The sequence below is a fragment of the Talpa occidentalis genome, unplaced genomic scaffold (assembly GCF_014898055.3).
Source record: "Talpa occidentalis isolate TD23 unplaced genomic scaffold, MPIMG_talOcc4v2.1 talOcc4.7, whole genome shotgun sequence".
NCBI classification, from domain to species: domain Eukaryota; kingdom Metazoa; phylum Chordata; class Mammalia; order Eulipotyphla; family Talpidae; genus Talpa; species Talpa occidentalis.
The window spans coordinates 83,228,995-83,787,201 of record NW_023605083.1 but is presented as its reverse complement, the minus strand read 5'-3'; the positions used below and the strand labels follow the sequence as shown (position 1 = coordinate 83,787,201).

At 48.9% G+C, this 558,207-nt stretch overlaps 22 protein-coding genes, 4 non-coding genes and 1 pseudogene across 55 annotated transcripts in view; 16 read left to right on the top strand and 11 right to left on the bottom strand.

Annotated features, from left to right (window-relative positions):
- Positions 1-90,323, top strand: part of MYO18A (myosin XVIIIA) — a 93,933-nt gene extending 3,610 nt beyond the window's left edge. Inside the window, exons 1-43 of one of the 6 annotated variants that reach the window (XM_037494639.2) lie at positions 4,016-4,361; positions 6,452-7,529; positions 42,931-42,966; positions 44,974-45,061; positions 45,267-45,373; positions 45,493-45,669; positions 46,010-46,223; positions 46,479-46,621; positions 47,212-47,312; positions 48,086-48,149; positions 48,365-48,509; positions 50,110-50,121; positions 50,835-51,011; positions 51,222-51,312; positions 51,583-51,775; positions 52,566-52,652; positions 55,056-55,197; positions 55,337-55,496; positions 56,252-56,438; positions 56,711-56,954; positions 59,297-59,406; positions 62,779-62,844; positions 66,053-66,181; positions 66,896-67,039; positions 67,419-67,508; positions 67,631-67,750; positions 67,960-68,071; positions 68,505-68,632; positions 68,952-69,106; positions 70,804-70,927; positions 71,014-71,214; positions 71,767-71,877; positions 72,311-72,415; positions 72,674-72,820; positions 73,230-73,343; positions 74,705-74,821; positions 75,017-75,100; positions 75,538-75,675; positions 77,637-77,822; positions 78,197-78,336; positions 79,121-79,165; positions 82,340-82,462; positions 88,937-90,323. In XM_037494639.2, coding sequence (XP_037350536.1) covers positions 6,537-7,529; positions 42,931-42,966; positions 44,974-45,061; positions 45,267-45,373; positions 45,493-45,669; positions 46,010-46,223; positions 46,479-46,621; positions 47,212-47,312; positions 48,086-48,149; positions 48,365-48,509; positions 50,110-50,121; positions 50,835-51,011; positions 51,222-51,312; positions 51,583-51,775; positions 52,566-52,652; positions 55,056-55,197; positions 55,337-55,496; positions 56,252-56,438; positions 56,711-56,954; positions 59,297-59,406; positions 62,779-62,844; positions 66,053-66,181; positions 66,896-67,039; positions 67,419-67,508; positions 67,631-67,750; positions 67,960-68,071; positions 68,505-68,632; positions 68,952-69,106; positions 70,804-70,927; positions 71,014-71,214; positions 71,767-71,877; positions 72,311-72,415; positions 72,674-72,820; positions 73,230-73,343; positions 74,705-74,821; positions 75,017-75,100; positions 75,538-75,675; positions 77,637-77,822; positions 78,197-78,336; positions 79,121-79,165; positions 82,340-82,462; positions 88,937-89,081 — 6,195 coding nt within the window. In that variant the 5' untranslated portion in view covers positions 4,016-4,361; positions 6,452-6,536 and the 3' untranslated portion in view covers positions 89,082-90,323. Of the gene's footprint in view, positions 1-3,902; positions 3,989-4,015; positions 4,362-6,451; positions 7,530-42,930; positions 42,967-44,973; positions 45,062-45,266; positions 45,374-45,492; positions 45,670-46,009; positions 46,224-46,478; positions 46,622-47,211; positions 47,313-48,085; positions 48,150-48,364; positions 48,510-50,109; positions 50,122-50,834; positions 51,012-51,221; positions 51,313-51,582; positions 51,776-52,565; positions 52,653-55,055; positions 55,198-55,336; positions 55,497-56,251; positions 56,439-56,710; positions 56,955-59,296; positions 59,407-62,778; positions 62,845-66,052; positions 66,182-66,895; positions 67,040-67,418; positions 67,509-67,630; positions 67,751-67,959; positions 68,072-68,504; positions 68,633-68,951; positions 69,107-70,803; positions 70,928-71,013; positions 71,215-71,766; positions 71,878-72,310; positions 72,416-72,673; positions 72,821-73,229; positions 73,344-74,704; positions 74,822-75,016; positions 75,101-75,537; positions 75,676-77,636; positions 77,823-78,196; positions 78,337-79,120; positions 79,166-82,339; positions 82,463-88,936 lie in introns of those variants that run through there. The other 5 variants (XM_037494641.2, XM_037494640.2, XM_037494642.2 and 2 more) reach the window with 5 other exon arrangements.
- Positions 90,324-104,499: 14,176 nt separating this feature from the next.
- Positions 104,500-139,626, bottom strand: PIPOX (pipecolic acid and sarcosine oxidase). 2 transcript variants are annotated; one of them, XM_054689372.1, is made up of 9 exons: positions 139,521-139,626; positions 130,443-130,536; positions 114,661-114,809; positions 107,576-107,789; positions 107,148-107,330; positions 106,472-106,624; positions 105,951-106,109; positions 105,298-105,373; positions 104,500-105,018 (listed from the first exon to the last, which is right to left on the bottom strand). In XM_054689372.1, exons 3-9 carry the CDS (start codon positions 114,753-114,755, stop codon positions 104,888-104,890), a joined length of 1,011 nt encoding a protein of 336 aa, XP_054545347.1. In that variant the 5' UTR covers positions 114,756-114,809; positions 130,443-130,536; positions 139,521-139,626; the 3' UTR covers positions 104,500-104,887. The 2 variants fall into 2 exon arrangements, with proteins under 2 accessions (XP_054545347.1, XP_037348175.1); XM_037492278.2 differs by lacking the exons at positions 130,443-130,536; positions 139,521-139,626 and adding an exon at positions 117,011-117,457.
- Positions 139,627-154,263: 14,637 nt separating this feature from the next.
- On the top strand, positions 154,264-198,176 carry SEZ6 (seizure related 6 homolog). 2 transcript variants are annotated; one of them, XM_037494172.2, is made up of 17 exons: positions 154,264-154,468; positions 174,702-175,370; positions 175,824-175,957; positions 184,943-185,138; positions 189,892-190,077; positions 192,315-192,483; positions 192,579-192,745; positions 193,310-193,504; positions 193,745-193,883; positions 193,993-194,189; positions 194,778-194,972; positions 195,644-195,835; positions 195,934-196,131; positions 196,378-196,416; positions 196,665-196,782; positions 196,867-196,969; positions 197,149-198,176. In XM_037494172.2, exons 1-17 carry the CDS (start codon positions 154,414-154,416, stop codon positions 197,176-197,178), a joined length of 2,982 nt encoding a protein of 993 aa, XP_037350069.1. In that variant the 5' UTR covers positions 154,264-154,413; the 3' UTR covers positions 197,179-198,176. The 2 variants fall into 2 exon arrangements, with proteins under 2 accessions (XP_037350069.1, XP_037350068.1); XM_037494171.2 differs by having other exon boundaries at positions 197,133-198,176.
- A 3,242-nt stretch (positions 198,177-201,418) lies between these two features.
- Positions 201,419-243,322, top strand: PHF12 (PHD finger protein 12). Its single transcript, XM_037495320.1, has 15 exons — positions 201,419-202,047; positions 202,691-202,872; positions 222,532-222,604; positions 225,810-226,203; positions 228,236-228,356; positions 229,510-229,642; positions 231,364-231,528; positions 234,209-234,367; positions 234,995-235,790; positions 237,027-237,152; positions 237,645-237,788; positions 239,244-239,342; positions 240,033-240,115; positions 240,695-240,833; positions 241,190-243,322. The coding sequence occupies exons 1-15, from the start codon at positions 201,982-201,984 to the stop codon at positions 241,522-241,524; spliced, it is 3,015 nt and encodes a 1,004-aa protein (XP_037351217.1). The 5' UTR covers positions 201,419-201,981; the 3' UTR covers positions 241,525-243,322.
- A 1,068-nt stretch (positions 243,323-244,390) lies between these two features.
- DHRS13 (dehydrogenase/reductase 13) lies at positions 244,391-249,464 on the top strand. Its single transcript, XM_037494294.2, has 5 exons — positions 244,391-244,645; positions 244,741-244,859; positions 245,761-245,884; positions 246,077-246,388; positions 248,365-249,464. The coding sequence occupies exons 1-5, from the start codon at positions 244,519-244,521 to the stop codon at positions 248,823-248,825; spliced, it is 1,143 nt and encodes a 380-aa protein (XP_037350191.1). The 5' UTR covers positions 244,391-244,518; the 3' UTR covers positions 248,826-249,464.
- Positions 249,465-249,589: 125 nt separating this feature from the next.
- On the top strand, positions 249,590-267,873 carry FLOT2 (flotillin 2). Of its 5 annotated transcripts, none has more exons than XM_037493511.2 (11): positions 249,590-249,718; positions 256,530-256,611; positions 262,126-262,216; positions 263,262-263,385; positions 263,790-263,908; positions 264,020-264,133; positions 264,234-264,353; positions 264,443-264,657; positions 265,051-265,234; positions 265,522-265,671; positions 265,782-267,873. In XM_037493511.2, the coding sequence occupies exons 1-11, from the start codon at positions 249,670-249,672 to the stop codon at positions 265,818-265,820; spliced, it is 1,287 nt and encodes a 428-aa protein (XP_037349408.1). In that variant the 5' UTR covers positions 249,590-249,669; the 3' UTR covers positions 265,821-267,873. The 5 variants fall into 5 exon arrangements, with proteins under 5 accessions (XP_037349408.1, XP_037349409.1, XP_037349411.1 ...); XM_037493512.2 differs by lacking the exon at positions 262,126-262,216 and adding an exon at positions 259,993-260,083; XM_037493514.2 differs by having other exon boundaries at positions 249,619-249,734; positions 265,782-267,872.
- A 17,592-nt stretch (positions 267,874-285,465) lies between these two features.
- On the bottom strand, positions 285,466-289,250 carry ERAL1 (Era like 12S mitochondrial rRNA chaperone 1). Its single transcript, XM_037494278.2, has 10 exons — positions 288,960-289,250; positions 288,440-288,567; positions 288,251-288,328; positions 287,526-287,572; positions 287,303-287,364; positions 287,027-287,139; positions 286,685-286,933; positions 286,406-286,555; positions 286,206-286,286; positions 285,466-286,089 (listed from the first exon to the last, which is right to left on the bottom strand). Exons 1-10 carry the CDS (start codon positions 289,240-289,242, stop codon positions 285,967-285,969), a joined length of 1,314 nt encoding a protein of 437 aa, XP_037350175.1. The 5' UTR covers positions 289,243-289,250; the 3' UTR covers positions 285,466-285,966.
- A 14,059-nt stretch (positions 289,251-303,309) lies between these two features.
- FAM222B (family with sequence similarity 222 member B) lies at positions 303,310-378,261 on the top strand. Of its 3 annotated transcripts, none has more exons than XM_037495255.2 (3): positions 303,310-303,447; positions 367,385-367,506; positions 374,135-378,261. In XM_037495255.2, exons 2-3 carry the CDS (start codon positions 367,425-367,427, stop codon positions 375,739-375,741), a joined length of 1,689 nt encoding a protein of 562 aa, XP_037351152.1. In that variant the 5' UTR covers positions 303,310-303,447; positions 367,385-367,424; the 3' UTR covers positions 375,742-378,261. The 3 variants fall into 3 exon arrangements, with proteins under 3 accessions (XP_037351152.1, XP_054545814.1, XP_037351153.1); XM_054689839.1 differs by lacking the exon at positions 303,310-303,447 and adding an exon at positions 336,765-337,008; XM_037495256.2 differs by lacking the exon at positions 303,310-303,447 and having other exon boundaries at positions 367,473-367,506; positions 374,247-378,261.
- Positions 378,262-380,059: 1,798 nt separating this feature from the next.
- On the bottom strand, positions 380,060-386,003 carry TRAF4 (TNF receptor associated factor 4). The gene is made up of 7 exons (XM_037495254.1): positions 385,782-386,003; positions 382,808-382,859; positions 382,135-382,239; positions 381,908-382,069; positions 381,659-381,820; positions 381,425-381,580; positions 380,060-381,222 (listed from the first exon to the last, which is right to left on the bottom strand). Exons 1-7 carry the CDS (start codon positions 385,922-385,924, stop codon positions 380,590-380,592), a joined length of 1,413 nt encoding a protein of 470 aa, XP_037351151.1. The 5' UTR covers positions 385,925-386,003; the 3' UTR covers positions 380,060-380,589.
- A 484-nt stretch (positions 386,004-386,487) lies between these two features.
- Positions 386,488-397,855, bottom strand: NEK8 (NIMA related kinase 8). Of its 2 annotated transcripts, XM_037493640.2 has the most exons (15): positions 397,759-397,855; positions 395,927-396,132; positions 394,111-394,343; positions 393,690-393,821; positions 392,963-393,171; positions 392,717-392,793; positions 392,453-392,634; positions 392,207-392,357; positions 391,759-391,835; positions 391,331-391,448; positions 388,687-388,837; positions 388,303-388,466; positions 388,048-388,206; positions 387,732-387,890; positions 386,488-387,349 (listed from the first exon to the last, which is right to left on the bottom strand). In XM_037493640.2, the coding sequence occupies exons 1-15, from the start codon at positions 397,803-397,805 to the stop codon at positions 387,321-387,323; spliced, it is 2,094 nt and encodes a 697-aa protein (XP_037349537.1). In that variant the 5' UTR covers positions 397,806-397,855; the 3' UTR covers positions 386,488-387,320. The 2 variants fall into 2 exon arrangements, with proteins under 2 accessions (XP_037349537.1, XP_037349538.1); XM_037493641.2 differs by lacking the exon at positions 393,690-393,821.
- Positions 397,856-400,418: 2,563 nt separating this feature from the next.
- On the top strand, positions 400,419-405,352 carry TLCD1 (TLC domain containing 1). Its single transcript, XM_037492253.2, has 4 exons — positions 400,419-400,748; positions 401,073-401,155; positions 401,239-401,321; positions 401,711-405,352. The coding sequence occupies exons 1-4, from the start codon at positions 400,555-400,557 to the stop codon at positions 402,092-402,094; spliced, it is 744 nt and encodes a 247-aa protein (XP_037348150.1). The 5' UTR covers positions 400,419-400,554; the 3' UTR covers positions 402,095-405,352.
- LOC119233150 (small nucleolar RNA Z17) lies at positions 402,791-402,860 on the bottom strand. The gene has a single exon (XR_005122301.1). It is a non-coding gene; the product is annotated as a small nucleolar RNA Z17 (small nucleolar RNA).
- LOC119233139 (small nucleolar RNA SNORD42) lies at positions 403,042-403,106 on the bottom strand. Its single transcript, XR_005122291.1, has one exon. It is a non-coding gene; the product is annotated as a small nucleolar RNA SNORD42 (small nucleolar RNA).
- Positions 403,713-403,787, bottom strand: LOC119233149 (small nucleolar RNA Z17). The gene has a single exon (XR_005122300.1). It is a non-coding gene; the product is annotated as a small nucleolar RNA Z17 (small nucleolar RNA).
- Positions 404,741-405,552, bottom strand: RPL23A (ribosomal protein L23a). Its single transcript, XM_037492254.2, has 2 exons — positions 405,495-405,552; positions 404,741-404,976 (listed from the first exon to the last, which is right to left on the bottom strand). The coding sequence occupies exons 1-2, from the start codon at positions 405,517-405,519 to the stop codon at positions 404,756-404,758; spliced, it is 246 nt and encodes an 81-aa protein (XP_037348151.2). The 5' UTR covers positions 405,520-405,552; the 3' UTR covers positions 404,741-404,755.
- On the bottom strand, positions 405,065-405,131 carry LOC119233137 (small nucleolar RNA SNORD42). Its single transcript, XR_005122289.1, has one exon. It is a non-coding gene; the product is annotated as a small nucleolar RNA SNORD42 (small nucleolar RNA).
- Positions 405,553-406,757: 1,205 nt separating the features above from the next.
- RAB34 (RAB34, member RAS oncogene family) lies at positions 406,758-411,654 on the top strand. 4 transcript variants are annotated; one of them, XM_037492257.2, is made up of 11 exons: positions 406,758-406,918; positions 407,726-407,804; positions 408,028-408,119; positions 408,957-409,022; positions 409,126-409,227; positions 409,327-409,391; positions 409,477-409,528; positions 409,718-409,799; positions 409,878-409,968; positions 410,090-410,197; positions 410,279-411,654. In XM_037492257.2, the coding sequence occupies exons 1-11, from the start codon at positions 406,773-406,775 to the stop codon at positions 410,344-410,346; spliced, it is 951 nt and encodes a 316-aa protein (XP_037348154.1). In that variant the 5' UTR covers positions 406,758-406,772; the 3' UTR covers positions 410,347-411,654. The 4 variants fall into 4 exon arrangements, with proteins under 4 accessions (XP_037348154.1, XP_037348155.1, XP_037348152.1 ...); XM_037492258.2 differs by having other exon boundaries at positions 408,954-409,022; XM_037492255.2 differs by lacking the exon at positions 406,758-406,918 and having other exon boundaries at positions 407,685-407,804; positions 408,954-409,022; positions 410,279-411,652.
- A 121-nt stretch (positions 411,655-411,775) lies between these two features.
- On the top strand, positions 411,776-421,156 carry PROCA1 (protein interacting with cyclin A1). Of its 5 annotated transcripts, none has more exons than XM_054689243.1 (5): positions 411,776-412,235; positions 416,766-416,849; positions 419,346-419,481; positions 419,756-419,914; positions 420,036-421,156. In XM_054689243.1, the coding sequence occupies exons 1-5, from the start codon at positions 412,148-412,150 to the stop codon at positions 420,760-420,762; spliced, it is 1,194 nt and encodes a 397-aa protein (XP_054545218.1). In that variant the 5' UTR covers positions 411,776-412,147; the 3' UTR covers positions 420,763-421,156. The 5 variants fall into 5 exon arrangements, with proteins under 5 accessions (XP_054545218.1, XP_054545217.1, XP_054545220.1 ...); XM_054689242.1 differs by having other exon boundaries at positions 420,027-421,156; XM_054689244.1 differs by lacking the exon at positions 411,776-412,235 and adding an exon at positions 412,735-412,944 and having other exon boundaries at positions 420,027-421,156.
- Positions 421,157-422,037: 881 nt separating this feature from the next.
- SUPT6H (SPT6 homolog, histone chaperone and transcription elongation factor) lies at positions 422,038-458,468 on the bottom strand. Of its 5 annotated transcripts, XM_037494867.2 has the most exons (39): positions 458,171-458,468; positions 457,851-457,967; positions 453,189-453,264; positions 448,015-448,159; positions 447,095-447,253; positions 446,930-447,006; positions 446,416-446,608; positions 446,090-446,174; positions 445,203-445,476; positions 444,722-444,823; positions 444,367-444,483; positions 443,940-444,029; positions 443,609-443,751; positions 441,734-441,882; positions 441,487-441,585; positions 440,865-440,994; positions 440,629-440,779; positions 440,297-440,451; positions 439,912-440,107; positions 439,350-439,489; positions 439,133-439,250; positions 437,028-437,104; positions 436,688-436,823; positions 436,252-436,389; positions 436,006-436,173; positions 434,406-434,533; positions 433,077-433,284; positions 432,440-432,587; positions 431,942-432,084; positions 430,979-431,119; positions 428,343-428,538; positions 427,712-427,950; positions 426,427-426,540; positions 426,143-426,267; positions 424,371-424,483; positions 424,040-424,117; positions 423,781-423,947; positions 423,138-423,325; positions 422,038-422,828 (listed from the first exon to the last, which is right to left on the bottom strand). In XM_037494867.2, the coding sequence occupies exons 4-39, from the start codon at positions 448,121-448,123 to the stop codon at positions 422,642-422,644; spliced, it is 5,181 nt and encodes a 1,726-aa protein (XP_037350764.1). In that variant the 5' UTR covers positions 448,124-448,159; positions 453,189-453,264; positions 457,851-457,967; positions 458,171-458,468; the 3' UTR covers positions 422,038-422,641. The 5 variants fall into 5 exon arrangements, with proteins under 5 accessions (XP_037350764.1, XP_037350762.1, XP_037350763.1 ...); XM_037494865.2 differs by lacking the exon at positions 457,851-457,967; XM_037494866.2 differs by lacking the exon at positions 457,851-457,967 and having other exon boundaries at positions 448,015-448,156.
- A 90-nt stretch (positions 458,469-458,558) lies between these two features.
- Positions 458,559-467,625, top strand: SDF2 (stromal cell derived factor 2). The gene is made up of 3 exons (XM_037494868.2): positions 458,559-458,796; positions 462,847-463,043; positions 466,664-467,625. Exons 1-3 carry the CDS (start codon positions 458,646-458,648, stop codon positions 466,949-466,951), a joined length of 636 nt encoding a protein of 211 aa, XP_037350765.1. The 5' UTR covers positions 458,559-458,645; the 3' UTR covers positions 466,952-467,625.
- Positions 467,626-469,747: 2,122 nt separating this feature from the next.
- Positions 469,748-498,382, top strand: BLTP2 (bridge-like lipid transfer protein family member 2). 4 transcript variants are annotated; one of them, XM_037491879.1, is made up of 39 exons: positions 469,748-469,837; positions 470,676-470,799; positions 471,294-471,343; positions 471,641-471,797; positions 471,972-472,090; positions 472,320-472,380; positions 472,574-472,763; positions 473,530-473,653; positions 473,808-473,932; positions 474,188-474,255; positions 474,366-474,511; positions 475,462-475,580; positions 475,683-475,846; positions 475,992-476,250; positions 477,192-477,397; positions 478,555-479,647; positions 480,059-480,250; positions 480,389-480,591; positions 480,715-480,833; positions 480,963-481,183; positions 481,492-481,682; positions 481,807-481,906; positions 482,027-482,229; positions 483,068-483,356; positions 485,920-486,077; positions 486,296-486,502; positions 491,878-491,977; positions 492,186-492,368; positions 492,729-492,850; positions 493,345-493,500; positions 493,579-493,700; positions 494,520-494,700; positions 495,306-495,392; positions 495,590-495,700; positions 495,842-495,977; positions 496,083-496,213; positions 496,375-496,476; positions 496,774-496,908; positions 497,595-498,382. In XM_037491879.1, exons 1-39 carry the CDS (start codon positions 469,770-469,772, stop codon positions 497,775-497,777), a joined length of 6,705 nt encoding a protein of 2,234 aa, XP_037347776.1. In that variant the 5' UTR covers positions 469,748-469,769; the 3' UTR covers positions 497,778-498,382. The 4 variants fall into 4 exon arrangements, with proteins under 4 accessions (XP_037347776.1, XP_037347778.1, XP_037347780.1 ...); XM_037491883.1 differs by lacking the exon at positions 469,748-469,837 and adding an exon at positions 469,848-469,864; XM_037491882.2 differs by lacking the exon at positions 469,748-469,837 and adding an exon at positions 470,000-470,020.
- On the bottom strand, positions 476,650-477,014 carry LOC119232933 (40S ribosomal protein S26-like; annotated as a pseudogene).
- Positions 498,383-498,851: 469 nt separating the features above from the next.
- On the top strand, positions 498,852-503,002 carry RSKR (ribosomal protein S6 kinase related). The gene is given in 14 exon segments (XM_054688602.1): positions 498,852-498,878; positions 499,485-499,733; positions 499,827-499,910; positions 500,266-500,334; positions 500,703-500,776; positions 500,957-501,087; positions 501,266-501,311; positions 501,550-501,581; positions 501,684-501,773; positions 501,862-501,950; positions 502,062-502,120; positions 502,122-502,170; positions 502,738-502,906; positions 502,909-503,002. Coding segments are annotated over 14 exon segments (1,212 nt in total). The 3' UTR covers positions 502,953-503,002.
- Positions 503,003-505,560: 2,558 nt separating this feature from the next.
- On the top strand, positions 505,561-526,973 carry SPAG5 (sperm associated antigen 5). 2 transcript variants are annotated; one of them, XM_037492860.2, is made up of 24 exons: positions 505,561-505,737; positions 505,978-506,103; positions 509,334-510,418; positions 510,521-510,695; positions 516,910-516,984; positions 517,230-517,310; positions 517,413-517,547; positions 517,761-517,880; positions 518,003-518,095; positions 518,422-518,535; positions 518,897-518,990; positions 519,160-519,307; positions 519,388-519,490; positions 519,674-519,807; positions 520,006-520,144; positions 524,455-524,563; positions 524,720-524,800; positions 525,049-525,169; positions 525,266-525,377; positions 525,761-525,841; positions 525,999-526,154; positions 526,239-526,313; positions 526,432-526,512; positions 526,761-526,973. In XM_037492860.2, the coding sequence occupies exons 1-24, from the start codon at positions 505,687-505,689 to the stop codon at positions 526,830-526,832; spliced, it is 3,561 nt and encodes a 1,186-aa protein (XP_037348757.1). In that variant the 5' UTR covers positions 505,561-505,686; the 3' UTR covers positions 526,833-526,973. The 2 variants fall into 2 exon arrangements, with proteins under 2 accessions (XP_037348757.1, XP_037348756.1); XM_037492859.2 differs by having other exon boundaries at positions 517,230-517,322.
- Positions 526,974-527,652: 679 nt separating this feature from the next.
- Positions 527,653-531,163, top strand: ALDOC (aldolase, fructose-bisphosphate C). The gene is made up of 9 exons (XM_037492005.1): positions 527,653-527,774; positions 528,844-528,967; positions 529,054-529,265; positions 529,368-529,422; positions 529,510-529,670; positions 529,786-529,869; positions 530,112-530,286; positions 530,411-530,610; positions 530,730-531,163. The coding sequence occupies exons 2-9, from the start codon at positions 528,856-528,858 to the stop codon at positions 530,823-530,825; spliced, it is 1,095 nt and encodes a 364-aa protein (XP_037347902.1). The 5' UTR covers positions 527,653-527,774; positions 528,844-528,855; the 3' UTR covers positions 530,826-531,163.
- A 3,694-nt stretch (positions 531,164-534,857) lies between these two features.
- Positions 534,858-549,281, top strand: PIGS (phosphatidylinositol glycan anchor biosynthesis class S). Its single transcript, XM_037493792.2, has 12 exons — positions 534,858-534,904; positions 535,175-535,314; positions 535,400-535,511; positions 540,903-540,992; positions 541,211-541,302; positions 543,193-543,400; positions 543,659-543,801; positions 544,501-544,615; positions 546,020-546,165; positions 546,726-546,826; positions 547,645-547,855; positions 548,210-549,281. The coding sequence occupies exons 1-12, from the start codon at positions 534,871-534,873 to the stop codon at positions 548,483-548,485; spliced, it is 1,668 nt and encodes a 555-aa protein (XP_037349689.1). The 5' UTR covers positions 534,858-534,870; the 3' UTR covers positions 548,486-549,281.
- An 823-nt stretch (positions 549,282-550,104) lies between these two features.
- On the top strand, positions 550,105-555,983 carry UNC119 (unc-119 lipid binding chaperone). Its single transcript, XM_037494130.2, has 5 exons — positions 550,105-550,378; positions 553,733-553,846; positions 554,308-554,410; positions 554,565-554,737; positions 555,302-555,983. The coding sequence occupies exons 1-5, from the start codon at positions 550,141-550,143 to the stop codon at positions 555,412-555,414; spliced, it is 741 nt and encodes a 246-aa protein (XP_037350027.1). The 5' UTR covers positions 550,105-550,140; the 3' UTR covers positions 555,415-555,983.
- Positions 555,984-558,207: the final 2,224 nt, after the last annotated feature.

Here is a 558,207-nt window from a genome sequence, read left to right as displayed (position 1 = left end):
GAGAAGCGTGCAGCGGGGTGTGAGCACACCTGGAGCCTGATAAGCTCCTTGTGACCCGGTAGTGAGTCACGGGGCGCCGCGGAACTTGGCAGAACGCGCGGCGGGGAAGCGGCTCAGCGGCGGCAGGCGTCCCCCTGCGCCCTGGGGGCCAGGTGCTGTCCTAGAGGCACCCGCCGCCCCTGCATCCCTGGGTGCCCGCCTGCGCCGGGATGCGGGCCTGGCAGTTGTAGGAAACGGCCGCTTAGGGAGGTCAGAGGCCGAGGGAGAGAGGCAGGCTCTCTGGGGGAAGTATTTCCTTTGTATTTATTTATGAGAGTGGTCTGAGGCTGGGGAGAGGGGCATTGACCCTTTTAAGTATCCACCAACAGCAGCCAAATCTGGGCGGCCTGTCTTGGGAGCCTGTCGGTATAGCTTTTATTTCCTGGGGATGCTACATTGTCAGCTGCAGGGTGACCCATTTAAACACGTCCCCACTTAAAACCACAAGACACCAGTGAGCTCTATTTTAACCAAGTCCCCCAAGTCACTGAAACATTTTCAAGGCATGAGATGGCAAGCCTTGACCTCACTGTTGCAAGCTCCATTTACGTCTTTAATGCCAGATGGAGCACTTACTACTTTGTCAAGCCTTTTTCTTTTTTTAATCTTTAAATCTTAACATATACTGAAGAAAGGTTATTCTGTAAGAAGTATATTATATAGAAAGCTTAATTTTACCCCCCTTTGCTCCTACTCCACAGAGAAAACCACTCTTAAATTTTTGTAAAGGTGCCTTCCAGACTATTTTTCAAAGTTTGTTACATATATATTTTATGTATTTATATTTTACTACATTCCACATCAATATATTTTTAAAAGAATTATGTATTTATGCATACAAGAACTGAGGTGTAGACCAGAGGTGGGGGGGTGAGAGGATTCACCAGAGACAGTGGGGAGCAGAACAGGCAGATCTACTGAAACACACTGCTGAGGGGAGCAGCGGGCGAGACAGGAGAGGTCTGCTGCACTATGTGGGTTAGCTTTCTGGCTGGGGATCCAGTTCATGTCGCAGTGGCTAGTGATTGATTGATAGTGCTGAGACTTTAACCCTTGTGCCATCAGGGAGGCCCTCAATATACTTTTTAAATGAATAAATTTTTTTTTCTACAGGAAATAACATACAGAAAGCTAGAAGAAAAATTACACATAAGCCTACTATCTAAAGCTCCTAGGCTTAAACATACATGCCCCTAGCAGATGATAATCATTTATATCATAAAATGTTATAACAATATAGATAAAACATGTCTGCTTGGATGCTTCTGGAATCCTTGTCTCTTCCCCAAGAGCACACATTTCTCCATGCATATGCAAATATTATAATGTACACATATATATGAACACAGTTAAAAATTTTTTAGTAAAGGTTATTTTGCAACTTTTTTTTTTGCTTAGCAAAACAGAATACATAGACTCTTTCCATGGCAGTATACACAAATCTGCCTCATTCTTCCATCATGCAACTCTGCTATTTCCTCATTCTTTTAAATAACTGCCTAGTTCTGTATATTTCAACTGTTCCCCTAGTGAGGGACATTTACATAGACAGATTTCATGATTACAGACAATGCTGCAAAGATTTTTTTTATCATGTAACTGTATCTATAGATGTCTTTCCTATAAGTAGGATTGCCCAAAGAATAAACAATTAAATATTTTCATAGATGCCACCAACTTACCCTCCTTATACCAACATGTGTACCCACTTGTCTCCATCCATATGGGAGTCAACATTTCCCATCCTCTGAGTGATATTATCAATCTTATAATTTTTACTAAGCTGCTAAGTGAACAGTAGTATGCCTGTTTTATTTCATACCTGTGATTGTAACTCGGAGTGAATAAATGTTCATGTTTGTTGGCCATTCCTATTTCTGCATCTGTGAATTGCCTGCCCTTATCATTGGCAGTAGCTATGTGGGAACTCTGGACCAGAGCCAGTGTGGTCCAGCTTAGCCAATTGCTCACCGGGTTGCCTGCACTTCTTTGGACTTTACTTTCCATATACAGAGGCCCTTTTCAGGATTAATATTTTATGTCTTGACTTATTTTAGTCACACTTGTGCTGGTATTATTCTTTCTACCACCCCATTTCAATGGTGAGAACATGTCTTGCTAATACTGATACAGTTCTTAAGGACTTACACATAACATTACCTTAATGGCTTAGATACATGTTTCATTTAATTCCCATACCTTATATGGTACCCACTATTGATATTATCTCCATTTTACAGATGGCGAAATAGTGGCACAGAGGCCTGAAGTGATTTGTTCCACTTTTAACTTGTTTAACTTTTAACTCAGACTTCATTCCAAGTTTGTTACTTGACTTCTGAAGTCTAAGTTCTTTTATTAGGTTTATTTATCTTTATATACCTTGCATTTTAAAAACTAGGTACACGTACACACACATGTATATGTGTATGCAACATTTTATCACAAAGCTCTGCAAACATTCAGAAAAGTTAAAGAATCTTACAATGAATAGACCCACCTCCTAGATTCTACAATTAACATTTAACTATTCTTGCTTTATTACATAATTATCCTTGATCCATCCATCAAGCCACCTTAAATTTTAATGCATCTCAAAGCAAATTGCAGGCTTCAATAAACTTTGCTCCAAATACTTTAGCATACATATCATTTACTAGAATTCATTATCTGTTTACAATTTTTTTTCTGTTAAGTGAATATTTCACATAATAAAATATACAAATCTTATGTGCACTATTTGATCACTGTTGACAAATACATATACCTGTCAACCCAAACCGCTATCAAGATGTGAACTATGAACATCACTCACAAAGTTCCCTCACACTCTGTTTCAGGCAGTCTCTATCCCCAAGCCTGTTCCCTAGAGATAACCGCTGTTCTGATTTTTTTTTTTTCCACCAGAGACTAGTTTGCTTATTCAGGAATTTCATTAAATAGTACCATACCAGTAGGTATTATTTTGTTAAAGACTCCTTTCACTGCCACTTGGCATAATGTTGTATGTATCAGTAGTTGCTTTCTTTTTATTGCTAAGTATTCCATTGTATGCATTTGTAAATTGTTTCTCCTGTTGAAGAACACATAGATGCATGTTTCAGTTGAATGGTCCATGCCTTCAGTATGCTGTCTGTCTTAACGTGATGAAGCAACTGAGTTGACAGATTATACTTTGCTTTGAGTTGGGGGATAGTGGGATCAACATATGTACCTACATACATACCTTTCCTGGTACATACCCTAATTTGCATACATACCTTTCCTCCACTTAAAATTAGGAAGGGCTCCTGAATGGAGTAGGGTAATGGGAAAAAGCAGAGAAGGAAGTCAGAAAAATTGTAAGGATACCTTCACTAGAAAGGTTAAGAGACAAAGGGAAGGCAGGTAGAAACTGCAGCCTGGAAGTGGGGGGTGGTGTTGATGTTGCCTTGGAGACTTTGGACCTAAGGACTGGAGTAGGTCATGGGTAGTGAGGGAAGGGCTTGAAATGTTTCATTCTCTGAAGGTCCCAGGATTGGAATGAGATGTGACTTTGGCAGAAAGTTAATAACTAACCTGTTTCCACAATAGATTTAGATATTTGGAATTTTAGAGCTAGAAGAGACCCAAATCATCTTGCCCAACCTTGAGCAAAGTGACAGGGTCAAGGGCCCCCAGAGATTTGTTGGCAGATCCAGGCTTACATACCAGATCTCCTAATTTTTCTAGCCAGCACTATCCCCTGTCCTGCTGCTGTCACTATTGTTCCTACCTGCTGTAATGACACTGCAGGGCAACCTTTTGCTGAGCCAGTGATTTATATGAAAATACTTCTCAGGGACCTTTCCACCCTGAAGATTCTAGAATCCTGAGTCCTGTTGTCCGTTGATACTGCTCCGATATCAAGCCCCCACCAAAGACCCAGGGTTGGGTAAGGATTGCAGAGTGAGAACTGGATACCAAAAAGGTATCTTGGTAGGACAGCGTTGTAAGCAGATGGGTTCTCTGTGGTTTGACTCCTTTGTCCCCTCTAATTTCCTGGGTTTCTTTCTTCATTTTCCCCACAGGTGCTCCTGGAGTCATCTTCTAAACCAGTCTTTTGTATAAGTAGTGATGAGTGAGGGGTAAGGTTGGGCAGTGACCAGCCAAAGATCCTGGTGTCCTGGCGTGTGGTTAATCTGTGCCACATCCATTTAATGTTTGGGGAGAAAGAGATTCTCCAGTCAAAGCAGAACTCTGAAGAGGGGATACCTGCTGTCTGAGCTCCCTTACCCTAATCAGTTACTGACTCGGCTGGGTTTGTGCTTCTTGGGCCTGGATCTCCTGTTTCCTATACCTAGGTACTATGAATGGGACATTTAAACCCAAAAGTTCAGAGGGAACTTTGTTTTACCCAGAAGGAACTGAGGTCACAGGGGGAAATGCCCGCAAATAGCTAGTGACAAGGCCGGATGTGTCCTACAACCAAAGATTTCCCTAATATTGTACTGTCCAATCTGATAGACACTAGCCACACAGGGCTGTTGAATACTTGAAATGTGGTTAGTTTGTACTGTATGTGTAAAATACACATTGGGTCTTTTTTTTTTTTAAAGATTTATTTATTTATACACACTCCGGGGTATGGGCCAGAGGCACGGGAGTGTGAGAGAATCTACCAGAGACAGAGCAGGGAGCAGACCAGGCAGAAGGACCAAAATGCACTGCTGAGGGGAGCAGCGGGCGAGACAGGAGAGGTCTGTGGCACCATGTGGGATGCTCCCTGGCCAGCTGGAATCGAACGGGCGCCGCGGCACTACGCTCAACCCGCTGCGCCACCTGGGAGGCCCTATGCATTGGATCTTTGAAGACTTAATATGGAAACGAGAATATCAAACATCTCAGTGTCTTTTATATAGATTACTTTTTGAGATAACAATATGTTGGATATATTTACATTAAATAGGCCATATCATTAAAGCTAATTTTACCTGTTTCCTTTTTATCTTTCGTAATGTGGCTGCAAGAAAATTTAAATTGCATACATGATTTGAATTATTTTTCTTTTGGACTGTGTTGCTCTAGCAAAGGTCAGGAACCACATGAATCAGGGTGCTGGGCAGCGGGGGGGAGCAATTAGCCAGTGTCCTGGGACCCTTGAAATTTCCTTGATGTCTCCCTTGTCATTATAACTGGTTGGGGGGTTCCCTCTCAGTAGAATGGGAACCAGGCGGACCTGCTAAGTTGTGAGGTTGGGGTACACAGACAGGAAAGACCTCTCTAGGGCCTGTAAGAGGTCATTGCTGGAAGGTAAGCTTCTAGGTCCTATGTCTGGAACTCAGAGTGGGAAACCTTCATGGGGGGAGAAAAAAATTACATTTAATTTCTAATTAGGTGGTATGGCCTACTTCAACTTCTTGTTCCCTGCTGTCTAGAAAAAGAAAGACTCTCTCAACGCCACCTCCACTAGGCTTTTCTCAGTCCTGTCCCCAATTAGGTGTGTGTAGAGGTAGGAGTGGGTTGGTGCCTTGGTGCCTTAGGCCCACGTGCCCTGGAACAGAGTTTTCTCTCAGGCTGCTACAACTTTCTTCCTAAAGCTATATTTAGGTGTTGGTCTAGGGAAAAGGATGTGAATTTTTCAGGATCCTGTTTATCCAGGAGACCCACACCCCCCACCTCACAGCTGTCTGTCCTCTGTACAGTCTGGAACTTCCCCTTCCGTCCTTCCCTGCTTTATTTTGGGCACCCAGGCCCTAGAAAGGATACAGTATTTACCATTGAATCCCAGCACTTGTTAGTTGTGTGACAACTGCCATTTACTTACTTCTCTGAGCTCTATTTTTCTCGTTTGTTAGACATAATGATACCTACCTTGCAGGGATGTCGTGAGGTACAAATGAGGCAGTGTGTATAAAGTGACTGGCCTTGGGCCTAACAAGTAGTTGCTTCTTTGAGGCCTTTAGTTAGCCACTGGCCAAGGCTGCTGCTGTAAGGATAACAGGAAAGAGCCCAGTTGCATGTGATGTCTGCTGCTGTAATGGATATTGGCTGTCGGGAGGTGATGGTGCAGATTCCCGTCCCTTTGTCCTTTGTGTTGGAATCTTAAATCCAGACCCAGCTTGGCTTGGGCACCTCTTACCAAGCTGTCATGTTCCCAGATGTACCTCCTTACACACCTAGACCTAGACCTATCAGGAAAACAACAGACTGTGGAGTCTAGCTTTCACAACCTTATGTAAACTTTTGTAAAATGGGGATAATAATAGACCCATCCATAGTAATGTTATGAGGATTAAATTAACTGAAACTTTATTGTGTAAAACGGAGCTCCTGGCACATGGCTAACTCTCAGGAGTAGCTATGGTCACTCGTTGGCCATGCCTGAACTGGAGACACAGGAAGAGGCTCTGTTTGAATACCTTTTTTTCTCTCTCTCTGTTTCTGTTTGCAGCAGCAAGGTGGAATACAAAGACCCTGTGCTAAACACCCCTAATTCTCTGGGAGGGGGTTCTCACCCCTGAAAACAGCACCCCACCATGTTTAACCTCATGAAGAAAGACAAGGACAAAGATGGCGGGCGGAAGAAGGAGAAAAAGGAGAAAAAGGAGCGGATGTCAGCGGCAGAGCTGCGGAGCCTGGAGGAGATGAGCCTGCGACGAGGTTTCTTCAACCTGAACCGCTCCTCCAAGCGTGAATCCAAGACTCGCCTGGAGATCTCCAACCCCATCCCCATTAAGGTAGCCAGCGGCTCCGACCTGCACCTGACTGACATTGACTCTGACAGCAACAGGGGCAGCATCATCCTGGACTCGGGCCACCTCAGTACAGCCAGCTCCAGTGATGACCTCAAGGGTGAGGAGGGCAGCTTCCGTGGCTCTGTGCTGCAGCGGGCAGCCAAGTTTGGCTCCCTGGCCAAGCAGAACTCACAGATGATTGTCAAGCGCTTCTCCTTCTCCCAGCGTAGCCGGGATGAGAGTGCCTCAGAGACCTCCACCCCCTCTGAACACTCTGCCGCCCCATCCCCACAGGTGGAGGTGAGGACTCTAGAGGGACAGTTGATGCAGCATCCTGGCCCAGGCATCCCTCGACCAGGGCCTCGGTCCCGAGTCCCAGAGCTGGTAACTAAAAGGTTCCCAGCTGACCTACGCTTACCACCTGTGGTGCCTCCGCCACCCCCTGTCCTCCGGGAGCTAGAACTGCAACGTCGGCCCACTGGAGACTTTGGTTTCTCCCTGCGCCGTACAACCATGCTGGACCGGGGCCCGGAAGGCCAGGTCTTTCGAAGGGTGGTTCACTTTGCTGAGCCTGGTGCAGGCACCAAGGACCTGGCCCTGGGGCTGGTGCCTGGTGATCGTCTGGTGGAGATTAATGGGCACAACGTGGAAAGCAGGCCCAGGGATGAGATTGTGGAGATGATCCGGCAGTCCGGGGACAGCGTGCGACTCAAGGTGCAGCCTATCCCGGAGCTCAGCGAGCTGAGCCGGAGCTGGCTGCGGAGTGGCGAGGGACCCCGCAGGGAGCCAGCCAATGTGAGTGTTTCCCTGGGCAGCCGGGTGTGAGCAGGGGTTGGGAATGCTGGCATCTCCTGTGATTGTACCTGGGTGGATGGTTGGAGTGCCCAAGAGCTGAGAATCTAACAAGTGTGTACATAGCGAAACTGTGCCATTTTTTGGGCTCCAGGGACAACTTACCTGGTCTGTAAGGAGGAGTCACCTGGGGTGGGGTGTGGGATAATAAACAGTGTACAAGCTTCATGATACAAGGGTGGATTAGGGGTTTGGGCACCACATTTCTGAGGCCTAAATTGGCATGGAGGCCAACATGTGCCACTTCCAGATATGAGAGACAGTCTGGGCTAAAATAGAGTATTTCCCTGTAATTTGGATATTGGAGGTGAAAAAAAGACAAATTATTTCAAATCTGGGATGTATGCTGCTTAGTTGTTACTCCTAGGGAGATGACCTGAGACCTCCTTTGTAAACCACAGTAGTTGAGATTTTTATCCCAAATGGGACCATTGTAGGATTTGAATCAGGGGAGTGGCTGGCCTGATTTATAAAGATCACCTGGGCTCCAAGAGTCTTTACTACCTCTCCTAGATGAAGAAAAAGCATGGCCTGGAAAAGCAACAGGGACCAAGCCCTACAGAGATAGGTAACTAACTGTCTCTGAGACCCCAGCTGTTATCCTGCCCATGCAAAAGGGGTATGGATGGGATTGACACAGGCGGGGAGGAGATTCAGATTAGGCATATGAGCAGGTCTCTAGGGGATGGAGCTCTCAAACCTCAGGGGTCTGTTGATAGGGTGGAAACATACCAATTTGGAATCTTCTGCCTGGAGACAGAGCATGAAGGACAAGTGGGCCTCTGGCCATCCCTCTTTCCCTCTGTGGGTTTTAGGACTGTCCAGATCTTGCCCCTGCAGCCTGATCAGTGCACAGCCTGGCCAGGACCTTTCAGCACTAAGCGCCCCACCAGATGTAGCGAACTCAAAAGTGGGAGGAAATGCTAAGGAAGCAAGCAGAGTCCTGGACCTGGCTTTTTGCCGGGAGGGAAAGAGGATGCTCAGGATGACTCTCAGCCTAGCAGCATATTGGGCCTGGAGGGCCAGGAGTGGCAGGGTCAGACTGTGGCAGGAAGCACTGGAGTTGGGTCCCAGACCTTCCTGTTCTCTGGGACTGGTTGGGGTCAGGCAGCTTTGTTAGACAGGAAGAGGTATAGGGAGTGAACCTGTTGTGGAATCCAGGGGAGGACCACACATCAGGCACCTACTATGTGTTAGTCACCAGGCTAGATGACCTCAGGGAACCCCAGTGTAGAGAGAGTGGTCTTTATCTCAGAAACAAAGATTGTACTCTGTTGTATTGTCTGTGTACTTTTTCCCAGATGGAATTTTAACAGATGGAATTTTCTTCTTAAAGAATGACTCCCCTGGGGGATTGTTGCCAGCTCCCTGCTGAACCACAGTATAGGCCCCCTTGGGGCCCTGGGCCTGGCATTCCAGATGCTGTTTAGTTTTCTCTTTATAGCATAGGAATCATCCTGGCATCTCATATTTCCCAGCCACCCTCCCTTCCTAACTAGTTGCTTCTTCCCCATCCCTGGGGAAGTGGATGGTTTAGCTGTGGAGCTCTGGTGGATTCTGCGTTACAGCTGGTATCCCTGAAAGGCTGGCTTGCCCTCTCCCCCTTGGGGCATGCCCAGCTGGCACCCAGAGGGCTTCTTCTACAGACTGATGCCTGGGTGATCTGGCAGGGGACAGAGTAGAAAACCCCATCTTCATCTGTCTCGAGGACCATCTGACAGGACAAGAGGCATAGGCTGAGAGAAGCCCCATGTCTTTTCCTACCCAGTGGGTGGTGGGGGCTCACACTACAGCAGAGAGGAGCAGAGTGAGCCCAGCTCCTGGGGACAGACCCCGAGCGGCGTGGGAGTGCTACAGCCTCTTCTGCAGCTCTCATCCTCTATCTTGTCCTCTTCCTCCCACTCTGACTCCTGCTCCTTTCTTGGCAACAGTTCTAATCTCAGTTCCATGCCAAAAAAAGAATCTTCCCACCTCCTCCAGGCTCCTGGGCGGGGTACCCTGACAACTCTAGCCCCAGAGGGACAGCTCCTGGTGGCCACCCTGCCCGCCAGGCCATCCATCAACTGTGTCTACACGTTTCCTGTCCCCAGGGAGGTCAGAGGGAGCCGGCTAGCCATCTGTTCTCTTTCTGCACACAGATGGGAGCCAGGCCCTGTGGCTCCTCTCCATGGCCTTTCAGAAGGTCCCAGGAAGAGCCAGCCCCTCAGGTTTCCTTCTCCGGTGGTGTGGTCCAGGAGGGGACACCTTCTTCATATGTCCCCATAGCTTCTAGACGAGGTTCCAGTGGGAGTAGGGGTAAGCCACATAGTAGGGTGGATTTTAGACCTGGTAGAAATCACTCATCAGGTCTGAGAGAAGTAGCTCTTTCTTCCACGATCCATCTTTCTACTCACCTACCTATTAAACATTCATTGAGCTCGTACTGTGTGCTCTGTTCTGGGATCCAGTAGTGAGCAGCAGATAATCCTGGCCCTAGAGAACTCATAGTCTAGTGGGGGAGATGGTCAAGTAGTGGACACTGACATGATTGTTTGAAAATGATGGGGGCTGCTACAAGGTCCTAGAGAGCACAGAAGAGGAGCTTCAGATATAGTCTTGGGAGTAATGGGAGCAGGCGTCTGGGTATATGAGTAAAGGGAAGGCAGGTAGAAGGGGCAGGCTGTAGTGGACATACACCAAGGCCTAGAGATTAGGGAACAGGCTGGGGGGATAGCGTAGGGGGAATGTATATCAAGAGAAACAGCAGGAGAGGCAAGCAGGGGCCAGGTCACCAAGGCCCTTGTGAAGCAGGCTAAGGAATGTGAACTTTCACCTGAGGGCAAGGAGGCAGTTTAGCCAGGGATTGTAGGAATATATTTTAGAGAATCTCTCTGACTGCTCATGGAGAATGCTTTCAGGTGCAGCAAGGATCGCTGTGGGGAGAATAGTGGGGCGTTATAGTAATCCTAGCAGAATGAATGGAGGCCTGAATTTGGGCAGAAGCAGTGGAGATAGAGGTATAGCTGTGAGCTCTTGGTGACTGACTGGTGTGGGAGGGGAGGAGGAGAAGAAGGTCAGGTTTCACTGCCAGGTTTGGGGGCATGTTAAGTTCTTTCCTTTGCTCCTCGGGGAATGTTTTGGGGGCATCTGTTTTTAGAACAATTATTCTTAAGTTTCCTAAAGATGAAGAGTTCTTTGCATCTGGTGAGATTAGGGGAGGTGTTGGTAAAGATGAGGATCTTACCTCCAGTTTCATGAGTTTGGGTGGAAAAGTCAGTGCCTAAGGGGTGAAAGCTAGGTGGGGATGAGGGCTTGGGAGAGAGGAGAGCTGGTCCCTGCTGTTTGTATCCTCAGTGGGCTTGTGGCAGACAACTGGGTTGTCTGGGAAAGTAGGTTGTTGCCATGGAAGTCAGAAAAGTCCACTACACACTGGCCAATGTGAGTGTCCTCCTACTCCAAGAGTCGGAGGAGATGGCCAGCATGGGCACCCTTACCCACAAAGCACTGCTTCCTTGAGCTTTTGAGGATTGGGTGGGAGAGTAGAGGGGTTAAAGGAAGGCTTCTACCCTGCCCAGTCAAGTCTGGTTCCTTGGATCCTCTGGCGCTGTCAGCCATTTGCCTGAGATCTCTGACATAGTTTCTTCTGCTGGACCTTGAAGTTTATACTCAAAGGTTGTAAAATTTGTTATTTTTAAAGGTTTATTTATTTATGCATACATGAGCTGGGGTGTAGGCCAGAAGTGTGGGGGTGAGAGGATTCACCAGAGACAGAGCAGGGAACAGAACAGGCAGACTGACGAAATACACTGCTGAGGGGAGCAGCGGGCGAGACAGGGAGGTCTACTGCGCCATGTGGGTCCACTCCCTGGCTGGGATCAAACTCGTGCTGCAGTGGCTGCGGATTGCTTCATAGCGCTGACCTTGCACCACCAGGGAGGCCCAGGTTGGAAAGTTCTTAAGAGGTCATCATGTCTGTCTAAATCACCTCCGTGTTCAGGAGAATCTGGGAAAGGTCATGTTAGAGTGGAAAGAGCATGGACTTTGGAACCAGAAAGACCTGTGTTTGAGTCTTAACAGAGTTACCAAACTTTTGACTTATTCCCTTGTTTTTTCACTTATTTCCTTAAACATTTTACTTATTCCCTTAAGTGTTTTTTTAAAGATTTATTTTTATATATGCATATAAGAACTGGGGTGTAGGTCAGAGGTACAGGTGTGAAAGGATCCACCAGAGACAGAATGGGGAGCAGAACATGTGGATCTACTGAAATATGCTCCTGAGGGGAGCAGCGGGCGAGACAGAAGAGGCCTGCTGGCCGGGGATTGAACTCACGCCACAGTGGCTGGCGATAGCTTGATAGCGCAGAGACTTTAACCCCTGTGCCACCAGGGCATCCCTTAAGTATCTAATGAAGTCTGTTAAAGGACCAGGTACTGTACTGGACACTGGCAGATTAAATAAAGCATCTGTCCTTGAGGAAACATAGACCTAAGTAAAGAAATGGAGTCAAGCACCATAACTGCTATCACAGAAGTCTGTAGGGGTAGAGGGGTGTTAGGAGGAAGTGGCCACTTCTGTCTAGGAGTGACAGAAGGGGTGACCATTAAGAGGGGCCTTAGAGAGGAAGTGAACCTTGATCTCTATAAATAGTCTTATTTTCTATCTTTCCCAAATTTGAGAAGTCTCACCAGAGAATGATGCACTCCCAATTAAGTCACTATCTCTGAGAAGAATAAGATTGGTGCTAAAAGATGGCTTGTTTTTTATTTGGTATACTGTATTTTGTGGGTCTTTATATAAGATAACATGTTCCTGTATAGGGTGCGATCACCAACATAGCAGGTATATGCTTAAGAAGTATATGCTTAAGAAGATTGATACCCTTTCCTCTTTCCAGTCCCTGTAGATATCTAGGGAAGATAATTTTGCAGGCTCATAAATTAATCCTGTTGCTCTCCCATCCTTGCTCCTGGTGAGATTTTCTGTCCAATGGGGTGCTCCTGTAGCTCTATCCTTAAAGATAGCCAGTTGAAGGGAGAGATGGGACGCTGAGTACACCTTGACTATTCCAGCATCTTAGAGCCCAGCTTCTGAGGCCTTCAGGCATGGTCATTCGTGGCCTTGCAGGAGACAGGCCAGTCAGGGTTGCCTGCATCTGAGAGAAGGGCAGGGGCTCTGTGCCACAGTGAAAGCCTTAGACTGCTAGGCAGAAACTATATGCGCTTCATTAACCTTGTTTCCAGAACTCTGGGTGCTGTCAGCAGTGGGGCCTGAAGAATTCCAAAGAGTATGGAGACTTGAAATTGTAGTGCTCCCAGGTTGGCCAGGTCTGCTTCTGAGCAGTGGGTTTGCTCAGGGGCTTTTGGTGGTGGTGGAACAGCTGAGTGCGGCCTGGGCTTCCTGGTCTAGAATGCTTCTGTTCCTAATATTACTCAAATGACCCTTGAAGGGGTTTTTGCTTTTTGTTTTAAATATGAAAATTTTCCTTCATTTTGTGCCAAAGCTTCAGGCACCTCTGGCATCAGAGTCTCATCATCAGTCTCTCATCAGAGCCCTGGCTTGGGCGCTCAGAGTGGAACCCAACAACTAAGTCTTTTTGGTAATGATACCTACCCTCTGGTGGGTTAAAAGTCTTTGGAAGCATTCTGGGGGCTCCTAATCTAACATGGATTAAGAACCAGCAGGATAAAGTATTGCACTAGGTCATTTCTGTCCTGCTAGGTCTCTCTTCTCTGTCCTCAAAGACATCATTCTGCCTTTTCCTCAATGAGATGTTAGATGAACTGTAGCCCCAGAATGCCCTGGCCACCCAGCCTGTGGGTGCTGGGCTCAGTGCCCAGACCACATTGAACTGGGTGTGGGTACATGTCATGGTCATTGGTTGTTTTTGCTGGCATAGCTTGGAGCCCTGATGTGGGGGCAGGGCCTCAGTTGAGTTAGTTTGCCCTGGCCCCTTCCGGCCAGGCCAGTACCCCTCCAGCCCACCCTGATACCCCTGGCCACCCTGCCCTCTGCTCCCTTTTAATCTCTCTTATTTACTTTGAAATGGTTCTGGAAAATACCAGATATGCAAACACTGAGACTGGGGGTGGGTGAAGAGTAGGGTGAAGGGGAGTTTGTGGCGGGTGGGAACACAAGTATTTTAAAAATGCTGCAAATCTCTACAGCGTTTCCCAGAAACCACAAGCACGCGTTCTGCCTGCCAGCAGGGCTCCCGCCACCCCACTACACTGAGCTGCTGGATTCTCCTCACTGTAGCCTGGGGTGGAGAGCAGCATCTGTGGGGGTGGGGACCAGTGACCCAGTTGACATAAGGGCTCCCCTGCTGCCTGGGCAGGCTGCCTGGCACCTCCATTGTCAGTTTTGGGTACCGGGTACGGATGTGCCCAGGCATCCAGCAGCACTGTGGGTGCCCAGCATGCCAGACAGGCACTGCAGAGAGTGGAGTCTTCATAGTCCCCCACTTCCTGCTGTGCAGTTTGAGGGGGGTGGGCAGCCAACCCTGGAGTCGTGCATGGTGTTTGACATCAGCTTTTGTTGTGTTAAATACAGGGACAGTGTCAGCAAAACTTATTTTTTCAGTTGTTGGCCTAGTTTGGTTGGGAAGCTATTTCCTTAGACCTGGGTCACCACTCTGGCTCCTTCATCTCCTCCCACATGTTCCTCAATGTCAGGGCATGGCACTCTGCCCTGGCACAGCCTCTTTGGGCAGACCCTGGGGCAGGGAAGGATGTAGGGTGATTGCCCAGCATTCTGTGTGGCACCTAGTATGATGCATAGCACATATATGCTCCCTAAGTGGTATCCAACTGGTCTGGTAGATCCAGCTGAACAGAAATGCTTTGAAGGAAGGCCATGAAAAGTAACAGAAAGGATGAGGATCCTCACTGGCGTTCACTATACGTTAGGCCCTGTTCTAGGTGTTTTTATATATTAACTCATTTACTTTTCCTAAGCACCCTACCAAGTAGGTAGTGTAAGAATCTCAATTTCACAGATGAGGATACTGGATTACAGAGAGATTAAGGTTAAGTAAGATGCTTAGGGCTTCACCGCTGTTTAGTGATTGGTTAGGATTTGAACTCGGCATCAGTCTTGCTCTATACTGGTGTGCTGGCTTGGGGGGCGGGGAGGGTAGCACCTGGATGTCCATAGGCATCTACTGCCCAGCCTGGGGACTGACCCTTTTGACTCCTGCTGCCCCTCTTCTCAAGGGCCTCTTCTCAGAGGGAAGGGGGAGCCAGAGTGACTTGTTCTCTGGATTAGTCAGAAGAAGTGAGCCCAAGGGGCAGCCAGTGGGATTTAATCTTGTAGGAACCTGGGGAGGTACTGAAAAGGGGGGCCCAACAGAAACTGAAGAGAAGCAGCATCTCTCTGGGAGCGTTTGGATGTGGTCTCCTACAGGTAGTGGAGGGGTGTACTTTTCCCTCTTAGGCCTTACCCCTCTAGCTCCTGGAGGGAAGGGGTGTTGCCCCTCGCCTTATTATCCTATCAGTACTGATTTCCATTGCACCTGGGTTGGCAAGGGCCCCAGAGAGTCACCTCTGACCAGGAAGAGAGGTGTTGCACAGGGGTTGGACACTGCTGTTCCCAGGCATGCATATGGGGATGTGGGTGGGGGGGGGGTCGGGGGAAGGCCCAGCAGAGGGCCTAGCAGGCAGTGGCGTACTACATGGCGTTCTCTTTGGCTTCTACCATTGAGTCCCTGCAGTTCCTTTTGCCTGTGGTGCTTTTCCCTGCCCACCCTCATACTCGTTGGCCCCAGTTTGAATATCACTTCCTCTGGGAAGCCTTCCCTAATCCTCTCAGACCCTGTCAGGTCTGCATCCCGGCCACATGCCATCATTCTCCTTCATAACACTCATCAAGAATTTCCTTAATTAGTTACCTTATTATTTCCCCAGTGTTGGAACACTTTGTAAGTGCATATTTGTTGAAGGAAAGACAGTGGTTCTCTAGTCAGGACCTGGTTTTCCATTGTGTCCGGTTTTCCTCATTTAGTGCAGTTTTGGGCCCTAGAACTCTCCCCTTTCCTCCCCTCTGGCCTTGGTGACATGTCTGCAGTATATAAGCATGTTCTGCCTTCTCCTCAACTCAGATTCTTGTGTGCCTGGGCACTCGGCGTCCCCCACGGAAGGCAAGGAAGGGTGGGCTGTAGGCCTAGGAGCAGGAGCCTGGGGATGGGGCTCCAAAGGAGGGTCCTGAGGACTGCCTGCCCTGCCACTGGGGTCCCCAGAAATGTGCCAGGTTGGGTGAGAAGCAGATTTGGGGTCACATGGGACCACACAGTGTTCCACCCGTGGGACCTTAGAAGAATGTGCCTATCTTACTGGCTGCAGGTCTCTGAGGGGATGGAATGTTGCCGGCAGGACTCAAGTCTTCCTCTTCCCTCTCCCGCTTTCCCTGCGCTGCTGTGTGCTGGAATGTCAGCAGGCTGGGAATTTTCACAGTAAGGATTTTTCCTAGTCAGAGCAACAGATTCCAGCTGGTGCCTGGGGACAGCTCCTGCGTGGACAGGGGCTGTTGGAGAGGGCAGGGGGAATGCTAGGGCAGCCCGAAAAGCTCAGTTCCCATTCTCTCTGGCAAACATGTCTCCCCTACTGGGTCAGACCAGGGGCCCCTGAGCTTCTGGAGCTGTGGGGTTCAGGAACGGCAGTGGGAGGCCTTGGGGGCCAGAGCTTCCACTTTATTGAGGAGGGGACATGGCTGGCCATATCCCAGAAGACCTCACTTCCTCCAACCAGTACATGAGTCAGGAAGGGGAGCTGCCTCAGATTCCATCCTCAGGTTGGGCTATGTCTGCCAGACTCAGGTTCTCTGGTCTGTGGGGCCACCCTGCTTTGGTAGGAAATGGCATTGCTGTGTTTGTCACCTGTAATTGTCCTTCACTCTGTGGGCCCCACAACTACTCCAGAGCCTGGCTCCCTCTCTTATGACCTTTCTGACCCCTGTGCCCTTTACCCTCTGGTTTCAGTTCTACTAGCGCCTCCCTTCCAGTCCCACTTCTGTAAAGAGCTGACTCACTTCCTCCCTCCCTCACCAGCTTCCCTCCCTGCCAGGCCCTTGGGTGAGCAGGGTATCCACAGAAAGAGAGTATCTCACAGGGCAGGTCCTGAGCTCTCTTCTCTGGCAGCCGTACTGTGAGACTGCCCCAGCATCAAGGGCAGAAGAGGGCAGGGTTTGGGAAGGGCAGGAGGGCCATGTCGGCTGTAGGGAAGGCCAGGTGTGAACATCCCTGGGGCCTTGACACTATCAGGGCAGGATTTCGGGAATCCTTGAAGAGCACCTGCTCCATTTCACAGTGTGGAATTGATTTTGTGGGTAAGAAGATGCTGCCCCTATGATCAGGAAGCCTGTGCTTCCTCTAGAACAGAAGACATCTGCAAAAAGATAGCTCTCAGCCCAGAGTGGCATGGGCTAGAGGCCAAGCAGTGATGGCATCATCAGGCAGCATGAGATAGTCATGACTCCCTGTGACACCCAGTCTCATGCCCAACCCATCACATTAGGGCAAGGTGTCTGGAGATCCCAAGGGAGCCTTTTTGATGAGAACATGGTGAGGGGAAGGGTCTGATACAACTGTTAGTTCTCTTGCCCCTTCTCACCCCTGCCTCCCTCCTCTGTGGGCTGGTTTGATTGTGAAGCTGATTGCAGAAGCACTGGCTTCAGAGCAGTGAAAGGCTTCCTCCCTAGGTAGCTGGCTTCTACCTTGCCCTGCCAGGAGCTGTCCAGGCTGTGGGAGCCTGTGTGCCTGGCACGTCAGTCACTGGGGCACCAGCTTGTGCTGGGCCTGGCACAGCCTTGCATGCTTCTCCACGGGTGACCTAGGTTACCTAAAGGACAGGCCCAGGCTAAGGTTGAGTCCCCACTCGCTTGGCCATGCATCAAGATCAATAGAGGCGAGAGGGAAACTGGGCCCGCAGCCTGAGCAGCCTGGGGAGACTGCTGCGGTCTGTCTTCCTGGAATCAAGTGACCAGTAAACAGTCCTCTTCCCCTTAGCACTTGGCTTTGCCTTGCAGAGCCCCCATTGCTCTGGCAGCCTACAATGATCCTGATTCTTGCCTCAAGATTTCTGGACAATGCCTGGAATTTCTTGCCTAGGTGAGGTCGAGGGCAGCAGGCAGTAATGAGACTGAGGCTCAGAGACGGTGAAGAGCACCAAGATGATCACTCCACCCAAAATGCCCTCCACCTCCCTTGTGGGAGGTGAACCACCCTGTGCACGCACACAGATACTGCCTGCATTCCTCTCCCAGGGCTTCTGTATTGTTCCCTGCCTCCACCCATCATTACTTGGCCCTGACCTGACAGCTCTGTGACAGGACATCCAGCTTAGAAATAGCTTGGGGCGCGCACACACACACACACACACACACACACACAAACGCATACACACACACCACTGCAGAATTTATTTTGGGTTGTCCTTTTCTCCCAGGCTCTTCCAAAGTATTTCTGCCATCAACTCAGTGTCCTTTTAACCATCTCTCACTTTCTCTGTCCTAGGAAGGCTTGCTTCAAACTCTGGGGCAAGGGAATGCAGTTTTTCTGCTTTTACAAGGCCTGGGAAACCCTTCCAGTCTCTATGTCTTTTTTAGACTACTAGTTTTGAGGTCTCTCTACTGTGCCTCTTAAAAAGTGCTCCTGCTATAAAGGATCCCCCCACCTCCTTGCCCATTTTCTTTAAAGGCAAAAAAACCTGCAGCTCTTATTGTTGCTGTAGAAACAGATGCTTGGCAAATATGAAGTTGGATGGAAGGGCTGTTTTTGGCTGTAAGAACTGCTTTCAGCTCATTTGGGGAGAAGAATGATGAGGGTGGCAGCAAAGGCAGACAAGTCCACAAATAGGGAATTAAATATGATTATGTGTGTATTGTTAACACACTGATCTGTGTTGGGTACACCATGGACTCAGAACTACAGTGCCTGGGTGAGTTTGGGCAACTGATTTCTCTGTACTTCACTTTCCTCATCTGTAAAATAAGAATAATAACAGATTGTGGGCCTCCCTGGTGGCGCAGCGGTTGAGCGCTGGGTTGCGAAGCTGCCCGCAGCCTCTGCAGCGCTGGTTCGATCCCCGGGCCGCAGGCGAGGGTCCCACATGGCGCACAGACCTCTCCTGCCGCCCGCTGCTCCCCTCAGAAGTGCACTTTGTCAGTCTGCCTGTTCTGCTCTCCGCTCTGGCTCTGGTGAATTCTCTCACCCTCCCGTGCTTCCGACTATACCCAGTGCTTGTATAAATAAATAAATAAATCTTTAAAAAAAAAAAAAGAAGAAGAACAGATTGTAAGGTTGCTTAGAGGATTAAATAAATCAATACAAACAAATCACTTAGAGTAGTGCCTGGTATATAGAAAGAACCCAGAAGGGAATGTTATCACCATTATTAGTCTGACCCCTTGGGAAACACTTGGTACCTGGGCGCTTGGGCCCTCTGCACAAGAAATACCATAAGCCTAAAAATGACTCAGCTCTGCTCATGGGGTGTGGGGAGAGGCTTTGCTCTCCTCCCCAGGATGGTGCTTTTGCTCAAATCACTATTCAGGTAATATGTATGTAAGGCCGAAATAGGTTCCTAAACTTACTTGGAACCTCAGAGTTGATAGCTTTTGCCTTGCGCTCTCACTCTAGTCTATAGTTTGATACCAGTTTTTAAAATTGTGCTTTTTTTTTCCCCCTGAGACTCCTCCCAGTCACATTCTTGGCTGATACCAATACCTTTGGAATAGCAAGCTTCTTATTACTTATTTAATTTTCAGTTGAATGAGCTCTACTTTTTAATGGTTTCTCTACAATTTATTTTGTTTCTTCACCCCTGCCTTGCTTCTGATAGGGCTAAACAGGAATTGAGGATGGCATTGAGACACACACAGAGAGGCAGCCCTGATCTGCCAATTCTCTGATCTGTCATTTCATCACACATAGGAACTTGCTATCTACTGTAGCAAAACCTCTCAAATTCCATGCCTGTGATAGAATGTGATATTGCTGAGATCAGTACCCTGGTCTCTTGTTCCCCCACGGATCCCCCATATTGTTTGAGCCTCACTAGCATGTCAAGCATGCCTGGAGTCCTTTCTTCACCATGTCCTCCTCCCCCTCTTCCTCATTGGTTCATTGGCAATACAGGGAGGTGTCCAGTTATCACCCCCACTACCCCAAGGCAGAGCGCCTAGAATGCTGCTCAGGACAAGGCTTCATTGGCCTTATTTGCCCTTGAAAGTACAGAGTTTTGCTGGTACTTCTCTCTCTAGGAGCACTAACATCAGATGAGTCCAGCAGGCCGTGATGCGGGGAAGCCCTCAGGCCACTACATTCCAGATGACTTACCCATGCATGGTCCAGAGACTGCAGAAACAAGGCACGATTGTGTGACACTGAGGGGCTTTCTCCTAGGCCTGGGGTGTCTTGGGGTGTGGGCTGGCTTCTATTCAGCCTTGAATTTTCAGCCCCTCTGCATCTGGCTTCTGCTTCTAGGCTGGTATTAAATTGTGACTACAGTCTTTTTGAGGCCTGGGGGTCAAGGCTAGGCACATGCAGACAGGAGTAAGCAGACTCTGGGGGTTGGAGGCAACACCTGAAGGAGTCTTTGGCAGGCATGGCCTAGATAAGCTAAAAAGGGGTCCTGTAGACCAGACCAGTCCAACAGGACATTCTGCAAAGATGGAAATGTTCCCTAGTCTGGGCTTTCCAACTTGGTAGCTAAGAACCACATGTGGCTATTGAGCACTTGAAATGTGGCCAGTGAGACAGAGGAACTGAAATTTAAATTTTATTTGATTTTAATTTAATCAGATGTATTCCTTAATGTTTCAATTCAACTTTAATTTAAATAGGCACACATGGCTAGTGATTACCATATTGAACAGTGCATCTGGGGTGCTCTTGAAAGCCTGTCTCCTCTTGTGGTGCCCCCTCCCCTGCCATGAGGCTGAGAGTGGTGACATTTTCTCTTCCTTTCAGGAAGGAAGACTTGTCCTTGGCAATTTCTACACTTCACCAACTCTGGAATCCTAATGCCCCAGGGCCAGCAGGTCCCTGGCCATGTGCCACCACAACTGGGGCAGTTTCTGCACCTGGCCAAGCATGTTTTCTGCCCAGCTTTGTAACACACAGGTGCTTACATGCCCCAGTGGATTTGCCAGGCATATTAATGTGGAGGTGGTAGGTTGGTAGGAAAAGTAGAAGCTTTTGCTTTTTCCTTATTGCTTCTATGGAGATGGGGTTTGTGCTTTATTTTTACTTAAAGTGTCTAGAAACAGGCCCAGTCGGGTCCTGCAGAAGTGAACACAGATGGTCGAACATGTATGTAATGTTCCATGTTTGGAGGCACCTGAGTCTTGTCTAAAGAAGCCTTCCTGATGTTGAGAATAAGTACCACAGGCCCCCAACTCTCACACCCGGAAGACCTTACTGATCTTTTATTTAAATCAATGCGGCTGGCCCTTAAACAGGGTTTCCTTTTTTCTGCTGTGGAAGTAGAGAGGAGTTGTTGTTTATGTGAAGAAGAAAAGAACAATACTTCATTATGCTTATTCCTGCATGTCTGCCAGAGGGGGTGGGGATGGGAATATCATGTATTTGGGAGACTCAGGAGTGTTGCCAGTCTTGGTGGGATATGGGGTAGCAGTGTGGAGGGTTTTGCGAAATCATCCTTAAGGCTTGCCCCTGGCTTTGGGCCTTGTGGGAATTTGACAAAGCAGGAGTAATTTGGAAATCCCCTGCAGCTGAGACTCCTCAGGGAGGAGCTGGCTGCTCTAACTGCCAGACAGGTGGTCCCTGCGGGGAGCCAGGACCTGACTCTTACAGGGGGATGGGCTTCTGGTCTTAGCAGAGAGAAGTCCAGCCATCCACACTTGGGCTCTGCGCCCACAATATGGTGTGGTGTCTGTCACTGGCCTCTGAGCAAAACTTTGAGTATGTGAAGACAGGCACAAGAAGAGTACCCACACTGCCTCGGTGGCCACCGCTGGGGCTGACCATCCTTTCAGGATCGCCCAGACCGCTCCCCACCACACAGGCCCAAGGCGTCCCTAGAGTCTTCTACTTATTCATTTTATTCCACCAGTGAGCATTTATTGAGCACTACTATATGCAGGGGCAGCTGTGGCCGATGTGGATGTAGCGGTGATGAAAACAAATCAATCTGCGCTCAGCTTTGCCTCTCTTTGCCCTGTCCCCTGTGGGCAAGACAAGAGGCCATCTTGTGCAAGCAGCCCCCTCAGCGCCGAGCTCCCGCGGGACGCCTCGTGGGGGTGGGGCAGGGAGGTGAAATCCCTGGGCTTTGAGGGTGCCGGCGGCCGGTGAGAAGGAGGCGGTCGCCCTCTGCTGGGCTCCAGGGGAGCTGCAGGGCGGGCACTGCCCCGCGCTCCTGACGCATGTGCGGGCCCGGCCCCTCGGCTCCGCCCCTGCGCCGGCGTGCGGGCCCCGCCCCCCGCGGCGACTCCCCCGCCCGTGCTGCCGGTGTCGGGGCCCAGCCTGGGCGTGCGCCCTTCGCCACCCGGGTTTTTCTCTCAGCCCTCCTTGCCCTCCCTGCCGTCATCCCTAGGCTTCTTCAAGTGGAGTTGCCCTTGTCCGTTTTGGGATCTACTGGTCATAGATGCCCAGTATTAATTTTTTTTTAATATTTGGTACCTCAAAGAGTACCTACCGGTCCTTATCTACTAGCACAGTTACTAACAAGAGAAAATATTTGTCACACACACAGTGCCCTTCCCCCCCCCAAAAAAAATTAAAAGGAATGAAGCATGGCTCGTACTTCCCAGGAGAGGGAAGGCACTGGTGCTGTGCAATCTCTGATGGCCCTGGGAGAGACTGCTCTCCCTGGATGGGGTGGGGAGGGGGGGCGCCTACCCCAGGGAAACAGGAGGCCCGGGCCCTCCCCAGCCCTGACAGCTGAGTGTTTGAAACAGGACTGGTCTGCAGCTTCCCTGAATGAAGCGTTCAAATAGTCATATTCCATACATTGCAAGCTAGTGATGCAAAGCACTATGCAATTAGTACTCACGGAGATCAGCTTTTGTAGTGTTTTGGTTTTTTTTTTTAAGGAGTTTTGATTTAAAGGGGAATTTGGTTTAGAGAGACAAACAGGGTCAAAAGAGTATTCTTTTGTTAAGATGTTGAGAAGTACCTCAGTCTCAATGTTTTCCTGCCTGGCTCCCCCTAAGGCAGCCTCCCTCTGTCATCCTTTTTTTGGATAGTGGCTTCACCCTGTGCTCCTGAAATCTTGGGCTTGAAATCTTCCAGTCTGTGGTTCCATTTCCCCACCGCCCCCCCCCATGCCCATTTCCCATCCTCCCCTAGTGACCACCAACATGATTCTCTTGCATCACCCTCTCTTCCCCATCCGCTGCCAAAATCCTAGGGCAACCCTCCTGTCTTTCATCTTGCCATCACCTTGACTTTCTAATGGTCGTTCTGCTTCCCTGGAAATCCTTCTGTTACATCAGCATTCCTAAGCACAGGTTTAATTGTGTCCCTTCACTCTGCTGAAATCTTCTGTCTCTCCTATTGTTTTCCAGGCTGCTGGGGGAGTGGAAGAAGTGGCTGAGCCTCAATGATCTGTGTTCCAACCCTGGCTCTGCCAGTCATAACTTTGTGACAGTAGACTAGCTATCCAACCTTTGTCAGCCTCAGTTTCTCAGTCCACAATTCCCTTTCATAACACTTACCTCCAGGATTTTAAGGAAGAAAAGTAGCCCTTCCCAGGCCCGTGGCTAATATTCAGTCTGTAACTTTCTTTTTCCTCAGACTCTCACCTTGCTTTTGTTTGAGGCACAGCTATTTCAGTTGCAAGTGACAGAGAGCCCAGCTCAGCCATTTCAAATAGAAGGCATGTATTGGTTCAAATATCTGAAAAGTCTAGGGGTAGAACTGGCTGTAGGATTAGCCTTCATCTGGAAACTTAAATAGTATGAGTGAGCCGGACCCAACCTGTTCTGTCTCTCAGCTCATCGTCCCTGCTGGCATGGTCCTCGGACAAGTGTGGCAAAAGAGCACAGATCTTTGTTCAAGTCTTGTGGGAAAAGAAGTGTGACTAACTTTCAGTGATCCTGTTGGTTTCATTATTGCCCTTGATACTAACTGGGTCACGTGCCTTTCGTGAACCAATTCCCATGGCCTGGGGATATGACACTCTCATTGACCAGATTCAGGGGTGGGTACCCAGAGGAAAGTTGGGGTATGGTAATCAGAATGGAGATGGGCAGCAGAAGCAACACATGTCCACTGTGGCACAGGGGCCTTCTTGATCTGGACCTACCTACCTTTCCAGCGTTGTGTCTCATTTACTTACATGTGTCCTACATTTCACCCAAACTTCCATGCTTCACATGTTATACTTTCTCACCTCTGCCCTTTTTCTAATAATCCTTCACCCTGAAATTCCCTTCTTACCTCATCTTCTTATGACAAACTTCCTTCTATTTTTCATGGCCTAGCTCCAAGCTGTGTATTAGCTGTCTGCCTGACTCCCCAACAGGAACAGACTTCTGCCTGTGAATTCCCCTAGAACATTTCCGAGGCCCCCGTTGGAACATCAAGTAGATTCTAAATTGACTTATAATTATTTGGGTACATTTCTTATCACTCCTTCTGGTCTGTATGTTTGTTCAGGTCAAAAATTATGTCTACTTCTTGTTTCACATACTCAAACAGTATTAAGTGTCATCTCTGAGCGAGGCCCAGTGCTAGGTAGTTCCTGGCAATCCATCAAACAACATACAACCTTTGCTTCAAGAAGCTCATCAACTAGTTTTAAGACTGGGGGGGGGAGCGTAAAAAAAGCGGACACTGTGCCTCCTACAGTGTTGATCTTGAGGAGTTATACGTCACTGCCTCTTAAGTAAGTGAAGGGCTTCCTTTACTCCTCAGGGCCTGCCCCCAATTCTGCTTAGCCATTCTGTCTGGCTAATGCCCAAAACAGCCTAGGAACTTTCACTCACCCCATGTGGTAGCTGAGTAGCTGAAGTTGTTTCCTTAACTGGATATACCTTTGTTCTCAATTCTGTTCTCCTGGTTTATTGTATTTGTACCTTTCAGATTTGTTAGTTAAATCGAATGGATGTTTTTTGGAATAGCTATTGTGTGCCTGGTGCCGGAGGGTGTGATGATAAAAGAAGTAGGAAATGGGGCCTCCCTGGTGGCGCAGCGGTTGAGCGCTGGGTTGCGAAGCTGCCCGCAGCCTCCGCAGCACTGGTTCAATCCCCAGCTAAGCCTCCGCGGCACCGGTTCGATCCCCAGATGCTCCCTGGCCACCGAAGGAGGGTCCCGCATGGTGCGTAGACCTCTCCTGCTGCCTGCTGCTCCCCTCAGCAGTGTACTTCAGTCCTTCTGCCTGCTCTGCTCCCCGCTCTGGCTCTGGTGAATTTTCTCACCCTCCCGCGCTTCTGAGTGTACCCAGTGCTTGTATAAATAAATAAATAAATCTTTAAAAAAAAAAAAAAAAGAAAAAGGAAAAAGAAAGAAAATGCATACGTTGTGCAAAAAAAAAGAAAAAGAAAAAGAAGTAGGAAATGGTCTCTGTTTTCCAGGGAGAGAGGGCTTAAATATGTGACATAAATAGTTATAAACTATAATGGTTATAAACTAATACCATAAAAATATTAGTTTTTGTTGGGTAATTGTGGCATATGCCCCTTAAACTTTAATACATTCATCTTTATGGTGGTATAAGAAATTATATAGCCTTGGGCCTCCCTGGTGGCACAAGGGTTAAAAACAGCGCTATCAAACTATCTCCAGCCACTGCAGCATGAGTTTGACCCCAGCCCATCAGGGAACAACCCACAAGTTGCAGCAGATCTCTCCTGTCTCACCCACTGCTCCCCTCAGCAGTGTATTTCAGTAGATCTGCCTGTTCTGCTCCCCACTCTTTCTGGTGAATCCTCTCACACCCCCCCCACACACCTCTGGCTTACACCACAGTTCTCGCATGCATAAATAAATAAATCTTAAAAAAAAAAGAAATTATATAGCCTTAAATCATGAACATTGTATTTTGTATGTTTCTTTTTACTCTATATTATAGATGACATTATGCTTTCATGCACATCTAAGAATAGTTTCAACAAAACCATGTGTATCATACTTTGTAAGCAATTTAAGGAAATTGCAAGTCTTTTGATTGCATTCTGGCTTTTGCCCTTACCTGCTGACTTTGGAATCTCACCTCATGTAGTATATGACTGTAGTGTATGTAACAGCACCATTTGAGTAGAACCAAAAGCCACCAAGTGTATGTGGTGATCTTTAGGTACAGACAGTGACTAATGTCATTATTAGCGATAATTTAAGTACTACATACAATTTGGCAGGTCTGATGCCAGGTGTTTTACCTATAGTGTTTTTAGAAATTCTTGCCACCATCCCATAGAGCCATGCTATTTATAAGACCAGAAAGGTAGACACTCTTAAGAAGTCAAGTAGCTTTCCCTTGGGTCAGAAGGCAGGAAAGAGGCCGAGCTGGGATTAAGTGTCTGACTGCGAGGCTCGCCCTTTGCCCTGCATGCAAAGTCTTGGGTTTGGGGAAAGTCTTTGTAAAGGAGGTAGGACTAGAGATGGACTTTGAGACATGGAGAAAAGGCTGTGATGGTGATGACGGGCAAGGAACCATGAGAAGATCTGTCTTGGAAAGAGGACAAGAGCGTGAGCACAAAGTGGGCTGTGGAGAAGGAGGAGGGGATAGAAAAATACGGAGGAGGGCCAGGTGGTGCTGGCCTTGGAGGCAGGGTGAGTGGCCTGGGGTGGGCTGGATGGCTGTGGGAGTGATCTCATGGGCCCTCTCCAGAGCCCTAAGTTAGACTTCTGGAAAATATGGGCTGGGCCCTGAAACAGCAATGACCTTTGAGCAGCAGTGGGACTGGTTGTGGCCCTGTGTGAAGGCTGAGCAGATTCTAAATTGCCAGATTCTGATAATGGCCTTAGTTTTCCCCTCTGAATGAAGGGGGCTGCCCTTTTCACTAAGGGAAATGAAACCACACTGAGAGGATCTGTCAGCAGTACCAATCATCTCAGAGACAGAATGGACAGGATTTAGTCACCCATATAGAAAAGAGGAGTGGATGGGCACGTGGTTGCTAGTAATTCAGAACAAGACTGCAGGTACAGTGACACCAGGTCGCCTAGAAGTCATCTTCCAGAGCACTGCCGAATGTCGGGCAGGCCCAGAAGGCCCTCATGCAGCCAGAAATAGAAAACACCATGAACACCAATCTGTGTAGAAACCCAGGCCCTTCACTCAGAGGAGAGCCTGCAGGTTGGCTGATACCCCATTTGTTCTGCTTTAGACACTTGGATTAAGCTTGGTTATCTGGCTTTATAGCCTTTGGCAGAAACAACAGATTAAGAAGAAGGGAGATTGCTGGGGACAGGCACGCTGACAGGCAGTGCCAGGGCCAGGGGACAAAGGAACTGAAAAGCAGATACATGGACATGAAGGGGGGCTGACTTCCACATGGGTATAGAGCGAGGTTTCAGGAGCCTGGGCACTGGGGTGAAGGGCACAAGGCCAGTGCCCTATGAGAGTGGCCTAGGGCATCGGTGGGGCAGAAGCGAGGCCAGGAAGTCAGGAGCCATCACAGGGGATGACGTGCAGGCTGGAATAGACATGGACTGGGTTCAAGAGGAGAAGTTCAGAGTTTGAGATGTTTGAGATTAAGTTCTGAGTGTTTTAAATGAGGAAATTAAAGAGTATGCAAACATTTTTATTATTGTAAATGGTACTAGAATTTAGAAAACTACTTAAAATAGGAAATATTTTGTCCTATTTAAAGGGAGTAGGCTTCAGTTACCTGGAAATCTTGCTCCCCTTTTCCCCCCTCCCCCCAAAGATCACAGACAATAGTTAAAACCTATTGTGAACTTATGTGCTGGACACTCATCTTAGAGCTTTGCAAGTATTAATTCATTTAACCCCTTTAATAACCTAATGCGGTAGACACTTATTTTTCCCATTGTACAGATGAAGAAATTAAGAAGTTAAGTTATATAGTTCGCTAGGGAAAAGCCAAGATTGAACAGGCTCTGGAAGTCTCACACATAACCTTGGGACACTATGAATAATTCTTTTAAAGCAGTAGTTCTCTGAATCACCTGGAAGACTAGTTAAAGCACAGATGCTGGGCCCATGCCCAGAGTTTCTGAAACAGTAGGTCTGGGGTGGGACTCTAGAATTTGCATTTCAAACAAGTTGTTGGGTGATACTGATGCTCTTGGTCTGGGGACCAAACTTTGAGAACCAAAGTCCTTTCACTGAGATTTCACCCATCTCATATGAATAATAGAAAAGAGTCAATGTAGGCACAGTCCTCATTTTGTAGATGAGGGAAATTTAAGTCACCTACCCACAAGCCTTCCCCTCCCTCCCTCGGTCATCGATGTAGCACATGGGCACCTCTGTGCTAGGCCTTATGCTGGTCGAACAGTTCTCACTCTTGGCTGCATGTTAGAATCACCTGGGGGAGCTTTTAAAAATCCCAGTGCCCAAGGAAATCAGAAGCAGGAGGTGGGAGGGGAGAGGGAAAGGGTAGGATCCAGGCATCGGTATTTCTGCCGTCCCACGGGGGATTTCTGGGTGCAGCGGAGGTTGGCATCATGTGTCAAGAAAGCACTGGGGATACACAGACCTGTGACCCAGCATGTGCCCACCAAAGGACCAGATGATCTCCCCAGAAGGCTGCATGTCTCCCTAGAAAGCAGAGGTATGAGCCCCATGTCCCAGTGACTGAGTGCGACTGTGTCCGCAGTGTGTGGTAGGAGGCAGAGCTGGGCCTCGGTTCTCGGGCAGCCCTTAGCAACCTTTTCCCAGAGAAAGTAATTGTTGACAAGACTCCCTGGGCTCACGGGACTGGCTGGGGTGACAGGCTTGGGGCCTTCAGCCACCCTAGTTGGGCACTGGCTAGGAGGCTGCTCTGCTGCGGGGGTTTCTCAGTACCAACCCCACCCCACCCTCTTCCCCTCCTCTCCCCAGAGGAAGAGGGAGACAATGACTGTTTCCTATTTTCTGCAGAGCCCACAGCTTCTGAAACAGCTTCAAAAAACCTGTCTTTTGGCTCCTTCCCACCTGCTCCCAGCTGCCATTTGAGCCTCTGGGGTCCCTAGCCTGTCTGAGTATCCTGGGTACTAATTGACGAGCTGGACCATGAGGACTGGCTTTTCACCCACAGTCCCTGCTTACTGGCCAGACACCCAGTCCCTTTCCTCTGTCTGCAGGGCCAAGGCACACCCACCTACCTCCACCCGCTCTGTGCCTGCTCAATCACTGGCCGTGCGGGGAGAGCAGTATACAGAGTGCGGTGGATTTCATGCACACCCCAGGGTATTTATTACAGGAAGGCCGCAGCAGGGGTCTCTGCCCTGCAAGCGATCTTGTGGCTGCTATTTGGCCACAGTGTGCGGCGGGCCTGTGTGTTATATTGGATATGACAGTAGTGGTTGTCTTGGCCTCTGCTGCAGTAAATAGATGACAGCGGTGAGCCTATGATTTGTGTTTTCAGAACACTATGCTGTGATTAAATGTTCCTATGTGCTGGTGTGTGTGTGTGTGTGTGTGTGTGAGAGAGAGAGAGAGAGAGAGAGAGCGTGTATGCATGCACACACGCACACACATATGTGTTTGTGTTTGTCTCCCTCCAGGCCTGTGGGGCCAGGGGCTGCAGGTCTTAAATTCCTCTGCTATTTTTAGGGGCCATATCAGTTCAGCTGTCCAAGCCTGGATGTGTGTCAGTAGGAAAGTCCCACCCTCCCTGTCTCTTGCCCGGAAGCCCGAGCCCTTCAACACTGTCTGCCCCAGCCGTGCCCTAACTCTGAAAGCTTACTCCCCCCTTCACGTGCTGTATCCCCCTCTCCCTTCCAGCATACCTGGTACCCGCAGTCCTTCAGGCCACTCTTGCTCTGGCTCTGGCCAGGGCTGGGCAGCTCTTGACGGGAGGGGCCTGGAAAGAGGGAGGGGACCAGGGGCGGGGCTGCAGCCAGTGCTATTTTGAGCGGCTAACGGAGCAGCATCGGTGAGGAGACTCCTTGCTCTGGGCTGCTCCAGGCCAGGCCATGCTGGTGAGTGTCCCTCTTACCCCCCACCCAGGAAATGTCCCTGGCTCCTCATGCTGTTTCCTCATTTAAGAAAGGAAGAGCCTTTTATTTTTTTTATTTCCCCAGATGTGACTGAAGTAGATGGGGAGGAAGAGGAGGAGCTCCCTTGAGGTTCCTCTCTGAACCTCTTGGTGAGGAGGGAGTTACTCAGCCCCTGGCAGCCTCTCAACCCCCCAGAGGCAAAGGGCAGGGCCTCTTGTCCTGACAAAACCTTGGGAGCTTTGAAGGGGTCACCATCTTTAAACCTCAGTGTCCTGGACTGCCTCAGCCATCCCGCAGGCAGTGACACACCTTCCCCATGAACTATTAGTGCTTTTGAGGCCTTCATTCCTCAGAACATTATTTTCTTCCACAGTCTGGAACCCAGGCCTTTGGAGGCCTTCTCCTCCTCTGCTTTGCATTGCCAGAATAACCCTCCACCCCCTCTCCTCCTGGCCAGCTGGGAGAAGGGCTTGAGCGGGGTGGTCCTGTCTACTGTCCCCAAGAGTGGACTCAGCATGGCCTCCCCCATTTCTGGAAGGGGCATAGGTGGTATCTCAGAGATGCCTTGATTATCTGTTGGGCTTTTTTAGCAGAGATTACTCCAGAGGAGTAAGTGCCTTTAAAAAGCAAGTGAGGAGAGTCACAGCTAACATAGCTGCCTTCCAGTCTGTTCCATTCCCCCTTACCAACCTCTTCCACCCCTCCCAGCCACAAGGGTAAGATTTTCAGTCGCGTCAGCAGTTGGCAGAGTGTGTGGACTGGCCTGGTGTGGAGGTGTGTCAGGAGCCTGAGATGTACCCATGAGCATTTGTATCGCCGTGCCCAAGGACTGCCCCACCCCAGCCATAAAACTAGCACCAGTGTCGAGGTGTGTGTGAGCAGGATGGGGTGGGGCCAGAGAGAGCTGGGTGCTTCTCAGGGTGGGGCCTTACCCGAGAGCTGGGTGCTTCCTGTCCCCTCCGCCCCACTCTGGGATTTGTACAAGATGGCCAGGGAGACGGCAAAATGAGTGTCCCCAGAGAAGAGCAGGTCCAGCCATTGGAGGAGGAAACCCTGCCCTTCTGCAAGTGCGGTGGCAGCAGGAAGCCATTCCAGTGCACCTGCTTCCTCCTCAGGGCAGTGATGGCTGCTCAGAGCGGGCGGTTGCTTTCTGTTCCGCCCTGGGTTGGGGGAGGGCTCCCACTGGAGACTGAACCAGAGCAATCAGGGAGTCCCTGCCAAGCTCTTCCTCCTCCTTGAGCTGGCAGCGTGGTGTTCAGGTCATTCCCTGCACAACTCTCTTTCCTCTCTAACAGTTGTGTGTAAAGCTTGTTCAGGTCATAGGTGGAGTGACACGCCTGCTTTCTACCTCAGTTGTTGTTCTAGTAGGTGATGCCATGGAAGAGCAACAGTGGAGGTGAAGGGGGGGGGTGGAGGATGGGAGGTAGGAGGGTTGGGCTCTCACCTCCATCCCTTAAACTGAGCCTTGGAGGTTCTTGCTAGAGGACAGATCTGGATGCAAGTCCTACTTGCTGCTGTGAGACCCTGGGCAAGTCACTTCTGAGCCTCCATTTGCTCATTTGTAAAATAAGAATCATACTAGCATCTTTTTCAAAGAAGTAGTGTGAGGATTAAATTAGAGGATGTCTGTAAAGGATTCAGCACAGTGTTTTTACTATTGTTACTGTTACTTCTTCCCTTCCCTGTTATCCCTCTTCCCCCCACCCTCAGCCTATTTAGATAATTTAGTGCTCGGTTGGGACTGGCAGGAGGGGTCACCTGCTCACCACCCTCAGAACAGGAAGAGGAGAGGAAGATGCCTCTCTCATCAGAACTCCAAGCCTGAGTGTGCATGAGTGTTGGTAGAGGGGAGAGGCTGCCAAGTTCCCCTGGCCACAGGTGATGGCATCTTCTCTTCCCCTAGGCCTCTCTCTTGGGGTACCTGCTGCCCTCCTCACCATGTGTGGACCTCTAGCCTGGACACTTGGGCCCCCAGGGGCATTCCATGCCTGAGGGGCTGCTTCTGGGTGAAATGATTCTCCTGGGGGCATTTGTGCCCCCATTTTTTGTGCCCCACAAGGGGCACAAACATGGTAGTTGAAGGCAGATGGTCCTCCAGCCTGGCCCAACCCCTGAGGGCTGGAAACCTTTTCCAGGCTGAGCATAGATGGATCCCTCAGTACATTTTTGGATTTCTCCTTTTTGAGAACAAATGTTTTTAGCTATTGTCTCCTCTGCTTTTTCTTTTTTATTGACTATTTAGCCCCCTTTACAATAAAAATAAATAGTAAGTAACAAAGACATAACAAAATAAGTAGCGAGTGTCTCTATTGTGTCTAATTCATGCAAAGTTATTATGATCACTGTTTTGCATACTGTTGAGGTTCTAGTTGTTGTTTTTTAAATGTCATTTTATGTGGCATTTTCCATGTGGTTACATTGTCTACCTATTTGTTAGTTGAACCGGCAGTATAACCGTGCATCCTACAGAAGAGCCACAATTTACCTAACCTTTTCCCAACTCTAGACATTTGGGTTGTTTCCAATGTGGGGTTGTTATACCAAGTGCATCTGTAACAGTCTTGGCATAGATTTGTGGGTTTTTTCTTTCTCTTCTTTAAGTCACCTTATTGGCCATACATTCCTGAAGATTGGTTGAGTAGGCCAGAAGATGATGCTTTTTATGGCCATTATTGCTTTACAAAGAACTACTAAGCAGTTTCAAACTGTCCCTGACCTCACCTCAATCCCATGACGTTGAGTTTTCTATCTATTTATTGTGGCTAAATTTAGAGATTATACCTCTCTAGTTTCTCCCACATCCTGGGAATTAAGATGGGCAAGTGTTATTCTCTGCAGTTTACAATTAGGGGAAGAAACCAGATGGGAATGAGAGATTGTGTGAAGAACCCCCATTCCAGTACTGCCATGCAGCAAACATTTATCCCATGCTGACAGTATGACGGGGAGGCTAGAGTGCCCCCCACCCCCCACAGGAACTTGATAGACACACTAACAACTCGTGAAGCTCTGTCCTGGCTGTGAGTCCTGGCTCTGCCATTTATTAGCTGTGGGGGCCTCAGCAAGGTACCCTCTGGATTTCCTTACTACAAGGTGGATTGTTGTGAGAATTAAATGAGGAGACAGTGTGCAGTACCTACCACTGTGCTGTCTCTCAGTAAGTAGTCAGTGAGTGTTGTTCTCTTCTCTCCCCCCAAAAGAAGAGACAAGAAGTGCCAGAGAGGAAGGAGATGGTCAGCACCTCAGAGAGTAGCATGACTGTGGTGAGGGCTCCCTTAGGAATTCAGTTTGGGCCCTTGAGCACTGGTAAACACCACACTATCAATTTTGCTTTGGCTTGACCAGATCTCTTGAACCTCAACGCTGATACAGAATATTAACCAGAGTTAGACTATTAAGGATGACTCAGCCCCTCTGGCCCTGCCTCACTCAGCAGAAAAGGTGAGCCTCTAAGCATAGGCTTTGAGTCAGAGACTTGGGTTCAAACCTCAGCTCCATCACTTATCAGTTTTGTGACTTAATCTCTTTCCTTATCAGCAAAATGGGAATAATAGTAATTCCAATACAGTGTAGCTGTTGTAAGATTTGTATTTGAAAGTAAATGTTAAATACTTTTATAGGGCCCATCTCACTAGAAAGGGAACAGGTCAGGGAAGAGAGGCCTTGGCTCCTGAGCACTCTTGCCCCACGGAGCCTTCAGTTCCCAGCTCTGGGGGGGTGTCTGTAGCAGAGATGTTGCCTCATTCTTTGGGGCTGAGTTCCTTCCCCGTTCAGTATTGGATAAAGATGGATTGTTTTTGATCTTAAGCAAATCATAGTTAAGATCCTCTGATAAGGAAGTGAGGAGAAATATCCAGACAATTCTGCTGCACAAAACCACAGAGAGGATTTCCTCTGGCCAGGAGAGCGTGTTCAGAGATGCTCATAAGGAAGAGCTGGTACAGAGGAACACCCCCAGTATAGCTGGCCTAGTGTCCCCACAACCTGGGGTGGATGGCGCCTCCCTGGACAAGTAGGAAAACTTGAGCAGGAAATCAAAGAGCAAATGAGCTCATTACATAAACCAACTTAAAGCTGCTGATATATGAATTGGATAATAAAATAGAGATGTCAAGAAAGCATATAAAAATAATTGAAAGTGAACAGTTCTCTAATTTTCCCTGATAATTCATTTAAGCAGTAATAACAATAAACCTGTTCTTAAACTCCACTGACTTGAATGGATTCTTTGGATGAAGCCGCTCCCTGGACTGAGACAGATTCTACCAGTTGATTTTCAAGAGGACCAGCTCTGGTTTCTAATCCATGGATGGGGCAGCTTTATCATGCCCCAAGCCTCTTGCCTCTAATGGTGTGTTGCAGGTAGCAGGCAAGGTGGCCAGGGGCCAGGAGCAGCTTCTGTAATGCCCTTCCAGGTCTCAGGCCTTCAACTTTGGTTTACAGTATTAAGGGCTTGAGTATCTCTCCCCACTTGGCCTACTCTGCTAGAGTGCCAGGCCCGGAAAGGACTTTGCCACTTATCTAGACCAGCTCACTGCCTAATTCTCCAAAGAGGCTCAGACAGGTGAAGTGGCTTATTCAAGGGCACAGAGCTTCCAAGGGTAGGTGGGCTGAGTATATTCAGTACCCCTCTTTGCCTTCTCTTTCCTAGAATATTTTACCCCTTACTCTTTCCTTGGCCTTTTGAGTTTTGTAATCCTCTTCCTCCTCCTCTCCATCCCTCCTTTCCCTTTTGTTGCCCACAGTGTTTGTCCCAGCAGGTCCTGGCCTGTAGGAAGACTCGAGTCCCTGAGAGACCCTGCCCCCACTTCTCCGACCCAGGGTACAGGCTGCTCTCGGCACCATGGCCTTTTCATCAAGGTTTGCCTTTTGGGAGCAAAAGGAAAGTTGGATTTCAAAACCTTGTGCTTTTCCTAGGTGCTTTGGCATGGTGTGTGCAGGCAGGAGACTGGCTTGTGAAAGAGGGAGCTTTGGAAGTCAGAGTTGGGTCGGGGCTTGTGTGTGATTTGGGGCTGGGGAGAACTGACCAGGGGGCTGGGCCGCTCTGGATGGATGGGCTCCTGCGCTGAGTCATGGTCCTCCCCTGAGCTCCAGCTCTGGAAGCTGAGCTGCATTTGTCCCACTGGTGCCCCTCCAGGTTAACCCCTCCACACCCTTCCCATACTCCTGCTACTGAGTCACACCTGGGAACACGGACTGCTGTAGAATGGAACGGCTTTGGCTCTGAGGCCTCTGGAGTCAGGGGGCTGTGGTGCATAGGAGGAGAAGGAGCCAAGAGGAGGGAGTCAGGCCAGTTGGCTTCCTAGGTCCAGAGGGTGATTCAGGCTGCAGACCTGGGCGTGCCTTTGTGCTGTGCACAGTCCCAGCTGGGCCGTGACCTACAACTGACAGAGTCCTTTGGGCGGGGGAAGGAGCAATGAGTCAGCCTGAGGCTAAATCCAGAACTGAGCTCAGAGCTGAGCTGAGTGTCCCAGGATTTCGGGGGACAGCCATTGTTTCCCCCAGTGCCTCACTACATGGATGAGATGCTTGGGGTACCAAACTCGAGCCACTGGAGGGAGGACAGATTTGGAGCTGGTGAAGGACTCAGAGTGGACTTGGAATCCGGGCCATCCTTGAGCCTGAGCTAACAGCACTGCGTGTCGTATCGAGTGTGTCTGTGTGGGTTGTGAACACTTGCTGTCCCTCTAACCCGTAGCCTGAGAGCTAATGCATGGTGTGATCTTGGGGTGGGGGGTTCATAGGTATTGTGGGGGGGGGCAGCAGGCATAGACTAGATTCTGCCACTCCTCTCCATCTCCTTCCCAACACCCCCTCCCTTGCCTTTTGCTGCTTCAACTGCAATTTCTAAAGTAGTAGAGTCCACTCTGTTGAATCATTGTCACTTTTGCTCTGTCTGTGGTAGCATGAACTGACTTTGAAGTTTGAGCCCAATGAAATAGCTCTATGGGCAAGATGCAGCTTTAAAACTATAAGGCCATCTCGCTGGCCAGTGTCCCAGGCACGGCTAATTAGAGCTCCAAACGAGCCATGGACCCCATGTGAATAATTAAAATGATTCTGGACGCGTCTCTAAGGATCTTTTCTATTAGGAATCAAGGACACCTTCCTGTGCTGCTACCCCCATTGTGCAGGAAAGGAAGACATGCTGAGTTGAGGATGGGGTAGGGTTGGTAATAGAACAGTCGTCCTGAGTGACTGGGGAAAGAAGAGAAATGAAACCCACAAGGACTTTCCTGGGCATTTGGAGGGAGGATGCTACTGAGGGGGCAGGGAGAAGGCTTTCCCAGACTAGACGCCTGGCCGCCCTGTGTCTGCCCTGAGCCAGTCTCTGAACTGAAAGAACCAGAGCTTCCACGTTGTCTGCCTGTTTTCAGGCACACTATATCTGCTGTTTGCCCCCGACTCTGCTCCTCCTCCTCTGATTCAGGTCAGCCAGCTCCTGAGCCACAGCATAGACTCCTGACCAGAGCAGCCAGAGCTCAGGCATCTTTCCTTCCTCCACACCCTGCCCCTAACTTTAGGGTTCCCTTCCTTAGCTGTCTGGTTGGCAGTTTTGTGGATCTGAGGTTGGGAAAATATCTGACTTCCCGAATCTCTGCCTCTGCCCCAATTCCTGCCTCCAGCCAGGGCTCAGCTGGTTGGGAAGGCACTTGGGAGAAATCCTGTGGAACCTAGAGCCAGCCTAATAGGGTCCACCCATTTACCCTACACTGAGTTCTGCTGCCCCTAAGGCCCTCCACACTGGGGTTATTCCCTCCTCCTCAGACAGTCAGGGGACTCTTGTTCAGATCTTCTGAGCTGAGAATGACTCTTGTAGTTTAGCATGAGTTGAATTAGCTGGATCCTTCTATCCATTCTGTAAGCAAGGCCCTGCTATTGTTCTCATGAGTGACCTCTTTAGACTGCCCCAGTGGGCCAAGTGGCTGGTCCCTAAGGGCCAGGGAGCCTGGCTTTCACTGCCTCCGAGACTTCATTCTTAAAGTTGTCACTGGCAGTTTTGACCCCAGGATAGGACATTGGGTATGCAGGTTTAGATCCCCAATGCCCCTGAACACTTGGGAACTTTGCCTCCTCAGGAGAGAGAGGCCCCTTGGGTGTTTTCTTTTGTGCTGGGTGTCCTAGCCCTGACCTTCCAGTAACTTCTATGTCTGCTCCTTCAGGTTAAAGAGGAGGACAAAACTGTGCCGAAGCCCGGCCCTCCTGGCAAGGAGGAAGGGGCTGTAAGTGCTTCTCGGAGACTCCTGTGTGAGTGTGAGTGTGTGTGAGTGGGTTGTCCATCAATCCTGGCCTAATCTAGGGGCAGGTCTACAGGAGCAGGCGGCACAGCAGGATGCCCCTTCCTATTTGGGGTGAGGGGAAGCCAGTAAAGGAGCAGGAAGTGCAGCATGTGTGATGGCAACCTCAGGGGTGTGAAGGAGATGGGGTGCCAAGGTGCCTTGGGGACCTTCCCTAACTCCTCTCTCTATCCCACCCCTTTGGTTCCTACCTTGAGTTCAGGTTTCCTGAACTCTTGGGGCCTGGAGGGACTTAGGTGGGCAAACTCTTAGATCAGGGAGCACCAAATGAGCGCTCAGCTGTTGGGACTCTTCTTCCTGCTCAGTGGCACAAGACAGGGCCAGGGAGGGATTTTACTGCAGCTGCTGCCGCCTCTTCCCAAGACCCTGTCAGCTGCAGGGTGCGGGTGACCTGGAGGCAGGCTCCAGTTGCCCGGTGCCCCCAGCGCCCCACCAGGACATTCTTCCATAGAACAGAGACACTGAACAGAGTTGGACTCTGTTAAGGCAAGAGAGGGAGAAGAAAGACAGTTTCAGAAAAGCCAGGCCTGGAGATGAGCAGTTGGGAGAGGGCTGTTGTTGGCGTGGGCGTGCCCAGGTCTCTGGGGCAGAGCTGGATCATAAACCAGATCCATGCTTCATTGCCCTGTTCTGGCTCCCCTACTTTCTTGGCTGGAGATTCAGTTAGCCGGGCATTTTGACTTCCATATGATCTATAAGCAATTCTGAAAGGCTAGCCTGTGATTTCAAACTTTTGGGATATGTGAGGGTGGGGCCTTGGAGTAGGCCAAGGTTTTTTGTGAGGATCACATTAACAGTGCTCAGAAGGCTGCGTGGCACATGACAAGCACTGTATAAGTTGCTGTCATCATCATCATCATAATCATTGTCTTCAGTCAGGAGGTATGGGCAGAAAGCCAGAGGGAGAGAAGGAAGCAAGACCCAGCAGCCATGGAACCAGCCAGCTCCTAGTGCCCTGGCATGCCATAGCACTCTTAGTCCAAAATGTTGAGGAGAAGCCACCTTTGAGGGCCCCCCTCACCTGCTGCCCCCAGCAGGGCCACCCGGCAGCTGATGCTGCTTGGCTCATTCTGCTTATGGGACAACTTCTCCAGGTGGCAGCCAGAGGCCTGCCCACTCTGCGGGCTTCCTCCCACACACAAGCAGAGATGATGACCAGCCCCTCACAGAACCCACTGCCCAGGTATGCTCTGGAGTTCATTGTTTTGGGGAATGCAACCTCAAGCACAGCTCCTTAATGACGGGGCTTTGCCTGACCAATAAGGAGCCTTCAGGTTGACCTTGCTCCCCCCAGGCAATATGGCTGGCTCTTCATGAAACTGCCCTGCCATTAGCCCTCCTGGCCTTCCCAGTGGCCAGGTGTTTTGGGACCACTGTCAGGGGTGGGGGTAGGATGGGCCTACCAGCATGCCTGCAGAGTGCCAGTACACACCCGTTGGCTCCTGGGTGCCTGAAGGCTGAGAGGTACCACTGGCTGACTGAGCCAGGGCCCCAACTCTAGGGCAGAGCAGAGCTGTGCCACTTGAGTGCTTAACCCTTTGTGGGCAGCTACCATATCTTCCTCACATTATTCCACATGCAAACACTAGGAGCTAAGAAGTCTCTGGCCCTTGAGAGATTTGCAGGAGGAAAACTGCAAAGAAACTGCCAGAAAGCAAGCAGGGGTAGAAGCTTCCTGGGCCATCACTGGTTTTCTGCAGCCTTGAGAGTGTGGGTGAAGGGTAGATGATGACTGCAGGCCGAGGGGCAGGCAGAGAGGAGACTTGTTTTGGGGCCAGGAATTGCTCCCTGACTATTGTTTTCATGGAGATGAGCAGTCCCTGGGTCTAACTGCCCAGATAATTGGGTGATAGAAGGACCAGAGACCACATAGGCAGAAAACCTGGAGTTAGACTTAGGATTGATGGTAGGAATTGGTGGCTGGACCTCTCTAGCCTCCATTCTGCTTGTTCCAACTATGAGGAGTGGGATTGCCTGGGTTATGGCCCTGACAGAAAACCAGGAACTCTGGGTGTTCAGGGGCCCCTAGGCATCATGCAGCTGCATGCTAAGCCTGGGGCTAGATCGCAGGTGACAATAGTACCTGCTTATGCTTTGAGGGACAGAAAGGCCAGCCTCTCTAGTGCAGTTTTCCTGTCTGGGAGATGAAAGCCCCTTGGAGCTATGTGTTGTTTGACAAAAAACGGATGAATGGAAGGTCACACCTTTTACTTCCTCTGCGGGGTGGGTAGGCGAGTTGATGCTAATTCCCTGTCTGTATTTGTGTGACTGTAGCCAGAGGGCAGCTCAAAGGACGACAGTGACCCTTCTAGGAGTCCTCAGCCTCCCACCAGCCCTGTACCCTCAGAGACTCCCCAGAGAGCCAAGAGCCCTACACCCACACTTGCCATGAACGGCTTGGGGGCTGTCTCAGCACCAGGCCCAGGTGAGGAGGCCCCGGGCCTATCACGGAAGAAAGTGGCAAATGCAGTGAGGAAGGTGGTGAACAAGGTGCTGCCAGGCGAGGAGCCTGGGAACATCAAGGAACCTCCAAGCAAGGGGGTCCAATCCCCTGAGCACCCAGTTCGAGGCAAGAAAGGAGAAAAAGCAGCTCCTGGTCCTAAGCCACCACCCCCTCCACCTCCTCCTGCTTCACCTAAGGCTGAAGCAAAGAAGGAGGCAGCCAAGGATGAGCTCTCTGTGGGCCTGCGGAGCCTGATGTCTCGGGGCAGAGGCAAGGACCACAAGTCCCGAGGCAAGCAGCCTCTTGGAAAGGGGGAGAAGCCCTCCAGTCAGGAGCCTGTCTCCTCAGGGAAGCCAGGCTCCCCGAGCAAGCCTGAAAGCCCAGAGAAGCAGTCTTCCCTAGCCCCACCGGAAGAGCCAGCGGACTCGGGCTCCCCTGGTGCGAAGTCAGACCTTACTGGATTGCAGCAGTCCAAGTCACCAGCCCCTGACGTGCAGCCGGAGGTACTCGAGTGTGTGACTAACCTCCCGGACCCCTGACTGCCCTTGCAGCCAGCTTCCCCAGACCTCCACACGGCGGCATGACTGAGGCTGGCCCCAGGGCTGGGGCTGCATGGCTTTCCTTAAGTAAATGCCGGATCCCGTGGGGGCCTGAGTTCTGGGCTGGACCCTGCTAACCAGCATGCTGCTGTTCTTCCACACTCGTGTGGGCATCAGGCCCTGGTCCCAGATACACAGTGTCAGCTTGAGGCCTCAGATCCCAAGTCAGGATCAGGGTCTTAGCAGATCAGCGCTTGGGCAGAAAGACAGTGTTTTCCAAAGTCAGGTGGCTGCTTCGCCTCCCCAGTCACTCACCCCTGTGGCATCCTAGTGAGGTCCCATCTCTGTGCCTTCATGTAAGTGGGGATAACTTAAGTGTAAAGTTCCTTGTTTAAAGCCCTTGGGAAAGTATTTTGGAAGTCAGTTTTTGTATTTTAGTGTCATGCAGTATACATAATGTGCAGCAATCCATAACCAAACATTAATATTTCCACAGCAAAATCTACGAATGTTCTTGCTGCAGGGGGCACAGAGTATAAACAGGTTTTGCCACCAAAATAGTTAAGAAAGGAAGTTTTGTTTTGGAGGGCTTTTTGGATTTGAGGATTGCAAGTAAAGGATGCTACCTGCTTTGAAGGATTGGGGTGAGCATGCAACTATAGGGGTAATGCATGCCCCAAGCCCAGACCCTGGAGTAATGGGTTCTCCATAGATGTTGGCATTGCTAGCAGTGCCAATAACAGTAGCCACTGATACCACCCTTGCCATCACTGCCTTCCTCAGGCCTAGCCAGCACATCCCCTCTGGCAGCAGGACTCATGAGGAGCCCCAAGCCTGGGTGACAAATGGGCACAGTGACGGCCTTTGATCCTGGGGCCCTGTCTGCCCACAAGGTGCCCTTTGGGTGGGACAGGAGGCTGAGAGGAGGAGGGGAGGACAAGGACATCAGACCAGATCCTTCCCTTGGAAGGTGATACTTGCTTAGCTGGTCCTTGGATTGGGGATAGTTCTCTTCAAGAGGCTCCATTTTATGGACCTTTCTGGGCCTCATGGAGTAGGGAGGGGCATCAGATTTCCACACGGTTCCTCTGTGCGCCTGCATGCTCCTTCTGGCTAAAAGGGAATAGGTGGGGGGAGAGGAAGGACACAGCTTGAAAGTGTGTTTTATCTTCTCAGGTCCTAGAGGCCCTCCTTGTTTCTAGAACCCACCTTGGTCCCCGTTCTGTTCTTCCTGGTCTTGCAGAACTCAGAGAGGAGCAGGCTGCAACTTTCCCCATCTTCCTGGCCCTCTCTGAGTCAGGGAGGTGACAGTGCCTGGCACACAGGAGTTAGCAGGGACATTTTGGCCTGATGGGCAGGGCATAAGTTGAACCGTCAGTCCCTGACAAGAAACTGTAAGGAGGCAGAGTATCATATGCCTGTTCCTGTGGCGACTTCCTTTCTCCTCTGGCTTCCTGTCCCCCCAACCCCCACAGGATAAAGTTGTGGGCTAAGACACATCCTCACCTGCAGTTCAGTCACCTGCCACCTGGACCTAGGACAGGGGCTAGAAGGGTGTGTGGCGTACAGGGCCATCCTGGTACTGAAAGAGTTTTGATGTCAGGAAGAAATAACCCCAGCACTCCCAAGCACCTGTTCTTTTTTCCTCATTTGATAGTTTACAAATGCAAATTGGTGCCTGACTTGCCTCCCTGATCCTACTCCATTTATCCACCGGGCCCCACTGGCTGGAAGCATGGCATGCTGAGTTCCCACTGTTCTGCAAACCAGGACTAATAGTGGTTTAACCTCTAGGCCGGAGCTGCCCCTGAGGTCTGGCTGAGCCCCGCAGAGGAGGCACACCTGCGTCTTGAGAGAATCTTCACAGCTTCTGTAATGCCACCTCTCGTGTGTGGTTCCCTCACATTCCTCTTCCTGATGGGCTGGATGGCACGCGTGTGCGTGCGTGCGTGTGTGCATGCGTGTGTGTGCGTGTGTGTGTGTGTGTGTGTGTGTGTATGGACTGAAGGCCCTGTGGACTTGAAGCAAGGAAAGGAGGCTCTGCCAGGGTCTGTTCCTCCACGGAGTCCAGAGCCCTGTGTCTGTTGGGCTACCAGTCCCCCTTGGAGGACATGTCTTGGTACTCGGGCCTGGTGGTGGCAAGGCAGGGAGCTGACACCCCATTTTTGATGGCTTGACTCTTTAGACCCAGATTGTGGGGAAGCGCTATTCATTACTTGTCCATTTCCAACAGGCAAGGTCAGGGCCTGGCTAATTCCCTTTCCTCTCCAGAAAGGCCTTTGAGGGCTTTAAGTAAAAAGACAGAGACAGAAAGGTCAAGTCTGGCCTCAGGGTCTGCCCAGCCCCTTGGCTTTTGGGCAGTTGGGAGGTGGCCTTCTCCTTGCCATGGGGAATGTGCAGCCTGGGGGTGGTGCAGTGTGGGTTTGAAGGGCCCCTAGACTTGGTGGTCTCATTCTGTGAGAGGTGTCAGCTCTGGAGGGCAGCCTTGGCATGGAAAGTGGCATCCTTGGGTGTTTGGAGGCAAGTGGCAACTCTGTGCCAGTGTCTGGTGGCTACAGGGGAGCTACACTGGAAAATGCCCTGAAGATAAGGCCAGGGAACCACAGGGCCCTGAGTCCTGGGTGTGGAAGGTAGCCTGGCCTGGCAGACAAACAGAAGAGGAGCTTAATTCAGAATGCACCAGATGGTCGACCCAGGAGAGACCGGGGCCTGAGGCAAAGTGGCACACTTCTGCCCGGGTCACAGGAAGTGACTTACGTCAGAGGAGTCTGATGGTGACAAGTGTCTCTTCACCACACTGTGCCTCTCCTTCCTGGTCTGGCCTCTCCTTGACTGGGCAAAATTCCTGCCTGGCCCAACTCCCCAGTGCTGGTGCTGAGCTCCTCTTACTTCCTCCTTGTACCTCGGGCACTTGGAGAGTGCCTGTCCACTTGGCCCAGGGTGCTGCTAAAGGGGACAAGTTGTCTATTTGTCTTCACCCCTCTTCTCTCTCTTTTCTTTGCTTGCTGCTGGTAGCTGGACCCTGAGACTGCCTCTCCTGTCCACAGCCAGGTAGGGTACTCCTGCCCCCCTCAGGAGCCCTCCGCTTCCAACGGTGACCACCCATTCCCTTTGGCCTGTACCTGGGCTGGCGTCTGTGCTCGGGCCTCATGCTGGAATGTAAGGCCTCTTTCCTCTTCCAGCTCCCACCCCCACCCAGCTCCAGGAGACAGTGCCAGTACTTGGAGATGGGGCAGTTTTGTGTCAGGTCCTTGGGGAGTATCTAGTGTCCAGTCTGAGTGTCACAGCTCCTGTTTCTGTGGCACATGGTTCTTAGCCCCTGGAACCTAAGGACCTGCCCAGAGTTTTGTTTTAGGTGTTTCATTTCTACTTGTTCCTAGTAGAGAAAGTTAAAAAGGCAGAATTTCTGTCCTTCTGCCTCCCCACGCACCCCCAAATCCCAAGCTCTGGATGTGCCATTCTCTGTCTCCACCTGCTGGCCAACTTGGGAAACACCTCTTTGCATCTGTTCTAAAGGAGTTTGTCATCAGTTTCAAACACCTGACCTATAGAACGTGCCCAGGTGTTACCTGCCTCACAAAAGGAGTAACTTTGTAAAGATATATCTTTTCAAATAGTAAAAACAGGCCTTTTCTGTGTCTTAAAAAACTGAAGTGATGATAGTCTGTTGCCATAGTGATACTCCTATTTGAAGGGTGAGCTCACTAGTTTGTGATGGCCAAAGTGAGAACCACTGGTATAGTCCTGTCTTCTCACCTGCAGCCGGGAAGGACAGTCAGCCAGCAAGAGGGAGTTGTCTAAAGCCAAATCCAACATGGGAGTAGCACCCAGATTCTTTTCTCTCATCTCTAAGAAAAGTGACAGAGAATATTCTTCTTGTCTTTTCTTATCCTTTCCAGTCCTTCATCCAGGGGTTAAGTATCACAGGCCCAAAGTCTCATGAGGGTTGGGAACCTGGGAGACTAGTTGTACCCCACAGCTGGGGCCCCTCAGAGATCATGGGGGTGGGATTCACCTGAGCATTTCTCCATCCACTGGGGTGATCATCTCACTGGCAGGGGGTCACTGCATGGCCCTGCTGCCCTTTCACCCACATGCAACAAAAGGATCCTGATAGGCCCTGGGAGCTTGGCCCTCTCTCCTGTTTGCCCAGCTACCCTGGCCACAATTTCTACCCACTCAAATCTTCCGAGGGGGTGCCAGGTTCAGCAGCTTACAGTGCCTATGAATGCTTCTTTTTGATTGGTGACCACCTAGTGCCTCCAGTGGCTCCCAACCCCTTTAGACCCATTCTTGTGTCCATCCATGTGGCATGCAAGTCTCTCCCCTTGTTTGACAGATCAGTGCTACCTCCCCCAACCTACCTCCCCAGATCTCTGGCCATGCTGCTTTATGCCCTTAGCATGTCCATGTAGGTCTGGGCACCTGCCACCTCAGAAAGAGGCATGGAGCAGGAGCAGGGAGGCCAGCACATGCATCTGGTCACTGCCCCCTGCCTGATAGAGCATCCTCTGAAGGGGAAGGCCAGGGCCAGGCCTCAAGACCCACCGGTCATTTTGAACTACAACATCCTTGGGAGACACTTCTCTTCTCTCCTTGAGGAAATGCCCTTTCTCAGCTTGAAGGAGGCCCAATCAGTTGGATAAAATGAAAAGCTGGGCATGAAAAATCACAGTATCGATGGCCCAGGCTGGGTGTGAGCTCAGGATACAGACAATACAGGTTTTGCAGTGAAGGGGGAAAGAGGGCAGCTGAAGATAGAACTTCTTTCCTGGGCACACACTCCCTGTGTCCCTGAACCTCCAGACCCTCGAGGTTGACATGGTTCCTAATCTGTCCCTGTCCTCATGGCTCCTCAGGACCACCACACTCCTGACTTCCCCACCTCCTTCCTCTGATTCCTCTAATGTCCTCTGATCTGTGTCTGTCACCCAGCTCCCCCTCTACCCCAGTGGCTATTTTTGAAGACCTTCCCCATTAATTCCCCCCTCTCATCGCTGTCCTTATTTCTGCTTTCCAGAACAGTCTGACTATTTATTCTCCCCCTCCCTCCGATAGGTGAAGACAGAAGAGCAAATCGCAGCTGAGGAGGCCTGGTATGAGACAGAAAAGGTGTGGCTGGTCCATAAGGATGGCTTCTCACTGGGTAAGCCTGAAGAGGTCCCGGGTATAGACTCAGGGCCTCTCGGGGTCAGGGCTGCACAGTGGGTGTGCCTCTGGGTCCAGGGAGGGCCCAGAGGAGAACAGAGGCTGGAGATACAGTGGGAGAAGAAGGCAGCACCATGAGGGGCCCAAAGAGGCTGGCAAAGGTTTTCCCAGCCCACATCTGACTGTCTGCCCCTGCTCTGCAGCCAGTCAGCTCAAATCTGAAGAGCTCAGCTTGCCCGAGGGGAAGGTGCGTGTGAAGCTAGACCATGACGGAGCCATCTTGGATGTGGACGAGGATGACATAGAGAAGGTTCGCAGGGGGCTGGGGGAGGGCATAGGAGGTGGGCTGGGCAGGGCAGGCCTTTCCACTGCTGGCAGTGCAGACAGGTTCTGCTGCGTCAGTGCCCACCCGCTTGTCCTACCATGCAGGCTAATGCGCCCTCCTGTGACCGTCTAGAAGATCTCGCCTCCTTGGTGTACCTCAATGAGTCCAGCGTCCTGCACACACTGCGCCAGCGCTATGGTGCCAGTCTGCTGCACACGTACGCTGGCCCCAGCCTGCTCGTTCTCAGCCCCCGTGGGGCCCCTGCTGTGTACTCTGAGAAGGTACGATGCCTCCTGAGTTACCATGCTGCCTCATGGATCCACTACCCACCTCACCTTGCCTGACCCTGATCCTTCCTCCTGATATCCCGCCAGGCTCTTGTCCACCCTTACAGTTGACCTTGAGAAGTGGAGTCTATTCAAATCTCTGGGGGACCTCCCCTTAACCTCTAACAGAGGCCTGAACTTGACTAGTATCTGCATTTCCATGCTTGGCCTTAGCCTCAGAATCCCTTGGCCCCCCTAGAGTAAAAAACCCACAGATGTGGACCTTGGCATGAGTACTGTCCAAGTAGGAACAGCTGAGAGCTTATCCTTTCCCTCCATCCTTCTCCTGCCCAAGGTGATACACATGTTCAAAGGGTGTCGGCGGGAGGACATGGCACCCCACATCTATGCCGTGGCCCAGACTGCATACAGGGCAATGCTGATGAGCCGTCAGGACCAGTCTATCATCCTTTTGGGCAGTAGTGGCAGTGGCAAGACCACCAGCTGCCAGCATATGGTGCAGTACCTGGCTACCATCGCGGGCACCAGTGGAAACAAGGTGTTTTCTGGTGAGACAGGCACAATCGGAAAAACTAGAACAGGCTGTGGGGAGAGGGTGGGGATGTAGACCCTATCCAGGTGCCAGCTCTTTTTCTCCCTGTACCCTCACAGCCCCAGGCAGTTTTAGTCAGAGTAACACTAAGCCTTTGTGCTCTGGGGGAATAGCTAAGGACTGGACCATTCTGCCAGGGCCTCTGAAGCCTGTGGCTGGGGAATGAGCTGCCCCTGGCCTTCCTGATGGCCCCTGGGCCTGTATTCTGCAGTGGAGAAGTGGCAGGCTCTGTACACCCTCCTGGAAGCCTTTGGGAACAGCCCCACTATCATGAACGGCAATGCTACCCGCTTCTCCCAGATCCTCTCCCTGGACTTTGACCAAACTGGCCAGGTGGCCTCAGCCTCCATTCAGGTAAAGGGATACTCGGGGTAGTCGGAGATTGGCCATCTATTTCATGCCCTCGAAATCTAACTCTCTTCTGTGCCTCATTTTCCCTGGGGTTCTGCTCTAACAAAATAGACCCAGGCAGGGCTGGCCTGCTCTGTCCTGAGCCTTCACTGTCCTGCCCCGTGTCCCTGCCCTGGGTGGGGCTCAGCTTCCTGCCCAACCTTGGGGTGGCCTCGCCGTACTGCTAGGAAGCCCAGGGCTTTTTGGCCTGACTTCACTGAGGGAAGACAGGCTTCTCAGTAAATTAAGGAGCAGCCAAGGCAAATTCCTTTCCATGCTAAATGAAATATCTCCCCACAAAGTGCCCAGTTCCCCCAAAGACACTCTGGAGATTGGGTAGAGTGTAAGGACCCCTCACCACCAACTAGGTCTGTCTTGTTCCCCTTGGCTCAGCTCTTTGCCTCTGGTGATCTGATCTATATTTGAACACCTTGAGAGTCGGATGCTTCATCCCAGGGCCTAGAACATCATGGACCTGGTTCTTTCTGGTATGGGGTGGGAGAAGCTTGAATGGCACTACCTTCCTTACCCATTTCCTCCATGCTGTGCCACAGACGATGCTTTTGGAGAAGCTACGTGTGGCTCGACGTCCAGCCAGTGAGGCCACATTCAATGTCTTCTACTACCTGCTGGCCTGTGGGGATGGCACCCTCAGGTGAGATGGTACAGGACGAAAAGGGAGGGTTCTCTGAACTTCAGCCCACTGACTCTTGCTGCTTGATGGCGTCCTGTAATGTTTGTTTATTGTGTGCCTCTACGTGCTAGGCTCTGAGATAGGCCTTGAGGATGGTGAGCTAAATGAGAGGAGGAAGTGCTTGGCAGAAGCTCCCTGGCCCTGGACACAGGGCCTAGGTATATCTGAGAGGTACAGGTGGCCCTTCTGTGGTTCGCCAGAATCTCTCTACACATGAAGCCTGGTCTGGAGAGGAAAGCACACTGAGGTACAGGTAGTCAGTGACTTGTATGGGGCTAGAATGTTGAGCCCACATTGGGGCTAAAAGCCTAAGTCTTTTCTAGTGTCCTCCAAACTGGCCCTCCCTGCCCCCATGTTGGCTGCCTCTGCCAGGATCTCCCCTCCAGACCTTCAGGCTTGCTATCTGTGTTTGCTGAAAAAAAAGGATAAATGATAAGGCTGAGCAAGCAGTTGTAGGGTGTTATCCTTTCCACTTCTTGTGACTGAGGCCAGTCTCTGACCTGACTGGACTTGCCCTTCAGGCAGGTTCCCAGCTCCCTTCCAGGGAATCTCTGGTGACCTGTCCTAGTGGTTCGTCCTCTGACCAAGTGTCCAGGCTCATCAGGAAAGGCCTACCAGTAGGGCATGATTGACAGAACTTGGAGTCTAGAAACTGAGTCTGTCTTCACCCTGGCAGGCAGATGACCTTGCCATGGGCACCAAACACTGTACTGATGCTTCATTTGTACCTCTAGGACAGAGCTCCACTTGAACCACTTGGCAGAAAACAATGTGTTTGGAATTGTGCCATTGGCCAAGGTGAGGGGCCTGTTGGATTGGGTTGATAGTCCCAGGCCTAGAGGGTAGGAGAAGCCTTAGATGGCTTGGGATGCCCTATGGGAATAGCAGGAGCCCAGTTCTAGCTGGATGGCTCTGCCCACACCATGCCCTTCCTGAGGGTCCAGCAGCCTGGGGGTTTGGGGAGAGAATGCCCCTCTGAGATCCAGTGACTGTGTACCTGTCCCTCCTTGCAGCCTGAGGAGAAGCAGAAGGCAGCTCAGCAGTTCAGTAAGCTGCAGACAGCCATGAAGGTGCTAGGCATCTCCCCTGATGAACAGAAAACCTGCTGGCTCATCCTGGCCGCCATCTACCACCTGGGGGCTGCAGGAGCCACCAAAGGTAACCCGCAGTGGGTCCCGACAGCCTGACTTGTCACCCAGGAGAGCTTGTGGGGGCCCAGCCCGCCCTCAGTTTGTCCTCACAGAGCACAGGTTCATCTGTTATCAGCTTCCCCTCTTTTGCTTGCACCTCTTCCCAGTCCCCCACATGAGGGCAGAAGTCTGCAAACACCCCAAGAAGCATCTCTGCCAAGGATGGTCTGAGGCCTGCACTCGGGTGGCAGTGCCTGGGAACACTGTGAAGACCTGGGAAGCTTGGGGGGTTGGAGGCTGAGGGGAAAGAGAAGGGCAGCAGCAACGAGTGGAGCTGTTCTCCTGGATTAACTCTCCTTCTTCTTCCCTTCCCGACAGAGGCCCTTGAGGAGCAAGCGGGTAACTGACCTTGGCCCCTCCTTGGGTTGTAGGGGCCACATTGCCCCATCTTGGTGCTTGCCCTGGCTTCTCTCTGGGGGCTGGGTTTGTTCTATCACAGCAGAGGGGACTGGCCTGGAAGAAACCCCAGGGTTGAGGTTGGAGAGGGCGCTGCTGACTGGGGCTTCTCAGAGTCCCAGGAATAGCTGCTTCTACCTGCTTTGCCTCCAGGTCCTGGAACTTCTGAGGATGCCCTCCATGGGGGCTTGGGTAGGGTAGGGTGGGCTTGCTTCCTGGGGCTTCCAGAGGCCAGTTTTCCCCGAGTTCTTCCGTTTTCTCCACTGGATTGGTAGCTGTCTCTTCCTTCTGCATGTGGGTTGGAGGCGCTAGGGGGCAGCAGGCACCGTGGTAATGAATGGGCTGCTGCTTCCGCACTTGTGCTTGGGGCTGGTGAATGGCTTGGGCTCGGTCCAGCCTGGAAAAGTTGTGCCTTCCTCGAGATTACATTGAAAGATGGGCCCTGTATGCGCCGCTTCACCCCTTTTTCCTCCATTTTAGGGAAAAGGGATGCTGGTCCTGAACAGCACCTTTGGCTTTGGCTTCATCTTCCTCTGGGAAGTGAAGGGCCCCAGGCTGCCTAGCTGGAATGAGAAAGCACAGGTGGGGTGGGTGCATGGAGGAACAGGTGTCCGGGTGTTGGGCTTCTTTGATACCAGCAGGTGACATCCCTGCCAAAGAGGAATAAGGTTGAGTTAAAGACATTATCTTCAGACTGTGTAGGCGACTGTGTGGCTGTCTTGAGGAAGTTCTTTCATTCTGAGGAGGTGACAAGTCCAGGTTTCCTGTAACCTTACTCAGCACTGACTCGGGTGGAGAGCTGGGTGTGCCAGCCCATGGGCCTGCTTGAGCTGTATCTGTTACCTCCCCAGAGCTTCTAGTATATTCCAGGGTGTGTGTGTGTGTGTGTGTGTGTGTGTGTGTGTGTGCGTGCACGCATACGTGCGCGTACGTGTGGGTTAAAATGGCTTTGTGGGTCTGTGTGTGTGTCAGTGCAATCACACCCCTAAAGGTACTCCTGTGGACTGTGTGTGTTTCTGGATCTGAATGTGGTTGTGTTTTCTCTCCTGCTTCTCCTCACAATCTCCCAACCCCCACGGTCCCTTCCCATGGGCCTGGCGGGCTCAGTTGATGACTGTTTGCTAACACGCTGTTTTTCTTTGCATGCTGCATGCTGGTCCTTTGCCTTACAGAAGCTGCTGAAGGTAAAACCTTGTTTCTTGTTAGCTTTCCCTAATTGCCGTGATTAGACACATGTTGGCTGAGGCGCGTCTGTCTGCGTGGGCTGTTCCCTTTCCCTGCGGCTCTTTTTGCCTCCCCACTGTTGGGCCATGGGTGGGTGTTTGTGGGCTCTCCTGGCAGATGCCTGGGGGTAAGAGAGAGGGTCTGAATGCAATCATGAAAGGGGGAGGCACTGGCATTCTCTTGTGATGGTTCCCCCCAGGACAGAGGGTCCTGTGCTCATCACAGGCGGGCTGGCTCACCATCTTCCTTAAGTTGGCACCCCTGGAACCAAGCCCTGTACAGGGTTTTTCACCTCTTTCAGGGAGCCCTCTGGTGGCAGCAATGTGAAGTTACATCCTCTTTTTGGAGCTGCTCCTTCCCCCCCCCCACACACACACACACAGAGGCACGCACGCGCATACACACACACACACACACACACACACACACACGCACGCGCGCGCGAGCGCGCACATTCCCCTCCCCACCCCCCCACCCCCGCTCTCTCCCCACTGCTGGGGATATGGGAAAGGCTGGCAGCTTCTGGCGCTCCCTGTTTTGCCTAAAGCCCTCTGGTGTCATCAGGGCTGTTTTTCTCCTCTGGAAGATGTCTGCTCCCCAGTCCTATAGGAGCAAAGGGTCATCAAACGCCCAAGGGAGGAAGATCCAAGATGCCAGATACTTTTCTCTATAGGTGGACGCAAGCAGTTTGCCCGCCACGAGTGGGCCCAGAAGGCTGCCTACCTGTTGGGCTGCAGCTTGGAGGAGCTCTCCTCAGCCATCTTCAAGCACCAGCACAAGGGGGGTACCCTGCAGCGCTCTACCTCCTTCCGCCAGGGCCCTGAGGAGAGCAGCCTGGGAGATGGCACAGGTACCTTGAGACCCTGGGCTGTTGGGTGTGAGCAGGAGGCCTCATCCAGGGCATCTTGTCAGCCTGGGTAGAGAGACTGCTGGGGCAAGTGGATGTTTCCCTGAGGGTGAGAGGCCCAGCCCTGGGGACCTATCCTGGGTAGGTAGGGGGCATACTCAGATGGGGGGGTCCCAGGGACCAGGAGATAGAGCTGATCCTCTTGCCCCACAGGCCCCAAACTGAGTGCGCTGGAGTGCTTAGAAGGCATGGCATCTGGCCTCTACAGTGAAGTCTTCACCCTTCTTGTCTCCCTAATGAACCGGTGAGTCCCAGGCTGGGTCCAGGAGCTCCTCCGCCTCCGCCTTGACAAAGGTGGACTTGAAGCCTTAGTGCTCCTGTAACAGAGCCGTCCTCCACCAGCAGAGGGCTCACTGCCGCTGCAGGCCGGGAGAGGTGCGTCCTCTCCCCTGGGCAGGCATGGGGGTTTAGCATGGAGCAGGCCAGGGCTGCTTGGATGCCAGGGGCAGAGCAGTGGGGCCATTGGGTGGATCATGAGGCCCTGGCCAGCTCTCACCCACCTCTCTCTGCGAAGGGCTCTCAAGTCCAGCCAGCACTCACTCTGCTCTATGATGATTGTGGACACTCCTGGCTTCCAGAACCCCGAGCAGGGTGGGTCAGCTCGCGGAGCCTCCTTTGAGGAACTGTGCCACAACTACGCCCAGGACCGGCTGCAGAGGCTCTTCCACGAGCGTACCTTCGTGCAGGAGTTGGAAAGATACAAGGAGGTAGCACCTGACCTTGCCCCTGCTGCCACCCACCCCTCCAAAGCCTTACCTTGGCATGCCATCTGTGGGTAAGGGGAGGCACCTTCTTCCCTGTTGGCTGCTTCCTTCCCAGCTCTTTACTTCGCTCGTTTGTCTCTGGAGTGGGGTTTTTTCCTGCTCCAGGCTATATTCTTACTTTGTGGAGAGTTTGCTTTCCAAGAAAATGAAGATGAACTCAAGTTCCCTGAGAGCCCTCCTTGCCCACCTTCAAGGCCTCCTCCTATGAAACTCCCCCAGCACCCCATGGTCCCTGCCTCCATTTGTGTGGGGCCTAACTTTCCCCATCTCCCAGTCTCCTGACTTGTTAAGATGGTGATTATTTGGGCCCCTTCCATGGAAGGGTGGGTAGGTGGGGTAAAATCTAGAAATCCTACCTCATATGAATGAGCTGGGGAGGATATTTATCTAGGATGAAAGAAGATTGAGGAGGAAAATGACAGTTGTCTTCAAGTGCTTCAAGGATAATTATGTGAAATTGAGAGTAGGCTCACTGTGTAGCCAGATCAACTAATGTGAATAACAGGAATTTATGACTTTAGTCCAATATAAAAGGAGGTTAGAGTTTTAGCTGTTCAGAGCTACAGTGTGGTGCCTTAGGAGGTAATGGACACTGGTCAGTCGGGCTGCTGGGAGTAGCTCCTGCCTAGGACAGGAGGTCAGACTTGCTGACCCCAGCATCCCCCTCTGGCCTACTCACAGGCTGCACCCCACACAGGGCCTGTGCTCACTCCCACTCTGCCTTCCTTCCTAGGAGAACATCGAGGTGGCATTTGACGACTTGGAGCCAGCCATGGTTGACTCTGTGGCTGCTGTGGATGAAGCCTCCCATCAGTCCCTGGTAGGAATTCCAGTGAGGCCTGGCTGGCCTTTCCTCTCCTTTATATTCCTCTCCCGGGCCTCCCCGGTGGCGCAGCGGTTGAGCACTGGGTTGCGAAGCTGCCCGCGGCCTCTGCGGTGCCGGTTCGATCCCTGGCTTCTCCCCGGCCACCGGAGGAGGGTCCCACATGGCGCGCAGACCTCTCCTGCCGCCCGCTGCTCCCCTCAGCAGTGTGCTTCGGTCCTTCTGCCTGCTCTGCTCCCCGCTCTGGCTCTGGTGAATTCTCTCACCCTCCCGCGCTTCTGACTGTACCCAGTGCATGTATAAACAAAACAAATAAACAAATTAAAAAAATAAATAAATAAATAAAACATGCCTCTATAAAATAAAATTTAAAAAAAAATCTATATATTCCTCTCCCTCCATAGGGCCCTCCCACTGTGCACTGCTTTGGTGGTGCCACTGTGGGCCCAGACTTTAGAGCACTTGAGAGCTGTGGGCGCTGCCCCTGTACCCCAGCCAGCCTAGCCAGGACAGTGCCTCTTTCTTCTGTTCTGGTGCCATGGGGGTCAGAGCCCCTGGGTGTCTGAGCCAGGTAGGAAGGTGTGTCTCCTCTCTTATCAACTGGGACTCAAGTGTGTCTGCCAGGAGCCCTGCTGTTTCTTCCTAGGTGGTGAGGGCTTGGCTGGACCCCAGGGACAGTCACGATTGAGGCAGTCGGCAGAGTGGGGCAAGGAGAGACAGCACTCTGCACAAGCAGGGGAACAGTGCCCAACTGTGAAACGGATGCCCTACTCTGCTGCGGGACTGTGTGCATGTGAACCCTCAGCCCTCTACTGTGGGAATGAGGGTTGTCACCCTCTGGACTAGTGTCTTGGGCACCTTGCATGCTGGGCATTGGTTGTCCTGATGAGCACCTGGCATTGGAGATTGTCTTCAGTGAGGGGAATTCCCTGAGTTGTTTTGTAGAGAATTGGCATTTTTGCTAGGCTGCTGATCTGCCTCCTTTGCTCTGAGTCTTGCTTCCCTGTTTCTTTCTGCTGAAGGAGGCCCTGCTGGGCTAGTGCGCATGTAGGTTGGGCTCTGGGGAGATTGAGTGTCCCCCTGGGACAAATGCTTAAAGTGTCCAAGTTCTGTGTGTCCCCAGGGAAGTTGGCTTTTCTTTTCCTGACACCTGGGCTCTTGCTGAGAGCCTTTGCCATTCCCAGGAGGTCTGGGGAGTAAGGAGCTGAGGAGCCCCAGTGGGCCAGGCAGTGTGTTTGAGTGGGTTATGGCCATCCTCTCCTTTCTTTGCTCTCCCCTGTCTGATGGGCAGCAGCACCTCTGGGGCTGAGGTCTCCTCACTGCAGAGCCTGCCACTCCCTGTGCCATACACTCATTGTGCATTCCTGCTCCAGCTGCCCTAGGACCTTCCTTATCCATTGGTCCTTGGGTATATTCTGTTTCTTCCCAATAATCACACCAGCTCCCCTGGGCAGCTGTTGGAGAGAAGATGCAGGAGCTAGGGTCAAAGCGCGGGGAAATGGTGCTTCTCTTGCATAGACTGCCCTCATGGCCAGACCAGAATAGTATGTAGGGAAAGTTTGAGCCTTCTTGCCTATGGGAATTAGGGAATTACATAGAAAATTCACCTTCAGGCCAGATGTGGCCACAGGCCTAGTTTGTTTAGCCTGCATAGGGTATTTAGTGTTTCCACCTTCTCTTGTAAAACTGGGGGATTTACCAACACTAGCCCATTGATCTTCCAGAACAGCTGTTGCTGCAGCTGAGTGGTTGTTCCCTTCATGTGGGGACCCCTTCTCTCTAGTCACACCAGCTCTGCCCACTTTGGCTGCCACATCCATGAAATCACTTATGCTGACTTTTGGCACTTGATCCCATCTGCAGTGCACTGAGCCTTCTCTGAGTTCTTCCCTCTCAAGGAGACCAGTGTTAACCCCATAACCATCACTTATTGAGAGCTTCCTTTGGCCACGCACTGTGCTCAGGACTTGACAGATTTCTTTTAATCTGCCCAAGAGGTCCTGTCCAGGGAGTGAGGGCAACGGCAACCTGGGACTTTCCAAACTCCTGTGACCCTGGGAGGACGAGGGGTGAGGAGCCTGTGCATGTGGACTGGGGCTCATTAGGAGCCTTCAGTTTTTGGTGACTTTGGACATGAGACCTAGAGAATCATGGTTCACTGTGGGCTTCTCTGGTCTCTTTCTGGCCCCCTCTTTCTCTTGGCTGCACTGCTGCTCCACAAGGTGTCAGCAGTGAGTGGCAGGAGATGCAGAGTGAGAGAGAGAGAGAGAGAGAGTGTGTGTGTGTGTGTGTGTGTGTTTGTGTGTGTGTAGCGTGTTTATAGTGTATGGTTGGATGAGGGGCCCTGGCTCCTTTCCCACACTCCATGTGACATGGTGGGATTTCTTTGCTCCTCCATAGGTCCGCTCGCTGGCCCGCACGGACGAGGCAAGGGGCCTGCTCTGGCTGTTGGAGGAGGAGGCTTTGGTGCCGGGGGCCACTGAGGATTCTCTCCTAGAGCGCCTTTTCTCCTACTATGGCCCCCAGGAAGGTGACAAGAAAGGTAGAGAGCACCCCTGGGGGGTAGCTCCTTTGCTGCTTCTCCAGAGGACCTGCCTATACCCCCTGGGAGGTTCAGGGAGCCCCTGGGCTTTTCTGGGTGTATGCCCCAGTGATCTGGGCCTTGATTCTTCCTCCTTCAGGCCGAAGTCCCCTGCTGCGCAGCAGCAAGCTGCAGCATTTTCTCCTGGGCCACAGCCATGGCACCAACTGGGTCGAGTACAATATGGCAGGATGGCTGAGCTATACCAAGCAGAACCCAGCCACCCAGAATGCCTCCCGGCTCCTGCAAGACTCCCAGAAGTAAGAACACCACTCACTTTCCCATGGCCCTTCCCAGAAGTTTCTGGGCTCCTGGTCTTAGACGTCCTCACCAACAGAGTAGATAACTTCCACCTCCTCAGAGGCAGCAGCCCAGGCCAGCTGGTCCTGAAGGCCTGGGAGTCACCTTCTTGAGGTGGGACAGATGTGGTTGGAACGACCTGTGGTTTAAATTTGAGTATTGGCCCCACACTCTTCATAGAAGGCAGGAGTGGCCTTGGAACCCTCTCAGTCATATAAGCCCTGTCATCTATTCTTCATTCAACAGAATTCATTCATTCAGTTATTGGGCACCTACTCTGTTCTAGGACTCTTCTAGATTCTTGGTCAATAGCAGTGAACAAAACAAAAATCCCTTGCCTATGTGAAATTTACATTCAAGTGGGGGAGACAGAAAATGACCAGGAAGTATAATGAGTAAATTACGTAGATGTTAGACTCCGGTACGTAGTATGTTGAGGTTCCTCCCTGGGGATGAAGAGGAGATCGCCCTGCTCTGTCCATTCCCTGCCTGCCTCTTGGCATCTGCCCAGCCTGGTTTTCTTACCTTACTGTTTGAGGATTTCTCTGGTTTCTCTGTAGGGGTGCAGGATATGCAGCCCCAGCCCAGATAACCCACACCCCTGGCCACAGCAGGGTGGGGGTGGGTTGGTGTCAAAGGAGCGGGAAGAAGGAACAGCTTCTGCTGCTCCTTGAATGTGACTTCTTTCTCTCCCTCACCCTTCTACCTCTGGCAGAAAAATCATCAGCAACCTGTTTCTGGGCCGGTCGGGCAGCGCCACCGTGCTCTCGGGCTCCATTGCGGGCCTCGAGGGTGGCTCACAGTTGGCGCTGCGCCGGGCCACCAGCATGCGGAAGACCTTCACCACAGGCATGGCAGCTGTCAAGAAGAAGTCGCTGTGCATCCAGATTAAGCTGCAGGTGGTGAGTGTGCCAGCCCAGGTCCCGGGGTCCTGCCCCACTCCTGGCCCCAGTGCCCACTCAGCATCCTGACTCCATCACTGTGAGTGAGGTCCTCTTTTCACACTGCTCCCTCTGAGTGACCACCCAGACCTAGCAAGGATAGCATATGGCAGGTCCTGACCGCTGGGACTCCTGCCATGCTGTGAGGTATGGGCCTCCCAGTCCCAGTGCCTGCTCTCCTGGGCATGGGCCATCAGAGCCCACCAAGAAACTTTCCCCTCCCCCTTTGGCAGGATGCCCTCATTGACACCATCAAGAAGTCCAAGCTGCATTTTGTGCACTGCTTCCTGCCTGTGGCAGAGGGCTGGGCCGGCGAGCCCCGTTCTGCCTCCTCCCGCCGAGTCAGCAGCAGCAGCGAGTTAGACCTGCCCTCGGGAGATCCCTGCGAGGCTGGGCTCCTGCAGCTCGATGTGCCCCTGCTCCGTGCCCAGCTCCGAGGCTCCCGCCTGCTGGATGCCATGCGCATGTACCGCCAAGGTGGGCTCCTTCCCCCAACACGCCTGCCTCTTTTCTAGAGCTGCCACTGCCTCTCCCTGCCTCACAGATGGGGCCCATGGGGGTGCAAGATTTCTTTTCTACTCTGGTTCCCATACTTTTCATCCCTCCCAATCCAATCTGTTCTTTTCTCTTTTTCTTTCCACCCTGCTGACTCCCCTCTACCTCTTCTCCTTTCCATGGTTTAGTCCTCTTTATCCCCAGCCTCTTTCTGCCCCATATGCTGCAAATCCCTCTCCCTGGCCCCCTGGTGTGGATTGGTCATCTCTGCCATGGCAGCACACCCAGTGGCCCTTTGTGGGCCTGGTGGCAATAACTCCTCCATGAGCAGGCAAGTAGCTGGACCAGTCCCCCTCTGGGAAATGGGTGCTAAGTCATTCTGAAGTACTTAGAATTCCCTATAAAGGTCAGAACCTTTTTATGGATCCATCTGGAGGAAAGGATAGAAAGGGTGATAGTAATAGCAGTTAACATCCTTAGAGCATTTACACTGTGCCCGGCACCATTCTAAACTCACCATTCACATTAATTTATGTAGTCCTCATAATTACCTCATGAAATGTCGGTATTATTCTCATCCCCAAATGAAGCAACTAAAGCTCAGAGAGGTTAAGTACCTTGCCCAAGATCACACAGCCAGTGAGTAACAGAGCAGGATCTGTTCAGGCAGACCAACTCAAGAGTTTATGCCTCTCTGGTGGGGTTTTGTTTGCCTGAAAAATGATGAATTGCCTTGTTTTTGACCCTTTTTCCTTACCTAGAAGAGCGGGAAGGGCCTTACCCACCCATGGTCAAGTCCCCTTGAGGCATCTGCACAGACACCCTCACTTTTCCATAGCAGCTAAAGGCAGGAAACCACTCCTGCCCTGCTCTAAATAAATCATCGATCTGTCCCCACGTCTTGATATGGAGTTGGTGTTTATTATTTCAAAACCAGATTGTTACCGCTCTGAACCAAAATCAATGTGCTTTACTCAAACAAGCAGATCGATGAGGCCAGCAGCAGCAGGCCCCCCTCCCCTCCCCCAGCCCCCAGCCACCGTCGATAGCACTGATGATTAATTAAGATGCCAGGCGTCCAGACCTGCTATCCTGGCCCATCAATTTAATTGCAATTCAGATACAATCAATAGCTCACTTTGTCTTGGCCCCTCAGCGGCCCCCGCCTCCTGTTTCAATTATCAGGCACATGCATCAGCCTCATCTCCCAGTTGGAGGGTTTCCCAGAGCAAGCTAACCCAGTGTAGTGGAGCCAGCCCCCAACCGGCTGTCTGGAGCCCAGCTTGGTATACAGTTCTGCCTCCAGCCACAACCTTTGCGACCTTGAACCAGCCAGACACTTCACCTCTCAGGCTGCAGTTTCCACATCTGGAGGATGAGTTATATCTGGCCTAAGGCCTGTTTTGGGTTTGAAAATCTGCGATTCTGTAGGAGTAAGTCCTCAGGGTGATTCAGGGTAGCCTCCTGCTGGCCAATGTCCTGCCATTGCTCTGAGTCAGAAGCCATCTCATCCTTGCCCCCACCTCCAACCCAGACAGCAGGGGGTCTCTGTTCGAAGTAGCACTCTTTGGGGAAAGAGAACCTACAAGTTCCGTTGACCACCTGGCCTGGGCTCAAGGTCTGTATGGGGGCAGCAGGGAGCCCTTTCTGTTATCTTGCCTCAGGGGACTGGAAAAAAAGAAGGGAGGGTTTTATTGCACACCCACCAAGTGAACCAAGCTGTGCTTTCTACCTATTTTCTCATTTAATCCCTAGGACCACCATGTGGTAGGACCCCCATTTACAGGTGAAAAACCAAAGCTCTGAGAGGTTGAGTGATATATCCAAGGTGATGTGATGATACGAGCCAGGCCCATGATTCTACCCCCAGGGCCATGCACTTTTCTTCTTAGCTGCTATCTGAGGCTCTATTTTTTTTTTTCTTACTAAGTCCTCAAGACATCATTCTCTCTGGGTTATCACAGAGTCATAGCCTTGGAGAGCTAGAAAGCATCTTAGAGGTCTTCCAGGCTTGTATCCCCACAGCTTGCTGACAGATGGAAGCCATGCCATTTGCACACCTTACTGACAAGGAACTTGTTACCTTTCTAAACCTTGCAATTCTCCCATGGGATAGCCCCAGTTGTCCTCTCAGCCTGCTGTCCCTCCTTCCTGTCTCTTTCCTCTCTGCCCCCCTTCCCCAGGCCTGCCTCCCACTGCAGGCTCTGCTTCCCACAGTTTCTTCCCCTTCAGATGACTTTCCCACTGGCTGCCTGGGCACTAGCACCTATTGGGGCCTGATGGGAGCAGGCAAGGCATTGACAAGCCAGCTGATCTCTTTCTAGGTTACCCTGATCACATGGTGTTTTCTGAGTTCCGCCGCCGGTTTGATGTGCTGGCCCCACACCTGACCAAGAAACACGGGCGCAACTACATTGTGGTGGATGAAAGGCGGGTAGGTTTGGGCCCCAGAGCCCCAACAAACACCCCTCCAAGCAGCCGCTTTTCCCCTCACCTAGAGAGAGCTGGGCTGACCCTGCTCAGGCTCCTGGTTTGGGCCAGTTAGGGCCAGAACAAGGGTGTGTGACGACAAAGCTGTGGCAGTGGGGAGAAGGCAGCCTGGAACATGAGAAGAGCCACCCACTTTGGAGGCCTGAATGGGGGTGTCTGCTCTCTGGTATGGCAGACAGCCCATCCAAGAGCTTCCCAGGTGGCAGGTCCAAACTAGTTCCCTTTTTAAATCTTGACCCGTGATAACACTAGGGCCCCTCGACTTTGAACTCCACATCAGGGACTAATTCCTGCAAAAGAAAGTTGTACAGAATGCCTCCCTGGCGGCCTACAGGTTTAAGTCTCAGCCTCACCTCTACAGCCTGAGTTCAATCCTGGGCCAGGGAGCTAACTCATATATGGTGCAGCAGACCTCTCCTGTCTCATCCGCTGCTCCCCTCAGCAGCATATTTCAGTAAATCTGCCTGTTCAACTCCCTACTATGTCTCTGGTGGATCCTCTCACCCCCTGCACCTCTGGCCTACACCCCAGTTCTTCTAAGCAAAAAAAAAAAAGAAAAAAGAAAAAGTTGTGCAGGGCTGGGAAAGCATCCCCCCAGGAGGAAGATTGATATAGAGGGGCCGCCTAGTGGTGGTGGGGGGTGAGTCTGAGGCTCCAAGGCCCCTCGTCAGCCCCAGGTTATTGAATTTATAACCACAAAGCAGAAGAGGATATCTCTCTGCCACTCTGGGCTGGCATCTTGACCCCCAGAAGCAGTTCCTCAGAACTTAAGGGCTCTTGGAGCAAAGGACCCCTCCTCCACTGTGCTCTGGCCTCGGGTACCCAGATTGACTTTGATGGCATCCCAGACCTTCTTATGGCCTCCCCAAAAGGAAGGGTACTCCACAGAATGGGGCAGGAAGCCCCCCTTCTCTTGCTCCCTGAGTCGTACACCCACATTCATGAAGGTCTCAAAGATCTTTCCATCCTCGCCCTTAAGAACCTGCCAGTGTCCCACGTGACCTCAGTGTGGGTGTAGATGACCCGCTCCATGCTCACTTCTCTATGACCCTGGACCTCCATTCCAGCCTCCCACTCAAAGCTACACTCAGCTGCTTGTCATCCTGGAAATGCTCCACCTCTGACATCTAATACCATAGTGACATTCTCTGAGCACAGCCTCCTACCTATGCATCTCGTCGCTCTTCTTCTCCAGACCTGTTCTTTGTCTCTATCAAGACCTCTCATTTCTGAACCTCACTCCATTTTCTCTGCTCTATCCATTCCCTCTGACTTCATTTTCTTTTCTACTCAGCCTGGACTCTGTAGCCAACACTCTGGTCATTCATCACCCTCGCTTTCCTGAGCCTCCGTGGTACCTGCCCTGCCCACCACCCACCCCAGAGGACCAGCCTTTGGGCATTCTGCACTCCCTGGTCTGGGGCTCCCAAGCACTGAGGGAGAGAAGTATGCAACAGCGTGGACTTGCATTTCTATAGGTCATGGTCTCCAGCCTCAACTGGGCTCTTGAAGTGGCCTGGCCGGGTTTCCATGTGCCCAATTTTATCTAGCCCCTATTCCACGCTCCTCGCCTGCTCTTCCATTCATCTTTCACCCACGGATCCTCCCCAGGTTGGCCTTGCCTCCAAGTGCTAATAACATCAAGGGTCCAATTTCCACTGCTCCTCAGATACCACCTCCTTTCACCAGCCTCCCTGTCCATATGGGAGAGGCATCCTTCCCCTCCTCCAGTCCTTTCCTCCTGCGCTTTGTACCCATTCTTTTTGATCTCCCTCCCCATCAAGGGTAACTCTTATGTGGCTCCTGTTCCTTCAGCCTCTCCCCTGATGGCTCTTTTCTCTCAGTGGAGAGACATTTTGCAGACGTTGCTCTCTGAAAGGAGCCTTGTCAACCCTGTCTCACGCTGGACTGTTTTTCTGTCTCTCTCCTACCTGGTAGCACCTACTTTCCTCCTGCTACCCCAGCCCGGCTGCCATTCCCTCCTCCCTCTGCAGCTGCCCGGCTCCCACCCCTGAATCCTTGGGCCGGACCTTCCCGTCTACCATGCCCTCCATATTACCAGAGCTAACGGGCACTTTCTGTCCATCCCGGCAACTTGTGACTGTCGGCCACCCTGTTCTTTTTGAAATGTTCTCTGCTCAGCTTCTCCACTGCCACTCCTGGTTTTCCACTTACCTTTCTGTTGTTTCTTTCTCAGTTCCTCTGAGCTTCCGTTTTCCCCCACTTGCTCCTTAAGTGAAGGTCCTTCTTTAAAGCTCTCCTTGACAGTATGTTTTTTGTTCTGCACTCTTCTTCCTGGACACCTCATTCACACCCATCACTTCAATTACCACAGATATATTGATGACTCTCGAATCAATACCACTAGCCCAGGCCTCTCTCCTGAGCCCCAAACACGAATTTCTATCTAGCTCTCTTCTGGAATTCTCTACCGATATGCCTTATAGCACCTTAAACTCAGCATGTTTAAACCAAACAGATTCTATCATTTCTCAATTTTTTTCTCTCTTGTATTCCTTATATACTTCAGAGAGAGACTCCAGGATCTAATTAAGTCAGAAGCCTCAGGGTGTCCTTAGAGTCCTCCCTCTCATGCACCTTTCCACCACATCTGGCAAGGCTCTATTGCCTTAATGTCTCCCTCCTTCCCCCTCCTCTCCTCCTTTGGGTCAGACTCCAGCCTCTGTCCTATGAGTTGCTGCAGTCGCTGTGGAGGCAGGGAGAGCACCCTCCATCCATCCTCCATCCCTGTGCAGGGAGATCTCTGATATGCAAATCTCATCATGTGCCTCCCTGAGAGAATCCTCCAGTGCTCTCAAAGCACACAGGCTGCCTGCCACCTCTCTAGTTGCACCTAACTGTCCCCTGCCCTCATTTCACTCCAGTCACACTGAACTTCTTGGCGTTTCCTCAGCACTTGTTGTAGTCTCGTGTCTTCATGCCATGTCAGTCCCCTTGCCCAAAAGGCCCTCTCCCCACTTTGCCTAATTCTTATTTGAATCTAAAGACCCAACACAAGCCACACCTCCTCCTGGATGCCTTACATGGGCCCTTTGTCTGATTTAGGTGCCTCCTCCTGTTGTACTTCACTAATTCACTTTCCTTGCTCCCCAGCAAGATAGTTTGTCCCACTTATAGTCACCTTTATATCCCGACTCTAAGACCACGATGCTCTGGAAGCTCACTGGAAGTGCTCGTTAAATAATGGACTGTCTGAATGGAGGACAGATGGGGAAGGACTGAGTGACTGGGTGAAACCCTGTGTGGAAGTGGGGAGCCCCTGGGTGGGCACCATTACAGAGGCCTCTCTCTGCAGGCAGTGGAGGAGCTGCTGGAGTCCTTGGACCTGGAGAAGAGTAGCTGTTGCATGGGCCTGAGCCGGGTGAGTTATCCCACAGGAAGGAAAAGGCCTGGGCTAGGGTGGTCAGGCCCTCACTCTCTGGTCACCCTCATCCATATGGCTGGCCCTCCCCTCCTGCCCTCCCTATTTAGTCTGACTTCAGGAATATCCTGGGGCCCCATCTGAATATTGCCCTCATCCCTGCCCCTACTCCCAGCCATCTGAGGCCGCCCTTCCTCTAAAGTGTCGAGGAGTTTGATGTTCCAGCAGCAGCAAACTTGACTTTCCCTCCCTCAGAATAACTGGCTTGTTCAGTGCCATGAACATCTCTGTGATGTCAGGAGGGCTTGGAAGATTGCCCGGAACTGGTCTGAGGCCTGGTGTGGGGAGTGGGGAAGATGGAAAGGAGAGAGCTGGATGAAGCAGGAAGGCGGTAGGCAGGGTGCTCCCTAGGGCAAAGCTCCCTTTGGTGAGTCGTCTAGGTTTGCCAGGGTCCCTGAGGAGCAAGCAGGCTGTGGCTAGACGGTTCAGCTACCACCTGCCCACAGGCTGAATTCCTCATCTGAATGGAATGCTGCAAATAAAAAACTGGCACGCCCACCCCTGGGTGTCAGTCAGCCACCTCACTCCACACCAAAGGGTCAGCCGAGGGTCCCTCCCATGGGGCAGGGAGCCCTGCCTGCCCTCCTATCCTGAGACTGGGAGGCTTGAGTGCAGCATCCACGTATGTGCTTCAAGGGCTGGGGGTTGGAGGGGGAGCAATTGGAGCCAGCCCGGGTTCTGGACCCGTCCATCTGTCAGCAGGAAGGGAAGGAGCTCCAGGTCCCTGGGCCTCGTGGGGAGTGCAAGGTGCAAGGGGATGCTTGCAAAGGACAAGTATCGTATCTCTTGTCCACACTGTTCTTTCTGTTCTGCATTCTGAGTCTCTTGGTTCCTCTTGCCCTGCCTTCTCCTTTGCTGGGAATCCCTCTCCCTTCCCTTCACTGTGTCTTTGTGTCTTCCCATCTTCACCTCTGCTGTCCCATTTTTCCCTTTTCTTTTTGGCTCTGACAGTCTCTGCTGGTTTCTCTTCCTTGATTCCTGGTTGTTTTTTTCTCTCTCCTTGTTCACTGTCTTTTGTGGTCCCGACTCTTTCCCTGTCATTCCCCAGGCTTTGGTCTCTGCTATGTCTACCTCTGTCTGACTCACTTCTCCCCATTCCCCAACCCTCCCACCCCCACCAAATTTTTCTTGACTAAGGGGCTGCAGGCAAAGATTTCATTTTGGCCTCTTGGTCTCTTTCTGGGTGAACTCCTATCCCTCTGGCAGGCCAGGCTGCTGCTGGCTGCTGTGAGGGGGCTGGTACCTCCTCCAAGGCATGTTGTAGGCAGGAGGGGGCCTGAACGGGCTGGTTCTCTTCCTGGCTGCCATTTCAGACCTTCTGCCATCCGAATCATCTGAGGTACCTGCGTGACTATGGCAGGTGAGCCCCAGGACCCACTCATGTTCAGGGCAGAGCAAGGGGCAAAGTTGAACGCTTGCTCACGTCTGGTTTAGGATATAAATTTCAGTACTTCTCAGCTATGGTTAGCACTGGTGGGCGAGGATCCCCTGTTTGATTGTCACATTGCTTCAGAGGAAGGGGATATCTCATTATGAGCCCACAGGACTGTGAGGTGAAGTTCAGACAAGGAGTTTGAGGATCTGAGAGCCTCCTGACATTGTTTGTATGTGTATGTATATGGGCAGGTATGTTGGAAGGAGATAACCCTAAGCCTTTACTCAGTCCCCCCAATGTGCAGTGTTCCAAAGAGGCTTGAAGCTCGCTGTCTTAGTCTCTAGATCATTCTTTCTCTTTTCATTGTGACTTGGGGCCATTCTCCATCCCCTTCCCTGGCACCACCCTGTGTGTAGACCACTAGCATGCTTTCCCTCTGGTGGGCCCTGGATTGTCCCTATCCCCTGGAGGAATCTCAGGCTCAGACCTGGTGAGAAATTGAGGCTCAGGTAGGGCTTGGTAGATCCCAGGTGCTCAGTCCCCCATACGGGATTTGGAGACATGTCCGGAGGACTGAGCTTTCTCCCAGGCCAGCCTCAGGGGAGTTTCTGTGGCGTCTCCAGAGGCTGAGCTTTCTCAGCAGAAAGTTTAGACACTCTTCCCACTTATTCCCTGAAGAGAGACCTTGGGGTGCTCTACCTACTAGTTCTGAGTGTTGCAACGGAGTTGATATCTTCTCTGTCCCACCAAAGGGGATTTCCTGTCTTCTGTGCAAGGTGGAGGTGGAGACATTCCTAGATGTGCCTTTGCTCTCTAGGACCTAAGATGAACCTTTTTTAATTTTTCCACCTCTCTCCTTCACCCTCCCCTCGTCTTCTTGCCCTCCCCTCCCCCCACCACACTCATTTCTTCCTCTTAGTAGGGAAGGTTTTACCCAGCTCCAGCTCAGGGCACCAAAGAATGAGAGGAAAGCCTGGCTGTTGGGGCATCCCACTGGTTTCTCTAGTCTGCCCTCCAGCCCCCAAACCTGTATGACAGGTCCCTTGATTGAGCCAACCATCCACCTACCCCACTGGCTTCTTCATGAGATGAAACCTGGGTGTGTGTGGGGGCGGGGTGTTGGCACATGAAAGAGGAGACGGTCTGAAATGAAACTGGGAGGGAGGGTGTGGAGAAGGGGTAGGAGCTTCCCACTGCCCCTGCCCCTTCCTTTCCCAGCCCCTTCCTCTGTGCACTGCTTCCGGGACCTTTTTTTCTTACACACATACACGGCACCTGATCCCAGGCAGCTGGATGTCAAAGGCAGCTGGAGCCTGTGGCTGGGCCCTGCCGGGGCTGTGGGCACAAGAAGCCTTGACAGTGTTGCTGGCCGTCCTGGGGGAAGAAGCCACCATAGGTATTGCTGGGAGTGCCATCGCCCCTTTGAGCAGCAACTGTTTCATTTCCTTCTTACCCTATACCTTCCCTTTGTCTTCCCTCTCCTTTCATCTCTTTGAAGTTAGATTTCCCACCTTACTCCTCTCCTTCCAAAATCTCACCAGTCCCCAAGCTGGCCCTCCTCCCTCTGCCTTCCCAGGGCCTCTCCTTGCTCCTTCTCTCCTCTCTTGGATGACTGAGTTTTCTTCTCAAGCCAAGGGCCGCTTCCCAGGTTTACTGGTGTCCTGTGCCCTCTGCTTGTTTCTCCTGCTTCCAGCTAGCTCCCCTTCACCACCCTTACCTCTGCTGGGCTCCGCAGTCCAGTCTCCTGCCTTCACCTAGCTCACTTCTCCACAGGTGTTCTTCCGGGCAGGCACCTTGGCTCGGCTGGAGGAGCAGCGGGATGAACAAACTAGCAGGAATCTAACCTTGTTCCAGGCCGCTTGCAAGGGCTACCTGGCCCGCCAACACTTCAAGAAGAGAAAGGTGCTATACCAGGATCCCAATCCTGCTCCCCAGTCGGGTGGGACAAAACAGAGTGCCTGGGGTGGGATGGGACTCTCAAAGGATCGTGCAGGGCCCAGGAGCTGGTCTTGGGGTTATAAGCAATGGTTAGCTAGGGGAGAAGAGTCAGGGACCTTCCAAGGGCACCATGCCCTGGGCCAGGCTGGGGAAGGGGCAGCTCTTTGGTGCTAGCACAAGGGCTAGTGTACCCCGCAATGTGGCAGGAGGGGGCAGGGGGAAACAGGACCCAAGCAAAGGTGGGCTCTGGATGATAGGCTGCTCCATGAAGATTAAGGAGCTGTGTCAGCGACTCCTTTTCTTATTAGCAAGTCCATAAAACAGCCAGCACCACCGCCTCTTGTGTTTCAGCAAGATTAGGTTTTATAGCACATCTAGGCCAGGGTGCTGGAAATAATCAGGCAGCAAATAAAGCAGATGAAATTATTCCTAATGACGGTGGAGCGGTTAGTGCCCAGGCAGTGTTCCCAGGGCCAGACTCTGCCACCCACTCACGGAGGGATGGAGGGAGGCTGGGGACAAAGAGTGGCATGGGGAGTGTTTGACTCTGGGTCAGGTGGCCAGAGGAGCAGTCCAGCAGCAGTGCTGGTGGTGGGGCACCCTGGCCAGGCGTAGTGGGGAAGCTGCAAGGCCAGAGGGACTAAGAGACCCGGTGTGCACCACCCCATCCTAACTTAGATCCAGGACCTGGCTATTCGCTGTGTGCAGAAGAATATCAAGAAGAATAAAGGGGTCAAGGACTGGCCCTGGTGGAAGCTCTTTACCACTGTACGGCCCCTCATCGAGGTACAGCTGTCAGAGGAGCAGATCCGGAACAAAGACGTACGTACAAGCCTGCAGAGCAGCCAAGTTGCCAGGAGGGAAAGGTCTGTAGTTCATCCACATGGATAAGAGCCTTGCCAGCTTGTCTTGGGCTCCCAAGTACTCCTTTGTTTATTCCAGAGGGTTGGTGTCCTTGAGCTATGCCCATTAAACAGAAAGTGTCCCTCTGGAGTGCTGCCTGAGCCCCTGGGTTACCTCTAGGATAAAATCTCAGGCATCCTGAGGCTATAGGGCAGGGCCTATGAATAACCCCTGAGAGGCAGTCGCTTCCTGCTTCCTGTGTCCTGACCCAAACTTCCCTAGCTTTGTTCACCCTAGGGGTGCAGATTCTGGGCCCCAGCCCCTCATAGTGCCTCTGGTTCTGTCTTCCTTCCTCCAGGAGGAGATCCAGCAGCTGCGGGGTAAGCTTGAGAAGGTGGAGAAGGAGCGGAATGAGCTGCGGCTCAACAGTGACCGATTAGAGACCCGGGTGAGTGACACCAGACAGACTGACCACCTCTGCAGGGTGACTGCCCAGGAGGGCCTCCCTCAGTGTTCCAGCTGAGTGAGGCAGGCACTTCGACTGTTGGTGACTCCCTCCCCCAACCTCAGATCTCAGAGCTGACATCGGAGCTGACAGATGAACGCAACACGGGAGAGTCCGCCTCCCAGCTGCTGGACGCTGAGACTGCAGAGAGGCTCCGAGCTGAGAAGGAGATGAAGGAGCTGCAGGTGAGGGCAGGGCTGGGGTGAAGACAGCCATACTAGTGGCCGCCACACCCTAGTGCCCATTTGCTCCCCACAAGGACCTGTGGCATTCGCCACTAGCCCAGCACCCATCTGCCCTGGGTAAGCGTATAACCAGGATTTGTGTGGTTTTGGGGTGCAGGTGATACTGAGTGAGGGGTGGAATGGCATACCTCTAACCCCTTCTTCTGCAGACCCAGTACGATGCACTGAAGAAGCAAATGGAGGTGATGGAGATGGAGGTGATGGAGGCCCGTCTCATCCGGGCAGCTGAGATCAATGGGGAAATGGATGATGATGACACAGGTAGGTATGAGGCAGGAGGAGCTCAGCAGTGGCATGAGTGGGGAGCGTGATGCCACCCTTGGGTAACCACACCCCTTGTCCAGGCCTGCCTGCCCTCCAAAGGACTGCTGTAAGGCTTAAGTGAAATAGATGAGAAAGCAGAGGTGCCAATAAATGCAGTGGATTACTGGGTAGGGCTAGAACAACCTCATTAATGACACCGTCTGAAGCCCATGGTCTTGGCAATCTGGGAGGAGAGGGCAGCACATGTAGCCACATCACCCCCTCTTGGCTTCTCTTGATTGATGGTTCCTTCCATGGGAGGAAGACATCATTGCCAAGACCTTTCTGAGCCCCTCTGGTGGATTCCACCTGCGCCCCTCCCTTCTTCCCCTCTACCCCTTCTCAGTTTCTCAGCAGCTCAGTCCTCCCTTGTCTGCGCCCAACACCATAGGTGGTGAATGGCGTCTGAAGTATGAGCGAGCTGTGCGGGAGGTGGACTTTACCAAGAAGCGGCTCCAGCAGGAGTTTGAGGACAAGCTGGAAGTGGAGCAACAGAACAAGAGGCAGCTGGAGAGGCGGGTAAGTCTGGTGGAGGGAGTGGAGCTCTGTACCTGAGAGGGGTTGGGAGGCACTGGAGGGGCTCAGTGCTACTTGTGAGTGCCCGGTGAATGGCTGAGGCAGGCAGGCCTGGGAACAATAGGGATGGGCTGGCATATTAGCCTTGCGGTACAGGGGACAACCATGGGCAAACTATTGTTACAGTGTCAGGTTTCCTGGACAGCTGGACTTTGTCCCTCATCCTTGGGTCTCTCCCTCCCTCACCTTTTCTCCTTAACTTCATCACTAATACCTCCAAGCTTCAATGGCTGCTGACCGTGCATCCCATCTTGGCCTCTAGCTCGGGGACCTGCAAGCGGATAGTGATGAGAGCCAGCGGGCTCTGCAGCAGCTCAAGAAGAAGTGCCAGCGGCTGACAGCTGAGCTGCAGGACACCAAGCTGCACCTGGAGGGCCAGCAGGTCCGCAACCATGAGCTGGAGAAGAAGCAGAGGAGGTAGGTGGAGCCCATGCCCTGGGCTGAGAGGATCTTCTTCAACAGCCCGTCATGCTCCCTGCCTCCTCCTCCAGGGAGGAAGGAAGGAAGATGTGAATTGGTGGGTGGAGGGTAGGGACTTGCCTACACAGCCTCTTGTCTTTGTGAATGGGGGCTCACTCAAACCACAGGAAGCACTCTGGGATGTGCTCCCCATAAGTGTGCCTGTCACCCTGCCTGGGCCCAGTAAGAAGGGCCAGAGCCAGGCCCCGTGTAGGACCCTCTCCATTGCAGCCCTGCCCCTTGCCCCCCACCCAGCTCCCCATCTCTCCGGGCCTCAGCTCCACAAACACTCTCCTGACTAATGTTGTTAAACTACCGTGCCACTTCCATCTCATTATGGTAATGACACAAAGGAGGGGGGCAGCCCTCACAGGAGAAAATCCAATCTAAATTAATTTCCCTGGCTGGGGATGGGAATGGGACGCCTTTATTAGCAACACCGAGGAACCCACACACCCTGGGAACAGCAGGGCAGCGGGGAGTGGGAACAGCACCCGGTAAGGGAGGAGTGCTAGCAGAGGCACTGGTTGCCTTTGTGAAGGGGCAACGGCACCCCCACCACTGCAGAAGTGAGAGGGGCAGAGCCCAGCTCTCCCAGTGACTCGCAGTTACCCGCCGGGGTTCACTGTCACCTTCCCACTTGGGCTGTTGCTTTGCCAAGAATGAAGGGAAATATGAAGGTCATGTCCTCCTCCCTCCCAGCACTGCAACTCTGCTGCCCTAGATCCTATCTGAACCTGCACTCTCCCTTTTACCTAGAGGCAGAGGCAGCACCCTTAGTGGGACCTCCCTCCTGAACACCCTGATGACAGTGCCAGTTCAACCTAGTTACCATTTGCTGCACTCCCCGCTGGGCAACTTATTAGGTTTCAGCTGCCCGGAGTTTTCTTACTTTTTTTTTTTTTTAATGTGGGGACGGGGTTGGGGGAAGCTGTTCAGTTTTCCACAGGAACCTGATTAGCTATTCAAGGAAGGTGTTAAGAGGAATTTCAGCAATTTACTCCTTATTTAGAGTCATTGGGCGGGGAAATGGAAGGCTGGGAAGTAGAGGAGTGAAGCAGGCCTCTGACCACGGTCTGTGCACCAATTGAAGCATGCTGCCAGCTGGCCTCCAGCCCCATATAGGGTGTCCTGGTGATGACACGGGTGCTGCTGGGGCAGGTGCCCAGAGGTGGGGGCAGGAGCCAGCAGCTCCATCCATAGTTGCCAAATTGAATTGTGGAAAGTGAGTGAGACAAGACAGGACATCCATTTCTACCCATTCTGATGTCTACCAGGTACTCTGGCCTATCAAAATGGGGAATGTCAAGACTTAACACATGAGGAAAGAGTTTGTCCACCTCTTCCCTACAAGCATTTTTGGTTCCCTCTTGAGATCACTTGTGAAAGAACTCTTGGCCTCCTCGATGAATTCCCCTACCCCCACCCCACAGCCCATCCCAGATCTATTTGCTCTGCAGGGCCTCAGTGACATGACCTGTAAATCCTGAAAGTCACCCCCACCTTACCCCTGGCCCCAAGTTCGGGCTGCATGAATCTCTCCTCTTCTTCCTTCTGCTCCATATCTGTGGAACCATTTCCTGGCAGCCTATGGGTGCTGGACACCTGGACTCTGTCCTTACCTGATGGAGCCTCGTGGCTGTCCTCCCTCGCAGGTTTGACAGTGAGCTCTCACAGGCACACGAGGAGGCCCAGCGGGAGAAGCTGCAGCGGGAGAAGCTGCAGCGGGAGAAGGACATGCTCCTTGCCGAAGCTTTCAGCCTGAAGCAGCAACTGGAGGTGTGTGGGGCTGCTCACTGTCCACTCCCTGCCCCCCCTCACAGAGTCAGACCAATGCAGGACCAGCCTCTTCTCCTTTGCTCCAGGAAAAAGACATGGACATTGCAGGATTCACCCAGAAGGTTGTCTCATTGGAGGCTGAGCTCCAGGACATTTCTTCCCAAGAGTCCAAGGATGAAGCCTCTCTGGCTAAGGTCAAGAAACAGCTCCGGGACCTGGAGGCCAAGGTCAAAGATCAAGAAGAAGAGCTGGATGAGCAGGCGGGGACCATCCAGATGTTGGAGCAGGTGCTGAAGGGCTGACCCAAGGGAGAGACCACAGCTGATCTAGGGTGTGGACCAGGGGAGGGCAGGATCCCACATCCTGTCATTCACTCATTCATTCACTTACAAAATGTTAAATGAGCACCTGAGCTGTACCAGCCACAGTATAAACATAATTAAACTTTCAGGCAACATTCCACGAGAAAAAGTTTCAATTGAGTTCTGGTGGTAAGGGGGCTCAGGATGCATACATAGCAGCTGAGAGGCCATGAGCCCACCCAGCCTGCCACTGAGCCACTGTGTCAGTTCAGGGAGCAAGAGCCGGGAGACAAATGGAAAAGCCACAGGACAGTCCCACCCTCAGCAGCCTTCCTCTGGGTCTATGGCAGACATCCAGTAAGGGTGTTCGGCTTCTCTGGAGAAGCCAGCTGCCACAAGAGTGAGATGAGAGCTAAGGCAACTAGCTGCAGGTGTTCTCTGCTGCTGAGCCTGGGAGAGCTGCCCCAGGGGTGCAGTGGGCAAGGGTCAGGGCACCACAGGGAAAAGAACCCAATCCTACCCCCAAATCACCCCTAGGCCAAGCTGCGACTAGAGATGGAGATGGAGCGGATGAGACAGACCCATTCCAAGGAGATGGAGAGTCGGGATGAGGAGGTAGAGGAGGCCCGGCAGTCATGTCAGAAGAAGGTAAGGCTTTCTGTTTCCCTACCTTAGCCACATTTTTTTCCATTGCTGGTTGGGTCCAGGAATTTCCTTTCAGAGTCCTAGCAGTGGCTGGGATATGTTTTCTCAGAGTCTGTACAACTTAGGCCCTTGAAGAACTAGTGCACCTTACTCTGGGCTAAGCAGCAGCCTACCCTGAGTCCCCTGTGCAGCCAGCTAGCCTGCCCCTCTAGAATGAGGGTGCTTACTGGGATAGGGTGCTGGCTGGGATAGTCACTGCATGGCCCGCCAACCCCTCTCTCTCCCAGCTGCTTTGAAGCTCTAGGAACTTCAAACTCAAGGTCTGAGCCCTCTATACCCCACTGTTTTTCCAGAGTGGGGGGCTCACAGGGGAAGGGGTTTGGCTGGCTCTGGACACTGAGAGGATTAATGGGCCTCTGTCCCCATGGTACTGCAGTTAAAACAGATGGAAGTGCAGCTGGAGGAAGAGTATGAAGACAAGCAGAAGGTCCTACGAGAGAAGCGGGAGCTGGAAAGCAAGCTCACCTCGCTCAGCGACCAGGTGAGTGGACACTGCAGGTTGGGACCTGGCCATTCCTGCCCACTTGCCTTAGGAGTGGGATCTTAGGGATTGAAATCTGGGATTGTGGGGTGAGGGCTGGGCTTCAGAGAGCCCATTGTCATCAGTTGGGGAAGGGAAGGCCACCTTATATGGCGCAGGTAGGCATGATGTCACTTCCACTGTTGTTGCTTGTTAGGACTGAGGAGTACTAGGGCCCTTTGGTGGGGCCCAGAGCCCCAACTTCTGGTATCCACCCAGGTGAACCAGCGGGACTTTGAATCAGAGAAGCGGCTCCGGAAAGACCTGAAGCGCACCAAAGCCCTGCTGGCAGACGCCCAGATCATGCTAGACCACCTGAAGAACAACGCACCCAGCAAGCGGGAGATCGCCCAGCTGAAGAACCAGGTATCCTGCAGAGAAATCATCAGCCCCTGGGCAACTTAGCTTATTTTTACAGTTCTTATTCTCTCCCTCCTGCCTGTCTCAGTGTTTCTTGAGTCCTTGGGAAAGAAGGTAAAGGAAAGGACAGAGAAGCCACTCTTCACGAGCAGACTCCTCGGGGTCTGTGCTTGCTGTATGGCCTGACCACTAAGTGGGGTAGTGGGGAGAGACCAGAGTGAGGGTGCTTGAATGGGTTGGTACCCACCATCCCTGTCGTGGGAGGAGGTACCCATGTGTGCACCACAACAGGTGGCAGCCCCAGGGTGTGAAGTGAACAGAGAGAGGGCACCTGGGGTCCCTCTTCCCTGCAAGCCTCCTGCCCTCAGGGAATGGCTGACGTCTCTCCCTGGGGTGGGGGTGGCTCTGTGTCCAGCTGGAGGAGTCAGAGTTCACCTGTGCAGCAGCCGTAAAAGCACGGAAAGCAATGGAGGTGGAGATCGAAGACCTACACCTTCAGATTGATGACATTGCCAAAGCCAAGACAGCGGTAAGGATCTGGGGTGCAGGGCCAGGCTTGGGAGCTGAAGGGGAAATAACTTGTGACAGTGGCCCCCTTCATCCCAGACAGGAGCCCTTCCCCAGCCAGGTCCCTACATACCAGCACTTTCTGCAGGGAGTGCAGGCCTCCCCTCTGCCTCTCCCCACTCAGAGCAGGGGCGTGGGGTGGGGGGGGTGCAGTGGAAGAGGAAACGAGCAAGGGTCCATCTTCTGTTTAACTACCTGCCTGTGGGAGCTTGGCCACAGGCCCCAACACCATAAATAAAGGCAGCTAATGTGGCTGAGGGATGTAAACAGGTGCCTGGAGATTAGCAGAAGCACCGATAAGAGGATGGGATGGCTCTGTTTCCCTCCCCTTCCCCTGGCCAGCCCACTGACAAGCCCAAGTGGCAGCTAATTAGAGCTCTTATTTAATGCCTTCCTTTTAATTCCCCACCTCTCCCACGGCCCATCTATCGGCTGAGAGTTCATTACTGAGATGCGGCCACCAGTCCCTCCTTGAGCAGGGAATGGGGCAGGGGAGGAGGCTGGGCTTGCTCTTGGCTCCACGCCCCCTCACCCCAGAAGCTGGTCACCCAGCTGCCGAGAGATGCCAATCTCCCCGGCTTGATTTATCCCCATGACATTTGTGCTCCTCAGCAGTTTTCAGGTGAGTAATTCAAATTCCTTAATTGTGTTAAAAAAGGCTGTTATAAAATTACCATTTTATTTAAATCCGAGTTAATAAATTTCTTGGCGGAGGCTTCCCCAGCTCCCCACAGCCCGGTAACAAGATGGATGGGGCAGAGAAGGAGCCAACGCAGTCATTTTGGTTTGGAATTACAGGCTAATAGATTCATTCATTTCCTGAAGCTGCTGTTGGCTGTTCTTCCCCTCCCCCACCAGGAGTGGACTGGCTGCGGGGCTGGACAGCCAGGGAGTGGGCTGTCCCCGGGGGAGGAGAATCCCGGCCAGGAGAGCTTCCCAGACCTGAGGGATCCTTCCCTAGGGCCTTGAAGGGACTGCGAGTAGGCAGGTTGGAGCCTAGATTGCTAGCGTCAGGACGATAGGACTTTTGTTCCGGGCAGACCTTTTCTGCCTTCTCATTAGCCTCCAAAGAACTGCCAGACAGCAGCTGTCACCTAGCCCCTGTCTGCCTGAGCTGCAGAGACAGTCCTTTCCGCACCATCCAGGCCCAGAGCAGGACAGACAGCTCCCCGAGTATCCCTGGAACGTGCTCCGGTGGGTGGACCTAGCTCCCTCATTGCCTTCTTCCCACTGGAGGTGGCATGGGGAGTTTTGGACCTGCCACCTGGGGCCATGAGTCACACCAGGGCTGATGCCCTCTGATCTGTCTCTACCTCCATCCAGCTGGAGGAGCAGTTGAGCCGCCTTCAGCGTGAGAAGAACGAGATCCAGAACCGGCTAGAGGAGGATCAGGAGGACATGAACGAGTTGATGAAGAAGCACAAGGCAGCTGTGGCTCAGGTACCAGGCAGGAACCTCCCCTGCCCCCCATGCTCTATGGACACTGTCCTCTGGTCCTCCTTGAAGGTCTCCAACACACCCTTCTTTCCTTTCGGGAGATTGCAATACCTGTGTGTCTTGGCACTCAGTGTGGCGACCAGGGGGCTAGATTTGGTGTTTGTGGGGATCCCACTTCAACACTCACTCCTTTCCCAGGCCTCCCGGGACCTAGCTCAGATGAATGATCTCCAAGCTCAGCTAGAAGAAGCCAACAAGGAGAAGCAAGAGCTACAGGAGAAGGTGAGGACCAGGGCCTCCTTTGGTAGAGTGAGAGTGACTGTGCGCCAGAGTCACTGTGTGCGGGGACAGACTCCCAAGCTCATAAGACAGCGCTTCCCCTGCCATCAGTAATCCACAAAGCAGTGTCAACTAGTGCGGAGAGGTAGGCTTGGAGCCATATCACCATAGCAGACATTTTGGCTTCAACTGCCTCATTTCACATTTCTATTCCCTCTCTGGTCCTTAGCTTTCTCCTTTCTCTCCAAAGGGCAAAATCTGTGCCAGCTCTGGGCCAGGTGGGGAAATGCTGCTGGCTTGGGGCCCCATCCTCCCACCACCCCTGTGTATCCCTCCCTCCCTCAGCCTTCAGGTCACCATGGTGATCTTGCCAGTCCCAGACTTTGCCCCCTCTACTTCCCAGCTCAGTTATTTTTTTTCTTCCTGCCCCTAACCCCTAGCTGCAAGCCCTCCAGAGCCAGGTGGAATTCCTAGAGCAGTCCATGGTGGACAAGTCCCTGGTGAGCCGCCAGGAAGCTAAGATCCGGGAGCTGGAGACACGCCTGGAGTTCGAGAGGACCCAAGTGAAGCGGTTGGAGGTAGGTGTTCTCTACTGGCCCCGAAAAGAGCAGGGCAGAGCTGCCCCAGCAGCTGGAGCTACGCATGCTCAGCAGGATTGGGCAGACCTGGGATGCTCCTCCGAGGCCTCTGCCAAGCTGCCAGGCCAGCTGCCAGGCGGGTGCCTTCTCCCCGCCCCCGCCAGTCCTGCTCTTTGGGCACTGTGGAGCCTGCCTGCTTTACATTCTGTTTCCGTGCTTGCTTTCTGCCAAGGGACCAGAGCAGCTTAGCTTTTCGTCTTCATATTTTCCTCCACCATGAGCTCCCTGCCCCCCCCCCTCGAGTCCCCCTCACTCGCTCTCTGGCAGGGTCATAAATATGCAGTGGATGGCGCCACTTCTGTGAGGGCTGAAGTCTGTTCTCTCATCTCACCGCTTTCTCTCCCTTCCCCTTTTTCCTCTCTCTTCCCACCCTTCCCTTCTCTGCTTTTTCTCCTTCTCTTCCTTTTTCCCCATTTTTGCCTAATTCTTTCTCCCTTTGTGTTCATCTCCTCCCCAGTCTCATTCTCCTTTCTTATCCAGTTCTTCTTTCTCCCCTCCCTCTACTTTCATTCTCCTTCCTTCAATCCTTCTCCTTTTTCTGTTCACCTCTTTTCTTTTTATGTCTTTCCTCCCAACTGTAATCACCGTTCTCGAGATCCTTTCTGCCCCAATCTCCCCCCCAGCCAGCATGCTCCAGCCCCCTGCCTCTCAGGTAGGAAGAAAGAGGCAGGCAAAATTGTCTCTATAGTCTACATCCCTCTTGCCCTATTTTTAGACAGACATGTGTCTAAGCACCCCCTCTGAGCTTGCAGACATGTGTCTAAGCACCAGGAGTCTCCCCTGAGAGCTGTGCTGATGGGTCAGATGCCTAGGGGCATCTCTGCCATGGCCCCATCGACCTCTAGTCAGTGGAACAGCCACTAGCGTGGAAACAGGTGACCTTGGGCAGTGGACATCCAAAGAGCATCAATAACTTTTACCTAGGAGTAAAATATGGTTGAACCTCCCAAGATAGGGTTACGGTCCTCAGGAGAACAAGTTAGAGGAGACTTAACAACAGTTCATGTTCTGCTCTGGTAGTATTTTGATCAGCATTTTGCATACAGGAAGGGTTAAGGAGGCCGCCTAAAGTCACAAGGCTATCGGGGGGCCGTTGGTGTGGTGGATATGGAGCCAACTACTGTTCTCTTGTCAGCCTCATTCCATTTCCTCAGCACTCACTCTCAGTTTGCCTTCTGCTCAGAGGGGCAACATTTTGGGTTAGATGCATAGAATGGTAAACATAAATGGCCTTACACTCAGTAGAAATATAGACGCTGAGGGCCCAGAGGTGAGGCCCCCATGGCTGGTCAGTGGTAGAACCAGGATTAGAAGCTGCTCCAATCTGCCCTAATCTCCAGGTCATTTCTTGCTCAGCATTCTATGGCCTGGCAGGGGAAATGTGTTTAGGTTTGTGGGGGAAGATTCACCAGGCTTGGAGGGATTAATCTGATGACCGTTTAGCCTCCTCCTGATCCAGGCACTCTCGGTAAAGACACTGGGTCTTCAAGTACAGGATCTAGCTTTGGAAACTTCTGGGTTCTGGGTCTCTGAGGGAAGCCCTGCTGACTGTGGAGGCCCCACATATGGTGTCAGTATGCACAGGCCCCTGCTCCAGCCAGCACCCTCCTCCCCGCTGGGTGGTCATGATGATGACACCTCTCATCCTCCATGTGCCTTCACATATATTAACCTTATTTGGGCCTTAAAAGAGCCCCAGGAAAGTTGGTGTTATTCTCCCCATTTTATAGGAAAGCAAAGGAAGCTGCTTTTGCTTTTTCCTTTATAAAGTGGCTTTACTTAGTTATTTGTTCATGTAGGTAGTGAGTGGTGCAGCCAGAGCTGGACCCCAGCTGAGGGAAGCCCCGCTGCCCCTCCCTCTCTCTGGCTAATGAGTCTCTCTTCCCCACTTCCCTGCCCAGGGCCTGGCCAGCCGGCTCAAGGAGAACATGGAGAAACTGACTGAGGAGCGGGATCAGCGCGCTGCAGCTGAGAACCGAGAGAAGGAGCAGAACAAGAGGCTGCAGCGGCAGCTCCGGGACACCAAGGAGGAGATGGGCGAGCTTGCCCGGAAGGAGGCGGAGGCGAGCCGCAAGAAGCATGAACTGGTAATGCCCTCCCACCCCAGGACCCCGAGCTGGCAGCCTATGAACAAAGAAATCTGTTATAGTGTTATAGGACAGGAAGAGGGGTAGCCCAAGCCCCGCAAACCTGCCTATTCTAAATGGGTTCGAGAACAAGACAAGAGGACAGGTCAGAAAGCCCTGAGGGCAGGCCAGGGAGCCAAGTGTGGCTCTGGAGTCTCCATCGGGCAAGATGAGGCCTCAAGAGACCCGGCAACACTGAGCACAACAAGCGCTGCAGGCTCGCAGCCTCTCACACTAGCCCCTGGGCCACAAGGGACTTGAGTCAGGCTTTCCCTGGGGCAGTTGGATGGGAGACTAGCCCTTCTGTCAACTGGTCTGCCCACTCTCCCTCCTAGGAGATGGACCTGGAGAGTTTGGAGGCTGCTAACCAGAGCCTGCAAGCTGATTTAAAACTGGCATTCAAGCGCATCGGGGACCTGCAGGCTGCCATTGAGGACGAGATGGAGAGTGATGAGAATGAGGACCTCATCAACAGGTGAGAGGCGCTCTGTGGAAGCTGTGGCTCACGTGGAGACCCTCCAGACCTGTTCTACTAGCAGGTAGAACATCTGTGACCTTGTCTCCCTGTCAAGACACCACCAGCCCCCATTCCCTTTTTGCTAGACCCCAGCATGGATCCATCCTGCAGGGGCTAGGGGCAGGACGGGGGTGCCTGGATGAGACACCTCCCCTCCTGCTCCCTGTCCTCCCACCCAGGCCCCCACCCGGGGACCCAACTCTCCAGCTGTGCCTATTCGAGGTGAATTATTCCCCCCATTTAGCTGCATTTCCAGTGTGGCGCTTGCCCCACTCTGGGGAGAGCCAAGATTTAAGGGCCGTGGTGCCTTGTTACCATGCCAGAGATTTTTCTCTCATAAAATCCACCCAGGGAATGGTTTAGGAGAGAGAGATTTGTAATCTTAGGTTCAGGAAGAAGTCAGGAGCCAGGCAAACCTGCAGTTCAGGGGTGGGGTCAGGCCCTGAGGATTTTCTCAAGGCTGTCCCTGGCAGATACCCAGATCTGCTCCTTCCCACAAGTGGGCCCCACCACATCTTGCAGGCAGATTCTGGGCTGCTCAGGAGCCTGCTTGTTTGGGGCAGGGGAAAGGTATCCCCCTGAGGACAGCGCTGCATTCACCCCACCGCCTGCTCTCAGGCAGCCAGTGGCATCTCTCACTGAGGAAAGAGGAATCCTTAAGCTGAGGGGTCTGCCTCCGCTTGCCCATTGATTTCTCTCTTTTTTCTGGCCTCCTTGTCCACCATTTTCTTTCTGTTTCCAGTTTGCAGGACATGGTGACAAAGTATAAGAAAAGAAAGAATAAACCGTGAGGACTGGAGCGCATGCGCTCTCTGCCTCTCCTCGCGTGGTGTCTAACCGCCCCTAACTCTGGGCTCCCACCCACGCCCCGCTGCATGCCGCATGCGGACACACAGCACCCCACCCCTGCAACCCCACCCCCACCCTGCGAGCCTCCTGCACTAACACTGCTGACTCTGTCCTGAGGGGAGGCCCTGCCTGCATCAGAGGCAGAGGGCCAGCGACAAGGTGTGCTTCCCCAGGAAGGCCGGGCTGGCCCTCCTGCCCTTCGTGGGTAGGAGGGGGCTCCACTGGAGAGGAAAGCTCAGCCTCATCCCACGGTACACAGTCTGCCCTCTCCTCCCTCAGAATCCAGCTGTAGTCACACCCCTGGCCTATTTCTCTGGGGAAAAGTCTGTTTGGGCTGGATGTATCCACATCCTTCAGCAGCTTTGGAACTTGAGCGGCCTGAAAGATCTGGGTATGTTTTGTTTTGTTTTGAAAGGTCTCCCACCTTCTTGTGGTAGACACGGGTAGGAGATGAGGGGCATCTAACAGTTACTTGTTTGGAGAAAGCATTCAAGCAGCTAATCACGGGCAGCTCTGCTGTGGCAGGCAGAGGGAACATGGCCAGATGTGTTTACTCTACTCCCAGTGGGCACCTTGAGCAGAGGGAGGCCCCAGGCATTTATGATGGTGTGTCTGTCTGTCAGGTGGCAGGAAGCCCTCTCCTCTCTCCATCTCCGTCTTTCTGGGTGGGAGCTGGACAGTGGGTGCAGATGTGCAGGCCTTTGGGCTGATGCGGGTGTTCTGCCGTCAAGTTGGACAAGGCTATTTCTCGGAGGGTATTTTTCAGAGTAGTGTTGAGTTTCCTCCCCCACTCTCCTCCCTAGGCCAGGATGGGCTGGTGGCAGTGCAAAGGACTCCGTGAGAGCTAATGATAAATGTAATAGTGTGTAACAGTGATAGAGGGCCGCTGGAGCCTGCTTGTCACACACAATTAATATCCCCTGCCGTTCTGTCTCCGTTTGTTTGTTCCCCCGCGATTCGGCTCCCAGTTAACTAATAGCACACGAGCCTGGACATAAATTGTATTTGACACGAGGTTTAATTCCGACCATTTAAAATTTCAACTGCCCCCTGAGCCTGCCTGCCCCTGGAGTTTGTTTACGGGCCTGATTATTTAAGGAAAAGAACCCAAACATCATCTCTATGTTTGAAACTCAAGAGAAAGAGAGGGCAGGCAGGCCAGCTTCTCAACCCATTTGCGTCTGTGAATGTAAGAAGGAAATTCGTATTCTGGGCCCACAACCATCCGTCCCCTGTGTGTTCCTGCCCTGCCATCCTTGGGCTATAGGAGCTTCCAGGGCTGATAAAATGCGCATTTAAGATCATATTCTAAACCATTGGCAGGCATGTATACACACGCGCATGCACACACACACACACACACACACACATACACACCACCCCCAGCCTGCACTTTGCAGGCGCATGGGGGCGTGCAGTCCTTGCTGGTTTCTGCTGATAGCAGAGAGTGGTGTGGCTCCTTCCTCAGCAGCTCTAGCCCCAGTTCCAAGTTATTGAGCGAGTGTGCTAAGGCGGGCAGAAAAATAATGTTTCGATTTACTTAGAGATACAGTTGTTATTGCCATAACCTTAATGAAAGCAGTAAACAGCACAGTATTAAGGGAGATTTATACAGAAACGCTTTTAACATGTAGACATAGATTTTGCGATGCATACAGCACCTCCTTTCTAAAGGCAATCAATATGGTTATGAACGGTGGTGATAAATTACAGGCTCTGAAGCTAGAGAAGGAGGTTTTTTGCACGGGTGTATAAATCAGGTGGTATTGGTGTTCCATGGGGCCCATGCACCATAGTAAATCTGCCAGGCTCGGGCGGGCACCGGGCTTGCATTAGCGGTTTCGGAGCTGTCTGCTAAACTCCTGTTTACCCGGGGCATCAGCCACACTCGCCTTTGTTATAATTCTGTGTTTGACGGAAGTCCATAAAATATGCCTCTTTATTCCCTTCCCCACAAGCTGTGCTCTCTCACAGGCTCATGTGGTGGTTTCCTGTGTGTATGTACACACGCACGCATGCATACGTGCACGTGCCCACATACTACACACACACACTCACGCGTGCGTGCCTATGTGGCTATTTATTCAAGAACCTAATTCAGGAATAGGGCTGTTCCTGCTGACAGAGATGAAAGGAGATTTTTATCAGGGTGAAATCCTAGCGTACCCATAGCAGGGAAACACAGTAAGCAGATGTTTTGCAGAATTCTAGACGCATTCTCACTCAAAAGTTCTCTTCAAGCCCCTATGCTTCGTGAGGGTGTTACCATGATACAGCCTCAGAATTTGACCCCTTTCCTGCAAGTGGAGAGGGCTCAGCGCAGCTTGTCCAAAAGAAGCACTGTGGAGCAAGAGCTGGGTGCTGCCTGAGGATAGAAAAGGAAACTTAGGGGACAAAGCCCCTGTCTGAGACTTTCCAGGCCCAACTGGATCTCCTGGGTGCAATGCAGCCTGAATCCTGAAGCTGTTGCTAGCCCTCAGGAAATACTGATGTCGCCTCCTTTTTCTTTCATACCTGCTTAAGGACCAGAGAAGTCAAAGGATGTGACCTGTAGTACCCAGGTTGGCATCACCATTAGCTAAGCAGACTTCAGGCTCAAGCTAACTTGAAGTTATATTAAAGCCCTTCTCTTATCTGCCCCATGGCCAGCAGCCAAACTTTTACTATAAAGACATGAAAAAAGGCAGCAGCTATAGCCACGTTTTGGGGAGCAAAGAAGAAACAGAATAGGCCTCAGGGAGTAGCTGATGGGCCCAGGATTCCTCTTTTAACCTAGAGCTATTTGGCTGTCATTAATGAGTGGATGGTTTCCCTATCATCTCATTGGGCGGGTTGGCTGAACAGCAGCCTATCACAGAAGGTGGGGTGGGAGGTGTGGCCATGTTCTTTAGGGTCATCTTGGAGGCTGCCACAATGTGGCCTGCTGAAAGGGGACAGGGTCCTTGTGAATGGTGTGCTCTGTCTAACCTCTCTTCTCCACTCACTGAAGCGCATGCCACCCCGCACCCCACCCCACCAGGACAAACCTGTTGTCACTTCAGCACTCCCTATTGGGCAGCGGGTGATCACCTTCCCCTTGGCCTTTCCTACCTTTCTGCTCCTCATCCCACAGCGAGGGTGACTCAGATGTGGACTCGGAGTTGGAGGACCGGGTCGACGGGGTCAAATCGTGGTTGTCTAAAAACAAGGGGCCTTCCAAGGCAACGTCTGATGATGGCAGCTTGAAGAGCTCCAGGTAAGCATGTGGCCTTGAGTTGGGAGAAAAGCCAGAGAGGGCAGGTCTCCTACATCTCTTGCCTGGTGTGTGCCTGGGGGACCCAGCTGTGCCCCTCACACACAGAAGGAGCGCGAGAAGCTTGGTTTCTTAGGGTCTGTGGCACCCTTGCTTTCCCCAGTTAATGCTTTCCTACCAGGTTCAGGGTTTCGTGTAGGTGTACCTTCATCTCCACTTATTCTTCAATAAATACTGATTTAACTACCTAAGAGCTGAGGCCCTTGGAACAAGACTGGGATGGGGCACCCGGGGGACTCTCGATCCCGCACCCTAGCCAAGGCCAGCCTGCACCTCTGAGTCCTTTATAGGAGTAACGGCAGAAGGAGCTTTGGTTCCTGTCACAGCTCCAGACACGGTTGTCTTTCTCTGACCATTCTCTTTTTCTCCTAATCTTGACACTTCCCTCCCTCCCACGCTTCCTGATAACACTCATGTGCTGGGGAACTTACTCTTCTAGTTTCCAGCCCACGCACAGTCTTCTGACCATACAGCCAGGCATCCCTGGAATCCAGGGTTCCACCTACATCTCTCACCTACTAGCCAGCATGACAGAAGGGAGGGCTCTCTGCTTTCTCTCCTCCTGTGGCCATGTCTGTCCTGCTTGTTCCAGACCTAGTTCCTACCCTCCTCAGAGTCATCCTAACCTCCTAAAGTGCCTTCCTCCTCCCTCCCCAAAACGGCAGGTGGGCTAGATAGAAAAAAAAAAAAAACAAACAAACACAAATCCCCCTCTTTCCCTAGCTCCACTGAGGCCCCTTCCCAAGTCTAGCCCCTCACCGCAAGCACCCAGCAGTCCCCTCTAATTGGTTTAATTTATTCGGCCAAACAACATTTTGTTATTGCAGATAATGCTGCCTTCCCCGCCCCTCTGCCGTTCACCACAGCGTGGCAGGGAGGCTCCAGGTAGTTGACAATGAAATAAATTGAACTAAACGTTTTAGAGGGGGAAAAGTGATGAAATAGAACAATAGTCTAATTTACATGACATTCTCCATGAAGCTATTTTCACTGACGCAAATTATTTTGCTTCATTTCCTCCTCGGCTCTCACTGCCACTTTGCCAGGGCTGCTGCCGATTTCTCCTCCCTCCCCCTGGGGCTTTATTCTCCAGGTTTAATACTTGTTCCTCTTTCTCTCTCTCTCTCCATTTCTCTTTGCTGCCCCTAATCCACGACTGGCGTTCTCCTCCCCCAGAACGGCCCTCAACAGCCTCGGGAAGGAGGGCAAGGGGGTGGAGGAGAGGCCAGCCTCCGTGCTGAGCTCCCTGAGCTACCGGAAAAGGCTCACCCTGAAGGACTCCATCGGGGGCACTGGGGACGAGGACTCACTCTTCACCACCCTGAGCGAGCGGGCAGCCTCCCCCGAGAGGCCCCCCCGGAAGGCCCGCAAGGGCCCCAGGGAAGAGCCTGGCCAGGGCAGGAAGTCTGAGGAGCTGGACGAATGTGGCTCCATCTTCTCCGGGGTAGGGAGCCGTGCAGGGCGGGGGCTGGAGAAGCGGTGGGGCTCAGACTATGACCGGGCCTCAGCCGTCTCCGCACCCGTCAGCCGGGCCTCCTCGGCCACGCGGCGCGGCTCTGGTGAGGATGGGGCCCGCTCCTCCATGAGTTTCTCTCTGTCGGGCTCACCCATTTCCCGCCGCAGCACCTCCCGGCTCGACAGCCTGTCGAGGACCCTCAGTCCCTCCTTGAGCCGGGCCTCTGGCCTAGGCCGGGAAAGCCCTGACTCCCGCCTGTCCCTGGGCCGGAGCTACCTGGACGAGTGGGATGATGGAGCCAGTGTGGCCTTGAGCGAGGCCCACTCACAGTACAGCCACCCGTCGCTGGCTCGCAGTCTGTCGGTGCCACACCAGCCACGCGTGTCAGCCCCTGCCATGGATGAGCCGCTCAGCTCCAGCGTCCGCTCGGCCAGCCGTCACTCCTACCTGGACCCTGACCTGGAAGCTGCCATCAATGAAGTCTTGAGCTACAAACCCGTCCCATTCCAGCGGAGAAGCCTGGAGCCAGACTCTGAGGAAGACGACCAGAAGAGCATCCAAAGCACCCAGAGTGCCCAAATGGAGCCCCCAGAGCGAGCCACCAGCATCCGCCGCTCAGCCTCCGCTGCTGACATCTCTCGGTCCCGCAGCAGCAGGAAGAGCCGGAGCAAGAGAAGGAGCAGCACCAGCTCCAGCTCTGAAGATTCCTCGGAGCACAGGCGACGGAAGAAAGGGCGCTCTCGAAAGAGCAAGAAGAAGTCCAAATCGAGAAGAAAGAGAGCAGAGACCGATTCCGAGTCCTCTTCATCAACATCTAGTGCCTCTACTGCCTCGGGCCACAGTCGCTCGAGTGTGAAGAAGGGCCCCTCTGCAGAAAATGAGGAGGCTGGGCAGACGCACCGGCAGTCTCGGAAGGAGGAGAAAAAGCGCAAGAAAGAGGTGGACAGCCTGATGATGCGGTACCTGTACCGGCCCGAGAGCGACTAGTGCAGTAGGTGGCAACTGGTGTGCAGTGCAGCATGGCGTGTACCACTTGGTGTGAACTAACGTGCCCGCCCCACCCAGGCTCCTGCCTTCATCCTGGGCAGGCCTGGCCCTGGAGAGCCGCCTGGCTACCTGGGAGAGCAGGGCCAGCTCAGCGGGTTAGTCATTCTGTACCCTGAGCCCAACCAGTTGAACAGTCCCATTTATCAAGTCCCTACCCAGGAACCCACCAAGATATTTGCCATACTGTATTCACTCAATGCTCACACTAACCCCTCACAAAACAAGGGTCAGATGAGCCCCATCTTATAGAAGAGAAAGCTGAGGTTCAGGGAGGTTAAATCTCTTGCTAAGATCACAAAGCCCAGAGTGATGCTGCCAGAATTTAGTGACATCTATTCAACCTGGTCTTCACCACTTCTCAGTGATCTGAGGCAGAGAGTATATGGGAGCTTTTGTCCATGGCCCCATAGACTGGGCCAGGAGGAGTGCTCTAGCGATCCTCAGGTATAGATAGCTGTATCCATGGCATCAGCTATTGTGGGGCCTTTTGTTCAGCTCTCCCTGAGCACCATATGGCCACCTTCCTCCCTGGCATGGTCCTCCAGCCTAGGAGTGCAAGGCTCACAGGGCTACCCCCACAACAGCACCATAGCCTAAAGCAGACCCAAAGATGCCTGGCTCCCTCCTCAGCCCTCCCACCTGAAGCCCACACATGGGCGTCACCTCATCTCTGCTCATCTTACACAGTTTTAATGAATAGAAATTAGCAGCTGCTGAGTGACAGCCCCCTCCCGTCTCTCCTGGCTCTGCCAGCCTTCTCCCTGTGGGGAGAAAGATCTAGCAGTTAGGCCCTTTATGCCCACACCCCACCTCAGAAGAAATGCAAAGACTGACTCATCAGAATCACATTGTTGCCAGTTTCCCTGGTGGGTGGTGACATTTGGATCACCCTGGCTGTGTGAAGCTGTTTTTGGCATGGTACCCCCAGGGCAAGCATGCTGCTCCCCAGGAGGTGTGACTAGACTGCGGCCCCCTAGGGCCCGGACCTTGTTTCCTACATGCATGAACTAACACTTTCCTACATGCATGAACTAACACCGTGGCTGCTTGTGTGTGGAGCCACTGGACAAGTACCTGACTTTGGCTTGGTTAGACCAAAAGGGACCAGTTCTGTTTTCAGGAATGGAGCAAGTAAAAGTGAATGTCACCCGCAGCCATTCACAGATGGGGAATGTGGGGAGATTAGGAAAGTTGGGGAAGGGGGGTTACTTGAATTCCAGCCAGGCCTATGGCCAATTCAGATTCATCAGGCCCTCCGCTGTTCTGCAACCAAGCCCTTGGGCACAGCACTGCTCTGTTGCTTTTCCACATGGCAGGTGGTTGTAGGGTGCTCTGGGAAGTGCCGGCAACCTGTCAATTGAATTAGGGAGCTGTGGTCAGGAGACAACGGGAGTCACAATAGTGTGTCTAACACCTCCCACCAGCAGCCCAGCCCAGTGCCCCACTTCCCAGAGCAGGGAGTCAGTGGATGAACCAAATTGGAGGGTGGGGGTGTGAAAAGCAGAGAGGGCCAGGTCCTTCTGAGCACTGCACCCCTACATGAAGCAGGAGACATGGACCCTGTCAGGCTTTCCCATGCTGACAAGTGACCAGTGTGTTTCACACCCCAGTGCCCTCTGCACCACCTCCAGCAAGAACAAAACACGGGCAGCCTGTGTCTTCCACCAGCACGGTTCCTTCTGTAGTCACCAGGAAAGCAGGAGTAGCCCTGAAACTACACACCACCGAGGACGATTGGATTTACTGCCGGTAGAGTGGGCACCACGCCAGAAGCTGGCCAACCCGTGCAGAGCAGGAGAGGAGAGAAGGGCCGGGGGAGGGAGGACCCAGTTGGACTCAGCATGGAACTGACCTAGACGGATAAACCTCCGAGAGGGGCCAGGGTGGAGGGTGGCTTTACTTCCCATCTGGTGAAGAAGACCAGTGAGAATTCGGAACACGAACACATCTACAGCAAAGGCACCAGGAGAGGCTGCCATCCTGGGCTCGCCTGGCAGGATTAGCTTGTGTACCAAATTGTTTGTGACAGCATTGGGCGGGAGACACTAGCTTGTGGGGAGGGAAGCTTTTCAAACAATTTGGTAAAATGTTCAAATTGCTGACCCTGACTCTTGCCCTGGGCGGGGGAAGGGGGAAGGGTGGATAGCTGCCTGCTGTTGGCTCCTGATAGCCTGTGGCAGCATAGCCACAAAGGAGACTGACTAGAGAGCACCCAAGTGAGAAGGGGGTGGGGGCTGGGGGGCTTATAGATCCAGAAAGAGAGAGGCATGGAGTTTGCCCCTCCCTAGCTGCCTGCAGCACTGCGCCCAGTCTCTGGATGAAACAGTGTTGAAACCCAGTTCTCATTTATCCAGGTGTCTGCCTGGCAGTCATAGGCTTGTCGGCATAGGGACTGTGCCCCACTCTGAAATCAAGTTTGAGAATGGAAAGGAGGCCAGGACCAACACCCCAGCACCCCATTTGCACTGGGTCCCAGCTGGCGTCTCCCTTTCTCCCCCATCCTTTGCCTAACAGCAGACCTTAACACCGGATACCCAGAAATTCTATCTGAAAAATGAAAATAAAATCAGGCTCCCACTAATTTAGAATTAAAACAACCCAAAAGCTAAAATACCCCCCATTTTTTCTATGTTGCACAGTCATCGTTGAGCCTTATAATTTTGTCCCCGAGACACCCCAGAGTCCTTAAGTGCGTTTGGCCCATCAAAGTAAGACTCATTTACGTTCAGTCTAGTTTGTATTAAATGTGTTTTGTGCTATTCTGATTCCTTTAAAAATGGTAATTCATTCATGAGAAATACGAGAACTATTAACCAGACTGCCCCATTCCTGAATCATTTTGCATAATTGAACATGTATTCTATCAGGCTCTTCCTTCTCCCCAGGGAGAGAGAGACCTATCTTTATACATCCCCTGGGCACTCCCCCAGGCCAGCGGGGAAATTCAGGTTTGGTCGCCGTTCTCTCCTCCATTTTCTCCTCTCGTCACCCAATCTAGTGGCAAGGTGGAGTCATCCAAAGGCTTTGAGGTCCAAGAGTCCCAGGTTCAAATTGACATCCTGGCTGTGTGACCTTGGGCAAGATGCTCTTTCTCTTTGATCCAGCTTCTTCATGATAGTTCTTAGAGTGTTGTGAAGAAGAGAACTCACTGCTCAGGACAGTCTCCTGTGCAGGAAGTGCTCCTTGAGTCGCTCCTCTGGGCCCTCTCACTGACACAGCTGGAAAAATGAAGAATGTGGTTCTTTCTGGATCTATCATTCCCTCCTCTTTTGGTTTGAGAATAGAAGAACATTGAAAGGGCTAGTAAACAAAGGGCCCTTCTCGGATTCTTTTTTTTTTTTAATTTTATATATATTTTTACATCATTTTTCACTTTTGCACAATGTATGCATTTTCATCTTGGTTATAGTCCCCATACAATTCCCACCGCCTTCTCAGATTCTTAAGTGAGAACTGTAGCCAGAGGGATCCCAGAATTTTGATTAGGAAGAAAGGGTTAGGACCTGGGAGTATTCTGTGGAGGAGGAGAATTTCCTTCCCCTGCGTTAGAATTCCTTCCACCTGCATTAGAATCTTCTGGAGAGGGAGTTGAAAATGCAGAGTTCCAGGTTCACTCCCAAAACTTGCCAGAGTTCCCCATGGAAAGGACCCAGCAACCTGTAGCTAATTCGTATGCACCCCCAGGTCCAAGCTCCACTGCCCAAGACCGTCGCTTTCCTTGGAGTTTTCAGAGTCAAAAGACGATGTGCTCTTTTCTCTTACTTCTCTGAGTATCTTCTGGGGAGGCCAGGGATGGTTTTCCTCAGTTCAGGAGGAAGACGGTGACCGCTTGGTTGGCCTGCCAAGACCGAAGGCTTTGGTGCTGAAGGTTAAGGGTGTTATTCCTTCATGATGTCATTCCTCTCTCCCTGCAGCCCCACCAGCTGCTGGAAGTCCCCTGCCCCTGGCCGGTCAGATGATGAGCACGACCCTCTTGATGGCACCCCCAAGACCCGATACTCCCACAACTATCTGAGTGACAGCGACACAGAGGCCAAGCTGACGGAGACCAACGCATAGCCCAGAGGAGTGGTTCTCACCCGTTCCACCGGCCTACTGCTGCCACACGCCTCTCCCAGGAAGTGGTGGGGCACAGGTGTCCCCCACTGGACTGCTGACCTGCATGGGAAACACTCGACCCTCTTCTGGCAGGAATTTCCAGGCTGCGGATGTCTGGTGTCTCTGCATGGAAGAGGTGGGGGACAGAGGAGTTTCTGAAAAAAGAACTTCTTGCTCTTTCTGCCTCCAAAATGCCACACTCTTGGCCTCAACCTTGGGCCACTGTGGGCAGCAGCAGGTGGCTTGGCACTGCGTGGAGCCAGCAAGTTGACTTCCATCTCAGCCCCCTGCTCAGGGACAGTGGACACATAGCCTACTGGAACATTCTAGGTTGCTGGGTCCATGGGGAGAAGGAGTTGAGGGTGGGAACAGCAATTCCTTCCCCCTGGCTTTGGGTGAGGGCTTTCTCTTCTCAGTGCCTGCTGTCTTTTTACTTTTTAACTTAAATACCCAACATCTCCATCACAGCTGCATCCCTGAGCGTGTAGAGGGCTGCCGTGGCAGCCGGGGGCCCGAGAACGACTAGGGCAGTCTCCACTCCATCCTTGCTCCCCAGAGAGCCATTCTAGCTCCGTGCAGCTGGACAGCCTGGTGAGCAGAGCTGGGTCCAGGTTCATGAGAATCAGTGCAGGCTGGGGGGCTCTCAGGTGCTTCCGGGTGTGGGTTGAGCATGCTTACACGGACCGGGGTGCACATGTACTATCCGGAGCTTCCAGCCTTACCCCTCTTCGTTTCATCAGTGTGTTAAGTGCAATGACCTATTGAAAAGTAAACCCATTCCACCTACGCCTATTCAGGGCTTATCCAAGCACTGTCTCCCACCCTCTCCTAAACTCAGCTTGAGAGGGAAGGCCTTGGGTTCAGGACTTGTGATCAGAAAAATCGAAGATGGACGTTTCGGTCAAGTGCTATTGCATATTAGACGCGAGTCCTCACCCTGTGTCCTCAGTCTGTCATTTTTCTTCCAACTCCTCTGCCCCACACACTTATCCCAGACATGACAACATGTGGCCTGACCGTCCCAGCCCCCACCCTAAAGGTCATCCTTGTCAATACCACCCAATTTGGGGGCCCAAGGGCAGCCTGGTGCCGCTCCCAACTGCTGTCCCCCTTTTTTCCTGCAATTGGTTTGTACTCATTGGGCTGTGCTCTCTCTTCCCTATTTACCTGATGTATGGAAATAAATGTCCTTTTCCTCCTGGCTCTGCCAATTTTCCTGCCTGTTCCTTCAGGCGCAGGTGAAGTCCAGGGTAGTGATGGGGGGGAGCAGAGGCTGGCGGGAACCTGGGGGAGCTGCCCTGGCGCCTAGCCTACCACCGAAAGAGCCTTGGCAGGTCATTGGGGCAGGCAGAGTCAGTGGGAGAGGATTAGTCAGGAAGGCACAGCCCCCACCTTTTAGTTTAAGAGCCTCTGGGTTGTAATTCAGGTTGGCAAAGCCATCCAGGCTTCATCCTCCTCTGGCTTCCACCAAGGAATGCTGAGATACCTCTGATTGTTAAATCCACCGTTTCAGAGATCTGATCTTCCCGAGCTTTCTTTGAGGTGTGCAAGCCCTTGTTAGGTTGGTTGGTTGGTTGGTTGGTTTTTAACTTAATTTCAGTTACCTCAAAGACAACTTTTTCATCAAAATTCAGCAGGTCTCTCTACCCTCCTCAGGCCCTGCCTTCACGCCCCAGTTTACACTTCACCCTCTCACTGAGAGCCAAGAGGCCACTCATGTGGAAGGGCAAGAGACAAATGACCCCCTCCTCCTCCTCTGCCTTCTGTAACACAAACAGTGACAATCCCTGCAGAGTGAAGTATTTACAGCTGGTCCATCAGGCTTTCCTGGTTTGGGCAGGTAAGCAGGAAAGGATATCAGTTAAGCCTAGTGCCCAAGCTCTGGTGATATTAGCTACCCACAAACAATCCAGAAAAGGAAAGGGGGGGGGGGGGGAGTGTAAAATGGACCCATTTCAAATGAGCCTGCCTCTCTCCAAGATTCCCCAAGGTTGACAGAGATGATAGTAAAAGTGAAATGTTTTTTAACTGCTGACTCCTCGTGTTAGTTCTGTCACCTCTTTTACACCTGCTTTCAAATACCTTGGTGTGTTTTTGTTTCTTCCAGGAACTAGTATGACAAAGTCCCTGCGACCCGCAGATGAGTTCATAACTGTTCACCCACACCAATTCAGACCTCTGGCTAACTAGAAAGTCCAGCATCAACTTCCAATGGCAGACGGCTTTGTTCAAGTCAGAAAACATTTATTCACTCAACAGTCAAATAAAACTGCCTGCTATGGTCTAGGCACCATTCTGGGTCCTGGAGATGAGGTTCCCTCCTTCATAAAGCATATAGTCCAGTGGCTCGACTTACAAAATATGTACCACACCCACTAGTATGCACAAACTTTTGGTGAGTAGAGAGAAATAAATCAGAGTGTTTGTCCTCCAGGAGCTGGTGAACTAACGCTAGGGCAGGTGCATATGGAAGTAATTACCCAAGACATATCAGAAGGACGAAGTTGCTTTGGGTATATTATGGAGGGAGACACTCACTGTGGGGTGCCAAGGGTGTGGACTGGGAAAAGGAGCTGATATTGTTGAGCTTGGCCTTAAGTAGGGCTTCGATCCGTGGATATTGCTGGGACAAGCAAGGTGGGAAGAAAGGAGTTTAAGCAAAGACCCTGAAGCAGAGAAAGAAAGGTGGCAGCAGGGAACTGCACAGGCTGTCTGGGGAAGCCAGACATGGCCTCACATGACCGACACTTCTCCAAGCTGCAGGAAAGCCCTTTGGCAGGTGCTGTGACCCAGGCTGGAAGGAGACAGATCCTCTCCCAGGAGAGTCCCGTGATTGGCAGGGCCATCAAAGTCCATCTTCATGTGAGGTGTGCCTTCAGAGCTCTGTAAACTCTTGCCCTCGCTAGACACTCGTAGCAGTAGCTGTTTCCTAAGATGTAGGTGATTCCCACAAAGCAGACAGCAAAATCTGTCCTTGCACCAAGCTCAAAGCTGCATTGCTAGATCCTCCTCTCTAATCTCAGACCCTCAGGATTTTTCTGACTTCTGAAAAAGAGGCATGGGTGGGGACCAAGCCCTATGGGGTTCCCCATGGTACCCAGTCTGCTCCCAGAGACCCTAGCAGTGTGCAGTGACTCCCAGCTGTGTGCAGTGACTCCCAACTGCCTCCTTCTGTCCTTGTGTCCTCTTGGCAGATTATCCCACTTGTCCTTCCCCCGTGCCCCACCCCCATGCCTGGTGGCACAGACACTTAGCGATTTGCTCCTTAATTGTCCCCCAGCTAGGCTGCGCAGATGCCGCTCTTTAATCTCTCCTGATAAATGAATCGCGCCGCTCCTTTAATCATATGTTCATATCCAAGCCAATTTGAATCAATTTGGCAGGGAGCGTGTTGCAAGAGATGCCATGACTGCTGCTTCTCCCCCAGGGCCCTGGAACCAGAGCGTCTACCGTCCTCACCCCCAGCGAGGAGCCCAGGAGGCTCGGAGAAAAGAATCTCCTACCTGAATAGTGAGGCTTCTCAAAGTCATTCATTTGCTCCTGTTCTCCAAGCAGGTCGCGGTGGGACTGGAGGGAGATGGATTCCCAAAGGCCTCAGAAGTGGGAGGGATGTGGCTGAGCCCACAGCCTTCCTTGGTTACTGAATAAGGGGTCGCTTTATCATTGCTGAGAGAAAATGCTGCCTTAAATCTACCCTAATCCTTTTGCTCCCCTTCCATTTCCTCTGAGGGGGATCTTAGGGAGACTGGAATTCTTCATCACTTTTTACATAGCAACATATTCCAGACCAGTCTGTGAGAACTTGTTCTCGCCTGCCAGTGCTACTGGCTGCCACCTCAACTCCCTTCATCTCTCCCCGGGAGGTATTACTTTCTCAATCCTCCAGCCTGGTGGGCAGTCCAGGACAGGCTTGGTAATACACCAAATTTTGCTGTGTTAAGGCTCCTACTTTTTCACCTGCAAAGCAGTGTCCACATGTCCCAATGAAAACCAAATAAAGGGCCTCCCCGGTGGCGCAGCCGTTGAGCGCTGGGTTGCAAAGCTGCCCGCAGCCTCTGCAGCACCGGTTCGATCCCCGGCTGCTCCCCAGCCACCGGAGGAGGGTCCCACATGGCGCACAGACCTCTCCTGCCGCCCGCTGCTCCCCTCAGCAGTGTGCTTCGGTCCTTCTGCCTGCTCTGCTCCCCGCTCTGGCTCTGGTGAATTCTCTCACCCTCCCGCGCTTCTGACTGTACCCAGTGCATATATAAACAAAACAAACAAGCAAACAAATAAATCATAAATAAATAAATAAATACATGCTTCTTTAAAAAAAAAAAAAAAAAAACAAATAAAATCTGCTATACCGAGGGCTTCTTCTACCACTAGCCGAAGGGACTTAACCTCTTGGAACTGTTTCCCAATCTGTAAAACAATGTGATATTGCTGGCAAGAACCTTTTGGTTCCTAAATTGGGAGGGTGGCCCTCACTGCTGCCAAAAGAACCTCCCTCTCCACCCCTTTATCACCTGTGGCGCGGAGCCAGAGAGACCGAAGGGAGGCTCTAGGGGCCCTGGAGATCCGGATGCTCAGGATAGGATGCCTCTCCCAACACGAGGTCTGTCCTGGGTGGATTTGGTCCAGCCGTCCAGTTGCACCTCCTCTTTCATTTCCTCTCGGGTTTCCTCCCTAGCCCTGTGAGTCCAGGCAGGCATCCTCTCCTTCCCTAGGAAATCGAGGTATAGCAGCATGTTCATATTTTATTTGCATAACCTCGGCCTCAGGTGCACTGCGCCTCTGGCTCCACCCCTTCCAGGAGATTCATGTCGCACTTCCCAGAAACCACACCTTAAAAAGACGCAGGGATTCTTGAGCAGTTGACAAGGCCCAGCCCATCTGCATTGCTTTTTTAGGATTGCAACAATGTGGGGACCCAACTCCTTGCTCAACAACCCCAAAATACTGCTTCCCGCTCTTTTGAGCGCTCGTGCATGTCGTTGGCAGGAGCTGAGGCTGACGCAACATCTGAGGCTAAGGGCACCCTTCCCAGCCTGTTGGTAGTAACCAACAGGTAATGAAATGATGAGGATGAAAAAGCCAGTGATAGTTCTCATTTGTTGAGCATCTAAGATGTCCCTGGTGCTTACATACTTGTCTGCACAATTTCTTTTAAACTTTATCACACCTCTACGAAGTGCTGTCCCCAAAAGGAAACTGAGGTCACAGAGCCTTGCAGGGTCCTCAGCTTGGTTCCAGCAACTATCCAGGTGCCTCCATCTTCCAGTTATTCCGACCTTGTCAGAGGTTGAAGAGAGAGCTGGGAAGGCAGAGAATCGCTGTCACGAGCCTCATCTCACATTGTTATGTGCCTGGTACTCACCAAGGCCTGAACTTCGGAAGAAAACACTTCTTGGCAATTTGAGTGGGAAATGTCTATCTTACATTTGTGTTCCTCGTTCCAATTTTCAGAGCCTCCCCCGTACATTATCACATTTGTGCTTCATGCACATTGTGCCAACAATATGAATAACACTTCCACGTGGCCCAGAATGCATATTTTAAGCTATATTCACCCCAGTCTAATTTCATTACAGTACAACAGAACAATCCAGACCACTCTCTGAGATTTGATCTGCGAGGAGTGATTTCCAGAGCCATCGCCATTTGGAGTTAGCAAGGAGACTAGATTTTTTACGAAGAAATTTACAGAAAATTGAGCCCTCTGTAGTATAAGCCCCGGTGATAGGTCATATACATAAGGAAGATTCCAAAAAGGATGTGTGCTTTGCAATTGAAGTCAGTGACATAAATCTCCCAGTGGAATACTTAGATGTGCAGATAGAATTTGCTTTAGATATCAAAAGTCAGTTATGACAGTTTTACCCAAAAAAATCCTCAAAAAGGATATTAAGTTTTGACACCATCCAGGCAAATTATATTTGAGGTGGCTTAAGAGTCAAAGAGTTTCCACATTTTAATAAATTTTTATATGTTTTGTGCTACATCTGTGATCTGACTAGATTAGGAAAAGAAGCAAATGGATTTGTGGAAGAGAGGACCCGAGGGAATTTGAAAGTGAAGGAAAAAAAAAAGAGGAGTTTAAAAAAAAATCCTTATATAGGGAAGATGCAGCCAATAGCTTCAGAACATTTGATCTTTGAAGACAGGTCAGCAGGGTGTCCCTGGTGGCCCAGGGGTTGAGTGTCAGTGCTATCAGCTCCAGGCCTGAGTTCGATCCCCACCAGGGAGCTGGCCCACATTTGGCATAGCAGACCTCTCCTGTCTCGCCCACTGCTCCCCTCAGCATTGTGTTGCTCCGTGCTCTGTCTCTGGTGAATCCTCTCACCCCCTGCCCCTCTGGCCTGCCCCTCTGGCCTGCACCCCAGTTCTTCTATACAAAAATTTAAAAAAATTTTTTTTTTAAAATTGAAAGGCTTGGGGTCTCGTTGGTGGCCTCAGGATAAAGTCTCAGTGCTACCACCACAAGGACACTCCCGTGGCAAAGTGGCCTGAGTTTGATCCCCAGCCAGGGAGCTGGCCCACATGGTGCAGCAGACCTCTCCTGTCTCACCTGCTGCTCCCCTCAACAGTGTATTTCCTTTTTTTTTTTTTTTTTTTTTTAAGATTTATTTATTTATTTACACAAGCACTGGGTACAGTCAGAAGCGCGGCAGGGCGAGAGAATTCACCAGAGTCAGAGCGGAGAGCAGAGCAGAGCAGGCAGAATTCAGCAGTGTATTTCAATAGATCTGCCTGTTCTGTTCCCCACTCTGTCTCTGGTGAATCCCCTCCCCCACCACCTCTTGTCTAACCCCAGTTCTTGTATGCATAAATAAATAAATATCTTTTTAAAAAATTCAAAGACAAGTCAGTGACTGACTCAGCAAGGTAAATACAAAGTTGTCTGTTGCCAAACAGGCCTCATGGCTCATGTTTAATCCTGGGACCTGGCATCTGTTGCAGGTTGGCACTCTTGCTTGAGAGGTGCTTCTGGCCCCCACCAGAACAGTGTCCTCTGGGGAGCAAGGGAGAGTGATTGTATTGAGTACCAGTGCCCTTTAAGTTTCTGCACTCAAAGCACAAGCCCCATAGCTTGACTTTGAGGGTCCTGGAGCTCTTCTGTGTAGGCTGTTCTTTCTGATGTGCCGCTGGGCAGCTTTAATAGCAGAAAAGGAGCTTCTGTTCCCCGAAACTGGCAAAATAAGCCCAGAGAACCAACTAAAAAGTGAGAGTCTTATAGCTTCATGAATAAGTTCTTAAGGGAACATTTATATGACAAAAAATGCATGTGAAAACAGATCAATAGATAAATATTAGAAGGGACCTCTAAAAATTAGAAACAATTTTATATGGGGTGTGGGTTGTACATGACGTGTCTGTGTTTATAACATAAAGTTTTCATACCATTTTTAAAGTCAGTACAGATGTGTGTCTGTGCTAAATACAAAGAAGGCTTCCAAATTATCATATTAGTGTGACGATAACAGTAGCTTCTTTCCTGGCATTTCATATATAGAAATAGTAGCTGTGGGGGTAAACCATGTGGCAAAGCTGCTTAGAAACTGCTTCGATCTCTTGCTCGGGGAAAGCCATTCTTAAAGCAGCAGGCATCTCTTGGCATGACTGAGAGTCGAAGCTAGAAGAGGAACAGATTGGAGAGTGGAACTTGAACAGGGTATTTAGGGGAGAGGAAGCGGATGGAGAGGAAGCAACTAGAAGTGCCTTCCCATGCAGCCTGGAACCGTGCAGGTGACAGGTTGGGGCACGAACACTTATATTGATAAAGGTACTGGAGGTGGAGAGATGAAGAGAAGCCCAGGGTGAAGACAGTCATTTACGATACTTGGTTCATGGTTATACGCTTGAAAAAAAGATCCGTAATGGTGGAAATGGTTCCTTGGCCAGACTTTGTGCCTGCCTGATGGGGTTGTGATTCTTATACCTGGCTCCAGCTAAGGTTTAGACACTTCAGGAAAAAAGTATTTTTGCTGTTTCCAGAGTCAAGTGACCAGTGAGTTTCTCAGCAAATGAGACAGTCTCAATATTAGACCAGGAAGCCTAGGGGTTCAGGCAGGGCACAAGACCTGGCAGGAGAACATCTCCTGTGGCTTGGGGTGGTCGCCATCTCCCTCCCTGCCCCCACTCCTTGCTCCCCAGTAGAAATCAGCTACAAATCTCAGCTTGTTGGGAACAGATGGCCTTGGCTGACGAATAAGCCACCGCAGGCTGCTCCACCTGTTCTCGGGCTGGAATAATCAGCTCGAGACAAACATCGGCGCTGAAATAACTCATGGCAGCGGGTGATGCGCAGACACAGATTCCAAAACTCTCTTAAATAGCCCCCCCTCCAATCCTCTCCCCTCCTCAGTCCCTAGAGGCCATCAGCGGAAGGTAATGGAGCGGAGAAGACAGATCGGACCCCAAACTGAGCACACCGCATTGCTGGCGGGGCGAGGGGCGGGGGTGAGGGGCCGGAGCGAGGGGCGGGGCTGGCTTGTGCGGCTGGGGACCCCGCGGCTGGGGAAACCATTCGTTCACCTCCGTGGGGCAGGGGATTATTTCTCCCCCGAGAACGTGGGAACGGCTGGTCTGTGTCGGAACAAGTGGTGGAGACCTGACCTCTCCGAGGTAGTGGAGAATTGAGTGAGAATTGTGAATTCTTTGGAATCTGTTCATTCAAGGAATGGAATGCAAGTGGGATCAAGCTGGCAGCGAATCTCTAGGTCATCAGACCACGCTGCCAGCAGCCTCTGCTTGGGCGCCCCTACTTCTGTGGGCTTGTGTTCAGCCTCCCGTCACCTCTCTGGCGAAGTCGGCTGGGCTAATGTTCGCTGGCAGAGGCAGATGAGCCCATCGTTGGGAGAGTGACAGGGCAGGGAAGCAGTGGTGACGGCTGTGGGGGAAGGTTTTGCCTGAGATGGGGGTCGGGCTCCTGTGGAGTCAGTCAGTACTGAGCAGGTACCAAGAGAAATGCTGCCAGGACCTCAGGTAGCAGCTGCCTCCCCACAGTGCAACAGCCTGGCCTAGTGTTGGGAACATGGGGGATCTAAGACCCTAGAGATCGTTCTGACTGGGAAGAAGCCTGCAGAACCCTTGCACCCCACCCTCTTCATGCATCTCTAACTGCAGATATGTCCCCCAAGTGGCCCCTGCAGCTCTGGGCCCCCTCACCTATCATTTAGGGTCCCACAAAACTGTTCTTAAGTCTGTTATGCCCTCTGGGGTCCATGTTGGTCCCTGTCTGCTGAGCGTGTTCCTGACCTCCTGCATGTAAGGATAGTCGAGAAGATGTTTTGTTTCATAGACAAAAAGTAAAGACTTATACGATGATCTTCTTTAACCATCACGTAGCCTCAACAACAATCAAGGCCACGTGGGTTTTGCTTTATCTACATCCACACCCACTTCCCCACTGGTTAGTTCACTGGATTCTTTGGACGCAGCCCCCAGATGGGAGACCACTCCATCAAGAAATACTTTAGTATCTATCCCTCAAAGAAAAGAACTCCTCAATGAAACACAATCACAACATTTATCATCTAAAAATAAAAGTGTCAAGAGCTCCTTGATAACCAAATATATAATCAATATTAAATTTCCCTGATACATATTAGTTTGTTCAAATCAGGATCCAAATAATATTAAGGAGGTTTTTTTAAAAGTACTATGCCCAGCGCCTTTCCCCACAGGGATTCCGATTTCATTGTTCTTGGGTAGGGCCCAAGCATCATATTTTTTAAAGCTCCCTGGGTGGTTTCAGTGTGCGGCCAGGGTTGAGAAATGCTCTACCTTTCCCCCTACCAGTTTCCTGCCAACCCCTCCTCCTCCCGGCTCTTCAACCCCTCTCCTGCCTCTAAGCCAGGCCGCTGTCAGAGCCGGGGCGCCACCTGGCCTATCTGCACGGGGAAAGGCTGCGATCTCCTCCAGGCTCCTCTGTCAAGGGGGGGCGCCAACCCTCTGGTCACAAGCGTCCCTTCTCCCCCCAAATTCACATACCACGTGTTCCTGTTCTAATCTTTCTTCTCTAATACGCCTAGTGCTTGTTCTGGCCTTGCAAGCATAGCAGATTTTTTTTTTTTTTTTTTTGGCGTGAAAATAGCAAAATTCCTGCCTCAGGAAAAAGTGAGAACTTCCCTGGAGGCTGTACTCACTCATTCAGCTGTTCAAGTGGCTCAGCACCACTGAGCTGGAGCTAAGCGAGGGGCCAGCAGGCGTTTGTAAGGGAAACTGAGGACTGGGTGGGCTGAAACCAGCACATTTCAGAGCATCAAAGAAATCTTTTCTCCTCTTTAAGATGGTGGCCCCAGGAGCATTTTAGTGACTTATGCCCAGTCCCTAACTCACCGCAGTTGTCTGCCTTCCCAAGATCGCTTCCTCTCCTCCTTGCCAGCCCTCCACTCTGCCTGCCTTTCGGATTCGTTCCTCCCTCCTGTGTCCCCCACGCCATGCCTCACTGAATGTTGGTGAAACAAATCTAGTCAAAAATAATGAGCAATCAACTACCCTGATGCTTGGGGCAGGCTGGGCAGGGGCTAGGGGGAAGGGGTAGGGAGCTGAATCATTTATAAAGCTTAATAAAGATGCAGATGAGCATGCTGACTAGGAGCCCCAGAGCTGGGCTTATTCATTATTCAAAGTTATGTAAATGCCACTGGGTCCTCCGTGTTAGAATCCTGCCCCTTGTCCCGCAGCTTCTCCCTTCTCCCGCCTGACAGAGCAGCCGGCCTAGTACCTCCCCCCTCCCCAAGCTTACGTTAACCCTTCCTTAGGTGGCTGCCCAGACGCCCGATTCAGACCTACCTCCTGGGTCATAAAAATCCTGGCTCTCCTCACTAGCCAGAAGTCTTCCAGAGGTTTTCGGGGAGGCTCTGACCTTCAGGCAAGCCTGCACAGGCCGAAACAGATGGGCTTCTCATTTTTAAAGATTTCCAAGAGAAGACTACAGACAGAGTGCTTCCATAGCTGACTCAATATCTCACACATCTACTGAGTGGGATGGATTTCGCGAGGTCTAACGTAAATCCCCCTTGCTGCGTTGGAAGCCCACCATCGAAAGATGATATCCAATAACCCAGCTCTCTTTCCTCACTCTCCTGAGAAGTATAACCCAGCAGCAAGTCACTCTCCAGTCTGCTGTCTCCAGATCAACCCACTAAGCCTTGATGCCCCCTTTCACCTTTGGAGAGAGTTGAAACTCCTTCCAAGCCGCACTCACGCGCCTTCTGGGATACCAAACTCTGGTGAGAGTTTAGCACCACCAGTGTGGCGACTAGCACTGACTACACTACAACCTCCTCTTTTCCCGATCCTGATTGCTGATTCGTATCCCACAATTGCCTGCATTTTAGGACTCAAATTATTTCCCCCTGACTCTCCTCCCTCTGTCTTAGTCTTTCCCCTTTTCCCCAAACCCCCTGATTTTTCAGTTTGGTGAGGCTGAAAGATGAAGAATTGGGTCAGAGTCGCAAAGGCATCGATTGCCTCTGCTTTTCCTTCTTTTCTGGACTGCCTCGCCTCCCTCCCCACCCCCAATCTATTTTTAGCCTGCCTCTGTTTTCCTTAGTCTGGTTGGCAACCATGCTGGCCTCTTTCTCTCTGCTGCCCTTATCTCTCCCCGGCAGCCTGTGCAGACCCTTGCTGCCCTTCCAGAGGGCTCCTCTTGCCTGTCCGATTTATTTTGATTTCCTTCCATCTTGAAGATGCGTAGGATCCGCCTGAAAGGGGATGTCTGGCCATGCACGTTCAAGCAGGAGGGAGAAGGGAGGTAATTCTGTCAGGTCTGTTTTGGAAAATCCTTCAATGTTCCTAAAACTCTCAAGATGTCCTCCAGCCCCTGCTACCTTCCACAGTGACCTTTCCTCTCCCCTGCACCCAGAAACTCTTTACTCCCTCATCTCCTCTTCCCTTCTGGAGCCCCACACCACTCCCAATAAGAAATCCTCAGTTGCCCCCATTGGCCATTCCTGATGGATCAGGTCCTTTGGCTTTGGGGGCGGGAAGCTTCCCTGTAGGTCCTTGAGTGCCTTCTTGGCCTGCACATTGCCAGCTCCTATTGTTAGGGGGAAAAGGTTGTCCTAAAGCTAATTCCATACAGGCTTTGTGGACTCCACCCCCAGGTGGAGTCCACAAAGCCTGTATGGAATTAGCTTTAGGACATCCTTTTCTCCCTAACACTATATCCAATTCTGCTTCTCATCACTCTTCCCTGACCCGTCCCTCCCACACACACCTGCCCTTCCCCACAGGCCCCTGCCCTGCCCCGCCTCGCACTCTCCGTTTCTAGGACACAGCAGCTCGTTTTAAAGGGCCGTAGTCAGCTCAGTCAGGACTCGTCAGCATCCCCCACTTGTCCTTTTTCAGCCTCCTCTAGACATTGGTCCCCTCCTTTAGCTGTCACCAGCAAACTGAATAAGACTGGATATTTTAGAAGGGGAGCTGCAGCTGGCTGGGGGAGGAGGGTGGCATTGAGAGAAGAAGAGGTAGAGGGAACATTTGGAACGAGGGAGAAATTCCCAACTGCCTTTCTTGCTAACTTTGCCAGCCTGGGGGCTGGCCAGATGTTACACTGATCGCTCTCCGTACCTCATTCTGTACCCTCTCAGTAATAACACAGCACCTTGCTTTACAATTACCACATTCTCTTCCGCACTGCCCCATGTGGGCATGTCACACTCCCTCCCTCTCCTTCAGGTCTACCCAAATGCCCCCTCCTCAATCTATCCAGCCTGACCACCATCGAAAGGGGAAACCCCTCTGCCAGCATCCTCTGTCTTCCCCACCCTGCTGTTTTTCCCCAATGCACTTGTCACCTTCTCGTGTACAATTTCATTTACTTGCAAGTATTTCTTAGATATCTTCTCCTCCCTGGCACAGTAAATGCCACAAGAGCAGACGGTTTTATGGTTTGTTCATGGGCATACCCACAGTGCCTGGCACACATCTCTCAAAGTCTCCATAAATATACGTGGATTGAATGAATGAATGAATGAATGATCTGTCTCATTTGATCCTGATACACTCCTGCAGAGCTGGGCAGTATTATTATTCTCATTTTGGGGGCTGTGGTAAGAGATACATAAATGTACTGTTTAAACCACGCTCAAGTGCTCAGCTGAGAGCATTAAGTGCATTCACATCATTGTCATGCAACCTGCGCCACCATCCATCTTGGGATCTCTTTATCTTCCCAAACTGAAACTCTGTGCCCTTTAAACGCAAACTCCCCTCCCCCTCTCCCCACCCCCTGAAGATCACCTTTCTGTGTCCTGTTTCTCTGAATTTGACGACTCTGTGTCCCTCACATGCGTGAATCAGACAGCGGTTGTCCTTTTTTATCTGGCTTATTTCATTTAATATAATGTCTTCAGACTTCACCCATGTGCTAGTGTTTTGCCCACTTTACAGAAACAATGATTATTCCCATTTTACAGAGGCTGAAGTGCAGAGAACCAGCTGAGAGGACCCAAAAACAGACTCGGGGTTGAGGGACTAGATGGCTTTAATAATTCCCTGTAGAAATCAGTGTGAATCCAGGGGCCTAGGCCTAGAAGGCAGTGGAAGAGGAATCTTCTGGGCTGCATTTCCGCTGGGAATATTTTTACTCTTATTCCCATGTCCCAGTCTTCCTCCCTCAAAGACTCCTCCTAACATCTCCCTGGTTCTCCTCTCCCCAGAGCACTTCAAAGCTCCCTCTCTTGGGTCACACTGGCCCACCCTGGAGAGCCTCCAGCTGGAGTTCCATGAGTTCCATCTGAGCGCCTGCAGCCCTGCATGAATCCCTGTTTATACCCCTCGCCCATCCACCCGCTCTGGGGTAGTTATGAGCCCGTTGCCTTCCAAAGCAATTAGTGCAGGGAGGCCAGCCGACTCGGTGCTAATGCTGTTTCATTAAGTGGGAGCAATCCTAATGATAATAAAATGGCACATTTAACATTCAAACATTGAACAGGGTTTCTAAGCGAGTATGTCTCTCTCTTTCTTTCTGGTATAACAGCTCCATCTTCATAAGGACCTGACAATACACCTTAATGAGAGAGACCGGGGAGCAGAGCATTCTTACAGAACCAGAGAAAGGAGGTGAACCAGACAAAGAATCTAGAGAAAGAGGGTGCAGCACATTGAGGGGATGAAGACCTCCAGGATTTCTGGGCTAATGGATTCTCCGGTGCTGATTTAAACACTTAAAGTCTGCAAGAAACAAGGTCACATGGAAAATAAAGCCCACCACAGACTTGAATGCAATGCAGTTATTTACTTGTTTGCGCAACACTTTTTTTCCTAACCAACATTTATGGTGCGTCCAAGATGAGCCAGATTTTATGGGACGTTGTGATGGAGGGTGGCTCTCGTTTTAGGGAAAAAAACTTGGAGGACAGCAGTGAGAAACTGGAGATGAGCTTGTTTGCCCTCCCTTGGGCAGCCTCTGTCAAATCTACCCCCAATTCATCTAAGGCCCCAGCAAAGAGAGTTTTGACAACTGCTTTGGTCTCTGAGCCAGTCCTTATACCCCCTCCTTATTGAGACATCCATCTCCAAGGTCCTTGCTGCTCTGTGATTACAGAATATCTGATTGACCTTCTGGAGGCAAAAAAGGAAAAAAAAAAAAAAGGTAGTATGATTGGGCAGCTGGCCAGGGAAAGAAGGTAGATTCAATCATCTGGTATTTATGGGAGACTCAACAGAGGCAGAAGGAAACCATGTCATCTCACAGCCACTTCCTTCATCTGAGAAGTCTTTCCCTACAGAGGGTTGGTTGTTTTTTTTTTTTTTTTCAAGATTTATTTATTTGTTTGTTTGTTTGTTTGTTTATACAAGCACTGGGTACAATCAGAAGCTCGGGAGGGTGAGAGAATTCACCAGAGCCAGAGCGGGGAACAGAACAGGCAGACTGACGAAATACATGCTGAGGGGACCAGCGGGTGGAGGTCTGTCGCGCCATGTGGGACCCTCGCCAGTGGCCAGGGGTCGAACCGGTGCTGCAGAGGCTGCGGGCAGCTTCGCAGCCCAGCGCTCAACTGCTGTGCCACCAGGGGAGGCCCAGGAGTGTTTTTTTTTAATAATTATTTTATTTTATTTTTAAAGATTTATTGATTTATTGATTTATTGATTTATTTATACAAGCACTGGTTACAGTCAGCAGCGCGGGAGGGTGAGAGAATTCACCAGAGCCAGAGCGGGGAGCAGAGCAGGCAGAAGGACCGAAGTACACTGCTGAGGGGAGCAGCGGGAGGCAGGAGAGGTCTGCGCGCCATGTGGGACCCTCCTCTGGTGGCCGGGGAGCAGCCGGGGATCGAATTGGCACCGCAGAGGCCACGGACAGCCTCGCAACCCAGCGCTCAACCGCTGCGTCACCGGGGAGTCCCTATTTTTATTTTTTTAAAGATTTATTTATTTATCCATGCAAGAGCTGGGGTGCAGGCCAGAGATGCAGGAGGTGAGAGGATTCACCAGAGACAGAGTGGGGAGCAGAACAGGTGGATCTACTGAAATACACTGCTGAGGGGAGCAGCAGGTGAGTCAGGAGAGGTCTGCTGTGCCATGTGGGTAGTTCCCCATCAAACTTGTGCTGCAGTGGCTGTGGATAGCTTCATAGGTTGCATCTTAACCACTTGAGCCATGAGGGAGGCCCCTAATAATTTTTTTTATATCTTTTACGTCGTTGTGTATTCCCCATAAGATTCCCACCACCAATTCACCCGTGAACCATCACCATAGTCCCTTGTGCTCTTCTCCCATGGAGGGTTTTATTCCCAGCTCTGATGCACAAAAGAGAGGCTGTTGGCCAGAGGTCAAAGGCGGGCTTTGCCCAGGTCAGGGAAGCGGCTGATTCGAAAAGGTGTCAAGTCATAGGAAGGTGTTAATTTCATGCTCAATTCATACAGGATCTTCCCCACGACAGGGGACAACTTGAATCCATGTCCTGGGAAAGGAAAGTGGGTTACCAGACATCCTCATAGATTGGGATTGGGCTCTCTGCAGTCCCCTACACAGACCCAGGTAAGGCTAACCTCCTCTGGGTGGCATCCCAAAGCCAGATGTCTCCTGTCATGAGTACCCCTTCTTGCATCGCCTGTCCAGCCCCCTTGTAAACTCAATGGCTACGTTTGGGGAACTATCTGGTCAACTAAGAGCATGGAAAATACCTGGCACTGAGGTCAGTCAGCTTTAAGGCATCCCACCTCCCCTTCCTCGGACTCACCAGAGAACCCAGCGCCAATGACAATGTTGTCATACTTTGGGTGCCGATCGAGAATGAAGTGCTCATCAGGAGTGTTCTGCAAAGAGACAGTTACACCTGCGTCCTTTGAGGGCAGGGGGAGGAGGGAGAACTGCAGACTCGGAAGGGAGGTGACCGGGCTGGATTTGTTTCCAGAAAGGATGGGAAGGGGACACAGAAATGCGCTCGGAAAGCCAGTGCCCCTCCCGCATGCCAGTCTTTCTCATTTATTCGTCTCCTCTCTTGTCCCGCGGAGCTATGAACACAGTAGGTGCTCAGTTAATGCATGTAAACTAACTTTAGTCTAGATGCCTCAGGCCCTGGTGACATCTGTCTCTTCTCTTAGTCCCGAAGGCTTGCTCAGCTAAAACATCTTGCCAAAAAATCTTTTAGAGCTCTTCTGGGAAACATAGTGAAAGACTGCCAGGCATAAGCCTCGTTTCCTAATGAAAAGGAATATGAATAACACCTCCTGGGCCCCTCTCTGGTGGAGGTGAACCAACCCACAGAAATGAGTTCGTTTGTTTCAAGTCACATACTATGTCAGGGGTCAAACAGAGCCTGAGCAGCGCAAGGCCTGTCTCCTTCCCCTGTCCTCCAGAGCCGTGGGAGGCTGGCGACGGCCCACACCTCACCGTGTACATGCAGCGCTCCATGACGGCCGGCTCGGGCTCCAGGTCAGGCAGGTGATCTCTGACAAAGCGGCTCAGGATTTGGACGTCTTGGATGTCTGAGAATGCTGCAGGGCAGTCCCGCTCCTCGGGATCCGCGTTGTTGCCGTGGTGATAGCAGACCTGGCTCCCAATCAGAGCACAGTGAGCTGCCAGGGCCAGCCTGCTGGCACCCCCACCCAGCCTAGGGGACAGGTCTGTACACAGGATGTCCCCATCCATGGTCCGCATCTGGACAGGCTGACTGTTGCCACAAGAGGTTACCTAGCAGTCCACCCCCACCCCAACTCCTTGTTTACAAAGGAAGGGCTCCCTTTGCTGGCTTGGGAACTCCCTCAGAAGGTTTGCACTGAAAACAGCTAGTGGTGAGGCAGCCTCTGGTTGCTACTCACCAGGATCTGTGGAGCCTGTGGAAAGGAAAGTTAGACCAGATACCCCAAATCTGCTTGGACCTCTACTAACCTTCTCCATGCCTTTCCACTCACCTTCATCAGCCCTGGATACTCTCTGGATGGCAGCCCGTATATGATGTGGGGAGCCAGGCTGGGGTCCAGGCTCAGGAAGCATGGAAAGGCCTGGGACATACCATAGCTCTCGGGAACCTTCTCTCGCCAGTAACACACATTGATCCGCAGGGTCTTGAGGCAGGGAGAGGAAGCGGGAGATGAAGGGGGAAAGCCAGACAATGAGAGCAGTTTCTTCTTGGGGTCCTGTGGCCCTTTAATACAAGCCCAGATACCCTGCTTAACTCACCCACCCTTGTCTCATCCAGCTCTCGTGTCATGACACAAAATCTGTTATGACACAAACTCTCTCAGTTGCTGTCTCTTTCCCCATTCTTAGTCTTCTCTCAAAACTGCTTCCCAGCCCTACTTCCCGCTCTCTCTCGAAGGATTAAAAATGTCTCACATGTATTGAGGGCTAACTATAGGCTAGACCATCTCCCAAAGACTTGATCATATAATCATATAATATCATTATATAACAACACTAGTTCCCATTCTACAACTTATAAAACTGAGGCTCAGTGAGGTGAATGAATTTGCTCAAGGTCATCCACCAGCAAGTGCAAGTGGCAGGTCCAAGACTTAAACCTGAGTCTATATGGCTCCAAGATTTGTTCTCTTAAACACCAAATCTCAGCTCTCCCACTCTGCTTACCTGGAGAGGCAGCTCAATTCCCAGGGGACAGAGGAGCCTATTGGTCCAAGGACCGGCTGTGATGATCAGGCTCTTGGCATGGTAGCTCCTGGAGGTGGTTTTCACCCTGACTGGTAGCCCTGGGTTTATCTCCATCACCTTCTCTCCATCACACACTATACCTCCTTGCTGTTGAATTGCATCCTAAAATTAGAGTGCATTAGTAACATATGGTCACCCTGGAGAACAGAGTCCTTTACTTAGAACAGAAAAGAGAGTGCAGAATCTAGACCCTCCTATTTCATGTTGATAAGGCCTTGCACGGTATGTTAAAAGCAACTGCCCCAAAGGCCAGTACTAAAGCCACAGACAAAGGTTCTCATTCACTGGCCGACTGGGACCCAGGACACGCGGGACAGGAGCCGCATGCTGCTCCCACACGATACCACCTGGAGGGCTCTCAGGGCCTTGTCCGCATAGAGGACTCCTGCAGACTCATCCAAGAGACCCACTTTGCCCCTGGTCAACCGAATGTTGGGGAAACGCTGCTTCAGTTCCTCGGGTGGAAGACACTGGTGGGCCACCCGCTGCCTAGACAGAGTAGCCTGGATTGTCTTTAATTCTGGATTGTCCTCCATGCCAAGCAGAAGCAGTCCAGTCTGCCTGTAAACAAACAAGCAAACAAAAGCACCAGGATGAGGGGGAGGGTACGTGTCAGGGCGCTGGACCTTCACTCTTTCTTTTTTTTAAAAAAAGATTTATTTATTTATATATACAAGAACTGGGGTACAGGCCAGCGGTGCAGGAGGTAAGAGGATTCACCAGAGACAGAGGGGGAGCAGAACAGGCAGGCTGAGTGAAATACACTGCTGAGGGGAGCAGCAGGAGAGATAGGAGAGGTCTGCTGCGCCATGTGGGTAGCTCCCTGGCCTGCTAGGGATCGAACTCGTGCTGCAGAGTCTGCAGATAGCTTCGCAGTGCTGTGCTTAACCCCTTGCGCCACAAGGGAGGCCCTTCGCTCTTGCTATTCACCAACTCTCCGGCAGAGGAGAGTCACGGGCTCACAGAACAGGTAAAGTCGTCTAGATTCTGTCGGAGGAGTCTCTGTGTTATTGGACTGCTTTGCAGTCACTCCCAAATCAGCTCTGGCTCTCCCTTGGGTTTGCTTGTCCCTCCCTCCTCCCCCTTCAGGATCCATCCTGCCCTTGAGGGCAGATATCCTAATTTCTCTTTCATCTTCACACCTAGAAAAATGTCCTATGATTTTGATAAGATTCCTTTCCCTTCCTCTGGTCCCCTGAGCCCACTCAGTATTTTGATCTCTCTAGTCATTATCCTCATTTCTTCACCACCACCCCCTGCTATTTCCTTCCCCTACCCCTTTTCTTGTCATGTAATGCTCTGTCCCTTCCTCTGTGTGTGTCTCTCAGTTCCTTCTCAGAGCAGCCGTTTTGTGAATTAGGGCCCTAATTCGCAGATCTGGCATCACCTCTGCGACCTTGCTCTGCTCCCCACTGCTCCAGGCCCAGGTTATTCCTCTAACACATGTCTGCTGGTCTAGCGGTGGCCCCTGCCCCAGGGCACGTGGAAATGGCCATTTTTTTCTGTTGTCTTAATGCGCGGGGCTTGCCAAGTGGACAGGCTCCAGGGCTGCTGAACCTGCGTTGATGAGAAAGGTCCCACGCGAGCGCCAATAGCGTCCTCATGCAGAAATACCAAGAGATGCTCTCTAGGCCTCCAGCAATTAATTCAGCGAGTCTGTGGTTTTGTTTCTCTTTGTACATCCCTCTGTGCTTCCTGTTCCCTAAGAGTGTAAGCTGTTTCTCTTTCAGATGTTCTGTCTCTCCGTCATCAGAGACCAGAGCTCCATCTTGTAGGAATGGATCTAAACAGTGGAATGGTCACTCTGGCCCCTGGGCCCATGACTGCGGTCCCCCTCAGTTTCGGCAGCCACAGGGACCAGCATCAGCCTGGTACATCCCCCAGGTACTGCATCTAAAGCTCGTAATAGCCTATAATAGAGTCTCATGGATATTACATGCTTCCAAATCCCACATTATCTGGTTGGGGGATTAAAGAAAAGATTGGGAGGGGGTGGGGACACAGCAGGCCCTGGGGCTGGTGTCAGTACACAGAGCCACGCAGCGTGCCCAATGCATTTGCCATGGCCCCCGCCTACCCAGCATCCAGCACGGGCGAGGCGGCCGTGCTTCAAAGCTCAGCAGAGGAAAGAGGCTGTAGAAATCCCCGCTATGGAGCAGTCTTTTTCTCGTGGCCCCAAAAAGGACTTTGGATTGGTTCTCAAGTAATGAAAACTTGCCTAGTAAACGTCTTGGTCAACAAGGTAATAAAGAAGTCGCCCAAGTGCATGCTCTGGAGCCCTTTTTACCCAAGGGGGTTGTGGCTGGGTAGAATTCTGGGAAGGACCCGGCTAAGCCATTAGCTCAGCAGTTATAATAAGGCACCCTCCCTGGCCCAGGATTTCCAGGGCAGCATATTCTAAGCCCTTCCTGTAACATACCGGCCTTGCTCTCATATATTCTGAGATTTACTTTTTCTTTCTCGTCCCCTCCTGCCTCCCTCCTTTCCTTCGTGCTCCTTCCCTCTTTCTTTGTAATAAGGACGCCCCTTACAGAAATGTACTCGCACCAAGACAACGGGCAAATCTGTCGAATTATGAAACGCTGAGTGATGTTCTAATTCCCAAGTCGTCCTGTGGTGGATGAAGCGGGAGCGCCCCATCCCTAGGAGTAATCAGCACGCTGATTCTGCCGGTGAATGTAATTGTGCCGATTGTAATCATTTTGCTCCAGCTCCCTGCCCCTGTGGCATTTATTTCTTAGCCTAGATATTGATCTAACAGTGGGAAATTTTCCATCTGAATCTGTGATGCTGGACCCTCCCCTAGTCCGAAGAAGCGTTTGGGAAATTCTCATTTTCCGTGGATCACAGCTGAGCTATTTGGCCTGAGGGAAACCGTGCACTGCTGGAGAAATGTCTTGGATTGGAGAGAGATTTTTGACCATTATGAGCAAATCGGAAATAAATGTAAAACACTGCCTGGAAATGCAAAGGCCTGTCATTATGGGAGATAGGTGAGAGGCTCCTGTGGGAAATGCTTAGAGAATTGGAAATCAGTCAATCAAAACCAGGATTGGAGAATGGGCCTTTCCCCCCAGTATGAAGATAGATGACTTCCATGGGCAGATTGAAAATCATTTAAGTGCTTATTTTCTTAATGGCTTTTCCTAGATCCCAATAAATAGGCTGCTCATTCTGCATCAATTTCTCACCCTGTGCTCCAGGCCTCCTTCTCCTCTTTTTCTGCCCAGACCTCGGCTACAAAGTTTGGGGAGAAGAGTGAGAAGGGTCAAGGGCATTGTGGGAGGAAAATATGACCAGGAAGGGAGTATTCAGGTCTCACCCAGGAAAAAGGCACCTTGGCTGGGTTGCCAAGGAACCCTGGAAAGAGCCCTCCTCCGTCTCCCAGAAGGCGTCAGCCGAGTGGGGAACATCTGATAGGAACTGCGCCTTCTTCCCAACCCCAGCTCAACCGAGCGCTGGAAAGAGGTAATCGAAGATTCCTCCCACGGGCCTTGTTGATTCCTCGCTATCAGAATAAAGCTTCGGTCGTGATGCAGGGAGTTGGCGAGCGGGGATTTCCACCAGTTACTATAGCAGGACGGAGGCCCAGGCCCCATGGAGCAGAGAGGGTTGTTGGGGAGGAGGAGACAGCCCTCGCATCTGCCATTTCCCACCCCAGACTCTGGCTTTCCTCGCTCTGGGCTAACACTGCCAGGCGAGACAGCTCTCAGAGTCACCTTGGGGAAGGGACTCGAATCAGGACTTGGTAATGGCTGCTGTCTTTGTTGGTTTTGGAGGAGCTCTCTGCGTTTCATCTTCCGTTCAGTGGGCCGAGGTGGAATTGGTTAACAAAGACTGCTCCAGGGAGGGGATGTGGCTGACAAGCCAGACACTTCGCAGACACAGGAAGCAGCAGCTGCGGAGGGGGCCACCAGGTTCTGCCAGCAGCTGTACTGCCTACGGCTGTGATCTTGTCTGATATTGTCAGCTAAGCAGGGCCAGCCGGGGTCAGGAGCTAGATAGTAGGACTCAAAGGGAGAAGGCGGGGCAGGAAAAAGCTGTGCCACAGAGCTGGGATTTGCTGTTGGTATCAGTGTCCTGGCTGTACACATCACAAAAGACTCAGACCTTGTGATCTGACACGTGTGTCATTGCCTGTTCCCAGAATATATGCAAATATTCTAACCCCCCGCCCCGTGTTTAGTATGCCATGGTCACAGGCAGCGGCGGAACAGAATAAAGAGTTGGACAACCATCTTAACTACCAACTCCTGAAGGTGTTTGTGTTGTTTCTTTTCTTTTAATCATCAGCAAATAGCACGAAGTAAATGCACTCGATATCTACTCGTTAGATTATGATAGTGTACTGGCTCTTCCAGAAGAACCTATGAGCATAAGAAACACGGGATGATGAATCATTTAGAAAACAGAATTAGGGACAAAAGCTAAAGGAATTGGAATGGGAAATACCTGTTCTGTGCCCTTACTAAGAAAAAGAACCAAGTAAATCAGTGTGTCTGAGTAAATTAGATTATCCATAAGAAAGGACTTGTTAATAATATCGTCATACTTAGTAAGCTACAGAATTTTAAAGTTTTTTCAAAGCACATTCACTTTACCCTTCATTATTCATAATTGGGAGTGTGAAGCATCAGAATGGTTTTTGAAGGGGGGCTACGACATAATCCTCTCTTTAAATGTCTACTAGCAGTCTTTTGCCCAGGGATGATTTAGGCATGAACTTGTCTGGAGATGGGGCATGGACAAGGCAACCAGTTTTGTTACAGGGCAGGGAGAGGGGCACCCCAGAAACCCCAAACCTGCCTGCTCTAATTAGGTTCTGCCATCCACCGCATCAAGACAAAACATACAGACCTTTAGTGGAAAGGAGCTTTAATACAATTAATGTGCAATAGAGAAAAGACAAAGAATGCAGTTTTCAAATCAAGCACCCAAAGTTACCCATTCCCTCGTGGGTAAACAAGATTGGCCCAAAGCAAGACCCAAAAGCCTGCCACAAGTCTAAAGCACCTTCTGGCAGGGATCCACAGAAAAAGGGTCAGAAACAGTCAGACAAGTCTGGGAGGAAAAGAACAAAATCAAAATCAAGATAAAAGCTGCCATTGTTAACCTCCCCACGGATCTTTCACCCACGTCTGTTTCAACCAGACCAGGACCAAGAAGCAAGTGCAGCTTCTTCACATGTCTCTCTGCTCCACATCCCTCCTCCAGGTCTCCCTCTGGCTCTCCATCCTTCTTCCTTCCTTCCCCAGCCTCCTCTCCAGCTTCTTCTCCCTGCTCAGCTCCACCCTCCCTTGGGTGGGGCAGGGAACCTGGAGCCTCCCCTTTTCCCGGGGACCACCCTGTTATTGCTACAACCCCGAGACCAAAATGGGTCTACCACCTATTGTCTGACACACAAGCCTGGATGGCTTTATATTTTTAGGTGGTGGATAAAAAGCAAAGGAAGAATACTGTTTTATGGAATGATGATTGTATGAAATTTCAGTGCCCATAAATAAAGTTTTATTGGAACACAGCCACTCTCATTTGTTTACATATTATCTGTGACTGCTTTCACACTGCAATTTTGAGTCTTTGGCAGGATTGAATAGTTGTAACAGAGACCATATGGCCTGCAAAGCCTTACTATGTGCCCATTTACAGAAGAAGTGTGCCAATCTCTCTTCTAGTATGAGTATATTAATTTTGTGATTTACATTAACGGGTAAAGACCCTGATTACTCAGTAGCAACCCTCAGACAAGGCTGAGGGGTTAAATAAACCCAATTAACAGGGAACAAGTACTTAGATCAGCCCTAGTTTCTTCTTATATGCTCTCAATCTACGACCATGATAAGGATGATTTTTCAGGTACCAGTCTAAATTCTTTACTTATATTCACCACAGCCCCATGAAATAGATAGTATCACCCCTACTTTACAGATGAGAAAATTGAGTCTCACAGAAGTTAAACAGCTCACTCAAAATCACACCTCTAAAAGAGTTGAGGAGAGCAGGCTTGACTGATTCCAAAGTCCTTTCAAATCCTGTCCTCCTGACACAGAGGAGGATTGTGAGAGTATAAGAACCCGAGAGCCTCTTTCCCTGATGTCCGTGGTTGCTACCCCCATCTACCTCCTCCTAACCTTTTTCCTCCTTCTCTCAATGGACAATAGGAGACAGCTGACCCAGAATAGGTAGCAAGAACTGCCATTTATTAAAAGGTGCCAGGTACTGTGCCAATATTTCATAAGAGTCTTGTTTAATCCTTACAATATCTTAGGAGAAAAAAAATGAGGCACAAAGAGGTACAGAAACAGGTCACACAGTTGGTCAGAGGTAGAACACGGAGTCGCACTCAAGCCTGTCTGACTCCAGAATCATTTTTCCTCTAAAAGATGTCAGAAACTCTCCTAACATCTCTTAGTCGCCTCTCTGTCTGCTGGGAAGAAGTAAACCCTCCGAGGCTTTGGCAATTCTTTTAGCACAAGATACTCAGCAGATTTCACAGATGGCTAACAGGCCACCCCTCACAAGGCCACCCCTCAGCAAGACATGCTCCTTTATTTGGGTGCTGGGTGTATTAGCTGCCTCTGGAATAAATCTGTAATTATCTGCCCTAGCTGTATTTGCATAATGGATTTCACTTTGTTCTTAAGTTAATGGTGTTTTTGCAACAGAACAGTAACCTCTTGGTTCCTGGTCATTAAAATAACTGCCACCCTGTAGGGTAGAGCTGTGGTTTTGTGGGAAATTCAGTTAGGAGCCACAGAGAAGGTGGGAGGGGACGTGGGATGGGTGGTTAAAGTTCTCTTTGCATCACAGCCTGTCTGCCTTCTTCCAAGAAAGTGTTTGAAAGGTCAGCGAGAGGGGATTTTTAGGGGCTGGAGAGAGTCACAGGGACAACAAGAAAATAGCTACAGACTCACTCCCTGGCAAGCAATGTAGCCTGGGGAGCATCCCTTTTGTCCCAATGGGAGGAGTTATGCAGAGAATAAAATGGATTTACAGGGGTCGCTCTGGAGGAAGGATTCAGCATGAAAGGTTACTTACTACTAGTAGGAATATAAACAATCAAGACAGCAGCCTCCTCCTCCGTTTCTGTCCCTGCCCTAAGAGAATGTCAGATGGCTCCATGGAGATGTAGATACAAACTCCACCTCTGGGTTTCTGCCCAGTATGTCTTTCCAGCAGATTTGCCAGCACAACCTCTGCTAGCCTTGGAAGCATGGTACAAGCCCAGTCCTGGGACTCAGAGCCTGGCAGGAGCCAGGTAGATCTGTGGGGTCATCACAGTGACAGCGAGAGCAGGACACTTCCTGTGTCTGGCACTTCCCTAGCCCTATGCCCCACCCATTGCATTTTCAGTGTCTACTGCACATACTAAAAGCACCTCCAGGTGCTAAACCCCTGATTCAAGGAACTCCTCCCCGACCCCTGCCTCCACCTGTGTAACTGGGTTCCAGTCTCGTGCTCCAGCTGGGCCCATATCCGGTAGCACTCATGCATCATCTGGGTGTAAAAATCTTCAGGGTATGCCATTCGGATTATTCGACTCTGCCCATGGGAGCTTCCTCGGGAATGTGGTAAGAAGAACTGGAAGTAGAGAATAAGAGAGACAATTGAAGCTGTTATCCCTTGCCCTCCCCACCTACACACACACACACACACACACACACACACACACACACACACACACACAGAGAGCCATCTCATCAATGTTGGCAGCCAGGAGCCATTTATTCTTCAAATATTTCCATAGGGTTTCCCTGGTGGCGCAAGGGGTTAAGACACAGCCTATGGAGCAATCCGCAGCCAATGCAGCTCGAGTTCGATCCCCCAGCCGGCCAGGGAGCTGACCCACATGGCGCAGCAGACCTCTCCTGTCTCTCCCACTGTTCCCCTCAGCAGTGTATTTCAGTCAGTCTGCCAATCTGTCTCTGGTGAATCCTTTCACCATCCGCACTCTGGTCTGTGCATGCATAAATAAATAAATCTTTAAAAATTTTTTTCCATAAACCTCTCTAAATTCTCCTTTTATGACCAGCTTACTGATTTGACTATCAGAATAGGAGTCCTTGAGTAATGCTAACGCAGGCATCCTTTTTCCTAACAGTCTTCACATCCACAAGTCCTTCTGCTAGTCATTCTTCAATCATCCTGCTGCAACCTCATCCCACTTAGATTCAGAAACAGAATTACGGGCTTCCCCGGTGGCGCAGCGGTTGAGCGCTGGGTTGCGAAGCTGCCCGCAGCCTCTCCGATTGCTGTCCCACATGGCGCGCAGACCTCTCCTGCCGCCCGCTGCTCCCCTCAGCAGTGTACTTCGGTCCTTCTGCCTGCTCTGCTCCCTGCTCTGGCTCTGGTGAATTCTCTCACCCTCCCGCGCTTCTGACTGTACCCAGTGCATGATTCAGAAACAGAATTACAAAGAATCTTCCATCACTCTAGTTTAGCTCCTCATTTTATGCGTAAGGAAGCGGGTGCTGGCTATCTCTCTGTGGCTACAGATCACTCAGGACAAGGGAGCTGCCTTGGGATTCAGGAAAGCATGGAGAGTTTCCTGCCAGATTGGACCAGGAATCCCTCAGGCTTTGAGAAAACTGATAAAGAATGAAAATGGTTTCTCACCAATCTATCTTATTACCAAGAAGAGTAAACCCAAATCAGCCTGGAGAGCTGTAAACAAAAGGGTAGACACATTTAGAAGTTGACTGGGGAAGCTCAGAAGGGCCTTGTGAATATCTGGGACCCCACCCACATATGTGGTGGTCACTGCAGACTGTACTGCATGGGGTCACCTTTCCTATAAGAAAGAATAATACCTGGGGGGTGGTGGGCAGAGGAAGGATTAGGGTCAAAATAAGGGAGGGTGCAATTTTATGGGGAATATAATCAAAATGAAAATGCATACATTGTGCAAAAATGAAAAATGATGTAAGAATTATATAAAATAAAATATTTAAAAAAAAGGAAAGAAAGAATAAGACCTGGGCCGCCCCTGGGGGCACAGGTGGTTGAGTGCAGTGCTGTGAAGCTGTCTGCAGCCTCTGCAGCGCTGGTTTGATCCCGGCTGGCCAGCGAGGGTCCCACATGACGCAGTAGACCTCTCCTGTCCCGCCCGCTGCTCCCCTTAGCAGTGTATTTCGTCAGTCTGCCTGTTCTGTTCCCTGCTCTGTCTCTGGTGAATCCTCTCACCCTCCCGCGCATCTGGCCTTGTATAAATACAATAAAATAAATAAAATACGTACAAAATAAAAAATAAATCTTTAAAAAAAAAGAAAGAATAAGACCTAAGTCTTATTTCCTGTGTATCAAGCAAGGCGGTTGCTATTATTCAGAGCTGGCAGAAAAAAACAGAAGCCCCTGCTGAGTTTAAGGCTAAGAAACCAGGAAGGTGCAGGAAAGAATCATACCTCTTAGGCTGACAGATCAGTCTTTACCTCTAAGCGAATTTATCTTTATTTAAGGTTACCCAAAGCAGAGCCGATGATTTTTCCGGGCCAGAACAAACATTTTAGTATAAGAGAGAATGGGTGGCAAGAAAGAAGAGAACAGGACCTGGAACACTTCTTGGTCAAGAGCATGCACTGGGAGGTAGCAACAGAAAGAAATGTATCTAGAAACCTAATGTGAGTCTTAGGGAAGATGGAACTTTCTTCACATTGCCATGAAACACATCAGCAGGTAAGTTACAAATTGCACACAATCTGTGATGACTCAGGTCTTTGGACTTTGCCCCATAGCCTGCTAGCCCTGGAAACCCGAAGATCAGGAGTAGAGAGGGGACACCCTACCTGCTCCAGCAAGAGGACCCTCTTCCCGTGTTTGACCAGGTGATACGCAGTAAAACAGCCCTGGATGCCTGCCCCTACCACAATGGCATCATAGAGATCCTTCTGAGCTGCCATGATGCCCACTTAGCCCTCCAGCCACAGAATTCACAAAGGAAAAGGCAAGCAGGGGCTGTCTCCAGGCTCCGAGTGGAGGAGTAGGCAAAGTCCAGCCTGGCCAGGCGATCCCACAATCCCCTGGGGCCATGTCGGGCTCCCTCCTCCCTCCCTGCCATAATTTGGCACAGGGCTCAGCCCCCGCCTCCCCTGCAGAGCAGAGCTGGGTAGTCTGATTTGTGAGGTTTTGCCCAACTCAGCTGCCAGCCTCACCCTTGCATCCCTCTAGCTTTCTATTCTTGGCTCAATTATTGTCATGCAAATGGGCTCCTTCCTATGCCACCTTCCTGTCTCATTATGATCTTTGTCTCGGGATTTCGGCCCAGGAATTTCAATGTCCCCAAGACCAAGCTGGGCACCGGGAATGCTGCCTCCCCCTGCTGGTTTCCCTCTCTTCAGCCTGATTTCCTTTGGCGATTCTAGAAGGCCCAGCTAAGAACTTGGCAAGAGGCCCAGGATAAGGCCCACCTCCCCTGTGGGAGGTGAGGTCAGGGGGTAAATGCACCGGCCAATTAGGAGGGTAGTTTTGTGATTATGAAATTATTCTCAGCATGTTTTACTTTAGTTCTTTTAAAAGGGAGAAGAAGAAATGACCCCGAACAAATGGAAAGGACAGCGTGAGAGGAGGAGACTTCTCCTGGGGCACGGACAGGGGACAGGCACCAGCTGGGACATAGGGACCCTGTAGTGAACCCACCCTCTGTGATGGGCACTGTGCTAAATAAGTGTGTTTACACGCATTCAGGACAAAGCAATTTGTAGGGTGTGACTCTTATACAATTTGAGCATCCTCTCTTGAAGACTGTACCCAATGAAACCAGCAAACAAATAGATAAAAGAAGGCCTCCCTGGTGGCGCAAGGGGTTAAGCACCGCACTGTGAAGCAATCCGCAGCCTCTGCAACATGAGTTCAATCCCCAGCCACCCAGGGAGAAACCCACATGGCAAGGCAGACCTCTCCTGTCTTGCCCGCTGCTCCCCTCAGCAGTGTATTTTCAGTCAGTCTGCCTGTTCTGTTCCCCACTTTGTCTCTGGTGGATCCTCTCAACCCCCACATCTCTGGCCTGTGCCCCAGCTCTTGTATGCATAGATAAATAAATCTTAAAAAAAAAAGAAAAAGAAAAATTATGAATACAAAATTAGGTGCTAGGACTTGGAAGAGACCCTGCAATTAAGTAGGCTGGTGGTGGAAGTTTCATTAGCCTCACAGTAAATCTGCCTCTGCATGCATTATCTGTTTTAATCCTCAGAGCTCTAGGAGTAAGTATTTTTATCCCTTCTTTGGCACATTAAAGATGGCTCCAGATTCTCTGTCACTCCTCCCATCACAGGCTCTGTGACTGCTTGACCATATGGCAGAAATGACACTGGGAAACTTTCTAGCCCAGATCTTAAGACACAGAGAGCTTCTGCTTCTGGCTTGGCACACTCGCTCCTGGAGCCCAAGCTGCCATGGTTGAGGGCCTGAGGCTACGTAGAGCCAGACGTGACAGTGAAGGCCACCTCCGACCCTGAATGACCAAGTCCATGCCATGTGGAGCAGAAGAATGTTACAGAGCAGGGCCTCCACGGTGGCGCAGCGGTTGAGCGCTGGGCTGAGAAGCTGCCCGCAGCCTCTGCAGTGCCAGTTCGATCCCCGGCTGCTCCCCGGCCACCAGAGGAGGGTCCCACATGGCGCACAGACCCCTCCTGCCACCCGCTGCTCCCCTCAGCAGTGTACTTCGTTCCTCTGCCTGCTCTGCTCCCCGCTCTGGCTCTGGGGAATTCTCTCACCCTCCCGCGCTTCTGACTGTACCCAGTGCTTGTATAAATAAATAAAAATAAATCTTTAAAAAAAAAAAAGAATGTTACAGAGCAACCCCGATATAAAACAGGTCACTTGACTATGGGTCCTCACCCACGTGCTTAAAGGGGACTTATTAATGCTAGACTGCAGACACGCACAAAAGGTTGATAAAAGGTTTACTTACAAGGGAAGGGGGAATGGGGAAATGAATAACTCAGGGAGAAAAAAGGGGAGATAAGTTCGTGAATGCGTCCTACCAGTTCCTCTGACCTGGAATCCCAATGACCCGCCGAGCTGGTGCACTGAGCACACTGCATGGCCAAGAGGGTGACCCCCCCACGCCCCCACCCCCCCCACCCCACCCCCACCACCACATGGCCAGTTAAATACTCAAACAGAGAACATAGTTGCTTAACTCCACGCTCAGGTCCTCGCAACCTTCCCTTTGGTGATGATGGGATTTGTAGTTCCCAGTGTCTTGATGGAGTGGGGGTGGAGTCCACAAAGCCTGTATGGAGTTTGCTCAGGACATCCTTTCCCTCTAACAGAACCAAGCACCCAGTCACCATCTGAATTACTGACAAACTAAATTGTGAGAGAGGATAATGCGGTCGTTATTAACTGTTAACTTTGGAGGTTGCTGTTTTTTTAAAGATTTATTTATTTATGCATACAAGAACTGGGGTACAGGCCAGAGGTGTGGGGCGGGGGAGAGGATTCACCAGAGACAGAGTGGGGAACAGAACAGGCAGACTGACCAAAATACACTGCTGAGGGTGTTATAGTGTTATAGGAGAGGGGCAGCCCAAATCCCGCAAACCTGCCTATTCTAAATGGGTTCTGCCATTCGCTGGGAGCAGCCCACGAATCAAGAGAGGTCTGCTGCGCCATGTGTGTTAATCCCTGGCCGGGGATGGAACTCATGCTGCAGTGGCTGCAGATAGCTTCATAGTTTGTGTCTTAATCCCTTGTGCTACCAGGGAGGCCCTAACTTTGGAGGTTTTTATGCACCCATAACTGAAGCACCACTTTACAGCCAAAGCAAAGGCTTGGAGAGTTCATCACTTGTCGAAGGACACATACCAGGTAAATACAGGCACTGAGGTCTTAACCTGGACTGGCCCGCTCCAGAAGCCTTCCCTGAATCACTGTGCTCTTCTGAGGATTAGTCAGAACTTGTAATCATGATTCTGATTTCAATATTTGGCTTCTTCTCTCGAGGTGACACTGTGAGTGGGAGAGAATAATGGACCGGGAAATCCACGTGACCAAAGGACTCCACCCCGCCTCAGCACAGTGGTCTGTTCTGGCGAGAAACTCCCAGAGGGGCCCTGGCAACTGACTATCTTTTCAGGCCAGCCCTTTCTTTCCAAGGAGATAGAGGCTCAGAGAAGGGGTAATGTGTGAGTGGCTTTTTTTTTCCTTCTGAAAAAAAAGTCGCTCTGGAATCCGGAAGTCATCTTAGCCCCATCCTCCCTGAATCCAAGTGGGACCAGGTAGCCTCGCATTGGACCACCCCCTTAGAGTAACAAATGGCAGACATAACAGAAAAATATGCTATTTAGTATGTAAATTCTTGATATAAATACATAAGATTAGCACCTGGATTTTTCTTGCTAAGATGTCAAAGGAGAACAGTTTACACACCAGGAAAAGCAAACAATAAATCCTTACATGGACATGTGCCCAGTCTCACTAGCAATGAAAGTAATGGGAATTAAATAACTTCCAGGTATGATTATATGCCTATTAAATCAGCATAAATAAATAAAAAAGATAAAATCTCCTGTTGTCAGGGCTGTGGGCTGGAGAGAGCGTAGGAGGGCAACTCAGATTTGTCTGGATTTCTGCAGCATGCTAGGGCAGCGTGCAAGAGAATATAAAATGGTTCAAACCTTCTGACCTAGAAATCCAACTTGGGGAACTATACCCCCAAGGAAATATCCAAGGGGAGAAAAAGACATCTGAATGAAGACATGCATAGCTGTACTTTTTATGACATAAAAATTGGAAACAACCCAGCCACAGGGAATAGTTGAACAAACTCTGGCAGGTTGACACAATGGAATACTATGTAGCGATTCAAAACGACAAGAATGAGGACTGTGGGCTAAGAAATGTGAATATGAAATAACACTGCAAAAAAGAAGCAGAGCACCAATAGACACACACAGATCACAGCCTTAAGTTTCACGCTATACAAGATGGAAAGAATTTGACCAGGTAAGGGAGCTCAGTGCTCATTAGCTTTTGTATTCTATAAAAACTGCACGTCCATTCAGAATTTGTAAAAGAAGGAAAAATCCCCTGGGGAAGCAGATGCTTCAGATCTTCCTAGTCCAGGGTTTCAGGGACTGGGGGAGTTCTTTCTTTGTTCTAATCTCAGTTCTTTCTGGGCGCGCCCCCTCCCCACAGATTTCCTATTGTTTGTCCTCCAGGGAAGCTACAAATCAGTTCTGTATGCACCCCTCACTCATTGTTTAACATAATGTCCCTTCAGAAATAAAATGTCAATACTATTTCCCGATCCCTACTGCACACGCCTGCCCTGGATTCCTGGACACAAGCATTCTGCTGCTTATTAAGAATTTCAAACAGCTCCTCCAGAAACAGACACTGGCTATGACCCAACCTTGAAATAAAAAGCAAATCGACTTCTGAAGGCTTCTCCTTCTCTGAGGGTTGCCCATCCTCGTGGCTGTCCCGATACAGGCAGGCAGAGAGAAGTGATCCCCTCAAATTCCATTTTAACACCCATTCTGGTTCGGAAGACTATTACAGGGGAGCCAGCAGCCCTATACCAAACGGCTGTATGTGTCAGCAATTGCTGCTCATGTCCTGGGGCAGAGCCACCGAGGATGTGAAGCTGAACTGCTCATCTGATGGCTTGATTGACACTTCGCAGATGGGGGTGGGAGAGCTGAGCCACAGAAGCATCAAGCTGTACAGCTCAGAAATAATGAGAGGACCTGAATCGGGGAAGAGAGAGCGCAGAATAAATAAGAGAGACCTAGTAGAATGGCGAGGGAGAAGCTTCTGTTTCTTTTCCCTGCCCCCCTTTGCCAAGGAGTTGGAACATGAAACAAGCAGGCAGGCAGGCTGACCGGGAAACGGCCCTGGCAAACCCATCCTGCCAGCTGCCTGGGGTGTTTGAGACCCCAAACGTGCAGGGGTTGCCAGCGTAAGAAAACAAAGAGCAGTAGAGCTGGATCTGAACACCGGCTCCATCCATACTACAGAACACCGCAGGTCCCAGGTTTCATCCCCTCTCCACCTGCCCCAGCCCGGCTCCCTTTGCCCCAGATGGTGCATCCACATTCCTCACCTTGATTCTTGTATTAACCTCCTGACTGGTCTCCCTGCCCCTTCTTGCTCCTCTTAATCTGTGCCTCCACACTCCTGTCAGTGTCTCCTCTCTCAAAGGCAAGTTTTTATTCTGGGGGTCACATTTTGCTCCTCCATATGTGTACATTGCACTCGCCCTCCACGAAACTACTATGCCCATACCCCATACCTTCCTCCCTAAACGGCCAATCTGAACAGGTCACTCCACCACTGAAGATTTTTTTAATAGCTGCCTATTAGGATAAAACAACTCGTTAGCTTGACACACCAGGCAGTTCTCATCCCGACCTCCGCCTGCGCCTGCAGCTCTGCCTCCTGTCCCTTCCCAATGTGCGCTTTAGGCCCAGACAATGCTGAACCCAGAGAGGTGCTGGCATTCACTGGGAGGAGTCCAAATTCCCGGATACCCCAAGCTGGCTGGGATGGGCGCTCTCCATGATAACAATGAGCAGAGGGTATTATAATTGTTTGCATGTCTACCTTCCCCTTATTATGGGGGAGGGGGCTTCTTTGACGTGCCATTTTCATCAGTAATACATGCCGATGGACCAACAATTAAAGGATACAAAAGTGAACACTGAAAAGGAAGTCTCTCCACCTTTGAATCAGCCGCTTCCTTCTCCTCTTCACATACTATGCTATCCCTGTTTTCTTTTCTTTCCAGAGATGTTCTGTGAGTATACAAACATACTTACATAGTAGGTACATAGTTAGATAAAGAGATGGATGGGTGGATAGTAGATCTTAGAAGTAGCATACAGTAATCCCCCCACCCATGGCTTCAGTTACTTGAAGCCACCCACAATCCAAAAATCATTATGTACAATAAGATATTTTGAGAGAGGGCCTCCCCGAGTGAGTTCGATCCCCAGCCAGAGAGGTGACGCACATGGCACTGCAGACCTCTCCTGTCTTGCCCGCTGCTCCCCTCAGCAGTGTATTTCAGTAGATCTGCCTGTTCTGCTCCCCACTCTGTTTCTGGTGAATCCTCTCACCCCCCACCCCTCACACCTCTGGCCTATACCCCAGCTCCTATATGCATAAATAAATAAAAATAAATCTTTAAAAAAAGATATTTTGAGAGAGACCACATTCACGTAATTTTCATTCTGGTATGTTATTATTACAGTGGGATTGTTATATTTTATTATTTTTTAAAGATGTATTTTATTTATTTATGCATACAGGAGTTGGAGTGCAGACCAGAGGTGTGGGGGGTGGGGGCGACAGGATTCACCAGAGACAGAGCGGGGAGCAGAACAAACAGACTGACTGAAATACACTGCTGAGGGGAGCAGCGGGCGAGACAGGAGAGATCTGCTATGCCATGTGGGTCACCTCTCTGGCTGGAGATCTAACTCGTGCTGCAGTGGCTAGGATAGCTTTATAGTGCTGAGACTGTTTTAACCCCTTGCGCCACCAGGGAGGCCCACTTACATTTTATTTTTAATTATTGTTGATCTCAGCACCTTAAACTAAACTTCATCACAGGAACGCATGTATAGAAAAAAGCATTATATATATATAGATATAGATGTAGATATATATACACGTGTATGTGTGTGTAGGGTTCAGCACTATCTGCAGTTTCAGGCATCCACTGGGGGTCTTGGAACATATCCCCCACATATAAGAGGGAACGACTGTCCTGGACAGCACCTTGCTGTTCTCATTTCCTACATCTGGCTTCCACACAAGTCACATGGGCTGGCACATCTTCCTGATGGCCACATAGTGTCCCCCTGTATGGAAGAGGCTTTTGGGACAGACAAGGCGTCCATTCATGTTTGCTAATGGGTAGCGGGTTTCTCTGGGCACCCTCAAGTCCCGTGACTCTCTAGCCAACAGGCTTTCAGGGAGGTGAGAGGTCTGTTCTGGGCTGACCCAACAAAGTTTCACAAAGACTGACAGTGCCCTCTGTGAGCTGCCAAGCACCCACCTTCAGACTTGGAGGTGGTGGGATGGAACTTCCAGGGACCCTGGCTTCTGCTTCCTGGCACACCTTTGTATTTGCATGTATTAAGTGGCAGATTTTAGGGAGTCACTCTGATTGCTGGGCAGTGTCCAAGGGACGGAAGAAAATACAGAAAGTCCTGGGAATTGGGACTGAAACCTCAGAGAAAAGATTAAATCACCATTTAGGCTGGGGAGGGGAGAACCACCCAAGGAAGGGTGTTCTCAGACCTCACTGGGACAAGAAGAAATGAAGTAAAAATGAGGGAGAAGCTGTATTCATTGTCTTTTTTTTTTTAAAGATTTATTTATTTGTTTATTTATACATGCACTGGGTACAGTCAGAAGCGCGGGAGGGTGAGAGAATTCACCAGAGCCAGAGCGGGGAGCAGAGCAGGCAGAAGGACTGAAGTACACTGCTGAGGGGAGCAGCGGGCGGCAGGAGAAGTCTGCGCGCCATGTGGGACCCTCACCAGGCAGCCAGGGATCAAACCGGCACAGAGGCTGCAGCAGAGGCTGCGGGCAGCTTTGCAGCCCAGCGCTTAACCGCTGCACCACCGGGGAGGCCCTGTATTCATTGTCTTAAAGGAAAACTTCCCTTAATCTTAAGTCTACCCAACTCTACACAAGTGCATGTGCATATTTGCACACTTATCTTGCTGTGGTGCCCTAACATATACCCAGCTGTTCATGAAGCAGGTGTTTTTATACATAGGTGTCTCTGAGTAGGTATATTTCTACCATTAGGTTTTTGGAGAAGATCCTGTAAGTCAAGTTCAGCAGACAGTGGGGGAAATAACAAAGAGCTGAGAATCTGTGACCCAGTTCTATTCTGTGGAGGGGAGGCTATATCTGGGATGTATCCTCTGTCAGGAGTCTCCCTTCCTTTCTCTGGAGTGACTGCCTTCCTTACCTTTTCCCTACTTCTTTTCCTGGATATTGGGACACTCAGGTAGGGAGTTGTGGAGAAAAGTGAGAATTGGGGGCAGGAAAAGTAAAATAGCTTTCACACAGATGGGGCTGGCTTGATAGGTGGCAAATGGCAACCAAAATTGAGTGGCATGCAGGAAGATTAACTTCAGGGATCCAGCTCTCTGGTAGTCTCCAGTTTTCAAGTCAATATGGTCTTCCCCTCTCAGGCCGACCTACGGATATTGCTGTTGGTTAGGGATTCTAGCAGATGTGAGAAAGCAAATCCTCTCCACATTCTGCTACAGACACAGGGTCATGGAGCCATAGAATCAGAGGGAAGGGAAGGGAAGCAGAATTTTGGGTATCAGCTTCTAAGTCATTCAATCGTCAATCTTCATCTTCTGTTTGTTGCCTCCAGGCTGACCCCCAAAACCAGCCTGGCCATCTCCTGAGCCATGCAGAAGGCCTCATCTCTCTTGCTTTGCCTTCTCACTGGTTCTTGTGCTTCTATTCTTCTTTCTTTTTCTTTTTCTGCCTTGTGCCTCCTTCCTTCCCTTGAGGCAAGAAAGAAAGAAAAATTTGAGGGATGGCCTTTGTGGACAGATGTAAGAGTTGCAGGGCCTGACTGAGGATAAGGCCTCAAGATCGTGGGAGAGGAAGAGGATCTAAGGGAACTGAGGAATCTCAGTCACCAAAGCCAAAGGCTCTGCCTCTTGGTGGGAGGCTCAGTGCTCTTTCTCTGAATGGTGACTTTTATGGAAAGTTTAAGACTGCTGGGGCTGGAGAGGCAATTCTCGGCTGTAGGCCTCCCTCGAATCTCAACTCACTACTAGTTTAGAGATGACTTTCATGCTTGGAGTTGACTAGTCTCTTGAATCTGTGGACTAGTATCTTGCATCCTTTCTGGAAAACCCTCAGCCATTATCTCTGCTCAAACATTTTCCTCTGCCCTATTTGTTCTTTCCTCTCGTTCTGGGAGGTGAACTAAACATATATTAGGGATAGGCCTCTATCCCCTGTAACTCTTATCTTCCCTATCCCGTCTCCCCTTTTTCCTTTCCATGCTGCATTCTGCATAATTTCCCTATTATCTCTTTGCTATTTCTCTACTCTACTGTAGCAAAGCTGCTTTTTTCCCTGAGTTTCTATTACAGTTACTTTTTAAAATTTGTCTGTTTTTTAAAAATTCACTTTGTTACCTTAAATTCATTTCTTGTTCTCTGCAAGTATTTTAAAACTTGTTTTTTATTTCTTTGACCAGAGCAAGTATGGTCATTGCAACCTGTGAGGTCACAGCTGTTCTTCACCTGTCTCTTATTTTTCAATCATGGAGTCTTCTTTCCTTGTAGGCTCATCTATCTTTAATCATATTCTGATAATTGTGCTTGAACAAACAATATATAGGAATAATTTGAATATGAAGGGCCCTTCCCCTAGAGAGGATTTTGCTTATTTCTGCAGGCACCAAGAGCACCACAAGTCCTGAGCTCTCTACACTGGATTCCTGCTTGAGGCTCCCTGGATCATGCGGACAATGTGAACCTGGGCTGGGTCCTTCAGTTCCCCCTTCCCCTGATAGTCTAGCTTGATAGGGTCTCAGGATATCGAGAGGCAGATCTTCTAATAGATTCTTCACCATATGCAGACACTGAACTTGGATTTTGAGTCCCCGCCCTCTCTCAGGTAATCAAAATAAAAGCTGAGGGGCCTCCCAGGGAGTGGCAGACCCCTGTTCTGTCTCCCCCGCTGCTCCCCGCAGCAGTTTATTTCAGTCAGTCTGCCTGTTCTGTTCCTCACTCTGTCTCTGGTGAATCCTCTCACCCCCCCCCACACACTTCTGGCCTGTACACCAGTTCTTGTGTACATAAATAAATAAATCTATAAAAAAAATTAAAAAGCTGAGATTTGCTAGATTGACTGGTGCTCTTTAAGGGAAAAGCAGTTTTTATATTCTTTTTTAAAAAATTTTTTAAAGATTTATTTATTTATACATACAAGAACTGGGGTACAGGTCATAGGTGGGGAGAGTGAGAGGATTCACCAGAGACAGAGCGGGGAACAGAATAGGCAGATCTACTGAAATACACTGCTGAGGGGAGCAGCAGGCGAGGCAGGAGAGGCCAGCTGTGCCATGTGGGTAGCTCCCTGGCCAGCTGGCAGGGATGGAACTCATGCTGCAATGGCTGCAGATAGCTTCATAGTGCTGTGCTTAACCCCTTGTGCTACCAGGGAGGCTATTCAGGGTTTTTGGATATTTTATCTAGCACTTTTAGTTGTCTTACTGGAATAGTAAATAACAGTGTGTCATTACCAGGCTTCCAAACTTGGTTGCAATCAGATTACTAGTACCCAAGATACATCAGCTCTCCATACATCTTCCATTTACATGCGCGTCACCTTCCTCCCCAGAAACAAAGAATGGGGGAAAGAACGGCAATTGTCAACAAGGATGATCACCCCCTTAAAGCAGCAAGAGCTGAAGTCTCATAAAAGCGACCATGAGAGCCAGATTTAGTGTTAAACCAGCCAGATTTTGGCTGAAGGGCCAATAGACGTGGGACCCTAAAGCATCATCATGACATGGAATAAGATAGAATTTTTGCTGACCAGCTGCCTTTCAGTGAATCACTTTGTTTGTTTAAAATGAGGACTATTTTGATAAGACACAAGTATTCACCGTGACACCCAGGGTTAACTGCCTTCAGCTGAGCGTGGGTCCTGCTTACTGCACAGCTTTTGTTTTAAAGAATGGAGCATGCAATTGTTCACCAGAGCTGAATCGCTAGCACAATGGAAACCCATGATCTCTCTTTACCCTTCCTCTTTGCAGCGACCTAACCTCTTTAAATAAATTGTTGAAGAAATATTTAAAGGAAATTCAGTTTCTCTCTATAAGGACAGCAAGAAATTGGCAACAGTAGTTGCCTCTGGGGAGTGATGCTCGGTGGAATCCTGTTACATATAGAAAAAGGCTTAGAAGAAAACACTACACAGACCATCGCTGTGTTGATAGGGCTCGGGTAGATGGAAATCCGCACAGAGGCCAGGAAGCAGGTAAAAGGTGGCACGCTGCATCTGGAAATTTAGAGACTGAAAAGGGAGTGCGGCTGCTGGGCCCACACTGGGGCTCATCTCACCGAGCAGTGTTCTCCTACAGAAACTTAAAAGGATTAGTGCCCAGTTCGCAGTGGGCTGGTGTTAGCAATTTCTCCCTGCTTCCTGCCTCCTCCTTGGCAGCCTCTCTCCTCTCTGTCTGTTGTCTGTCCATCTGTCTGTCTCTCCATCGTTACCTCTCATACTTGTCTGCTTTATTTTCTCAATATTTAGAGGGGAAGAAGAAAGAAAATCTCAGGAAAGATATTGGGAAGAATCCAGCCGTATTTGGAACAGATTACCAGCGTTCCTTGCCCAGAATTCTTAAAAGAATGGAGAAAGCCGAGGTTCCCGGAATGAGCTGGGGAAGGTCTGCCTGAAGCCCTGCCAAAAAGCTCTCTGGACCCCCCAGGGTTCTACACAACCCCTGTCCTTATCATTACTCCTGAATAGCCCCTCACCATGTTCCATAGCTTGGCATGGGTTTCAGGACGCTCACTTTATAGGCATCCATTCAATCTTCACAAGGGTCCCCTGAGTGGGCATTTTTACCCCCATTTTGCAGATGAAGAAACTGACAGATTCAAGTGACAGATCCAAACTTCTAACCCCACCAGGACTTCACACCCCGAGTCTTTCCCCACACCCAGTGACAGGCTCCACACTCTCACTCCAGAACCTCCCACCCCGGGGCTCAGGCTTTTGTGGAGAAGGGGTGAGCATGTGGTTCAGTCCGTGCTGCAAGTAACGGCACCCCCACCCCTACAACGACAGGGAAGGAGCAGTGTGACCCCCAATGGGAAGAAATTCTAAAGCAGACCCTGGGGACCTTTGGAGAAGCTGTTTGATTTATTCCAGTCCCTACTGGTGTTCTGTGCCACATTTATAAACGTCAGTGCCGGAAATGAAGTTCACACTGCCCTGGCAGCTGCTGGTTGCTGCTGTTGCTCACCAAGGGTTCGGATAAAGTGCCCCCACTCCCCTTGATTGATAGAGAGCTAAGAATAAAAGAAAATAAAAGCCCCCTGGAGCATTGATAGAAGAGAGGGGGCAGCTTCTCAAGAAGAGAAAGGGAATAATCTAGAAAAGGCTGATATTGGTGAAACAGAGAGAGGGTGTGTGTGTGTGTGTGTGTGTGTGTGTGTGTGTGTGTGTAAAAGGAAAAGATTCAGTTTTTAAGGTCACATGGAAAATAAATACCTCTGCTTATGTCAAGAGAGAAAAACTGAAATCCATGCTTCATTTCAGGAGAATGAAATAAAATTCATGGTTCATTCAGACACAAGATGAGGGAAAGGAAGGAGCTTGGTGAGGTGGTCTTTGTAACTCGTGATTTTCTATTCTTTCTAAGTAAAATCTGCTATTTTCTGCGGTCCGGGACAGGGGAAGAGGTTGGCAGAGATGAAAAGCATAGGGTTAAAAGAAATGAAAGGTACAAGGCTCCCCAAGCCACACAGATGTAAGGTATTATCATTATTTTTTTTAAGTTTATTTATTTATTTATAGAGGCACTGGGTACAGTCAGAAGCGCGGGAGGGCGAGAGAGTTCACCAGGGCCAGAGCGGGGAGCAGAGCAGGCAGACTGACGAAGTACACTGCTGAGGGGAGCAGCGGGCAGCAGGAGAGGTCTGCGCACCATGTGGGACCCTCACCTGTGGCCAGGGATCGAACCAGCGCAGCAGAGGCTGCGTGCAGCTTTGCAACCCAGCGCTCAACTGCTGCGCCACCAGGGGAGGCCAGGTATTATCATTATTAACCGAGCCAGGGGCTGAGGTCGGAAACCCCTTCCCGAGCACATAGGTGCAGCCTCCACATTGTTGTAAGGCCACCAGGGCTCCTAAACCTGTGATTCTGTTTGATCCTTTAGAAATGCTGGTTGGACCAACCCAACAGCCTTGGCAGAGCACCTGGAGGGCAGTAGCTAACTGGGGCAGCCCTAACCAGTCCCTAGAGCAGCAAGTCATTTGGCTTTTCTATACCTTTATTTTAAAATATACTGTAAGCCAAATGTTTCCAAAGACGATTATTTTCTTTAAACTCATCCCCTTGAGAGGTTGTGTAATCCCATCGCACTCAAGTCGTGGCCCAAATCATCTTGGAAGGCAAGATGTGAAATATCCCAGGGCCAATTTACAACCCAAGCAATAAAGTGTCATATTACTTTATGGGGGGTTCCTTTCCTTACCTTACCTTGATTTATCAGATCTGTTTCCTGGTAACTTTTGGCTCTTTCCAAATATCAAGTCCTCTGCCAAGCTGCTTTCTCACAGTGGTTTGGAACATCCTGTGGAGGACAGATAAGCAGATAGAGGTATAATTATTAGTAAAAGAAAGAAACACACAGAGAGACAAGAGTTGTTATAGTAATGCAATGGGAAATCTGGGTGGGGTGTTTCTTCACTTTTGTGTGTCTACAAATGTTTGTTGTTGTTTTTTAAATGTGTGGCATAAACAAAATGTGGTATATTTATATACATGGAATATTATCCAGCCTTCAAAAGGAAGGAAATTCTAACACATTGCCACCACATGAGTGAATCCTAAAGACATTATGCTGTGAAATAACCAGTTACAAAAACAAAGACTATATGGGTTCCCACTTACATGGGTTCCCAGGGCGTCAATTCAGAGACAGAAAACAGAAAGGCGGTGCCAGAGGCTCTGGGGAGGGAGGCCTGGGAAGTTAGTGTCTAAATGGGTACAACATCCAGCTTTGTAAGATGAAAAACTTCTGGAGACGGATGCACAGCAACATATACAACATATACAACACAGCAACATATACAACCCCTGAACGCTCCACTTAGAAACCGCTAAAATGGTAAATTTCACGCCATGTGAATTTTACAAATGATATGTGAATATCAAAATCAACTCTGAAAAGGTAAACTCTTGACATCATTGATTTATTCAAAAGAATGTGCTATGGGGGCCTCCCCGGTGGCACAGCAGTTGAGCGCTGGGTTGCGAAGCTGCCCGCAGCCTCTGCAGCACCTGGCCACGGCACGAGGGTCCCACATGGCGCGCAGACCTCTCCTGCCGCCCGCTGCTCCCCTCAGCAGTGTACTTCGGTCCTTCTGCCTGCTCTGTTCCCCGCTCTGGCTCTGGTGAATTCTCTCACCCTCCCGCGCTTCTGACTGTACCCAGTGCATGTATAAATAAATAAATAAATCTTAAAAAAAAAAAAAAAGAATGTGCTCTGGGGTGAACCAAGGTCCAATGAGAGAGGCCCAAAATATTCTTTTCTCTGGGACAAAACTGGAGTGCAAGGGTGTGGCAGGTGCTCGTCAGTCCTGCTCTGAAACAAAATGTGGTGTCTTTTGGGGTATATTGGTATATTCAGGGAAGGGGCCACCTCCTCCAAGTCTGCTCTCCACATGTCTCCTATAACATCACACACCTACCGCTGCGAGGCCTCTCTTCACCCTGGAATGCTCCACAGCAGAGGCCTCTCTTCACCCCGGAATGCTCCACAGCACAGCCTGGGGCTAACCTGACCCGCCCAGGCCTCCCCAGCTCCCCTGGCAGCACGAACAAGGCTACAGCAAGTCGCGGCTCTGCTGGCCAGGAGGCTGCTGAGGTGGCTTTTTAATCCTCCAGCCGTGCCGTCCTAGTGATTGCTTTTATTAGGAAATGTAATGAAAAAGACTATATGAAGCCCCTGCCAGAAAAAAAAAAAAAGCTAATAAGATTTTGCACCAAGTGTGGCGAGAAAAGAAAGGGGGGAAAAAGCACATTAGGAGTCAGATAATGAGATAAATGAAAGACCGCAGGGAAGATCATTTTTGCAGACTTGCTGGATGGTTGTAAAATTTTTAATTTGCTGAATTCTCTTTTTCGGTTGTCTCTGTCTCTGTCTTTCATTGTCGTCTGATGCTCTGAATCCCGTCTGTTTTCTCTCTTTGCCTCTCCTACTCGCCCAAGTTTCCTCTCCCCTCTTCATTTCCTTGTTTTTCGTGTGTGTGTGTGTGTGTGTGTGTGTGTGTGTGTGTGTGTGTGTGTACGTGCGCGTGTGGGCACCTGCCCTTTCACCCAGGCCAAACCCTGCCTCGCAAGCCTTGGGTAGGAGGCTGGTACCTGTGGCCACGAGGACCCACCCAGTCAGAGGAAGCAAAAGGACAAAGGACTGTCTCCACCCCCACCCCCTTGCCTTCTAGGGAGCTGCTGTGATTCTGCTGAAGAGAGAAAAAGCGGGAGAGATCAAGAGAAGAAGGAGGGGACAAATGGGACTCTGGAGGAAGGACCGGAGATCAAAGACCAGGGAAGTGAGGAGGAAGAGAAAGCCCCCGCTGCTCCTGCAAATCGATTTTTTCGGCAATGCCCGCCCTCCCGTCTGTGTCTGAGCTGTGGAGCAGAATGCCACCTCCGTGGGATGCCCGGCCTGAACAGAAGGGTTCGGGGCGCTGGGCAGGCAGGCGGGCCAGGCTGTGGGGCTGCTGAGTCCCACTGGGTCTTCCTTGGCCTGCAGGGAGAGCTCCCACTTCCCTGGAACACCTCAGCACCCTTGCTGTAAGCAGATCCTCTCCACAATCTGGTTTCAGTACTTGCTTTGGCTAATCCCCTCCTCTTCCATACTTGGGAATTCTGAGGTGTTTCTTTGCTTTTGTGCATAAGTTCTTGTTCAAAGCTGCAGGGGAGTGGGGGACAGGACTGGAAGTGCAGCAATGAATGGCTGAGGATGGAGACACGTTGGCGGTTATCAGGAAAATCAGTCTTTTTTTAAGATTCATTTATTTATTTATGCATAAAAGAACTGGGTACAGGCCAGAGGTGTGGGGAGTAGGAGGGTAAGAAGATTCACCAAAGACAGAGTGGGGAACAGAACAGGCAGACTGATTGAAATACACTGCTGAGGGGAGCAGCAGGCAAGTCAGGAATGGTCTGCTGCACCATGTGGGTCACCTCCCTGGCTGGGGATCCAAGTCCTGCTGCAGGAGTTGCAGATAGCTTCATAGTGCTGATGCTTAACCCCTTGCACCACCAGGGAGGCCTCAGGAAAATCAGTCTTGAGCCTCCATTTCTTGTTCCTTTTCCAGCAGAGACTATCTGCTCAATACCCCCCCATGCCCCCACAACTCCCCAGAGAAGCCCTCTCTTTCCCTGCTCTGCCTCCTGCAGAAGCATGCTGCCCGTGACGGAGTCTCCTACACTGGCCACTGCACAAGATAAAAGACCCATGCAGATCCACAGGGTCCCTGGGAATGCGTCACATTCGGGCAACAGTCTAGGCGAACTGGGGAGCATGTCAACAGAACTCTGGGGAGTCACAGGGAAGCTTTCAGGAACCAGAGAAATCTGAAAGTGGAAGGCCAAGTCAGGCTGGCCAGAGGAGGACGGGGGCTGCATGGATTGGACAGAGATGAGCAGTCCCAAAAGGGGAGATGGAATCGGTTCGACGTCAATTGGGAAGGTTGCAATTTGGCTGTGGAGTAAATTAGGCTTGAATAAGATATACACATGGTGACTTCTACCCCCTAGGATCTAAGAATCTAGGATATTTACTCAATCCTCATCACAATCCTGTGAGGCTGGCCCTATTGTTCACATCTCCTTTTTACATGTAGGGAAACCAAGGCACAGGGAGAAGTTCAGTGGAGGAAGGAGCCAGGATTGCCAATTCCATCTATGCACTTAACCTCTCCTCTATTCCCCCTCCAGAGCAGGAAACCTGATTCAGCAAGGTATCAGAGACTAGAGGGGAGCGAGAACAGCACTGTGGCTAAGAAGATAAACTTCCAGGCCAGACAGCCTGACACTGACTAGCAATGTGACCTTGGATAAGATCCTTAGAACTTAAGGTCACCCTTGGAGCTGAGAGGAGTGACTGAATGTATGTAGATTAAAACACTGGCACAATGCCTAGCCCCGAGCTCCATCAGTGGCAGTTTTTAACACCGTTACTCTCCACTTTCCCAGGAGGAAAGGAACATCTTCTGTGCTTGGCAGCAAGCCTCAATTCCCACCTCTGCTCTCCCACTGAAGATGGGCCTTCCCAGGGCTCTGCTTCTTAGGGGCACACAGTCCTGCAAAGAGGCCCAACACCCACAGCAAAGCCCCTCTTCCCTGAGCCCCGCCCTCTGCTCTGGCCTGATAACCCCAGGGGTTCCCAACCTAGGGAGCGCCCCCTTGTCCCTTGACTCATCGCATTGTGTTCCAGGGAGTATGTGTCACTGCCCTTTCTCCATGCTTCCTGCCCTCCCCCAGCCTCTGCTTTTCTCTTGATGGAGAAGGCACAAATTAGGCAGAAAGGAAAATGTTGACAGTTCCCAGCCCTCCCTCGCTGGGGATAAAGAGAAATACGTTAACGGCTGAAGCTTTAGGCGGATCAAACACAGTTTGTGAGATGCTTCAAATGTTTTATTCATCTCACCAATGAGATGCAATCTTGGGTTTCCTCTTTTCGACCCATCAAGAGGAAATCTCAGCTACTGTGGATTTCTGGGCTCCGGAGAGGAGGGGGTGATTTCAGTACAACATCTTTTATTTATTTTTTTAAAGATTTGTTTTTATTTATGCATACAAGAACTGGGGTGTCAGCCAGAAGTACGGGGGATGAAGGGATTCACCAGAGACAGAGTGGGGAACAGAACAGGCAGACTGACTGAAATACACTGCTGAGGGGAGCAGCAGGTGAGTCAGGAGAGGTCTGCTGCACCATGTGGGTGGCTCCCTGGCCAGGTATCGAATGGGATCACCTGATAGCACTGTGTCTTTAACCCCTGCACCACCAGGGTGGCCCTCAGTGCCACATCTTTTAAATAGTAAACCAACAAGTCTGTGTTGTATCCTTCTTGTTCCTCCTGAAGCTTTTCAGATGGGATGGGCCCAGAGATGGGGTGGGGCTCATGCCAGAGAATCTAAGGGTGCAAAGGCTACAGGTGAGACTCACAAGATTTGGGCAGAGACAAGTACTTAGAATCAGAGGAAAGACTGCTGACACGTAGAGGTGCCAGGAGCTTAGAGGTGCTATCCCCTGGAGGTACTCCTCAGGTGCCACATGCACTTGAGGGTTGTAAGTTACATGAGCTGGAAGAGCTCTCCAAAAAAGGCCGTGACAGCTGTAACTCTAGTTCAACAGGCCCACCCAGATGCTGGAGGAAGGATCTGGATCCAAACTCAGGGGCTTGCTGCCTTGTGATTTGGACCTTTGGAGGTCCAGCCTCACTGAGCTGAGGATTCTGCACTCATTCCTTCCTCTTCGTCCTTTTCCTTTTTGCCACCAAAGTCCCCTCTGGGCTTCTGCCACATCCTACCAAGTGCAGGCTTCCCAAACCACTCACCACACTCTTCTTAGACTTCACCCAGAGAAGAAAGCGCCCCACCCTCACACAATTTTGCTCCAGTATCTCACAAACCTTACACTTATGCTGTGGCCAACAAAATGGAATGGGAGTGGGAGCAGAAAGGCCAGGCCGGTAGAAGGGAAGATTGGTACAGCCCAGCAGGAAGGAAATTTGATGTAGTGGATCAAAAAGCCTTAAAGTGTACCCACCCTTAGACCCAGCAGTCCCATTTCTTAAAAAGTGCCCCCAAAAATATTTGGACAAATGTGCAAAGATGTACAAAAATGTCCTTCCCAGCTTTGCTGCTAATAGCAAAACTTGCAAACATCATAAAGCCACAAAAATAAAGGACTGGTTAAATAACAGCCTTCTGACTCTGAAATGTTGAGGGAAAGTAATACCCAAATATATTTTCATTCTAAAAATTTTCTAAAATAATAAAGATTAAGCAAAGCTCCCCCTTAATCCTAATCCCATCCCATCTCTCTCCTCAAGGAACCCATTATTAGTTTAGCATGCATCTCTCAGAACTTTATTTTTGACGAGTCACATGTAAATAAGTAATAAAATCAGGTTATGCAAGTTTGCAACTATAGATATGTGTGTCAATAGAAGGAGAAAGAGAAAAGTCTTGCTGATTATACACCAAAATAGTAATAGTATTGAACTCCACATAGTGGGCTTGTCTATGGTTCTTACTTTCTTCTGCAAGTATTAATGTATTTTCTACATGAACAGAAAAGGGAAATAACATGATTTTTATTTATTTTTAAAGATTTATTTATTTATACATACAAGAACTGGGGTACAGGCCAAAGGTGTGGGGGGGTGAGAGGATTCACCAGAGACAGTGGGGAACAGAATAGGCAGACTGACTGAAATACACTGCTGAGGGGAGCAGCGGGCAACACAGGAGAGATCTGTTGCACCATGTGGGTAGCTCCCTGGCCGGGAATTGAACTCATGCTGCAGTGGCTGCGGTCAGCTTCATAGGTTGCGTCTTAACCCCTTGCGCCACCAGGGAGGCCCAATAACATGATTTTTAAATATAATAAACACACAAGGAATTGATAACATTGGCTGCCTCTGAGAAGTAAGAAACAGTTCATCATATACTCTTTTATGCCTTTCGAATTTTGCACTTCAAGCACCAATTATCTATTCAAAAAATAAATGATTTTTTAAAATTCAGTGTGGCAACCAAATAAAATGAGGGAGGGAGCTGATGGAGAAGCCCCCCAAAGGACAGCAAACCCTGATCTTCCGGGAATCTACAAAATCCCTCAAGTGGTGGGTTACAGTTTCTGAATGTGCTCTGGATTCACTCTGATAGTGCTAGCCTCTTTCTGTCTCACCAGACAAGGAATGAGGCCTATACCCTGGAAGAAATGAGGTAGGGTCTAAAATAAACCAGGCTGCCAGCCAGAAATAACTTCATAATAATTTACAGCACAGCAACAGTAATGGCTCAGTTGAGTCCGTTTTCATACTTTTCAAAGTACTTTTCATCTCCCTTTGCTTCTCCAAATTTTCCTTGAGGCTACCTGCTGCTGTCAGGTTCCTGGGCAGGAGTGGATGGGGTCAAGGACTTGTCTAAAGAGCCATTGTTTGAAGCCAGTCTGAAAGATCCATGTTCCCCCAGGGTGAGGGATTGGGTCCCAGACAAGGGCCCTCTCTCTCTCCTTCCCTACTCCCATCTCTTCTGTCAGCACCCAGCTCCTATTGCCTGTCTCTGAGCCTGAGATTCCTAATTTGTAAAAGGATTGTCATCAGCCTTGCCCCAGAGACTGGCTGTGAAATGCGGGCAATGGTTGATGGACTATGTGGCAAAGGCACTGCCCAGTCAGAACAGTGAAACCCCAAAGCTGGAGCAGCTTTCTGGAGTACACAGTGGGTGGGGGAGGATCAGGACAAAGGGATGCAGGGGAGGGGGGTGTCTGAGGCCTGGGGCAACCACTATCAACCAGTGACAGGTAGTTTCAACAAAATGTAGAACTAATATAAATGAGATGGTGTATGACTGTGTATGAAGACACAGGTAGCCCAGCCAGCTTAAAATGTGTTCCATAAAGCATCTACTCCCTCCCCAGAAAAACCGCCTCCCCTGACCCCCTCCAGCCCTGCCAGTTACCTCTTCTTCTCTGGGTTGCCCTAAGCTTCTGCCACTCATATATCTCCCGATATTGTAATCATATGCTTGTTTGAGAACACGGTCTTTCCAGACTGGGTTCCTTGAGAGCAGGATTTGTGACCAAATCATTTTGTATGTCACATAGTAGGTCCTCAGAAACTATTTGCTAAATGAGGAAGTGAGTGTTATTTATAGGCCACCTCTTTTTCCTGGACCCAGAGGCTGTCCGAAGACCTGAACTCACTCCAAACCAGACCAGAGAAGGTAGGGACGTAGAGACTGGGTGCACAGCATAGTGTGGGGGGAAGTGGACAGGGCCATGGTCCTGACCATGGACACTCAACTGCTCTGGGCTTAGTTCCTTCATCTATATATGATCACTATCTGGACCAAGGAATGACAAACCAAATGCCTAGAGAAGCCAGGAAAATAATAAAAAAAAGGAAGCACAAAGGAGGAGGGAACCAAAGCTAGGGAGTGGGTATGTCCCTTGAATGGCACTGCCCTTTAGTGCCAGCTGATCATGGTTAATTGAGTATAGGTCAAGTGTAGCAAGATCCTCTGAATTTTCAAAAGGAGACAGAAATCTAGGATTTTATGTGAAGTCTGAGGAGGTCAAACCCAAATCAATAGGCCATTTACAGTCTGGAGGCCACCAGCTTATGATCTGAACACCAGCTGACCCGTTACCTCCCTCCCAGCTCTTAAATTCTGTGTGGTCAAGAAAAGTGGGCAAAAGACTCATATCTTTCGGGGTAACAGTTTAAGGGCAAGACCAAATGCCCAAGTCTCATTCTGGTTTGCAGGACTCTGGCAACTGCTACCCTGATCCCCAAAATGCCGTTTTATGAAGTGCCGTGCCTCCTGATACCACTTCAAAACCCAAGTCTCTCTCACACACACACACACATACACACATGCACTCTTGTAGAAACAAGGAGCCAATGATCATTTGCTCTTCAAGTTCTGCGCTTTAAAAAGCACCTGCCGCCTCCCTGGTGGCACAAGGGGTTAAGCACCACACTATGAATCAATCCACAGCCTCTGCAGCATGAGTTCCTTCCCCAGCCAGCCAGGGAGCAACCCACATGGCAAGGCAGACCTCTCCTGACTCGCCTGCTGCTCTCCTCAGCAGTGTATTTCAGTCAGTCTGCCTGTTCTGCTCCCCACTCTGTCTCTGGTGAATCCTCTCACCCCCCGCATCCTAGCCTGTACCCCAGCTCTTGTATGCATAAATGAATAAATCTTTAAAAAATAAAAATGAAAAATAAAAAGCACCTGCCCAGCCTCCCTGGCAGAGCAAGGGGTTAAGATGCAGGGCTATGAAACTATCAGCAGCCACTGCAGCATGAGTTCAATCCCTGGCCAGGGAGGTGACCCACATGGCACAGCAGACCTCTCCTGATTCACCCTCTGCTCCCCTCAGCAGTGTATTTCAGTCAACCTGTCTGTTCTGCTCCCCACTGTCTCTGGTGAATCCTGTCACCCCACACACCTCTGGCTGTACCCCAGTTCTTGTAAGCATAAATAAATAAATCTTTAAAAAATAATAATAAAACAAGTGAATAAATAAAAAGCACCTGCCCTGCCCGCAGACCTAGGCCTAGGGAAAAACGTCCCACCTTCACCTTCACACACAGGGTCACACACACCCGCACAGGGGGACCCACCAGTGATACCGTCTCACCTAATAAATTCCTGTCAGAGAAGCTGTCAGGGCCTAGGAAATAAATAATGATATTTAACATTTTGTAATAACAACAATTAACCAGTAAATAATGTCCTTTAAACTGCAAACGCTGGAGTAAATTAATTCTTCTAATGAGCTGTCAGGCACGGGAAGAAAAAACGTACCCGTTTTCTTTGGTGCCACACGGCTGGCGTGTGAGCAGCCGGGAAGCTCACCTCGGGCCCCGGGAGCTCATTACCGCCAAGCACGCGGAGCGGGTTTCCCGGGGAATCGGCCGGCCTCGCCGGCTCCCACGTGGGCACCCGGGCGCCGCCTGCCCCCGCCGCTCCCGGCGCCCGGGGGCCCGCTGCTCTCCGTGCCGCGCACCCGCCAGGTGCCTCTTGCAAACGAGCAGCGTGGAGAGCATTTCAATTAGGGACGCCCCCTCCAGAGCCTGCCCTCGCCTGGGCGGCTCTGCCTCGAGAGGGCTGGGGCAGGAGCCGGGACTGAAGAGGCGAGAAGCCAGCGCGCTTCCCTAGTCCTTGCTGCGTGACCTTGGAGAGCCTCCCTGCCCTCTCTGGGCGGTACGTTGTAAATGGAAATGTGCAGCTAATCAAAGCAGATGTGATTACTTCTGAGCTCCCGAGAAGCCTGTGACCATAAAAAGACACCTAAGAGGAAGGCAGCTCTTTATGTACTGATTCGGAGTAATCTCCAAGATATATTGTCAGGTGACAAAAGCAAGGCACAGAACAGTGTGCAGGGTATGCTACATCTTGTGTATTAAAAATAGGACTAAAGAAAGAGAATGTGTTCCTATTCGCTGTGTACTTCTAGACAGGAAGCCATAATGTTGCTCGCCTCTGGGGAGGGGAATGGGGAGACGGTAGGAGGGAGACTTCTCACTGAACAAGCTTCCATCACCCTGTTTTTGGAACCCTATGCAGGTGTTGCCTAGTCAATAAATAAAAGACAAAGCCACGCAACATCAGAGGTCATCTTGTCACTCAGTAGCTTTCAGGAGTGGGAGGGGTGGGGGCAGATGGACTGAGAGCCACCAGCATGCTGCCAGAGAGGTGTTCTGCCCCCCTAATAACCTATCCAAAGACAAGATAATGAGTCAGGAAGTCCTTCCCAGTGTCGAATCCCATCCCGTTCTGCTGTAATTTGAGTTTCTCTGGTCCTGTTCTGTATTTGCTGGGTGAAAGGCCTGGTAATTCACGTAGAACAGAAGGTGGGGGGCGTTAGGGGCAGTCACTGTACTGAGAAGAGGGTACCCTGGCAATTCCAGCCGTCTAGAGCTACATAGACCTGGATTTGAATCCACTTCTGGCACTTGCTATGTGGTATTGTATTATATGTCTCTGTCATTGCCTGGCTTCACAGTCCAGATGCCCCTGCTTCTCTTGGGGGTGGGGGAGGATGGGACACAAGGTGTTGGGCCTGATGAACAGATGTTCACCTCCCACAAGAGTCAGCCTCAGGACAGGACAGGTGAGACAGAAAATGACCCCCTTCATGATCCAGGACCATTTGACCCCAAATCTATGTTTCCCCAACCCCCAAAGGTAATGCACACATGGCCTCCCTATGGCCCACTTATCACCTAAATTGTCCTGTTCTCCATCCAGAACAGGCTCAGGGAGCTGGTGACTAAGAGATTGTGTGGGAGACAGAAATCCAGCCTCCAACACTTATGAGCTGTGTACCTCAGGATTACTTACTTTACCTCTCTGACCGTTGGTTTCCTTCTCTGCAAAATGTGGATAATTGCTGCCTATCTCTTTGGACTGCTGTGGGAATTAAGAAGATGAGGAGTTTGAAGCACTTAGTATGGTTCCTGGACATAAAGTGAGCACCCGAGGAATGACTCTATCTGTCCTGATGGGCTTTTTCCTGCCCTGCTGAACAAACTCCATCTCCAAGACCAAGAAGGGCTATTTCTTGGTGCCTGAGGTACCTCTACAGCTCCTTGATTTGGGAGGCAGCCCAGCAGGGCCTCCAGGTTTGATTTTTGCAGAGGGCAGCAGAAAAATCAGAGCTGAAACCAGCAAAGCAAAGATCCCAGCAGCGGGTCTGAGTCAGCTTCTTGTGGGTCTGGGGGCTCAAGAGCCTTCCTGAAGTTTACAGCATTCTCTCAGTTACCCTGTCTTCCATGTGATTGCCCCCTTGGCCTGAGTCCTCTGAGGACCCTGGGCACTTGTGTGCATGGATCACCAGCCGGGAAAGAGGTGTTTCACCGGCCAGTGAGCAGAGGAAGCTGGGTCTCAGCCACACGGAAATTAAAACCAGCTTGCCCAGCGCTGAGTTACCATGTCGCTTGAAATCAGATTGATTTCTTGGGCTTGTTGTGACGGCAGTGTTGCAATTGATTCGTCTGGATGGCAGGGAGTTTATCTATTCGAAGCTGTCTGTCATTGATCTGAATAAGCTTCTAAAATAACCCAAATACCTGGTGAGGGTGAGGTCGCCACCAACCCAGCTCAATATTAATTATAATAATGAACAGGCATGAGGAGGGTTGGTTCATTGCCTGCCTTGCAGGGCTGGCCTCTGTGAGGTTTGGTGTTTAATATTCATTGCAGGGCAACCCATACAAAAGAGCTGGTAGGGCCTCCCTGGTGGTGCAAAGGGTTAAGTCAGAGCACTATGAAGCTATCTGCAGCCACTGCAGCTAGTTCAATCCCCAGCCAGCCAGGGAGTTAACCCACATGGTGCAGCAGACCTCTCCTGTCTCACCCACTGCTCCCCTCAACAGTGTATTTCAGTCAATCCGCCTATTCTGCTCCCCATTCTGTCTCTGGTGAATCCTCTCACCCCCTGCACCTCTGGCCTGTACCCCAGTTCTTGTGTGCATAAATAAATAAATCTTAAAAAAAAAAAAAAAAGAGCTGGTAGACATCCCTAAACTGAGGGAAGTTTTGCAGAGGTGGTGCGGCTGTTCTCTGCTTCCAGAAAAGGAACTGGTCCTGCTGAAACAAGAAAGGTTTCAGTTACAGGCCTCCCTGGTGGCACAAGGGGTTAAGCACCACACTATGAAGCAATCTGCAGACTCTGCAGCACAAGTTCGATCCCTGGTCAGCCAGGGAGCAACCCATATGGTGAAGCAGACCTCTCCTGACTCACCCGCTCTTGTATGCATAAATAAATAAATCTTAAAAAAAAAAAAAAAAGAAAAAAGAAAGGTTTCTGTTAGACCTCAAGAAGGACTTCCTAATCACCAAAAGTGATTAGGATGGACATACAGCATCTTATTCACTTATCAGCCTGGGCAAGTTATTTCTCTCTATTTCTTCCTCTTTGAAGTGGTGGTTATAATACTTCTCAAAGCTGTCACTTCTGCTGCTCCTAAAACATAAGACAAAACAACACTAGGGGCTTCTTCTGGGCTGTTTTCTGGTTCTGGGAGAAACAAAGGTGTCCTACACCTACATGTTACCCTTTGTCGTACAAAGGGTAACATAGCATCGCCCTTTTCAAAATTTTTTAACATTTTTTATTTTATTTATTTATTTATACAAGAACTGGGGTACATGCCAGAGGTGTGGGGGGTGAGGAGATTCACCAGAAACAGAGTAGGGAGCAGAACAGCCATATTGACTGAAATACACTGCTGAGGAGAGCAGCGGGTGAGCCAGAAGTCTGGGATCAAACTCATGCTGAAGAGGCTGCAGACAGCCTCATAGGTTGCATCTTAACCCCTTGCACCACCAGAGAGGCTCAGGTTGCATCTAAACCTCTTGCACCACCAGGGAGGCCTGCCCTTCTCAATTTTGGCACAGAGTAAGAAAGAATTCAATCAATGGAGCTATTATTATTACTGTTGTTGCTGCTGTTACTATTACTATTATTATTGATTCAACGAACACTTATTTAGTGCCTGCTACATGCCTAACCCTGAGCAAAAAGAACTGACACTAAACCATGGTCGCCTGCCCTTGAGCAGATGACATCTGTTACATGCGGGCAGGCATCCCCCTTGCTGGAGGCTCTCAGGAATAACGGGAAGCCCTATTTCTGAGAAACAGCTGGGAAACTGCTTCTGGAGACAGGCATATGGTCCTGAGGACCTCATGAGGGGGCTGCAGGTCCCAGGCAGTGTCACCTAGCAGAAGACAGCTCCCTAGAAATCAGTCAAAAAGAGCCCCTCCAGAATAACATTCTTCCAGGAAAAAGGATCCCTTAAAGGATCCAGACTTCAAGTCTGCAGGTGCAAAGATAACCAGCTGACTCCCACTGCCCTTGAAGCCAACAAATGAAATTGCAGCAAGAAACATGAGATTAAACCCACATGACATCCTGACAGAGGCCAGGAGAGCAGCAAAGGAGACCCTGGCTCGAGAGGCTCCCTCGTCTGCCTGGGAGCCTGATCTGCTGCCTCCTTTGTGACATTTCTTCCTCTGTTCCCACAGAGCTCTCCTCTCCCCTCCAGCTCAGCCGCACGGGAGACCCCCATGGCCAGCCTTAAGAGAAACATCAGAAGAAAGCTAATAGTGAAACGCTCTGGCGGATCTAATTGATTTTTTTCCTATTGGTTCCCTAATATAGGCAACACTGTTCCTGCCGCTTTTCTGGGCTGGAGATTATGTCATAAATAAAGAGATTTGCTCCCTATTTCCATGTGCTTATCTTTAATAAGTTAAGAACTCAACAAGCTTTAGGAGGACTTGAAATAAGCAAGAGATCCGGTGGTGGCTTCGGCTATGGAGGTGGGGGTGGCAGCTGCAGCTTTATTTCACTGTAGGGAGGAGGCAGATAACTGAGGCGGGTACGGGGAGGATTTGCATTCTCTTGGCTGCATTGGGCCCAGGCTCAGAAGAAGAGAGGGGCAGGAGGGAGAACTGGAAGAGAATTCCATGGTGACTATTGTGACAAAATGGATGAACAGGGCTCTTGCGACCGGGGGTCCATGGATCAGTTTCTAGAACCAGGCAGCTAAGTTCGGATGTAAGCCCAGTCTTGCTTACTGGCTGTGTGACCTTGGGCAGGTTGCGTAGTCTATCTCCTTGCTTTAAAAATGCCTGATAGCATCACCTCATGGGTGAATGTGAGGGTCAACAACAAGCAAAGTGCTCAAAACAGTACCAGTCATAGGGTATGTGTAAAATATGCAGCCGTACAGTCTGTGGGTGTTGGGGACATTCTGCAGAGTCACCTGCACACCTTCAAGCCATCAGAGAACAGAAACTGAATGGCATGTACAGAAACAGTCACTCAGGTCTGAGCATCCTGTCACTGTCCACTGTGTACTCCACGTGGGCCAAGCTGTGTTCTCTGCGGGCCTTGTTTAGTCCTTCGCTACCTAGGAGGACATTATCATTTCCCATTTTACTGTTAAAGAAACTGAGACAAAAAGAGTTTCAGTGATATGCTCCAAAGCCCACAGCTGGTAAGTATCAGGATTTGAACACAGGCCCACTGACTTTACCTTGCTGGAAACCCTGCCCGTGTTCCTCACACTGTACCTACAAGCACAATGTAGCATACATAATATGGAAAAGTCTAGGCTAAGGACTGAGAAGACAAAAAAATGAATATGACCTGCATTTACGGAGCACCCACTGTGTGTCAAGTCTTCCTACTGGTTATCTCATTGAATATTTCTCAGAAAGGCCAGTGTCACCACTTTCCTGTTCTAGGCCCAGAGGTTCAAAAACTACCCTAAATCCTGGGCCTCCCTCATGGCGCAAGCACTACACTATGAAGAAATCCGCAGACTCTGCAGCATGAGTTAGATCCCTGGCCAGGCAGGGAGCAACCCACATGGCACAGCAGACCTCTCCAGTCTCGCCACTGCTCCCCTCAGCAGTGTATTTCACTCACTCTGCCTGTTCCGCTCCCCACTCTGTCTCTGGTGAATCCTCTCACCCACGCCCCCCCCCCACATCTGTGACCGATACCCCAGCTCTTGTATGCATAAATAAATAAATCTTTAAAAAAAAAAAAACAAAACTACCCTAAATCCAGAGGAAGACTGGGTGACTGGAATCCAGACCTGACTTTGAGCATGGACAGTGTCCAGGATGCCCCTCAGCCTCTGGATTAGCAGTATCCCTTTCCTGCTGTCATGCTTTTGCAAATCATGAACATGGCCTCAGAGCCCTTGCAGTCCTACCCACAAACACTCTGGGCACACATCTCACCCCTCTCTACTCCCAGCAACTTCTCTCTTATAAAAGCTGTGCAGGCCTAACAACATTAAGTCAATCTGTATAAGTCAGGAAACAACTTCTTAGCACCTTCACACCCTTCCTCATTCCTGATGGAGAAATCACAGTTCAAGTATGGGCCAGCCCCACCAAGTCAAGGGTCTGAGACCAGAGCCACGCTCCTACAGCCCCTTGCCAGGAGGACATGGGCCTAAGTCAGTGATCCCCTGTGGTAGACACGACTAAGTATATCCCTTTCATCTCTGTAGCCTCTCTGAGTCCACCTATATGAAGTTGTCCCTTCAGAAGCTGTTTCACAGGGGCTCAGTGTCAGTGTCGAAACTTGTCAGTGAGGGACAAGAACAAGAAGCTGGGCAAGAAGTGGAGCCCCTCCTCCCTTCTGTAGGCCCTGGGTGGCCTCCCCCATTTCCAGCAGGAGATGATTTCCATCTCAAGTCCCATTTTGTATTTTCCCTTGCTCCTCTAGGCCATTGTCAGGCCCCATGGGTTCTGTTGCTTTAAGGACTGGTGACCTCACAGCCGGTTGCCATAGAAACCATTATGATGTCACAAGCAGAGGACAGTAGTTCAAGGAGGAGTGGAGGGTGGGAATGCATGACTAGAATTGAGGGACAGTCAGGATTTCTGTCCTATTTTCATGCCCCAAAAAAGGAGGTATCTGAAGCTGGATTCTGATATCTGAGGGAGACCTGCCCAAGTCTCTCCTGGGACTGAGATGCCTCTGAGACCCAAAAGAAGGGTCACTGAAAACAAACATCAGAAATACTCCCTACCTGCAGCTATAGAAACAGACTGCTTTGTCACAGAAATGAATGAGGTTAGCCACCAGGAGGAACCATTTGGCTAGAAGGTCCCCCTGGGGGCCGATGCTGCCTGGCTTTAGGAAGCTTGAAATTTGGGAGACACTTAGCCTTTAGGGGTTTTGTTGCCCTCTTTGAGTATCTGGTAGAGATAAGCTACAGTACAGGTGCTAAGACTTTATTTCCCCTCCCTGGTCTGGGAGTACCTTGAGGGCTCTGCCTTTCTCGTAGCCAACTCAGGTCTTTTTTTTTTTTTTTTTTTTTTAAAGATTTATTTATTTATTTATATAAGAACCAAGGTACAGGCCAGGTGAGAGTATTCACCAGAGACAGAGTGGGGAACAGAACAGGCAGACAGATCGAAGACACTGCTGAAGGGAGCAGCGGACGAGACAGGAGAGGTCTGCCGTGCCATGTGGGTTGCTCCGTGGCCGGCGGGGATCGACCCAACACTGCAGAGGCTGTGGACAGCTTCACAGTGCGGCGCTCAACCGCCTGCGCCACCTGCGCCACCAGGGGAGGCCCCAACTCAGGTCTTGACACTCAGAAGGTGCTCAGTAAATGTTCCCTTATTCAGTAAACAACTGTGTGAGAGAGTGACAAGTGACAGGGGCGGCAGTTGGGTGAAGGATGAGTGAATGCATGGACAGATGAACAAATGTGCTCATGGGGAAGTGGGAGGCCTGAAGATCAAGCACAGCCCCCTGGGCTTTGTTGCTCTGCACCTGCCTGCCTCTCTGACTACATCCTCACAGTTTTTGTCCTGTCTGATCCAGCCACACTGACCATCTTAGTCGTGTCTACCACAAGACTTTGCATATACTCTTCTCTTTGAATGGAATGCAGTTCTCTTCGGTCAAAATAACTCACACTCATCCTTTGGTTTTCTACTCAATCACTTCCTCCTCAGAGAAGCCTTTCCCGACTAGGTCAAACCGCTAGTGTAGGCTTCCATAGTCCTGCCCCAACATGGTTTTGCATTTACTCAGGAGGTTCTCTGTAAAGTGTCCCATTCCAGATGTTGAGCTCTGACAGGGAAGAAGATATTTATCTTTGTATCCTCAGTACTTAGCACAGTGGATACTTAACCGGAGGAGAACATCTAGGCACCAGAGGTCAGAGGTCAGAAGCCAGAGGTCTAGGGAAGCTGAGATCCCTCTCACATTTGCTCCTGCAAAGGCCAACTTGTATCTATGACTTTCTGTCCTGCAAGATAGTGTATCTTGGTTTTACCATCAGCTGCAAATTGCTTACCTTCCAGAGCCTCAGTTTTCTTATCTGCACAATGGGAACAGTAAACCACACCTGACTCATGGGATTGTTGTAAGGATGTAGTTAAATTACCCAGCACAATACTCAATAGTAGGAAACAATAAATTATGCTATTATTCTTATTTTTATTTTTTAAAGGTTTATTTATTTATGCATACAGAGCTGGGGTACAGGCCAGAGATGCGGGCGTGAGAGGATTCACTAGAGACAGAGTGGGGAGCAGAACAGGCAGATTGACTGAAAAACACTGCTGAGGGGAGCAGCAGGCGAGAAAGGAAAGGTCTGCTGCGCCATGTGGGTTGCTCCCTGGCTGGCCGGGGATCAAACTGGTGCTGCAGAGTCTGCGGATTGCTTCATAGTGCGGTGCTTAACCCCTTGCGCCATCAGGGTGGCCCTATTTTTATTTTTAGAGGTTAGGGATAGCCAGCTGGATTTAGGAGCTCATCTCCTATAAATGAGAAATATACTAAATTTTTGTGAATCTGCACTAAACGCATATGGCAATCTTTGTAAAGAGGAAATACATAAAAGTCTCCAGCAAAACTTGAGCCAGCTATGATTCTGTCCTCTATGGATTTCCAAAGTTTCATGCCTGTGTTTGCTCAAAGGGGAAAATTGAATTATTATTATTCAAAAATTATTATTATTCAGCACAACCTTTGTCTCAGGCATTAAAAAGTTGGGGGCAGCATGAGTTCGATCCCCGGCCAGGGAGCTGACACACATGGCACATCAGACCTCTCCTGTCTCACTTGCTGCTCCCCTCAGCAGTGTATTTCAGTAGATCTGCCTGTTCCACTCCCCATTCTGTCTCTAGTGAATCCTCTTACCCATCCCCAATACCTCTGGCCTATACGCCGGGTTCGTGTATGCATAAATAAATAATTTAAAAAATAAATAAATAAAAAGTTGGAGGGTATAGGGCAGGGAAGAATTATTTTGCCCAGTGATGACTCGACCCAAAGTGTGAATACTGTCAGATACGGGGTCAAGAGGTCAGTCTGGCCAGAACATTTTGCTCACACGTTCCCCATCCAGCCTTAGTCCTTGGGAGGGAGAGGGGCTTGAGGGGCAGGTGGAAAGCTGGCTCTAAGATTCTGCAGGGTGAAAGGGCTTTGCCTGACAAAAGAAGAACAGCTTTTCCGTACTTGTCCTTCCCATAAATACTCTCAGATCTAGTGCCCAAGATTCGAGGTCAGAGCAACCAGGCAAGAAGCCAGTGGACCATCCCAGCTAACTCCACATGGAAAAAAAACTAAGATGCCTTTGAGGGGCATCCCAACCAGCCTGGGAAGCTCCCACCCCCAGCCCCAGTCACTGTAGCCCCCTCTGCCATGGGCAACCCACAGGATACCCTCTGAGGCGTGTCCCCATCTCCCAGGAGTTCACCCCACCTGGTAGCCCACTCCCTATCACTTGGTCATCATCTGGGTACCAAGTCCCCAGCCCCAGAACTGCACCACCATAAACCCAGTGCCTCTAGACAGATGTATTTTATGTAAGTTCAAGCACTGGAATTATTGAGTTCAGAGAATTTTATTTCTAGAGCCCTCTATATTTCTCTGGGATTATCACCTGTCTTTGTTTCGTCCCTCTCCTGGTTATTATCTTTGGACTCTTTCCAAGCCAAGCCGCTTGATTGCTTGGGGAGAAGGCTGCCAGCATCCTCCCAGAGTGTCCCTGGGTCTGATGAGAGTGACCTTGGGGGACCCTCCCTTCTTTGTCAGTGTAACTCTGCAGGTGGCCACACTGCTCGGGCAGCTTTGGCTTTTTGGAGCTGACTTCACCAAGAGAACTCCCAAGTGCCTGGGAACATTGAGGGGTAGTAGAAGTGGAGGCTTCCTGATCAAAGTTAGGGAGGGCTATGGTCAGGGTAAACCTCAGGGTCCAGAGGGGAAGGTAAAGGCCAGCTGTTCTCTTTTCTACACTATGCCAAGCTAGCCGACACCAAATTAATAGCATTCAAATGAGATGCAAAGCATTATGCAAATCTAGAGAAAAAGGCCATCTCGCCAAGCCTCTGGGCTTTTGGAAGGCCAGCACCCTAAGCCCTTTTCCGGAGGACCCCAAGAACTCCCTCCAACTTCAACCCTCACTCCTGCAGCACCAGCTGTGTGAAGAATCCAGTGAGACAGGTGTGTGACCCTCTCAAGGTTTTCATATCCAAGTGTCCACTCTGGCCTTACCTGCAGGCTCTCAAGGCCTCTTCCATTTTGCAGTGATGCAGAGGCAGCACAGAAGGTGGCATAACCTCCCGCTGGATGCTAGGATTCCAGGTCCCCACTCATTAGCAATATATGCAAAGTAGATGCAGGGATTTTTTACATCTATTTAACTGTCCATTAAAAGGGTCCCATTCCCATCACCTCTGCACAGACCCAGGCTTCCAAATTGCCAGCCCCCCCTGCCTGTAAGCACCATGTGGTTCCTGTGCTTGGTAATTGCTGTGGTGTTTGTTGAGCTGTATTTGCATTTGATTGTCATTTAACTTTCCATCTTTCTCCTTCAATCAAACCGGGAGATTGGGCTTTTGCAATTGATTATTCATTTTATTTTCAGCCCCTTGGTGGGTTTTCAAAGAGTTTCCTTCAGTAGTGCTACAAACTTCAAGCCTGGAAATACTTCCTCCCACCCATCCCTGGGCTCCTACGTGAAAATAATCTAGCCAACATCTTAACTCTTAAATCCTAGCCCCACTCTCTCTGTTCCAGCACCTGCGTCATTTCTGCCCAGCCGGTGGTATTAAAAATTTATGGAGCTGTGAAGGATCAAAGGCCTTATCTGGGGGTGGTGGCTGGCTGGAGGCCTTAGTTTGGAGATGGAAAGCAGCTCACACCAAACCACTTTCTGCTGCTGTTTCCACCCACCCTGGGTTTTTACTCCAAGTAGTCTGCCCTGCTCCTGGAGGGGGGGTTCAGTGCCCCCAGGGTCTTCATCCTGCCTTGTGTCCTCCAGGAAGCCTGGCTGGAGTTGTAATGTCCCAGACTCTTTCAGATGCTGCAAGTCTGGGAAACCCCTCGCAGGCATGGATTAAGGTGAATTGGCAGCTCTGTGCCCCTGAGAGTCTCTGGAGTAAGGTGGCAGCCCCTGCCCCTGCTTCTCTGAAACCTCCAAACCCCCTTTGTTTCACAGAAGATGTATCTCTGGTTTGAAAGCCATCTTGAAGGAAACTAATTTTCATCTCCTCTCGCTCAGAAAGCAAGTGTCATCCAGGCAGAGACTTCAGAATAAGTCACCAACGCCCCTGTAATCCAGCAAATTGATGGTTTGTTTGGAAGTGGAGAATTGAGGCTGGCTTCTCTGAGAATGTGGGCTAGATGTCTGGCACAGTCTGAGCAGAGGAGCCCCTTTTTCCCTCTCTCTAGCTCTCAGTCCTAGTGCAGTCTTTGTCACCCTGATACCCACCCCCCACCTACTGAGTCAGTAGTGAACCCTTCAGTTCCTATCACTTTGCGGCATGCTTAAAAACCCACCTTAATAATTCCAGAACCCCTTATTTTGATGCAAATATCAAATAACCCAGGATGGAATAAACCATCAGAGCAGCCACCAAGGACTTCCTACAGCTCTGATGACCACAATCTTGGTCCCAGGATACTCCAACCCTTCTCCTATATCCCCAGGGAAGCCCTGCCCTACCAGAACTGCTCCTCTCACTAGCTCCAGTCTGTTCTGCATTTTCCAACACTTTTGCCTTGCGCAAGCCACTCCCCCTACTTAGGGGGGGCCTTTCCTTTTCCTCTCCACTAACTAAAACCTAAAACATATTTACCACTTGGTTCAGCCCACCCATCTGCTGTGTAAATCTTTCAATGAGCCTCCTCACCTCCGAAAGAAGCAATTGCTGGCCTCCCTGGTGGCAGAAGGGGTTAAGCACATCACTGTGAAGCACCCCGGCCAGGGAGCTACCCACACGGTACAGTAGACCTCTCCTGTCTCGCCTGCTGCTCCCCTCAGCAGTATATTTCAGTCAATCCACCTGTTCTGTTCCCCACTCTGTCTTTGGTGAATTCTCTCACCACCTTGCACCTCTGACCTGTACCCCAGCTCTTGTATGCATAAATAAATCTTTTTTTTTTTTAAAGGCAGCAATTGCCCTCTTCTCCATTGTCTTAGAGTACTCATTTTGCATTAATGGCCTGCTTTGGACTTTAGACACTCCTATCCTCAAGTCCTGCCACATGCCATCATTTATTCACAAATATTTATTAAGCATCTACTATGTAGAGGCACTGGGCTAGGTTGGGAATAGAGGAGACAGATATGGCCTTTGGCTTCAGAGTTGACAACAAATAGAGAAGATAGACAGTTAAGCCAGCAATTACTAGAAAAGGAAGATTTGGGATCCTTTGGGGTCAAAAATTCAGGTGGGGGACACAGAGAGAATGGGAGAAATGAGACTGGTGACAGGAGCCTTACAAGTCTCCCTGGGCTGACACTTTCAAATGTGTATATGACCTGAGCATGCTATAAACCTGCAGCACAGAGCTGAATGTCCCCTAGGGCATTTTATTGTCCTCAACTTGTGGGTAATATTGAGGCCTAGGCAGAAAGAGTCCCTTGGTTGGCATGAGATGGGATACATGTCAGAACTCTACTGCCTCCCAGTTTGGCCCAGGCTCTGCCTTAACCTACTGGGAACTCATTGCTTAGAGGCCACCTTGACCATATTTAGGAAGGAAGAACATAGTTCTTCCCATCATGCAATACAACCCATCCTCTGAGCTCAGGGCAGAATGCTGCATTCTGGGACTTGTAGTCTCCATTGGACACCCCCCCCCAGACACACACCTGCACTTCTGAATGCCGAGGTTAGTTTGAGCAGTAGAGAGGGTGATATGGCAAATTCCTGGGTAGCTCCTTTTACCCTCCTTCTTGTGAGCTATTGCCCAGCCCATCAAGGAGCTTAGCTGCCAAGAGAGTCAGACAAGCCTGCCTCCAGCCTCCAAATCTCCATGAATCATTCTGGCATAGGAGGTTCATCTCTGGGTCATGACTCATTCTCTGCTCAAGCTGCTTCATCCAGAAGGGTCTAGAATCAAGGAGGAGCCCAGGAATACCTTCTAAAAGGAAAGGAAGAATTTCACTCATATGCCAGTATTTCCCCCAGACTTCCCTCAGCTATTGGCAACTCTCCCCCTCCCCCCCTTACAGTCTCTCCTGGCTTCCTCTCCTCACCACTGATCCTTTTTTCATCCCTCACCCCCTTCTGTCATCCTTCTGCTATGCCTTCTTTTTTACTCAGCTTCTGGAATACTGTCCAGAAATCCTCTCCCAGTGTCTCCCTCAGTTAATTCCGCATGCCACCTGCTTGCTGCCTAGGATTCTTTACAGCATTTGACGCTGCTCCCTAGAGCCTACGGGAAGGGATCTAGAAGGAATCTGATGAGCCGAGCTGGAAGACTGTGGAGGTAGTAAGGACCAAAAGATTCTCTGAGGGGTGAGACTTAGTTGCTGAATTCTTGCCACCTGCTTCCAGTGTGAGGTTAAGAAGCACATTGGACAATCACTGGGTCTGGAAGTTTTGGAGAGGAAGCAAGTTTATATGAATAGAACTAAACAGAAAGCTGTCCTTCCCCCTGGGGGCCACAGGGAAGTCAGAGCTCCTCTACAAGGAATAATAAAATCAGTCATTGTGCTCTCATTGTGTCCACTGAGGCTCTTCAAGTGAGTCCATGCATGGAGCCAAAACCCCCTGGGTCTAGACATCAGCTTCAGGGATGGCACAGCTGTAACTGCCCTCTTTGCTGGCCTGTGACTCGATGGGTTTCCTCAACCCAAGGAGAACCCTGGTAATTTATTTTTCCATGGCCTTGAATGTACAGCCTCCATAGCTGTTCCCCTGAGTACCTGCCAAGTCTCTATCTAATAGCCCCAGGAAAATATGCCTCCCTCCCATCATTCCCTGTGCCTGTCCCATTTTTTCGATGTGTTCCAGGAACATGGGCAGGCATAGGCATGAAGGGTCTGCTCTCACTGGTTGACACTGTGGTTTCTCTAGTCCTGAAGGCAACCAAGGTATGTATGCTCCTAGAGATCCAGGGCTACATGGAAATCCAGAATATTACCTTCCTAGGCCCAGGTTGGCCCAGGTTGCCTCCTGCCAAGTGAGGATGTCTTCCCAGGACGCAAGTACCACTGGCTTTTAACTATAATATCAGGATAATTAAGCTTTTCTGTGAGCACAGTTTGCTGCTGATGCAGCTGCCTGGAGCCCTGGCATTTATTGAGCACAAAGTAATAATTTATTGTCCTTTGTATGCTCAAAAGCCATCTTCATTATCTGCCCAGGACAGAACTGCCACAAGGGCACACAGGGCCTCACCAGCTGCCTCACTCACAGACGTCACCCTTGGAGCCCTGAGGGAAGAGAATGGGGTGGAGAGAGGTGGGGAAAGGGGTGCTCTCTCACGGAGACTCGGCTTAGAACCCCTCCTCCTTGGCAGGTTGCTAATGGGGGAGAAGGTGGCAGACTTAGCTGGGCGTAGGCGTTATAGAAGGGCGGGGGCCATGTGCCCACATTAGCAGGGCAATCCTTCCCCTTGAGCCGGCGGTGGCGCGGGAGCTCGTCCTCTTGCCGCTGGGTCTTCTGCGCCTTTGCTTGAGACTTTACGGTAAGCGCTCCTCCCGCGCCCCCGCCCCCAGCCCCGCGCGGCGATCCCCGGCGCCGACGCCAGGCGCTGGCCGTGGTGCTGATTCTGTCAGGCGCTGGCGGCGGCGGCGGCCGCGCTCCCGCTCCCTGGCCAGACCCAGCTCTGCTCCCCGCGTCCACGACCGGTCGAGCCCTCTGCCCTCCCGCCGCGGCCCCCGCCCGGGGCGCGGCCGCCACCAGCACCATGCGCCCGGCAGCCCTGCTGCTCCTTCCCTCGCTGTTGGCGCTCCTCGCTCACGGTAAGGACCCCGGCGTCCAGCGACAGGACGGGGGCGGGGGCAGGGTCCCCAGGGGCAGGAGGAAGAACAGTTCTGGCTCACAGTTCCGCTCCTCTGGCCGCCCAGCCCAGGCACCGCGCTCCGCCGACTGTGTTGCCCCCGCGCCGGCCAAGCCGGGCGGGGCGCGGGCTCCGCGGGCGGGAAGCTGCGCGGCTCCCGCCATTCGCGCCCGGCCGAGACCTCGCCTTTAATCATCTCCCCGGATCTAATGGGATTTCTCTGCTGCAATTCATCACGCCACCCCCTCCCCGCACACACTCACGCGCCGCCCGCGCGCTACCTCGCCACACTCCAGGCGTCCAGGAGCGCCCGGGTGCGCGCGGGTGGGGGGGAGGGCACAGGGCGGAGAGTCGGGACTGTCCTGTCGGAGCCCCGCGGTCCCGCCTACCGCTGCAGCCGCCAAACTTCCTCCGACTTTGCCGCCGTTTCCCGGGTCTCTCGCTTCCTCAGCGCGTAGGGACGGGGCCGACAGCGGCTGTAGCGGGATTGGAATGTTGCTCACCTCCCTCTGCTTTGGCGCTGGCACATCTGAACCACAACTTAGAATACAATTGCAGGGAGAAATTCGGGGGACCTGAGAAATTCGGGGGACCTTATCTGGTGCCTATCTCAGCCCTGGGCTGCAACTACTGAAGTCCTGGCAAAGATTCTGTCCTCCCGAAGTCCGTTCCTCGCGCTCCCCTGCACCTCCTCGCTAACGCCCAGGGCTACTCTTCCCTCTGGTCTGAGGTCCCGCTCAGCCGGGCCCACCGACAGGCCACACTCATAGCTGCAAGACCCTCACCTCACCCGTCGGCCCGGGTCCTCGCTCACATTCCCGTCTCCACTTCACCAGTATGCGACCGGAGGAAAGCTTGGTCAGGGATTGACCAGCAAGGAGGTATTGGGGAAATGATGGGGGTTTGTGCCTCCCGGAGGGAAGGTTTCCAGCTCCCCAAGGGAACGTTCCACTCCACCCGGTGCAAACAAGCTCTCATCAACGCTCCTGATGCCCGGGCTTCTTCACTGCAGCCAGTGGGGTGGTGCAGTCTCGGGGAACTTGCTTGGAGTTGGGACCTGCTCTCTGTCAGCGTGGCTCTTAGTGCCCGACATAGAGAGGGAGAAGGTGGGAGTTTCTAACCTCCTCCTTCCATCCCTCCAGGCCAGGTCCGAGGGTCAGGACAGAGGGTCCAGTGCCAAAATTAGCCCCTGGATGGCAGTTTTCTTCGCTCTGTGTCAGGAAGGTGGAAGCTCCTCTCTGAGCCTCTAGCTCCAGTGCGTTAGAGCCTGATATTCTTGTCTCTCCCAATCCCACCCCAGGGCTGCCCAGACCGGGTCCTTCCCGAGGCACCCAGAACTCACAGCCTGTGTTGATACTGGGGAGTCCATAACCCCATTTAGCCAGGGGCAGGAAGACAGAGAAGTCGGCATACTGAACCTGCTGTTCTAGGATGACCCAGGGAGCTCAGGAACTGCCTTGGAGTAGGGCCACGTCCTTCCGCTGGACAGCTCCCCCGGGGCCTGCCTGCCTGTGTGTGTGTTGCCCCTTGACCATGTAGTTTGAAACCTCGGGTGTGGGTATTTGAGTGTGAACATAATCAAGGCCCAGGGTGTCTGGAGTGATGGGACCAAGCATGTCTGGACTTCAGGAGGTCTGGATGTTAGGAGATGCCTCAACCGGGAGTGGGTGTGAGAAGTGTGTAAGGCCAGCAGTGTGTGGTGCAGCCTCTGCCGGAGAGCGCCCTGCAGGGCTGGAGTGAGACTGCGAGTCTCCAGAAGGATGGCTGTCTTGTCCAGGAGTCCGGAGAGCCCTGCTGGGTTGGGTGTGGGTATGAGCGTTGGGAGGAATCTGTCTATTCTGTGACCAAGAGTCTGTGTCTCTCCTAGCCCCACCCAGTCCTCTCCAATGCCGTGAGGACCACCTGCCCAAGGGGTATATGGGGTAGGTATCTGTGTGCTGGAGAAGACCTTTATTTTCACCCTCCAAAAGAAAAAGGGAGAAGCCCTGCAGTGCCAGGCCTGAGGAGAAAGGGCCTGGAACTGTGCCAGCCCAGGTGTGCCCCTCCGTCCCAGCTGGGTTTTGAGGTCCCAGTCATTGGGGTACTGAGTCGTCTCACTGGGAGGCATTGAATTCAGCTTTCCCTGGGCTGCTGGGGGCTTCAGCCTTGAGAAGTGAAGGCCTCTAGCTGTGAATTTTTGTGGGCTGGCAATACATCCGCTGCCTTGTGGCCTTGCCACGGGGCCCTCAGAGCTTTGTTCACACATAGACTGACAAAAGCAGGCTTTGGCAAGCCACAGAGAGCATCTCAGAACCGTAGGCAGAGAAGTGGAGGACTTGGGGCAGGGGGAGATCTTGCAGGGCCTGGTTCAATCCCTGTTCCCTGCCATGGGGGTGGGGGTGCAACTGGCCTCAAGCTGAGTGACCAGTGGTCCTCCCAACCCAAGGGCAGTGTCTGGGTGATCCTGCCTTGGGGGGAGGGAAGTAATATGGGAGGGGTTGTGCCTAGCTAGCCTGCTGTGTCAGTTTAATGATTTTTAATGAGCAATTACCTTTAGTCATTCTCCTAATTTCTGAATATCAATAAAGTTAATTAAACTCTGCATGTGTGAACACGGCCTGGGGAGATTGTGAAGGTGGTAGCTGCTGAGACTGAGGTGGGGTTGGGCCTGGGGTCAAAGGCTGCCTCCCTGGCCGTGTGACCTTGGACCTCATACTCCACCTCTCCAAACTCCCTTCAAGTATACGTAGCAAGAGGCAGGGAGGAGATAGCAAGTATGGGTTGCTCATTCTGCCAAGAACACAGAGATGATGTGTGAGAGGCAAGGCCCGGAGGAAGAAAAAGAGAAGCCAAAGGATTTGGCATCTAGAGCCCCAGCACTGCAAGGGTTAACAAATCAGGGCTGCTTTAACCTAAAATGGTAATTGTTGCTTCCTGCAGACTCTGCGCAGTAGGTGCAAGAATCTGACTATACATTCCTGAGTCTGGGGGCAGCAACTAAATCTGATACCAGGTCCTGCTCCCTGTCTCCCTCCCTGGCACTTTGGGGTCAGAAAACAGGTATTGGGGACAAGGCCCATGGGAGACAATCCAGAGTCCACTCAGAACCCGGAAAAGTTGACTTGGTGAGCGGGAGGCTGCTCTGGGTTTCTGAGGAAACTGGAGAACTCAGAGATTTCACGGACTGGAGGGGAAGTGTGGGCTGGCTTCTTTCTTGCCCCTCGAGCACCCAAGCTCAGAAGATTTGGCAGGCCCTGGCGGCAGTCCCAGCCTCCTCAGCAGGGTGGCAGCTTAAAAATGCCTTGGGGACACTGTGGGGTGCTAATGGGGAGTGAGGAGACACGGGGGCTGGGCTTAATTAGAAACTGGGCTTAATTAGAGCTTCCGTGCCCCTCCCGCCATGGCTGCCTGAATTGCAAGAGGCATGTATATACTGGAAAGCCGATTTCCTTAGCCCTTGCATCCACCCACCCCTTGGTACCCAAGCCCTCCTGTCTCCTCCCACCCTCCTAGTCTCCCCTCTCTAAGCCCTTTCAAGCCCCTTTTGCCAGGTGCTAGGCTCAGCTCAGGGATGTTGCGCCCCCACCTGGGCAGATCTGGCAGAGTTTATATCCCCCTAGAAAGAGAGTGTGGAAAAGGTCTATAGGTAGGGGTTACTTGAATGAAGGAAACACTCAGCTCAGATGGTTCAAGACCCAGGCTCCCTGTCTACCTCAGGCATGCCTCTGCCCTCTCTGTGTCTCTACTATCAGAAGTCTTCAAAGTAAGGCTGCACCAACTTGCCAAACTGGGAGTACACCAAGGCCTCCAAGGGCTTATCAAGCCGCGTAGATTTCTGGGTCCCAGGCTTACCCACCTGCTTTCAGGGAGGAAGAACCAAGGTCTGTATGTAAGAGGCTGAGAAGGGAATGAAAGATGATGCTGAAAGCTCTGGTAGCAGTTGGGAGGTGGGGAACAGCACTAGGAGATCTCCAAGGCCCCTTCCAGACTAATGCCAGCAGGAAACTTGACTCACCAGCCAGGCCAATCCACTCCCCAAACTAGCATTGTTTTCAAGGCTCTTGTTTCTTTGCCTAAAATTCGTTTTCATCTCTTGGGCCATCCTGGCTCACTCCTCTTCATGCTTCTCTGGCACTTCATGCAGTTCTTCAGCATGTATTTATGGGACATTTACTGTATAGTTACTCAGGGGGGCGCTTCCCCTCCACCCTGAGTCAGGGGCCTCTTTTGTGCTCCCACAATCACCAGAAGTTCCCCAATGAGACACCCATCTTGCTTGGTAGTGAGTGCCTGATTGCTGGCTGCTCCTCTCTGGAAGCAAGACGGAACTCAGAAAGCAGGCCACCCAGTCTTTTTCTCAGCCCTCTATTTTTGGGCAGTGCTAGAATTCCTATTTGGAGGAAGTTTAGGGTCAGCTGCCTGTTTAGAAAAGAGAGGTGGGTGCATGGCAGCTGGGACTGCATTTTGAAGCTGAGTTTGCGTAGCAAGCACACTATTTTTACATAGATTGTATGTTAGGATTTTTTTTTTCTTTTTCCTAACGGTTGGCCAATTATCCCAACTGTAAATTATAGCCTTTGCTTAGTTTTTTCCTTCCACAAATTAAGCTGTCATGCTGTCAGCCGGAGGTGGCTTGGGGGTGGGGTGACGGTGGCCATTCTGAGAAGGATAAAGCCTCTCCAGCGACCCCTTAATGCCACCACTGCTTGGGTCCCCAGTGGCACAGACTTTAGCACATGTTGAATAAGTAGAAGAGAGTTGTGCAGGTAGACAGTGGCAAAGTGAAGTCAGAGCCCAGGCTTCTTCCCTCCCTCCCAAAGCACTTACCCACTGCCTCTGCTGGTCTGAACTGCCCTGTATGAATTTAAGGACTAAGAAAAGGGAGGGCCAACCCCATGTCATCTGGTTTCATAGCCCCTTACCCATCTCAGCTTCAGACACCCTCACGGAACTTAGAAGGATCAATAGGAAACCCTAGGACCACCTCCCAGCCTGGCACCCTTGAATGAGATGGCAGAGGCCGAGAAGTCATCCAGGACCACACAATTCATGTCCATGAACCTTTCACAGCTCCAAAGAAAATCAGCCCTCAGGGCATCCATCTGCCATTCATTCATTCTACCATTCACTCATTGATTCATTTCACAAGCATGTATGCAGATGTGAGGCCTGGCCTAGAACCTGTAGGGGTCAGGTCTTCGAGTGCCTTTTCTAATATTCCTATCAAAGACTAGTTATCCCCACTTTACAGATGGGAACACTGAATTTTCACAGAGATTCAACTCACTCTACATTTCACAGCCAATAAGTAGTAAGACTACTCCAAATTGTCTGCCCACTTTGCAAAAGCTTCAGTAAGTAAAAGCAAATGGGAACCCAAGAGAAAAAATCATTATCCTAATAATAATAACAGCAACAATAGCAAACATTTATTAGATACCAACTATCTATCAGGCACTATACTTAGTGTCCTATAAACATCAGCTTATGTAGTCTTCATATCATCTCTATGAGATAAAAGCTATTATCTGAATTTTGTAGGCCAAGTTTAAGCCCAGATATATCTAAGACATAGAGGGACCCTAACTTTCTTCTAGCATATTTCTATGGCAGTAGGTTTTCTTCCTGATGTCTAGTTAAGTCCGTACTGCTGTAGATTAGGAACACTTTACTTTGCTCACTCTTTAGTGGCAAAGGAATAAAATATTTTTCTAACACTTGGAAGTCAGTTTTCTGACTTTCTGAGCATGGGGCTGGGAGGCAAATGCACCCTGAAGTCCTGGCTCAGAGGTCAGTGACCTTGGGTGACCCTTCAGGAAACTTGGTGAAGAAGAGGAGCATTTTCTTCTGTCCTAGCTTCCTAGACTGCCCCCCTGAACTCCTCAGCTCCCACTCAGGCCCAGCCCCCAGGTGGGAAGGCCTAAAGCTCAGCTTGTGGGCAGAGCTGGGCATAAAGCCTGCCCCAGCTGCCTGCCTACCTGCTGCCCAGCTGCCAGCCCTGGGAGGGGAGGATCGATGCTGCAGCCGCCGGCAATGTTGTTGGCCATTGATTGTTGAGATTTCTCAGAGGGCTCCGGAGCAAACAAACCTGCTGCTTCTCCAACAACAATCCGGGTTTCCGAGCTGCAGAGTCTTCCAGCTGCAGAGTCTGAGACCTTGCTGGCAGGCAAGCTGGTGGGAAGGCAGGGAGGTAGGGGTTGGTCCTGACTGGCCAGCAGGAATAGGGAAGGAACATGCAGGACATGAGAAAGAAGTGAGTGGTCTGGGAAAGGACAATGGCGAAACTAGGTGAGGATTCGAGGGTGACCCTTAGACACTATGGGTGCCTTGTTTGGTCCAACATCCACATTTTGCTCAGCTTTTTTCCATACCTGGGGCCTTCTGCTTATTTCAGTTTTCCCATCCTCTCTTCTCCTGATCACCCAGCCAGAGGGTTCTCTATGTCCTCTCAACACTAGCACTCCCCAGAAACGCAGCCTGTGTCCATCCTTCATCCGCCCCTCCATTCTCCACACAACACCCCTGCTAATTCATCATCTCTCTTGGGTGCTCTCAGCCAAGAGTACAACAAAATACCTGCCCTTAAGGAACTCAGTTTGGAGGGGGAACTGCCTTCTTAATAAGCTCAGCTGTGACAGCCTCCCCAGCTATGCCAGGCACCCTCTGATATTAATTAAATGTAATACAAATGAGATGGCAAACAGCACCTACATCATATAGCCATTTGCCTTCAGAAGGACAGGAAGCTCCTGGCGGGGACTCGTTCCAAGTCTTTCTCTTCAACAGCAAGAACACTCACCTTTGGTTCTTTGAGGGCCCTGTAAGCCTCTAGATCCCTAGGTCGGTCATGCTGGGTGCTCTGCATCACCACTCTTCCCATCTCTTCTGTGTCTTGGGGTCCCCCTAAGCCTCCAACAGACATAGAAGGTGTAGGGCCCCTCGTAACACCCAATCTCCTGTGCTACAGAATCAAGCAGTGGATGTCTCCCCTCCCCCAGTGCAGCCACCACGGCTTTGACCAGAATCTTGACACTCCGGCATCAGCTTCAGCATCTCCCTCGGTCTCTCATTCCTTCCCTCCCCCTTGGGCGTCTCTTTTTATCCTCAGTACCCTCCTTCCAGCTGGTCATCACACAGGGGAGGCAGAACTGCTGGGCCCCGGTGAAAAGTGCCAGGGCCACTGAGTACCCCCCACAGATGCTCATTTGTATGCTGATTTACCCCCTTTGCTTGCTGGCTCCTTACTAAAGGCACAGAAGCAGATCCTGCCCCTCCCCACTCCCAGCCCAGATCTGAGATCCCTCCATACTCCCCCAGAGCTTCTCCCTCCCTCCCTCTCCCCGGCCTGCAGCTGAGCACCAGCTCCTTTGTCCCCCAAGCAGCCACCTGCTGAGTGTCTGGCCTGGGTCCCACCAACCAGCAGGTGCCTAGGGAGTCCCAAAGCCTGGGGGGAGGGAGGGTAAGAGGCAGTGCTGGGAGCCAAGTTATGCCTCAGGGAGGAGGGGGAAGCCCCAAAGGAAGAACTCCCACAGGGAGAATGCCAGTCGGGGAGCCAAGACCCCAGGGTTTATACCCAGTACTGGCTCTTGCTGCGGGGGTGACCTTGGGCAAATAGTGTTGCCTTCCTGTGCCACAGTTTCCTTGGAAATTCATGGTGCCTATCCCACCTCCTTCATGGAACAGCATCAGGATCTCAGGAAATCAGAGGGGATGGTGACAGGGAAGAAACTATTGGGGACCTCCAATAGCCAGAGCTGCCTGGGACCCGGAGGGGCTGATGTTCAGCTGTTCGGTCTCCTGTGGGGCTGCATCAGAAGCCAGAGAAACCCAGGCCTGGACTGTGGAGACAGGCGTGGGGAATGAGCCCCAGCTGGCCCAGGTCTGACTAAGAAGGTGAGGCCAGCAGTACAGAGACAGAGATGAAGGCTGGGTTCAGGGTGCTCCTACACACCGCCACCGGGCCCACTGCTCTGGTGGACAGTGCTTTAGACAAGCTCGCAGCCAACAAAGGGGTGTGCTGGTGATTGGAAACATCTGGTCTGGCACTTGACATAGCCCTCCTGTTATGTGGCCCTATTTTCTGGCTGGTTTGAGAAAATGGGAGAGAGAGACTTTTTTTTTTTTTTTTTTTTTGAGGATAGAAAAGCCCCTGGCATCTCCAGGCAAAGACATGAAGATGGGATCAAACTAGGCATGCAAGAGATGCCACTTGTGCATTTACTTATCCAGCCTCATCTTGACCCCTCCCTACTCAGTACTTGCCCATCTCCCCACAGAGGCCTAGTCTGCCCTACTGGGTCCAGCCACTTTCCTCCCCTTCTCTCTGCCTGTCAGCCCCTGCTAGGAAGAGATCTGTTGCTCAGGTTGGGGTTGGATTCCTGAGGCCCAAACCACTTGGGTGGTACCCTGAGTTTTGTCCCTGTTGTACCGAATCTTCAGTGCTACTTCTGGTACTCCTAGATCTTCCTTGCCCTGGGACAAGAGGAAAACCTCTCTCACTTTTTTTTTTTTAAGATTTATTGATCTATGCATGCAAGAACTGGGGTACAGGCCAGAGGTACAGAGAGTGAGAGGCTTCACCAGAGACAGAGCAGGGAACAGAACAGGCAGATTGACTGAAATACACTGCTGAGGGGAGCAGCGGGTGAGGCAGGAGAGGTCTGCTGTGCCATGTGGGTAGCTCCCTGGCTGGCTGGGGATCGAACTCCTGCTGCAGAGGCTGAAGACAGCTTCATAGGTTGTGTTTTAACCCCTTGCACCACCAGGGAGGCCTGAGGAAAACGCTCTCATTCAAGGTGTCCACTTGGCCAACTTGGCAGGGTCCTTAGATGTCAAAGAAAGGGAGCAAGGGCGAGGCCTGAGGGGTTAGGGGCTATGCAGCCGGGTCTATGTCGGGTCTTGGGGAGAAGTCCCATGTCAGTGTGCTTCTCTGCCTGCTTTGTCCATTACCCCTAGGTATCTGTGTCCATATGTCCATACAGATCCATGTCCTTCTGTCCCTGTAACCAGGAACTGTGGTGAACTGTGGTCCTAGGCGGGGCAGTTGACATAGCCCTAGGCAGTAGGCACAGCAGGCCCCAGTTAAAGTTGTCTATCAGCCCCCACCCCCCACCACCACAGCTCCCTCTACTCTTCTTCCTCAATCTTGGGCTGCACTGACCCCTCAAGGAGATTCATAGCTTGAGCTACTGCTGCTATTTTTAACAGGATAGGATTGGGGAGCCTCACAGAATGGAGTGCTGGGCAAGTAAGACTTTTTTCTTCAATCCCACAAGGTCATGGAAGCAAGGGGGGCTGGGGCTTGTCCACAGGTGCAGGGCCCAGGCCCTGGGGCATGTTAGGCTCCATCCCACCTGCATGGATCTGGAAGAGGTCCTAGGATGAACTGCTTCTGCACCCCTAGTCCCTAAGGGCAGAACCCAGGCCTCAAGTGACTCTTCTCCCTCTTCCATAAGGCCAGAGCACCTGGGTCTCCTCTATAGAAGTGGGAGAAAAGGGCTCAAAGTGTCAGCAGTAGCTGGGTCCAGTCGCCCCCACCAGGCTCCGGTACTCCCCCGAGGGTTTTCAGGACCCTGCTATAGCTCAATTTTGCAGAAAGATCACCATCTGAGACACTTGCACTCCACAGAAAGACCACAGAATTTGGGGGCTACCAGCTCAGAGGTGGATACAGGTGCTAGGAGCAACCTCAGTGGTGTTGGTTTGTCAACTTTAGGGTGAGGTCTGGGTGGGGGAGCTCAGAGATGCTGATCTGGGTCCTAGGTAGGTACCTACTCTGGCCCTGGCACCTTTTGGCCTTATCTCACTGGGCTCAGGGGTTGGAAAGGAATGTCCTTGGCAGGTCCCTGGAATAGGATGGAGGGAGCTGGGGGTGTGAGGGGTAATAAACAGGACTGGGCTGAGCTGGCCATGGTACCAGCTCAAGGGAGAATTTAGTTCCTGCCTTTGTACCCTTCCTCATCCCTCCTGAGATTTCCAAGGTCTTCCATCTGCTGCTGACAAGGTGGTGGGGGGAGTTGTTCACATTGGGGGAGACCTACCTGAACACCTAAATCAGGGCCATATCCCCCGCTGTCCTGGCCACACTACTTGGAGTTGGCATAATCAGCAGATTGATTAGTTACCAGGTTGGTGAAGGAGGTGATGCTAAAGGAGGGTCCTGCTGCTCCTCCCACTCCTCCTAACTTATCCCCAGAGTGGGGGTCAATTCTACTGCCCTCGCCTCCAAGGCCACCCCCCTCTCTCCCCTATGCCCCAGTTCAGGCCTCCCAGCTCCTGTAACACCTGTCCAGTCTCAGGAGCTGTGGGCAGGCAGGGCTATGGTCCAGATCCCCAGGGCTAGCGGGCAGGCAGGAGGGGAGAAGGCAGGGCCACAGGGGAAGGTGTAGAGCGCAGCAGGTGACGCTGCAGCAGAGGCCTCATTAATCACCTCTCCAGCCCCTAGCTCTGCAGTGGTGAGACCATATTAGATTTTAAATTGGAAAGTGAAGAACATGGCAGTTAGCTGGGAGCTCCCTCTACCCTGGGCCCCTGGTCACTGCCTCACAAGAGGAAGGGGGTAGTGGGAAGGAGACTGGCCCAGCTGCAGCCCAGACCCCTGTCCCCCTCTCCTGCCAGCCAGAACCTTAGGAGCTGCCCAGACCTCCCGGCTCTAGGAAAGATAGCAATAGGGTCCAGGGAGGGGGCAGAATGAAAGAGGGAGTAGAGCTGCTGCCTTGGGGAGAAGGCATCCTTTCTGGGAGGTGGGGCTTGAGGACTGTGGGAAGCCATCTCCAGGGTATGGTGTCTGTGCATGTGCTTGAAGCTGTGCACACACACACACACACACACACACACATACGGCATCAACCCATCACAGCAAAAAATTTGAACCCAGGACCCATCACAGCAAAAAATTTGAACCCAGGCTATGGAACAGGCAGACCCAGTTCAAACCCCTCATTTGCCACTTTCTTATATGAACAAGGATGATTTGCTTTGCCTGTCAGCCTCAGTTTCCTCATGTGTAAAGGCTGAAATACTGAATTGTGAACACCAAAGCTGCTTCTCTAGGGCAAAAACAGCTCTCTTAAGAGGGTCTATGCCTGAACCATAGAGGGTACTCAAAAGATGTGGATGCCCTCCCCTGGCCCCAAGGCCAGGCTGCTGCAGTAGCCCAGGGGTAGGGACTGGTCAGGCACCTTCTCCCCTTCCCCCTCCCCCACCCCCACTGGACAGTGAAGTAGAGGAAGTCAACAGAGCATAGCAGGCATTGCCACAGGACAGCTTTACACTCTAGCCTGTCCTGCGCCAAATCACATGAGCCATCCCAGCTGCCCTACACCCAGAAGATCCTAAATCGGTTCTGCCTGAGCTCCTTCCCCTCAGGATACCAGTGCTGGCCCAAAGCCGGAAGCAGACATTACAGGTGGCTGGCACTAATCCTCCCCTAGGAGTGAGTGGCTGATAGGCCCAGCTCTGCTGAGGCCTTTATGGAGAACCTTAAGTACCAAGGCTCCTTGTCAACCCCAGTCCCCAGTTGTTCCAGGTCAAATGAGGCGAGCAGACACTGCCACCCCATCTAACTCTTCTCCAGGATTCCTCACCCTGAGCTCTCATCTGAGAGGTGAATACTGCAGGGGTGACAGGTCAGGTTACTATGGAGTTGTGCTTTCCATTAAGGTTGCCACTAGCCACATGTGGCTCTTTAAATAAATTCATAGATATGAAATAAATCTTTTAAAGAGTTATATATTTATGCATACAAGAGCTGGAGTACAGGCCAGAGGTGTGGAGGGTGAGAGGATTCACCAGAGACAGAGTGGGGAACAGAACAGGCAGATTGACTGAGATACACTGCTGAGGGGAGCAGCGGGTGAGACAGGAGAGGTCTGCTGCGCCATGTGGGTTGATCCCTGGCTGGCCGGGGATCAAACTCATGCTGCAGAGGCTGTAGACAGTTTCATAGGTTGCATCTTAACCCCTTGCGCCACCAGGGAAGCCCCACTCTTTTTTTTTTAAAAAAGATATATTTATTTATGCATGCAAGAACTGGAATACAAGCCAGAGGTGCCAGGGGTTAGGGCGTGTATGAGGATTCACCAGAGACAGAGTGGGGAACAGAGCAGGCAGAATGACTGAAATACACTGCTGAGGGCCTCCCCGGTGGCGCAGCGGTTGAGCGCTGGGTTGCGAAGCTGCCCGCGCCGGTTCGATCCCCGGCTGCTCCCCGGCCACCGGAGGAGGGTCCCACATGGCGCGCAGACCTCTCCTGCCACCCGCTGCTCCCCTCAGCAGTGTACTTCGGTCCTTCTGACTGCTCTGCTCCCCGCTCTGGCTCTGGTGAATTCTCTCACCCTCCCGCGCTTCTGACTGTACCCAGTGCATGTATAAAACAAACAAACAAACAAATAAATAAATAAAACATGCCTCTATTAAAAAAAATTAAAAAAAAAAAAAGAAATACACTGCTGAGGGGAGCAGGGGGCGAGGCGGGAGAGGTCTGCTGTGCCATGTGGGTAGCTTCCTGGCTAGGGATCAAACTTGTGCTGCAGTGGCTGCAGATAGCTTTATAGGTTGCATCTTAACCCCTTGCTCCACCAGGGAGGCCTGGAGTCTTCATTCTTTAGAGCCATTGGGACAGATGCTCTCTGAGCCCCAACTTTTGAATCCCAGTCCTAACCCCAGTTTGCTGTAAGACCTGGGAAAACCCTCTGTACTCAGTTTCTCTTGCATAAGTGAGGAAGAGATGAGATGCTCACAAAGCTAGAAGGGCTCAGATACCGGGGCCCAGCTACTTTCATGTCTGGAGGCTGGCCAGGAGGAGGTGCCCCTATTCAAGTTTACATTCCAGCCTTGACTGAACAGCCAGGGGTTGACCCAGAGAGGATGTGATGGGGGGAGGGTGGTCCTTGACAGGGAAAATGAGGGTAGTCTGGGACTAGGGGACCCACCAGCTTGTGCAAGCAGATACTTTTCATCAATTGTCAGGTGAGGCTATGCTGGGGCACTCACTGCCAAGAGCTGGCTGCCCATCTCCCAGCAGAACCCACCCTGTCCATACCAGCTGGCCAAGGGCCAGGAGCCTTGGGAAGCAGGGAGCATTTCCAGTATGCAGGGGGCAGAATTCCAGCTTGGAAATGCTGTTCCTGAGCCCATCCTTCACTGTGCCTAGCACTAGGGGTCAGTATTGTGGGCAGATGTGGAAAGAGATGCCTAGTGCTGGATCCTCCCAGAAATATGTGCTGAGGAACCACCCACAAATGCCCCCAGAGTTCAGAGGAGAGAGCTTTTGCCACCTATCAGGACAGGCAGGGATGGCTCTGTAGAAGGGAGAAGTTCCCCGTAAGGACTGGTAGATGGGGTGGGTTTGAAGAGATGAGTAATCTTGTAGGCAAATGGGGCAGAGGGAAAGCACTATTGAAGCAGAGAAGGTCCCTTTGGGTATATGTCTGTGCCCACCCAATGACTACCCCTCCAGGGCGTCATCAGGTCTTCCTACCCATCACTCTGACTGCAGGGCTCCCAATACGAGTGCCCCTGGATAGTGGTGGCCAGGCTGGCTACAAATGAGGGTCATTCCAAGAAGTAGACAGAACTTAGCTGTAGAGTGGCCCAGCTCTAGGTTCTAGTCCCAGGCTTACCACTCATTAGCTGTGTGACTTTGGACAAGTTGTTTAATCATCTGTCCTCTGCGTCTTTATCTCGGGGGATAAAGACCTAGTCTCCCTAGAGTAAGGAAGGATAAGAGATTATGTGTAAATGTGCTGAGTGCTCAGTTGGCCCACAGCGAGCCTAAGGAGCCTAAGCTGATACCAGTCCCAGCTGCCTGGCTCGAGACCACAGAAGAATGTGTCTACTCTGGTTCTGATATATTTTCTGGGTGATATTGGAGAAGCTATACCCATGCTCTCAGCCTCAATTTCACCACCTGATATATGGGATTTATAATGATTTCCCTATTTCTACCAGTAGTTTCATAGCAGTAAACCCACCTCAGATGTGGTCACATGGTGTGGTAATTATTACAGAAGCACATGGAACTGGAAGCCTCTAAAACTACATCTCAGGGCCTCCTTGGTGGCTCAAGGGGTAAGACACAATCTATAACGCTGTCTACAGTCTTTGCTGCAGCACAAGTTCTATCCCCAGGCCGGCCAGGGAACAACCCACATGGCGCAACAGACCTCTTCTGACCCGCCCGCTGCTCTCCTCAGCAGTGCATTTCTGTCAGTCTGCCTGTAGTGTTCCCTACTCTGTCTCTGGCCCCCACATCCTCTCACCCCCCACATTTCTGGCCTGTACCCCAGCTCTTCTATGCATAAATAAATAATCTTTAAAAAACAAAACTAGATCTCAGACCTCAGGGACCCATATGGGATCCCTTCTAACCTGGGATCCTTCAGAGCTGGGCCCAGTGGAATTGTCACTGTAGAGCTCAGACTCTGGTTCTGGGGGTCCAGGCACTCTCATTCCCAGGGCTTTCCTTCCCTTCTTCGGGTCCTGGGATAATGGGGTCTTACAGGGACCAGGCCCTCACTAATCCCCTATTAAAACTTGAAAGGGGCCAAAGAACCTCCAGAATAAACTCATTAACTTTTATGGGATAATAAATGGATCCCATTAAATTCTCATTCTCCCTATGCTGGGCCAGCTTAACCTCTGGAACCTGAGGGGTGGGCTTCCCGCCCACTGTAACTCCCAGGCTCTCCTTTGTACTCACCACTGTCACCCCCTAAGATGTGAGTTGCTGTGGCCATAATGTGGATCAAGCCTAACTTCATCTCAGAACTCTGGGTTCCATCCCTCCACTACCTCCCTTTCCAGTGCCCGCCTCCAAGGGGCTGTCAAGGAACGCCTGGCCAGAGTGACAGGCAGACCCTCCTGCACTTGCAGAAGATGGGGGGCTGGGGGGGCTGGCATGTCCCCACCCTGCAGATGAAGAAACAGAGGCTTGAGAATGCTGCCCCCTGCCCAGGGCACAAGGCTAGTGAGCCATAAACTTGGATTTGAAAACCTGAGGGTATCTGGTTGTCTAATGCAAAAGATCTGCAGAAACAATAGCAGCGAGGGGGCAGGTCAATTGCCCTGAGGTGGCATCTGCTGGTATAGCAGCTCCCCCAGGCAGGGACACCGCCAACCCTTCATCACTGCCTCTTCACAACCCACCAGAGCTGTGACCCCTGACAGCCTCCCAGGCTGCACGCAGTCTCAGTTTCCCCAACTACAAGACGGTTAGAGTTACTGCTGTGAAGAGTTCCCAGTCATTGACTTCCCTTAAACAGAGGTTAGACATCACCCACCGCTCCCCATGGAGGTCCGTGGGGGACACAGCGCTTGGGCCCTCACCTCTACCCTTACCCAGCTGGACCACAGGGTGGAGGTGGCAGGACACGCCACCGCCCTCGCGAGCCCCTGCCTGGAGCGCGGGGATCGGGCGTGCGATCCCTAGAGGGGCCACGGGGGCCGGGGGGAGGGGGACGGAGCGGGCCGGGAGGCGGGAGCGGGAGTGAATCCACCGGGGAGGCATCCTGAATGGCTCATTAGTGCCGATGAAAGCCTTTTTTCATTTCGTCTAAATACTTTAAACAGGGCTCCCTCCGATGTCTATTTGCATAGCTTAAGAGCTAATGCGGGGGAGGGCCTAGGCGGCGGGGGGAGGGCCCAGGCGGCGTCGGGGCCACGCCAGCATTGGGGCCTTGGGGGAAGCTCCTGGTCTCCTGCAGGCTGGGAATCGCGGTGGAGAAGGGGCTGGGTGTTTCCCAAACCCAGCGGGGGAAGCGGCAGCCCGTGCCGGACCCACGGGCCCTGAGGAGGGAGGACGGAGGAGCGGCCGGAGAGTACATTCCGGTGTTCTGGCACCTGGGCAACCGACAGGTGGGGGTCGTGGAGGGCTGTCTCACTGTGGGCCAAGGCCCTGGCCCCCACAGACCTTCAGGCCTTGAAGGCGGCTGCATTGGCACTGGTGGTGCAGTATTACCCTTGTTTCGCAGAGAAGGCTAGCATGCTCCAGGGTCTCTCTCTCTCTCTCTCTCTCTCTCTCTCTCTCTCTCTCTCTCTCTCTCTCTCTCTGTGTGTCTCTCTCTCACACACACACACACACACACACACACACACACGCGCGCGCGCACACACACTACCACACAACAAGTAACATGGTCCCCCACAGAGAAGTCTGGCCCTCCCAGCCCCAGGCCTGCTTCAGTGTTGCCCTGGCAGGTTCTGCCCAGCCTAGGAATGTAACCTCTCCCTCAGGTCCCTGGAAACTGCTATTCAAAACCATCAGATTCTCATAAACCCCTCCAGAGTGCCTGTTTTACAACTGAGGACACAAAGACTCTGAGGCAACTTGTCAAGCTCATGTGACTTTCAAATGACAAAGAACCAGGTATGTGTGATTTTGTGCCTGAGCCCTGTGGCCCAGTGAGACTGGTTAGGGTCCCAGTCTCAGATGTGCTTTGGACATGAGTTGTGGGCCCATTGGGTCCCACCCTAACACTTCCTGTGGACCTGGTTCCACTCAGGCTCAACTCAGGTCCCAGCTGACAAACTCAGGTGCCAGCTCCTCCTACCGGCATGAGACCCTGGACAAGGCCATTCCCCTCTCTGGGCCTTGGTTTCCTCTGTTGTCTAGAGTGTTCTCTGCTGTGTAGCTATTGTCTTCTCCTGAGGATCACACTGATATGGAAAGACTAAGGCTTTCAAGCCAGACTACACGGGTTCAAATCCCAGATCCACCACTGTGAGACTGGGCAAGTCTTCATCTCACCTCTTTGAGCTTCAGGGTCTTTGTATTGTGGGAACAAGATTCCCATCTCTCAGAGTTGTCATGTCAAATAATACAAAATCTGGAAATGGCCTGCCTTAGTGTCTAGCATACAGTAGGTGCCTGATGAGACTGGGCATCCAGGCCCCTGAGAATAGCATCCCATTCTCGCCCTCTGTCATCCTCTGCACCTTTGAACTGTTAACCTAAGCAGAGAGAACCCTAGGAGCCTTGGGCTTGGATGGAAGACCACAGGGCCTCAGGTTTCTAGGGTATATGAAGATGGCTTCTCCCCAAAAATGGCTTGTCTCCCAGAGATTATCTTACCCTCTCTGACAGTGGGTGGTACCCTCCGGGACCCAGTGGCAGCTGACTGCAGAATCAATTTGCTCCTTTGATATGCTATCTCGATCCCATTTAACCAAGTGCTCAGTCCCCCCAGATAACACAATCAGTGCAATCGACAGTGACAGGAGGTGCCCATTAGCTCTGCTCCATTGCCCAGCACCCACCTGGCAGTGAGCGGGAGGAGTTGTGCCCACTATGGTTCCTTTCCGAGGCAGAGGATCTCTTTGCATTCCCTCTCCCAATGAAGAATCCCACAGGTACCTGCCCTGGAACCATGAGCCATGGCTCTTATCTGGCAATCCTAGAAGGGAAAAGCTGAATGATGAGAAAGCCACCTCTTCCCGTGCCATACAAAGGCCACTGTCAGCTAGCCTGGCAAAGACTGTATGACATCTGGGGGGTGGGCAAAGAGAGTAGCCCTGTCCTGGCATGTCATGGGCACTGCATGGACCCTCCATCACTGACTCAGAAGAAAGACATAGGGCACTGGCACACCATCTGCTCTGGGGGGCATGGGCCTGGTTGGGCATCTAGTTTGGGCACTGTGTTGTCAGTGTCTGGCACAGAATGCCAGGGCACAGATGGGCTGCTTTAGTGGGCATCTCAGGAGATAAGCACAGATCCTCGTTTCTCAGGACTTTAGGGGCATCCAGGTCCCTCTGACCCAGAGGAATGAAGAACCCTCTGACCTGTGAGCACCTCCCCCACCCCAGTTTCCTCCCTCCTCTCATTTGTCTGACACATCAGAGCTGCCATGGTCCCCTGAACAGAACGTAGGCCATCTGCCACTTCCTCACGCCTGCCAATCCATGGGGTGGGTGTGAGCCTGTGGAATGACAGCCTCACCACCAGACGTGCAGAAGAACCAACCTTCTCCTTGCAAACTGTTTTCTCGCCCTGGCTGTGTTTCCCTTCAAGTCCTCATGCAGCCATTTTGAGAACTGTTAGAATCCAAATATCTCCAGGTTTCTTGGAGCTGGAAAAATTCTATATGAGCCAAATCTGGAGCCAGCCTCCATTGACCTTTTTCTGACAGTTAAGGATCTGGGGAACCTAGTGGGCCTCAAGCAGAATACGCATCTTTTCTCCAGCTGTATGTCTGAATAAATTGACTTAATCAAAGCAGACCAACAAGAACAAAGGCGTTTCGTCTTCCATAGCCTATCTAATCAATTGATAGTGGCTGTCTGAATCACTGCTGAGGATTCCAAAGTCCTTTGTGACCTTTGCAAGAAATAACCAAAATTGGTTAACAATGGCTGCCATGGATTGGGGGGATGGGTGGGGAGCTGGCCAGATGACCGTTCTATCCCTGCCTTACTAGGCCCTAGGTAGGCCCTGGCTAGCATCACAAGAAAGATAAAGGGAATTGAGAGATACATATCAAATGGGGAGGGAAGTAATTTCATTCAGTTAATCCTAAAAAAAGAAACCCCATCTTACAGGTGAGAAAACTAAGATTCAGAGAGCTTAGTTTATTTGCTCAAGATCACAGAACCCCAAAGTGATGAATGTGGGATGTAAAGTCACATCTGCCTTACTCCAGAGCTTGGCTAACAGTACCGTTCTAGACGAACCAAAAACTAAACAAAACAGCAAAAAGAGTCAGAAGAAATGACTTTCTGAGAAGTGAGATAAACGGGCATAACAAGATCCTAAAACTCCCTGGTGATGCAAGGGGTTAAGTACCGCACTGGAAGCAATCCGCAGCCTCTGCAGCAAGAGTTTGATCCCCAGCCGGCCAGGGAGCAGCCCACATGGCGCAGCTGACCTCTCCTGACCCGCCCGCTGCTTCCCTCAGCAGTGTACTTGGGTCAATCTGCCTGTTCTGTTCCCTACTCTGTCTCTGATGAAATCTCTCAGCCTCACATCTCTGGCCTGTACCCCAGCTATTGTATGCATAAATTAATAAATCTTAAAAAAAAAAAAAGATCCGGGCCTCCCCGGTGGCGCAGCGGTTGAGCGCTAGGTTGCGAAGCTGCCCGCGGCCTCTGCGGCGCCGGTTCCATCCCCGGCTGCTCCCCGGCCACCGGAGGAGGGTCCCACATGGCGCGCAGACCTCTCCTGCCACCCGCTGCTCCCCTCAGCAGTGTACTTTGGTCCTTCTGACTGCTCTGCTCCCCGCTCTGGCTCTGGTGAATTCTCTCACCCTCCCGCGCTTCTGACTGTACCCAGTGCATGTATAAACAAAACAAACAAACAAACAAATAAATTAAAAAAAACATGCCTCTATAAAAAAAAAAAAAAAGATCCTAACAAGATGTCATGTACCCATGAAAGAATATAAAAACCCAAATATAGGAAGCATTTCCAGCAAGTTCACTGAGAACAAAAAATAAATTTGAGTGCTCTATAATCCAAGGCAAAAGTCCCTGTGTAGGGGGGCTCATTTCTGATTGACTGTGTGACTTTGAGTAAGTCACATCCTTTTTTTTTTTTTTTTTTTGCATAGAAGAACTGGGGTGTAGGCCAGAGGTACAGGGGGTGAGAGGATTCACCAGAGACAGAGTAGGAAGTAGAACAGGCAGATTTACTGAAATCCACTGCTAAGGAGAGCAGTGGGCGAGACAGGAGAGGTCTGCTGTGCCATGTGGGTTAGCTCCCTGGCCGGGGATCAAACTCAGGCCATAGCAGTGATAGCGCTGAGACTTAACCCCTAGGACACCAAGGAAGCCCATCACTTCCTTTCTTTGTCCTGTTTCCACATCAGTAAGATGAGCAAAACCTAAGATCTTTGAGCTACATGAAGGATGGCAAATATTTATTTGTTATGTTGGTATGAAGCATCAGGCATATCTGCCTGAAATGCTGTGTTAAGGAGGATTCCGAGGCTGAATCTGAGAATAGCAATGATATAGAATAGCAATGAAATAGTGCAATGATAGATTAGTAATGTCCACCTCTAATGTTAGAGGGGAAAGGATATCTCATGTGCCATCCTTGAAGTATGCGATATAATCTCACTTTCAGCTCTAAAATTCTATAGCTTCGTGATTTTCAACCGTGAGCACATCCCAAGGCTCCCTGTCAAAAAGGAGATAGATCTCCTACTGCCAGGACTAGGTGTGCGACTGCTCACGGTGGGGCTGGGGCAGGACATCTGATCATCCATTTATTATTTCAGGACTTTCCTCAGAGGCCCCAACCATGGGGGAGGGCCAGGTCCCAGGCTTCGAAGAGATGGATGGGGAGCTGACAGCGGCCCCCACACCTGAGCAGCCAGAACGAGGAGTCCACTTCGTCACGACGGCCCCTACACTGAAGCTGCTCAATCATCACCCACTGCTGGAGGAATTCTTACAAGAAGGGCTGGCGGGGGGTGAGGAAGAGCTGAGACCAGCACTGCCCTTCCAGCCTGACCCACTGACCCCCTTCACCCCAAGTCCCCTTCCCCGCTTGGCCAACCAGGACAGCCGCCCCGTCTTCACCAGCCCTACTCCAGCCATGGCTGCAGAGCCCACCCAGCCCCAGTCCAGGGAGGGACCCTGGAGCCTGGAGTCAGAACCTCCTGCACTTCATATCACAGCTCCCCTACCGCCAGGACCCAGCATGGCAGTGCCTACACCAGGCCCAGGGGAGAAGCCCCATACTGCACCCACTAGCAGAGCATGGACTCCAACCCAAGAAGGGCCCGGAGACATGGGCAGACCATGGACTCCAGACGTCATGTCCCAGAACACAGGGCTTGGGATCGAGGGGACCATCGCCACCTCTACAGCTTCAGGGGATGATGATGAGACCACCACCACCACCACCATTGTCACTACCACTATCACCACGGTCCAGCCACCAGGTCAGCTACCTGCTGGCTCCCAAATCTGGAAATGGGGATGCAGGGGGGTGGGGGAGTCTAAATTCCTCTGTCACTATGCAGCATGCCTTGTCCTTTGGCACCAAGGGTCAATCTTCAGGAGGCATGTGGAATGGAACCAGATAGACCTGGATTCAAATCCCAATTGGAAGGAACTGTAAGAGGCCTCAAGAATTTTATTAACCTCCTTGGAGCCTCACCTGTAAAATGGCGATAAGACCCACCTTATTGAGCTATTGTGAGAACTGAGATAAGATTGCACATAGTAGGTGCTCAAGAAAAGGTGGTCCCCTTCTTTCAACAAGGTAATAGATGAACCAAGAGATAGGCTTCAACATACACACACACATACACACACGCACATCAACCTCAGTTGACTTAGTTGAACCTATTTTACCAGAGCTGGACTTAGCGTTGTCTCCTCCTGCCTCCCAGGCCCTTGTAGCTGGAATTTCTCAGGCCCAGAGGGCTCTCTGGACTCCCCCCCAGCAGCCAGCTTACCTGCTGACATCAGCCTGGACTGTTTCTACTACATCTCCGTCTATCCTGGATACGGTGTGGAAATCAAGGTTAGTGACCTGGATCTGGCCTGGGCCAAGCTGGAGCATCATCTTTCCCAAAAGGCACTGGCTATGGAGGAAGGGAGGGGTGCTCGGGGCTATCAGTTGGAGGGGATGCCTAGGGCTAGGGCTGGTGATGGGCCTAAAACATGGTGGGATCCTGCCCTTTGCAGCAGAGAGTGGCAAGTGCTGCTGCTCCCCCTCAGCAATGCCCTAGGCTGAGATGGTCTGGGGGGAGGGGGGCAGGTGTGTGCACCCATTTCCCCCAGGGCTTTAATGAGGGACCCAGAAGAACCTGCGGAGGAGGCTCTAAACTCCACTGGGCAGGTGATTAAGTGAGTGTCTGGATCTATGTCGTTGAGTAGAGAGAATACAGGGCTACCTGGTTAGACCTAAGAGCCATGGAGCCTCATTCACTTATTCATTCCTTCAGCAAATACTCCCTGAGCAGCTCTTCTGGACCAGGCCCTGCACTGGCTTCTGGGGTGCAGAGGTGGGAGAGATAGGCACAGCTGCACCATCAGAGAGGGGACCCATTGGTGGGAGTCAGACCTACAGCCCTAGCTGCCTGCCTCCGGCCTCCCTGGGCCACCTCATCCCTCTTACTCCTCTTAATTGCCACACCTGAGCCTGAAGGTCCACTTGGGATGGGATGTCCCACTCTCCTTTCTGTTTCCTCAAACCTGCTTTCCACCCCAGTATCCTCAGAGACTGACCCCACACAGCCAGAAGCCTAGATAGAGCAGGCCACCACACCCAGCATGGACAGTGCTCCTGGAGACATGCAATTTGAGGTCAACTTGGGGCCCCAAGGTGAGAACTAAGATAAGATTGCACATAGTAGGTGCTCAAGAAAAGGTGGTCCCCTTCTTTCAACAAGGTAATAGATGAACCAAGAGGTAGACTTCAACACACACACACACACACACACACACAGTTCTCTTTCTTTCCTAAGGCCTAGTGCCATAAGCCTCCTCAACACTCAGATCTGCCTACTTCTCTCCCTCCATTCCACACCTGCCACACGGTCCATCCTCTATCATCCCTCCCCCAATGGTGCAGCGCACCTCACCTGTTGCCTCCTCCCAACCATTCTGCCACGACATGGCAGCCATTTTCTCAAAGGAAATCAGTCCCACTTCCCGTGCCTCCCCAGGGGCCTCTGCATCAAGGGGAGGCCTCTGGGCGTGGCTAGAGTAACTTCCCTCTCCTCTCCTTCCCTCTGTACGGAACAGCTCACAGCTAGCAGAATGGGCTAAGCTTGCTTTCCCCACAGGCTTCCTACCATCCCCTCCCATGGGACTCAAAAACCACCTTCATCACTTTCTCTGGAAATTCTCTCTTGATCCCCACAGCCTGGGACATCCCCCATCCTATCTTGCACCACTCGGCCTTCTGTCCACCTGCTTATAGCTGTCCGTCTCCCCAGCCAGAGTGTGAGCTCCTCCAGGAGTACCTTGGAGCATGGGTCCCAGAGTGGATTCTCCACAGTTGACTGAATGGATGAAGGAATGAGGAGGAAGGAATGAAGAGATGTCTGACCTGCCTCTGGAGACTGAGTGACGGGAGAGGGGAGAGGCCCTCCACCCAGCTGAGACAGTCAGGCAGGCATCTCAAGAGCACAGGGAAGGGGCAGGTCAGTCCAGGGAACAGGGCAGTGCTGCCTGCTGCCCACTCCCAGCCTGCTCCCCACCCACCACAGTGCCCTGATCTGGGCCTAGAGCCCTCTACACCTGTCCTGGGCAGTGCCCTAGCCCCCCTCTGAGGGTATCAGGTCTCTCAGTCAGGCTGTGAGAGGAAGGGACCCTCTCCCACCACTGGTGATCTTGTCCCCTTCTGCAACTGTTTGCTCCTGCCCTGCCAGTTTCTATGCCCCTCACTCTGGGCTGACTGGAAAGGTAATTAGGAACAGTCCCCCCCCCACCAAGCCATTAGCACTCAGTGCAGCTTAATTAAAGTAATTAATGTAAAATTATCACCTAATGAGAGGTGGCACCGGCTGTGGCTCACAGGGTGGAAGGCGCCAGCTGCAGGTGTGGAGAACGGGGTGGGAAGGGGCAGATGCCAGTCTAGGTGTCCCCGTGCAGGTCTGTGCTGGCTCTGCCTGCCCCTCAAAGACTACCCCTCTCTGAAGTCCACTGGGCCAGGCTGGACCCAGCTCTGGTATTCTCTATAATAAGGCAAGATGCTGGCTTGCCTGCCCCAGCCCTGGCCCAGGCACAGGCCCCACCTGGATGCTGACCCCCTACCCCACCTCCACATAAGCCCTGTGTCTGTTTGGTGCTGCCACATTTTTTTTCATCAAAATGCAAAAGCTGTTACCAGGCAACCTGGAGGCAAAGACCTGCCACAGCCCTGGATCACTATCAGGAAACGTGGTGGGCTGATCCCAGTGCCACCCTCCACCTCAGTGCCTTGGGGACAGGGCCCTTGGGGATCCTGTGGCCCCTGTTGGCCTGAGATAGAATCTGAGGCCATGGTAGGGAGAGGGTGAGGGACAGAATCAGCCAGGGCCAGAGCAAGATTTAAGGTTCTCCTTCTGGAATCAGTTCCACAACCCTTGTTTCCATCTAGGCCTCCTGGCTGTGCCACACTGGCCACTGGGACCTGAAGCATTACTGGCACTACTGACCTATACCCGCTGATTGGATCATTGGAAAAACCAACTATCCCAGGCAGGGAAAGGGAACTGTCCAAGGTCACACAGTTAATCATTAATGTTGTGCGCATGTGTGGGGGAAAGGGCTATACTTTGTATTTCTTTGTTTTGATGTGTGATTTTCTCTCTTTTTTTTTCTTTTTTTTGATGTGTGATTTTCAATAGAGCAATTACTCTCTATAAGAGATTAGGCTCTGGAGACACAGATCTACACAGTGGGGGAGAGAGAAATCATAAACTGTGAGCACAGAAGGCCCAGTGCTATTGAAGATGGAGGTGGGAAGCATAGAGGACTGTGGGGATTCCAGGGTGGGGTCCACTCCACCAGCCTGGGATGTCAGAGAAAGCTTCCTGGAGGTAATGACACCTGCTCTGAGGCCTGATGCACAAGCGACCAGCAGCCCAAGCAGACTGACCCTCATGGCACAGGAACAGTTCAGGCCTGAGAACACCTTTCTGTCTGGGGTTAGCAGCTAAGCCAGGCTGTGCTGGGAATTAGGGTTAGATGAGTGAGGCAGCTGGAAGGCCTAGAAGGCTGACCGTTGCTACTTCAGATTTGGGGAAAGGCTTGCATCATCTCCCCATTCTGGATAAATCTCTGTCTGCTCCTCCATGAATTCCCAGTAGAATGGGATGGCATCTGGGCAACGAGATGAGACCATTTTTTTTTTAAAGATTTATTTATTTATGCATACAAGAACTGGGGTACTAGCCAGAGGTGTGGGGGGTAAGAGGATTCACCCGAGACAGTAGGGAACAGAACAGGCAGACTGACTGAAATACACTGCTGAGGGGAGCAGCAGGTGAGATAGGAGAGGTCTGCTCTGCCATGTGGTTAGCTCCCTGGCTGGGCATTGAATTCATGCTGCAGTGGCTGCCAATAGCTTCATGATTGCTGACACTTAACCCCTTGCACCACCAGGGAGGCCCTGGATGAGATCATCTTAAGGTCTCACAAATCACATCCCTGACACCATGCTGAGCCCCATGACGGCGGCAGCCCTTGCTAAAATCTGGGGCCCTGGGCAAAAACCTCTCCAAATTCCCCTCCCTTTTTTTAAGATTTATTTATTTATTTATACAAGAACCAGGGTACAGGTCAGATTCACGGGAGGGTGAGAGGATTCACCAGAGACAGAGCAGGGAACAGAACAGGCAGACTGACGAAATACACTGCTGAGGGGAGCAGCAGGTGAGAAAGAAGAGGTCTGCCGCGCCATGTGGGACCCGACCCGGTAGGCCAGGATCGAACCTGCGCAGCAGAGGCTGCGGACAACTTCACAGCGCTGCGCTCAACCGCCTGCGCCATCAGGGGAGGCCCTCAATTCCCTTTTCATGAGGACCAACCTCACGGGCTCCAGAATCTCTAACAGCCCAGCTCTCCACAACTTGGACCACAGTCCCTCATAACCTGCTTCATTCCACACTTCCCACCTCACTTCAGGGTGCCCTCTGGGTTGAGGATCTGATCTGCCCACATAGAAGAGGCCAGGTCAGGCCCTCCATGATCAGAGGGGTGTTACCAGTTTCAGCCTGCACGGAGACACTAGGCAGGCTCTTTCTTGAGAGAGCCAGAGAAATACCTTCAGGATGGGTGGACATGAACACCATGGCCCACATGGCTCTCATCCCCTCTCTAGACAGCCAGTCTTCCCTGAGGGCTCCAGGCCTTTCTGGGCCTGGCACTTGCCTATCACTGCATTTGGCATTCCAGTGCTTCCCACTGCCAGCCTCTATCTTGGCTTTAATGTTCTCTGTACCATCTGGAGCCTGGACATAGCTGCCCACAGCCCCTGCTTAGGCCCAAGGTGGCCCCAGTGGCACACACATCTCCCACACCAGACAAGCTGTCAGTTTGACAGCCAGATCACCCTGCCCTTCTAGACCAGGTCAGGACCAGGCTCGATGTGGGCACCAGAAAGAGGGTGGCAGGTCAGTGGGGGAGATATTTGGGGGATTTCTTTACTGATTCCCAGAGGGGCCATCTGAGGGAGGCCACAGGGGTACATGCAGTTAGGCCCCTCTCTCCATCCCTCGAGCAGACCCTGTCCCATAAGGATTTGTGGATGAGCATCAGTTCAGGCAAGAGCCCAGAAACTGTCACAAAAGACTGGGGTTCCTGTCCTGTATCTGCACTTTACCCCTTGGTGTCTGGGCTAAGCCCCAGGCCTTCTCTGGCCTTCCTGTAAAAGCAGACTGAAGCCAATCTCTTGAGTGACACTCCTTTTCTGGTTCAGGTAGCTCCCTTGTGGTTGAAATGGGCAGTGGCACCTCACCCCTCAACCTGGCTTCCTGTTCCCTAGCAGCTGCAGAACATGGGCCTGAGAGAGGTCAGTTCCCAGGTAGTCTCTAGCTGTGAGACCCAAGGGTGGGGTGGGTCCACAGTCAGTTGTCAACATGGCAAATGCCAGGGTTTTGCCGGGGTGGAGTCCAGGGTTCCCCAGGAAGGGAAAGAAGACTTCTAATGCTGTGCCCCCTCTGTGCTGAGCCCCTACAGTGGGGGCTGGGAAATAATTTAATCCTTATAGCCCCATGAGGTAGGTTCTATTGTCCATTCCACAGGCAAAACTGGGGCTCAGAGTCCTTATGACTTGCCCAAGAACCTATGACCCAAAAACCTTTCAACCAGAAGATTATGGAGCTGGGATCTGATGTCAGGACTCAAGAGCTCCTGTTTTTCCCTGGTCCAGGAGGTTGACCTGGCAGGGGACAAATCCAGATAGGGAGTTCCAGCTGTGGAAAGGTGTCTGGGTTCTGCACCAACCTCTTTCCTCAGTAGGCCCCGCCTGCTCCTAAGGGACACCCACCTGGAATTCGCCCATTTTGGGGTGAGGCTTGGGATGCTGTGCAGGAGGCAAAGCCCAAACAAGGACTTGGTGCACCAGTTTTACCAGGATTTCCTGTGTGAGCCCAAAGAGGAGCTCTCCGCTTCTCTGGTTACAAGCTTCCCTTAGCCATAGCTTGGTGGTAAACCCTGCCTGTCCTGCCTGCCTTATTGTGGTTCATGAGAGCTGAGAGAACAATAGGTATGAAAGAGCTGTGAAAACTATCAAGGGTCTCATAGGAAAAGGTGCTATTACATCACTGTTGGCATGAGGGAGCTGAAGAGTGTGAGGGAGTGCCTGTGCGGAGGACATACCTGCACATGTGTTGGAGGGAAGGGTGCGCATGCAGCGAGCCCCTTGTCAGTTACACACGCCAGTGGCGGTGACCGGGCCTGCGGTGTGGAGCAGGGGCTGTGGTCAGGAGCCGAGACAGGAGACAGGGGGCTCAGATGCTGGAAGTGGTGCTGCATACAAGATACATCCTAGAGCTCATCTGCCCCTGCAGGGTTGCACTTGGGCAGCTGTGTGCAAAGACTGTGGCCCCATCCCACCTGTGAGTCATACCACTAGGCTGTGTTCCGAATACCTGACTGGCAGCTTCCTTGCGACAGTCAAGTTGGCAAAGGCAGCCTGACTCAGCCTCACCGCCCATCCATCCCCCTCACAATGGCTGTATTTCCTTCCCTGACCCTGTGCTTGGCTGGAAGTTGGCCGGGGTGAGATAACCCACAGTCTTATGGGAATTGTCCTCAGCTCCCCCTGCTTCTGTCTTTCTGCCTGGCCCCCTGGTCCCCTCCTGTCACTGGCTAAGGGTGTGGGAAGACGGCCCTTGTGAGCAGAACTGACATTTCAATCTGTCTCCCAAGCTCTTCAGATGCCTGCAAATTGCATCAAGACGTCCTCACCTCGTTGTCTAACACCCAGGCCTGTCTGGCCCCTGTCAGGCCTGGCCCTCACACAAGTGACAAATTACATTCCAGCCACAGCGGCAAGTCTGCAAGTGGGTGCTTGAAACCCTAGGGACCAGAGCTGAACAGACAGACTGGCTGAGAACCGGGTGCCTGCTGGGTCCAAGCCACCCAGACCCACTCCTTCCCACCTTCTGATCTTAATCCTCACCACCAGGGTCAAGAGCCAGGCAAACTTTGAGGGGGGCCATGCCTCTCCCAGATTAGAGGAGCCCAGGCACCTCAGCTCCCAGTTTTCTCAGCTTTATTGGCTTCTGAGGGGAAGGGTGACTGGTGGGAATATAAATCTACCATGTTAGACAATGTTTATATCCAAGATATAAACATTTTGGGAAAAGCCAGGTCTGGCCAACACTCTGCTGCTAACCTGGAAGGCCTATGGCTGGGAATGAAGATGTCTAGAAGTCTGTTTCTGCAGGTGACATCACCAAGAGGTTGAGAGGGAAGGAGCTGCCTTTGCCTCCAGCAAGGCAAGACTCTGCAGCTTAACACCTGTATGACCTTTTGCAAGTTCCTTAGCCACTCTGAACCTCTGTTTACTTATGGGGATTTTACTACCTACCTTATAGAACAGTGCTAAGAATATGAAACAATATCTGTAAATAGTACAAGGCTTGACACATTGTGGGTGCTCTGTAAATGGTAATTATTTTTATTGCTGCTGCTGCTGCTGTTCTGTTGCTGGCAAAGCAGCAGGGTCGGGAACTAGAAGCTAGAGGTAAAAAGGGTGTTTAAGGCAACTAGGGAAAAAAATGCCAAGTTCATCTCTACTTCTCTGCCTTCACTGCCTTAGTAATTTCCCTGCAGTGATGGCCTCCCTTCCTCCTCCTGTCCCCACCTCCCTTTAAGGCACTCCCAGCCCACCTGCTCCTGTGCTCTCAGAGCCTGCAGCTCCTCCACTCCCCCCCCAGGACTCCTGCTGCAGGCATTCAGTGCCACTTAAGGCAGAATTATATGCTGCCTGGCATCTCTCGATAATTACAGATTCCACGTGTGTGAGTCTTGTTTGCCCAACTCTAGAATCAGAATCTCCAAGTTTGAAGGGACCTCATCCAGCCTCCGCCAGCCGCAGGAATTCCCTGGGGGACGTCCCTGGCAGATGGTCCAGCCGCCACCGCCCAAAGTGCTTTAGAAGGGAGCTCCTCACCGAAGGGTGTCACTTCAGTCCCAGCACCCTCCTTACATGTGCTCTTGGATCCCCAAGAACGCCCAGGTCTTTTCTCCCAAGCAAGGGCATCCCCAGGGCACATCTGTTCTCAGCACCCACAGTTGAGGGGCCCGGAGTCTAACACAGCTGTTTCTATGAACCTGGCTGTGCTCAGCATCCTCTGCACTTTCCAGCTCACAGGAATCAGGGGAGAAATGTACTTCCCATGGCCGCACTCTCTCCACGCATCTTTATTGCAGCTGACTGGTGAAGAGGGTGTCGTGACCCAAAATGCCACCCTAGGTTTTAACAAAGAGATGGGGAGAGGACAGGCAGAGAAGGCTTAAAGCAAAGGAACTGACTGGCCTTGCTTGGGAAGCAGAGGTTGGTGACCCTAAGATCTGAAAGAATGACCAACTTCACTGGAAGGGAGGAAGGGAAGGCGTTCCCTGTGCGGCACTGTGCCCAGAGGGCTGGAATGGAGGTTTGGAGCCCAGAAGGATGCCCTAGGGACTGAGGGCAGAGGAGCTTGTGGCAGCTAGAGGGAAGAAGCCCAGGAAAGAGAGAACAGACTCATGGCTGGCGCGGGGAGGACATGATGTCGGGCCTGGTGCTGAGCAGGCAGCAGGGCCAAGTTTGCAGGGCCTTGAAGGCCACAGCAAAGAATCTGGGATAGATACTATGAGCTTTGTGCACTTACTGAAGAGCCACTGGAGGAGCTCAACAAGGAAGCACCATGATTAGCAACAGTTACGGCTCTTAACTGTCTGAGTTCAGAGAATACTGATGGGGGGAGGAGGGGATGCAATCCTGCGGGCAGGGGGAGGCTGGCAGGAGAGTGCCGCATGACCTAGGCAAGCGATTACAGTGAAGAGTTGGGGAAGTGGCAGTGGGAGTAAAGAGTACTGAATAGATTTGGGGCCCAATTGACAGAACTGAGTGACTGATAGGTGTGAGGTATGAAGGAGGCAGCGAAATGCCAGTTTCTGACTTGGGCACGTGGATGATAAGGTCATTTTCTGAGTGAGGAGCCAAGGAAGCTGCTAGTTTAGTTTGAGGGGAGAGAGCAGCTCATTATGAGGCAGGATGAGTGAGAGGTGCCGACAAAGCATCCAACAGGGCACCTACAAAAAAAAGCAGGGCACACAGATTTGATGCTTAAAACTTCACATTGTTGACCAGGCCCTCAAACATCACCTAGTTCAACACACCTACCCTGCCCCCACTTTATCGATGAGAAAACTGAACCCAGACAACTGAAGAGATGAGAAGCAGCTGTTGTAGTTGAAGAGCTTTGGAGACAGAAACATGCTTTTACAAATCCCAGTTGTGCTAATCATCTCTCTGTGACCTTGGAAGCTTGACCCAGCTTCACATGCTCTATTCTACCCACAGGTGCAGAACATCAGCCTCCAGGAAGGGGAAACTGTGACTGTGGAGGGCCTGGGGGGACCTGACCCACTGCCCCTGGCCAACCAGTCTTTCATGCTGAGGGGTCAAGTCATCCGCAGTCCTACCCACCAGGCGGCTCTGAGGTTCCAGAGTCTTCCACCTCCTGCTGGGCCTGGCACCTTCCATTTCCACTACCAAGGTAGGCCTGGACAACTGAGGGAAGAACTAGCTCAGACTGGCTGTCATCCTCAGGCTCTCTGGTGTTATTAAACTCTGGGTGTGGGCGGGGGTGGGGGGAACAGGGAGAAACTAGGAAATACAGCACAGGTGCCCAGTGCAGCCCTGTAGAGTGGGAGGTGAGTAGGCACATCTGACACATCCAGGACCTTTCCTCCTCCACCTATCACCCTGCCGAGAACTGGTCCTGAAGGGGGGCTGACACAGGACCAGGTAGCCTCAGGTGTGTCCATTCCCACTCATTCATTCATTCATTGAGTAAATTTTTCCTAGGCATCTGCTCTTTGCCAAGTGATATCAAGGTAAACCAGCCAGGTCCTTCCCCTCCAGTTCACAATCTCCTGAGGAGGCAGACATTTAAATAGGCAATAAAGATAGAAACCTTCTCCCCAAAAGCAAGGGGGTCAAGGTCAAATGGGCCTGACAGTGACCATCTGGATGTCCTTAGCTACCAGTCTGACTTTCCTGAACTATCTCAGCCACCTTGGAGCTGGCCCATGCCCTCGTCAACCAATGGCATGATGTCACGGGGAAAATCACAGGTAGATGGATCAATCTGTTTAAATCAATCAACAGGAGATGGAGCAATCTGTTTAAATCTCCTTCCCACTGGTGTTGACCTTGAACAGGTCATTTGACCTTTCTAACCTTCCTTTTCCTTGGCCACAAAATGAGACTAAAACACCTACTCCACAAAGTTGCCCTGAGGATTAAACAAAATGGTATGTGTCAAGTGCTTAGCACATGCTCCATGAAAGAGCCTTAAAGAGCTGGCAGGATGGGGAAGGGAGGTATAGGGGCTGGGACTCTGTACTTCTCCCCTCAGAATCCCTTCTGGCCCCCCTTCTCCATGCCAAGTTTTTTTTTTTTTTAAAGATTTATTTATTGATTGATTTATACATACATGCATACAAGCACTGGGTACAGTCAGAAGCGCTGGAGGGTGAGAGAATTCACCAGAGCCAGAGCAGGGAGCAGAGCAGGCAGAAGGACCGAGGTACACTGCTGAGGGGAGCAGCGGGCGGCAGGAGAGGTCTGCGTGCCATGTGGGACCCTCCTCCAGTGGCCGGGGAGCAGCCGGGGATCGAACCAGCGCTGCAGAGGCCGCGGGCAGCTTCGCAACCCAGCGCTCAATCGCTGCGCCACCGGGGATGCCCTTTTTGATCCCTGTAACCAGTTCAGATTGGGGAGTGCTAATGTGGAAATAATTGGTGTAAACAATCACAGCATTGCCTTAGGTTGTCACGGACTGCGGGGGGCCTCAGCCCGAGAGGAGGGCAGGCACTGGAGATGGGGATGCTCGGAACCCCACTTAAGGGGCACTCGCTCCTTCCTGGCCTCTTTGCCCAAACTTGGGGAGAAGTCTGGCACATCAGCAGGGAGCCCTGGTGGTGGGCAGGGGCTTGGCAGAGCAAGGGGCTCTCTGAGGCAAGGGTGAGCATCTAGGTGGCCTAGCCAGCCTCCCTAATGGCTCATCAATCCTCCCTAGCAGGGGCATAATTTCACGCCATGCTAACTTTCTCCCTTGTTGTGAATTCCTTTGCATAAAACCCAGGACCTCCCTTCTGTTGTGCCAGACAAAGGTGACTGAAAGGCAGCAAGTTGGAGGCCTGGAAAGGGGTGCAGACCCTAAGTGGGAAGCAGGATATCTGGCCCAGTGCTGCCTCCTTCTCAGCTCCCAGAAGCCCTCCCTCCACGGCCCAGTTTTTGTCAATGATCAGCTCTTTCCTTAATGAGTGTAATTCCCCTAATTATAGGCTGTAATTAGCCCTGATCCCAGAGATGGGAACAGGAGGAGCGTGTGCTTACACGCGCGTCTCCCTGGGCTGGAGAAAGAGGGTGCCAGAAGAGGGGGTGAGGAGTCTAGTAGCCACACTCCTGCCAGAGCCGCCCAAAATGATGCTAGAGGTCACGAGGATGGGCCGCCACAAGGGCCTCATGGTCAGGAGCAAGGTCCAACTCCCCTCCATAGCCTCCTCAAACCCAGGTGAGGATGCACAGGGCCCTGCCAGGCATTTGCCTCCTCCCTCCTGAACATTCCTGGCACCGAACTTGGCCCCAGAAACAGACGCCAGTGAGAAAATAGCTCGACAGATTGCAGTGGTGCAGGCTCCCCGGGAACGGTCGTCATGGCAACAGGAGGAAGCTCATCCTAGGAAGTGGCACTTTATCCACTGTGGAGTCTGGGGGTTTTGTCACCTGCCCCCAGCCTCCTGCTCTCACCTCATCCCAGCTCAATTTTCTACTCTAAAAATGGGGAACCTCCCTTTCCAGAGTTCTGACAAGAACCCATGAGGAAGATGTAAGTACTAGTGCTGTGCACGAGGTCTGGCTCATGACCTGGACTTCCTAGAGTGACAGACCATCTCCCTTCTGGGTGGAGTACCTCACACTCTGTTCTCCACCCTATCCTGGCCTGGGGTCTCTCTCAGTGGCCACCCTGCACAACCACTCAGTGCAAACTTGCCCGTTACTGTCAGGTTATGCCGACTCCTGAGTCCAAGTTTCTACTTCACCTGGAGGTGCAGGTGGGGAGGAGATAGAAAGCCAGCAGGGTCCAGCCGGAAGCATCAAGTGCCCACTCTGCCACTTACTGGCTATGAGACCAGGACAAATCATTCGGTCTCCCTGAACCATAGTTTTCCTCATTTGAAAATGAGTTAATAATCCCTCCCTTACCTTCCTTCTTCCCAGACATGTTGTAGGCACCAAGTAGCATTGTAGAAGCTGCAAAGGGCATGCACATGTGAGGTGTAAGGTTGTTAAGGTTATTAAGGTTACAAACAGTAACATCATGCTGGCACATTCTTTTGTATTTGTTCTGTGCCAGGCACACATGTCCTCTCCACCTCTCACACGACTCGGGATGCAGTACTCCCAATGGGTATAAACAAGGAAACAGGTACAGAGAAGTCAGGTAAATTGCAGGGTGAGGAGGCACAGCCCCCTGGTGATAGAGGTGCCCAAGGTGAGCAAGTAGGGGTAGTAAGTAGAGCAAGTAGGGGAGTCTTATTCAAACCCAGGCAGTGAGACCCCAGAGTCCACATCCTGACCTCTGCCCTGTACTGCCTGCTAATCACAATGAACCTCCCACTAGAGAGGGAAGAACAGGAATCATCTCCCCTTTCACAGACCTAGTAATAAAAGCCAGGACAGGTGACAATCACAAAACATGTTTCTGTACCCTGGTCTACCCAGAGGTATCCCCATTTTCTATTCACACAAAGGCACACAGAAGCGCCGGTCTGCATCTGTCCCATCCATCCGCCTGTTGCCCCTCCCAACCCTCAAGTGGTTCCTCAGTTTAGACAGTCTCTCCCACTACTCCAACGGTCTTTGGGCTATAACCCACGACTTTGCTCAGCCTCCCTCCTCAGCTTCTCCCACCTTTTTCCCCACCTCTCAGACCCAAGACCTGACCCCATTTTCAGTCAACTCTACTGTAACTGGGTTGGATTTGCAGGTGGTTTTGTAGGATTTGCTGCCACCATTTGGTCATACTTGGTATGACAAGTCCAAAGAGCTATCAGGTTTCCCAGGGCAAGTTGTCCCTCCTCCAACTTCCATGAAAGCAGACCCTGCCTCCCTACCCTCATCCCATCCTGTTTTTTTTTTTTTTTTAAAGATTTATTTATTTATGCATACAAGAACTGGGGGACAGGCCAGAGGTGTGGAGGGGGGTGAGAGGATTCACCAGAGACAGAGTGGGGAACAGAACAGGCAGACTGACTGAAATACACTGCTGAGGGGAGCAGCGGGCGAGTCAGGAAAGGTCTGCTCACCATGTGAGTAGCTCCCTGGCTGGGGATCAAACTCATGCTGCAGTAGCTGAGGAGAGCTTCATAGGTTGCATCTTAACCCCTTGCACCACCAGGTAGGCCCCAACCCTCACACTGTTTTTTAAAGAAGTCCATGGTCTTTGCCATCAAGCATTTTAGCATTTCTCATGAATAGTCGGAAGGCACTTACTGTCTGCCTTCAGTCTTTCCTGCTGCAATCATATTTGTCCTCTATAGGAAAAATATCAATATTTTACATCAGTATAGACTTCTCATTATTTCAAGTCCTTTTATATCTGTAAGTCATTCAACAAAAATTTCTTGAAAATGAACTATCAACTTGGTTCCAGGGATACCAAGTTGAATAAAATACTATCTCACTTATTCTCAAAATAACCCTGGTGGGGGGGGGGGCTAGCATTTTGAAATTTATTTAACAAATAAGGAAGCTTAAGACAGCAAGCCGGCCTCCCCGGTGGCACAGCGGTTGAGCACTGAGTTGCAAAGCTGCCCGCAGCCTCTGCAGCGCTGGTTCGATCCTCGGCTGCTCCCCGGCCACTGGAGGAGGGTCCCACATGGCACGCAGACCTCTCCTGCCGCCCGCTGCTCCCCTCAGCAGTGTACTTCGGTCCCTCTGCCTGCTCTGCTCCCTGCTCTGGCTCTGGTGAATCCTCTCACCCTCCCGAGCTTCTGAGTGTACCCAGTGCTTGTATAAATAAATAAATAAATCTTTAAAAAAAAAAAAAAAGACACAGCAAGCCTAAGTAACTAGTCACAAAACTTATACTAGAACCCAGAACTCCTAACTTTTAGCTCTGAGCTTACTCCACCAATCAGCCCAGGCTGCTGGAAATACCATTGGCACTCCCTGAATAGGGAACTGAATCTTTTCTAGAATACCTGCCCCCCATACACTCACCTATTCTCTCCCTGCAGCCTATCTCCTGAGTTGCCACTTCCCCCGACGTCCAACTTATGGAACTGTGACTGTCACCAGTCTCCACCCTGGGGGCAGTGCCCGCTTCAACTGTGCCACTGGCTATCAGCTGAAGGGTGCCAAGTTCCTTACCTGTCTGAATGCCACCCAGCCCTTCTGGGATTCCCACGAGCCTACCTGCATTGGTAAGTGGCCCCAGGGGGATTCAATGCTGAGCAGAAGGGGAGGGACCTCTTACCTCTGCTCTGTTGCTGTCTGGCACCTTCATTTGCTCTCCAGCAGAAGCCAGAGAATGGTCACAGACCTCAGTGACATTTAGCTAACCTGTACTTATATAAAGGCACCACAGGTATATGAATTCGAATGAAACAGGATTGTGCCTTCAAAGAGCCAGTATTTCCAGGAAATGGGGGAAGAATAAAGAACATGGGCCACCAACTTCCAGAACAGGAAGTAAAAAGTAGCAATGGAGAGACATAAAGTGACTGGAGAGGGAAGAAGCAATCATTCTTAGTTGATTCTGGGGGATGTAGCATTGAAAGTTTCACATCTCAGTGGAGGGAACAACATGGGAACTGACACAGAGGCAAGGAGGCGAGGGAGTGTATAGGGACACAGAAGACAGCCAGGTTCGACTGAGACATGTGGAGGGGGTAGTGGGCAGGCCTTGAACATCAGGCCAAGATATGGGGTGCAGAGATATTGAGTTTTTTGAGAGGAAGATCAGAACTGTTCTCAAGCGAGCCAGTCAGGTGGCTGTTGGGGGGCAAGCAAGCTAGCCAGGTAAGAGGATTTGAAGCTCAACAGTGACCTTGGGAAAGAGAGCATGGACAGCAGGGAATAGGTTTCACAGGCATTGAGGCAAGAAAGAGGAAAGTAAAAGGAGACTCTGGTTCTGGGTGGTCAGGGAGTCTGGGATTGCTGCCAGGGTGTGGGGCTTGAGAGCAGAAAGAAGATGGAATGTTTGGTTTGCAGGGAGAAAAGCAACTTGGGTTTCTTCTTTTCTTTGGCTTGGGCTTTTGAACTTTATTTCATTCTGTAAACCCTTACTGGGTGCCAGGCAGAAGCCGAGATGAATAAAGCAGATGTGGTCTCTGCCCTCAAGGAGCTGTCTGTCTTTTTGGAAGACAGGCAAACAGCTAAGCAAGTTGAGTATAGAAAGTGGTGAGTGGGGAAGACTCAAGGTAAGGTAGGGATCTGAGGAAGGGAGAGCTGCTCTAGAAAGAAAAGCTTCCTGAGGAGATGCATGAAAGCCGACATGAATGTCAGCTCAGGACAGTGGAGTCCTGGAACAGCCTGCACAAAGGGACACGTGGAGCAGCGTGGTATAGTGAGGATGGTCAGGCGTGCCTAAAGAAGAGGGTGTAGCGGACAGAGTCACATTCATAAAGCACTTGAACGCCATCTCGCACTTCAGCCTGAGGGTAATTGGAAGTCACTGAATTACTCCAAGCAAAGGATGGGGCATGGTCAGATTTGAAGGGCAGTTCCTCTCTGAGACAAAGCAGAAATGTCTGTCCTCTGCAGAGAAGAAACTCACCACATGCCCTCTCCAGGAGCTTTTTGGGTTAAAATATTCTGCTGTCTTGAGCATGTGGAGACAAAGGCACTATATAGGCCATAGCAGGCGGGTCTCTGAGAGTTCAGGCCTAGAGCTGTGTCTCCAGGAGAGAAAAGCGCTGCCTGAAACCAGTCACTCTCCTCTTGCCTAAGACCCCTTAACTGTCGAGACTTGTGACCCAGTAACCCAGCTGTCCTCACTGATGGGGGCTAGCTCCACCTCTCCTTGGACAGAGAGGATAGCCCGGGCCAGTGGGGTCAGTGCTGCAAAGGCCCTAAGGAGTCAGCTGAGGTGTGTGACTGTGTCAGCAATGCTGTTTAAGTGTTCAAGGTCATCCCCTGGCTAGCAATGTCCTCTAAGGGCACAAGATTTGGAGACGGATGGCAGATGTTTGTCTTCACTGGTCTAGTCCTATCTTCTTTTGTACATTCACTCACTCATTTTACTCAATAAACACTGAAGACCACCGCTGTGCCTGGTCTGAAAAGACCCCTGCCTGGGGAGGGGAGCGGTCCTAGTTAAGGGGCATATCCAAGTAATAACTGCTTTTAAGGAAGTGTTACCAGGAGAAGAAGCAGATGTACCCCACAGTCAGGTCTACCTAAGGTCAAGGGAGTTGCATATGAATAGTCCCAGAGGAGTAAAAGTCCAGAGGGGTAAAAGCTTAAGAGGTGGGATTCTAGAGTTCAGGCTGCCTAGAGCTGCTGGGTCGCAAGGCAGGAGGCTGACCTTTGGGACCATGAAAACAAGATCCCTGGTGCGCCATGCAGAAGGTGCCAAGCTGGACTGGACCGGAAGCCTTGTTAGGCTGCCTGGGATCCAGACAGGGGCCCAGACTGCACGCCTGTCCCTGTCTCACAGCTGCCTGCGGAGGGGTCATCCGCAATGCCACCACCGGCCGCATCGTCTCTCCTGGCTTCCCGGGCAACTATAGCAACAACCTCACCTGCCACTGGCTGCTTGAGGCTCCTGAGGGCCAGCGGCTGCACCTGCACTTTGAGAAGGTTTCCCTGGCAGAGGATGATGACAGGTGGGATGGAAGTGCCTGACCTGGTAACACCCAGCTGGAAGCCGCACCCCATGCAGGTGGGAGACCATCCACACGGCTGTCACTCTCCCCACCAGGCTCATCATCCGCAATGGGGACAATGTGGAGGCCCCACCTGTGTACGATTCCTACGAGGTGGAGTACCTGCCTATTGAGGGCCTGCTCAGTTCCAGCCGACACTTCTTTGTGGAGCTCAGTACCGACAGCAGTGGGGCAGCGGCAGGCATGGCCCTTCGCTATGAGGGTGAGCCTGCTGGGGTCTAACCAGGGAGGGGGGCTTCAGCAAGGGGCTTAGGGCTCTCACACCCTTCCCCTCTGCCTCCATATTCTACGACCACTCCTTTCAATTCAGCCCTTGCCCACCTGGGGCCTCGTTTGCCCTCTCTCGCCCTCTTCCCTCAAGTCCAGGATCCCTACCCCATCTTTGCAAAGGACCCCTGCCTGGACTCAGGCCCTCTGGTCTAAAAGAATGAATTCTCTAGAGTGAAAAAGGCCCCTACCGTTAGGGAAGAATGGCTGCAAGAGACATTCTAGAGACAAACACGTGTGTTTATTAATTCATTGAGAAAAAAACATGTATTGTGCGCCTCTGTGCAGTAAGCACAAAAGTAGGCACTGGGAATACAATGGTAATCATGACAACTTCCTGTGCATAAGAGGGATGGATGCTCTGGGCTGTCCCAGGCCCCTGCTCCAGCCTGAGCATACATTTTTAGTCAGGAAGAGAAAGGCCCTGGGGAGGGCAGTAGGATATCTGCCCCATTTGCCCAAGTCAAGGCTGAGTTGGGCTGGGCCCTGTGGTTTACAGCTTTCCAGCAGGGCCATTGCTATGAGCCCTTTGTCAAATACGGCAACTTCAGCAGCAGCGCACCCTCCTACCCTGTGGGTACCACTGTGGAGTTCAGCTGCGACCCTGGTTACACTCTGGAGCAGGGCTCCATCATCATCGAGTGTGTTGACCCCCACGACCCCCAGTGGAATGAGACAGAGCCAGCCTGCCGAGGTCAGTAGGCTCAACTGGATGGGTCTGCCAAGGCAGGGAGCAGGGAGGGTACCAGGGACCCAGCTGCAGACCCTGGAGCCACAGGCTCCTGTGATATGTGTGATTTAAAATGCCTGCTGAGAAGTTAGGGGTTCCCTCTAGCAATGGGTAGGCACTCTTGTGGGCAGGTTGCAGCCCCAGGACATGGCACTGGGGGGGACACAGAGGGGACGCACCTCCCGGGCCTCCCCTGCCTTTCAGCCGTGTGCAGCGGAGAGATCACAGATTCAGCCGGCGTGGTGCTCTCCCCCAACTGGCCAGAGCCCTACAGCCGTGGGCAGGACTGCATCTGGGGTGTGCATGTGGAGGAGGACAAGCGCATCATGCTGGACATCCGAGTGTGAGTGGCCACTGGGCTAGGCCAAGCTGGCCTTTGAGCTCTGGGGTATCTCTTGCCCAGCCCTCCTGGGGTCCCCAGGCCTGCCTTCCTTGACAGACCTCCTCCACAGGCTACGCATTGGCCCTGGCGACGTACTTACCTTCTATGATGGGGATGACCTGACAGCCCGGGTCCTGGGTCAGTACTCAGGGCCCCGAGGCCACTTCAAGCTCTTTACCTCCATGGCCGACGTCACCATCCAGTTTCAGTCGGACCCCGGGGCCTCAGTGCTGGGCTATCAGCAGGGCTTTGTCATCCACTTTTTTGGTGAGCTTGCCCCTTTTCCATCCTGTTGCCTGGGGAAGAAGGGATGCCAGAAAGCAGACCCAAACCATGACAAGTCAGAAAGGCCCTGAATGCTCTTATCTGAGGAGGGAAAGCTGGAGAAGCTCCAGGTGTCACCTGAAGGAATTTACTCTTGTTCTCTATCTTCCCTGAGGGCCTAGGAGACAGGAGGAGGTTTTTGTTGCAAAAGGAGGGATTTAGGTAAGCAGAAGGAAAAAGATCATAACAAAAATAGGGAACTAAGGGAAGGTGCTTGTTTTCTCCCTTTCTGACAATCTTTAAGAGAAGTAATTTTCCCCACCCTACCTGGCCCCTCTCTCAGGAGTGAGGAATGGCCAAAATACTTTTAGAGGTAAAGCGAGAGCCTAGATCATACCCTGGAATCTAGAAAACAGGACCTGAGGCGGAGGCAAAGTGGGGCCCGGGAGTAGGGAGAAAAGTGTCACAGCCTGCCCAGGCCAAACGAAGCCCAGGCCAAAGTGGCAGGCGTGGGAGAGCCCTCAGGGTGAGGGAGGCTAGCACAGCTGCTCTGATGCTGAGGGCCTGCATCTTGTTGCCCTGTGCCCCCAGAGGTACCCCGAAATGACACGTGTCCAGAGCTACCTGAGATCCCCAACGGCTGGAAGAGCCCGTCACAGCCAGAGCTGGTACATGGCACCGTGGTCACCTACCAGTGCTACCCTGGCTACCAGGTGGTGGGACCCAGCGTCCTCATGTGCCAGTGGGACCTAAGTTGGAGTGAGGACCTGCCCTCTTGCCAGAGGGGTGAGTGTACCTGTTCCCCATGCTCCTCTCCCCAACACAACCTGCAAGCCTCTCCCTGTATTCTGAACCTGCATTAACTGGTATCTTTGAAGTTCCTTCATTTCTCATAGCCTCCATTTCCTCATCTATAAAATGGGATAATAGGGCCTTCCTGGTGGTGCAAGGGGTTAAGATGCAGCATTATGAAGTTGTCCGCAGCCACTGCAGCATGAGTTTGATCCTCAGCCAGGGAGCTACCCACATGGCACGGCAGACCTCTCCTGTCTCGCCCACTGCTCCCCTCAACAGTGCATTTCAGTAGCTCTGCCTGTTCTGTTCCCCATTCTGTCTCTGGTGAATCCTCTCACCCCCACCCACACCTCTGGCCTGCATCCCTGTTCTTGAATGCATAAATAAATAAATCTTCTAAAAAAAATGGGATAATACCTTTTCACAGGGTTATCCACAAATATTTTGTTCCTGATAGATGGTCCGTCAGAGTTCATTGACTCTGATGGATGGGAAGGGAACAAATTGGGGGGTGGGGGCAGTACATCAGTAAAATGGTAGGGACAGATAAATAGGTGGTGGAGCTATATGGCAGGAAGACGTTGACTGGCCTGGAATAAAGCCAGAGTGGCTTTTGCGGAGTTTGACTTGGGCTACTTCCTCCCATCATCCCTTACCCATAGTGACTTCCTGCCATGACCCTGGGGATGTGGAGCACAGCCGACGCCTCATTTCAAGCCCCAAGTTTCCTGTGGGGGCCACCGTGCAGTATATCTGCGACCAGGGTTTTGTGCTGACAGGAAGTGCCATCCTCACCTGCCATGATCGTCAAGCCAGCAGCCCCAAGTGGAGTGACCGAGCCCCCAAATGTCTCTGTAAGTGTCAACTGGGTGGAAGCCTCTGGTAGGAGATAAAAGATGCTGCGTCTGAAGGCAAGGGGCCTGGCGTGTTCACTGGGCTCTGACTGTTGCAGTGGAACAGCTCAAGCCATGTCATGGCCCCAATACCCCTGAGAATGGTGCCCGGAGTCCTGAGAAGCGGCTGCATCCAGCGGGGACTACTGTCCACTTTTCATGCGCCCCCGGCTATGTGCTGAAGGGCCAGGCTAGCATCAAGTGTGTGCCTGGGCACCCCTCACATTGGAGTGACCCCCCACCCATCTGTAGGGCTGGTGAGTATTCTGCCACCCCCAGAACCCTTGCCAAGGCAATAATGTCCAGTGTTAAGAACAGAATCCCCTACCCATGTCCCCTTGATCTCCCCAGTCTGCCAGATCCTTCTTAACTAGTGACTCCAAGACAAATCCTGGGCTGGGCTCTCCTTGGACAAATCCTTGCCATGATCAGCCCACTCCCTGCTTTAGTGGTTTGACCTCCTGGGCTCACCCACTCCCCTTGGCCCTCCCCTCTTGTTCCAGCCTCTCTGGATGGATTCTACAGCGGCCGCAGCCTGGATGGTGAGCCCTCACCCTTGAGGGCCAGAGAAGTAGTCTCCCTGCCCCTGGTTCTCACAGCTCCCAGATCATGGGTTCCCCTAGGAGGGAGGGCAGAGAAAGAGAGAGATTGAGGACTAGCAGGGCACAAAGCTCCTTCCCGGCCCCCACTCTTTTAGAGGGAACTCGTGGCCAGATGCCCTGGGAGGTGGGGAGGGGATGGAGTCCAGGGTGACAGGGACCTCTGCCCCGCTTCTATCTTCTGTTTTCAGTTGCCAAAGCACCTGCTGCCTCTGGCACCCTGGATGCTGCCCACATTGCAGCTGCCATCTTCCTGCCTCTGGTAGGGATGGCGCTCTTGGTGGGAGGTGTGTACCTTTACTTTTCCAGGTGAGTCTGGCTTCCCTTCCTACCCTACATACCTGAGCCACACCCACCCTGTACTCCTGACTCACGGGCTTCTCTGCCCCACAGGTTCCAGGGTAAAAGCCCCCTGCAGCTGCCCCGAACACGCCCCCGCCCCTATGACCGGATCACCGTGGAGTCAGCGTTTGACAATCCCACTTATGAATCTGGAGTAAGTATTCATGCCGACCCTGACATCCTACCCAGGATCCAATTCTGTGCTCTCTGGGAGGGTGTCCCTGAGGGTCTTGCCAAACCCCCTTCCATTTTCCCTTTTCTTTGGGCAGGTGGATTAGAGGCAGGCAAAGCTTATACAAGTTTCCAACTCCCAGCAGTCTCTTTCCTTTGCAGGAGACCAGAGAATATGAAGTCTCCATCTAGGTGGGGCAGCCTGTGGAAGCCAGCTGAGCCCTGCATCACAGCCCAGCAGCAAAGCTCCCAGCTTCCTGCTGTCCCTCCACCTCCTGTACATACCACCTGGGAAGAGACACTAGCAATCCCTCAAGAAGTTGTGCCCTTCCTGCAATGTCCACCTGGATCTATTTTCTTGGTCCCATTGCCTCTTAGGGCCCTTCCTTGGGCCCAAGTCAGGGGACATCTGACTGTGAACAGAATGCAGCTGGAACACGTGCATCAAGAACCAGCATTCTCCTGACCCTCCTTCCTGCCCTGGACCGCCAACCTGGAATTCACAGGCAGAGTGGGTGCACCTCCCTCCACATGACCACTATCCAGTCCTGGCACCCAGCAGCCTGCTGCAGGATCAACTTAGTGGTGGAAACTGCACCAGGGTGCTCCTCACAGGGCCTTCACCAGTGCCCAGACTGCTCTCAACAGTAGCCTCTGGGGAGGCCTGGCATGCTGACATCAGCCCCTCCAGGGAAGTCTCCAGTCTTTTTGCTAAGGTCCCAGGAATGGACATTTCTGCCTCCGGTCCCTTCCCAGTGGAGGCAATAATTCTAAGGGATCCTAAGGGGTTTAGGGGCCCTAATCGAAGCTCAGGTTGGGCTTCCCTAGGCACTCATGCTCCACACCAAAGCAGGATACCTCAGTGCTCCCCTGGCAGCCCTAAGGAGAGGGAGACCCACCCCTAATGTCAATCTGGCTGTTGCAAACGTCCTCTTGCCCACCAACCTCAGCCACTTGCCAGGCTTTCCTTCTGGCCACTGTATTTTGGGATAAGGAGAGCAGAGCAGACATATTCTGGAGAGGAGCAGAGGTCCAAGGACCCAGGAATTTGGTCTGGAACAGGGAGGTCAGAGAGGCCCAGGAGCTAGCTGCAGGCCACTTTGTACATGTAATGTATTATATGGGGTCTGGGCTCCAGCCAGAGAACAATCTTCTATTTCTGTTGTTTCCTTATTAAAATGGTGTTTTTGAAAAAACCAAGTAATGGCCCAGTGGATGGTGCTTTCTTGAAACACAGGGAGGTGGGAGAAAAATGGGATGTGGACTTCAGGACCAGAAGGCACACTGACCCACCAATTGACTGTCCCCAGATTTTATAAAAAACCAATTACATGCAGGTGCTGCAGGAACCACTGTCCCAACAAGGTTGGTGCAACAGATGGCAGGTAAAATGAAAGCCCCCAACCACAGGGCTGTGGGAGTCCAGGAATCTAACTACTTATCCACCCCAATGTCTCATTTCCTCCTCTTGGCTAGATTCAGAACTATAGTTTGGCACAGTCCCAATCCCCTTTCCAATGCCACTGTATTGCTGACAAGGCCCACGAAACCTCACACATCTTTCCACCCCGCTTTCCCAGTGAGGAAATTAGACTAGAAATCACAGATTGAACCCCCTGGACAAGAAGCCTAGGTTGTCTTTTTTTTTTTTAATTTTTATTGTCAACAGAGTCAAGTAGGCCAGAGGTGTTGGGTGGTGAGAGGATTCACCATAGCAGAGTAGGAAGTAGAACAGGCAGATTGACTGAAATACACTGCTGAGGGGAGCAGCAGGCGAGACAGGAGAGGTCTGCTGTGCCATGTGGGTTAGCTCCCTAGCCGGGAATTGAACTCAGGCTGCAATGGTGATAATAGCATGATAGCTCTGAGACTTAACCCCTACACCACCAGGGAGACCCAAACCTAGTCTGTCTTGGCCTCAGAGAACATCCAAACTACCAGGCAAGGGGTTAATACAAATTAGGGGCTTGGCTATTTTAGCAAAAGCCCTATCCACGGGCTCTGAAAAAAGCTGGCTGGAGAGGATCTGCCAAAGTTTGCCAGGTTTGGTTCCTCCAGCCCTTATACCACTACCCTTCGCCCCTGGCATCCACATCCATACTTAGAGGTGTGCTCTGCATGGCTGCTCTCCAGCTATGACCAAGAGGCAGGCAAAGAGGAGTTATGGGAACTCAGAAGCCAGCAGACACAATTTCTGAAAGAAATAACGGCAGCAACCAGCACCTTCTTCTAAGGTCTTAACAACTCACTGCTGGCCACCTGCAGGCTCTAGCATAGGCCACCTTGCCTGGATGGAGAGGTTCGTCATTGCAGAGTGCAGTGCCTAAATTAGCCACAAGAGGTCACTTACAAAGGCATCTGTATCCACCTACTCTCCTTACCCTCCCTTAAAAATTCTGGGCTGGATCTGGCCAAGATGGCACCAACTCCTGACACTCATGGAACACCCTCACCCTCCAGATTCCATAAGGAAGGTGTGTGGAGTGATTAGTTACCTTGGCACTTGTCAACAGAGTCAAGTATTATTTCCCTCATTACTCCATTACCTGTACCTGTTCTCAACTGCAACTGACAGTGTGGAACACAGCAAAGTCTCATTGGGAATGTGCCCTTGGCTTATCTGTCCCAAAATGCCTTCAGGCTGACACAGCACACAGCTGAGCCCTGAGCAGCAGGAAGGAAGTGAGAGAGGACACAAATTCTGAGAGTGTGTGGCATGAAGTACAGCCTCAGAAGAAATTATGTCTGACCACTTCCAAACATCTAGCTCAGCCCTCTCTGAGAGCCACATCTCCGTCTGACTCATGGCTACTAAGATGTCTTGTTTGCTGAAGCTGGTAGAGGACGGAGAACAGCAGATTCACATGACATTTCCTCCCCCCACCACCTCCCTGCCTGGTCCCCACCAGAACAATACAAGCCATGCACTAAGAGAATCATCAGAAAAGTCAGAAAAACCGAAATCTAAAACCATACACTGACATCCCCTCTCTAACTAATTCTTCCTTCCTACTGTAACAATGGAAGGAGCAGCAACAACTCACAGTTAACATGGTGTAATGGACAGTGTCCTGGTCCGGAAGTCAAGAAATACGTTTTTATTTCTAGGTCTGCCACAAAATCTTTATGTGAATTAGGCAATCACTGCTCCTCTCTGGAACCTGCATCTGGAAGTCAGAGGATTAACATAGATTGTGTGTAAGCCCTTTCCAGTTTTATGCCTCTGCGAACGCTAAGCATCCCTTAACATCAAAAGTGCGCAACACACAGCTACCTGGCAGCAATGCCAACTAAACACCTAGTGTCAGGCACAATGATGCCATTCCACTGCTTCATTTACAGTCGGGGGAGGGGCGGGAGCCGAGAAAGAAGTATGATCCCCGCCCAGAATGCGAGGTGAGACCTCCAGACTACAAATCCCAGAATACAGCACTTCAGCGATCATAAGTATTCCTTCCAGGCAGGCAAATCTTTTTGCCGGAGTCCATCCTACCGTACAGTGCAGTGCACGCACACGGAACTACGACTCCCACAATCCATCAGACCCATCGCGATTCTTGCTCCCAGATGCAATGCTCTCTCGCCCGCCCTTTGGCCTTCTTGCGCATTGCAAACTGGGATTTGAAGTCCACCGTAGGCAGGTAGCTGGGCGTTGTCATCATTACAAACTTCGCTTTTGGCTACCACTTGAGGAGCAATTCTCGGGAACAAGAGAGTGTAGTGACAAGCAGGCGGAACTCTCCATGCCGCCATCACTACGCAAGGCAGGGATGCTCAGGCCAAAATTAACTTGGGAATGGTAAGCAAGTAGGAACGGCAGCCATCCAGTCAGCCACCAAAAGCATCGTTTTCCGTCGCAATGTCTTTTTTCCTCTTTACTAATATGGCCGCCTGACCCAGCCACACCTGACACTGGAACGAAACAGTTCAATACAACATCCCTGAGTACTGCTGTCACCTACAGCCTACCAGCTCCAGGAAACACCACATTTTGCTCCTTTGTATACATGCTTGAGGACGCCAAGGACATAGTAGACTATATCCCATTACCAAAATGGCGAAAGGAGAAGCATTCTTGTGAGGGCCTGCGAGTGAGACTACGCCTGCGCAAGAAGCGGTTGTATTGTGGGGCGGGAGGGGATCTCCCCCCTCAACACGCCTGCGCGGGAACCAAATCGTCTTGGTCTCCACACAAACACCAATGGATGAAGCGTCCCCTTCTTACTGCGGCTGCGCTATGACCCTCATGCGTTCTCCCAGGCGCCTGCGTAAAACCTCGGGTCCAGCCTTTTTGTTTCAATACGCAGGCGCAGGGGAGAAAGGCGGGGCTTCAGAGCGCCAGACGAATGCCAGCGCGGCTGCGCGCTGGGGGGTATCACCTCACTGCGCCTGCGCAGGAGCCCCACCGCCGGCTGTCACTGCGGTTGCGCGCGGCGAGCGGCAATCCCGGGGCGCCTGCGCGGGTGGCTTTGCGGGCGCTCGCGGTAAGTTTGCGCCAAGTGCGCGGCAGCCGGGACGCAGACGGCGGCGGCGGCGAGAGGCGGAGCCCGGGGACCACCCCCCATCACCCTCCCCCCCCAGTCACCTCACGTACCACAACCTCACCTAACCTCTCACCCCCCTTCCGATCCCCCCAACCCCGGGATGGCAGCACCCGCCAGCCTTCCCGACCGGACCAGCGGTCACCAGCGCCGGCTTTAGCCTGTGGGACTAGGCCCCGCCGAGGCCTGACCCCCGGAGCCGGGACTCACCGTGCAGCCAGCCGCCGGGCCGGGACTGAGGGGCCGCTCCCCCCTCACGGCCCGTGGGGAGGACGCTGCCGTCCCGGGGACTGGGGGCCGGGGGGTGGGGGGGAGCCAGGGCGAGGAAGTCGGGACCCGTGTTGGGGAAAAAGAAGGGGGACCGGGGTCAGGAGCGCCCCCTTCCCCCACTACCCCCCTCCCCCTGGGGTTGGGGGGGCCGAAGCAGAGAGCGCCCAGCCCGGGAGGTGGATGAATGTGGGAGAAAATGGAGACCAAGACGATCGTGTACGACTTGGACACGTCAGGGGGGCTGATGGAGGTAAGAGTGGCCCTCCTCATCCCCTTCCCCAAGCCCCGGGAGGGAACCTCCACCCTCCGCCCCACAAAGCCGGTCCTGAGTTCGCAGCGCAAGAAGGCCGGGGGAGGGGGGTATTCTTCCTCACCCACACTCTCTCCCATCTTTGCAATTCGGGGGACTGAGCTCAACCTCCGAAGACGTTTGCAGCAGTTTCACCTATCCTCCGCCCTCGATTCGCTCTCCCGGGGCACCAACCCACTCCATCTCCTTGCACCGGCGGGCCTCCCCACCCCCTTCTTGTCGGCCCCTTTGTGCTTCCCCCAGCACGTCCGGGTACCGGCTTCAGGCCTCTCCCGAGCCCAGCTTTGGAGTCCCCCACTGTCCATACAAGGAAGTGGCGAGAAGGGAACCGCGCACCCTTCCCATCCCCCTATCCTGATCCTCCCCATTTGGAAGAAGCTGTTCTCGTTGTTGTGCCGTAGGAGCGGGATTAGGGTGGGCTCCCCGTGTTTCCGGGGGCTTAAAGGTTCTGGGAACAACCTGGATGGGAGGAAGAAGGACAAAAGGGGGGAGAGGGGTGGGTGACGGAGAAGCCCCGCGAGGGGGGCGACGGACCGCCCGGGAGCTCCGAGTGTGCACACACTCCGTTTGTATGTGTGTGCAGCAAATCCAAGCTCTGCTGGCTCCCCCCAAGACGGACGAGGCAGAAAAGCGGAGTCGGAAGCCTGAGAAGGAGCCCCGGAGAAGCGGCAGGGCCACCAACCACGACAGCTGCGATAGCTGCAAAGAAGGAGGGGATCTCCTGTGCTGTGACCACTGCCCGGCTGCCTTCCACCTCCAGTGCTGGTAAGTCTGGGGTCCCCTTTGGCGCCCCATTGGCTGACCCTTTCTGCACATTCCTTCACCCGGCCTACCCTGCCTGCCGAAATAACGGGCGCTTGCAGCCGCTAGCTGACTTTCTGCAGCCGCTGGGTGAGCGCCTCCCCGCCCCCAGGTGCCCGTCCAGATCTGGCCGTTTGGAGGGGGGATGGGGGAAGAGCAGTAATGGATCTGGACCCAAAGGTGGGGGTTGGGAGGAATGGAAAGAGCCCCATCTGGGATTGGAAGTCGCTGGGGAGACGGGACGTAGCCGGCCGGGCACAGCCCGCGGTGGCGGGGGAGGAAGGGGAGGAGCTCCGGGCCCTGTGCCGCGCGCCCGCGGCCCTCGGGCTCTTGCCGGGCTGGGCTCTTCGGGTGGGTGCGCGCAGTCCTCGGCCCCCCGAACTGCCCTGGACCGGACCCGGGGAACCGGGCACCCAGGTGCTTTCGGCTGTGGAAGAAATCATGGAGGGTGTCTCTCGAGTCCGTCCGAATCTTCTTTGCCTCTCTGTTTACAATATGGCGACCTGCCTTTAAATTATATTTTTATTCTCAGCGCCATTTTGGCTGTATATATGATTTGCAAACGTCTCACGGGAAACCATAGGATAGCCCTGGAGTCCTGTCTGCATAAGCTCCTTGAGGCCCGGGACTGGGATCTCGCCGTTTTGGTCCCCTTTCTCTGTCTCTGTTTGCCCCCTGTTACCTCCCGGAGCTGCCGCTTCCCTCCCTTCCCCTGCCGGAGCTGCTGCCTCTTAGGAAATCGGGCAGGGTTAGACAATTAAAATTGCCCTTGGGCGCCGATTTCACTTATCCGCTTGGGATGGGCGAGCTCTTCGCTGCAAAATTCTTTGCTGCCGGGACAGGATTGTGTGAGGTGGCTCCGCGAGGGCATTTTTAAGGAGCGGAGAGCTGGAGCGCTGTGCGCTTTTTTTTTTGCTTTTTTTTTTTTTTTTCCTCCTCACTGAACACGAGGGGAGGGGAGAGCCTGAAGAGAGAGGGAGGGACCTGGGTTGATCACCCGCTGCCTGATCCTCCTCAGCAGCAAAACCCAGAACAATCCGACCTAGGAGAGTTTAAACTCCACAGTTTCTACCTGGAGAAATCACCTCTACCCGCCACAAAAATCCCATTTCTGCATCGGGAACCCAGGTTTCATCTTGTTCTGATGGGTCTTGTTCTGTTGTTCAGCAACAGTTGACGGAGGCAGGGATTTGTGAAAGGAGAAGGGCTGGACTGGGCAGGAGAGCGGGAAGGAGAGGGGCCTGTCCTGTTTGTTCCCACCGGTTTTTTGACATTGTCTTATTTATAGCCGCCTGTTTAAAAAAAAAAAAAAAGGTGAGATTTTCCTTAAACTCTCTACACAGCTCCATTCACATTCCTTCTCTCGGTTTATGGAGTAGTGCCTACTATATATTTGTACTAATTGCAGGTTTTGGAACACTTATTAGACAGATGACTGATACTGGCAAATTAAGTATGTGGTCAGAAGTTATGTAGGAAGCTCCCATTACCATTCCAAAGATATTTTTGCCCAGGAGGACACCCCCTCTTGCCTTATAATGTTGCAGAGACAAAAATTATTATCCTAGAGGAAGGTTTGCTGCTGCTTTAAAATTTTTATTATGAAGTGACTAATGCCAGCAGGGTCTGTGGTTTTTAAGGCTTTGCTTCCTATAAGGTGTAATTCAACTGCAGAAAACACCTTTGCTCAAGTTTCCTGTGCTATTCTTGAGCACCAAAGAAGTTTGCATCTGGATATCTTGTGTTGCTTACCAGTTATTCCCAGTTGCTAACAGTTTTTATTGTATTTGTTCTAGTATACTAGAACCCAATTGTAGACTTCTGGATTTAAAATGTAGGTTGATGTTTTACCTCTAGGAAGAAGCTAATGTTACCAAGAATGGTAGCCATTCATTTCACCCATATTGTGTGAGAATTTTATAAACTCTGTTATCTTTAGCCTCATTTATTTCATAAAGTTGAAACGGTTTATTGGAAGTTTCAGACATAGAAAAAATGTGCTGTTTTGTGTAAGATTGGGCTTCTAGACTTTAAAATCTAACTTCTGAATCTTTTAACTGGATGTGTCTGAGTTCTTTCAAGTTATCACAATAGTTTCTGCTGAGCTGGAAAGAGAAAGTAAAGGACTTTTAGCTGTTGGTAAGATTCAGACTTGCCCAGACTGCATTTCATTGATTACTTTTTTTTAGTCTATGAATGGGAACTGGTAATCAGAGATTTAAAAACCCTAGTAATTGAGGGAGGGCTTGTTTCACATCTCCAGTTCCTGCTTTGAAGATGTCAGTACTGAATGTACCATTCACTTGAGTTATTATAAATCACAAAACATTTTAGCTATTGGTACAAAGGCAGGAAGCCTTCTTTCAAGTGAGACTTATCCCACTTTCCTGCCTCCTACTCCACACTCTTTCCAGCACAAGTGAAGCACTTCATGAACCACCTCAACCAGTTGTTTGGTCAAACAGTTAAAATCTCAGAAATGTTTTATTCCTAAGTGTGCTCATACTCATTTCTCCCATTATTGCTTACTTGTGTCATGTAAGAGTGAGTTTAGGAGGTGTGACTGTATTTTTTCTTGCTTCCCTTTGTAAATAAGGTTGGATTATTTAAATACATATACTAATGATTGCTTTTCTTCCTCGAAAATGGGAGTTTTACAAAAACTATAAATCATAATTACAGTACTCTTGATTCAAGGCGCTGTGATATAGCCCTTTTTTGGTCTCTCGTGTGCCTTGCCAGCTTGTCTCGCAGTGAACAGGGACCAGTAAAATATTCCAGAAGTGATTCTTCTAAGGCAAACTTTACCTCCTGGGTGTAGTGACACAGCCATAACCACAGGGGATTTTTCTAAGATAAACTACAGGAGGAAATGACTCGTCAAATAAGCTGTTTAAATTGCTTTGTCTTTTCTCAGGGGCCAGTGCTCTATAGGAGGAACAGCCATCTCTTCCCAATTAGACTGAGAGCCCTATTTCTGGGTTTTCTGTCATGATCCTCTGGGTGAGGTCATGAATTGTCCTGTGCTCAGTACCATCACCTCACTGAAGAGTTAAACTTGAGGAGCTAATATCTTTGTATTTAAGAGATAGTATAATCATTTTAATCCAAGTTTAACTGGTTTATCAATTATTCAAAGTGGTAGTAGGTGTTACTAAACCTACCGCTGGAGAACTGGAAAGAGATATGGTTTTAAGTGTTCTCTGGTGAACCTGACCTTTATCATAATTGTGGTGCGGTAAGTTGAGCTTTTTGAAAATACTAATCTGGTATTTAGGACTGGTCCCTAAAAACTGGCTTAACAAAATTACAGTAACTGGTGGAACTCTAGTGCCACTGTCCCATCTTTCTGTTTAAGATGGATAGGATTATACTGTGATAAGGTGAATACCATAGGGCATTAGTAATGAAGCTGACTAAAAACTGATGATTTCCTCTGATTGCTTTCTGGTGGCATTTTGCTCCAAACAGACTGCGGGACCAAAACAGTCTGATTGAGAAGTGCATCTACCTCAGCAGACCTCAGCATGGTCGCTTCCCGTCAGACAGATTTCTGTAGCATTTGCCTCCGCATGTTATATTTGGAATTGTTGGCCGGCTTTCCTCTCTCTGGTGTTGGCAGCAAGATCCAGAATGAGGTTTTCGAAGAATGAGAGTAAAAAGGTCTCTGTGCACAGGCAAAACTAAGCTCAGCTTGGAGTTTTGCATATTTAATTTACAGTGAGTCATAATAAGAAAGGTTTCACACATAGAGTAGAAAACTGCCTTGCAGAAAGTCTTTGCTGTTTAAACTCTTAGGGAGTTCATTTTTCTGATTTTGTTTAGTGTATTTAGAATAGTATCAGGCAAGTGATGAATTAAAATAGATTTATTTTGACATTATCTTACTAATCTACTACTTCTGACATTGTAAGTGTTTCAAAGTCTGGAACTGAAGAACTAGAGTGCATCCCCTCATCTTTCTCCCTCAATAGTAAAATGATTCAATAATAAACAAGCCTAATTGGGTTTATGTGTATTTTGTTTGTTTATTTTTGCTGTGTTGCATTAGAATCTGTTTGTGGCATTGTTTTTATTTTTAATTTAATTTTTTTTATAGAGGCATGCTTTTTAAAATTTATTTTATTTATTTATTTATTTGTTTGTTTGTTTATACAAGCACTGGGTACAGTCAGAAGCGCGGGAGGGTGAGAGAATTCACCAGAGCCAGAGCGGGGAGCAGAGCAGGCAGAAGGACCGAAGTACACTGCTGAGGGGAGCAGCGGGCGGCAGGAGAGGTCTGCGCGCCATGTGGGACCCTCCTCCGGAGGCCGGGGAGCAGCTGGGGATGGAACCGGTGAGGCCGCGGGCAGCTTCGCAACCCAGCGCTCAACTGCTGCGCCACTGGGGAGGCCCGTGGCATTATTTTTAAATGGTCCACTCAAAAAGGAAGGGTCCAGAAACTCAATTTCACATACATGCTTTTAAATTTAATGTGGGAGTCAGAGACTAATTCTTATGAAACAAGTGTTATAGTTCAAAGGTAAAAGAATTTCTTCAGAAATAGAAGATTAATATTTGGTGTGTTTATTTACTCATAAAATGTTTGTAATCCAGATAGCTTTGGTTAAGAAAGGAAGCATCAGAAATATTAAAAATGGAAAAGGCGGTAATAGTTTTCTTGTGACTTAAGAGAAGTGGTACTGCTGTGGGAAATATTTTATTTGGGGCCTGTCCCAAAAATAGTTACCATGTTCAGTGAAAGGTAGGATGTAGTTATAATCACATCATTCGCCTGCTTTTCCATAAGGCTCTCAGAGTATCTTTTTTTTTTTTTTAAGGATTTATTTATTTATGCATGCAATAAATAGATAACTGGGTACAGTCAGAAGCGCAGGAGGGTGAGAGAATTCACCAGAGCCAGAGCCGGGAGCAGAACAGGCAGAAGGACTGAAGTACACTGCTGAGGGGAGCAGCGCTGGGGCAGCAGGAGAGGTCTGCGCGCCATGTGGGACCCTCACCCAGTGGCTGGGGATCGAACCAGCGTTGCAGAGGCTGCGGGCAGCTTCGCAGCCCAGCACTCAAAACACTGCACGACCAGGGGAGGCCCTCAAAGTACTTTTTAGATGGACTCCCCTTGATACTACTTTCATGTTAATCTTGGATTGGGATTCATGTTGCTGTTTTAAATTTTTAATCAGCTGTGTCTCCAAGAGAATTTTCTTTTCAGTCAAATCATAAAGATGATTTGCCTATTTGAATTGAAGAGATTCAACAGTCTATTGTGTGTGTAATGAAACACTGGTTCTTAGTAAGCTGAATGAAGGCACAAGTGATACTTGCCAGATTTATCAGTATACTTCATTCCTTTTTATGGCTGAATACTATTCCATGTATGGCTGTGTAACATTTTGTTTAACCATTCATCAGTTGATGGATGTTTGGGCTGTTTTCACTTTTGCTGTTGTGAATTATGTCATATACATTGTGTGCAAGCTTTTGTGTGGATATCTGTTCATTCATTTCTGCTAGGGTATATGCCTAGGAGTGGAATTGCTGGCTCATATGGTGACTTATATTTAAGAGAACTACAAGGCTAGGTCCCAAACTGGCTGCGCCATTTTATATTCCCACCAGCAGTGTATGAGGATTCCAGTTTCTCCACCAAACACTTGGTATTATCTGTCTTTTTTTTTTTTTTTTTTTTAAAGATTATTTATACATATAAGAACTGGGGTGGGTACAGGCCAGAGTTGTGGGAGGTGAGAGGATTCACCAGAGATAGAGTAGGGAACAGAACAGGCAGATTGACTGAAAATACACCAGCAGGCGAGACAGGAGTGGTCTGCTGCACCATGTGGGTAGCTCTCTGCCCGGGGATTGAACTCGTGCTGTAGTGGCTGCTGATAGCTTCATAGGTTGCTTCTTAACCCCTTGCGCCACCAGGGAGGCCCTATCTGTCTTCTTGATTAAAGTTATACTATAGATGCAAAGAATTATCTCGTTTTTATTTGCATTTCCCTGATGATTAGTGATATTGAACATGTTTCCATGTGGGCATATTTTCTTGGAAAAATGTTCTGTCCAGTTTGAATTGGGTTATTTGGTTTTGTTTTTGTTTCGAGTTGTTAGAGTTCTTTATAGATTCTAGATACAAATCCCTTGTTAGATACATGGTTTGCAAGCATTTTCTTCTTCTGTGGATTATCTTTTCACTTCCCCTATATTTTTATTTTTTAATTTTTGAGTTTCACCTAGTAAAAGTTAATTGGCTTAAGCACATTTTAATGTTTGTTCCTGTTTTATGAGTTCCAGTCAGGATGGTGCATCTCAGTGGAGAAAACTTTGCAATGTGATTTGTTATGTTGCTGTTTCAACTTTTCTGGGTGGACCCTTCCTAGCAAAGATGTCTAAGGCTGGAAGTTACCTTAGAGAAAATGTTCAGAATCCCACTTTCTGCCTTTAGACTGGATGCCCACTCAGCACTCACTAGCAACAATAGGAAATTTCTGCATCTAGGCACTTATACATAGAGGTCTCAGCGTTAAGAAGGAAGATTTTAATTGCCTCAGTTTGATAACAGCTTAGTAAAAAATAGCTGCAGATCCATTTTGAACCTGTTAACAATAACAAAAAGGTTGGTTGTACACTGCAGTGACCTCGCTTCTTTATGTGTGTCTTTATATAAGCCCAGATAGCAGTAGTAGGAAGACAGAGTACAGAGATTATTTGCCTAGAGGTTTTATATAGCTCATAAAAAGAAACAACAGTCTGCTTTGAAGCTCCCAAGAGGATTTTTGCTACCTAGAAATGCATGTGTCCTGCTTCTTCATAGAAATGGGTGCATCTTTTCTCCTCTAAGTGACAAGGGTATTAGAAAATAGTTGAAACTGTGTATTCTTTGCTTCTGATTTAAGGGTAAGAGTGTTGAAATCCATCTCTGAACTTTCTTGTCCCACTCCCAGCAAATATACAATTCCTTGGGTATATAGTTAAGCAAGCCATTCTGTTAGAAGATTCTGGTTGGGTTTATGATGGTACTTTTTTTTTTTTTAATATAAAGTCACGGATACATATATTTCATTTAATTTTTTAAAATTAAATTATTTATTTATACAAGCACTGAGTACAGTCAGAAGCGCGGGAGGGTGAGAGAATTCACCAGAGTCAGAGCGGAGAGCAGAGCAGGCAGACTGACGAAGTACACTGCTGAGGGGAGCAGCAGGTGGCAGGAGAGGTCTGCGTGCCTTGTGGGACCCTCACCCGGTGACCGGGGATCGAACCTGGGATGCAGAGGCTGCGGGCAGCTTCGCAACCCAGCGTTCAACCATTGCGCCACTGGGGAGGCCCTGTGATGGTACTTAATACATTAATGCAGCATAGGCTTCTGAAAATGCATTATTGTTTTGTCTATTGAAGTGACACTGCATAGATTTCAGTTGCAGTTTCTCACCTGAGCAACTGTATATACCATACCACCCCTCCCACAAAATGTCCTGTCACCATCATTTGGCCCCTTTACCCAGTTCACCCACCACCACCCCCTGGTAACCACTGTTCTGTTGTCAGTCAGCATTTTATTTTTGTTTTATTTGTTTGCTTGCCTTTTTTTCCCCTTTATATTCCACACTTGAGTGGAATACTTGCCTTTTTCCTTCCAACTTATTTCACTTAGCATAATCTCCTCAATGTCCATCCATAGCACAGTGGTACATTATTGTTTTAAGGTGCCAGAGTTTTTTGGTTTTTTTTTTAAAAGACTTGTTTTTATTTATGCATACAAGAACTGGGATGCAGGCCAGAGGTGGGGGGGGTGAGGGGACTCACCAGAAACAGAGTAGGGAGCAGAACAGGTCGATCTACTGAAATACACTGCTGAGAGGAGCAGCAGGTGAGACCAGAGAGGTCTGCTGTGCCATGTGGGTTAGCTCCCTGGCCAGGGATCGAACTCATGCCACAGTGGCTAATGGTAGCTTGATAGTGCTCAGACTTCAACCCCTGCGCCACCAGGGAGGCCCCAAGGTAACAGAGTTTTAAATCACCAGAGCAGGGAGAAAAATATTTTCTTCCCAACCCCTCCACTGTGCACTTCTTTCACTTAGAGTCCCCAGGGAGTACAACATGGCCAGCTGCATTGCCATGAGTGACACTTATAAGAGCACCTCAGCATAATGCTAACCTCCCAAGAGACAGGACAGGAGTATAGCTGTTCTCCTGCCAGTTTCCTGAAAGAGGAGGACATTGTATTCAGTGCAAGTCCCAGACCAAATTTCAGAACGGCACTTTGGTATTGCAGATTTGTCACCATGCCCAGGACGCATGCACAGGTCACACTAGATGATTGCTTTTCCCATGACTCAGGAGCAGTTAAGAAGAATAAAAAGGTGACTGCTTTTTCTGACTGCTATTCCCAGTTACCACAATCTTCATTCTTTAAACCTATGGTTATTTCTAAATGTAGAGGTCAGCAGAATAAGAATAAAGATGAAGTTTTAGCACATTTGTGTAGGAAGCAAAAGACACTGAGCGGTACAATAGACACTGATAAAGGAAAAATCACTGATTTGGCCCACCAGCCGAAAGAAACTTGGCTACCACATGGTACTGTTGTTGAATTCATATCCAGCAGATTCTAAGCACACCTTGCAGATCGCTGAAATTTACTAAGTTATGGAAAACTTGGCTCATTCAAGTTTCGTAGTCATCTACTAAGTGCTCAGTAACTACTTGAAAGCCAAAGTCATTTCTTCTGCTGACTGCTGCAGTGTACCTAGTGATGTTACAAGTGAAAGGTGAACAAAAATAAACACTGGCTGGAGAACAGAAATGATGGGAGGCATGGGAGCCTTCCTGGTGGCGCAAGGGGTTAAGCACCTCACTATGAATAATCCACAGCCTCTGCAGAAGAGTTAGATCCCCTGGGGGTCAAAGAGAAATAAATGCACATGGCGCAGCAGACCTCTCCGGGCTCGCCCGCTGCTCCCCTCAGCAGTGTATTTCAGTCAGTCTGCCTGTTCTGTTCCCCACTCTGTCTCTGGTGATCCTCTCACCCCCCGCATCTCTGGCCTGTACCCCAGCTCTTGTATGCATAAATAAATAAATAAATCATTTTTTAAAAAAAGAAATGATGCATGTGTTTTTCCACATGGATAGTATCTTTGTTAGCACAAACACATAGTGACCATCCTTTCCCCCAATTATGTTTGCTTTCCTGTGTTAATAGTTTTCGTGTTTAATGTACACCCTTACCTCTTTTAGAAGAATTATGTAGTTATATCTCCCAGGAAATGTTTCCCTTTCTTGAAAGGACAGAAGATATATTGAGTTACAGCGGGAAGGAGAGAAGGGGGCATGGGGATTCCATGCCTGAACCTAGTAACAGTCTTTCCCACTGCTCTGGGCTGTGCGTGAGGGGTTGGCGGGTTGGTTGGTTGGTTGGTTGGTTGGTTGGTTGGTTGGTTGGTTGGTTGGTTTGTTCGTTTTTTATGAGCTTGTGTGAGCAAGGGGACGCTCTCCAGTGTTTGAATTTAACAATAGCCCAAAGACTTCACTTTACCTCCAGGCCAGGCAGTGGGGAGGGAAGCTCTTAGAATTACTAGCTTGAGTTCCAGGGTAGAACCCTGCTTGTGGCAGCACAAGCACATTTACAGGCTTTTATCCAGCTGTGACCCTCAGAGGGATATTAAATATTATTTTCCTCCTCTCTGCATTTGTGCAGAGAACAGACCAGAAAATCTAATGAAACACACACAGCTTCAAGTGAGTTTAGATAAAACTGCATTACAAAACCAGGCAATGTGGAGCTACTTTGTTCTTTCCAACAACTCTCTTGTGATGAGCTAGAAGCTTAAACCCATGTGCACTGAACTGTCAGATTTCTGCTGATTTTTTTTAAAAGATTTGTTTATTTATGCATATAAGAATTGGGGTACAGGCCAGAGGTACAGGGTGGGAGGGTGAGAGGATTCACCAGAGACAGAGTGGGGAGCAGAACAGCAGACTGAAATACACTGCTGAGGGGAGCAGTGGGTGAGACAGGAGAGTTCTGCACCATGTGGGTTAGCTCCCTGGCCAGGCATTGAACTCGGTTTTGCTGAACTGGTTCTGTGGTGGCTGCCTATAACTTCATAGTGCTGTGACTTAACCCTTTGCACCACCAGGGAGGCCCAGCTACTGATTCTTAATTTTAATGAAGTCCTAGAAACACTAGAGGGAAATTCTACAGTGAACTTTTTCTATTAATAATCATCAATGATCAGCAAACACCAGTGGTCAAAATACATCTTGAAAATTATACTCCCATTAAGTGTATCTATAATTTCTCATAAGTCTGTACATTGGTTGACTATTGAACCCTTTTGATCTCGCTTGCCATGTTTTGAAAGAGTACCTTAAATGTAGGGAGCACTCTGTTACTGATTTTGACCTTTTGATTAACATTGTTTTGTCATAATTTTAGTTTTGTTTTATTTCACTTATGTTATCCTTGTGGTTTTGCCTGACATAGATGACACCTAGCCATTCTAACTTAATTCTAACAACTAATTCTATGATAGCAGACATCCAACTAGGCTGTAGTTAGTTGTTAATTGAAGCTGTAGAGTAAGAAAGTATCTGCCATTTTATTAAGCTTGTATGCTTGTTGTATATGTGCTTCAAATTTTACCATTTGTGTACACACATTTAGGCCTTAAGGATGATCATTCTTTGGTTAGGGGCCATCTGAGAGAAAAATAGACCAAAGGGGAAAATCATGGCACTCTGTCTCTGAGAAGTATGTTCAACTCCTAAATAGGTCACTGGGGGATATAACTGGAAGGTTTCAGAAGCCCAAGTCAGCACTTAGCTGTGGCATCAAACCACGACAGCACAGTTTGACAGCGTGCCCAGAAGATTACTTCAATCATGTAGGATGGGGAGCTTTGAGGTTTGTGAATAAAACTGGGGGAGGGGACAAGGGTAAAAGAAGGAGGGAATGAGCCCTATCTATCTATGCTCTTTTGGCCCAAATAATAGCATGATTCTCCCTCCCTCCCTCCTTTTAAGACCCTGTCAGAGGAAGGCAAATGAAGCAGAAATCCTCCTTAGGAAAAAGCAGCTGGGTCTTAAGTATTTTTTTGTTTTTGTGGGGTTTTTTGTTTGTTTTTGTCCTGGATCTAAAAACCTGCTCTCTGTGTTTGGTTGGATTTCAATTAAAGACACTGTCAGTTTTGTTCGTTTTCCAAGTCATTATAGAATTTAAGTCCAATGTCTTTAAGATGTGAACTGGCCCAGATTCCTTGAACTATGTCTGCAAGAAGAGAGTAACCTGGGTATTTTCTTGTTCTTGCTAGTCCACTGAAATATGGGCATCAGACAGTACCGCATTTTACATACCTCCAAGACTCTTCTAATACACATCTGCAGTTGTTGGTTCTTCTTTCCAAGGGAATACTCTCTAAGAGTGTTAGAACAAGAATGTTGAGGCCAGAGTGACTCTTCCAAAATAGGGAATGAGAGGGCTTCAGCATCTCTCATGAGGCAATTGACTGAAACCCCTTTTTGCAACTAACCCAGTGTCTATAGTGGGAAATCCAGGATCACAAAAAAAGCCAAAACAGTGATATATCAGACCCGTTGCACCAGGCACAGCTTGCAGAGAAGTTAACAGAGGCAAACACCTGGTGTAACTGTTGATGCTCTCCCCTCCCCCCCACCCCTTTCCCTAGCACTAACTTGTGACTCTCTTCTCCAGGTGTCCTTCATTGGGAGGATGCCATAAGCCAGCTCCACATAGCAGGCGATAAAATTTGAGGGCATAATCAGCTAGTTTGAAAGAATTGTACGCCTGTGGAAGTGACGCAACTAGTTCAGTTTCTCAATGGGGCATTTGTAATGGCCTGGCACTTCACTGGTTTCCTTGTTAACACTGCCACTGCTGAGGCTTTGCATGAAAAAAACGGCAGTCCCTGTATTTTTTATGTACTTTGTGGCATTAACTGTATTTGAGTTAGTAGCTGGGATGAAGGATGGCAAGGAATTAAGGTTCAGAAGCCCCATGAGCTTTCACTCTGCTTTCATCTCTCGGATATGACCATCCTCCCTGCCTTTGAAAAGTAGCCATGCTGGAATGGAAGATAAAAGCTGATGCCCACACAGGTGTCCAGAGGAAGCTTGCTATATCTGACATTTAAATTTCAATAAATTCTGTTCCCTCAAAACATAGACCATTAAATTTGGGGGTATTTATACACCTTTTAAAAGATCTTTTTAAATTAAACTTAACCCAGCACTTCTTAGCTTTTCCAGAACAAAAGCTGGTTTCAATTTATAAAAGGTCTGTTTTCTGTTCTTGAAGGCTCTTTACAGATCAAGATGGCTGCTGGGAGGCTGAGACCTGATTGTGGGCCTGTCAGCAATCACCTTCACTCCCATTTTGGCTGGTATAGCACATTTCCTGAGCTGGCTGAGGGCAGCTGGGCCATTCTGACCAAGAGTAGGCCTGTTCTGAGCATGTATTGTCTTTGTAGTTGGTCTTAAACAATGCCTTTAAATATAATGCAGGATTTTTTATCTGGTAGTGGACCTCAGATGAATGGATGGGATCCATGAACTGTGAAATTAAAAATCAAAATTGCACGGTGCTATTGTTTGCTCTTGAACACCTCCCTACCACCACCAAAAAGTGTGGGGGGAGGGGATATGGTTGGTGGGGGGACAGTGATATCTTTCTTAGTCTGGCATTTTATTTCAGTGTGCGTGTGTGTGCCTGTGTGTGTGTGTGTGTAGCTAGAGAACCTCTGATTCTTGGAGGATGGTGGGTTGTGACAGCAGGGACCCTAACAATTCATGCAACTGACCTCCTTTAGAAGAAGATCCAAGTTGGTATATTGTGAACAGATACACTGTTTGCATAGTGACCCTGTTCACTGTTTGTATTAAGTAGAATGTCAGTCCAGGAAAAGAAAACGAAATGTTTTGTTTGTTTATTTATTTATTTATTTATTTATTTTCCATCTACTTGCTTCCTTTTGTTCTAAGACTTACCATAGCTTTTAATTTGGTTAACTGGGGTTTTCATGTCACTTAGCCCGCCTTTGGCTCAAGTTTAATGTCAGTGTCACTTAGCTGGATGGACAGTTGCAGACCATACATCAGTAACCTAACATTAAAAAAAAAAAATGTCCAGAGCCCAAACCATCGTTATCTGCTTGTTAGAACACAGAAAAATAGATCTGAAATAAAAGGCAGTCTTTCTGCTTCCCTGTCTCCCTCTCTCCCTCCACCTCTCCCCTCCTCCCTTTGTTCTCTCATTCCCCTCCCCCCTCTCCCTTCCAGTTTCATATTGAAAAACTGCTTGTGCTGGATAGATAATTAACGCACAGCTATGGAGCAACAGGTCCCACTGGTGGCGACTAAATCTGAAGTAAATGTTAATATCGTGCAGGTTCACATGTATTAACAGGCGAGGGAGATGAATGAGGTTAGGCGCAGATCAACCACACAGTATATGACTTGAAATAGATCCTTTTAATTAGAGAGCCAAGAACCATGACAACTATCAACATCTTCCACCTGCAGTGGTAATCTGCAGCCTCATTAGTGAATGAAAGGCATTCTAAATTAACACTGGACTCCCTCCTTTGCTGTGAGTGGGGATAATTTGGCTCTGGGCTTTGAATCTTTGACACTGACCGGAAGAGGTCTGTCATTGCAGTCATTACATTTAGCTGAGGGGTTGTGTGTTTGTGGTTTTCTCTTCGATGACTCCAGAAGTAGATCCATATTGCCACCCACATCAACAATAGAGCCAGGTCATACGGGTTTGTTGTTTTTTTTTTTGTTTGTTTTATGGGAATCTAGATGCTGGAGTCCTGCAGAGGTTCTTGACCAGCTTCCAGTTTGGTCTGTGTCCAGATGTTACTGTTAAGAGTTAGTAAGCCCTCTCAGGTGTCAGGGAAGACCTCCTCAAACTCTGAGACGAATGCTCTTCACTTGTACAATCTCTGAAGATATTATAAATTATCTTATATCTAACAGAATGTCTATAAGATTAGACAGTGGTTAAATAACAAGTTAGAAAACAGTGAACAGTCACTTTCTGGCTAGGAATTGCTAAGCAGGGCTTTAATCAATGATTTGGAAGAAAACATGGATATAGCATGAGCAAGGGAAGATACTCTGCAAGTTCATCCTCAGGACACTGTTCTTTACCTGTGGAAAGGAATTCCTGTTTTGGAGCATTTTAGGCCATATTATTTTGAAGCCAAAAAATAGAGGTCCTTGTCCCTTGTCCTGTTGGCTAAAGAGCTACCAATTTTGCAACACAAACCAGCTCACATATGGAAGACAACTATTCCAAGGTTCTCCTTCCTTCCCAGGACTTGGGTAGTTCTCAGAAGGAATCTAAACAGTCAAATACCACTGTGCTCTGGATATACTTAAGCATTCCTTTCCAGTAAAATATCCCCACTCCCAAAACCTTCCTTTCATCAGGTAGTTTTTCAAAATGAGAATGTCCAAAATACAGAAATATACCTGCTTCTAAAGTTATACTTTCCTCTTGAACATTTCGAGATCTTTAATCATCCCTGAAGGGTCACTGACTGATGAATTCCTTTTGTTGAACAGCTCTGAATTATGGAGAGAAACTGGGGGAGCTGTCATCACCTTCAAGTACCAAATAATCAAACTTCTTGCATTCTGCATTGAATCTGGAACCCATGAGGAGTTGAGTTTTATTTCAGTTTGTGTGGCAAGAGTCAGTTTGCAGTTAACTCTCTGTGGTCTCATTACCTCTTTTTCACACTGTCTCTAGCCTGTGATCTCTGAGGGCAAGGATCATATCTCAAATCTTACCACTTAGCACATTACCTAACAATAAGTGTCCAGTAGATGCTCAAGTGTATGGATGAAGTTGTTCCTCTCTTCCAAAGGCTGTGTTTCTTGATGTGGTAAATCCATAAACTAATCACTTTGTGTTCGTCCTCCAGTATGGTACCTCCAGTATAGCATTGCAGTGAGAATTCAATAAATATTGACTAATACATAAGGAAATGCTCAACCTTGAGGTTGAGGAAGATAATCCTGATGGATATTCTGCTGTGTTCGCTAGAGCTAAGCAGCTATCAAAGGTTCTTTTAAATACAAAGTGGGCTCAAGATTTGAAGGAGCCACATGGCTTTGATTTGGGTTCCAATTCTGCTAGTTACTCTCACTGACTTTTGAGTGTACAGTTTCCTCACCTGTACTGTGGGAATAAGAATTATTGCACAGTATAGTGATGCTCATACAAGAACACTTGTGAAAACATGTTGTGAGCTAAAGTACACTCTCTAAATGTAAAATGAGATTATCACTCTGTTATTTCTAAGCTTTGGTGATTAGGAAGCATATTGATGTCTTTACAGCAGTACTGGTTCATCATAGTGTTTTCACTGCTAAGCAGCAGAAACTGAGAAGTAATTTCATCATCAACTGACTTTTTTTTTTTTAAGATTTATTTATTTATGCATACAAGAACTGGGGTTTAGGCCAGAGGTGCAGGGGGTGAGAGGATTCACCAGCGATAGGGTGGGGAGCAGAACAGGCAGATGTACTGAAATACACTGCTGAGGGAAACAGTGGGTGAGACAGGAGAGGTCTGCTGCACCATGTGTTTAGCTCCCTAGCCTGGGATTGAATGCAGGCTGCAATGGCTGGTGATAGATTGATAGCGCTGTGTCTCTAACCCCTGCATCACAAGGGAGGCCCCCTGACTTGTTTTAATGATTTCCTTTTGTAGAAGATGGCCCTCAGCATCTTGTCTTTATTGATATATGGGGACTAGTGGCGGCTTGGACATAGCCTTGTTTTTCTTGATTTAAGGATTCTGATATGTATATAATTGTTTCAGAGTTGCACACTAAACTGATGGGAATATAATTCTTATAGGGTAAGGAGCTTTGGGATAGGGAAGTCCTCAGAATGTGTACCTGAGTACCCCACTGCTGCAGAATACTCTCTCTCCCTGGAATCCTGTTAGTATTTCTGATATGGAGCAAAATTAGTCTGTTTGCAAAACAGTTTCTGTGTGTATTACTCCGTGGAACCATTTCATGAATCCTTTTCCTCTATATCTTTAAATTTGAGTAACTTGAAAGGAATTGCAAGGAACAAAGAGGAAACATGAGAAAGCTTTATGATGTCTTCCACTTATGCCAGTGATGATCATTTCCTAAAAACTTAGACCTTTCTTCCTTATCATCCCTTCTTAGATATTACTGCCTTTTCTGAAGATTCCACATTTTCAAATTTCAAAAATGCATGTTATGTCTCTAAGAAAGCAGCAGGTCCCAACACGAAGAGATGGCCTCACTCCTCTGTGTTCTATGTTAATCCTGGAGATGAGACTCTGATGTACCCTGCTGCTCTCTAAACTCATAGCCTTCATCCCATACTTTAGGGCAGACAAGAGGAGACTGTGGTCATAATCTGGAATTCTGAGAAGTTTGTGTTCTTAAACTTGGATTTCCTATTCTTTAGAAACCAACCAGGAGCTATTTTTGAGATTCTCTTAATATAAGTCCTAAGTATTTTATCCCTGTGTTGAGAAAGAAAAGTGAGATTAAAAATCAGATTGTTAAAGATTAGAATGAATAAGGTGGGGTATGAAGTTCAGGTTACAAGTGTCGAATTTGCCTCCAGTGTGGTCTTTTTGTTTTGTGACTTAGAAAACAAGTGATTTCATGTGTAATTTAACCACCAAAGCAAGTGCCTGCCCAGTTACATTGCTTTGTCTCATGACTTTGGAGGAATTACACTCACTTCCTAGAAACCATTATTTTTTTTTTCCCCAGTGTTCCCTAGTTCTTTAAAGCTTTATTGAGTGACTACTATGTGGCAGGCTTTGTGCAACGTGTGGAGGTACAAAGATAAATGAGGTATAGAGAAGGAGCTTGGGAGTATAATAGTTTTAGTAGAATGTGACACAGAAGTGCTATGGAGAATAAGCGAGAGAGAAGACTTTCTGGGTATCATAACTGACTTGAGCCCCAAAAGATAAAGGAGTTCACCAGGTGAAGGAGTGGGGAAAGGCTCAACCTTCATGTCATGGTTGTAGGTAGTGACTGAAATGAACAGAGGTGCAGCGTTGAAAAGCAGTCTGAATTGTGTAGACTAATGGAGCTACTAATGTAGACTAATGGGAAAAGAACCAGGATTTTGGCCACAGGTCTTATCTGAAATACTGAGAAGCTTGAACTTCATGCTGTAATAGATGGGATAGGGGCAATATTGAAAGGCTTTTTAATTAGGAGAATAATCATCAGTTTATATTTGAAATAAATGATTCTGCCAGCAGGGTTGGGAATAGGTTGAGGAAACAGTGAAGGGTGAGCAAGAAGTCGCTCACATCTTGGTCAAATAATCTAAGCCCATATGCCATTTTGTCTCTTCTTTCTCTGACCTGTTTGGTATAAGGTATCTTTATACAAAGTAGTTGGGCAGATGAAAAGAAATGATGAGAAACAGAATTAAAGGTGACAGCCTTTTCAGGCTTAATTTGAATGTGACAGCTGCTGACGCATCGCAAAGTCTGTGGACCTGTGCAAATTACATGCGTACACTTCATTAGTTTGGATGTGGTCTCTGCAGAAATACTTTGTAGAGAACTAAGGAAGATTTCACAGGTGACGTTCATCTGTGGTCCTCCAGGACTTGAAGGCCTGTCCCAACAGGCCACTCTGTTTCCAGTTTTCTGCTTCCTAGTAAGAATCCTCCTGAGACTCCACCAAGGAAACAGGAGGAAAGGAAGCAGTGAGCTGTGAGGACTTAGTTGGCATCCACCGTGTGTGCTCAAGGCTCCAAAAAAAAATGGCAAAGCAGGAACTAAGAAAATTTGCCAAACCAACTGCTGTTTTAGGTGGGAACAATAAATCAGCTTAGCTTTAAGCCCTGGGACTTAAATGAGAGTTCTCATATATTCAACCCTTAAGTTGAAATTTTTTAGTATTTCTCACATTCTTTGAAGAAAAAATTACTCCTTTCCATTCCAAGTAGGTGACTCCCAGGAACCAAATGTAAGAATTTTAAGTATAAATACAGTCTTATCCTCTATAGTATTGGTTTTTAAACTTGGGTGCTTAGCAGAATCACCTGCTGAGCTTGTTAAACACAAACGAACCCCACCCCTGGAATTTCTGATTTAGTAAGAAATTAGTAAGTCGCCAGATGATGCTGAAATAGTTGATCTGGGGACCACACTTGGTGAACCATTGCTGTCACATTATCAGTGTGACCCTACCAAGTATTTCATATTGCTTTTGGTATAAGCTTAATAGAATTAGTGATCTGGAGGATTAGTAATGCCACCTACACAGCTTGAATTTTGATTCAGTATTGACTTACTGAGTGACTACTGTGTGCAGTCTCTACAGTACAAAGATAAAAAGAGGGAAGAGATCCAATCCTTGTCTTGGTCCCTCTTAATGACAGAAATAAGAGAACTGACACATAAAGGAAAGCATGAGAAGTTCTCAAAGAAAACTAAATCATGTGACAAGAGATTCCAGATGTCTGAGTGATCTGGGAAGACCTCATGGAGGAGCTATGCTCAGTTATCTATGGTTGTATAACAGACTACCCCAAAACTCAGTGACTTGGCAGTAGTTATTATCTCTTACAATTCTAAGGGTTAACTGGGCTCAGCTGGATGGTTTTTCTGTTCAGCACGTTTGGTACTGTGGTTATTTGGAGGGTCAACTTAGCCGGCATGGTCCAAGATGATTCAGTCACATAGAAATAGTTACTGGCTTTTGACTTGGAATTCAGGAATAACTGTTGTTTGGAGTGCCTTAAGTCTCTTGTGTTTGGCAGGAAAGACAACAGGGCTCTGAGATGGAACTTTCCAAACATGTAAAAACTTAATCTGCTGGTCACTAAAGGCCCGCCTTAGAAATTATAATATTTTCACCTCAGCTGCATTTTTTAAAATAAGATTTATTTATTTATGCATACAAGAATGGGGACATAGGCCAGAGGTGGGGGGTGGGGTGAGAGGATTCACCAGAGAGTGGGGAACAGAACAAGCAGATTGACTGAAATACACTGCTGAGGGGAGCAGCGGGCGAGTCAGGAGAGGTCTGGTGTGCCATGTGGGTCACCTCTCTGACTGGGGATCGAACTCGTGTTGCAGTAACTGCAGATAGCTTCATAGTGCTGTCTTAACTCCTTGCGCCACCAAGGAGGCCCCTCAGCTGCAAAACAAGTCAAAAGACAAACCCAATCCAAGAGAAAGGACATGGACTTCCTCTGGATGCAAGGAATAGCAAAGAATTTGAAGCCACCTTTAATCCATCACAGGAACAATGTGAAGGACCTATAAGTGATTTTCTTAAGCATGCGGCAAAATTCAGGAATGACTCTCAAACTAGATCTTTATGTCTTTACCTGTTGTAAGCCCAGTGTTAATAGCTCTGAATTTGGCTTCTCTTTCTCAGATGTGGGAAAGGAAAATGTTGCCAAGTAAGCATTTTAAAGGATGTGAGAACCCTAGCAGTGCTGTAGAACTAGTCAAAATAAGAGTTAAAGGACATGCAACTTTGTGCCAAACCTACCTAGCCTTTTCCTGCCTCATCAAAGGGTTAATTACTTAGTCTTGCCCTGTCTTTTCCCCTCTCCATGCAGTAACCCACCGCTGAGTGAAGAGATGTTGCCTCCTGGGGAGTGGATGTGTCACCGGTGCACTGTTCGCCGAAAGGTAATAATGCTGTTTTTTGTTTTTGTTTTTGTTTTTAATATTTATTTATTTATACAAGCACTGGGTACAGTCAGAGGCACGGGAGGGTGAGAGAATTCACCAGAGCCAGAACAGAGAGTAGAACAGGCAGAGTGACGAAGTACACTGCTAAGGGGAGCAGCGGGCAGCAGGAGAGGTTAGGGTCTGCGTGCCATGTGGGATCCTCACCCGGTGGCCAGGGATCGAACCAGCGCTGCAGAGGCTGCGGGCAGCTTCACAACCCAGCGCTCAACCGCTGCACCACCGGGGAGGCCCAATAATTTTGTTTTTTAATGACTTTCCTCAGAATGCTAGAACACTGAATTCTAGAACTAAGATGACCTGATCCTGAAGACATTTTCGTCCCTTCTTCTTATCTCTTCTCAGCCCTGGAATCACCCCTACTCTCCCCATGGTGACTGGAATCCAGTAGGGCCTAAAATTCAAACATAGGCTGCTGAAATTGGCAGAAGAGGTGTGTTAATTTACTGAGCCATGTTCATTCACTGGTGACAGGAGTAGTCTGATCTCCATGTAGACCTCCTTATAAGTGGCCTGAATATGGCAGCTATATCCATGACTGAAAGTAGCTAAAGAAAAAGAAAGCTGCTTCTCCAGCTTGATGAAAAAAGGATTTTCCTCACCCCAAGGTATCCAGAGACTTAGCAGTTGTATGATGGGGGGAACCTATTTGAACCCCAAGTGTCTAATCTCTCTTTAGCTCCCCTCTCAGTACTAACTTTGAGAATATGGTTTGTTATTTCTGAGAACTTTTGTTCTGTTGTTTTGTGGCATGTAAAAGCTAAATTCTCCCTTATCAAAAAGGAAGTGGGTGTGTTTCCATCTAGATTATGAGTGACCCAATACTCAAATTATAGCTTATGGATTAGAATTTGTCTGTGAATTATAAACCATCTACCCTCCCCACATTAATTATACACCAAGCAACTTTCCTTTGTTGTGACATCACCTGTTTTTTTGGCTCCTGAACATGATGTCACAATGACTGATGACTTCCTTGATTGCAGAAACAGGATGAGATGATTCAGATTGTGGTTTATGTATGCATCAGTTTTTAGCCTTTAAGAAGAAGGCAAACAGGCAGACATTTTTCAATGTGTGCACAAGTGTTCCTATTAAAAAGCAAACCAAGGCCAAGTCAGCCACCTAACCACAGCTATTGTTTGATTTCTCCAAAAGTCCACAAACCAGGCTGTCCTCCAGCCTTCCCACCTCCCAAATTCTCCTCTGTGCATCCCCATTTAGGTTACAGCCAGGCCAATTAGAGGTACCCACCTACAGGAAGCCTTTAGAAATTTGCCATTAAAAGAAACTGGATCCAAAAGGGTTGGAAACAGCTGAGGGAGAAGAGGAGCAGCCAGAAAAAAGAGAGTGGAGAAGAGGAACGTTTTAGTGCCCATCACATGCCAGATATTTTACTTAAGTCATCCCATTTATTTATTTTTAAAATTTATATATTTATGCATACAAGAACTGGGGTATAGGCCAGAGGTGTGCGGGTGAGAGGATTCACCAGAGACAGAGTGGGGAACAGAGCAGGCAGACTGACTGAAATACAGAGCAGTGGGTGAGAGAGAAGAGGTCTGCTGTGCCATGTGGGTAGCTCCCTGGCTGGCTAGGTATCGAACTCATGCTGCAGAGTCTACAGATAGCTTCACAGTGCTGTGCTTAACTCCTTGTGCCACCAGGGAGGCCCCCCATCATCCCATTTAATCCATGCAGTCTATGGGTGTCAGTGGTAGAAACCACATTTAAGAAAGGAAGGAACTGAGACTAACAAATGTAGAATAACTTTCCCAAGGACTCAGGAATTGACGACCAAGATATGAACCATACTCTGTCTCACTCAAGCACTATTATCTCTTCACCAGTTTTCTAGAAGCAGAGCTACTTGCTAGGAATTAGAGTATGCCTTTTTCTAATATGGTATATTTCTCCTGAGATGCAACTCTGACCTGCTCTCGGGTGCACCTTTTTACCTACCAGTGCCAAATTTGCCTTTTCTACCACCACCTTTTCTCTCCTTTGGCTTTCTATTCTTACATGGAAATGGGTTGAAATGATAAATCCTCTGGGCCTCCATCAGCCTTAGATCCTATTCTTAGTGGAGGCTAGATCTTTCTCCAACTCAGAACCATCCCTTCATATATATATGATCTTTATATCCACCATCTCCCTGAAATGAGAGAAAAAAATGTTGTACTAGTCTCACTTTACAGATAAATTACTAATACCAGCCTGAGTCACTCAAGGTCATGGGGAATTAGTGGCAGAACTGGAACAAGATCCCAGGTCTTCTGACAGAAGACCAGTGACCCCACACTATTTAGAGTCTTGGCGGAAAATATATTATCAGTCTTCCAGTCCTACTAAGTACACTTAGTCTTTTTCACATTTCTCCACCTCGCATTTGAACAAGTGTCACTTTCAGAGTTCTAGTTAAATTTGAAACCTGAAGTCACCATTTTTGAACGCCATGATTCTAGGTTGCTACCCCACACACTATTTAGAATCTTAGCGGAAAATATATTATCAGTCTTCCAGTCCTACTAAGTACACTTAGTCTTTTTCTCATTTCTCCACCTCGCATTTGAACAAGTGTCACTTTCAGAGTTCTAGTTAAATTTGAAACCTGAAGTCACCATTTTTGAACGCCATGATTGCTAGGTTGCTACCCTCCACACAGAGCCTTTCTTTCTATCTTACAGTGTGGTTATGCTTCTTTGCCAGCACCCAACTTCCTTGGACTGGCCTGTTTTACCATTTACCCTTACTTTTGTGGACTTCATATTGAGCAAAATTTTTTAAACCAGCCAGAAGGTCAGAATGCTCTGAAGCAAACTACACTGACTCATAATTGTGTTAACTATTTTATCCCTTTACTACTTTACTTTGTATGGAAATGCTGCATATTTTATGATGATTTAGCGTAAACAATGGGTAATTTATATAAACCTTTCTAACTCTTTTGGTAATTCCCTGCTGAAATAATTTTGCCATCTTTAATCAACTTTAGAAGATGAAGTTGTTGTCAATCACCAAGTAGATGAGTCTGATATGTTAGAGACTTATAATTTTGGTTAGTGATCTAACAGGACTTTGCAGCATCCATCTCTTTCTACTTTGTGGTACTTTATGTGATGGGCCCACCTGTTCATTTGCACAGAAACGAGAGCAGAAAAAGGAGTTGGGCCATGTCAATGGACTGGTGGACAAATCTGGCAAGCGGACTACATCTCCCAGCAGTGACACGGACTTGTTGGACAGATCAACTAGCAAAACTGAACTCAAGGCCATTGCCCATGCCCGGATCCTGGAGAGGAGAGCCAGCCGGCCTGGCACACCCACATCCAATGCCAGCACAGAGACCCCCACTTCTGAGCAGAACGATGTCGACGAGGACATCATTGATGTGGACGAGGAACCAGTGGCAGCAGAACCGGACTATGTGCAGCCCCAACTAAGGCGGCCTTTTGAGCTGCTGATTGCTGCCGCCATGGAGCGGAATCCTACCCAATTTCAATTGCCCAATGAATTGACTTGTACCACTGCACTACCAGGTTAGCCAAACTATCATATCCCTTCCCCCACTCTGGCTTCCTGAAAGGATTATTATTGTCCAGCCAAAGGGCAGTGCTACTTGTGGGTTCGGTGTCCATATAGCCACTGTTTCAGGTTCTTATTGTTGGTTCTTCCACCAGAGATCTTTGAAGATTTTAGCAGTGTTTACTCAATTTTCCATTCTTCCTCGTATTGCTTTAAAAAAAAATAAGGTACAATTTTTTTAAGATTTATTTTTATTTATGCATATAAGAACTGGGGTATAGGTCAGAGGTGAGGTAAGAGGGACCTTAAGAGGATTTACCAGAGACAAAGTGGGGAGCAGAACAGGCAGACTGACTGAAGTACACTGCTGAGGGGAGCAGCGGGCAAGACAGGAGAGGTATGCTGCGCCATGTGGGGTTAGCTCCCTGGCCAGGGATCAAACTCATGCTGCAGTGGCTGGCGATAGCTTAATAGTACTGAGACAACTGTTTGCCCCAGGTGACCCCAATATTTTCACATGGTTCAAAAATCAAAAAATATAAAAAGGCTTACCGTGAAAAATTTCCCTCCCCCTCTGCCTGCCATTTGCCTAGTTTCCACCCTCCTACCTCACACAGATAACCATTGTTTGGTTCTTGTGTATACACTAGAATTTCTTCATATCTGAGCAAATACAGATATGTGCTCATTATTTTTCCCTGAAATAGCTTTCTTGATATACAGATATATCTTATTTTGTGTTATTTATAAATTGAACTTTACCATGGCTATGTATGTATAGGAAAAGGCATTGTATATATAGGATTCATTTTTTTTTTTTTTTTTTTTTATAGAGGCATGCTTTATTTATTTGTTTTGCTGGTTTCTTTGTTTGTTTTGTTTATACATGCACTGGGTACAGTCAGAAGCGCGGGAGGGTGAGAGAATTCACCAGAGCCAGAGCGGGGAGCAGAGCAGGCAGAAGGACCGAAGTACACTGCTGAGGGGAGCAGCGGGCGGCAGGAGAGGTCTGCGCGCCATGTGGGACCCTCCTCCGGTGGCCGGGGAGCAGCCGGGGATCGAACCGGCGCCGCAGAGGCCGCGCGCAGCTTCGCAACCCAGCGCTCAACCGCTGCGCCACCGGGGAGGCCCTAGGATTCATTATTGTCCATGGTTTCAAGCATCCCCTGAGGGTCCTGGAACGTATCACCCTTAGATCAAGGGAAACTACCGTGATATTCTACACCTTGCTTTTATCACTTTACAATATGCTTGAGAACTTCCCATATTAATACAAATATTCCTGGGTTGTTTTTTTTAATGGTTACATAATGGTCTATTTACATGTAGATGTACTATGATTTATTTAACCAATTTCCTATTAATGATGTTTTTTATTGCTACAAGTAATGTTTCAAAGAATAATTTTGTAAATACATTACATGTATGTGATCATATCCATAAGATAAATTTCTAGTGAACTGTTGAGTCTAAACTATACACTTACAGTTTTGATAGACAGTACCAAATTGACTTCCTCTTTTTTTGTAATCATGACTTCTACTTGAAACCACAAAGTTTCTACGTCTTATTTTCTTCCCAGAGAAAGTGAAATTGACAGACTTAAAGCTTACTAGTCAGTAGGGTGTGTGTGGAATCAAACTTTTTCTGATTTCTATAAAAATACAGTGAAGTTCTAGTCTTCCTTAGCCACCTCCACAAAGTAGTAGCCTTTGTTGATCCTTTGACTTGGACATTTATATTTCTTAGATTGCTAGTATTTAACCTAGGCTTCTGACCACTTCATTCTTGCATAAAATTTAATATCTCCCACATAGGTGACTTCTGATCATGCTTCTGACCATGTGTCTTGGTCTCCCTTTTCTTCCTTTCTCATTCTTTCTCTCACTTGAAGTTTGCCCAGGGAACCCGAGAAAAACATCCATGTCTAGACCATGGCACATGCTTTTATTAAGATTTGTTCCTTTTGATTACTCTTGTTTTCAATATCCCAGACTAGGAGTTCTGCATTCAAGAATAGTTTAAAACCACCAATTTCTCTTCTAGGTTCTAGCAAAAGGAGAAGAAAGGAAGAAACCACAGGGAAAAATGTTAAGAAGACACAGCATGAGTTAGATCACAATGGTCTTGTTCCCTTACCAGTCAAAGTCTGCTTCACGTGTAACAGGTATTTTTCTTCTACATTGAGGGGTTCTTCCTCATAGTCAGAAAGTAACGTTTTTCTCTCTCTTCCATTACCTCTGCCAAGCCATATGTGTTAAATGTGGATAGCCCATATTCTAATGGTATGAATACAGAGAGACTGAGTGATTAAAGTCTTCACCAGTGGTCTTAAATGTCTTAGGTTTTCTGAAGAATTACAGTACAGAAGTACTTTAAGCTGTGTTTATAGAGATTAAAGTGAGAGAGATTGGAGTTGGACTTAAGCAGAAACGAAACATGAAATATTTAGACTGGCTAGCAGAAACATTCCTGTGAATTTCAAGTTCTGAAAAAGGCAAATTGTTTTTAAGTCATTAAAGATAAGTTAGTTAAAAGTGTAGTACAGGTGTCCCTGGAAGCTGGTATGCATAGAACTGGATGGATACTGCTCTAGGCTGCCCCAGCAGTATATTTCCTAGGACACTGGTTGGCTTAGATATGTTAGAAGAGTTGGGTAGCAGGAAAAAATAGCTATCTTTAAAAAAAAAATGTTCCACAGCAGAAGTTAAAGCAAACTAGATAAACAGAATCTTAATAGGGCCCAGACTGGCTCCAGTACATCTCAAGGACCCAAGAAGTATCATAGTTACAAATCATAATTGGCATTTCTTTATGCCCCCTTGTTTAAATCATGCTTACATAAATACATTACAGAATCATTTTTCTAGCCCAGTTTCTAGTTATTCATTTTGCTGTGTGCTTCATGCAAAAGAAAAATCTTTCCTTGCTGTCCTATAACACTATGAAGGTTATTAGTGATTCCTTTTTTTTAATGAGGTAGTAACTATTTTCATTTAAGGAGTAGAAAGATCAGTGCAGAATTGGCTGTTTTCCCCCAGTGGTTATTGAGCATTGATCATTCCTGCTCTGACAGCCACTTTAGCTATACTCAAAATAAACATCCACTTCCCTATTAGATGCATTCCTCTTAAAAGAGAGAATAATGGAGAGCCTAATGGTAACCCCCAGCTTCATCTGTCTTCCTAACCGTGAATGTAACTGGATAATTAGGGACAGAGGATGTGGGAGAACGTTGTTAGGATCAAGTCTGTTCCATAGTACAGGTTGGTGTCAATTCTCCTATCTTGCCACAGAAATAGCCTATATTTCTTTTGCAGGAGTTGCCGTGTGGCCCCTCTCATCCAGTGTGACTATTGTCCCCTCCTGTTCCACATGGACTGCCTCGAGCCACCGCTCACTGCCATGCCCCTGGGCAGATGGATGTGTCCGAATCACATCGAACATGTGGTGGTAAGCACAGCAGTGTCCCGTCAGTCCTCTGTGGGCATAGCTGGGGCATGGACTGATTAAGTAAAAAACAACGTAAGGTCAACTTTGTAATAGTTCATTATAATCTCCCAGATACTGGTATCTGTAGACCATTCTACTGAATTCTGATTATTTTGACATACCTCAGCTGTGTATTTTGCACTGTATTTGTCACAGTGCCTTGTTTTAGCTGTGTAGGCAGACTTAACCCACTAATGCCTGTTGGTGAATAATTGGAAGTTTATTCTCATAGGAATTAGCACTGACAGTTAACTGCCCAGTAACTTCAGAGAATTGAAGAATTTACAGGGATAACAGTATTCCAGAGAACCATTTTATTAAACACCTAGTGTGTCCTGGACACCAAATAAGCCTGTTGACCTTCTCTCACCCTTTGTAGCCATCTTGTTGTGGCATTAATAGGTGTTCAGTAAGTAAGTTGAATGAATGAGTAATATGAGGGTGCTGTTAACTTTATCTCCCAGGAGTCTTGGGATCATTTTCCAGACTGCTTCCTGAGACTAGAACAGAGCCATTGTTTACTATTTCCTTTCAAAAGAGGTTTAGAACATTTCCTTATAGGCAGCTAACAGTCACTCACAAACTTAGTGGGAGAGGGTTTCAAGAGGAGCAGCGCTCTCATAAAAGCAACCTTCTCATATTGAAAGGTTATTGCTTATGACATTGTCAAATATGATAACCATGGATTGACTATTGACCCTCAGCATGACAGTATGCTCCCTGCCATGCACTGAGGGGGACCTTGGTCATAAGTATGGACACATAGAAAGATGAGTTGCTTTGCCTTCTTTCTTTGACTAATGCCACTCAGAAAGGTTTGCTAGGAGAAAGTGTTCTGAAACTCAGTGTGAATGTTTTGTTTTGCCTCCTATAGAACCAGAAGAAAACAACCGCGAGCAGTCTACCCAAATATGATACTTCAGAGCAGCTTTCTACCAAATGAGAAATTACTAGTGGGGTGGGTTTTTTTCCCTAGCCTTAGGGGTTTTGCCTAATAAAGTAATTTGGAACTGCCATATCATTCTTTTCTTTTGAACTGAAGTGTAGGGAACCAGACATAGAAGAGGAAAGGTGGCATAACCTTCTGTATGATACTGTAGAAACTTCTTTTCTCCCTTCCTTTGGCCTCCAAGAGTAGTCCAGATGGGTTTACTAATGCTTCCTAGTACCACAAAGGAAGAATAGGCAAGGCACACAGGATTCTGGTGATCTTAGCTGTCAACCAGATTCATAATAGGAAACAGTTCTGCTTCCTGTTGGGAAGAACCTTTTACTGGGAAGAGAGTCTGGGTCTCCTGTGGGCAAACGCCTTTGTCTCCTCTGAAACGTGTTCAATTAGGGTATGTTGACAAAGGTTGCTATGAGTTAGACAGGAGACTGTTAGAGGAAGGGCATTCCTGTGAATTTCTAGTTTTCTGTTCCCTCCTCAAGTTGTCTTCAGGAATAGGAATATACCAGCTTTCCCTTGCTGGGCAGGACAGGACTGAGGGAGAAAGTTTCATCCATGTTCCCCTATCCTCTAATAAGAACATTGACATAGTATCCTCTAATAAGAATGTTGACATAAGAACGTTCCTTCCCCTGATGGAAGAAACTCATTTGGCCAAGGGCTTCTGTCTAAGTTAGCTAAGGGGGTATGCCATTTGAGGCTCATCACACGAGTGTATTTGTTTTGTCCCTAGCTGAACCAGAAGAATATGACACTGAGCAATCGGTGCCAGGTGTTTGACCGTTTCCAGGACACCATTTCCCAGCATGTCATCAAAGTGGACTTCCTAAACCGAATTCATAAGAAGCACCCTCCTAACCGCCGTGTGCTCCAGTCAGTCAAAAGAAGAAGCCTGAAGGTGAGTCATAAAGTGGTGCAGGCAGGATGGGGGTCTCTGATTGCCTTTATGGACTGGACAGTGGAGCATGGTCCCGATTTTACAGATAGGAAGACTGCGGCCCCTGAAATTTGTCTGTGGGGTCTCGGCAAGTAATGAATGTGCATTTTAATATTTGAAGCAAGTGGTCAGGATTGTAAGGGCCAAACCCCAAGTAGGCCTTCAAATCCTGCAAGTCTCTAGTTCTGAGGATGAACACCTGTTTAGTCCATTCCACCAAACTTACATGTGCTCTGTTGTTACTGGCTCCCATGCTATCTGTTCCTATTAGATGGTCTCTTTCCCAGACCTGTCTGGTGAGGTGAAGGTGAGGGTCATTAAGCAGAGGGACCTGTGCAAAGTTTTTCGAGACTTCTGTTAAATATATTGCTGATACTTCAAATTGTGGCATTGCTGTAATGATAACCTAATATTTGTATGCATTTAACATTGTATATCCACAGAGATTGACAAAAATTTCCATTGTTGAAAAGCGTTTTTTGACATTGAGGCTGCTTCTCATAAGCCATTCAATCCTCTTGTTCAGCAAAAGAGCCCAACAGTAGATACTCACAAATAAATTTTTTTTTTCTCTTAAAATCTTCTGTCTTTTGTCCCAGTGAAAGCCAGCAATTCTCAAATATGACCACTTGGTGGCAGCCACACTTTAAAATCACTCACACTACTCTGATCACTTTCAGTGGGTGTCAGCGCCAGCTAGATGTTAACTCTTGAAAATTGTGTAACAAAATTTTAACTGTGTAAATAGTTATACTTCAGTGAAAACACAAGTTTTCTAAAATTAAATCAAGGTGTTTTTGGTTGTGGGTAGGATATCTCAGAGGTGGCATGCCTTATACCTTGAACAGATGTAAGAGTAACTTAGACTGTGTAAAATTCATCAAGCAGTTTTTAGAAAAGAGCCTCGCTGCTGAAATGGACAGGCCAGGAAGTCTTGATAAAATTCCATTGCTTTGTGATACACCCCTCTTCCCTTTTTTAAACATTTCCCTATTCTTAGGAAAATTCAAGGGTGATCATTGCCTGAAAAGCATTTTGTAGTTGGATAATTTGAGAACGAAATAAGGGCTGTAGCACCAGAGGACAGTAGTGGAGAACTGCTCCAGCTCTGCTGGAACATTGGCCTTTGTCCTTGACATACGGCAGTGGGGACAAATTGGTCAAGAACTTTTTTTCTCTTCCCCATACTCCATCACTCCCCAGCCACTGACCAGCCCACTGCTCCATTCCTCCCCCTCCCATTCCTGACCCCAGACAAGCCCGCTACTATAATGGGGTTGACTCAGTTGACGCAATTCCTTACCTTTCTCCTCATATCCGCCTGCCCATTCCACAGACACCTGTCTCAACCTGCCTAAAGCCAAAAGTCTTCTGCCTGTAAATCTGCTCTTTCTCTTATATTTCCTATGTCAGTGAATGACAGCAATCTCCACTGAGTCCTTCATGCCAAAATTCAGGGAGCTATTTTTAGCTCTTCTCTTATCCTCCATGAGAACTTGGTTACCAAATCTGTTCGTTCTCCAAATATTTTCCAGCTCTGCCAGGTGCTTTATGTGCCTTACGTGCCTTACGTGCCTTATGTGCTGCCTTGGGCCGGTGAACATAGAAGTGAAAGCCAATAGCCCACCGGCATCTTTGTTACCTTTGTCTGTCTGGAAGTCCTTGTCATCTTCCAAGTCTCGGTGCAAATACTGCCTTCTTATAAAATCTTCCCTAATCCCTAAGCTCCTGTCCCCCCTAACAGAAATAAGTTCTTGTCTCTGTGTTTTTTATAGCTCCATAGCTTCAGCTGTATAGCTTCAGCTCTTTCGCTGAACAATCTCCATAGCTATGACTCTTTTTCTAGGACCCATTGCATTGTATTGAAATGTTTCTGTGTCTTAGCTCCCTACTAGATTGTGAGCTCCTTGGGGGCAAGGTTTAAATTTTATTTATCTCTGGATCTCTAGGATTTGGCACAGTGCCCAGACTCAGGGGGTGCTCAATAAATGTTGGTTGAATGTATGAATGACTCTTTGCTTATATGGCTCTTTCATTCTCACATGGTGTTTATTCAGATATGCTTTCTGTCTTTATGCAACTAAGAGGTCTGTAATTATTTCATGAGTCATGAATGAATGGATGAAGAAAACAGACATTGAGTGAGTGCTTTTCAGGAGCCAAACCACAGGCTGAGCATTTCCAACATGACTGTGACTTCATTTTACTTTTTGTCTCTCAGATACTGCTCAATTACCTCCCAGATTTGATGCAATTAGAGCCTAAGAGTGGAAGCCCTTTTCAGTGTTGGTCTTACACCAGCACCAGTGTTGGTCTTTCACTTTTTAGGTGAAAGCAAAAGGCAGCCTACAGTGGTTTCTGACTCCTGTGAGTCTTAGACCTTAGTGAAGAAAAATGAGGGCTAATGCCTGTTCATTTCCTTACCTCTTTAGGCTAGTTCAGGAGAGGGGCGGGGCAAGTGAGTGAAAAAGATGAGGGCTCAGAGCATTTGTAGCCCACTGAGCTGCCTTCTCAGTGGACTCTAGAGTGGATGGTGGGCCTTTGAACATCAGCACCGTGGACAGAAGAGCATGGCCAGGGCAGAATCCACTGGACATGTTGGTACTATCTCCGTCTCCTTCCTCCTTTCTATCCTGAACAGGTTCCTGACGCTATAAAATCTCAGTACCAGTTTCCACCCCCTCTCATTGCTCCTGCGGCTATTCGGGATGGGGAACTGATCTGCAATGGGATCCCTGAGGAATCGCAGACGCACCTTTTGAACTCTGAGCACTTAGCCACCCAGGCAGAGCAGCAAGAGGTGAGTGAAGGCAGGGCTGGGATTCTAAATCCAATCTTCAGTCTCACCACAGCTGTAACTGGAAGTAACCTATGTCATTCCCATCCCCATCTTTTACAACCCCATCCCCTCACCACCTCCTCCACCCCCCACCCCCCCACCCCCGCCAAGAGTTGAACGTTCCAGAGAGAACCTCTGGCTCAGATCCTGAGGCAAGTAAGAGAAAACTACAGAGTCGACCGTCTGCTTCTTTCCAACGGTCCCCCAATGCGCTGTGAGATGGGCAAATCTGTCTTGTAGAAAGAGATCAGTAGACCCTTAAAGAGGTCAGGTGATAGTGCTGGACAGCAGGTGCTTTTAGGATACTTGTTGAATATTGTTCACAAGGTGAGCCTTAGGAGCAGAGCCAGCACAGGAATCCCAAGCTCTGCTGACCAGGGTATATAGCCTGCTGAGTATACCAACAAGTCTTGCCTGGGAATGGAAATGAAATCCTATCAGAAGTCAAGCATACTCTTTCTGGGCATTGAGATGGGACCTCGGAAACAGTGCTTGTCAGCTCTGCTGTAGCCTTGGCCACTGTGGCAGGAAGGACCTGCGCCTCCCAGGCCTCTCACCCTCCTCTCCTCTCCTCTCCTTCCATTGCAGTGGCTCTGTAGTGTTGTTGCGCTCCAGTGCAGCATATTGAAACATTTATCTGCTAAGCAGATGCCTTCGCATTGGGACTCTGAACAGACAGAGAAGGCTGATATTAAGCCTGTTATTGTGACTGACAGCTCAATCACCACCTCCCTGCAAACAGCTGACAAGGCACCTACACCTTCCCACTACCCCTTGCCCTGCCCCTCAGGGATTAGCACCCAGAATTCCCTGAGCTGCTCACCACCCCACCAGCCCCCAGCCCTAGAGGACATCAGCTGCAGTTCTTGTGCGGAAAAATCCAAGAAAACCCCCTGTGGGACTGCCAATGGGCCAGTGAACACAGAGGTAAAAGCCAATGGCCCACACCTCTACAGCAGCCCCACTGATTCCACGGATCCCCGGCGACTTCCAGGCGCCAGCACCCCCCTACCAGGCCTCTCACACCGGCAAGGCTGGCCCCGGCCCCTCACGCCACCAGCAGCTGGGGGGCTTCAGAACCACACCGTCGGCATCATTGTGAAGACAGAGAATGCCACTGGCCCCAGCTCTTGCCCCCAGAGGAGTTTGGTTCCTGTCCCAAGCCTGCCCCCTTCCATTCCCAGCTCTTGTGCCAGCATCGAGAACACCAGCACTTTGCAAAGAAAGACTGTCCAATCACAGATAGGACCTCCGTTGACAGATTCAAGGCCACTGGGCTCACCCCCAAATGCCACCCGGGTGCTCACTCCCCCCCAAGCAGCAGGAGATGGTATCTTGGCCACAGGAGCCAACCAGCGATTCTGCTCACCAGCGCCATCATCAGGTGAGTACTGTTCAGCCTTGGGATGATTTGTAATAATTTTATGCTCTTCCTGGCAAAGAAGATTTAAAGTTAAAAAAAAAAAAAATCTCTGAATGTTTCAAAGGACTTTGATGTCATATGATTTGTCCAGCTCCCACCCACCTGACCCTATTTCTCTGATAGAAGAAAAGGCATGTGTTAAGTGGGGCTGCTTAGGCTCTGAAAGCTTAAGTGATTTTCTTAAGGTAACCCACTGAGGCAGTAGCAGGATTGGAACTACAGCCTGGGTCACCTGACTCCACCTTACCAAATCTAGCAGGCTTAGTGTTCTGCCTGTTTTGTCTCATCACCCTAGAGAAAGTCAGCATGCTCTGGAGCCACTGTGGTCAGCCTGAGGTTCTAGGGGATGACTGCAGGATTTCACCATCTATACCAGAAACTAGGTCCACACCTGATCCTGATCCTTAGAGCTAGCTTATGTGGAAAAACTTCCATGTCAGGGGAAATGGGATAGAAAGCAACACTGCCTTTCAAAATAGTTGTAGAGTAGGATGCCCAGAGGTTGGGCCAGAAGCTTGCCCTCATACCACATGCCAAAAAGCATGTCCCTTACATCATGACTTGACTTAGTAATGAACCTGCTCTCAACTGTCCCTAGTCAGCACTCAAGACCTCAAGGTTGCTGACCCCAGCATCTGAACCAGGTTTCAGATGCTGCTGGAACCCCCTGTGGTCTCTCCTGTCGACCTGAAGCTGGCCTCCTAGTCAGCTGGGAGTCTCGGTAACCAGGTGACTGTGACTTCTCTGCATGGGGGCCCCTGTTCCCAGGATGGCCCATACTTTTCAGGCTCTTTACCTGTCTTTCTCAATATCAACCTGGACAGGTTTTGCACCCTGTGTATTGAACTTCAGTAGGCAGGAAGTGCAGGAAAGGCAGCACTTGCTTGAATGAATAGAGGCAGCAGGAAGCTAGTTACATACCAGAGAATGAAGCTAACCCATTATGTTCCCCAGAGCAGTAGATGTCACTGGTTCTCAATGCTCTGGAGACTCCTGCGTGCCCGGGTGCATTGTTGTTCCATCTGCCCTTCCTCACCACACGTTTTTAGCTCTAGGAGTTCCAGAGCCTATGGGGTGAGAATCAAGAAGGGAACATCACCTTGGGTCCGAAATCCAGACCTGTCTCAGCAGTGGGGGATTGGACCGGTGGGTTTCCCTCAGGCGACGTAAGTAACAGTCTTCCTGCTCCGTCCCCAGATGGCAAGGTCAGCCCCGGCACGTTATCCATAGGAAGCGCTTTAACCGTACCCTCTTTCCCAGCCAACTCTACTGCCATGGTGGACCTCACCAACTCACTTCGAGCATATATGGATGTCAATGGAGGTGAGTGAGTGAGCTGTTCTTCTGCCAGCTGCCATGGTGAAGGTGCTGTCCCTACGCAGCATTCAATTCTTTTCAAAAAGGGACAGTAGGGATGCCTGATCCCAGAGGGCTGGGGAGTTGGGTGGGGAGTGGGGAACCTGTGTCTGGCTTATTCATGTGCCAGACATCTAGACCCTCGCCCATGGACAGATAAGTGGTATATTTGGTTCTACCTTTCCAAGACCATTTTATCTGAAAAATCTACCAACTACAGGCATCATCTGCACAGGCTATATTTGGGGCCCACTTTTTACTGTAAATAGATAGTGGGATGCCCACATACAAGTCCTCGTACCACTTTGTACTCTATAATGGTTCATAAAAATCACGTGACTGGATTTTTAGAAATGCTGGAGTATTGGTTCTGCGACACACACAAACACTACTTCCATCCCTACTTCCATCCTCCTTTTCCTCCTCAGTTGCTTTTTAACCTTTCTCTTTGGTTAATAGAAATCGAGATAAATATGCTGGACGAGAAGCTGATCAAGTTTCTGGCCTTGCAGAGAATACATCAGCTTTTCCCCTCCCGGGTCCAAGCTTCACCGGGCAGTGCAGTAGCACATCCACTGGCTTCTGGAGGGCACCACACAGAAGGTGCGCATGCCCACATCAACCACCACACCATCACATCTCCCCTCTATGTGGGTAAATGGCCAACTCCCTTACATGGAGAACCTCAGCTTTCAATATCTTACTCCTCCATGTGTACCTTTAGTGAGCTTAGTAAAACACTATTTCCTTTCTCAGAAAGCAGGGGCAAAACAGCAACCACAGGTTTCAGATCAGACTTGGGGCAGTCTCTTGCAATTTTCATAGACGTATGTCTACTTTGTTGCTTTCAAATATTTATATTACAAGGGTTTTCCCATCCTGGGGGAGTTTTTCAAGTTGAAGATGAGAAACAGAATAACAATTGGGCTAGCTTCCTGAAAATCCTTCCCAAGAATTCTGCATAGGCATTAGCCATTAAGATTCTTTTTTTTTTTTTTTTTTTTTTTTTTATTTATTTGTTTGCTGGTTTGTTTGTTTTGTTTATACATGCACTGGGCACAGTCAGAAGCGCGGGAGGGTGAGAGAATTCACAGAGCCAGAGCAGGGAGCAGAGCAGGCAGAAGGACCGAAGTACACTGCTGAGGGGAGCAGCGGGCGGCAGGAGAGGTCTGCGCGCCATGTGGGACCCTCCTCCGGTGGCCGGGGAGCAGCCGGGGATCGAACCGGCGTCGCAGAGGCTGCGCGCAGTTTCGCAACCCAGCGCTCAACCGCTGCGCCACCGGGGAGGCCCGCCATTAAGATTCTTGCTGCTTAAAAGTATGGTCCCCAAACCAGCAGAAGCAGCATTACCTAAGGGCTTGTTAGATATGCAGAGCTCATACTTACAGAATCAGAATCTGCATTTTAACAACATCTCTAGGTGATTCATGCACATTAAAGTTTGAGAAGTTCTAGTGTGTTCCTTTTTTATTTTTTTTTTTTTTTAATATTTATTTATGCATACAAGAACTGGGGTGCAGGCCGGGGCGGGGGAGGATTCACTAGAGACAGAGTGGGGAGCAGAACAGGCAGACTGGCTGAAATACATTGCTGAGGGGAGCAGCAGGCGAGACGAGAGGTCTGCTGTGCCATGTGGGTTGCTTCTTGGCCAGGGATCGAATTCGTGCTGCAGAGGCTGCGGCTAGCTTCAAAGTGCTGCATCTTAACCCCTTGCACCACCAGGGAGGCCCGGTCTTTGTATTTGTACAGCCTCCAAGTAGTATCACTTGGTACTTGTACCACCTGGGCTATAACTGGTACCAGCAAGCAACTTAGGGACTTAAGTACTATCATCCTTGAATTCTGTGACTCTCCTTAAAGAGAGCTTGTCTTACCCCATGTTAAAAATGCTGTGGGTGAGAAGAGAAAGACTTACCCTGAAGCAACCCTGTGCCAGGTATCAGTTTAGATGGCTCTTTATTTTCTCAACTTGAGCCAGAGGTTCAGGTTCTATTGGTTTGTGTTTGGGTCACATATTCTGAGTTTCTGAATGCTCCTATGTCCATGTTTGTCTTACAGTGCAAAGAAAGGAAGTACAGGCCCGAGCTGTGTTCTACCCTCTCTTAGGGTTGGGAGGAGCTGTGAACATGTGCTATCGAACCCTCTACATCGGAACGGGTGAGCCAATGGGAGAAGTGTTGAATCTGTTCAGTCCTAAAGAGCGGCACCCTGACCCTCAGGCCAGAAAGGGGTGAGGGAAGCCTTCTCCAGGTTTAACTCAGTAGGTATCTAGAGAAGAAGAACTAAGAAAAGAGACCGTGAGGTGCTTGTCTTCCCTGACTTTGTGTCCTGTGTGGCATCAGGAGAGATCAGGGTCAACTCTTCTGCTCGGTGAGGCATTTTAGACATTGCAGGAACTACCAGAGAAAAGGGCAAAGGCTTTGTCCTTAGGAGCCACACATACCTAACTTTTAGTCAGCCCTATATCTGGTACAAAGAGACAGATAGATTAGCCCATAGATAACGTTCCCTTTCTTTTAAATGATACGATTTGTGGACCTTTCATCCTATTTTGTTACCTCTTAGGAACATCCCATCCTTTTCAGTGGCTCACTGTACCTCCTCAGGGTAGCAATCACATGTTCTAAAGCAGATCAGGTGGCAGGGACATCTGTTCCTTAGCAGGGGGTTGAAAAAGACATCAATTTTGGTTCAAAAACACATGGAGAGAGACCTGTGCCACCCACCCCTTGAGATTTCTACTAGTACCTGCCCAGAAGCTAACTCCCACCCCCCTCACCTCCCCCACACATGCACCTTACAGTCTGTTCTCTGTCTTCCTCTTTCTCTACTCCTGCCACCTTGCAGGAGCTGACATGGACGTGTGCCTTACAAACTATGGTCACTGTAACTACGTGTCCGGGAAACACGCCTGCATATTCTACGATGAGGTGAGGGGTGGGGATGGGGTGGGAGGGAGCTCTCCCAGCCTGAGGCACTGTTTTTTTGTTCAGTGCCGTAGAGTGAGAGGAAGGGGATTAGGGGGTCCTCTCCTTTTCTTCCCTCCTTGTCATTCCTGGAGGAAAAGAGTAGTGGTGTGAAACGGCATCCTACCGCGGCTGCTTGCTCCTGAGGAGCAAGGCTACCGTTTCTCCTAAGGTTAGTCACAGGCACAGCAAGAGAAGCCCATGGCAAGGGAATGGGAGGCCAACATAGGATAGAAACCAAGCCTTCTGGGAGTGTCCCTGGGAGTTTTATCACCATTATGTGCCAGTGAATATCATTTCAACAGGAAACAGTGCTGAGGAGGCAGAGAAAAGGGGGAAGGGAGGGAGGACTAGGAAGGAAGGCTTCTCTGAGGAGGTGACTTTCAGACCGCATTCTCAAGGAATGGGGAAGGAGGGGCACAATTAGGGGAGAAAGTGAGCTCCCCAGGTAGAGCAGCCGAGCCTGTTGCAAATGTCCTCTCTCCCCTTAGTCCAGGCCCCACGCAGCAGACCACACATCTTATCTTCCCTCCTCCTCCTCAGAATACCAAACATTATGAGCTGTTAAACTACAGTGAGCACGGGACAACGGTGGACAATGTGCTGTATTCATGTGACTTCTCTGAGAAGACCCCGCCAACCCCCCCAAGCAGTATTGTTGCCAAAGTGCAGAGTGTCATCAGTAAGTTGGAGCAGAGGCCTATGGCCACAAAAGCTGCCATTTTTTGGACACATTCTCTTAGGCCCCAGTCAGGGTAGCCCTGGCTTGTTGCCAATGACCTGCCATCTCTTGCCTCCCCAGTCCTGTTGGCCAGGCTGTCCTTGCTCGTGGGTCCAGGGCAGGCCACGGAGAAGCAAGTGCTATACACCCACATGTATACACATCTACTTGGGGACCTGAGACTCTGTCAGTCCTTTCTGAGTGTCCCTCATCCCTAGTGGTGCAGCAGCTAGAATGGGGCAGTGCCATGGCCCAACCCTGGCGTACAGCCCAGAGGGGTTCACTGTTCACTGTGACCATCCCCCCTCTTTTTCTAGGGCGCCACAGGCACCAGAAACAAGATGAAGAGCCAAGTGAGGAGGCAGCCATGATGAGCTCACAGGCCCAAGGGCCGCAGCGGAGACCCTGCAACTGCAAAGCCAGCAGCTCAAGCTTGATTGGGGGCAGTGGGGCCGGCTGGGAAGGCACGGCCTTACTGCACCATGGCAGCTACATCAAGCTGGGGTGCCTGCAGTTTGTCTTCAGCATCACTGAGTTTGCGACCAAACAGCCCAAAGGCGATGCCGGCCCACTTCAGGATGGGGTGTTGGCCGAAAAGCTCTCTCTCAAGCCCCACCAGGGCCCAGTGCTGCGCTCCAACTCCGTTCCCTAGGACCGGCGGCTGCCCCACCACCCGCCTGTCCACCTAACCCAAGACTCCTGCAATGCAAAAATGTACACAAACCAAGCCCGGGTTTTTTCTATACTCCGCCAGAAACCCTTCAACTACAATCTTTGCATGAAATGAAGAAAATCTTTTGACTGTTTTTTAAAAATTCTTTTTCTTTTCTCAAGTTCTAGGGGGCATTTGCACATATATTTGTACTCAACATTTCATGGGAAAGCGGCAGACCCGAGCTGAGGAACAGCATGGGCAGGGAGGAAAAGACCAATGGTCTGGACACTTCCTCCGACACAAAACCGTTCCCCACCCACCTCCTGCTCCCCTCCCTTCGCCCGCCGTTGTAAAATAATCAGAAACTTGTTCTATTTTGTGGCAGTGACAATAGTTTTATATTAAAAGAAAAAATACAGTTTTCATACAGCAAAATCTATACAATATCATTGTTTTATTTAATATAAAGATCGCTACCCACCCTCCTTCCATGGTTCCCACCCTCCAAGTTATTTTCCCTTTCTGCAGCGGTTGCACTACAGGTAGCTACTGTGTATTATGGACAAATGGGAAATGAATTCTTTTCTGGCTGTCCATCTATTTTATTTCAAATAAGGAAAAGTGTATTTGGATTTTGTGTAAATACATCTAGTGATGACATTTTTTCAATGTTTTTAAAAACTGTGTACAGTACTACATGTGGTAGAATGTTTTCTTCAAATTGTCTATTGTAGCAAAAATGTTTTTGTCGTAAACCTGTTTTGTCTCCTTTTTTTGTTCTCTTGCCACTTCTTTCCTCTTTCTCCCAGCCCCTGCTCTGTCCTTCCACCCCACAACTAGTACCGATGTACATAGTAATTGTAATGTTTTAGACTTTACAGAAACTTTCCTGTATTCTGTATATAAAAAACAAAAATACTTCAAATTATGTTTTCTGCCTGTCTGTCCTCCCTGTCATCACCCTTAGAGGGGACCCTCCCTGAGATCCTGGACCCGCAGTCTGAGTAGGTCTCATTCCCAGATACGCAGTCCCCAGTGGAAGTCAGCATGTGAGAGGCATCAGAGGAAGTGAGCCTCAGGTAGGTGGAGAGAAATGGAAGGGAGGTTCCATCTGCCAAGGAGGGCTATTGTGTGGCTATTGTAGGTAAGTGTTCTTGATCATTTGACATGACCAGATTTTGTAAGATTTTGAGAGTACAGGTCCCTACTCTTACAGTCCCCAAAACCAAGACATTACAGCAGGAGTTGGCATGAGATCTCTGCATTCTGGTCTAGACACTTCAATTAGGAGCTGAGCTGCCTTTGGTTCCAGTTGCTTGCTATAATTTTTTATTCGTGTTTTCAGGGAGAATTCATAAGGCCTGGTTTTGTCCTTCCTCATCAGTCTTTAAATGGGCACGGAGCAGTTCCTTTATTTACGTTCATCCTCTGCCTGGCCTTAGGTCATGGGTCTTGATCTGGCAGTATAAGCAGTCAACAGTGCAGATGGCCCTGCCTCTTGGAGCTTAGCACGTAGTATAGGACAATTTGTTGATATCTGTGGTACAAAAGAAGGAATAGGGGAAATCCAATCTCTGGACCCAATCGTACCACAAAGTTATATGACTTGAAATCACCTATACAACTTAATTTCCTCCCATTAACAGAAGACAAGTCTACTGTATTACCTTATTTCTGAGGTCCTGTTAAAACTAAGCCAAACTCCATTCTTCAAAGATGTGAGGAGTCTTCTCTGGAAAGTTCTGAAGATTCTCCTGCTTGAAAAGCACCTCTGAGTGTCAGAATATTGCCTTATTGATGGAGAATGCATCTATTGTTTCATAATGCTTATTCCAATACCACACAGCATCTATGATTGAACCTTGAATGTACAGTGCAGCTGGTTAGGAAAGTTGCCCAGAATCTGGTCTATGCACTGTTTTGACCCACCAATCTCACTGGTCTCTACCTGTTCCCCTACTCTGAGGAGCCCCTTTAAGGGACAGAAGTTTATACATAGTTGCCAAGACGACTATGCTGGTTACACCATGAATGGGGGAGGGGGGTGCTAAATGGATTTATTAGGCAAGGCCCTTCTGGCAAGGCACCTGACTGAATACCTTTACACATGCCTTCCTAGCTATCCTCACCCACCTTGCCATCAGCATCACTTCTTCCATTGAGTTATACAGCTTCTTTACCTGTGAGAACCACTCCAGACAACTTTCCTCCTGAAGGTCAGATTACAGACTTCCCTCTCCATGCATCTTTTCAAAAAATGGCAGTGGGGTGGGGACAGGCGGAGAAATATAATGAGTACGTGAATCCTGAAATCCCTTAATTGATGGTGCCACCCTGAACACATTTTCACCTCTCAGACTAATATGGAAGAACAAGGAAGATTCCTAGAAGCTGAGGGCTAGGTGTAAGAACTGGGAATTAAAGGACTTATTTATGGAAGGCGAGCCTGAGTAAAGGGACTCACAGCATTCACGTACATATTCATCCCCAAAAGGGAAGGGCTGCTACAGACACCCTGCAAACCCGCAACTATATCCCAAGGTCCGGAAGTACACAAGAAGGGCGATCCTAGGCCCCCGGGGCACATTACACACCCAAAGTCCTTCACAAAGATTATGCGGGCGCATGTACATACTTACAGGGCACTCCCAGGGTGCCCTTGCATTTAGAAGTTCACGCAAACACAATCCTAGAGGGCGCTCCCAGGGCGCACACACAAAAAGACGCACTTAGGTGTTCGCCCGAGCACACGCCCAGAGGACGCAGGCGCACGCCTAGGGGGCGCTCGCCGGGCCCACGCGCACCCGCACGCACACACACCCCTGCCCAGCCTCGCGCCCGCCCCCGCCACCTCCTCCGCCCCCGCTTCTGCTTCGGGAGGCCGAGGCGCGCCCGGCGCCCTTCCAGGCCCGAGCGGAGCGCGCAGGCCGCCGCCGGGCAGCGATCCAGGGCGGTGCCGAGCCTGGGCGGGAGCCCGGAAGCGCAGCCGGCATGGAGGCGCTGCTGCTGGGCGCGGGCTTGCTGCTGGGCGCCTACGTGCTCCTCTACTACAACCTGGTGAAGGCCCCGCCGTGCGGCGGCATCGCCAGCCTGCGGGGCCGCACCGCCGTGGTCACGGGTGAGCGCTGACGGGCGCGGGGCGGGCTCCGGGACGCGGGGCGGCGGGGTTGGAGGCCCGCCTTGCTCAGCTCGGCTCGCGCCCGCCGCCCGCAGGCGCCAACAGCGGCATCGGGAAGATGACGGCGCTGGAGCTGGCGCGCCGGGGCGCGCGCGTGGTGCTGGCCTGTCGCAGCCGGGAGCGCGGGGAAGCTGCCGCCTTCGACCTCCGCCAGGTGAGGGAGCGCGGGCAGGAGTAGGTCGGTGCGCAGAGGACAGACCCACCAGGACAAAAAGGGGTGAGCAGAGCAACTCCGAGGGATCCCGCCCCTAAGAGGAGAGAGGGGTTCTGTCCATTAAGTGCAGAAGAGAGGGGCACCAGACCCAAACTGAGGAGTGGGCTTCTTAAAGAAAGGAATTGCCTTTCTACGGGCAGCAGTGCTACTAATGAAAGACAGTAGGGGAGGGAACCGCATGTGCAAAGGTTGGAGGTAAGAAAGCTGGTTCCGATTTAAGGCACTGAAAAAATTTTTTCATGAGACAGGAGCACAAGAGCATGGGGGAAAGAGGCAAATGAAAGGGTTGGAGGTTCTGAGGCAGGATCAGGCTCTGGTGACCTAATAGACCCTGTTAAGGAGCTCGATAATGTAGGATCAGCAGTGGAAGTCCAATGAATGGTCCTCAGCAGGATCTGGACTAACTGAATAGCATTTTTGGAAGAATCCCTTGGTGGTTGTGAGATGCCTGGGCTCAAGGGGACAAGAGTGGGTAAGAGGAATCTGTTGTAGATTTTAATTTTAGGGTTAGTATTAATGGGCACAGAAAATAATAATAGTAATAATAGTGATCTAATATATATATTAGATCACTTAATCTTCACAGCAGCTTTACCAGCTAGGTAATATTATTATTCCCATTTTAGTGAGAGAAATGTAGTCCAGAGAGATTAAATATCTTGCTCAAGTTCACACTAGTAAAAGGCAAAGTAAGGATTTGCATCCAGAATCCACACACTTATCCACTGCATTCTAATGCATAAGAGCAGATCTTAGTAAGAATAGAGGTAAACTCAGAATTTGGTGCCTGGGGAGAGGGAAGAGGTATCTGGTGACAAGCCCAGCCCTTGCCACTCCACAGGAGAGTGGGAACAATGAGGTCATCTTCATGGCCTTGGACTTGGCCAGTCTGGCCTCAGTGCGGGCCTTTGCCACTGCCTTCCTGAGCTCTGAGCCTCGGCTGGACATCCTCATCCACAATGCCGGTGAGGGGCACCAGGCCCTGCAGGGGGTTGGCGGGTGGCCAGGGCCAGCTGTCCCCTCCAGCCAGGCTTTGGAGGGGGGTTGGGCAGTGGACATGTGGGAATGATGCCCCCTGCCACCATCTCACAGATGGGGATGCCCAGGCCTGCTGGGTTCCCTCCGGAGCAGTTACTCACACCTAGCCCCTGCCCCAGGGATCAGTTCCTGTGGCCAGACCCGAGAGCCCTTTAACCTGCTGCTGCGAGTGAACCACATTGGCCCCTTCCTGCTGACACATTTGCTACTGCCCCGGCTGAAGACATGTGCCCCTAGCCGCGTGGTGGTGGTATCCTCAGCTGCACACCGCCGAGGGCGCCTCGACTTCACCCGCCTGGACCGCCCAGTGGTGGGCTGGCGGCAGGAGCTCCGGGCATATGCTGACAGTAAGCTGGCGAATGTATTGTTTGCCCGGGAGCTCTCCACCCAGCTTGAAGGCACTGGCATTACCTGCTACGCAGCCCACCCAGGTAAGGCTGTGACTCCTCCTCCCATTCTTTCCCCAACCTGTCTCCCCCAGCCTCTCAGTGAGCCACAGAATCTCAGAGCAAGAAGGAAACATGATCTAGGAGACAACTATTCCTTGCTGCTGCTGAAACCAGGCTCTCCCTGTTTGGGTTCTTCCTCTTACACCACCAACCTGGATGCTGACTCCTGAGCAGGATATGGCAATGAATAATGCCCAGGTTCTTACCCCACGAGCCATCCATGTAAAGTGGCTATGATATGATAATGATGATGATAGCTAATAATTACTCATTTAAGAAGCATTTACTTAGTACCTACTATATTCTAGGCATTAATCTTGATGATGAGGATATAGCAGTGAACAAAACAAAGACTTTACCGTGTAGAGTTTAGATTCTAGTTTAAGGGAAAGGAGACAGCTAATAAAGAAATATATGTGACAAGTGGTGACCAAGTGCTATGAAGAAAGATAAAACAAGGTAAGGGGAATATGAAATGACATGGGTGGTATTTTATCTTTGGCAGTTAAGACATATTTGAAGGCGCGCAGACCTCTCCTGCCGCCCGCTGCTCCCCTCAGCAGTGTACTTCGGTCCTTCTGACTGCTCTGCTCCCCGCTCTGGCTCTGGTGAATTCTCTCACCCTCCCGCGCTTCTGACTGTACCCAGTGCTTGTATAAATAAATAAATAAATCTAAAAAAAAAAAAAAAAAGACATATTTGAAAAGATGACATTTATGCAGGGACTTTCTGGGGAGAAGTGTGTGAAGAACAGAGCAAACAGGGCATCCCTGGTGGCCTGGGGGTTAAGTCTCAGCACTATCACTGCTAAGGCCTGTGTTCGATCTCAGGGAGCTAACACACATTTGGCACAGCAGACCTCTCCTGTCTCTCCCACTGCTCCCCTTAGCATGTATTTCAGTAAATCCATCTGCTCTGCTCCCCACTCTGTCTCTGTTGAATTCTCTCACCCCCACCCCCGCACCTTTGATCCACACTCCAGCTCTTCTACGCAAAAATAAATAAATAAAATCTTTAAAAAAAAACAGAACAGGGCCTCCCTGGTGGCCCAGGGGATTAAGTCTCAGCACTATGAAGCTATCACCAGCCACTGCTGCACAAGTTCAATCCCCAGCCAGGGAGCTACCCACTTGGCACAGCAGACCTCCCCTGCCTCGCCCACTGCTCCCCTCAGCAGTGTATTTCAGTCAGTCTGCCTGTTCTGCTCCCCACTGTCTCTGGTGAATCCTCTCACTGCCCCTGCAACTCAGGCCTACACCCCAGCTCTTGTATGCATAAATAAATAAAATAAATCTTAAAAAAAAAAAAAAAAGAACAGAGCAAACAGCAAGTGTAAAGATGCTGAGGCAGATGTGCTCCGTGTGCTTGAGAAAGAACAGGGAGCCTGGAACTGAGAGGAGAGTGGCACGAGACAAAGTCTAGACATTTTTGTTTTTAGTCTGAGTGAAACAACTGTTGAATAAGACCCATCCCTGCCTTCAGGGAACAGGTTACAGGATAACAAGATCTTCCCTCCATATCTTACCATACTGCATTTTAGATATTTACTGCCTGAGGCCCATTAATAATTATAATAGCCACAATAATAATGAACATAGCTTTTATGGGTCTTTATTATTCCCCACATTACTAACATCCAAAACGGTGACTGGCCTAACACAGGTGTTACTGAGATGTCTGCTAGTGAAACAAAGGAAGGTGAATTAAGCTTAAAAAAAAAAAGATGGAGAAAGAATTGCTTGAGGCCTGGGACACAGTGTGGGCAAAACTGGGAGAAGGGGTTATACAAGTAGCTTGGATGAAGAGGAGACAGCTGGCTGTTGGAAATGACTGCGCCCTGAATGTCCTGGTTTTCCTAGAACTGAACTCTGTCCCCACTCCCATCTACCCCTGTTCTTGTTGCTCTTACCCTGGACCCTCCCCTGCTATCCTCCCAACTCCTTCCTTTCCCTTCACAGGGCCTGTGAATTCAGAGCTGTTCCTGCGCCATGTTCCAGGATGGCTGCGCCCACTATTGTGCCCACTGGCTTGGCTGGTGCTGCGGGCACCAAGAGGAGGTGCCCAGACACCCCTGTACTGCGCTCTACAGGAGGGCATTGAGCCTCTCAGTGGGAGATACTTTGCCAACTGCCGAGTGGAAGAGGTGCCCCCAGCTGCCAGAGACGACCGGGCAGCTCACTGGCTCTGGGAGGCCAGCAAAAAGCTGGCAGGGCTTGAGCCTGGGGAGGATGCTGAACCTGACGAAGATGTCCAGTCTGAAGACCCAGGGGCCTCGTCTTCTCTGAGCAGCCCCCACCTTGAGGAGCCCACAGTTTCTGAACCCCTCCCCAGCCCTCAGAGCTCACCAGACTTGTCTAAGGTCACACACCGAAGTCTGGTTAAAGCTGAAACTGTATCCCAAGCCTCTCATAACCCCTGACTGGGATGCTTTCTATGGAACTCGAAGGCCCAAGAAAATCATAGCTGCATGCCAGGCCAGGCCCTTAGCACTGAGGGCTTTGCAGTTTTGACCTCCAGGGTTACTTTCTGGGGCTTGAAGATGTGTCCTGGACAACTCTTTACCTGGTAGAAAGAACTAATGGTTGATCATTTCTTCCTGAAAGTAACAATAACCCCAGATTGTGAGGTAGGAAGGAGGTAATGTGCCAGACTCGGCTCAGCGGGAATGTTAATATCCTATTTTCAGGCCCCACCCTTGATGATGCTGATCAGTTCTGAAGAAGGGCCTGGGAATTTGCAATTTAATGCACTGCCAACAATGAACTGGGCCCTTAGCAACCATATAGCTAGGTAGGCAATTACCCCCATTTTGCAGAGGTGAGAGACTCACTCCAGGTCTCACCGCTAGTAGCGTTACAGGGCAGGGAGAGGGGCACCTCCCCTTTCCTGGGGACCACCCTGATGCAGTAGAAGGGGAGTTCCAGGGCCGACTACTGGGGGTGCTGGTGGGGCAGAGCGGTGGTTATTGAAGCGTACCGTGGGAACAGGGTGCGCCTTCCGGGGTGCTATAGGGCTGAGCCCTGCGATCCAGACCGCCGTGCAATAAAGCGTGTGGACAGCCGGGGCTCGCGCTCGTTCCTGCAGCTCGCGAGCCGGCCCCGCCCTCCGCCGCACACTTCCGGGGGGCTGCGGGCGCGGAGGGGCGCGGGCGGGCGGCCGCGGGGGTGGCGGGATAGGCTGGGCGCGGCTGGCGTGTAGGGTGCAGGCCGGCTGCTGCGGTCCGGGTCTCTGCGCTCCCCGAGGGCCTCCGTCCCGCCGACGCCATGGGCAACTGCCACACCGTGGGGCCCAACGAGGCGCTGGTGGTTTCAGGTGAGGGGGCAGCGAGGTAGGTGGGCCTGAGGCGCCCAGCGCCGGGATGGTGTTTGGGGGCGGGCGCAGTGCCTGGAAAGGCGGGGGGAGGGCACGCGGGGTGGGTGCAGGGCTGAAGAACAAACGGGTAAGCCTGGGGTTACCGGGGTGCTGGGCCTGGCTCACGGCGCCCCCGCACCCCCTTTCCAAGAGGGACCCCCATACCACACCAGTATCCCGCGCCCTCGCGCACCCACCTAGGGCTTCCGCTGCAACTGCGTGTTTTCTCGTGTTTATTCCCTCGTTTCTCCGCCTCCTCCCGAGGCAGGGTTCACACACACACACACACCCGCCGCTCCACTGTGCGGCCTTGGGGGTCCCGAACTGACGCTTTGGGGTTCCGGGAAGGAGGAGCCCCGCGGTTCCCAGAACACAGCGGTTTGGCTGGATTCCAATGCCAGGGACTGGCGTTGGTTCGCGCAGTTTTGGAGGGCAAGTGCCTGTATGGGGAAGGCCGCTGGGACTTGGATGCTTCCCCCGGCTCCGGCAGACCCGTTAATTCCGAGCAGGCTGGGGCTTGCTAGGGTTTCCGGGAATTGACAGCCAGGGAGTCGCGGGTGCGGCCTCTACAGGTTGAGAAACCCGGCTCTGCTCCGAGGCTGGATTGCAAAATTGTTGCAGGCTCCAGAATTTCTGTGAGCTTAGAAGTGGGGCTTGGGGACTGCAGCTTTGGAAAGGGGAGAGAGAGCTTGCCTTAAGACTGCGATTTAATTTGGACACTGGATGTCTTGAAGGGAGATGGCCACCAGTTTGTACCAGTTTGTACATCCCAGCCTGACAACTGCTGGGCAAGGGCTGTGTTTCCTGACAGCTTGGAGGCCTGTAGCTTCAGAATTCTTCATGTCTTCCCACTGTCAATGCCTATTTTCGGCTGTGTGCAGTTGTTAGGGCTGGCTGCAGAAATGGGTACAAGGGGCTGGGTTAGGTCAGGGTTTATTAGCTCCCCAGCCTTAAGATGTGTGATCAATCTGTTGGGAACTTTTAGCCCAGAATATGGCATTCGGCTCAGGTTGGACCTCAAAATCATTCTCCAAGGGACAGGAAATCGCACTCTCCCTGACCCTACTCCACTGAGGGAAGTGGAATATTTAACTTCTCTAAAGACCAGAGATAGCCTTAGGGTCAGAGGAAGTGCCAAGCTGCTCTGCTTAACCACTGCAGCATGAGTTCAATCCCTGGTGGGCCAGGGAGATGCCCACATAGCCCAGCAGACCTCCCTTTTCTCACCCACTGCTCCCCTCAGCAGTGTATTTCAGTCAGTCAGTTTGTTCTGTTCCCCACTCTGTCTCTGGTGAATCCTCTTCCCCCTTCACACACCCCAGCTCTTGTATTCACAAATAAATAAATCTTTAGAAAATTAAAAATATAAAATGCTGCACTTGGCCATCTGTAAGACCTGGGCCTATCTCCCAGCTCCCCTCCCCAAAAAGGCTTTTAGAACCTGAATCTGCACCCCCAGTTTGTTTTTCTTTTTTTTTTTTAATAATTTTTTTTAATATTTATTTATTTATACATACAAGCACTGGGTACAGTCAGAAGTGCGGGAGGGTGAGAGAATTCACCAGAGCCAGAGCGGGGAGCAGAGCAGGCAGAAGGACCGAAGTACACTGCTGAGGGGAGCAGCGGGCGGCAGGAGAGGTCTGCGCGCCATGTGGGACCCTCCCCTGGTGGCCAGGGAGCAGCCGGGGATCGAGCCGGCGCTGCAGAGGCTGTGGGCAGCTTCGCAACCCAGCGCTCAACAGCTGCGCCACCGGGGAGGCCCTCCCAGTTTGTTTTTCTTAAGGACTGTCTTTCTGGAAGCCTTCCACTGGACTGAGGAGACAAAAGCTCTCCAAGAGAGCCTTGAGGCGGAAGGGTAAGAAGAGCCCAAGAGCCCCTCCAGTTGCGGGGAACCTAGTCCTCTGGCCAGAAGCTGGTGCAGTGCTAGCTTCGAAGCTGTTTTAGGGGTGGAAAGTGGAGGCTGTGCTGAGAATTGAGGGTGCTGGAGTCAAGTAAGATTGGGAGAAAACTGGCAGGTATAATGCCTGGTGTATAGTACCTTGGGATTTGAGATGAGATGATTAAACTGAGATTCAGTGGACTCCCAAGAGGGCAGAGCAGCTGTTCCTACCTGCCCGCACCTGGTTACTTAGCCTGCATCTGAGTCCAGAGGCATCTCACTCAGCCCAGTTTCAGGAGGATGCTGATACATTTCATGGTCATCTTTTCCACCTGAAAAGTCTGGATACTCTTATTTTCCAACCTCCCTCCTTCCTTCTGTAATAAGAAACCTTTTTCTCTCTGTACTTCCAGGAATTTAAAGAGAATCCAAATATCATACATACACCTTTTTCTCATCTCTTCAAGAGGTCAGAGGTTTTTAACCTGGCTTTTGTGCATAGAATTTAGAGCTTTGTGCATTTGAATGGGGGGAAAGTTCATTTTAATTTTCACTAACTTTTTTTTTTATATTTATTTAGTAGAATCGGGATGTAGGCCAGAGGTGGGGGGTGAGAGGAAATTAAGAAATTAATTAGAAATTGGGTCTCCCCAGTGGCGCAGCGGTTGAGCGCTGGGTTGCAAAGCTGCCCGCAGTCTGCGGTGCCGGTTCGATCCCCGGCTGCTCCCCGGCCACCAGAGGAGGGTCCCACATGGCGCGCAGACCTCTCCTGCCGCCCGCTGCTCCCCTCAGCAGTGTACTTCGGTCCTTCTGCCTGCTCTGCTCCCCGCTCTGGCTCTCGTGAATTCTCTCACCATCCCGCGCTTCTGACTGTACCCAGTGCTTGTATAAATAAATAAATCAATCTTTAAAAAAAAAAAAAAAAAGAAAAGAAATTAATTAGAAATTAAGCTATTTATTAGATCTACCACTAGATCTTATTATTTGATGTACTAATAAAGAAGCACATATTACTGCTTGACATATTTGGCTATTTTGATAATTTAATCGAATGTTTCTTATGTATTTATAAACATTCTGAGATTTCCTGAAGTGTGGTGAGAGAAGGCCACAAAATGGTCTATCTGGACTGGTAGGAAGAAGTAGAAGAGGGCAGAAAGGGAAGAATACAACTGTGTCAGGGTAGGAGCTGAGAGTTGGGTGGAAGTTACCCTGTGATTCTTCAGTTTGGTTGAGGACAAAGAAAAGGAAAGCAAGTTGGATTTTTAAAAGTGACAAAATTAGGAGAACTTCCAGGTCTCAAGACAGTGGGCACTAGGGAGGTCAAGGAAGACACACCTAAGTATCCTCTTTTAGGAGTGGTACTCAGGCTGTGTGACCTGGAAGTTGGAAGGAAGATGCCTTCTGGTGGGGAGCCAGTCGGGGGCAGGGCAGCCTAGCAGTCCAGCTTCCTGTTGTTGCTACCCTGGAACTTGGCCCTGTTGGCCACGGTTCAACTTGAGCTGTGGCAGTCGGCTCCCAAGGTCAGAGAATAAGCAAAAGGTAGAGTGCGCACTCGCCCCTGCCGCCACATCCTGCCAGAGCACACGGAGAATTACACTGGAGCTGGCTGGAGACAGCCGCGCCCAGCCCCCATCAGGCCAGAAGAAGTAGAACAAGCTGAGATTTTTGACCCTCTTCCAGTTTCACTGGATCCCAAAGATGGTTTAGATTTCAAATTAACTGCTTGTCCTTGGAGGCCTCCCTTGTCCTACTCCCCAGAGTAAAAAAGCCTGCAGTGACTTTCTTCTGAGCTACAACCTTCTGGACAGGTATTTCCACCACAAAGAAACTGACAATGACCTAAGACTTCCTCCTGCCCCTACTCTGGTGTAGGCCAGAGGTTGGGGGGGGGGGGTTAGGGTAGGGCAGGGTTCACCAAAGACAGAATGGAAAGCAGAACAGGCAAATCTTGGCCTCCCTCATGGTACATGGGTTAAGGCACAGCACTATGAAGCTATCAGCAGCCACTGCAGCGCATGTTCGATCCCCAGCCAGGGAGGTGACCCACATGGCACAGCAAATCTCTCTTGTCTTGCCCCTCAGCAATGTATCTCAGTCAGTCCACCTCTTCTGCTCCCCACTCTGTGGTGAATCCTCATAAATAAATCTTAAAAAAAAAAAAAAAAAACACGCAGATCTACTGAAATACACTGCTGAAGAGAGCAGCAGAGGAAACAGGAGAGGTTTGCTGTGCCATGTGGGTCAGCTCCCTGGCCAGCTGCAGTGGCTGGCTGATAGCTTGATAGCTGTTTTTAACCCCTGTGCCACCAGGGAAGCCCTATACTTCCAGTTTGGTAGCACCTAGCCATGTGGCCATTTAAATTGAAATTAGTTAAATTAAAATTTTAGTTTCTTGGCCTCCCTGGTGGCGCATGGGGTTAAGCACCATGTAAGGGGTTAAGCACCGCACTATGAAGCAACCCGCAGCCTCTGCAGCACAAGTTTGATCCCCAGCCAGCCAGGGAGAAACCACATGGCGAAGCAGACCTCTCCTGTCTCGCCCACTGCTCCCCTCAGCAGTGTGCCTCAGTGTCAGTCTGCCTGTTCTGTTCCCCACTCTGTCTCTGGTGAATCCTCTCACCCCCCACATCTCTGGCCTGTAACCCAGCTCTCATGCCCCAGAAATAAATAAATCTTTAAAAAAATAAAATAAAATTTAAATTTCTCAGTACACCAGTCACATTTCCTGTGCTCAGTAGTCACAGGTGACTAGTGGCTGCATTACTGCACAGCACAACTGGAGAGCATTTTCATCCTTGCAGAAAGTTCCCTTGCACAAGACTAGAAGTACCTTCCCACATTATCCACCACATCAGCCTGGGTCACTCTAAGAGGCTTCTACCCATTCTCTCTGACGCCAGTATGTTCCCTTTGTGTAGTAGTGTTTCAGAAATACAAATGTAAGTTTGTATTTGTGGGAAAAAAAAAAAAGAGGGGCCTCCCTGGTGGCACAAGAGATTAAGCAACCACACCATGAAGCAATCTGCAGCCTCTGCAGCACAAGTTCGATCCCCGGCCAGCCAGGGAGCAACCCACATGGCACAGCAGACCTCTCCTGGCTCACCCGCTGCTCCCCTCAGCAGTGTATTTCACTCAGTCTGCCTGTTCTGTTCCCCACTCTGTCTCTGTGGAGCCTCTCGCCCGCCCCCCGCCTCCGCATCTCTGGGCTGCACCCCAGCTCTTATATGCATAAATAAATAAATAAATCTTTAAAGAAAAAAAAGGCTTTTTTTTTTTTTTTTTTTTTTTGAGATTTATTTTATTGGGCCTCCCCTGGTGGCACAGTGGTTGAGCGTTGGGCTGCAAAGCTGCCCGCAGCCTCTGCAGCACCGGTTCAATCCCCGGCCACCAGCAAGGATCCCACATGGCACGCAGACCTCTCCTGCCGCCCGCTGCTCCCCTCAGCAGTGTACTTCGGTCCTTCTGCCTGCTCTGCTCCCCGCTCTGGCTCTGGTGAATTCTCTCACTCTCCCGCACTTCTGACTTTACCCAGTGCTTGTATAAATAAATAAAAATAAATCCTTAAAAAAAAAGATTTATTTTATTTATTTATGCATACAAGAGCTTGGGTGCAGGTCCAGGGGTGCGGGGGGGGGCAGAGTATGAGAGTTTCACTACATTATATCCTTGTGTTTTCTTCCTCTCTCTCTCTTTCTCTCTCTCTCTCTCTCTCTCTCCCCTCCCCCCCCCTTGTATTGTGTGGTGCTTGCTCTCACCACACACACCCTGCTCCTTAGTCTAACATCTGAGACACTGATCTACCCTCTGCCCCATCACCCCACCTTGTTCCCTGATTTAGGTTCCCAGAGAGGCTATAATACAATTATGAATAACTAACTCAGACCTTTGACTTTGGGAGGCACATGCTCCAAGACTTTCCTGAAAACCCAGGTTTGTGAACATGGGAGTGATGACACCCATTGGCTTTTTCCCCCAATCTCATTTCCTTTGAACCATCTGTTGTCTGTACATTTCTTTGTGCTTCAACTTAACTGCCTCTCCAACTTTTACTAAAGTTTTCTTGAACTGGATGAGTAGTTTTGGCATTAGCAGGGAGGGTCATTACAAGAGTTTCGGGAATTGATATATGTTCATTCTGCATGGAGGGCATGCTGAACATGTCCATTGCTGCGCCATGTGGGTCAGCTCCCTGGCCAGTGACCTCATGCTGCAGTGGCTGCTGATAGCTTGATAGCCCTGGGTCGTGGCCACATGCAACATTCAGTTTGGCTAATATCTCGTTTCCAGGAACCATTTCCTTTTTAGATCCTTTCTCTTTCCTTCTCTTCTCTCATTGGTACGACCTTATCTCCCCCCATCTGTTTGGCCCATAAGAGGAACAGTTACCGTGAAGGGCCTGCGAATGGAGAACCTACCCCACCGGCTCCCATCTTCACCTGGAGACCCCCTCCTGTCAGCCTCCTAGTGTCAGGTCCCCTGCTTCCCTATCTGTGCCCTAACAAGCAAATCACATGATATTCCAGTTACCTCCAGGAAAGGTCCCTCCCAGTTGTATCTCCTCCTACAAGAGGTGTCTTCATATCTGTATTCTCAGCACAGAAAAATGCTCTGTTTTTGAGTGAATGCTTGGATAAAATATGGGCATTTTTCCTGTCCACTCCCACATACAGACTTCTCAACCTCTCATTGGAGAGCCTCCTTATGCCTACCAAACTAGATTCCGTGCCCCTAAAGGGCATGTCTCCCATTGATGTGTAACCTCAGCCCTGACCCCCAAAATGGGAGCTGTCAAGTGTTCAGAGCAGGTAAATGTCAAAGTTGCTGTGGGAGGGAGGGAAGAAAGGTCCAAGAACAGACTGACCAGCAGGGGTTTGTTTGCTTTGTTTCCAGGAGGCTGTTGTGGTTCTGACTATAAACAGTATGTGTTTGGTGGCTGGGCCTGGGCCTGGTGGTGTATCTCCGACACTCAGAGGTAAGGACCTGGAGTCTTGGGACCCTGGCGTCATGGTGGGCAAGGGAGAAAAGGACTTCTGGTGCTCCTGCCTTCACCCACCCGACAGCTAGAGCATCTGCCACTTGCCACATTCCATTCTGGAGGGTGGGGTCTCCTAAGAAGCAGGTGAAACGGGTGGCACAGGGAGGTCTGTCCATAGCCACCATCTCCCCAGTGGCTGTGCTTTTTCCACTGGAGCCTGAATTCTACCCTAGAGAATTCAGGGTCATGCTCAGACAGAATCCCAGTTCCTGATTCTAGCTCAAAGTGTTAATTCTATACCCCAATGATAGTGGGTCTAAGGAGGGAGGGAACTGCTAAAGAGACATCTTTTTTTTGTTTTTTCAAAGATTAATTTACTTGTACAAAAACTAGAGTACAGGCCAGAGGTGCGGGAGGATGAGAGAATTCACCAGAGACAGAGCGGGGAGCAGAACAGGCAGACAGGCGAAGCGGGCGAGGCTGGAGAGATCTACTGCGCCATGTGGGATTCTCCCTGGCCAGCCGGAAATCGAACCCGCGCTGCAGAGGCTGCGGACAGCTTCACAGCGCTGCGCTCAACCCGCTGCGCCACCAGGGAGGCCCAAGAGACATCTTTTTTTTATTTTAAGTTTTATTTTATTTATTTATGCATACAAGAGCTTGGGTGCAGGCCAGGGGTGCAGGGAGGGCAGAGTATGAGAGTTTTACCAGAGACAGAGTGGGGAGCAGAACAGGCAGATTGACTGAAATACACTGCTGAGGGGAGGAACGGGCAAGACAGGCGAGGTCTGCTGCATGTTGTGGGTTAGCATCATGTGGGATTGAACTCGTGCTGCAGTGGCTGCGAATAGCTTCATAGTGCTGAGACTTAACCCCTTGCGCCACCAGGGAGGCCCTGAAGAGACATCTTATGCACAGCCTCACCTCACCTGTGCAAGCTCAGGGATAGTCCAGGCAGGGACTAAATACCAGAGATGTACAAGGTGAAGTGGCTTGTGACAACAATGTGTTAGAGACGGGGGTGGGGAATCCAAGAAATTGGTGCTGAGGTAGGACAGGCCAGTCCTGTGGACCTCCTCAGTCAGTCTGGAAAGACTTACTAGAGGAAGGGAGATTACAGCTTCCCAGAGAGCCCACCATCAGGCTACACCTGCTGGCTCCCCCAGAGACCCCAGCAGGGCCAGGCTTGGACTGGCCTGTCCTGCCACCCTCATTGCCCACCCAAGAGAGATGAGTCATGCCAGCCACCTCCCCACTATCACCCCCTTCAAGATTTCAGATCAGGGGAGTGGCCTACATCCTTCCAACCAGGATCTAGAAAACGGGGACAGCAGAACTGGGGGAGTGGGAAGGGTTGGTCATCCCAAAAATGAAGCAATGGAGATTCCAGTGGAAATCCTCCACCAGTGGGTCGGGAGAAGCCCCACAGCCATACTGAGCAGCTGGTTCTTGAGGCTTCAAAGAGGCTGAGGGTGCCAGCTAGAGTAGCAGGTTGCAACTTTTAACTTTACTGATTTCCTAGTAACCTCCCTCCATTCTCCCATCTCTCCCCGCACTTTGCCCTGAGTTGAGGGATGCTGGCTGACTCTTCTGGCCCAGGGCCAAAAGCATCTGAAAGTAATCAATACTGGCCAAACTTCCTCTCAGGAGACGTAGGCACTCCTGAGTGGGACTGTTAGCCTGTCAGAAGCATGGGGTGTCCCCTCTAGAGACACTGCCACCACACCCCACATGCCAAAAGGTCCTGGGACAATAGAGAATCTAGTGCAAAGTACCGCCAGGCCCAGAGAGTTCCAGACTTAAAGCCTGTCCTGCATGGGCATCCACATTCTTGCTTCCCTTCCCATTTCTTACTCCAGGGAGCAAAGGGCCAGGACAGGAGGGCCAGGCTTCTCTGACAGCAGGTTTGGAAAGGGGCCTCATCTTAGGAAACTCAGTGTGCTGGGTGTGCTCCCTCTAGCCCCCTGACTGGTAGTCTGAGCCTGTAGTCCCTCCTCGTTAGGCCACTGCTCTGGGGACAACCCCTTTCCTGCCCCCTAGTTTAATCGGGGTCCCATCCACAGACTGAGGCATTTATTCCCCTAAGGCTGTAGGAACCTCTCAGGTCAGAGTAGAGGCTGCTAAAACCCAGTTGGATCCTCAAGGTACTTTCCACAGCCATCCTATGTCACCCACCCTCGGTGTCAGCCATGCTTCCTCCAGGCTCAGGGCATCCGTCCTCCTGCACTTTGTTGCTGCGTCCTGTACTCTCCTGAAGCCCTGATATGGACAGCTCTCTCCCCCTAGCTGAGCCATTCCTCTTCCCCTGGCATCTGAGCTGCAGCCTCCTGTCTTCTCTCCTTCCTTTCCCCCTCTCTCCCTCCTTCCCTCCTACTTCCCTCTCCTTCCCCGGAAGAGAGCTTGGTGGGTTCCTGTCTGAGCTGGGTCAACCGTCTTCAGGCCCAAGAGTGCCAGTGTTAGGGGCTCAAATGAAGGCAGCCTGTGCACCTCTGCATGATGGGGGCCCCCAGGACTGGCATTATAAGAGCTGAGGGGGCTCCAGATTGCCTGCTGCTTCCCACCCTCCACCCTCCCAGTTCACCTGCTTCTTCCTACTTCAGCCTCCCCTTCCACACTTTCCACAGCCCAGCCTTCGCCTGGCCCACCAGCCTGAGCGCACGTACACTCACACAGCCAAGGGGCCCAAGACGGATGGGCCTAGCAGCGTTTTCTACCATGATTCTTCTCTACCTGTGCCCAACTTTAGAAATCCCAGTGCATTACTCCGTCATCTTCCGCTTGTCCCTGTGACTACCCAGGCAGGGGCACGCTCTCTCCCCCAGCCTTCCTTGACACATACCACCCAGCCCCCAAGTCAAAAAGTCCAGAATCTTCTTTGGCCTTTTCTGGCCTTAAGTTGCCTTCCTACTGCCCTGAATAGGAGGAGCCAGTATTTATGGTGGCTCATTAATCCCCAGAGAAGCTTCCCCCTCCCAATTTCTGCAAACACAGGCTTGCCTGTGTTTAGAGGGTGGAGCTGAGGCTAAATGTCCCAAACTATGCCAGGAATCTCCTGTGAGAATGAGGTGGTGGCCCCAAGCCTTCCTACCTCAGGACATGGGCCCACCTCCCCAGCCCCCAACAGCTCCTCTTTAGAAGGGTTTGGGGGCTAGAGCAGAGACCCAGAGGGCTCAAGCCAGCATGGGGTTTTCTCTGTCTCCCTACAGCCCAATGCTGAGCTGGCAGTGGGGGGTTGAAATATTGAGAGCGCCCCGGCCCGACCCCCAGGCATCAGGCATCGGTGCTTGTCTGGTAACCACTGTGTGTGTTTGCTGTGTCCCCTCCTACCCTTCCTGTCCCTACCTCTCCCTACCCACCCCTCCCCCGGCTGCTCCTCAGACTGTCTCTGGAGGTTATGACCATCCTGTGTCGCTGTGAGAATATTGAGACGTCGGAGGGGGTCCCGCTATTCGTAACTGGGGTTGCACAGGTAATAACCCACCTGCTTCCTCCCCTGTGTCTAACTTTCTCTCTTCCTGCTCTGCGGGGCCAGGCAGGCAGGAGCCAGATGGAGTCCTCTCCTGAGAGTGTGCCTCCCTCCCCTCTGCCCCCACCTCTGCTGCTCTGGGTGCCAGGATGGATCCCTAAATATCCTTAGCTTCCTTGCCCTCCCCGACTGGGGCTGCTACTGGGGAAAGAGCAAGGGATTCTGGAAGCTCTGCCCAAGTCGACCAGTTCTGATTATGTGACAGAGCTGGACATTCAGCAATGGGAGTTCAGTGCTAACTACTGCTAAGGGCCTAGTCCCCCAGGCACCACAGAAACCCTTGCTAGCCCCTTATCCAGCCTGATACTCCAGTGGCAGGCCCAGCCCTCCTTCCTACAAAGCCAGAAGTAGATTCCATGGCGACTTCTGTTCACCCAGCCCCTTGCCCCCTCCGATCTCCTTGACCAGCCTGAGAGTAAAGAGCCTCTACCATTCCCCTCTGCCAGGTCTTTTGTTGAGCCAGTCGTCTCTTCTTCACTGGGCTACAGTTTCTCCATCTGGGAAGCGGGGAGGATCTTGCCCTCTTTGTGCCTGGTAGAGATATCAGAAAAGCAAGTAAAGTGATAGGAGGCTGCTCTAGGATTTTGGGGAAAGAAGTGCTAGAGAAACTGAAACTTGATCGTCGATAGGCTCTCCCTTTGACAAGCCAGTGATCTAGCATCTCACTCTCCGTTGCCGTGCAGTCAGAGCTGGTGAAATCTACTCTTGAGCCAGGGCATTTAGTAATTTTTGTTAGTAACTTTAGGTGCTTTCTTGGTACTGTGTGGGTTCTCGTCTCATTGCTCATTGCTCCATTCACCCACTCTCTGAACACCTGCTCAGTTCCAGACACTGTGGGCGCAGCAGTGAACATCAGAAAGCCCCTACCCCTCAGAGCTTGCATGTCATGGGTCTCCAGCTGGAAAAGACCTAAATGCCCTCTTCCCCATCCCTTCCCCTCTGCATGACATTGCCCTTCAGCCTTCTCTGGCAAAAGCCCTTCCTCTCACAGCCTGCCCTCTCTGACTGGGGAAGGGACCTTCCCCACCTTGTAGCCATGGAGGGCAGGCTTCAGTGCAGAGACCTAAGAAGCTTGGAATACCCTGTCTGGAATGGGTAGGGCCACAGCCTCCCTTGCCACCTCCTGTAAAGTAGGCCTGTCCCCCTCCAAACCCACTACTCTGCATGAAACAACTGCAGATGCCCTGGTCCCTTTTAAATTGGGTGACGTGGACTCAGAATGTGTGGGCAGAACAGGTCTCTAGGATTAGTGCTGCTTTGCCAGAAGGCTGTAGTGTGACCCCAGCCTACATTCTCCACATGAACCACGTGGGCCCAACCCCAGAGGGTAGTCTTCAAGTCACAGCCTGCTGCCAAGTAGAGGGACCAGGAAGGGCTTCCCTGGCAAGGATCAGGGGCAGGATTGACCCCGTCTTGGCCCAGCAGAAGGTGTGTTCCCACATGAACTCTAGGCAGGGCTTTCTAGGCAGCCCCCTGCCGCATTTCTGGGTGCTCAGCAGATCCAGGGGATGGGTGAGGGCTACGGGGGTATTCAGATGGCATCCATGGATAGCCTGCATGGCTCTGTGCATGCCAACACTTCCCTGCCTTCCACGGACATACACGCAGCTGTGCCTGGGCTTTCCCTAGCCCCTCCCAGCCCACACACCCACAGCCAAATCGTCTCGCCTGCCTTTCCCTCTCTTCAAGCCAGGCTGATTTAAGCAGAAACCATATGTGCACACGGGGGACACTTAGAAGACGCCTTCTCCTGGAGCCAGCTGTACCCACTCTACCCATCCTTCTCCTGGAGCCAGCTGTACCCTGCCACCCATCCCATGTCCTCACATACTCCCAGCTCTGACCCCTTGAAGAGTCCTCTCCACCCTCCTCAGCAATAGACCCCCTGGCCCGTCCCAGCCGCAGCAGTGCGATATTGGACTATCTCCCCACAGTCCCGGCCCTGGGTCCCCAGACCCATGCCCCTGTTTTGCGTTTTTTGGCAGGATTTCCCTAGAGATTATGACGTTGCAGCCCCGCTGCGAGGACGTAGAGACGGCCGAGGGGGTAGCTTTAACTGTGACGGGTGTCGCCCAGGTATAGTAACTCAGCAGCCCCACGCATGTCCATTGAGCCGCCTCGTCCCCGTGCTGGGGTTTGGGGGGAGGAGGAGAGGACGGCAGCCAGAGGCAGTCTCTCCAGAGCCCCTGCCCCTACCTCCTTCTTCCAGGAGAGGGTCGTTTTCACCACTGGAACGTACTCGCTCGCCCCTTGGCCACCCAGCAGGACTAACAGTCACCCTTCTCTCCTCAGCGGGCCTGCGAGGGACAGAAGCAGTTCAGAGGGCTCTTGTCTCACTAACCCCACCCCATTCTTTGCAGGTGTCAAAAATACCAAGCCCCAGAATCCAGATTCCCTGTTCCCTGGGTCGGGGCTGAAGGGGTGGGGCCAGAGGGTGAGCCCATCTGAGGCAGAAGAGCACTGGGCTCTGGAGGCAAGGCTTCGCTGCATTTCCAGCTCGGTGCCCGGGCGAGGGACTCCTTGCCCTTCCCACCTCTCAGCTTCACAGGGCAGTGAGGTTCAGCCATGTAATAGGCTTACTGGCTTAGTGCCTCGGAGGAAAGGCAGGAAGATGCCCACCCTCAGTGGCCACCCCCTGGACCAGTCTCCTGCCCTGTCTGGACTTTCTTCCCTAGTCTCTATCTGTCTGTTTCCCTGCTGCTCGTGCTCCTTTTTGCATTTTCTGTCCCTCGACCTGCAGGTCTCCCTACTGCAGGGAATCTGCAAAAGAGGAATTGGCTAATGAGGGAACAGTGGGATGGAAGGGCGGGGGGCAAGCCCCAAATGCCCATGGTGGTGCTCACTTCTCACTCTCAGTGATCTGCTATATGTGGTGGGCCTCTGCCCACCCAGAGGCCATGCCAGGGCCCAGTGGGGCCAGTGAAGATGAAATTTCTCACAGTAAGAATTTCCATATGTCCATCCCACTAAAGGCCCCAGACAGACCCTGCCCCCTCCCAGCCCTAGGCCTCTAGGTCTGAGAAAGGAGGGAGGAGCACAGCATCACCCTCTAAACCTCTGGGCTGGGGCCTCCCTCTCCCTCCCCTCAACCTGACTCAGGGGCCTTTGTGACCATCGGCAGGTGAAGATCATGACGGAGAAGGAGCTCCTAGCTGTGGCTTGTGAGCAGTTCCTGGGCAAGAATGTGCAGGACATCAAGAACGTTGTCCTTCAGACCCTGGAGGGACACCTGCGCTCCATCCTCGGTGAGGCGCCTTGCAGGGCCCCCTGACCAGTCCCAGGGAGGGTTGCAGGGCTGGGCGGGGGGGGCTGTAAGTTCCACTCAGCTTTCTAGCTGGAAAGCTGAAATGTTTTCTTCCAAGTATTTCCTTTCAAAACTTTGGGCAAATTGAATGAAGGGGAGGGCAACTGAGGGAGTTGGGGTTGTGTGGGACTGCCAGTCTGGTGAGGCATCTGGTGCTGCTTAGGACCCTTTTCCTCATCCAACGTGGATGCTGCATAAGGAGACTCAGCGTTAAACACTGTTAAGAAGAAACCCCAGGAAGACAGCTTAGACCACACTATCCTGCATACACTTAGACCTCTAGTGCAAGTATCCTCCCGGCTGGCTGGGGCCTTGGGGAGCCAACCTATGACGCTCTGCCCCTAGGAACCCTGACTGTGGAGCAGATCTATCAGGACCGGGACCAGTTTGCCAAACTGGTGCGGGAGGTGGCAGCCCCTGATGTGGGCCGCATGGGCATCGAGATCCTCAGCTTCACCATTAAGGTGCGGTGTGATGGGAAGGCTGTGGGCCCCAGCATCTGTCAAAGATGGGGGGCTTGGTGGGAAGGGCCTCTATGCCCTGAATACCTGTGACTGTTCCTCTTCCTTCCCCAGGATGTATATGACAAAGTGGACTATCTGAGCTCCCTGGGCAAGACCCAGACTGCTGTGGTACAGAGAGATGCCGACATCGGCGTGGCCGAGGCTGAGCGGGACGCTGGCATTCGGGTACGTGGGATTTCCTTCCTGCCCCCGAGGCAAGGAGCGCATGGGTAGTGAGACCTTGGTCACTCAGGGGACCCTCAGCACCCACCCCTTCGGTCCCCAGGAAGCCGAGTGCAAGAAGGAGATGCTGGATGTGAAGTTCATGGCAGATACCAAGATTGCCGACTCCAAGCGAGCCTTTGAGCTGCAAAAGTCAGCCTTCAGTGAGGAGGTCAACATCAAGGTGAGAAGCCACAGGGCATCCCGGGTTAGGGCTCAGGGCCCACGATTTGGTGACTAGCCCCTGATGTACTGATAACACTCCTGCTACAGACAGCCGAGGCTCAGCTGGCCTATGAACTACAAGGGGCCCGTGAGCAACAGAAGATCAGGCAAGAAGAGATTGAAATCGAGGTTGTGCAGCGCAAGAAGCAGATTGCAGTGGAGGCGCAGGAGATCTTGCGCACAGACAAGGAGCTCATCGCCACAGTGCGCCGCCCCGCCGAGGCCGAGGCCCACCGCATACAACAGATCGCCGAGGGGGAAAAGTGAGTGCCAGCCAGAGCCGAGGCTGGGGCTGAGCCAGGCTCCTTTGCCACCCACGAGATCCCTCCAGCCTCCTGACCATAGCTTGGAAGCAGCTTCTAACACCAACCCTCCCGTCCCCAGTACTCACTGTGAAGGGACTGTTGTGAGGAAGACAAGTAAAGGGGGTAGTGCTTAGCACAGAGGGTGTGGTGCTCGTCCCCTCTCCCATTAGCACCTGGGAGCCAGTGGCTTCTCCCTGGCCAGAATCAAGTTGCCATGGCAGCCCCCACCATCATCCCCACATCAACTTTACACCTGCCAGAACAGAGGGCTTGAGGGTTTGCTGACCCCCAAACTAAACTCGAGGGGACCCTGGCACTCCCCACTGATCCTGCCGGGCCTGAAACCCCCAGGGTGAAGCAGGTGCTCTTGGCGCAAGCAGAGGCTGAGAAGATCCGCAAAATTGGGGAGGCGGAGGCAGCAGTCATCGAGGCGATGGGCAAGGCAGAGGCTGAGCGGATGAAGCTCAAGGCTGAGGCCTACCAGAAATATGGGGACTCAGCCAAGATGGCCTTGGTGCTGGAGGCCCTCCCGCAGGTGAGGCTCCTCCACCCTGAGACTGGGGCTAGCTGGGCAAGTGCCACAACTCCTCTGGGCCTTGTCAGTAACATGACGACAGGCTGACTAGAAGCACTTAATGGGAGAATCCTTGGCAGGGGGCAAGAAACTGACAAGCCTGGGCTCGTATCTGGCTCATGGGGTCTCTCTGACCATGGCTTGCAAATAAGGGCCACCAGGCTGCTTTGGGGTTTGGGTGACATGCCTGCTGGGCAGGCAGGTAGACAGGGATACCAACCAAACTCTCTTCTCGCCCCATCTGCTAGATTGCTGCCAAAATTGCCGCCCCACTCACCAAAGTCGATGAGATCGTGGTCCTCAGTGGGGACAACAGCAAGGTGACGTCAGAAGTGAGCCGACTGCTGGCAGAGCTGCCTGCTTCTGTGCATGCCCTCACAGGCGTGGACCTGTCTAAGGTGTGTGCCTGGTGAGGGTCGGGGGTGATCTGGCCGGCACGCTGTACTGGCTCAGGTGGAGGGTTGTGGGCCCCAGAGTCTGGACTTCATGGCTTCTTCCGTCTTTGCAGATACCCCTGATCAAGAAGGCCACCGGTGCACAGGTGTGAGACTCCAGAAGGCCTTCGTCCTTCAGCAGCCGCCCGCCCCTCCCTCCAGCACCCGTTTTAATACCACAGGGACAATGGGAACGTTACTGACTCTGGTGCCTTATTTTGTAGGGACCAGAAGTGCTGCCTGTTCAGGCCGTCTCTGGCTTTCTGCCCTCTCTCCCATCTCTGTCTCCCTCCTCTCCTCTGCCCCACACCCTCACTTTCACTGCCATATTCACCTGGTTTGTCTCTCTCACCCTCATCTGCCTGTGTGTTTCTTCCCCATTTTGTGTCTCTCTCAGCCTCTCTCCTTCCACCCTATATATATGTCGTGTGGTGTAAGCTCTGAAGATGTTTATTATAATCACTGTCTGCGGGGGGTGGCCCTGCTACTCCTCAGAATCCTGGTGCCTTGAAGTTCTCTGTGCATCTATCTGTCCGTCCTCCCTGTGGCCCTGGCCAGAGGTCAGCATGGGTGCAAGGGGTCTGGGTAAGATGGCCACCCTCCCCTCTCCTGGCCTGGTCTTCCCAACCCAAAACCCTGCACCAGGAAGCCCCAGGCCTCAGACTTCAGCCCCTCTAGGCCTTGGTGGCTGTGGCCTACAGGCCCAGGGCTGTTGCCCTTCACTTTACCCCGCCCTAGCCCCAGGTCTGCTCTCATACCTGAAATCTTTCTCCCCCATCCCGGGGCACAAAGGTAAGGCCTCCTGTATACAGCAGCTCCCTCAGTTTACTACTGCCTTAGGAGGCTCCTTTGTGTGCTCAGGGAAGTCCCCTTCATGGACTTGCTCCTGCTGGGTGGAGTAGGGCTTGGTCCCAACTCTGCTAAACCTTTCTGGGATCAGGGTCTAGCCCTGTTGGGGACTCGGAAGTGTAGACCCTCTTCCCGGATATCGGGAATCTAGTGCTATAGACTGGCCAGCCAGACCCCTGTGCCATCTTTCTTCCTGGCCAGAGTGATAGGGTTCTAGCCATGGGAGGCAGCCCAGTCCTCTGTCTCCTTGCTGTAGTGGAGGCAGAAGCACCCAAGGCCCAAACATCCTGGCAGGGATGCTGTGGGTGTCCTATGGTCCCAGTCCCCTACCCCTGGCCTTGCCCCAGCCTATGTAGCTGTTCCTGCATGTGGATGCTGCATGTCTGGTCTGGGGCTTGGATGCTGCACTGCCCCACTGCCTGACCCTTGTGATAAAATAAAGATGTTATGCCTACACCTGGCATTGTGTCTTCTGTGAGGGGAGAACCAACCAGGTTCCCCACCAACACGCTTTTCAGCCTCAAGCTGCACTTTACCTGTTCTTCCCTACCGTAGCCACTGGGGGGCATTAGTACACTGGCCTTGCCCCATTCATGGCCTGGGGCAGGGCCTTGATTCCCTGAAGAGCTGGACCTAAACCCTCGGAGAACTGGCCCCAGTGCAGGCAAAAGACAGAGGGAGTTGCTAGGTTTCCTTCACCTTTGTGTCTCCCTGAGCCTTAGTAATGGAGACCACTTCTCAAGAGGATGAACTCTGGCTGCTTGGGTTGAAATTTCAGCTCTGTTGTTTATTACCTGTATAATCTCAGGCAAGTAACTTAATCTTTTGGGCTTCAGTCTTCTTACTTCGCAAATGTATGTGCTTGCTATGTGCCAGGCATTGTCCTACATGCTGGGGAGACTGGTGAACAAAACAAATCCCTAGCTTTTAGAGCTTACATTCAGGTGGAAGAAACAAAAATTAAATATACAATATGCTAGATAATGGTATATAAGAGAAGAAAACAAAACAGGGAATGGTAGAGCTTCATTAAGAAAACACTGAGGAGGGCCTCCCTGGTGGCACAAGGGGTTAAGTCTCAGCACTATGAAGCTATCCACAGCCATTGCAGCATGAGTTTGATCCCCTGACAGGGAGGTGACCCACATGGCACAGCAGACCTCTCCTGTCTCGCCCACTGCTCCTCTCAGCAGTGTATTTCAGTCACTCCACATGTCCTCCCCACACTGTCTCTGTTGAGTCCTCTCACCCCCCACACCTCTGGCCTGTACCCCAGTTCTTTTAACCATAAATGAATAAATCTTTTTTTTTATACCATATATTAGACAATCTTTTATTTTATTTTTTTTAAATAATTTTATTTTTATATTCCCCCATACAATTGCAAATGCCCCATTCTGACCCCAATCCCTCCCCTCCCGGCCCCCACCTCCCAAAAAGTGTCTCTGGTTCATAGTTTTTTGTTGATTTTGATTTTCACTTTCTTATAGTTATTCACATAAATGAATAAATCTTTAAAAAAAAAAAAAACACTTCTTTAAAAAGAAAGAAAACACTGAGGAAAATAAACAAATAAGCCATATAGATACCTGAGGAAAGTGCTTTTCTTCTACAGACCCTGAGATGGAGTGTCTGGCATGATTAAAGAGCAGCAAGGAGGGCCTCCCTGGTGGCGCACGGGGTTAAGCACAGCACCATGAAGCAGTCTGCAGCCTCTGCAGCATGAGTTCAATCCCCCAGCCAGCCAGGGAGCTACCCACATTGCTGAGCAGACCTCTCCTGTTGTGCCTGCTGCTTCCCTCAGCAGTGTGTTTCAGTCAGTCTGCCTGTTCTGCTCCCCATTCTGTCTCTCGTGAATCCTCTCACCGTCCCCGTCCCCCCGCACCATTGGCCTGTACCCCAGCTCTTGTATGCATAAAAAAATAAATCTTTAAAAAAAAAAACAGCTGAAGGGGGTCAATGTGTTGTTTTTTTTAAAGATTTACTTATGTATACAAGAACTAGGGTACAGGCCAGAAGTGCAGGGGGCGGGGGAGAGGATTCACCAGAGACAGAGTGGGAAACAGAATAGGCAGATCTACTGAAATACACTGCTGAGGGGAGCAGTGGTCGAGCCAGGAGAGGTCTGCACCATGTGGGTCACTTCCCTGGCCAGGAATCAAACAGATGATGCAGTGACTGCTAACAGCTTCATAGTGCTGCGACTTAACCCCTTGCACCACCAGGCAGGCCTTGGGGTCAGTGTGTTTAGAAGTGAGGGAAAGTGGTAGTACATGAGATCAGGATGGAAACCTGCTTCCAGATCATGTAGAACATTAATAGCGTACATTTTGTAGATGACTGGATCAAGAAGATGTGGTACATATACACCATGGAATATTACTCAGCATTCAAAAAAGATAAACACATGCAATTTGCAGCAACATGGATGGTGCTGGAAGGGATCATGCTCAGCGAAATAAGCCAGAAAGAAAAAGAAAAATACCAGATGGTCTCACTCATAGCAGGAATCTAGAAAACTTAAATAAGGGACCAGGAAAAAGAATAACTATAAGAAAGTAAAAATCAAAATCAACAAACAACTATGACCCAGAGACACTCTATGGGGGGTGGGGGGCGGGGAGGGGAGGGCTTGGGGTCAAAAGAAGGGGGTTGCAATTGTATGGGGAATATAAAAATAAAATTTATAATTAAAAAAAATAGCGTACATTTTGGTCTTTACTCTGAGATAGGAAGTACGTGGAGGGTTTCAGAGAGGAATGATGTGGTCTGACTCAGCTAAAGCGATCTTTAGAGGCCGTGAGACACTTCAAAGGAGAAAGGAAAAGCTTTTGAAAAGATGGTTCTCGAACATCAATGTAGGGAAAAAATTGAATCACAACCCATAATTCCATATACAAAATGTAGTTTGAGTTGGATCTTAGACAATATAAAAACTCAAACCATAAATTTTATACAATAACAGGGAAATGTTTTTAAGAATTTGGCATATGGGCCTCCCTGATGGCACAAGGGATTAAGCACAGCACTGTGAAGCTATCCGCAGCCTCTGCAGCATGAGTTCAGTCCCTGAGTTCGATCCCCAGTCAGCCAGGGAGCTATCCACATGGCGCAGCAGACCTCTCCTGTTTCGCCCACTGCTCCCCTCAGCAGTGTATTTTCAGTAGATCTGCCTATTCTTCTCCCCACTCTGTATCTGGTGAATCCTCTTACCCCCACACCTCTGGCCCCAATTCTTGTATGCATAAATAAATAAGTCTTTAAAAAAAAAGAAAATGGAATGTTCTTAGTCAGAAAAAATGTAATATATCAATCTAACAAAGGACTTGCCTCCCATATGTAAAAATTAGAGCTCATACAAAAGTTTTTTGTAACTATGTTTGGTGACAGATACACTGATTTACTGTGATGACCATATCACAATATATACAAATATCAAATTAAATTGTGTACACCTGATACTAATGTTATATGTCAATTATACCTTAATTTAATTTATTTTTATTTTTATTTTTTGTTTCTTGGTCTTTTATATTCAAAAAGGCAAGTTTATTTTAAAAAGGGAAGGGAAGGCCGCCCCAGTGGCGCAGCGGTTGAGCGCTGGGTTGCGAGGCTGCCCACGGCCTCTGCAGCGCTGGTTCGATCCCCGGCTGCTCCCCGGCCACTGGAGGAGGGTCCCACATGGCGCGCAGACCTCTCCTGCCGCCCGCTGCTCCCCTCAGCAGTGTACTTCGGTCCTTCTGCCTGCTCTGCTCCCCGCTCTGGCTCTGGTGAATTCTCTCACCCTCCCGCGCTTCTGACTGTACCCAGTGCTTGTATAAATAAATAAATAAATAAATAAATAAATCTTTTTTAAAAAAAAAGTGATTTTATTAAATAAATAAATAAATAAATAAAAAGGAAGGGAAGTCAAGGATGCTTGCACAGACACAAGCGGGCAGAAGGAGCTGCCCCTGAAAGGGACAGGTTTCTTAAAAGAGATGCCTGCACAGTCACAGGTGGACAGTGGCGGGGAGAGCTGCCTCTGCTGCTTTGCAAAGGGAGGAGGTTGGTGAAGAGAAACACCTGCATAGTCACAGGAGGGCAGGACTGCTGCCTGTGACTAGAAAAAGGCGCTCCTACAAATCACTGACAAGCGACAGGAACATCATTCTGAATGCCCGGCTGAGAATAGAATGAAGAGGCAAGGGAGGCAGCAGGAGACCAGTTTCTTCTCACCAGTATTGCAATAATACAGATGAAATATGTTGGCAACTTGGACTAAAGTTGGTGAGAAGCACTGGTATGTTTTGAAATAGCCAGCATTGCTGACATATTAGGTATGAGGGGAAAAAAAGAAAAAAGAAAAAATGCCACATCCAATATGCCACATCCATGAATTTGAAGATACCACTTCTCCCAACTGATCTATAGGTTCAATACAATCCCAATCAAAACCCCAAGTTTTTTTTTTCAAAGATTTATTTATTTATTTATACATACAAACACTGGGTACAGTCAGAAGCACGGGAGGGTGAGAGAATTCACCAGAGCCAGAGCGGGGAGCAGAGCAGGCAGAGGGACCGAAGTACACTGCTGAGGGGAGCAGCGGGCAGCAGGAGAGGTCTGCGCGCCATGTGGGACCCTCCTCCGGTGGCCGGGTAGCAGCTGGGGATCGAACCAGTGCTGCAGAGGCTGCGGGCAGCTTCGCAACCCAGCACTCAACTGCTGGGCCACCGGGGAGGCCCAAAACCCCAAGATTTTTAAATAAATTAAATAAATTTTGACAAATTTATTCTGAAATTTAGAGAGAAATGCCAGGGGATCAAGAACAAGCGCAACAAATTAAAACAAAGAACAAAGTTAGAGCATTTAAACTATCAGATATCAGGGCCTCCCTGGTGGCGAAAGGGGTTAAGATGCAACCCATGAAGTTGTCTCCAGCCACTACAGCACGAGTTCGATCCCTGGCTGGCCAGGGAGCTACCCACATGGCACAGCAGACCTCTCCTGCCTCGCCCGCTGCTCCCCTCAGCAGCATGTTTCAGTCAATCTGCCTGTTCTGTTCCCCACTATCTCTGGTGAATCCTCTCACCCCCACACCTCTGGCCTGTACCTCACTTCTTGTATGCATAAATAAATAAATCTTTGAAAAAACAACAGTGTATCACTGGCACACAGTAGATCAATGTGGTAGCATGGAGAATCCCGCAATAGATCCATTTGTTTTATGACAAAAGTGCCATTGCAGAGATGGGGGGAAAGGACAATCTTTTTGATAAAAGATAATGTATATCTATCTGTGTCAGGGGGAAAATATTACTAATCCTGAATCGCACACAGTACACACACACTCAATTCCAGATAAACTATAGATCTAAACGCAAAAAATAAAAGAATAAAATGTTAAAAATTACAACACACGGGCCTCCCCGGTGGCGCAGTGGTTGAGTGCTGGGTTGCAAAGCTGCTCGCAGCCTCTGCGGCACCAGTTCGATCCCCGGCTGCTCCCCGGCCACCTGAGGAGGGTCCCACATGGCGCGCAGACCTCTCCTGCCGCCCGCTGCTCCCCTCAGCAGTGTACTTCATCAGTCTGCCTGCTCTGCTCCCCGCTCTGGCTCTGGTGAATTCTCTCACCCTCCCGCGCTTCTGGCTGTGCCCAGTGCATGTATAAACAAAAAAACAAACAAAACAGACAAGCAAATAAATGGATGAAACATGCCTCTTAAAAAAAAAAAATTACAACACACCTTCATGACCTTAGGATAACCAAAGAGTTTTTATTTTTTTTAAAGATTTTATTTATTTATTTATTTATTTATGCATAGAAGAACTGGGGTGTAGAACAGAAGAATTGGGGGGCGGTGAGAGGATTCACCAGAGACAGAGTGTGTTGCAGAACAGGCAGATTGACTGAAATACACTGCTGAGGGGAGCAGCAGGCACAACAGGAGAGGTCTGCTGCACCGTGTGTGTCAGCTCCCTGGCCGGGGATCGAAACTGCACTGCAGTGGCTGCAGAGAGCTTCATAGGTTGTATCTTAACCTCTTGTGCCACCAGGGAGGGCCCCCCAAAGAGTTTTCAAATGAGGGGAAAATTAGTAACTACAAAATAAAATATTGATAAATTAGAACATTAAAATTAAGAACATCTGGATGTTTATCAAAAGGCAGGGCCTCCCCGGTGCCACTGTGGGTTGAGCGCACTGCTGTGAAGCTGTTCATAGCCTCTGCAGTGTGGGTTTGATTGCTGGCCGGCCAGGGAGATTCCACATGGCACGCAGACCTCTCCTGCCTCGCCCGCTGCTCCCCTCAGCAGTGTGCTTCTGTCCTTCTGCCTGTTCTGCTCTCTGCTCTGTCTATGATGACTTCTCTCACCCTCCTGCGCCTCTGACCTGTACCCCAGTTCTTGTATAAATAAATATAAAAATCTAAAAAAAAAAGCAGATTAATCTCCCACATAGTATGCTGAGCAAAAAAAGGCAATCCCCAAATGTTACATACTCTACGATTCCATCATATTACTCGTATTTTTAACTGTGATAAAATGCACATAATCTAAAATTTACCAATTTAAGTGTACAGTTCAGTGTTATTAAATATTTTACCACCACCCATCTCTAGAACTCTTTTCACCTTGTAAAATAGAAATTCTTTTTTTTCTTTTTTCATTTTATTGAGGTAACATTGGTTCACAACACTGCATGTGATTCAGAGGCCTGGACTCTCACCTCCTCAGATACATGTCTCCACAGCACATTCTCCACCTAGGCACTCCCAGCCCACCACCGTAGTCCCCTGTGCCCTGTCCCTCATTGTTTTCTCTTCTCCTGCTCTCCATCTTGTAGCCACAGTTTCACAGTCAAATTTCTCAGGATTGTTACTGGTTTGGCTTTTTCTTTCTGTTTGATTGTTTGTTTTGTTTTCTTGTTTTTTTTAAAGATTTATTTATTTATGCATACAAGAACTGGGGTACAAACCAGAGGTGTGGAGGGTGAGAGGATTCACCAGAGACAGAGTAGAGAACAGAACAAGTAGATCTACTGAAATACACTGCTGAGGGGAGCAGCGGGCGAGACAGGAGAGGTCTGCTGTGCCATGTGGGTGACTCCCTGGCCTGCCAGGAATCAAACTCATGCTGCAGAGGCTGCGGATTGCTTCACAGTGCGGTGTTTAACCCCTTGTGCCACCAGGGAGGCCCAGGTTTGGCTTTTTCTGATCCTTTGTTTTGTTTCTCCATACTCCACATATGTGTGACTGTTCCTCTGTATTGCATACATGTGTGATCCCATCCAAGACAGGTCTCTGTCCTTCAGACTTTTTTTTGCTTAGTATTATCCCCTTTGGCAAAACTGAAATTCCATATTCATTAAACAACAACTCCCTGATGCCACTCCTCCCTCCCCCCAGCCCCTGGCACCCACCATCCTACTTTCTTTTCTTTTCTTTTTTTAAGATTTATTTATTATTTTTAAAAAAGATTTATTTATTTATGCATACAAGAACTGGGGTACAGGCGAGAGAGCGGGGGAGGGGGTGAGAGGATTCACCAGAGATAGAGTGGGGAACCGAACAGGCAGATCTACTGAAATACAGCTGAGCAGAGCAGCGGGTAAGACAGGAGAGGTCTGTTGTGCCATGTAGGTTGCTCCCTGACAAGCCAGGAATTGAACTCATGCTGCAGAGGCTTCGAATAGCTTCATAATGCTGTGCATAACCCCTTGTGCCACCAGGGAGGCCCCCATCCTACTTTTATCTCTATATTTGACTACTCTAGACACCCCATAGAAGTATTTGCCTATATGTGAGTGCCTTCTTTCTCTTAGTAAACTGTCCTCAAGGTCTACCTATGTTGTAGCATATGTCATAATTACCTTCCTTTTTAAGGCTAAATAATATTACATAGTGGGCCTCCCTGGTGGCACATTGCTTCACCGCACTGTGAGGCAATCCGCAGCCTCTGCAGCACAAGTTCGATGCCCGGCCGGCCAGGGAGAAACCCACATGGCACAGAAGACCTCTCCTGTCTCGCCTGCTGCTCCCCTCAGCAGTGTGTTTCAGTAAGTCTGGCTGTTCTGTTCCCCACTCTGTCTCTGGATCCTCTCACCCTCCCTTGCATCTGGCCCGTACCCCGGTTCTTCTATAAAAAATAAATCTTAAAAAAATAAATAAATTGCATAGTATGTTCACGCTACATCCTGTTTATCCATTCATCTGCTAGTGGACAGAGTTGCTTCCATGATTTAGCTGTTGTGAATAATGCTAATGCTACTGTGAACATAGGTAAATGAATATCTCTTTGAGAACTTCCTTTCAATCTTTGGGGTATATACCCAGAGGTGGCAATTGCTGGATCACTTGATAATTCTATTTTTAATTTTTTTTAATGTACGTATTTGTTTCTTAAGCAGTTCCTTTTTTTTTAAAGATTTATTTATTTATGCATATAAGAACTGGGGTATAGGCCAGAGGTGCAGGGGATGAGAGGACTCACCAGAGACAGAGTGAGGAGCAGACCAGGCAGACTGACTAAAATGCACTGCTGAGGGGAGCAGCGGGCGAGACAGGAGAGGTCTGCCTCACCATGTGGGTTAGCTCCCTGGATGACCAGGGATTGAACTTGTGCTACAGAGGCTGCAGACAGCTTCACAGTGTTGTTCTTAACCCCTTGCACCACCAGGGAGGCCTTATTTTTAATTTTTTGAGGACCCACCATACTGTTCTCCATAGTAACTATATTATTATATTCCCATCAACAGTATACAAGGGTTCCAATCTCCACATACTCACCAACTCTTGTTTTTTTTTTTTTTTTAACAATAGTCTTCCTAATGGACATTTGGTGTATATAACATTTTTGAAATGACAAAATTTTAGGAATGGAAACAAGTTGATGGCTGCTGGGGACAAGGACAGGGGTAGGTAGGTGGGGGTTGTAGGGGGAAGGTGGGTGGTTATAAACATTAAGGATCCTTACATTTGAACTATTCCATATCTTTACCATGATGATGGCTACATGAACATGTGCAGGTGATGAAATTGTATAGGAATTAATACACATACAAATGAGCGAAGGAAATCTGAATAAAATGAGTGGATTATATTAATGTCAACACCCTGTGATATTTAGCTGTGGTTGTATTACACCGAAGTTTTGAAAAATGTCACCATTGGGGAAACTGAGCAAAGTGTGCAGAGGATATATCCATATTATTTCCTGTAACTGCTTATGAATCTATAACTATCACAATTAAAATTTCAGTTAATACACACACAAAAAGACCCATTAAGAGAATGCAAGCCCATTTGCAAAAGATATTTGCAAGACCTATATCTGGAGAATATCCATCCAGAATATATTATACAAGTCAATAAGGAAAAACCAGATAACCCAGCAGAAAAAGAGACAAGTGATAGACTCAGGCACTGCGTAGAGTGGCCAATAGATATATGAAAATGTATGTGGCAGATTGTATTTTGCTTAGATAGCAGCAACAATATCTCCTACTCCACATGTTCCTCTGACAGTGTGACTTTCCAGAGTGAGAACCTACACCCCCTCCCCTTGAAACTTAGTGGACTTTTGTGATTATTTAGGTCAATAGAATATGGCAGAAATGGGGGCCTCCCTGGTGGTGCAAGGGGTTAAGACGCAACCTATGAAGCTCACCATAGCCACCACAGCACAAGTTCAATCCCTGGCCAGCGAGGTGACCCACATGGCACAGCAGAACCTCTCCTGACTAGCCAGCCCGCTGCTCCCCTCAGCAGTGTATTTCAGTCGATCTGCCTGTTCTGTTCCCCACTCTGTCTCTGGTGAATCCTCTCACCCCCCAAAACTCTGCCCTGTACCCCAGTTCCTGTATGTATAAATAAATAAATCTTTTTAAAAAAAAGAATATGGCAGAAAGGATGTTATGTGACTTCTGAGGACAGAGCATAAAGGCAAATGCAGCCCCTGTTTTCTCCGCTGGACTGTTCTGTCGTTAAGATTTCAGGCACCCTCTGAGCAGCCTGACTGGTCTAAGGCCAGTGGACTAGAGGAAGCCCACCTGGACAGGCCATGAGCCACACAAAGAGACAGATATCTAGCCAGCCCCCTCTGACTGCTTATGCAAGAGACACCAAGTCAATTGTGCTCAGCCAACCTCCTGAAACCCTGATCCCGGAAGCTATGCAGGATGATAGAAGGACTGTTGATTGATTGCTTAAGCTTCTAAGTTTGGGGATGATTTGTAAAACAGCAACGGATAATGAAAACAGCATCCCAAGCTTCATTAGTCATCAGGGAAATGCAAATTAATCCCGAAATTAGATATCACTATCCACTTCCAGAACAACTAAAGTGAAGAGGGACAATGCCACTTGTAAATGAGGAGGTGGGGGGCCTCCCTGGTGGCTCATGGGTTAAAGTCTCAGCAGTACTACCAAGCTATCACCAGTCACTGCAGCATGAGTTCGATTCCTGGCCAGGGAGTTAACCCACATGGCACAGCAGACCTCTCCTGCCTTGCCCGCTGCTCCCCTCAGCAGTGTGTTTCAGTGGATCCGCCTGTTCTGCTCCTCGCTCCATCTCTGGTGAATCCTCTCAACTGGTGAATCCCTGCAACTCTGGACTGCACCCCAGTTTTTGTATGCATAAATAAATAAAAATAAATCTTTAGGAAAAAAATAGAGTTCAGAAAAGCAGGCAAATCTATTAGAAAGGAGGAGAGAGGAGTACACAGGAGGATCCTGGCAACGTGCTGTTTCTTGACCTGGATGGTGGCAACCTGGGTGTGTTCACTTAGGAGTCCTGCTCTTTTTGAATGTATGTTGTACTTCAATTTAAGAGTTAATTAAAAAATAAATTGCCTCCAAGGTTTTTGATCTATCTGGAAAAATGGATTGCTCTTTACTGAAATGGGGAAAACAGTTGAAGGAGCAGATGGGAGGTGGGATCAAGGACCTCGGTTTTAACAAACATTTATTCTTTTTTTTTTTTAATAGAGGCATGTATTTATTTATTTATTTATTTGTCTGTTTGTTTGTTTGTTTGTTTTGTTTATACATGCACTGGGTACAGTCAGAAGCGCGGGAGGGTGAGAGAATTCACCAGAGCCAGAGCGGGGAGCAGAGCAGGCAGAAGGACCGAAGTACACTGCTGAGGGGAGCAGCGGACGGCAGGAGAGGTCTGCGCGCCATGTAGGACCCTCCTCGGGTGGCCGGGGAGCAGCCGGGGATCGAACCGGCGCCGCAGAGGCTGCGGGCAGCTTCGCAACCCAGCGCTCAACCGCTGCACCACCAGGGAAGCCCAAGGACCTCGGTTTTAGACATGGCTTAGGTGCCTCTTATAGAAATCAGCAAGCAGAGGATTCACTCTACAAGTTATTTTGGGAGAGAAGCTTGGCCTGAAGACATGTATTAAGGAGTTACCAGTCATCTGAGTGTAGCAAGCATTTAAAGCCAATGGACATGATGAGATCAAACAAGAAATAGAGTAGGGTCTCCCTGGTGACTTAGGGGTTAAGTCTCAGCACTATCACTGTGACTAAGGCCTGAGTTCCTTCCCCAGACAGGAGCTACCCACATGGCAGAGCAGACCTCTCCTGTCTCGCCCCTGCTCCCCTCAGGGGTGTATTTCAGTGGATCTGCCTGTTCTCCCCACTCTCTCTCTGGTGAATCCTCTCATCCCTCACCCCCCTGTCTCTGGCATGCACCCCAGCTCTTGTATGCATAAATAAATATATCTCTTTTTTAAAAGATTTATTTATTTATTTATACAAGCACTGGGTACAGTCAAAAGCGCAGGAGGGTGAGAGAATTCACCAGAGCCAGAGCGGGGAGCAGAACAGGCGGACTGATGAAGAACACTGCTGAGGGGAGTAGGGGGCACAGCAGGAGAGGTCTGCTCGCCATGTGGGACCCTCGCCGGCAGCCGGGGATCGAACTGGCGCTGCAGAGGCTGCGGGCAGCTTCGCAGCCCAGTGCTCAACTGGGAAGGCCCAATAAATATATCTTAAAAAAAAAAGAAAGTAAGAAAGAAACAGGCAGGGGACTTGCGGACAGAGCCTTGAAGAGGAGAAAGGGGCAATGATTTGGGGGGGAGTGGGAAGAGGGTGATGCATCAGCACCTTCACTGAAGTCTAAGGACTCTGAGGTTGGAGAATTGGTTCCCAGAGCCTGGACCAAGGTCACCTTGGATGGGGGAGTAGATACTAAAGGATTTTTGCTAAGCCCTTACAGGCCTGCTCAGCCTGTTCCTTCTTACCCTGGGCTGTCCTAGACTGAGGATGGGGCAGGAAATCACCAGAGCGCACACTTAGCTTCTGCAAGACACAGGTGATTCTCTTCCCCACTTCCTTGTACTCATAACTCCAGCCTTAGGAACTGGGGAGCACAGGCCTTATCCCCTTTCCCTATTATTCCCAGTGGCTCAACCCAGCACAGAGGGGGTTAAGAGTCCTGGAACCTTTCCTGGAGTTAGGGGCAGGGAACTGTCAGCAAGGAGCCTTGTCTGGCCTGATAATCCAGCCTGCCTATCTCTTCCACAGCAGCTGTGAAGCAGACAGGTTGTCCTGGCAGGGAGGGAGGTAAGAGCCCGACTGATGGCGGGAAGGATTTGAGGACACCCAGGCTCCCTGGAGATCCTTTCCCACCCTAACGCTATCTTCAGGACTCGGCCTAGAGACGAGAGAGGTCAGGACCTACATCTGGACATGGAGGTCCCACTAACCCAGAGAACAGGACTAGGAGCCGACAAGTGGACTTAAGAAGATGTTGATTGCAGATTTTTATTTCTGACTCAATGTGTTTCTAGGCAAGTATGCAAGGTGTGTGTGAGTGTGCACATACACCATTGGAGAGCACAAATTGGGGAAACCCTTTGCAAAGTCAGAAGAGAAGCATTTGTTAAGCCCCTCATTTGCATATGACCTAGGCTCTTGGTTAGGGTTAGAAAAATTTCACCTCTACTATCTCATTGCATCTTTTTTTAAAAGATTTATTTATTTATTTTATATGAAAACCAGGGTACAGGCCAGATGCGTGGGAGGGTGAGAGGATTCACCAGAGACAGCGGGGAACAGAACAGGCAGACTGACAAAACACACTGCTGAGGGGAGCAGTGGGCAAGACAGGAGAGGTCTGCTGCACCATGTGGGACCCTCCCTCGTCAGTTGCCTGGGATCGAACCGGCACTGCAAAGGCTGCGGACAGCTTCACAGAGCTGCGCTCAACCGCCTGCGCCACCAGGGGAGGCCCTCATTGCATCTTCATAGCAATCAGAAGAAAAAGGCATTTTACCCCATTTCATTCAGAAGGAAGTCAAGGCTCCATGGTGAGGGCCAAGGGCCAGGCCTACTGCAGATGGCAGGTAGTGGTAAAGCCTGTGCTTTTCCTTTCTGGCTCTTAGTCTGTTCGGGGTGAGTGGTCTGGAACAAAAACAAGAATGCTAAGGCACAACCCCTGAACTCTGCAGGCTGAGGCTCTGGTTCAAGTGAAGAATGGCCTGTGATTCCAGGGGATGTTAAATTCATGCAAGGGCCTGGTTCATTGAGCTGGGGGAGGTCAAAGATCAAAGAACAGAGGATTGTTGCTGGACTGGAGCTGGCTAGGAGCTGCATGTGAAAAAACCTGATAAAGGGGTCCGATGGGAAGGTCAGGGGAATTGGAAGCAAGGAGGGAATCCTGGCATTGGATTATTATGATTATTTCATACTATTTCACGGAATTTCCCAAGGATCTTACGAGGTGGGTATTGTCATTCCTGTTTAGAGACGAGAAGACTTAGGTTCAGAGAGATGAAGTTAGCAGTATGCTAAGAATCACATTAATGGTAAGTGGTAACACTCAGGTCTCATTCCATTGCTTCTGAAGCACAAAAAGGCCCCAAAGACACCGACACATCAAGATCATTCATATCAGGATTATGCATAGAATCTGGGGTCTTGAGTTGTAGTCCTGCTTCTTTTCCTGATTTACTGTGTGACTTAGAGTCACACACTGCCTCTGGGAGCCTCAGATTCTCTATCATAAAATAGGCATGTTGGGCCTCCCTAGTGGCACAGTGGTTAAAGACATAGCGCTATTAACTGATCGCCAGCCACTGCAGCATGAGTTCTATCCCTGGTCTGGAAGCTGTCCCACATACGGCGCAGCAGACCTCTCCTGACTTGCCCGCTGCTTCCCTCAGCAGTGTATTTCTATAAATTTGCCTGTTTTGCTCCCTGCTCTGTTTCTGGTGAATCCTCTGACCCTGCCCCCTCCCTCCACATCGCCACATCTGGCCTGCACCCCAGCTATTATATGCATAAATAAATCTTTAAAATGAAAAAGTTTTCCAACTTTACTTTTTTGGGGGGATTTATTTATTTATTTACATTAACTATTTATTTATTTGTTTATTTATTTATACAAGAACCAGGGTACAGGCCAGGTACGCAGGAAGGTGAGAGGATTCACCAGAGACAGAGCGGGGAACAGAACTGCTGAGGAGAGCAACAGCCACAACAGGAGAGGTCTGCTGCACCATGTGGGACCCTCGCCTTTCGGCCAGGATTGAACTGGTGCTACAGAGGCTGCGGACAACTTCACAGTGCTGCGCTCAACTGCATGCACCACCAGGGGAGGCCCCGGATTTATTTTTATTTATTTATGCATACAAGAACTGAGGTGTAGGCCAGAGGTGCAGAGTTGGGGGGAGGGGGCTGAGAGGATTCACCAGAGACAGAGTGGGGAGCAGAACAGGTGGATCTACTGAAATACACTGCTGAGGGGAGCAGTGGGCAAGACAGGAGAGGTCTGCTGTGCTATGTGGGTCAGCTTCCAGGCCGGGACCGAACTTGTGCTCCAGTGGCTGGCAATAGCTTGATAACACCGAGACTTTAACCCCTGCACCACCAGGGAGGCCCCAACTTTACTTTTTCACACCTATTAAGCTTCTAAAACCACACCAGACTCCTGCTTTGGCCCCATTGAATCTAAAGCTAAACAGGATAGCAAGAGGTTTCCAGAATTTCTCAGTCCTTAGTTCCAGGAAGAGTTTTGCTGCTGACATTGCTGTGAGTGAGACATGGAATGAGTAAAGCATTATATAACTATTTTTTTTAAGATTTATTTATTTATGCATACAAGAACTGAGGTACAGTCCAGAGGTGCAGGGGGTGAGAGGATTCATCAGAGACAGAGTGGGGAACAGAACAGGCAGATTGACAGAAATACATTGCTGAGAGGAGCAGCGGACAAGACAGGAGAGATCTGCGGCACCATGTGTGTTGCTCCCTGGCCAGGGATGGAACACACGCTTCAGTGGCTGACAATAGCTTGATAGCACTGTGACTTGGCCCCTGAACCACCAGAGAGGTCTTAAATCTATTTTTGTGTGTATCTTAATGTGTCGTATGTCTGTGTCTATGTGGGCATATACATGTATGATTTGCATGTGTGTGGTCCACACACTGTGCACCTCTGTCTGTATCTGTGGCTATTGCTGCCTTCCTGTTCCTCTTCAGGTCATCAATTTCTCAGGTGAAAGAAACTCTGAGACTTTGGATGATTTTCTTCCCTTCCCTAGGCCTTAGCTTCTTATATAGAAGAGGGATTTGAACTCCATGGTCTGGAAGGACTCTTACAAATTTGATGATCCTTAACATCATGGTTTAAGAACATTCAACAAGGGTCTAAATAATCAAGAGCTTAACGTTGCAGTATCAGGGACTGGAATTAAGTATTAGGAGAATAAGGTCTGGAGCCAATGCACACTGACCTCAGGCGCCATTAAGCTCATGGTTTGAAGCAAAAATTGTTGGAATGCATGGACCCGGATCTTATCCCACCCCCTTGCTGGCCAGGCAGGGGGCAGAGTCTCCAGGTGACTTGCAGAAAGGGAGAACTCCCATCCTAACTCCCAGTAGAACTCAAAGGAGGACAGAGGGACAGAAGAGCGGCCATCAAGGAGACAGCCCTGGCGGGAAATGTCCTCAAGTCCTACTGTGGCTCCTGCAAGCTCTTGATAAGTGGAAGGGCACCCACCCTGATAGCCTCATGCCTGCTTATCAGAGCACCCAGGCTCAGACTCTCCTCGAGCCCACACCCTGATCACAGCACCCCCAGGCAGGGGACACAGCTAGAGGCTCTCTGGGCAATTGAGATATGTCACTCCTCTACCTCCAGGACCCCTGGGTTTTGTCCACGCTCACCTTTGAACTTGACCCCCAGGGACTAAGCAGAAGTCTAGGCAATGAGTGACATGAAGTTCGACCCTGGTGCCCAAAACTTTTACTCCAGCAAAGTCCGAACGTCTGTGGGCTGAGTAGAGGTTGTTCAACAGGAGGGGTGACAGGACAGGGAAGAGGGTCACAGGGAGGCAGGACATGTGCAAAACTCCTCATTTGGTTAGAACACCTAGGTTTATAAAAGTTTCTGGCCCGTATCTCTTGCTTGAGTTTTTGTCTCTGATCACATGCAAACTGAGACGGGAAAGAAGTTTCTCTATGTGCCAGGCTCTGCTCTGGGAGTTTGAGACAAGTGCTGATTATCCCCCTTTAACCACCATAAGAGGCAGGAATCGATGGCCCCTGTTGGACATCCGAGGGGATTGAGGGCACTTGATACAATCACAGTTTGGCGTTGGGCCTGTCACCTTTAAAACTGCATCCTCTCAAAGATGTCAAGCTTTTAGATGTTCAACAACAGGCCTTGCCTGTGGCCTTTAGTGTGCCCTGTGGGAAGGGGTGAGATGGGAATGAACTTGTGTGAACCAGCACAACTTCTGTGGGCCAGCACTAGCTCTAAGTGCTTCATTAGCAACTAGTGAATGACCTAGCTCTCCCACTTCTGTGAAATGTGGCTTTTTACAAGAGACTGGGAGGGTTCACAAGAGAAGGGGACTTGCCCGAGAGTTACAGTTTTGTGTGCTTTCCCTGGCCCATCTCTCTCGTCTTCACTACACTACTCTGACTCATGTCATTGCACATCAATGCTTATTTAGTCACGACTGTGGTAGAGACACAGCAGCAAATAAACCGAGCCCATGAGTATTTCCTTAATGTGACTAATCACACAAATAAATGAGGCCATGAAAGGGAGATTTAAATTGCTTCTTCATGTCCAGGCATGAATACAACCTCCACTATCACAAATTATGCAGTTGAACTTCCCACATTTGGGGAAACTGCGGGGGTCAGCACATCTGGGTTATTATGGGGGAAGCTCGCCCTGGGAAAACCAGCGCCAGATCAAGGTGTCTCCCCTGCCTGCGGAGGCTGGGGGGTAATAAACTTTTTTCTTTTTAACAGGGCGATTCAACTCACCAGAGAAGACTTCCCTGCAAGGGTTAACTGAACAAGGAGGGACGGTCATGCCAAACAGAGGGAAGAGCATGTGCTAAGCTTCTGTGGCAGCAGGAAATAGACCACCTCAAAGAGCCAAAAGTTTTGGCCTCTCCTCCCACTCCCATCCTGAAGGAAGGGTAAAACTGCTTCCCAGCACATGGACCAAAATGTCTTGGATAAGGGAAGAGGAGGGAGTAGAGAAACTGACATGTCCCCCAGAATAGGGGTGTAAATAACAGAGACCCTGCTTTGTAAAGACCTTACCAACTTACCCCAGAATATCCCCTTCCCCAGAGACAGAGAAGTGAATAGTGTCAGAGTCTCACTTTTAAGTGCCTTGAACGTGAAGAACAGGCCCCTACCCATCCTTACGCTAGCTCCCACAAGAGTTTGGGACTTAGGTGCCCTCAAATCTCCCAGCAAAGGTGGACATGGTGTCTCTGCCTGCCTACATCTGGCCTCTTTGGGTGCTGCGCAAACAGAGGCTGAGACCCAGGGACTGAATTTTAGGCCAGAGCTTACCCCCTTAAGGATCTACAGACATTTAGCTGTCAAGACTCTCCTGCTTTGTGAAGATTCAACTAACATTCCCATTACCAAAAGCTAAATAAGACACCTTCAACCTGCCCCTAACCAGCAATTAAGCCCTGAGGTTATTTTCTCCTCCTTGCCCAGCTTCATGAGGATGGGAGTGAAGGGTGTACCTAATGCTTAGCAAGGCTTATAAGAGTACATGAGAAAAAAGCCTAATAGGGACTGAGGCCAGTGACTCCCCTTCCAAGGAGTCCAGCAGGGAAAGAGTTAAGAGGCTGGGCCTTCTAGAACCTTGAAAAAGTACCCCACCCAGGGGAGGGGCCAGTGGATTTAAAAGCAAACAGCTTGAGTGGAGAGGCAGGGACAGGGCCTCCCTCCATCCAAAGACCTCCAGTCTGCAGTTCCAGCTCCGAGTAAGTAGCCCTCCTCGGGATCTGTCTGCTTATTAGTCCAACCAGGGGAACTTTCTGCTTCATTATGTGCTCTCTGGCTCATTTAACTCTGGCGCTTGGTCCTAAAGGAGATCTCAACAAACTCTGGTACTGCAGGGCACTTAAAGCCAAATCCTTTCCCCCCAATTCACTTGCCTGGCCCTTGACCACTGAATCAAGATGCTGGCCCAGGAGTGTGGGGCAAGGGAGGGGGAATCCTGTATGTCCAGTCCTGCCCTGCCCTGCTTTTGCCCCAGCCCCTGGCTCTCCCAGTCCCCAGCGCTCTCCAAGGTATGCTTCCTGTGCTCCTGCAGGGCCCTGGCTGGGATATCATCATATACTGTAAGTTTGCGATGAGACACTACAGTATAGATGATGTACTAGTCCGGGTACCACCAGCTCTGGAGTCTGATAAGGGGAGGTAGAGGAGATGCTGGAAGCCCACAGGATTCACCGCTCAGCCTATACAGCCTGCCGGCCTGAGGGCACTTGGGAGTGGCGAGGAAACCGTTACCATTACTGAGTTTAGTAATGGTAACGGTTCTCTTGCTGCATCCAGAAAACGTGCCAAGAAGTGTACTCAGGACATGGAGCAGACTACCGGAGGGGAGGTGGAGAGGGGGTGAGGAAATGGATAAGTATTCTCTTTCCCCTTCTAAATAAAGAAAGATAACAAGAATGCTTGTCCTTTAACTTTATTAACGTCTGAGATGGGGAAGAACGATGGGGCGGGAAGGCTCAAAGGCTTGGGTGGCAGGTGAGAAGCACTATCTCACTCAGGACACATGGTCTTTACACAGCTTCAAGGAGAAAGATCTCCTTTCTGCCACAGTTGGCAACTCAGAGAGAAACCCTGGGCCCAAAGCCAGCTGGGAGCAGTGTGGTTCTCTTTCCACAAAGGGCCAAGTCTAAGACGTAAGTAACTAAGGCCCCAGGCAGAGGAATCACCTGGGAATTGAGCTTCAGTTGGTTCCTTCCTCCAACAGGAGACATGGCTGAGTAGGAGCTGTGCAGACTCAGCAAGGCCAGGCCAGCTCAGCTAGTAGCCTGTAGTCAGAGTCCATGCCCCTTATTAGTCCCTGCAGGTGCCCCGGGCAGGACCAGTTCTGGTCAGTAGCTCCTGCTTGGGCAGGATGCCTTGGCAGTAGAGGGTGGTCATTTGAGGAGCTTCACAGAGAGACGGAGTTGAACATCACAGAGAAAGATGTCCATGAGGTCTTGGCTCACTTCCTGTGCAATCTGGGCGATCAGGTGCCCCTTTGGACCAATCAGGAGTCTCTGACAGTGGAGTTAAAGAGAGGGCTATGAGTCTACTCTCAGGACCTCCAAGCAGTGGGGGAAGAACCCCGACCTAGCAGAGCCCTGGTACCTCCTCCAAGCGAAACGCCACTTACCACATGAGATTCTTTGGGCACTAGAAGCTTCTGTAGGATCACCAGCTCCCCGCTTGGCCCTTCCTCCCACACCACTGTCTTCTGCATAAGGAGACATCACTGGTTAGTAAGGCACAGCCTGCCTCTCTGGAAACCAGCTGTCTTACTCTCTGGGCATATGCCTGGTAGAGAACCCCCATATCTCCTCACTGTGCCTGTACCTGCTGAACATTGTAGGGCACCTCCTGGGGCAGGTGCTCTAGGAGCTTCTCTCGAATGATGTTGGCGCAGATTTCCTCAGGAGTTTGGCTAGTTAGGACCCCACTGTGGAACTCCCAGGGCCCCGGCCGGGCCTGTGACAGGAGGTATTGCTGTGGGCAGAGGGAATGGACGGATATCTCAGTCCCAATAGGGACTTTCCTACTCACTCTCACTTTCAGTAGGAACTGAGGCCTGTGTTTACATGATGGACACCAAGGTCATGGTCAAGGCTAACCAACCTTCAGTGTATTCACATCCTCCTGGCTTAGGGCTGACAACATGAAGATCTCCTGGAAGTGGGGCCAACCAGTCCTCTGAGAGCCTCCCACAGACTGTGTGCCTGAGCTCTTAGCCTCTGGGCTGGGACAATCGGTGCCTGAATGTGAGTGGAAGGCCTGTCTTATCTTGAGTTTCTTGCCATTGACCACACCTTCAGTGAGGGCTGCCGTGAGTTCCAAGAGAACTGACTTCTGTTTCAGGCAATCTACCTGGGCATAGGAGATGCGTAGAGGGTGTACAGTCAGTGAGACGGAGGATCCCTGCAAGAAAGAAGATCTTTTCCTCAGGTGGGTGGTGCTCACCTTGTTCATGACAAGGATGCTAGGGACTTGGGAGAACTGGGTCAAGCACTGGAGCAGCTGGGAGCTGAGCTGGTTCCGAGTCCACTTATCTGAGACATCCACAAGAACCACAACTGGAAGTTGGCAGGGTGGGGAGAAGGATAAGGATATGCTCACTTTTCCTCCCAACCCTCCCAAAGCTTGCATGGTTGAGCTCTGGCCAATCCCACCCCTAAGCTACCAGGAAAGAACCATGACAATGTAAAATGGGCCTCAGGTTTTCATCCTGAGTCTAACCCAGATCGGCAGTTTCCATGCTCTTCCATGGGTCTTCCAGCAAAGAGAGCTCCAGGTGGTGCCTGGGGAACAGACATACTTAAGTCAGAAGGGTCTTTTTACTGATGCACTCCTGATAAGAGATAGGGAGTGGTGAGGGAGCCTTCCAGCCCCTATGATGGAATCTCCCCCACCCTTCTTCAACCACATTCCCAATAGCACCACCTTTTTCTACCGCTGTTACCTTTTCTGCTTAATGGGGCTGATGAGGCCAGGTGTGTCAAGTAGAATCTAAAATCAGAAAAGAGAGACATCCAGATCTCTGGAGTAAAGATAATGACTAGGGAATGAGAAAGATCAGCCTTGATGTCAGGAACCTGCTGTTTCCCTCCCCCTGCTTGACTTTGGATTTTTTTAAAAAAAAGATTCATTTATGCATACAAGAACTGGGGTACAGGCCAGAGATGTGGGGGGTGGTAAGAGGACCCACCAGAGACAGAGTGAGGAACAAACAGGCAGATCTACTGAAATACACTGCTGAGGGGAGCAGCGGGTGAGTCAGGAGAGGTCTGCTGCGCCATGTGGGTAGCTCCCTGGCCAGGGATCAAACTCGTGCTGCAGTGGCTGCGGACAGACTCATAGGTTGCGTCTCAACCCCTTGCGCCACCAGGGAGGCCCTGACTTTGGATTTTTAACCTCCAATTTTGTTTTAATTGTAAATGGGATCCAGGAGGAACATGACACGAATATATGGGAGATTAGGATGTAGTAGAAAGGGTATGAGACCTTTCTAACTAGATGCAGAGAGAGGAAAATAAAGAGAGGATATCACCGGGCCTAAAAGAAGCAGAGACCCTCTTCATTTAGAGAAGTGAGTGTAAACATTATTTCCTTCAAATATAAAATAAGGGAAACCCTCTTAATTTCACCCTCTGTCCTGTTTCCTGGACTTCCTTTGCAAGTACCCACCACCTGGGCTTCTTTTTCTGTGATGACTCCCAGAGCTTGGCAGCGAGTGGTGTGCACCTTCTTGGAGACAGGGAATACCTGCCACAAACAAAGACATCCCAGTGAGGTCCAGGTCCCTCTAGGACAATCCATGAAGGCATGATAAGAAGTGAAAAATTAAAAGGACTGGGAGTCAAGGATGCAGCATACTTTCCGGCCCAGCAGCTGGTTGGAGAGCGTTGATTTCCCTGCATTTGGAGCACCCAGGAGGACCACACGCAGGACCCGGGGGTTCTCAGGCATATCAGGGGGATGGACCAAGAGGAGTTCCTGCTCATCTTGGGGGGCGGGATGAAGGTGGGAAAAAAAGGAAATATTAATGGTACCAAGTTATCTTATAATCTTATAACCTTTTGACACTTTGCAGTACAATATCTGGGGCTTAATATTCATACTCAGTTACTATGTGTAATATTACAGTGTAGTTGTGTCTGTGCCAGCTAGACCAAATAAAGTCCGATATGCCTCCAGTTCTATTTCACCCTACTAAGGTTATTATGAAGGCTCTAGGAGTTTAGTATCTTTTTGTATTACCTCTTTATGACACTACATTATAATTACCAGATTACGTGTTCAGTCTCCCTGCCAGACTCTATCTAGTCCTTGCTACTTGAAGAATACAGGGTGCTATTTCCCAGATGTAACTGCCAGACCTATCTGGATCCTTTACCTCTGCACATCGACACCGCGGGGATGCGAGGAGTCAACGCTCTGTCAGGCTGGGAGAGTCCGAGAAAGCTGTCCAGGGCTGAGTTTGGGCCATAACGGCGAGAGGACGAAGCCAGCCGTGGGCCAGAGAAAGCGGTGCCCGCCACACAGGACACGCACCTCCACTGACAGCCCAAGAGCGAGGGGGGACAAGTGACCCCTTCCCTCGCGGCATCGGGGCCCAGCTGCCAGGCCCCTAACACCTTTCTAAGGAGCGCAGCCCCACGTCGGCTGGGGGCCGCCATTACGGCCGCAAGGCACTCCGGGAACGCACCTACGATTGGCCAGAGCGGCGGAAAAGCAAGTGCGCAGGAGCGAGCTAGACAGGCCCTAGCAGAGAGCAGAGGCCCACGGGATGCTGGAGGTGGCGTCTCTGCTCCGGGGACTGGCGTAGGCTAAGGAAAGGGAGAGACGTATACTTAGTTTGTGTGCCATAAGCATCGTGTTTTCCTCTATCAAAGTTGCGTAAAAGGCCCTTCTAGCCCCTCTCTCCTAGAAGACTATGTCTTCACGAGGCCAGGGCGCAGGGATCATTCTCCGAGCGCTTCACCTCCCCGGCTCGAGCACATCCCCCTCCCCTGCCGCTCCCACCCCACACCCCGCGGGGACGGAGCCGGCCGTGCTCCGGCGTCCCCGTAAGGGTCTTTATTTTTTTTAATAGCATAAGCATTTATTTACTAACCCTGGCGATGCTCCTAGTGAAGCCAACTTTGAAATAGTTGTAAGTAAAGTAATTGTGATAAATACAATAATGCATATAGCAAAGGGGGGTAGCAGTATGGAGATTTGCTGTTAGGACTGAATTTGTTCATTCATCCTCGCAGCTAATTGCTGTCCAAAATGATGGCGTTTTTATTCTGTTTTCATAGACCCGAGTACAGGTGACATTAGCACACATTCCACCACTAATTTCCCTTTTTCCTTTTTGCTACTGTGCTCTCCTTGCCATCCCATTCTGGATGAACCTGTGTCCCATTTGCAAAGTTGCAGACAGACTGAGTTTTTTGGCCATCAGTTGTATTTCCTTCAAACTTCCCTGCCAGGTTACACGAAACTCACATTTTTTTAAGTTTTTTTTTTTTTTAAAGATTTATTTATTTAAACAAGAACTGGGATGCAGGCCAGAGACGCAGGAGGGTGAGAGAATTCACCAGAGACAGAGTGGGGAGCAGAACAGGAGCCGACCAAAGACACTGCTGAGGGGAGAAGCGGGCGAGACAAGAGAGGTCTACTGCCCCATGTGGGTATCTCCCTGGCTGGCTGGGAATCGAGCCCGTGTTGCAGAGGCTGTGGACAGCTTCACAGCGCTGCACTAACCCACTGAGCCACTGGGGAGGCCCTGAAACTCACATTTTCAAAGTGTTCTCCTCTGTGTGTGTTTTCTTTTTCCTCCAAGATTTATTTATAGGAGCATTGGGTACTGTCAGAAATGCAGGAGGATGAGAGGATTCACCAGAGCCAGAGTGGGGAGCAGAACAGGCAGACTGACGAAGTACACTGCTGAGGGGAGCAGCGGGCAAGTCAGGAGAGGTCTGCGCGCCATGTGGGACCCTCACCCGGTGGCCTGGGATGGAACCAGCGCTGCAGAGGCTGCGGGCACCTTAGTAACCCAGCGCTGAACCGCTGCGCCACCAGGGAGGCCCCTCTCAGTTTTTATGGTGAAGTTTTTGTCATCAAAAGTAATGACAGTTTGGGACTCCCTGGTGGTGCAGGCGGTTGAGCTTAGTGCTGTGAAGCTGTCCGCAGCCTCTGTAGAGCCATTTAGGTCCCCACAGGCCGCAGAGAAACCCACATGGCAAGCAGACCTCTCCTGTCTCACCTGCTGCTCTCCTCAGCAGTGTATTTCGGTAGGTCGGCCTATTCTGTTCCCGGCTCTGTCTCGGGTGAATCCTCTCACTCTCCCGCACATCTGGCCTGTACCCCGGTTCTTGTATTTAAAAAAAATTTTTTTTTAATAAATCTTAAAAAAAAAAAAAAGTAATGACAATCTGGTTTGGACAACGCATCCATTTTCTGTAGAGACCTCCAATTTTGTGGTAAATTGGTTTGCAGCTGCCCACAGTGTCTCCTTAGTCCACTCCAGCTTCAGGTTTTTGTCTTTCTAAATTTATTTATTTATGCATACAAGAGCTGGGGTACAGGGCCTCCCCTAGTGGCCCAGGCTGTTGAGCACCACGCTGTGAAGCTGTCTGCAGCCTCCTCAGCCCTGGTTCAATCCCAGCGGGTGGGCTGGGGAGGGTCCCACATGGTGCACAGACCTCTCCTGTCGTGCCCACTGCTCCCCTCAGCAGTGTATTTTGTCAGTCTGCCTGTTCTGTTCCCCGCTCTGTCTCTGGTGAATTCTCTCACCTTCCTGCGCATCTGGCCCGTACCCTGGTTCTTGTATAAATAAATCTTTAAAAAAAAGAGCTGAGGGCCTCCCCGGTGGCGCAGCGGTTGAGCGCTGGGTTGCGAAGCTGCCCGCAGCCTCTGTGGCGCAGGTTCCATCCCCGGCCACTGGGTGAGGGTCCCACATGGCGCGCAGACCCCTCCTGCCACCCACTGCTCCCCTCAGCAGTGTACCTCGTCATTCTGCCTGCTCTGCTCTCCACTCAGACTCTGGTGAATTCTCTCGCCCTCCCGCGCTTCTGACTGTACCCAGTGCTTGTGTAAATAAATAAATAAATCTTTAAAAAAAGAAAGAAAGCAACTGTTTAAAAAAAATAAAAAAGAGCTGGGGTACAGGCCAGAGGTGCTGGTGTGTGTGTGTGTGTGTGTGTGTGTGTGTGTGTGTGTGTGTGAGAGTGAGAGAGAGAGAGAGAAAGAGAGAGAGAGAGAGGACCCACCAGAGACAGAATGGGGAGCAGAACAGGCAGTGAAATACACTGCTGAGGGGAGCAGGGGGCAAGACAGGAGAGGTCTGCTGAGCCATGTGGGTTACCTCCCCAGGGAATCGAACTCATGCTGCAGTAGCTGTCCACAGCCTGATTGGGCTGTCTTTTTATTTTTTTTTAAATGTATTTACTTATGCATACAAGAACTGGGGAACAGGCCAGAGGTGTGGGGGTGCGAGAGGATTCACCAGAGGTAGAGTGGGGAACAAAACAGGCGGATCTACTGAAATGCACTGCTGAGAGCAGTAGACAGGAGAGATCTGCTGTGCAATGTGGGTAGCTCCCTGACTAGGGAGTGCTGCTGCAGTGGCTGCTTATAGCTTTATAGGTTGCATATTAACCCCGTGTGCACCAAGGAGGCCCCCTGATAGGGCTCTCTTTAACCGCTGCACCACCAGGGAGGCCCTACCAGCTTCATGTTTGCAGGATCCTCTCCTAGTCCCAGCTGACTTGGCCTAGTACTTTGCACCTTTACTTTCTAAGAGTTTCCTGTAAGTAGGGTTCTGTGGCTGGATGTTTCAAAGAAGCAAATTACCAATTTCCCTCCAGTAAACTTTATTACTATGGGGCCTCCCTGGTGGCACTGGGGTTAAAGTCTCAGTGCTATCAAGCTATTGTCAACCACTGCAGCATGAGTTCAATCCCAATCCCAGCCAGGGAGCTAACCCACATGACACAGCAGACCTCTCCTGTCTCTCCAGCTGATCCAATTGTTAGGGGAAAAAGGCTGTCCCAAAGCTAATTCCATACAGGCTTTGTGGACTCCACCCCCACCCCAGTGTTAGGGGAAAGGCTGCCCCAAAGCAAATTCCATACAGGCTTTGTGACTCCACCCCACCCCAGGCCAAAGCCAAAGACACTGGGAACTCTACATCCCATCACCACCAAGGGAAGGTGGCTGGGACCTAAGGGTGTTAAGCAGCCAGGTGGATACAAAAGCAGACATGTGGGCTTTGGGCTCTCTCCATTTTGGGCCCTCGGCCAGCTCGCGGCGTCCGTCTAGCTCTGAGAGTGACTTTGGGTTTCCAGGTCGTCGGATGGGGTAGGACGCATTAAAGACTTATTTCCCTATTTCTCCCTGAGTTGTACATTTCCTTATTTCTTTTTCTCTTGTAAATAAACCTTTTATTAACCCTTTTGCGTGTGTCTGTAGTAGAGTATTCATAAGTCCCTTTAAAGCGCGCGGGTGAGGACCCACAGCCAGGAACCCGTTTAATATCGGGGTTGCTCTATAACACCCTCAGCAGTATGTTTCAGTAGATGTGCCTGTTCTGCTCCCCACTCTCTCTGGTAAATCTCTCACCCCCTGCACCTCTGGCCCACATCCCAGTTCTTATATGCATAAATAAGTAAAAATAAATCTTTAAAAAAAAAACTTTATTACTATCTCCTCTCTGAAGCCATTCCTTTCTGGAGAAAAACCAGGTCTGCAAAGGTAGAAAAAGCTGTTTAGTCACCTAGGCTGTCTCAGACTGCTTTAGCTGCCAGAGTAACTTGATTTACCTTGGCTGATTTGTGGTGTTAGGCCCTCTTCATCCTTTGAAGCTTCTCAATCGAACTCTTGAAATGGAGAGATAAATATTGTGGGGATTAGTAGGGATGGGGATTCATTAAACATATACTGTGTACAGGCCCCGTCCCCAGATGCTGGGGAATACATCAATGAGCAAAACAGACAAAGTGTACCAATACTTGCACCCTGAGGCTGTGAGTGTGTGTGTGTGTGAGTGAGAGAGAGAGAGAGAGAGAGAGATAATTTTAGTGACCTGACAGGATGACAGCAACAGTTTCAATAGTAGCCCCTTGTCTGTGTGATCTGTGGTCTGTGTGGTCTGTGAAAGCCTATATGGAACAGGTCTAAGAGAGAATGAGAGGAGAGAGATTGAAGATGTCCAGAACACGCACACACACACATAAAAACAGAATATATAGGGCCTCCGGGCCTCCCCGGTGGCGCAGCGGTTGAGCGCTGGGTTGCAAAGCTGCCCGCAGCCTCTGCAGCGCCGGTTCGATCCCCGGCTGCTCCCCGGCCACCAGAGGAGGGTCCCACATGGCGCACAGACCTCTCCTGCTGCCTGCTGCTCCCCTCAGCAGTGTACTTCGGTCCTTCTGCCTGCTCTGCTCCCCGCTCTGGCTCTGGTGAATTCTCTCACCCTCCGACGCTTCTGACTGTACCCAGTACTTGTATAAATAAATAAATAAATCTTAACAAAAACAGAATATATAGGGCCTCCCCGGTGGCGCAGCGGTTGAGCGCTGGGTTGCGAAGCTGCCCGCAGCCTCTGCAGCACTGGTTCGATCCCCAGCTGCTACCCGGCCACCGGAGGCGGGTCCCACATGGCACGCAGACCTCTCCTGCCACCCACTGCTCCCCTCAGCAGTGTACTTCGGTCCTCTGCCTGCTCTGCTCCCCGCTCTGGCTCTAGTGAATTCTCTCACCCTCCCGCACTTCTGACTGTACCCAGTGCTTATATGTATAAATAAATAAATAAATATTTAAGAAAAAAAAAAACAGACTATATATATATATATATATATATATATATATATATACACACACACACACACACACATATATTTGTAATAGGTGAATACATACACACATATTCCTAGGGGAGCAGAGCAAAAAGGAGTGATAACAGAAGAGGGGCGGAATGGAGTGGTTAAGAGAGGGTTTTCTTGAGGTCAACCCTGATGGTCTAAGGGTAGTGTCTCAGCACTGTCACCGCTGCGGCCTGAGTTTGATTGCTGGCAAGGAAACTAACCCATAATTGGCACAGCAGACCTTTCCTGTCTTGGCCGCTGCTCCCCTTAGCAGTGTATTTCAGTTAATCCACCTGTTCTGATCCCCACTCTGTGTGTGGTGAAATCCTCTCACCACCCCTGCACACCTCTGGCCTGCACCCCAGTTCTTGTATGTATAAATAAATAAATCTTTAAGAAAAAAAGGGAGGGGGTCCCCCTGGTGGTGCAGGCGGTTGAGTGCAGCACTGTGAAGCTGTGTAGCCTCTGCAGCACAGGTTTGATCCTGGCCAGCTGGCAAGATACCCACATGCTGCGGGCAGACCTCTCCTGTCTCGCCCGCTGTTCCCCTCAGCAGTGTATTTCAGTAGATCTGCCTGTTCTGTTCCCCACTCTGTCTCTGGTGAATCCTTTCACCCTCCCGTACACCTGGCCTGTACCCCGGTTCTTGTATGCATGAATAAATAAATCTTAAAAAAAAAAGAAAGGATTTTCTTTTCTTTTTTAAGATGGGAAATTTTTATTTGCTCAACAGGAAGGAAGAAAATTGAATAGAGAGGAGGAAATTAACGATAGAGGACAGAGAGGGGAGACTTGGAGGATGGTGAAAAAACACTGACTAGACTCTGTTGTGTGAATGGAGGCTGCAGGTCCAGAGAAGTTTTGAGTACACAGGATTGACAGAGCCTGGCTAGCCAAATGTGCTGATGGTTTGCAAATGGCTCCAGGCTCCAGCCTTCAGGCTGCTTGCTCTGTTAGTGGAAGGAACAGCCTTTTTGGAACATGATATTCTAGTTGTTCTTTAAGCACCCATATGCCCAAGGAACAAGATGCCACTAAATACAGGACAGCCAGCAATTAGAAAAATATGTATCTTCTTTCATGGACAGTTAGGTGAAATGTCATTTTCACTACAATTAAGGTAAAGGGAAATTTCAGGTTAAACAGTAATTGAAGAGCTTAATTACATGCATGCAAAATTACCGAAGGACCACATACTGAGTAGTACAATGCTGGCAACAGATAACACTGTGGTAGAATCCCAGGGATGACTCAAAAACTATGGGAAGTGAGTCAGAGTACCTTTGTTAATCCTCTTCTTTTCCAGGGATTTCCCCTGTAGGATATTGTGGGGAAATTTTGTATTTGTGAGATTAGGAGAAGCTAATCAAGTGAAACTGCCTGGGTTCACATCTCAGCTTGCCACTTATTAGCTGTGTGAATTTGGACAAGTTATTTTAACCCCCCAAGTGTCAGTTTCTTCATCTGTAAAATGAAGAAGATGACAGTAAACATATCTACCTAATATCCTATGTTCATGTCAATCTAGGACTTAGAACAACGTGGGCTCTCAATACATATTCCTGTCTTAAGCCTAATTGTTTTACTCCTTTAGAAACTTGCTCCATGAATAATCCTTTCTTTTCTGTGTAGACAATTTCTCTTTGTACTGTATTCCTCCCATCAGCATTTATGTAAAAAATGCTTAATCTCTTTCATCTGAAAACTAAAAACTTCCCTGACTCCAACAACTTTTTCAATTCCATGTCACCTTTCCCCCACAGCGCCCCCAGCTATGTGTCACTTTTTCTTTCTCATTAAAATAGGCCAGTGGAGATAGTGGAGAGAAGCAGATGGGTTCAAGAGATTTAAGAGGATAGAATTGGAAAGAGATGGTGCTTAAAACCTCCTCTAGATTATTTTTTTTAAGATTTATTTATTCATACAAGAACTGGGGTACAGGTCAGAGGCACGGGAGAGTGAGAGAATTCACCAGAGACAGAGTGGGGAGCAGCACGGGCAGATGGACCAAAGACACTGCTGAGGGGAGCAGCAGGTGAGACAGGAGAGGTCTGCCACACTATATGGGTTTCTCCCTGGCCGGCTGGGAATCGAACCCGTGCTGCAGAGGCTGCGGACATCTTCACAGCCCAGCACTCAACCCACTGTGCCACCAGGGAGCCCTAGATTGTTGTTTTTTTTTTTTTAAGATTTATTTATTTATGCATACAAGAACTGGGGTACAGGCCAGAGGCACGAGGGGTGAGAGGATTCACCTGAGAGAAAGTGGGGAGCAGAACAGGCTGGTGGCCATGTGGGTTAGCTCCCTAGCTAGGGATCAAACCGAACTCCTGCTGCAGTGGCTGCAGATAGCTTCACAGTGCTGCGACTTAAGCCCTTGCGCCACCAGGGAGGCCCCGTATTATAACTAAATTAACTCAGTCTTTGCACACTTTGAGCCCTGCTTATTTCTACCCCCAAGGCTGCAGTCACACTAGCTTTCTTTCCATCCCTTGAGTATTCCAAGTTTGTCTCTGCCTCAGGTTCTTTACTTGCTGTCCCTGTCTTCTTTGCTCTTCTAGATTTGGTTTCTGCTCCTCACCCAGATCTCAGTTCAAATGCACTTCTTTACAGAGGCTATTCCTCAAGGCATTCCTTACTACCTGCAGTGATCCTGTTGCTGTGCCTGGAATTCTCTCAGGAGCTCTACAGGGGTTTTCAGGGCAGTTAATTTACCAACTTGATCCCAAACTGATCAAGTCACTCATTTACTTCACTGCCCTCAAATTAATACAAACTAATGAACACGGCTCTGGCTTACGTCACAAATCCCATCTCTCCCATCACTACTCTTTTAGCTCAACTGAATTTTTTGCTGTTGCCCAATTGCCTGGTAGTATCTCAAATTGCAGGCTTTCCTGTACACTGTTCGTTCCATGGTTGGTTAAATTCTCTCTTAGGACCCTTTTTTCCTCCCATGGCAAGGCAGTTTATAATAATAATATACTGACTGTGAGCACACAGATGACTGAGCACACAGACACCCTGGCTTTGATTCTCAGCTTCATTATCTACTTGATGACCTGGGGCAAGTGAAGTCTCTCTTGTTCAGTTTCCTCGTCTATAAAACAGGGGTAATGATAATACCCTCATAGGGTTGTTATGTTTAAAAGAACTAACAAGTGTAAATTGCTTAGGACAGTGCTTGGCACATACTAAATGCTGTATAAGCATTTGCTGTTATTGTATTTCCTCTGCTAGACTGTCAGTTCTATGAGGACAAAGGAAACATATATTGTTCACTATTGTATTGCCTCTGCCTGGAACAGTGTCTGGCACGTAGTGGATATTTTATCAAGACTGGCTCTTCCTGGGCCTCCCCGGTGGCGCAGCGGTTGAGCGCTGGGTTGCGAAGCTGCCTGCAGCCTCTGCAGCCGGTTCGATCCCCGGCTGCTCCCCGGCCATCGGAGGAGGGTCCCACATGGCGTGCAGACCTCTCCTGCTGCCTGCTGCTCCCCTCAGCAGTGTACTTCGGTCCTTCTGCCTGCTCTGCTCCCCGCTCTGGCTCTGGTGAATTCTCTCACCCTCCCACGCTTCTGACTGTACCCAGTGCATGTATAAACCAAACAAACAAATAATAAATAAATAAATAAATAAGACATGCCTCTAGAAAAATTAAAAAAAAAAAAAAAGAAAAAAAAACAGTTTAAAAAAAAAAAAAAAAAAGACTGGCTCTTCCTTAGTGGTGTCAACATGACTATAGCAGCTTCAAATATTTATGTATTTGTTTTTATTTTTTATTTATTTACTTTTATAGATTTATTTATACAAACACGGGGGTACAGGCCACAGGCACGAGAGGGTGAGAGAATCCACTAAAGACAGAGCAGGGAGCAGAACAGGCAGAAGGACCAAAATACACTGCTGAGGGAAGCAGCAGGTGAGGCAGTAGAGGTCTACCGCCCCATGTGGGAATCTCCCTGGCCGGCTGGGAAGTGAACCTGTGCTGCGGAGGCTGTGAACAGCCTCACAGTGCCGCGCTCAACCCACTGCACCACCAGGGAGTTCCCAGCAGCTTCAAATATTTATCTTCTCACGTCCAGTTTTATTTTTAAATTTATTTATGCATACAAGAACTGGGGTACACGCCAGAGGTGTAAGGGGTGAGAGATTTCACCAGAGACAGAGTGGGGAATGGAACAGGTGGATTGGGGCCTCCCTGGTGGCACAAAGGGTTAAGCACTGTGTTACAAAGCAATCCGCAGCCTTTGCAGCACGAGTTTGATCCCCAGCCAGGGAGCAACCCACATGGTGAGGCAGACCTCTCCTGTCTCGCTCGCTGCTTCCCTCAGCAGTGTATTTCAGTCAGTCTGCCTGTTCTGTACCCCACTCTGTCTCTGGTGAATCCTCTCACCCCCTGCATATCTGGCCTGGACCCCAGCTCTTGTATGCCTAATAAACAAATCTTTAAAAAAAAAAAAAAAGAACAGGTGGATTGACTGAAATACACTGCTGAGGGGAGCAGCGGGCAAACGGGCAAAACAGGGGAGGTCTGCTGTGCCATGTGGGTCACCTCCCTGGCTAGGGATCAAACTCGTGCTGCGGTAGTTGCGGATTGCTTCATAGTGCTGATGCTTAACCCCTTGCGCCACCAGAGTGGTCCTGAGTTTATTTTTTTAAGATTTATTCTATTTATTTATGCATACAAGAGCTGGGTGTAGGTCAGAGGTGCGGGAGTGGGTGTACGTGTGAGGGTTCACCAGAGACAGAGTGGGGAGCAGAAAAGGCAGATCTACTGAATACACTGCTGAGGGGAGCAGCGGGCTAGACAGGAGAGGTCTGCTGGGCCATGTGGGTCAGTTCTTTGGAGCTGGGTTTTGAGCTATTTCTGCAGTGGCTGGTGAGAGCTTGATAGTGCTGAGACTTAACCCTTTGTGCCACCAGGGAGGCCTTCACATCCAGTGAAGGAGAGGGCAACAGACTTTCCCAAAAGGAAAACATGCCTTTTTTTTTTTTATATATATAGAGGCATGTTTTACTTATTTATTTGTTTGTTTGTTTTGTTTATACATCACTGGGTACAGTCAGAAGCACGGGAGGGTGAGAGAATTCACCAGAGCCAGAGCGGGGAGCAGAGCAGGCAGAAGGACCGAAGTACCCTGCTGAGGGGAGCAGCGGGCGGCAGGAGAGGTCTGCGCGCCATGTGGGACCCTCCTCCGGTGGCCGGGGAGCAGCCGGGGATCGAACCGGTGCCACAGAGGCTGTGGGCAGCTTCGCAACCCAGCGCTCAACCGCTGCGCCACCGGAGAGGCCCATATGTGCCACATCTTCTTGATCCAGTCATCCATTTTTGGGCATTTGGGTTGTTTCCAAAGCTTAGCTATTGTAAATTGTGCTGCTATAAACATAGGGGTGCAGGTGCTCTTTAGAATTTATGAGGAAAACTTGCCTTTGCATGTGACTCTGACTGGGTTACACGTCCATTCTGGAATAACCATGGCAACTTAGGGAATGTTAGTGAAGATTGACTTGGGTCACTCCATAGCTGGAGTGAGCCTCACTCAAACCACATGGTCTGTCATTGGGAAGAGGGCTAGTTTTCTGGATATCACTGGACATAGTGAATGAGGGCTGGTCAGGAAGGAAAAGTTCACTATTTTGCCCTTGGTAAGAAGCACAAGGAGCCGTCTTGCGGATGCACAGGGTCAAGGGCCAGCCACAAAAATGCCGGTGGTGACATTCTGCTGGCTGCTGGGACTGCTCTGGGGTGCCCCTGGATGTGGACATCACTGACCAGGGTAAACGTCACACACATCGATCTGGCTAATGATGGTAAGGACTACATGAACATTCGATTTATAGGTCATCAGAAAGAGGTGAATGGAAACTTTGCCATCTATTTGATTGGTGAGCAGCCAGTGAATGAGGTTGGAGGCCACATGATAGCGTGTGATGGCAGAGGGTGGGAGGGCGGCTCTCGGCTACCCAAAGGTGCACATAAACCTAGACAAAGAAACGAAGATGGGCACAAGTGGCTGCCCACCACCAGTGTGACCCACCAGTGTGCCCCACCAGTGTGACCCACCACCAGTAATGAACCTGGTGTCAAGGACCCTACTCTCCAGTGTGTCTCCTTCATAGAAAACATGGGTCCCCTTAGAAAGTGCAGGGAGACTGTGCTACTTACTCCCCAGTGACTCCTTCAGTCCAGGTGACGGGGTGTGTATGAGGGGAGGAGGGCACACCACCTCTCCACCTGCAGAGGAGGCTCAGGACACTCCCTTCCCCATCATGGGCCTGGTGTCAACTGTGGCATCACACTCTCCTTCCCTTTTGACTTTAGGCTTAAATATAGCATTTTAGAGGCTCTGCTACAATTTAAAAGGCTTCTCTGCTGCAAGCCCTGTATGAAAGTATGAAGTGGTTACTTTCATCTTTGATACATCATTTTCTTTAAAAGAGAAAAAAATAAATCCAAGTGGGGAAATGAATCAGGAGATCTTTACGGGTCGTATAGACCACAGCATGTCTTCCCAGAGGGCTGCATGTGGTGGTAGAGTGGGGACAGCAAGTTCCCACAAGTTTTAGGTGAGCTGTGGCCCACTTTTTAGTCATTCATTCATAGAATATAGTGTTGATATTTATTCTTCTTCCTTTCTGACTCTGCAGTTCCCTGGTAGTACTAAATTTGATGTCATTCCAAAGGCCAATACTTTTGCAATCATTGACAGCTCTTCTGAGTCAGGTGTTAGCCTCTGGAATTAATCGTGGGCCTCACCCACAAGATGTCCTGCCCTGTCAGTTGTTGTATTTTACTACAGGTATGTAGGTATATTGTATCAAGATGGAACTGCTTAGGTGGGAGGCAGTTCCTATATGAGGCCTTGCGCAGATTTGCTCTTCTAGGGACTGGATTATGCCAATTAGTATATTGTACACAATTTGTACATTGTATCTGTACAGAGACACATACCTATGTATGTAAAAGTCACATGCATCTGACGAGAAAAAGAGTCTTAGATTCCTAGATGCTGCATGGAGTAATCTTTAGTTTCTTAGTGACTTGAGAATTCCATCATATGCATTGTTATCTTCCTGCTTCCTTTTACAGATGAATCCGTAGTATTAGTGACAAGCAGGCTCTATTGCCTCTTCCATGTCTGTGACACTCCATTTTCAGCATTCTCAACCTTTCCTCCAGGGCTTGTTCTTGCTTATTTTCAAAATGAGGAAAACTTTCCCTAACTTAAATTAGAAGTTCAAACATTCATACTAGATCCTGGAATTAGAAGTAGCTTTTCCTCTCCTTGAAGCAGAGAGAATTTAACAACCTAGAGTAGGATCCTTAACTGCTTCCTGCTCTTACATTACACCTTGCTCCCTTTCTCTCCAAACTGAATTGTAGAGGGAAGGGTGAGTTGGAAGTGGGTTGGAAGAGTCATGGTGATAGGGAGAGAATTTAGTCCTGTACCTTTTGACTTCAGTGTGTTGTCCACAGCTTTCAAAGTTTGTTCAGTTGAATTCTCAAAAATCAGTCGAGCTTAGGGCCTCCCTGGTGGCACAGAGGTTAAAATGTCAACACTATGAAGCTTTAGGCAGCCATTGCAGCAGGAGTTCAATCCCCGGCCAGGGAGCTGATCCACACGGCCCAGCAGATCTCTCCTGTCTTGTGTGATGCTCCCCTCAGCAGTGTTTCCGGAGATCCAGCTGTTCTGCTCCCCATGCTCTCTGGTGAATCTGCTCATACACACCCCCTTCCTCCCCCACCCCTCTGGCCTACACCCTAGTTCTTGTATGCATAAATACATTTTTAAAAATCTTAAAAAAAAAAGTAAGTTGAGGGCCTCCCTGGTGGCGCAAGGGGTTAAGCACCGCACTATGAAGCAATCTGAAGCCTCTGCAGCACGAGTTTGATCCCCGGCCAGCCAGAGAGAAACCCATATGGCGCAGCAGACCTCTCCTGCCTCGGCCGCTGCTCCCCTTGACAGTGTATTTCAGTCAGTCTGCCTGTTCTGCTCCCTGCTCTGTCTCTGATGAATCCTCTCACCCCCCACCCCGTATCTCTAGCCTGTACCCCAGCTCTTGTATGCATAAATAAATAAATCTTTAAAAAAAAATAAGTTGCGTTTAGTCCCTTATTGGGCTATGTCAAGGCAGCACATTGTTCTAAGGGCTGATAGTTGAGCTTCCTTGGGCTTAAGATCTGATTTTTATTTACCAAAATGAGCCAATCTCTGCAGTGGGAGCTGGAAAGTCAGGGAGCTATTAGCTTTCAATTCCCTCTATGGCACAAGTAGATACTTAGCCCATTTTTGTCCAATTAACAATATGCACCTGATAACCGAAACAAACTTAGCAGTGTCCCAGTTCAAGCTAGGTGGTCACCTTTCCCCTCCCCCCCCCCATTTTAGAAGGACAGGTTTATTAGGAAAAGGAGAAAGAAAAAAAGAGTGACACCTGCATAGTCTCAAGCAGGCTGTCTTGGAAGGAGATGTGCCTACAGTCACCTCCTTGACAAAGTCTCTAGAGCCTTCTGAGCACCTCCTGGACAGCAGTGCTGCCTGGGATGTCGAAGTTGCCTCTTACCCAATTACCCCCAGTGCATTCCAAACCTACATTTTCAGCGGTCACCTTAGTGCACCTGAATTCAGGCCTTAACATGCAAGTGGGATCCAGAATTCTGGAAATATTCATTAAAAGCATAGTTCCTTGTGGGCATCACGGTCAACGATTTTAGTAAGCCAGACAAAGTAGTCCAGAGGCCTGCGGCAGCATCCAAAGCCTCTACTCCAGTAACCCTTCAGGCCAGCGGCCTTATGCACCTGAGACCCAGGGGTCCAGGGCGTCAGGCATTGAGGAAGACGCCCCTGGCGCGATCTGCGCAGGCGCGGATGGCCCGAGAGGGCCCCGGCACTCCAGGCTGCGCAGGCGCAGCAGCGGCTCCCGGCGAGTCCCGACGACAGCGGCGGCGACCGAGCGGCCGGGGCGTGGAGCAGCGGTGGCGGCGGCGGGCGGCAACCGAGCAGCCATGAGGGCCGGGCCCAGTCACCGACAGTGAGTGGTGGTGGAAGCGGGGAGGGCTGCGGGAGGGAAGAGGGGTGGCTTGGTCGAAGGATACCCTGACTTAGGGGGGTGGGCTCTGCTTATCCGAGGCAAGGGGCGTGGGGGAGGGACAGTTTGAGGTGATGAGGGGAGAATTTGGGGCGCTGGTGGTCAGATCATGGTCAGATCACCCACCTCAGGGCCGGACGGCTTGGCGGAGGGAAGGGGGTGCACACTGTGGAGTGAGGGAGCCCACGACAGGGGCAGTGCCCCGCGCTACCCCGTTGTCATCGTCCCTTCCCCCAGGAGCTTTTGGTCGCCTCTCCCTTTCCGCTTCTTTCAGAGAATGGTCGCGGGGGGAGGGTGATGGAAGATGAAAGCCCTGCTGGAGCTGAAGAAGCCAACTCCGAAACAGGCAGGGCAGGCTGTCGCTCGTAGTAATAGGCTGCACTGGCTAGAGGATGGAAGTCGGAGCCCTCGGTTTAAAGCTGGGAGGGGTCTAGGGAAAAGAGCTACGGTGTTGGAATTAGACAGGTTCGGACCCAAGTCCATCATTGATAAAGCTGCCAGATCACCTTGGGCGGGTGCCACTTAACCTTTCTCAACCTCAGGAAGATATCAGTGCTTCAGTGGGCAATTTCAAGTGTCATGTATGTGAGATTGCTGATGAAAATTGCAGGTTTTAAGTGCTATGCTGATGTTAGTCTACCACCAACAATATTACCGAATTTTAGATCTCATTGTTATTAATAGAATGACTGATTTCTTTGTCAAGGCAAAGCATATTGTTTGTAAAACCTTAATAGGAACATATGTGCTCTCTACATAACCACAGCAGATCATGTGCAGAAGAAATATCAGTTTGTTCTGGGATGTGACAGATTAGCCTTCAGATTCATGTAGGAAAAATACTGTACTCTTAGGCATTTTTACAAATGCTGTGTAGCTCCTTACCCAAGAGGAAGGAAATAGAGAATGAAGGCCAATCTGTAAATGCTTTCTGAACATAGCTCACTCAGGTTTCCGTGTAATACAATTGGCACTAATGTGCTTTATTATGAGTTGAGAAAGCTAGTTTGAGACAAGCTGGGAGAGCTGCCCAGAGAGGGATTTGTTGTTTTTAAATTGTAAAGAGTTTTCCTTTGCAGAGGAGTCTCTGGGTGCCCCAGGGCCCTGTCTCTATTTTGGAGGTGAGATAAGCATATAGCAGCTTTTCAGCTCCACTTTTTTATTACCTTGTGGTGGAACTTCCAGTGTGCAGTGTTTTAGAGAGAAGCAGCTGTGCAAAAACCCAAAAGGTTCTTTTCTGAGAAGCTTGAAGAAACACTCTTGAGACTGTTCTTGTTGTTTAGGGTAGACAAAGCAGAGGACACAGCAAACTGTGTTTTCAGAGGGAAAAAAAATGGTATTCTGACTATTGCTTTTGTAAGAGAGGTGAAAACTTTCAAAAGGACAGAGAGGTGCTTCAGCTTTGCTGGCTCTGAGGCTTGAGAGCTTGAAATGTTGAGGCCTTTTGGAAATCACTAAGTGATTTGTCTTTCATCTGAGTAAAGGTAGGGAGTGGCTGTACCAGATCCTGGAAGCTTCACAGATAAGGAGAATGAATTATTCTATAGGAATGGGAGAAATGTCTTTAACTTCCCTATCTTGTAAAACGTGTTTTACCTCTCTTCAGGAAATGCACAGTGTTAGGTCATTTTAAACATTTTGCTCTAGTTCCTTGACTTTTCCAATAAATTCTCTATCCATAACACTGATTTTTTTTTTTTTAAGAGGATAATTTTTAAAAGAAAACAGGGCTGGACAGCTTGGCGGAGGATAATTTAAAAAATAAAGCGCATGTTACTGTTGACTATGTCATAGATCATTCACAAAATACAAATTTATTCTGTCTTTGGCTATCACATGGAAGATGATTTAGAGGTATAAAATGTTAGAGCTGGCCTGTCCATCTTATTTTGCTTTTAATAATTGGACATTTATTTTTAGTTTTACTAATGCATTTCCCCCTTATTGGAAATTGCCATCAGTTCCAACAAGTCCATAAATGCCACTTGTGTTAGGTTAAAATGATAGAGGTTTGTTCAGCTGTGATGAGAACTTCCTGTCCTCTCCTATTCTCCTTCCTATTTGTGGTTACTTTTTATGTAGTGAATGACTGTTACAAATGAGACAAGTCTGTCCCTGGGGAAGAGAAAAGGGATGGTCTGTGCCTTGACTGCCTGGTGTATGAGCCGTCTGTCTAAAGCAGGCATGTAAAGACTTCTCATGAATCTTTCACATAGCAAGGGCTAAAATAAAAGGAATAAGGTTTACTGGCTCATTTTTATTCTGATAAAATGAATCATTTTTCTTAAAAAAGCATCTAGTGCCTCAGGGAAAACTTTAATACAGTCTATTTAAAAACAAAATTATGATGTTATTACCTCCCTCCCTCTTTTTTTAAAAAAGATTTATTTTTTCATTTTTTTAAAAGATTTTATGCATACAAGAGCTGGGGTGTAGGCCACAGGTGTGGGGGGTGAGAGGATTCACCAGAGACAGAGTGGGAAGCAGAACAGGTGGGTCTACTGAAATACACTGCTGAAGGGAGCAGTGGGCAAGACAGGAGAGGAGGTCTGCTGTGCCATGTGGGTCAGCTCCCTAGCAGGAGATTGAACTCGTGCTGCAATTTATGCATACAAGAACTGGGGTGTAGGCCAGAGGTGTGGAGGGTGAGAGGATTCACCAGAGACAGAGTGGGAAGCAGAACGGGATCTACAGAAATGCACTGCTAAGGGGAGGAGCTGGCGGTGGGCACAGGAGAGGTCTGCTGTGTCATGTGGATTAGCTCCTGGCCTGAGATTGAACTCATGTCTCCGTGGTGACAATATCTTGATAGTGCTTAATTACCCCTGTGCCACCAGGGAGGCCCCACCCACTTTTTTGTTTTAACTGAGAATATTTGCTTGAAAACAGAATCTTTGGGGCCTCCCTGGTGGTGCAAGGGGTTAAGCACCGACTGTGAAGCAATCTGCAGCCTCTGCAGCACAGAGTTCGATCCCCAGCCAGCCAGGCAGCAACCCCCATGGTGCAGCAGACCTCTCCTGACTCACCCGCTGCTCCCCTCAGCAGTGTACTTCAGTCTGTCTGCTTGTTCTGTTCCCCGCTCTGTCTGTGGTGGATCCTCTACCCCCTGCATCTCTGGCTTGTACCCCAGCTCTTGTATGCATAAATAAATAAATCTTAAAAAAAAAAAAAAAGAAAACAGAATCTTTGTTTCTTCAGACCCCATCTAATCTTGACATCCCGTTCCTTAAGTGAAATCTCTTTTGTGATATTTTCACAGCTGCTAATTAATAATAGAGCCCAAAGGGTGTTTTTTTTTTTTTTGTCTTTTGTTTTGGTTCCTGATAACGTGCTAATAATTTTAAAGGGGGACTTGAGCTTAAAGCTGTTTAAAAGGAAAAGTAAAGAGGAGAGTGGATTTAACTTAGTGAATTTATAGGTTCTGTTTCTGATGTTTGGAGGATAAAAGATTTAATGACGGACCTATTGTTCAGAGTAGCTTCCTGATGACCAGTGTTGGCTTACCAGTGTTTTGCATAGTAGTTGGGCTATATTAATTGCTTAGTAAATATTTGCTGAATGGAAAAGTAATAATGCTACTAATAATCAGCAAACATGGTTTCATGTCTTCTGCAACTTTTTGTACCTTTGAAGGAGCTTAGCTTTGTGTTGGTGCCTCCGTTTTCTCATCTATAAAAGGAAGATAATAATTGTTCTTACTTCAAGGGGTTGTTGGGAGCTTTACATGTATTAATACATATAAAGTGTTTGAAGTCCTAGTTGATACTTAGTAAATATGAAATAAATGCTAGTTATTATTGTTTGTTTAATACATACTTTCTTTGTACCCAAATCTATGCTAATCAAAGATGATTATGACCTAGCCTCTGCCTGTGGGAGTGTCACAGTCTAGTAGTGGAAACAGATGTATATAAAGTAATTATAATAGAATGTAATATTGTATTTCATCAAATCTATGGTGCCACTGATTGCCAGGCTCACAGTTACATACCACTAAGAGAGAAGAAATGCTGCTAATGAGACTGGCATGCCATCCGTAATAAAATGTATCCTGTTTTCAGAGAAATGTTGAGGGGGAGAAGTGTGTCTTAGAACTAAAGAAGTGCAGTAAATGCTCTGCTAGTGGGAGGTACAACTTGTTATGAGGAGTGATGGAAGACTGGGTGCAGGTATTGTCAGTAAAGGCTTCCAGCTTGCTTAATCGACTCTTTAAGATGGACAAGGAAGATAGGGCATTCCAAGCAGACAGTAAAGTCTGAAAATGGGAATGGAGAGGGCATTATTGATGTGTACCACCATATCAGGACAAGCAGGAGGAGGAAATGAGCTAAGACTTTGGCACAGTAATATTGTATAATGCAGCAGAGCAGGACAGGAAGCTTGGAACCGTTTCAGGAGAGACTGAACCTCATTCTTGGACTTAAACTCCTAAAATATTACAGCAACTTTAAAAAGATGATTCTAATATCATAACTTGGGAAGTGAGAATGAGTGTGAGAAGCAAAGTAGCCAAGGGAAAGGTTAGAGCTTTACAGCTGACCAGAGGGGGGATAAGTGTGAAATCACTGTACTCTTTGTGAGAGGTGAATGCTTTCTCAGCAGAGAAGTGTTTAATATCTATTTCTGTCTTTTCGCTGCCTCTCATGCTCTTGATTATGGCCCTTTCAGAACTTTGTAGCTTTGAGTGAAAAAGATTAGAACTCATCAGGAAAAATGATAAATTTTCTTTATTAAAGATGCATTTGATACAAGGAGGGTAATACATTATTATATTTGATAGCTCAATTATAAAATGGTGGTTTGGTACAGCACTTGATTGTACTGTTTCATGGGAAAATGTAGGTCATTTAAGGAGTGATTTAAAACCCTTATTCAGATACTCATTTTTGGTAACTAACCCTGAAGTGTGTAGGGGACAAATATGAAAAGCTAGAAGTAACGTAATCAAGAATTTGTATAATGTCTTTTATTTTCATCTGTAAGCCAAAACTAGGCTGGACACTCCTAAGCTTTTTAGGCTCTGGTGTTACTGAAATCTATTGGATTTGATCATTTCATCAATCAAATTCAGCAAATGTTTAATTGCCTAAGGTGTTAGGCATTTTTCTATGCACTGGGAATTAAAATATAAATATAATCCTTGTTTTAAAGAACTCGTTTTATTTGTTTTTTAAGATTTATTTTATTTATGCATACAAGAGCTGGAGTGTAGGCCAGAGGTGCGGGGTGGGGGCGGTGAGAGGATTCACCAGAGACAGAGTGGGGAGCAGAACAGGAAGATCTATGGAAATACACTGCTGAGGGGAACAGTGGGAGAGATAGGAGAGGTCTGCTGTGCCATGCGGGTTAGCTCTCTGGTGGGGGATTGAATTTGTGCTGCAGTGGCTGGCAATAGCTTCATAGTGTTGAGACTTAACGCCTTGTGCCATCAGGAAGGCCCATAAAGAACTCATTTTAATTGAAGAGTAACACATAGACAATTATGGATCACAGTAAGAAAATTATTATTATTATTAATAAGTATTAATAATAATAGTCATAATAATAATAAGTATTATGAGTGCTATTATAGAAACACACATTAAGTGCTTTTGGGATCACTGGTTCAGCACAGAAGGGAAGGCGAAGCTTGGAGAAGACTTCTTAGAGAAAGGGTGAGTTGGGTCTTAAAGCCTGAATACAGTTTGGTTGCAACAAAAAGGCATTGAAGGACCTCCCTGGTGGCACAAGGGGTTAAGCACTGCACCATGAAGCAATCCACATGAGTTTGATGCCTGACCGGCCAGGGAGAAATCCACATGGCACAGCAGACCTCTCCTGTCTCACCCACTGCTCCCCTCAGCAGTGTACTTCAGTCAGTCTGCCTGTTCTGTTACCCACTGTCTCTGGTGAATCCTTTCACCCCCTGCATCTCTTGTCTGTACCCCAGCTCTATAAATAAATAAATCTTTAAAAAAAAAAAAAAGGCATTGGAATGGGTAGAGTTTGAAGTGCAGAGAACAACTTGCACAAGAGTACTAGAGGCATAGAGTATGGACCTATGACCCAGTGGTTTGAGTAGCTAGATCATGGGTTCTAAGGAAGGGTTGGAAGGAAGTAGGGTGAAAGATGGGTTGAAGTCCAATTGACTGTGGACTGGAATCTGAATTTTATTTTATAGGTGCTGGAGAGAGTCATGGAAGAAATTTAAACTAGGTAAGGAACAAGTCAGATCATTAGAAATGAACATTGTTGACAGCGTGGAAGTTAGATTTAAAAGGTAAAAGTGACTGCGGGAAGACCAGTTGATTATAAGATGAGTGTGATGATCACTTGAGTGATACTGGAGATCTTAATTACAGTAGTAATGATGGAATTATAGACAGATTAAAGAGCTTTTAAGGAAATTGTGTAGAATGATCTTAATGACTTTAAGTTAGAGAGTGTTAAGAGAGAAGGAGTTGTTAAAGACCAATTTGAAATACCTAGCTTGGGCAGCTGAGTAGAGTGTTATCATTAGCCAAGGTAGGGAATACCTTAAATGTCACATTGGAGGGAAAATGAGTTTTTGTGTATTAGAGTTGAAGCATCAAGGAAATACAGAAATCCAAAAATAGGCCTCTTAGCTATTTGGGTCTCGAGTTCAGTAGAAAGGTTTAGAATGGAGATGTAGATTTAGAAATCATTAGGGTATAAGTATTAAAGTCAGCCAGACCACCCTCTGACTCTTAAGTCCACTTGCTTATTATAGATTGACTTTATGGCACTATTTCTCTTCATACTATACTAATACTTTTCCTTATTTACCCATCTTTATTTTTTTATTATTTTAAAAAGATTTCTTTATTTGTTTTTAAAGATTTGTTTTTATGCATACAAGAACTAGGTTGTAGGCCAGAGGTTTTGGGGAGAGTGAGAGAATTCATTAGAGACAGAGTAGGAAGCAGAACAGGCTGATCTACTGAAAATACACTGCTGAGGGGAACAGTGGGTGACACAGGAGAGGTCTGCTATGCCATGTGGGTTGGCTCCCTGTCTGGGGATTGAACTCATGCTGAGCTCTTGCCGCGGTGTCTGGTGATAGCTTGATAGCTCTGAGACTTTAATCCCTGTGCCACTAGAGAAGCCCTATTTATCTATCTTAAAGTGTGGTATATGCTGCTATAAATCATCAGTTTTTACATTGCAAATAAGAATAAACACAAAACCTCTCACCTTAATGAAAAGAATGGTATTACTCTTAATTAGTAAAATGATACCATTCATGCTTAGAATAAAAGCATGTAAGGTTTTATAAGTTGTTTTTTATTTATGCATATAAGAACTGGGGTACAGGGCCTCCCCGGTGGCACAGCGGTTGAGCGCTGGGTTGCGAAGCTGCCCGCAGCCTCTGCAGCACCAGTTCGATCCCTGGCTGCCCGCGGCCACTGGAGGAGGGTCCCACATGGCATGCAGACCTCTCCTGCCGCCCGCTGCTCCCCTCAGCAGTGTACTTCGGTCCTTCTGCCTGCTCTGCTCCCCGCTCTGGCTCTGGTGAATTCTCTCATCCTCCTGCGCTTCTGACTGTACCCAGTGCTTGTATAAATAAATAAAAATAAATTTAAAAAAAAAAGCTTAAAAAAAAAAAGAACTGGGGTACAGGCCAGAGGTGCGGGGGGTGGGGGGGCGGTGAAAGGATTCACCAGAGACAGAGTAGGAAACAGAACAAACAGACTGAAATACACTGCTGAGGGGTGCAGTGGGCGAGACAAGAGAGGTCTGCAGCATCATGTGGGTCAGCTCCCTGGTCGGCCTGGGATTGAACTCGTGCCGCAGAGACTGTGGACAGCTTCACAGTGCTGTGCTTAACACCTTGTGCCACCAGGGTGGCACAAGTTTTCTTTTTTTTTTTAAAGATTTATTTATTTATGCATACAAGAGCTGGGTACAGGCCAGAGGTGTGGGGGGTGAGAGGATTCACCAGAGACAGAGTGGGGAGCAGAACAGAAGGACTGACTGAAATACACTGGTGAGGGGAGCAGCAGACGAGACAGGAGAGGTCTGCTGTGCCATAAGGGTTAGCTTCCTGGCTGGGGATCGAACTCATGCTGTACTGGCTGCCAGTAGCTTTATAGTGCTGAGACTTAACCTCTTGCACTACCAGGGAGGCCTGATGGTTTTACAGGTTTATAAAATTTTTCCAAAAAAGGAAAGTAGTGTGCCTATCAGTGGCACATCTTTTTTTCTTCCTATTTTCAGTCATTTACTAGACTTAGAAAAGCATTCTTTCTAACATCAGTTCCATTGTAAATATGGAAAAAATGAATCTGTTCCACTGAGTACCTCAGATTAGAAAGCAGTTGATTTTTTTGAAGCAGAACCTCTGAAGAATTGGTTTGAAGACCTCAGGACAATTTTGAACTCCTGATGGCAGCTTAGTTTAGGGTTAGGATTGGGAACTCATGCCATCTAACTGTGTCCAGTTTTCTGGTAGTTCTACAGCTTTTTTTAAAAAAGATTTATTTATTTATGCATGGAAGAACTGGGCATAGGCCAGAGGTGTGGGGAGTGAGGGGATTCACTGGAGACAAGAGTAGGGAGCAGAACAGGTGAATCTGCTGAAATACACTACTACGGGGAGCAGCTGGTGAGACAGGAGAGGTCGCTGCCCCATATGTGGGTCAGCTCCCTGGCCAGGGATCAAACTCAGGCTGCAGCAGTGATAGTGTGATAGCACTGAGACTTAACCTCTACACCACCACTTTTCACCAGTGGCATAAGAACTGAAAATGAAATAAATATATCTGCTTGTAAACAAAATATATACATGCTGTTGTTGCTTTTTGGAAAGACAACTTGGTATAACTTAGTAGTTCATGATTTTGAAAAAGGGGCAGAGATATAATATGTAAAAGGAAGGGAATTGTAGAGTAAAGTTGCTGGTAGATTTTAGCTCAGCATTTTTAATATTGATATTGAACAGGATGTCTGACTTTGGAGAATCAAAGACTGGGAATCACTGATATCCCCAGGTCTCCATTCGGTTCAAATTTTAACTCCTTATAAGTCCCTTTTATTCCCTATCCTTGGGATTTTAATGTTAAAAAAGAAAAGAATTAATTCTGAAGAGATGTATTATCTTTTTTACCTCTTTATTATGGAAAATTTCAAATATATGCAAGAATAGACAGAAGAGTATAATGGACCCCTATTACTCTGCCACAATGATTGCCAACTCATGCCAATCATGGTTTCATCTATGTATCCCCTACCCATTAATGCACCCCAATCCCAGATATATAATTTCCTGAATAAATATTTTAGTACATATCTCTAAAGATAACTACTTAAAAAAAAACCCACCAAAGTTGACAGTATTTCTTAATATCATCAATTATCCAGTTTCCACATTTTCCCAGAGATATAAATATTTCAGCGGTTTGTTTGAAATAGTATACAAATAAGTTCTACACATTATGGTTTTCATATGGCTGCTATTTATCTTTTTTTTTTTTAAGATTTATTTATTTATTTTATACAAACACTGGGTACAGTCAGAAGCACGGGAGGGTGAGAGAAATCACCAGAGCCAGAGCAGGGAGTAGAACAGGTAGACGGACCAAAGACACTGCTGAGGGGAGCAGCAGGCGAGGCAGGAGAGGTCTGCTGCACCATGTGGGGTTCTCCCTGGCCGGTGGGGAATTGAACCGGCGCTGCAGAGGCTGCGGACAGCTTTGCAGCGTGGCGCTCAACCGCTGTGCTACCGGGGAGGCACTATCTTTTTTTTAAAAAAAAAATATGCGTACAAGAGCTGGGGCACAAGCCAGAGATGCGGGGTGGCGGGGGTGGGGTGGGGTGGGGTGGAGAGGTGTGTGAGAGGATTCACCAGAGACAAAGTGGGGAACAGAACAGGCTGATCTACTGAAATACACTGCTGAGGGGAGCAGCAGGCAAGGCAGGAGAGGTCTGCTGAGCCATGTGGTTAGCTCCCTGGCTGGGACTGAATCTGTGCTGCAGCAGCCATGGCCAGCTTCACAAGCTGTGTACCAACCCCTTGCACCACCAGGGAGGCCCAGCTTCCTTTCTTTCTTTCTTTCTTTTTTTTTTTTTTTTTTAAAGATTTATTTATTTGTTTGTTTGATTTATACAAGCACTGGGTACAGTCAGAAGCATGGGAGGGTGAGAGAATTCACCAGAGCCAGAGCAGGGAGCAGAGCAGGCAGAAGGACTGAAGTACACTGCTGAGGGGAGCAGCGGGCAGCAGAAGAGGTCTGCGCACCATGTGGGAGCCTCCTCCGGTGGCCGGGGAGCAGCCGGGGATCGAACCGGCACTGCAGAGGCTGCGGGCAGCTTCGCAACCCAGCGCTCAACCGCTGCGCCACCGGGGAGGCCCTCCTTTCTTTCTTAATGTCATTCAGAGCACTTGGTCATTCAAAATGAAGATTTTTGAATGCCCCCTCTGTGCTGAGAGCTAAGAAGGAAGTACCTAGTGTAACTAATTACTGCCTACCCAGAATTTATGTCCTGATGGGAGAAACAAGCAGGTTAACTGTCAGTTATAGAATATTATATATTAAGAGTGATGATGATAGAGGACCTCAGGGTGCAGTGAAAACCTATTAGCCAGTAACCCCTATTATTTGGGGGTTCAAGAAAGGCAATAGGTGGAGGAATGTTCCAGGTAAGTCCTGAAGGATAAGTAGAAGTTAGGGAAGATTACTGTCAGCAGAGGAAACATTGTTTATAAAGCACAAGAATTTAAACATTTTTATTTTTGCTATTTGAAATAAACAACCTGTCTTTTAGGAAAATTGAGTGTTTCAACTTTATCATATCAAGTAATAGTCATCTTTATACAAAGCAGTTTTCCCCTTTCTGCACATCTACAGGAAATCTCAGAGTAGCTGTATAAGTAAAAAAATCAAAACACTGAGTAATAAACATATAATAAACAGGGGCCTCCCTGGTGGCCTAAGGGTTAAGTCAGCCCTATCACTACTGTGGCCTGAGTTCTATCCACTGCCAGTTCAATCCACTGCCAGCTAACTCACATATGGCACAGCAGACCTTTCCTGTCTCGCCAGCTGCTCCCCTTAGCAGTTTATTTCAGTAGATCTGCCTGTTCTGCTCCCCACTCTATCTCTGGTGAATCGTCTCACCTCCTGCACCTCTGACATATATACCAGTTCTTGTTTTTTTTTGTTTTTTGTTTTTTTTTTTAAAGATTTATTTATTTATACAAGAACCAGGGTACAGACCAGATGAGCAGGAGGATGAGAGGATTTACCAGAGACAGAGCAGGGAACAGAACAGGCAGATTGACAAAATACACTGCTAAGGGGAGCAGTGAGTGTGACAGGAGAGGTCTGTGCACCATGTGGGACCCTCGCCGGCCGGCCGTGATGAACTGGTGCTGCAGAGGCTACGGACAGCTTCACAGAGCTGTGTTCAACCGCCTGCGCCACCAGGGAAGGCCCATATACACCAGTTCTTGTATGCATAAATAAAAAAAATCTTTTTTTAAATAAATAAATCTTTAAAAAAATAAACACGTAATAGGGCCTCCCCGGTGGCGCAGCAGTTGAGCGCTGGGTTGTGAAGCTGCCCGCGGCCGCCGTGGCACCGGTTGGATCCCCGGCTGCTCCCCGGCCACCGGAGGAGGGTCCCACATGGCGCGCAGACCTCTCCTGCCGCCCGCTGCTCCCCTCAGCAGTGTGCTTCGGTCCTTCTGCCTGCTCTGCTCCCCACTCTGGCTCTGGTGAATTCTCTCACCCTCCCGCGCTTCTGACTGTACCCAGTGTATGTATAAACAAAACAAACAAACAAATAAATAAAAACATGCCTCTATAAAAAAAAAATTAAAAAACATTAAAAAAATAAACACATAATAAACATTTCCAATCTTTCTAATACTTTCATCATCCCTCCACTCCCCCCCCCCATCATTTTTCTTAATGTAAACCTGGGCAGCTAATTCCTTCCTGAAAGTAGATACTTTGGGTGACAGTTTAAAATATATTTGGCAAGCTAACTGTAAAATGTATAGGGAGCTTTTTCCACTCTGGCTGCCTGGAGATCCATCACCAGAATGAATGAGACACACTAACTGTCCAAACCAGGAAGTTCATGACCAGCCTACTGATTCAGCAAAAACAAATGGTTACTGACAACTTTCTCCCTGGGAAGGCAATAGTACCTGAGACAGAAATTAAGGGAAAATTGACTATGCTGTATAAGATCACCCCTGATGTCATCTTTGTATTTGGATTCAGAACCCATGGAGGTGGCAAGACAAGTATGAGTCTTCCAACTTTGGTGTTCCTTTTTAAAATTATTTTGACTATTTTAGTCCCTTTGCCTTTCCCTATACTTTTTTTCCCCCAAACCAGATACATAAAAGTTTTTATTATTAAGCCTCTTATGAAAAATCTCCACAATCACCACAGATGAAGTCACTGCAGAATCTTTACCCCTTCTTCCTGCTGAATAGTATTCCACCCAAGTTCTTATATGCATAAATAAATAAACCTTTAAAAAAAAAAAAGAGGGCCTTCCCTGGTGGCGCAGGTAGTTGAGTGCAGTGCTGTGGGGCTGTCTGCAGCCTCTGCAGCGCTGGTTGGTTCCTGGCCAGTCAGCGAGGGTCCCACATGGTGCGGCAGACCTCTTCTGTCTTGCCTACTGCTCCCCTCAGCATTGTATTTCGTTGGTCTGCCTGTTCTGGTCCCTGCTTTGTCTCTAGTGAATCCTTACCCTCCCATGCCTCTGACTGTACCCAGTGCTTGCACAAATAAATAAATAAATAAATAAATCTTTAAATAAATAAATCTTAAAAAAAAAAAAGAAACTGAACTCAAAGGGTTACTGTTTGATTGGATTTACATGACATTATAAAAAAAGTAGGGGCAAGGATCAGACTACCCAGGTAAGGGGAGTGAGTGAGTGAGGGACACAGAGGGATAGTGTGAGGAATTTTTTTTGTGGATAGGCATCTGTTCTGAATCGTATTTGTGAATGTGGTTATGTGACTGCATTTATGAGAACTCTTAGAACTGAACACTGAAAAATGAATTTTATTGTGTTAAAGTCTGGGGGTAGAAGAGGGAAACCTAAAAAAAAAAATTCCAAAAGTGTAATATCCTAAATATATCTGATTTTTAAAATTTAATGTTATTATTTTTTTAAAGATCTATTTTATTTATTTTTGCATGTAATAACTAGGGTATAGGCCAGAGATGTGGGGGTGGGGGGAGTGAGAATATTCACCAGTGACAGAATGGGGAGCAGATCAGGCAGATCTACTGAAATACACTGCTGAGGGGGGCAGCAGTCGAGACAGAAGAGATCTGCTGTGCCATGTAGGTAGCGCGCTGGCTGGGGATTGAACTCATGCTGCAGTGGCTGGCAATAGCTTGATAGTGCTGAGACTTAACCCCTGTGCCACCAGGGCGGCCCTATTTTTTTGAAGATATTTTAAATAATTTAAAAGATACTTAGTGAAGTATCTCCAAGTGGAAATTTTAAATCCTTTAGAATTTATTTTACTTTGAAATAGTTTTGTACTTGATTCTAAGGCTTTAAGAGTACTTGCCAGTCAGTTTCACACTTCTTTGTTGAGTTTGCTTATTATCAAAAACGATCCTACTAGCTTTCCTTCTCCACTGTCTTTTCCTAGCCTAGCACCCTGCCTTGTCACCTAAAGATGAATCTTTCATTTCAGTGCAGCACACGAAAAAGTATTCACTAGTGAGATTTATCAAGATAATTGGGGAATATGTGGATTTCCTCCAGCATTTAGCCAAGCTATCTTTCTCCCAGTGATAGCTTAATGAACTGAAGCTTAGACACAGAATAGTGTGGCAATAGACATCCTTAATATTCCTGGAAGCTCTATGTTTTAGCTTCCAGGTGAGTGTGGATTTTGTGATTTGGGAAGACATTGAGAAAATTGGTTATGATTTTTAGGCAGCTGGACCAGGTCCAATATTGATTTTTTTTTTAAAGATTTATTTATTTATGATTACAAGAACTGGGGTACAGGCGAGAGATGTGGGAGGTGAGAGGATTCACCAGAGACAGAGCAGGGACAGAACAGGCAGATAGAATGAAGTACCCTGCTGAGGTGAGCAGAGGGCGAGTCAGGAGAGGTCTGCTGCGCCATGTGAGTAGCTCCCTAACCGGGGATCGAACTCTCATTGCAGAGCCTGCGGACAGCTTCACAGTGTGCTCAACCCCTTGCGCCACCAGGGAGGATTTCCTCCTCTGTTCTGTATTGCCCTCTTCACTTTGCTACTGCTATCTTTTTTTTTTTCCCCCCCAAAGACTTATTTAGCATGCAAGAGCCTGTGTAGGCCAGAGGGGAGGGGGTGGTGGTGGTGGTGAGAGGATTCACCAGAGAGAGAGTGGGGAGCAAAACAGGCAGATCTACTGAAATACACTGCTGAGGGGAGTATTGGGTGAGACAGGAGAGGTCTGCTGCACCATGTGGGTTAACTTCCTGGCTGGGACTCATGCTGCAGTGGCTGCCTATAGCTTCATAATGCTCATAATGCTGAGACTTAACCCCTTGCACCACCAGGGAGGCCCTGCTACTGCTTTCTTGTGGGAGGCAATATGAACTACTTGCTAGTGTTTCTGGGTCATGTCTCTACTCGTATCCCCCCCACCCCCCACGCCTCCCCCAACACTCTAATTTTCTACTGGATCTCAAATTCCTAAGTAAGGATTGTTATTTAAATAATGTAGCTTATTCTCCTTAGTAGGGGGATTGTTGGTTGTCTGGTTAGGATCCTACGTCTCACCTAAATGTTGGCCGATTGTGGTAATTTGCCTAGTCCTTTCATGTTTTTCTCCCCACACCTTTTTCATCCTCACCCAGAGTTTACTATATTCATATTCATGTTAGCATTTCCTTTCTGTGCTATCCTGTTACCCCTCTGATCTGTTTCTCTTTCATTGGAATCTTTAGTTTTTCTGTGTTTCTTTTTCCCTATTTTGTCCCTACCCTGTCCCCACTGCTGCTCAGTCTCTCCTGTGGGTAGTCTTCCCTGCTCTCTTCACTCTCTCACAGCCTATTTATTCTTCAAGCATGTAATTTGATTTTGTCTCCACCTCTCCGCTGAAATTGCTCTCCTCAATGACCTAATTGTCAAACCCAGGTGATGCTTTTCAGCCCTTATTTTTCCTCTCTGCTTCTTTAAACACTGACAGTGTCTACTCTTGGTTTTTCTCTTACTTCCTCTTCCTTCTTAGTGTCCTTCATACTCTCTTTTCATCCATCCAGTCTCTACATGTTGGTGTTCCTGAGAATTCTGCTCTTAGCCACCACATTTTTTTTTAGTCTTCACAGGTGATGCAATTCACCTGCACACAGAGACAAATCCTACAAATCTCTATATTTAACTCAAATTCTCTCCTAGGATCCAGGTCTGTATTTCAAAACCTACCTGGACATTCTGTAGGCACTCAGAAGTCACTGTCTTCCCCACAAATTTTAAACCCTCTAAACTACCTGCCGAGTTGAATGCTATCAATAGCCACACAGTTGCTTAAATAAAAAACTTTCGTATTTGACCTTGGTTCTTCCTCTTGTCTTAATCACTTTTACCTGGTTGATCCCTAGGTCTGATTTTAACCTTGATGGTCTCCTACGTCTTTCCTTTCCAACCTTATTGCTACAGTTTTTGATTAGATCATATTAATTTCTCACTTGCACTGTTGCAATAATATCCTAACTGGTCTTCATGACTCAAGTCTTATAATACCTCCAATCTGGGCCTCCCCTGGTGACGCAGGCAGCTGAGCGCAGCGCTGTGAAGCTGTCCATAGCCTCTGCAGCGCCAGTTCCATCCCGGCTTGCCGGCGAGGGTCCCATATGGTGCAGCAGACCTCTCCTGTTGTACCCGCTGCTCCCCTCAGCAGTGTATTTCATCAGTCTGCCTGTTCTGTTCCCTGCTCTGTCTCTGGTGAATCCTCTCATCCTCCCGCGCATCTGGCTTGTACCCCAGTTCTTGTATAAATAAATAAATAAATAAATAAATCTTAAAAAAAAAATAATAATACCTCCAATCTGTCCATCACAAAGGAGTGCTCTTCCTGAGGTATGAGAGTCCTTATTTATACCCTTTTCCTTTAAAACCTTTCATTATCCATGGTCCCCGATACACAGTACATTTTCTTTCCTCCTTGCTTTATTATGTTTTTGCTCAAGCTATTTTCTTTCCTTCCAAGGATACTTCCTCCAAAACAGACAGACAAACATAACTAATAATCTGGTGACTCTCCTAATTAATTTTAGGATTTAGCTAATGGCTCATTTCTTCTGTGAAGTCTTCCCAGTACAGGATTAATCACTCCTGCTGCTGGGCTACTCTGACATTTTATTATTCTGCTAGCATGACATTCATTATTTCAATGTTGTTTAGTTTCCTCAGCTTAATTATGAGCTCTTTGTGAGTAGGGGTTATGGTTTTTTCTCTCTTTTTAACTTAAGCACCTAACAAACTTACTAAATTTACTTAGTTTATAGTATGTGTTGGGCACTAGCAATATGCCGGTAAACAAGACAGAGTTCCTATTCTCATGGGGTTTGCAGTCTGGTGAGAGTAAACAAAACAAATAACTTTTAAAAATAAGTTAATGATAAATACTATGTAGATAATTAAAATAAAATGCAGTGATAGAGAAAGAATAGATAGCTACTTTATTTTGTTTAATATTTATTTATTTATGCACATGAGAGCTGAGGTACAGGCCAGAGATGTGGGGGGGTGAGAGGATTCACTAGAGACAGAGTGGGGAACAGAACAGGCAGACTGAAATACACTGCTGAGGGGAGCAGCGGGCGAGACAGAAGAGGTCTGCCTCACCATGTGGGTTGCTCCCTGACCGGCCGGGGATCGATCTCATGCTACAGATGCTGCGGATTGCTTCATAGTGAGGTGCTTAACCCCTTGCGCCACCAGGGAGGCCCTAGATAGCCACTTTAAATGGGCGAATAGGGAATACATCTCTGAGGGAGTGGTATATAAGATCTAGAGGATACAGTGATCAATAGATCAAACATTCCATTGTACATCTAAAGAGGAATCAACTCTGTATGTTGGAAGAACAGATATAAGATCATTGTGGCAAGAATATTGTGAGTGAGGGCCTCCCCGGTGGCGCAGCGGTTGAGCGCTGGGTTGCGAAGCTGCCCGCGGCCTCTGCGGCGCCGGTTCGATCCCCGGCTGCTCCCCGGCCACCGGCGGAGGATCCCACATGGTGCGCAGACCTCTCCTGCCACCCGCTGCTCCCCTCAGCAGTGTACTTCGGTCCCTCTGCCTGCTCTGCTCCCCGCTCTGGCTCTGGTGAATTCTCTCACCCTCCCGTGCTTCTGACTGTACCCAGTGCATGTATAAACAAAACAAACAAACAAACAAAATAAATAAATAAAACATGCCTCTATAAAATAAAAAAAAAAAAAAAAAAAAAGAATATTGTGAGTGAGAAGAAGCATTATGTAAGATGAGGAAGGCAAAGGCCAGATTATATTGGGATTATATTGGGAAGCTAGAGTAAGCTGTTTTCCTTGGAGATTTTTTTTTTTTTTAACCAAATATGCTTTTTTTTTTTTAAATAGAGGCATGTTTATTTATTTATTTGTTTGTTTGTTTTTTTGTTTATACATGCACTGGGTACAGTCAGAAGCGCGGGAGGGTGAGAGAATTCACCAGAGCCAGAGCGGGGAGCAGAGCAGGCAGAAGGACCGAAGTACACTGCTGAGGGGAGCAGCGGGCGGCAGGAGAGGTCTGCGCGCCATGTGGGACCCTCCTCGGGTGGCCGGGGAGCAGCCGGGGATCGAACCGGCGCCGCAGAGGCCATGGGCAGCTTCGCAACCCAGCGCTCAACCGCTGCGCCACCGGGGAGGCCCCTTGGAGATTTTTAAGAAGGGATATGATATGAGTTGATTTGTGATTAGGAAGACTATTTTGATACTATGTGAAAATGGATTGTAGGGGGATCAAGAATGGGTGAAAGGAGACCAGTTACAAGGCTCTTATACTAATACAGATGAGAGCTGATGGTGACTTGGTCTGGGGTAATGGTAGAGGAGCTGTAGATGAGTGGATAGAGTTGGGATATCTTTTGGAAATGAAGTTGATAGGTTTTGCTCAAGGATTTTCAGCAGCCATGGGAATGAGGCAAAGGGAGGAGTCATGGATGACTTCTAGTTATTTCTTTTTCCCTTTTTTTTTTTAAATTTATTTATTTATTTATACAAGCACTGGGCACAGTCAGAAGCGCAGGAGGGTGAGAGAACTCACCAGAGCCAGAGCAGGAAGCAGAGCAGGCAGAAGGACCGAAGTACACTGCTGAGGGGAGCAGCGGGCGGCAGGAGAGGTCTGCGCGCCATGTGGGACCCTCCTCTGGTGGCCGGGGAGCAGCCGGGGATCGAACCGGCGCTTCAGAGGATGCGGACAGCTTTGCAACCCAGAGCTCAACTGCTGCGCCACCGGGGAGGCCCCCCCTTTTTTTTTTTAGATTTATTTATTTATATAAGCATTGGGTATAGTCAGAAGCGCGGGAGGGTGAGAGAATCCACCAGAGCCGGAGCGGGGAGCAGAACAGGTGGACTGATGAAGTACACTGCTGAGGGGAGCAGCGGGCGGCAGCAGAGGTCTGCGTGCCATGTGGGACCCTCGCGGCGGCCGGGGATCGAACCGGCGCTGCAGAGGCTGCGGGCAGCTTCGCAGCCCAGTGCTCAACCACTGCGCCACCAGGAGAGGCCCTATATAATTATTTTTTAAAGATTTATTTATGCTTATAAGAACTGGGCTGCAGGCCAGAGGTATGGAGGCTGAGAGTATTCACCAGAGACAGAGTGGGGAGCGGAACAGGCGGATCTACTGAAATACACTGCTGAGGGGAGCAGTGGGCGAGGCAGGAGAGGCCTGCTGTGCAATGTGGGTTGCTCCCTGGTCTGCTTGGGATCGAACTCATGCTGCAGTGCAGGTGATAGCTTGATAGCACTGCGCCACTAGGGAGACCCAACTTCTACATTATTGACTGGAGAGCCTCCTTAGGTAAATGATGTTAGTGAGATAGGTAATAATAGGTAATTATGTTCTGTGACAGAACATAATTTGTTAAGAATTCTGTTTGGAGGCCTTCCTGGTGGCGCAAAAGGTTAAGATGCAACCTTTGTAGCTGTTTGCAGCCTCTGCAGCACAAGTTCAATCCCCGGCCCTCCGCCAGCCAGGGAGCAACCCACGTGGTGCAGCAGACCTCTCCTGACTCGCCCGCTGCTTCCCTTAGCAGTGTACTTCGGTCTATCTGCCTGTTCTAGTCCCCACTTTGTGCTCTGGTGAATCCCTTCACCCCCCACACCTCTGGCCTGTACCCCAGCTCTTATATGCATAAATAAATAATATTTTTTAAAAATTCTGTTTGGATCATGTCAAATATAAGATGACTTGTAGATAGCCAACTGGCACTATAAGATAGTTAGAAAAAACTGGCATTCCTGGGAAAAGTCTGAACTGGAATTGTAGACTTGGAAATCAGTATAAATGGAATTTTAAGTACAGGAATTCAATTTGGAGAGGTCACCTAGGAATGGTTTGTGGCTGAAAGAGGGGCATTCAGTGAGGTAAGAGGAAAACCAGAAAGTGATGTGATGGAAGCTATAGGGTAAGGAAAAGGTATCGGGCTTTTCTGCCCTCCCGCCATTCGGATAGATGAGGGACCCTGTGGTCCTGAATGCATGCCTGATGGCGGGCACCTGAAGTGGGTACACCTGGGCTGAGAGACTGGACTTTTAAGGGCGGCGTCACAGGGATGCCAGCAGCAGCAGAAGCCGAGAGAAAAGCAGAGAACGCCAGAGAGTCCAGATAGAGTGAAGACTTGCTGGGGGCTGGGAGGCCTGCCAGCCTCCCGGCCCCCCAGTACCTCTGCCTGCTGTGTACCTGGTAAACCCCAATAAAAGACTGCAAAATGCCACTGAGGGCCCTAGGACTCTGACTCCTTCTTTACCCGGTCTGCTGGATCAGAAAATCCGCACTGTGGTATTCCTGACCCTACAAAGCCAACTCTAAAGAACATGTTTCAAGCTGGGAGTAGACCACTATTGACTATTGAATGCTGTCTTAGATCCGACTAGAAAGATCAGCAAGCTAGAAATAATAGGTGACCTTGACTAGAACCATTCATTGGAGAGGTGGGAATATAATCCTTGTTGTAATGGATTGAGAGGAGAAATGAGATGGAGAACATTTGATCATATTTTTTTGTTTTTGCATGAATGCAGCAGGATTTTTGAGGACAATTTCTGAAAACTTCCTGTGTCTTATTTACTAAATTCCTACCATATTGTATCCCAATATGGTTATATATTTTAATGTATTACAATTTTAATGTTTTGTACCTTTTTTTTAAGATTTATTTTTATTTATTTACGCATACAAGAACTGGGGTATAGGCCAGAGGTGTGGGGGGTGAGCGGATTCATCCGAGACAGAGTGGGGAGCAGACCAGGCAGATTGACTGAAAAACATTGCTGAGGGGAGCAGCTGCAAAACAGGAGAGGTCTGATTAACCATGTGGGTTAGCTCCCTGGCCGGGAATTGAACTAGAGCTGCAAATAGCTTCATAGTGCTGAGACTTAACCCCATGGGCCACCAGGAAAGCCCTGTTTTTGTAGCATCTTTTAGGTGGAGATCTCAGAAAACCTACTTTAGCTAGGGGCATGGGCAACATTTGCACTAGTGGGCAATTAGGACTTTTTTTTTTTTTTTTTTTTTAAGATTTATTTATTTATTTATGCAAGCACTGGGTACAGTCAGAAGCGCGGGAGGGTGAGAGAATTCACCAGAGCCAGAGCGGGGAGCAGAGCAGGCAGAAGGACCGAAGTACACTGCTGAGGGGAGCAGCGGGCGGCAGGAGAGGCAGGAGAGGTCTGCGCGCCATATGGGACCCTCCTCCAGTGGCCGGGGAGCAGCCTGGGATCAAACCTGCGCCGCAGAGGCTGCGGGCAGCATCGCAACCCAGCGCTCAACCGCTGCGCCACGGGGAGGCCCGGCAATTAGGACTTTTAAGGATTAGGCCCCTGGTCTTGCAAAAGCAAACTGACTTGCCCTTGACCTTACAATACATCAGGTTTTTTCAGCTGTCAAATGAGGATAACAAGACCAGTTTAGCTCAGTGGGTGGTTGTGAGGCATGACTACTAATGAAAATAATTGTAAAACACTTTTGCAAGTTAAAGTGTGATATAAATGCTAAATAGTAGTTCTTTATTGGGATGTTGTGAAAATTAGCAACATATTGTCTGTTAGAGGCCTTAAGATCCTTTTGAGAAAGGTGATATATTTTTATAAATACTATTTGAAGACAAAATAGCTCAGTTTTTGGGAAAAGGTATTGCTACCCTAATTTCTAGGATGTAACAATTATGGAAACAAAATGAAACAACTTTTTATCAAAGAATATTTCTAGAAGATTAGAGGATTTGAATCACAAGAATTTGTACCAACCTGGCTTTCTATTTCAGGGGAGGGTATGAATGCCACCCTGTGGCAGTTACAATGCTGAATGTTTATTTATTTAGTTTTTAAAGACCTTATTTATTTTATGCATACAAGAACTGCGGTATAGGCCAGAGGTGTGGGGAGGGTGAGAGGATTCACCAGAGACAGAGTGGAGAACAGAAGAGGCAGATCTTCTGAAATACACTGCCGAGTGGAGCAGCAGGCAAGACAGAAGTCTGCTGTGCCATGTAGGTAGCTCTGTGACCGGCTGAGGATTGAGCTTATGCTGCAGGGGCTGCTGATAGCTTCACAGTGCTGTGCTTAACTCCTTGCACCACCAGAGAGGCCCCCAATGCTGAATGTTTAAAGGAATGGTTTGTGGATTTATTGTCTATATTTAAAGCCTCACAACCAAAAAATAGAACCACTCACAAAAAAGTGTTGGAAAATTTTTTTATTTTAAAGATTTATTTTATCTATTTATGCATACAAGAGCTGGGTTGTAGGCCAGAGGTATGGGGTAGGGTGTGTGTGAGAGAGGATTCACCAGAGACAGAATGGGGAGCAGAACAGGCAGGCTGACTGAAATACACTGCTGAGGGGAGCATTAGGTGAAACAGGAGAGGTATGCTGCAACATGTGGGTCAGCTCCCAGACTGGGGATCCAACTCATGGTGCAGTGGCTGCCAATAGATTCATAGAGCTGAGACTTAACCCCTTGCACCACCAAGGAGGCCCCTTTAGTTTATTTTAGGTGAAACCTTATAGATACTTGAATACAGACTTAGATGGTGGTTACAGTTAGGCTTGAAGGAGGGACTTGGTGCCGTGTCAGGCAAAACTAGCACACCTTGTTCCACATCTGATTCTGATATAGAATTGGTGGCATCATTACCTATAATGTACTTTAATATGCTTGAAATTTGAATCTGTTGAAATAAACTTTTCTCAGCTTCTACAGTAGCATTAACAATGGAGAAAAATTAGGGTGTGGTTCTGGGTTTGTTTGTTCTTTTTTTAATGTATATAAGAACTGGGGTATAGGCCAGAGGCATGGTGGGTAAGAAGATTCACCAGAGACAGTGGGGAACAGAACAGGCAGATCTACTGAAATATCCTGCTAACAGGGTGAGACAGGAGAGGTCTGCTGAGCCATGTGGAATGTGCGTTAGCTCCCTGGCTGATTGAACTCATGCTGCAGTGGCTGGCAATAGCTTGATAGTGCTGAGACTTAAATCCCTATGTCACTAGGGAGGCCAGGATGTGCTTATTTTGATGTCTAATACTGATAAGGGAAAACTGAAAAGATTAAGGATAGTTTGCCGACAGCTCAGTTGGGACCATGTATATTGTTTTGTTTGTTTGTTTTCAATAGGGACCTGTGTATTGCTAATTTTAGGACAAAGCCACTTGAAGTTCTTAGTTTCACATAGGTTGGAATTGAATCTTTTTTTGAAGTTCAGTTCTCACAGTCCTTTGCCTCTTCATATCAAGGACAACTGTAAGGCTTAGAGGTTTCTTTTCCTCTTTGATGGGAAGACTTTTTGCTTTTGCACACCCAGATATTACTTACTTTTCTTTTGCATTTAGTGAGTGGAGGAGAGATCTCAGAATGCCCTGCATCCATAGCAAAGACAGTTGAGTAAGCTTATTTTCTTGGAGATGCTTTACCTCTGTGGTTTTATTAAGACTTTCTACCTTCGTGGTTTATTAAGATTGTGTTATTTGCTTTCATCATTTGCTTTATTCATTATAGCTACTTTGTTCAGTGTAGACTCAGCAGTTGGTTTCAACTGTTTTATGTTTATCGGGAAAGGTTCACCTTATATTCCTGTTTCAGTTTCTTTGGATTTAATTTCCTGTTTCCTGTATCTATTCTACTTAATAATGTCCTTCCCAGAGTCCTTAATAATGTCCTTCCCAGTTTTATTGCAGTATAATTGACAAAATTATAAGATATTTAAAGTGTACCAAGTTGTCCCCCTGCCCCCTCTCAGTAGTCAGGGTTTCTCTGGAAGCTTGCAGTTGGCAGTACTGTTAAGTTACAATACCTTTAAGAGTCTGTGAAGAAAAAAGGGCCTCCCTAGAGGCACAGTATCAAGCTATCGGCAGCCATTAAAGCATGAGTTCCATCCCTGGTCAGGAAGCTAACCCACATGGTGAGGCTGACCTCTTCTGTCTCGCCTGCTGCTTCCCTCAGTAGTGTAGTTCATAGATCCACCTGTTCTGCTCCCCACTCTGTCTCTGGTGAATCCTCTCACCCCCCACTCCCTCCCACACCTCTGGCCTATATCCTAGTTCTTTGTTTTTTTAAAGATTTATTTTTTTATGCATACAAGAACTGGGGTACAGACCAGAGGTGCGGGGAGGGTGAAAGGATTCACCAGACAGAGTGGAGAACACAACAGGCAAACTGACTGAAATGCATTGCTGAGGGGAGCAACAGGTGAGACAGGAGAGGTCTGTTGTACCATGTGGGTAGCTCCCTAGCTGGCCGGGGATCACACTCGTGCTGCAGAGATTGTGGATAGCTTCACAGTGCTGTGCTTAACCCCTTGCGCCACCAGGGAGGCCCAATAAATCTTTAAAAAAAAATTAAGAAAGAATAAGACCTTAAGAAGGAGGTACTTCCTATCACTTCCTAACAATATGGAATATATGTAATATTTGATCTTATTTTTCTTCTGTGACTGGTTAGTTCATGCCCTTTGAAATGTCCCTCTTCGGTTATTTGTCTTTTTCTTACTAACTTGTAAAAAGTTCTTTGTATGTTGTCACCATTAACTCTTTTTTTTTTTTTTTTTTAAGATTTTATTTATACAAGAACTGGGGTACAGGCCAGAGGCGTGGGAGGGTAAGAGAATTCACCAGAGATAGAGTGGGGAGCACAACAGGCAGATGTACTGAAAACACTGCTGAGGGGAGCAGTGGGCAAGTCAGGAGAGGTCTGCCGTGCCAGATGGGTATCTCCCTGGCCAGCTAGGAATTGAACCCGTGCTGCAGAGGCTGTGGATAGCTTCACAGCACTGTGCTCAACCTGCTGCTCCACCTGGGAGGCCCCACCATCAACTCTTCTTAATAAATGTTGCAAATATTTTTGAAGGCTATAAATAAGAAGTGAGGAAGCAGGGGCCTCCCTGGTGGCACAAGTGGTTGAGTGTAGCGCTGTGAAGCTGGCCTTAGCCTCTGTGGTGCGAGTTCGATCCCTGGCCAGGGAGCTACCCACATGGCGCAGCAGACCTCTCCTGACTTGCCTGCTGCTCCCCTCAGCAGTGTAGTTCAGTCAGTCTGCCTGTTCTGTTCCCCGCTGTCTCTGGTGAATCCTCTCACCTCTGGCCTGTACCCCAGTTCTTGTAATCATAAATAAATCTTTAAAAAAAAAGTGAGGAAGCAGACTGTTACATCAATTGCTTATCTGAGATGACATTTGTTTAAAATGTTTGCCTTGGTTATTTGAGCAATGGTGAAACTTCTTTTGTCTTGCTCCTTCCAAAGATGCATAGAAAAAAACTCCTGCTGTCTAAAGTAAAGTGTTGGCTCTGTGTTGGTTATAATTTGCTTTTTCTGGCTGGCAAAGCCTCCTTTTTGTTTTCTTTCTTTTGACAGATTATAGGATTGTGGGGAAACAGCGTCCAGGGCTTTTTCAGGAACTGTGCCATTTTATCTACAGGAGAAGCCATTGGCTTTGGCACTAGAAGAGAATTGGCTCTGCATTTAAAGATGCCAAATCACGCTTGATTCACAAGTTTGCTCTCTCATTTTGTGATGTCTGTGAAACTTTTTCAGGATGTTGGCTTTTACTTTTTCTCCCATGTGCTACCTTATCAGCATGAGAAATGAACAACTTGTGCCTTCTCTCTAACTCCTCACCCCCAACACCATGGAAACCACAGCAAAAACCACATGCAATAGTCATTTTAAGGATGAGGGAAAAATATAATGCACAGATGTTTCTGTTGCCCTTATGAGTGACTGTGAGCTTCAGTTCTGGTTTATCAGTTAAATTCTTAGTTTCCTATGTAGGTGTGATTATTTTTTAAAGATTTATTTATTTATGCATACAAGAAGTAGGGTACAGGTGAGAGGTGTGGAGGGTGAGAGGATTCACCAGAGACAGAGTCGGGAACACAACAGGCAGAATGACTGAAATATACGATGCTGAGGGGAGCAGTGGGCAAGTCCGGAGAGGTCTGCTACACTGTGTGGGTATTTCCCTGGCAGGGCATCGAACTTGTGCTGCAGTGGCTGCGGATAGCTTCATAGGCTGCATCTAACCCCTTGCGCCACCAGGGAGGCCTGGCCTGATTATTTATATGTGGAAATAATTTATCAACCAAGATATGTCTTTATAGAGGCATTTCAAAAGCATCAGAGAAAGCTAAGTGTCAGAGTATGCCATTTCTTAATCTGTATAAGAGCACATATAGGAAAGCTTTACTTATGTACACTTGGTGCACACTTTCAGTGGGATGTAGCATGATTTATTTGATTTCTTTCTTTTTAAGCATTTAAAGTACCTTCCTCCATGTGGCTTCACACTGCCAGGACACAAGCCCCCATCCCCTTCCTTGCCCTTCTCTCCACCCCACCAGGGAGGTCCCCCCATCTTCTCCTCAGCTTTTCTGCTGAAGAATTTGACCTTCTTGATGACTGGCTGCTTTCAACGAATTTTTCCTTCCCTGCACCACATTGATGATAGGAGCAGTTCCAGTTTTGTGTTTTGGCAGCATTTTCTGGTGTCTGTTCACTCACTAAGGTAAACTGTTAAGGTAATGCCTTGTACCAGTTTTCCCAGAGTAGCCTGGGTGATAAGTGTTGAATTTGATGCTGCAGGACACCAGCGTTACTACAGCCTCCTGAGTGTTTCTGTTTCTTGCTGATGTGGCTTTGACTGTGGCTCACGTGGCCCCACACTTTTCAGGTCTTCCTCAGTTTGGATGGCATATCTGCAGCCAAAATGAAAGAACAATTTGTCCTGCTTTCAAATGAGAAATTTTATTATCATGTAAGTAGTCTTTTTTTTTTTTTCTTTTTTTTAGATTTATTTATTTATTTATTTATACAAGCACTGGGTACAGTCAGAAGCACAGAAGGGTGAGAGAAGTCACCAGAGTGGGGAGCAGAGCAGGCAGAAGGACCGAAGTACACTGCTGAGGGGAGCAGCGGGCGGCAGGAGAGGTCTGCACGCCATGTGGGACCCTCCTCCGGTGGCCGGGGAGCAGCTTCGCATCCCAGCGCACAACCGCTGCGCCACCAGGGAGGCCCTGTTTTTTCTTTTTTTAAAGATATATTTATTTATACAAGCACTGGGTACAGTCAGAAGCGCGGGAGGGTGAGAGAATTCACCAGAGCCAGAGCGGGGAGCACAGCAGGCAGAAGGACAGAAGTACACTGCTGAGGGGAGCAGCGGGCGGGCGGCAGGAGAGGTCTGCGCCATGTGGGACCCTCGCCTGCAGGCAGGGATCAAACCAGCGCTACAGAGGCTGTGGGCAGCTTCGCAACCTAGCCCTCAGCTGCTGGGCCACCAGGGGAGGCCCTCATTTAAGTACTCTTAACTCCAATTGTATTTGTTACCTTCATGCTCTTTTTGTTACCTTCATACCTTAATGTACAATTGATTTTGAAACAATAGATATTTTAGCACATCTTCCCCACATGTTAATGCCTGTACTTTTTTTTTTTTTTAAGGTTTATTTATTTATGCATACAAGAGCTGGGGTACAGGCCAGAGATGTGGGAGGTGAGAGGATTCACCAGAGACAGAGTGAGGAACAGAACAGGCAGATCCACCAAAGTACTCTGCTGAGGGGAGCAGCGGGCAAGTCAGGAGAGGTCTGCTGCACCATGTGGGTTGCTCCTTGGCTGGAGGGGGGATCAAATCCATGCTGCAGAGGCTGCGAATTGCTTCGTAGTGCAGTGCTTAACCCCTTGTGCCACCAGGGAGGCCCATTGCCTATACTTTCTGTGTATAACGGTTTGAAGAAAACTTAGGTATAGGTTATTTCCATTTAGATTAAGATGAAGATTGTTAATAGTTGGAATAAGCTGGCTTCTAGTGTGAATTATTATAAAGACACACATCTCCCTCTGCCAGAAATTTTCTTCCTTCTCTTCTATCCTAAACTCAGTCTTGCAAAGGCTGAGATTTCATTCCCTTTACATTCTTTGTTGCAGCCTGCTTCCCTCCTCCCTTTTTTTAAACTTGACTGTCTCCTGTAACTGGACTTAGCAACTTAAAGACTCTTTTTGTCTCTGGGGTCTAATAGTGGTGCTACTCTCTAAGAACACAGTAAGTTTGTGGTGATGTGAGTGAAAGAAAAAATTGAATTCCCAGATACTGTGATTGGATTTTATACTTCCCTCTAGTGTGTGACAGAGAAAGTGCATCCAGCTTAAAAAATCAACTGTTACAGAATATCTCTTTACATTGAAATAATAGTTCCAGGCATTGCCCTTTTTTGTTTGTTTTGTTATTAACTTTCACACTTTTTAAAAAAAGATTTTACATATTTATTTTTTTAAATTTTTTAAAGATTATTTATTTATTTATACAAGCACTGGGTACAGTCAGAAGCGCGGGAGGGTGAGAGAATTCACCAGAACCAGAGCGGGGAGCAGATCAGGCAGAAGGACCGAAGTACACTGCTGAGGGGAGCAGCGGGCGGCAGGAGAGGTCTGCGTGCCATGCGGGACCCTCCTCCAGTGGCCGGGGAGCAGCCGGGGATCGAACTGGCGCCGCAGAGGCTGCAGGCAGCTTCGCAACATATTTATTTTTATATAGAAGAATTGGAGTATAGGCCAGAGGTGTCGGGGTTGGGGGGAAGGATGGGGGATGAGAAGATGTACTAGAGACAGAGTGGAAAGCAGAGTAGGTGGATTTACTGAAAATACACTGCTAAGGGGAACAGCAATGGGTTAGACAGGCGAGGTCTGCTGCCCATGTGGGTTAGCTCCTTGGCCTGGGATGGAACTCAGGCCCTTGCAGTGATAGCACTGAGACTTAACCCCTAGGCCGCCTCATGGAGGCCCAACTTTCACACTTTTTCTTCAGACCTTTGAATCTAGTGAATAGGATTTCTTACAAAGTGTTCTGCCTTGTGGGTGTTTGAGGTCTGTACAATGTCAGTTAGCTGGTCTTCATGGGGGAAATGCCCTTTTAAGAGTGTTCAAGATAGAGCATTCATATTGTTTTGTCTTTGTTACTGAATTCTTCTGAAAGTGTATGTTTGGTTTTTTTGTTTGTTTGTTTTTAAAGATTTATTTATTTATTTTATACAAGCACTGGGTACAGTCAGAAGCACAGGAGGGTGAGAGGATTCACCAGAGCCAGAGTGGGGAACAGAACAGACAGAACGACGAAATACACTGCAGAGGGGAGCAGCGGGTGGCAAGAGAGGTCTACGTGCCATGTGGAACCCTCGCCGACGGCCGGGGATCAAACCGGCGCTGCAGAGGCTGTGGGCAGCTTCGCAGCCCAGCGCTCAACCGCTGCGCCACCAGGGAGGCCTGTATGTTTGTTCTGATAGGAGTAAATTATTTTTTTTTTTTTTGCTTGTTAAAAATATATGGGAAATTTGCATGATAGACTACCCAAGAAATATGGAGGAGGAACAATGATCAGGCTAGATGGATGTTACTTAAACCATTCATATTTTCCTTTTATCTCTGTGTTTTATGTTTTAATGTTGTGTTTTATATTGTGTTTATGCTTTAATGTTGTTTACTAATTACAGAAGTAAGACATCAACTTAGAAAGTGTAAAAACTATTTTTAAAAAAGGGATATGTAGGGTCTCCCTGGTGATACAGGGAGCCTCAGTGCTGTTAGCTATCGCCAGCCACTGAACCCTGAGTTCCATCCCCGGCCATGAAACTAACCCACATGGCGCAGCAGACCTCTCCTGTCTCACCCAGTACTCTCCTCAGCAGTGTATTTTAGTAGCTCTGTCTGTTCTGCACCTCACTCTGTCTCTGGGAAATCCTCCCCTTCTGGCCCAGTTCTTGTGTGCATTAATAAATAAACATAAACGTAAAAAAGTAATACTCATATTGCTTAAAATTAATGTGATTATAATGTAATTGAAAATTTGTCATTTTAAAACTTTTCATTGAGATATAATATACATATATAAAAGTGCACCTAAATGTGCAGCTCAGTAATTTTCCCCAAATTATAACTGATACCTAGATAAGAAATATTACCAGGTTTCTTGAAACTCCTTCTATCAGTGTGTCCATAGAATGAATAAGTACTTAGTGGCAGAGTTCAAACTTGGTTATTTGTTCTGTGATGAAAATGAATGAAGCAGGTTACTAATTTCAGGTTTGGTTCCGGTTGTAAGAATGTGGGTCACTTGGAGGATTCTTCTGCTATAAGCTTTACTGGGCTAAATATTTAGTGAAGGCTGAATTGAACTATATATACCTTACTGTACAAAATTGGAAAGGAAGAAGATACAAAGATAAACACAGTACAGAGATTTACAGTCTAAATTAGAAAAACATTACTTATTAGAAAACAGAACACCTAAATACTAAATTGTGTAATAGTGATTCAGAAAAGGAACAATTTTGATAGCCTCAAAGAAGACTCCTCAAGGGAGGTGGATTTGAGCTGCACTTTGAAGAATGGGTAGGATTTAAATGAAATGGTTGTAGCAGCACAAAGCATGGCAAGAAAGTAGAAGTAGATGATTATGACACACAGTCAGTGATAAAACAGATCAGCCTGTCTGTGGTGGAGAAAGCTTGTTAAGGAAAGGGAGTAAATTTGATAACATAAGATGGTACCAAATTACAGGGTGTATCATAACCTTGGAGTGGAAACTTGACTGGATCTCATAGGTACTAGAGAGCCACCATAAAGCTTTTGGATTAGACTTGGAGCCAAGAATATTTCAAGTTTTTTTTTTTCTCCAAAGATTTACTTTATTTATTTATGCATACAAGAACTAGGGGGTAGGCCAGAGCTGCAGGGGCGAGGGTGAGAGGATTCACCAGAGACAGAATGAGGAATAGAACAGGCGGATTGACTGAAATACAATGCTGAGGGGAGCAGCAGGCAAGACAGGAGAGGTCTGCTGTGCCATGTGGGTCAGCTCCCTGGCTGGCCAGGGATCGAACTCTTGCTGCGGTGGCTGGCCATAGGTTGGTAGTGCTGAGACTTAACTCTTTGCACCACCAGGAAGGCCCCCAGAATACTTCAAGTTCTGATACTGACTTCTGTTTACCAATTTACCAATTATGTGACCTAGGACAGACCATCTCTGAACCTCAATTTCTTTAATTTGCAAAAATGGGAGAAATATCAGTTTCACATATTGTGATGATATGTACCTATCCATCCATCCATTGGTCCTGACACAGGTCTTTGTACCAAGAAAATGAGCAATAGATTGAATTGCTTCTGTTGTTCTTGAGAAGAACAAAGGACAAAAGCAGTAGTATACAGAAAGAATGAGGGAGTCTACAAAATTACAGTTATCAAACATGTTAAGGGTCTCTGTAAGGGTAGTGGTAATAAGGACATTTGAGGGACATGAAGAGAAATTAGACTTGAATTCCTATTTAGGAAGAAATGTTTGGCCTTTCCTTTGATCTTTTATCAAACAGATAAAATTCCTTTGTAGTTTCTTGGACTGTATAGATACTTTAGGCAAGATGAATTTGACTTTTTAATTTCAGCTAAGGTATTTGAAGTCTCCTGAGAGATCCTCATTTATATTTTAGAAGTGGATATTAGATGGTTTGTCTGAATTATCCAGTTGTCAAGAACATTTGTGATAATAATGGTAGGCCTGATATGTTTGTTTTTGATGTCTTAGCAAATTAATTGGTACAGGAGTCATCTTGGAAGGATTTAATTTTTTAGTTTCTATTTAATGCTTTATAAGGAAAAAACTGCCATTATCAAGAAGGCTAGAGTCTGGGGCCTCCCCGGTGGTGCAGCAGTTGAGCACTGGGTTGCAAAGCTGCCCGCAGCCTCTGCAGCACCAGTTCCATCCCCAGCCGCTGGGAGAGGGTCCCATATGGCGCGACAGCTCCCCTCAGCAGTGCATTTCAGACAGTCTGCCGGTTCTGTTCCCCGCTCTGGCTCTGGTGAATTCTCTCACCCTCCCGTGCTTCTGACTGTACCCGGTGCTCGTATAAATAAATAAATAAATCTTTAAAAAAAAAAGAAAGAAAAAGAAAGCTAGAGTCTGAAGGAAGCTACTGACACAGAAATGTCTCTTACACAAGAGTATTTTTTAGGTCAGCTATTTTAATATAACAGCTTCTTGAAGTATTGTTTAGTTATTTTAATGTGGAAATTGCCAGAAAATTGCTAAATGATGTAGAAGAGAGTTGTAGCTGCATTTGTGTGCTTGAGAATATTTGTTTTGGATCAGGACAAGATGGGGAAGTACTGGACTCATCTACTAGATAATGGGAAGACTTTTGTGGGTAGAATTTAAAATAAATATTTTTTTTCACATTTTGTTCCTTTCATGTGGAACATACTAAACACTAGACTGTGGAACACCACTGAAGTCCCTCTATAAATCTGTTTAGGCTGGTGTCTTATAATTTGGGTTAGGAAAATGATCTGCTTTTATGTAAAACAAATGGGCCTGTGACACAGCTCTTTTTCCATCTTCCTAGAAGACCAAGGTTTATATATATATATATATGAAATGCTTTGAGCACAAAAGAAAACTTAAGGTATTTTTTTTTTAAATCATAGTTGTATTTGGGGAACTAAATGGGATTATAGAATTTGGTATAGATATTTAACATCAACTACAAAAACTTTATGGACTAAAATGACAACATAGGTAATAGCTTACCTTTCCCACCCCCCATTTTATTTTTTTAATGCCCCACGTACTGCACCACTGTAGCTAAGAAAATATCCTACAAAGTGTATTTATTCTATTCTTAGAGTATTATGTCCCAAATGGTGGCATTAGTTGATGCAACTTGTCAGTGCGATGCCCTGGCAGTTGACGAGTTTTTTCAAATAGTAAGTATATGACTTGCACAAGACCTAGACGTTCGCCTCCTGATTGTTACTGAAACCTGCAAAGGGGAACGGATGGTTGGCTTGGATTTAGTTGGATGTAGGTATCTTGTATCTGAGCGGGGTTGGAGCTGTGTTTTTTTGCAAGTGGTTTGATTTATCCCCTTCCTCCTTACCCCTGCCCCCTCCACTCCACTCCCGCCCAGGTACGTACATACCTTCCCGGTAAGCTCCTCACGCTCTCCCCCGCGCGGTCCCCAGCTCATAATTTCTGCGTCCCGGAAAGCAGGAGTTTCAGACAGCCTGCATGCATTGATGTGTGCAGCGGATTTCATATGCAAACTTAAATCTATACAAGATTATGAGGGAGACAGTTGATTAATCAGAAGATAAGGGCGAGGCAGGGATCTGGGCGCATTTCTTTACTGTCGCGAGTCTCCTGGTGGTTACTACTGTGGAAGTGTGAGGCACTCAGGCTTGTCCCCCCTGGATGGGAGCCGCTCCTTGTGCCCAGGCAGCGAGTGGGCAGGGGAGCAGGAGAAAGGAGGTGGCATCACCTGGCACGGCCGCGGGATGCCTGGCTCCCGGCTTTGGGGCGGGGGCCAGGAGAGCTGGGGGCAGCTCTAACAAAGAGGAGCCGCGCCGGGGCCGAGGCCGCGGGTAGCTGGCCTATCCCCGGCGGCTGACCTCCCAGTGGGCCTCGCCAGTTGGCTGTTCGGCGAGTCGCTCTGATGGCTCCCTGGCTCGCCATTGGCTGTGCGGGCGGGCGGGGGCTCCAGGGGGCCGGGTTGGGGTTGGGGGCGGGGCTGGCTTCCGGCGGCTCGGAGCGTGAGCGCGGCCGGCTGGGGGAGGGGGTGTCGGCGCCGGCGAGGGCTGCGCTCCGAGCCTGGCCCCCAGCAGCCGCTGCCTCCTCCCCCTGCTCGGAACCTTCCCGTCCTGCTCCCGGGCGGGGCGAGGAGGGCTGGCCTGCCCCGGGCGGGCGGGGAGGATCCCGGAGCCCCACGGAGCGCTGCGGAGCGAACCTCGCCTCCCTTCCCGGGCTCAAGGTGTGTGTGTGCTTTTTCCAAAGCAACCCCGACTTCAGCCGACTTAACCTTGTGAGAAAAGGGGCAATGGATTGGGAAGTAAGAGGACCACATCCCATCAGTTTATGTTGATATTTCTAATTCTAGCCTTCATTCTTCTTTCCCTGCCTTCTCACCCTGACGCAGGGTAAGGAGACTCAGGACTCTTACCTTTTTACTGATGTGTCAATGTCGGTCGCTTAGTAAAAAGAACAGAAGAAAAGAGCTCTTTCTTGTGTGGCATCTGATGCAGTAAACCGCAAAATTAAAAAAAAAAGAAAGAAAAAAGAAAAGAAAAAGCGGGGGTGGGGTGACTGCAAGCTAGGAGCGGGTTTTTGAAACTGTGCTGCATCCGTGTCCATTAAGACTTTACCATTTTCCTACTTGGGACTGCCTTAATCAGCAAAAACAATGTTAAAAGGAAAGAGGGAGCAGCCCCCGTCAAGTGGTAATTAAATGAAATCCTGATAGTTATTAGCGGTTAACTCTGCTAAAGTCTTCTCGAGTACATTGTCACCGTCTTTGTGTACTGCTCAGCCCTTTTGGAGAAACCCCAGCTATGGAGGAGTCTTGGCAAACTTACCTTGCCGTGACTGAAACTTAGAAGTCTTATCTGTTTCTCAGTGTATTTCTTATATCCCTAGGGTCTCCCAGGGATTTTGTTTCCGTGGTCAAAAACCAAAACCAAATTAAAAATAGTCCAGATGAACTTTAATTTGTTTACCTTTAACAGTTCCCACCCCCTGACTTTATGAACTTGGGTGTCTATAGCATTACAATGTAAATTTATCTCTTTTGAGTTCTTTAGCTTCTACAACTTAGGGGTGGATCCCTTCTTCCTAAAGGACACAGAACTCATCTTCAGCCAAAATCAAGAATCTCTTTATAGATTTTTAATTGATTGGGGAAAGTTATCAATTGAAGATAGAAAACCCAAAACTGGTGATGGTAGAAATCAAAGGTGTGTCTGTGTGTTGAGTGGCAGTATTCATGATATACTGAGCATTGTCAACTAAGGTGTTTGGACCACATTTACTTTGATGTTGATCAGCACAGAGCTCGAATGCACAAGGAAAGAGAATATAATTTTTTGGGCAGCACTATGGTAAATATTTCATTGAAATGATTGGGAATTCATTCTTATTATCCAGGTTGTTTCTAGTAGTTCTGACTGGAGTCCAATTTTGAAGACAGAATTGATATGTGAAGCTGTCTTTCAGTTATTGATGGATTCGTGTTTTTTCGTTGCATTGATTTATTGGCTCCCTAACAAATAAGGAGCAGTTTGGGGTGACAGCAAGTAATCTGAAGAATAGGAATGATGGAACAGGAAATAATCTCAGTTGTTGAAAATTTATAGAGATCATACTGTTTTTTTTTTTTTTTCCAAACCTCAAGTAACCTTAGAATTGTGCAAGAGTAATTTCACAGTAAACCTGTGTTGGATTTGGGGTTTCAATTTGTTATCCATTTGTCCTTTAAGAGTCCATAAATAATGTTTAAATTGAAATGTAAAGAGGATCGCCCAGATTTTGTCTTAACCTAACTTCTCACGAAGTTAGGAACTATTAAAAATCGCTGTATGAAAGGTTGTTCTAGCTAGCGTAGAAAACAGAGTTGTACTTTGATGTACAAAATATGGCAACCTGAGGAACAGACCAAAACCAAATCAAAGGAAAACACTTGGAGGCCATATTAAAGCATATACTACTTCAACTGCTGCTACAAAATACAAGTTGCCCTTCTGTTTGGTATCCTGACTAGGTGGTTTTTTTGTCTGCCATGGGTGACTTAATTCAGCTTTGTGAAGTTTTCTTAGACTTTGTTCACTTAATTTTTTATATTTCTATGAAAATCTGAACTGATTTGTATAATCAATATTTTGCATGGTGCGGTGATTTCCCCAAAGAATTTTCCCCAGGAGACAAAAGGCTATGTATAGAACTAATCATTGGTGTATTTACACTGATCTCCAAATATCGTTTAAGGGGGATGGAAATCCTCAGATTTGGTCCTCTGCAAGGAAACAATTATATGAAGCCATGACTTCCCATTATCTCTTAGATTGAAGTGAGTGCTGCTGAGGTTAAAGTAACCGATCTAATTTTCTTTAGCAATCTGTTTTTATGAATCCTGCTTGTTTTGTGAGTCACAGCTTGGAATGTGTTAAGAAAAAGGGCCCTATGTTCTCTCTAAAGGGAGACTCAAGCCCAATCCCCCATTCACATTAGAAAGTATAAAATGATCCCCTTGAGGAGATGAAGGAAAAGATTGGACCCTTGGCATTGTTTGGTTCTCCTAATAATCAACTTGAGTGTTGTAAGGTTTGGAATTGAAAAAAGCTTGCCCAAAGGTGAGAAAATAACTAGTGGCAAAAGACTGGGGAATGCTGTTCTCAATATGAAAGACTTACTTAGAGACAATGAATACATTCACATGGAGATGTGTCTGGTGGTAGTTTTTAGCTTTTCAGCTTTGTCAGCCAGGTGTCTGAGACAATAGTTTGTGTGTTTAAGCACCATCCACTCCCTCAGGGTTTGACTCTAGGAAACTGAGTCTTTTGAGGAAGTTGTTTGCAGTGAGCCTGAATCCTGAGGGTAGAAGACTTTGCAGAGTCTCTTATCTGTGTACAGCTCAGATAAAGATGTGGAATTGATTACTCGTGAGTTACTGAACTCTTCCTAATGAATGGTTGCTAGGCAAAGTGCATCTCAATCAGTTTAATCCTCGATAGTTTATAGGTCTCCTCTAGTTGTGGACCAGAGCTGCCTTTCTAATGATACTGCCCTTCAAGAACCCTTGTTGGATGTGCACGTATGCTGTTAAGTGGCTTAAAAAAAAAAATTAGAATGATGTATATATTTTACTTCATCTAAAATAATTTAGCTTCTGGTAACCTGGGTTACCAAAACATTGTCATTAACTTTTTCTTGGATTGAGTGATGTGTGGGATTCTTTAATATTAAGATACCATTGTGTTTGGTTATCTTTGGTCTTGTAACTAGTAAGGCAGTGAACTAACATACGCATTTTTGGAATCAGGCCAGTGATAATACTGCCCTTGGGCCTGGATGGATGGAAAAATAGGACAGAGTAAACAATCAAGGGCATAAATAATGAATCTTCCAACTGAGCCCTGGGAGAGTGAAGGAGATTATCTTCAGAGCTGTTCAATCTGCCAGTGAAAGGGGAAGAGTCCCCTGAATTAATTACCTTGACTCTGTCTGATACTGTATTTAAGGGATTGTCACAGCCATTTAGAGCAGAGTTGCCTTTTAGATATAAACTTTAAGCCCATCTTTTTGTTTGTTTGGTTTTGTTTTAAAACAAACATTTATTTTGTTCATTTATTTTATTTTAGAATCCAGGGCTTTGCTTCCTTTCCCAACTTTTTTCTCTGTGTCAGCATTCTGTGAACACTGATCAGCCCTTCTGTTTGGATGGATCTTAGAATTTTGCTTATCTGGACATGTTGTCTGTAAATGTATATACTGTACAGGGGGAGAAAGGGGAGACTTGAAAGCCTGAGCCTCGTTCAAAGGAACTTTTAGTACCTTGAGTATATATTAAGCTTTGAAATTAAATGAAAAATTGGGGGCCTTCCTGCTGGCACAAGGGGTTGAGTCGCAGCACTACGAAGCTATACACAGTCCCTGCAGCATAGCACAAGTGTGATCCCCGGCTGGCCAGAGAGCCTACCCACAAGGCGCAGCAGACCTCTCCTGTCTCCCCACTGCTCCCCTCAGCAGCATATTTCAGTCAGTCTGCCTGTGCTACTCCCCACTCTGTCTCTGGTCAATCCTCTCACCACCCCTGACCCCTGCACCTCTGGCTTGTACCCCAGTTCTTGTGTGCATAAATAAATGAGGAATTGTAGGGTATGATTGTATAACAAGTCACAAAAGGTTAAGCCAAGAATCATTTCCAGTATTGACATAAATATTTTACTTTTGGATTAGTTGCATCTAGTGTGGTCTCTTACAGTGGTTCTGTTAGGCGGTCCCAAAGCTAATTCCATACAGGCTTTGTGGACTCCACCCCCACCCCAGGTCAAGCCAAAGACACTGGGAACTCCAAATCCCCACCACCGGAAGGTGGCTGGACCTGAGGGGTTAAGCAGCCAGATACAAAAGGCAGACACGTGGGCTTTGGGCTCTCCATTTTGGGCTCTGGGCCAGCGCGGAGCCTCCGCCAGCTCTGGGAGTGACTTTGGTTTCCAGGTCGTCGGATGGGTAGGACGCATTAAAGACTTTATTTCCCTATTCTCCCTGAGTTGTACATTTCCTTATTCCTTCCTCTTGTAAATAAACCTTTATTAACTTTGTGTGTGTCTGTAGTAGATATCATAAGTCCTTTAAAGCGCGCGGGTGAGGACCACAGCCAGGAACCCGTTTAATATCGGGGTTGCTCTATAACAGTTCCAGGCATTTCTCTGAGGAAGGGAAGACCAACTGCCTGAGAATATTTTGATGACCTAGTGATTTGGTAGTGAAGCTAGTCCCAGAACCCAGGTCTCGGAATTCTTCCCACCTCTGGATTTTTTTTTTTTTTTAATTTTCTAGAGGCATGTCTTATTTATCTATTTGTTGTTTGTTTGGTTGGTTGGTTTATACATGCACTGGGTACAGTCAGAAGCCGGGAGGGCGAGAGAATTCACCAGAGCCAGAGCGGGGAGCAGAGCAGGCAGAAGGACCGAAGTACACTGCTGAGGGGAGCAGCGGGCGGCAGGAGAGGTCTGCGCGCCATGTGGGACCCTCCTTCGGTGGCCGGGGAGCAGCCGGGGATCGAACCGGCGCCACAGAGGCCGGGGGCAGCTTCGCAACCCAGCGCTCAACCGCTGCGCCACCTGGGAGGCCCCCACCTCTGGATTTCAAATACATTTATTTTTTTTCTCCTAGAATGCATTTCAGGGTCCCTATTAGAAATAATTTACAAATTTCCAATCTCTGTTCCGAGTTGTTTTTCTGTAGCAGTGAAGACAACGATGGTTTTATTAGTCAAGAAGGTTCAAATGAGGTGTTGGAGGGATAAAAGATGTAAAAGAAAGGCCAATTAGAGGCTTCAGATGAATCTCAGGGAGGGAGCAGTGGGCATCTAATCATAGATCAAATTCAGTCATAAGTTTGTTACGTTTCAGCTAGCTGAAAAGGGCAGAGGACATCTTTATTCAACGTATGAGCATAACTTTAGTTGAGGGTTCATTCCTGATCATAGAATATCAGTATTTGATTATTCATGCAGAAGGGCAAATAGGTAAAATATGTAGATGGGTAAAATCCCAAGGTATTGGCAAGGCACATTTTTAAGAAATAGCTTTAATTTCCTCTACTTTTTAAATGGGGCTTTCTAGTTGAACAAAATGATTAAAATTTATCATTATTAGCTTTATCAATATTATCTTTCTCAGGGCCTCCCTGGTGGCACAAGGGGTTAAGATGCAACCTATGAAGATATCCACAGCTACTGCAGCACGAGTTCGATCCCAGGCCAGGGAGATACCTACATGGTGCAGCAGACCTCTCCTGACTTGCCCTCTGCTCCCCTCAGCAGTGTATTTCAGTCAGTCTGCCTGTTCTGTTCCCCACTCTTTCTCTGGTGAATCCTCTCACCCACCCCCCCACACCTCTGGCCTGTACATAAATAAATAAATCTTTAAAAAATATATATTATCTTTCTCTGGTCTTTCAAAAGACCAGCGGGCAAGATAGTCACCAGCTGGAATTATGCTTAGTTTCTGAGTCATCAAAAGTAGTTTATAAATCAGTACTGGACCTAGAAAAGTCCAGCTCATTTTAATGGCCTTGAGACAGTTTGTTTTAATATTTTTTAAAGATTTATTTATTTATGCATACAAGAGCTGGGGTACAGGTCAGAGATGTGGGGAGTGAGAGGATTCACCAGAGACAGAGTGGGGAACAGAACAGGCAGACTGACTGAAATAAACTGCTGAGGGGAGCAGCTGGTGAGACAGGAGAGGTCTGCTTTTGCCATGTGGGTTGCTCCCTGGCCGGCCGGGGATTGAACTCGTGCTGCAGAGGCTTCGGATTGCTTTAAAGTGAGGTGCTTAACGCCTTGTGCCACCAGGGAGGCCCTTGTTTTAATATTTTAAGATTTAACTCTGTTACCAATAGGTCCTTTGGAGAATTGAACTCTTCCAGGGAAATTATAAACTAGCTCTTGATACTGACATGTCTCCTTTGTTGGCATAATCTGGCTCCATAGTATGCACAGATCACTCATCACATGTGGGCAAGCTATAGCTAGCCAAACCAAAACACTGTTACACCAAAGCAGTTCCCTCTTTGAACACTAGGCTGTATATGTGTTTTTTTTTTTAAAGATTTATTTTATTTATGCATACAAGAACTGGGGTGTAGGCCAGAGGGGCGGGGGCGGGGTGTATGTGTGAGAGGATTCACCAGAGAGAGAGTAGGGAGCAGAACAGGTGGATCTACTGAAATACATTGCTGAGGCGAGCAGCGGATAAAACAGGAGAGGTCTGTTGCGCCATGTGGGTTAGCTCCCCAGACTGGAGCCAGATAGCTTGATAGCGCTGAGACTTAAACCCGTGCACTAACAGGGAGGCCCTAGGCTCTGTGTATAATGATGAGAGAAAGCTGTTGGCCAAAATTAAATTTTGAAGTCAGGTTGTGATAAAAGAAGTGTACTGTAAATTATAGACCTAAAGTTGAAGATTTCTTTAAATCCTATTTGGGGATTCCCTGGCCTAGGGGTTAAGTCTCAGCACTATCACCATCTCAGTTCGATCCTCCACCAGGGAGCTAACCCATATACGGTGCAGCAAACCTCTCCTGTGTTGCTCGCTGTTCCCCCTATCAGTGTATTTCAATAAATCCACCTGTTCTGCTTTCCGCTCTCTCTCTGGTGAATCCTCTAACACCCTCCTGCCCCCAACTCTGGCTTATACTCCAGTTCTTCCACACACACACAAAATTCTGTTTGGTAGGGAAATGTACCTACCTCTCCCTATCCTTCCTCCTGTGGAAGAGCAACTGAATATTACAGCAGTTTAAAAGATAAGTTTCAGGGCCTCTCCGGTGGTGCAGCGGGTTGAGCACAGTGCTGTGGGGCTGTCTGCAGCCTCTACAGCACGGGTTCAATTCCCGATTGGCCACGGAGAAACCTATATGGTGTGGCAGACCTCTCTGTCTCGCCTGCTGTTCCCCTTGGCAGTGTATTTCCGTCTGTCTGCCTGTTCTGCTCCCTGCTCTGTCTCTGGTGAATACTCTCGCCCTCCCACACCTCTGGTCTGTACCCCAGTTCTTGTATAAAAATAAATAAATCTTTTAAAAAAATAAAAGATAAATTTCTATGACCAATTCCTAACTCTTCCCATTCAGAAAGTGGTGTTGACAGCAGTGTACTTCGGTCCTTCTGCCTGCTCTGCTCCCGCTCTGGCTCTGGTGAATTCTCTCACCCTCCGCGCTTCTGACTGTACCCAGTGCATGTATAAACAAAAGAAAGAAAGAAAGAAAGAAAGAAAAAACATGCCTCTATTAAAAAAAAAAAAAAAAAAAAGAAAGTGGTTGATAATCATTTGCTGACCTCAGTGAAAATCAGATTTTATGCCTCTTGCAGAATTAATTGGAATGATGTAGATAACATCCCCAGTTGCTTCAGGGGAGAAGCATAAACATTGCTAGTGATAATTTAAATTTCTTTTTTCTTCCAAAAACTAAAATACCTCTACCTTTGGCATTTTAGTTCTCACTGTGTAAAAGACAGGACTTGATCTATTTTTATTTTATTTATTTTTAAAATTAAAAAAAAATTTATTAGACAAGAACTAGGGTATAGGCCAGATGTGTGGGACAGTGAGAGAATTCACCAGAGACAGAGTAGGGAACAGAACAGGCAGACTGATGAAATACACTGCTGAGGGGAGCAGCGGGCACGACAGGAGAGGTCTGCTGAGCCATGTGGAAACCTCGCTGGCCGGCCGGGATCGAACCGGCGCTGCAGAGACTGCGGACAGCTTCACAGCGCGGCGTTCAACCGCCTGAGCCACCAGGGGAGGCCCTATTTTATTTTTTTAAAGATTTACTTATTTATGCATATAAGAACTGAGGTACAGGCCAGAGGTGTGGGGGTGAGAGGATTCACCAGAGACAGAGTGGGGAAGAGAACAGGCGGATTGACTGAAATACACTGCTGAGGAAGGCAGTTGGTGAGTCAGGGAAGGTCTGCTGTGCCATGTGGGTAGCTCCCCGGGTGGGGCTCAAACTTGTGCTGCAGTGGCTGCAGATAGCTTCAAAGTGCTGTGTCTTAACCCCTTGCGCCACCAGGGAGGCCCTTGATCTGTTTTCAAAGGAAAGGGTTATTAAGGTGATAAGAAGTTAAAGGCAGCTTATCCCAGGTCACAGTATATCAGAATAAAAGTTGCATTTTCTGGGCTTAGGAATAGGCCTTCTGTATTACCTAGCTATTCATCTAGAAGAGGTTTTACTAGTGTGAAGACATGTAATTTTGTGGCTGTGAAGGTGCTGGTTTTACCTTTGCTTATCTTATTCTCCCAAAGCCACTTTCATTCAACAGAAAGAACCAGGGCCTCCCTGGTGGCGCAGCAGGTTGAGTGCAGCGCTATGACGCTGTCTGCAGCCTCTGCAGTGCTGTTTTGATCCCCACTAGCCACGGAGATACCCACATGACAGGGTAGACCTCTCCTGTCTCGCCTGCTGCTCCCCTAAGCAGTTTGTTTCAGTCAGTCTGCCTGTTCTGTTCCCTGCTCTGTCTCGGGTGAACTCTCTCACCCTCCCGCACATCTGACCTGTACCCTGGTTCTTGTATAAATAAATAAATAAATCTTAAAAAAAAAATTGGAACCACTGGATTAATGAAGAATCCATATTTTGATTTTAACTTGTCCTTCCAAGTATTACTTAGCATCCTCTAGAGAGAAGAGACAAAAGGAACCTTTTGCCTATTTCTATAGTTGATGACAAAATTAAATTGGAACAAGTTGTGTTTTCAGCAAGGTGTATATTTTTATTTTTGCCTGAACTGAACAAAGATCCCAACTGAAATGTGTATGTCTTACTAATTTATAGTATGTTTTGGAGAGAGTATTCCTTAGTGCACCTAGAAGTGAGAGTCAGATGCCACATAAGCCTACACACCAATTTTGCAGCTGTCTAAATTTGTGTTCCTACCATCTCTTTCATTCCCCTTCTCTGTCCACATCTGCTAATCTCTCAGTTCCCAACAACTAGTTACTGAAAATACCATGGCTCAACCAGGGAAATACTAATCTCCCCATCAGATTTGCATCCAACAGCTGTGTGTGTGTGTGTGTGTGTGTGTGTGTGTGTGTGTGTGTGTGTGTGATATTTCGTTGCATTCTTGCTTGAAGAGTATTTCTACATTCCAGAAACAAGATTCCACTCTTCAAAACAAGGAGATAAATTACTTCATATTAAATGTGCAAGTGCCTAAGAGTTAAACTTGAAATGAGAAGAAAAAACCTATTATAGTCGTAAAGTTTAAAAAAAAAATCTATTATGTATTTAAAAGCTGTGCCTGCCGTCTTGCATTGAAACTGGCAGAGAGGCTACTTATCTACAGTTTCTCAGTAAAGACACTCATGGCGCGGTAGACCTCTCCTGTTGCGCCTGCTGCTCCCCTCAGCAGTGCTTTCAGTCTGTCTGCCTGTTCTGCTCCACACTCTGTCTCTGGTGAATCCTCTCACCCTCCTGTGTCTCTGGCCTGTACCCTAGCTCTTGTATGCGTGAATAAATAAATCTTTAAAAAAATATTACTCGATTATAAACAAATATAAAAAGAAAAGAAAATGCCCAGACTATCATAGGGCATTTGAGAAAATCAAGTGAGAGTGCTTTGATGTCATAAAGCTCTCTACAAATATAAGCAGTTGTTAATGACTTTATAAAATCACCTTTGTTAAGTAATTTAAGTGTAATCTAGAAGTTGGATTTAGTGATCATCTGGTCTGAATTCTTAGCTAGTGAAAATAAACTCTTTATCATCATTTCTGATGAATGATTATTGCTTTGCTTCATCATTTCTAGTGCTGTGCCACTATTGACAAGCTCAAACTGTTTGTTTGCTTTTCTTCAGACTTTAATTTATTAACCTCTTTTTGATCTCTGGTACTCAGAGAAAAGCTGCTCCCTCCTTTGACATCTCCTGTGACATTCTTATTTAGATCTTCATCATTTCTCATTTCAAAATCATGATAGCCACTTAACTGATTTCTGACATCTCCCATTAGTCTTTCATACTTCTAGCAGTTTTATTTAAAATAAACTTCTGACCATGTTAACTCTTATTAAACTTGTCCTTATTTCCCCACGAGTTGCAGGATAAAGTCTGACATTAGCTAATAGTTAACAACTGTGTCATAATTGAGGACATGCACTGTACTGAGCACTTCATAAATATAATCTCATATAATCATCACAATTGTTCTGAAAGATGTTGGGTCTACTTTTATGCTGATTTGATGGTAAAAACATTGACCTGTGACTCTCCAACCCAGCTTAATTGTTAATCTCCTATTGTATCTCTCTATTAATGAAACATAGACTTTTTATAATTTGGCACATTAGGTTCATCTCTAGATTAGCACATACATCATTCGCTACCCTCCATACCAGACCACTTGTGGTTCTCCAAACACGCCATTTAGTTTTGCCACTGCATGCCTTTCATTATGCTACTTTCTGTGCCCAATCTTCTCAATCTAATAAATATTTACTTCCTTATTGACCCGTATTGCTATTCTTCATTCTTCCTCACTATTCCCTGGAAGTATTTGTTTATTTGGGCTTTCAAACAATTTTATTCATATTCTCACCAAGAATTTGTCATATTTGCTTTCCCACTACAATGTCATAGTACCTGATACATCATGAGTTTCCAGTGAAGGAATAAATGATATCTCAGGTTAAACTCATTTCCCTTTAGTATTCATAGTATAGTTTCTAGATCCCTCTATTTTTATATCCCAGCTGTGATATTTGTAGACTTTTCCACATTTCACATTAGAAAGTATTATTTTAATAATTCGAGAAAGTGAACTTCAGGGGCCTGTCTGGTGGCACAGGGATAAAAGACAGCGCTATCAAGCTATAGCCAGCCACTGCAGCTTGAGTTCCATCCTGGCAGGTCAGGGAGCAACCCACATGGCACAGCAGACCTCTTGCGTGTTGGCCTGCTGTTCCCCTCAGCAGTGTATTTCAGTAGATCTGTCTGCCTGTTCTGCTCCCCACTCTCTCTGGTATATCCTCACACACACACACACACACACACACACACACACACACACACACACCACACCTCTGGCATAAATAAATAAATGTTTTTAAAAAAAAAAGAAAAGAAAGAAAAAGTGAACTGCAGAACTGCAACCTTCCAGAATACCTTTTACTGAAAAGTGTACCAAATGGACAGATGGTCCACCTACTTCTTTTTTTTTTCTTTTTTAAAGATTTATTTATTTTTATACAAGAGCTGGGGTACAGGCCAGAGGCACAGGAGGATGAGAGGATTCACCAGAGACAGAGTGGGGAGCAGAACAGGCAGAAGGACTGAAAAACACTGCTGAGGGGAGTAGCGGGTGCGACAGGAGAGGTCTGCTGTGCCACCGGGGAGGCCCTGGTCCACCTACTTCTTTAGGAATAGTTTTGTTTGCATTAATTTGTGGCCATTTCCTTGTCAGAACAGAGCCCAAATCACCTAAGAAAAAAGTAAGCAAAGGTAGCACTTTGTACCTGCCTTTCCTTTTTACCTCCTGTCACCTCACCAAGATCCCTGTCTCTTGGCTGCTTTATAGGCCACTGTTGAATGAAGACCACAACTTTCCCCTTTTCTAAAACAGAATGGCTTCTTAAGACTTAGGACTGTAGACACAGTGCAGTTTATTTTTTTTTATTTTTTTTTTAGAGCATGTTTTATTTATTTATTTGTTTGTTTGTTTTGTTTATACATGCACTGGGTACAGTCAGAAGCGCGGGAGGGTGAGAGAATTCACCAGAGCCAGAGCAGGGAGCAGAGCAGGCAGAAGGACCGAGGTACACTGAGGTACACTGCTGAGGGGAGCAGCGGGCGGCAGGAGAGGTCTGCGCGCCATGTGGACCCTCCTCCGTGGCCGGGGAACAGCTGGGGATCGAACCAGCGCCGCAGAGGCCGCGGGCAGCTTCGCAACCCAGCGCTCAACCGCTGCGCCACCTGGAGGCCCGACACAGTGCAGTTTAAATGCAGAGAGTTTGTTATAAAAGTCCAGGGGAAAGAGCACTCATATTGTCTAGCATTGAAGACAGCAAGAATCTGTCAACTCCAAAGTCCATTCAGACATAATTTAATCTTTGCTGTTGAAGCAGATCAACAGTGCCATTGACTTTCCAAAAATGACATTCCTCAGGATTCTCTTACAAAAATAAATTCTAAGTATAGTAGTAGCTCCCATAGTTGCGTAATGTCTTGTCTTACTATTATATGCTAGTGGCGCAGGGTGGATATATTGCAAAGAACTAGGGTGTGGGGTTCAGGCCACAGTTTCTTACTTAGGGTGTCCAGGGAAATTTAACATTTCTCAGCAACCCTCAGCCTTAATGTGCTTAGTTATTGTTAAAATTCATCTTTATCAAAGTACTAGTTAATGATTTTTCTGCTCGCCCAACATGTTGGGCATTTGCTGAAATTGCTGAATGATTTGCAGTGGGGGAAACCATGAGAGCAATTTCTTGTTTGTCCACAAATTATCATTAGCAGTTTCATTTGCAGATTGAAGGAGCAGAAGGGGTGGGCTTTTCGCCAGTTGCAGCTTCCCTCCGATTAGGGTGTTAGTTCAATTACGTCCAATTAGCTTTTATTGCAGATAGTGGTGATAATTACTTGCAAGTCAGTTTTTTGGCTGCAGTTATCCAAGGCTTGAGGTATGAACTTGATGGATTTTAATAACCAGAATGATGCATTTCACTCCCTCCCTTCACTTCAGTTATTTCTTTTCCAGAGCTCTTTTTTAGACAGGAGGTCAAAGCATTGTAAAAATCCATCTCACAATTAAAACATTGTCCTTCTTCTGAAGAATTGAAGAGGATCATATTTTTAAAAAATCTTATTAGGAACAGTCTTTTTTTTTTTTTTTTATAGAGACATGTTTTATTTATTTATTTGTTTGTTTTGTTTGTTTGTTTGTTTTGTTTATACAAGCACTGGGTACAAGTCAGAAGCATGGAGGGTGAGAGAACTCACCAGAGTCAGAGCGGGAAGCAGAGCAGGCAGAAGGACCGAAGTACACTGCTGAGGGGAGCAGCGGCGGCAGGAGAGGTCTGCACGCCATGTGGACCCTGCTCTGGTGGCCGGGAGCAGCCGAGGATTGAACTGGTGCCGCAGAAGCCGCGGGCAGCTTCGCAACCCAGCGCTCAACCGCTGCGCCACCGGGGAGGCCCTTATTAGGAACAGTCTTAATGGCTTTTTTTATATTCTGAGATCATACCCTTGTGTTCACTGCTGCTCATCATAGGAGAATAGACTAAGTGGAACTAAATGTCATTTATAGTGGTTTGTGCTTATTGTAAGATTATAGTAATTGGTAGGGAGGAGTTTAGTCTCTTCCTTGCATTTTATATTTCACCCAAATTGCAAAAGAAATTATTTTTGGAGCACTTTCTAAGTCTGTAGGATACTACAGACACTTCTTTAGCTCCCCGGGATGTTTAAGTATGTTAATAAGTTTTTTAAATTTTTGTTTTTTAGAACTATTATCTGGATAGAAAATTTGCAGTAATACCTTTGTAAACAGTCTTTGCTAGATGGAGAAAGAGGGATAGGGAAACTGCTTGTCTTTCTCTGAGATGACTCAGTTCCTTAGCTTTTTCTCTTCAAATTCTCCCTCCAGTGATACTGTTTCATGGTTACCCTGAAAAATAAATGGAGCCGTAACCAAAATCTTATTCCTTTACATGCAAAAGCCTGAGGTTGATTCCAGCTGGAGCTATTAACAGATCTTCAGGTGACTTGCTGCTGCTGCTGCTGCTGCTGCTGCTGCTGCTGCTGCCTTTTTTTTTTTTTTTTTTAAGATTATTTATTTATTTATTTTAAAGATTTATTTATTTATGCGTACAGGAACTGGGTACAGGCCAGAGGTGTTGGGGGTAAGAGGATTCATCAGAGACAGAGTGGGGAACAGAACAGGCTGGTTGAAATACTCTGCTGAGGGGAGTAGTAGGCGAGTCAGAAGAGGTCAGCTGCGCCATGTGGCGGCTCCCTGGCAGGGGATCGAACTGCTTCAGTGACTGCAGGACAGCCTCATAGGTTGTGTCTTAACTGCTTGCGCCACCAAGGAGGCCGGATTTATTTATTTATACAAGAACCCGGGTACAGGCCAGATGTGCAGGAGGGTGAGAGGATTCACCAGAGACAGAGCAGGGAACAGAAAAGGCAGACTGATGAAATACACTGCTAAGGGGAGCAGCAGGCGAGACAGAAGAGGTCTGTTGCACCATGTGGGATTCTTGCAGGCCGGCAAGGATCAAACCCACTCTACAGAGGCTACGGACAGCTTCACAGTGCGCGCTAAACCGCCTGTGCCACAAGGAGGCCCGACTTGTTGCTTCTTAAAGAGCCTGTTTTTATTAGTGTTTGTCTCAAGTATGGGAACAAAGGGCATAACTGCTTGGATTAGGGCCAGTCCTTCTCCAACATTCATTTCTCTTTTGAGAACTTCCCTGATCACACCCGATAGGAAAGAGTGAATGATAAACATCATCTTTGTGCTACTTCAAAGTTCTTCATTGATTGTCACTGAAAACCTCTCTGCTGCAGAATAACCAAGACCCTGCCCACCAGCTGCTGTTGGTGTGAAAGTGGAGAAGCCTAGTTAAAGTGGTGCTTGTCAGAAAGTTTGGAGGTAAAGCTTACTATGTCATTTGAAACTTTTTGTATAGTGAAAGGAAAGAGTGTTAAAACTGTTATAAGCCAAAGATTTAACAAGGCTTTAGCTTACACCATTCAGGGAGTTGTGCTGAGGTTCAGGATATTTGTTTAGAGGAAAGCGCCTTTTAAAAGCTCTTTTTGAAATGTGAATATAACAGGTAAAGAGACATTAGTGAATGCCAGTCCTGAAAAAAGGAGGGTCATTAATGATGCTCCTTCACCATCGCCATTTTTTTTAGATCCTTTCCAAAGGTGAAATTCTCCATCTTTAGGGTAAGAGTTTTGTATGAATGCCTCACAATGGAAGCATTGCCAGAACAGGGTGCAGGTTGGAGGAATTTGAAGTATAGACAGGGGAGAAAATGTTACTCAGATAATTTTTTTTAAAGATTTATTTATGCATGCAAGAACTGGGGTACAGGCCTGAAGTACAGAAGGTGAGAGGATTCACCAGAGACAGAGTGGGCAACAGAACAGGCAGATAGACTGAAGTACACTGCTGAGGGGAGCAGGAGGCGAGACAGGAGAGGTCTGCTGCACCTTATGGATAGCTCCCTGGCTGGGGATTGAACTCGTGCTGCAGTGACTGCAGATAAATAGCTTCATAGTGCTGTGACATAATCCCTTGAGCCTCCAGGGAGCCCCTCAGATAAATTTTAAAAAGAAATTGTGAGGGTGATGAGGCAGAAAGATATAGGCAGCTATTCCAGATGGCAAGAATCCCCATGTCAGCATTCACCAATTCAGAGTTAAGTCATCTGCTTTAAGATAAAATGAATGACCAACAGCTGTCTTGTATAACAAAATTGTAACAGACCAGTGATATAGAAGTACATTTTTGCTGAGTAAGAAATAAACATTTAAACTTTGCTATTATAGTTGCCAAAAATGGGCAGCTCTTCCTGCCCACTTGTGTCTGTGCAAGTGTCAAGGAAAGTGTCCTTTCCTTTTTTATGTAAAAGCTCTTTTGGATATAACAAAAAAATTATAAAAAGTAATTAACCCTGAGTTTAGTATCTTAAAAGAAAATAAAACAAGAATGGTTACTACAGACCATTTTCTCCAACTCCTCTTTGTGATCTCCAGCCTCCCACCTGTTCCATACTTCAACATTGCTGTCTTGTTGTTTTTTATATTAAAAGAAAAGCTTTTATTGGGAAAAAAGAAACACAGTTCGGTTTATTTGTTTCTTAGTAATGGCGTCATTGTGGGGAAGAGCAAAAGGGGGTGGGGGAATCAAATCCCTTTGTGGGGAGGCCCAAGCTTCCCAGAATCCCTTGTCCCTCCCTACTCTGGGCACTGGGCAGGAAGTGAGAGGGAAGCAGCAGGGCATGATTGATAAAGCTACATGAGCAGACAAAAGGCACTGGTGGGCTTTCCCTGGGCCAAGGGTGGGTGGGCCTGGGCTCCAGGCGTCCAGCTGGAGCTAGTCCTTCCCCTTCCTTTCTTGGCTTTGGCCTTGGCTTTGGTTTGGGGGTGCAGGGCTTGGATACACGGATGGTCTCCTGGCACTGGGCATTGTATTGCACCTTCTTCAGGGTGCCTTGGTGTGCTTTGGTGCCAGTGCCCCCATCACACACTCCCCAGCTCTCAAACTTGTACTTGCAGTCGCCTCCAAACTCCTTCTAACAGTTGCAGGGCACTCTGCACCGGATGCACTGAGTCTGGGCCCCGCAGGTACCCTCGCCAAAACCCACGCCATGGTCCTTGCTGCTGGGTTTGCAGGGTCCCCAGGTCCACTCTGCACACTCAGCCCCCCAGGCCGCCCTTCTTCACTTTGTCTTTCTTTTTGGCCACAGCAGAGGTGAGCGCCAGCAGGGCGAGATCGAGGAGGGACACCTTGGTGCTGCATCTCGCTCGCTGCCCTCGGTGCTCCGCTCCCTCCCGCACTGGGCCCCTGCTGTCTTGTTTTTAAAATAATTTTTTAGGGGACTCCCTGGTGGCATAAGGGGTTAAGTCTCAGCACTACCACTGTGGTGGCCTGAGTTCAATCCCCAGCCCGGGAGCTAACCCACATATGGAGCAGCAGACCTCCCCTGTCTTGCCCACTGCTCCCCTCAGGAGTGTATTTCAGTAGATCTGCCTATTCTGTTCCCCACTTTTTCTCCCCCTGGCTGGGAATTGGGGATCAAACTCATGCTGCAGTGGCTGTCTATAGCTTGATAGCGCTGAGACTTAACCCTTGCGCTACCAGGAAGCCCCTGATTAAGTGCTTCTTGCAAGACATCTCCAGAGTAAAGTTACTCTTTGCCCCCCTTTTTAAAAAAGATTTATTTATGCATAAAAGAACTGGGGTACAGGCCAGGGGTGTGGGGGGGTGAGAGGATTCACCAGAGACAGAGTGGGGAACAGAACAGGCAGACTGACTGAAATACACTGCTGAGGGAGCAGCCGGCGAGACAGGAGAGGTCTGCTGTGCCATGTGGGGATCTCCCTGGACAGGGATAGAACTCGTGCTGCAGTGACTGCTGATAGCTTCATAGTTTGCGTCTTAACCCCTTGCGTCACCAGGGAGGCCCTGCCCCTTTGTAATTATTAAATGTTTTGGGGGATATACTTTGGGGGGAACTGTGCAGACATCCTGTTCCTCTTCTATCTTTAAATTTATTAGTTCATTTACATTAATATAGACTCATTTCCTATTTTTTTATTCTACACTTGATCTTAGCCAAAAGGTCGAGAAGCAATCTATTTTTTTATTCTATAGGCTATAACACTATTGTCTTAATGTTCAAATTATCCCATATTTTGCCAGTAAATCAAGAAAAATTATTTAACTGCAAGTTTAATTTTTTTTTTTATTTTTAAAGATTTATTTATTTATTTATACAAGCACTGGGTACAGTCAGAAGCACGGGAGGGTGAGACAATGCACCAGAGCCAGAGTGGAGAGCAGAACAGGCAGACTGATGAAGTACACTGCTGAGGGAGCAGCGGGCGGCAGGAGAGGTCTGTATGCTGCAAGTTTAATCTTAAAGATTCCCAAATGGGGACCTCCTTGATGGCGCAAGTGGTTAAGCGTCTGCACTATGAAGCAATCCCCAGCTACTGCGGCATGAGTTCAATCCCTGCCCAGGGAGGTGACCCACATGGCACAGCAGACCTCTCCTGACTTGCCTACTGCTCCCCTCAGCAGTGTATTTCAATCAGCCTGCCTGTTCTGTTCCCCACTCTGTCTCTGGTGAATTGTCTTAACCCCATACCTCTGGCCTGTACCCAGTTCTTGTATGCATAAATAAATATTTATGGGCCTCCCCTAGTGGCGCAGCGATTGAGTGCAGTGCTATGAAGCTGTCTGCAGCCTCTGCAGCGTGGGTTCGATTCTGGCCAGCCTGCAAAGAATCCCACATGGTGCGACAGACCTCTCCTGTCTCACCCGCTGCTCCCTCAGCAGTGTTTTCAGTCAGTCTGCCTGTTCTGTTCCCCGCTCTGTCTCCGGTGAATCCTCTCACCTTCCCGCGCGTCTGGCCTGTACCCCGGTTCTTGTATGCATGAATAAATAAATCTTTAAAAATAAACAAACAAACAAATAAATAAATATATATATATTTTTTTTTAAAGATTCCCAAATGACTTGCTGTCCTTTTATGTCAAAGAATTGACTGATACTACTCAAATTCACATCTTATGAACAGTGGTAGAAAACAAAAACATAGCACTTCTTCTCTTCATGGTACATGCGTCCTTCACTCACTGTGCCTGTTTGTGCTCTCATTTCTGCTATGTAAACTTACCTTTCTCGGCTTTCCTTCACTAATTGAGCATCCTATGCTTCTGTGTCCCTTGACTCCTATAAGTGGAGAATTTAGTATTTAGAAACCAAGATCTGAGTAGGCTCTACTGAGACTCTTTGCTTGCTTGTGGATGGAAAGTCTTCACTGTCACCTCTTTGGGGATGTGCCCTTTTCACACCACTCTGGCTCGAACACACACACCACCACATCCCTACTTGTTCCTTTTTGATGCCATCCTGAGCCTGTGTGGGTACTGTCTATTACTATTCAAAGTGATTTAACAGGGAACTTGCTAAAAGTTGGTAAGGACAACTTGAGGTCCCAGAGAAAGGGGTTTGCAGAAGAGAAATTAGAGGGGATAGAGAATGGGTAGACCAAGCAAGGGAAGCATGTTCCGGGAATAAAAGAATTGCGAAGGTTTGTTGCCTTTGCTGTATCTTTGAGATAAGGAAGGCAACCTTTTGGACATCTATAAGGTTAAACATGTGTTTGTATAATTCACTTCCCCCCGCCATCTATTTAATGCTAAAGTAATCCAGAGTTAAATTGCTTTGTTTGGGTGGAACTTAGTATGTGGTATCAGATGCATATTTGACCATCAGACATTGATTAAAACAGTGCTGAATGATTCTGGAATTTCTCAGGGCCACTGAAGGGAGCAAAAGAATTTGGCTGATGGTGAGCTGTGGTACTCTGAATCCTTAAGGGATGTGAAGGACTACTTTATTTTTGTTTTGAGGAGCTTCCTGAAACAGGGACAGTCTATCTGTTCGCTCCTGTGGTTTGAACCAGTTTTCTGAATTTCTAGCTAGCTGTAGTGGTTGGGGGGGGGGGCCTTTTTTTTCTTGATAGATTTTCAGTTCCTGGGTTCTCTTGAGGCTTAGCAACCTCAGCTGCTTTCAGAGACCCATTAGCTTCAAACCCAGTAATTCCTTAGACATATGGAATGTAAATAAAATTTCATGTTGTTTCGGTGACGTGGCAAAGTAAGATCTTTTGATTTGCACTAAGTCTATAGAAGTCCTTACCAGAATGTATTTTATATACCAGGATTCTTTATGGTCCTTTGGCTCAGTCTGAAGGAAGAAAAGAAAAAGGGCCTAATTAAACAGTCTGTTAATAATCATATCTTACCCTAATACCTTAAAATCTGCTTATTATATAATTAACCCTGCATGGCAGCAGATAAGAAGATGCAGTGAAAGAGTTGTATGTTAACTATAAGTAAGGGGCCTCCCGGTGGCACATTGGTTGAGCGCTGAGTTGCGAGGCTGCCCGCAGCCTCTGCAGCGCCGGTTTGATCCCCGGCTGCCGGGCGAGGGTCCCACATGGCGCGCAGACCTCTCCTGCCGCCCACTGCTCCCCTCAGCAGTGTACTTCGGTCCTTCTGCCTGCTCTGCTCCCTGCTCTGGCTCTGGTGAATTCTCTCACCCTCCCGCACCTCTGACTGTACCCAGTGCTTGCATAAATAAATAAATAAATAAATCTTAAAAAAAAAAAAAAGAAAAAGAAAAGTAGGTTCACAGTCAGGTTCATGTTCGAGGAAGACCATGAGGATAGGAGGGAAAGGGTTTTCTGTGCAGAGATTGCTTGAGAATGAGAGACAACTTTGTTCCCTCTTTTGTTTATATTGATTATTCTCTATTATCTCAGTAGTCCCTTAATGTGAATGATAGTTTTCTCTGAAAAAGTTTGACCACTTGAATTCAAGGCTTTTTCCCCATGCACTCTTTTCCCAATGCACTCTTTCTTTTAATTTTTTTTAAACTTATGCATACAAGACCTGGGGTGTAGACCAAAGGTACGGGGGTTGAGAGGATTCACCAGAGACAGAGTGGGGAGCAGAATAGGCAGGTCTACTGGAATATACTGCTGAGGGGAGCCGCGGGCAAGACAGGAGAGGTCTGCTGTGTCATGTGGTTAGCTCCCTGGCCTGGATCAAATTCATGCTGCCGTGGCTGGCGCTAGGTTGACAGTGCTAAGACTTTAACCCCTGTACCAGTAGGGAGGCCCTGCAAATGCATTTTTACCTTGATTATAGTTGCTGGCTTATAGTTCACCTTGAAAAGAGTTTCACTAAATGCTGATGGATTCCAAAGTGTTAGGCTCACAAAGTATAATAGAGTATCGTGCAAAGTGCTGATCTGGGACAGGTAATTCCCCAAATCCATAGAAAAGCCAATAATTACATTCTCACTTTTTTAAAAGATTTTTTTTAAATTTATGCATACAAGAACTGGGGTACAGGCCAGTGGTGTGGTGGGTGAGAGGATTCACCAGAGACAGAGTGGGAGCAGAACAGGCATATTGACTGAAATAGACTGCTGAGGGGAGCAGCAGGTGAGGCAGGAGAGATCTGCTGCGCCATGTGGGTTGTTTGTTCCCTCACCGCCACCCAGGATCGAACTTGTGCTGCAGTGGCTGCGGATAGCTTCATAGGTTGCATCTTAACCCCTTGCGCCACCAGGAAGGCCCTACATTCACACTTTAAACAAAACTACTCAGACTTACACATTTTGTTGTATATCATAGTGTAAGGAGAGGGATATGATAGTTGATCGTTAAGTATTGAGTTGAGAGGCAACTATGGTATCATGCAGTGACTTTCAAATATTTTTGCTGGGCCTCCCTGGTGGCACAAGGGGTTAAGACACAGCACTATGAGGCAATCCACAGCCACTGCAGCACGAGTTCAATCCCCTGCCAGGTAGCTGACCTACAGCAGGTGCAGCAGACCTCTCCTGTCTTGCCTGCTGCTCCCCTTAGCAGTGTATTTCAGTAGATCTGACTGTTCTGCTCCCCACTCTCTCTGGTGATCAAACTCAGTCCACAGCGGTGATAGCACTGGAGACTGAACTCCTAGGTCACCAGGGAGGCCTTTCATTATTTGCATTCATAACTTTTAAGTGCCTGCTCCATGTTTCATATAAGTCTTCTCTACAGTTTTTACTACACTCTAATGTAAATCAGTCTTCTCATTATATAGCAAGAATATAAGTTTATAAATGTCTTAATGTTTAAACCCAGCAGTAAACTTTGAGGCACTGTAGAGCCAAATAAATAAATAAATAAACAAGCAAATAAATAAGTCTGTGAACCAGTACATCAGCAAAGCATGTGATTAAGCAACCAGGGTCAGGAAACAAACTCAGCACTCTCATCTAGACTTGTTTCAGAATAACACCTTGTAGTTGTGTACCTAGAATGGCATGCACATTCTAAATGACCTTGTCTCCTAAGTATCTGGTGTTCTTCAAACTTGAAAGTCAAGCTTCTGTATCGGGTTAGAGGACCTATTGCCTGGTGAGTGAATCTAAGTCCAGAGAGGCGTCAGAGAAGTCCGGCCTCTGTTGTTCCTCCTGCACTTGACGTGGGGCTATTTAACTATTCTCTGAACACATATTTGGCAAAAATTTATCAACCTGTGGACCTCCCTGGTGATGTAGGAGTTAAGTCTCAGTGCTGTCAAGCTATAGCCAGCCACTGTGGCATGACTTTGATCCCTGGCCAGGGCACTGATCCACATGGCACAGCAGACCTGTCCTGTCTTGCCCGCTGCTCCCCTCAGCAGTGTATTTCAGTCGATCCACCTGTTCTGCTCCCCACTCTGTCTCTGGTGAATCCTTTCACACCCTGTACCTCTGGCCTACACCCCAGTTCTTGTATGAGTAAATAAATAAATCTTTTTTAAAAATTTAACAACTTGTTAAAATTTTAAGATTCTTTTTTCCATGTTGTGTCTATAAACTATAAGATTACAAAACTACCTTTTACAGGGTGAATACCTGCTATCATCTGACTTATTGGGAGCTCAGCAGGAACTATTAAAAGACTTCCTGGAGACTGTGAAACTAAAAATTGCACATAACTTTGATATCTTTTCTGCAAGATTTTCTGTTTATTTCATTCATTTATTTATTTATTTATTTATTTATTTATTTATTTATTTATATATTTATACAAGTACTGGGTACAGTCAGAAGGGTGGGAGGGTGAGAGAATGCACCAGAGGCAGAGCGGGGAGCAGAGCAGGCAGAAGGACCCAAGTACACTGCTGAGGGGAGCAGCGGGCGGCAGGAGAGGTCTGCGCGCCATGTGGGACCCTCCTCCGGTGGCCGGGAGCAGCCGGGGATCGAACCGGTGCCGCAGACGCTGTGGGCAGCTTCGCAACCCAGCGCCCATCCGCTGCGCCACCGGGAAACCCAAGATTTTCTGTTTAAACAGTTGCACTCTCCGCTGGGTTGCAAAGCTGCCCGCGGCCTCTGCAGCGCCGGTTCGATCCCCGGTTGCTCCCCGGCCACTGGAGGAGGGTCCCACATGGTGCGCAGACCTCTCCTGCCGCCCGCTGCTCCCCTCAGCAGTGTACTTCGGTCCTTCTGCCTGCTCTGCTCCCCGCTCTGGCTCTGGTGGATTCTCTCACCCTCCCGCGCTTCTGACTGTACCAGTGCTTGTATAAATAAATAAATAAATCTTTAAAAAAAAAAAAAATAAACAGTTGCACTCTCTTCCCTCAGTTTCCCCATTTGGATGTGAGATCAGCGCTTTGTCATCCGGCAGCTTTTCATAGACTCATGTGGAGTGAGTACTTTGGAGATTAAAAATTGGACATAAATAATTCTAGCACATGGGGGGGCCTCCCTGGTGGCGCAAGGGGTTAAGACGCAGCCTATGAAGCTGTCAGCAGCCACTGCAGCACGAATTTGATCCCCCCGTTGGCCAGGGAGCTACCCACATGTCGCAGCGGACCCCTCCTGACTCACCTGCTGCTCCCCTCAGCAGTGTATTTCAGTCAGTCTGCCTGTTCTGTTCCCTACTCTGTCTCTGGTGGGTCCTCTCACCCCTCCCCACACACACACACCTCTGGCCTGTACCCCAGCTCTTGTATGCATAAATAAATTTTTAAAAAATTCTAGCACATTTGTTAGATTTTATTTAATCTGGATAATTTGAAACTTTCTGATTCACTGCTAGTTTACAAAGGGTATCACAAAAGGTGGTAAAGATTTAATATTTGTGCTTCATCTAAAGGAAGCAGTTTCTTCTTGTTTCTTGTTCTCACTGTCTTGCTGGGTATAGTCCTGGGTACTAAGGAGTAAAACTGCCCAGTCTGATAGCTCTGCTTTTGATTATAAATGTGGTTAAATACAGAGGTCAGCTTACCTACTTAAGATGGAAGATGGTTCAGCTTCTTAAGTTAGAGTGATCTATCCTGATAGTACTTTGCAAACACAAATCTGTCACATACCGTAATGAAAAATTTCAAGTTCTGTTTAGCTTCATACAGCAAACACAGTCTACATTTTTACATTTTTAGAAGCACTAATTCTGCTTAATGAGGATTAAAGTACAGAAATCAAATGATACTTTCAATACAGTGCAAAAGTATCTAGACTTCTTTTTTTTAAGCACCCAGTCATTTTTTAAATCTCCTCTGGGAGCAGGGTAGGGGGGGCAAAACAGGAGTGGTGAACACAAAGGAATATGGTGATGGTTTATGGGTGATACAGTGGTGGCAGAACTATGGGTACTACAATGATATAAGAAAAAAATAAATAGGGCCTCCCTGATGGTGTAGGGGTAAGGTCTCAGCGCTGTCAAGCTATTGCCAGCCACTGTGGCCTGACTTCGATGCCCAGCCAGGGAGCTTACCCATGTGGCACAGCAGACCTCTCCTGTCTTGCCGCTGCTCCCCTCAATGGTGTATTTCAGTAGATCTGCCTGCTCCACTCCCCATTCTGTCTCTGGTGAATCTGGCTTATATCTCAGTTCTTCTACACATATAGAAATTAAATATTAAATAAAAAGTGAGAAAGAAAATCTCTGTCTTCTCACTCTTAAAGTGAAGATACCTGTACACTTAACATGCACAAGCATTTTTGGGCACCTGTGTTAGCCCTTTTTCAAGGACATAAGTTCCAGAGCCTGGGATTAAAGTCTCTATTCTTCAGAAATGCAAACAAGTAATATTTATTGAATATCTATTGTGAATAATCTTGTTCTTGACTCTGTAACTTGGAAGGATAAATAAAAGACAGACTCTAGTCTTAGGAAGTTCACACCCAACTTGAAAGGTTAGATTGTCCAGGTGGAGGGAAGGTTTGGGAAAAACCATCTTTGCTAAAGAAAGCACTGGCAGAGAAAGTATTTACAGCATAGATAGTTCTGGGCTTTCAACAGAGTCAATCCGGAGTGAACATCCATCTCTTATCTCCTGCTCTTTCTCCCAGTCTAGAGTTGTGAGGTTACAATTGCAAGTGACTTTTTTTTTTTTTTAAATAGAGGCATGTTTTTTATTTATTTATTTGTTTGTTTGTTTGTTTGTTTTGTTTATACATGCACTGGGTACAGTCAGAAGCGCGGGAGGGTGAGAGAATTCACCAGAGCCAGAGCGGGGAGCAGGCAGAAGGACCAAAGTACACTGCTGAGGGGAGCAGCGGGCGGCAGGAGAGGTCTGCGCGCCATGTGGGACCCTCCTCTGGTGGCTGGGGAGCAACCGGGGATCGAACTGGTGCCGCAGAGGCCGCGGGCAGCTTCGCAACCCAGCGCTCAACCGCTGCGCCACCGGGGAGGCCCGCAAGTGACTTTTTGTTCTCCGCTGGATTAAAGAGAAGAAAGATGCTTTTATGCAATGACTGAACTTTATTCAGGTTGGGTAAATAGTGAGAAATAAAATTTAGTTGAAGGTTCATAGTTATCTAGACTGACAAATTTACCTGTTGAATAGATTGTCTCATTGTAACAGACCAGAAAGTTGACTGATTTTGCAGTCTGATAAACATGTAGTTTCTATCATCTTTGTCCCTGTTTATTTTTCTCAGAGCAGTATTTTGTGTTTCCCTTAGGTTTTAAGCTAATTTGTTGGACCCCAAAGATAAAGGAACAGGGAGCAATAGGATATCACCCCCTCTTATCAAAAAGCAGTCTTTAGAATGGCCTTTAGTTCATGGATGAAAAGGCTTAATCAGAGATCATGATGACTCGTAATTAATGCATTTTCTCACTGTTAATCATATTCTTTATAGATGCACATACTCAGGGTTTTCATTGTTGAATGTATTTTAGAAAACAGAGTCAAATAACAGGGGTTATAACATTTTCTCTACCTCACGTCAGACATGACATTGCTCTCAATTTCTCTTGTTAATTGAAGTCCATAAAATGGGAGATTTAAAATTTCGAACCATAGAATCCTCCCTGGTGGCCTAGGGATTAAGCTTCAGTACTACCACTGGGAAGGCCCTCCTTGGTGAGCTAACCTACAGGGTGCAGCAGACCTCTCCTGTCTCACCCACTGCTCCCCTCAGCAGTGTATTTAAGTAGATCTGCCTGTTCTGTTCCCCACTCTGTCTCTGGTGAATCCCCCCCTCCCCCCACAAACACCCCCAGCACCTCTGGCCTATACCCCAGTTCTTCTATGCAAAAATAAATAAATAAATCTTTAAAAATAATACTTTTTTTCAACCAGAGCATGAATCTGAAATTGAACTAGTCAGTCTTTTTTTGGGTGGGGGTGGGTTGAATGTTTTCTCCTTTTTTTTTTTTTTAAGATTTATCTATCTATCTATCTATCTATCTATCTATCTATCTATCTATCTATCTATCTATCTATTTATTTATTTATACAAGAACTGGGGTACAGGCCAGATGCGCGAGAGGGTGAGAGGACTCACCAGAGACAGAGCAGGGACCAGAACAGGCAGACTGATGAAATACACTGCTGAGGGGAGCCGTGGGTGAGACAGGAATGGTCTGCCATGCCGTGTGGGACCCTCGCCAGCCGGCCGGCTGGGATCAAACCAGTGATGTTGAGGCTGCGGACAGCTTCACCACACTGGACAGCTTCACAGCACTGTGCTCAACCTCCTGTGCCACCAGGGGAGACCCAAATGTTTTCTTTTTTGAAGGTAGGGGGTTGAAGACCAGGAAAGGAGAACAGAGCAGGAGAGAAACTGGCCAAGTACTGGAAGGTACTACTAGATTGTGGGTGGTGAGACTCTGCTTGGATCACATTATCCCACCCCCGCCCTCCAAGAAAAAATTCCTTTGCTTGCACTTCCCTCCCTCTCTTTTTCCCACCAAAAGGAGTCTTCCTCTTTTCCTTTTTCCTTTTCAGTGGCCTTAAGCATAAGCAGAGACAAGCAGCCCAAACACATCTGAGGTCTTACTGGTGCAAATCTTCCCTAAGGCAGAGATAGTTCTTTTACATATGCCATCCAGGACAGCAGAGTGTGACATCACAACTCTAATAAAGCCCCTGTCAGTCTTAGAGGCTCCCCTGCTCCCCCCACCCCCACACACAGATGAAGGTACTTCTGAATTTTCCCACTAGAGACAAGGGTTTTGTTCCCTAATTAGAGGTAGTCTGGGAAATGCTAGCACTTGTGAGAATGCCCCAGCAGTATTGAACACCTTAGTTCTGTGACTACTATGATACTGTAGTCCCCTTTCTTAGGGAGCGAACCAACTGGTGGTAGGAAAGCTGGCTGAGAGCTCACAGAAAGGCTCTGCCAAGGAGATTTTTTTTTTTTTTTTCTTTTTCTGTGATGACTGCAGCTCACTTGGCCTGAGCTCCAGGTTCCTTGGTTCTGTTCAGAAGTCAGCCCTTTCAGAAGGTAGTACTAGTGTTGATTTCTGGGTGTAATTGTGCTTCTGAAAATATCAGCTATGAATTATATTGGAATTTATGTTTAAGAAAAAGCCAGATGGTGATCAAAATGTGTGGGTGGTTTGGAAATTTTTAAATAAAAGGCCTATCTATGCTCAGCTGCCAGGCCTGAGTCTGGAGTGCTTTCTACTGTGCATCTCTGCTTTCTAGAATGGGTTGTGGAGGGTAGTTGCTTCCTTCTTTTTTCATCACAACCCCTGTGACCTTGGGATAGTCCAAGTCCATTCCATGCCATCACTATGCTAACAGAATCTGATTCCTTGACTTCAGTGAAACTGATAAAAGGACTCGAAATGGTCCTTGTTACTGGAGGCAGTCTTTTAGAAAGGAAGGCAGATGGGATCCCTCAACTCTTAAAGAAAGGGTCACAAATTAAGAGGCTGTGCTCTTAGCAGCCCAGATGATGCCAGTGAGTATTTAAGACTTGCTGAGTAGTTATTATTGGGGACATAATCATGGAGGACCCCATATATCTCTGTTGCCCATTCCAGCACAAACTAAAAACTGACTTTTTGGAATCTCTACAGAAGTCACCTTTATTTTTGTTCTTTTGTACACTGTGAATAAATCCATTATGTCTCTTTGCCACCACAGCTTAACTGGTTTGATTCTCTTCTGTTCTTCCTATTGGAAGTCGTAGTCTGGTTTGAGCGGCAGTTTGTTAATAATCCATGCTTAGCACTCAAGCCCCACTCCCACCCCTCTCTTCTTTGTTGCAGATATCAAGGTGTAATAGGTTTATCAGAGATTAAGGTGACCATTCATAGACTGGTTACTTCCCGTAAGCGCAAAGGGAGGGTTTCTGCAAGAGGTTTCTGCAAGACTGCGGAGCGACTGTTCTTTGTATAGCTGTCACCACAGCATCTCAGCGGTCCACATGGAGTAAAGGCCCTGAGGTGGGAATGTGCTTTGCTCATTGAAGGAGCTGCAAGGAAGCCATTGTGACTGGAAATAGAGTCAGCTAGAAGGGCAGGGGAGGTTAGAAGGTGAGGTCAGAGAGATAATACTAACAGATCACAGAAGACCTACAGGGCATGTTAAGATTTTGTATTTTATTCCAAGTGAAATAGTAAGTCATTGCAGATTTTTGAGCTGATACAACTCCCAACTTAAAAAAAAAAATTACTCTGGCTGCTGTGTGGTGAATAAATAGATTGTGTGATAGGGACAAAGGAGAGACAGAGGGACCATTTAGAAAACTGTTGTTATAATTCAGGGTAGAGATGATGAGATGACAAATGAAATTATTACCTATCTCCAAGAAAGGCTAGAAGACCTAATTAAGAAAACATTGCTAAATGCCCTCATATAGGCAACTTCATATTAGGCTCCAGTATTTGTTAATTCCCATTCTTCCCTTGGAGTTTGCTCTCAGCCCTAAGGGAGAGGTTATAGAACAGAGATCAACACTTACAGGGACACCGGTTGTGAGCAATCGTATCTCAGCCATTTGACCCCAACAGAAGACTTTTTATTTCTTGAGGCACTGCAGTTGGCACACTGTGTCCATTCTGTTATCCCACCCACCAGAGAACTAAAAGGACTGAATCTGTGCCAGGACTCTTGGGCAGCTCTGTTCTCATTGAGGCATTCAATCTTCTTTCTTTCTGTAGTTGCTGTCTTAGACACAGTTTGAGCAGCCTCTTTTACAAAGTATCTTTTCAGCTACCCGGCCTTGCAAGCTGGAGTTAGCTCCCTGATACTCATCTTGACAAGGTAGTTTCACATACCTGAGAGGGCCCTCTAAGAGAAGTAAAGAGGTTTTGTGGTCTTTAACATTTGAGCTTTTTCCTCATTCTTTTGCTGTGATCAAAAGCATTCTGTGATTTATGCAGAATGGTGATTTCTGGCTTTTGCAGTATGGTGAAAAAATTTTATATATTTTACTACATCATTCTTGTTTGAGAAAAGCTTGGTCCTTGGTACACAAGAAACTGCATTGTTGACAATGGTTTTCTTCCCTCCAGAAGGTTACATCAATGTCAGCTTGCTTGGGCTATACATGTCTTGTTGGTAAACATCACTGATGAAACCATGGCACCTTGCCGTAATGTCAGGCAGAATTGCCTGCTCAAAGAGAGCTGCAGTAGCCCACTGCCTTCTTGATTTGTTCTGGGAGCAGTACAGTATATTTTTCCCTTGGGGGGGGGGCAGGAGTCCTAATTGTGTGATAGGCAATAGGAAAGGTGAGTCCCAGAGACTTACAGGCAGAATTTGCTTTAATAGTGATTAATTGTGCCACCTTTGCTTTGCTCCTTCTTCCTTGTAAAAGTTCAGATTACTGGGTCACAAATTGGACTTGGGTGTCTTTGCAATTCATGTACGGTTCTTCTTGTACTGGTTGGACTGCCCCCACCCCCAACCAGGGCTGTAAATATATAGAATAAGCCAGACTCTGTGAGGGCCAGCTCTCTTTAGGAACACTGTTCTATTTTCAAAGAGAAATCATCTTTCCTTTTACCTCAGTTAGAACGTGCTCTAGCCTTTCTGCTCCTGCCTTAGCTGGGGCAGATATGAGAGCCAGCATTGCGTTTCTCTGGCAGGAGCGTTGGCCTCACCCAGGAGCAGTAGGGAGAGGTCATCTGCAGGAAGCACAAATGCCAGATGAGTGCCTTTCTTAGTTGGAGCATTAAAAACTTTGCGGATGCACCTATATTTTTCTTTATCTTTTTTTTTAAAAAGAATTATTTATTTATACAAGAACCGGGGTACAGGCCAGATGCGCGGGAGGGTGAGAGGATCCACCAGAGACAGAGCAGGGAACAGAACAGGCAGACTGATGAAATACACTGCTGAGGGGAGCAGCGGGCGCAACAGGAGAGGTCTGCTTCACCATGAGGGACCCTCGCTGGCAGGCTGGGATCCAACTGTGCTGCAGAGGCTGCAGACAGCTTCACAGTGCGGTGCTCAACTGCCTGCGCCACCAGGGGAGGCCCTGCACCTATATTTTTCATAATCTGAAGTGCCTGGTATCTTCCTTGATGGAGTGAGTTGCCTTGTGTTCCATGACCTTTATTTTTTTCCTTTCCTTGGTTCATTACAGTGTGAGTGACTGCCCCATGTTGTGTTGATGCCGGTCTGCCATGCTAGCCTGTCTGCCAGGGCCAGGTGACCTGTCCTTTCAGCTTCTTTCTCACACGCAGATGAACACTGGACTTCAGAAATGTAAGTAATCTGAATCCCAGGGAAGGGTGATCTATCTCTTATTTCATACCTACTTTTGGGCTACCCCAGAGGCAGGTCTGGGGTACATTGACTGTGAGCTTTGGTACTTCCAAGATATTTTTCAGTACAGCAAGAAAGCAACTGCAAAACCTGCTAGCAATGGGATCTTGTAATCAGAGAGATCCTCTTAAATTGTAGAATTCCCCAGAGTGTATCATCTTAATTTTAATTGTTACTGACAGCAACAGTTTTAATTGTTACTGACGGTAACAAAGCTATAAAGAGCTTTACAGGATATACATATCCTTTTGAAAAGTGTGTGTTTGAAGCCCCATGAGGAATTGAATGAAAACTCAGTCTAGATTACATACTGTATCTCAAACAAACTATTTACACTGTTTTGTTGTTTTGAACTCTCTGAGCACTCTACCATGGAAACAGACAGTTCCCTTTGGCTTTGCTGTCTGCCTTCTAAGCCAGTGACTTGAGTTCATAGACAGTAAAGAAGCTTCCGCCTCCAAAATGGATGGAGAGCTAGCCTTCTTAGCCTCTGGGTGTATTCCCATTAATATATTTTCCACAAGAGCGAGCTTTTTTTTTTTTTTAAAGATAGATAGATTTATTTATTTTTATATACATACATACATACATACATACAAGCACTAGGTACAGTCAGAAGCGTGGGAGGGTGAGAGAATTCACCAGAGCAGGGAACAGAACAGGCAGACCAACGAAATACACTGCTGAGGGGAGCAGCAGGCGAGACAGGGAGAGGTCATCTGCGCCGCGTAGGACCCTTGCTGGTGGCCGGGTATTGAACTGGCGCTGCAGAGGCTGCGGACAGCTTCGCAGCCCAGCACTCAACTGCTGTGCCACCAGGGGAGGCCCAAGATTGAGCTTTTGAGAATGGATAGATCCCTGTCGTCAACTGCTGGAACTGAGACTTTATGCTTCATGTTTTCCCAAATTCCTACCTTCTGTCCCTGTACTACATCTTGTGTAAGGAAAAGATCTGGTTGTTGGCTCATTACCATATACACATCTTCACATGTAAGAATAGTACTAAATTTGGAATAGATCTTCCCTTCAGAGCAAAAAGGGGAATTCAATGAGGCATCTAAGCTTACCCCTCAATAGAAGTGGTGCTTTAGCACCTTGCCCGAATCCTTTGAGACAGGGGTTGACAAACTTTTCTGTAAAGTGCCAGATAGCAAATATTTATTTATTTATTTTGTAAAAGAACAGGGGTGTAGGCCAGAGGTGCAGGGGGTGAGAGGATTCACCAGAGACAGGGTGGGGAGCAGAACAGGTAGATTGACTGAAATACACTGCTGAGGGGAGCAGTGGGCGAGGCAGGAAAGGTCTGTTGCACCGTGTGTGGGTTAGCTCCTTGGCCAGGGTTGGAACTCAGTCTATGGCACTGATAGCGCAGAGACTTAACCCCTAGGCCACCAGGGAGGCCCCAGATGGCAAATATTTTAAGCTTTTTTAGCCATATGGTCTATTACATTGACTCAGCTCTGCTGTAGTTGGACAAAGAGAGATTAGGCCATAAGTAAACATGGGAGTGTAGCTGTGTTCCAGTAAAACTTTTCACAAAAACCCAGCAGCTGAATTTTGTCCCACAGGCTATAGTCTGCTGACCCCTGTTCTTTCACATTTCTTCAGAAGCTAAAAATGGTCTAATCTCTTGGCTTTCTTTGAATGAGAGTAAGACTCAGAGATGACTAGTTCTAAATTTGGCCAGTGATTCCAACTTGCATAATGATAAAGCTGACAGCAATCTTTCTGTAGCTGCTTGGTACAAATAGGCAAGCTGGGTATATCAGCTTTCTCCACAGCCTTTCCCTTAATAAATGGTGGTGGCTTGGTGAAGTTGTATGTGCTCCCTGGCCACCCAAATCTACACGCTAACTGCATTCTGACTGGCTCTGGACTTCCAGGTTACTGTAAGCTTCTAAGTATACTCAAGAGGAAGTATACTTGGAAGCATACAATAAGCTGACATAAAGCAGCTCACTTTTTTCTAACACAGTCTCCTTAACATAAGCTGACAGCTTTACCTAAGATGGAATCTCAAGGGCAGAGGAAAGGGAAATTTTTCACAGCTTTATCTTGGCTTCTGACTTTGGGTCTCCACTCCTTTCTCCCCAAAGCAGCCCCCAAGTATCCTCTGCTACCACTGTCTCAAATCTGTATTCAAGAATTAGAATCTGGGGCCTCCCTGGTGGCACAAGGGGTTTAAGATGCAACCTCTGAAGCTCTCTGTAGCCACTGCAGCACAGGTTTGATCCCCGGCCAGGGGCGTGACCCACATGGCATAGCAGACCTCTTCTCACTCACCCGCTGCTTTGCTCAGCAGTGTATTTCAGTCAATTTGCCTGTTCTGTTCCCCACTCTGTCTCTGGTGAATCCCGTCACTCCCCTACACCTCTGGCCTGTACCCAACTTCTTGTATGCATAAATCAATCAATCAAAAAAAAAAAAAGAATTAGAATTTGTCTTCCCTAGTTTCAGACCCTCCTGTCTGTTTGGGGAACGCTATATTTGAATCCCTTCCACTCTTACTGCCATCCTTAACTACACCCAACCTTTTTGGAGGAGAAACTACCCACTTATGTTTTTAAGCTTGCTTGCTTTTCTGCTCTTCCAGAATGTGATAAGGAAGGAAAAAATACTGTCACGTGACTCATAGGTATTGTCATAATTTATAGTTGAGGTGAGGTGGAGTATAAGCAGTTTCCTTTGGGAGGGCCCAGGCCAATATAGACCTTAAAACCAGTTTTGTGACTGCTATTCAGCCTTTACCTACTAAAGGGTCATCCTCAGAGGTGTCTTACAGGTTACTGGAAGTGCAAAGCATGTTATCTGGTAGGCATGAGAAGGGTGCAGAGATGTTTATAGCTTAATTTGCTGTATATTTTAAGAGGAAGGAGGGGAAGTCAGGAGATAGTTGTGCAGCTTCTTGGTATATCATTCGCCACAAGGCAGCCTGGACTAGAGAGCATCTTGGCTTTGGGTGGGTCCTGCGCATCCACAGGTGACGTTAGGTGGGTGCCCTTCTGAAGCCAGATTTGTAGATTGTATATTCCAGCGTCACTTGTTTTGAGACATCATCCTCAGTTATTTTGGAACTCTGTACTTGCAAAATCAATTTTCCTCTGACCCTTCATCTCACAATCCCCCAGAAAATGTATTTTTGAATATTTTTTTCTTCATTAGCCCCAAGCCTTCTGTTCCTATTTCCCTAGTTCGTTGTCAGGTATATAGTAGTGAATATTTCTGGGTGAGTGACTGAAATTACCAAACATCCTTCGTCTTCAAACCATCTTTCACATAATAATTTTGACTTGCTTCATGATAGAGTCTCAGGGCCTGGGACAAGTGTCAAAATTACCCTCTTTTAGGCCATGTTCACCAAGTTTCCCTGCCAGGTCACTGACCGCCTGGTGAAGACCCAAAAAACAGTCTCTGTGCAGAGAGCCTAGGCTTCAGCCATGGCCACCACATAATTTTTATACCAGAAAAGAAAGTAAATTATGCCTGTTCAAAAAAAAAAAAATTAACTTCTTTTACTGCTTCTTTGTATAACTATCTGCCCCCTAGTGGAAGGGCCTGGAAATGGTGAATTGGCCCGCTCACTGGATAAACTCAGAAATAAGGGATTGAGGTATGAAAGTGTGAGAAAAACATAGCTGTTTTTTAAGGGTTGGACGTAACTCTGGTATGTGAGGTGGGTGGTGTTAGATTCCCAGAATGTGATCTTTTGTCTAGTATACTCATCTCATCCTTGGGATTCTTCCTTAACAAATATACTGTAGCCTTGTGTCCACTGTCACCTCCCTTTGATTATGATTCCTTTGACTGCCCTCATGTCAGTGTCGGTGGAGTGTCCCTTCCATAATCCAGAATGAGGCCAAGCTACTACTCTTGCTTTGGAAGAAAAACCAATGTGATAGTTGGTGTTGACTTGGAACAAAGAAACTGTTACTCAGCATACCACTTTATTGCTCTTGTTTGGCCTTCAAGTAGAGAAGCCCACCAGTATGGGGGAAATCCCAGGGTCAGACCTGATTTCCTATCTGAACTAAAACCAATAGCTTTGGACTTGGTACCTATACTGAGTAGATACCGAGTATTCACTACAAATCTGTTCTAGGCAAGGCGCTGGCCTATGTTAGGAGCGTTAACATGATTTTGACCAATCACATACACCTAAGTACAGTGACTGACCAGAGCAACTTCTAGCAGGAATTCTAGCGCTTTGAGTTTAGGGACTGTTTCTCAGTGATCCCAGGATTTGTTTGTGTTTTTTCCTTGTTTAGGAGAATGTAAAAAGGGTCAGAAAATGGGGCTTTCCTGGTGGTGCAAGGGGTTAAGTCTCAGCACTATGAAGCTATCAGCAGCCACTGCAGCATGAGTTCGATCCCTGGCCAGGTAGCTACCCACATGGCTCAGCAGACCTCTCCTGTCTTGCCCGCTGTCTCACCTGTTCTCCCCACTCTGTCTCTAGTGAATCTCTCTCTCTCTCTCTCTCTCTCTCTCTCTCACTCACACACACACACACACCTGCACTTCTGGCCTATACCCCAGTTCTTGTATGCATAAATAAATAAATCTTTTTAAAAAAAAAAAAAGGTTGGGGCCTCTCTGGTGGCACAGGGGTTAAAGACAGCGCTATCAAGCTATTGCCAGCCACTGCAGCATGAGTTCTATCCCCCGGGCTAGCAGGGAGCAACCCACATGGCTCAGCAGACCTCTCCGGCTTTGCCCACTGCTCCCCTCAGCAGTGTGTTTCAGTAAATCTGCCTGTTCTGCTCCCCACTCTCTGGTGAATCCTCTCACTCCCCACATCTCTGACTTACACCCCAGTTCTCGTATGCATAAATAAATAAATCTTAAAAAGAAAAAAGGTCAGAAAACTACCCCACTTTATATAGATTTTATCCTTTCAGTATCTTCCTGGAATCAGGCATCTTATAAACATTCATTTATGGGTGGAGCATCTGTTCTATACTCAGTAAATGAAGCAGATCCTTAAATATGATGGAGCCCTACGAAGTTCAAGGCACTGTACCAGTATTTGAAACCACAAACCCTTTTCCTTTTTTTCTCTAGCTAAGCTCTATGTTGAGCGTGGGACCAATCTCGCTGCCCCTCCTGACTTGAGCTTTCATTACTGCTTCCAAGAGTAGCTGTCTCTAAGGAGTTGATGCCAGCTAAACAGCAAAATGAAGGCAGCTGTGCCCTTTTCCTTCTAGCACACTCATTAGGCCACTTCTGTTCCAGTTGATGCCCAGTGACATGACTTTGAATGGGGTCCCCTTTGGGCCAAGCCAGCTGAGGCCACAAGTCTGGCATTCAGTTCCGATTAGTCCTTGGTCTGTCCCGGCTGCCTTCTGCACAGGGAGGAAGTAGGGAGGGAGTCTGCTAGCTGAGCCTGGGCTCCGAACCAAGCCCCTTTCCTTCTGCTTTGGGAAGTTCATGTGTACTTAGTCAGCAAGCCTTTATTAAGCACCTTCTGTGTATACTTAGGGGAGAGCCTTCCTCAGAGAAAGGGAAAACAGAGCAGAGACCCCTTTCAGGAGCCTGGCATCCTTAAAGAGCTCTTGTTCTCTGAACCTTTTCCTTTTTGACTGGAAACACGACATCCGCTGGAGCCCCCTGATGGGAGGCAACTGGAGATGGGAACAAAGAAACTGTTAACATTAATGAGGCACATTGAGTGGGTATTTCCATAGTCTCCAAAGGAAGACAGGTTTTTCCTCTTTCATTTCGGAAAGTTGACAGCTGACAAGGGCCAAATACAGACTATTTTTGGCTCTCGGGACTTAAAGATTCTCTGAATCCTTTCTTCTTAATTCCCTCCCTGCTGCCCTGTCATTATTGTCACCCTCACATGGCAATAAATAAAGCCTTTTGATCTTCACCCAGTCAGGCATAAAGTAAGCGATAAATAAAAGTGAACTTGTGACATGGGGAGTGATATTAGCATCTTAATCCTGTGCTCCTGAAAAAAAGCACCCTGTCTACTGTGCCAGGGTGCCCACCCAATAGGCATGGTGCCCCAGCTGCCAAGGCAAAATAGAAAGTGTCACTGCCCCTGCAGACTGCAGAGTGGTCAACTCTGGGTACCCTCTTTACCAGAGGGCCATGACAAGCACTTCTGCATAGATCCCTCAACCCCCAGGCCAACACAATCTGATAGAAACTTGGAGAAACTGTTCCATGCAGAGGAAGAAGAGCTCTTGATTATCTCTGAGAATTGACTGAGCTCAGCTCTTATAGATACAGGGCTTGGAAAGTTGCCCTGCTGTTTGATCTTTAGGGACCTCATTCGCAAAGTGGGAATCACAATAGTACCTGCCTCCTGAAGGAGGATTCACTGAGATTGTGCTTAGCACAAGGTCCGGCCCATTACAAGCACCCACTAAATGTTAGTAGTGCTTGTTATTTGGGGGCCGAGGCTAGGTCTAAAGTGAAGACTAGGAGTGACAACCGAGTTACTCCCCGAACCCCTGCACTAGCCTAGGCCCTCAAAAGAGGAATCTAGAAGGGCTGGTTGCCTTGGCACTGATGAGCTCCCTCTCCTTCTTTGCTCTCCTTCCCCTTCTCTCTCTCTCTCTAGGGGACACTACACAGAAAATGAGAACTGCTCACTATCCCACCCCAGCCGAATTGGACGCGTATGCTAAGAAGGTCGCAAACAACCCACTGACTATAAAAATCTTCCCCAACAGTGTGAAGGTTCCCCAGCGGAAACACGTTCGTCGTACTGTGAACGGCCTCGACACATCAGCCCAGCGCTACAGCCCCTACCCGACTCAGGCTGCCACCAAGGCAGGCCTGCTTGCCATTGTCAAAGTGCCAGCCAAAAGCATACTCAAGGACTTTGACGGCACCCGAGCCCGGTTGCTCCCTGAGGCCATCATGAACCCCCCAGTGGCACCCTATGCTACTGTGGCACCCAGCACTTTAACCCATCCCCAGGCCCAGGCTCTGGCCCGCCAGCAGGCCCTGCAGCATGCACAGACCCTGGCCCATGCCCCTCCCCAGACGCTGCAGCACCCTCAGGGTATCCCGCCACCCCAGGCACTGTCCCACCCTCAGAGCCTCCAGCAGTCTCAGGGCCTGGGCCACCCTCAGCCGATAGCCCAAACCCAGGGCTTGGTCCATCCTCAGGCCCTGTCTCACCAGGGTCTCCAGCACCCCCCCAATCCCTTGCTGCACGGAGGCCGGAAGATGCCAGACTCAGATGCCCCCCCGAATGTGACCGTGTCTACCTCAACTATCCCCCTTTCAATGGCGGCCACCCTGCAGCACAGCCAGCCCCCGGACCTGAGCAGCATCGTGCACCAGATCAACCAGTTTTGCCAGACGAGGGCAGGCATCAGCACTACCTCAGTGTGTGAGGGCCAGATCGCCAACCCCAGCCCCATTAGTCGCAGTCTGCTCATCAATGCAAGCACCCGGGTGTCGACCCACAGCGTCCCCACACCAATGCCTTCTTGTGTGGTCAATCCCATGGAGCACACCCATGCGGCCACAGCCGCTTTGCCTGCTGCTGGGCCTGTCAACCTGCCCACAGGCATCTCTCGAGCCCCCACTGGCTACCCTAGCGACCTCAAACCAGTCGCCTGGAACCAGCACCAGCTGGCCCACCTACAACAGATGTGCAGTGAGGCTGGTGGGACGCCAGCCCCTGGCCTGACAGGCAAGCATGCGGTGGGACGCGAGTTGGCAGGGCCTGGCTTTGTGGGCAAGGCCCCTGCCTACCCGCAGGAACTCTGCCTGGCACAGTCCTTCCATCTGAAACCACCCCTGGAGAAACCAACCCCATCCCCACCAGTCAACGGCTTGGCAGCCCCACTGGCCTACCCCAATGGTCACTACTTCCAACCCCTCTGGAACAACATTCTGCCCACTCCCAATAGCGACAGCTCGGGGTCTCAGGACCTCGCCATGCCGTTCCACGGAGGGCAGTCCACAGGTGCACCCCTCGACTGTGCGGCGGCTGCTGGGGCCCACTACCGAGCAGGAACCGGGGGCGGTCCAGTGGCCAGCCAAAACAGCTTGATGCAAACAGTGGATTACCTAAGTGGGGATTTCCAGCAGGCCTGCTTCCGTGAACAGAGCCTGGCCATGCTGAGCAAGGCCCATCGAGCCCCTGGCAATCGAGCCCCTGATCCCACAGATAGTCGAAGTCTTCATATTCAGCACCCTGGGTATAGATAGGTAGCTCCGGTGCCCCCCTCCGCAAGCTACATCATACATCACCCTCCTAGGTTTAGTCTTACTTTGAGGAATTGGATAGTTTCAAAGTTTCACTGCTCCAATGTGATCATTCTTAGATGTCTAAGAAAGGGATTTGGTGGGATCTAATTGAAGACAGAAGGATGTCCTCTGTGCCCTCGTCCTCCCCTCCACCAGCCCCAGCAACTTTGGGGTCTATGTTAGGACCTAGCCCCAATGTCATGCTTTTCTTTCTGCTGCCTGCTTCTCTGTCAGTCCCTCCACCGTGGCCATTTTTCACCAGCCCCCTGTCTGTCTGGCATCTCTGCCTGCTTCCTTTAGGACTAAGGTGTGGGCTAAAGGAAGGCCCTAGGTGAGGTGGCTGTAGGTGCCCACCGCCTGGCTTAGGCCTCTGTCTGTCTGTGTGTGTCTCGCTTTGGGACTAAAAAGCCAGACTTTCTAAGTGCTCTGGAAATCCTCCTTTACCCAAAGACCTCAAATCAAAACTGGCCCAGTCTTCATCTCTCCATTCCTCAAGGCTTTGTTTTATATCTACATTGATCCCAGAGCCGCTGCACTTGTCCTTGCCACCTTCCTTAAGGGCATCTGCAGGCACTTGACCATAGCCTTGAGATGGGGGGAAGAATCTGTCTTTGTATTGGTCTCTTGGTCTCTAAGTCCCCTTTCCAGACGTAGAGAAATGCAGTGACCACCTAGTATACCCAAGATCTCTTTCTGACTGTTGCCTCTTTCCTGACTCATCTGCTGCCCTCATCCCTCACTCCTTAAAAAAAGAAAAAGAAAAAACAAAAAAAGCTCTTCACTTGAGCCATTAGGTAGGTAAGGGATGATCACATTGGAGTTTGGAATTAAAAACACCAAAAAAAAGAAAAAAAGAAAAAAATACATTTGGTTCTCTCTACACTGGCTAAGAATATTGCTCTACACTGTAAGTTTTAAATGTCATGTTTCCGTATGAATGTAGCGTGGGTTTGAGTAGCATTGTGTGTGAGTGGCCCCACAGGTGCATTCACCCCCTAGTCACCTCCTTTCATAGCCCCTCAGTTTAATGAAGAAAGAAGAAAAAAAAAAAAAAACACAAAGCCTTAAGCTCTTTGAATTCTTCCTTTACCAAATGAGCATGGTTCTGGTAGCTGGAGATGGGCCTCCATCGGGAACAGCCCCTCCTGTGCCTCTTCTCTGCACAGACGCCCATCCGCTCCGTGCTCGGTGTGTCTCATTCGCAAGTAACAATTAGTTGGCTAGAAATGTAAAACCTTTCTGTAATTTTAAACTTAGATTATGTTCTGTTGTGATGTTTTACACCCATCTTCTGTTAAAGACGCATAGTTGGGCTCTGATTTTTTTTTTTCCTTCCAAACCAAATAAGCCCTTACCTTTCCTCTTGTCTCTGGGGAATGTGAGCTGATGTTCTTATTTAAACTTTTGGGTTTTGTTTACTATACTATCCACTGTTCTTTAGCCAGAAATTCTCTAGTCATCTGAAGCAATGTGACTGAAGACCAGTTTTTAAATTATGTGTTGGCAAGTTGCCTTATATTTAAAGAGAAAAAAGAAAAGAAAAAAAGAAAAAAAAAAAAAGCCTGATTGTGTTATGCCAAATGATAGCAACATGAAGTTCTAATTTATTGTTCCTGATTGTTTTCCTGTGAACACTGGTACCTCCCTGTCCTGGAGCCCTCAGGAGCACCTGCAGCTTCTGGTGCCATGCCTGCTCCCAAGGTGTTGGTCACCGGCTCACCCAGGCCTCCTTCCAGTTCTTACTTCTCTGAGTTAAATTTAAGAGGACCACTGTCTCCCCTTACCCCTTGCTTGATCTCCAAACCAGATCATTTTTTCCATTGCCTCTCCCCAGAAGGTGAGCTACCATTTTTAAGAAATTGGACCAGACACCAACTTGGGGGCTTTAAATCAAACAACCTCAAACCCATCTCTTCCTGTGTAGGGGTGCAAGTCTCAAGCTCTCACTCCCACCCCTAGTCTGCATGGAAAATGTACTGTGACCCACCCCCTTCCTTAATCCCCTGCTCCCCTCACCTCGGTGAGATGTTTCCTTGTTCACCCTGATCCCCTCTGCCAGCCAACCCCCAACCAGCAATAAGGGTCCAAGCCAGGGCCTCCTATCCACACTCCCTGTCTCCATCCCACACTGCCCCTAGGGAATACCTGGATTCCCCACACTGTCCACATACTGTAGCATCCATTCTCCATCTCCCTCACCTCCTCACCTGTGGTGGTTTCTGGGTGTGATGGGGTTTTTAAAATTATTATAAACCAGTAAAAAGAAAAAACACCTTTTGACCTTGTCCTATTCGTTTAATGCTGTGAATGTCTGAGGCGATTTTTCTTACAATGGTTTCTAACAGGTGTCATTTACTAGAAGGGAAGTAATTCCTCATTTTAAAGAGGATGACCCCAATATATCCCACTCAGAAGCCTTAGCCCTTTCTTTAGACGAGGCTGCTGTTGTGATTGCAGAGCATGGAGTAGATAGTTCATCAGTCCCTGTGGGGGCCCCAACTGGCCCGCCCTGGAGCTGCTCCAAGCTTGGTTGGGATTTGGTGGGTAAGTACGGCTTGCTGCTGGTCACTGGAGGCCCAGAGTGAACTGCCACTTTGATTCTAAGGACCGCTATTGAGGAATGGTTTCCTAACAAAATTAAGCTTCCCCTTCTCCCTCTGGTAACACTTCGGAATTTATGAAGACCTCTGACAGAGACCTTGAAGGTAATAGGTGCTATTGACATGAAAACTGGCCCTCTTGCAATCTGAATCTAACGTGTAGTGGAGAACTTGCCCCTTTTTTGTCTGCAGGGAGGCAAATCCACAAGAGCCGGTTCCCATTTGTCCCCTCCCTTTCTGTTGACTTTGCGTTGGACGGAAGATGTGGTGGAAGGAAGGAAGGAACGATTCCACAGGCGGCGGGGTTCAGTGGGGGTGGAATCGGATCCTTAGCAAGATTGAGCAACTGGGCTCGGTGCTGGCGTGGAAAGCACTCTTCTCTCCCAGGCATGCCCTTTTCTGAGGGGGAGGGGGCATTTTGTGAAGGTGCTCTGCAAGGCTACAAGGCACTCGTCTGGGAATGCATGCAGTGGCATAGTCCTGCCAACGGGGAGCGTGAGCTGGCCCCTTCCGTTGGCCGACCCACAGGAAGCAAGAGCGTGAGTGAAGGTGCTTCTGCGAGAGCTGGAAGCTTTCTGGGCTTAATATGCCAAGACGGCGTTCCTGGCCAAGGGTACTGTCATTACTTAGCAGGCAGCCAGGGGCCCATCTACCCCTAGAACAGTGACTTTCACCTTTTGAGGGCTCTGCTCTTCGTTGGTCCTCGGTTTAATTTCAGGGTCAGTCCTTTCCTATCAACCTTCATGAGAACTCGGCACTTCTGCGTGTGGCAGAGTGGATACGGCAAGAACTAAAGCCCTAGCACCTTCTCCTTACAAGGTAATAGTTCTCATGCCTTGGGCCTCTTGTCTTTCCTCAGGGCTAAGTTGTATAACACTTGAGGCTTATTAATCTTTACAGTAAGTGCAGAGGTGAGCAGGATCACTCATTTTAGCAACGAGTAACTGCCCGCAGTATCTAACTTGCCCAAAAAAGAAAGCACAGTAAGGATCCAAACCCCAATCTGCAAAAATTAAAGATACTTTGTAGGGATTGTTGGAGTTTAGGAAACAATCCAGCCCCTACCCTACACCAGCTTAAAGATCACTGAGAAGTCAGTTCATTCTGTTCCTTTCATTGGTTAAATGTGGATAAGGCACCAACCCACTGAGGCTTATGATGAAAATCCAAGAGTCTTAGATACCTTGAAGGCCCTTTTGCTCATTTTAGTCCTGGGTGTGGGCTGGGCTTTGGAGTCAGAGAAACCTTCATCAAGTATTTATTTTGTAGCGGGAACATGCATTGTCTCATTAAATCTTCACTAAGGTGGGACCTTTGTCAAGTGAAATGAGTCGTATTAAATGAAATAATGCATATGTGCTTAGCAGTATCTGCCACATGGAAGTATGCGATAAGTGACAGCTAGTCTCATTAAAGCCAGAACCATCCAGGGCAGCAGCACTAGCCTGGCAGGGCTTGAAACAGGATTCTAAATGGTCCAGCCCCTGCACCACTCTCATTAGCCGCCAGAGGGCATCGGCAGGCGCCTGTTCCGCACACAGCCTGATGTGGTTTCTGCCTGGGATGATCCCGGGGGCGGGAGTGGCAGCAGCCAATCTCTTGAGTGGGCCTTTGCCTTCACAGTTGGGCCCAGCTTTCCCGGGCCCTAACTGACCCAGAAAAGTCAGGCTGGCACGAAGTTAATAAATACAATTCAGGATTTATTAAAAATCAGGGCTCCCCTGCTGTGCTCTCCTGGCACTAAGTAAATAAATAACCAGAGGGGCACAGCTGGGGAGAGGGGAAGAGAAGTAAGATCTCGAACCAGATTCTTTAACTACCCCTCACTTTCCCAAGCCCTCCCACCCCCTATGGCTCTTGGGACGTAGCACCAGCAGGCACCTCAGTCCTGGGTAGCGTGTGGCCGGCACCAAGGCATGTCTGCCCTGCTCAGAAGAGGAGACAGACGCTGGGATCACTTGTTTCCAAGCCCTTGATGACCCCAAGGCCTGCTCCCCCGCCAGGGTCAGGATTGAAGCACCAATAGGAGGCAGGAGGCACCTGAGGGTGGCAGGGAGGCGGAGAGTGGGAGGGAGAAACAGGGTAACAGAACCTGGACAGCACAGGCAGCTGAAAGGGGTTCCGGCCCCCTCTCCAGGCTCAGCCAGTGCCCGACTGAGGTCATGTCCCCCACCCCCCAACCCTTTCTCCTGGAGCCGCGCGTCTGCCCTCAGCTGAGGATCTTCCGGGGCAGTTCAACAGAGGCACGGATGAAGACCGCATCATCCCGCACGTAGTTGCGCTTGCGGATGTCCTGGTGGGAGATGAACTTGGGGTAACCAAAGCCCAGAGAACTCTCATCCAGGGAGCCCCGCCAAGTGCCTGGTTTTTGGAAATTCTTCCAGTTTGGGTCAGGGTGAAAGGTCTCAGTGACATGTTGTGGCTTGGCCAGCCCAGGGTCGCTCTGATCCAGCAGGGAGAAGGTGACACGGCGAGCAAAGGGCCACTCAAGGAGATTGTCAAAGGCACCCGGCAGCACGCGGATGTAGAGAGAGAGGTGTGTGCCCTCACCACTGCCGTTGCCATTGAGGAATGCTGACACCTGCAGCTTGTAGCCGTACTTGTGGGTGTAGAAGGCTGGGCTGAAGCACTCAAGGTTGGGCTTGGCTTTGGCCTCCTGTAGCCGCCGTCCATAGCTGCCAATCTTCCAGATGAGCACGCCGTCACTGCCCACCGACAGTTCTTCCAGCTCTCGCCGCAGCTCCTGCAGCTCCTGCCGTTGCCGGCTCACCAGGGCGCACATCATGGCCAGATGTGGCTTCACACTCTCCTCCACATGTCGTGCCATTGCCAGCTTAGGGCACTGTTGGCAAAGCCCCAGGCCACGGGGGAAGAAGGAGAGTTATCAGTACAGGCAGGCCCAGGAGAGAGGGGAGGAGTGGGTACAGGCTGGCAGCAGGGGGACCGAAGGCTTCAAAACGGCATACCAGGGACCACCAAAGGCCTATCTACACCTGAGGCTTCAAGGACCAAGGGGGGCTGACAGAGGAGGAGGGGCAGCTCACCCTATGCTTGCAGCCGGAGTCTTTGAATGGGCACAGCACCAGGGCAGTGCTACAGCTGTCCTTCAGGTGGCCCGGCAGGTCCTCCCGAGCCACAGTTCCCACACCACACTGGTTGGGGCAGGGCACAGGCAGCCTTGGACACTGGTACTGGTGGCTCTAGGGCCGAAAGAGAGCAGTCAGTAGCCTGCCTCCCTGCTACCTGCCTCACAGTCCACAGTGGAGGAAGGGCCTCACCTGGATGGTGTCGAAAACGAACTCCTTGGTGCAGTAGGCACAGGGCTGCGTGCGCTTGGGGCACTCGGAGGTGGCATGCTGGGCAAGCAGCCGGCGCATCATGCGGGCACCACACTTGTTCTCACAGTACACACTCTCTTGGGGGCACACGCCCTCGTGGCTCTGAAAATGCCAGAGGGGCCCTGTTAAGGGCTCCCCACGCCACCAGGTGTCCCAGTCTCCCTCCACCCTCAGTTAGGCTCCACTCACCTCAAAGGCCTCCCCGCTGAAGTCACAGCCACAGAACTCGCACTTGAGACGCCGCTTGGGACAGTCGTGCTGCAAGTGTGCAGGGAGGTCCCTGCGGCTCAGCTTGGTGGGGCAGCGATTGGGGCAGGGGACGACATTGAAGCTGCAGGTGTTCAGGTGGCCCTGGGGAAGAAGGCTGCCGTTAGTCCCTGCAAGGGAGGCGTAGTGCCCACCCCCATCAGACCTACCTGTAGGTGGCACAGCGCCCCACTCCAGCGGCAGCCTTCCTCACTGTGGATGCAGCGAATGGACAGGCTCAACACCAGAACCTCCAGCTCTGGGTCTGGATAGATCTGGGGACAAGGAGGGGGACACCAGTCAGAGCCTGCGCTATTGCTCCCGCCTCTCAACCCATCCGCTTCCAAGTAGGCTGGCTCAGCCTTAGATCCAGTCACAGTCTCTTGGACTATTCATCCCTCTGTACCCAGTGGTGAAGGGCACAGGTGGTATCTGCTCCAACACTGGATCCCAGGGTCCCTCACGTGCCTCTGGAGTGGAAGCCGACCAGCCTGCTCATTCCCAGCAGCCCCACACCCTCTGCTTCCTCCCCCCTGGTAGAGGGACCCTGGCCCTCAGCCATAGTCTGGTTGCCCACCCAAAGGGGAGGGGAACACTTCTTATGGGCACAGAGCAGCTCTGTGCACCCCCACAGGCTGGGCATTGTGCCTGCCCTCCAGGGCAAACACAGGCCTAATTTGCAAACTGGCCTGGTGGGAGGGAACAGGCCACCTTTGTGGGGGCGCATGATTCCACCGCACTGTGTTGACATTGGCCCTGAGCCCAGTAGCTGCCAGCAGCGCCAGCCTCCACTAAGGGCAACAGCCTATACCTGGACCTCTGTGCCTGGCACTGCGGACTCACCTTGGCATAGTCCAGAGGAAGCTGGTCCTCAGGGCATTTGAAGACTCCTTCACTGTGAAGGGGGAGGGAATGAATGGGTCAAGGCTCCAGTCTATGGGAAGGAAGAACTTCAGGCCCCACCCCCTCAACCAGGGCAGCCTCCCTTCCTCACCAGATCGTTTCCCAACCAGCTCCAGCTGAGCAGGCAGGCAGAGACACGAAGGTACCCACCTCCCCAGGACCCCAGATCTCAGCTCATCTCCTGAAAGGAGGGTTCAGGGCCCAGTGGAGGCAGCAACAGCTGCCTGAGACAGCATTTGGCCAACAGGTGGCAGCTGCACCCCTCCCCCCAGGAGGGCAGCTGGACTGGGAGAGGAATAGGCTCCCCAGCCAAGCCCTCCCCCCAGGTTAGCTTTCATTGGCTGAAAGCTGATGGGTAGGGTAAGCGGGGAGGGCAGAAATTAAGCACCAGGGCTGCCCAGCCCCCAGGAAGATGCCAGGCCAAAAACCCAGAGCAAAGGTCAGTTTGGGGCCACGTCACTCTGTCCATCCCATCCCTCCTCCTAAGAGGGGCGTGTCTCCTAGGTAAAGAGAAGGCTGGGCTCACTGCAAGGCACCATGTCTACACTCCCATGCCGTCCTCCTAACTGCCACCGGGGAGAGGCTGACTGCCCCCATTCTGCAGATGAAAGAGCTGAGGCGCACAGGTGAAGTAGCATCTGGATACATCTGATTCCACACTACCGTACACTGTACTGTACGGCACCCAGAAGACAGGCGGCGGCAAGGAAAACTGTCCCCAAGCAAACAGAGCCAGGGCTCTGGCCGCTACACGGCAGGCACCCGAAGCCTGCTGACCCTGCCAGCTGCCCTCAGGCTCCACCAATCCCCACCAGGTTGCTAGCACTTTAGAGACATGCTGGCATGCCTCCTTCCTGACACCAACACGGCCTTGCTGACCTCAGCAAGACCAGTCACACATGCTTGGCATGACCTAGGTAGGGTAAGGGCTCACTAAGCAGGACTGAAGGCCCTAGGGCACAGCATTTCTGTCAGATCTGAGTCAGGTAGGTGGGAGGCAGGCAGGGAGCAAGGCGGAAGCAGCTGCCACACGGCAGCCCTGGCCAGGATGGCCCTTTCCAGGGCCTGGAGAGTTCATGCCTCAAGTATCCAAAGGATTTCTTACACTATTTCTTCCCCCTGACCCTACAGTTACCGTGGGCCATGCTGCCAAGACCAAGAATACATGCCCAGGCACTGAAGGGGTGTGTCCATACCCACAGGGCAACCAGTCTTCCTGGACCAACCTGAATAATGGCCCTAGGCGGAGTGGGGAAAGAGGGGTGGGCCAAGGGGGAGGAGGGGTCTGCCTGGCTGCTTCAGGAATGCGCTGACTTGTGGCTTTGGAGACAGGGAGGGGACTGAAGCCAGTCCCCAAGCTTCAGGCAGATTAGTCTGGGCAGCTTGGGGCCCAGCCGGGGCAAAGGTTCCCCCAGAGGTATGGATACCCCTGGCTCGCAGGGTAGAGGGTGGTGGTAAGTCTGTCCAATCTACTCGCCCCTCCCAAGGGCCTCAGCAGCAAGCTCAGGCGCCCAGAGAAGGGGGGTGGGGGGCAGGGGCAGAGACTGCTCCAGGCTGTGCAGTGGAGGCCCAGGCCCAGGGGAGAAGACAGGATGGGGGTGGGGGGGAGGAAGAGGGGATTTCCGGGAGGGGGAGGGGCAGAGGAGTTGCAAGGAACTGGGCCTGACAGCCCCCCTTCTTCCCCCAGGCACTCGGGGTGGGTCAGCTGGGGGGTGGGGGAGGCCTCAGCTGGCCTCATCTGGAAACCAGAGGGCCGAGGAAGGGCAGCAGAGAAGACAATGGGCCGTGTGTCTGCAGGGGAGTGTGTGTGTACTCTGCGGGGAGGGGGAGGAGGGACAGGGAAAAGGAGGAGGGGGCAGCACGGCAGCTCGAGCAGGAGCATATGTGAGGGCAGGAGCCGGCCCAGGCTGGGAGGCAACAGAAGACAAAGGGCCTGCTGAGATTTCCGCCAGCCAGGGGCAGCGGGGGACAGAGGGAGGGAAGGAGCACTGGGGACAGGAGCCCGGAAGGTGCGCTCCCCGCCCGTGCCCTCGCCCCTCAGCAGCCAGCCTCCGGACAGGACGGTGGGGGACCCTGCCTTCCCCTGTGCTCGTGGGCCACGACCCCGCCGAGCGTGGGGGTCCCGCATCTGGCCTCCCCACACCAGCCGAGCAGTTCCCAGCACAGGCAGGAGATTCAAGACACCGCGGGGCGCCCCGAATTCCAGGCTAGCCCCGAGTGAAAGGGTGACCTGGGCCTGAGTGGACAGGGGTTCAGAAACACTCCGGGTGCGACCCCCCCACCTCCCTAACGGTGTCCAGACCACCCGCAGTACTCGAGACCCCCGGGGGAAGGGAGAGACACCTAAAGGCTCGGCTTGGGGCGGGAGCCGGGCCGCGCACAGCCCCCGCCATTGTGCTGCCCAGCCCGGCGCGGTCGCGGGGACCCGTGAGGACCTGTGCGCACCGGCGCGCAGCCCAGCTCGGAGCCGCGTGCTCCATCATCTGCGAAATGGGAGAACAATAGCCGCGGGCCCCGCCGTGCCGGCGGCACCAGAGGCCTCTCGCGCGCACACGCTGGAGCCGAGCGGGCCGGGGCCGGGGCCGGCGGGTCTCCCCGCAGGACGCAAAGTTCAAGCCCGAGGCCGCCTCAGGGGAGGGCAGGAGGCCGAGGTCGGGCAGGGCGCCCTCCCCGCCGCCGCCCGGCGAGAAGGAGCCGAATTCTCGGGCCCCAGCGCGGGCGCCAGCGGGACCCCGGACCCTCGGGATTAGTACGTGGGGTCCTCCCTCGCAGCCTGACGTCACTGTCGCCCCGTGACGTCAGGGCGGGCACCCCTGAGGTCACCGGCCGCGGCGCAGACAAAGGCGCGGCGGGCCTCGGGCCCGGCCCCCCGCGCGGAGCCCCCCGGCCCCGCGCCCCGCCGCCCGGCCCGCACCTGAGAAACTCCTGCAGGCAGGTGTCGCAGAAGCGGTGGCCGCAGGTGGAGACTTGCACGGGCTCGCGCATGGGCTTCCCGCACAGCGGGCAGAGCAGGCGCCGCTTGGGCTTCTCCAGGAACTTGTAGTCGAAGCCGGGCATGGCGGGCGGGCCCGGGCGAGCGGGGCCGGGCACGCGGCGGCCCCACAGCCCGCGCCTCGCTCCGGCCGCGCTCCCGGCTCCCGGCGGCGCCGACTGGCGGCCGAGCCCCGCGCCCGGCCCCACGGCCCGCCCCCCGGAAGAGGGGGCGGTGCCGCGCCCGCGCGGTCCTAGCGCCCGCCGCCCCGGGCTCCCCCCGCGCCCCGCGAGCGCACGGTTTCGGGGGCGGCACATGACCAGGCGCGCCCCCGCCACGGGGCAGGGACTCCGCAGTCCCCTTGGGAAGGGCGGTTGTAGCTCCGCTTCTCCTCCAAACCGGGGAGGTCCTTACGCTGGCTGGGGCGGAGGGCCCTGGGGGCCGGGCTGAACCGCGCCACAAAGGTCCGCTTCTCCGGAGTCAACAGCCCGGGTCTCCCGGGCTCTAGTCGCCTAGGGGCCTGGGGCTCCAGCTTCCAGGTGCTAGGCAGCCGAAGCCTGGCAACCAGATCCGGGGAGCACGGCTGGGGCCGGGAGGCCGGGCTGGGCGCTGGGCCAAAGAAACCTCGGCCCCAGCCTCAGGGTGCGCCCACATTCCTTCCTCGACCGCGGCCTTGCAGCCGAGATCAGGCCTGGCCCAACCCTTGGGTGTCGGGCCACCACCCCCACCCTGAAGAGACCACACTCTAGGCAGGCAGCTGATGTTTTTATTGGCGCTACTTTCCCAGTCAACTGAGAAACTGGTTTGGTCCAGCTATACTTTCCTCCTACCTGCTTTGCTGGGAATGACTTGGGGTGAGGGGCATCCTTCAGCAGGGATCCCCATTGTCGAAATATGTTGCAGAAAGGGCTGATGTACTCCCTCAAGGAATGGGAGGCCTCAGAGGTGGTGCAAATCCTTGCTTCAGGATATAGATATGGGGCGGGTGACAGCTCCCTGGCATCTCCCAGCCCCAGGCAATGCAGAGAGGCTAGGCAGCCAGAATGGCCAGTCCAGGCAGGTCCTGGCTTGCACCCCCACCCCACCCCCAACACTGAGTGGCTCTCCCAGTGGGCACCAGAGACTTACTTTCTAACTGGGCTGGGGGGAGGAGGCAGAGTATGGGTATTGTCACAATCACCTCCAGCCTTTTTTTCCAAGGCTCTGAAGGTTAAGTCTGGCTTCCAAATCTAGCCAGGCTGGACCCTGGAAACACTGACTTAAGAGAAGATGGGGTGGGGAAGGAAATGACCTATGCTGGGGGGACAGAGTAGATTGAAGTTTATCCAGGGCCAAAAGCAGAACAGGGGCTTTGCTGGCTCTTACACCCCACTAATGACACAATCCAGGGGTCTGGTGGAGACAGTTAAGCCACAGGCACTTGTACTTTTCAAGAACATTCAGAGAAGCAGTATCAGAGTGGTCCAGAGGTATCCAGGTGCCTCACGGGGGGACGGGCTCATCTGTGACAGCTGGAGAGTACAAGAGAAACCACTGTAACTTCCCAGAGGGCAGTGCCTCCAGCAACCACCAACTAGCTCCACTCACAGGGCCTAGGACTCTAGACCTGGCCAGGTGAGAAACAGGTTCACACGTAACTGTTCTCTAGAGTAGGAGAAGAATGTATCTGGGCCCTGGGGAACAGTGGAAGCAACCCTTCAATGAGGCCCAAGGAGCACCCACCCTTGCCCACTCCAGGCAGGAAACACCGTTTCACCCCCCAACTTCTGCTTTCATTTATCTGGGGCCTGAAGACGCTTTCAGTGATTTGGGCCATGACCACGGGAATGAAAGTGTCAGCAGGGACAGCTGGGTTAACCCTTGTGTGGGTGAGGAGGGAAAAATCATACTCACGTCGAACAGCCAGGAGAGTATTTCCATGGCAACAGGACACAGACGTCACAGTGTAGGGGTGTGTCTCCTCCAGCTGCACTGGCCGGGGGAGCCCAGCATCCTCATCCCTCCTTCCTAGTCGCCCTCGGGCCCCTTTGCCCCAAGAGTACACCTCGCCCTCTGCCAAAGAGAATCCCAAGGAAGGATTCCTGGGATTAGCAAGGAGCACTACTCCCTGACTGGCCCCAATGTGAAGTTGCTAAGCCCAGCAGTTGTGAGTGTGATAACCCCTCACCTGCCCATGCCCCTACTTGCCCCCATAGTGCCCACTAATCACCTGCCCCAATGGCCACAGTGAAGGCATCCCCACAGGCTACCATCGTGATCTTGATGCCCTGAAGGCCTTGGACTTGACAAGGTGCCCGGCTGACCCGGCGAGCGTTGGTACCCAACTGTCCATGTTGATTGCTACCGAAAGTGTAGCAGTCACCAGAGGCTACAGGGAAGGAGAGAGGAAAGCAAGGACCTCAACTGAGGTCCCCAGGGGGTAGGAGAGTTCACCTCTGGCCTCCTGTACTCAGGTCCTACTTACCAGTCACAGCAGCTGAATGAGCAGTACCCAGGTCCACACTCAGCAGGGGCTCCTGGTCCAGGGGTGCAGAACCTAGAGGTGTGAAGTTCAGGGCCTCCTCCACTTGCTGAAGGGGGCCAGGCTCCTCCCCCAGGGAAAGGTGGTCCAGGCCCAGCTTGTTGAACCTGAAGCAGAACCAGTGACAGTTTGTACAGACTGCCCTGCCCCCACTGGTGTGGACAGGAGTTGATGCCCAAGGGGGCAGCTCCCACACTGGGCTGAACATAGCAGCACGCTCAACCCCCTTTATTTCCGGTCCTCGGCAGGAGGTAGAGAGTGACAGATGCAGCATTAACAGCCAGGGAGGGTGAGGGACAGGTTAGTCATCCTGGCACTCCTATTTACCTGTTACTCCCACAGGCCAGGGCTTGGCCAGGCACAGTGAGGATCATGGAAGAGTCAATGCCACATACAACCCGCTGGGCTTCCTGTCCTGAAGGTATGGATACCTGCTGGGGAGAGCTGTGGGACTCCCTCGTGCCCAGTCCCAGCCGGCCTACAAGGAGAAGCCAAGATGGGCCTAATTTGAGATTTAGAGTTGGTGATGCCAGGATGAGGAGGGCCCACAGAAAACAGGTAAAAGAGCATGAGGGAAGGGCCTCCCTGGTGGTGCAAGGGGTTAAGACCCAACCTGTGAAGCTGCCTGCAGCTACTGCGGGAGTTCGATCCCCGGCTGGCCAAGAAAAAACCCACATGGCGCAGCAGACCTCTCCTGTCTCACCCGCTGCTCCCCTCAAGAGTGTATTTCAGGGCCTCCCCTGGTGGCGCAGGCGGTTGAGCGCTGCGCTGTGAAACTGTCCGCAGCCTCTGCAGTGCTGGTTCGATCCCGGCCGGCAGGCTAGGGTCCCACATGTCGCAGCAGACCTCTCCTGCTGTGCCCGCTGCTCCCCTCAGCAGTGTATTTCGTCAGTCTGCCTGTTCTGTTCCCTGCTCTGTCTCTGGTAAATCCCCTCACCTTCCTGTGCATCTGGCCTGAACCATGGTTCTTGTATAAATAAATAAATAAATCTTAAAAAAAATATATGAAAAAAGAAAGGAGTGTATTTCAGTCATTCTGCCTGTTCTGTTCCCCACTCTGTCTCTGGTGAATCCTCTCACCCACCACATCTCTGGCCTATACCCCAGTTTTTCTATGCATAAATAAATAAATCTTTTTAAAAAAAAAATCCTACAGGCCTCCCGTGGTGGTGCAGGCGGTTGAGCGCTGCGCTGTGAAGCTGTCTGCAGCCTCTGAAGTGCTGATTCGATCCCGGCCAGTAGGCAAGGGTCCCACATGGCGCAGCAGACCTCTCCTGCCTTGCCCGCTGCTCTCCTCAGCAGTGTATTTTGTCAGTCTGCCTGTTCTGTTCCCCACTCTGTCTCTGGTGAATCCTCTCACCCTTCTACACACCTGGCCTGTACCCCGGTTCTTGTATAAATAAATAAATCTTTAAGAAAAAAAAATCCTACTCCTTCTTTAGGATCCTGTTCAGATGCCACCTTTGTCTCCCCCAGATGGTGTCCCTTGCCATTCCTTGGACTCCCACAACTCTGAACCTGTGTGGAACCCCAGTGCTGCCAGTCCTCTATCACACTGGAGGTGTCTTCCCTCCCCCGACTAAACTGAGCTCTCCAAGAGGACAAGAACTTCATATAAGTTATTGTTAGTTTCTTTCTTTTTCATTTTAGAAGTACAGGTTTATTAGGAAAAGGAGAAAGGGAAAAAACAGGCATCTGCATCATCTTAGGTGGGCAGTGAGCTGCTGCTGCTGCTTTACAAAGGGAAAAGGGGCTTTTTTTTGCATAGAAGAACTAGGGTGTAGACCAGAGGTGCAGGGGTGAGAGGACTCACCAGAGACAGAGTGGGGTGCAGAACAGGCAGATCTACTTATTTACACTGCTGAGGCGAGCTGTGAGCAAGTCAGGAGAGGTCTGCTGGGCCTTATGTGGGTTAACTCCCTGGCTAGGGTTCAAATTCAGGCCATAGGTGGTTACACACTGAGACTTAACCCCTAGGCCACCAGGGAGGCCCTCAGGAAAAGGTTTGTGAGAAGAAATGTCTACATAGGCAAAGTGGGCAGGAGAGCTGCGTAAGCTATCTCTAATTTTTTTTTAAGATTTATTTATTTTTATACAAGAGCTGGGGTACAGGCCAGAGGCGCAGGAGGGTGAGAGGATTTACCAGAGACAGAGCAGGGAACAGAACAGGCAGACGACAGAAATACACTGCTGAGGGGAGCAGCAGGCACGGCAGGAGAGGTCTGCGGCACCATGTGGGATTCTCACCAGCCGGCCGGGATCGAACCCACACTGCAGAGGCTGTGGACAGCTTCACAGAGCAGCACTCAACCTGCTGCACCACTGGAGAGGCCCAGCTATCTCTAAATTTAATGCCCAGCCTGATCCCTGACCCGGAAAAGGCCAGAAGAAATACTATTGAATGAATGAAATCTAATCTCCCTCATTATATCCAAAGTACCTGAAGGAAGTGATATCATGTTCATCTTTTCACAGCACCCAGCAGAGTGGACAAATACAGTGGGTATACATAAAGGTTTGCTAAGTGAATAAATGAATGAAATTAGAGAGAGGAGAGCAAGAAAAACGGGCCATGGGGCCTGGTGGTGCAAGGGGTCAAGACACAACCTTATGAAGCTATCTGCAGCTGCTGCAGCACAAGTTCAATCCCCGGACAGGGAGCTACACACATGGCGCAGTAGACCTCTCCTGCCTCGCCTGCTGCTCCCCTCAGCAGTGTATTTCAGTCCGTCTGCCTGTTCTGCTCCCCACTCTGTCTCTGGTGAATCCTCTCACCCCTTCCCCCCACCACCTCCGCACCTCTGGCTTATACCCCAGGTCTTGTATGCATAAATAAATAAATCTTTAAAAAAAGAAAGAAAGAAAGGAAAATAGACCATGGTGCAATGTGGGTATGAAGGGAAACCAATCACCAGGGCTGGGAGTGCTGTGAGAAGGGATCCCAGAGGCTGGAACAGGCTAGAGCACTTACCACCATCGCCGCGGCCCCAGGCAAATAGTTCTCGCTCAGTAGACAGGGCCAGCACATGAGAGGCCCCGCAGGCCACCTGCACCATCTCATACCCCAGCAGGGCCTCTACAATGGTGGGCTAGAGAGGAAGCAAGGGGAGGCAGTGGGCAAGGGACCTGGAACTTGCCGCCTGGCCTAGGGACGAAGTTGCACACTACGAATTCTCATGAGGCTGCTCTCTCTTTAACTCCCCCAACCCACACCATAATCACTGGGGAAGGCTGGTCTTTCCATACGTGCCCTGAAGCGGCCCAGAACAGGTGCAGCCTGGAAGCTGGAGGGACCTGTGGCTGCTGGAGATCCCCCTGGCCCCAACTTGGGTATCAGCTCTCAGTTGTGGGCTCCCGGCCAGCTCCCTACTTCCTTTCTCAATATACGCCGACACCCACCTGGCTGATGTCATTGAGGCTCCCGTGGCCCAGGCAGCCGTTGCTCCCACTGCCAAAGGTCATGATGATGCCTCGGTCTGGTGAGGGGGTAGTGAGAAAAGGGAAGTGAGAAAAGCTAGGCTGTTCTTTCAGATGGGCCAGTCCCATCTAGGGTTGGCGGCCAGGGCTGGAAAAATGGGACAGGGTAGAAAAAGGACGGGGCTCTCTTTCAGGCGTGTGACTCTGGACTGGTGACCTAGCATCTGAGCTTTAGTTTCTAGATCTGCCAGAGAACCACCTTGCCAGGCCTGTGATGAAGAGTAAGGAGACTGGGGGAGGAAAGCACTGGGTACACAGCAAGGAGAAACTAGAAGCATTCATTGAGCAGTTTGCAAGTAACAGGGAATGAGGGGATTTGCTCCAGGGGGGCCTTCTCATAGTTGTTCACAGGGTAACCCCACTGGCTCACCGGTCAGGCAAGCTGTGAAGAGGTCCCCGCAGGCTACATGCTTGATGGTCACACCGGACTGGCCCTCCAGGAACCTGGAGACAAACTGGGGCTGCTGCTGCTCCACAGCCCCGGGGAGGAGGGCGCCACCTCCTGCACCTAGGGGTGGGGCCTGTAGGGGACCGGGAGGGGCCTGAGTACCCCACACCCTCCTTGCTGACACCCCCACAGCGCCCTAGGTTCCAAGCCCTGCACCCTGCTGCTCACCTCCCACAAGATGAGGCGCCCAGACCGCGTGACGCCGGCCTTCTGCGTGCGCCCAGCTGCCACCTGGACCACTTCTGTGTTGAGCATGGGCAGCCGCATCGGGGCGCTGAGCCCACCACCCCACGTATACACCGACGACAGTGGAGGTGGGATGGCAGGTCGCACAGGCGCCCGGGGGATGCCTGTGGGGACAGTGCATCAGGCCCATTAGACTGATGGGAATGGAATGGCGTCCCTAGGACCTGATGCCCTGCCCCGACTTACCCCTGCAGCGTCCAGTGATCCTGTTCCCTGTGCTGCCGGGGACCATGGGTGGCCCAGTGGCCAGGGGCTTCTCTGCTCTGAGGACAGATGGGGGCCTTAGTTCATGGACATCCCAGCATCCCACAGCATTCTGACATACAGGAATGGAGGACTCGCCTTGAGTGCCCCTCTGCCCCAGACTTAACTGTGCTCCCACAGGCTGCTCCCCATGCGGCCCAGGCCCCCTCCCCTACTCCCTGCACAGGCCTTCGCATGCGGACGCTGCCCAAGTCTGTGTGTAGGTTGAGGAGGGCACGGATGCAGAGGGGCTGTGCCATGATGTGACTAAGCGGTGGCCGCTGCGTGGGCTCCAGGCTGAGCAGACTCAGGACGAGCTGGCGCAGCTCGGGGCTGTATCGGTCAGAGATGGGTGCAAAGGTGCCGCTCATAATCTTCAGCACCAAGGCTGGCAGGTTCTGTGAAGGCACCAAGTTGTGGGGTTGGTCAAAACCTCAGGTGGCGTTCTTAGGTGGTAACGCACCCACGCCCTGGTCTGATGGGGGTGGTAACAGGCCTGCCCTTTGGGGTCTTCAGACTAATGAGGGGAGTCCCAGCATGACAGGGGAGCTAAACTCTGCTTTCAAGAGCCCCTAGTCTAATAGGGGAGCAGCTCTGTTCTCAGAAATCCTGAGTTATTGGTGAAAATCAAGTCTTGTCCTTATGACAGTACATAATCTGATAAGGGAGTCCTGCCATCAGGAGCTCTCGTTTTAGTGGGGGGACCCAACCTCTATTCTCAGAAACATACAGTCTGAAAGCAGCCACAGCCCTGACCTGGGGTAATCTACCAGTCTAATGAGGGAGACATGACTTAGTCACAAGAGGAAAAACAGAAAGGTTGTTGGGACCAAGGACTGGGGTGGGGGGCGGGGTCAGGGGAGTGTAGAGATTTCCTGTTTATCCCCAGTTGTCCTTTGGGGGTGTTTATACTCACTGCAGCCTCAAAGGCCCTCTTGAGGCTAGCCAGCTCATAGAGGACACACCCCAGGGCCCAGATGTCACTCTTCTGGTTGTAGGGCTTGCCCTCACACAGTTCAGGGGAGATGTAGCATGGAGTACCCACCACCTGCAGGAGGGTTGCTGATATTATAGTGCCGGAGGAGTGAAGAGCAAGGGTTCTACCCCAGGCCCAAGTGAAGATAGCTGCTTCCCCCCAGCGCTGGTCAAAGTGCTCCCTCATGCAGGACTGCTCAGACAGGGAGGCGAAAAGGGACCATGGTGTGTGTGGGTGTATGGGTGTGTGTGTGAGTGTGTGTGTAGGATGGTCAGATGTGAAAATAGATGCACAGTGGACCTTGGCCTCCAAAATCTCCAGCACCCTTGAGGTCCCTTCCACCCTCTCCCTTCCCAGGCACCGTGTAGGCCTTGCTCTTGCTGCTAAGGATCTTGGAGATGCCAAAGTCACCGATCTTGACAACCATTCGGTGTTTATCAAGAAGAATGTTTTGGGTCTTGAGGTCTCGGTGCAGGATGAGGTGGGTGTGCACGTGATGCAGTGCAAGCAGGATCTGCACAAAGAAGTGCAGGATGGTCTCTTCCTCCAGCAGGGAATTACAGCGCTTTTGGATGAACTCAGCCAGAGTGCCTCCTGCAGCCACAAGGGACAAGTCAGGATCCTGGCCGGAACAACCTCCCTCCTTTTATAAAACTAAAGGTTAAGACAAGGCAAGAGCGAGCCAGAGTGTCACAATCGGGGTCAGAACTCCACATCCTCACTCATCCATGACCCTCATCCATGGCCTTTCCAAGGAAGGAAATCTATTGATCTGTATCCTAGAGATGAAAGGCCCTTAAGAATCAGGCCAGGGAGCCTCCCTGGTGGTGCAGGCAGTTGAGCGCGGCGCTATGAAGCTGTGCAGCCTCTGCAGTGCAAATTCGATCCCAGCCGGCTGGGAGATGCCCACATGGCACTGCAGACCTCTCCTGTTTCACCCGCTGCTCCCCTCAGCAGTGTATTTCAGTCAGTCTGCCTGTTCTGTTCCCCGCTCTGTCTCTGGTGAATCCTCTCACCCTCCTGCACATCTGGCCTGTATCCCAGTTCTTGTATGCATAAATAAAATAAATAAATCTTTAAAAAAAAAAAAAAAGAACCAGGCCAGGGACAGCAGGCCTCTCCTGCTTTGCCTGCTACTCCCCTCAGCAGTGTATTTCAGTAGATCTGCCTCTCTACTCCCCACTCTGTCTGTGGCGAATCCTCTCACCCCCCCCACACACCTCTGGCCTGTACCCCAGCTCTTGTATGCATAAATAAACAAATCTTGGGCCTCCCTGGTGGCACAGCGGTTGAGCGCTGGGTTGCGAAGCTGCCCGCAGCCTCTGCAGCTCCAGTTTGATCCCCGGCTGCCAGGCAAGGGTCCCACATGGCGCCCAGACCTCTCCTGCCGCACCCGCTGCTCCCCTTAGCAGTGTGTTTCGTCGGTCTGCCTGTTCTGCTCTCTGCTCTGGCTCTGGTGAATTCTCTCACCCTCCCGTGCTTATGAATGTACCCAGTGCTTGTATGAGTAAATAAAATAAATCTTAAAAATAAATAAATAAATAAATAATAAATAAATCTTAAAAAAAAAAAAAAAGAATTAGGCCAGGGCCTCCCTGGTGGCCCAGGGGTTAAATCTCAGCATTATCACCATTACAGCCTGGGTTCGAACCCCAGCCAGGAAGCTAACCCACATATGGCATAGCAGACCTCTCCTGTCTCGCTCACTGTTCTCCTTAGCAGTCAGTGTAGTCCAGTAAATCTGCCTGTTCTGCTCCCCACTCTATCTTTGGTGAATCCTCTCACCCACCCGGCACCTCTGTCTTACACCCCAGTTCTTTATACAGTAAATAAAATCTTAAAAAAAAAAAAGAATCTGGGTCTTCCTGGTGGTGCAAGGAGTTAAGCACATCAACTTAAAGCTATCCACAGCCACTGTGGCATGAGTTCGATCCCCAACCGGCCAAGGAGATACCTACATGGCACAGAAGACCTCTCCTGTCTCACCCACTGCTCCCTCAGTAGTGTGTTCAGGGGATCTGACTGTTCTGTTCCCCACTCTGTCTCTGGTAAATCCTTTCACCCCAGCACCTATGGCCTGCACCATAGCTCTTGTATGCATACATAAATCTCTATAAACAAAAAAACAAACAAACAAACAAACAAAAGAACCAGGCAATGCAAAGAGGCTGGCCCACCTGGTGCATATTCCATGGCAATCATGAGGGCCTTGTCTTCTAGGAAGTTCTCATAGTACTCAATGACATTGGGATGGTTAAGCAGCTTGAGTACCTGGCACTCATTTTGGGCTGCCTGCCGCTCTTCCTTGGTCATCTGCTCCACTGGGATCTGTTTGATGATCACCAGTTTCTGGTCAGCCTTGCGCAGGCACAGGTGCACAATCCTGGACAGTACAAAGGTGGGCACCAACTGAGGCCCCAGCCACATCTCAGGCTGGCAGGACCTGGTGACCAGATGTTCCTTAGAAGAGGGAAATGAGCACTCAGAGCAAGAGATCATCTAACTAGTCCACAGAAGACTGAGTTTAGGAATGAGGAGAACTGATTACAACTCTGCCAGACTTTGGGCAAGGCATTTAATCTATCATGAGACTCAGTTTCACCAAAACACAATGAGATAGTCAATCTTCATGTCTCTAAGTTTCCAGACTCTGGAGTTAACTGGGTTCAAATCTTGGGTCCTTCTCTTAATAGTTATCTAGTGTGGGATTATGTGGCTTCATTATATGGAAATGAAATTGATTTCACACAGTTGTTGAAAAGATCAAATGAGAAAAATGCATGTAACATACTTAGTACAGAAACTGGCGCACTGCAAACAGCGAGTGGAAGCTATTCACATTATTGTTGTATTTCAGGTCAATGTCTTGTTCTTTCTTGCTCACCACTCTATCCCCAGTTCCGAGTTCAGTATTTAGCCCCTCAACACATATCTGCTGATGAATGGACTCTGAAATGATCATCTAAGTCTCAAGTGTGTATCTCCAGCTCAGATCTCTCTGAGCCCCAGACTTACAAATCCATCTACCATCTTTGCATCGCTACCCGACTGGTGTGCAAGCATCTGAAATTTCAGCAAGTTGGAAATAAAATTTGATGCTTGTGCCGGAAATCTTTCCTTCCTTAGTCTCTTCCACTTGGGTAAATGACACCTCAGTTATTAGTCAGAGATCTGAAAATCATGACAGAATATTTCCTGTTCCTTTCTTTGCTGCCCAAGTATCTCAAACAGTCCCTTTCACTCTGGTCACCCCCAAATCTAAATTCCACACAGCAGCCAGCACTCTGGCATTTTAAAAATGCATATCAAGACGATTCCTCTTTCCCTTACACTACAAGTAATTCAGCTCCTTTACTTCAGCCTATAAAGCCATAATCTGGTCCCGCCCTCCCTAACGATCATATTTTATGCCATTCTTGCCCACTACCTTCCAACTCCACTAGTCTTTTTCTCATTTCCCCTGAATACTCTGAACTCTTTCCCTCTGCATATCTTGTTTCCTCTGCCTTCACCTTCAAACTACTGTAGGTCCTCATTCCTCAAGCTTCGGCTTTAAATTTCACCTCTCAGAGAAACTTTCCTTGACCACCTCAAATAAGTGCTCCCTGGTGCTGTATTCTATTTTTGCAGGTTGTTAAAAACTGTTTTAACAGTGTCTTATTTATTGTATAATTTTCCAATGGCCTGTGCAGCCGGAGAGGGACAGGGTCGCGCCTGTCTGCGCTCTGAGCTGCACACCCAGCGCGCGGAGCCCGACTGCACACCACAGCGGGCGCGCAGTGTTTGCTCAATGAACGAGTCAGACGAAAGCGCAGAGCGGGCCGGGGCGGGGCCTCCCTGGGGGCGGGGCCTGCCGCCGGGACCGGGGCTGGGACCGGAAACGGGGCGGGGCTGCCCAGAGCGGGCGCTCGCGCTTCGGGGAGTGGCGAGCCGGGCGGGGTTTCACGATCGGAGTTGAGGCTGATTTTCCCTTTCCCCGGGTGGTTTCCCCCCCAGAGCCCTGGCTCACCCGAAGGCACCTCTGCCCACCACTCGAATCCGCTCGTACTTCTCCATCCCGTTTCTCAGTCACGCGTCCGGAACCCCGTGTAGGCAGAAGCGGCGCTTGCGCGGACCCGCCCCCGGAGCCACGCCCCCCGCAGGGCCCGCGGGGCGGGGCCCGGGGCGCTGAGTGTGGGTGCAGCTCGCGCCTGTCGGCGGGTTTCCACCGCCCCTGCAGCCCGGACCTGCAGTGGCGTCTTCAGGCGCCCAAGGAATAGGGCGTTATGCCATTTCTTGGCGGGCTCCGCAGTGGCCAGCACTATACCAGTTCTTCCCACACATGTGGCCGCATCTGGTCCTTAGAAAAGCTCCCTTAGGCTGGGGGTGTGGGGTGCCCCGCGCAAGCCCAGCGAGGGTGGGAAGGGAAACCCATTTCTCTCTGCCCCCGCCCTTTGGCATACTGGTGACGCGATTTAGGAAGGAGAGAGCAGTGATCAGCACTACCAAAACTGAACTCAGGGTCTGAGCACTTTATCTGTGGGGCAGGAGCAAGGTTAGTTTCGTGTTTGCCTAGGGAGCGGCCGGGGAAACCCCTATCTGCGCACGTTGATTCACCTGAGGAGGACGTGACCCGATCTCCAGACTGTCAGACAGTGAGCACTGCGTTCGTCAACACTCAACTCCCCACGTGTGTCTTGCACACACGACACTACCGCAGGCTAATCTGCCTCCAATGTTCAACTATGGAGAATCTCCTTGGGGGAAGATGAGCGGGAAGTAGGCCATTATCTGAAAGTGCCAGGGCTAGGAGGACAGACAGCCGTTTGTCAGATATGAATTCAAGGCTTCTGCCCAGAGGTAGCGAGCTGGTTTGTAGGATCGTCTGTGTCTCGACCAGAAGCGAGGTTTTTTTCTTTAAAGATTTATTTATTTATGCATTTAAGAGCTGGGGTGCAGGCCAGAGAGGGGGTGGCGGGTGAGAGGATTCACCAGAGACAGAGTGGGGAACAGAACAGGCAGACTGACTGAAATACACTGCTGAGGGGAGCAGCGGGCGTCAGGAGAGATCTGCTGTGCCATGTGGGTAGCTCCCGGCTGGGGCTTGAACTTGTCCTGGAGTGGCTGCAGATAGCTTCATAGTGCTGCGTCTTAACCCCTTGCGCCATTGGGGAGGCCCCCAGAGGGAGTTTGAATTCCAGTTGTGTCCCTAGAGCCTCCTGCTCTATGGAATTCCATAAAAGGGGCGGGGGGGGGGGGAGAAAAAAAAGTGGGGGGAAGGGTGGTGATTAACAGGGTTCGGTTCGTGTCCCTATTTCTGAGCGGGTGAGAAGGTAAGGAAAGGGTGTTAATCTTCTACTCCCAGCCCGATCCTTGGAAAAGTACCCGAACCTGCCCTCTTGGAATGACCCCTGGACGGACCCTCGAGGGCCCGGGCTCAGCCTGGTCTCTGGCTCAGGCCGGAGTTGGCTGGCGTTCAGAGCTGCCCTGTGAGCTAAGGGGAGCAGGGGCGGGAGGGTGGGTGTGGAGAGCCGCTCACCCGGGACATTCGTGCTCTCGCCTAGAAACCAACCGGGCCTTCGTTGACCCGGGAGCCCCACAGGGGTTAATATGTAACCTTGGTGCCATCAGAGGAGGCAGAGCAAACATCCACACGACTTGGTTGGTCCCTGGGTCGCTGGCGCCTCAGGCTTCTGGCCTTTTCTCCCACTCGCTGGACCATTTGCCTAGGCACGCCACCGCTCCTCGCCTCTCGCACACCCGCTCACTCCCCACCCTTCCCCAGTCCTCGCAAGCTCCTCTCCCGCTCCCATCGCCTCTCCTCGTCCAGGCGTCGGGCTAACTAACTCGGCGAAAAGTAACCCTCTGCTCCGGGGGCGGGAGGGGATGCCGCGCCACGGTGAGGACAGGCTGACACCTAGTGGCCGCGAGCTTGAACTGCTCCGGGCTGCCGCCTGAGGCGCGAGGGTCACCCCAGCCGCTCGGGCAAATGGGCCGTCTCCCCGCCCCAGTCTCCAGGGAGCCGGGAGAAGAGAGCGGGGACTGTCTGAGGGAGGACTGTGACAACCGCTTGGCCCCAGGAACCCTGGAGCGGGCAGGGAGGCGGGGTGGGGAGAGGTTAGTCAGCAGTTTCTGGGCGCGGACCCCGCGCGGGGCACGGCACGGGCAGGTAAACAGGTCCTGGTGTCCTCGCCTGGCCCGACGCCGGCGCTCGGTGGACAGCGCCCAGGCGGAGAGCAGGGTCCGCGGCGGGCGCCGACACCCCCAGCCGGCCTGGCTGAAAGGACGTGGGTGTGTGACTGGTCCCGCCCAGCTCTGACCAGAAAGGAGTTGAGGGCGGAGAGTGCGATCTCGGAGTACCCGCCCAGGCGGGGGAGCCGTGGGCCGCGGAGAGTGTGGGGACGCGGGGTAAAGAGACCAAGCGCGCGAGGCGGCACTCCGTCGGCAGTCGGGAGGCGCCAGCGAGGGGGTCTCGGCGGCGGCGCCCCCAGGATGGCCTTTTCTCCCGAAGTCCGCGGGAACCAGGCGGGGCGGGGAGGCCCGCGGGACACGGAGCCCGCGCCCTCGGAGCGGCAGAGGCGCCGGAGAGGCGGGGGCTGGCGGCCGGGGCGGGGCCGGGGCGCGGGCGGCTAGGGGCGGGGGCAGAGGCCGGCGGGGAGGGGACGGGAGGAGCGAAGGGGCCTAGAGGGCTCCGCGAAAACTGTGTGAGGCTGGCGTCGGCGGGAGAGGCGTCCGGGGCGGAGTGGTCCGAGAGGGAGCCCCGTTCCCTGAACAGCCCGAAGAGGCCGCCTAGAGGGCGGACAAACAGACGGCCGGGAGGGCCAGCATGCCCCCACTGTTGCACCCCGCCCTGCCGCTGCTCCTGGGCGCCACGCTGACCTTCCGGGCGCTCCGGCGCGCGCTCAGTCGCCTGCCCCTGCCCGCGCACGTGCGCGCCGACCCCCTGCGCACCTGGCGCTGGCACAACTTGCTCGTCTCCTTCGCCCATTCCATTGTGTCAGGGATCTGGGCGCTGCTGTGGTGAGTGAAGGACTGGGGGAGCGAAGATGGCCAGGGGATCCCTCATTACTTGCTTTGCCCATCACTCGCGGGCCGACTGAGGCCAAGCTGTCTCACCTGATTCCCTGTTTGGAACGCTGTTCAGCCCGGAGCGGCAGCGGCCCCTGGAGAGGGGGAGCTCATTGGGGAAACGGGAGACACCTGGGTTTCCGCCAAGCCCCTCCTCAGTCCCCAGCGAGCCAATAGCGCGAGCCCAGACTCCTCTGGGGCTGACCAGGGTGGTGAGGGAGTTGAGGGTCCTCGCGGAAGCTGACGCGAGATCGCGACTTCATCCCTCCCTTCCAGCCTGTGGCAGACCCCCGAGATGCTGGTGGAGATTGAGACGGCGTGGTCGCTTTCTGGCTACTTGCTCGTTTGCTTTTCCGCTGGTAGGTCTTGCCCAGAAAAACATTGTTGGTTCTTACTGTATAGCCCACCTCGTGACTTCTCCCCCTTCTCCCTCCTCCACTAGGGTATTTCATCCACGACACGGTAGACATCGTGGTTAGCCATCAGGCTCGTGCTTCTTGGGAGTACCTGGTCCATCACGTCATGGTGAGCGGCAGGGGATGTGGTGTGGGGCTGGGATGTGATGTAGGCTTGGGGCCAGCAACCCTGACTGTCTCCCTCAAACTTATGGGGGGAGGACTCTTTTCTTAACCCTGGTCACGTCCAGTCCTACCTCTCATACATGCTAGGGTGCTGGGAGCTGGCACCCTCTGTGCCCTTAGTTGACTGAGGCCACACTAATCCATGGCCTCACTCAGTATGCTTCAAATAGAGTGGTCAGGGATTAAAATTTAAAGGTGTTGAAATACACATACTCTATTAGGAAGCAAACAAGGGAGGATTTTCTGGCCCTCTATCTGGTAGCCTTGACACTCCCACTAACTTTTAGAAAAGCCTTGGTTTCCCTAACCTTTTTTCTCTCCCTTGCTTTCAAGGCCATGGGTGCATTCTTTTCAGGCATATTTTATAGCCGCTTTGTTGGTGGGGGAGTCCTCACATTACTGGTGGAGGTGAGCAACATCTTCCTCACCATTCGCATGATGATGAAGATCAACAATGCCCAGGATCTCCTCCTCTACCACATCAACAAGTATGTCAACTTGGTCATGTACTTTCTTTTCCGCCTGGCCCCTCAGGCCTACCTCACCCATTTCTTCCTGCGTTATGCTGGCCAGAGGACCCTGGGCACCTTCCTGCTGAGTGTTCTGTTAATGCTGGATGTCATGATCCTCATCTACTTTTCCCGTCTCCTCCGCTCGGACTTCTGCCCCGGGCGCTCTGGCCGCCGGCAACACAAAGACAAATTCTTAACGGAGTGAGAGGCACAGAGCCTGGAATAGGACTCGGCAAGGACAGCAAACAATGGAAGGAGACTTGGCCCAAGCCTGGGGCATCCTCTCCATCTTTAAGTCTGCACCCACAATTGAAAACACTAATGAAAGCATTCCTCTGAAGTCCTTGTCCTTTCTTGGGCAAGAGGTACGGGAAGCAGACGGACCGGTTGGACATGGTAGATGGGTGTGGGGAGAAGAGGTGCTTCTGGAAAGCCAGCCTACCCACACTGCCCTGTAATGGATGCTAATGAAAACTGGTATTGGTATGTTGAAGGCATGTTCTGCTTCTCATAGGACAACTAAAACTCTAGCCTGGGCCACAATTATCTCTACTACCCAAGCTCCACCCCTGAGGATTATAACAAGTATGGTGAGGTGATAGGGATGTGTATTCCAACCGGGTAAGTAGACCAAAAGTTCTGCCCAAGCCCTGTTATTTAAGTGTGTAAAGCCTCACAGTATCAACTCCCACCAGCCCAAGCAGAAATTGACATAAAGACAAGAAGCATATATATGGTGAAAAATTGTATTTAGAATTAGCCAGCTGGAGTCCGTTTAGATGATCCCAATCTGAAAAACAAAAGGGGGCTTGGTTACTGGGAGCTGAAATGGGACTATTAAGCTGAAATAATGGTTAAAAAGCAAAAACTAGGTACATGGTAGGTTGAGCCTAATGACTAGGGTGCAATCAGTGAGTTAAGACTAATCAGCAAGTCAGGCTTTGGTCACTAACACGCACATCATTTACACCCAGGGGCTAAGGGTTAAGAAATTCCTAGCAGAGGAAGCTTACTTTGTTGGCAACATCCAAAGCATCATAGTCAGGAGCCAGTCGAACATAGGCCTTCTTTTCTCCATCAGGTCTAGGGAGAAGAAGGAAGCCTTAGTCACTGCTGTCCTCATTGCCCCCATGTCCTTTCTCCCATCTTACTGCACATCAGTGGTTCCTTTGTTCATGTCATTCTTTTCCAAATAGTGATTTTTCGATCATTTGTGCACAGAAGGGAGTATGGAAGCCATTTACCCACAAAGTCAATTCTCTTATAGGAAATACCACAGAGACGTAAATCCGGATAGTCTGAGATAATTTTTATTTTATTTCAGGGCCTGCCTCAATCTAAAGGCAGCAATCAAGAGCATAAGCACCACCCCATGTAAATCAAGTCCCATAGGCAGGACAACCCATGTTCCCTCAAAATTCCATACTTAATACAAAAAACTGTAGTTCCAGCAGGGGCTGCTCATCTCTCAAGCCTTGTACACTGCAACACCCACTTCTGTTACCAAAAGTGGCACTAAGGAATTTTACGCCAGTCAGGTTTCCTACCTCCCAAGGCCCCACTCACCTGATCAGGGTATTGACCTTTGCCACATCAATGTCATAGAGCTTCTTCACAGCCTGTTTGATCTGGTGCTTGTTGGCCTTGACATCCACAATGAACACAAGTGTGTTGTTGTCTTCTATTTTCTTCATGGCTGACTCAGTGGTAAGAGGGAACTTGATGATGGCATAGTGGTCAAGCCTAGGGAGAGGCAAATTGGGGTCTCCTGGTCTTGACCCAGCAGAACAAAGGACAGGCCCTCTTTTGGAGCTTAAGGTCCAGGTGCATCAGACAATTAGGTAGCAAATCATTTTAGTGTCAGACTTTGGTCGCTTAACAGTGTCATCATCTGCACCCTGAAACTAAGGACCTGGAGTCTCTCAGTCTGGGGGCTGAACCCTTACACTTGGGCACATTCACACAAACAGCATTTATCCTTTAAATGATTCAATCATCCTTGAGTTCCAGCCCCCTCTATTTTTATTTTACCTCAACCTTTTGGAAGAGCCTATTTCTGGAAGAAGCTTGACTTCACCCCAAGAGCACAAAGCTAGACAATGAAAACCTGAAACCTAGGCTAAGGTTACAAAGATTGTCATTTTACTATGGGGTTGGGTGAACTATTTCTGTCCCCTTGGGTTGCTCAAACTGGCTTGATGCCCTGTTTAACTCATGTTATCTACAGCTCAGGCTAACTTACCAATGGCTTTAACATACCTACAATATAGCTTTCTTCCTAATATTCAAAGCATGGTTCTGTTCAAAATTTTTCTGATTTTGAAGCTAGAGGCCAGTTCTCAATCACACTATATTCTTGGAGCAAATGGGGGCACAAAGTCTGTCAAGTGCTTTCCTTCATAGACAAAACACAATCCTGGCCTTTTTCTTGGTTAGCGGTAGGATTAGCAGAAACCCATTGCTGACTTACACCAGCTTTAATCAGTGGTCCCTAAAGTCAGTATTACCAGTAGTGTGATACCTAAATACTCAAGAATCCAACATTTTATCAATTTCCCTCTAATTATTCCTTGAGTATAAAAATTTGAGAATGAAATTTCCACACACTGGTGCAACAAATCTCCTGATCAATCTAGATTCATGCCTTATCTTCAACTTCCCTATAGCAACGGTGCAATGAGGAATCAACTAAGTTTGACAATGCAAGACAAAGAATATCTAAGCCCATGTTATACCCCCAAAGAAAGTTAACTACAAAACTGACCACACATAAAGCAAAAATTAACCCATTAACCTTGACAGTGACTGGTATGGCCTAAATAATTCCTGCCAATACTCTTAACAGAAAATTAACCTCACACTACAATTAGCGAACCTTTTCAAGGGTATGGGGCAGTACTAACTTGTTTCTCCTGGGAGCGCTCTTCCGCGGATATTTGGGTTGCCTTCGGAGTCGCAATGTCTTGGGCCTCCGAAAAGTGGGTGAAGTGCGGATCTTCTTTTTCTTATGGCTGTGGACGCCTTTCAGCACTGCTTTCTTGGCCTTCAAAGCTTTTGCCTTGGCCTCGGCTTTGGGAGGGGCAGGGGCTTAGAGAAATAAAGAAATTTAGAGTACAGAATACAGAAATGTATCATTTCCTGCCTGAAGACCAGCAGTGGGCGCACTGTGCCACACGTGCATCAGCGGTTCCTTTGGAGACATCACAAGTCTCAGGCTATTAAAATTTTTCCATCATATGCACGCTAAGGTAGAGATATAGACACTGCTGCCTTACATTTTAAAGTTAAAGAAGATAAAGTTCTAGGCACAGAGCCTTTAGAGGTCTGAAGACATGTCTGTAACCTTTCGCTCTGTGCTTAAATGTTAAATTCCCAGTGCCAATTACCTGACTATGCCCGCGCCTGCCGGTCCGGGCTCCCCAACCCCCTTCCCTGCAACCCAGCCCATGCGGTTAGGCCCACGCGCGCCGCAGCGTGACCGAGGCGCGAAAAGCAGCTCCGCGGAGCAAACACCCCAGGGCTTAGGCCAGCAACCGTCCCCCCAGCTCGTTAACGCGGCGGGGACCTCAGGCCAGTCAGCCGTGCTCCCCTGGCTCGGCACACACCTTCCTTCTTAGCTTTCGGCGCCATCTTCGTGAAAAGGGTTTCCGAAGCCCGGTCTCACGGGCTTATAGCGTCAAGGCCCACCTAAGTCTCGCGATGTTTTCTGCTGAAAGTTGATTGGACCATCTGTAACGTGGCGGCCGCCGGGAATAGTAGTTAGACGCGCTCACCTCGCGCGCATGCGCCACCCCTCCTCCTAGGACGCGCACGGATGTCGGGGCTTGTAGTTTTCGTGGCGACACGTGTTTATTCGCGGTAGCGGGCGGGTGGTGCGGCTGCCTGCAGCTCTGGGCTGGTCCCAAGCGCTCTCTGTCTGAGCGACTTCCAGTCTCAGGCAACAGGATCGCAGTTCAGGGAAACAGTAACGCTACGTATTGGAATTAATCAACCAGACCGACGGAGGGAGAGTGATGTCCGGGCTCACCTCCTCAGACCACAGAAGTGATAATTGAGGTCCAGAGAGGAGACGTGGCTTATCCATAACAGAGTGATTTGGTGGCAGAAAAAGTCGTGTAGAGGGGCGGGGCATAGTGTCAGGAGAGGTAGGGGATGGCCACATCTGCCCTTTACCTGTGGCAGGTTTCATGCGTGTTCCCGGTAATGCGCTTGCGGAATCTCCCAGTATTCCAAACACGCAGCACGCAGGTTTCTCCAGGATTCACTGGTTGTGAATACTTACGGCCTCCTCTCTTTAAGTCATCTTTGCCCCAGTCACCTTTGCATTCTCAAACTCAGTTCCTGACACGCAAAGTTTATTAAATATCTCAGGTTTGTTCTCTGAGGGTCTCTCTACTCGCCCTCCACCTCGCCCTGTCATCCCTCTCCTCTTGAAACCCGATTTCCCCTTTGACGGTGGGATTTGTTACATGCTACTGTTAGGGGGGACGCAATATCGGGGTTGCCCTGTAACACGACCCCCTCATCTATTTCTCAGAGAACTGCAAAAAGGAAAAGTCCTTGGGAGAAAAAGAGAGGAGCGCGTCCCTACCCGAGGGGAGTCCCCCCATCTCGCGACAGTATCCTCCCCAAAGGGTGGAGTTCCCGATCCATTACCCCCTCCTTTATGCTCCTTTGAAGGAGGCATCTTGATTTTCAGGCCCTAACCCTCGCCCCCCCTCCCCTCGTCTATACTGCAGTCTTGGAAGAAAAGAACAGACGTCCGGCGTCTCTCCCTTCGGTGGGCACCGTCCCGAGCCTGGCATCCCCTCTACATTTCTCCCACCACCACCCTCCTCATCCCCCCCACCTCCCAGGCCAGAGGGCGAGCGGGGGCAGAATCTATGAGTCACGATCTGGGCCTGGAGTTGAGGAGGATAGCGCCGCCTCTTCTTGGGCCCCTTCTCTCCCCCTTTCCCCTCCCGACCGGTTCCTGGCGCAGCCAGATGCTGCGCAGCAATCACCGATTCCCCATCACCAATTCGGCGTGGTAAGGGTCTCTGCGGCGGTGCAGCCCCGACAGAGGTGTGGAGGAGAGCGACCTGGGGAATGCGGGTCTGGGAAGATTCCAGCCTGGGTGGGGGCGGCGCAGATGCCGCCGGCGCAGAAGCCGAGTGAGGCGTCTGGGGAGCCCCAGCAGGAGCCGCACAGAGGGGAGGAGAGGAGGGGAGGCCGGGGCGAGCAGTGAGGCCGGAGCTGCCTGGAGAGGGGCGGGGGGCGGCCCTTCTTCAGGAATTTCCGGGGATCAAGTTACAGTGCTTGCCGAAGTAGAGCCCAGAGGGACGAGAGGCCCTGCAGCTGACTGGGCCCCTCGCCCTCTCCAGCAGTCCGCTGGCCTTGCGGCGCCGTCGCTGCCCACACTGACCCCGTGTGGCCGGGCCGCTCCGCGCCCCTGGGCCGCTCTGTTATGGTCGGGCCGCCTCAACCTCGAGCTGTCGTCGGGTCTCCGCGGCCCCGAGTTATTGTAGGAACTATCCGGCCGCGCGTTATTGTAGGGTCTGCGCGGACCCGAGCCCCCCGGGACGGGATCCCTCGCCCCCATCTGGCGCGGGAGGGATCTCCTCGACCTCGAGTAGTCTTCGGGGCGCCCCGGGCCCGGGTGATTGTGGGTTCGCCCCGGCCCCGGGTGATAGTCTCATCCCCGTGGCCCGCGGTGGTCGTAGGGTCTTCGAGGCCGCGGGCTCCCTCAGGTTCCCCGTGGCCCCGAGTTATAGTCGGAACATCTCGGTCGCGGGTGATTGTTGGGTCTCCACGGGCTCCGGTCGTTGGGACGGATCAGGCCTCCGCGCCTTCTCAGGGCGCTCCGCAAGGCCGCAGGCAAGATGAACATTCTGGCGCCGGTGCGGAGGGACCGCGTCCTGGCGGAGCTGCCCCAGGTAGGCGCCAAGGCCACGTCGGGTTTCTGGCAGCGGTGGGCTGTGGGCGGGAAGAAGGTGGCTTTAATCCCCGGCAGGGCCCAGCCCTGCCTCCCAGCTAGGCCTGCCGCTTTGGGTGGTCCCCTTCCCCGGCGCACCCCAGCCCCAGGCTGCTTGGCTGCGCGACTAGGTCCGCGAGTAGGTCCGGGAATGGGTGAGTCCCAGTCTCTTGCCTCCCTCTTAGTGCCTGAGGAAGGAGGCCGCTTTGCACGTGCACAAAGACTTCCACCCCCGGGTCACCTGCGCTTGCCTGGAGCACCAGACAGGCACCGTGGGGTGAGTTAGAGGCAATAACAAAGAAAGGGAATCCCAGGAAACCCCTCTAATCAAAACAAGGGTGCACAAGCACCCTCCTTGGAGCTCCTTTTCAGCCTCTGCCAGCTGTGGCTTTGTATGCGCCTGTGTTTCCCCCTTTCTTAACTGCAATGTTGTGGCGAGCACTGTGAGACGGGGTGGGTTAGAAAGGTGGCAGTTGAATTCTTGACACAGAGAAGTTGTCTAACATGAAGAGGTGGCCACTAGCTCTGCTTCCCACGGACCAGCTATGTGAACCCTAGACCGTGCCTACAGGGATAGGTCCCTTTGTGGATAAAAAAAGGGTAATATTGATAACCATTGCCATTACTAACTGAGCAGATACTGTGTGTTGATTACACTCAAGAGTCCTTAATTAAATGGAAAACACCATCTCTTTGAGATGTATTCTCATTTCAGAGATGTTAAAATAGATGTGGGGAGGGGGGATAGGCCTCAGAATAGAGGACATTTCTCTCATAAAACTTTCCTAACTACCCAGTAAAATATGTACTAAGCCTACACTTAGAAGCTCTTCAAACTGAGGTACTGAGAGGCTGAGTAACTTCTCCAGAGTCACACAGCTAGTAAGTATGAGTACTGGAATTCAAATTCATGTCTTCCTGACACTGAAGGACAATACATTCCTTCCCAAGCTGCCTGGGAAGCCTGGTGTCTATGGTAACCTCAGCCTAGGTGCAGCTACCTTTTCTGAGCCTAAACATACACACACACACACACACACACACACACACACACACACTGGAACTCTGTAGGGTGAAAGTGCCCACTCCTCTTGTCTACTTTTGTATCTAGCAGATTTAAGATCTCCAAGGTCATTGTGGTTGGGGACCTGTCGGTGGGGAAGACTTGTCTCATTAATAGGTAAGAGGGTGCTGGAGCCGAGCTGGTTGTTGAGCTGGGCAGGGTGGGACACACCTAGCCAGCTGGATGGGCTCAAGGTGAGAGCATCTGATGACACCCTCAGGTTCTGCAAAGATACCTTTGATAAGAATTATAAGGCCACCATTGGCGTGGACTTTGAGATGGAACGATTTGAGGTGCTGGGTGTCCCCTTCAGTCTGCAACTGTGAGTGCTTCCGCCATCCCTCCCGCCTTTCCTTCTCCCAGCACCTATACCACACCTTGCTCTCTCCCCACCCCCACACCTATGTTTCACTACTTCCAGCTGGGATACTGCTGGACAGGAGAGGTTCAAATGCATTGCATCCACCTACTACCGAGGAGCTCAAGGTAAGAGGCCAGGTGAATGGGTAGGTGGGTGTATCTGAAATGAGATAGTAGAGTCAACCTGGGTTTTTTTTCTGCCTTCCGCCAGCCATCATTATTGTCTTCAACCTGAATGATGTGGCCTCCCTGGAACATACCAAGTATGTGGGGATGCTGAAATGTAATGGGCACTCTGAGAACAAGGGCTCAGAAAAAAGGGGTAGTCAGGGGCACGGGAGGAGAGGAGAAGACTACACCTAGGAACAGAGACAGGATATTCGGGCAAATGAGTATCACTAGGAGCAGCCTGTCCAGCTTGCTGATCGCTCGCTGTCCACCGTCTATGACAGGCAGTGGCTAGCTGATGCGCTCAAGGAGAACGACCCTTCCAGTGTGCTTCTCTTCCTTGTGGGTGCCAAGAAGGACCTGAGTGTGAGTGTGTCAGTAGGGAGACTTCCAACTGGGTGAGGGGAACCCCTCCCCCTTCCAACCTGACTGACTTTCCCTCAGACTCCCGCTCAGTATGTACTAATGGAGAAAGATGCGCTCAAAGTGGCCCAAGAGATGAAGGCTGAGTACTGGGCAGTCTCATCTCTCACTGGTGAGTCAGGCCTTCTGCTGTGGCATTCCGGCCTACCTTGCCTCCCGCTGCTGTACCTCCAGCTGTGCACAGTGACCCCAGGCCTGACACTGCCCTAGCACCCATCTGCTCTCTGTGCCAGGTGAAAATGTCCGGGAATTCTTCTTCCGTGTGGCAGCACTGACCTTTGAGGCTAATGTGCTGGCTGAGCTGGAGAAATCGGGGGCTCGGCGCATTGGAGATGTTGTCCGTGAGTGCCCACCTGGATGAGGGTGGCAGAGAGCACAGGGAACCTCCAGTCCCTCTTCACATGTTTCCCACCCTTCTTCAGGCATCAACAGTGATGACAGCAACCTCTATCTAACTGCCAACAAGAAGAAACCCACGTGTTGCCCGTGAGACCTGAGAGGACTGTCCAGAGATTCCCCAGCCCTAGGCTACTGAGCTGCCTTGACTCCCCTAGAGCTCAACCCTTGGACATTTGCACTGAGTCTTTTTTCAGACCAAAGAGCTGCCCCTTGTGGCAGTACCCCAGAGGGGTCACAGGACCATGCTAGTCATTTCTTGTTCCCAGGTACCCTGCTAGAGACTGGATGCCCCCCTCCTCCAAGGTGCCCTTCATTGAGGAGGCTCTTTGGGTATGAGGATACTTAATGATTCCAGCCTCACACTGTGCCTTATGCATTAAAATCTGTTATTAGCAGTTTGGAGGCTAGAGTCCTTTGTTGGCGATGTGGGATATAGAATGGGTAGTGCTACCTGATTGTCTTGGAATTGGAGTCTCCAGCTGGAATTCTGACCATCCTTGGTCCCTGGGTAGGGCAGCTTGGGACCAGCTTTTTTTTTTTTGGGCGGGGGGCTGCACTGGACACTCGGTGACAACTGAACATTGACTTTGAAAGTCCTTTTGTCCCGTCATCAAAAAATTGGGTATTTCTTTCTTTTTTTACCTTTTCTCTGCCTTCCCTTAAAATATGCTTCTGTGAGGGGAATATATTGAGAAATGACTGAGTTTTGGATGCTTTTTGGGCTAATTGAAAGGCTCAGGGTGGGCATGAACCAAGCTCTTACCATCTGTGCTATTAACATCAAACCGTATTAGTAATGTAAACATAAAATTGAGTAGTATCTTTTTGCATTTTAAAACATGACTAAAGAACTAAATTGAGTAAAAAGTAAAATATTTTCCCTCTACAAAGAAAAAAAGATGTGTTCTGAATTAAGAGGATGTTTTTGAATTCTTACTGTTCATCTTGGGGCACTAAGGCAGATCATTTATCTTCTCTGCCTCAGTTTCCTCATCTATAAAATACATGATGCGATATCATGGATGAAATAAGATAAAACACGAAGTCACACTAAGTAGGAAGCGTTCAAAACCTTAATTTATATAAAAGAAAAGAGTGACCAAGAACTTGGCCACTGTTGACATCTGTCCTACAGCCATGGATTGTAGCTCAGTGCTATAGGAAGTATCTCGGAACAGAGGGACAGGTGGCCGGGTGCCATCCTGGCAGGTCATGGAGGCCCGAGATTAGAACACAGGTCCTGGCTCCCAGGAGCAAGTGCTCTCTGTCCATGCCATGCCTGGTTCCGTGCTTATCCGATCTTATCCTGTCACTTTGTCCTGGAAGGGCTGACTTTTTTTACACTTCCTCTTCTGGTTTCCCTTCTCCCGCGAGCGAGTGTAGATTGGGGGCGGGGCTAGGGCCACGCGGCCGGGTTCGGAAGGGTTGCGAGGCGCACAGCGCCCCGAAGTGTGAATGGTTGGGGCGGGGCTAAGAACGGGGCCGGGGGCGGGGCCAGGGCCTGGGGGTGGACTGAGCTGGGAGGGGGGTCCGGAGAGGAGCTAGGGATGGGACTGCGGGCTGGGCCTCAGCGGCCAAGCTAAGATTTAGGCCTGAGATAAAAGGGGTGGTGCTCGAGTGAAAGGTGGGACCAAGAGTGGCCTGGAGGAAGCCGGGAGGCCCGGATGAAAAGCGCGACCGAAGCTTAGACTTGGGCTGATAAGACCACGCAGCCTAGAGCGGGGGAGGGGGTGGCGGGCTCGGGCAAGCATGAGGCGGAGTTAAGGACTGAACTGGGGCCAAGCAGAGATTGGGGTCCACAACTGGCTGAGGCTGTGCAGTCCACAACTGGTGGAGGCCCAGGGCTAGGCTTGAGTGAGGAAGAGTCTAAGGGACGAGAGCTGGGCTGAGCAATGTGGGTCAGGACGACTCTACGGATCGAAAGGTGGACTAAGGAAAAGACTGAGGATGATGCCAGCAGCTGGGATGAGAGCGACCCTGGTAAGGGGGCGGGCGGCGGAGGGGTGGGCTTCGAGCTGGGGGCGTGGCGCGGGCTGGCCGCGGGGTGCCCGAGGGTGTAGCCCGAGGGGCGCCTGCCGGGGGCGGGGCCGGGGCCGGCGGGGGCGGAGTCAGGGCCTGGGGCGGGCTCACCTCGAGCCGTGAGCAAGCATGGAGGACAGGGGTCCGGGGACCTGGAGAATCGTTTGCGGGTCGGGCCGGGCCTGGCAGTCTGGCTGGTGCCAGAGCTGCAAACGACAGGATTTAGGGCCGGAAGGCTGTGTTGTGCCGCCGCGGGGAGGCGGGGGGAGGGAGGGGGCAGGGGGCAGGGGGAGCGCTGGGCGCTCCCCAAGAAGTGCGGGGCCTGACCGGAGCCCACGGTGCAGGGCCCACCCCGTCGCCTGGGCTGGGGCGGCAGGTTCCATCACTCTGCGGGCGAGAATTCTGGCGGTTCCACGTGTGACATCACAATCACAGCCGCCTCCTCGTGGGGCGGGGCTGGGGCGGCATTTCCCTGGAGACGCCCGCCCAGCGCCCTCTCCCCTCCTTCCCCCGTCCTCCCCTCCTCCTTCCCTCCCGCGCTCCTACCTCTCCTCTCCCTCCGCATCCCGCTGCTCTCGCTCAGCTTGGACCCCATCCCCCGTGCCTCAAGGGCGGCTTGAGCAGCTCAGCCCGCAGGACAGGGAGGATTCTGTACAAATGAGCATCACCTGTGAGTTTCAAATTAGGCCTCTGCCCTGATTACTGCCTAACCTAGTGAGAGACCAGAAGCCTCCCTCTTCCTTTCAAACTTTCATCCTCATTCATTATGTTCCCCTAAATCTAACCCCAGTCGCTTCTGCGGCAGGAGCTCTGGACGGGGCTTCTGTGAAACTAGAGAGCAGATTTTCTTCCTCAGATCCGTAGAGAGTTATTAAATCGTCTCCTTGGCAGAGTTGTGATTGTTAGGGCTTCTGAGGGGCTTGGGGGAGATAGTCAGTGCACCCTGCATATGGGCTTCTTTCATGGTAACTCCGGAGAGAGCAAGGACTGTGGAGTCAGACAAAGCAGAGTTTGAATCCTTTTTTTTTTTTTTTTAAAGATTTAATTATTTATGCATACAAGAACTGGGGTACAGGCCAGTGGTGCAGAGGGTGAGAGGATTCACAAGAGACAGAGTGGGGAACAGAACAGGCAGGCAGACTGAAACACACTGCTGAGGGGAGCAGCAGGGGAGACAGGAGAGGTCTGATGCGCCATATGGGTTGCTCCCTGGAGGGCCCAGGATTGAACTCGCTCCCTGGCGGGTCCAGGATTGAACTGCAGAGGCTGCAGACAGTCCCACACCGCTGTGCTCAACCCCTTGTGCCACCAGGGAGGCCCCTAGAGTTTGAATTCTGACCCTCACTCAGGCCCCTCTGGCCTGACCTTGAGTCCAGGCAGGATAAGGAAGGCTGTGAAGTCAGGACTATGTAAAACCAGATGAGAAATTGGCTGTGTTTGAGTTGAAAAGCTGGTGTGCTAGGCAGGGCAAGTTTGGGACAGGAACCCTAAGTAGACACATCTGAAAGGACACAGGCTATGGAGGCCAGAAGTCTGGTTTTGAGTCCTGCATCTGCCATCTATTAACTTGTGTCTTTGGGCAAGTTACTTATTGTGAATCTCTGTGACCCCAGCCATAAAATGGGCTGGGACAAGGATGTAGAATAATCAGATTTTAAAAGCTCAGAGCAGTGCCTGACATCGGGAAGATACTCATCTTTGGCCAACTCTCTTTTCCTAGAAAGTCTCCATGTTTGAACCCTGGGCATAATCTCCAATGTCATAAACTCTGTTTCCAGCAGTGGCTTTATTCTGCTCTATTCATGTATTCAGTCAGCATTTACTGAGCAATTTCCACATCCCTGGATATATAGGTAGGCAGATAAAATACAGGCCTATTCTCAAGTTACTACAGAGTAAATATATGAGGTAAGCTGGCATAGTAAAGGACCAGAAGATTTATGTGACCCATTCTACTTAATCAGCATTGTTCTTTCCAAGATGAGCAGGTGTTTGTGGGGCGTGAGAGGCAGGAAAAGAAGAGTGGAGGAAGGAGGGGTGCAAGGAAGAACCTGTAATGGAGGAAGGAACCAGAACCTTGTTCCTGGTATGTGGGGGGGAGGGGGGAGGTCAGTTACATTGTGACATCTCACCCTAAGGGCAGTGGAGTGCTATTAAAGAAGAGGAATGTGAAGGAGTGGCTGGCATTCTTTCTGGAAAACTTAAGTCTGGCTTAAGCGAGGATTGGAGAGGATTGGACCGAAGTAGTGAGACTGGAGCCAAGTGGGTAAGACAGGAAGGGGCTGCTGCGACTCTCTTGGTCAGAGATAATGAAGATCCAAAACAAGACAGGCAAGTGAAGGGTCAGGTAGGCTTGGCAAGAAACTTGGTCATCAAGTTGGTGCAGAAGTGAGGGAAAGAATGATCCCTAGATTTCTAGCTGAGGTGTTGGTTGCTCTGAAGTGGAAGATGTAGGGTAGGGACAAGCTGGGGGGTTTATGTGGGATTTGCTGGTCTAAGATGTTTTGCGGACACAAAAGAAGATACTGGCTATGTGTTCAGGAAAGCAGTCTGGATTAATGACCCAGATGTATGTCATTTTACTGGTGAATGTTGAAACCATGGAAGTAGATATCATTTTTAAAGATTTCTTTATTTATGCATACAAGAACTGGGGTACAGGCCAGAGGTGTGGGGGTGAGAGGATTCACCAGAGACAAAGTGGGGAACAGAACAGGCAGAGTGACTGAAATACACTGCTGTATTTACTGAAATACACTGCTGTAAATATACTGCTGAGGGGGGGCAGCAGGCGAGTCAGGAGAGGTCTCCTGTGCCATGTGGGTAGCTCCCTGGCTGGGGATAGAACTTGTGCTGTGGTGGCTGTGGGCAGCTTCACAGGTTGTGTCTTAACCCCTTGTGCCACCAGGGAGGCCCGTAAGTAGATATCATTATCCAAGATAGCCTTTAGTATGTTCTGAAGAAGCCAAAGCAGAACCCTGGTAATCGTCAGTTTAAGGCAGAGGAAGAGGAGATAGCAAAGGAGTCAGGAAAGAACTAAAGGACTACTCAGAGAAGAAAGATGAGAGAAGTCTGTCATAGGAGCCAGAGGCACAGAACTTGCAGAAGAGAGTGATAGGTCAATAGGGTCAAATGAGGTGAAATAAAGCTATCGGATTTGGCTCTTGGGAAAATCATTGGTGGTCTTTCCCTGGGCTTTTCTAATAGAGGGACCCAGATTACTGCTATGTTGCAAGTGGCTGGAGAAGGAGAGAGGGGGAAACTGAGCTCCGTGCTGGGCCTTCTTCACTGATACCTAGTGAAGCTATCCCATGTCTGTTAGAAATGTGAATGAAGAAACTTGAATTGAAGAGGGAAAGGGGTGGGCTTTTCAAACTTTTGTAGAGAGAAAAAGCCATTAAAGGGAGAGGGGGGCCTCCCTGGTGGCCTAGTGGTTAAGTCTCAGCGCTATCACCGCAATCACCCACCTCTACAGGCTGAGTTCTGTCCCCGGCCAGGGAGCTCCCCACATGGCGCAGCAGACCTCTCCTGTCTTGCCTGCTGCTCCCCTCAGCAGTGTATTTCAGTCAGTCTGCCTGTTCTGTTCCCCACTCTGTCTCTCGTGAATCCTCTCACCCACTGCACCTCTGGCCTACACCCCAATTCTTCTATGCAAAAAAAAAAAAAAAATTAAAGTGGTAGAAGGTGAAAATTCGGGCTAGAACCTGGAGTTCAGGTGTTTTGGGCAGGAGGAGGAATACTTTGGAAGGCTGGAGGTGAGTTGATGAGGGTGGGAGCAGCCACAGAAAATGCTGCTGAAATGATCTGCTGCGAGGAACAGTAGCAGGAGAGGAGTTTCCAGGAAGTGCTTGAATTTTCATTCATTCAGTACATTTGGAGTACTTTCTGTGCTGTGGAAAACAGAAGGAACTGACTAGGGCCAAGTGCCACTGAAGGCGCAGCTGAAGTCCCTAAGCAACCGGCTTCCCTTCCTAACTTCAGTTCCAGTGCCCCAAAGGACGAAAGTAATTGTGGGAAGGAAAAGGGCAGGCTCTACCCTGGTTGCTGATGGAGCTGTGACCCAGTTGGAATTGTGCTCGCGGACACCCTCTGACCAGACTCCGCAGCCCTGGGACAGTTCCTGGCACAGGCCCTCTTTGCCTAGAGTCGGGCTCACTCCTCTTCATTACCCCAGAGTCAGTTTCTGCTGAGCTTGTTTCCAGACTTCGCCCTCACCCCCACCATCTCAGTGGGTGTCCTTGTGTGCTCTCTCACAGCCTTCCTCCCCACCCTTTCCCTTCCTGTCGTGTCTGCCTCACACCCTGTGGTGACCTGTTCACATACCTCCCCTCCCTACCTCCCCCAGGGGGAGGGCTAGCTGTGCTGTTTTTTAATCTCTGCATCTTGGGGTGCAGGTGCAGCTGGGGCCTGGCACCTGGAGCTTCTCAGGAGTTGTTTGGTGAATGAATGGCATGGGGAGGGGGCTGCTGCTGCTACTCTGTCCTCTCTCAGATATAAACAGGTTACCCAGCTGGGAGCGAGGACATCTGCTGGCTAGCGTGGCTTCTAGCACCGATACCTCTATCTTCTCTGAAGGTGGGTCCGGGGGAATCTCCCGCCCCAGGGCTCCCCCCAACCCCCACTCCCATCTTCTCACCCCTCCTTGGGAAGTGGACCCCTGGTGGCAGGCAGGAGGGAGGACAGTGTTTGAGTCCCCTCACTCTCACCCGTCCCCTAATCAGGCTACACAGGGAGGGGCCCTTTCCTAGTGGCCACAATCACCCGTTTTCTTCTGCGTAGCACTTTATTTTTTTAAAAGATTTATTTATTTATGCATACAAGAACTGGGGTGTAAGCCAGAGGTGTGTGGTGGGGGGCAGGTGGAGGCGGTGAGAGGATTTACCAGAGAGTGGGGAGAACAGGCAGATGTACTGAAACACATTGCTGAGGGGAGCAGCCGGTGAGGCAGGAGAGGTCTGCTGTGCCAGGTGGGTTGCTCCCTGGCCAGCTGGGGAGCTCTGAACTCAAAAGTGCTGCAGTGGCTGGCAGTAGCTTTTTTAAAATTTTTTTTTTTATTTATTTATACAAGCATTGGGTACAGTCAGAAGCACGGAGGGTGAGAGAATTCACCAGAGCCAGAGCGGGGAGCAGAGCAGGCAGAAGGACCGAAGTACACTGCTGAGGGGAGCAGCGGGTGGCAGGAGAGGTCTGCGCGCCAAGTGGGACCCTCCTCCGGTGGCCGGGGAGCAGCAGGGGATTGAACCAGCGCTGCAGAGGCTGCGGGCTGCTTCGCAACCCAGCACTCAACCGCTGCGCCACCGGGGAGGCCCCCCCCCTTTTTTTTAATATTTATTTATTGTTATACAAGAACCAGGGTACAGGTCAGATGCACAGGAGGGTGAGAGTATCCACCAGAGACAGAGTGGGGAACACAACAGGCAGACTGATGAAATACACTGCTGAAGGGAGCAGTGGGGCGAGACAGGAGAGGTCTGCCGCACCATGTGGGATTCTCACCAGCGCTGCAGAGGCTGCAGACAGCTTCACAGTGCTGCACTTAACTGCTTGCGCCACCAGGGGAGGCCCTCTTGCCCCGTTCTACATCTCATGGGGCCAGATAAAGGCACAGTCCTCCCAGACTATTTTTTTTTAAAGATTTCTTTATGCATAGAAGAACTGGGGTTTAGACTAGAGGTACAGGGGGTGAGAGGATTCACCAGAGACAGAGTGGGGAGCAGAGCAGGTAGATCCACTGAAATCCACTGCTGAGGGGAGCAGTGGGCAAGACTGCGCCATGTGGCTCAGCTCCCTGGCTGGGGACTGAACCCAGGCAGTAGAGGTGGGCCATTGTGGTGATAGAGCTGACACTTAATCTCTGTGGCCCCTCCGCACCCAGCCTATTTGGAGTGGAGTCATAGCAACCCATGCTAGACTGCCAAGGAAGTGGGGGTGAGCAGAACTAGAGTGAAGGGGAGAGCTTCAGGAAGGTGTCTTGTCCTCAGCCCTGGTGTGAGTCCTTGGGCACCTGGACTCACTTCATGGGTTTATCTTTTAGACGACAGTGCCCCTAGGCAGAGCCATTGGTAGATTGGTGATTCCAGCACTACTAGTGGCGAGGCAGTGGGGGTGGAAGCTGGGAGACTTCAGTGTTCTGTCCAGGGCTTGCGTTTAGCTGAACAAAAGAAGTGGGAGGGCCTCCCTGGTGGCGCAGCTTTTGAGTGCTGGGCTGCGAAGCTGCCTACAGCCTCTGCAGCGCCACCGGTTCGATCCCCGGCCGCCGGGCTAGGGTCCCACATGGCATGCAGACCTCTCCTGCCACCCCCGCTGCTCCCCTCAGCAGTGTATTTCGTTGGTATCTGTTCTGCCGACAGGGGTGGAGGGCTTGGGTTGGGGTGGCTTAACTGTGACTCAAGGAACTAGGTGAGTAGAGCTGGGAAAGAATTGAAAGAGTATGGGGAGAGAGAGACGTGAGAAAGTGGGGGGGCAGGCGGGAGATAACAGGGCTTGGAGAAGAGAGGAAGGGAAAAGGGAAAGGCTTGAGCCACGAATGCCCATAGCAGACCTTGGTGCTAGATTGGCGTCTGTGAGGGTCTGACGCGGGTCTCCCAGGCCCGTGCGGGCAGCCATAGGAACTGAGGGTGCGGCACCTGCCAGCTCTAATCGCTGGGACTGCAGTGGTGTGCCGGTCTCCAAGCAGCTCAGCAATGTGCCACAGCAAGGAGGGCCTTCCCCTCCAGGCACCCTGTAGAGTGGGGTAGTTGTCATTTGGAACAGCTGGGTGAGGGGCAGCGGGCATCAGTGGAGGGCCGGCCCCCGCAGAAGGGAGGGAAGAGAAGAGGCTGGTGTCACAGGACAGCAAGGGGAACTTGCTGAGGAAAGAACCTGCATCTGACATTTTCCTGGAAGCCCGGGGGTGGGCAGGAGGTTCATGCCGTGGATAGAGTGCTGGGTCTGGAGTTCCTACGGGGCTGAGTTACTGCTGCTGACTGCAGGAGTGCCAGTGGCGTGGCAGTTGGTGAGGCTTTTAGACTGAGACCAGAGGGCTGCGGTTGTGGCCAGCAGTGTGACCTAGACCCTGACCTACCTCCTCAGGTGAACTCAAGGACACTGACAGATGCTGCTGGCAACATAAGCCATGCAGCGGGCACATCATCCGCCCCTTCCCTTCTGACTACGGCCACCACAACTTGCACGTGCACACCATCAGCTGCTGTGACTGTGACTGTAGGTAAGGGTACTCTTCACGGGGGTGCGGCAGCGCAAGCCCTAGGGGGTCTCCCTGAGCTGAACTAGGTCTAAACGTCACTGTGGTCCCCCTCCAACCTTTGACCAGGCACTGCCAGCCCTGCCCTGCTTTGTAAACCTGGCTGTGCTCCGAGCGCAATGGGGAGGTCTTTTGGAAGCCTGGGCTGGGCCCCGTGCAAGCCTACTGTCCCTCAGCCTTCTTGCTCTGGGCCGCTGGGGGGCCATGGAGGAGCTAGGCTGAGTCCCCTCTGTGTCAGGCTGAAGGACTGCTCAGAGAAGACAAATAGCATCACCTCCCGAAATGGTGGCCCAACCTGCTCCAGAGATGGGGGCTCAACCTGTTACAACATCATCCAGACCCCGTGCTTTGAGTTCATCCCAGAGGAAGAGTGTGTGGAGCGCTTCTGGTATGGCTGGTGAGTGCCAGCAGGCTGACGGGGTGGCTGGGAGGGAACAGGAGGCTCTTCTCTGTGAGTCACTGGCCCCCATTCCCTGACAACTTTCTTATCCTGTTCCTCTCCCTCTGAGGTGCAAAAGCTACAGGCCTGTCTCTGTGGCAGTGATCCACCATCCCATCCACCACGAGTGTAGGGCAGATGACCTAAATGAAGACGAGGCAGAGGAGGAGGAGGAGGAAGAGGAGGAGGAGGAGGAGGAGGAGGAAGAGGAGGAGGAGGAAGAGGAGGAGAGCAAGCCCCTCATCCCAGCCCAGGTGGGGCCGACCGCCACACCCACACCCACACCCACACCCACTGACACAGGCCCAGGCGTGGGTCCTGTCACAGGCGCCCCTGACTCAGCAGCTCCCATCACCATCTGGCGCTCTGAGAGTCCCACTGGGAAGTCCCAGGGCAGCAAGGTGAGCAAGAAGGTCAAGAAGAAAAAGGAAAAAGAAAAGGATGAGGAGACAGATGAGAAGACAAAGCTAAAGAAAAAAGTCAAGAAGACCAAGTTGACGAAAAAGAAAAGCCCGGTTAAATCGGAATCGTCACCCCCAGACTTGATTCGAACACTGAGCCCAAGAGAGCTGACTAGGATGTCAGAGTCCAGCCCAGAGAGCCGGGGAGAACTGGAGAGCGAGGACAGTTACAGTGACCCCAAGCGTGAGGAGCCCCCCTCCAGTGAGGAAATTGTGGAATCTTCATCACCCAGGAAGAGAGAGAAGAACATGATCCAGGCCAAGAAGCCTGGGGCGAAGCCCTCACCAATCAAGAAGGTCAGCAAGAGGAAATCTCCCCCAGGATCAAACCCCAATCTCAGTTGAGGCCAGGGGGAGCAGGTGAAGAATAAATTCAATCAAGTCTGTAGCTGAACCCCTGCTGCTGTTCTCTCTCCCTCTTCTCTGCCCCCTCTGGGGGTGGGTGGTTGCTCTGGGTATTGCTGGAGCCAAGGCGCTGGGGGCTGTGGGGGTTCCTGAAGGGCAATCTGTCTTCCAAGAGAAGTACGTGGGAAGGTAGGTGGCTGGCAGGGGTGAGGCACAGCCTATTTCTCTGTAACATCCTAGGCCTGGGGCAGAAGGGGGTGGGGTAGGAAGGCAGCTTCCCATCTGCTGGGAGACTGGTCCGTGTGATATCCACCCCGGGACGGGCAGTACGTCTGCAGTGATACCCCTAATAAACTGAACCTTTTAACCCACTTTGTGCCACTGTGCCTGGCCTTTCCTCTTCTGGTGGCCAGCCCTGGGGAAGGTGCTGGTGGCAGCAAAGGGAGTATGATTGTCCCAACTGGTGTGGCGTGGCTCCTGCTGGGCCCTTCTAGACTTGTGTGTGCTGAAGGGAATGGAACCAAATTCCTGGCATAAGGCCAACCCCTCTCCCCTAACTCTTGCCAACAAATAGCCAGAGATCTTGAATGAAGAAAAGGGGGATAGCCTCACTTTCCTGGCAGATTTGCAAAGCTCAGATGAGACGTTGGGAGAGCAGGAGTCCAGAACAAAAGATACAAATGGGCTGGGGAAAGGGACCAGGGCAGAGGACTTCCCTGCAACATCCCAGCTTCCCTTTATGAGGCCAGTGTTTGTGTGGAAGCAGGCAAGCAAGGGGTCTGTCCTGAGCTAGATGCACTAGATAAGCGTAGAGGTATCGTCAGAGACCAAGGCCCAGGCCGCACCAAGTTGGGAGTTACAGGGGCTGAAGTTGCGAAACCCCGGTTTACTTGTGGTCTTTCTCCAACATGGTGGAGAAAGACAAGTAGGCAGAGGGGGTGGGGGTGCTGTGTGACAGAAACGGCTAGCATTTACTAAGCACTTCACACACTCAATCCGAGTCCTCACAGCGGCCCGACGGGGTAGGTATCACCAGCTCCCTTCCACAGTTCAGCAGCTGGCTGAGAGACAACAGGGGCTTGCTCAGGGTCACAGGGCTGGGGAATGGAGCAGGCACGCACCCCGCTATATCTTGCAGAAACCATTTCTTCCGAGTCACTGCTTCACATCGGTCTGGAAAGGGAGCCAGGGGAGCCCTCCATTCAAATACCGCCTTGAAAGCCACCCCTAAGAGCCAGAGAGTTGAACAGAGAGGCTTTGCCAAGTGCTCTGTAGGAAACACTGTTTATTCAAATGACAGGCAGGAAGCGGTGGCTGCAGGTGGGTGAGAGTGGTCAGATGGGGGCTGGGCAGGTTAGCACTGCTCCCCTTTGTCCCCTTTGTCCTGCTTTGACAGCCACCCAAGCTGTTGGCATCAGGATCAGAAATACTTTCCCTCCTCTCCCTCCTGCCCCTAACTGAATAAATAGCATCCCTCTCCCCACAGGAGTCGGGGGAGACTCATTGTGCTGAGCTTGGTGCCCCTGTTACAGCCCAAAGTCAGGTGAGGGCAGAAGCTCAAAATGGCTTGTAGGGAGTAAAATACAAAACAGTTCCACTTTCATTTTCATTTCTCTCTCCTTCCTCCCTGTCACACTCCCCTCTCAGCCTGGTCCCAGGACAGGCAGCCGGTGAAGACCCAGAGCGGGAGAATTGTCGCCTAGTGTAAACTGAGCTTGAGTTCGAAAGGCCATCTATCCTGTCACCCATCCAGGCCGACTACCAGAGAACGTCAATTCACTCCACTTTATGGACAGAAAGGGAGGGGCAGGGAGTGAGGCAGTGGGTGGCCGGGCCTCTCCCAGCCACAGAGGTGACCAGAGTCCTAGAAGCAAGACCCCTACCGATCCATCTCGTCCAGGAGTGGGGTGGCATCGCCAGCAATGGACATGGGGGTGCTCTCGATCATGGGGCTGGGGGACGGCCGAGGTGTCAGCCGCTGCTTCTGTTTCCGCCGTTCTGCCTCCTTCTCCTGCAGCCACTGTTCTGCCATTTTCCCCCAGTCGATGGCTGCGTGGCTGTTGGACCTGGAAGGGAGGTCTTTGAGATAGGGACTCTCCAGGGGTTTACCAGAAGAAAGCCTTCCCACCAGTAATTGTTAAGTACCCACCCCTGTAGCAGTGGCCCTCACACCTATGGGCAGCAGCCCCTCTTGCTGGGTGGGCCTGCTGCCACACTGCTGTCTTCCATCTTCCCCCAGAAAGCATTCGTCCTAGGGACATCCCCTGGATTGTGACTCTCAGAAGATCCAGAGCCCCCACCTATGCTAAGCCCCGTGGTCTTCTGACAACTTGCGCCCACTAAGAACCTGTTTTGAGCCCCATAAATATACTTACTTTGGCTGTTGCTGCCGTTGCCGGGAGCTGGAGGAGGGTTGGGGCTGGGCCTGGGCAGATTGCGGGGTGGTGCTGGCCTGGAGCTGGTGGTACTGGGGTGTGGTGATGGGTTGGCTTGGGGTGGTGTAGGAGTAGCTGGGAGTCATTAGTGGGGTGGCCACTGGCTGCTGGGCTGGCGTGGGGAACACCTGGAGATGGGTGAACAGTTAAATGGGGATTGCTTCTGGGCTTATCTGGCCATGATGTGAATTTCTGGCAAATTCAAAATTTGGGTCCAGCAGAGTTTTCTGGCTGAACTCCCTGACAGTGTGTGGTTCTGAGCAGTAAAGGGAGGCCAGTGGGATGAGACCTGGCACAACAGAGCCTACTAGCCCTGTCCACTCGAGGATTTTAGTGGGTTAGGGCTCCAAAGACCCCAAAAGACGCTGTAGAAAGGTCTTATTCCCTGCCCCCTCAGGCAGGTCCAAGGGAAAGGAACATCTGTGGGAGATGGTGCCCAAGGGCATGGCAGCCCTGATTGTGTATGTGAAATCCTCTGTGGTGGGCACTGCCAGGGCATAGTGGGTGGACATGGGCTGGGAAGAGAGGACTGTTCCCTTATTACCTCCCGCCGCCTCCCACCCTGCCCCGACAAGCAACGTACGTGGTAAGCACTGCTACCCCCTCCACTGCCGCCATAGCCATACTGGCTGGAGGCCCACTGGGCTGGGGTGGTGTTAGGGTTCTGTCCTTGGCCTGTCACAGCAGCAATGGCACTGAACATCTGCGAGGTCATGTTCTGGGGCAAAGCGTTCACAGCCCGTGTCAGGTCTGTAAGCACACAGGGAAGGATGGGCACATTAAAGGAGACGGTCTTTCTAGTTCCACCCTCTGAACAACAGTCCCTGGTATGAGCTCCTCACCAGCAAGATTGATGTTGGCTGGAGTAGCATTGATAGAAGCAGGTGTCCTGGTCCTGCTGCTGCTACTGGGGGTGATGCCTGTAGGAAATGGCCAGAGTTGGTTATGTCCCACCAGAAGCCTACTTTGGGTTTCCAATTAGGGGGTTGAAGGAAGTAATGAGATGGATACTGAGGAAGGGAAACTGCACAAGCTCCCTAATGCTGAGAATTTAAGAGAATGAGTGAGACAGCTGTGGCAACTGCCTCCCACAGAAGGCCTGGGATTACCTTGCCTTGGGCCTTTTGGTGTCTTCCCAACTATACCCCAGAAGTCAGGGAGAGCAGCACTTACCTGGTACAGGATCCTGGTAATGATCCTTAAACCATCTGAAAAGTCCATTTACAGTTGGGAAGATTTGGCCCCGGTACCGGAATCCTTCAGGAGTCACCGTTACATATTCTATCCTGAGATTTTGGAAGGAAATGGGCATCAGATACCCTGTGGGTCTAGCTGTGAGAGTGACTAGAACAGAGCTTCACTCTATGCAGTAGCCATATAGGGAGCCTGGGGAAAGGCGAGGAGCCAGCCAGTCCCTGACTCAGAAAAGGAAGATGCTCTCTGACTGAGTGTCCCCAGCCAACGCCAGGAGTCAGCAGCTCCTGTCGTGCCATGTACAGGCTGCTGGAGGAAGGCTTACTGGTGCTGGGCTACCATTCTGGGCTCTTCATGATGGGAACACACTACAGGTACATGTGAGACTGAGGTCATACAATATCAGGGTTAAAGGGTCTCCCGGGGGCAGCAAAACATAAGGCCCCTTGAGCTAGAATTGGGAAGTGCCCCTGGAAGGTGGTTAGTCTACCCTATTCAACACTGCAGAACAGAGAGTGGCTAAGAGGATGGCCTGAGTTCAGACCCAGTTCTAGTTCCTCTTGGCTTTGCCACTCACCACTATGTGACACTGTGCCAAATCACTAAACCCGAATCTCAGCTTCACAGGTAAAATGAGGATAACAGAACTCAAGTCTATAGATGGATGTGAGAAATTAAGTACACACAGAACACAGCAACACCTAAAACAAGGCTGTGCTCAGTAAAGGACAGCTAACAGCAGCCTACAAACAATACTAAATATGGCAAAATTCTCATTTATATTACACCCGCTTCTTAAATCTTCTCAAATGTTATATATTCTGCAACACACGGAGTCTGTACCCCTTTTTCAAAGGGAAGCTGTATTGTGTTGCTCAGCTCCCGGTTAAAGGTCTTCCCGTTTGCTCAATTGTCAATTGTTCCTCAGGGGACAACTCTCCACCCCCGCCCTGACTGCCATCTTCTGGATACATATTGGTGAGTCAGAAAAGGATTCTCAGAAATGAGCACAATATTCTAGATGTGCCCAAGATGGTGTGGGGTGCAGAGTCTAGCGCTGCTTGTCATCTGGCCAATGGGTCCTAATATAGTCTAAGAGATGCCATCATATGCAGGCAGCACTGGGATAAGAGCAGAAATACAAAGGCCTTGGCCAAGGGCCAGAGAGAGAACAGGGGCAGAGAGATAGGGATGGTTATCAGCCTGGGTGACAGGCACAAAGAAAGCAAGTCTAAGGAAACTGGAATTTGTGAGCATTGCAGAGACCCAGATAAAGGAGGACATAGGAAGGCCAGTCGTACATAGAAAATAGTAGATCAGGATGATGGGAGGTAGAAGAGATGCTGTCCTGGCCCAGCCCTAACTCACAGGCAGAAGCCAGCACGCTACATAACAGTGCCCCTCCATGTGCTGAAAGCCCCCGTGAGGGTGAAGCAGAGGGGAGTGGAGACACTGGAGTGCTGGCCCCATCTCCGCCCACGTGATGAGAGTGTCTGGTGATTTCCACTACTCCCTGGAGGAGAGAAGAGGTGCGGGGAACTCCTTTTCACAGGATTGATGACAGCGCCTTTCTTAGTAAATCTCTGCCTTTTGCCTCTGAATTATCACTCTTTCCCCCATCTCCAATCTCCACTTCTGTTCTAAACAGACAAGAGCAGTCAAGCAGACCCAGAGAGTATTGTTCCGGGGACCTCTAACGCCCCTGCTACCATCTCTGTGGAATCCAGCACTTTTTCAGCACTAGTGCTCACCTGGGCTTACCCCGGGGCTGGTATCCCAGCAGGAACTTGCCGGGCAGTTCCTTGCAGGCACAGATGAAATAAGGGATGAAGGTGGGTTTCTCCTTCTTAGTTTTGATGAGCAGCTCCTCTAATTTCTGGGGGTAGAATAATGGGGAGAGATTGGGATAGTAGCATGCTTGGTATACAATGTCTGGGGCACACATGACGTGCACTTGCTTCACCAGCTTAGCATCCAAAACCATACACCCCTAAGTGACCAAGAGGTGTCCTTCCTTGCAGGGCCCTGGGCTTACCTTACGGTCCCCACCACTGCAGTCCTGATAATACTTGTGGTTCAGAAGGTCCCGGGCAAAGGATGCCATGGGTTGGACATATCGGGCAACAATCTCATCCAAGTCTTCAAATTCCTATGGGAGTAAGTAAGGTAAAGACCCACGTCTTGTCCAGAGCTGAGATTCCTGGATATGACTTAAAATTTACCTGAAATAGAATCCTGCTGTAGCCTCACTCCATTGCAAAGTCCCCCCAACTGATTGATCTGTTTGAATTATGTTCTAATTTATTACCCTTTTTTTTTTTAAAAAAAGATGTATTTATTTATGCATATAAGAACTAGGGTGCAGGCCATAGGTGTAGTGGGTGAGAAGATTAACCAGAGACAGAGTGGGGAGCAGAGCAGGCAGATCTACTGAAATACACTGCTGAGAGGAGCAGCAGGTGAGACAGCAGAGGTCTGCTGCACCATGTGGATTGGCTCCCTGGCCGGGAATCGAACTCTTGCTGCAGTGGCTGCCGACAGCTTGATAGTGCTGTGACTTAACCCCTTGCGCCATCAGGGAGGCTCCCCTAATTTATTATCTTATAGGGAACAAAATACTTTAAATTATAACCTCAATTCTTCCTTGGTGCTGAGAACAGTAGGGAACTTCCCAAATTTATGCCCACTGGAAACAGGCCAGAAAAACTTGATGTGCTTCATGTGTACCCATGTGTGCATTTCTCCTCTTCCTTAACTGGCTCTAAGGAGTGTATTTTAAAATTTGGAGGAGAGGGCCTCCCCGGTGGCGCAGCGGTTGAGCGCTGGGCTGCGAAGCTGCCCGCGGCCTCTGCAGCACCGGTTCGATCCCCGGCTGCTCCCCGGCCACTGGAGGAGGGTCCCGCATGGCACGCAGACCTCTCCTGCCGCCCGCTGCTCCCCTCAGCAGTGTACTTCAGTCCTTCTGCCTGCTCTGCTCCCTGCTCTGGCTCTGGTGAATTCTCTCACCCTCCCACGCTTCTGACTGTACCCAGTGCATGTATAAACAAACAAACAAATAAATAAATAAAATAAAATAAAAAAACATGCCTCTATTAAAATAAATAAATAAATAAAATTTGGAGGAGAAGCAAAGAGGGGCAAAATAAACAAAATTGTTATCAAACGACTCATTTCATAAATAACTTCCAGCTTCCTTGCTAGTGTAGCTAAAACATATGCAATGCATACAAGTTACTAACGTCAGGTGAAAGCAGTCAGAAGGCCTGAGGCTTGTTTCTGGAAGGCCTGAGGATGGAAAGTGGGCAGGGGCTGCCTCTCACCTCACTGTTGATCCATAGGGTGGCTCCCAGGCTGAAGGCATTTTCCTTGCCCTCCTCCCGTACGTCCACATGCTGGTAGATACCGTCACTGACCTTCCAGGTCACGGTTAGGTGATTCTCCCCCTTGCTGCTCGGTCGAATGATCACATCACCCTGGTCCATGGTCTCCATCATCTTTTCTGCTTGCTTGAAATTTATATTATGGAAGGATGGGTGTGCGATCACTCGCTTGATGTATGCTGAAAAGGGCAGGAAAGAAGTACAGGTTAGGTGATAGGAGCTGACAGCAATGACATAAACCATGGCTTAATTTCTGACCCTCTATCAAATCCTGCGACTCTTTCACCCTCTCTGGGGCTGGATTCTCTGATGTGAAGAATGTGGTAACCTGGTTTCCTAGGGTGTTGAGAGTCACAAGTTCTTTAGTCAAGAAAATGTGACCCAAGGACACCCTGGCTTTCAGTTCTGCCAATGATTCCCTTTCATGATGTCTATGGGCCTCAGCACCTCAAAAAAGAGTTATGTGCCTCCACCAAGCGGCTGAGCAGGGACACAGCCTTGAGCACACGCATTCTACAGAGGGAGAGCTGGCAAGGCTGGGGTGCACAGGCATGGAGGTGGGCAGACTCACTGGTCCGCTGCTGCTTCCGCTTCATGTCCTCCTCCTGCTTGTGGTCTGCTGCTTCGGCATCAAAATCATAGTAGGTATCCTTGGGCAGCTTCCACTCATTGTTCCTGTCCATGAGATCTGAGGTGCGGCAGGTCAGATCTGCGCTAAACTTCTCGATGTCAATCTTCATGATACGGCAGTGAACAGTCATTCCCACCTAGATCCACAGAATATTTGAGCTGGAAGGGACAAAGATGATCTAGCCCGATGCCCTATTTTATATGAGAAACCAAAGTCCAGGCAGAAAGATGGAGTCACTTGCCCAAAATCAGCCAGCCGATTAGAAATTCGGACTTGAGACTTACCTACAGACTGCAGGTGGCACCCCCACTGATGTCTCCCACCCTAGGCATGAAAACCAACTATAGTCTACTGGGACTTACCCTACCATCGGCACTACTCTTTTCTATAAAGTTGCCTGATAACTGCCCCCAGGGAGCAATCAGCATCTGGCTGCTCTTTCTGGAGGTTTGGAGGGAAAGCAAAATAGTAATTTTTTGAACTCACCCCTGATGCAAACCCTTCTGTCTAAACAGTGGCAATAGTTAGTTACTCCCATGACTTTCCTTTAGAAAATCTCCTTGCTTCACTTAACAAGATGTCTTTCCCTAACCTTCCTGAGTCCACAGTTCTCAGGGGTTCACAGCACTTAAGATTCAAAGGGGTCTCCCTGGTGGCGCAAGGGGTTAATACACCACACTATGAAGCTAGCCACAGCCAAAGCAGCATGAGTTTAATCCCTGGCCTTGGCCTAGCAGACCTCTCCTGTCTTGCCCGCTGCTACCCTCAGCAATGTATTTCAGCACATCAGCCTGTTCTGCTCCCCACTCTGTCTCTGGTGAGTCCACCAACCTCCCACATCTCTGGCCTGCACCACAGCTCTTGTATGCATAAATAAAGTCTTACAAAAAAAAAAAAAAAAATCAGAGAATTTGGGGCCTTCCTGGTGGCACAGGGATTAAAGTCGCAGCGCTATCAAACCATCACCAGCCACTACAGCATGATCTCCGGCCAGGGAGGTGACCCACATGGTGTAGCAGACCTCTCCTGTCTCGCCTGCTGCTCCCCTCAGCAGTATGTTTCAGTAGATCTGCCTGTTCTGGGCCTCCCCAGTGGCACAGCAGGTTGAGCGTAGCACTGTGAAGCTGTCTGCAGCCTTGGTAGCGTGGGTTTGATTCTAGGCCGGCCAGGGAGAGACCCACATGGTGCGGCAGACCTCTCCTGCCTCTCCCGCTGCTCCCCTCAGCAATGTTTTTGGCCCGTCTGCCTGTTCTGCTTCCCCACTTTGGTGAATCCTCTCACCTTCCCACACCACTGGCCTGTACCCCCCAGCTCTTGTATAAATAAATGAATCTTTAAAAAAAAAAAAAATCTGCCTGTTCTGCTCCCCACTCTGTCTCTGGTGAATCCTTTGACACTTCTGCCCCCCGCACCTCTCTAGTCTACACCCCATAAATAAATAAAAATAAATCTTAAAAAAAAAAAAAAAATCAGAGCGGGCCTCCCTGGTGGCACAAGGGGTTCAGAGACAACCTATGAAGCTAGCCACAGTATGAGTTTGATCCCCAGCCAGGGAGCTACCCACATGGCACAGCAGACCTCTCCTGGCTTGCCCGCTGCTCCCCTCAGCAGTATATTCGATAAATCCACCTGTTCTGTTCCCCACTGTCTCTGGTGAATCCTCTCATCCCCTGCACCTCTGGCCTGTACCCCAGTTCTTGTATGCATAAATAAATCTTTTTCTTTTTTTTTTTTTTTTAAAGATTTATTATACATACAAGAGCTGGGGTACAGACCAGAGGGGTGTGTGTGTGTGTGTGTGTGTGTGAGAGGATTCACCAGAGACAGAGCGGGGAACAGAACAGGCAGATCGACCGAAGTGCACGCCTGAGGGGAGCAGCTGGTGAGTCAGAAGTCTACTGTGCCATGTGGGTTGCTCCCTGGCTGCCAGGGATCAAACTCGTGCTGCAGAGGCTGTGGACAGTTTCATACAGGTTGTGTCTTAATCCTTATGCCACCTGGGAGGTCCTAAATAAATAAATCTTAAAAACAAACAAACAAAAAAAAAAAAACCCAGAAAATTTGGCAGAGCTGGCATTCACTAAATGATACCTTGAAAAGGCACCTGGATTTCCCTGAAAATAAGAAGGTAAGGTTTCTTTTCCTATCAGGTTGTGAGATTGGAAACAATATATCATAAATGCCAAGTGTTGGTATCTACAGGCTTCATGATAAATGGTAGCTACAGCACAACACTAGAACAGAAAGGGAGCTTAGCCTTTCTGGTTCACAGCATGTAATGCTGGGCTCTGCTTCCTGCCTGCTGGGCTGAACCACAGCTTACCACACAGGAAGAGAGCCCTCTAGCAAAGGGCTGGTACCGTGATGAAATTTCACAAAGGCAGTGAACAAAAGCTGCTACTCATTTAGATGCTTCTCATCCTGGCTTCTTTCACTGATTACAAATCCTCCCTGAAATTCTCCCCACCAGCAGTCACTGGGAACTGGCCCTAACTGGGGAAAATTCAAAATTGAAGAGAGTTGGACTTGGGCAGCTAAAAACTGCTCTCAATCCCTTAGTCCAGTTATTCAACTACCTTCACTCGTTCCTCTGGCCGCTTTACCACTTTGTCACTGAGGAATTTGGTGGGGATGAAGCCGGTGACACCATTGTCTAGCCGTGTTTTGACACCGATGGCCTGGCCTGGGCATGAACCACTATCAAAGTGGTTCCAGACCTGAAGAGAGCATTAAGAGAGGAGCTTGATCATTAAGATTATGGAGATCACACATGCAATTTATCTTACCACAGACATCTGGTATGATGTGTGAAAACCCAATGACTCAGTCACCCAACAACACTGAATTTGAACATTCCCAATGTTCCTTGACTCATAACTGATAACACCACAGGTCATCGATACCATCTTTTATGTTAATTTAATCTGTGTGTCCCTCCAGCAGCAAATGAGGCTCCACACTATCGTTTTATTCTGACCAGTGGGTATATCTGTGTCACTCTCCTTGGAATAACTCATTTCAATGATCTGGGAGCCCCTCAAGCTTTCTTATATTCTGAACAAATAGCATCAGCTTCTTTTAGTGGGTAAAGTGGAAAAAGGGTTTCTTTCAGTCTTCATAACAACATTTGGAAAACCAAGAAAAATCTTAAAGGGTAGCTTTAATGATTTCTGACCATCAGAAAGGACGATGTCTAGAATGTGGGAACAATTAAAATGTGAGAATGAAAAAGGGAGCCTATAGATATCTTCTAACTAGAATATATAGGGACCCTGTTCCGACTCCCTAGGTGAGAAATGTATGTCCGCATGTCACTAAAACGTTTGAGCTCGATCACCAGGGAATGAGCCAGAATAAAAGCAAGCATGCAGATAATTCCTGACAGACATACAGATGGACTTCACTTTAGACCTATACGTGTTTTAGCCCTCTTCCTTCTTTATGTATTTACCTGGTAAGAGCATGACCTAACTCTTTTCTAGGGCACTGAGACCATCAATTAAAAAGATTACCGACCATGGTAACACTGTAGCACATACCTCACTGAGTTCAGGGAAATTGTCCTGCTGACAGAAGGGGCACTGCCATAGCCCTGTCTCGTCATTGCGGATTGCCTGATCATAGCTCTCACCCTGTGGACGCCTGTGAGCAATGCCAGTGACGTTGCAGATGATGAGTTTTCCTGGAAGAAGGGCGAGAGGAGGACAGAGCAGGGAAAAGAATGAGGAAGAAGCTACAAGTATTGGAGATGTGACTCTCCACTGATTTCCTTCACATCATTGGGAAGGGAGCTTTTCCTCTGATTTAATGATGGGGAAAAGAGACATACAAGAGGATTCTGCAGCAGGTTCAACAAATAATTTCACCTTGAATTCAGCTTTGACTTCCAGTCCAGAGCTCTATTATCTTTTCAAAAAAACTCCCAATACAAACCTGACTCCTTCTGTTGCAATTACTGCCTGGTGTGAATGTTACAGTAAATGTACCCTCCACCTCTACATATCCTCCACCAACTTAAAAACAGATTCAGAATTTACCAATGTAGAAGGTCTCTGGTGTTTCTTTGGTTAACATATTGAAAATTTCCTCTGTGTTGGGAGAGCGGTAGGCCGTCCGGAGGTCTTTATACCGACAGCTCAGCTCCGCCCGGATGTCGTACAGGGTGATGTGTTTGTCACCATAGCCCTGGGGAAGAAGCCCATTAGGAAGAGCCTTGAAACCTCTCCCCAGCCCGAGTCACGAGGTGTTTCAATGAAAGGAGTAGGTCCGCTGGCTCCTGTCAGGGCTATTTTCCCCCTAAATATTTACTAAAGGAAATTTTCAAACTTCTTTGCATGTAACACTCTTCTATAATAAAAATGCATCACAGAACTCCAATTTGTAAAACACACTGTTGGAAAGGAGGAAAAAGGGACCAGAAGGAAACTCTGCTACTGACCCTCCTATGCCCTCCCGCTGCTTGCAATAACTAGAGTAGTCTCTCAGACTCCTTGGCCTCTTAAGCAGAGGAAAACTTCCTTGAGAAACCTGGCACAGCATGTACAGGAAAAGAGAGGCTCAGATCTCCCACACCAGCAGTATTGGGGCTTTCTCTAGAGACATGCTGCCTGTGTCTTCTCCCTTCTAAGCCACTAGGGATGGCTTCTGTGCCAGGCCTTTTACACTGTCACCCACCTGCCTCTCCAGTTCTTCTGCAAAGGCATCAAGGTCTAGGTCCTTGAGTCTCTCTGGGTTTTCTAAGATCTCTTCAAGGGCTCCTGCAGGGTTGGCATCCTCAGCTGATTCATCATATTCCAGAGCATCCACTGCCATTTTCCTGGCCCATTCGTAGGTCTCTGGATGGACTCGGGAGCCATCAAGGACTTCAATGTATGAGTCAGTGCTAGAGGAAAGGCAGAAAAGGGGCAGGATATAGAACGAGATACTTCTGGTAACAACCCAACTGTTCACCAATGGGGAACTAGTTAAATAAATTAGGGTACTTCCATACAATGGAATACCATACAGTCAATTAAAAAGAATGACGTAGATCTACGTGTGCTGACATGGAAAGATGGCCACGATATATTGATAAGTGAAAAATGCACTGCAAAACACTATGAATCATATGATCCCATTTTTTGTAGTAAATGGGTAGTTAGTAAATGCATAGCAAAAAATAAAATTTAAAAAAGTTGTAGTATACATCAAATTGTTATGGTAGTTATCTCTGGGGGGTGGGATTATGGGGGACACTTCCACTTTCTGCATAATATTTCTGTATGTTGAATTTTATATCATGAATGTATGAGTCTTATAATAAAACAAGCAGGGGGGAAAAGACCTTTGAGAATTTGCTGACAGCTATTTTCCCCCATAAAGCCTTCCCAGGCTGGTCTTGCCCGTGCACTCACATGGACCTATGTTATTCGTGGAGTGTTACAGCAAAGCTGGGTGGAAAATGAAGTTTTAGAACTTGAAGCCTATTTCCCCACTGATTTCCATTACTGAATGAGCAGCTATGTGCCCGTGGAAAAGATCCTCCAAAGACTGAGTTGATAACTTCTGGAGAGGAAGAGGTCAATAGTGAAGTGCAAAGTTGAAGTGAATATAACTTTCTCTCAATAACATCATCTCAAAACATATTAAAAATCTTTCCCCCTTCCTATCTCCTTATACCCCACATTTCTTTTCTCATTACTCCCACTATTCCCACCCTTACCTTGCCACAACAAACCAAAGTAACAGAAAAAAGTTTTTTCTTATTGAATGAAGTCTTGTGTTTTCTGCCCTAAATGTTTAAACTAAGTTGGTTCTTTTTCTCACACAAAAAAGCTTTGCAGAGTTGAACTGATCTTTTCCATAGGTCAGAGGCTCTTGACCAAATAAAGGTTCCTTCATTTTACTTTAAAACATTTCCTAATTTAAATAGTTTGTGGCCCTTTGAGACAGCCCTAATCCCCTGAATCCCAAAGTGAAACCTAAGGAAAATTCCTCTTGGCCCACCCAGGCAGAGGGTATCACCTGTCCCCCAGGGAGGCCGTGTCGATCTTAAGGAAGCCAGCACAATTCATGAAGACTTTGGGACCCATGTGGCACATGGTGACCAGCTGGGTCCGGCTCTCGAGTCTGGTGTTGTTCTGCTTCAGGATCTAGGGGAGAGGCCTGGAGTGAGTCAAAGCAGTAGGAAGTCCCCACATTCCAGCCTGCTTTCAGATTTCTGGAAAGCCTTCCATGATGGAAACTCTGGTACCAGGCCCCAATATCTAATTGAGTACTACACCATACTTTCTGGATCTAAAAATTATTATTATTAAATATTTATTTATTTATTTATACAAGCACTGGGTACAGTCAGAAGTGTGGGAGGGTGACAGAATTCACCAGAGCCAGAGCAGAGAAGAGAACAGGCAGACTGATGAGGTACACTGCTGAGGGGAGCAGCGGGCAGCAGGAGAGGACTGCGCGCCATGTGGGACCCTCTCCTGGCGGCCGGGGATCGAACCAGTGCTGCAGAGGTTGCGGGCAGCTTTGCAACCCAGCGCTCAACCACTGCGCCACCGGGGAGGCCCTAAAAATTATTTTTAATAAACTATACATGTTTACCAAAAATAACTATACCTAATACTGAGCTTAAAAGTTAATGATAAAATGGACATTGAAGTACCCACCATACATGCTAAGAAAAAGAATATGGGGGGCCTCCCCGGTGGCGCAGCGGTTGAGCGCTGGGTTGCAAAGCTGCCCGCGGCCTCTGCAGCACTGGTTCGATCCCCGGCTGCTCCCCAGCCACCGGAGGAGGGTCCCACATGGCGCGCAGACCTCTCCTGCCGCCCGCTGCTCCCCTCAGCAGTGTACTTCGGTCCTTCTGCCTGCTCTGCTCCCTGCTCTGGCTCTGGTGACTTCTCTCACCCTCCCGCGCTTCTGACTGTACCCAGTGCATGTATAAACAAACAAACAAACAAATAAATAAATTAAAAAAACATGCCTCTATAAAAAAAAAAAAAAAAAGAATATTGGGGCCTCCCTGGTGGCGCAAGGGGTTAAGCAGCACTATGAAGCAATCTGCAGTCACTGCAGCATGAGTTCGATCCCCAGCTAGGGAGCTACCCACATGGCACAGCGGGCCTCTCCTGTCTCGCCCGCTGCCTGCTCCCCTCATCAGTGTATTTCAGTCTATCTGCCTGTTTTGCTCCCCACTCTGTCTCTGGTGAATCCTCTCACCCCTCCCCACCCCGTACACCCCAGTTCTTGTATGCATAAATAAAAACTAAAAAAAAAGGAAAAAGTATTATCGATACTTTTGACAATCCTTGTATGACCCCTCTCTGATTGGAATCCTTTCTCTTCCTGAAGTTTCTGTCTAGCATCCTCTCATTCTTCTTCATCTGTTTAAATCATGGCGTAAGGCTATCTTTACCATGAGCCTCAGACAGTACAATAGTGAAAAGCATAGCTGCCACAACCTGAGTCTGAAGTCTAACTTTAACTCTCACTGGCTGGATGACTCTGCACAAGCCACTTTACCTCTCTGACCCTGGACATTTTGTCAAATCACACTGACATAATGTAAAGGCTCAATGAAATGAAAATTTTTCTTATTTCTGATTCAACCCGATCCTACCTTCAAGAGATGGGTCCCTTTTCGAGGTCCTAGACCACAGACATATTGGATTAAGGCCTGGCTGTAAGGGTGGGCAATGGCACGATTGACATCAACCCCAACCTCATTGACTCGGTTGATAAATTCACAGTACAAGGCGTTGAGCAGCTCCTCTTTCACCACGTGTTCCTGTTAACATATAGCAGGCAGGGATAAGGTTACTGTGCCATTATGCCCACTTAGGACTGCCTGTCAAATACTACTTACCTGCAAGGGGTGAAACTTGAGACACAGGATGTCTTCATCAGAGCTGCACACCTGGGCAAACTCAATCAAAGGATCCTGTATACGTCGGGCCAGGGAGACGGCCTGTCTCAACACTGGAGGGTAATCCCGGAACTCTGCCTAGGGTCAAACAAGGGTCAACAGGGCCATAAAGTCTCCTCAGCTCCAACATCAGGAGGAAACCCAACTCTTTAAGCTTAAGTCACCTTCTGGTCTCCTCTGGGTCCCTTTTTCTGGGAATAATAAAATCTCTGGGGCTCCCAATCTGAACCATGACTGGCAAAATGGAGAACCTGGGCAAGGTAAGTGCACAGGTGCAGTCCTGTGCCCCTGTTAACCCTTTTCCCCTAGGATTTTTCCTAGGATTTTTCCCTAGGATTGATAGCTCTCCTAGTGGGAGGTGGGGCTCCAGCATTACCTCTGATTTCTTGCTGTTCATGTAGAGAATGGCCAACTCATTGTCAACTAGCTCCACGCCAATAGAGGAAAGCTGTTGGCCTTGGTCCAGATCATGCACAATGCGCTTCACATCCTCAATCAACATCTGGGCGTCCCTGGAGGGATGGGGGGTCATGGTGGTCAGGGCTATTTCGGGATAGCTTCTCAGGGATGTACAGTCTCATGGCTGGGATGGGGACTGGGGGTAGGGGTATTATTGAGGCTTCACACAGGGACATGCCCGCTTTTACAAACACCAGCTGAACAATAAGGGATGATGACTTAAAAACAGGCCTCGTGCAATGCCCTGGTGTTCTTACCTGTTTTCTCCTGCGATTGTCACCACATGAGGCTTTTTGTTCAGAAGAAATTTCTTTAGGGTATCCATGTCTTGAGTCTGGGTTGAAAGAAAACTGAAGTTGAATGGGTCTGTTGCTCCCTAAGTAGCTCGAGACCTGATGACTGATGAGACCGGAGACTAATAAAAGTTAGGGTATCTGGTCCAAGTAATACTTGTAGCCAGATCTGAAGAAAGAACTCTTAAGGAAAACATTCTTTTTTTTATTGTGAATCAAGATTGGTCTGCCTGTAATAGCCACCGGTTCTGGTTTGATCATGTAAAACAAAAAAATGGTCCCTATGCTCTTTTCAGCGAGGGTCCTTCAAAAAGGCTAACGTAGCCAAAGACTTCTTTAGCTTAAAGATGCTTAATTAGGTTTTACTACAATTCTTTTTTTTTTTTTTTAATACAAGAACTGGGGTGTAGGTCAGAGGCGCGGGAGGGCAAGAGAACTACCAGATATATAGCAGGGAGCAAAACAGGCAGACGGACAGAAAACACTGCTGAGGGGAGCAGTGAGCGAGATAGGAGAGGTCTGCCGTGCCCTGTGGGCATCTCCCTGGCTGGCCAGGAATTGAACCAGTGCTGCAGAGGCTACGGACAGCCCCTGCGCCAGTGGGGAGGCCCCTTACTATATTCTTTATGACACAATTTCCAGTGCTTCACACAACTGGATGTCCTTCTATAGTTTGTTGATGTCTATTTCATTTCTGGTGTTAACGTCTGCTGAAAACTAGAGTATAATAAAGTGAGGGAGACAATAGTGTTACAAAAGAACAGAGCATGGCACATAATTAAGATAAGTCATTTGCATATTGAGGCCACAGGAAAGTTCTCACTGGTGACATCCCATTAAGTTCCTGAACCTCCACATTATGCTGTCACTTTCCTCCTTCCTAGAAATTCTGCATGTCACTCCCTTGGTAATTTCATAAGTAGGATTCTATCCCTCTGTGCTCCCCCAAATCCAGCAGGGTTATGTAAAGGTGGCCTTCTGCATAAAAATGCCTCGTAGAGCCCGTCTTTAAACAGGATCCTCCGAGTTAGACATGATCATCACACTTTGTCTAAATAAATAAATACTAACCAAGGGGGGCCTTCCTGGTGGCACACGGGGTTAAGACACAACCTATGAAGCTGTCCGCTGCCATTACTGCACAAGTTCGATCCCGGCCAGGGAGCAACCCACATGGTGTAGCAGACCTCTCCTGACTTGCCCGCTGCTCCCCTCAAAAGTGTATTTCAGTCAATCTGCCTGTTGTTTCCCTTTCTGTCTCTGGTGAATCCTCTCACCCTCCACACCTCTGGCCTGTACCCCAGTTCTTGTATGCATAAATAAATAAATCTTTAAAAAAAAAGTATCAGGCTAAAAAAAATACTGAACAAAGGGACAATGTTTGAATATTACACATCTGTTAATATTTCAAAGATCATACTTGGTTATGGTTTACTAAACATACTTGTGTCACTTTTAACATAAGCCACTGCCTAGTAGTTAGGATAATCCTGATCTCCATATTGAGATTTATCTTTCTTAAAAAAAAAAGAAAAAAAAAAAAAAGCAATCAATTTTTAAAACTCAGGTAACATTGGTTTATGACACTAAATGTAATTTAGGACATAGTTTCATGCGTTTTGTTTTTTAGTAGTTGTTAAAAAATACTTTTTGGAATGGGGCTCTCACAACAAAATTGGGAGATTCCATTAAAAAAATCAGAATTATACATGAGATGAATCCAAATTCCTCTTTCCTCAGAGAGAGAGACACTGAAAGGCTACCACAGAAAAGATTGGCTTAATGCCTCTGTGGCTTTCAGCTCCTGGAACAGGCTGACCCAAATGCTGGTAAGAACAGAGGCAGTAATGGCACTTCCCAGAAGGACACAGGCTTAGGAACTGACCCCAAGCCAGATGTCAGTTCTGCACCAGAACTTGAGTGCCATCTACTGCCCCTGGAAGTGAGACTAGGGGGGTTAGTAACTAGGTCAGAGATAATAAGGGTCTTGTTGAGATCATAAACATATCACTCGCCCCATCCCCTTGAACTATAAGATGTATGCCCAGTAACCCGTCACAGCTGCTTGCCTTCTTTTCTCGTTCTTCCTCTCTCCATGCAGTACGCCGTTTGGTAAAATGGGGCAGCCGGAGGAAGTCTGTCACTTCTCCTTCACCGTTGACCAGGGCACAGAACACAGGGTGATCTCTGACAGTTGTACAGAAAAAGAATAGTACAATAATCAGCAATGAGAGGATATAGATGAGATTAGATTAGGAAGACAGGCAGGCAGAAACAGGTAATTACCTGGCAGAGGAGAAAGCGATGCCAAGGACTCGGATGCCCTTCCCTTGGTTCTCATCCATAAAATCATCATCTTCCTCTACTTGTTGATCTGGCCGGTACGGTGCCACCCTCAGCCAGTAGTAGAGCTTTCGACTACAGGCCTGGGGAGGAAATAGCACTCTATGACCATCAGACTCACCTAGTGTGTTAAGGAAACAGACACAGGCACACGTATGTGTAAAGGTTGTATTCACATGTGCACACTGTAAGCCCTGGTAGGCTTACAACCTGAAGGTGTAGTGTACTTTGGTTTTGGAATCAGAAGAGTACACAGAGGATAGCAATTAAAGAAAAGGTATATAGATTGGGGTGGTGTGGAGTGGGAGGGAAGAGGCACAGAAAAGTGGGGAGGTCTTGGTATCACCAAGGCCATGTCTCGTGCCTTTTCAGAACGTGCTCTGCTGCCTGCGGTGCTTCTCCACTGAGAATCAGATTACTCAAAAAACCCCAATAAGAGTGGGTTCCTTCACTCTCAGTCTAGTTGGGGTAAGCAACAGGACTGAAATCATGAGGTTGTCCTCACCTTTATCACATACTCTTTGGCTTCAGCCATCAGCTTGTGCTTGAGTTCCTTGGCCATCTGCACATAGAGGAACTGCTGCAACGCTCGCTCAATGGCCATGGTGCGCTGCCGGTTCCACTCTTGCACCTGGTGGCTGAACTCATCTCGGTAGTAAAACTGTTTGATCTCTTCAAAATATGTCTGATCATTGCCATAGCTGAGGAGAGACAACACTAGTGTCAGGGATGGAGAAAAGGTGACACCTAGATGTGACTACTGTGGGGGAAGCAGGGACAATGGCTTGCTCAATTGTGAAATGTGGTTCATATTCTTGTGAGACTTCTGCCTCCAGCAGACGCCGCATCAGGTCCTCCCAAAAGAGCTCCCAGCCCAGAGCTTTGCTTACCCTTCTACTCCCTTCATATCTATGCTGATGTCAATGGTGAGCAGGCCTTCATCTTCAGCCAGGCATATCTTGAGAAACTGGTCATCCCTTAGTTCTTTGACAGGCTTATTCTTTAAGTACTTGAAAGAATAAGCGTAGTGGGCTTCGTCCACATCCTGTACACACCAAGAAGGAATCATCAGCTTACACAGAGGTGGGGCTTGATTCTGGGAGAAAAGTCCACTGCTCTGCTCTGAGGCAGATAACTCAGCTAGGCATACAGGCAAGAAACTCAGTTGAATCAGATAGAGAAATGGGCCACATGTTGGATGAAAGCCCATCACCCAGCTCACCTTTCTACCTTTCTTGGTGGGGGTTATATTTAGCTTGGCTCTCTCTTGAAAAGTCTGCCTCAGCACCTGCCGGACAAGGGGTTCTCGGGCAATCTGCAAGGCTACCATGTAGCGGGCACCTTCTAGCACAGCTTCTGGTGTAGGGAACTGGCTGTGGGGAAAATGGGGGAGCTGCAGGATGAGGGTGTCTTTGCCTTCAGGATCCTCCTCCTGCCAACCACCAACTGCAGTCCTACCTGCAAATATAATCCTTGGCCAATTCCAATGGCTCTGCAGGAAACTGCTCTGTTTCATGCCGCTGGTAGCTGTCCCGGAGATTTTCCCCAAATTGCTCAGGAGTAAGCCCAAACTTTTTGGCCAGGCCATCTAAAGGAAACCGGAGAGTGAAAGGTAAGGCAACAGCTGGGCCAACAAATCTCTCAGCTCCGAGTCTGAAGCAGTAATCAGGGTACTATACTTTAAGGGGGGTCATGGAGGAGCAGGACCAAGATGTCCTATAGAACAACGAAATTACCTTAAATACCTGGTGGGCTATTATATGAGTCAGATGATTCAGATATTTTCCATGTAATTTCTGTGCTCAAAAACTATGGTGAAAACCACAGCATAATAAAAGAACTTTGCCAAGATAGGCTAGATTCTCTTTTTTTAATCATGTGACTTTCCTGTTCCTTTAGGAATTTAGGGATAAGCTAGCCCACTATTGTGGGAGGGTGTGGGTCATAAGAACGTGGTTAGAATGGTACTGGCAATTTACTCAGCTGTCCTTTAAGTCCTCTTCCCGCCCACAAGGGACTACCAGGCATCTCCCTTTGCTCAAGGTTAGAATGCCCTGGTCATTAGAAAGCCAGTTGTTACCTAGCCCAGCACTCTGGCAGATGGTGTACATGTCTCGCCGTGAAGCCTGCTTGAGCTCTGGCCCCCTCTGCTCCTCATCTTCTGCCTCCTCACCTTCACCTGAGAAGAAAACACAAGTTAGTGCTCTAGTTTCTAGTCACTCTGATTTAGATCTGATATATGGAGAAGCCCCAAAGGGCATATCCCGGGGCATCCCTGGAGGTGCCACAAACATCAAGTCTCCTTAGTTTTCTCTTCCAGCACTCACCTTCCTCATCTCCCTCTTCCCTGACACGCTTCAGCTTCTTTCGACTGGCCTTGGCAGCATTTTGCATCTTGGGGATATCACGACCATAATAAAGCAAGAAATGGTTGTAGACATCTTTCAGCTCATCCATTGACTGTACATCCTTGAGCCTGGAGGGAAGGAATATAAGACCTCAAATGTCACCAGAGAAGAGTGTAACCTAGTTCTGCTATAAGAAAACCAATTCTCACGAGGCGAGATCCCAACTAGAATGGGTAGATGTACCCCGCAATTATTAGACACATAGAACAGCCCAGACCATGACTTGATTATCCTCTAAACAGAAATGGCAGTCGACATTTGTTAGAAGTGAAAACAAAAAGGGAGATGCAACTTAGGCAGCATATCTCTAGCAAAGTTCCAAGTCCTTGACACAGGTCGTGTTCCTCCTGCTCCTCTTTCCACACCCCACCCTGATTCTAGGCTCACCAGCTACTTTCTCATAATTGTAGCCTTATCTACATGGAATAAATGTACAAATCAGCAAACAAGAACATTCAGTCCTCTTGGCTTATTGGCAAATAAATCAGTGTCTTTTATATACCGAAACAGATATCATGAATTTGTCAGAAAAATCCCATTGGATGTATTAACAAATTGTTTTTTTTCGGGGGATGGGGGGAGGTGAGGCCAATTTTATTTACAAATAAGTTTTGGAACAGCCCATGAGAAGGGGGTCTATGGGCCCACCCTTGGAAAGAAAGGCCTTCATGGAGGGTAAGGCCCTCAATGGTGAGAGAACAGTGTGAGTAAGCACAGAGAGTGGCATGACGCTTGTCCTGCACTCAGCAGGTACTGGGAGAGCCTGGAGTGATGAGTGAACAGCTTTCTCAGGCAAGGGGCTGTTCTGTTTGTTTTTGCATTTGCTTTTGTTACTCACTTTTGTTAAAGTGATTCCAACAATACACATCAGTCCTGCACAGATAACACTGTCCAGCTGCAGGCCTTTCAGGTCACATCAGAAGAGACTTTTTTTTTTAAAGATTTTTATCTATCTATTTATTTATTTATTTGTATATACACACACATACACACACACACAAACACTGGGTACAGTCAGAAGCGCGGGAGGGTGAGAGAATTCACCAGAGCCAGAGCGGGGAGCAGAGCAGGCAGAAGGACCGAAGCACACTGCTGAGGGGAGCAGCGGGCTGCAGGAGAGGTCTGCACGCCATGTGGGACCCTCCTCCGGTGGCCGGGAAGCAGCCCGGGATAGAACCGGTGCTGCAGAGGCTGTGGGCAGCTTCGCAACCCAGCGCTCAACCGCTGCGCCAACAGGGAGGCCCAGAAGAGACTTTTTTTTAAACTTATCATTATTGTTTTTTTTTTTAATAGCTTTGAGCTTATTTATTTATTTATTTATTTTTATACAAGAGCTGGGGCACAGGCCAGCGGCATGGGAGGGTGAGAGGATTCACCAGAGACAGAGCGGAGAGTAGAACAGGCAGGCGACCAAAATACATTGCTGAGGGGAGCAGCGGGCATGACAGGAGAGGTCTGCTGTGCCATGTGGGAATCTCCCTGACCGGGCAGGAATCAAACACACACTGCAGAGGCTGTGGACAGCTTTACAGCGCTGTGCTCAACCTGCTGCATCACTGGCGAGGTCCTACTTTTATTTATTTATGCATACAAGAAGTGGGGTGTAGGAAAGAGATGCGGGGTGGGGTAGGGTGAGAGGATTCACCAGAGACAGTGTGGGGAGCAGAACAGGTGGATTGACTGAAATACACTGCTGAGGGGAGCAGCAGGCCAGACAGGAGAGGTCTGCTGCGCCAAGTGGGTTAGTTTTGATCTGAGGGCTCACTCTTTTGGAATAAACCCTGATATCCTTACCTCTCCATGTCAGTGGTGTCCAGAGCACGGATGCCATCAGCGAGAGGTTTATCAGGGTCAGCAGAAATTTGTTCATACTGATAAGCCTGCATCTTCTCAAATAGTCGTGTTAGGTTCTCTTTGCGGATCCTCAGCTGGGTCCACTAGGACAGGGCAGGATAGGAGAGAGGACTGGTATTCAGCCTTAGAGATCCAAGGCTGTCTGTTCCTTACCCTGGGAAAGCTTGAAAGGATTGAGGGTGTTGCACTGCCACTTGGTATGTATAGGATGGCCTGGCAGTGGTGGCGCCCAATCCAGCCCACTGTTCTTGGGAACATGGATCCACATTACCTTTTCATCCCACTGCCACACCCTCCACAGGTCATTGATGTGTAACTCAGGCTCGACGTATTCTTTTCGGTAGAAGGCAATAAAAGGCACCTAGGGTGGCAAGGAGATTGTAGTCAACCAGAGAAAAGATGCAAGGATCCACTTTGCCGGAGGGGTAAGCAGCTCCAGGAAATTCTATAGTCAGAAGCTTAGCCTTCCTCATAGGCCCATCTAGGATATATGCTGTCCCCTACAGGGGAAGATACTGCTGCAGACAAGTTAGCATTGTTCTCTTGATCACTAGTGTCTCTCTTTTGGTCTCACACTTCAAGTCAAGTGAGCACTGCTGAGGACAGAAGGGGGCTCCCCACCTGACTTAGGTAGCTAGCCTTTTCTTTGTCCCCTCGCTGAATTTTAACCAATGGGCCACTGGAACTTGAGGAGCTACCTCAAAATGCTGATTTCGCATGAAGCCCAGGGCCTCTTTGATCTTCTGAATTGTGCTGGGCCCTTTTCGGCTGAAGCTACTGCTTGGCTGCCCTCGGTCCAGGTAATCACAACTTTCCTATGGTAAAAAGAAAAAAGAAACAGCAACACCACTGTTACTTGTTTTGTCTTACACACAACACTGCTTCATGTTACAGGATATACTTTCAGCTGAAATCTAGAAAGATTTTTGTCACACACTTGCACACATACAGTTCTGTACTAAACATACAGATACTTAGGGCAGGGTCAAGCAACTTCTCATTTTGATGACGTAGTTTCCGTTTCATGTCGAAACATAAAGATCTTTTAGGTACCTGCAAAGAAATGGTTGGTGTAGCAAAGGCATTCCTGTAGATCCAGTCAGCTTCTTCTTCTAGTTCATCATCTTCAGCCCCCTTGACTGGGATGGAGCGAAGCTGTGGGGGACAGGAAAATAGAATGAGACTTTGTTTCATATCACATATAGGAAAACACATACAATACTTCTGGACAAAAATGTGTTTCCCAGGCACAGTATCTTAACATTCATCAGAACAGCATCCAGAGCATCCTCCTGGCTAGAAATGGGCATATCACAGACTTTCTAAAGAGACATTTCAATACCCATAAGCAGTGCTAGAGGCAATCTTTCCTCCTTGATGAGCTGGATGCCTTGTAACCACGGTCAGATGGGGTTCAAAGCCAACTTCCTAGATATGCTTTTTGTCAGATTGTTGCTATACTGTTTCCCCACTATAACCCCAGTAGTAAGGGCGCTGAGGGCAGGTGATGGCAGGTGGGTTGCTGGTTTCTTACCTGGAACCTCTCAGGCAGGTCAGTGGCTCGGATTTCATTGTCCTGATCTGTGAGGTGGCTGCTTTCCAGCTCACTGGGCTCATACATCTCAAAGATGCTCCTACGACTCACACGTTTCTTGGTGGTCTTCTTGGGGCGCACTCGGATTTCACCCTCAGCTTCATCATCCTCATACTCATATTCTTCCTCCAGTTCTTCATCATACTCATTGTACTTCTCAAATTCGTCATAGTCAAAGTCTACACCAAAAATCTCCTGGGCTTCTTGCAGTGCCCTGTGGGTGAGAGCAAGGTGCAGTGGGCTCAGATTCTGGTGAGAAAAGAAATACAGCCCCTACTTATCCTTTACTTGACTCAAGGGAACTAAGGTTAAGAGGAAGGTAAATAAAGGAAATGTATTCACCATGGAATAAGGACTTAGCTGGGGGATTGTTGTGGGAAAACTTATTTATTAGAGGATAAAAAGTCCATTTTGGCACATTCAGTGACAGGGATCAAACAGCACAGAGCAGATGGGTTCATATCCTGCTTGGTGGATCCATCTTCCACATTTTAATATTCCCTTAGAGCAAAAGCTTTCTTCTAACAAAATTATACTCAGAATATGTAAGTGAATAAATAGGGAACTACAGGTAGGAGAGGAAGGCTGGAAGTTTGTCGAAGTATGACTCCACCTCACACCAACAGAGGAACTAGCCTGCAGAGAGTGCTCTCAGGGCTTCTAGGAGCAGTCTGAAACCACTGCCTCATAAAGGTTATTTGAGGCAGGGAGGCAAAATGGTTGAGAGTTGGGAATATCCTATTTTTGGCAGAGCTCTCTGACCTCCTTCTTCTTCCTGACTAACTCCACTCAGTCTTTAGCACCACCCTATTTCAGACCCCACTCACGCATCTGTGTATCCAGGAAGTTTTTTCCGCCACTTAGGTTTTTTCAGAGGCTGTCCATCATCATCCACAATGAAGTCGTCAATGTCTGGGTAGGGAAGGGAGGGGTCAGTGTTCAGAAGCAGTGGATGAGCCAAGACTAAATAAATTCAGTTTCTACTGTGTGAGTGGCCAGTGATTAAAAAAAAAGTAGGGAGATTCCCCAAAAGGAACTTCCTGTGTCAAATGCCAGGAGCTGCAACTGAAGAATGGTTTCCCACCCTACATCTAGTTACCGGGATATTCTCACACTCACCCAAACACTGGCTTCCCTGTCTGATGCCACATACCTGACTCTTCATCATCTTCCTCCTCCTCCTCTGGAGGAGCCAGGGGAGCTTCCACAGCCTCTTGCCCTTCTTCCCCTTCCCCATCTTGAAAGATTTCCTCTGCAATAGCCTCTTTTTCATGTTCCTCCTTGCCATATTCCTCCTCATCATCGTCCTCGTCATCTGACATTTTTTTGACACGACGATACTTTTGCTAAGGGTGCGAAAAACTTACCTTGTCAGGGCCTGAGGGGACAGGCATTAAGGACACCTGCTTTCCACTCTCCCACCTTCCTACCAGTTACCCCGATCAAGGAATAAGGGAAAGAGCATGTGGAGTGAAGCTTCAGCCTCAAGTCCCACCAATGATACTCTGGTCTTTCTCTAATAGGTACCCAGATTTGGGATCTAAAGCTAGCTTGGACAGAACAGTGAAACTGAGCAACTTTCTTTTCTCTGATGTCCCTCAAACTGTTCTGAATTTCAAGGACTTTTTTCTTCACCTCCAGTGACAGCAATAATGAATGACACTTACTCCTCTTTTCACTTTGACACCCAAATTCTCTTCAATGAGGTCAAAATCATCATCCTCCAGGCGGTCGTCAAAAGATGCTAGAGAAATAAAAATGTTACCCATGGTTATCCTTCTCCACTGCAACTTCCACCCCAGTCTCACTTGACCTGAGGAGACACCACTCACTGCGTTTTCTCTTCTTATGGCCAACGTCATCTTCCGAATCGCCAGAATCACTACCCTCATCCTCCTCCCCTTCATCTTCGTCATCGTCGTCATTGATAAAGCCTTTCAGGTTGCCTTGCTCATCCTGATCATCTAGGTTCTCCTCCTCTTCCTCCTCATCTGGAAAGCAAACATGTCTGAGGCACGGAGTTGGGAAACAAACTGGGGTTAGGGCAGGGTCACTAGATGAACTGAGATTTCCTTTTTGCTCTGAGCCTAGCAACCTGGCTGCTATGTTAACTCCTCTGCCTCACCTAAATGTGCAAAAACATGATCACTGACATAGAGCAGCTGTATGTGGAGAGGAAGGTCTTCTTTTATAATAACAATCTGTCTTTAGGATGATTTTCCTTTGGCTCTTTACCATCATTACCGGAGGCTTTACAGCCACCAATAACCGTTGTTTTCCTCTGAGTTTATAAACTCAGCAGCTATATTCCTTCTTTCACCCATAATTGTTGTTTTGATAAAACTTCTATTTCCCTTCCTGCTTTTAAGGCTATTTCATGGCTCTATTCTGTTGACAATGGTTGGGTTTGGCCAGAGAAATATGAAACTAGCGTTATAAATACCAACATTCCTAGGTCTCTAAAAGACCAAAAAGATTACATAGGTACTTACTCATTGGTTTACTGACTCTCCCCCTCCCACTAATGTTAACTCTATGATAGCTGGGTTTTATTTTGTATTTCTAATTCTAGGCACAGAGCATACAGCAGACACATGCTCAGTAAATATTTTTTATGAATGACTGAAAATTCTCAAGCTGGTACCTCAGGTGTGATTAAATCCTGGACTCAGTCTGAGCCTCTCATTAGCAAGAATCTAACCATCCAAAGATTAGCAACAGCAGGGAGAAGCTCGAGGCTGGAACCCCTTACCATCATCCTCCTCTTCCACAAATTTCTTGGTGACTCGGGGCACCACCTCGCCGTCATCGTTGTATTCTTCCTCAGATTCCTCTGCCTCACTTTCCACAAAATCAGACATTGCTGCAGCTTCTCACAGTCTGTCTGAAGACCACTACTAGGGAAGGAAAAGGGAGGAGGATCAAAATGACATACATAATTTAAACCTTCCCACAACAGCCTTTCAGCCACTGCTCTGTCCACTCAGTCATTTCCACATGGAAAGGAGAGAGTTAAGAATCATATGGCTCCATTTCTTCCATTTGCTATTCCTCCCAGGTTGCTCCTCTCATGTCTATCTTTAAGAAAGGCGATTAGGGCTCCACCTACTACATGGCAGAACAGAGAGGTTGGACCACCCTCTCCCTTAAAAACAATCAAAATAAGTATTTACTCATAGGAAGATCCAGATGCCCCGTCCTAGCTAGGGAGTCAAAGAACTCCCCCAAGGAAATTTTGAACTAAGGTATCTTGTAAGCCCTAGCAGGACAAGTCTATGCCACAGGGTGGGAGAGAAAATGGTGAGGAAGAGGGTCCTGCTACACTGATGATGTTTTAGGGATCCAATGGACTGTGGCAGTGCAGGGCATTCTCTAAAATAAAAAAAGTTAGTGCACTTAGACTTCCAGTCACTAAGAAAGAGACTTGGTGGGACTGCTTAATTTTTGGAGGCAGGATACAGCAGATCCTTGATTATATTTTTATTCATTATCATTTCATTATGTTAATGAGAAAAAAAATCTATATCTGTGGGAGAATCGTGCGTGGAGTTTGCACATTCTCCCCAGGTCTTCCAGTACTCTAATTTCCTCCCACATTTCAAAGATGTGCATGTGAGGTTCCCTGGAATGTGTCAGTTGTCTCAGTCAGAGAGTGTGACAGTGTACCTTGTGATGGATGGGTGTCCTGTTCAAAGTTGGATCCTATCTTGCACCCTGAACTGCTGGAATAGGTTCTGGTTACCTTCAACCCTGAACTAGAATAAACAGGTTGAAACAAGAATGAAAAAATATAGGCCTCCCCTGGTGGTGCAGCAGTTGAGCGATGGGCTGCGAAGCTGCCTGCAGCCTCTGCAGCGCCAGTTGGATCCCTGGCCGCCAGCGAAGGTTCCACATGGCGTGCAGACCTCTCCTGCTGCGCCCGCTGCTCCCCTTAGCAGTGTACTTCGTCAGTCTGCCTGTTCTGTTCCCTGCTCTGGCTCTGGTTAATTCTCTCACCCTCCCGTGCTTCTGACTGTACCCAGTGCTTGTATAAATAAATAAATAAATCTTAAAAAGAAAAAAAAAAAAAAAAGGCAATTACATTTGACTTCTCTATCTATACCATCTCTCTTTCCCAGAGAGTTTTATCTCACCATTTGGAGACAGGAATGGCATATAAAGGGAAAAATAAAATTAGTGTAGGAATAATTATATAGATGGCAATATTGTAGCAGTGAGATTATGTGACTCATTGCTAGGAAGTGTGGGAAATAGTAAGTGCCAACTTAATGATAGGTATTTTCACATACAATAAGCTACTAGGAGAGTGAAAATTTTTTTTCAACAGATTAAACAACTCTATCATTTAACTTCCAGGTAAAAATAGATAACCTTGAAAATCAAACGTAAAGATTGCTCAGCTTAAGAGTAGAGATCAAATCCTGCTCCCATAATCAAGGAGGTATATAAACTAAAATTATTGAATGTAGCGGAGTATCAGTTTCTTTCTTCATTTGAAAAGCAGTAACAGCACTTCCTATCTTGAAAACATTACAAGACACAGTAAAAAGAACCTCATTTACTGTTTTAATATGTGTTAACTGAGTTTGAATTTGAATTCTAATTTTCCTTAGCATTCTACAATTTTATACACCTAGCAACCCAACATTATCTTCGACTTCCCTGCTTTTCAGACCCATCAAAAATCTAGAAATGGGGCCTCCCTGGTGGTGCAAGGGGTCAAGCATAGCACTATGAAGCTGTCTGCAGCCTCTGCAGCATGAGTTTGACCCCCTCAGCTGGCCAGGGAGCTACCCAGATGGCACAGCAGACCTCTCCTGGCTTGCCCGCTGCTCCCGTCAGCAGTGCATTTCAGTGAATCTGCCTGTTCTGCTCCCCACTCTGTCTCTGGTGAATCCGCTCACCCCCTGGCTTGTACCCCAGTTCTTGTATGCATAAATAAATAAATCTTTAAAAAAAAATCTGGAAATGGCAGTGGGATGCCCAGAACCAGAAGGAGAGCCATCCCTCTTTTCTCTCACAGCTGTACACAGGCGTTTTCCAGAGGTTACGCTATATGCAATATTTTCCTGGGCCTCAAGCAGGATTTAAGAAAACAGCACACAGCACACAAATCATAACATCAAAATCCTATTCTAGAATCCTGAAGTTGGCTGCTGACTCAAGTATCACTCTTCACCCTGAGTTATTGTCTGCTGTGTATATGCCCATTTTCCCCACTTAGAGATAAATTTCTGGAAGACAGAGACCACATCCAATCAAAAGGCTAATAAAAACCATGAAAACATAAATGGCAATATGAGAGCTATTACAAGGCACTCTGTGATTCTGTACCAGATAAGCTACCTCCTTTTAGGTGCTCTGTACAAAACAGGAGTTGTTAAGTATATGTTAAATACATTATGTACATTTTCATTTTGTTGCCATTTCCCAGTTAAACATGGGACAGGAGAGAAGAGGATGGCTAATGGCTACCTAAAATGAGGTAAGCTCTAGAAGGTATCTGGGATTCTGATTCTCCTGAAAATTACCTTACTGATGTCAACTGATAACACAAACACTGAACTTGAAGAAAAAAAATGAAGGTACTGAGTTTTGGTGGAAAGAGTGGTGCTCTGATGTGGTTTTATGTTCAATTTTAGGCTGAGGTTTCAGAAGCCAATCTTTTCAAAGTTTATTAAACGCCTACCATGTAGGCATCACACTCTTAGGACCTGGAGATCTGAAGAAAAGCAGATTATTTACTTTCAAGGAGTTGACCGTTTAGCACAGGGAAAGATGAAAACAAGGATTACAAAATAAATTTCTATATTTTATGTACAGAGCAGGAAGAGAACTGGAAGCAACATTTACACAAAACCTAACTAAAACTAAAGTGGGTAGTTTAAGCAATTAAAAAAAAAAAAAAGTACCCTGGGGACCTCCCTGGTGGTGCAAGGGGTTACGCAGCACTGTGAAGCTATTTGCAGCCACTGCAGCACAAATTAGATCCCCGCCCAGGAAGCTAACCCACATAGTGCAGACCTCTCCTGTCTTGCCTGCTGCTCCTCCCTCAGCAGTGTTTTTCAGTACATCCGCCTGTTCTGCTCCCCACTCTGTCTCTGGTGAATCCTCTCACCCACCACACCTCTGGCCTGCACCCCAGCTCTTGTATGCGTAAATAAACAAGTCTTAAAAAAAAAAAGTACCCTAAGGAATAACGTATAGGGCCTCCCCTGGTGGCGCAGGCAGTTGGGCGCTGCGCTGTGAAGCTGTCCGCAGCCTCTGAAGCACTGGTTTGATCCCGGCCGGCCGGCGAGGGTCCCACATGGTGTGGCAGACCTCTCCTGTCTTGCCTGCTGCTCCCCTCAGCAGTGTATTTCATCAGTCTGCCTGTTCTGTTCCCCGCTCTGTCTCTGGTGAATCCTCTCACCCTCCCACGCATCTGGCCTGTACCCAGGTTCTTATATAAAATAAATAAATAAATCTTTTTAAAAAAGAGAGAAAAAGAAAAGGAATAATGTATAATATATTGTGCACCTATCAAACTTCACTTCAATAGTCTACAAACCTCCACACTATCCTGAGCTATAGCACAGTTCTCGCTCCATCAACAAAGGAGGAAAAACAGAGATGAAGCCACTTGTTGAAAGAGACAACTGACAACTGTACGAGCTGAGATCTGAGTTACGGTCTGTCTGATTCCAAAATCACAACTGCTTCTACTACAGCAATACTTCTCAAAGCACGGTCCAGGGGCCATTCCTCCTTTCTCTTACGGCTGTACAGAGGTGTTTTCCAGAGGTTATGCTGTATGTTGCATCACAACAATATGAATGCAGAAGCAGATGAGAATCTCGTAAGGTTGAGATTTGCCAAACAAACCAAACCAAAAACAAGATTTGCCAACAACAAAGTAAAATATGCTACTCTTCTCACTAGTTTTTTTTTTTTTTAAGATTTATTCATTTATGCAAACAAGAACTGGGGTGTAGGCCAGAGGTGCAGGAGGTGAGAGGATTCTCCAGACAGAGTGGGGAGCAGAACAGGTGGATCCACTGAAATACACTGCTGAGGGGAGCAGTGGGTGAGACAGGAGAGGTCTGCTGTGCCATGTGGGCCAGCAATAGCTTGGCAGAGCTGTGTCTTTAACCCCTGTGTCACAAGATAGGCCCCACTAGTTTTTCTTGAGGACTGTAGTTACTTTTCATAAAAAGTTAATTTTATTTATATTAAAATGTCATGGGCCTGGGATCTCCCTGGTGGCACAAGGGATTACATCTCAGCACTATCAAGCTATTGGCAGCCACTCTAGCATGAGTTCGATCTCCAGCCAGGGAGCTGACCCACATGGTGCAGCAGACCTCTCCTGTCTCACCTGCTACTCCCCTCAGCAGTGTATTTCAGTAGATCTGCCTTTCCTGCTCCCCACTCTGTCTCTGGTGAATCTTACCCTGCACTTTTAGCCTGTACCCCAGTTCTTGTATGCATAAATAATTCTTAAAAAAAATGTATAAATCTGATAAACTTGTATAAACATAACTCACATAAAGGAAATATCTGGAATCATTATTTTTAAAGTGTAAAAGGGCCCAGAAATCAAGAAGTTTGAAAGCAACTCTACTATGTCTCTCTTGGGGTTATAGTGATGCCCGCCCCTCAAGATCGATATCCTCAAGGCCATTTAGCTTTGCCAAAAGTGAGTATTTAAAACTTCTGTCAATTAAATGAGGAGTTCTAATTTTAATGTTGATACTGCTCTTCCCACCTTTGAACTAAGCCATTAAAAATGCATTTGGGTACAGCAACCCCCACATATAGCCTGCTTTAATTAGGCTATCAGACCCACAAATTCGGTCTTTTAAGGCCTCAACATCTTCACAGAAATGCCAGCTCTTGCAGACCAGATGCCCAACAGCCTACTTTACAAAGAAACAGCCAGCCTACCTGATGGGAACAACAGCTTTCTTCTGTCCCAGGGGCAGCTGGTGCTCTGTGCTGTATGTAGCTCGCCTCTCATTCCCTGGGTTAGCAATAAAATGCACACTGTGTTATAGCTGGGGAATGCCTCCAATCCAGCTCAAGGCTGCCAAAACTACAAGTTAAAAAGATGTACGCCAGAAGCAATTCTGACTTGCTATAACCTGTGGGAGCTAGATGTAGAGAGGCTGTTGCTGAGGTTGGCAAACCCAACTATTCCAGAACAAAACCATCGTTTACAAGATTATTATTAACACATGAAATCTGAGATGAGCCTGATAAAGTGTTTTTAGTACTTATTTTTAAAAAGTTTCCCCATATTCAGACTTTAAGTTAAATTTGCTAGTGAACAGGTCTAGAAAGGGAGTGGGCTGGTGAATGGAGAAAGTTCTTCAGGCAGAAACACAGCTGCTGCGCAAGATGTGGTTCAAAGGAAGAGGCTGGCGGTTACCATGACATTCTCCAGAAGAGGAATGGAACTGGGATCAGATTGCCACAGGGGAGGTGCTTCGCAGTCCCTCCCTTTGAACAAAATGATGTAGGAGGCAATTAAAAGGAGACCAGAGCAAAAAAAGTAAGGTCTGTTAATTCCCTCCACTGGTAGCTTCAATTAACATGTACTGTTTTGCTGTTGTTTTTCAAGGGTCAAGCTGTGTGGGATTTGGGTACACAAAAATGAATGACATGCTTTTTACCCTGGTGAAGTTCACAACCCATCTCAAAAAACTTATAAAGTATGGCAAAGCACAATAAATGTTCTATTACAGTTACATACCAGGACTATGGGAACAATATGAAGAGAAGCTACAGAATGCCTCATAAAAGGTTATGCCTCAGTTGAGAAGAGTTAAACAACAGTCTGGAAAAAGGCAGCATGAGCAAAGGCTTAGGTTTGAAAGGACCTAGTCGTTTGGGGAATTGCCCCAGAATCTAATGTGGAGTTTAATTACAAGACATTTGGTACTCTATGAGCCTAGAACTATCCAAAGGTGTTCAGGAGCGACTACCCAATTTGGAATCCCAAAACTAAAAAAGTTAAATAAATAGAAGTACTCAGCATCCACTTAAGATAATTTCTTTTAAATCTGGGATTAAGAGGTCTTATTGAAAAATCCTAATCACAAGAAATCAAGATGCTAGAAATATAGAAAAAGTTAATTATTTTACCAATCACTTTAACATGCAAAATATATAACAAGAACTAAGTCTTAGAATCTTAATGCCAGGGTATAAAAAGCATTATTATTAATAATGGTTAATATAATAAGTACTTCTAAAGTACTTATTACATTCTCTGAGAGATAAGGATGTTTATTTCCTTCTTAGCACTTACAGTAAGGTGCTAAGACAAAAAAGGAAGCAACGGAAACACAGCTGGTTGTTGTATAACATATCTCAATGTTTCATTATAACATTGATGAGAAAAAGAAATCCCAGTCAACTTAGAAATAAAGACGTTATTCAAGATCTGGCTTCATTATATTCTGTTTTCACTCAAAGTTGCAATAACCTATCAACATCAATGACTTACTCTATGCAACCAGATCTAGCATCCGCAACACAGGGAGGGAGTAACCGTTATTGAATGTTGTGCCATATACAATGGGCAATATATAGTTCCTGCTCTAGCAATATATAGTTCTGCTCTAGCAGAGGGCCAGATATACCACTGTAGCACAAAAGCAGACATAGATAATATATTAGTGAATGGGAGTAGTCTAATTTGGCCCCGGAGCCTTAGTTTGGTGATCTCTGATTTAGAAGTACAGAAGGTCTTTGAAGATGACAAAGGTACCACGGGAGCCTGCCATAGGAGATCTCATTTGGTTTTGAGGCACTGACCTTAAAGATATTAAGAGAGAAGAGGAATCAGCTAAGTGGAAGAGCTGGCATGGGGAGTGGTGATCTTAGAGACGAGCACTCCCAGCACAAAGGCCAGGGAGCTCTGTGGCAGAAAACAGCAAGGGTTAGTTTGACTGGGGAAGAGAGAGGTGTTCATGATAAGTTGGAGGTGAAGTCATACGAATCTTTGTAGGACAAGTTAAGGATTTGAACTCCATCCCAAAGGTGCTGGGAAGCCACTGCCATTGCAGGGTTTTAAACATAGAATTGACTTCATTTACTTGCTAATTCAATAAATATTTAATGAGTGCCTACTACATGCTAGGCATGTATGAACAAAGTCCTTGCTCCGAGGATACCTGAATACTCGTACTGGATACAGGCCATAAACAAAACAAACCTTGCTATAGTGCTAAGAAGGAAATAAACATCCCTACCTCTCAGAGAGTGAGTTTAGACTGACAAGAATGGCCTGGTATGAGTTAGGTAGGATATGGTATGCAAAGCAAGGGAAAGGGGTTGCTGGTAGAAAGCTAGGTAGAAATTTGGCATAAGGTAGGTGATGTCCTAAAGTCAGGGTGACCAGGGAGTGGTGAAGGTAGCAGAATGTGAGAGGGAGGAAAGGTGCATTCAAATTGGGCCACAAGGGCCATGGAAGGTAACTAGAGCATTTAAGGAAGGAAAATGACACAATCTGATTTGATTTGATCTTGCTACATGGAAAATGGACACGAGGAGAATCTGACTGGAAGCACGGAAAACACAGGCTACTATACTGTGGTAGCCTAGGTCAAAGCTAATGGTGGCTTAGGACAAGGTGGAAGCAGTGGAGACTGAGATAAGACAGATCTAAAATATACTTGAGTGACAGAACTTACTGAAAGATTTGGGGGAGAGAGTAGTAAGGGAGAATACTACAAGATGATTCTCAGAGGTCAGACTTTGATAACCAAGTTGATGACAGTACCAGTTAGTGAGATGGACAAGACCAGATTTGGACGATGGGAAAACCCAAAATTTGTTATGTTGGTTTTAGGGTGTCCAAGACATCCAAAAGAAGCTACTGAACAGGTATTCTGATGTTTGATTCTGGAACACAGACGAGAGGAGGCCGGGCTATAAATTTAAATTTGGGAGTTGACCATTTACTGATGGTATTTTAAAGCCATGGACTGGATCACTTAAAGGAAACATGCAGGGCCTCCCTGGAGGCTCAAGGGGTTAAGATGCAAACTATGAAGCTATCTGCAGCCTCTGCAGAACGAGTTCGATCCCCAGCCAGGGAGCTACCCACATGGCTCAGCAGACCTCTCCTGTCTTGCCTGCTTCTCCCCTCAGCAGTGTATTTCTGTCAATCCTCCTGTTCTGTTCCCCACTATGTCTCTGGTGAATCCTCTCACCCCCCCGCACCTCTGGCCTGTACCCCAGTTCTTCTATGCATAAATAAGAAACAAATCTTCAAAAAAAATATAAAGGGAACATGCAGAAAACCAAGGATTACATCCCAAAAGTAATTCAACCTTTAGATGAAGGTAGAGAGCAAAATACTAGCAAAGGTGACCAAGGAACAGAGATATGAAGAAAATCCAGGAGGTATCAATGAAGTCAAAAGAGAGTTTCAAAGGAAGGAGTAAACTGCTAAATATTGCAGAGGCTGAGGAAGATGAGAACAAAGTATCCACAGGAATGGACTTGACAAAAGCATTATCAAAGGAGTGATCAGAACAGAGGCAACAAACTGGTGCAGCCTAAAGAATGAATCAAAGTTGAGAAAGCTGAGTTGGCACAGGTAGAAATCTATGGAAAAAAAATTTTTCTAGAAAGTAGAACCTAAGGAAGGGGGATTTGGAAGATACCAGAACATAATTTGTATGTTGATGAGAATAGATTTTTAAGGAGACAAAACAGGATTTGGTGACTGATATTACTGGGGGACAATGGAAACAAAGAATCCGAGGATTTTACACAGGATTCTGACTGTACAATCTTACCGAAACCATCAACAGTTGTTAGGGCAAATTTGTCTCCAAAAACCATATTTCCACCAGACTAGGTAAATTTCCTTCATGGGAAGGTCTACTGAGTGAGAACTGTAAAATGCAACTGAGCCTCTCTAGGTTCCACCATTTCCTGATGTGTTTAATCTCTTGAAGAGGTTTAAATCTTTTAGGGAGTAACAATACCAAGCTAATCTAACCTGGTAGTCACACAAGCAAAACTGGGTAAGAATGGACTTAAACTGGCTGAAGAGACATAAGTCATAGAAAATGACTCTAAATTCAATGTTGATGGGATAGCAATCGCACTTTTGTAAACAACACACTGGTAACTTAAAAAATGTTAACTGTAAGATAAGCAACAGAACTAAGTTTTCTGAAGAAATCAAATTCAATATTGTTTATACTCTCCGTGTTCATTAATGGCACAGGTACAATTTACTATTTCCTTACTACTTTGGATATTATAGTGAATTTCCATGGATATATTTTCAGAGCGCTTAGGCCTCCTCGTAAAGAAAAATATTACTTCTTGCAACAACCCAGGTAAATGAAGAGTTCCAGCTGGTTCAGGGGAGTGCTAGGAAAGGCAGAAATTGGAAGAATATAGTTTTGACTTAATGGCCTATTCTGATGTTTGTGGTAGGCGTTTGATGGATGTAGCAATCTACAAAAAGTTCGAATTTGACAATATGGGAAAAGCTGGAATCTGACATCGTCCTCTAGCCTCAAGGGAGAGCTACTGAAAGTTCCATAGGTCTCATATCCCCACAAGAAATAATTCGATCACCTGATCCTGACTCAGAAGCCCCAAGTCCCTTCCATTCGCGTGGCCCAGTTTTCAGGAGCTGCGAGGACGGGATCCTAGGAAGCTTGCTGATACAATATGACGCCCAATTCACTGGCTCTGAGTGGCAAAGGGTCAGGAAAAGCCTTGAATCTCTGAGCAACTACCCTGCTTTCCTCCTCCCTCACAGAACAGGGAAGGCCGCCCCCTCCTTCTTCCCGCATACGGCTCCCCAGTGCCTCTTCCCTTACGGGACCAGGCCCTTGGAGCCTGGTGCCCCACCCGGCCCATTCGAAGAACACGCCCCCCAGCCCCAACTTTACCTGCCGGATGCCCGTCGCTTCTCCGGTGCGCTAAGCCCCCACCGAGGAAAATGGAGTCGTCGAACCGAGACTGGGAAAGGATAGTCCGAACCCACCGCACGGTCCCTCCGCCGCCAGGGCCGCCGCTGCTGCGTCAAACGTGCTACGTCACTTCCGGCTCCCTGTCACCGGGAGTGGCGGATCATTTCTTGGTCTCTTCGCCTACGCGGTCCTCAGGGTTTTGTCGGGGCGGGCGGGGGTGCGGACACTGGCCGATGCGGGTCCGAAGGCAGCCGTCACAGAGTCCCGCGAGCCGAGCGAAGGGAGCGGAAGCGGCCCGGCTAGCCGGTTCCTCAGGCCGCTCTAGCCAATAGGAACCATAAAGACCAGGCTAGGGCGGCTTCCTCATCTCTGTGGTTCCGCTTGTAGTTTCCGCTTCCGGGGTGGGGCCGAGTTCTCCTCGAGGATTAGGTAGGGGCTCGGCGAAGCTGCCGGGATGGCTGTGGTGCCATTACTGTTATTCGGGGGTTTATGGAGTGTTATAGGAGCATCCAATGTGGCTGTGGTTACGTGCGGCTCTGTGGTGAAGCTTCTCAATACGCGCCACAACGTGCGACTGCACTCACACGACGTGCGCTATGGGTCAGGTACTGCCGCTCGAGTTCGGGTGGGCTGGGAAGGCCTGGTAGGTTCCGGAGGGGGCGGGGCCTGAGGAAAATCTGAGGGGTGTGGTCTGGGAAGGTTGGAGGGCCGGAGAAGAGCCTCGGGTCTAGAGGAGACTTGAGTTGTCCTCAGGTATCTTAACTGTGATACCAGCTTTTCCAGCTTGTGTGGAGAGCAGGAACATTACATACGCACTTTCACCCAATTATTACTATTCCTGCGAGGTAGATAGTAGTATTATCATTTTACAGGCGAGAGAACAAACTCAGAAGTAAATTACAAGCTTGAAGCTAGTAGCTAGTGAATGACAGAGAGGATTTTGATCCCAAATTGTCCTGGTTCAAAGCCGCCTGCTTTCAGCTACTCCAGGCTGGCACTACCCAGTGCCTAACAGAGAAACGTATAGAAAATGACAGGAAATGCTGGATTTCTGTAGCTTTTTACAAGAACCTTTGACTCCCTTTCGCTGTTCTAGCTCTTTCGCATTTGTACTTGCTCCTCAGCTCCTTTCCTTTAGCCTGTTTTCACTCAGGCCTTTACCTTCTTGTAAAGAACTTAAGCTAAGCACTTACTGGAATTGAAGTGGAAACTGCTTAGAGGGCTTTTAACATGTGAAATTAAAATGCTTAGTTTGCGGGTTCAATCATTCAGCATAGATTTAATGAGCTCCTACTGCAAACCTAAGAAGTTAATAGTAGTGAACTAGTCAACAAGTTGCAACAAAACAAGAACAGACCCAGGGAAAAAAAAAACAGAGAAATTCAGCTAGTGAGCTGTGAAGAGGCATCTCAGATGACTGCTAGGTTTCTGTCTTGGATGGTTTATGGCTATTACCTAAGGAAGGTGTTGTTTTAGATGGGGGCTGGTCTCTGGTTGCTGATTTCCAAACCTTTCTGACCACAGTTATGCTAGGAAAGGAACTGAGTAGTTATTGCTGGGATGGCCTAACTATCCTAGCAATCATCCAGTGAACACCTACTCTGTGTTAGGCACAATACTTTCTAATTTGATCTAGTTTCCTCCTTTGAATCTACTAAATCATAATGTGGGTGGAGAGAGGCCTACCAGTAAGAATCTGTAGGTTTAAAGTGCTCTTCAGATAATCCTGATGGGCAGCCAGATTTGAGAATCAGGTTTATTCTGGAATTCAGAAGAGAGCTCTGTACTGAGCCTGAGATACAGAGTTAAGTACAGCATCATTACATGGTGGTAATTGATGATGTGAGAAGAACAAATGAGATTACTGTGGATGAACTATTGTTTCAATCTGGTGTCAATTTGCATCACTTGAAAAACTTGTTAAAAATATATGCTCTTTGGGCTTCCCTGGTGGCGCAGCGGGTAGAGCGCCGTGCCGTGAAGCTGTCTGCAGCCTCCTTGGTGCCGGTTTGATTCCCAGCCGGCCAGGGAGAATCCCACATGGCGAGGCAGACCTCTACTGTCTTGCCCCCTGCTCCCCTCAACAGTGCTTTCGATCCGTCTGCCTGTTTTCTGGTGAATCCTCTCACCCTCCCACAATTCTGGCCTGTCCCCCGGCTCTTGTACAAATAAATTTAAAAAAATTAAAAAAAAATACGCTCTTTCCCCTGACCTTACCAACTGTTTAAGAGCAGGGTTAGAACTTTGGGTAATTCTGAGGCTTTTTTTTTTTTTTTTAAAGATTTATTTATTTATTTATTTATTTGTACAAGCGCTGGGTACAGTCAGAAGCGCTGGAGGGTGAGAAAATTCACCAGAGCCAGAGCAGGGAGCAGAACAGACAGACTGACAAGTACACTGCTGAGGGGAGCAGCAGGCAGCAGGAGAGGTCTGCGCGCCATGTGGGACCCTCGCCCAGGGACCGGCGAATGAACCTGCACTGCAGAGGCTGCGGGCAGCCTTGTAACCCAGAGCTCAACTTCTGTGCCACCGGGGAGGCCCAATTCTGAGGCTTAAGGATGGGGGAGGAAGTAGAGGGCTGACTAGAAAGTTAAAAAGTAGGAGACAGAAAAAATATAGACCATGATTTAGTAAGGATCAAGAGAATTATAAGCGGCCTCCCTGGTGGTGCAAGGGGTTAAGACGCAGCACTATGAAGCTATCCACAGCCACTTCAGCACGAGTTCAATCCCCAGCCAGGTGAGGGATGTGACCCACATGGTGTAGCAGGCCTCTCCTGTCTCGCCTGCTGCTCCCCTCAGCAGTGTATTTCAGTAGCTCTACCTGTTCTGCGCCCCACTCTGTCTCTGGTGAGTCCTCTCACCCCCGCATCTCTGGCCTGTACCCCAGCTCTTGTATGCATAAATAAACCTTTAAAAAAGAGAGAGAGAGAGAGAGAGAATTATAAAGCAGTAACCAGAAGTAAGGAGAGTTGGTTTTCCTTTTTCTTTTAAGATACAACGAAATTATGAGCTCAGTGAAAGAAGCAATTGAGAGAAGCTGGTAGTTTACTTATAAGCATGCATCCACTTAACACAGTACGAGGGTAATATGCTAAGTGGTTAAAGGGGTTGGTCAATCTTCAAATGATTGGTCAGGCAGGACCAGGGGACTGAAGGCAAAGCAAGGAGAAACGGGAAAGAATCTCAGGAAAATTTCTGGAAAATATGGAGTGCCTTCAAAGAATGGAGTAGTGGATGAGGCCTAGGGGAGAGACTATCCCCAGAATTTGAGTAATAACCTTTTGGGAGAAACTTGGCAGAATAAAGCTTTGTGGGAGCCCATGAGAGGGTAGTTAAACAATATGCATCCTAGAGTTAGGCTGCCTTTGTTCAATCCGAAGCATTGTTTCTTAGAGCTGTGTGACCTTGGGCATTCTATTCAGCCTTTCTAACACTGGAGTGTAAACTGAGGATACTGACAATAATAATACCTACCTCAGAGAATAGATAATACATAAGTCATATAAGAATATTAAGGTGAAAGGTTTGAATCGGTATCTGCACAAAGTATATATTAACTATCTAGCAATTATTTGTGTATTTTCCTTATTTTTATTTTTAAAAGATTCATGTTTTGGGCCTCCCCGGTGGCACAGCGGTTGGGCGCTGGGTTGCGAAGCTGCCCGCAGCCTCTGTAGCACGGGCTCAATCCCGGACCGCCGGGCAGGGGTCCTACATGGCGCGCAGACCTCTCCTGCTGCCTGCTGCTCCCCTTAGCAGTGTACTTCGGTCCTTCTGCCTGTTCTGCTCCCTGCCCTGGCTCTGGTGAATTCTCTCGCCCTCCCATGCTTCTGACTGTGCCCAGTGCTTGTATAAATAAATAAATCTTTAAAAAAAAAATTCAGGTTTTATGTATACAAGAACTGGGGTACAGGCCAGAGGTGCAGGGGCTGAGAGCATTCCCCAGGGACAGAGTGGGGAAACAGAGCAGGAGGATTGACTGAAATACACTGCTGAGGGGCGCAGTGGGCTAGGCAGGAGAGGTCTGCTGCACCATGTGGGTCAGATAGTCCCACAGTGCTGGGGCCTAACCCCCTGTGTCACCAGGGAGGCCCCTATTTTCCTTATTTTTTAAGTCATGCTGCCTGTCTAACCTTTTAACCCGCAGAGATGTTCCATTTAAGGCCGTATTAACTAAATTTACATGATTTAAGAATGCTTTTATATTATATTCATAGGTCACTTAAAGAATTTGGAAGTTATTAATCTCTCTTGGATTAAAATTGACAGCAAAAATGTCTCATTGAATAATGTTACAAATGTTAACATCTTATTGTCCATGCTACTTGACATACACTGGGGGCTATCTAGGCTAATGTGTATAGGTAAATACTGCCTATGCTTCAAAAAACCACATGTTCATTTATTTAGAGCCCTTTAATGCAAATTGTTGAACTTTGTGGATATTTTGTATGCTTCAGTATAGTTTATCATACAGTAACTAATAATATAAAAATGTTTACTTGTTTTTATGTGGAAAAAAAAAAATTAGCAAACATAGGGCTTTCTCCTTACCCCTGCAAATGTATTTTATGACACAGGGCCCATTATTGGCCATAGGAAAGAGAGGAATCAGGTTGAACTCACCCTCTTTTTTTTTTTTAATGACTGCAGGTAGTGGGCAACAGTCAGTGACAGGTGTAACCTCTGTGGATGACAGCAACAGTTACTGGAGGATACGGGGGAAGACTGCCACAGTATGTGAGAGGGGAACCCCCATCAAATGTGGCCAGCCTATCAGGCTGACACATGTCAACACTGGCCGAAATCTCCATAGTCACCACTTTACCTCACCTCTTTCTGGAAACCAGGTGAGGTGACATCCTGTGGATCATTGTTGCTCTGTGCATTACTCAGTTGAGTCGTCGTGTGATATTTTGGTTCTTATTCTTAGCCCTTTCTTTTCCAGATGTAGAGGTTCACTTTTGTGCAGACCTGCTTAGATAAATTACTTTCTGTCTGAAATGTGAAGGAAATTGTTTCTGGTCAAAATGGAGATCGAGTCCATTTCATATCTAGTCAAGTGAAGACATGAGGAGTAAGGACACAATAGGTATATGTTAGCATATCATATATTATCCTGGTAAATCTTGCAACAAATTAACCCAGTGTTTTCCAAACTTGCAGTAAAAATTAATAGCATTTTTTAACCACATTAGGAAATGAACTAAGTGCTGCCTTTTGTACCTTGAGTTTTCAGGACATGTGGCCCTGTAATGATTGATTTCCCTCCTATCCCTAGGTTGCATACAGTTTTTCCTTTTAACATCTTTAAGTAGGTATGGTAAATTTGCTATAGTTAATAAAGCAATATTGATACATTATTATCAACCAAAGTTCAAAGTTTGTTTCCTTAGCTTTTATCTAATTACCCTTATCTGCTTCAGGATCCCATCCGGGAAACCACATTGCATTTAGTTGTGTCTCCATTGCTTTCTCTGCCTGTGAGTTTCTCAGATTCTCCTATGTTTTCAATGGTCTTGACAGTTTTGAGAAATGTTGGTCAGGTATATTATAGGGTACACATGTGTTGGAATTTGTCTGACATTTTTCTCAAGATTTGATTGGATTGGGGTAAAATGCCATTGTCATCACACTGAATCAGTTGTACATACTACCTATATGATTTGTGACTGTTGATGTTGATTACCTGGCTGAAGTAATGCTTGTCAGGATTCTCCTATAAAGTTACTTTGTTTTTCTCCGTTCAGTACGGTTCTCTTTGGAAGAAAGTCACTGTGCACAGCCCATACTTAAGGAGTTATGCTCCCCCTTATTTAAGCTAGAGTAGTAAAAATAACTTACTTAGAAATTTGCGTGGGAGATTTATCTTTTCTCCTCTATTTCATCATTTATTTATATCAGTATGAATTCATGGATATTTATTTTGTACTTGTAACCTGGTACCACTGTCCTGACTTTGATGCTCAAATTATTGTAACTTTGGCTGTTGGGAGCCCTTTCAGTTATCTCCTGTATCCATTTAACATAGTCCTGTCATTGTGTGATACTGAACACTTTCTTTCCTTCTGGCACTAATAATCTCCAACTTTATCTTGTATATGTTTTGCTTTAGTTTCAGAATGAGCTACTTTTTCAAGGAGCCCTGCTTCCTTTTATTGGAGAATAACATTGGAAACCAAGATTGGACCCTGCCTGAGCTTGTTGCTATTGGGATGTTGTTTCTTCTAGGCCCACTAACCTAATGGAGCAAAGGAATAAATGCATAAATACTAACCTATATATACACACATCTAAGTGTTTATGCTAAATACTAACCTATATATTTATATTAAATACCATATTTATACTATATTTATTAAATACTGTATACTATATGTATTTGTATTTATACTAAATATTAACATATATACACATATAAGTATTTATATGTGTAATCATCTGTGTCTTTAAATATGAGTTCTTTTTTTTTTTTTTTTTTTTTTTAAGATTTATTTATTTATTTATACAAGCACTGGGTACAGTCAGAAGCGCGGGAGAGTGAGAGAATTCACCAGAGTCAGAGCAGGGAGCAGAACAGACAGACTGACGAAATACACTGCTGAGGGGAGCAGTGGGTGGCAGGAGAGGTCTGTGCGCCATGTGGGACCCTCACCTGGTGGCCAGAGATCCAACAGGCCCTGCAGAGGCTGCGGGCAGCTTCGCAACCCAGCGCTCAACTGCTGCGCCACCGGGGAGGCCCTAAATATGAGTTCTTAACTGATGTTTCCAACTCTAATCCATTGCCACATAAATTATTCTGGCTTCCTGTTTGCTTGTTTGTAAATTCCCACTGCTAACAGTGAGCTATCTGGCTCCTATCACTGTCATCCATTTACTTAATTCACTTTCAGTATGCAAGTGTGGTAGTATCAGAACTGTAGCCCTTTAACCTTGTGTGTAGTGCATTTTGTCTTTGTTCTTACTCCATTTCCAAATGACTGCTTTTCATCATCTAAAATTTTAGTGATTAGGGGGTCTCCTTGGTGGCACAGGGGTAAAAGACACAATGTTGTCAAGCTGCCCCCAGCCACTGAAACATGAGTTCGATCCCTGGCCAGGGAGCCTACCCATATGGTACAGCAGACCTCTCCTGGCTCGCCCGCTGCTCCACTCAGCAGTGTATTTCAGTATATCTGCCTGTTCTGCTCCTCACTGTTTCTGGTGAATCCTCTCACCACCACCCCCCACACCTCTAACCTATGCCCCAGTTCTTGTATGCATAAATAAATGTTTAAAATAAAGTTATAGTGATTAACATATATGTATAAACTACATATTTCTGAAATAATCAGTAATTCTTGTTATTGTGATAGAAACTTTGAATATTTGGCCTCAAGGGGAATAGGATCTAAAGAAGAGTTGAAGATAGACTCTGGTATATTTTGCACAATGAGTATTTGTTATTTAACTCTCATAATTACTCTATAAGATGATATTTCCACCATTTTTTTTTTATTATTTTTTAAGATTTATTTATGCAAGAACTGGGGTACAGGCCAGAGGTGGGGGGGGTGAGAGGATTCACCAGAGACAGAGTGGGGAGCAGAACAGGCAGGTGGATTGAAATACACTGCAGAGAGCAGCAGTGGCGAGTCAGGAGAGGTCTGCTGCACCATGTGGGTTGCTCCCTGGCCGGGGATCAAACTTGTGCTGCAGTGGTTGCTGATAGCTTCATAGTGCTGCGCCTTAACTCCTTGCGCCACCAGAGTGGTCCCCATTTTATTATTTTTTTTAGATTTTATTTATTTTTGTGTGGAAGAACTGGGGTGCAGGCCAGAGGTACAGGGATGGGAGGATTCACCAGAGACAGTGGGGAGCAGAACAGGGAGATTGACTATCACACTGCTGAGGGGAGCAGTGGGGCGAGGCAGGAGAGGTCTGCTGCGCTATGTGGGTTAGCTCTGGGGATTAAACTCAGGCCTCTGCAGGAGGGCCATCCAGTGATAGTGCTGAGACTTAACCCTAGGCCACCAGGGAGGCCACTGTTTCTACCATTTTATAGGGGAGAAAAGGAAGACTCAAAAGAAGTATATAGGGAGGGATGGAGCTGAGGTTAAAGGTCTGCCATCTTTAGAACCTATTTCCTTTCCAGCTTGTGTTTCTTACCAGGTCACTTAAAATCTAAAGGAAATGAGGCAGGCAATAAAGTCAAATAACCAGAGTTACAAAGTATTTGAAAACTGTAATGAAACATAGAAGTCAAATATAGGCTTATTTGCAAAATAAGTGTGTGGACCATAATCTTTAGGCAACTAATTCCATGTCCTTTTCATCTTTTTCTTTTCTCCACAGTTTATTTTTTTCCCAAACAACATTGGAAAGTCTTCTCATTTTTCACTTTTGTGTAGCTATATTCTTCCCATTCCCTCTCTCCCCTTTGCAAGTCTACATCAGCCATACTAATGTTGCTACCATTTGTGTATTCCAGGAAGTGAGTGCTTTTGGTGAGGAAGGAGAAGGTGATTATCTGGATGACTGGACAGTGCTCTGTAATGGGCCCTACTGGGTGAGAGATGGAGAAGTGCGGTTCAAGCATTCCTCAACTGAGGTTCTGCTGTCTGTCACGGGAGAACAATATGGTCGACCCATCAGTGGACAAAAAGAGGTGCATGGCATGGCCCAGCCAAGTCAGAACAACTATTGGAAAGCTATGGAAGGCATTTTCATGAAGCCCAGTGAATTGTTGAAAGCAGAAGCCCATCACACCGAGCTATGAGTCTGGAGACTGTGAGCCACTGTCACCATACAGTGTTCATAGACTTCTGCTGCTGCTTCATGCTGGGATCCCTGCCATGTCATCACTTGGGCAGTGACCACGTCATCACTGAGATGAAGATGCATGACAGAAAACAGTGGCTGTGTTTGGAAGCTTCAGCTCTTCACACTTGAATTGTTTGGTCTTCCAGCCTTGGGTTAGTTTCTTCTGAGTACAGATTGTCTTCCCAGACATGGGTCAGTTTTTTGCTGGTAAAGGAGCAGCTGCTTTTTATTCATATTGATTAAACAGAAACTGAGGAAGACATCCCTTTTAAAACAGGGAAATTTTTATGTCTTGGAAGCGTGGCATCATTGATTATTGACATGTGACTTTTCCCCTATTTTTTTTCCCTCAAAATGATAAAGAATTTAACTGCTAGTCATTGTGTTGTTATTTATTAGGTGAACTATTTTCATAGACTGATTAATCCAGTGATTATTGCTATCACTCTTTTGAGATGCTGGAAACCTTTGGTATGGGCTCTTAAGAGGTTTACATACCTCCAAACCTTTTCTCTCTTTGACTTGGCCTTCAACACCTCGATTTCAGTACATTTATGCCTAATTATGATCCTCAAAGAATGTAACTTAATAAATAGCCAATGAAATGTTTCATTCTGTATCTCTTACTTAGAGTTGAGAATGGGTGAGAAGAGGAATCAATATTTATTCACTGATGCTAAATACTAGATACTAAATTATTGCTCTTATCTCCTTTAATTTTCACAGATACAGGGAGCTATTTCCAGAAAAGTTGAGGAACTGCTTGAATCCTGAAAACTAGTAAATTTAAAGATAACTCCTCTTTATTTTGACAAATGTAGGAATATTTTTTTTCTGCAAAGAAGGGTTAGAAAACCTCTTTTATCACACTGTTCCCTTATTTCTTCTTTCCATCTGCTGATGAATTGCAGCAAGTTCACGCCTATGTCTTTCAAATATGGCAATAGTGACTAAGGTGTCTGCCATCTGCTGGAATGTCTGTGACTAGCAGACCTTTTTATTTTTAGAAACTTCCACATTCCCCCCCCCCCACTTTTTTTTGGGAGTTAACATTGAACATTTGAGGATATCAGCTGTGTGCCAGGACTTGACCAATGACATTAAAAGACTTTGGTCTCTTTTACAAAGACTTGCCCAGTAAGTTGAGGCCATGAATTTTGATTGCATTGATCCCTCGAGATCTCTTCAGAAAGAAGTAGACAAATGATAAAATCAACATTTCAGGCTATTGAGAAAGTTGAGAGCAGGGTGGTAAAACGGAAGTAGGGGGAAGAATGGGAAGTCACCTAAATAAAACACTGGGCAAGATGAGTAAGTGCAGGGAGAGGTGTTGCAAACTAACCTTGGCTTGGACAGTTTTCAGCTGAGTTGCTATGATTTCTCTTGAGTGTTCATAGACAACATAACCCTGACAGCAGGCTGCAGATTACAAGGATAACAGCTGTGGAGCTTGAGAGAGAAATAGGACCTTGAAACATTGGTGGAGCCCTTGAGAAATGACTGAAGAGAAAACTAGATAAAGGAAACCAGTTAGAGGGGTAAAAGCAACTGGGCAATGCAGGTGAAAGCTGAAACAGTACTTTAGTAGAAGGAATGGAGAGTTGCCAATCGAATTTTTTTTTTTTTTTTGTGGGACCCTCGCTGGCAACGGGGAACGGGGAACGAACCAGCGCGCGGAGGCTTCTGGCAGCCTCACAGCCCAGCTCTCAGCCCAGCTCTCAGCCGCTGCGCCACCAGGGGAGGGCCCCAATTGAAATCTTGAAGGGTGTTATGGAGATTAGGATTTAAGAGCAGAGACAGGAAGTGCTCAATAGTTATTTAAAATCCTCATAATTTCTGTTGCTTGTACTGGGTTAGCATCACATATTTGAGTTGAAGTCCAAATCCTTTACTTCACAGAAGGAACAGGCAAAATAAAGTTGACCCTGAAATTGTCTATTTCATGTTTGCTTCCCAGATAAATTATTTTTCAATGAAGGGCATGAGCAATATTCTCTACTTACATAGTACACCCCTGGCCCACTGCCCAGTTTGTGCCATACACATAGCAGATACTGAAAGCTCCAATAAAGTGTCCAAAATGGTGCTGCCAACACAGTAGGTCAATACAGTGAATCATTCAACACAGTGAATGATTTAAAAACTCCGTCTTTTGTGGACCGGAATAAGGTGGGATTTTGGGGGCTTTTAAATTGCCTCTTGGTTTCCTCAATGATTTTCAAAGTCCTGTAAAGAAGTAAGGTGGCAGAGTCACTGCGTCCGATCCAGAGTAATAACCTCCGCAGTATCCAGGCTCTAAGTGGACAAGCTGATGCTCTAGTTCTCTAGGGAAAATGTTTTGAAAGTGAAACTTTGCATGGTCCAAACGAGCCAGCCAGGTCCACTGCCAGCCGGGGACCAGGCTCGGCCTCCGGACTCTGGCAAGCCTAAGGCTCCCCATTTCCGGGCGCCGAAGGGGTGCGCCTGGGGGCGGGGCGCGCGTGTCGGTCCGCGCGAGGTCCACTCCCCCTCACTCTCCTTCCGGAGCCACGCCTCACTTCGCGCAAGCAGCAGGTCGGCCCTACGGGGCCGCCGGCGCCGGGCGGGGCGGGGAGGAGAGACAGCTGGCTGGCTGGCGGCTGGCGGTGGGCGGGGCGCACGCGCGCCAACTCTTCCCGGCCCAGAGCTGTCCCTGCGCGCCCGGCTGGTCGGCCCGCGGCGGCGCAGCGCGGAGCCGGCGCGGGAGGGGGGACCCGGCTGGGCGGGGGCCGGAGTCGCGCGGGGCCGGGGCCGTAATGCCCCTGTTCTTCGTCGCGCTGTTGGCCTTGCTGTTGCTTGCGATTGGCGCCGTCTTCCTTGGCCGGTGAGCGGATGCCCGGCTACAGCGAGGGTGAGGGGTGGGGGGCAGAAAGATTGAGGAGGGGGCACAAGCTGGAAAGGGGCGCACGGGAGTGGGGAGGAGCAGGAGGGGTCGGTGCGCGGGCGGCGGGAGGGAGGGGGCGAGGAGGGGGCGCACGACGAGATGCGGGGGCGTAAGCCGGAGCTGGTGAGGAGGCGCTGGGAGCGCAGGGACGCTGGAGCGGGGCGAGGCCTGACAATATGCTGTGGCTAGGAACTGAATAGGGGTGTGTTGGGGGGGGGCTAGCTCCCTGGGCCCCCTTGCAGTCCTCTCTCCCGTGAGTGTCCCCTTCGCCGAGTGCGAAGGGCACCTGCAGCCGCGCCCTGGGGAGCAGGAACAAGTCAGACTTCCTGGAGAAAGTGGCGAGCGAGCTGGCCGGTTGACCCCGCTGTGCCGTCTCGGGGACACCTGTCGGGAGGGCGGAGACTGAGACCCTTTTGAGGGAGTACGTAATGCATGTCTAACATGGCTGGCCGTACTTTGGCTGCTGTTGGGTCCTCTTCTCGTTACCTCTGGGATCTCTAAAGATTTGGGGAATTCCATGTTTTTGTTTTTTTTTTTGTCCCCAACTTAAAGGGTGGGGCTTAGCTTTTCTCATTTATCTTGATGCAAGGGACACTCTGGGCTGTTAGGGTTCTGATCAGTGTGGCTGAAAGTATGCGACAGAGTGGTGTTTAGGGAGACAAGAAAGTTACCAGCTTCAGAAGATAACCCTTTGCAAGGCCTTCTAGGACCAGCAAAGGGTTGTCAGAAGCCATTAATTGGAAGAGGGTCCTGTGAACTCATAGGAATTTTTCTGCAGGTGGCTTGTGGTCAGATTGGCCACCAATTGGTGTCAGCGGAAGCTGCAGGCAGAGCTAAAGATTGGCTCCTTTTTTTGGATCCAAAATGTCAGTCTTAAATTTCAGCAGCACCAGCAAACAGTGGTGAGTCCTGGGGAACTCCCTGGGTATGTATGTGGAGTTGATTTTGCTGAATTTCAGTTTTTAATTTCCTTTTTAAAAATTGGGAGTGACTTTTCCTAGTTAATCCAACTTTGTAAAAATGATTTTAGAGTTAGTTTGGGAATACTAGGATTGATCCAAGTTCTGTTAAAAAATGTATATAAGGCACAGAGTCTCTAGGGCATTTTGAAAAATCAAAAGTGAAGCACAAAAGAAAGTAATAGAAAATAGGAGTTATTGTTCTAATTTAAGAGGGGAAGCAGAGAAACCAAAAAGAGAAGTACAAAGCAATTTCAACTAACATCATTGTGAGGAACATGATACAATGCTGAGGAGAGAAGCTGGTGGAAATGGAGTGGAGAGTATTTAGTGGATGGGTTATAGCACTTAATTTCTTAGAACCTTTGCTGGCTTGTCAGATTGTTCATGGCTTACCCCACAGCTAGTATACAAAGCTTTCTCCCACACTGTTTTAGGAAATTGATAGCCTGTGGATTTCCAGCAAACTACTTAGCCATGATTTGCCGTAAGTACTCTATCCTCATTCTTCCCCAGGGGAATATTTTTGGATTGGGATTTGCAGAAAGAGAATCTTCAATATATGTCTCATAAAACAAGGAGGAAAGTGGATTCTTGCTGATGTTTCTCTCCCATTAGTCTGGAAGCTATTATTTTCTGAGGTGGATACTGTAACTACTAAGAGACTACCCTCCATATCTTGAGCTACATTGCAAGGGAGGATGGGAGAGTGAATGTGAGGGAGGGGAAGGGTCTGCTATGGGAAGGATGAACCTGCTTGCAATGAGGTTTCTTTTCTGGACAGAAAAAACAGAAACTATGTGGCATTGTGTTTTGGAGAAGTACGGATCAGAAGGGACCTACAGAAGGTTTCTAGCCTGTTTGCCCCATTCTCTAAGAACACTGGGGTACATCAAAAGGAGCTGTCATTTAGCCCATCCTTATTAAAGATCTTCTGCCAGGTGAGACTGTACCCTCTTTCCGGGACTATTTAGGGATGACTGACTTAGGAGCATTGGGTGGGTCCTTCTATTTTGGAGGCATTAATACTAGGAATATTGTCTCTTGCTATCTACTGAAAAGGAAGGGCAGCGCCTTGATATTAATTATGGTTCATCTTTGCTTCTTCCTTTCAGCTTTTCTCCATTCATGTAGAATCTATAAATATCATGGTACTCCAAGTGGCTACATCTGAATCCTTGTGGCATATTCAGATCAGAGAATGCAGCTTTCATTTGGATAGTGATGGGAAAAGGTAAGCACCAGGAAATAGAGGATTTGGTAGTCCTATTCTTACCTGGGAATTGTTTCAGGGTGGGTTTGTGTCAAAGACGTCTTACAAGGTGTCGAGTTCTCATTCTGTGCAATTTGAGGAAACACTAAGAATAGGTACTTTTTGCCTTGTCCCTTCCAGCCAAGAAAGCTTGATTGAAGGTAAATAGTGAGGACAAAGGCCAGCATCTTAATTTTTTTTCCTTTTCCAGGCTAAAATGTGAGGTGAGCCTAAGTCAGATCAACAGCAAAGTTCTAAAGAGTGGCCAGCTGGTGAGTATCCCATGGTCATTTAGATGCTTTTTTTCCATCTGCGCATAAGACATAAAGGCGCTTAGGACTCATATTCTAGATTATGTGTCCTTACTGGAGTTCCTCAGGGTAGTGTTCCAGATCACTACATTTTGACTCCACATTCCCAAGTTCCCTATAAGTACACAACCTTAGAGACTTATCTTCCCTGCAGGAGGACACCTGCCTTGCCGAGGTCTCACTGGCCCTAAAGCTGTGTCTAGAGGTGGGTATCAGTAGTCGACAACTGAAGGCGATCACCCTGGATGTGTGGACGCTCCATGCTGAACTGCACGAAGGCCTCTTCCATAGTCAGTTGCTGCGCCAGGGTCCCAGCCTGGCACCTAAACCTGTTCTTTGTTCAGGTAAGGCCCTAGTCAGCGAGTTTTGTCTGCCTAACTCAGGATTATTTTGGAAATAGAAAAAAATACTGTTCTCAAAGCTCATTTAGGTGTTACTACTCGTTTGTTATTCATTATGACCTTTGACCCTGAGGATAACCAGAGGAAATAGAGTGTTTGCTTATGGTGTGTGCAAGAACTCACATTTAGTGGTTACTTCTTTTTTTTTTTTTTTAAGAAATGTATTTATTTTTATAGAAGAACTGGGGTACAGGCCAGAAGCACGGGAGTGTGAGGGGATTCACCAGAGACAGAGCGGGGAGCAGAACAGGCAGACAGACTGAAGACACTGCTGAGGGGAGTAGTAAAAATGGACTTTAACTCTTTTGGCCCTAATGTCCATATTCTTTCCATTATGCCAATCTGTTAACACATCCTAATTTTTAGACTTTGGGGAGTGAAGTACAGAAGGTATCTGCATCTAAGATTGGGCATTTGCTTAACCTGCTTTATGTAAGAGGATTTGACCAGGCACGGCAGACCTTTCCTGTGCCGCCCGCTGCTCTCCTCAGCAGTGTATTTCGTCAGTCTGCCTGTTCTGTTCCCCGCTCTGTCTCTGGTGAATCCTCTCACCCTGCTGCACATCTGGCCTGTACCCCAGTTCCTGTATAAAATAAATAAATAAATTGAAAAAAAATAAAAAGGATTTGACCAAAGATGGAAGGGAATTTTGGGAGAATTCATAGAATTAGGGATTCATGGTCCTTGTGTTATGCATTCATGTTTACAGAGGTGACAGAGAACTTGGCCGAACCAACTCTGCCTGGCCTATACTTCCTTCAGCAGCTGCCAGACCAGGTCAAGATGAAGATGGAGATCACAAGTGTAGTGCTGTCCATGAATAGTCAAAAGAGGTGAGGTCTCCACAAAAGTATGGAGAGCAATGGTTAGTGCATATGTCTGGGATCTCCATAGGCAGCATAATAGCTGCACTGAGCTTGTCTGTGGGGAAAAAATGAGTAAGAGGGGCATTCCACATCTTTCTGAGCCAGAGTTTCTCTGGTCCAGGCACCTGAATTGGACAGTAAAGCTGCTGCATTTCCTGTACCACTGTGATGAGGATCAGCTGCCCCTTCGAAGCTTCACAGCAAACTCTGATATGGCGCAAATGAGCACTGAACTCCTCCTGAAAGGTTCATGGGTGGGGATACTGGTACTGAGAGAGAACGGGAGATCAGGCACTCTCTTTCCTCATTTTCCATGTGGTCTTCTTCATTTAATATCAGTGTAACTGGGGAGGAGGAGGAGGAGGGAACATACTAAGATGAAAGAACTCCAACTCCTGAGTGTAGTTGACAGTCTGTTCCTCTCCTTGCCTCCCTCTGATCCTCTCCTAGTTTTATCTTTTGCACTTCCAGTGCTCTCTGATCTGCCCTGTGTCCTTACAGATGGGTTGTTGCTGTCCCAGAGCCGCCAGCGCATTGTCTGTCTCAACTCCCTCAAGGCTAGTTTGCAGGTATGATGAGTGTGCTTTCAGGAAACACTCCTTTCTCTGCTGTTTCCTAACACCATTGTATTAGGAGCCTGTAAAGCCCAAGCCCACATTTCTGGTGTTCTCATTTCCAGGTGACCACCATTGACCTTTCAGCCTCCTTGGTTCTGAACACTTGCTTTATTCATTACCGGCACCAGGAATTCTCTCACTGGCTGCATATGCTAACACTAGAGACCCAAGGGTCTAGTTCTTCTGTTCTTAAGCAAAGGAAAAAAAGGTCAGTGTAATCTTTTTCAGCCACCTTCTGATGAGGCGAATCTGGGATTCTTTTACCACAATGGCATCTTGGGTTAAATACATGCTTGATTGTTTGTGCTCACCAAACCTCAGTCTCAATAGCCTGGTTTCAGTAGCAATCCCATATTAAATATCTTTCCCATAGGCTCTTTGATGATAGGGTCATACCCTCCTTGTTTGAGTGTCTTCCATATCTAGCACAGTCTTATTATCCAAAATAAATATTTGTTGACCTGAACTTATAAATGACAAATAGTAGCATATCTGTCTTGGATTGTAAGTTGACAGGTCTTGTCAGCAGTGCAATATGTCTTTGTGTATGCAACGTGTAGTTTTGTTGCAGAGAAAATTTAAGGTTAATGTTTGAAAGTGATGCTCATTGTTTGTATTAGACTGAATCATATGATAGGCTGATGTTCACCACATTTGGCCTACGAAAATAGCAATTTCAGGCTTCCCTGGTGGCCTAGGGGTTAAATCTCAGCACTATCAGCTCTGTGGCCTGAGTTTGATCCCTGGCCAAGGAACTAACCCACATACGGTGCAGCAGACCTCTCCTGTCTTCCCCTCTGCTTCCCTTAGCAGTGTGTATTTCAGTAGATCTGCTTTTTCTGCTCCCCTCTCTGTCTCTGGTAAATCCTTTCTCCCCTTGCACCTCTGGCCTACACCCCAGTTCTAAGTAAACAAACAAACAAGAAAAAAAATAAAAAAACAATTTCATGTGGTTCCACCTGATGCCTTTCTGATGTTCCTGCAGATTACATTGGGAATAGCAGCAAGCTGACAAATTCAGTCATTTATGTTCTGGTTGCATACCATCCTAAGAAAGACCATAAATCTCATCTGATTTTGAGAGCTTCAGGAATCTGCTCTATGATAGGAAGCTACAATTCTCTCCTTATCAAACAATGATGTCTTGTCCCTATGCAGAACCTTGCCCCAAATCCTGGCTCCCATCATCGTTAGCACCTCCATTTCCAATGTCAACATTTCCATTCAGCTTGGAGATACACCACCCTTTGCCTTGGGATTCAATTCCATCTCTTTGGGTAAGGCTCTGGAATGGGAAAATCTGTCCACTAGTGGAGCTGGACCTAATTGATGGCCACAGCACCTCCACAGAACTCCTCTCTTTCACCTTCTTTGTTCAGATTACCAGCACCTGAGGCCACAAAGTATCCATCAGCGGGGTGTCCTAACTGTGGACCACCTTTGCTGGCGCGTGGGCAGTGACTCCCACATTCAGCGGGCACCGCATCCACCCAATATGCATGTTTGGGGTGAAGCGCTTGTCTTGGATTCCTTCACACTACAGGTACGTGGGGATATTGGTGAACATGGACCCATGTGGTTTCCTCATCCTGTTGTGCTTCACTGTACTGCACACCATCAGGTGATACATCTGAGTATTACAGAACCATATGCATGTTCCTAATGACCTTCCTCTGCTTCTTTTGTAGGGTAGCTATAACCAGCCACTGGGCTTGTCCAGCACTCAGTCAGATACCCTCTTTCTTGATTGTACCATCCGAGGACTGCAGGTAGAAGCATCGGACACCTGTGCCCAGTGTCTCTCTCGGATCTTGTCCTTGATGAGCCCACAATCTGGGAAGTCAGCCGTCTCTAGGGAATCTTCATTCGGGGAATCTGTGTCATTATTGTGGAAGGTAGACTTGAAGGTGGAGGACATGAACTTGTTCACCCTTGCTGCCCTGGTTGGTAAGTGGAACAGAGAGTCTATACTGAAGTATGTAGTTTGTAACCTAAGTAGGTTATGCTGGTTTAGTCTGTTCTCATATAATGAAGCAGATTATTGGCATCAGTTGCTGCAAAGCCTTCTATAACTATTGGGCTTTTTGATGTTTTTTAAGGGCTTATGAGAAAAGTTTCAAGCAAGATGTGTAAGGATAGGACTTAGCTGTGGCGTCTGATCAAGAGAATGAGACCCCTGCATTTTTTTATTTCCTTGTGTTTTAGTTCTTGCCTCTGGGCAGTTTGCAGGAGCTAAGGAACTTCTTTGACTCTGCCAGGTGATCTAATTAGGTTAAGATGGGAAAAGGAAAAAAAATATTTTTTAAGTATGATTTCTATTTTGTTTCTCCCCAGAGGAATTTTTCATCAGTCTTTAAGAACTTGGCTTCTGTACATGGGCTTTGGGGGAGGTCGTAGGGCAGCAGCTGTGGGTCTAAATTGGGGTGGAGGTGTTTGAACCTTCTGGGTTTTGCCAAAACAGTTCCTGCCTACCTTGCTGTGAAAGGCATCACTCACACAGTCATGTAGTTCCAGCTTGGGAAGCACATAGGCTTCAAAGACACTTGCTTCAGATATATCCCTGATGGCTGTGGCCTCCCCGACATTTAATGATGGACTTCTCAGTGGCCTTGCCCTTGGGCATACGTCGGGTGCAGTTAGTGTTGCAGATAGGCTGCACGTGGCCATGGTCCTTTTTTGGCATGACCATTATTCCTTCTTGGTCATTTTGGAAGCAAGGACCCAAGAGATGGGAAAGGAAAAATTTGCCTAAAATGCAAGAAATAAACTTAGGGAGGTGTGGGGAATAAAGATGAGTTAAAGTGAAGGCTATAAGTAAGAAAGAATGAGGACTGAAGTTGCCATTTGAGAACTGGGAACCAAGGCTGATGTGGATTTCTGGATGTTAGGTGCTTCAGAAGTCCGACTGGACACGCTGACTGTCCTGGGCAGTGCTGAAACCTCAACTGTGGGTATTCAGGGACTTGTGCTTGCGCTGGTGAAGTCAGTCACAGAGAAGATGCAGCCCTGTTGCAAGGCTCCTGACATCCCTGCTCCAGTACTCAGCCTCTCCATGCTCTCTGTCACCTATCACAGCAGCACCCGCTCTCTAGAGGTAATGCTTCTGTGGGGAGGTGGAGTCAGGTTGGGTCTTACCTTGGCTTAGAACATTTCTTAATCTTTTGAGTCATATGAAACTTATCTAATGAGAAATACAACACCTGATGTACTTTTTGTCCTGACTTGTTCTGTACATTTTTGACTTTTTATTATAGGACTTAAAATTCATACACAATTAGAGAAAATATATGAACTTTCTGTATTCCTACTGTGCTTTAGTAATAAATTACCAATTTAGTGCCAACTTGTTCCAGCTATAATCCTGCCAGTAGCCCGTCTCCTGGATTATTTTGAAGCAGATACCAGATTTAAATAATTGAAGCTATAAATATTTCAGTTTACATTTCTGAAGAACAAAGAGCTTTTTAAAGATCATGATCTGGTGTCATTTTGCTGAAGCACTGAGCTTGCCAAAAGGCTGGATGGGATCTGAAGATGGAGGCACTGGCAAGTTTTGAAAGTCTTTCTAGTCTCTCTCCTCAGGGTACCATATGTGAGACTCTTAGGAGGAGAGTGGGATACCTTCCTGTTTGTCAGACCTCACCTTCCTTTGGAAACTGAGGGATTTCCTTCTCAGAGGCTGGAATTAAAGGAATTTTTCTCTTGGAGTTTAAATTTTCTGTGTCCACTTAGCTACTCAGAACTGACTTTGTTTTCCAAGCTGACAAGGACTGTGCTCTCCTCTTTGAGACATACTTTTCATATTATATTCTATGTCAATTACTGTGTTAATGTGTATGGTCCATGCTTTTTATCCTTTTTTGGGAATTAATTGAAGTTGTAATCAATGGAATGAAGCATTTTCATAAATAGAAATTTAAGACCAAATGATTTATTGAGCGTGTGTTGTGTTTACTGGCTATTCCATGGTAGATACCAAAGAATTAATATACAGGGTCTTTACCCAATTTAGAAGCTAGTTGAGAAGAACTTAAGAAGCATAAGTGCCCTTAAGTATAAGATCAGTTAGAAATGTTAGCTCAGCACATTATTGTTGAGGGGAACACGGCCAGGGCATAATTAATGTGGTTACTCAGCAAAGTCTTGTGGGTGGAAGTGGTTCTTGAGCCAGATGTACGTGTATAATAATGCCTGCCGTCTCCTATTCCTGGTCATGGTAATTGACAGATCCTTTTCTCTTGCTCCCTAAAGGTTCAGTGTGGTGCAGGACTGACTTTACTCTGGAGCCCCCAAGATCACATGTACCTGTACCAGCATGTCCTGGCCACCCTTCAGAACCGAGACCTACTAAGAGCCACTCTGCTTCCTGGGACTGTTTCACTCCTTGAGCTGGAGACTCCAGGAACTGCTGCTGAGCTAGAAGGCCGTCCCCCTGAGCCATCTCCCCCAAAGCGGCTGCTAAACCTTACATTAGAGGTGAGCACAGCCAAACTGACAGCTTTTGTAGCTGAGGACAAGTTCATTACTCTGGCTGCAGAGAGTGTGTCGCTGAGTCGGCACGGGGGTTCACTACAGGCTTATTGTCCAGAGCTGGCTGCTGGCTTTGATGGGAATGGCATTTTCAACTTCAAGGAGGTGGAGTTGCAGCTGCTACCTGAACTGGAGGAAATGATCCTCCATCGGAACCCCTTCCCTGTACTGCAGACCCTCCGGAATCGTGTTTGGCTCCTCTCTCTGGGCTCAGTCTCAGTGGAGTTTCCTTATCAGTATGACTTCTCTCGAACTTTAGATGAGGCAGTGGGAGTGCAGAAATGGCTGAAGGGGCTCCATCAAGGAGCTCATGCTCAGACCTCTTCAAGTCCCGTCCCACTCCCACCTGATCTACTCTTGAAGGTTCAACACTTCTCCTGGGTTTTCTTGGATGACATTTTTGAGGTGAAGCTCCGTGATAACTATGAACTAATGAAGGATGAAAGTAAGGAGAGTGCCAAAAGGCTGCAACTGCTTGATGCCAAAGTGGCTGCCCTTCGGAAGCAGCATGGGGAGTTGCTGCCAGCACGCAAAATTGAGGAGCTTTATGCATCTTTGGAACACAAAAACATTGAAATCTACATCCAGCGTTCCCGTCGTCTCTATGGCAACACACCCATGCGCCGGGCGCTGCTCACTTGGAGCCTGGCAGGGCTAGAGCTCGTGGCTCTGGCAGATGCCTCCTTCCATGGGCCTGAGCGTGTGATAGAGCAGGTTCGAGAGCTTGATCCAGGCAGCCCATTTCCTGCAGAGGGGGTCGATCTTGTTATTCAGTGGTGTCGTATGCTCAAGTGCAGTGTCAAGACTTTTCTGGGTAAGTGGTGCTTCTTTATTTGCAGAGCCTGGTGTTTATGCTTAAAGCTCCAGGAGGTCTTTGAGTGATTACAGATGAGCTTGGTTATTTTGAGAACTGTGGCTGTTCTTTGGATGGGCGCAGTGGGATGGGTGGGGTTCCCTTTCTTTGTTCCTGAATTTCACCCTGAACTACTTGGTGAAAAGCAACACGTCATCTTCAGGGTTAGTTTGGCTCTTGGATCTCACTATTTTATCCCTCACTTTCTGTTCAGAGTCTTCATGCCCTTTTTCAGCTTTGTTACCAACTGCCAGCTCTTGTTCTGTCAGATGACTTTGTAAAATAGAAAAATAAAGGTAGTTTTGGGGGGAAGATGCCTGAGTACTGACGCAGCCCCCTGAATAGCAGTGTGTGTCCTCCCTGTGATAACAGTTCGGATAAGAGACTATCCCCGGTACCTGTTTGAGATTCGTGACTGGAGACTGACAGGTCGGCTTGTGGGCACGGAGCAGAGTGGTCAGCCTTGTTCCCGTCGGCGTCAAATTCTGCACTTGGGGCATCTGTGGGGTAACGTGGCAGTAGAGAGGAACATGCCGCCACTCAAATTCTACCATGATTTTCACTGTGAGTAGGGGAGGGCAGCTGGTTTGGTTGAGGGATGTTTGTGATGACTGAGTGCGAGGGTGAGCTGACACCCTTCTGGAGTGAAGTGAGAGGGATGAAGCTGTATAATAAGCTGTACCCTTTGCTCCTATACCCCAGCGGAAATCTTCCAGTATACTGTGGTATGGGGCCCATGCTGGGATCCAGCCTGGACACTAATTGGACAGTCTGTTGACCTCTTGACCAAGCCCTCAGCTGACCCCAGCCCACCTCTGCCCTGGTGGGACAAGAGCCGTCTTCTCTTCCACGGGGACTGGCACATGGACATTGAACAGGCAAACCTGCACCAGCTGGCGACTGAGGTGAGGGATCCAGAGCAGTTGTTTTCCTATTAAGATGCTATCAGGGAAGAGAGAAGGGTACTGACTTAGGAGGTGAGGGTGGTACTCATCCATATCTCACCAAGTTCTTGGGGATGGTTACAGGATCCATACAATACAACTGAAAATATGCACTGGGAGTGGAGCCACCTGTCTTTCCATTGGAAAGCTGGTCAGTTTGTGTTCAAGGGTGACTTGGATGTCAACGTGAGAACAGCTTCTAAGTAAGTGGCATGATGGTTGGACCTCCACAGGGTGAGGGAATCAGGGCGGAGGGAGAGGGGAATAAGGGTGGAAGCTGAGGGGCTTCAAGTGACAAGGGCACTGAGGGTTGGGCCTCTCTTGTGAGGCAGGTATGACGACTGCTGCTTCCTTCACCTCCCTGACCTCTGCATGACACTGGACCTGCAGTGGCTATGCCACGGGAACCCCCATGACCATCATAGTGTCACGTTGCGGGCCCCAGAGTTCCTCCCCGAGGTGCCCGTGGGCCAACTCCATGACTCCTACCGGGCCTTCCGTTCTGAGAACCTCAATCTCTCCATCAAGATGGATCTGACTCGGCACAGCGGGAGTGAGGCTTGGGTCTGGGGCCTTGGGGATGAAGGGCTGGGAGGATGGGCTTAGAATTTGAGGATTTCAACTTGGCTCGTTGGGGAGGGGCGTGAGAAAGGGAGAATTGGGTTAGCACCTTTTTTTTTTTCTTTTGGAGAGCGTTATTAAAAGCAGAGTTTGGATCTTTGAAAGGAGAAGGCATAGTGTGTTAAGTTATGAGGTTGAGCACTAGGTTTCTAAACCTTTAAAACCTGAAGCTAGGGAAGGATTTAACTTCATCTCTGAGATTCAACCACAGCTAGGAAATGTCAATCTGTTCCTTTGCAGCCATGTCTCAGCCGCGAATTCTGCTATATAGTAGTACGCTGCGTTGGATGCAAAACTTCTGGGCCACTTGGACTAGTGTGACAAGACCTATCTGCAGGGGAAAGCTCTTCAATAACCTGAAACCCAGTAAGAAGAAACTCGGCCAGCACTACAAGCAGCTTTCCTATACTGCACTCTTCCCCCAGCTGCAGGTCAGGCTCTGATGACCCTGCTGACATGCTCAATTCTGTTCCCCTTCTCTATTTTTCTCTTATTCTCTCACAGTCATCTTTCTCCTGTCAACCTTTGCTCAGTGTTACACTGTCTTATTGCCAGGTACATTATTGGGCCTCATTTGCCCAGCATCGGGGCATCCAGATTGAGTGCAGTCAGGGCCATGTCTTCACTCGGGGAACTCAGCGGCTTATACCTCAAGGTAAGGTTAAAGACTCCCTCGTTTCTCCTAGCACATTCCTTGTCTTCTCTCCCTTTCTCTGTCCCCTTTGTTTCCTCTTCCTGTCACACACTTTTATACTGGGATGCCTTCTTTCCTCAGCGGGCACAGTGATGCGGCGCCTCATCTCTGACTGGAGTGTGACCCAGATGGTTAGTGATCTAAGTCAGGTGACTGTTCACTTGATGGCCTCACCCACTGAAGAGAATGCTGATCACTGCCTCGATCCTTTGGTGACAAAGACCCACTTACTGAGCCTATCCTCCCTCACCTACCAACGGCACAGTAACCGCATGGCTGAGGAGGTACTGCCCGGCACAATCTCTTTACCACCTTATTTCTATCAATAGGTGTCTCAGTCTACTTCAGCTGCCATTACAATTTACCATAGCCTGGATGGCTTAAATACCAGAAATTTGTTTTTGGAGAGCCTGGGTGCCAGATCAGGGTGCCAGCCTGGTCAGCTTCTGGGAAGGGCTCTTTCCCCTGCTTGTGTACAGCTGCCTTCTCTCTTTGTCTTCACATGGCGGGAAAAGAGGGTGAAAAAGCTCTTTGGAGTCTTATAAGACACTAATCTCATCATCAGGACCTCGTCCTTATGACCTTATCTAAACTTAATTGCCTCCTTAAAGGCCCTATTTCCAAATACTATCTCATTAGGAGTTGTGGCCTGAATCTGTGAATTTTGGGGAGACACAATTGAATCCATAACAGTAAGTGTTAGACTAAGTTCCTGGTCACATTCCTAACTATAACCTTAGCATAAATGTCATTACTTTCTCATGTACTGTCTGTGTCAGCTGTGTTAGCATCCATCTTTCTGAAAATTCTTTTTTTTCTGTCTCCTAAAGATAGCCTCTTACCCTTAGGAAGGAGAGTAAAATATTTCTTAGCATCTTATTATTATTTCTTAATCTTTTAAGGAGATTGTATGTTAAATTCTCAGTCATTGAAAATACGGTGGTTGTAGTGAAGAGTTTAATTTAATGCACATGCTATGTCCCCTTAGTGTTTCTTTCTCTGGGGTCTTCTCCTCTCCTCTAAAACAAGTTTCCTTTTTAATGAGATTGTTTTCCTAGCTCTGCATTTGTGGTCTAGGTGGGAGTTTCCATGCTACCCTAAGATTCTTTTCCTGTTTCTTAGAGTCTCTCTACTCGACTTGGGGATCCTGCCATTCACACACACCAGCTGCACTTGGTAGATTTACGGGCTTCTTGGACAACCACCAATCGGGATATTGCCTTTGGTTTATATGATGGCTACAAAAAGGCAGCTGTGCTCAAACGTAATCTCTCTACTGAGGCCCTGAAGGGGTTAAAGATTGATCCCCATTTGCCAGCCAAGAAGCCAAAACAGAGCGTCCTGACCAGTGCCCCAGCCCCCATCAGCACTCCCAGCTATAGTGGACAGCCTGATAAGGGGTCATCAGGAGGTAAGTTAGGGTGATAAGACTCCCCAGGGTTAGGTTTAAGACTGTGGATATGGTCTTGGACAGGAGTTTGAGGTCTAAATAATGACAGGTTCCATCTGGGCATAGAGATAAAACTATTATTCTTCCCTATTAGGACACTTAAGTCTTGCCCAGCAGAAATATGAGAGAATTGAAGATCTGGTTCTCTAGCCAGGAGAAAAGGATCAGGAAGGGGTAAAGGGGCCAAAACAGGCTGAATAGGGGAAAAAAGCAAAGGATTAGAGAATTGCTTTGTGCTTTGATGAATTAAGCTGTTTAGTCAACAAATATTTATTGACTACTTAACAGGCACAAAGCATTGTGCCTGTTCAATGAGGGATATAGAATGTATGATATTCTACTTACCTCAACAAGTTTATTGTCTCTGGGTGAGCTAAGATTAGTTCATTCATTAACCCAGTCATGCATTCTTAGGTTCATTTTGGTTTTATTGAGGATTTCTAATCCCCACATGAGCCTAGACATTGGCAATACAAAGGTGAGGAGAGTTCAGAAACTGGTGGTCATAAAAATTATTGTGTCATTATGAAAATGCTTTGTAACAATGTTCAGTAAGAAAATATTTAGGAGGGGCCTCCCTGGTGGTGCAAGGGGTTAAGATGCAGCACTATGAAGCTATCTGCAGCCTCTGCAGCACGAGTTTGATCCCCCGCCAGGGAGGTGACCCACATGGCACAGCAGACCTCTCCTGTCTTGCCTGCTGTTCCCCTTAGCAGAGTATTTCAGTACATCTGCTTGTTCTGCTCCTCACTCTGTCTGGTGAATCCTCTCCCCCACCCCCAACCCCACACACATGTCTTTGGCCTGCACCCCGGCTCTTACGTGCATAATTAAATAAATCTTAAAGAAAAAGAAAATATTTAAGAGTAGGTAAGTCTAGAAAGGCTTCACAGAGAGATTAATTCAGATGGGTCTTAAGAGATGAGTAAAAGTTCTGTGGGTGAGGAAAAAGGAGAGGGCATTTTAGGGAGAGGGAACAACAAATACAGAGAAATACAAATTTTTAAAAAAAAAGAATTTATTTTTATTTATGCATACAAGAACTGGGGTGTAGGCCAAAGGTGGGGGACTTTCCAGTTGTTGTTTACTCTGCTTTTCTTGCTCAGCGTGCCATCTTTCCAACCAGTGGAGATTTAGATATTCTCTGGATATCTCTGTCTACTGGGAAAGAGACTTTTTTTTATGATTTATTTATTTAGGAATACAAGAACTGGGGTATAGGCTAGAGGTGCGGGGTTGAGAGGATTCACTAGAGACAGAGTGGGGAGCAGAATAGGTCTACTGAAATACACTGCTGAGGGGGGCAGCGGGCAAGACAGAGAGGTCTGCTGCTCCTTGGCAAGGGGGGAGAGAGGGGGATTGGTTGGGGCGTGGATCATACTCAGGCCACAGTGGCAATAGTGTGATAGCGCTGAGACTTAAACCCTGCGCCACCAGCAGGGAGGTCCAAGAAATACAAATTTATGGTGCACTTAAGAACAAGGTGAAAAGTGATAAATGCCACAAGAGAGAAATTCAACAATATGGGAGCTGTTCTTCACTGGAGTGAAGGAGGGAGTGTGATCAGGGAAGGGTTCACTCGAAGTAGCATTTGAGCTGGACCTTAAAGACTTATTAAGATTTGAACATGTAGAAATTCAGGGAAGAAGGAACAACCTGAATAGAGTGAAGTAGGTAAGAGTTCAGTTTGCCCAAAGGTGAGTGAACAGTTTGACTGGCATAGAGATTTGCTGAAGGAGAGGAGTGAGAGAAGGCGCTGAAAAGGAGAGGTGGATCACTAAAGGCTAAGGAGATTTTGATCCTTATTCAGTAGACAATGGTGAACTAATGAAGGCCTTTAAGTGTCGTTAGAGTTTTTAAGTGTCATTAGAGTTTTACTTTTAGGAAAATCAGTCTGACAATGGTGTGTAAGAGTACTGGGGAGAAAGAAACTGAAATTGGTTAGACAAATTAGAAAATTATTATGATATCTCAACTAGAGGCCAGGAGGACCTGAGCAAAGTAGAGATAGAAGGAATGGAGATGAGGGGATGGATAGAAATGTTACTGTGCATATAAGTGATCTGACAATTGGTTAGAAGAATGAGTTCAAACAGATGACTGAGACTTTGAGCCAGTTACTGGCATAATGGTAACAGTATGAGAAAGAGGAGAACCAGGAGGTAACTGTCTTGGAAGTGTAGAGTTGTTGAATTCAGGTTTGGAGCACATCCCCCATATGGAACAAAAATGGGGGAGAAGTTCCTGGAATGGTATCCAGAGATGGATATGCATAAGAAAGAAAAATGCTACAATTAGAGAGCGTTTCTAAGTTTGTTTGGAAATCTGTTATTTGTATTAAAATAAGAGGGAAATGAAATGTCAACCCTTATTTTGTCCTCAAGGGTCATGAAGTAGGGTGGGCTGGGGAGAATATTTTCTAGTTTTCCTTAGCTAGAGAAATTGCAGGAAGATTGTTTTGGCCTGGTTATGATCTTGCTGCCTTGAGATGGTGACTTTTCCTCGTTTTGTGTTTCTCTTCCAGGTGCCTACATGTTGCAGAAACTAATTGAAGAAACAGATAGGTTTGTAGTGTTCACAGAAGAGGAGTCAGGTGTGAGCGACCAGTTGTGTGGCATTGCTGCCTGCCAGACAGATGATATATATAACCGAAACTGCCTTATTGAGCTTGTCAACTGTCAGGTATTTCACCAGAGCACCCTAACATTGGGCTAGATTGTGATCAAATTTGTTTACTTTCCCGTATCTGTAAAAGGAATGGGTGAATAGAGCCCCCAAAACTACTCCTTCCAGTAGGTATCATGGGTAATCACTTCCATGACGAAAAGCCAGGTGAGTTCACTCAGTAAGCCAGAATTAGAACCATTTGCCTTGATGCTGTGACCCTGCTTTTGTCTCAGATGGTTCTTCGTGGAGCAGAAACAGAAGGCTGTGTCATTGTGTCAGCTGCCAAGGCCCAGCTGCTGCAGTGTCAACATCATCCAGCCTGGTACGGTGACACATTAAAACAAAAGACATCCTGGACGTGCCTGTTGGATGGCATGCAGTACTTTGCTACCACTGAAAGCAGCCCCACTGAGCAGGATGGCCGACAGCTGTGGTTAGAGGTTAGTCAGCAGGGCTGAGAAAAGCCTATAATCTAACCCATTTTTCCACAGTTAACCCTTCTACCAGAATAGCTGCAAGACTCTTGACAGTACCTATTGCTGCTAAGAATAATAGTGAGGTTGATATCACCTTGAATGTAGAGATTGTTATCTGTCTTTGGTCAATGAGTACATGTTTATTTTTTTAAAGTTCATGCTCTTCTGTTTCTTTGCAAGGGAAATTCTCACATCCTAACACTAGAATTTAGACTGGAACTTGTTTACTTTTTGAAAAGATTGCTGATCCCATTTAATAAGATCACTCTAATCAGCAGGCAGCCAAGAAAACTAGGCAGTAAATCAGGGAATTTGGATAAGCTCTCTACTTCCCTTTTCTCTTAGGAAGATGATTCGTTGTTTCAGCAAGGCAGTAGGTCATATAGAAAGAGTGCTTGTCAGGCCTTGTCAGGTGGTGTAGGAGTTAAAGTCTCAGAGCTATCAAGCTATCGCCAGCCACTGTAGCATGAGTTCAGTGATCACTGGCCAGGGAGCTGACACACATGGCGCAGCAGACCTCTGCTGTCTCACCCGCTGCGCCCCTCTGCAGTGTATTTCAGTAGATCTGCCTGTTCTGCTCCCCACTTGTTTCTGGTGAATCCTCTCACCCCGCCCCCCACACCTCTGGCCTACACCCCAGTTCTTGTGTGCATAAATAGATAAATCTTCAGGAAAAAAAGAAAAAAAGAGAGTGCTTGTCTAGGAGTCAGGTTATGTGATTTCTAATGCCAGCTTTGCTGTTATAGTAGCCGGGAACTGGGGAACTCACATTTATTTGTAAAATGGAGTTAGTACTTCACCCACACAAGATTGTTGAAAAATTCCAGTAACAAAGTGTAAGGTCAGGAATGGCCACAGTGCAGGTTTTCTGATCCCATGCAGACCGGGTAAAGGAGGGGTCAGAGTCCTCAGTAGTTTTGCAGGTCCTTTATTTGGGGTTCACCAGGCATATGGCAGGCAGGGGTACTGGCTGGGGGGCTGGGAGGCTGGCAGGCCTCCCAGCCCCCAGCAAGTCTTCACTCTTTCTGGACTCTCTGGCGTTCGTTCTGCTGCTTCTCGGCTTCTGCTTCGGCTTCTCCTTCGGTTTCTGCTGCTGCTGCTGCTGCGTCCCTCTGACGCCGCCCTTAAAAAAGCACAGTCTTAGCTCAGCTGAATCCCATCTACCTGTGCCCACACCTATTCCAGGTGCCCGCCATCAGGCATGCATTCAGGACAAGGATCCGTCATCTATCCTGATGGCGGAAGGGCAGAAAAGCCTGATATTTCCTTTACCCTACACAAAGTACTTTGATATAAGTAAAACTTCCTGATAGAAAGTAGTCTTTTAATTTTTTAAAAGTCAGTATGTCTGGGAGGTTTAAGTATGTGTCAAGATGTTTTTGTTAGATGGTGAGATTGTGAGCACTTGGCAGGGACTGTGCCGTTTCTTGGTAAAACTGAATTTGCATTGTAATTTCTAGGATATAATATTAGAATTATTGGGAGATCTAGTGGTTACAAGATGTACCTAGCCAATATTCTGCATTGCCATCACTTATGTACCAGGTGTTAAGTGTGTGTATTGTGTTGAAGATGGTGCACTCAAATGAGTTGCTGGATCCAGCTTACTGTGATAAGGACCAATCTCATAACCTCATTTGCTGTTATATTTATTTTATTTTTTTTTAAAGATTTATTTATTTATGCATACAAGAGCCGGGGTACAGGCCAGAGATGCGGGTGGTGAGAGGATTCATCAGAGACAGAGCGGGGTACAGAACAGGCAGATTGATGAAATACAATGCTGAGGGGAGCAGCGGGCAAGTCAGGAGAGGTGTGCTGCGCCATGTGGGTTGCTCCCTGGCTGGCTGGGGATTGAACTCATGTTGCAGAGGCTGCGGATGGCTTCCTAGTGCTGTGCTTAACTCCTTGCGCCACCAGGGAGGCCCTGTTGTTCTATTTAATGGGGATAAAACTGATTCCTCTTTCCTCCTCCCTGGCTGGTGCTTCTTACTCCATTGATCTTAGGGCTCACTCCAGGCAACCTCAAGTGTAATTATAGACATGGTAGTGAGCATTTAAATCAGATGTTAAACCAATAAATGATTGGTAATATGAGAGATTATGCTGATAATATAGTTGTGGTTCAGGCAATCCATGCCCTTTACCAGTAGTCTCAGGAGGTAGGCACAGAAGGTATTAACTACTCATGCAGAAGTAGAAAGGATGAGTTATGCAAGACCTGCCTATCTCCCATTTTCTGCTTCTCTAAGGCATGCAAGTGAACCCCTTTTTTGAGCTCTGATATTAGCACTATAGTGGAATGTCCTTGGGCTTAGGTGGGAGGGATTTGATCTTGCCTTTCCTGTTTGAATTTTTTTGTGACTTGGCAGATCTACTTAATGGTCTTCCCATATTACTCATTCTGTTACTCACTTTGACTTCAGCTTGGCAGAGAGACTCAAAAGAATTGAGTCCTTTTCCCCCTTGGCAACAGTGTCAGAGTGGTTGCCTGAAGACAGAAAATAGCAGCACAGATAGATGAATTACTAAAGTGGGCGGGAAAGTCATTGGTGGTTTTATTTTTTTTAATTTTATTTCTTTTAAATAGGTAGTATTAGGGTATCCCCATCATAGTATTACCATCATAGTATATCTACCATCAGCTCACCCATACTCCACTACCATAGACCATTGTGCTTTCTTTCCCTCTTTGTTCTTTCTCTCCCACACCTCTCCCGACTTGGTCCTGCAGTTCTGTAGTCAGCTGTCAAGAGTTAGTGTCTCAGCTTGTTCTTACCTGACTATTAATTTAGTTACTTTATATTCCACATATTAGTGACACCATCTGGTATTTCTCCTTCTGAAGATTTTTTGATTTTTTTTTCCTACTTCTATTCTGCTAAAATATACATAAAATTGGGCCTCCCTGGTGGCTCAAGGGGTTGAGCGCAGCACTGTGAAGCTGTCTGCAGCCTCTGCAGCACAAGTTTGATCCCCAGCCAGCCAGGGAGTTACCCACATGGTGCAGCAGACCTCTCCTGTCACAACCACTGCTCACCCTCAGCAGTGTATTTCAGTCATTCTGCCTGTTCTGCTCCCCACTCTGTCTCTGGTGAATCCTTTTACACCCCCCCCCCCAGCACCTCTGGTAGGTACCCGGTTTTTGTATGCGTAAATAAATAAATCTTTAAAAAAAATAAAATATACATAAAACTTACTCTCTTAAACCATTTTTAAGTATACAGTCTAGTGGTGTTAAATATATTCATAATGTTGTATAGCCTTCACCCCCATCTGTCTCAGTAATTCTTTTCATCTTTTTTTTTTTTAAATATAGGGGACATTTATTTATTTATTTATTTTTAAGATTTATTTATTCATGCATACAAGAGCCAGTGTTCAGGCCAGATGCGCGGGAGGGTGAGAGGATTCACCAGAGACAGAGTGGGGAACAGAACAGGCAGACTGACGAAATACACTGCTGAGGGGAGCAGCGGGCAAGACAGGAGAGGTGTGCCGCGCCGTGTGGGAATCTCCTTGGCCGGCCGGGATCAAACCCATGCTGCAGAGGCTACGGACAGCTTCACAGCACTGCACTCAACTGCCTGCGCCAACGTGAGGCCCTCTTTTCATCTTGGTAAAGCTGAAACTACACCCATCAAACATAACTCTCCTGTCTCCCAGTCCCTGGCAAACACCCATTGTACTTTCTTTTTTTAAAAGATTTATTTTTTTATGCATATAAGCTGGGGTACAGGCCAGAGATGCTGGGGAGGGGGGGCAGGGGTGAAACAATTCACCAGAGACAGAGTGGGGAGCAGAACAGGCAGAATGACTGAAATACACTGCTGAGGGGAGCAGCGGGTGAGACAGGAGAGGTCTGCCTCGCCATATGGGTTGCTCCCTGGCCGGCGAGGGATCAAACTCATGCTACAGAGGCTGTGGATTGCTTCATAGTGCGATGTTTAACCCCTTGCACCACAAGGGAGGCCCTACTTTCTTTCTTTATGATTTTGACTACTGTCTTATATAAGCAGAATCATAGTATTTGACTGGCTTATTTCACTTAATATAATGTCCTCCAGGTTCATCCATGTTGTAGTAGAATTTTCTTCCTTTAAGGCAGAATAATAATGGATATGCCATATATTGCTTTAAGGTGGAATAATAATATATATGCCATATATTGCTTATCCATTCACCCACTGATGGACACTTGGGTTGCTTCTATACTCTAGCTATTGTAAACAATGCTGTTACGATTATGGTTGTACAAATACCTCTTTGATATATAGGCAGAAGAGGAATTGCTGGGTCATTGAATAATTTGATTTTTAGTATTTTGAGGAATTGCCACACTGTTTTACAAAGTGTCCGTACCATTTTACTTTCCCACGAACAGTGTACAGGGTTCTAATTTCTGTACATCCTTGCCAGCACCTATTATTACTATTTTTTTGAAAGTAGCTATCTTAATGGGTGTGATTTGGGCCATGATTTGATATTTTTTTTAAACGATTTATGTATTTATTTATACAAGCACTGGGTACAGTCAGAAGCGCGGAAGGGCGAGAGAATTCACCAGAGCCAGAGCGGGGAGCAGAGCAGGCAGAAGGACCAAAGCACACTGCTGAGGGGCGCAGCAGGCGGCAGGAGAGGTCTGCGCGCCATGCGGGACCCTCCTCCGGTGGCCGGGGAGCAGCCGGGGATTGAACCGGCGCTGCAGAGGCTGCGGGCAGCTTTGCAACCCAGCACTCAACCACTGCGCCACCGGGGAGGCCCCTGATTTGATCTTTTTTTTTTTTTTTTTAATTTTTTTTTTATAGAGGCATGTTTTATTTATTTATTTGTTTGTTTGTTTGTTTTGTTTATACATGCACTGGGTACAGTCAGAAGTGTGGGAGGGTGAGATAATTCACCAGAGCCAGAGAGGGGAGCAGAGCAGGCAGAAGGACCGAAGTACACTGCTGAGGGGAGCAGCGGGCGGCAGGAGAGGTCTGCGCACCATGTGGGACCCTCCTCCGGTGGCTGGGGAGCAGCCGGGGATCGAACCGGCGCCGCAGAGGCCGCGGGCAGCTTCGCAACCCAGCGCTCAACCGCTGCGCCACCGGGGAGGCCCCCCTGATTTGATCTTAACCTAGCTTGTCTTTCTGGACTGAGGCATGTGGGCCTGGCAAAATGTGCACATAACTCAGTTGAGTTTGGAAATTTTGGTGGTCTGGGATAGAAGGAATAGACATATGTTCTCCGTTTTAGGAGATCCTTTAAGCTATTCCAGACGGATGAACTCTAGATAGTATCACTACTTAACATCATGTGGAGATCTGTGACCCAGGTATCTGTATCTCTGTCTTTAGGTGAAGAATATTGAAGAGCACCGGCAGCGTAGTCTGGACTCTGTCCAGGAGCTGATGGAGAGCGGGCAGGCAGTGGGAGGCATGGTCACCACCACCACAGGTTCGCTTTTCCCTCCACCCCATCCTGTAGTGAGGGCACCCCAAAGGGGCCTCATTTCCTTACCTCCTCTTAAGACAAAAATATGCTGGAGTAGGACCATTTTGTGTTAGGGCTGGTTGGAAGTGTCTGGAGTTCTTTAGACATCACACATAGCTGGGAGACTCACAAAAATACCTCTATTGAGAATGTCTTTCTCACCCTTTCCCAGATTGGAACCAACCAGCTGAGGCACAACAAGCCCAGCAAGTCCAGAGGATCATTTCGCGTTGCAACTGCCGAATGTACTATATTAGTTACAGCCATGACATCGATCCTGAGCTTGCAACTCAGATTAAGCCACCTGAGGTTCATGAGAACCAGGAAAAGGAAGATCTCCTAAAGAAGCAGGAAGGTATTCAGGACATGAAAGGCTTTCAGGAAGGAACTAGGGAACTTGTGAGACTAGTTATTTTCTTAGTGATCTTGAGACAGTACTGTTATTTAAAGTGTCATTGTGCAGCAGGCATTAACATTAGAGTTGGCTCTATATTTTGTAAGTTCTTGTGTAAGAATATCCTGTACTCTTGGAGGAAACTGGGGTGAATGAGTATTATTTGATTCTGAAATATGTAAACATATTTCCACCCATAAGGATGTCTCACAATCCCTTTCTATGGGGTTAATAGGATTGGCTCCAGATATGGGTTAGGAGGTGGGGTAAATAGTTAAGGAGAAACTTGAACCTCTTATTTAGCTGCTAACAATTACATAGGGGCTGTGGATACCTTCACCCTCATCCATCATGAGCTGGAAATCTCCACCAACCCGGCTCAGTATGCCATGATCCTGGACATTGTCAACAACCTGCTGCTCCATGTAGAACCCAAGCGGAAGGTGCGCATGGGCCCTGTCGGAACTCCATTTAGGTTCACGGGAACCCCTGGACCCTGTCCTTCATTTGGAGTCCAAAAAGAAAAGCCATGCTTCAAATGGAAAAAGGGCCTTGTGGTTGGTGCATCCTCTATTAGTCAGTAATGGCAGTTGAAATATCACTTACCTTGGAAATGTCCGAGCTTATTTACTTGATTGTTTTTCTTGGTCAGTTCTCTACTCAGTCACCTAAATACCTCTGAAAACAGTAGCTGCCCCCAACTTCCATCTTCATCTCCATTTGTGAGACTGGCTTATAGTGAAATCCAAATTATTAAATCTTCTGTATTGGCCCATTCCTTGCTCTTGTTATTACACAGTGATAGAATTTCTAGAAGAGACCCCCAATTTTCTTTTCTTTTTTTGGAGATCTCTGTTTCCTGTTCCTTTTTCTGTTCTACTTTATGGTAATACTTGTTTATTAAAAAATCTTGTCATTTCCTTTTCCATTTCTTTAGGAGCACAGTGAGAAAAAGCAGCGGGTCAGGTTCCAGCTGGAGATCTCTAGCAATCCTGAGGAGCAGCGCACCAGCATATTACATTTGCAGGAGGCTGTGCGGCAGCATGTGGCTCAGATACGGCAGCTGGAAAAACAGATGTATTCTATCATGAAGGTAGTGACCTGGCCGGTTTGAAGCTAGGGAGGTCTCCTAGGGCAAGGGAAATCACCTCTTTCTTTCTCCTGTCCTTAGTCTTTGCAGGATGACAGCAAGAATGAGAATTTGCTTGACCTGAACCAAAAGCTTCAGTTGCAGCTAAACCAGGAGAAGGCCAACCTACAGCTGGAAAGTGAAGAACTTAATATCCTCATCAGGTGCCCTAGCATTCTTTACCTGTGCTTTTCAGTGCCACACTTGAGTGGATTTCTCTTTCTTTTCTGTGTTCTTAAGAGTCCAGTATGTGTTTTTTGTTTTTTTTTTTAAAGATTTATTTACTTATATAAGAACCGGGGTACAGGCCAGATGTACGGGAGGGTGAGAGGATTCACCAAAAACAGAGTGGGGCACAGAACAGGCAGACTAACGAAATACACTGCTGAGGGGAGCAGTGGGTGAGACAGGAGAGGTCTGCTGCACCAAGTGGGTTTCTCCTTGGCTGGCTGGGATTGAACCTGCACTGCAGAGGCTGCAGACAGCTTCACAGGGCGGTGCTCAACCACCTGCGCCACCAGGGATGCCCAAGAATCCAGTATGTGTTATCAAAGGCTGTTGTTGTAGATTCTGGCATCCCTTTCTGAATGAGCCTTGTTGGACTTGGCCAAGAAAATCCTTTGATTTTTCAATAAAATACCTCTAGGGAAGGGAGAAAAATGGGTAGTTGGGATTGATCACTTTTGTGACCGTGATACTATGCAGCTGAACTGAAAGGAAGATATCTTCACAATTGCAGATACAACCATAAGGGTTATTAGTGGGAAGATGCTACTTTATCAGTAAGGTATAGACCTGAAAGATGGGGTTTGTGCTTCTGTGCTTCAAGGTGAGGAGAGCAGGAAATCCATGAAAAAACTTTAGGGAATAAATGTTCCAGAATAGGTCCATCTTCGGAGTTTTCCTCCTATATCACCTAGAGCATTCTGCACCACCCCAACTCTTTCACCCTTGTTAACTTTGCTCCTGCTGTCCATTTATAGGTGTTTCAAGGATTTCCAGTTGCAGCAGGCCAACAAGATGGAGCTGCGAAAGCAGCAAGAAGATGTGAGTGTGGTTCGTCGCACTGAGTTCTATTTCGCTCAGGCACGGTGGCGTCTGACAGAGGAAGATGGACAGCTAGGAATAGCTGAACTGGAGCTGCAGCGGTTCCTGTACAGCAAGGTATTGGGCATATACGGTCACAGAATGGCAGCTGTATTGAGAGGCATTGACCTATTTCAGATGTCTGATTCACAAAAAAAGTAAAACAAAAAGGGGCTAATTATATGATTATTAATGATAGAAACATGAGCAGAGCTCCCCTTAGACATGTTTGTAATGTGAAATAATAGAGATATACATAAACTTGATCAAATGCTTCCTTCATTGACTAGTATCTCTAGAAATGCCCAGAAGGAATAATCTTCCAAGTCCAACTTGTAAAAGAACCATTAATTCTATACTAGCATTCAGCTTTCCTGCAGTTCCTCTTTGCATGGAAGTCTGAGTCCCTTCCACAAGCTCCTGGACATTTGGAAGTGAGACCATTTTGAGTGTCACAGTGATTGAGAAGTAATGCTGACATTTAGTACCAGTGAGACCTGGAGTACCCATGAGAAACTCTGGATTATAGGATGTATTGACTTTTTAACATTGAAAGAGATAGCAAAAAATAGGGATTAAACATGGAGAAGCTGAAAACAATAGGATATATAGCAATTCTCTAGACGGCTCCTGAGAAATGCTTATTATAGTGGATTGGGTGGTGGGCTATCCGTCTTTTATAGGTGAATAAGTCTGATGATACAGCAGAACATCTTCTGGAGTTGGGCTGGTTCACCATGAACAACCTCCTGCCCAATGCTGTCTACAAGGCAAGTCATTTCCCCATTCCTCGCCATTCACATGCTTCCTACTACAGAGCATTTGTAAAAGTCCTCCCGCATAAACCCTCTCTTGCCAACAATGTGGTGATCTGAAATGGTGGAAGCTTGTCCAGCTTAGTAAGACCATTGCTTCCCTTCTAAGTCTGTAGAAGATTTGTGGGTTGATTTATCACTCTACCCTACAGGTAGTCCTGCGGCCCCAGAGCTCCTGCCAATCTGGACGACAGCTGGCCCTACGCCTCTTCAGCAAAGTCCGACCCCCTGTTGGGGGTATCTCTGTTAAGGAGCACTTTGAGGTTAGTAAACAGTCCTTTGGGTACCCAGGAAGAAGGAGCAGTCAGAAGCTTTCTTTGTGTTACCTGATGCTATATTAGGGTTAGGAAAACTGAGGGATGATGTCTGAGCTTAATTGCTTCTTCAGCCTTTTTCCTCTTTAGGTAAATGTGGTGCCTCTCACCATCCAGCTGACACACCAGTTCTTCCATAGAATAATGGGTTTTTTCTTTCCTGGCCGAAGTGTGGAAGATGATGAGGTTGGTGATGAAGAAGATAAATCCAAACTGGTGACTACTGGTGAGAACTTTTGTGGTGGAACGCCAGAAGAAATGGGGTAACGGTCCCAGAGACAACTGAAGCTTCAGAAAGAGGACGACAGCTGGTGTGCTTGCTTTTTCATAGGAATACCAGTGGTGAAGCCTCGGCAGCTGATGGCGACAGATGATGCAGCACCCCTGGGCCCTGGGAAGGGTGTAGCACAGGGCTTGAATCGGAGTTCTGGGGTCAGGAGGTCATTTCGCAAAGCACCTGAGGTACCTGACATGCTCTTAAAGACAGAAAAATGGGAGCTGGGTTTGGCCTAGCTGAGGATTTCTTCTGTTTCCTTTGCATCTTTTCCAGGGGAGTAGGATGTTTGGGGTCTTAAGTTTCTTCTGATGGTTTTAGGGACTCATAATTTTCCTGCTTGTCCTAGCACCCAGTGGATGATATTGACAAAATGAAAGAGCGAGCGGCCATGAACAACTCCTTCATCTACATAAAGATCCCACAAGTTCCACTATGTGTCAGCTACAAGGTCTGCTCCTCCCCAGCATTTTTTAGAACAGGGTGGGAAGTGAACCAGATAAAATCAGAGATTAAAGACAGATTTCAGCTTGTGAAACTAGTCTGTGAGTGCTACATCTGCTTCCCTCTGCTCTCCTCTCCAGGAGTGAGCACCATTACTAGGCCGAGGTAGAGGGACATCACTATCTGTAGGTTATCACTATGGGAAGGGGCTAACTAGACTTGGGCTCAAGTACTGGCTTGGACTAAAAATAACAATTGATATGTTTCTTCCCTCTTCTTTTCTCTCTCCCTCCTCCTCTCACAGGGTGAGAAGAACAGTGTGGACTGGGGTGACCTTAACCTGGTGCTCCCCTGTCTAGAGTATCACAACAACACATGGACATGGCTGGACTTTGCCATGGCTGTCAAGAGGGACAGCCGCAAAGCCCTGGTTGCGCAGGTATCCCACCAGAGTTCATGGCTGTTTGGTTAGCAGGGTAGCAAGCAGGTCCTCTGCTCAGGAACATTTTATTTTATTTTTTAAAAGATTTATTTATTTATGCATACAAAAGCTGGGGTATAGGCCAGAGATGTGGGGGGTGAGAGGATTCACCAGAGACAGAGTGGGGAACAGAACAGGCAGATTGACCCAAGTACACTGCTGAGGGGAGCGGCGGGCAAGTCAGGAGAGGTCTGCTGCGCCATGTGGGTTTCTCCCTGGCTGGCCAGGGATCAAACTCGCGCTGCAGAGGCTGCGGATTGCTTCATAGTGCGATGGTTAACCCCTTGCACCACCAGGGAGGCCCTGCTCAGGAGCATTTTATTGTAGAATACATTAATAGCAGTCTTGGGAAAGGGCAGGTGAATGAAGTGAGTGACTTTGCTCAAGATGATTGGACTGAATCTTTACTGTTTCCTCTGTTAACTACTGTTGATTTTTTTTGGGAACTCAGGGCTTACACAAACTCAGTTTTAGAATGGACTTTAGACGGTAGGCTTCTTGAAAGTGGAGATCATTTTATAATTTGAATTGCCCTATTGTGCCTTCACGTTAAGTTTAATAAATCTTCATTGACTTGATTTATCTTGATTTATTCAGCCTGTCCCACTAATATTTACCTTCCTTTTTACTCTCTAACCTATCAGGTAATCAAAGAGAAACTAAGGCTGAAGTCTGCAACAGGGTCCGAGGTCCGGGGAAAGCTAGAGACTAAATCAAACATCAACATGCAACAGCAGGAAGAGGAGGAGAAAGCCCGGCTCCTCATTGGTTTGAGGGTGGGCAACAAGAACCCTGGCAAGAAGTCCATCTTTGGCAGGCGCAAGTGATCCGGCAATCCAAGAGTGACTGAAGTACAGGAGCTGACTCTGGCTCAGGCCCCAGGGACTTGTGGGGTGGGAGGCACTTCCCTTCATCCCTCAGGATGGGTGGGGCCAGGAGCCTGCAGGGTACTGTGGAGAGAGGCACTGCTCTTTAGCAGCTGGTCTGTCCCCTGCAGAGCTTGGTAGATAATGCTGAGAATTCTACCTCACGCTGATCAGCAGGCCCAGAACCAGAGAGGCATCAAGAGAGCAAGATACAGAGAATAGGCCCGAGGCTGGGATCTGGTTCCCTTGGGGTCAGTTGAAAGGGTGGGGGTACAGTCCTGATCAAGTGTGGTAAATTTTTATAAAGATACATATATAAATATATATTTTAAGTATAACTGCTCTCCCCCTGGTGCCAGAAATCGGAGGCTGGCAGGGGTGGATCTGACCCTCAATCCACTGCCTTGGATGAAAGATATTGGTGTTCTGGGTGTATCAGCTGCTCCCCAGTCTTTGCCAAGCTTACTTGGCAATAGGAACCAGGGCTGGCCATGGGTACCCCTGGGGCATACCTGGAAAATGGTAAGAAAATGATTTAAAGAGAAAAATATATATTTTAAATTTGATGTTGGGTTTTTTTTTTTCCTTTTGTGTTGAGTGCAAGTGTCCTTCCCTCTCCATCAACCCAAGATACATCCTCTAGCTGCCACTCTAATGAGGTGGCCTCTTTCCTTCTGTCTGCGGCAGTATCCCAGATACTTCCCAGCTCTGGTATGACTTTGACTCCATGCTGATAGGTCTCTGCACATGTTAGTTTAGACTAAACCTGGAGGAATAGGATTTGGGGTAGGGAAGGTTTTGGCTGCATCACTTGCAGCTCTAGTCATGAACAGCAGGGAAAAGGCGGGGCTCGTGTAATGCAGCATCAGGGGGAGGAATTGCTTCTGTAACTGGGACAGCAGATTTAGCAGAGAGGAGGCAGAGGCTGGGGATGGGAGCAGTGAGCTGTCAGCAGTGGCAACATGCCCGAGTGGCTGCTTCTCAGAAGGTAGGCTGTGGGGTTGTGACAGCCTGCTTAGGGAAGGTGAAGGAGGCATGGACTTGAGGTCTGGGAAGCAGCGGGTGAGGAGTATGTTAGTGATGCCCAATGTGGGGGTGGGGAAGGGAGGTATCTCAGCTCCATACTGAGAGACGCAGGCTGTATTTCCTTTTTTTTTTTTTTAAAGATTTATTTATGCATATAAGAGCTGGGGTACAGGCTAGAGATGCCAGGGGGGATGGAGGGTGAGAGGATCCACCAGAGACAGAGTGGCGAACAGAACAGGCAGACTGACTGAAACACACTGCTGAGGGGAGCAGCGGGCGACAGATGTCTGCTGTGCCATGTGGGTTTCTCCCTGGCCGGCTGGGTATTGAACTCGGGCTGCAGAGGCTGCGAATTGCTTCATAGTGCAGTGCTTAACCCCTTGCGCCACCAGGGAGGCCCCCGCAGGCTATATTTCTAATGCCTTATGGGGAAACATCCAATGATTGCTTTCTTAGATGATTTGAATTGTGTCCAGGAACTCTAGGCTTTGGTCCAAAGTGAGGATAATGGCAGTTATACTTGGTCAAAAAAATATCTCTAGCTAGGGTTGAGACTTATGGGGGAGGGAATGCCTGCTAAGATGGGCAGAAACTGTAATTCCTCAAGGGCAGAAGGTTTAAAGTGGCTTCCTTGGTTCCTAGCAGTGTGGCAACATCTGGGGCCCCTTGGTCCGAGGCTGGAAGAGCCTCTGGTCAGGTGTGAGGACCACGAGGTCAGGTCTGGAAGAACTGTGGGGACCTCGGGGGCATTAGTGCCTGCATCAGAAGCCTCTCGAGCCAGTCCCACTGCTGGTAGAGAAGCCTCTGTCTGAGTGGCCAGTGCCTCAGTTCATCAACCTTTTTCTGCCGGAATTTCCCATTAGGCCCCTTAGGGGGCAGCAGCAGCTGAAGGTAGGTCAATGGAATCCCCTGAAGGGGTCTCAGTCTTAGGGAGAAAAATCTACAACCAGTCTCAATTGCCCTGTTCTCCATTTCTCTGTACAGATATTAGGCCTTGTGGCCAAAGGCTCTTTTGGAACTGTCCTCAAGGTGCTAGATTGTGGCCAGAAAGCAGTATTTGCAGTCAAGGTAGGGAGGGGCCTACGTAATCTTTCATGTTACTTTCTTCTCTTTGCCTCCAATCTTTTTTTAAAAAAAATATTTATGCATACAAGAACTGGGGTACAGGCCAGAGGTGTGGGGGGTGAGAGGATCCACCAGAGACAGAATGGGGAACAGAACAGGCAGACTGACTGAAATACACTGCTGAGGGGAGCAGCAGGAGAGGTCTGCCTTGCCATGTGGATTCCTTTCTGGCTGGCCGGGGATCGAACTAGGGCTGCAGAGGATGCGGATTGCTTCATAGTGCGGTGCTTAACCCCTTGCGCCAACAGGGAGTTCCTCTTTGCCTCCAGTCTTGGAGTCATCATGCCTCTCTTTATAGGTGGTGCCCAAGGTAAAGGTCCTACAGAGGGACAGCCTGAGGCAGTGCAAAGAAGAGGTTAATATCCAGGTACAAATAGGCCTGGGAAGAGCTAAATCCCAGGTGGGGAAAGTACCTTTCTTGTCCAACTGTCTGCTCTTCCAGGTTCTGTCCCCTCCCTCTGATTCAAGGTACTTTAACATGGGAAGATATGGGAAAAGTAGCTATCATCAGTTATCCTAAGGTCTATCAGGGAACTCACTCCAGCATGACCTAGTGTGTGCCTTAGTATTATGCTGGTTCTGAAATTACCAGGCAGGCAGTCCCAATTAGTGAGTTCACTTGAACTAAGAGTGAGGTCAGCAGCATCCTTTCTAAACAACTAGGTAAAACCTGACTTCTTGGCTGCCTTGATCCTCAATGACCCTCCTTTAATTTGCTGTTTTCTTCATCCCTAGCGACAGATCAACCATCCATTTATGCACGGTTTGGGGGACAGCTGGCAGGGAAAACGGCACCTCTTCATTAATGAGTGACTGGCCTCCTTCCCAAGAGTTGTTCTGTACTTCTTCTCTGAGGTTACCCATCCCTCTCTCTTCTGCCTTTGCTGTTCCCTTTCTCATAGCACTTCTCTCTCCCAAACGGAGAGGGAACAGCAGGTGGCATCAATTTGGGCAGGAGGTCTACAATGCCTTGAGCCCAGGCATAGTAGCCCTCAATACTGCCTAGTCTTCTGGTGGTTTGCAGTGTGCAGCACAGATCTGTACTCCCTGTGGTCTGCTATTGGCTGCTTTGCTGAGGCTTCCATCCGCCTTTTTGCTGCTGAGCTGGTTCTGGTGCTGTGTAAGTGAAACAAGAGTGGTAATGAAAATGGGGAGGGAACAACTGGGCGGGGCATCAGAGACATTATTGGTATTAATTTTGAAGGTAAAAGAACAGGGATAGGGATGGAGTGGAGGCGCCCAGTGAAATTAGAAAGGCCAGGGGAGCTGCAGCATATGCCATACTTTGTCATTCATAGGCTATCTCCACGACTTGGGTATCATCCACCGAGATGTGAAGGTAAAGTGCTTTTTTTGTGTCTGAGGCGGGGCATTAGTAAGAGGTACCAACAGGTCCAAGAAGGCAAAGGGGAACTGAGAACAGTTGACATTGGGGCCCCCATGAGTGCTAAGGATTTGAGTAAGGGCCCTCCAAGTATAGATCTGAGAGCAGAGTAGTGTTTCTTCCTGGGGAGTGTACATGATGAAAGTGGGCTGGAAAGAAGAGGGAGAATAATAACTTCTTATCTGTTATTTTTTTCAGATGGATGGAGAATATCCTTCCAGATGAACGAGGTAAGTGCTTTTGCTAGGCCAGAATGAGAGGTATTTTGGTTTGGGAGTAAGTCATGACTGACAAGAGGTGGATGAGTCATACTGTTGCCTTCTCTTTCATAGGCCATCTGAAACTGACAGACTTTGGTCTGTCCTGCCACCTGCCCCAGGGAGCCTGCACCTATACTACCTGTGGCACCCTTCAGTATATGGGTGAGAGAGAAGTTAACACTGGTGGGCAAACACTGGGCAGGAGGCTAGCTGTTGGATATCAGTGACAAGTTATCTTTCTAATCTGTAGCCCCAGAGGTCCTGAGTGGAGGGCCTTACAGCCATGCAGTTGATTGGTGGTCTCTGGGTGTCTTACTTTTCTCTCTGGCAACTGGAAAGGTGAGAACTGGTAGAAAAGAGGAGCTTAACCTTGTGGTGGGAAAAAGGATGACCTTAGAAATCTTGCTTTATTCTAACTAAGGAATGCTACCTTCCCACCCCTTAACTCAGTTCCCAGTCGCTGCAGAGAGAGATCATGTATCTATGTTGGCAAGCGTGACCCACTGTGACTGAGATCCCAGCTTCTCTTAACCAAGGGCTCTCACTCCTGCTTCATGAGGTAAGGATGAGCACTGTTTTCTTTCTTGACTACCAAACCATTCACTGTCCTTTCCCTATAATTAAAGTGATAGTTACCCATTTCTGATTAGCTTGGGGGCAGGGACTCCAACTTGATCAAGTACCACCTCACTACTTGCCCTCTAACCACCACTTCAAATTTCATTACTGAGTTTGGGTCCTCCAGATGATCTCCACATCCATGAGAGAGGTCACTTTTTTTTTTTTTTTTTGTGGGACCCTCGCTGGTGGCCGGGGATTGAACTGGCACTGCAGAGGCTGCAGGCAGCCTCGCAACCCAGCGCTCAACCGCTGCACCACCAGGGGAGGCCCGAGAGAGGTCACTTCTGAGACAGTGGGCCACTGCTGCTCTCTTCCCAGTGCCATTCCTTTATCCCCACCTTTGTCCTGGTATTAACACTTTTCTCCATTTTATAAATTCTCTTCTCTTTATGGTTCTTTTTCCTGCCCTCTTCATCTCCATGAACTTCTTTCTCCTTTTCCAGTGTATCTGTTCATCTCCTTTCCTATCCTAGACCCTCATCCCTCATGCTCCCTTTCTCTTCAGCTCTTATGTCAGAATCCCTTCCATTGTCTCTATTTGCATCACTTCCAGCTCCACCCTTTCTTTCAGAGTGTGGCCTTTGACCCAGAGCTCCTACAGAAGCAGCCTGTGAACACTGTCATGAAGACACAAGCCACCCAACTCAGTCCATCGGAGTCCATGCTCTTCAAGGACTTTGTGACCTGGAGTCCTACCTGGTTCGCCCCAGCCCTGCTTGAGCTCCTCTACTGTAGATTAGGGCCTATCTGGGAACCTGAGGATCTCCCCTACTGCCAGCTCAGTATGACCGCCTTGATGATCCAGTGTGTTTTTACTTTGTGACCTTTTACCATTCTGTTCTTGCAGGTGTTAGACAGGAGTTCAAATCCTGGGCATTCTGCTGCTGGTAGCCACAGTTAGCTCTAATCCACATCTCAGTTCAACATCTCAGAGTGGTGACTTTTTCCTTCGCTTCATGTCTTCAGTGCTGTTGCTTTCAGCCAGAGGCATCTTCCATTTTCCCCTCCTGTTTCTCTGTTGTGTTTCCTCTCTTGAGCCTAGTAAACAATACTTCATGGGTTCCCAAGGTGCTATTTATATATTTAGTAGGCTTATCAGAAGCAGTTTGACTGTTTTTTGAAGGTCTCAAAAGCTAGCATTTCAATCTTAAATGTGGAGTTAAAACATCTGGGAACTCAAAGCCAATCTGTAATAAATAAAATTTTAAAAAATTTTAGAAAGTGAACCAAATAGCTTGAAGTGAGAACAGGAGCTGAAACATGGGTAGGGTTAAATGCCTCTTCTAGGAGTCACTGGAATAGCTATGAAAATTTTTTCCAAAACAAAATCTATCCAAAAGATACAATGAGGGCCTCCCTGGTGGCACAAGGGGTTAAGATGCAGCACTATGAAGCTGACCACAAGCACTGCAGCACAAGTTCGATCCCCGGCCAGGGAGGAACCCACATGGCACAGCAGACCTCTCCTGACTCACCCACTGCTCCTGTCAACAGTGTATTGCAGTCAATCTGCCTGTTCTGCTCCCTACTCTGTCTCTGGTAAATACTCTCACCCCCCCACACCTCTGGCCTGTACCCCCGTTCTTGTAGGCATAAATAAATAACTCTTTATTAAAAAAACAAAAGATACAATGATACTCAATGACACAATGAGTACTTATGCTCATCATCTCCCTAGAGAGCTCAGGATTTAGTTTTTGATGGACAAACCAAAGGATAGGAGCCATGACATGAACCTTAAGATTTAAGATTAGAAATGTATCTCGGGCCTCCCTGGTGGTGCAAGGAGTTAAGACGCAACCTATGAAGCTATCCGCAGCCTCTGCAGCATGAGTTCCATCCCTGGCTAGGGAGATACCCACATGACGCAGCACACCTCTCCCGTCTCGCCCGCTGCTCCCCTCAGCAGTGTATTTCAGTCAATCTGCCTGTTCTGTTCCCCACTCTGTCTCTGGTGAAGCCTCTCACCCCACCCCACACACCTCTGGCCTGTACCCCAGTTCTTGTATGCATAAATAAATAAATCTTTTTTAAAAAAGAAATGTATCTCAAGGAACTTATCCTTCAGCAAACAAAGTCATTTGGATCTTAAATTTGTATACGTTTGGCCTTTTGTGACTTTGTTTTTACTTCTCAAAAACTTCATTTTTAATATTCTTCAGTTATATCTGATCTCTCCAGACCAAAGAGAATTTAGAAAGTGCTCTATGTATATCTATTTATTAATTCTGCCCCTAGATAAAACTGAATTTTCCTTGTATGTTGATGGCATTTTATTGGCTTCTAGAGAATTGCTTTTTCTGGATTGTACTTTGGCAGCCTGTATAAAAGTCCCCATGAAACTTAATTGTTGTGGATTTTGTAAAGGATGTTTATCAAGTGACAGTAGACACCTTGATGGCCCTTTACTACCTGCAAGCAAATCATATTATTGTGACTCAGTTCCTGTGTCTGTAAAATGGGGAGGTGGGGTGGGTCTGTGGGTATAGTTATAGTATTTACTTCATAGACAGACCCTTATGAAGATTAAAGGAATTAACAGTGCCAGGTACATAATAAATGTTCGATTCATGTTAGCTGTTCCAGTAAATCTGCTGCAGGCCCTGAGGTAAGTCCCAAGAAAACACCAGAAATTCAAGAGGCTAAATTAGAGCGCTGGTTGAGACCTCAGGTTATCACGTGCAACCCAATCTGCCTGAGTGAGAAATTCAAGTCATCTTTACCTTCTGAATTCACTGTCCCTCCCTCCTGAAGAGAGGTAACGGTGGACCTCCCCGTTGGCCCAACGGTTGAGCGCTGGGTGCAGCCTCTGTATCCCCGGTTCGATCCCCGGCTACCGGGTGAGGGTCCCACATGGCGCGCAGACCTCTCCTGCCGCCCGCTGCTCCCCTCAGCAGTGTACTTCGGTCCTTCTGCCTGCTCTGCTCCCCGCTCTGGCTCTGGGAAATTCTCTCACCCTCCCGCGCTTCTGACTGTACCCAGAGCTTGTGTAAATAAATAAATCTGTAAAAAAAAAAAAAAAAAAAGGTAACGGAGGGAAACCTGTGGAGAGACTGCCTCAGGGCAGGCCACGAAGACCTGACAGAGCAGGAGGGTGAGCTATGGGGAACAGGAGGTATGGAGCCCCTGGGTTCTCCTGCCACCGCGGTACCCTCCCCGAGGTGAGGTCACACCGCCAGTCCCGCGCCCGGCCGACATCCAGCCTCCAGCCCGGGGAGGCGGAAGGCGTTCCCGCCCGAGAGCGCAGGGGGCCCCCGGGCTTACCTGGGGGCGGGGCCACCGCCAGCCCCGCCCACCGCCCGCCGGCGCGAGCCCGGGGCCGACCCGCTACCCTGACGCACAGCGACTCCGCGGCCAATCCGGGAGCGCAGCGCAGGTTCAAATAGAGACGGCGGGCGGCCATGGCTTCACCTCCTGGGCCTGGAAGGTGAACGACTTCGTGTCTGCGTTGAAGATGTGGCAGGTGAAAAAGCGGGACACTGGCCTGTCGCCTTCGCCCCCACCGGTAAGCAGGAGAGCCTCTTAGGGAGAGCAGGGCCGGGGTTTCCCGGAGGGGGCGCCCGTCGTGCCGAGTGGCCTGGAAAGCTGGGCCGAGCGTGAGGCGGCGGGGCCCGAGCGGAGTCTTTGTCCCGCGGCTTTGCGCGCCACCGTGTCGGGACCTCCGCTTGTTACCCTGTCAGCTTCTTGGGGATGAAGGGCGGGCTCGCAGAGGCCGGGCTTTTTCACACATTCTCTTGTTTGTTAGGGAAAGCCAGCTGTGAGAACGCCTCTCCGAGAACTTGTCTTGCAGCCCAGTGCCCTCCCCAGCTCTGGAAAAGGACCCCCGATATGCGACACGCTGTCCCCATCATTGTCCAAGCTGGGATTGCAGGTGAGATTCGCCTGGCCAGCTTCTAACTGGGCTCTTTGCCGAGAATGAGAGCTCAGAGGAACAGAGGGCGAGGCCTGGAACGTAATTAATAGCGATAATGAAGTCTTCTATCTCAGTGACATCCATTTACAGCTATTCAGGCCAACAGAGAGGTGCCCTAGGTTGGCTAAAGGAAATCCACTGAGACCCCGGACCTCTATTTAGTTGTTAGGTTTTTATCAACTCCCCACTTCCCTACTCCTCAATCCCCCTATGTTTACCGTACAACTGAGAAATACCGTGCTCTCCCTCTAGTAAGGACTCACAGAGAGGTCAGTCCTTTTCTTTTCTTTTTTTTCTTTTAAGATTTATTTATTTATGCATACAAGAGCTGGGGTACAGGCCAGAGTTGGGGGGTGGGTGCGGTTTGAGAGGATTCACCAGAGACTAGAGTGGGAAACAGAACAGGCAGACTTACTGAAATACACTGCCCGCGGCAGCTGAGGGGAGCAGTGGGTGAGACAAGGAGAGGTCTGCTGTGCCATGTGGGTCACCTCCCTGGCCAGCCAGGATCGAACTTGCCCTGCTGCACATAGATTCACAGTGCTGCGACTTAACACCTTGCCCCAGCAGGGAGGCCCCAAGGTCAGGGATTTCTGCAAGACTGAGTCCTATCCTTAGTATCATCAGAGGCAGCCGGAATTCTCCTGGATCAAATTGCACCTCTGGAAGGCAGGGTTCATGTACCACCTTAAAACTTGCCCCTTGTAGAATTGTCTTCACAATTTGAGTCCTTTATCAAAGGTCTTGAGAGAAGTAGCTATGTGGAAACTGCTTTTCAATTGCTTAAAAAATTGTCAAAGGAGATTGACCTCTCTATAAGGTTCCTTGAGGAAACTTCTTTTAGAACTTACTACTTGGAAAATTACCTTTCTGGAGAAATTGCTCTTCTTTTCTCTTCCTGAAAATAGAACTATGTAGTTGTCATATTTTTTGCTCTTGTTCTTCCAGAAAGCTCAGGGGTCAAATCTGATTATCAGGTATAGCTATTACTCCTTGAAATAGGAAAAACTGCTTCCCCTTTTTTTTTTCTTTTTAACCATGAGTTTGTATTTCATTAATTGATCAGTTGATCTATCTGTATCTGTTCTTTTTCATGCAGTCCAAATTATTTTTGGAAGGAGATGGACTAAATAAAGTTATAGGAGGAAAAAAGAGCATGTAACAACAGACACAGCCCAGATAACAGATTTATAAGGGTAGCTGTCTTGAAAGGGTTCTAACACCTACCTTTCTTTCTTTTTTTTTTTTTTTAAAGATTTATTTATACAAGCACTGCGTACAGTCAGAAGCTCGGGAGGGTGAGAGAATTCACCAGAGCCAGAGCGGGGAGCAGAGCAGGCAGACTGACGAAACACACTGCTGCGGGGAGCAGCGGGTGTGGCAGGAGAGGTCTGTCGCACCATGTGGGACCCTCACCTGGCAGCCGGGGATTGAACCAGCGCTGCAGAGGCTGGGGGCAGATTCGCAGCTCAGCGCTCAACTGCTGCGCCACCAGGGGAGGCCCTAACACCTACCTTTCAATAGGACTTTTTTGGATAATGGAAATGTTTGATAATCTGTGCTGCCCACTATGATAGAAGGATGTTGAGCACTTGAAATGTTGCTAATGTGACTGAGGAACTAGATTTTTAGCTTCATTTTATTTAAATATCCTCATATGAATAGTGGTTACCACGTTAGACAGTAGAAAAGAAATAAATACTAAGCAGAAAAGAAATAAAGATCTAGTCAATCCTGCTTGGAACTTGAGCCATTTCAACGTGTGAACTCACATTTTCCTTTACCTTGGAGAAATTTTATTCTATTTGTTAATACCTCATCTGCATATGTTCTTTTCTCTTGAAAGAGCATTTATTCACATGTTAGCTTCATTAGACTTTCCCTCTAATTTTGTTAACTTTTCCCTCAGATTTACATTTCTTTTTATTTCTAGCTCTAAGATGTTTCTTACAGTTGATTGACCAGACCAGTAATTCCATTCTCAACTCAACCATCTTTCAATTTATTTCACTGAAATATTTTTGTTTAAAAGTTATAGTTATTTTCCCCAGTCTGTGTGTTTGTTGAACCTAAATCTTGTTATGACATATGTATGTATATGTGTACATGTATGTATATTATTTTATTTTTATTGGTTTGGATTACCATCTGATTTCCATCAGCTCTGTTTTGTTAGGGTCTAACTTTTCTAACTTAGGGTTTGTCTTTTCTCTGGCTATTAGAGCCACTCAAGTACATTTGTATTTTCCTTTTCCTTGTTCATATGGACTTAGGTCCAACAAATGTGCAAGTGGTGGAAGGTGCAGTGGACTTTGTGCCTGTGGATTAGAAGTGGGAGGTTGTCAGTTTTTTTATCAGGGAACCAGGAGAAAATCTCTCTGCTCTTCATTCTCCCCTGCTACAAAGGCTAGAGCTTTTCAAATCCCAAGTTGAATGGATTCATCCATGTATTCAGGATGCCTATAGCTCTTGTGGGCCAAGGAGACTAGTCATAGCACAGATTGATGTTATCAGGGTCCATGGAATTGTCCTCAATTTCTCATTTGCTCCAGAGGGGAGGAAATGTTATACAAGAACTGGGGTGGGGGGAGGGTGAAAGATATGGAGGGTGAGAGGATCCACCAGAGATAGAGTGGGGAAGAGAACGGGCAAATTGACTGAAATACACCCCCGTGGGGAGCAGCGGGTGATACAGGAGAGGTCTGCTGTGCCATGTGGGTTACCGCCCTGGCCAGGGTTTGAATTTGAGCTGCAGCAGCTGCAAACAGCTTCATAGAGCTGACGCCCAACTTCCGGTGCCACCAGGGAGGCCCATTAGCTTTAGATTCTGACAGAATTTGAGCCTAGGGACCCTTCCCTCTTATTTCCCTAGAATACAGTTGGGGAGGAATAGTATGATATTCAAGCTACTGTCTCTGCATGGTATGGGTAGGTTATCTCAGCCTTGTTTACTGTAGACTGTAGACTGGTTTTAACAGTCAACACTTGAAAGACCCCAAAATGGCTTCTCAGCCTTTCTTTCCCTGTATTGGGTCAGTGTAGTGAGCAGCAAGACTCAGCCAAGTTCTTACCTAAGCAGAGGTAATGAGAGCTCTTTTATGAGATTGTACAGCATCCTGTACATATAATTGCATAATGGGGAACAGAATCAACTGCCTTAGTCAACTGCTTTTTTTCCCCTTTGGCAGGAAGGCAGCAACAAGTCATCTCTACTGGATTGTGTCAATGCTAAGAAGATAGACTCTCCTTCAGAACAGTTCAGCCATCCCTCAGAGTGGCTAGAAACTTGTCAACAGGAATCTGATGAGCCCCAGCTAGATCCAGTTCCCCAAACCAACTCTACTCCCAAAACATCCGGGGAAGCAGTAGACTCATTGGATGACAATGTGGTTAAAACCCTGGTCCCGGAACCTCCTACAGTAGGGCAGCAGCAAGACATTACATGGACAGTCCATTTGGAGAGCATGGTAGAGACAAACAGCATGTGTCTAGATGAGCCTTTGCAAACAGGAGATCTGCTGAAAAAGGGTGAGGCACCCTGCATGGAAGACAGCTTTTCAGAACTTGTTCTTGCCATGCCTGAAAAACCTACATTTGAAGATCCTCCATCTCATCTCTTAGAGTATTCACCAAATCTCTGCTCTGAACAGGGCCCACACTGTCCCAATGAAAGCCTGAGAGACAGCAGGGCTGAGGCTGAGGATGTAGGCCCTTCTGAAAGTAGTGACTTCTTGCCTTCCTCCATGCTCTGGCTTTCCCCTTCAACTGCCTTAGCAGCAGATTTCCCTGTCAGTCATGCGGACCCAGGGGAGGGAATTGTGGAGCACAGAGCTATTAAGGAAGGAGAAATGAGCTTTCTCACACTCCCTGAGGAGGCTGAATTCAGAGATCAAGCACTTGTCTCAAACATGGAAGATATTCTGTCCACATGTCTGACCCAAAGTCCAGGGGAAGTGGAATCCCAGGCAGCCTCAGAGACAGCAGTGGAAGATGCTGGTAGGATTCTCATCTCTGATACAGGACCTTGGATGTCTCCACTGGCCTGGCTGGAAAAAAGTGTAAATACTTCCACCATGCTGGAAAATCTCCGTCAGAGCTTATCCCTTCCCTCTGTGCTTCGGGATGCTGCGATTGGCACAACACCTTTCTCTACTTGCTCGGTGGGGACTTGGTTTACTCCCCCACCCCCATGTGAAAAGAGTTCAGACACATCCCAAACAGGCGTGGTAGACACCAAGAACAGTACTTCTGAAACAGAGCGTTTCTTGTTGGGGTAAGTGTCCCTGAATCCTTGTACCTCCTGGGCCCACTTAAACTGGACCTGATATTCCCACCCCTTCCTCTCTCTTCTTATGTTCTTCTCTTCCTGCTGCAGCCATCCTCCAGATCTGACTACCTTATCTCGACGTGACCTGGAAGATAACCTGCTGAACTCTCTTGTTGTTCTGGAAGTTCTTTCCCATCAGCTGCGGGACTGGAAGAGCCAGCTGACAGGTCCTCACCCGGAAGTTCAGGACAATAGCACACAGACTGATACCTCTCCAAGTGGGGTAAGAAGGTTCTTCCGAAAGCTCTGAGAATCTCAGTGAGCCTCTTCCTCAAAATGTATGCTACTCTGCCAGAGGGCGAAGGGGACTCCTTAGTCACAGGCACATTCTTAGAATGTATGTAAAAGCGGGATCTGAAAAAATCCCTTAAAGCTGTGGGTATTCACTTTACCCCTGGGGAACATCAAGTCTTTCCGAGGGAATACAAGCAAGAAAAATTTTGAAGAGCTTGATTTCTAGAATCTTCAGCTTCCAAATGTACTGTTTACTAATTTTTTCTTACTTCCTCATTCTCAACTGCTCTTGTGCACTTTACTAAAGAACACACTTACCACATATCCTGAATCTTATGTTGTCAAGGGATAGCCATCAAAGGACAATAGGAAATATTTATGTACCTGCTGAGAATGCATGGCTGCAATGATTACAGACATCACTTATACATGCTTTCAACAAAATTGAAGGAAGACTTTAATTATGTCAGCAGTTCACTAAAAATTTTGATGAAAGTTCACTTTGAGATTTTTAGTGTATATCTCCAAACCTGCTCTAGAACTGGGTGACATGCCCTGTCTTCCTTCTTCCTTACCCACTTGTTCCCATTATTATGTGAAGATTTATCAATTCTTTACTTTAAGAATGGAAAATAAGGGGCCTCCCCGGTGGCTCAGCGGTTGAGCGTTGGGTTGCGAAGCTGCCCGCAGCCTCTGCGGCGCCGGTTCGATCCCCGGCTGGAGGGTCCCTCATGGCGTGCAGACCTCTCCTGCCGCCCGCTGCTCCCCTCAGCAGTGTACTTCGGTCCTTCTGCCTGCTCTGCTCCCCCCTCTGGCCCTGGTGAATTCTCTCACCCTCCCGCGCTTCTGACTGTATCCAGTGCATGTATAAACAAAACAAACAAACAAACAAATAAATAAATAAAACATGCCTCTATTAAAAAAAAAAAAAAAAAAGAATGGAAAATAAACTTCTGCTCCAGCAGGAGGTTTTTTCCCCCGGGTGATGGCTATCTTTCAGCAGTAATGAAGGCTCCCCACTTTCTTTCATAAAATTGTTGCTGAACCATGTCTTATTATAGGAATTATAGTGACCCATAGGAACATGAAGGGGAAGAAGCTTTATCCATTTCATTAATAGATGCTTCCCATTAAAATTTCACTGCAAAAATTACAATATTTACCATGATAGTGTACAACTGATGAAAGAAACTTTTTTTCATTTCCAACTTTTGTGGTCAGAGGAATTTAAAAAAAATTAAAACTTAGATCAACTTTTGTTGTTGTTGCAGAGATACTCATGAGTAACAGTCTTTGAAGTACAAATATGTATTACTAATATAGTATATATAGCCTTTGTAACAATTTACACTTAAGGCTACTTAATCTTCCAAAATTATTGTAGGAGATATGAGAAGAAAACAGTTAAGGAAAGAAGGGAATGGTGTCAGGGAAGGGATTGATAGCCTCAGAATTGTGGCTGTTACTAATAAGAGTTGGCTTCCAAATGTCCAGACCTCCTTTAGGTAGAAAAGGTCCTCAAAATAATGACTTTACCTTTTACCTTTTGGAAATCATAGTCTCTTTGATCCTCCAACTGCTCAATTTCTTTCCTGTGTTTTCTTATTTTTGTATTCTTTCCTCTTATCCTTGATCTTTTTCCCTATGTATGAATACCCTTTACCCCAAAAGCTTGCCGGCTCCCTTTGGACACCACTGAAGCAGAACCAAAGAGGGTACGTGATAGCACCTTCAGTTGTTCTGCATTCCAGGGCCATATCCTTTTCACTCTGCTGTCTCCATCACACTAATCCTATCACCTGCCTGACTGCCCAGCTCAGAGCAGTATGGTGCTCTCTGCAGGGCTCTGCAGGTACTTGGTGCAGTACTGCTGGCATACTAGGGAATAATGCTTGTTTTGCTGGAGAAGAGTGATGAATTCCAGGAGATCTGCCTCCTTAAATGCAGACTGCCACAGCACTGTGATGCTTTCTTCTGCTCCAGCAGGAGGTTTTTTTCCCCGGGTGATGGCTATCTTTCAGCAGTAATGAAGGCTCCCCACTTTCTTTCAGAACTTTAAAATCTTTCTGTGGCTCCTCTGTCTTTGAGATCCTCATCTACATTACAAAGCACACTAAAAATCTTTTCTGCCCCAAGATAATAGACAGTTAGATGGTAAGATAATAAAATTCACTAATATTTGAGAAAGTTACTATTACTGGTAATCAAAGACATGCAATTGAAACAAGTGCCAAAATAGCTTTCCAACAAATAGTAAAGAATAAGTTGGATAATGCTTCCACTGACCGGTAAGCACTGACCTGTTGTCAGTAGGGAATAAATTGCTTCACTTTTTTTTGAAGGCAATTTAAGACTTTTTAAAGCAGGAGCCTCCTGGGTGGTGCAGCAGATGAGTGCTGGGTTGCGAAGCTGCCCACAGCCTCTGCAGCGCCGGTTCAATCCCTGGCTGCTCCCCGGCCACTGGAGGAGGGTCCTACATGGCGCACAGACCTCTCCTGCCACCCGCTGCTCCCCTCAGCAGTGTGCTTCGGTCCTTCTGCCTGCTCTGTTCCCTCCTCTGGCTCTGGTGAATTCTCTCACCCTCCCGCGCTTCTGACTGTACCCAGTGCTTATATTAAAAAAAAAAAAAAAAGACTTTTTAAAGCAGTTCAAGAAACTTTTTGACCCAGTGACTCTACTTCTAGGGATATGTTCTAAGGGAAAAAAAAAAAAAATTCTGCATAAAGATAGTCACATTTTAAGCCAGAAGGAAAAAGAAAAATATCAGATAGTTTCATTTATAGCAGGAATATAGGGGAACCAAATAAGACATCAGTGTGAAAAAATAACAGTACAAGGGCCTCCCTGGTAGCGCAGCGGTTGAGCGCTGGGTTGCGAAGCTGCCCGCAGCCTCTGCAGCGCCGGTTCGATCCCCGGCTGCTCCCCGGCCACCGGAGGAGGGTCCCGCATGGCGCGCAGACCTCTCCTGCCGCCCGCTGCTCCCTCAGCAGTGTGCTTCGGTCCTTCTGCCTGCTCTGCTCCCCGCTCTGGCTCTGGTGAATTCTCTCGCCCTCCCGCGCTTCTGACTGTACCCAGTGCTTGTATAAATAAATAAATAAATCTTAAAAAAAAAAAAAAAAGTACTTAAAAAAAAAATAACAGTGCAAAACACAACAAAGCAAAAACAGACAATTATAAATCAGAGACATACTGCAGGGGAGGAGGAGCACATGGGACTGAGGTGATGGTGCACGGGTGCATTGGTGAAGGAAATTCTATGGGGACTACACCTGAGGGGGGGAAGCAAATATTGTTTAAAAATGAACAATGATGTGAAAAATTTTAAAAATTAAAAAAAAGTCACATTTTTTAATAATGAAAAAATGTAAAATAATGGTACATCCACAAGATGGAATATTCTGTAGTCAGTAAAATGTACATTTATGAAGAGTTATTAAGTACACGGCTAAGCAAGTTTAACATCAGTTCATGGTTTTATTTATTTATTTATTTATGAATACAAGAACTGGGGTACAGGCCAGAGGTGTGTGTGGGGGCGGTGAGAGGATTCACCAGAGACAGAGTGGGAAACAGAACAGGCAGACTGACCGAAGTACACTGCTGAGGGGAGCAGCGGGCAAGTCATGTGGGTATCTCCCTGGCCAGGAATTGAACTCGTGCTGCAGTGTCTGCGTATAGCTCCATAGGTTGTGTCTTTTTTTTTTTTTAAAGATTTATTTATTTATGCATACAAGATCTGAGGTACAGGCCAGAGATGTGGGAGGGTGAGAGGATTCACCAGAGACAGAGTGGGGAACAGAACAGGCAGACTGACTGAAACACACTGCTGAGGGGAGCAGCAGGCAAGGCAGGAGAGGTTTGCTGCACCATGTGTGTTGCTCCCTGGCCAGCTGGGGATCAAACTCATGCTATAGTGGCTGTGGATTGCTTCATAGTGCGGTGCTTAACCCCTTGTGCCACCAGGGAGACCCAGGTTGCGTCTTAAACCCTTGCGCCACCAGGGAGGCCCAAGATCATGGTTTTTAAGAAAAAAATCAGAGCTCAGATAACCCTCTGAGAGGCTTTGAGGTAAGATAAAAATACCAGCAGGAATTAAAAATGAGTGGTATTCTGGGCCTCCCCGGTGGCGCAGCGGTTGAGCGCTGGGTTGCGAAGCTGCCTGCAGCCTCTGCAGCGCCGGTTCGATCCCCGGCTGTTCCCCGGCCACCGGCGGAGGGTCCCACATGGCGCGCAGACCTCTCCTGCCACCCGCTGCTCCCCTCAGCAGTGTACTTCGGTCCTTCTGCCTGCTCTGCTCCCTGCTCTGGCTCTGGTGAATTCTCTCATCCTCCCGCGCTTCTGACTGTACCCAGTGCTTGTATAAATAAATAAAAAAAAAAATAAATCTTTAAAAAAAAAAAAACAAAAAAAAAAAACAAATAAAAATGAGTGGTATTCTAAGGTAGGTTTCCCCGAAAGCAGATGTCCCAGTCTCAGACTAATCCAGTGAGGAGAATGAAGATAAATTCAGGGCTAAATAACACCAATTACTAAAAGCAGGATCCTAATTTACTTACATAATCTCAATTATAGTTTTTCTTAAGCATTACTATATTTCATCAAATCTAAATATTACCAATACTAAGATATATCCAAATTTCACTGTGGAGGTATACAGCAATCTCTGAGATGGGTGCTATACTATTGGTTAGGAAACTCTGTTATAGGTGGTAAAATTATTAATGATTTTTTCTCCATTTTATTCATTTTTGTATTTTCCAAAAATTTACAATAAACGTATGTTGTTCTTAGAGAAAAATGTTATTTTATTTTATTTAAATTTTATTTTTATATTCCCCATATAATTACAACCCCCTTATTTTGACCTCAAATCCTCCTTTCCCCGCCCCCAACCCCTGATAGAATATCTCTGGTTCATAGTTGTTTGTTGATTTTGATATTTTCTTTCTTATAGTTATTCTTTTTCCTGGCCCCTTATTTAAGTTTTCTAGATTCCTGCTATGAGTGAGACCATCCGGTATTTTTCTTTTTCTTTCTGGCTTATTTCACTGAGCATGATCCCTTCCAGCTCCATCCATGTTGCTGCAAATTGCATGTGTTTATCTTTTTTGAATGCTGAGTAATATTCCATGGTGTATATGTACCACATCTTCTTGATCCAGTCATCTATTTTTGGGCATTTGGGTTGTTTTCAAAGCTTAGCTATTGTAAATAGTGCTGCTATAAACATAGGGTTGCAGGTGCTCTTTGGAATTGATGTTTCTGTGTCCTTTGGGTAAATACCTAGGAGTGGAATTGCTGGATCATATGGAAGCTCTATGTTTAGTAGGTCAAGAAATCTCCACACAGCTCTCCATAGTGGTTGGACCAGTTTGCACTCCCACCAACAGTGCAGGAGAGTTCCTGAGAAAAATGTTATTTTAAAAAGGAGTTTTTAACCTACTTTTGGATCTCTTTCCTGACTTGGCTTCATCAAACTATGAGCCTTGCTCCTACTTTTATTTTTTAATTTAATTTAATTAATTAATTTTTTTTTTAATAGAGGCATGTTTTATTTATTTATTTATTTGTTTTCTTTGTTTATACATGCACTGGGTACAGTCAGAAGCGCGGGAGGGTAAGAGAATTCACCAGAGCCAGAGCGGGGAGCAGAGCAGGCAGAAGGACCGAAGTACACTGCTGAGGGGAGCAGCGGGTGGCAGGAGAGGTCTGCGCGCCATGTGGGACCCTCCTCCGGTGCCCAGGAGCATCCGGGGATCGAACTGGCGCCGCAGAGGCTGCGGGCAGCTTCGCAATCCAGCACTCAACCGCTGCGCCACCGGGGAGGCCCATTAATTAATTTATTTTTAAAGATTTATTTATTTATACATACAGGAGCTAGGGTACAGGCCAACTTGTGGGGGGTAAGAGGATTCACCAGAGACAGAGTGGGAAACAGAACAAGCAGATTGACTGAAATACACTGCTGAGGGGAGCAGCAGGCAAGTCAGGAGAGGTCTGCTGCACCATGTGGGTAGCTCCCTGGCCAGGGATTGAACTCGTGCTGTAGTGGCTGCGGATAGCTTCATAGGTTGCGTCTTAACCCACCAGGGAGGCCCTGCTCCTACATTTAATAGGAAGGATTCTTGAACTCAGTTGGTAGGAGAGGCAATGGGGTATTGATATATCATACACAAAAGGAAGAACTCTGTTTCTCTGACTAGATAAGTAAGAAACCTCGACATCTTTGGAAGAACCAAGAGATTGGGCAAGCTCTGCAGCAGGCCAGGAATATCATGGTAAGTGTTGACTGACCTTATACCGCTACTGGGTCTCCTGTGAAGATCAAGAATGGTGCATCCTAGGTGGTTAGCGATGGTGGTACTCAGTTGTGGTAGTGAAGAGAGGTTTCCAAACCTTTGTTAAGTTCACCTTCTCCCTACTGGGAACTTGAAATTGGCATCAGTGACTTTGTTCCCCAGTGCCCCCTTCTTCCTGCTCAGCGACTTTATTTGACCTAGTCTAATCATCTTTCTCTCTACAGCAGTCATGGGTGCTGGTCTCTAAAGAGGTGATATCCTTGCTTCACCTATCTATGTTACACTTAGAGGAAGATAAAACAAATGTGAGTCAGGAGGTAAGAAATGTGAAGATGAAGTAGAGACCTTTGGTGGGACTGAAAGCCAAAAAGTGGAGCAAGACACAGCATCTGATTCTTGTCATGCAGTCTCGGCGTGTGGAAACCTTGGTCTCCTGCTGTTTTGATGTGTTGAAGAAACTGAAGGCAAGACTCCAGAGCCTCAAAGCAGAAGGCGAGGAGGCAAAGCACAGAGAGGAAATGGCCCTCAGAGGCCAGAATGCGGTAAGATGTCAGGTTTTTGTTCTTGGACGTGGGAGAGCTGTTCCTCAGGTGTCCTGTGGGAACACAGATTCACTGGAGACATAGATAGGTGACCTATGAACTGTTTGCCCTGGAGAATCATGCACTAACTACTGGAGCCGTGGAAAGTTATGGTTTTTTTATGCTATTTCCCTCTTCTGCTCACTCTGTCCTTGCAATCTCTTCTCTAAACAGGCAGAGACTGTGCTGGAGGCTTTCTGTGCATATGCCAGCCAGCGTATCAGCCAGCTGGAACAGGATGTGGCATCCTTGGGGGAGTTCAGAAACCTTTTGAAGGAAACCCAAACCCAAATGGTAATTTGAGGGCATTTCTTTCTTGGGGTCCATGCCAACATACTGGGAGGATGGCCACATATCCCCACTTTGCTGTTACCAGAGGAAAGGGGCTCCTTGCACAGGCACTCCTTCTCATATAGGTAGACCTGCATGCTGAGCAAGAAGAGGTGGCTCAGAAAACATCGAGTCTCACTTCCATCTTGCATCAGGACTGGATAGCCATGCAACTGGATGTGAGTATTTTTTTTTTTTTTTTTTAGATTTATTTATTTATACATACAAGAACTGGGGTACAGCCCAGAGGTGTGGGAGGTGAGAGGACTCACCAGAGACAGAGTGGGGAACAGAACAGGCTGACCGACTGAAATACACTGCTGAGGGGAGCAGTGGGTGAGTTAGGAGAAGTCTGCTGCACCATGTGGGTAGCTCCCTGGGCAGGGATTGAACTCGTGCTGCATGGATGTGAGTATTTGGGGCCAACACAGCACTCCTTCACTTCAGCCCCGTTGGGCACCTGGCCTCGAGTGTGTTCTACTGACCTGCTTGCTTCCCCTGGCAGTATATAACATGGACAGCTTTGCTGAGTCGGTCTCAAGAACTCACAAAGAAACTCACAGCTAAGAGCAGGCAGACTCTGCAGGAACGTGATACTGCACTTGAAGAAAAGGAGCAGGTACAAACCAGGAGTGGGGACTGTTTAGTTCTTAGTTCTGGTTTCCTCTTTTTCTACAGAAGGCTTTCCTAATGAGTGTGATCATTAGCTTCTTACCTTGGCCCTGACCTCTTTCTATCCTGTGGGTTTGGAGATCAGTCGGGTTCCTTTGCTGTGCGATGGGCTTGGGTCCAGCTGTTTCCTTTATCCTTCAACACCTTCTTCAGCAACTTTTCTCCTCTGGTTCTACTTTTTCCTGAGAATTGGCCTCATTTGCTGCAGTGTTTCTGCCCAGGAGTAAGATGGTTTGCTGTCCTGAACTATGTGCTGGGACTCTTGATTCAGGAGGAACTGTGGGAGGAAAACTGTCTTTTTTTCCTAGGTTTCTAAGGAGCTGGAACAAGTCTCTGCCCATTTAGAGGACTGCAAAGGCCAAATAGAACAATTAAAGTTGGAAAACACTCGTTTAGCAACAGGTGTGTGTGTGTGTATATGTGTGTGTGCGTGCAAGTAATTTTGCCTTTGTGAGGTTTGGGGTGTGGCAGTACACCAAGAAAATGCTGGAGAGCACTTGTTTTGGAGCCCAAGTATAGGGAGGTTTTGGCCCAGTAACCACATGGTGTCATTAGGATACTTTTGGTCTAGATCTCCGGGCTCAGCTGCAGATTTTGGCCAATATGGAGAGCCAGCTGAAAGAGCTCCAGAGCCAGCATGCCCATTGTACCCAGGACCTGACCACGAAGGATGAATTGCTCTGCCAGCTTACCCAGAGCAATGAGGAGCAGGCTGCTCAGTGAGTTCCTATCAGGTTATTGTGGCAGTAGGCACCCAGGCTATAGGACTAAGTGGAATCTAATATAAGGTCTCTGGCAGATGGCAAAAAGAAGAGATGGCCCTAAAACACATGCAGGCTGAACTGCAGCAGCAACAGGCTGTGCTGGCCAAAGAGGTACAAGACTTGAAGGAGAACTTGGAGGTAAGGCATATGCCTTAGGGTGGGGGAGCTGGCAAGAGAGACTCGTGCCTAATGGTATTGAGGTGAGGTTTTAGACTCTGGACTGGACAGTCCTCTGTTCCCAGGGCTCTAAAAGTCCCAAGACGCTGGGACTCATTTTTCCCACTATCCTTACTCCTTTCTTCCCTTTTCCTGCTTTCCTAGTTTGCTGACCAAGAGAATCAGGTTGCTCACTTGGAGCTGGGCCAGGTTGAGTGTCAGTTGAAAACCACGCTGGGAGTGCTCCGGGAACGTAGCCTGCAGTGTGAGGACCTCAAGGACACCATAGAGAATCTGAAGTAAGAGCTCCTCCTTTCTCTGCTTCCCCTGGAATGCTTCTCTCTCCCAGGAATGCTTCTATAAGCTAGTCTTTAAGAAGGGTATTGTGCCAGAGTTCAGGAACCTCTAGTTTCCTCTTTGAATGCAACTCTGGGGATTGGGGAGAGGTGTTCTGAGGACTTCTGGTCTTTGACAGCCTTCCCTGCTCTTTATTTCAGGGCTAAACTGGCTAGCACCATAGCAGAGTACCAGGAGAAAGACCTGGAGAAGACACGTCAATATTCCCAGGAGCTTGGGGTGCTGACTGAGCAACTGCAGAACCTGACCCTCTTCCTACGGAAGAAACTACAGGAAAAGGTAGAATCTGGGGGTTCCTTCCTTGCATTTGTATCTTTGAACAAACTTTTATTTCTTCCTTTCTGATCTTTTGGGATCCTGCTGCCCTGAAGGGAGCTGGTGTTTTTAGACAATACCTGTTTACTCTGCATGCGGAGTTCCAGGTTGTTAGAAGTTCTGCAAACAGAATTTCTTCCTAGAATTGACTCCTGTTCTCTGAGGACATACTGGCTTGTGCGCATGTTCCCTACTAACTAGAAAAGCTTGTTTTCAGCAGTAACTTATTAATCTGTATCAGCATAAACACAGTTGTGTGCTATTTTCTTGTTCCTTTGTTTAAATCTTTAATAAAAGCTTGGGCTGGGACAGTGAAAGGTAGAGCTGCTCTTGATGGCATTCTCCCCAGCCTCCCCCTGCTGCAAATTCATTCAGACTCTGAGTCTTCGTTAATGGCAGAGAACTTCATCGGCTCTCCTGACCGTGGCACTCATCCATATTTTTTTTTTTTTTTTAAGATTTTATTTATTTATTTATACAAGCACTGGGTACAGTCAGAAGCACGGGAGGGTGAGAGAATTCACCAGAGCCAGAGCAGGGAACAGAACAGGCAGACTGACGAAACATGCTGCTAAGGGGAGCAGTGGGTGCGGCAGGAGAGGTCTGTTGTGCCATGTGGGACCCTCGCCAGTGGCCGGGGATTGAACTGGTGCTGCAGAGGCTGCGGGCAGCTTCGCAGCCCAGCACTCAACCACTGCGCCACCAGGGAAGGCTCTGATCCATATACTTTTTATTCCCTATTCTTGCTTTACTGTATTAGAACTTTTACCATGATGTTGAAAAGGAGTAGTGAGAGGGGCCATCCTTGCCTAGTACCTGCTATTAGAGGGAAAACTTCATTTCTAACCATTATAGATGATGTTAGCTGTAGGTTATTGTAGCTATTCTTTCTCAAGTTGAGGACGTGCCCCTCTATTTCTAAGTTACTGAGAGTTTTTAATTGAGTCTTTATTGTATAGAATGGTCTTAAAACACTATTCTCGTTCCATCTCCGTGACCTTCAGTAACTTTCAGTTACTCGTGCCTACACGAGCTCTTTAGCCTTTCACTTAAACTTTTCTTATCTGTCTCCCTCCTCCCTATTATGAAGCATTTCGTTCATCTAGGCTACCTGTACACTATGCACACGTCCCACCTCCATTCTTACTCAGACTCAGGATGTTACCACATCTGTTCTTCTCTGTCTTCAAACTGGAAATACCTTTCCCTTTCCCATTAAAATTCTCCCTATTTCACTTTCTTTGAAATATTCCCAAATCACACTCAGTGATCTCTATAGTCCTCATGAACTTATTTTCCTTTTGTACTTATAGTAACTTTCCTTAGATATCTGGTCTGTTCAGCTAGACTGAGAGCAGAAATTTAGCCTTGCTTCTCTGGCCTTCCACAGTGCACAGTAAACAATAAATGGTTGATATCTTTCCAAAACCATAATATTGGTTATTCAGCAGTTAAAGCTACAATCAGAATCCTGAAATCTGAATGTGCTTATGAGCTGACCCTTTTTCCCAGTATATACTGAACATAGGCAATGCCAGAGTCCACAGTCTAGCAGGAAAGGCAGAGGTGTAAAATATGGTCTTAACTTGTGATCATGGGAGAGGTCTGTGTGGAGCAGAGGAAGGAGCATCAGTTCTACATTGGAGAGTTACCATGTCTTCTCAAAGAACATGACCCTTGGTCAGTCCTGAAGTTTAGAAATTCGGAAAGCAGGGGTTGGTTAAGAGGAAGGCCCAGCTGGCAGGGGGAATAGTTTATAAAAGTTTTAGTGGTACTATGTGTACTTTTTTTTTTTTAAGATTTATTTGTTTATTTATTTATACAAGCATTGGGTACAGTCAGAAGCACGGGAGAGTGAGAGAATTCACCAGAGCCAGAGCGGGGAGCAGAGCAGGCAGAAGGACCGAAGTACACTGCTGAGGGGAGCAGCGGGCAGCAGGAGAGGTCTGCGGGCCATGCGGGACCCTCCTCCGGTGGCTGGAAGCATCCGGGGATCGAACTGGTATAGCAGAGGCTGCGGGCAGCTTTGCAGCCCAGCGCTCAACTGCTGCGCCACCGGGGAGGCCCTACTTTTTTTTTTTTTTTTTTTTTTTTTTTAAGATTTATTTATTTATTTATACAAGCACTGGGTACAGTCAGAAGCGCGGGAGGGTAAGAGAATTCACCAGAGACAGAGTGGGGAACAGAACAGGCAGACTGACGAAATACACTGCTGAGGGGAGCAGCCGGCGCGGCAGGAGAGGTCTGTCACACCATGTGGGACCCTCGCGAGTATCTGGGGATCGAACTGGCACTGCGGAGGCCGCAGGCAGCTTCGCATCGCAGCCCAGTGCTTAACTGCTGCGCCACCAGGGGAGGACCACTATGTGTACTTTTTATAGTGGCTACCTTGCAACAAGGTTAGGTGCTGGTACTACAGGTGAGAAAGACAAGGCCCTGCTTATGAGGAATGTGGTAAGTTTGGGGACTATAAAGTGGCTTTTTTTTCTAATTTACTTATTATTTTCTTTATTGTTGTTCATTTTGATATAATGTTTGATTTCTCCCCTCAGATATAGTCCCTGTAGTTCTCCCAGCACCATAGCACCTATAAACCATCACCACAGTCCCTTGTGCTTTTCCCTCCTCTGTTTTGACCTCTCTCCGCCCCTCCCCTGCTGTGTGCCTCAGATCTATGATCAGTTTGCAAATTTTGTCTTTTTCCTGACCCTTTGTTTAGTTGCCCTATAGTCCACCTATACGTGAAACCAACTGATATTTCTCTTTTTCCTTCTGACTTATATCGCTTTACATAATCCTTTCCAACTCCATCCATGTTGCTGCAAATGGCATGAGTTTATCTTTTTTGATCACTGAGTAGTATTCCATTGTGTATATGTGCCACGTCTTCTTCGTCCATTCATCTATTTTGGGGCATTTATGTTGCTTAGGAAGTGACTTTTTAATCATTGGAGTGTAGGTTCTATATTGGGCAAGGATGGCAAAGAGACCGGAGTAGAGAAGTAGGTAGAAGTCAGATTTTGAAGACTTGAACTCATGGCACTTATAGTAGGGGTAGGGATGAGTTGGATGAATTTAATTCATAGTTAGAAGGTAGGAGTAATAGAACCTTGACTAATTTTATGTTGAAGTAAGGTAGAAGAGTAACTGAACTTAGATTGATGGGAAGATAGCGACACTATAGAGCGGGGGTCAGTAGACATTCCCTGTAAAGGGCAATACAGTATTTTCAGTCTTGCGAGCCAAGTGTTTCTGTCTCAACTAGTCAACTTTGCCTTTATAGCCCAGGGGTGGCCATGACAATGTGTAAATCAATGGATGTAATTGTATTCCAATAAAACTATCTACAAAAGCAGCTGGCAGGCCAGATTTGACTTGTAGACTATAACTGGCTGCTCACGCTGATCTAGGTTTGTAAATACAGGAGAGGGGCAGATTTGGGGAGTTAGTATAAGGAAGGTGGTGAGTTTAGGTTTGTACATATTTGTGCATATTATCTTTGTACATATTATCTCTCAGGTGGAATTATGGAACATCCTGGTAGATTTTTTTGCTGGCTCTCAAGCCTTTGGGTCTGGAGAGTAGGGGAAAAATCCAGCTGAGAGAGACAGATTGAGGGATTATCTGTGGAAGTGGATGTGTCTGTGGAGTTCCTGAGGTAAGGTCATCTGGGGAATGGATTAAAATGTTAAGAGAGCAAAGGATGAGTAATAGTCAAGAAATGGGCTGTGGATAGAGACAAGATATAGCCTGAAAGATTTGAGGCCTGCCTTTGAAGGAGAGAGAGTCATGCTCCAGAGCTAAGAAAAGGAAGTTTCTAAAGGAAGAATATGGTCATTAACTATGAAATAACTCAGGGAAAAGAAGAGCTGAAAATCGCCCATTGCATTTGAAAGTAAGGATGGCACTGGTGAACCAAATGATGAAAATTTTGGTGAAGAAGGGGGCCAGAAGCCTGAGTGTAGTGGGCAGAGGAGTTAATAGATGGTGAAGATAATAGGCAAGAAATGTAGGCTTTTCTTTTTTATTTTTAATTAATGGGAAAGAGAAAATGCAGTAGCTAAAGGGATTTAAGAAGGTTTGTTGTGTTTTTGTTTTTGTTTTCTTTTTAATTATTGTTGCTTTAGTGAGAGAATTAACTTCAGGGAAAAAAAGCTAATGGAGAAGTTGGAAGACAGAGAAGTAATAGAATATCATTCCAGATGTAGTTGGGGAGTTTGGGGAAATCACTAACCCTGAAAAGCAACTGATATTTTTTTCTCCTTTGCCCTTAGGCTGATCCGGAGACCCTTATAAACACAGCCTGTGCTCTTACCCAAGCACACCCTCCACCCACCAACAGCGCCTTCTTGGGAAGCATCTTGACAGCAAAAGGAGACAAAGGTTAAAGGCCTGGAATTTAGGGGTGGGAAGTTGTGACCACTCCTGATATCCTCAGCTGTTGGAGATGCCCACCAACAGACTTATCTCTCCAGGGCAGATTCTTGGCTAGGTCACTAGAGGGGCCTCTACCATGGTTGGTTTTTGTTTTACATACAGAATCAGCTCCTGTGCCCTTGCTTGGAAGTGACAAGAGTGCCTTCACCCGAGTAGCATCCATGGCATCCCTTCAGCCTACAGGTTAGGGTGGGTTCTCCAGGGATCCTGCCTATTTCTACATCTGGTAGTGAGGATAAAGACTAAAGCAATGAGAAGTGCTTTGCTCTAAAAACCTCAATTCTACTTGGGCTCATTTTATTACTGCCTTTTGGGATCTGTAATGTTCCGGACATTCAAATCCTGTGGGTGGGGAACATGGATGAGAGTTGTGGAAATGATAGCTATACTCTTTCCACGCCTCTGCCTCTACCTAAGACTTTCCCTTTCAGAGACCCCTGGCATGGAGAAGAGCCTGGCAGAACTGAGTAGTAGGACTCTGGAGCTTCAGAGCCTGTGTTCCCTGCTGCAAGAGTCTAAAGAAGAAGCTGTCAGGAGTCTGCAGGGAAAAATGTGAGCGAGAGCAGGTCAAGTGAGAACACCCCTAATGTCAAGGGCCTAGCCAGCCCTGAGAGGACAGGAATAATGCTGAATTCTTCCCTCCCCTAGTTGTGATCTGCAGGATAGACTGCAGGCCCAGGAAGAACAGCATCAGGAAGCCCAGAAGGCAAAGGAAGCAGATATAGAGAAGCTGAACCAGGCCTTGTGCTTGCGCTACAAGGTGAAGGAGGGGCCTAGAAGTGGGGCAACGAACTGGAGCAGCTCTACTGGCCCACTGGGAATCATTGTCTCTCCAGGAATCTGGGTGGTGGGGATTTTCCAATCATTGCCCTAGTTTTGCCCCTCTGGGGTCAGACATTACACTTTTGGGAATCAGCTATGGGGTGACCCATCTCCCCAGGCTAACCTAGAAGTTGGGAACTCTAGCAGAACTCTCAGTACTGAAATGTGACTTGTATGATGAGCCCTGGAGGGAGAACTGGAGTGTTAATAATTGGCATCACCTGGGCTGAGCATGGGTCAGACACTAAATTCTATTTCCTGGCAAGGGCTGTAAGATTTGAGCCTCCCTCAATACCTTCTTTACTCCCTTTGGCTTCACAGAATGAAAAAGAGCTCCAGGAGGTGATACAGCAGCAGAACGAGAAGATCCTAGAGCAGATAGACAAGAGTGGAGAGCTCATAGTATGTTCAAGATGCCTGGCCCTTTACTTCCTGTGTTGCTGGTAACCAGGATCCCAAATCTGGGCATTAGATCCCCTGGTCTACCCTTGTTCACATTGGTAGAAGAATTGAGAGGATACTTGAGGGCTTGTGAATACCTTTCCATTCTTATCCCCAGAGCCTGAGAGAGGAGGTGACACAACTTACCCGCTCACTTCGGCGTGCAGAGACAGAGACTAAGGTGCTCCAAGAGACTCTGGCAGGCCAGTTGGACCCCAGCTGTCAGCCCATGGCCACTAGCTGGATCCAGGAGAAAGTGTTTCTCTCCCAGGAGGTGACTCTGGGTTGACAGAGGAGCTGGGCAGCTGGTGGGGACCCTAGGCTATACCCCTACTGATCTGGACATAACTATCATTAGGTGGATAAACTGAGGGTGATGTTCCTGGAGATGAAAAATGAGAAAGCAAAACTCATGGTCAAGTTCCAGAGCCATGTAAGAATTCCCATGCATTTTCCTCAACCACCAGCAAGTGCCTGGCCATATTTTCCTTGCCCCCAAAACTGTGCTATTCTTTTAAGCACAGGCTTTATCTAGCCTCTTTGCTTTCTAGAGAAGTATCCTAGAAGAGAATCTTCGGCGCTCTGACAAGGAATTAAAGAAACTAGATGACATTGTTCAGCATATTTGTGAGGTAAAGGAGGGAAGGAATTGATGCAACTAAAAAAGACCCTGGGATAGGGTGTGGCCCTAGTAGGCACAGAAGAGCACAGCACTGGTTCCCAGCCTGTGCTGAGAGCTGGGCCTTACTCACTCTTGCAGGCTGCTCTGTGGCTTCTGTTTTTTTTCTCTAACTCAGTGTTGACTGGGTGCTTCCTGGGGCTGTAAGCTTCAGGTCTCAAGCCTGTGACCCTGAGCTGCCTTTTTTGCCTCTCTTCCCAGACTCTGCTGTCCATTCCAGAGGTCGTGAAGGGTTGCAAGGAGCTACAGGGGTTGCTAGAATTTCTGAGCTAAGAAATGAAAAGCTGGAATCTGTTTTCACCCCTTTTTACCCGCACTACACCCTTCGTCCAGTTCCAGGACCAACTGGCACACAGCCAGCTATGTTTATCTTTTTTTTTTTAATTACTTAATTCAGCTATGTTTGAATGCTATTTAAATAAAATATATTTAATGTATTTTTTCAGGCTCACTGAATCTTCTTTCTTGGGGGAGGGGTGGATGAGGTCTGGGGAGATGCAGCTTGGCCTTCCTGCCTGAGTACCCTAAACACACCCCTCCTGCAGAGCCAAAACCAGCTGCCCCTCCTCCCTTCCCTTGCTTCCCCAAATACCCCGGGCACTGGACTGTTTGTCCCTGGCTTTGGGCCTGGGGGGAATACACAAGACTTCATTCTCTTACCTTCTCCATCCCCCTCCACGCTAGGCCTTGGTTAATAAGGGGGTGAGGACCAATAAATTCACCCAAGTAAGTTACTTACTCCCTGCACAGGACTCCCACACTTCGTTGGTGCCTCTGTCCCATCTACCCGTTGTGACAGGCAAAATTCCCAACATCCCGCACAGTGATATGCACTTGGTAAAGGCTATTGTGGCAGAAATGAGGGCAAGACCATTTCCTGTGTCTGGGGCCCTGGTGGCAGCGCTCCATGAGATGGGAGGGGGCGAGTCCACCACTGCCTGCACGGCTGTGGCCCGGGGCCAGGAGTCACTCCACCTTGTCACCCCGCCCCCTATGGGCGTGGCCGCACCGCGACAGCCAGTCTCGGGGAGGGGGCGTGGTCATGGCGGTGAGGTGCTGGCCCCGCCCCCCCGGGGGTGTCACGTAGCTCTGCGGCATTCGCCACCTCATTTACTGGAGCTAGGGCTGGAGCCACAGCGGCTGCTCCTCAGAATCGAGGTGTTCCTCTGGCTGAGCTGTTCCCGTGGCTGCCGCCGCTAACTGTGCTGCGCACAGGTGAGGCTCCGGGTGAGGTGGGAGCTACTCCCTCTCTGCTTCCTCTCCCTGGCTCTTCTTGCTGTCCTTGCCCTATACCTGGGGTCCCTGGATGTGCCTTCTCGCGGTCTCCTTACATTCTCTCTTGCATCTTAACTCCTAATCCCTTGGCTCAGCCTCTTCCACAACACCCCTCGCTCGGCTCTCACACCTGGACCTCAACTTTTTCAATCCTAAATCTTCCTCTGTCTCTTGAATTTTTCATTGGGGTCAGCCTCTTCAACCCAGATAATTTTAACCTCAGCTTCCTCCCTTTTTTAGGCTAATTTCCTTCTCCTGTTCTCTTGCCTTCTGTCCCCCTGGTCTAGGTCCTTCCCCCTGACTCACCATTACCTCCCTGCAAGTCTCCTTGCTCTTCATCACTCTCTTCCTTTCTCTACTTACTCCTTTCAAGCCTGACCTCTGCTCCCAACTCCCAATTGCGCTAGCAGTAAGGTTTGGGGTACAAAAGAAGTTATGAAAGCCTGTGGCTGTTATTTGTACCATTCCTATTCCGTAGCTGCCCCTAACCCCTCAAGAAAACCAAACCTTTCCTCCAGAAGCTTAGGGAAGGAGCAGTGATGGGTGTTTTTGCCTCATTCAGAAGCCTTGGAAGTAAGTGCACTTTCCTGGGGGCCCTGCTGAAGATGAGAAAGGGAAAGTTGGAAAGGTCAGGGCTTTTGCTTAATTGAAGAAGGGGTGAAAGTCAGTGAGAGGATTGACATCTTTGCTTGGGCAGCAGTTTCATCAGAAGAACTGTAACTTTAGGGCTGCTTCCCTCCCTACCCCCACCCTACCTCTTTCCCTGAGGCTGGGAATTTTGCCCACCAGGGACAAAAGGAGTTGTGAGAACTGGGCCCTAAGCCTGCTGTCAGCAGGACTGGTGCCACTTTGATGCCCAGAACCCATGCCAAGGATGCCTGCCCTGTTCCCAGTCCCATGATTGTTGGGGGGTGGGGCAGAGGGAAAGTCATTTGGCCCATATGGCGAGGACAGGAAGCAGAGCAGTTAGTGGATGTGGTCCAGTCTTACTATCTTGTCTCCATTCCAGAGAGCTGTCACCATGCCCCACTCGTACCCAGCCCTTTCTGCTGGGCAGAAAAAGGAGTTGTCTGACATCGCCCTTCGGATTGTGGCCCCAGGCAAAGGCATTCTGGCTGCTGATGAATCTGTAGGTAGGTGGGGGGTCTGTGGTGGAGTGATGCGAGGCGACCAAAGAACCCTGGGGATGATCTTGCCACCTCTCTTCATTTGTCTCCAGGCAGCATGGCCAAGCGGCTGAGCCAAATTGGGGTGGAAAACACAGAGGAGAATCGCCGTTTGTACCGCCAGGTTCTGTTCAGTGCTGACGACCGTGTGAAGAAGTGCATTGGAGGCGTCATTTTCTTCCATGAGACACTTTACCAAAAAGATGATAATGGTGTCCCCTTCATGCGTACCATCCAGGATAAAGGCATTGTTGTGGGCATCAAGGTGCAGCCACTGGAGAGGCGTGAATGTGAAAATAGGTGTATGTGTGAGGGGTGGCGTGGAGAATCTTGCCTGGGTTTAGCCCTCTCTTTGTGTTTCCTATAGGTTGACAAGGGTGTAGTGCCTTTAGCTGGGACTGATGGAGAAAGCACCACTCAAGGTATAGGACTTTTAGCACCACAGGGCGATTGGGTGGTTGATGCTGGCACAGATGGGCGGAGTGATGAGGCTGGCACTATGCTTGCAGGTCTGGATGGGCTCTCGGAACGCTGTGCCCAGTACAAGAAGGATGGCGCTGACTTCGCCAAGTGGCGCTGTGTGCTGAAAATCAGCGAGCGCACACCCTCAGCACTTGCCATTGTGGAGAATGCCAATGTGCTGGCCCGCTATGCCAGCATCTGCCAGCAGGTGTGTTGTGCTCCTGAGGGGGTTGGTTGGGTGCCCTGTGCCCGGGGAAGAGGGTTACAGGACTTTCCCCCATCCCATCTACTGCCCCTCCCAACTCTCCTGCTTTTACCTGCAGAATGGCATTGTGCCTATAGTGGAACCTGAAATCCTTCCTGATGGGGATCATGACCTCAAACGTTGCCAGTATGTTACAGAGAAGGTGAGCCTACACCTGGGCATGGGCATGTACTGCAGGGCAGCTGACGAGGGAACCTGTTCTCCATAATCCATGGCTCAGATTCAGATACTTTTCCCAAGTCCTCTTTTACTTGATCCCAGGAAAGACTTGTGAGTCTGAGCCTGTTTTGATAGTCACAGTGAAGCCCAGCCACTTTGAGACGAGAACATAGACTGATAAATGGCAGGGGCCCAGAACCTCAGTAAACCTCCTCTCCTCCCCAGGTCCTGGCTGCTGTGTACAAGGCCCTGAGTGACCATCATGTGTACCTGGAGGGGACCCTGCTCAAGCCCAACATGGTGACCCCTGGCCATGCCTGTCCCATTAAGTATAGCCCGGAGGAGATTGCCATGGCAACTGTCACTGCTCTGCGTCGTACTGTGCCCCCAGCTGTTCCAGGTGCCACCCTTTCTAACCTGCTGCTATCCCTAAGACTCAACCTCAGATTCTTCTCGTTGCCTTTGGGGTCCTTTACCCAGGAAAAATAGGAAGTGACCAATTTGTCTTCTCTTCTTCACCCTAGGAGTGACCTTCCTGTCTGGAGGTCAGAGTGAAGAGGAAGCATCTCTCAACCTCAATGCCATCAACCGATGTCCCCTTCCCAGGCCCTGGGCCCTCACCTTCTCCTATGGGCGTGCCCTGCAAGCCTCTGCACTCAATGCCTGGCGAGGGCAACGGGACAATGCCGGGGCTGCCACTGAGGAGTTCATCAAGCGGGCTGAGGTTGTGGGCATGGGATTGTGTGTGTTGCTAGGCAGGGGAAGCAGCTAGTGGCAACAGCCTAGAGGGTGTGGCACCTGAGGGTTGGTTTGATCTGCTTACCACCTCCCCTCCTTTTGCAGGTGAATGGGCTTGCCGCCCAGGGCAAGTATGAAGGCACTGGAGAGGATGGTGGAGCTGCAGCACAGTCCCTCTACATTGCCAACCATGCCTACTGAGTACCCATCCCACACAACCATTGGCCTGGCCACCTGCACCCAGTTTTGCTTGTAGTGATAGCCATTCAGAGCAGAGATGCCTCTCTCTAGCCAATACTGAATCCTTTTCTCCCTTGCCCTCTCCCATTGCTACCTGAGACCATTGGATAAAAGGATGACTGAGGGCAGGAGACTTTGCTTGAAGTCAGAGTAGTATGTCAGAATCTTCCCTCTGCCTCTGCCAGCACCCACAACTTCCCCATTGGTCTTCCCTTGCTTGTGCTCTCTCCTGGAATCACAGGGTAGGACACTAGACCTGACTCATGCTAGAGTACATACCACATAACAAATAAATGTAGCAAAACATGTTTTGTCTGTGTATTTTATGCATCAAATTCCCACCTCCATGTTTCTGACTCCTCTCTGGAGTCTCTGACTGTGGAGATGGAAAGGGTGGGTTTTGAATTTTACTTAGTTTTAAGTTTATGGGGAAGGCCACACCCAGTTAGGATTCCCAGTTCAGGCCCTTGCCTATTGATGTCCAAGGTTAGAGCAGACAGTATGTTGGGCTGCTGATCTTTTAGAGACTGGCACTTCAGAGTCATAGACTGCAGCTGCAGAAGGATGGCATGAAGCAAGATTTCAGTAACTTTTTTTTTTTTTATGATATGTTTATTTTTTTGGTAAGCTGAATTTTTTTATTTTAATTTTATTTTTATATTCCCCATACAATTGCAACCCCCTTATTTTGACCCCAAACCCTTCTTTCCCTGCCCCCCACCCTCCATAGAGTGTCTCTGGTTCATAGTTGTTTGTTGATTTTGATTTTTACTTTCTTATAGTTATTCTTTTTCCTGGTCTCTTATTTAAGTTTTCTAGATTCCTGCTATGAGTGAGACCATCCGGCATTTTTCTTTTTCTTTCTGGCTTATTTTGTTGAGCATGATCCCTTCCAGCTCCATCCATGTTGCTGCAAATTGCCTGTGTTTATCTTTTTTTGAAGGCTGAGTAATATTCCATTGTGTATATGTACCACATCTTTTTTTTTTTTTTTTAATAATTTTTTTTAATGGAGGCATGTTATTTATTTATTTGTTTGTTTGTTTGTTTGTTTATACAAGCACTGGGTACAGTCAGAAGCACGGGAGGGTGAGAGAACTCACCAGAGCCAGAGCGGGGAGAAGAGCAGAGGCAGAAGGACCGAAGTACACTGCTGAGGGGAGCAGCGGGCGGCAGGCGAGGTCTGCGCGCCATGTGGGACCCTCCTCCAGTGGCCGGGGAGCAGCCGGGGATCGAACCGGCGCTGCAGAGGCCGCGGGCAGCTTCGCAACCCAGCGCTCAACCGCTGCGCCACCAGGGAGGCCCATGTACCACATCTTCTTGATCCAGTCATCTATTTTTGGGCATTTGGGTTGTTTCCAAAGCTTAGCTATTGTAAATTGTGCTGCTATAAACATAGGGGTGCAGGTGCTCTTTGGAATTGATGTTTCTGTGTCCTCTGGGTAAATACCTAGTCAAAAAATGGGCAGAAGAGCTAAAAAGAAACTTCTCTGAAGAGGAAATGCAAATGGCAACAGGCATATGAAAAAATGTTCAACATCACTTGTAATCAGGGAAATGCAAATCAAAACTACCATGAGGCCTCCCCGGTGGCGCAGCGGTTGAGCGCTGGGTTGCGAAGCTGCCTGCGGCCTCTGCGGCGCCGGTTCGATCCCCGGCTGCTCCCCGGCCACTGGAGGAGGGTCCCACATGGCGCGCAGACCTCTCCTGCCGCCCGCTGCTCCCCTCAGCCGTGTACTTTGGTCCTGCCTGCTCTGCTCCCTGCTCTGGCTCTGGTGAATTCTCTCACCCTCCCTCACTTCTGACTGTACCCAGTGCATGTATAAAACAAACAAACAAACAAATAAATAAATAAAAAACATGCCTCTTAAAAAAAAAAAAACTACCATGAGATACCATCTTTTTTTTTTTTAAAGATTTATTTATTTATTTATTTATACATGCACTGGGTACAGTCAGAAGCACGGGAGGGTGAGAGAATTCACCAGAGCCAGAGCGGGGAGCAGAGCAGGCAGAAGGACCGAAGTACACTGCTGAGGGGAGCAGGGGGCGGCAGGAGAGGTCTGCGCGCCCTGTGGGACCCTCCTCCGGTGGCCGGGGAGCAGCCGGGGATCGAACCGGCGCTGCAGAGGCTGTGGCAGCTTCGCAACCCAGCGCTCAACCGCTGCGCCACCAGGGAGGCCCATGAGATACCATCTTACACCAGTGAGAATGGCACATATTAAAAAAAACCAGCAACAACAAATGTTGGCGAGGGTGTGGAGAAAAAGGAACTCTCCTGCACTGCTGGTGGGAGTACAAACTTGTCCAACCACTATGGAGAGCTGTGTGGAGATTTCTTGACCTACTAAACATAGAGCTTCCATATGATCCAGCAATTCCACTCCTAGGTATTTACCCAAAGGACACAGAAACATCAATTCCATCGATTTCAGTAACTCTTGAAGGCAGCTTTTGTGCAAAGTCCGAAGTAGGAGGCAGGACAAGCTGCTGACTTGACACAGTCCACTAGGGGGAGTCACTGCAGAAGGAGCACCAGGGCTTCTGGCTGATGGGAAAACCTCTAAGCCTCAGAACTCATGCAGAGCAAGATTATCTGGGAGACTGGCTAGTGCTGGTGTGCATTTTCTGTGGCATATGGGGAGAAAAGACTGGGCAAAGGCAGACGTGGTGAAGTCTCATGCTGAACTATGACCACTTGACTGGGATGTAAGCACTTGGGTCTAGCTGAGCAGATGAAGATGAGAATGTGATGGGTGTGTGTTGTGTGAACCAAGGAGGCCACACTCTGTGTAAAGTAGGTAACCAATCCTCCATCTAGCTAATTACTGCAATGTGGAAATGTAGGCTCAGTGTGACCTGATCTTACACGAACAAAAGTAAGACTTGTATGACACTTTATATATTCCTGTCACTTTGATCCTATTCTAATCACTTGATTTATTAAATCATTTACTCCAACACCTTCACATAAAGTAGACCTATTAGTCTCCCTGTTTTAATATGAGGAAACAGGCACGGAAAACGTAACTTCTCAACATCACTTTGGTCGTAAGTGGTGAAATCAGAATCTGAATCCAAATCATTAAGATTCAGAGTCTGGGGCCTCCCCGGTGGAGCAGCGGTTGAGCGCTGGCCTGCGAGGCTGCCCTCAGCCTCTGCAGCGCCAGTTCGAACCCGGGCCGCCGGGGGAGGGTCCCAAATGGCACGCAGACCTCCCCTGCTGCCCGCCCGCTGCTCCCCTCAGCAGTGTACTTCGGTCCTTCTGCCTGCTCTGCTCCCTGCTCTGGCTCTCGTGAATTCTCTCACCCTCCCGCGCTTCTCACTGTACCCAGTGCTTGTATAAATAAATAAATAAATAAATAAATAAATAAATAAATAAATCTTTAAAAAAAAAAAAATCCAGAGTCTGTGTTTATGAATTTTCAAGAATTTTAAGTGAAGTACCCAGGCTTTTATAAGCAACGAATTCAAATGAATATAAAAATACCGAATGAGTCAAACCTGCTAAAAGTTACTACTAACTGGCAATCTCCAAGTCTGAGGATTGAGGAGAGGCTATTCAGAAGAGGAGCTCTATGATAGCGATGATAAGCAACGACCTTGATGGCTGACATTTGAGCGCTTTCCGTGCGCCAGATTCTATACATGAATCCTCATTTTAGTGAGGAACACTGAAACTTAGAGCTGCCTATGGTTACCCAGCTAGTATTTAACAACTGCAGAGTTTGCGGTCCTAATCTCTGGGACTAGAAGTGTGGACTAGGAAGCGGGAGATTAATCTAATCTCCTATACGGGTCGAAACCGCGCCACCCTCGACCGCCCCTTGGGGCCCTAGTAACCTTTCAAACTCGCCGCTTGTTTTGACGCGGGCTCCGCCCACCCGCGCCGGCCTGCTTCCGCCTGCCGGTCCAGAGAGCTGCTCCTCATTGGTCCCGATCGCCGCGGTGGCTTACGATTGGAGGAAGCTTCCCAAGCCCCGCCCCCATACAGCCGGAAGCAAGTATGGCCGCCGCCGCGGCCACCTCTACCGACCTAGGTGAGTGGGGATTGGGTCGGGGGCCTGCGTTTCGCGAATTGCTGGGGAGGTACGAGAGGGCGGGGACTGTGGTGTGTCAGAGGTCCCGCGGACTGAGAGTCGGGGGTCATTTCTGACGGAATCCCTGCAGATTTGGGCCGGGCTCCTGGCGCGGGGATCCCTACGAATGCGGGCGGACTGTGCGGGTTGCCCAGGCTCCTCCGCGTCGGGGGTGGGGCCGGCACCCGAACCTCCTTTCCCGAGCCTGAGTCGATCCTCTGGTCCCCCCAGAGGTGGTCCGAGGCAAGCGCTCCGCCCTCTTCTTCGCTGCGGTGGCCATCGTGCTGGGGCTGCCGCTCTGGTGGAAGACCACGGAGACCTACCGAGCCCCGCTGCCTTACTCCGAGATCAGCGGGCTGAATGCTCTGCAGGTGAGACCTCGGTGGGGGAAGGTCGTGGGCAGCCCACCGGCAAGGCTGAAGACTCAACTCATGGTCCTGATGCTTCTTCCCGAAGCTCCGGCTCACGGTGCCTGTCACTGTCGTCTTTACCCGGGAATCATTGCCCCTGGACGACCAGGAGAAGCTGCCCTTCACCGTTGTGCATGAGAGAGAGATCCCGCTGAAATGTGAGTTCCTAGGTCATCAGGGCTCCCTTTCTGGTGTCAGCTCTGTCCAGAGATGGATTGGGGAGGAACAGCGTGGATGCCCCATAAGGTAGTTAAAAACTTATTAAAAGACTTCTCCGAATGAACATGTGTTTGGTTAGAAAAAAAACCCACTTTACTAAGTGTTAGGTACTGTTCTTAGGTACTAGGAACGATTTGGGAATGAATTAGAAAATGCTAATGATTTCAAGAAATCCATAGGTAGGTAAGAGAGAAAGACACCTAAATCACGGAAGCTGTTATTGTTGCTCTTTGTATGCCTGAAAGTAGGTGAGACACTTTCGGTGTGTTGTCTCATTTAATCTGGTCATTATGAGCTCCATTTTATAAATGAAAAAACAAACTTAGAGTGTGATTTTTCCTAGATCACAGTTACCTAGTAAGAGGTGGGATTGGATTTTAAATCCAGGTTTGACTGATCCCAGTGATCAGACTTTCATCAGCAAACAATACTGCCTCCTGCATAAAGCATGGAGAGGTGAATCTGCATATCAGGGACTCTGTGAACACTTGTTTCCTCCCACCATGTGAAGTGAAAGGTTGGGTGTGAATGGAGTTGTAGACTGAGTGTAGACCGTGAAGTATCTGTGTGCCAAGTATGTTCCAGCTCTTTAACCTTGGTCAAGACATTAAAAACAACCGTACCATTTTATATGGTTTAACTTAATGTGTACACAAATATGTCTGGTTTCTCAAACACATCCCCAAAACAAAAATTGCATTGTAACTCCTATGTTAGTTTGCAGCTGTGTTCTCAGTTTGTGGTGTACTACTGCTCATTTTTAGTGATACAGTATTCCATAAGATAATATGCAGTACAGTGGAGGGGCCTATCGAAAGTATGAAATCTGAACTCAGCTGGAGGAAAGCCTTGTTTCTGCCACTTATTTGTGTGAATTTGGATGAGGTTGGTAAGCTCTCTGAACTTGGTTTTCTTATCTGTTAAATAGGAAGAGTGCTAGGGCTGTACGTTTATTCAACAAATATTTATTGAGCGCCTATGTTAGATACAGCAGTGAACAAAGCAGACCGAAAAAGAACAGACAATTAAAAAAAGACAGACAAGTAAAAGTGTATGTTGGATGGTGAAAGGCTCAAACATAGAGTAGGGCAGGGACGTTAAGGAGGTTTTCTTGGGGGTTGGTGTTATCATTGCAGTTTTACATAGGGTGGCCAAAGAAGACAATTGAAGATAGGGCATTGGGTAAAGACCTGAAAGAGGGGAGGGAGTCTTTTGTGTAGCTATTTGGGAGAAAAACTTTTTTGGCAGAGGGAAAGGCAAGTATAAGGTTCTGAGGTGGGAACGGGTGTGGTGCCTCTGAAGACCAGCAAGAATACCATTGTGGCTGGAATGAGCTGAAGAAGGGAGAGATTAAGAGGAAATAAAGAGAACCAGAGCTGTACAAGGGGCCAGATCACAGACAGCTTTTATTCTAGATAAAAAGGGAAGCCATGGAAGGGTTTTTTTTTTTTAAAAAACTGAACCACCATTAGTACACCTAGCCAAGTTAGCAGTAATTCCTTAATGTCATCTAATTCTTTTATTATATATTAGCTGCTCCCTGCTCCAGACCCCCAGTACTTCTTTGCATATACTATTGATTAGTTGGAGAAACCAGGTCATTTGTTTTATAGAACATCTTGCGTTCTGGATCTGGCAGGTCACTTCTTCCTTGTTTCATATAACTTATTTTTCTAGTTACCATATTTTTTTAAAAAAAAATTATTTATTTATGCATACAAGAACTGGGGTACAGGCCAGAGGTGTGGTGGGTGAGAGAATTCACCAGAGACAGAGTGGGGAACAGAACAGGCAGATTGACTGAAGTACACTGCTGAGGGGAGCAGCGGGCAAGTCAGGAGAGGTCTGCTGCGTCATGTGTGTTGCTCCCTGGCCAGGGATGGAACTCGTGCTGCAGTGTCTGCGGATAGCTTCATAGGTTGTGTCTTAACCCCTTGAGCCACCATGGAGGCCCCCACCATAATTTTTTTTTTTTAAGATTTATTTATTTATTTATACAAGCACCGGGTACAGTCAGAAGCGGGGGAGGCTGAGAGAATTCACCAGAACCAGAGCGGGGAGCAGAGCAGGCAGAAGGACCGAAATACACTGCTGAGGGGAGCAGCGGGCGGCAGGAGAGGTCTGCGCACCATGTGGGACCCTCCTCTGGTGGCCAGGGAGCAGCTGGAGATCGAACTGGCGCTGCAGAGGTTGCAGGCAGCTTCGCAACCCAGCGCTCAACTGCTGCGCCACCGGGGAAGCCCATAATTTTTTTTTTTTTTTAAGAAATTATTTTATTTATCCAAGAACTGGGGTACAGGCCAGAGGTGCGGGGTGAGGGTGTGGTTTGAGAGGATTCAGCTCAGACAGAGTGGGGAACAGAACAGGCAGACTGACTGAAATACATTGCTGAGGGGAGCAGCGGGCGAGACAGGAGAGGTCTGCTGTGCCATGTGGGTCTCTTCCTGGCCGGCCGGGTATTGAACCCGTGCTGCAGAGACTGGAGACAGCTTCACAGTGCTGTACTGTGCTCAACCCACTGCGCCACTGGGGAGGCCCTCTAGTTTCCATATTTCTTATAAACTGGTATTTAGATCTAGTATGTTTGATTTTTTAGGCAAGAATATTTTAAAATTGGTGTGGTGTACTTCCTATTGTGCTATTTCATGAAGCGTGTCATAATGGCCGATTTTCCCATTTTGGATGATGCAAAGATGATTTAGTGAGTTCATGTATTGTCAGCTTGATTTCTGTATTTTAAAGTTCCTCGTTAACCTTTCACCTGATGGCTTTAGCATCCGTTGGTGCTGGAATTCGTTTTATTAGCAGTTGTGATTTTTTTTTTTAATTGTTGTTGGAGTGCCACTGGTTTGCATCCTTGATGGTGTTTTTTTTTTTTTTTTTCCTAAAAGATTTATTTATTCATTTATACAAGCACTGGGTACGTCAGAAGTGTGGGAGGGCGAGCGAATTCACCAGAGCCAGAGCGGGGAGCAGAGCAGGCAGAAGGACTGAAGCACAATGCTGAGGGGAGCAGCGGGCGGCAGGAGAGGTCTGCGCGCCATGTGGGACCCTCCTTGGGTGGCCAGGGAGCAGCCGGGGATCGAACCGGCGCTGCAGAGGCTGCGGGCATCCTTGCAACCCAGCGCTCAACCGCTGTGCCACCAGGGAGGCCCAGCAGTTGTGATTTTTTTTTTTTTTTAAAGATTTATTTATACAATAACTGGGGTACAGACCAGAGATGAGGGAAGGTGAGAGGATTCACCAGAGACAGAGTGGGAAGCAGAACAGGCAGATGACCAAAAACACTTCTGAGGGGAGAGTGGGCAAGACAGGAGAGGTCTGCTGCGCCATGTGGGTTTTTCCCCTGCTGGCCGGGAATCGAACCCGCGCTGCAGAGGCTGAGGACAGCTTTGCAGTGCTGCACTCAACCCACTGTGCTACCGGGAAGGCCAGCAACTGTGGTTTTTTAAATCTATTATTTCTTCTGTATTATATGACCTGGAATTCTTGAATTTTCCCAATAAAATTTTTTTTTAAGAGTTATTTATTTATTTATAGAAGCACTGGATACAGTCAGAAGCGCGGGAAGGTGAGAGCATTCACCAGAGCCAGAGCAGGGAGCAGAGCAGGCAGAATGATGGGGATTGAACCGGCGTTGCAGAGGCTGCAGGCAGCTCAACTGCTGCGCCACCGGGGGAGGCCCTTTCCTGATAAAATTTTAGGTTCAGTTTGTCATATTCTAGGGGAGCAAACTATTTCTTTGGGAATGCCTTACGTGTATAGGTTAACTTGGGGAGAATGAACATCCATAGACTAGTTTTTCCATCTAGGAGTTTGCATGCTTTTCCCATATTCTTCCGATCTTTTATGTCCTGAAGTAAAGTCCTTGTTTTTTATTTTTTTATAGTCTTGTGCATTTATTCCTATCATTGCGATTTTGAAAAATGATTGCTTTTCTATCAGATGTTGCTGGTATTTATTAGAAAGCTGTTGCTGTTTTATTCTCACATCTAGTCATTTCACTGAACTGTTACTATTCTTTTTTTTTTTTTTTTTGATATTTAAAGAGCAGGTTTATTAGAAAAGGGATAGGATAGTAAAAGACACTTGCATAGACACAGGTGGGCAGGAAGAGCTGCCCCGAAAGAGACAGGTTTGCTGATAGAGGCCTGCATGGTTGCAGGCGGGTGGCCTTGAGGAGAGCGGTCTCTGCTGAGGGAGGTCAGTAAAGAGAAGCCCTGGCATGGTGTAGGTCATGGGCAGGCAGGAAGGCTGCTGCCCTGCAGAGGGAGAGAGTTGGTGAAAAGGCACAGTTGGTGCATAGGCACAGGTGGGCAGTGGAAGTGCTGCTGAACTGTTACTATTCTAATAGTTTTTCAGTTGGTCCTCTTAGGTTTTTTTTTTTTTTTAAATAATTATACTACTTCCAAAGAGGCCATTTATTTATTTATTTATAAAAAATTTATGCAGGGCCTCCCTGGTAGCGCAAGGGGTTAAGTCACAGCACTATTAAGCTATCACCAGCCACTGCAGCACAGCATAAGTTTGATTGCCGGCTGCCCAGGGATCTAACTTACATGGTGCAGCAGACCTCTCCTGTCTCACCCGCTGCTCCCCTCAGCAGTGTATTGCAGTAGATCCACCTGTTCTGCTCTCCACTCTGTCTTTGGTGAATCCTCTCACCCTCCCACCCCCGCACCTCTGGCCTGTACCCCAGTTCCCTGGCCAGGGATCAAACTCATGCCACAGTGGCTGGTGATAGCTTCATAGTGCTGAGACTTAACCCCTGTGCCACCAGGGAGGCCCCCCCAGAAGTGGCCATTTAATCTTTTTCAAATAAATTATGTTTTATTTAATTTTCAAATAAAATTATGTTTATTTTTCTTATTATATTGGTCAGGAATGTGAGAAAGAACAATGCTAACTGAATAGAGGGTAGGGATCTTTGTCTTCTTACTCACTTTGATGGAACTATATTTACTGTGTATGTTTTGTTCTTACCAAGATTGTTCATTGGATTTAATTTTGGGGTCAGCTATTAAAATGATCATACAACTTTTTTCCTTTCATCTATTACTGTCATGAATATTATGGTAGACTTCTCCATGGGAGGTCCTTCAGGCTGAAGGTAGTGATTGCATAGTCAAAGGCAAGAGCTAGGCAGGTGGAAGAGACGGGATGTTGGGTGTTTAACATGATCCTTGCAGAAATCATTAGAATCGGTTGTGGCCTCCTGGTCTTTCTCTTCTCTTGCTCTCCTCAGTCACTGGATATTGTTAGTGTGAGGGCTGGGAATGTTGGCTGAGATCTGACTCTTACTTTTCCCATTATGCTTCTTCCCTTCTCAGACAAAATGAAAATCAAATGCCGTTTCCAGAAGGCCTATCGGAGAGCTTTGGACCGTGAGGAGAAAGCCCTGTCATTGGGCAGTGTGCAAGGTACCAGAAGGGGTGATCATATCATTTGAACATGAAGCCGCTTTTCCCCTTCTGTTCTCTAAGTGCATAGTTTCCATAGCTTAACTCCAAAGTCTCTGGGTAAGCTGGGAAAGAAATATCTTGTATTTCAGCCTGGGCCACTGTCAGGTATATGGAGGGGACCCTCGAGGAGAAGACTGATATTTCACTCCTGGTATACCACCTGCTCTTGTCCCTAGAGGCAGAATCCACGTTAGCTGAGCCACAGGAACAAGCAGCGGGCTCCCTGACTGTGTACGTGATCTCTGAGCACTCTTCACTTCTCCCCCAGGTAGGCTGAGCAGAAGATGGGCTGTGACCTTGCATTGTCCAGCTGTTCCTCTCCTAGGTCACTTTCTTGCAGCTGTGCAGTCCATTTCTTCCATTTGCTGTAGAAAATTCTCCAGCATATAGGAATTTACTCACTGACTCGAACTTTCTAATTCCAAGACTTGTACACAGTTAAAGCTCCAGTGACCATTTAAAGTGGAATAAAATCAGGATTAAAAGAAAGAAGCTGGTTTGAATGAGTTGTGATGGTAGTCAGGTGATTTCTTGACCTTTTTACTTTATGATAAAAAGGCTCAGTACCAAGTACCATTTTCTTTTAAAATTTATAATGAAAGATTTAATTATTTTTTTTATGATATATTTATTTATACAAGAACTGGGGTACAAGCCAGATTTGTGGGAGGGTGAAAGGATTCACCAGAGACAGAGTGGGGAGCAGAACAGGCAGACTGATGAAATACACTGCTGAGGGGAGCCACGGGCGAGACAGGAGAGGTCTGCCGCGCCATGGGGGCCCTCGCTGGCCGGCCGGGATCGAACTGGCGCTGCAGAGTCTGTGGACAGCTTCACAGTGCTACGCTCAACCGCCAGGGGAGGCCCGAGAGATTTAATTTTTTTTTTTTAAAGATTTATTTATTTATTTATACAAGCACTGGGTAGAGTCAGAAGCGCGGGAGGGTGAGAGAATTCACCAGAGCCAGAGCGGGGAGCAGAGCAGGCAGAAGGACCGAAGTACACTGCTGAGGGGAGCAGCGGGCGGCAGGCGAGGTCTGCTCGCCATGTGGGACCCTCCTCCGGTGGCCGGGGAGCAGCCGGGGATCGAACCGGCGCTGCAGAGGCTGTGGGCAGCTTCGCAACCCAGCGCTCAACCGCTGCGCCACCGGGGAGGCCCCCGAGAGATTTAATTATTATGAAAAGATGAAAGAACATTTTAATGAACATTCATGTATTCACCCTGGGTTGCAAACTACAAAAATAGCAACAGAGTTGGAATACTGTGCATCTTCATGAATACATGTCATTCCCTGTCAGCCAAAGTGACCACATTTTGAATGATGATATTTTTTTACTTTTCTTTGGATTTGTATAGAGATACATATGTTGTATCTCCATAAACAATATACTTAATTTTACATATTTTGAACTTTATATAAATGGTACAGTATAGCACATGTTCTGCAGCTTTTGTTTTATTTATCATTTATGTTTGAATGACTCATTACGATCATACATTGAATCAAATGTGCTAATTTTAAATTCTGTTGAATGTTTGGTTGTACAAACATATCACATTTTACCCAGTCTGTTGCTGACAGGCATTTGGATTGTCTACAGTTTTTACTACTGGAAATAATACTGCTGTGAACATTCTTGTGTTTGCTTCTTAGCCATGTGCCATTTACTTATGTCAGACTTTCCAGTTGTTGTTTACTCTGCTTTTCTTGCTCAGCATGCCATCTTTTCAACTAGTGAAGATTTAGATATTCTCTGGATATCTCTGTCTACTGGGAAAGAGAAGGGACTTCTTTTTTTTTTAAGATTTATTTATTTATGCATACAAGAACTGGGGTGTAGGCCAGAGGTGCGGGGTGGAGGGGGTGAGAGGATTCAGACTGACTGAAATACACTGCTGAGGGGAGCAGCAGGCAAGACAGGAGAGGTCTGCTGCGCCATGTGGGTAGCTCCCTGCCTGGGGATCGAACTCGTGCTGCAGTGGCTGAAACTCTCAATACAAGCTCAGAAATGCAATTGGGAGTTAACTATGAATCTAAAGAGACATGCAGGCCTGTTGGTCAGTGGCCAAAGGCCTGAGTCTCAGACAGGAGCCCGAGTGCTTTTCTGTTTTCTTCCCTGAGCCATGGGCACTCTGTCCCTTGCTTGCCCCTCACAGGATATGTTGAGCTACATTGGGCCCAAGAGGACTGCGGTGGTGCGGGGGATTGTGCACCGGGAAGCCTTTAACATCATTGGCCGCCGCATAATCCAAGTAGCCCAGGCCATGTCTTTGACTGAGGATGTGCTTGCTGCAGCCCTGGCGGACCACCTTCCAGAAGACAAGTGGAGTGCTGATAAGAGGCGGCCTCTCAAGTCCAGCCTGGGTAGGGTGTGTGGGCTCTGCCGTGGGAAGGGAGAGGGAAATGAATTCAGGGGCAGAGGGGAACCTGCATGTAAACTCTTTACCCCTTTCTTCTCTGGTCTCAAGTTTTTTTTTAAAGCACTCAATGTTCCTCCTAATTTTATCCTCTCTTTGCTTCCATGATGGCAAGAAGAAATAAGTTCAACTCAGCCATGGGAACAGGCCTCCCCTCTTCTTTAGTCCAAAGAAGCCTCTGACTTCCCAGACTTCTGTCTTACAGGCTATGAGATCACCTTCAGTTTGCTCAACCCAGACCCGAAGTCCCACGACGTCCACTGGGACATCGAGGGGGCTGTCCAGCGTTACGTGCAGCCCTTCCTGGATGCGCTCAGTGTTGCGGGCAACATCTCTGTGGACTCTCAGGTGAGACAGGGATGAGCTGAGGAATCCTCTGGCTGCACCCTCTTCAGAGCCTGCCTGTATTTAGTGTTCACAAGCATAGTCTGTTCTTCCAGCTCTCAGAGTTGCTGATTTGCGAGGCACTTCCTGTGTGTGTCTATGGTTCTTGCATCTAGTTTCCCTCTTTGGTGTCTACTTCAGGGAGTTTCATCAGTGCTTGTTAAACTAACTTCCTGATAACTTCCTCTAGAAATGCTTGCTCGTTGTGCTATCCTTAAAGGAATTTATTTTAGAAAACAAAAAACCCTGAAATAGACTAATGTAGTAACAACGAAGATGTGAAGAATGCAGCTTTCTGTATCACACAGTGTCCTTTTAGGGAAAACGTGGGAGAAATTTTTGTCAGGTCTTGGGAGTGGGAGTAATTACTTCTGAATAATTGGCTAGATTTGATCTTTTGGTTGCTGAATTCTGCTGTTCTTTGTTTAGGCTGTGTAAAAGCTTGGTAAACTATGTGGCTTTCAAAGCATGTATTTAGTATATTGAACTTTACCCTTGACATCTGTATTTGTTCCCCTCTACCTATTTTGTCTCGGCCCTGATTTTGTATCTTATATTTTTCCCTGTCCTAATTGCACCTAAATTAGGTCCTTAAAATGCACCTTAAATCTTTTCTGGGACAATGTGGGATATAAACCAATAAAATAATCTCCCTCTTTGCAGATCCTTTACTATGCAGTGTTGGGGGTAAACCCTCGCTTTGACCCTACTTCCTCCAGCTACTTCTTGGCCGCACACAGTCTTCCCCATGTCATCAACCCAGTGGAGTCCCGGCTGGGTGAGCTCCTGAGGAGGCCAGGGGAAGGACCTGCAGCTTCATCCTGGCCTAGGAGGCGGGTTGTATGTAGTGATGGTTCTTAGGCTGAGTTGGCCTGAGGGTGTTAAAGGAGTGCAGGGCATGTAGGCTTCCTTTTCGTGATATTCTGTTGACATTTGCATCTCCATGTCATCATGTTCCCGATGCTTTAAAAATGCTTAAACATGTTTCCCAGCACTTTTTAGAAATGGATAGGCTGTGTCTCCCTCCCTAAAAGCTACCCAGGAAAGATGTGGTCACATATGTGGGGAAGACAACGACAAAAGTACATGAAGATAGGATTTAAAAATTGACAATTCTGCTGAGGAACCTTGATGCTAGGATTCTAGGTTTTCACTTGCGGGGTGGAAACTAGGAAGAGTAGATGTGACCGAGAGCTGTCATGCAGGCAAACCAAAGTGAATATATTACTGATTGTGGAATTTCAGGCTAGTGAGGACTCAAGAGGCCTTTGCAAATTCCTTTTCATTTGTTCATTCAGCAGACATTGGCCAGGGGACTGTTTTGGGGGCAGTGCTGAGTTCAGACATATAGGAGGGCATTTCTGGCAAGGGAACTATGAATCTCAATATAGAAGAGTAAGAGTGCGTGGACATTCAAGAGGCTCAGAGAAGCTTATTTTTTTTATTTGTATTTTTAAAGATTATTTATTTATGCATACAAGAGCTGGGGTACAGGCCAGAGATTTAGGGCATAAGAGGACTCGCCAGAGACAGAGTGGGGAACAGAACAGGCAGACTGACTGAAATACACTGCTGAGGGTGAGACAGGAGAGGTCTGCTGCACCACATGGGTTGCTCCCAGGTCGGCCGGGGATTGAACTCGTGCTGCAGTGGCTGTGGTTTGCTTCATAGTGCGGTGCTTAACCCCTTGTGCCATCAGGGAGACCCAGGTTCAGAGAAGTTTAGTGTGACTGAGTTGTGAGGGAGTTACCAAAGATGAGGTGGGCAAGGCAGGCAGGTGCCAGATCACAAAGGAGTCTGAACTTTAACTTGGTATGAATGGCCAGCCATTGAAAGATATGAAGCAGGGAACTGGCATGAGGTCAGATGTATACCTGTGTATAAAACTAGTTATAGTAGTATGAGTACAGTGTGGTGGTGGCAGAGAAAAGCTATCTTAGTCAAGAGGGACTGAGGGGAGGGGAGATTTCAGGGGCATTTGGGGGATAAGGACTGTACTAAATCTTTGGAAGAATATTTAGAGGTTCTTTACCATAGAAACCTAGGGCTGGAGGACATCCTAGTGATTATCAGCTGGGGAACCTGAGACCCAGAGTTAGTGACCAGCAAGTTAGAGGCTGTTCTGGAAGATCTAGATCCAACATGTTTTGGTGTTCTGACTCCCCTTCTCTTCGTACCACAGGATCCAGTGCTGCCTCCCTTTACCCTGTGCTCAACTTTCTGCTCTATGTACCTGAGCTTGCCCACACCCCACTGTATATTCAGGACAAGGATGGAGCTCCAGTGGCCACCAACGCCTTCCACAGTCCCCGCTGGGGTGGCATTATGGTAATGGTCACACTCTGCAGATCCCAGAGGTTTTGGGGAGAGACAGATGCTCCCTGAGATTGTCCTCTGGTGTCTACTATGGGCCAGCTTATGGGAGTGACTGGCACCGAGGAGGTGAGGGTTTTGTAGCTCGTACCTCATAGCCCCACAGCATCTGATTTCTGCCAGTGTCTTCTATAATTTGACCCTTTTGCATGTAGCAATTTGCACATGCTGAGAGCTCAGTCTGTGTGCGTCATAGGTTTTAACCCTTTTTGTGGGAGTTTTGCAAGGTTGGGGACTTCATCTCCTCTGTTAGACATCTCCTCTGTTAAGGAGTTTCTCATGGGTCAGAACTCTAAAATAGAATAAAAATATCTCTTTCATAGGGCTTTGAGGGGATAATAGAGAAAATTTATTTAAAGCTAATAGCAGGGATCAAAAATATTAGCTGTACCATCAGGTTTATAATTTCTGAAGAGCACAGACTACATCTTCCTTTTTGCTCATGGCCTCTGGGTGTCTAGGGGAGAGCTGTGCACAGTCCTGGTGTGATGTGACAATCTCCTATCCCCTCGCAGGTGTACAATGTGGACCCCAAAGCCTACAATGCCTCAGAGCTGCCAGTGAGAGTCGAGGTGGACATGGTGCGGGTGATGGAAGTGTTCCTGGCTCAGTTGCGGTGAGGTCCTGGGTCTGACCACAATCTCCTGAGCTGACTGAAATGAAATCTTACCAACCTTGACTGTGTCCAGGGCCCCAGGGCCAGAGATGCAGGGAGTGAGTGGATTCACCAGAGACAGAGTGGGGAACAGAACAGGCAGATTGACCGAAGTACGCTGCTGAGGGGAGCAGTGGGCGAATCAGGAGAGGTCTGCTGTGACATGTGGGTTGCTCCCTGGAGTGCCAGGAATCAAACTTGTGCTGCAGAGGCTGTGGATTGCTTCATAGTGCGGTGTTTAACCCCTTGCACCACCAGGGAGGCCCTAACTATTAATTCTTAAGCTGACTGATCTGTTGATAGTGACTGCCTGCAGACCAATGTTGAGGATTCTCCCGCTGTCTGGGGTCATCAGGAAAGAGGATACTGATTGATTGGCGGTGTCTTGCCGTGGGTGCAGGATTAGCGAGGCACAGCATGCATGCCCTGTCAGAGGGAGTACTGGATCATCCCTTAACTCTCAGTGGCCCCATTTGTCCAGAGTAGGCAGGGTAAGAGGATTAAACTAAATTGTGTTATTAGAAATAGTTAGCCATGGAAACCTTTTCAAACAAGGTCTTAGAAGTCCAGTATAGAAATATGTAAAAGTGAAAATGTTGGGCTTGGGTTTTAGGGTTGCTTAGTGTTACTGCTCATCCCCCAGTACCCCAAAACACTTACTGCAGCCCCCATGTTTCTGGATTAGACTGATAATCACTTTTAATTACTCCAGGAATCTTAGCCATCTTCTCCCACTTTCTGGTCTCAGCTTCCTTGACCTTCCTTCACTGTTCCTACAGGCTGCTCTTTGGGATTGCTCAGCCCCAGGTGCCTCCAAAATGCCTGTTATCAGGGCCTCAGAGTGAAGGGCTAATGACCTGGGAGCTGGACCGTTTGCTCTGGGCTCGGTCAGTGGAGAACTTGGCCACAGCCACCACCACTCTCACTTCCCTGGCCCAGCTTCTGGGCAAGATCAGCAACATTGTCATCAAGGATGATGTGGCATCTGAGGTAAGCGGGCAGGGGATGGATGTGGTCTAGGATTGGAGTGGCCAGAAAGGCCTAGGGTTCGGTGCCTCCAGAGCCAATTGAGAAGCAAGGTATGTGTGGGGTTCCTTTTTTCAGTTCCAGGCATCCTCTAGAAGGCAATGCCAGCTCCCCAGTAGGTGGGGGTGTGAGGTTTTAAGCAAACGCTGAGAAAATACACCATAGTCCCTTTCATACTGGCCTCCATGTATCCTGGTGAATTCCAGGCAGACTCTCTGGTCGATGGAAGACACAGTGAGCCCCAGTACTCCCACTCCCATACCTGCCCTCCCACCCCCAATGCCTCGGACTTAGTGATAATCCCTTCCCCCTTCCTAGGTGTACAGGGCTGTAGCTGCAGTCCAGAAGGCAGCAGAGGAGCTGGCTGCTGGGCACCTGGCCTCTGCCTTCGTCGCCAGCCAGGAAGCGGTGACATCTTCAGAACGTGCCTTTTTTGACCCCTCGCTCCTCCACCTCCTCTATTTCCCTGATGACCAAAAGTTTGCCATCTACATCCCGCTCTTCCTGCCTATGGCTGTGCCCATCCTCCTGTCTTTGGTAAAGATCTTCTTGGAGACCCGCAAGTCCTGGAAGAAGCCTGAGAAGATAGACTGAGCAGCACAGTGTCTCATAGGAAACCTTCCTTCCCAGCCAGGTGGAAAGTGTTAGACTGAGAGGCACATAAGTGGAGCCTGTCATGAATGACTGGTCTCTCTCCAGCTGCCCTGCCTTCTCCAGCAACCAAACCCCCACACTTGAAAATTAGTATTGTCCCTTCCTATTTCTCTGGCTCAAATCCCATTCCCAACACACCATCTCAAAAGTCACATCCTCTGGGGCTGTTTATCCAGCTTGAATGTGAAGATACTTGCCTATCTCCCTTGGGGGACAGGGGCAGCTTGTGCTTCAGCCTTGTTCCTCACAGTCCTCTTGCGCTGAGAGGGAGCATTGGGGGAAAACCTGAGCTGGTTCCATTCCATGCTATTCCCTAAGCCCTAGGGAGAGCACTCCTGTCATGGAAGGGCCAGGTGCAGATCACCTCTGGGTCTTCTCCCTTATTCCCCTCCCTCCTGACTGGTGATGCTGTTGGGTATAGCCTCACAAGAATCTAGAAAGTGGCAGCTTTGGACCTGTTGCTGTGTGTTGCAGGGGCTCCCATCATCCTTACACAGAGGCAGTGCGATGACTTGGCATCAGTCATGCCTGAACTCAGCACCCTTGCTTCTGCATTTACCATCTGGGGAGCTTTGAATAAGCTATTAGGCCTCAGTTTTTCATTTGTTAAATGGCACTACTATTACCTCACCTTATGATATGGTTTGAGAATTAAATGTGACAAACTTGTGAAAGTGTTTGGCATATTCTGGGTTCTCAATAAACTGATTGAATATGAGATGGACTGATGCGAAGTATGAGCATTTCCTTCATTCATGTGTAGTAATGGTTTTCTAGAATCTATCCCCCTGGACTCACATCACAGATCCACCTTGCTTCCGTGTGACCACGTGCCCTTTCTCCCTCCCTGACTGGGAGGTAGACACCCAAGCTCTTGTCCCTCGGCATGTCTTGGGTTGCCCAACAAGGCTGTTAGCCTCTGTTTTTTCTTAGGGCATCTGGGAGAGGATCTTTTGTACCAGTGTAAGCCCTCAGATACTAACTTAATTCAAAAAAAGAAAATACACTGAGCATGGGCTGCAGCAGACACTGGGCTAGCTGCCGGGGTATGATAGAAGACGGGCTCTCTGCTTACCCCAAACTGATCTTTTGGGTGAGGTGTCAGTGTACAAATTAATTTCAGATAATGTAGTAGGAAAGCAAATCAGGTAGAGACTCTGGTTTAGCACTTTAGATTGGGTTGAAGGAGGGTCTTGGAACAGATGTCGCTTGAGCTGTCACCAGGACAAGAGGCCATCTGGGGGAGCAGCATCTCCGGCAAAGGCCCTGAGGTGTGAACTCACTGGACGGGTGCAGAGAAGAGGAGAGTGGCTGGAGCACAGCTGGTTAGGAGGAAAAGTAGCCAGGCCCTCCCTAGAGTGCGCGTCGACCAAGTGCTGGAGCCCACCGCGAGCCCCCCCCCCCCCCCCCCGCCGGCGAGCCGCAGCCTGCGCGGGTGGGCGGGCCGCCGGCCGGGCCCACCCAGGGGGCGGGGCCTGGGCGGAGCGGTACCTGGGCCCGGGCCGGGGGCGGGGCTGCGGGCGCTCCCCCTTCCCCAGGCTCCAGCCGGCGCAGCAGCCGCGGCGGCAGCAGGCGAGCCGCGGCCCCGCGAGGCCATGAAGGTGAAGAAGGGCGGCGGCGGGGCTGGGTCGGGGGCGGAGCCCGCTCCGGGGACCTCGGGGCCCAGCGTGGAGTCCAAGTTGGAGCCGCAGCCGCGGGCGGATTCCGAATCCGGGTCCGAGTCGGAACCCGAAGCAGGCCTGGGGCCCAAGCTGGGGCCCAAGCTGGGGCCGCTGCGGAGGAAGCAGCCGATCGGGCCGGAGGACGTGCTGGGGCTGCAGCGGATCACCGGCGGTGAGCGCCGCGGGCGGGGAGCGCGGGAGGGACCCCGGCGCCGCGCCCCGGGCCCCCGCCCCCTTCCCGCCCTGCCCCCCGCTTCCCCTCCCCCACCCGCTCCCCCCGCGCCGGCGTCCCTAACCTTTCTTCCTGCAGACCCCGAGCACTCCCTTCCCTGGACCTGCCTGCTCGCCCCTCCCCTCCTTTCAGAGAATCTGTGGCCTCCCCACTCTCCTTTTTTAGGGGTCCCTCCCCTTGCCCATGGTGGTGGGGCGGCAGCTGCCACTGTGACCCCTTTACCATGGAGTTTTTCTGGCTTTTTCTGTAGTAATGAGGAGGGAGACTGAGTGCTCTCTCTTCAGCCCCACCCTGGAGGCCAGGTGGGGGCTGAGTTACTGAGGTGATGTTAAGACCCTCAGGTCTTCCTGACCTTAATGCCCTCACCTGGGGCTCCCTGGAAGTCTGGAGCCGGCCTCCCTCCTCTCCTGGAAGGACTTGAGCTGAAAACGTCAGTGCATTGACCTGGGCCCTCTCGTTGGGTGGGGGGGGTGGATTAATGTCCCCCTTAGGCTGGACTAGGCTGGACAACCAGGGCCTTTCCTTTTGAGGGGAGGCGGGAGGCCTGGTCTCCACATGGAAATTCAGAGCGGGACTGCCTGGGCTGGAGTCCCACTTTTGATACATAATTGGCTGTGTGACCTTGGGCAAGTAACTTTACCTCTCTGAGTTTGTACATCAGTAAAATGGGGATAATGGCACTGAACTTTTAGGGATATTGTGAAAGTAAATGCTCTGATTTTGCCTAGCCTGGCATGCTGTGCGTGCTCTGTAAATAGGACTCTTTTTATCAGTAGTACTGAGGGCCCCACATAAGCAAGACTGCTATGGCTCCTGCCTGGAGGCAGACAACTGGGCATTCAGGGCAGGGGGGTGGGGTGGGCCCCCACAGGCAGGGAACAAGGACTAGGAAGCCTCATGGCAGAGGCGGTGGCTCAAAGAACAGGCCTCATTCATCAGCAAGCCTGCCCTGGCTCCCTCTGTGAGAGCAACTCTTGGGGCTCCTTTGCATGGGTGGGGACAGGTGCCTGAGTGGACCTCAGTTCTGGAACTGTAGGAACAGCAGAACTCAGGGCTTCCAGACAGCGGTGGAGGAGCCCATGGTAGCAGGTCTAGGCCTGTGCATCTGGGTCCCTAGGGGACTAGCTTCTCCCTCTTAGTAGAGCCAGGCAGCAGCCATTGTTGGCTGGGTCCCCAGAGCACTGAGCTCCCTTGCCTGTAGAGGGAGGGGGCCTGGATTAGTAATATTGTTGCACCTGGGCTGTAATTGGCAACAGTAGCATTTAAGGATTCAGGGTAGCTCAGGAACAGAACTTCCTTATAAGGTTTCTAGAGGTCAGGCTGACCTGTCCAGGCCCTAAGTCAGTTTAGGGGTTATTTTGTAATGATGGAGGTTTCCAGCACATGCACCATAAGTCTCCTAATTTGGAGGGAATTCTCAGCCCTTAGGCATCTGTGGGGATGAGTGGAGGAAGGGGCTTCATGGGAGCCCTTTTCTCGGTAGCAGTTGAAAACAGGACTCCAGGGCCCTCCACCCTGACAGTCCGTGGCCCTGGCCTTCTGACCCTAATCACACAGATCTGAAGTTTGTTCTTCCTGGATTACCTGGTCTTGAATCCAGCTCAGGAAGCTATTTGTGGCGGAGGGGAGGAGAGCAGTCTGTCCTGAGCCCTTGGCCACACTGCCTCTTATCTGGCCTAACCCTGGTGCCAAGCCTCATCTTTCCTTGGCAGAACCTGAATGGAGTGGCTGTGGTGTCCTGAGCCATGGCATCCCCATTCCTCAGTCTCCTAAGGACCCGAGGAGTGGGGAAGAGGGGGTGAAGATTGGGGGAATGGAGAGACAGGTTGAATTTGCTAAAAGAGACCAAAGTCACAAGAAGTTAGGTAACTAGGATCCTGTTCCCAGCTCTTCCTCCTCTCTCTGTGCCTTGCACTTTCTTTTCATACTTTGGACTAGTGTTTGTTTTTTAGTGAAAATAAGGTATATACAGAGTGAGGTAGAGGCTCTGCCGCTTCTCATTTTCCCACCTTGGGCTGTGATGGGCAGACCAGGGCTCAGACCCCTCCCCAAGCTCAATGTAGTCCCATCTGGGCCTCAGGGTACCAAGTGGTTACCAGGAGGGCTTCCTGGAGGGGGCTGTCCAACGATTGGGGAAGAGAGTGGCTTTACATTCACTTCCTCTTCCTGCCTCAGAGGAATAGGAGGTGGCTCAGGGGCCAGAGGGTGATTTCCGGGCCTCAGTGGGGAGGATGTGTTGTGGTGCAGGCAGATAGCACCGGACCCCCCCACTATGCCTCTCTGCTTCTTCCTATTTGTGACCAGAGCCTCCCAGAACACACTTTGCCCTTGCTCCTGCAAGAGCATGGAGAGTTGGGTCAGGCCCTGATATTCCTGAGCTTCCTCAGGCAGGGACTACCACCATTCCTGGTTCCTCTTCTGGACCAGAGGACTCCTCTTACCCCCATGCACCGCCCCTGCTGCACCTACCACACCCTCTGCTTCCCCTTGCCTGTGCTTTCTTTTTTGAGGGTGGTTCATAGCCAAGGATCTAGATGGGTGACCTCTGAGGGGCTTCACTTTGTTTGCTAAAACTTCCTCCCATTTGGAGATCAATGAGATGAAAGTAAAGGTGATCCCCTTCCCCCCAGTATTCTAGGCTCTGGCCTTGAGTCAGCAGAGCTTTGATTAAGCTGCTTAATGGAGCTAGGCTCCTACAAGCCGCTTATGGGGAGAGCAGGTGCTTATGGGGAGAGCAGGCGTTGGGGGTGAAGAGGAACAGGGAAGGGGTTGTTTGTTTGCCCCAGCACTATTGAGGTCAGGGCAAGTCCTTGCCTGGCCACCTAGATAATAGCACCAGGGGCAGCTTTGGGCTGGCAGTATCCTTTAGAGAAAAATTGTCTCTCCTGAGGCAGAGCTATATCACCCCCTTTAGAAGAGGTTTCCCTCAAACAGGACTGTGTCTTCCCTCTCATGCTGGGGGCACCCCGTCAGATTAGAGACCCATTTGTCTAAAACCTCACCATGAGTCTGTTGACTCAACTTCAGGGTGGATGGGAAAGTGTGGGGGAGGTGGCCTCATCCTCTGCTCTGCTCCTCAGTTTATCCCCAGTTATATCTCAGTGGCAGAGCTCTCTGTCTCTTACACTGTGGGGGCTCCCCAAGGACAGGGGCTCAGTTCACCCTTTCTAGAAGGCAGAGTGGCCTTAGGGATCAGAGAAAATAGCACCTAGTCTGGGGTGCCAGAAAAGCTGCGCTGGCAACAGGAGCTTCTGGACCTGCCCCCTTTCTTGCTCATCTGCCTCTCTCCCCTAGATTACCTGTGCTCCCCCGAGGAGAATATCTACAAGATCGACTTCGTCAGGTTCAAGATTCGGGACATGGATTCAGGCACTGTCCTTTTTGAAATCAAGAAGCCCCCAGCCTCAGGTGAGCGGGCCGGTGGGCCAGCAATAGAGAGGTAGGTGAGGGCTGTGAAGCAGGCTGCACCGGGACTTCTCACGCCACAGAGGAGTCAGAACAGAGCTGGGAGTTGGACCCCAGCATTCCCAAGGGCATGCCTGGGGCTGGACCCCTTTTCCTCCCATTGATCTCTGGGATTGTACTTCTTGGGAAGACAGTCCTGCCCTTTGTCCCTGCCAGCCTGCCCTCTGCAGGCCTCTCTGGGAACTGCAGCCCCAGAGGCCCCAGGACTCAGTTGAAATTGGTGACCCACTGACCTAGAACCCCCCAGGTGGGACCATTCTGCTAATGTTATGAATCCTCAGTGTGCATCAAAATCACCTGGGGGGGCTTAAAAAATGCAAACAGATGGGGACCCTGGGGTGCAGCCCTGGGTGGGCAAGGGCCCCAGCCTGAAGCCCACTGAGCCCAGCTGGGGTGCATTGCAGAGCGGTTGCCCATCAACCGGCGGGACCTGGACCCCAATGCTGGGCGCTTTGTCCGCTACCAGTTCACGCCTGCCTTCCTCCGCCTGAGGCAGGTGGGAGCCACGTGAGTCACTGGGCTTGGGCGAGGGCTGAGGGGGTGAGGGTGGGAGGAAAGCCCTTCCCAAGTTCTTACTGAGCCTCTCTTAGGGGTGGTCTGTCTTGAGCCTGGCTGGCTGATTTCAAGGCCCAGCTCAACCCTGCCCATTTCTTTCCATCAGGGTGGAGTTTACAGTGGGAGACAAGCCTGTCAACAACTTCCGCATGATTGAGAGGCACTACTTCCGCAACCAGCTGCTCAAAAGCTTTGACTTCCACTTTGGCTTCTGCATCCCCAGCAGCAAGAATACCTGCGAACATATTTACGACTTCCCCCCTCTCTCTGAGGAGCTGAGTGCGTGGGCCTCATGGGAAGGGGGAATGAAGGGAGGACTTGTAGAGACCAAGTTGGGGGAGGGGGTGTGTGTGGTTTTTTTTTTTTTTTTTTAAAGATTTATTTATGCATACAAGAGCTGGGGTACAGACCAGAGATGCAGGGGATGAGAGGATCTACCAGAGACAGAGTGGGGAACAGAACAGGCAGACTGACTAAAGTACACTGCTGAGGGGAGCAGCGGGAGAGACAGAGGGTCTGCCTCGCCATGTGGGTTGCTCCCTGGCTGGCCTGGGATCGAACTCGTGCTGCAGAGGCTGTGGATTGCTTCATAGTGCGTTGCTTAGCCCCTTGCGCCACCAGGGAGGCCCCTGCATGTGGTTCTTGACCCCCTTTTTTTCCACCCTGGGCCGCTTGTATGTCTGGCTACCAATCCCGTATCACCTATTGGGAAACTGAGGCGCACAGAGACTGGGGGAACTCAGAGGTTATTCAGCTTGTCCCCTTCCCCTAGTCTTGAAGCCCCTGCAGTGAACTGGCTCAGGCTCTTGACCTTTGCCCCAATCGGCTGGGCCTTTCTTACAGTCAATGAGATGATCCGTCACCCGTATGAGACGCAGTCTGACAGCTTCTACTTTGTGGACGACCGGCTGGTGATGCACAACAAAGCAGACTATTCCTACAGTGGGACTCCGTGACTCCCCGCAACCGGCCCTTGGCCCAGGAGGGTCCTGGGCCCTCAGCCATGACCTCCTTAATACTCACCTCTCGGTCTTCTTGGGGAGAGCTCCAGGAACCCCTGGCTCTGAGGCAATGTTGGGAGGGAGGGTGGCCGATGGCCCTGTCCCACGTCCACAAAACCTAGGGAGCCTGGCACATGGGGTTGGTGGGAGGAAGGCTGATTGCCTCCCTGTCCAGGAAGGCCTCCTGCGAGAGGAGTAGCCACCTCTTCCGGACAGCTGGCCGGCCGCTTGGGTCCAAGTTTCAGAATAGTGTTCCTCTAACTGGGCTTTGCCTAAGTCAGGGTGGGGGTCCATTCTCTGTGCCCTGCCCACCCTTGACAGGCCGTTTATAGTATATTTGCAGATGAAGACCCATGACTGCCAAGCTTCCCAAAGGAGTCTATGCCCTGGCCTTGCCCAGTCTCCCCCATCAGGGGCTTAGACACTGCCCGAGTGAGGGAGGGGCTAGTGCACCTGTATATAGTTTTCAATAAACTTCTTTTCTGTTCTCTGGCAGTGGGCCAGCATGTGTGTGTGTGTGTGTTAGGGGCAGGAGGGTGGGACAGGTGATAATGTGATCCTCAAGTCCTCCTGTGCCCTAGTCCTCTGCACATGACACCTTACTCGGCATCTCGCGTCAGCATTTAGAACATGTTGCAGCTGGAAAGGGTTTTTCCTTTGATAAAGGAAACCCAGGCCCTGAGAGGGCAAGCTTTGGCCTGAAATTGCAGCTAACCTTGGCGGAACAGAGGCTGCAACAAGGGCCCTGACTCTCCCTAACCAGTGGGTTGAGTGGCCCTTGTCAGAGAGAGAAGGTGCAGGACTTGGGCTAAGGCCTAGATCCAGCTCCTTGCCATCAGCTGCTTTTGGGACATCCTTGTCATTGTGCCCTACATATAACACCGCCCTTGGCATCCAGCCTTACCCCACACGCAGAGGTCTTGATTTCCTTAATGGAGGAAATTCAGGAACTGAGCTGGGCAGAGAACTCAAGGCATGCGCCCTACTATTCCAGGCACTCATTTAAATATGCCTGGGGCCAACCCTGAGAAGTTGGCGTAACCTGAGGAGGCCCAGAACCCTGGGTTCTATGGAGCCTTTTCTGTGAGGCAGAACCTGGGCTGAATTCTGGAAATTCTAAAATGAGTGAGACATAGGGAAAAAGTACCTGTCCCAAGAATAAGATGGGCTGGTCATATACGGGAGCAATTCATCCTGCTTGGAAGAGGCAACTTTGGAGCAGGTGCTTGTAAATGGGACAACTTTAACTGGAAGAGAGGGGAGAAAGCCTTTAGGGGTATGGTACAGTGTAAAGCCACGATTGGGAGGTGAGAGTTACCAGGTGTATTCAATCCAACCCTGTGTATGTAAGTATAATTTCATTCCTGATTCCTTTACTTTTTTTTTTTTTTTAATTTTTGCGTAGAAGAACTGGGGTGGAGGCCAGAGGTGTGAGGGAGAGAGGATTCACCAGAGGCACAGTGGGGAACAGAACAAGCAGATCTACTGAAATACTCTGCTAAGGGGAGACAGGTCTGCTGTTCCACATATGGGTTAGCTCTCTGGCTGAGGATTGAACTCAGGCCAAAGTGCTGAGACTTAACCTCTAGGCCACCAGGGAGGCCCTTCACTTGGTTTATTTTATCCTACTGGAGACCTTTTTAGACCTAAAGACCTACTTGGCATTGTGATGCTACCATTCATGTGTTACAGAGTACTTTCTGTGTGCACCCTAGGGTTTTGGTGCTGGGTTTTTTTTTTTTTTAAGATTTTAAATTTATTTTTACGTAGAAGAACTAGGGTACAGGCCAAAGATGCGGGGGGGTGAGAGGATTCACCAGAGACACAGTAGGGAGCAGAAAAGGTGGATCTACTGAAATACACTGCTGAGGGGAGCAGTGGGCGGAGTCAGGAGAGGTCTGCTGGGTCATGTGGGTCAACTCCCTGGCTGGGATCTGGATTGAACTGGTGCTGCAGTGGCTTCCCATTGTGCTGAGACTTAACCCCTTGCGCCACCATGGAGGTCCTGGTGGTGTTATTTTATAGGGAAACTCCAGTGAGCATGAGGGATTTTTCCACCTACACAGACATCAGGAAGAAGCCCTCCCCTGCCACCCTGATAACTGTCCTCTTCACTGTTCTGCTAAGAGGAACTGGGCTGAGGTTCTGTACTGGGCCCGCTGTACTCCAGCTTGTGACTGGGAGGGGGATTCCACCTGGAGCAGGCACCAGGTTGGCACTCAGCGGGTTAGTGCTCCCCCATAGGCCTGTGTCCTTTGGGCCTGGAGGAGGCCCAGCTGGGAAAAGCCTAGTCCCCTGCCTCCTTTTAAGTCTTAATGCTGTTGGCAATGGTCCTGCTGCTAATGGGGTCACGTGCTGCATTTGGTCCCTGGCACTTCCCTGGGAAGTCTTAGAGGATCCCTGGGCAACAGAAGGAGGAAGACATGGTGGGGGTGGGGCTAGTTCGGCCTCTGATGTGGAGGGCCTGTGAGCACAGCAGTCACTCCTTACTTGGTGAAACTGGGCCTCAGAGCCTGTCTCTGAAGTGGGCCAGATATTTTTGCTTTGACTCGTCAGGGGCGTTATGAGGATGCCACCACTGAGTTTAGCAGGAAAGCTCCAATGTTAGAGAGACCCCTGCCTCATGCCTGCTTGGGCAGCGCTGCACACTTGGATTGCCAGGTGGTTGTTAATTTGTTGGTTGCTTCCCCTGTAGTTGGTAAAGAGCTGCATTTCTAGCTCCCTGTGCCTTCCCTCATGCCTGCCCCC

What these genes read in the sequence shown, in the direction of transcription:
- SEZ6 (XM_037494171.2), top strand. Translation starts at nt 154,414, where the DNA reads ATGCGCCCGGCAGCCCTGCTGCTCCTTCCCTCGCTGTTGGCGCTCCTC. An exon ending in GACAGAGCCAGCCTGCCGAG is followed by an intron (nt 193,505 to 193,744) that starts GTCAGTAGGCTC and finishes CCTGCCTTTCAG; the next exon opens with CCGTGTGCAGCGGAGAGATC. An exon ending in CAGCGGCCGCAGCCTGGATG is followed by an intron (nt 196,417 to 196,664) that starts GTGAGCCCTCAC and finishes TTCTGTTTTCAG; the next exon opens with TTGCCAAAGCACCTGCTGCC.
- PIGS (XM_037493792.2), top strand. Translation starts at nt 534,871, where the DNA reads ATGGCCGCCGCCGCGGCCACCTCTACCGACCTAG. An exon ending in GAGAGAGATCCCGCTGAAAT is followed by an intron (nt 535,512 to 540,902) that starts GTGAGTTCCTAG and finishes TTCCCTTCTCAG; the next exon opens with ACAAAATGAAAATCAAATGC. An exon ending in CCCGCTGGGGTGGCATTATG is followed by an intron (nt 546,166 to 546,725) that starts GTAATGGTCACA and finishes ATCCCCTCGCAG; the next exon opens with GTGTACAATGTGGACCCCAA.
- FLOT2 (XM_037493511.2), top strand. Translation starts at nt 249,670, where the DNA reads ATGGGCAACTGCCACACCGTGGGGCCCAACGAGGCGCTGGTGGTTTCA. An exon ending in CGAGGCGCTGGTGGTTTCAG is followed by an intron (nt 249,719 to 256,529) that starts GTGAGGGGGCAG and finishes CTTTGTTTCCAG; the next exon opens with GAGGCTGTTGTGGTTCTGAC. An exon ending in GTGAGGAGGTCAACATCAAG is followed by an intron (nt 264,354 to 264,442) that starts GTGAGAAGCCAC and finishes CTCCTGCTACAG; the next exon opens with ACAGCCGAGGCTCAGCTGGC.
- PROCA1 (XM_054689242.1), top strand. Translation starts at nt 412,148, where the DNA reads ATGTGGGTCAGGACGACTCTACGGATCGAAAGGTGGACTAAGGAAAAG. An exon ending in CTGGGATGAGAGCGACCCTG is followed by an intron (nt 412,236 to 416,765) that starts GTAAGGGGGCGG and finishes GTCCTCTCTCAG; the next exon opens with ATATAAACAGGTTACCCAGC. An exon ending in GAGCGCTTCTGGTATGGCTG is followed by an intron (nt 419,915 to 420,026) that starts GTGAGTGCCAGC and finishes TCTCCCTCTGAG; the next exon opens with GTGCAAAAGCTACAGGCCTG.
- ERAL1 (XM_037494278.2), bottom strand. Translation starts at nt 289,242, where the DNA reads ATGGCGGCCCCCAGCCGACGTGGGGCTGCGCTCCTTAGAAAGGTGTTA. An exon ending in CATGGAAACTGCCGATCTGG is followed by an intron (nt 287,140 to 287,302) that starts GTTAGACTCAGG and finishes GCCAACTTCCAG; the next exon opens with TTGTGGTTCTTGTGGATGTC. An exon ending in GCATCCTTGTCATGAACAAG is followed by an intron (nt 286,934 to 287,026) that starts GTGAGCACCACC and finishes TCCTATGCCCAG; the next exon opens with GTAGATTGCCTGAAACAGAA.
- TRAF4 (XM_037495254.1), bottom strand. Translation starts at nt 385,924, where the DNA reads ATGCCCGGCTTCGACTACAAGTTCCTGGAGAAGCCCAAGCGGCGCCTG. An exon ending in GGGCGCTGTGCCACCTACAG is followed by an intron (nt 382,070 to 382,134) that starts GTAGGTCTGATG and finishes CTTCTTCCCCAG; the next exon opens with GGCCACCTGAACACCTGCAG. An exon ending in TCAGCGGGGAGGCCTTTGAG is followed by an intron (nt 381,821 to 381,907) that starts GTGAGTGGAGCC and finishes TGGCATTTTCAG; the next exon opens with AGCCACGAGGGCGTGTGCCC.
- PHF12 (XM_037495320.1), top strand. Translation starts at nt 201,982, where the DNA reads ATGTGGGAGAAAATGGAGACCAAGACGATCGTGTACGACTTGGACACG. An exon ending in GGTGCACTGTTCGCCGAAAG is followed by an intron (nt 222,605 to 225,809) that starts GTAATAATGCTG and finishes TCATTTGCACAG; the next exon opens with AAACGAGAGCAGAAAAAGGA. An exon ending in CCTGCATATTCTACGATGAG is followed by an intron (nt 240,116 to 240,694) that starts GTGAGGGGTGGG and finishes CCTCCTCCTCAG; the next exon opens with AATACCAAACATTATGAGCT.
- FAM222B (XM_037495255.2), top strand. Translation starts at nt 367,425, where the DNA reads ATGCTAGCCTGTCTGCCAGGGCCAGGTGACCTGTCCTTTCAGCTTCTT. An exon ending in GAACACTGGACTTCAGAAAT is followed by an intron (nt 367,507 to 374,134) that starts GTAAGTAATCTG and finishes CTCTCTCTCTAG; the next exon opens with GGGACACTACACAGAAAATG.
- TLCD1 (XM_037492253.2), top strand. Translation starts at nt 400,555, where the DNA reads ATGCCCCCACTGTTGCACCCCGCCCTGCCGCTGCTCCTGGGCGCCACG. An exon ending in GGGATCTGGGCGCTGCTGTG is followed by an intron (nt 400,749 to 401,072) that starts GTGAGTGAAGGA and finishes CCTCCCTTCCAG; the next exon opens with CCTGTGGCAGACCCCCGAGA. An exon ending in GCTCGTTTGCTTTTCCGCTG is followed by an intron (nt 401,156 to 401,238) that starts GTAGGTCTTGCC and finishes CTCCTCCACTAG; the next exon opens with GGTATTTCATCCACGACACG.
- BLTP2 (XM_037491879.1), top strand. Translation starts at nt 469,770, where the DNA reads ATGCCCCTGTTCTTCGTCGCGCTGTTGGCCTTGCTGTTGCTTGCGATT. An exon ending in CTTAAGCAAAGGAAAAAAAG is followed by an intron (nt 474,512 to 475,461) that starts GTCAGTGTAATC and finishes GTCCCTATGCAG; the next exon opens with AACCTTGCCCCAAATCCTGG. An exon ending in CATGGTCACCACCACCACAG is followed by an intron (nt 491,978 to 492,185) that starts GTTCGCTTTTCC and finishes ACCCTTTCCCAG; the next exon opens with ATTGGAACCAACCAGCTGAG.
- RPL23A (XM_037492254.2), bottom strand. Translation starts at nt 405,519, where the DNA reads ATGGCGCCGAAAGCTAAGAAGGAAG. An exon ending in GCCGAAAGCTAAGAAGGAAG is followed by an intron (nt 404,977 to 405,494) that starts GTGTGTGCCGAG and finishes TATTTCTCTAAG; the next exon opens with CCCCTGCCCCTCCCAAAGCC.
- NEK8 (XM_037493640.2), bottom strand. Translation starts at nt 397,805, where the DNA reads ATGGAGAAGTACGAGCGGATTCGAGTGGTGGGCAGAGGTGCCTTCGG. An exon ending in GGCAGCGTCCGCATGCGAAG is followed by an intron (nt 392,794 to 392,962) that starts GCCTGTGCAGGG and finishes ATCTGTCCTCAG; the next exon opens with AGCAGAGAAGCCCCTGGCCA. An exon ending in CTGGGGCCGCGGCGATGGTG is followed by an intron (nt 388,838 to 391,330) that starts GTAAGTGCTCTA and finishes TTCTCCTTGTAG; the next exon opens with GCCGGCTGGGACTGGGCACG.
- ALDOC (XM_037492005.1), top strand. Translation starts at nt 528,856, where the DNA reads ATGCCCCACTCGTACCCAGCCCTTTCTGCTGGGCAGAAAAAGGAGTTG. An exon ending in TGTGCCCCCAGCTGTTCCAG is followed by an intron (nt 530,287 to 530,410) that starts GTGCCACCCTTT and finishes TCTTCACCCTAG; the next exon opens with GAGTGACCTTCCTGTCTGGA. An exon ending in AGTTCATCAAGCGGGCTGAG is followed by an intron (nt 530,611 to 530,729) that starts GTTGTGGGCATG and finishes CTCCTTTTGCAG; the next exon opens with GTGAATGGGCTTGCCGCCCA.
- RAB34 (XM_037492258.2), top strand. Translation starts at nt 406,773, where the DNA reads ATGAGTCACGATCTGGGCCTGGAGTTGAGGAGGATAGCGCCGCCTCTT. An exon ending in GTGCCAAGAAGGACCTGAGT is followed by an intron (nt 409,800 to 409,877) that starts GTGAGTGTGTCA and finishes ACTTTCCCTCAG; the next exon opens with ACTCCCGCTCAGTATGTACT. An exon ending in GGCAGTCTCATCTCTCACTG is followed by an intron (nt 409,969 to 410,089) that starts GTGAGTCAGGCC and finishes TCTCTGTGCCAG; the next exon opens with GTGAAAATGTCCGGGAATTC.
- SUPT6H (XM_037494867.2), bottom strand. Translation starts at nt 448,123, where the DNA reads ATGTCTGATTTTGTGGAAAGTGAGGCAGAGGAATCTGAGGAAGAATAC. An exon ending in ATTTCCCTGAACTCAGTGAG is followed by an intron (nt 431,120 to 431,941) that starts GTATGTGCTACA and finishes TGCTCTCTTCAG; the next exon opens with GTCTGGAACCACTTTGATAG. An exon ending in CAACGGCAGCAACAGCCAAA is followed by an intron (nt 422,829 to 423,137) that starts GTAAGTATATTT and finishes CCTCCCTTCCAG; the next exon opens with GTCCAACAGCCACGCAGCCA.
- DHRS13 (XM_037494294.2), top strand. Translation starts at nt 244,519, where the DNA reads ATGGAGGCGCTGCTGCTGGGCGCGGGCTTGCTGCTGGGCGCCTACGTG. An exon ending in CCGCACCGCCGTGGTCACGG is followed by an intron (nt 244,646 to 244,740) that starts GTGAGCGCTGAC and finishes CGCCGCCCGCAG; the next exon opens with GCGCCAACAGCGGCATCGGG. An exon ending in CCGCCTTCGACCTCCGCCAG is followed by an intron (nt 244,860 to 245,760) that starts GTGAGGGAGCGC and finishes GCCACTCCACAG; the next exon opens with GAGAGTGGGAACAATGAGGT.
- PIPOX (XM_037492278.2), bottom strand. Translation starts at nt 117,124, where the DNA reads ATGGCAGCTCAGAAGGATCTCTATGATGCCATTGTGGTAGGGGCAGGC. An exon ending in GGGTCCTCTTGCTGGAGCAG is followed by an intron (nt 114,810 to 117,010) that starts GTAGGGTGTCCC and finishes CTCTACTTCCAG; the next exon opens with TTCTTCTTACCACATTCCCG. An exon ending in CATTGGCGCTGGGTTCTCTG is followed by an intron (nt 105,019 to 105,297) that starts GTGAGTCCGAGG and finishes TTCCTTTCCCAG; the next exon opens with GACATGGATTCAAGTTGTCC.
- SDF2 (XM_037494868.2), top strand. Translation starts at nt 458,646, where the DNA reads ATGGCTGTGGTGCCATTACTGTTATTCGGGGGTTTATGGAGTGTTATA. An exon ending in CGACGTGCGCTATGGGTCAG is followed by an intron (nt 458,797 to 462,846) that starts GTACTGCCGCTC and finishes TAATGACTGCAG; the next exon opens with GTAGTGGGCAACAGTCAGTG. An exon ending in CACCTCTTTCTGGAAACCAG is followed by an intron (nt 463,044 to 466,663) that starts GTGAGGTGACAT and finishes TGTGTATTCCAG; the next exon opens with GAAGTGAGTGCTTTTGGTGA.
- UNC119 (XM_037494130.2), top strand. Translation starts at nt 550,141, where the DNA reads ATGAAGGTGAAGAAGGGCGGCGGCGGGGCTGGGTCGGGGGCGGAGCCC. An exon ending in GCTGCAGCGGATCACCGGCG is followed by an intron (nt 550,379 to 553,732) that starts GTGAGCGCCGCG and finishes TCTCTCCCCTAG; the next exon opens with ATTACCTGTGCTCCCCCGAG. An exon ending in CCCTCTCTCTGAGGAGCTGA is followed by an intron (nt 554,738 to 555,301) that starts GTGCGTGGGCCT and finishes CCTTTCTTACAG; the next exon opens with TCAATGAGATGATCCGTCAC.
- SPAG5 (XM_037492859.2), top strand. Translation starts at nt 505,687, where the DNA reads ATGTGGCAGGTGAAAAAGCGGGACACTGGCCTGTCGCCTTCGCCCCCA. An exon ending in AGCAGGCCAGGAATATCATG is followed by an intron (nt 516,985 to 517,229) that starts GTAAGTGTTGAC and finishes TTCTCTCTACAG; the next exon opens with CAGTCATGGGTGCTGGTCTC. An exon ending in ACAAGAGTGGAGAGCTCATA is followed by an intron (nt 525,842 to 525,998) that starts GTATGTTCAAGA and finishes TCTTATCCCCAG; the next exon opens with AGCCTGAGAGAGGAGGTGAC.